The sequence below is a fragment of the Heterodontus francisci genome, chromosome 1 (genome assembly GCF_036365525.1).
Source record: "Heterodontus francisci isolate sHetFra1 chromosome 1, sHetFra1.hap1, whole genome shotgun sequence".
In the NCBI taxonomy this organism is placed as follows: domain Eukaryota; kingdom Metazoa; phylum Chordata; class Chondrichthyes; order Heterodontiformes; family Heterodontidae; genus Heterodontus; species Heterodontus francisci.
In genome coordinates this window covers 280,073,786-280,650,501 of record NC_090371.1, presented here as the reverse complement: position 1 = coordinate 280,650,501, position 576,716 = coordinate 280,073,786, and the positions used below count along the sequence as shown (strand labels likewise).

The window sequence follows — 576,716 nt, the reverse complement described above, 5'->3', positions numbered from 1 at the left end:
AGAAATGCAGCAAGACCTGGACAATATCCAGGCTTGGGCTGATAAGTGGCAAGTAACATTCGCGCCACACAAGTGCCAAGCAATGACCATCTCCAACAAGAGAGAATCTAACCATCTCCCCTTGACATTCAACGGCATTACCATCGCTGAATCCCCCACTATCAACATCCTAGGGGCTACCATTGACCAAAACTGAACTGGAGTAGCCATATAAATACCATGGCTACAAGAGCAGGGTCAGAGGCTAGGAATCCTGAGGCGAGTAACTCACCTCCTGAACCCCAAAGCCTGTCCACCATCTATAAGGTACAAGTCAGGAGTGTGATGGAATACTCTCCACTTGCCTGGATGAGTGAAGCTCCAACAACACTCAAGAAGCTCGACATGATCCAGGACAAAGCAGCCCACTTGATTGGCACCCCATCTACAAACATTCACTCCCTCCACCACCGACGCACAGTGGCAACAGTATGTACAATCTACAAGATGCACTGCACCAATGCACCAAGGCTCCTTAGACAGCACCTTCCAAACCCATGACCTCTACCAACAAGAAGGACAAGGGCAGCAAATGCATGGGAACACCACCACTTGCAAATTCCCCTCCAAGTCACACACCATCCTGATTTGGAACTATATCACTGTTCCTTCACTGTCGCTGGGTCAAAATCCTGGAACTCCCTTCCTAACAGCACTGTGGGTGTACCTACCCCAAATGGACTGTGGCCAGTGATGTCCACATCCCATGAATGAATTAAAAAAAAGGCAAACATAGCTAGGACCCATGTGGGTACCTATAGCAACACCATTTATTTCGAGGAAATGAGTGGAGTTGATGGAGAAGTTGTTCAATATGAGAACAAGTTCAGCCAGGCAGAGGAGGGTGGTGGTGGATGGGGACTGGTTGGGCCTCTGTTCAAGGAAGAAGCGGAGAGTCCTCAGACTGTCCTGGTTGGGGGTGTAGGTGTAGAGAGATTGGACATCCATAGTGAAGAGGAGGCGGTTAGGACCATGAAACTGGAAATTGTTGAAATGACGTAGGGCGTCAGAGGAGTCACAGATGTAGGTGGGAGGATACTGGACCAGGGGAGAAAAAAATAGAACAGCGATACGAAGAAATAGGTTCAGTGGGGCAGGAACAGGCTGAAACGATTGGTTCTATCAGGGCAATCCTGTTTGTGGATCTTGGGAAGGAGGTAGAAGTGGGTTATTCGAGGTTGAGGGAATATGTGGTTGGAGGCCGTGGAGAGAAGATCTCTGGAGGAGATGAGGTCAGTGACAGCCCTGGAGATGATGTCTTGATGTTGGGTGGTGGGCTTATGGCCCAGGAGGAGCTCAGAGGAAGTGTCAGAGAGTTGGCAGTCGGCCTTTGCAAGGTAGAGGTCAGTTCGCTAGACAACAACAGCTTGTCAGGTTAGATGACGATGTTAGGGTTAGACCTGAGAGGATGGAGTTCAGCAAGTTCAGAAGGAGACAGATTAGAGTGAATGAGGGGGGCAGAGAAATTGAGACTGCTGATGTCATGCTGGCAATTCTCAATGAAAAGACCGAGAGAAGGTAAAAGGCCAGAGGGAGGGATCCAGGTGGAGGGAGAATACTAGAGTCGAGTAATATGGAATAGTGTGCGTGGGGAGACCTCCTGGCATAAGAAATGGGTATGGAGGCAAAGGCATTGGTCGAAGAGCTCAGCGCTGTGCTGAGCTCAATATTCATTGAGGTGTGGATGTAAGGAGATGAAGCTCAGGCCTTTTCGAAGGACAGATCATTCAGGGTCAGAGAGGGAAAGGTCGGAGGGTATCATGAATACATGGTAAGGGGTAAGATTAGAAGAAGGGGTCAGAGAGAAGGAAAGGGGAAGAAGGGTCTAGAGGGGCATTGGGACCCATGACATTTTGAAGCTTACGATCCTTAACATCTGAAAGGAAGAAACAAAGTTTTTTGTTAATGTGTCGGATGAGATAAAGGATGAAATGAAACTGCAGACCAGGACAGCTTTGAGATAGTGAGTCCAAGTCCATTATTTTAATTTCTAAAGTGCAAAATTCTTTATAATCTGTTCTTAGTGATACTGGAATAAATATGGGCTGGCAGACTGGAGGAGAGCTCCGCTGCTCTTGTCAAAAGAGTGGCCACAGGTTCTTTTACATCCACTTGGAAGGGCCTCAGTCTCATCCGAAAGATAGCACAGTGCTCTCTTGCTACTGCACTAGAGTATCAAACTCGATGTTGCAATGAATCCTAAAACAGGGCTCAAACCCACAATCTTCTAACTCAGAAGCAAGATTGCTATCGATTGAATATACTCGCTCAATTGGGCATATAGGTGTTGGTTGTCCTCCAGTATCTTGTGCAGGCACCTATTGTTGAAAGCTGAGGTGCCTGAGACAGTATTCCTCTTTTTGTATCATATTGTTTGCATTATTTGAAAGCTGGGACCTGCTGCCTTCACTCTACACAAGTTTCAAAACATCCGACCTCAACCACATCAGAAATTCGTACATGATTCTCCAGTCATTAGTTTAAGTGGATGTGTTCATCTGGATAAATGCTCCTGCTGGATTAGGCTCCATGCTGGGAGCACAAAGTCAGGAAATCACCCTCTTCATAAATCAGCTCATTCTATTCTTTCACTTTGCTTTCGGAACTTATGCCTGTCATCTGGGGAGGATTTTAAGTTCTCATCCGTGTCATTTTAATAATGCTGCAATCGTGCCATTGAGACAGTGGATTGTTATATTTACAGAATTTATCACCATGTGTTCAATGAACGACAACTCTACCTTGAAGTTTGCATCCTAATCATTCACTGTCCCACGGGGCAAGTAGGATCCCTTAAATCTGAAGTCACACCGGTGCTGTTACAAAAGAGGTGGATGGATTGATAGCATATTTCCAGAGATCCCAAACATCTCACCATTCCCAGGATTATCCAGTCCATTTATGATACTTGTTCCTCTTTTTTAGTGGGCCATGAGGTGAAGCCTTAGTAGATTTTCTATCCATTAACCTTGACTGAGAATCATATTCCTGAAATTGAGGTTTGAAAGTTCTAAATGCTGTGTAAATATTAATGTAAATATGAAGAAGACAAAAAGAAAGAGTTTGCATCTATGTAGCGCCTTTCACCTCCTTGGGACATCCAAGAGCGCTTTACAGCCAATGAAGTACTTTTGAAGTGTTGACAGTGTTGAATGTAGGGAAATTCAGCAGCAAACTTGCATACAGCAAGATCCCACAGATGTTTAATACATTCATATGAAATTCATTTGCTATTTTCAAGGATCAAACCTTCTTTTAAGATGGGAGAAGAAGAAAGGGATTGTTCATGCTCGTATGTTAGTGTATGCACAGCGTAATTTCAAACCTCAATAGTTTTTGCCTTAAATTGAGGAGTGCTTTATTTTTGAGATAAAATATGAACTAAATACTTTGATGCATAATAATGACGTTGAACTTGCTGTGGCATGTAAATGTCATTCTTCAACATTCACAATCGAAACTTGCGCTTACCAATCCCTTCTTTGTGCCGTCACCACGGTTACATTACTTGAATCCACTATCACACATCTTCCATCTGTTGTTTTAAGTTCAGGCTCATCAATTTATATTGAAAATTTAATCCATCTTAAAACAACCTCCATATCATGAAACTTCTGTTTAAACAAATCTGAGAGACAGTTGACTCCAGTCTTTTTACCAAATCCTTCGCAAGTTAGTTGTCGAACGTCAGTTTGTAAATATTAATGGAATGAAATGATTGGTTTTTCAGCAATATTATGTCATGGATAAGACAGAGGTGAATACTTTGATAATCATTGAATCATACAGCACAGATTCGGCCTATTGTGCCTGTGTTAGCTCTCTGAACCAGCTATCCAATTAGTCCCACTCTCTTGCTCTTTCCCCAAATCCCTGCAAACCTTTCCTTTCTGAGTACATATCAAATCTCCCTTTGAAACTTACTACTGAATCTGCTTCTGCCACCCTATTTCAGTTCATAATATCTCACTGAGAAAAAAAAAATTCTCCTCATCCTGTCCCTGGTTCTTTTGTGAATTATCTTAAATCTGTGTCCTGTAATTACTGACCCTCCTGCCAGTGGAAACAGCTTCCCCTCGTTTACTCAATCAAACCTCCCTCATAATTTTGAACATCTCTATTAAATCTTCCTTTAATCCTCTCTGCTCTGAGGAAAACAGCCCTAATTTCTCCGGTCCCTCCACATGAAGTCCCTCATCCCTGGTCTCATTCCAATGTTTTTTTTCTTTAATGGGAGGTGATTTCACTGTGACACAGAGAGGCAAAGAAATCCAGCTTAATGCAACAAAACAAATCAGAGAAGGCTAGGGCCAGATTCCATCATTCTTTGATGTTGGCGCAGTTTAACCAAAATGCAAAAGGCATTTTTTTTGCAATGTTTTTGTTGAATGTTTAGTGTTGAATGTTGAATATGCAATTAGTGTGGAAAGGCTTTTGAATCTTGCCTCATTATTTGCAGGAGTTAAAATTTGGCTTTTCATACGCTGGCCGTTATAGAAACATAGAAAAATAGGAGCAGGAGTTGGCCATTCGGCCCTTCGAGCCTGCTCTGCCATTCAATACGATCATGGCTAATCATCCAAACTCAGTAACCTGCTCCCGCCTTCTCCCTGTATCCCTCGATCCCATTAGCCCTAAGAAATATTTCTAACTCTTTCTTGAATATATTTAATGATTTGGCCTCAACTGCTTTTCGTGGTAGAGAATTCCACAGGCTCACACTCTCCTCATCTCAGTCCGCAATGGCTTACCCCTTATCCTTAGACTGTGACCCCTGGTCCTGGACTCCCCCGCCATCGGGAACATCCTTCCTGCATCTGGTCTGTCAAGTCCTGTTAGAATTTTGTAGGTTTCTATGAGATCCCCTCTCATTCTTCTAAACGCTAGCGAATACGAGCCTAATCGACCCAATCTCTCTTCATACGTCAGTCCTGCCATCCCAGGAATCAGTCTGGTGAACCTTCGCTGCACTCCCTCCATAGCAAGAACATCCTTCCTCAGATAAGGAGACCAAAATTGCACAAATACTCCAGATGTGGTCTCACCAAGGTCTTGTATAATTGCAGCAAGACATCCCTGCTCCTGTACTCAAGTCCTCTCGTTATGAAGGCCAACATACCAATTGCCTTCTTAACTGCCTGCTGCACCTGCATGCTTACTTTCAGCGACTGTTGCACAAGGACACCCAGGTCTCGCTGCACCTCCCCCTTTCCCAATCTATCGCCATTCAGATAATAATCTGCCTTTCTGTTTTTGCCACCAAAGTGGATAACCTCACATTTATCCACATTATACTGCATCTGCCATGTATTTGCCCACTCACTCAACCTGTCCAAATCACACTGGAGCTTCTCTGCATCCTCCTCACAGCTCACACTCCCACCCAGCTTTGTATCATCATGGGCGGCACTGTGTCGCAGTGGTTAGCATCGCAGCCTCACAGCTCCAGCAACCCGGGTTCAGTTCTGGGTACTGCATGTGTGGAGTTTGCAAGTTCTCCCTGTGTCTGCGTGGGTTTCTGCCGGCTGCTCTGGTTTCCTCCCACAGCCAAAGACTTGCAGGTTGATAGGTAAATTTGCCATTGTAAATTGCCCCTAGTGTAGGTAGGTGGTAGGAGAATGGTGGGGATGTGGTAGAGAATATGGGGTTAATGTAGGATTAGTATAAATGGGTGGTTGTTGATCGGCACAGATTCGGTGGGCAGAAGGGCCTGTTTCAGTGCTGTATCTCTAAATAAATAAATTTGGATTCCCTCATCTATATCATTAATAGATATTGTGAATAGATGGGGTCCTAGCACTGATCCCTGCTGTATCCCACTAGTCACTGCCTGCCTCTTCATTCCTACTCTTTGTTTCCTGTCTGCCAACCAATTCTCTATCCATGTCAGTACCTTACCCCAATCCCATGTGCTTTAACTTTGCATGCTAATCTCTTATGTGGGACCTTATCGAAAGATGTGAGGGTAGTTGCTTCTCTTAGGTCAGATCAAATACTTCGATGAGCTCCTTTCTCTCTGAATGAATAATACGAATAAATAGCACACCCTCTCTGAACATTTGATATTTGCTCATTCGATAAATAACATAGTAACCCTGGCGTCACTTGGTTACTGTGACTTTTAACGAACAAGTTTCAGTTTTTAATATCGATGCTTCAAGCCCAGGATATCTTGAGGAAGTTTCACCCAAGTGAGATTTGACATCATTTTATTAGGTTGCAGGATTACACAGCCGTGGGAAGATACCGCTGATCTAATCTCCCAATATTAAAATGGCATCTGATAAAACCAAGAGATGTCAACTAGAGCTTCTATCTGTGTGTATTACATAGAATTTACAGCACAGAAACAGGCCATTCAGCCCAACAGATCTATGTCGATGTTTCTGCTCCACACCAACTTCCTCCTATTTATTTCACCTCACTCCATCAACATGTCCCTCTACTTCTTTTTCCCTCATGTACTTATTGAGCTTCCCCTTTAAGTACATCTGTGCTATTCACCTCAACCACTTTCACATTCTAACCACTCTCTGGGTAAAGACGTTTCTGCTGAATTCCTTATTGGACTTATTGATGACTATCTTCTATTTATGACCGCTTGCTTTTGTTTAACACCTTCATAATCATAGAGCCCTTTGTCAGGTCAGCCTTCTCTTTTCTACCTTATTGAACTAATAATCTAAAAAAAATTTTATCGCAAAATTGTGTAATCTAGAAAGCGTTGATTGAAACCTGTGCAGCATGGAAAGGCCTCACATGTGCAAGCATCATCAACATTTTCTAGATTTTCCACAGTATTAAAATTACATACGATGCCAATGAAGCTTCTATAAGCGGCAATCTTGAAAGATATTTGTAAGCTGTTGGATCTACAGAACAAAGTTATTGAAGCATCTTTTCTTGGCAACTGAAACCATTGACCAGTGACTGAGGAAACAACTATGAAGGAAAGTTAGTAGGCATTATCTACCATCCGTAAAACTTCTGTGCATGGAGGTCAATTGGACTCCATGAAACAGGAACCAGAATGGAATCCTGCAATTGTCTTTAGGGAGCCTTAATTGGGCAGATGTCCTTCTTCAAAGAAGTCATTAAAAGAAGACACTTTTATTTATGGACAGGAGTTGGTATTAATTTTGGGATAGTTACCACCTTTGGTTTAGCTAAAATATCATGATAAACACATCAAGCAGGACAGAAGCCATCAGGTTAGATTTTCAGCTTACCGTCTGAGTATAAAACTAGTGTCATGGATAAATGGGAATGAAACTCAAGCCATTTCTATAAGGCAGTTAATCTGCAACACCAGTTTTATGCCTGAGCAGCACGTTGAAAATCTACCCCATTCTTTCTCCAGCTTACTGTAACTTTAACTCCTTTGACCTCCTGGGGCTCCTTCGAGTAGGACCAGATTCTAGACCAAGACTTTGTGGTTATCCAGCACTCATCTTCCAAATTCAGGTGGAATTTTCCATGTATGTATGGGCTGAAGTATAGCTCAGATAGAGATTGCAAAGGCATCCTTCCTGTCCTCCCTTGAGAATTCTAGGCCTGGGTCCTATTTCCAGGAACTTGGTACTTCCTCATGCAGTCTGGCACACACAAGCAGGCAATTGTTAGTAGGGGACTGAGATGTTCCATTGGGCAGGCTCTGCATTGCAGCAAACCACTTCTCATGGGGATGCTTCACATTGGAATTTACAGAACACAGTGAAGTCCCGAGCGAGTCTAAAAAGTCGCATCTGCGGAACATGAAATTTGCCAACCCACTGCTGAAAGAGCATTATTTTTGATGCTACTGAAACAACTAGCTTAAATCAGCAAAGTCCTTCTCATACTATGACTCAAAGCCTCTTTGGGAGATCCTCTGGGAGAGCACTGTCCTTTCAAAGTCAGACTTCCAGGAGTCTCAGATCACATCTTGTTTTTCCTACCTGTTTTCGAAGAAAACAGCAAAAATACTCCACTCTTCCCAGTACCCAGGACTCCAAGACAGTCACCAGTGTTTCCTTGGCTGCTGCACCAACTAAACGTTTAATGTATTAAAAATACGGGACAGTAAGACAACTTCTACTCCAAGTAGCCAAGTATATCATGAGAACCAAGTTGAGCAAGCACTCTGCAATGAGAAGCCAAAGCACTCAATCATCCTTGTCGGAGAATTTTATGATCACCTATGAGTTTTAGCCTCATATTGGAGGTTAAATAAATTTGTCATCGACCTGAAATGTTAACTCTGTTTCTTTCTCTCCACAGATGCTGAGTGTTTCCAGCATTTTCTGTTGTAATAGTGAGTTGAGTGGCTGAATTAGGTAGATGAAGTAAAAAGGGGATAAAGGAATTTGGAAACAGTGAAGGGTAAATGTGATTAACACTATTTGCTCACATGGAGGATAAATATTGATTCAGATTGCTTGGGATCACAGAATCACAGAATTGTTACAGCGTAGAAGGTGACCATTTCGGCTCATTGTGTCTGCACCGGCTCTCTGGAATGCAATTCACCTAGTACCATTCTCCCTCCTCCTCCCCGTAACCCTGCACATTCTTCCTTTTCATATAACCGTCTAAATCCCTTTTGAATACTTCAATTGAACCTGCCTGCACCGCACTCTCAGGCAGTGCATTGCAGAACTTAACCACTCGCTGCGTGAAAAAATTTTTCCTCAGATCACTTTTACTTCTCTTACCAAAAACTTTAAATCTGTGCCCTCTCGTTCTCGATCCTTTCATGAGTGGGAACAGTTTCTCTCTATCTACTCTGTCCAGACCCCTTATGATTTTGAATACCTCTATCAAATCACCTCTCAGCCTTCTCTTCACCAAGGAAAACAGTCCTAACTTCTCCAAACTATCTTTGTAACTGAAGTTCCTCATCCTTGGAACCATTCTTGTGATCTTTTTTGTACTCTCTCCAATGCCCTCATGTTTAAATAAAAAAATGACCTGTTTCCATGGTGTATCATTTATCAATAGAAGAGACCACAGAAGTAGCAATTGGGAATTAGAATTGTTCAAGGATCAAGAAACATTTTCTCATTTCATGTTTTCTAATGTTCTTATGTGATATGATGTTATGAATCTGTGCAGACAGAGACAGATTGATCCCAGGGTGCCTCACAGCTAATGATGTACTTTTGAAGTGTAGTCAGTAAAGTAATTTCGTGAAATATAACAGTCAATTTACATACAGCAAGAATCCACAAACAACAATAAAGTAAATTACTTGATAATTTCTGTTAGTGATGTTGGTTGAGAGATCTCTAACATCTCAGAAAGGGCAGACTGTTGCCTCGATTTAATGTTTCATCCAGAATGTTTTTATTGCAGGCTATCTGTCAAACTTTGGTAAAAGTAGAAAAATTCCCAAGATATTCTATAAGTATATCAATGGGAAGCGGACAACCAGGGAAAGAGTAGGACCCAATAGGGACCAAGGGGGAAATTTGTGGGTGGAGCCAGAGGACATTGGTAGGGTGTTGAACGAATACTTCTGTCTTCACCCAAGAGAATGAGGATGTAGATATGGAACTTAGAGAGAGAGAGACTGTGAGGTTCTTGAGCAAATTGTCATAGGGAGTGACAAGGTATTGGAGGTTTTGGAAGGCTTAAAAGTGGACAAATCTCCAGATCCGGACGATTTGTGTCCCAGGATGCTGGTGGGAGGCGAGGGTGGAGATTGCAGGGGCTCTGATCCTAATTTTTAATACCTCTCTGGTCATGGGGGAGGTGCCAGAGGACCGGAGAACAGCTAATGTGGTCCCACTATTTAAGAAAGGTTGTAGAGTTTAGCCAGGGAACTACAGACCAGTGAGTCTCACATCAGTGGTAGGGAAACTATTGGAGAAAATTCTGAAGGAGAGAATCTATGTCCACTTGGAGAGGCAAAATTTGATTAGGAATAGTCAGCATGGCTTTGTCAGAGGGAGGTCATGACTAACAAATTTGATTGAATTTTTTGAGCATGTGACCAGGTGTGTAGATGAGGGTAGTGCAGTTGATGTAGTTTACATGGATTTCAGCAAAGCCTTTGACAAGGTCCCACATGGGAGACTTATCAAGAAAGCAAATGAACATGGGATACAAGGTAACAAGGATCTGTGCTGGGTCCCCTATAGTTTGTCATTTATATAAATGACATAGATGACTATGAGGGGGGTAGGATCAGTAAGTTCGCGGATGACACAAAGATTGGCCGAGTGGTTAACAGTGAGGTGGAGTGTCTTAGGTTACAGGAAGATATAGATGGGATGGTCAAATGGGCAGAAAAGTGGCAGATGGAATTTAACGCTGAAAAGTGTGAGGTGATACACTTTGGAAGGATTAATGTGACACGGAAGTATCCAATGAATGGCCTGACACTGGGAAGTTCTGAGGAACAAAGGAACCTTGGCGTGTTTGTCCATAGATCTCTGAAGGCAGAAGGGCAGGTTACTAGGGTGGTGAAAAAGGCATATGGGACACTTGCCTTTAACAATCGAGGCATAGATTACAAAAGCAGGGAGGTCATGTTGGAGTTGTACAGAACCTTGGTGAGGCCACAGCTGGAGTACTGTGTGCAATTCTGGTCGCCACATTATAGGAAGGATGTGATTGCACTGGAGGGGGTGCAGAGGCGATTCACGAGGATGTTCCTGGGATGGAACATTTAAGCTATGAAGAGAGGTTTGATAGGCTTGGGTTGTTTTCGCTGGAGCAGAGAAGACTGAGGGGTGACCTGATCGAGGTGTACAAGATTATGAGGGGCATGGACAGGGTGGATAGGGAGCAGCTGTTCCCCTTAGTTGAAGGGTCAGTTACGAGGGGTCACAAGTTTAAGGTGAGGGGCGGGAGGTTTAAGGGGGATTTGAGGAAGAACCTTTTTACCCAGAGGGTGGTGACGGTCTGGAATGCCCTGCCTGGGAGGGTGGTAGAGGTGGGTTGCCTCACATCATTTAAAAAGTACCTGGATGAGCACTTGGCACGTCATAACATTCAAGGCTATGGGCCAAGTGCTGGCAAATGGAATTAGGTGGACATGTCAGGTGTTTTAATGCATCGGTGCAGACTCGATGGGCCGAAGGGCCTCTTCTGCACTGTATTATTCTGTGATTCTGTGAAACCAAATCTTTCTATTGATAATGAAGACATAATGAGAGAATTAGTGGGAAAGCCTGATTAAGTTTACTGATGTACTAATTGTAACTATGTCCGGAATTTTACGGCCCCCCACCCCCCACCCCCCAATGAGCGGGCTGGTGACTGGGGTGGAAGGGTGTAAAACAGAGTGGGAGGCAGGAGAGGCCATTCCTGACCCCCTCCCACTCCCGCTGCAATTTTACGACGAGAAACGGCCTGCCTGCCCGCCCCAGGCCAATTAAGGCCCTTAAGTGACCAATTAACTGACACTTAAAGGCCTCCTCCCACCACCGCTAGTATTTTACCCTTGGCGGCCAGATGGCAAAGGCCCCAAGAACCCCGACTGTTAAAACCAGGCGGCCATCTTGTGGGCTGTTGGGGGGACCTTCCTGATCAGACACCCTGTGCCCCACTGAGGGCCGCCCCCGAAGTCCAAACCGCCCCAAAGCAAAACACTACCCTCCCCCCCCAACTAAACAGACACCCTCTTGCCTCGCCAGGGCCTGGCCAATTGTCTACGGCGAGGCCCTAAAAGATTACCTGAGTTCCGGGGCCGTCCTTCACCTTGCTTACAATGGCTGGGTGTTGTCCCAGCAGTGGCCACCGCTCCCAGTGGAGCTGCTGGGACTAAGAGCTGCCATCCCGCTGATTGGCCGGCAGCTCCATTAGGTGGGACCTCCTACCTCAAGGAGGTGGGAGTCCTGCTCAAGATCAATTAAGAGCCTGGGGTGCGAAAAATCCCTGCCTGGCTCCCCAGCCCCAGTAGAGGTGGGCTCGCCAGCAATGTTTTGGCTGGTGGGCGGAGTCTCCCACCCAATGTAAAATTCTGGCCGATATTGCGGGTTTGTATGTACAGGTAAAAGAGTCAGGCTATTGCATGCTGATCTCTCTTTTTATTCGTTCATGGAATGTGAGGGTCACTGGCTAGGCCAGCATTTATTGACCATCCATAATTGCTCTTGAGAAGGTAGTGGTGAGCTACCTTTTTGAACTGCTGCAGTCCTTGAGGTGTAGGGACACCCACAGTGCTGTTAGGAAGGGAGTTCTATGATTATTACCCAGCAACATTGAAGGAACGGTGATATAGTTCCAAGTCAGGATGGTGTGTGGATTGGAGGGGAACTTGCAGGTGGTGCTGTTCCCATTGCGCCTGCTACCCTTGTTCTTCTAGGTGGTCGAGGTCATGGGTTTGGAAGGTGCTGTCTAAGGAGCCTTGATGCGTTGCTGCAGTGCATTTTGTACATGGTACACACTGCTGCCACTTTGCGCCAGTAGTGGAGACAGTGAATGTTTAAGTCGGTGAATGGGGTCCTGATCAAATGGACTGCTTTGTACTGGATGGTGTCGAGCTTCTTGAGTGTTGTTGAAGCTGCACCCATTCAGGCAAGTGGAAAGATTCCATCACACTCCTGACTTGTGCCTTATAGACGGTGGACAGGCTTTGGGGAGTCAGGAGGTGAGTTACTCACCGCAGAATTCCCAACCTCTGACCTGCTCTTGTAACCACGGTATTTATACGGCTGGCATAATAGGTTGCTGCAGGTGTGGATTCATCCAGGATATTACCAGTGATCTCACTTGCATTAATGGAGTGTTTTTATTGAAAATTTGGCACACACTGGGAATATTGCATTAGAACTTTGATTTTATTATAAAACAATTTGAGTATGACATAATAAGTATTAAGCCTTGCCATACCTTATGGCTCAAGTATTGTTACAGTCTGAATTTTCTCTCTGGTGCCTTTACTTAGATGATACTTTGCAACAGCAAAATAAATACAGAGCATTTTCCTTGCTTGTACTTTAAAAAAAACATTTTTTTGCAGTTGATTTGATGTTTCACCATCAATGACACTCAAATAGATACCTACCACCAACTAGCAACGGACAAGATAGTAATTAACCTGTGTCAGTTTTCTGTGCTTTGGGCAGTGTAGTAGATAAAGGGGACAGGTGGATATTTCAAGCCCTGTTAACCACTGTAAATTTATAAACTATCAGGAAATGAATATAGACAGATGAGTATGCATGAAGATCTGGTGCCTGGAATGCTGCAACTTCCTAATGTGATCCCATCTAAGTGACTGGCCTAAACCTGCCATCTGGACTCACTTAATGCAGATTGTTGTTTTCAATTAACCTAGAACACACAACTTGGAACGTGGGACAAGTGTAAAATAGGACAGCACTGATCATCACCTTGATTTAGCAGCTGACATGCAATTGCTCATTGCAATCTGTTCAATACAATCGCAACTAATCCTAAAACGTACAGTACAATATAGGAAAAAGAAGCCACCATCTGGAATTGATTGATTGTTTTGTATATTGTGCTCTGAAGTGCAGGAGATCTGAAATTAAAGGCAGGAACATACTGGAGGACAAGCTGACAGGCCCTGGAAATGCTGAGGTAACGATTCAGCATCGGACAGGGAAAGAAGGTTTCCAGATTGGGACTGTATAAGATGGCTAATGTGGCTGCAATTTCTGTTTTTATTTCAAAAACTTCTGTTCAGCCCCTTAATGTGATTGATAAGAACTTAACAACATAAGAAATAGGGCCAGGAGTAGGCCAGTCAGCCCCTCGAGCTTGATCCTCCACTCAATAAGATCATTTTTGCCAAACATTAAGTCATGCTGGGTTTTTTATAGTCAACACTTAAGAAAGTATCCTATTTGAGTTGCTTTATGAATAAGCTTTTGATAATTTGTGTAATGTCTTTTTTTCTTGTGATGGCCTCTCTCTTTTTGGCTGTCCCTGCCTACGTTTTGTCTCTCGTTTGGAGTCGTTTGATCTGCATTTCAATTAAACTCTGTACAATAGAAATTCGTTGCTAAGCTGGTCGCTGAAATCTCTCAAAAATCTTTTGCTCATAGTTCCTATAGAAGCAGGTTTAAAGCAAACTTGAAGCTGTTCCCCAGATATGGGAATGGAAAAGAAAGAATGCCCGATTTGACAGTCTCATCTTTACTGCTTGGCTCAGTTGCTGCCACTCTCATCATTGAGTTAGAAAGTTGAGGGTTAAAACCTAACTCCAGCACATAACCTAGACTGGCACCTCAGTGCAGTACTTAGGGTTTACTTCTTTGTCAGAAGTGCCATCTCTCATAGGGGATAGTAAACCAAGGTCCCATCTACCTGTTCAGGTAGGTGTAAAAGAGCTCATGACAAATTATGGGCAGTACAGTGGTGCAGTGGTTAGCACCGCAGCCTCACAGCTCCAGTGACCCGGGTTCGGTTCTGGGTACTGCCTGTGCAGTGTTTGCAAGTTCTCCCTGTGACTGCGTTGATTTCCTCCCACATGCCAAAGACTTGTGGGTTGGTAAGTAAATTGGTCATTGTAAATTGCCCCTAGTGTAGGTAGGTGGTAGGAGAATGGTGGGAATGTGGTAGAAAATATGGGGTTAATTTAGGGTTAGTATAAATGGGTGGTTGATGGTCAGCACAGACTTGGTGGGCTGAAGGGCCTGTTTCAATGCAGTATGACTCTATGAATATTCAATAGAAGAGAAGGAAGTTCTCCCAGTGTCCTGAGCAACACTCATCCCTCAACAAACACCACCTAAAAAGGTTAATTGGTCAGTTATCACATGTTCTGTTTGTGGGGTCTTGCTGTGCACAAATTGGCTGCCTTGTTTGCCCTCCCCCAAAAATAATTGTCTGTGAAGTGCCTTAGGATGACATGAAAGGCTCTAAATAAATTCAAGCCCTTTCTTTCCATTTCACATGCAACAACTTGGATTTATATCGCGCCTTTACTTCATAGGAAATGTATCAGGCAAAAATTGACCCGAGGACAGGTGACCAAAAGCTTGGTCAAAGAGGTAGGTTTGAAGAGAGAGTGTGGAAAGCGTTATGGCTGGAATTACAGAGCTTAGGGCTTAGAGAGATGAAGACATGGCTACCAATGGTGGGACGAAGGTAGTTGGGGAAAGGTCACAGTTGGAGGAACGCAGAGTTCTCAGAAGGCTGTAGGAAGTAACAGAGACAGAGAGGAGTGAGGCAGTGGGAGGATTTGATCCAGAGGACGCACATTTTAAATTCAAGGTGCAGTTGGATTGACAACCAATGTAGGCCAGTGAGCAAAGGGTGTGAGTTAAGATATGAGCAGTGGAGTTTGGATGGCCTTACGTTTATGGAGGGTGAAAGAGGGGAGGACGACCAGGAGAGCCCTGGAACACCAGAAAACATTGTCCGTGGAACAGATTCTCCAAAATTGCCCCAAATTCTGAGGGAAGCACAAACTTGGAAAACTATTGAAAAACTAAATTTGCAGTAATGCTTGCAAATTGCCTAAACACACAAACGTTCATGATTGCTTATAAAAACACACGACGGTTATAATTCATACACCAGTCAGTTCTTAATTTGAAGCATGTACACTCTGGGAGATGTCAGCCACCAGGAAAGAGAAGTGGAAAATTTTCCTTTTTACCATCACATCTGTTTTTCCCACTTGGGCAATGGGAGCTGCTGTTAACTGATCTCCCCATCCACCCCACCCACTCCTCCTCCTTGGCTCTTTCGATATTAGTACAGGGAATCTGACTGAGAATCAACATCTACCAGCATGGGTCTGAAATCCCTCCCGTCAATACTTTTAGCAAAGAAAACTTCAGCAAAATCCTACAGTGCGCTCACTAAAATTATTGAAAGATTGTCACCCCTGCCAGTGCATATCATTACATGTTCACAATAACATTGAGGATAGACCTTTAGAAAAAGGTAAATTATAGCCAATTAATTACTTAACTATGGTTCATTGGTTGCTACTCCTGGTTTTACCACAGCCCTTATAACACAATCTTGCCGAAAGTCTGAAAAACTCATGAAATGGCACTTATCAGCTCACAAAAAAATATAACCGCTAACCTGAAAAAAGTTGTATTATACAAAACTGACCCTACAGAAGGAAAATCGACACTTAGGAGGGACTAAAAACATTGCGATCATACCTTGCCGTGCAAAAGACATCAAAAACAATAACAGCAGAGCTTAAGTGAGTTATAAACTGTCATGGGAACATGAGATGAATGTGTGTGTGTATAAATGTGTGTATCTGGGACTCTTTGTATTTGATCTGGGAAGTGAGTGCTGGCCGGCCATTCAACTACATGGGGCATCACATGTAAATAAAACCAATCCTGCCCTCATCTGATGCCCATGTGAGCACATTTCCAGCAGTGGTCACAAGAAAGCAACTATGGGAGGGACCCTTGGTGATATTTTTTTTTTTTGCTTTTTTCAGTACCAGCCTTGGGTTGATTGATAGCAGTCTGGCCTCTAAGTCAGATGGTCATAGGTTCAAGCACATGACCTTGGCAGATCCTTTAGTCCATGCAGAGGGAGATGGCTGTACTGTCGGAGGTGCTGTTTTTGAATCCGCTGTTAAGCTGAGGCCCAGTTTGCTTGTTTAGGAGAATGTTAAAGATACCATGATTCGATTCAAAGAGCATTGGAGAGGCTTACGGGTGTCTTAGTCAAAACTTATTGTCTAATTGATAGAGATAAAAAAGAAAGACTTGCATTTATATGGAAACTTTCACAATCTCAGGATGTCCCAAAGTGTTTTACAGCCAATAAAGAACTTTTGAAGTGTACCCATTGCTGTAATGTAAGAAACACAGCAGCCAATTTACACAGAGCAAGTTCCCACAAACAGCAATGTGATAATGACCAAATTTTTTTTATGTTGACTGAGGAATAAATATTGGCCAGTATGAACTACCCCATTCTTTCTCAAAATAGCACCATGGTATCTTTTACATCCACCTGACAGGGTCTCAGTTTAACATCTCATCCAAAGGGCAGCACCTCCTCAGTAATGAAACTGGAGTATCAGCCTAGATGTTTGCACTCATATCTCTGGAATGGGCTTTGAATCCACAACCTTCTAAACAAGAGGTTAGAATGCTACCCACTGAGCCACAACTAACACTACCAAAGCAGCTCATTTATCTCATTTGCTTTTCCTGGTATCTTGCTGTCCACAGATTGGCTGCCATTATTGCCTACACAACCACAAAATGTCAAATACTCTGCCAACAGTAGTGATGAAACACCACCCATAAATTAATTTAAAAAATGAATTTAATAGTTGCTTGGGTGGGTCAGAAGAAGAAGACAATGCCAGTACAGACTTGATGGGTTTGATAAAGTAGGGAAAAACTGTTTCCAAAGACGGTCAGCAATCAGAGGACACACATTTAAGGTAATTAGCAAAAGAAAGATAAGGAGATTTTTTTTCCTTATGCAATGAGTTGTTGTGATCTGCCTGAAAGGACAGTGGATGCAGATTTAATGGTAGCTTTCAAAAGGGAATTGACTAAATAATTGAAGGGGAAAAATTTGTAAGGCGATGGAGAAAGAGTGGGACTAACTGCATTGCTGTTTCAAAGAGCTGGCATAGACAGGATGGGCTGAATGGCCTCCTTCTGTGCTATAAGACTCTATTATTCTATGACTGAATGACCTGTTTCTGTAGTAATATTCCATGATTCTAAATACTGCTGAATCCTCACCCTCCAATTTAAAACAGGGCTCTGTTAACACCAAGACATCCACCTTCTCATTCTACATATCCTCTAAGCAGTGTCCGAACATTGGTGCATGTCCAACTTACAATGCATTGAAGGCAAGTAAGTTTGTTGTGATTCTGACTATTGCAAGGACTGGGTGACAAAGTGTATCAAGACATCACATAGAATTGCATAGAATTTACAGCACAGTAACAGGTCGTTGAATGTTTATGCTCCAAATGAGCCTTCACCCACATCTCACCCTATCAACATAAATTTTTATTCCTTTCTCCTTCCTTTACTCACCTGGCCTCCCCTTGAGGTTCCAAGTTGCTGTGAATTTGTTTAGACCTTTACAGAAGATATGTGTGTTTTGTATTTCAGTACAAGATCAAGAGGGACAGGACACTGGAGTAGTAGCTAGCAGTAGCAGTTCAATGAGTAGCTGATAAGGAAGTGTTGAAATAAATGTTTCATAATGAATAACAACGTCAAATAGCTGTAAATCCCATAGCTTTCCCTCGATGTTGGTGTCTCAGATGATTTGTAGTCTATTAGGTCATGCATTACTATCGCAATGTGTACTTTGCCTCTGCAGCCAGATGCGACTCTTCAAAAATATAGTGTTACATTGCAATTTAAAATACATCAGGTGTGTTGTGATAGATTAGATGTAATGATGTTTGAATGCAAATTTCTGGACTCTTGAGAAATTTTTCTGAATTCTGCTAGAAGCTAGTTATTTACTCAACCATCCCTCAGTCCAAGTCTACTGCTTGGCATTTGATAAACAGTTGATCAGATTATAGACATAATTATATTTCATGTGGTCAGACTTCACTGGTCAAATATGACTTTCAGTAACACGGTACAGATTTATCCATATCTCACCTCAGCTGTGAAGACATTTACTTGAATTCAACAGTGTGTTTGTAAAAAGACCCTTCATAAAAATGCATGAATTCAGCAGTCAGCCCCCTTCAGTGAAACCTGAAAGCAGGACATGGAAAGGGAAACCTTTAGCAATTGATTTTATGGGGGCATGGCTCATCTGTAGATAGTCCCACCGTGAGTCAAGAGCAGAATAGAATAATAGGTCCAAAACTGCTGCGATTGGGAAAAGTGAACTGGTCAATATTGACAGAGAAGATAGAATGTCATACGATATAGAAGACACAGTCATTGCCCTGGTACTGCAGTGACTGCATTAGATTACAGCAGAATTAAATATCGATAGAACTCCATCCAGGGATCACTGGGCTTTTTGAAAGATTGATAACTTGGCACTGTTTAGTAATATCCATTTATACAATTCAATAATACACTCGGTGTGGAAAAGTAATACAGCGGAAGGCTGTTAATAGGAATGACATTGCGGGAATGAAATCATCCTCATTTATTAAATTATTTCCCAGCGCACAAAATCCATCAGTGCTCATTTAAGTAAATTGGGAATCAATCATTGTGCCTAAGCAACACTCTCTACAATGGGTAAAACATAAGCATTAGTCACACCATTACAACCAGCCTCATGGAGACAAAATCACACCGCATTAAAAACAACACTGTGCAATTCTCCAATTGAAGCACCAACTTTTGCACTCTGCCCAGTTTGCAGTTTGAGCTGGCAACTCACAAGGGTCCTTGTTGACAAAACATGAGTCAAAGACTCCACTATCATTGTATCATGCACTATTGCATGGTAGAAGATGAACTAAATGGACCTTAGTAGTGCTTCTGATATCTGACTTCCACTGCTGTGTTGAATTTTTTAACTTAAAAGTAATTTATTTTATGCTGATGCCTATAAGAGAATAAATGTCAGTCTCAAAGAGTTTTAGTCAAACAAGGAGATGGTGAGATGAAAAAAGTTAAAAGTTTCGGGTCGATGACCCTCAAATCAGAAAATATGATGAGAAATTTATGATAGAGTTAATAAGGAGAAACTGTTTCCACTGGCAGGAGGGTCGGTGACCAGAGGACACAGATTTAAGGAGGTTGGCCAGAGGGGAGGTAAGGAGAATTTTTTTTCATACAGCGAGTTGTTATGATATGACATGAAAGGGTGGTGGAATGAAATTCAACGGTAACTGTCAAATGGGAATTGGATATATACTTGAAAAGGAAACATTTGCAGGGCTTTGAGGAAAGAGCAGAGGATTGGAACTAATTAGATTCCTCTTTCAAAGAGCTGCCACAGGCATGATGGGCTGAATGGCCTTCTTCTGTGATTATGAGATAACATGAGACCTTGAAGTCCTGGGGATGGAGCAAAGACTGATCCCTAGCCTAGCCAGAGAGGACTGAGTTAAGTGGAACGACTGTACCGCACAAATGTCCTCCCTAGTCTCTGTTAATAAACTGGGGGTAAATATTATTCATCCCTGGGATTTATTGGTTTTGAACTACTTTAGCTTGTCTACAATTTGGATCTCATTTATCTTTTAATTTTGCCTAGACTATCTCCATTTGGGGAATGGAATATTGGCCATGTCTTTGGTTGTGAATATTAAGAGATTCAAAATGTTGCCGATCTTGTGTTTAAACTCTGTTTCCAACCCGTTTACATCATTTGTACCATGCTCTGACTGCACCCTTACTGTTGTAGTACTTCTTATTTCTTACTATGATGATTTACATCAGCAGCTGTGCTATCTTTTTAACTAAGTCTCTCTTTGCTCCTCATCACCATTTTTGCAGTTCTCTGCATGTTCCAATACTAATCCCACTGAACCCATTCTCTTTTTGTTTCCTTGCAGGGTGTGTAGAATTATCTTTGGATGACGTGACTGGAATTCATCACCAATAAATCTCCAATGTCATAGAGTCACAGAGAGATACAGCACTGAAACAGGCCCTTTGGCCCATCGAGTCTGTGCCGACCATCAACCACCCATTTATACTAATCCTACATTAATCCCATATTCCCTGCCACATCCCCACCTTCCCTCAATTCTCCTACCATCTACCTACACTAGGGGCAATTTACAATGGTCAATTTACCTATCAACCTGCAAGTCTTTGGCTGTGGGAGGAAACCGGAGCACCCGGCAGAAACCCACGTAGTCACAGGGAGAACTTGCAAACTCCACACATGCAGTACCCAGAACTGAACCTGGGTCCCAGTGTTTTAATAAGACAGTCATATCTTCTGTTTTACTAACTTAATTGAGGAAGTAACATGAAGGATTGATGAGGGTAGTGCAGTAGATGTGGTCTACATGGACTTTAGTAAGGCATTTGACAAGGTCCCACATGACAGACTGGTCAGTAAAATGAAAGCCCATGGGATACGGGGGAATGTGGCAGGTTGGATCCAGAATTGGCTCAGGGACAGGAAACAAAGGGTAGTAGTTGACAGATGTTTTTGTGAATGGAAAGCTGTTTCCAATGGTGTTCCACAGGGCACAGTGTTGGGTCCTTTGCTACTTGTGGTATATATTAATGATTTGGACTTTAATGTGGGAGGCATGATTGGGAAATTTTCTGATGACCGAAAAATTGGCTGTGTAGTTAATAGTGAAGAGGATAGCTGTAGGACTCGAAAGTTGCAGCTATGAGGAAAGATTGGATAGGGTAGGGTTGATTTCCTTAGGAGGCTGAGGGCTGACTTAATAGAGGTATAAAATTATGAGAGGCCTAGATAGAGTAGACAGGAAGAACCTCTTTCCCCTGGTGGAGAGGTCAATTACCAGGGGGCACAGATTTACGGTGATTGGTAGAAGGGCTAGAGGGGACATGAGGAAAAACTTTTTCACCCAGAGGGTGGTGGGTGTCTGGAATTTACTGCCAGGATTGGTGGTGGAGGCAGAGACCCTCAATTCTTTGAAGAGATATCTGGACATGCACCTGAAGTGCTGTAATCGACAAGGCCAAGGACCAGGTGCTGGAAGGTGGGATTAGATTGGGCAGCTAGTTTTTTTTTTCAGCCAGCATGGACATGACAGGCTGAATGGCCTTCTTCAGTGCCATAATTTTTCTATGGTTCTATGGTCTCATGAAGTTGAAGTACTAATGGGGGTAATTTAAATGTTTGGATGAGGGTGTTGAATGGATGATTTGGCACTCCGTGTAAACCTTGCTCGGTTTGCCCTCCTATTGACTGCAATGGAAATGTAAAGCGGGAGTGGTGTATATGGTGAATGCGTAATTCGACATCGTCCAAAGAAGAGATTTAAGGAGGGGCATCCAGAGAGTAATCTTGAGGTGGCTTAGAGCTTCACCACCCATGATGAAGTGGAGGAGATCAGAATGCACAAAGGCCCAGAATGAGAAGACTAAAAGGATACAGAAGAGGCTATAAGGCTGAAGGAGGTTGTAGGGATAGTGCAGTGATAGGCCACAGAAGCACATGAAGATGAGAATGATGTTGAATGAGAATGAGGGGATGAAGGAATCACTTTAGATTGGCAAGAAGGGGTGTGATGGGAAACGGGACATAAATACTGGCACTGGAGCTTTGAACAAGACAGAGTTTATGAAGGGGCAAGGATGGGATGCTGGAACTGAATCCATGACAAGCTGCCAAGGGAAGATCTTTTTAACATCATTCGGCAAAACATTCTGATGGGGGGAAAAAGTAGCTCGCGACCAGCGTGAAAACAATTGATCATATTAATATCAGACACGGCACCACATGAGTTCCAAAGGAATCTCATGGCAGACCTCACTGAAGCATGCTCATTGCTTAATGTTTTTGAGAAAATGGAGTATTTATGGAAATGCAAGCAAGCAGTGATGTTCCTCATCAAATGTTCTTCAATCGATTTAATTCAGTGACATATGTTGGGTGTTTGTGTTGACACAGACGCTGGAATCAACAAGCTGGATTTTATTATCCCACCACCAAGAGCAGCAGCAGGTGCGCAAAACGGCGGCGGTCTTGCCTGTGATGTTTGCGGCCACGCCACCGCGTGTCATTTAGCATAATAACTGTGGCTGTCCCCACCAATCATATGACGTGGGCAGCATTGGTGACACCATTTATGGTGTCTCCCTGATGTTAGATTACAGAGTTCCCTCCTTTCCCCCCAGTAGTATCCACTCGCAGAGTTCCCTCCTCCCCTCACATCTGCAGATTGAGCTCAGCGGTAATGTCCGATGTGAAAAAAAATTCCACAAGATAACAATAGATAATTTACCTAACTTCGGCAGGCACTGATGTCTCTCACCTCAGTGGCGCCAGCTTTTCAAAGACGGGAAAGTGAAGGCACGTGAATGCCGCCCGTCTTGCAGAAGGTTGTGAACGCCTGGTAGGATTGCGGCGAATGGATACAAATTCACGCAAGACAGTATGTAACAGATTTAAATTATGATCCCGTCGTGTCATGGCAGAGGTGCCGTCATGGAACTTGGCCGCCTCCGAAAAAATTGGAAACCGGCGTCAGGTTCCGTGGTGAACGACTCTGCACCGATTCTCCAGCCCCTTACACCAAAAAACCCGCCTTCTCACGGAGCACATAATCCAGCCCATTGTGTGCCAGGATGTAGGTTAGCACTGTGGTAAAAAATATACCCAATCAGACCCAACAGGATGCTACAAGAAGGGGGAGGGATCAACATCCCATGCCACCCTTGGACAACTCCTAGACATTGCTCTGACAGAGGTCTGCAACACTTGTCCACCCAAACAGTTATATACGGCATGAGGAGATTCAACTGAGAAAAGGTGAAGCAATGACTTTAAGAAATTAGACAATGCATGTTAAAGTATTTAATGTATAATAAAAAGCGTCTATGAAGAATGACCATCTGATTGGTCCTTAATTATCATGATATTCAAAAATACAGATACATTAGCCAATGATTACCCTTTGAAAGTTTGATATTAGGATATCACGAGCTTTAGATATTGATTTTTACAACAGAGCTTTGTCAATTATCTAAGCCCGATTCAGTGAAGTGACTCTCAATAGGGTGCCCATTAGCTTAGTTTTTTAAGGAATTTGCATACATTAAAGCTCATCATGTTTAATTTTTAGCTGAGAATTAAATGTTGAAGTTGTAGATTCTGATGAAGGAATAAGCAGGAGAAAGATGAAAGAAAAAGATGAAAGAATTAATGAACACACAACTGAAAATTATTGAACTGTTAAATAAAGACAGGAAGTGTTGGAAATGCACAGCAGGATATTGCCAACTGAATGTTTCTAATTAAAGAAATAACTTTCATTTTCAAAGCACCTTTCATAACCCCAAGACACCACAGCTAACAAAGAACTGTACTCGCTATTGCAACAGAGGAAACTCATTTGCACACAGCAAGATCTCACAAACAGCAATGAGGTAATGACCTGATCCATCTGTTTTTGTGATGTCAGTTGGCCAGGACACCAGGGAGAACTCCCCTTGCTTTTCTTCGGAATAGTGCCCTGGATATTTTACACCCAGCCAAGAAAGCAGACAGGGCTTCAGTTTAACATCTCATCTGAAAGACGGCACCTCCGACAGTGCAGCACTCCCTCAATACTGCACTGGAATGTTAGCCTAGATTATCTGCCCAAGACGCTGGAGTAGATTGTGAACACACAACTTTCAGGACTGAGAGGCAAGCGCGCAACCCACTGAGCCACGGTTGATGCCAATTAATGATCGAGGATAACACTTCAACCTGTCCCTTGCTTTCTCTTGCTGGGAATTCCCTTACATTTATCCCCAATTGACCTTCATAATTTTAGTGGAAAATTATCAGCCAATTAGGAAATCCCTAAAGGAAATTCCAGCGTCTGCTCACTACTGCATTTTTGTTTCTCTTTCAGATTTCCAGTGTTCTCAGTTCATTCTTTAATCTCTACACTGTTAGGTTTTCATTCTCTCTTTCTAAGGATAAGTTGATACACACCTACAATGATCTTTTCGGTATGAGAAATTTGTTCCAAAGTACAAAACAAAGATTGTTCTGTATGACTTGGGTCCTGGGTTTTGAGAAAGTGAATGCAACTCCCGGGACTTATTATTTTTCAAATACCAGAGATTATGCTACTCCTGAGAGCGCCCAAGTTCATTTCAAAAATTGCTCAATAATAAATCAAATGACTTCTGAATCAAATTACTGGCTCTACAGAAGAAAGAGACATCCTGTTAAATGTATACATATGATAGGTGTACATGCAATCAACTCCAGATAACTGCATACCAGCCATAAACACACTACTGGTCAAAATGATCTGGAATGTGATACTGCTGTAAGAATACCTAAGAGTAGTACATAGCGCAGTGGGATATTGCCACGCTATCACTCAGTTCTATCCATTTTTGGGTTGCCAGCCCTCCAGGATTGCCCTGGAGTCTCCAGGAATTATAAATTAACCTCTAGAACACTGCTGCAAACAACCCAGGAGAAAAATCATAGGGGCAATAAAACCTTTTGTGTTTTTTAGAAATAAATTATTTGAACATTTATGCACTAGTTCTAAAAAATATTTGAGATGAGGGGAAAAAAATGATTGATAGTCAAAAATAATCCAATCGGGTAATGGAAAGTCTATTCATTTTCTAATTGGTGGAGGAAGGCGGGACACAGCAAGGATGGACAGGAAGGGCAGCCAATGGCAGAATTATGAGGGCGGGGAAGGTGGTGGGAGGAGGTCATGTGACCTCCAGGACTATGTCCAATCAGAGTTGGCAACCCTGATCCAGTTGCCTATATAACATACTTAATAAGGTATAAGGAAAGCAACCTGAAGCAAGAAGTGGAATGGAGCAAGAGACTGACTGAATAAAGAGCAGAGTGGAACTTTATTGCTGTAATCAGTTGTTAGTCAAAAGTCTCTCTGGAAATTTACTGTTTATCAAGGCTCTGAAAACCTGTGGGTTTATTCTTGGTTCAGGTGCCAAGGTGAACACAAGCCTGATATCCATCAGTAACCCCAGCAGAGTCAAAGGGAGAACCAATGATTTGAATGTCTTTGGAGGTTTGGGGATGCATCTGGGGCAACTCCTACCCAATCCCTACCAAGCCAAATAGACCAGAACACCTGAAATGCTACTTGAAAATAATTTTTCAATATTCTCTTGACCACATTCCAAAGGTTGCCAACTTAAAATCGTCTCTTATTTTAAATTTCTGAGTCCAGGGCGCAACCCTGGTCTGCAGCAAAGAAATGAGTTCTTCGCATGTTGGCTGGCTGCTCGCTACTTGCCCAGACATACCAGCACTGAGACTATGTCAGGTTACAAAGTAGTTCAATGTGCAGGCAATTCAACGTTTATAGACCCCACCCCCAAGCCTCACCAACATTCTTACATCAATGGCCTTCTTAGGGACGGGCTTTGGTTCTAATCTCATAAAGCCATCCTGGAAATCTTGGCATTAGGTGTATCAGGAAACCTGGCCTAATTTCCAATTGACTCCCGTTAAGTTACATACTACTATATTACATAGAATGTACAACACAGAAACAGACCGTTTAGCTCAACAAATCTATGCTGGTGTTTATGCTCCACACATACCTCCTCCCAGTCTACTTCATCTCACCCTATCAGCATAGCCTTCTATTCCTTTCTCCTGTGTGTTTATCTAGCTTCCCTTTAACTGCATCCATGGTATTCGCTTCAACCATTGCCTGTGTTACACATTCCATATTCTCACAACTCTGAGGAAAGATGTTTCTCCTGAATTTCTTAGGGATATAGGAAGAGGAGGAGGCCATTTAACCCTTCAAACCAGTTCCACCACTCAGTGAGATCAGCAACCTAACCCCATCTATCCACCTTTGCCCCATATCCCTTAATACTATTGGCTAACAAAAATCTATCAATCTCAGTTTTAAAATTAACAATTATTAATTGCCATATGGGGAAGAGATTCCAAACATATCCCACCCTTTGTGTGAAGAAATGTTTCCTAATTTCATTCCTGAAAGGTCTGGATCTAATTTTTTGACTATGCCCCCCAACCTAGACTCCCCAAACAGTGGAAACAATTTCTCTCTATCTATCCTATCTGTTCTCTATAATATCTTGAAATTTCCCTTAATTTCTTTAACTCTTATGGCATTTATTAGTGACTAGCTTATATTACGTTCCCTTGAATTGGCCTTTATAGCCACTCCAGGCGCTGCTTCACAATCCACTGACCACCTCCAGGCGCTTACCTATTGTCTCTGGAGACAAGGAGGCCGAAGAAGAACAAAGAAGAAGAAGAGTCTTGGTCTCCCCGACATGAAGAAACATCTTCTCTATGTCTACCCTATGAATCCCTTTCAGAATCTTAAACATCTCTATCACGTCACCCCTCAGCCTTTTGTCGCATCAGGAGGGGACTGGAATAAACTGCAGAAAGGTGTTATTAAACCACAGAAAGGTGTTATGGCCAAGGTCACACCAATTTATGGTTTTCATCAGAAAATTGGATAGAGTCATGCAACGCAAACCCTCAAAACACCAGTAAAAATCCGGTAACCCCATGTAACAAAAAGGGAATTTGTTTTGATCTTTGACTATAAACCAATGGGTCTGATTTATCAATGGGTAGGATTGTGGAGTACAGTTCCCAAAAGACTGATAACAATCCTAGAATCTCATGTAATGCAAAGGGAATTTGACTTAATCACTTAACGACTTGACCCTTTTTATAACTTGAAGTGAGAAACAGAGGAGTTTAACACTTTTCGCAGATTGTTAAACATGAATCTGAGACCAGACCGTCTGGTATTAGTTGAAATAAATGTTACTGTTGCAATTGCATTGCATTCAGCAGCCTTTCCTTGTAATCAGTGCAAGCTTGATGCCCAATGACCACTATTGATGGGAAAGAGAGCATTAATCTGAAGCAAGTGTGGAATGAACAAACGACTTCTGAAACACTCCAATCCAGGAGAATTTATGGTTCCAAAACTGAAATTCAAAATCACCACAAAGTGTAGATTTTTCCCTAGTTCACTGCTTTTTTATGTTTGAACCACTGTTGAATTTTGCTCAGGTAGCAACAGGCTATTCATGTAAAATTTATTTGTGATCTATTTTATCGTTGAGCTTGAATTACTCAATGATTCTGTCCTTGGGCCCCTTCCTCTTCCTCATTTACATGCTATCTGTATCCTACTCAGCAATGTATCCCACTCTGCCTTCACCCAGTTCCCCAATGCTTCAAATTTAAAATTCTGATCCTTGTGTTCAATCCTTCCAGCGTCTCACTTTTCCCTATCTTTCTATCTGTATCCATCCCTCCAACCCTTGGAGAACTCTGTGTTCCTCCAACTCTGGCCTCTCATGCAACCCCACTCTTTTTTGCCCCACCATTGGCAGCTGTGCATTCAACCATTTAGATTCTAAGATCTGGAATTTCCTCCCAAAATCTCTGCACCTCTCTTTCTTTAAAACTCACCTCCTTGACCAAGCTTTTAGTCACCGCCCCTGAAATGTCTTTCCTTGTCAAATTTATGTAACGACACTTCTGTGTAATGTGTCGGGTCGTTATTTCAATGCAACTTGTTGGATGATTAAGCAAATTGCGGTAAAATATTTGCAATTTATATATTTCAGGACCGGCTACTAGAAAGAAATAAACACGTATTTATACAGCACCTTACATGATCTCAGGATGTCCCAAAGTGCTTTACAGCCAACGAAGTACTTTTAAAGTGTAGTCACTGTTTTAATGTAGGGAATAGTCAATGCGATAATGACCATATCATCTGTTTTACTGATGTGGTTGAGCGATAAATATTGACCAGGGCACAAGGGAGACTGGGCCTTGGTTTAATGTCTCATCCAAATGAAGACACCTCCGACAGTGCAGCACTCCCTCAGTACTGACCCTCCGACAGTGCAGCACTTCCTCAGTACTGACCCTCCGACAGTGCAGCACTTCCTCAGTACTGAACCTCTGACAGTACAGCATTCCCTCATACTGACCCTCGACAGTGCACTGCTCCCTTAGTACTGACCCTTTGACAATGCAGCACTTCCTCAGTACTGACCCTCCGACAAAGCTTCCTCAGTATTGCCCCTCTAACAGTGCAGCACTCCCTTAGTACTGACCCTCCGACAGTGCAACACTCCCTCAGTACTGCCATTCTTCAGTACTGCACAGGAAGAGCCAGCCCAAAACTCTGGAGTGGGACTTGAGCCCAGAACTTTCAGACTCAGAGGTAAGAGTGATACCCACTGTGCTACAGTGAGGCATCCTAAACCAAGTATTGCTGCCGGTGAAACGAGTGTCCCAATATTCATTTTCTTAAAGCGAGCAAGCTGACAGTGGAGCCAGCAGCTCACTCAAATAACACTAATGAAGCCTGAGTTCCAGTCTCAGGCCAATCTTTGGGCCTTCCAGTTTGGACGAGTGCTTCTATACATGGCACCCATTTCACTGCTGAAAGTGAGCCTATTGGAGTTCCTACCCCATGATATCTAAAGCTCTTTGTTTCTCGTTTGAAGGTTTTCATGGTGAGAGTGGTAAAGTTTACGGTTTGCATCATGTGAATTGCTCTGAAAGAGCAGTTATTTTCTTGAAAGAAGAGTTCTTTGAAGAACTGTTAGGATTCAACGTTTCGGGCAACATGCTCTGCCCATTTCCAGAAAGACAGGTAGAGCATGTTGCCCAAAATGTCGAGTCCTAACATTTCTTCAAAGCACTCTTCTCTCAAGAAAACAGCTGCTCTTTCAGAGCAAATCACATGATGTAAACCATAAATCGTCTTACTCTTTGTTTCTGTTTAAATCAATGAACAGTGACATCCTGGACTAGCCACGACGACTGTTAAATAACCCCGTTAGTTAACAGCAGTATGGCGAGACATGTGGGACTTAGGAAATGGTGCTTTACAGAATATTTAAATCATTTGTGCATTTCAATTCGCAAGACTCCATGAACGGGATAATGCATGGCCTGTATTGAAGGAGAACGTGAATGAAACTACATCTGGATCAGAAGATTGCAGTCTTTAAATTTCAGCTACATTAATTTACAATTGCCTTTAAGCTACATTAAGAGCCTACTTTGTCAAGTCTGATTGAAGCATATGTCTAGACCTTTCTTTATTAGATATTATTACCAAAATGCCATGTTTTCATTGTGCAGTTTCCTGCAGAGCTTATAATAGTCCCAGTCATGACCAGGGACTGAGAACATTACCTCCGCTGCTGGAGACATCACAAAGGCAACATAATTAAATAAAATTATAAATTAAACAGCAATATAATTATACAAGGATTTTTTTGCATTTATGCTGGTCCATTTATTTCTAATGTTCGTCATAAGTCATGTTAACTCCTTACACGCCACGCCATATATCACTTAAAACTCATATTTAGTCATAAATCCAGTTATATGGGTATTTAGTGTAAAATGAGATCTTTAAAATGCCCACATGAAATATCAATCGGCTGTTAAATACTCTAGGTTTCTATTAGATGAGAACTTTACGACTCAGGAGAATAGTTTAAAGAATGGTTTTCATCCATTAACAGTGAAAAACACAGTCCATAAGCCAACTCTATAGTCTCACAGTACATTGCAAAATATTTCACAACAAGATAGTTTTATTTCTCTTCCTTTATTCCCCACTGCACTTTCATAACATTTGAATTTTGAAACTTCTCTCTCCACCTCTCTTGACGCTCTCAAACTGCTTGGCCGACACTGGCTTGGACCAGTTGGGCCGAACAGCCTGTTTCTGTGTTGTACATTCTATGTAACTTTCCTTTGGCTAAACATCTGAAGACCAAAACCATCAGCTGCAGCCTCCACTCCAAACTCCTTGGCCTCGCCATCAACTTCACCCCTCCCCCCAACCACTGTCTCAGACTGAACCAAACTCTTTGTAACATCGTCACCCTGTTCATCCCTGTCTTGAGCTGCTGTCTTCTCCATCATTAAGATCATTTACTTCCACCCCTGTAAGATTGCCCAGCCCCACCCCGCTTTAGCCCATCTGATGCTGAAACCTTAATTCAAATATCCAGAATGAAGCATACTCTTGGCTGGCCTTCCGTCCTCCATCCCCGACAAACTTCAACTCATAAAAAACTCCCATCACCTTCGCCCTAATGTTGACACCCCTGCCTTCAGCTGCCTGGATCCCAAGGTCTGGAATTGTCTCCCGAAACCCATTTGCTTCTCCACCGCACTATACACCTTGAAGAGTCTCCCTCAAACCCAGCTTTGTCCAAGCCTTTGGTCACCCCTCCTCATCCATCTTCCTATAGCTGTGCTCTATTTTCCTTTCTGTTTTGTGATGTGTCTTGGGATCTTTATCTACCTTATATACATGCAAATTCTCCATTTTGTGCCCATGGTTGCTCTTTAGCCATCAGGGGGTTTTTCTCAACTCATCTGTGTCAACAAGAGAGAGGCCAAGCACATGTGACATGGAACTATAGAATCAAAGACATCGATTTTAGTAGGGGGGAGATTGGGAATGGATGACAAAGCACAGTATTTCAATAAATGTCAGCGGACTGCCACCCAAACCCTGTCAGATCCGACACCAGTCTGGTGAACGAGAGTGAAAATTCAGGCTAAGGACGTCACAGCCAAGGACCCACAGTCACCAGTGGTCAGGGGGAGGAGAGGAAGAGGGAGGCAGAGGGGAGGGAGAGGAAAGAGCAAAGGCAAGCGCTATCAAAGGAGAGGAAGGGGAAGCTGGGAGCAATGGAAGCCAAATTTGTGATGACGTGTAAGATCATTAAACTTCTTCCTGCACTGCATTCATGTTCTTGCAACAATAGTAATGGCATCGACCTCCACTCCTACTTCCTTCCTGAGCTTCCTGTCCATATGCGTCAAGGAGGCTGAAGTTTTTCGTGTGGGGCCTGGAGAAGCACCCCCTCCCCCACCAACTCTACCCCCACCCCAGCAGGGTTGGTTTTGACAGGAAAGTCATGACTGCTCCCCATTCAGACCTCCAACTAGAATTTGCAATTGGCTACAACTGATGGCATTGAGACACGGTCTGTCTATTTAAAGGACTCCACCACTTTCCTATGGGTGGCCTGCTCGCCTGCTCAATAGACCAGGTTGATATCATTATAAATAGATTGGAGAGTTGGGCAGAGAAATGGCAGATGGAGTTCAATCCGGGCAAATGCGAGGTGATGCATTTTGGAAGATCCAATTCAGGAGTGAATTATACAGATTAGATTAGATTAGATTAGAGATACAGCACTGAAACAGGCCCTTCGGCCCACCGAGTCTGTGCCGAACATCAACCACCCATTTATACTAATCCGACACTAATCCCATATTCCTACCAAACATCCCCACCTGTCCCTATATTTCCCTACCACCTACCTATACTAGTGACAATTTATAACGGCCAATTTACCTATCAACCTGCAAGTCTTTTGGCTTGTGGGAGGAAACCGGAGCACCCGGAGAAAACCCACGCAGACACAGGGAGAACTTGCAAACTCCACACAGGCAGTACCCGGAATCGAACCCGGGTCCCTGGAGCTGTGAGGCTGCGGTGCTAACCACTGCGCCACTGTGCCGCCCTACAGTAAATGGAAAAGTCCTGGGGAAAATTGATGTACAGAGAGATTTGGGTGTTCAGGTCCATTGTTCCCTGAAGGTGGCAACGCAGGTCAATAGAGTGGTCAAGAAGGCATACGGCATGCTTTCCTTCATTGGACGGGGTATTGAGTTCAAGGGTTGGCAGGTCATGTTACAGTTGTATAAGACTTTGGTTCGGCCACATTTGGAATACTGCGTGCAGTTCTGGTCGCCACATTACCAAAAGGATGTAGATGCTTTGGAGAGGGTGCAGAGGAGGTTCACCAGGATGTTGCCTGGTATGGAGGGCGCTAGCTATGAAGAGAGGTTGAGCAGATTAGGATTATTTTCATTAGAAAGATGGAGGTTGAGGGGGGACCTGATTGAGGTGTACAAAATCATGAGAGGTATAGACAGGGTGGATAGCAAGAAGCTTTTTCCCAGAGTGGGGGATTCAATTACTAGGGGTCACGAGTTCAAAGTGAGAGGGGAAAAGTTTAGGGGGGATATGCGTGGAAGGTTCTTTACGCAGAGGGTGGTGGGTGCCTGGAACGCGTTGCCAGCAGAGGTGGTAGACGCGGGCACGATAGTGTCTTTTAAGATGTATCTAGACAGACACATGAATGGGCAGGAAGCAAAGAGATACAGACCCTTAGAAAATAGGCGACATGTTTAGATAGAGGATCTGGATCGGCGCAGGCTTGGAGGGCCGAAGGTCCTGTTCCTGTGCTGTAATTTTCTTTGTTCTTTGTTCATAGTCCATCAGGAAGTCGGCTGGATCATAGGGAGTGAGTAGCTGCCCTATAGGGGGAATTAAAATCGGGGTCATAGAATCATACAGCACATAATGAGGCCATTCACCCCATCGTGCCAGTGCGGGCTCCTTGAAAGAACTATCCAATTTGTCTCAATCACTTGGGGTAGAGTTTTATGCTGGTGGTGCCAGTGGGGGTCGTGACATCGGGGGGAAACTGACGCCGAGATCCCCACATCAGCCAGACGAATTTAGTGCCATTCAGGCACTTAACTGGACAGCAGCAGGCCATCCATGTGATTTAGGATGCCGTCATCGGACGTCCTGGCCTTGCAGAGCTGCCGGCCAATCAGAGGCCAGCAGCTGCAGTGTCACTGTGGAGGAGGTGGCTGTTGCTGCAGCTGCAGCGACCAGAGGAGCGGCACTGGAACCAGGCTCAACATAGGTCAGCGTGGGAGGGGTGTCGCAGGGTGGGGGTCACAGAGGAGGAGGGAAGGGGGGGTGGTAGAGGGGTCGGCAGCAAGGGCGGGGCGGTATCCCTCAGCAGGCCCCCCATTCCCGATGCCGGGTCCCTCGTTCAGGCACTTTGACTTTGAACGAGGGACACCACCCCCACCCCCGCTGCTGGCAAGCAGCCCACAAGGTTTTTCCTGCTGTGTTTCCCGTGTGGCAACAGGGCTTCCTATGGGTGGCTTGCTCACCTGCTCAATAGACCAAGTTAATGTCATGGTCCAACAGGAAGGCAGCTGAATCACAGGGAGTGAGTAGCTTCCCTTATTTTAACTGCTCCCCTATAGGAAGAGGCCCTTAATTAGGGGTTAATTATTCAGTTAAGGACCTCAACTGGCAGCGGGTCGGGAATGCCGTTCACAGGCTTTCCCGCCCTGGACTAAATTTCAGTGGAGGAGGGATGGTGGCGGGATCCTCCCCATCACCATCCCAGCCAACATTATGTTCTCCTCAACACCAAACCTGCCACGGAGGAGAGCATAAAATTCCACCCTTGGCCTTTTTCCACAGCCCTGTATTTTTTTCCTTTTCCACTATTTATCTAATTCCCTTTTGAAAGTTAATATTGAATCTGTTTCCACATCCCTTTCAGGCAGCACATTCCAGAGCTTAACTTACTGCATAAAACAATTCTCCTTGTCTCCCACTTACCTTAAATTTATGCCTTCTGGTCACCGAGCCGCCAGCCAGTTGAAAGTTTCTCCTCACTTAATCTATCAAAATCCCACATAATTTTGAACATAATTACTATTCCCCTTCACCTTCTGTGCTCTAAGGAGAACAATCCCAGCTTCTCTACGCCCTCCATGTAACTGAAGTCCCTCATCCTTGCAACCTCCCTCCTCTTCCCTCCAACCTAAATCAGAGAAATTCAGGAAATGAATTATTCTCACATACTTATAAGCAGCAAACCGATCTGAGATTGGACCACCTGACCATTCTTCTGCTGAGGGCAAGATACAAAAGGGCATACAAAAAAACATATGTATATATCGAATTACATAGAATATACAGCACAGAAACAGACCATTCAGTCCAACCAGTTCATACCAGCTTTTATGCTCCACTTGAGCCCACCCCTCCCAACCCCATCAACTTTAACCTCAATTCTCCTTTACAGGATTAAGATGGCAAACCCTGCATTTGAGAGGAGAGAGGAAGCAAATCAGTAAAAGAAATACAACAGATGAACTTACATTTGGAAGCCTAAATGATGGAATACTCTCCACTTGCCTGGATGGGTGCAGCTCCAGCAACACTCAAGAAGCACAACATCATCCACAGAGGGTGGGTCATCAGCAAGGTTGGGCTTTGAGGTCCATCAGCGACTCTGCCGAAAGGATTGTCAAAACCTAGGTTGCCAAGGCAGGGTTGTCTCTGTATTGACAGCATCCTCAAGCATTCTGAAGGCCCATAGATCACCTGCCATGGGTCTCATACACCCTGTATTTTTGGACCCCGGTGGCGTGATGCGGTGCCTCCAAAGGAGGGAGAGCCAAGAGGCTTCTGCGCCTGTCCGTGAAGCTCCACGATGAGAACAACAACAGCCGGCCTTTGCCAAGAAGGGCCCACTTGCGCCAGAGAGTGTACTGGATTCAACTCAGCTACTCCAAATGTCAGAGCGCCACTGTCAATGAAGACTACGGTTCTCCAGAGAGGCTGTCACCAAAGTATGCACCATGCTACAGGACAAGTTGTGATCTATGGGATTTGGTGGTCATTCTATGCCAGTGGTCCTGACGATCACAGTTCCACTAAACTTCTAGGCATCTGGATCTTTCAAGGGATCCACCGGGGACATTTTTGGGATCTCCCAGGCAGCTGTCCACTGCTGCATCAAGGAGATGACCAATGCCCTGTTCAAGAAGGTCAGCGGCTATTTTCGCCATGGGACCGACTCTAAAAGTCAGGCTGAGAGGGCCATCGGATTCGGGGCTATTGCTGAGTTTCCCCAGGTGCAAGATGGGGTGGCACAGTGGCGCAGTGGTTAACACTGCAGCCTCATAGCTCCAGTGACCCAGGTTTGGTTCTGGGTACTGCCTGTGTGGAGTTTGCAAGTTCTCCCTGTAACCACATTGGTTTCCGTCGGGTACTCTGGTTCCTCCCAAGCCAAAGTCTTGCAGGTTGATAGGTAAATTGGCCATTGTAAATTGCCCCTAGTATAGGTAGGTGGTCGGAGAATGGTGTGGATGTGATTGGGAGTATGGGATTAATGTAGGATTAGTATAAATGGGTGTTTGTTGGTCGGCACAGACCCGGTGGGCCGAAGAGCCTGTTTCAGTGCTGTATCTCTCTATGACTCTATGTGATAGACTGCACGCCTGTGGCCATCAAAGCTCCAACGGACCAGCCAGCCACCTTCATCAACAGGGAGGGTTCCCATTCAATCAACGTTCAACTGGTCTGCCACCACCGGAAGAATTTCCTACAGGTGTGTGGCACTTCCCGGGAAGCAGCCACGAAGCCTACAGATTTCGACAGTCCCAGATACTACAGTTTTTCCAGACCCTGCCCTGGGATGGATTCTCAGGGGCAAGGGCTACCCATTGAAGACATGGCAATGCAGCGAAGGAGAGGAACCACAATTGCCATGGCTCCACCCAAATGACCATCAAGCGGGCCAATGGGCTGCTGAAGATGAGATTCTGCTGCCTGGATCGATCTAGTGGAGCCCTGCAGTATGGGCCGGCGAGGGTTTCGCGTATAGTTGTGCTCTGCACTATCTATCGCTGCAGAGGGCGGAGGCCTTACATGACACGGTGATGCCTGAGCGACACTCATCCACCAACAAGGAGGACGCAAAGAAGGGAGAGGGGTAAGCAGCAATGGATGATGAAGACCCTGCGCAAGTGACCAGACGGGTTGAGCGATGCACAAAGGAGACAAGAGACAGCCTCATAATGACTTGGTCCCAGCCGCCCTGATATCCATTCACAGAGATTCAAACAAAGGCTCACCTTAACGTATGAACTCTGTCACCTCCTTTCCATTTGTTTTTCCCATCTTGCGAGTGGCTGCAATGTGCGCTAGTGCCCATGGGAGACTAAATGTTAATGAGGGCTCTTCTCACACTGGCATGTTAATGAGGGCTGTGATCACATTGGTATTGCTGTAAGGGGGAAGGGGAAAGTCAGCAGCTCACAATTAAGGCATAATGGAACATGGCATTCAGTCATTGATGGCTAATGATTTGGACAAAGGAACTTTTAATTAATAACTACAAAACATATTAGCTACACCCATGAGTCCCAAAGTGTGGCTAGGTGGTCTTCTTAATACATTTGTGAGTTCTCCTACGTGGTGTGATCCCCGAGACAGCAGCTGGGCTGGAGGCAGGCAGCTGATCAGGCTGCCCCTTGGCCTGTGATGACTTTGGCAGGCATCCTCTGGCTGCCTGGTGCATGCAAGGCCCCGGCTGCCTGAGGGTGTCCTGGACTGGTGCAAGACTGCCCTCAGGCATCACGGCTGCTGGAGCTGGGCTCACTGGCGGAAAGGCTGAGGAGCCGGTGGTCACACTCGGATTGTCCTGAGAGGAGCCCCAGATGTGGATGACAGCCTCTCCTCCTCCCTTTGAAGGCTCGCTTGAGCCTCCCTGCTCACCAGAAAAGGACCAGGAGCTGCAGAAGCATCTGGGCTCCTGTTCCTTCTCTCGCCTTGCCAATGCTGCATCAAGCTCACGGCCAAGGTGATGATGTGCAGGTCTACCCGCATCTGCGGGATCTGGCTCTTCATGAGGATCTGCAACTTCTCGATGGAGGAAGCCACATGCTCATAGGCCTGAGACATGGCAGCAATCATGGCATGGATAGACCATCCACTCATTGCTGCACATGGCCTCTGGCATCTCCCCCTTATGTTGCCTTACCCTTCTCTGCAACTCCAGCATGCCCTATGCTGTCGACAATAGAGGCTCGTCATCAGCATGGGGCTCAGCATGGGCCTAGCCACCCACAGTCCTCAGCCTCAGCCAGCTGTACAGGCATGTGTGCAGTGTTCGCACCAGCTTGTGACCCTGATTCTGAAGCCGAGCGGGTACCTACTGAGGTGAAAGTAACTACACTGGTGGGAGGTGCAGGAGAGTCATGGGATGGTGCATTCTCTGATTGGTCCTCCTCCTCAGAGGTGGGTGATAGTCCCCCTGTTGCTGCATGAGAGAACATGTGGGGGTTAGGCTGTGCAGATCACATGCCAACCATGCATGATGTGTGTCTCCAACATTCATAAGTATGCCAATGAGAGCCAATCCTCACTTTCTTGTGCAGGGACTCCTGTCTCCCCAACCGAAATAGTGTGTCTTCCCTGGGTGCCTACTCGTTCTAAGGTCTCTTTCTTGGCGGTGGTGAGAGGACGCAGATCCAGAACCCCTCTGTCAGTCTGGGCTATCTCCCTCCTGTTGTGGGCCCTCTTGTCCTGTATGAGGAAGGATGGAGATACTAGAGCATGGCAGAGAGATCAACATGACAGCCCTGCTAATGTCAGTTCTCATCCCCTATTGGGAGATCTGATGTATCTCATGTTGACACAGACAGTCAGAGGAATTAAGGTGGGGGGGTAAGCTATGAAGGAAGGTGGCCTGTGGTCGAGATGCATCTGTCAGGATGAGATGAAACCGTAGCCCCTCTGTCATTGCCATTGTAGTGTTACCCTCCCTGTATCGCGCACTCCTCCCGCATAGTCACCTGCACTCCCCAAAAAGGGGAGTTATGGAGCATTCACCTTGGCCGAACGCAGGAGGTTATTGATCCTCTTTCGACACTGGACCCAGTTCCGGTCGGTGACCCCACAGTTGCTGACCTCCTCTGTGATCTCCACCCAGGTTTGCTCGGTCAGATGGGAGGACCTCTTCTTGCCATCACTGAGGAAGAGAACCTCCTGCCTTTCCCTTGTAGCCTGCAGGGGAATCTGCAGGGAGGCATCACTGAACCATGGGGCCACACTGTGTCTTGCCTCGGGTGTCCTTTGCTGTCCTCCTGGGGAGGGGCTTGGGGGTTTCATTATTGAGGTCAGGTCCATTTTCAGCAGCACATTGAAAGCTGTCAGTGACTCTAAGGCAAGAGTGAATGCAGGGCTGGCAAGCCTTTAAATATGGTGCCAGCACCGGCTCCGGAGTCATCTGACTCTGTAATTACCGACTCACCTCCCACCCCCACCACATGATTGAGGGAGACCCATACCTCCACAAGGCAAAATGGCCACCTGCCATGTAATCGCAGTGGGTTGGCCACTCATAGGATGGACGGGATCGGCATCGGGCTCATTAAATTCAGTCCTGGGTGTGCCTACACCACGCAGACTGCAGCAGTTCAAGATGAAGGCTCACTACCACTTTCTCCAGGGGCAACTAGGGATGTCAATAAATACTGGCACTGCCAGTGACACCCACTGTCTGAGAATAATAATGATCAGAAATACTGTCCCTACTCATCCTGTCAGAAGCATGTCTATGAATTGAGAGAGGTAACTGCAGAGAGGTTTATAAAAGCTACTTGGAAAAGCTTCCGTCTGAAGCGAGGATGCAATGAAGTTTGATGCAGTTATTAAGCCTCTTTTAACTACCAGCACTTAGTCTAACGCATGGCTCATTACATTTTATATTCTTAAAGTTGATTTAGTATAATGGATCACCATCCTAGACAGATGATAATATTTAATATATAAAGCAAACAATTAGGCTGTATTCATTTGCATTTGTGTTTGCACAGATTCTATCTTTTCAATATTTATACCTGTGATTTTTTTTTGTCATCCTGTTCTTTGATGTGACAGATGCCAAAAACTTCTCAATATTGGCACCACTGCCTGCTCCAAACAATCCTAGGTCAAACACAGTAATCGAGTAAAACTGCCTCAACTCAGAATACCGCCAATAATTACATCTCTCATTCTCCCACCAATCATGGAATGAACTGAGCAATGTGGTGGCAATTTGTGGTCAGTTTTTTTTGTCCTGGTCCCCATCGGAAATGGGCTGGACTGACCAAACTCATTTCACATAGGATTCTTACAGTCAGCAGAGAAAGGCCTTTATCCCATTTGTCTCGGCTGCATTTGAATGCTTGTCCCAGTCTCTCAATTCAATTCACAGTTCTTTGGTTGTAAAGTTTTTCTATATACGTAAACAGGTTATTAGGAATGAAGTCAATGAAGAATATAAATGGGGAGAGATGTAAAAGCAGCTGTCAACACACCATCGCCCATTCAGTCAAAATTACCATCCTTGAGTTTGACTGGACTTTGGTTGATGTATCGCTGATAACAGGGCAGATATCAATGATGTGCCATGGGGGAAACAATGAGCTTTAACATGTGCCACAAGATACGAACAAACATACAAATTCAGAGCAGGAATAGGCCACTTGGCCCCTCGAGCCTGCTCCGCCATTCAACAAGATCATGGTTGATATGATTGTAAGTTCAACTCCACATTCCCCACCTACCCCCAATAACCTTTCACCCCCTTGCTTATCAAGAATCTATCTACCACTGCCTTAAAAATATTCAAAGACTCTGCTTCCACCGCCTTTTCAGGAAGAGAATTCCAAAGACTCACGACGCTTTGAGAGAAAACAATTCTCCTCATCTCTGTCTTAAATGGGCGACCCCTTATTTTTAAAGGGTGACCCCCCTAGTTCTAGATTCTCCCACAACAGGAAACATCCTTTCCACATCCACCCTGTCAAGACCCCTAAGAATCTTATATGTTTCAATCAACCTCTTACTCTTCTAAACTCCAGCAGATACAAGCCTAGACTGTCCAGCCTTTCCTCATCAGACAACCCGCCTATTGCAGGTATTAGTCTAGTAAATCTTCCCTGAACTGTTTCCAACGAATTTACATTCTCCCTTAAATAAGGAGACCAATACTGTCTTCTTTTCTTTTTATTTTGGGTCTCCTTATCTCGAGAGACAATGGATACGCGCCTGGAGGTGGTCAGTGGTTTGTGAAGCAGCGCCTAAGGAGACCAATACTGTACACAGATTGAAAGACAATAAACCCGATTTTAATAGGGTCAGTGGGGGGAATGGGGGGCAGTTTGCGGGAATGGTGGTCGTGAGCCTCAAAGAGTCCGGGAGGCCCTTCGGAAGGGGCTCATTAATATAAAAGTAGTTGCTGGGGTTCATGGGGAGGGTAGGGGGTGGTGCGGTGTGATGGTGTAGAAGCTGGAGGATTTCCCAGGTCAGGGGGCTGTGAGGGCAGGATGGTGCTTTCTGACTCAGAGAGTTGCTCTGATAGAACTAATTTTTTTTTACAATACAAAGGCAAAATACTGTGGATGCTGGAAACCTGAAATAAAAGCAGAAAATGCTGAAAACACCTTGTAGGTCAGGCAGCTGAGGAGAGGAACAGAGTTAATGTTGCAGGTCAATGACATTCTGTCACGATTCGTTTTACACCTTGGCCTCTATTGGCACGTTTCTGCTGTTGGGCTGCAGAAGTGCTGAACTCCCCTCCCACCACCCCAACTTTTAATTGAGATCATATTCCATCACTGATATGTCATTGGGCCATGACTTTCCGATCTAAAGGAGGCCTCTATCTGCCTGTAGCAGGAGCTTCAGCTGACTCAAAGGTTGGTGAAGATAAAATGGTGCCAGGTGGGATCAAAGAAGCCTCCGGTTGTTAAGTCAACTTGGCTTAATTTTAAACCCTCCCCATGTACCATTCCCACTAGGCACTTAAGCCCCTATCCCAAATCTAAGTGCATTGTTGAGCGTGCAGCCAGACAGCAGCTTGTTCCACCCTGGGCTGCACACTGAAAATATTTTTTTTTTTTTTTTTTTATTTCCAAAATATACTTTATTCATAAAAATCTGTAAAAATTACATTGCCAAACAGTTTCCAAACAGCACCAAAAAATACAAACATTGCAAGGGAGATCAGTTTCCTTCAATACTGTCATGAGTTTCTTCCCAACCCTTCCGTTTCTCAATTGTCATGTCAATTACAGTTTTACATTTACAGCAATTCAGAATATTAACGATACAGTTCGAGGGGTTTCCCATGGATCCAGCCCCTCAGTCTAGCTTGGTGGGGGAACCTTACACTGTGGTCTTTCCCCATTGAGCCTTTGCTGCGGCTGCCCCAAGCTTTAGTGCGTCCCTCAGCACGTAGTCCTGGACCTTGGAATGTGCCAGTCTGCAACATTCGGTGGTGGACAACTCTTTGCGCTGGAAGACCAGCAAGTTTCGGGCAGACCAAAGGGCGTCTTTCACCGAATTGATAGTCCTCCAGCAGCAGTTGATGTTTGTCTCGGTGTGCGTCCCTGGGAACAGCCCGTAGAGCACAGACTCCTGTGTTACAGAGCTGCTTGGGATGAACCTTGACAAAAACCACTGCATCTCTTTCCACACCTGCTTTGCAAAGGCACATTCCAGGAGGAGGTGGGCGACCGTCTCTTCCCCACCACAGCCAACGCGGGGGCACTGTGCGGAGGGGGCGAGACTTCGGGTGTGCATGAAGGATCTGACGGGGAGGGCCCTTCTCACCACCAGCCAAGCTACGTCTTGGTGCTTGTTTGAAAGTTCTGGTGATGAGGCATTCCGCCAAATGACTTTGACGGTCTGCTCGGGGAACCATCCGACAGGATCCACCGTTTCCTTTTCCCGTAGGGCCTTGAGGACATTCCGTGCAGACCACTGCCTGATGGACCGGTGGTCAAAGGTGTATTTCCGCAGAAACTGCTCCACGAAGGATAGGTGGTACGGCACGTCCCAACTGCACGGAGCGTTCCGCGGCAATGTGACCAGGCCCATCCTTCGCAACACCGGGGACAGATAGAACCTCAGCACGTAGTGACACTTGGAGTTTGCGTACTGGGGATCTACACATAGCTTGATGCAGCCGCACACGAAGGTGGTCATCAGGATGAGGGCCACGTTGGGTACATTTTTCCCGCCCATGTCCAGAGATTTGAACATCGTGTCCCTCCGGACCCGGTCCATTTTAGATCCCCAGACGAAGCGGAAAATGGCTCGGGTGACTGCCACGGCGCAGGAGTGGGGTATGGGCCAGACCTGCGCCACGTAGAGCAACAACGTGAGCGCCTCGCACCTGATGACCAGGTTCTTACCCACAATGGAGAGAGATCGCTGCCCCCACATGCCCAACTTTTGTCGTACCTTGGCTACTCGCTCCTCCCATGTTTTGGTGCACGCCCCGGCCCTTCCGAACCATATCCCCAGCACCTTCAGGTAATCTGACCTGACGGTGAAGGGGACAAAGGATCGGTCAGCCCAGTTCCCAAAGAACATGGCCTCGCTCTTGCCGTGGTTAACTTTGGCTCCCGAGGCCAGTTCGAACTGGTCGCAGATGCTCATCAGTCTGCGCACGGACAGCGGATCCGAGCAGAAGACGGCGACGTCATCCATGTACAGGGAGGTTTTGACCTGAGTGCCTCCGCTGCCTGGGATTGTCACCCCTCTTATGCTCGCATCCTTCCTAATAGACTCAGCAAAGGGTTCAATACAGCAAACAAACAAGACCGGGGACAGAGGACAGCCCTGTCTGACTCCAGATTTGATCGGGAAACTTTCAGATTCCCACCCGTTGATTGACACTGCGCTACTGATGTTTGTGTAGAGCAGTTGGATCCAATTGCAGATTCCCTCCCCAAACCCCATTTTGGAAAGCACGTCCATCATGTAGGTGTGCGATATCCTGTCAAAAGCCTTCTCCTGGTCCAGGCTGATGAGGCAGGTGTCCACCCTCCTGTCCCGTACGTAGGCGATCGTATCCCTGAGTAGCGCGAGGCTATCAGAGATCTTCCTGCCGGGTACAGTACAGGTCTGATCGGGGTGAATCACCAGCTCCAGAGCAGACTTGACTCGACTGGCTATGACTTTGGACAGAATCTTGTAATCAACATTAAGCAGTGAGATGGGCCGCCAATTTCTGATTTCTACCCTCTCCCCCTTCTGCTTGTAAATGAGGGTGATGATGCCTTTTCTCATGGATTCTGACATGCTACCGGCCAGGAGCATACTCTCGTATACTTCCAGCAGGTCCGGGCCGACCCAGTCCCACAGGGCCGAGTACAACTCGACCGGTAAGCCGTCGCTCCCGGGAGTTTTACTCGCCTCGAAAGACTCGACGGCCTTTGTCAGCTCGTCCAGAGTTAGCGGCTTGTCCAGTCCCTCCCTCCTGCTGTCATCTAAGACCTCTGTGATAGATGACAGGAAGGACTGGGAGGCTCTGCTGTCTGTGGGCTTCGCGTCATACAGCCCAGCATAAAAGGATTTGCTGATCCTTAGTATGTCGGACTGCGAAGACGTTACCGAGCCATCTTCTTCCTTCAGGCTGCTGATAACAGAGCTCTCTCTGTGTACCTTTTGGAAGAAGTAACGCGAGCACGTCTCATCCTGCTCGATGGAGCGGACTCTGGACCGGAAGATGATCTTGGAGGCCTCCTTGGCAAAGAGCGAGGCCTGCTGGCTCTTCACCTCTTGGAGGTCCTCCTTGACCTCGACCCCCATTGACTGCAACCGGAGTAGATTTTGCATAATTTTCTGGAGTCGGGACAGTTGCACACTGAAAATATGTAGTAATGAAATAATCATGAAAGCAATGTTTGTGTGCTGCCTGCCTCAACAAGAGTGGGTGTGGGTTAATCACGCATCGTGATCCCTATGCCCAAAACAGGCCTTATCCAGATTTAGCCCCCTTGATTTTCTCTACCTCTGATGGTTTGCTATTTTAGCTATTGCTAACTGACAATCTTTAATCATAGGTTTTTCACTGGAGGTTGCTATATGACGATCGCACATTCCATACCGATTCTGATACAAATTGTTGTTGATTTCTGAATACAGAATTTAAGCCAATCATGTGCGAGTGTGATGGCAAATTTTACACATAGTTAAGTGGGACACAGGAAATATGACAGACAGGCTGAAAATGCAGACTTGCTAACCCCTTTAGTTGCATTATTTTTAATAATTTTCTTATCCCCCTTAAGAATGAGTAAATCAGCCAGTAAATTCAGGGGCTTAAGAGACACGTCGTGAACTCCACCATTTGCTTTGCACAAACAACATCTCACTGTTAACCTCACTGCTATTGTTAAGAACTTGTTTGATTTGCATGTTAATTGCCCATTAAACCTGCTGTGAAAAGTTATGGCTGAAACCTAATAGCGCAAGTACACTTTTAGAAATGCAATAATTGTTAATGTAATGTCAATCAATCTCTCTGTCCCAGAAAGGGAACAATTTAAACTGTTCAATCTCATTCTTGCATGTTGCCAATTGTTCTTAGGGACTTGAAAAATCTCAATTTTAAAATGTTTTGAATTTTTTTCTTACTTTTCCTTTTTGTTTCATTTTCTCTCTCTCTCTCTTAATCCAATCTTTCTCTCCCTCTCTTTTTTCTTCGTTCCACACCTGATTTGACTCAATTGCACTCTTTTTCCTTCTCTGTTGTTCCTCTGTTTCTTTCTCAATGCTTAAATCTTATTGCTTGAGGAGAAAGACTGTTGGTCCTGTTGTTCACTGAGGTTCCAGATGCCCTTTTACCCTTACCGCGCGCGATATCAGCTCACACTTCCAGCAAGTTATTGGGTTTTTTTTAAAAAGAGCTGAAAGCTGCAGGAGAATGTCTAAATAATGGTGCAATCAGTGAGTTGCCTTGCTCCAACAAAATCTGGCCCATTAGTCCACAAGTTTTGCTAAGTGCCTAAAGAAGATAATGAAATTGGATATTTATTCACTGGGTAAATATCAGATCAATTTCATACTCTTAAATTAATCTACTCAATGATTTGCGTTTAGTTTCCACCCAAAGCTCTTGCTGGAAAGTCGCCAAAGAACTAAACTGATATTAAAGATGAATGTCAATTTGCAATTTAATATTGGTCAACATGGGCACAAGTCTAACTCATTTTGATAAAATATATGGAGAAGAATAATTGATTTGGAGTATACTGCAAGGTTGAAAAGCTATCAAGGGATTCAAATGATGTTACAAATCAGTTGCAAAGCTTGAGTGGTTTTATTAAGATATCTGAACCCTGAGTTGTGGTACATCTTGTAACGTATGAGGTAAGTGGGTTGCTACTTAAGTCATCTATCTATGGCAACCATGGCTCAACTGGTAGCACTCTTGCCTCTGAGTTGGAAGAGTATAGAATTGTTCCACTCAGAGTATTGAGCACAAGGTTAACACTCCAGTGCAGTACTGAGGGAGTGCTGCATTGTCAGAGATGCCGCCTTTTGAATGAGAAGTTAAAACTGAGGCTCTGTCTGCCCTCTCAGATGCATATAAAAAATCCTATGGCATTATTTCAAAGAGTAGGGAGTTCTCCCCAGTGTCCTGGCCAATACTTATTCCTCAATCAACATTACAAAAAAGGGTAATTTGGTCATTTATCTCATTTCTGTTTGTGGGAGCTTGCTGTGTAAACTGCTGTCTTTCCTGCATTACAATGCATTACAAAAGTACTTCATTGGCTGTAAGGTACTTTCTGGTGGCCTGAGATTGTGAAAGGCACTATGCAATTCCGAGTCTTTCTTTTTAAAGTTTTGTACCTCACAATGTGCATTTAGACATGGGAAAACATCTGTTGTATATGTAATCCTGATTGGTATGACTGTAGCCTCAATTAAAGAATATAGCAAATCATGATTTGTTAACTATCACCAAACTGGGAACGATTGGGATCTGAACCGGCTCTACACTATGTGGTAAGGAGGAATATTGACTGTATTCACAGGTGGAAAGGCCCCTCAACAGAGGCAATTGAGGGATGCTGAGCTCATACACTTGTGGAGTCCAGGAACGTCTACTTCCTTGGTGCCTGCTCAGCTCTGCGTTGCCCAGGTTACCAGAGGAGGTTCTTATAACAAGCTTCAGGCCCCTCATTTACACAAATCGGGGCCTAGTGCTTGTTTTTAAGTGGCTGTCGGGGTGCCTGGAAATTTGTCCAACCGTATCATGGGCTGCATGTCTTTCAAGCATTTCTTGGGGCACTTGTAAAATAGGCGCAATGAGCCGAATTTTACCCCTGCATGTACGACAGTATTCCGTATGCGTATGTGTGCATATTTTTATCCAAACAGGATCCCATCAACTTGGCACGAATATCCCGTGCGCCCGCTGGAAAGAGCAAGTTATATTTGGACTCTTTGGGTAGACAGGAGGATCAGAGTGGGTGAGTCGCTTCCCTCATTTTAGCAACTCCCCTTTCCAGCAGGCGGGAGAGGTGGAGTTAAAACTGAGGCCCGCAGGGATTCAAAACTGAGAATTTAAATTAGTACAAAAAGTGTTGCTGTATTTCATTGCCAGTTGCAGCAGAAACACTGCTAGAAACAAATGTAAATCATGACTCAAAGAGAATAGTACAAGGGGTATGCACAGTGTAGCACTGTCAATGAGGTATCAGCGGATTAATTTATAATTCTAAATAAATTAATGGAATAGCAGGCAGCTCGCAATCAATAAATTCATATGGTATCAATAATCTAAGGAAAAGTAGATAGAAATGAATTAATGAATTCATAGGCCAGAGGGCTCAGCAACAAACCAATCAATCAATCGAGTAGCGGGAACACCAATATCTCATTGAATTAAAGATGCTGTGGGTAACAGTGATTTAACAAATTCACACACCAGCAGGCTCACCAAAAAAATCAATGAATTAATGGAGCAGCGGGCACCAGCGAATTAATAAATTTAAAGACCTGAAGAAACGCTAACCAATCAATAAATTACTGGAGCATTGTTGAAAATAGGTGCTAAGTGGAGAGAAAGTATACAGTCCCAGGCAAGATTTTTATTAACTAGATGATAACATGATTAACTAGATTGCTAACCAGAGGGCACAGATTTAAGATGATTGGCAAAAGAATCAGAGGCATCAAGTGGGAAAGCTTTTTTATGCAACGAGTGGTTAGGATTTGGAATGCACTGCCTAACAGGGTGGTAAATACAGATTCAATACTAGCTTTCAAAGGGGAATTGGATGCATACCCGAAGGAGAAAAATTTGCAGGTATATGGGGACAGAGCAGGGGAATTTGACTTTTTTTTATTCATTCATGGGATATAAGCATCGCTGGCAAGGCCAGCATTTATTGCCTATCCCTAATTGCCTTTGAGAAAGTGGTGGTGAGCCGCCTCTTGAACTGCTGCAGTCCATGTGGTGTAGGTACACCTAAAGTGCCATTAGGGAGGGAGCTCCAGCATATTGACCCAGTGACAGTGAACAAATTTCCAAGTCAAGATGTGACTTGGAGGGGAACTTGCAGGTGGTGGTGTTCCATACATCTACTGCCCTTGTCCTTCTAGGTGGTAGAGGTCGCAGGTTTGGAAGGTGCTGTCGAAGGAGCCTTGGCGAGTTGCTTCAGTGCAACTTGTAGATGGCACACACTGCTGCCACTCTGCATCGGTGGTGGAGGGAGGGAATGTTGAAGGTGGTGGATGGGGCGCCAGTCAAGCATCTGCTTTGTCCTGGATGATGTCGCGCTTCTTGAGTGTTGTTGGAGCTGCACCCATCCAGGCAAGTGGAGAGTATTCCATCACACTCCTGACTTCTGTCTTGTTGAAGTTGGACTGGCTTTAGGGAGTCAGGAGCTAAGTTACTCACTGCAGAATTCCCAGTTTCTGACCTGCTTTTGTAACAACAGTATTTACATGCCTGGCCCAGTTAAGTTTCTGGTCAATTGTGACTCCCAGGATGTTGATAGTGGGGGATTCAGCGATGGTAATACTGCTGATGTCAAGGGATGATAGTTAGATTCTCTCGAAATGTTCATTGCCTGGCACTTGTGTGGCATGAATGTTACTTGTCACTTATTAGCCCAAGCCTGAATGTTGTCCAGGTCTTGCTGCATGTGGGCACAGACTGCTTCAGTATCTGAGGAGTTGCAAATGGAACTGAACACTGTGTAATCATCCCCACTGCTGACCTTATGTTGGAGAGAAGGTCACTGATGAAGCAGCTGAAGATGGTTGGTCCTAGAACACTACCCTGAAGAACTCCTGCAGCAATGTCCTGTAGTTGAGATAATTGGTCTCCAACAACCACAACTTGATTGCTCTTGCAAATGGCTGGTGCTGACTCGATGGGCCTCCATCTGTGCTGTACTATTCTATGATTCTATCTCTTTAAACAGTGCTGACTTGAGAGAGAGAGATTTAAAAAGAAAGGTGTACTAAACTGATCAGCATTACCAGAGGCCACTTAGTATGAGAAACAGGCTGAAGGGGCATGGAACAACTGGGATGGGATTTTTAGAAGGGAGTTCCAGGGTCTGGGAGCCCTAGAGGGAGGTCCAATGATTTGGAGAAAACTGTAAATGGGGGTTCTATGAACACTGAAAGGAAACACAGCATCTAATTTGCGAGCAGCGATGTTGCTGTTCCTACGGTACTGGATGGAGATTGCTCAAACAGGATCAATGTCCACGTCATGGAGGCTGTGTTAAATAAATCCAGAACAAAGGATGTGAAGCAGATAAAATGCTAAGGAAAGTCAAACAGAGAGGGAGGGGAAAGGGAAGAGAGGGACAACCCTGAAGATGGATAGATGAATGCAGAAGCAGTACAAGGCAGAGCAGACAATAATAAACTAGTAGGCATTGGAGCCACTGGAGTGAGGTTAGAGATGTGATATAGATTCAAATGTACTATCACAACAACAGGTTACATTTATATAGCACCTTTAAGGTAGTAAAACATCACAAGGTGCTTCACAGGAGCATTATCAACCAACCTTGACACTGAGCCACATCAGATGATAATCAGATAGAAGACTAAATGCTGGCTCAGAGAGGTGGGTTTTAAGGAGCATCTTAAAAGAGGAGAGGAAGGGAGAGAGGTGGAGAGATTTAGGGGGGGAATTCCAGAGCTTAGGGCCTAGGCAGTTGAAGGCACAGCACCAATGATAGGATGAAGGAAGTGAGGGAAGCAGGAAAGGCCAAAGGAATCACTTATTTTGCATTTATTGGGCTCACATTTCCATAATCTCTATTTCTCTATGACTGCTACTGGAATTCTTACCCACACTTTAGTCACTCCCAGACTCACTTGAACGGAATGGATTTCTTTTGCCTTAAAAAAAAGAGAACTGGGGCATCACCTGGATAGAGGTCTTTAAAATTATGAAAGGGGATGGATAGGAGTTGCATAGAGAAGATGTTTCACAGGCGGGCAAACTGGAGGCCATACATATAAAATAGTCACTAATAAATCCAAGAGGGAATTCAAGAGAAATACATTTAAGGGGAAGCTAGATAAACACACGAGGGAGAAAGGAATAGAAGGATATGCTGATTGAGTTAGATGAAGAGGGGTGGGAGGAGGCTCACATGGAGCATAAACACTGGCATGGACCAGTTGGACCGAATGGCCTGTTCCTGTGCTGTAAATATAATGTAATTCTGTGTACTCTAATACTCTGCTTCCCAGCATCCTGGGTTCCACTGTTCACAAATTGCAACTGTCTAAAAATTCTTACCCCTTCACCACCCCCCACCCAAGTATCCGATCCTGCACCACATCCCACACCCCATCCTTCAATATTTCAGTTCAAAAATCCTTGTTCTCGTCTTTGAGTCATTTACATGGCCACATTCCTCCCCATCTCTGCAACCTCTTTCACCCTATGTTTTAACACATGTCCTCATCTATTTGAAGTTTGGCCTTCCCTACAACCCTGCCTCTTGTCAGGAGAGCCTACAGCCAGCCCAGTCCCACACTCTAGAAAATTCCTCCTGATCCATTCTGTCTTGTTCCCTGTCTCTCCTCTTTTGAGAGCTTCCTTAAAAACCGTCACTTTGATTTAGCTTTGGGCTTTATCTCTCCCCTGCAGTGCTGTGAGCCAATTCTGTATTTTTTTTTCACCTCTGTGAATCACTCTGGGACATATTGTTGTATTAAAGATGCAATAAAAGTGGCCAGGTAATGGAGCTTTTCTCATTGAGATGCTTTCCTCCAAAACTGTGCACTTCACAGCTGGGTGAACAAAATTCTTGATATGCATAACTGTGCAAGAGATGTTGAAGGATTGTTATTACTGGTGTGTTGTGAATGGTTTGCGATTTTTTCTGAAATGCCAAAACAAAATTTTGAAGTGCGTTTTCCACGATTCTGTTAGCAAGTGGTAAACACCTAAGAAAAACAGACGTTTTCTCTTCTTCTTTGTTCAAGCAGAAGGAAAATCCAAGTCTCAATTGTGAGTGGGATCAGTGTTCCGCTCTAATCCTTCAGTCTTGAAAGAACAGACTCTAAATTCCTTTTTCGAATCCTAATATAAAACTAGATACTGACACCACAGCACCGGCTCCAGTGCCACTGACATAATAATTAATATGTTTTATGCATTCATTGAATGAACATGCCCATCTTTTGTGTTTTTGTTTGCTTAATATGCATAAAAGCATCCAGAAATTTAAATCTAATTGAAGCAAAAATATGAGTGCAGCAGAGATTACCACAATTAACTGGCACAGTTAGAAGGCATATCACCCACTAGTTCCTTGGCATCGATTCACTAATCTGCCACTGCAGTTAGCCAGCTTAGCTGTCACTTTCTGACCTTCTTGCACGATTAGTCTGCCTTAGATTGTCATCCCATTCACCGTCAGGAGAACTTACCTTGGAAATCCAGTTCATCCCTGTCTCTTCAAAATGGATAACAGGGATCATTTGTTAGGTTTCATAGCAGGAATCACAGAATTGTTACAGTATAGAAGGAGGTCATTCAGCCCATCATGTCTGTGCAGGCTCTCTGGCCTTCTCCCCATAACCCTACACATTCTTCCTTTTCAGATAACAATCCAATTCCCTCTTGAATGCCTTGATTGAATCTGCCTCCACCTCACTCTCAGGTAGTGCATTCCAGATTCTAACCACTCGCTGCGTAAAAAAAATTTTTCCTCAATGCTTCTCTTGCCAATTACCTTAAATCTGTGCCCTCTTGTTCTCATAGAGTCATACAGTACAGAAACAGGCCCTTTGGCCCATCGTGTCTGTGCCAGCCATCAAGCATCTACCTATTCCAATCCCATTTTCCAGCACTTGGCCTGTTGCCTTGTATGCTATGGTGTTTCAAGTGCTCATCTAAATACTTCTTAAATGTTGTGAGGGTTCCTGCCTCTACCACCCTTTCAGGCAGAGCGTTCCAGATTTCAACCACCCTCTGGGTAAAAATTTTTTTCCTCAAATCCCCTCTAAACCTCCTGCCCTTTACTTTAAATCTATGCCCTCTGGTTATTGACCCCTCTGCTAAGGGAAAAAGTTTCTTCCTATCTATCCTATCAATGCCCCTCATAATTTTGTATACCTCAATCATGTCCCCCCTCAGCCTTCTCTGCTCTAAGGAAAAGAACCCCAGCCTTTTCAGTCTCTCTTCATAGCTGAAATGCTCCAGCCCAGGCAACATCCTGGTGAATTTGCTCTGCACCCTCTCCAGTGCAAGCACATCCTTTCGAAAGTGTGGTGCCCAGAACTGTACACAGTACTCCAGCTGTGGCCTAACTAGCATTTTATACAGTTCTATCATAACCTCCCCGCTCTTATATTCTATGCCTCGACTAATAAAGGCAAGTATCCCATCTGCCTTCCTAACCACCTTATCTACCTGTGCTGCTGCCTTCAGTGATCTATGGACAAGTACACCAAGGTCCCTCTGACCTTCTGTACTTCCTAGGGTTCTACCATCCATTGTATATTCCCTTGCCTTGTTAGTCCTCCCAAAATGCATCACCTCACATTTCTCAGGATTAAATTCCATTTGCTACTGCTCCGCCCATTTTACCAGCCCATCTATATCATCCTGTAATCTAAGGCTTTCCTCCTCACTATTTACAACACCACAAATTTTCGTGTCATCTGCGAACTTACTGATCATACCTCCTATATTCAGGTCTAAATCATTAATGTACACTACAAACAGTCAGGGTCCCAGCACCGATTCCTGCGGTACACCACTGGTCACAGGCATCCAGTCACAGAAATAACCCTCGACCATTACCCTCTGTTTCCTGCCACTAAGCCAATTTTGGATCCAATGCCAAATTGCCCTGGATCCCATGGGCTCTTACCTTCTTAACCAATCTCCCATGCGGGGCCTTATCAAAAGCCTTACTGAAGTCCATGTAGACTACATCAACTACTTTACCCTCATCTACACATCTAGTCACCTCCTCGAAAAATTCAATCAAGTTTGTTAGACACGATCTCCCCCTGACAAAGCCATGCTGACTATCCCTGATTAATCCCTGCCTCGCCAAGTGGAGATTAATCCTGTCCCTCAGAATTTTTTCCAATAGTTTCCCAACCACTCTTCCATTCCTTTACCAATGGAAACATTTTTTCCCTATCTACCCTGTCCAGATCCCTCATGATTTTAAATACCTTTATCAAATCTCTTTAGCTGCCTTCTCCAAAGAGAACAGTTCCAACTTCTCCAATCTACTCACACAACTAAAGTCCCTTACCTCTGGATCAATTCTCGTGAACCTTTTTTGCACTTTCTCCAATGCCTTCACATCTTTCCTAAAGTGTGGCACCCTGAACTGGAAACAATACTCCAGTTGAGGCCGAACTAGTGTTCTATACAAGTTTAACATAACTTCCTTGTTTTTGTACTCTAGCCCTTATTAATGAAGCCCAGAATGCTGTATTCTCTATTAACCGCGCTCTCAACCTGCCCTGCCACCTTCAATTATTTATGCACATATAAACATTGGTCCCTCTGCTCCTGCACCCCCTTTAGAATTGTGTTCTTTATATTGTCTCCCTGCTTTCTTCCTACCAAAATGAATCACGTCACACTTCACTGCATTAAATTTCATCTGCCACTTGTCCACCCATTCCACCAACTTGTCTATGTCCTTTAGAAGTTCTACACTATCCTCCTCACAGTTCACAATGTTTCCAAGTTTTGTATCATCCGCAAATTTTGAAATAGTGCCCTGTACACCAAGGTCTAGGTCATTGATAAATATCAGGAGCAGCAAGGGTACTGCCTGTGTGGAGTTTGCAAGTTCTCCCTGTGTCTGCATGGGTTTTCTCCGGGTGCTCCGGTTTCCTCCCACAAGCCAAAAGACTTGCAGGTTGATAGGTAAATTGGCCATTATAAATTGTCACTAGTATAGGTAGGTGGTAGGGAAATATAGGGATAGGTGGGGATGTTTGTTGGGAATATGGGATTAGTGTAGGATTAGTATAAAATGGGTGGTTGATGTTCGGCACAGACTCGGTGGGCCGAAGGGCCTGTTTCAGTACTGTATCTCTAATCTAATCTAATCTAAAACCGACCCCTGGAGAACTCCACTACAAACCATCCTCCAGCCCAAAAAACATCCATTAATCACTACTTTTTATTTTCTGTCACTCAGCCAATTTCATATCCATTTTGTTCCAGTCCCTTTTATTCCATGAGCTATAACTTTGCTCACAGGCCTGTTGTGCGGCACTTTATCAAATGCTTTTGGAAGTCCATGTACACCACATCAACTGCATTGCCCTCATCAACCCTCTCTGTTACCTCATCAAAAAACTCCAGCAAGTTAGTTAAGTACGATTTTCCCTTCACAAATCTGTGCTGGCTACACCTAATTAACTTGCATTTGCCAATTAACTATTAATTTTGTCCCATATTACTGTTTCTAGACATTCCCCCACCACTGAGGTTAAACTGACTGGCCTGTAATTGCTGGGCTTATCTTTACACCCTTTTTTGAACTAAGGTGCAACATTTGCATTTCTCCAGTCCACTGGCACCAGTCAGCAGGTCCGACAGTTGGTGTGGAGAGAGAAATAGAATTACGATTTTGGATCAAAAGATTTTTCACCAGTTCTGACTCGTCATCGATCTGAAAGGTTGGGCTGAATTTTCCTAGATCCGCGGAGGAGGCTTTGGATACAGGGGTGCAAGGAAATTTGGAAAGATGAAGGTTGGGTCGGCTCCCCAACACATTCCCACCTCCAAGACCTTTTCCCGGAGGTGGACCAGCGGGCTCAACGGAAACCTGTCCGGCAGCGGTGGGAATCCAATTAAGGATGGTAATGAGCCATATATCGATGATTTTCCAGGCAGCAAGAGATTTTCCCGACTGCGTACAAGTCCTCTGCTGTGTCAGGAGCCTGAAAATTGATTAGAGGCAGTTTCACAGCGTGAGGTTCACACTGCAACTTATTTGAGGGTTTAAGTTTATTGGCGGGCAGTAATTCACGAAGGGGATCTATCCTCAGACAGCAGGAGCCCTTGCAGCCAATGCTTGGAGATTGATGTCTCCATTAATGCTTGCCCTGCTTCAATGACAGCCACTTCCCTCCCATTGAATGTGCCTCCATAGTGACACTGCCACTCCTGCTGATGGCCGGACATTGCTCAAAAACTGTGACGGTGGCATGGCTGCGGCCCGACCCATGGGCTGCACTGAATGGAGCACCCGACACTGGAAGCTGGCTTTTGTCCCGATTTTGACAGGGCTCCCAGAGAGAGTTTTTAAATTGGCCGCCTCCGGGCAGGTCATGTCCATCGTCCCGCCACAACCACTTCCAGGCTCTTGATCCATAATTCATCCTGACATCAGCATTCAGCCCATTAACTCTGTTTCTCTCTGCACAGCCCTGCTGAGGATTTCCAGCATTTTCTGTTTTTAATTCCATACTTTTGTATGTTATTTTGATTATGGGGAAGGTGGGTCTGGAGTGGGAAATTAGCCATTTTCCATAACGATCATCTTTGTTCAGTCCACATGGTCAGTCTATTCCTGTCGAAGCATTACTTTATTGATTTCTCATGACATAACATTAGAGACATAGACTGGCATGCTATGGAGCTTATTATTACAGCTAACCGGTCAAAGTATGGAGGTGGCTTAACACTTTACTCTGATAACAATCAGTTTGCACATTCTGCTTGGTGGGTCACTTGTAAAATTCATATCTCCAATGTATCCTAGACCCCCACATTTATCCATTTAAAAGCAACCCAAAACCTTGCAATATCCTTCAAATGCTCATATCAGATCGAGGAGCTTCTACCTGCTCAGAATCTGCCTTTCATTGACACCATCATTTGCAAATCACAAGAAGGTGAAAAACTCTGTTTAATGCTAATTCCCAAAATTGAGTGGAAATTGTACTGATTATTAAAAATAAATGGGTAAAAGGGTATTAAAAGCATCAGCACAATCACGGAGTGTGAAACACAAGAGCTTCTCTCTGACAGTGTATGGTATCACATGATGCACCACTTGATTGGATCACTGCTTTCCAATTTGCAGCTCCTGTCCATCACGCTACTCATATCGCCATGCTTGCTAGACTTCCATATATTTGCTACATTCCTCGGTGTACGAGTTTAAATCTCTGCATATCTGTACTCATTTTTCAAAGGGATGTGGACAGCAGCACAGATTTAATCCTCTATATGCAAGCCTCTGCTGTTAGTTTTGAAAGGAACGTGTCAATCGAAACCTGAAATGATCCAAATTTAGGAATTTAAGAATTAAACCAAAATGGCTTAGTTTAGATCACCTGGACTTCTGAACCTGGCTTGGCTGTTATCTTCCTGCAGTTTACAGTGCTACTTTCTCATTGTTAAATACAGAATACTGCAGACAATTCAATAACGCACAGCGCCCAATTTTACAGGGGAAAACAACATTTGCGATTTTCATTTGGATCCATTTCAGAAATTTATATATGGTGCTTTGTAATTCCATTTAAATTAATGCATAACAGTGAATTCCCAAAGCGAAGGCATCATTGCACCATAGATCTTCCCTCATGTGAAACAGATTTTATTCTGTTTCACTAAAATGTGCCTGGATACCAATTGACCAGGGAATCAGCCACTTCAAATTTCTGTATAATATACTCATTTTGTTTTGTAACATCATTGTAAATATTGACTTCAATCGTAACTCTTCAAAAGGGAGCTGGATATATATTTCAGTTAGACTGCTGTAGGCATGGCTGCCAGTATTGGGGTGAAGGAAGTGGGGGGATGGATAAGAGTTCAGGAGTTGAAGGAATACAGAGTTGTTAAAAGGTTGCAATGAAAGTTTGATGATTTTGAAAACATGATGGGGGGGTGGGGGGGGCGTGGTTGAAGAGGACATGGAGCAATTTAAACATAAGGATGAGAATTCTAAAATAGAGGAGTTGGCGGGTCAGAAGCCAATATAGGTTAGCGAGCACTGGGGTGATGGGTCAACGGGACTTAGTGTGAATCAGGGCATGAGCAGCAGAGTTTTGGATGGGTTCAAGTTTATGGAGGATGGAAGACTGGAGGGCAGCCAGGAGAGTGTTGGAGTAGTCATGTGTCGAGGTAATAAGTGTATATTAGAACAATGTACGACACATTAAACCAGAACCCTTCCGCCTATTCTTCTGGTTCAGATAGTACTTAAAGATCACGTGGCACTACTTGAACAAGGGCAGGGAGCTCTGCTTGTGTTCTTGTCAATACCTACCCCCCACCTCCCCCCAATCATCGGGACTACACCCAGCCAACGGAGGCAACAGGAAGGATGGCCCCGGAACTCAGGGACGTTTTTCGGGCCTCGTTGGGAACAATGGGCTGGGCCCTGGTGAGGCAAGGGGGTTGATTGGGGAGGGGGGGGGGGGGTGAGTGTTGAGTGTTGGGGCTTGGGGGGCAGCCCTCCGTGGGGCACAGGGTGCCCGATCAGGAGGGCCCCCACCTCGCAGTCCGCAAGGAGGCAACCAGGTTTTACTAGGCGATGTTCTTGGGGCCTTTGCCGTCCGACCGCCACAGGTAAAATACCCGCGATGCCGGGAGGAGATGCTTAAGTGGCAGTTAATTGGCCACTTAAGGGCCTTGTTTGGCCTGGGGGAGGCGGGCTGTTTCTCGCCGCTGCCACCCCACATAAAATTGCAGCAGGGGTGGGAGGGGGCCCTGCCTCCCACTCTACTTTACACCACCCTCCCCCACCCCACTCTCACCAGCCTGCTCTTTGGGAGGCCATAAAATTCCGGTCTTTCTTTCTAACTTAATCCAAGTTTCATTTTTAGGGCCTGTCAAAGCAATCTGTCACCTTCAGGAAGTCAAACCCTCAAAACCCTCATCCAACGTGCTTTCTGCTGCACCAGATTTTCCTTTGCTGTATCTTTTAATCTAAGGCTTGATACAGAAGCCCAGAATGTCATTTCAAATTTACATGGAACTTCAAACATTAAGGACAGAAAACAAACTGAAGATCTGGCCAGAATTCAGGAAACTGCACTCTCCCATCTTTAATGATCAGAGCTTGCTCCTTCATCACGTGTTCTCATTAGGCTGTGCTTCTCTCTCTAACTCATTACATAGCTCACACATGCCAAGATGTCACATCTCAACATCCAATTGAAGCAACTGGGATTTAGCCCCTTCACACTGCACGTGAATGACAAAGGTGCCTTGTTTGATATCCATGTAGCCTTGGATCTGAATGCCGATGCATTATTAAGGACCTGCGAGTGCCTCTGGTTACTCGGTATACGTTTGTCAATTCAAAAAAGGTCACCCTTAATATGTAGTTATTAACTGTGGAAAAATAGCATGCAGGCACAAAAATTAGTAGAAATGTAAACATTATAAACAGTACCAATAAGCACAGTAAATGAGTGAGTGATTCTCCTGTGTGTGTGATCTGTTTCTCTTTCATTTCAACTCACTGTCTGTGATTTCTTCTCAGTTTTGATCTTTCTTTCTCCTATATACATACACTGCGGGTATGTATATCTATCCTCATGTGGCCCTCTCAGTGAATATTGGTGACCAAAGGCAGTTTTACTGTTCAGATCAGTGAACAGTTTGCATCAAGTTTAATCTTACAGTATTAATTTAAATAAAGGCCTTTGGCCAGAGTCAATCTTACAACTCAAAAAAAAACCTCAGGTTTTGATTCAGTCGCTGGCCGTGCAGAAGCTCAAGATAAATAGTCAATATGTGGGTAAGCAGCAGTTAACAGATGGTGACAATTTGTGTACGACTCAACTTACCCCTGTCTGCTTGTTACTCAACGAGATGAAAACATTTCAGAAAACACCTATCTGAATTGGACCAAATTTGTGTCAGGTAGTCTGGACTGAGGTTTGCCAACTCTGATTGGATGAATTCCTGGAGTGTCAAGACATGACCGCCAGTCTCCAGCTGCCCCACCTCCACGCTCCCGCCATTGGACACTCAAAACGGCCATCATTATGGCGCCCCGCCTTCCCCTGCCAATCAGAAAGTGAATAGACTCTCCATTACCCAGTTGGATGATTCTTGACTGTTAGTCAAACAGCCCTTTTTCTGTATCCAATATTTTTATAGCCAGTAAAAAAAAGTGTTTAAAGAAAATAAATTAAAAAAACAGAATCTCTTATTTCACCTTTGATTTTTCTCCTGGATTTTGCTTTCAGCAGAATTCTGGAGATCAATCTCTAATTCCTGAATACTCAGGGCAATCTTGGCGGGTTGGCAACCATATTTGGGTCTCAACCTCCTTCCCCCAGCTCAATATGAAATAGCACATACTTCTGACTCTGTAAGAACCAAAGGTCACATGAGGAAAGGCTTTTTTAAGTAGTGAGTGCATATGATCAGGAATACACTGCCTGAAAGGTGGGGGCAGATTCAAGCAATAAGGAATTGGATAAGCACTTGAAGGGAAAAGCATCTGCAAGGCTATGGGAAAGGGTGGAGGGAGTGGGACTAACTAAATAGCTCTTACAGAGAGATTGCACAGACTCAATGGGCTGAATGGCCTCCTTCTGTGCAGTAACCGTTCTATAATTTCAGTTCTATCATCTTAAGAGAATCTAAACTGATCCACCCACACACATACCTGGATATGGTGGGGGGGGTGGGGGTGGGGGGGGGGGGGGGGTGGTGTGGTGGGTGGTGATGGTGAGGAGGTACTAACACTAAATGAAGGTGGGTATAGAACAAGCACTAGATTCAGTATTGCCTCTCACATCTCTGTAATACTTTGACCTCACATTAATACTGGCTTTTAGCTTCCAGTGCCATAGAAAACTCAGCCAGATCAGAAATATTAGTGACAGCTCTCCAAAGAAGGAAGTGGATATAGCCGTTTTATTACTTGTTGTAAATTTAGCCAATAGGAACATTTATGAACCATATTCAGAGTTAATCAATCACCCCATTAAATATAACAATGCAGAGACCTTGGCACCAGAATTTTCCATAGGAATATTAATTCAAGTACAAATATATTCCACTACATAACAGCAGTATTGATAATTGATTAATTGGATCTGGACTGATGATCAGAGAAATATCTGAATATGGGACTTTAAAAATTCAGTATGATCACATCATTTATATTAATGGATAATCTCTTACAAAATTCAATGCATCTCAATTTCTGTATTGATCCTGATACGACAGTGAAACAGAAATCTATGGAATTAGCGTCATAGTGGATTAACACACTTTGCATCCACCTCGGAATTCTGCGATTGAATCCACCCTGACTGTTACAATGGATATAATTTCTGTTGACCCGATGCATCCTCTGTGAACTGAACATGGCTGTTCAAATATCAACCCTTTCATAAAATTACATAAAAAGTACAGCACAGAAACAGGCCAAATGGTCCAATTGATCTGTGCCAGTGTTAATGCTCCATATGAGCCTCCTCCCGTCCTACTTCATAACCTCCTATTCCTTTCGCCCTCATGTACTTACCTAACCTCCCCCTAAATGCATCTATGCTATTTTTACCTCAACTGTTCTGTGGCAGCAAGTGGTATCAAGCTCTACATTCTAACCCTGGCATAAACCTAGAGGACTTGGTTGATGCTAAATTAGCATCATCAGTCAAAAAAGGCTAAGTAAGAGTAACTGAACTGTAGTGGTGGAACTTTAGAGGCTGCTCTTACATGTTGGGTGTTCGAGCATTTTGCTTGAGTGGAGCAGAGGGAGGTTTAGTTTAGAGATACAGTGCTGAAACAGGCCCTTCGGCCCACTGAGTCTGTGCTGACCATCAACCACCCATTTATACTAATCCTACACTAATTCCATATTCCTACCACATCCCCACCTGTCCCTATATTTCCCTACCACCTACCTGTACTAGGGGCAATTGCTAATGGCCAATTTACCTATCAACCAGCAAGTCTTTGGCATGTGGGAGGTGAACCAGAGCACCCGGACGAAACACACACAGACACAGGGAGAACTTGCAAACTCCACACAGGCAGTACCCAGAATTGAACCTGGGTTGCTAGAGCTGTGAGGCTGCGGTGCTAACCACTGCGCCACTGTGCCGCCCGTTTACTTTGTATTTGTCTGGACTATTACTGAGTGGTGAAAGGCAGAAGTGGAAATTGTGCCATTCTCAGCATGAAGGCAACTGACTGTCATGTTTCAGGATTATTGACTATTTCACTTCGAAGGACTTTTGGGTAAGTTATTTTATGGTATTGTTATTGGGTTAAATTCAGCTCACAAGGGATCAGATCTATATCTGGATATGTGAATTAGTTCCTGTAGAGGTGTCTGGCCAGGATGGTGATTCTTACATATCTTGCAATTTGAGATAATGGGGCTTACTTAAATATTAGAATAATCATTCAAAGACATTCTGTTGGTATGGTTTCATTCATGTCAGACCAGTAAGGGTAAGTCAGGAGCCCAGTCTTTGGCGGGCAGTAGCAGATTTAATTGGCAGCTTAACTGGCCAATCCTCAGCATGGAGAGCTGGAAGTGGGTCAGAAGTCATGTCTTTGACTTTCTTTTCGAGTTGGGATCATAAGATACTCATTATAAAAGACCCATCACAATCTTTCAGTCATTTCTCGTTGTCCGTACTTGAAATTGCCAGACGCTGATTCCAGAATGGAGTCTTACTCGATTGGAAAATTAGGATCAGAGGTCAGTGCGCGTAATTGCGACCATTGATTTTAGGACAGTTTGGAGCAGTGAGAATCGGACATTTTGATCTCTGGCCCACGTTCTTATTGAAGAACACTCTGTTTAGGAGCCTCGCCATGTTTGCTGCTGTTGCTATTCTTGTGCATACCTCACTTAGTCAACACCATTATGGTGGACCATTATTTATTCATACCAGTTTGAAGAGAAAATCTGTTTTAAACATCCCTAATAACGTGAAGAGCTTAAATACAAAAAGAAAATACTGCAGATGCTGGAATTCAGAATAGTATGTTATATTAGAAGAAATTTAATGATTGCGAGACCACATTAAACTGCATGTGAAGTAGGAACAATAACAGACAATATCTGCCAAACAAAGGGAGCTGTTAACCAAGGACAAATCTTGGGTTGCTATGGGATCAGCAGAACTGAGTGGAATAGTCCAAAGATAAGACACCATTAAACTGCAACAAGTGATACGTATGATGAATTAACCTTTTCACTAAACTTTGGACCAACATGAGCAACAAGAGATACAGGCATACCTGAAGGAACCAATCATTGAGATGTGCATGTGAGAATCACAAATGAAATAAGGGCCATAATTTTACATTGGGTGGGAGACCCTGTCCACCGGCCAAAAAGTCGGGGCGAGCTAGCCTCCACTGGGCCTGGGGAGCCACAGCAGGATTTTTCGCTCCCAAGCCCTTAATTGGTCTTGGGCAGGAACTCCACCTCCTTGAGGCAGGAAGTCCCACCTATGGAGCTGCCGGCCAATTGGCTGCTTGGAGTGTGCTTGCATAGCAAGAGATCCCAGAAGCTTTCAGAATTTAAGAACTTATCTGCAGATCTCAGCAGACATTAAGTGTCACAGCATGATGACGATCTGTACAAAATGTTGCCTGTCAAGAGCTAGGTCTTAACCCATTCAGGGTCATTTGTTATCTTCTAAGAGAGAGGGCAGCGATATGGAAATCAGCTCCAAAGTAATTCAAAATCTGTGACAGTGGTGTAGTGGTAATGTCACTGAACTAGTAATCCAAAGGCCCAGGCTAAAGCCCTGGGGACAAGGGTTCAAATACCACCACGGTAGCTGGTGGAATTTAAATTCAATCAATTAATAAATGAATTCGATTAATGAATAAAAATCTGGAATTGAAAGCTAGTCTCAGTAATGGTGCCATGAAGCTATTGTCGATTGTCGTAAAAACCCACCTGGCTCACTAACGTCCTTTAGGGAAGGAAATCTGCTGTCCTTACCTGGTCTGGCCTACATGTGACTCTGGACCCACAGCAATGTGGTTGACTCTTAACTGCCCTCTGAAATGGCCTAGCAAGCCACTCAGTTCTCAAGGGCAATTAGGGATGGGTAACAAATGCATGTTATGCCAGAGATGCCCATATCCCATGAAAGAATATTTTTTAAAAAGCGACCAAACCTGGGCATCATTTGTTTCTGAAATTACAATTGATAAGATTAGGTTGCTGTTATGATATGAGTTGATATAAGTTGCTGTTTAAAGGACTTGAGAATGGAAAATATATCTTAGCTTTAAGGGGACTGCAGTCTAAGTGGTTCCTGTGTATTAAGGAAGTAAAAGCAAAATTCTGCAGCTGCCGGAAATCTGAAATAAAAGCAGAAAGTTCTGGAAATACTCAGCAGGTCAGGCAGCATCTGTGGAAAGAAACAGAGTTAACATTTCAGGTCAATGACCTTTCATCAGAATATTGCATTGGACAGTAAAGTTCCACGAGGGTTCATGAATGAGATGAAATCCTAACCAGTGAGTAAAGTTGAATGAGTGGAAGTGTTACACAATAAAAGCAGGAAAATTACATCATCAAATGGGAATTTTTTAAAACTTTTTTTTTCTAAGGTGAATTGGATTTGATCACATTGGTGCAATTCACCAAAAGAGATCAACCTGGCACCCATATACATTCTAGTGACTGTCGAGAAAGTATAGTTGAGAATAGGTATTGATAGTTTCCTCTTGGAGCTGTTGCCTTTACCAAACAATAAGGAAACTGCATTTAACCACCTGGCCCACTACCTGAAACATTGGGAGCAATGGCAAAGGATGGGGGAGATAAGGAAAAACCTGACTACCCCTGATCTTTCGATAAGATCACCTGAAAGCCCAAGAATGGCTTGTATCAAATGTTACATGTGGCATGATATTGAGATACTAGTATGAGTGTGTAGGGTGTGTGTGTGTGTGCGCGCGTGTATGTGCAGACAGACAGACAGATTTTTGGTCTCTCAGGGAATCAAGGGATATGGGGAGTGAACGGGAAAGTGGAGTTGAGGGAGAAGATCAGCCATGATATTATCGAATGTTGGAACAGGTTCGAGGGGCGAATGGTCTACTCCTGTCCCTATTTCTTATGCTCTTATGTTCTTAAATGTGATTTGTCAATGTGAAGCAACTAGCTTGGTGAATTTGCACTGAACAATAGGTCTCAGGCATGCATAGTTACTTGACAACAGCTTTTCATGGAATGGTTAATGTGGCTCAGGAGAGTGAGGCAACTTTGAAATTGTCCTGGCAATGACCCATGGTCCATATCTTTCCATACAATGCAATATGATTTTCTCTGCTGAATGGTCACAGACCTGAAACATTAACTCTGTTTTACTCTTCACAGATGCTGCCTGACCTGCTGAGTATTTCCAGCATTTTCTGTCTTTGTTTCAGATTACCAGCATCTGCAGTATTTTGTTTCTATATGATTTTCTTTGTCTGTATCACGATGTGTTGCTTGAGATGTCGGCTTAGAAGAGTTGGTTGAGATGCTAATAATTTAGAATTGGTGGGTCTCCTGCACAAAGATAAGAAAGAAGTTTAAGTGAAGGGTTGGTGGTAGCTCCTCCCTCATGGCAGGGTCTGTAAGAATATGAGTTTAGGAGGCTATTTAAAGGGAGTGGACTTGAAAGGGTTAAATAACTGAGCTTTGATTGGGTTTACTGTTCTGCCAAAGTGAGCTGCTTTTAGGCCTTCAGGTCAAACAGTGGCATGAGGAGGATGTCCGATTTGTACAAGCATATTGTTATTGCAAACTCAGGAAAGGATAATGAGTTTGAGAGATGAAGCCAGCTGTACTATTATCTATCACCCCTAGATATAGTCATGTTTACTAACTATCAAATATAATTCCTGTTTAGTACTTCTCAGTATTAAAACTTTGCTAGATTGGACTTCAATATTAAGTTGCAAGAGTCCAGTTTCATTTTCTGTTTCATTATTAGTAAAGAGAATGCTGTTTAAGTTGGGATTTCCTTACAGCTAGAATGGTCATTCGTTTCAAGACCTCTATTAACTGCTGAACAAAGAAAGCTTGTGGGAAGGCTAAACACACAGATAAGGAAAGCCTAGGCCTCACCTCTGTCTGAACATATATACGGGCTGTCCCCATAGTGCTATAATGTTTTGAAATTGCAATTGCCTTGTGCATTATGTACTCTAGAGGCTGCTATAGAACACACATGCTAGCAAAGTGGAAGTGAAACTAAGACAGAAGAATAAAAGGAGAAGCCTTTATGTTCAGCTGCTGCAGTCTTTGTCTCTCTCTGTCTTTGCCTCATATCCTACATAAAACTCAGCTAAACCTCACTCAAGTCCCAAGGACATCACAGACCCTGTAATTGGTAAGAGTCAGGGGGCATGGCTGTGTACAAATGAACTGCAAGCTGAAGGCAGGAGACAAGAAGGCCATACCTTACAGGTTCCATAAAAAAGCATGGATCAAAAAGGTTAGGTTTGGACACGCAATCCTACCTCTATTATTTAACTTTGAATCAGAGGTAAACTGAGGAATAGCTTCTCAAAAACATCAGATATATATGGACCAGAACAATCAGGATATTGAGAGGAATATACAGGAATTGGGAAAACCCCAAGAGAAACCAACTGGGTGTTTCTATTGCCATATGCTTTCATTTGTGTCCAACATTTTTTTAACTATTGTTCTCATTATAACCAATATTGCCACTAAACTGTCCACATGTACGTCCACACATCACTCTGGAAGGTACCGCGCGGGCCGCTCGCAAGTTGCTCCCTCTAAAATATAACACATGCGCATCCATGCAACAAAAATTAAAGGCACCACACATTGAAATAACCAGATCATGCACAACACAGAAAACTTCGAAGGAACATTGATTATCACCCTACACTATTTACATTGATTCTTACAGAATGCAAAAATCCACATACATCAAATTGAAATGATCCAGTTGCTGAAAAATCATCAGTAAAGGAATCGGTTTTCCTGCCAACTGTTAGAACATTTATATAAGTAATGATGCCTTGAATATAAAGGAAATTGAATAATCTGTACACTCTGGATAATCTATTAATGAAGCTTGTAATGGTGCTGGTAAGTGTATAGAGTCATACAGATAATACGGCAAAGAAGCAGGCCATTTGGTCCATCGAGTCCATGCCAGCTCTCTGTAGAGCAATCCAATCAGTCCCATTCCCCTGTTCTATCCTTGTCACCCTACAAGTTTATTTTCCTCAAGTGCGCATCCAATTTCCTTTTGAAATCATTCATCGTTTCTGCTTCCACCACCCTTGTAGGCATGTGTTCCAGGTCATTAACCCTTGCTGCATAAAAATAGTTCCTCCTCACAACCCCTTGCATCTCTTACCCAAAACCTTAAATCTGTATCCGCTAGTCCTTGTACCATCAGCTAACGGGAACAGCTTTTCTTTGTCTACCTTATCTAAACCTTTCATAATATTGTACGCCCCTAATAAATCTCCCCTCAATCTCCTTTGCTCCAAGGAGAACAACCCCAGTTTCTCCAGTCTAATCTTGTAGCTAAAATCCCTCATCTATTTGTCATTTATCTAGGAGATGAGGTCTATCGATACACTCAAGGAGGGACTGAAGGGAAAGTCTGCTTTAAACATGCTTAACAACCAGAAGAACTTCAACACAAAAAATAAAATGCTGCAGATGCTGGAATTTGGTACAATATATTAAAAGAATTTTAATGATGGCGAAACCACATTAAACTGCAAGAGAAACAGGAACAATAGCAGACATTATCTCTCAGACATAGGCAGCTGGTAACCAAGGACAAATCTTGGGTTGCTATGGAATCAGCAGAACCGAGTGGGATAGTCTTAAGACACCATTAAACTGCAACAAGTGATACGTATAATGAAATAACCCTTTGAACTAAAGTTTGAACCAATCATGAACAACAAGAGATACAGGCATGCCTGAAGCAACCAACCTTTGAGATGTGCATGTGAGAATTACAAACAAAATGAGGATGCAAAGAATGTAAGAATTAATATATCTAGATTTCGCACTGCAATCGCCTTGGATAGATGGGTCTTGTCTAATAGAAAAAAGACGTCTAACAATTCAATAGACTTCATGTGATCATTGGTTTGACCAAGCGACACATGAAAAGTGCAGGACAGGTCTGGTTGCATTTCTTGTTTAATCTGTGTTAGCGATTAAATAAAGATAATCTCTATGAGACATAGGGCATCCATGCGTTTCTGTTAAGGCAGATACAAGTCCATGAACCCCAATCTAATATCCAATGTAAGAGGTGTGAAAGTCACAAATAATTCCTCTAGGTTGCAGGGTTTACATGCTGTTCTTTATTGGTTCTGAGTGACAGTGCTTTAACCACTTTGTAATTCCCAGTTTCTTTGACCTACATTGACTCCCAGTCCGGCAAAGCCTCAAGTTTAAAATTCTCATCCTTGTATTGAAATCCTTTCATGGTCTCTCTCCTCCTTATCTCTGTAAACGCCTCCAGTCCCACAATCGTCTGAGATCTCTGCACTCCTCTAATTCTGGCTTCCTGAGCATTCTCCATTTTAACAGCTCTACCATTTGGTGGTCGTGCCTTCAGCTGACTAAGCCCTAAGCTCTGGAATTTCCTCCCTAAACGTCTCCACCTCGCTATCCTCCTTTAAGACGCTCCTTAAAACATTGTCAGATGTTGTCTGATTATGCTCCTGTGAAAGGTCCTGGGATGATTTATTAAGTTAAAGGCGCTATATAAATACAAATTGTTGTTAATTATAAAGGATATTGCTGGATTCCTGTGCACCACTAGAAATGTGATGCAACAGGAATTGTGTCACTGACTATCCAGACCATTGATACCATCCTAAATCCTAGTAACCAGTGTCATTTTAACATTCGAGGTGGACTTCCCATGCCTGTAGAATCCCTCCCCACCCTCCATGCTCTCTCTCCTACCCCCTCCCTAGTTCTTAGTTAGCTGGTGGAATATTGAATTGACACCAAATTCCACCACAGCTTTCCCTCTCCCTACCTCTGAAATTTCCTCCAAGCCGACAACCCTCCAATTCTGGCCTCATGTGCATCCTGATAGTTTATCACTTCACCACTGATGACTGTTCCTTCAGCTGCTTGTGCCCTAAGCTCTGGAATTCCCTCTCTAAACTCCTCCTTTCTCCTTTAAGACCGTGCCTTAAAACCTACCTCTTTAACCAAGCTTTTGGCCATCTGTCCTAATATCGCTTTATGTGTCTCAGTGTCTAATTTTGATTGATAATGCTCTTGTGAAGTGTCTTGGGATGCTTTATTACATTAAAGATGCTATATAAATGCAAGCTGTTGTTATTGTGATGGCGGAGATTGAGAGGCCACATCTCAGTGGGAAGACTGTGGCTGTTCCAACTGGTTCAAAAAGAGGACACTCAACCATCCAAATGTCACTGCCAGTGGCTATAAGATCATCACTGCCCAAAGTCTTTATGCTCGGCACTCACAGAACAAATCAATGGGAGATATCGGACTGAAATGTGCTGAAAAAGTACCATTGTGTGAATGACACCTTCAGTTAGCCAGCAACTTGTGGCAAGGAAGAGATACCTCGTGAATTGTGAATCACCGCAAGACGCAGGACAACCTCCGCCGTTAGCTTCAGGAGAACAGCAGCTCACCCTTAACTTCCCCATGAATTTCATGAAGTTACTGCATTTGCACATTAATTGCCCATTCAACACACCACAGAAAGTTAAGCCTAGTAACTAAAAGCATAAGTATCCTATTAACAGCAAATTTGGGCCCATCTATCTGTCCATGAATGTACAAAAATACACAGTACATCTCAACAGTAGCAGCAGAGGCAGCAACACTTTTTCAGATTGCTACCTTTCACAGTGCATCAATAACTTTATGCATTTAGCCATGTATGGGTCCAACATCAACCTTACAGCATACGTGACTAGGAAGTCTATTACTAAGGTACAAATATGAGCGATCACTACTCAAGAGTTAATGTTCCTCAATGCAGGCTTCCTAATAGGTACTTTCATTCTGAATGATTGAAACATCAGTGCGGACTGTAGTGCATGGCCAACTTCCCACACTTAACACCCCACTCACCATACTGTGAGCTGAAAGGAGGCAGGAGACCTCTCAGTAGGGGTCTGATAATGTACCAGTGTCCATGTGAAAGAAGGCCCACTAAAGTCTGTACTCATGCAACTCATACTGTGACCCTTCCCTCATCACCCACCAACAGTGATGCCTGTTTGTTCTTGGTGCTCTGGTACACCTGAATTATCTCCTCCAAGACCAGTTCATGATCTCCCACAGTGTACCTATGTGTTGCTGTCAAGTTCAAGTGGCTGTAATGTTGCTGAATGATGTGCTGAGTGATGCCCTTGTTCTGGATTGGCCTAGCAAAGTGGCAGTACACGTACAATGGGCAGAATGGCCTCCCTTTGTGTTGTAAATATCCATGGCTTAACTCTGGCTCAAGGACAGTTGTGTTCTTGTTGCTCTGTAAAGCGAGCAGATGGAACATTATGAATAAATAAGCACACTTACTCAGTTAGATACTCATTGTCCACAAAGTGCAACCTCAATTCTTTACCACAATAAAGATAATTGGAATTGGCACAAAGAGTCTTGGCAACCTCAACTACAGCTAGTCAATGTAAATTGAAGACCTGCTCTGACCTGAATTCCCCTCCTTCCCAGCCTGACGTGAGACTGGAGCTCACCACCCATAGAATCACAAGGATCTATCCTTGGCACCTCCTATTTGTCATCTACATGCTGCCCCTCAGTGACATAGAATCACAAATCACAGAATAGGTACAGCACAGAAGGAGGCCATTTGGCCCATCGTGTCTGCACTGGCTCTCCGAAAGAGCAATTCCCTCAGTCCCATTTCCCCGCCTTCTCCCCATAACCCTGAACATTCTTCCTTTTCAGAAAACAGTCTAATTCCCTTTTGAATGCTTCAGTTGAACCTGCCTCCACCACACTCTCAGGCAGTGCATTCCAGACCTTAACCACACGCTGCGTGAAAAAGTTTTTCCTCAAGTCATTTTTGCTTCTCTTACACATTACTTTAAATCTGTGCCCTCTCGTTCTCAATCCTTTCATGAGTGGGAACAGTTTCTCCCTATCTACTCTGTCCAGACCCCTCATGATTTTGAATACCTCTGTCAAATCACCTCTCAGCCTTCTCTTCTCCAAGGAAAACAGTCCTAACTTCTCCAATCTATCTTCATAACTGACATAACATCACCTAAAAGCATGGCATTAGTTTTCACATGTATGCTGATGATATTCAGCTGTACCTCACCACCTCTCTTGACTCTTCCACTGTTGCTACACTATTTGACTGCTTATTTAACATCCATGTTAACTTCCATGCGGCCATGTGAGCCGCATGGAAGATGGCAGGATCCCCAAAGACACATTGTACAGCGAGCTCGCCACTGGTATCAGACCCACCGGCCGTCCATGTCTCCGTTATAAAGACGTCTGCAAACGCGACATGAAATCGTGTGACATTGATCACAAGTCGTGGGAGTCAGTTGCCAGCATTCGCCAGAGCTGGCGGGCAGCCATAAAGACAGGGCTAAATTGTGGCGAGTCGAAGAGACTTAGTAGTTGGCAGGAAAAAAGACAGAGGCGCAAGGGGAGAGCCAACTGTGCAACAGCCCCAACAAACAAATTTCTCTGCAGCACCTGTGGAAGAGCCTGTCACTCCAGAATTGGCCTTTATAGCCACTCCAGGCACTGCTTCACAAACCACTGACCACCTCCAGGCGCGTATCCATTGTCTCTCGAGATAAGGAGGCCCAAAAGAAAAGAAAGAAAGATTTAACATCCATGACTGGATGAGCAGAAATTTATTCTAATTGAATATTGGGAAGACCGAAGTCATTGTTTTCAGTCCCCACTTCCCACTTCTGTTCCCTGGCTACTGACTTCACTCCTCTCCCTGGCAATAGTGTGCGATTAAGCCAGTTTGGTCGCATCCATGGTGTCACATTTGACCCTGAGATGAGCTTCTGAACTCATATTCGTGCCATCACTAAGACCACCTATTTTCACCTCTGCAACATCACCCACCTTCATCTCTGTCTCAGTTCATCTGCTGCTGAAACCTTCATTCATGCCTTCGTGACCTCTAGACTTGATTATTCCAACGCTCTCCTGGCTGGTCTCCCACATTCTACCCTCTGTATACTTGAAGCTCTAAAAACCTCTGCTGCCTGGGTCTTAACTTGTACCAAGTCTCATTCCCCTATCACCCGTGTGCTCACTGATCTACATTGGCTCCCAGTCAAGCAACATCTTAATTTAAGACTCTCGTCCTTGTTTTCCATCTATGGCCTCACCCCTCCCCATCTCTGCAATCTCCTCCAGTCCCATAAACCTCCGAGATATCTGTGCTCCTCTAATTCTAGTGTCTTGTGCATCCCCGATTTTAATCACTCCACTATTGGTTGCAACGCCTTTAGTTGCCTAGGTCCAAGCTCTGGAATACCCTCCCTAAACCTCTCCGCTTCGCCACCTCACTTTCCTCCTTTAAGACACTTCTTAAAAGCCACCTCTATGATGAAACTTTTTGTCATCTGACCTAATATTTCCTTATGTGGCTTGATCTCATATTTTGTTCTATAATGCTCCTGTGAAATGCGTTGGGACATTTTATTACATTAAAGGTGCTATATAAATATAAGTTGGTGGTTGTTGTTGTTGTCTCTTTCTCTTTTGGGCCTCCTTATCTCGAGAGACAATGGATACGCGCCTGGAGGTGGTCAGTGGTTTGTGAAGCAGCGCCTGGAGTGGCTATAAAGGCCAATTCTGGAGTAACAGGCTCTTCCACAGGTGCTGCAGAGAAATTTGTTTGTTGGGGCTGTTGCACAGTTGGCTCTCCCCTTGCGCCTCTGTCTTTTTTCCTGCCAACTACTAAGTCTCTTCGACTCGCCACAATTGTTGTTGTACATCAGTTAAAACATGCAATCTTGCCTAACCCAAATCCCACTGATCCATTCACAGTTAATTGCACATGCAGATATAGGAATATGGGAACAGGAGGAGGCCCTTCGAGTCTGTTCTGCCATTCAATTAGATCCTGGCTGATCTGTTTCTTAATCTACCTGCCTTACTTCGTAACCCTAATACCCTTACTGAACAAAAATCAGTTTCTGAAATTTTTAATTGAACCCTAACCTTTTTGGGGGAGAGATTTCCAGATTTCCACTGCCCTTTGTGTGAAGAATTGCTTCCTGAACAGCCTAGCTCTAATTTTAAGGGTGTGCAATAACTGATTGTGCATGCTTACGGAAACCATCCCTTCCTCACTAACACAAGACAAGGAAGAAAAGACCCAAAAGATAATACTATCATGTGTTTGTTTAAATTCACCATTGATCAGGTTAATGCAAATTGGATCTGGACATTGCTAGCAAAGGCAGCTTTTATTGCCCAGCCCTAGATGCCCTTGCAAAGTTGGCAGTCAGTCTGCTCTGAGTAAGATAGCTTACCATAAGTTCTATGCTTCCCCTCTGTCTTTGCCTTTCACACTTACCCTTCCAAACAAGTTAACAGTTGTTTCTTCATGAGGAGGGAGCTGTTTCATGCTGGAGGTTCCATGACCTGTTGCATGCGCAGTTTAACCTTTAAACATGTCGGGTGTTTATTAAGACGAGATGATTTCTCCCATGGATATTCGATTGATCATCAAGACATTTACCAATGTAGTTTGCTCAGCCTTGTTCTTTTCACCATTCTTTTATGTGTCAGCTTGGCTCAAGTCAGTTGCACTCTCCCCTCTGAGTTTGCAGGTCACGGATTGAAACCTGACTGCAGGACTTGAGCACATAATCCAGGCTAACACTTCAGTGCACTCGTGAGAGAGATGACAATCACGTTATAGCAGTCACGACCCCTACTTTGTGCTCTTTTTCAGTTGTGTAATGACTTGCGGATCTAATGTCAGATCCCATGTGTCGCAGTGTTGACTCTGTTCCTCATTTTCCGGCGACGCTGGTTGTCTCCATTGTGGGTGTCCTTCCCCTGCAGAAATCACTTGGGCCACAAGGTTAAGTTGGAGAAGCAGGGGTTGTTTTCCTTGGAGAAAAGGAGATTGAGGGGAGATTTAATAGAGGTGTACAAGATTATGAAAGATTTAGATGAGGTAGACAAAGAAAAGCTGTTTCCATCACTGATCGTACAAGGACGAGGGACACAGACTGAAGGTTTTGGGCAAACGATGCGGTGGGGGGACGTGAGGAAAAACATTTTTACGCAGCTATTGGTAATGAATTGGAACTCACTGCCTACGAGGGTGGTGGAAGTGAAGACGATAAATGATTTCAAAAGGAAATTGGATGGGCACTTGAGGGTAATAAAACCTACAGGGCCACGGGGATCGAGCAGGGGAATGGGACGGACTGGATTGCTGCACAGAGAGCCGGCATAGACTCGGTGTGCCGAATGGCCTCCTTCTGTGCTGCAATGACTCCATGGGCCGGATTTTACCAGCCCTATGGAGACGGGCTGGGAGTTGGGAGACCTCATAAAATGGCAGTAGAAGGCATCAGGAGGGAAGCCTGATATCTCCCTGCTGCCATGGCATATTCCCAGCAGCTGAACCTCAGCAGCGCGGCAGCCCACCAGATGGCCAATTATACCAATTAAGTGCCCAATTAAGGACTACTTTTCACCCCGCCGGCATTTCACCACAATCCACTGAAGTACCAGCAACTCTGGATTGAGGGCTGCCATCCTCAAATTGGATAACAGTCCCCGTGGCAGCCTCCTAATTGGCTGCCGTCGGTAAAATGCCACCCAGGGTCCTGCTGCTGGCCCATGCGGGGTCGGATCCCGTTTTCGGAACTTCTTATCCCTTAAGAAATTCCAATGCTAGGGCTTGATGACTATGAACATCCAAAATTAACGGGCAGAGAAAGACTAGCTGGTTGATCAAGTCTGCCCTACACCACGTGTTGGCTGGAGCATCAGGACGGAATACTTCCTCTGTTACTCCAACCCCACCACCCCCCCCCCCCACCCCCACAGTGCCCAGACACCCTTCCCCCTGCTCCCCACCCCAGCAACCACGTATTCTTCTGGGAGAGGCAAAACAATGTGGAGAATAAACACAAGGTCAATAAGGAAAAAAATTACTCTGGAAAATTTCTCACTGACTCCCTCAGGTGATGAAAACAGTCCAGGAGTTCACATGGACCACTTGTTATCTGCAAAGACATTTACTTTCTATGTTAGTGTAGCCCATGTCCATTTGTTTAACTCCCTTTTGAAGCGATGCAGAGAGTCTGCACCAATCACACCAGCCAGCAATACTCAGAGGCTCACGACTCTCTGGGAAAAGAAGACCCGCCCAACAAGCCAATCAGTTCCTACTCTTACATAGTTTCAATTCATGTCCCCTGGACCTCCCAACTGTTAAACAGGAATGATCCCTCAGCACTCATTGTATCAAGCTTGTTAATTATTTCATAGACCTCTAGCAGGTCACCTCTAAGTCTACGTTGCTTTCAAATAAATAGACCAAAGTCCTGGGCATATCGGAATTGCTGTGCTGCTTGAAGCTTGGAATAATTCCTGTAGTTCTCCTCTGGACCTTCTTTAAGGCCACTGTATCACTTCATCCAGTGGTATCCAGTGCCTCCAAGGCTTGGTTTGCAATACATCAAATCATAGAAATATACAGCACAGAAGGAGGCCATTCGGCCCTTTGTGCTTGTCCCGGCTCCTTGATAGAGCTATCCAGTTGAGCCCCACTCCACCTGCATCTATTCATTCTTGCCCACTTTTGCACACCCACGATTGGACAAAGAATGTGTGCCATATTTCTGCCCATGCCACGGCTTAAGAGTTTTAGGGTCATTAATGTAGGCGCTTTGTGACTGGTTGTTTTATATAAATATTCATTTTGCATTCCTGCTAATGAAATGACATTCTGGGGAAGTATGTGTCACCAACCCAGGCATTCCTGCAATTTTGTTGGTGGGGGAGGGGGGGGGGGGACATCATAAATTTCAATCTAAATTGGGCACTTGTGCCATATTTCAGGAAATTGCAGATAACACAGGCCCCTGCATATCCCAGCATGGAATAGACAGGAGAACCTGGGGAGAATTCTTTTATTGTCCACAGTCGGAATAAAACAATTATTGATCTCTCCAAAACCATGCATTGAAGCAAATCCAGTCATGGCAGCTCGGAGACTGGCTAGATCATTGCTGGCACTTTTCCATCATGGCTTTTCATATGACTTTAAAATAAAAAGGACTCTATCCCCTTTTGGACCATTCAGTATTCTAATGCGTTCCATTTCAGATACACACTTAAAGCAATATCAAAGCAGGTACAATAACAAGTGACAGCTGAATCTGTTAAATTTAAACACACACACACATACACTTACTTTGGCTAACAAACAGCTGCCCATGAAAATGATGCAGAAACAATTTGATCTTGAAGGAGGAGCAGGGATGCTAATATGTAAAATGAATGCATTTGGTCTCAATGGGCCTCTTTGACCTTATTTACCAGCTCCTTAATGAGATTCCTGATAAACCTTTAGGCATGACCCTTTTAAGCCAAGGCATGACTGACTCACAGCAGCCATCTGAACTGCTGTAGTGAGCTAAATGTCTCAATTTGACAGGATTCTTTAAGGGGCACTTACTGCCAGTGGCTTGTTAAAATGGCTCCTGACAATCTCCACACATCTCGGAATGCAACCATTTTTGCCACTTATTTTTATTACTTTGATGTGCTGTCACAAGATTTGTGTTGTCAGTAACTTTTCTTTTTTGTTTCCATTATAATAATTTAGAGGATGAAAGTGCAGCAGTTAGGCAGCAACAACCCAGAGCGTGACACATGCTTGACACTAAGGTGAGTATTTTTGAGTGAGGGAGCCAGAATAAACTGATGGGAACTTTAGATTGCGAAGTCAAACTATCCGACTCCTAGTTTTCTTTTAGGCAAATGTGCTTAACTTAAAAAAAAATGAACACCATTTTAACCTAGGAAGGGGATCCAACACGAGTGCCGACAGAAAATTATGGAAATACTCAGTGGGTTCAACAGCATCTATGAAGAGAGAGAGTTAATGGGGGGAATTTCACCAAGCCCTTGGAGATAGGTTTGGTGGCGGTTGGGGGATGGGGGGGTGATGGAGGGGGGGTGGAGGGGGTGGTTGGTGATTGAAAAATGCCACGGGGCAGGAATGCTAACATATTCCTGCCTCCTCCCACTTTTTCCCGGAGCCAGTATATGTGCGCGGCCAGCAACCGGCCCAGAAGCGGCGGGAAAACAATTGAGGTTGTTATTGAATCAATTATCAGCCATTTTCGCAGGACAATGGTATCTTAGCAGCATCGCATGGGACCCCCACAGTGTCTGCAACTCGTCAGAGGAGGCGAGTGCACAGTGGGAAGTCGGTGTGGCGTGAAAATAACACGCAATCTGAATGTCAAATGGGGAAAACGTTAAAGCGGAGGTGATCTGCAGGCTGATGATCGCCGTTGCTAGCGTAGTTCCTGGAGACTGCTCTCACAGACAGTGCTCGGGCCGCAGAGAGGGCTGCCACTTCTCTTGCATCCATCTCGATCCAGCTTCTTTTGTGCCATTCACCCCAGCAACAGTGACACTGCAGCCACCAGCAGCACCATTACGTTCTGAAGGGCAACAAATGCTGGCCTGGCCAACGGTGCACACATCCTCCAAATGAGCAAAATAAGGGTAGGTGTTAAGAAGCTTCGCATAAGAGGATAGAGGTAGATGTATTGTCTCCTTTCCCAACTTTCCTGGAACTCCATGGGGGGAATTTTATGCTCACCCCCACAGTGGGTACGGAGGTGGGGAGAACATAATCGGGTGTGTGGGGTGGGGGGGAGCCCCGTCACCTTTCCGCCTCCGCCAAAATGTTCGGAGCAGGAAGGCCTGTGAATGGCCTTCCTGCCCTGTCGCCAATTGAGCGCCTTAAGTGGGCAATTAATGCCCAGTTTAGGGCCTCATTCTGTCGCCGTCACTAATAGCCCAGCGGCGGGCGGGCCTGTTGCCACATGGGAAGCACGGCACGACAAACTGTGCCGTCTGCTTTCCAGCTCCGGGGGTGGGGACCCTCATTAAAAGACCCTTAGTGCCTGAACGAGGGCCCCGGCATCGGGAAGTGGAGGCCCGCTGACAGCCACCCCGCCCACAGCCCTTGCTACCAACACCCTACACCCTCCCTCATGAACCCCAGTCCGCAAGACCCCTCCCGCCCTAACCTACCTGCAGCCTGGATCGAGCACTGTTCCTGGGCCTCAGGTAGGTGCTCCTCCAGCAGCAGCCACCACCTCCATGGTGACGCTGCTCATTGAAAGAGCTGCCGGTCTCTGATTGGCCAGCAATTCTCTGAGGATAGGCTTTCCATCGCGGAGTCCTTGATCGTGTGGAAGGCCCACCACTATCCACTTAAGTGCCTAATTAGCACTAGACTCGGCAGGCCTCCCACATAAGAGGCGATGCAGCGTTCCTGGCATCGCTTTTTCCAGACATAGAGACCCCTGTCGCCAGGACAAAATTCTGGCTAATGTTTATATCCCTCCAATCAGGTTTCTGCCCCTGCCACAGTACCAAAACAGTGCTTACCAAAATCACAAATGACATCCTATGTGACTGTGACAAAGGTAAACTTTCCCTCCTCATCCTTCTAGACCACTCTCCACCCTAGACTCAGTTGACCTCACCATCCTCCTCTAATGCCTCTCCACTGTCCTCCAGCTGGTCGGGATTGCTCTCACCTAGTTGCATTCTTATCTATCTAGCAGTAGCCAGAGAATCACTTACAATGGTTTCTCTTCCTGCTTCCGTACCGTACTTCTGGTGTCCCTCACGGATCTATCCTTGGCTGCCTCCTTTCTCATTTACGCTCTGCCCCTCAGAGTCATCATCCATAAGCATATTGATAGTTTTCACATATATGCTGACGGCACCCAGCTCTACCTCACCATCACTACTCTCAACTCCTCCACCATTGCTAAATTATCAGACTGCTTATCCAGTATCCAGTACTGATGAGCAGAAATTTCCTCCTATTAAATATTGAGAAGACTGAAGCCATCGTTTTCAGTTCCCGCTCCAAACTTCATTCCAGAGCCACTGACTCCATCCTTCGCCTTGGCTTATGAGAGAAGTGCAATGATGAAAAAATTCAGACTCAAACGGCAGAGTTATTAAAATTTACTTTACCTTTTTAAAAAATGGACAATTCTGCAAAAGATGGCCATATGTGTCTGTTTGGTACAAAGGATTCCTAACCAGGTTGAGTGGTGTCAATTACACCCATCCTGAAACATTCCTGAATTGAATGGGTTCTACTGAAACAAAGAAGGTATGAAGTGGAAACATCATAACTGGATTATTCTCATCCTGGGCCATTGTGTGACCACCAAGGGGGAGAAACCAAAGTGTCTCCTACCAGAATCTGATGTGACAAACATTTTACCTTTAAAGGGCAACCCTCAAGGCAGAGAGAGACAGACACCCAGGAAGAAGTATCACCAAAAGCTTGTCCAGCTAAGAGCTGGGAATAAACCCAACAAGCCACAAAGGAGGTTGCGCTGCTGTGAATTCTACATTTTCAACTTGTGCAGCAGTGACAGTTAATTGGCCACTTAAGGGCTCTGATTGGCCAGCGGTGGACGGGCTGTTTCTCGCTGCCGTCACCCCACGTAAAATTGCAACGGAGACGGGAAGATGTCGGGAATGGCACCCCCCAACTCCTACTCAATTTCTCCCCCCTGCCTCTGCCCCCTGCCACCAGCCTGCTCATTGTGGGGGCAGTACAATTCCGGCCAATATCTCTTTATGTGGCTCGGTGTCATGTTGATGGAACGATGAATGTTGGGGGTGTGAAAGAGGTCAGCAACAGATGAGTGGCATAAAATAGCACATTTATGGCTGTCACTCCAGAGGCAGATTTGTGTTTGAGGGGGTGTGAGTGTTTGTGAATCCTGATAAACACGCGCCCATTTCTCCAGCAACTCCTAAGCTCGAGTCTCGAATTCTACGAAAATAGGCGACCGGCATATCTTCATCCAGCACGCCATTTAATTATTTATTTTAAAATCCGTCCAGAGCAGCACATTTTATACAAAAGTGATTTGATCTTTACAGCTGTCGCCAATTCATTAATTACAAACGGTGCTCCGCAATGTCAGTTTTATCCTGAAAAATGACCTATTCCCGCAACCTCCCATTCAGCAGTTTTCATTTTCCCTTTTTATGGTGACAAGTAAACTCATGCAATATGAATGTAGAACATTTTGAACAGTTTAGCTCATCCAAGTTCACCAACTCCCATTCATAAATTACCACTGTGCTCATTGGCTCCCGATCCAGCAATGCCTCAAATATAAAATTCTCATCATTCTGTTTAAATCCCTTCACGGCCTTGCCACCCCCACCCCTCCCATCTCTGTAAGTTCCCCCAGCCCTATAACCCTCTGAAAATTAAGAATTCCTCCAATTCTGGCCTCTTGCACATCCCCATTTTCCTTTGCCCCTCCATTGGCAGCCGTATCTTCAGCTGCCTGGGTCTGAAGCTCTGGAATTCCCGCTCTAAACCTCACTGCCTCTCTCTCCGTTCTCCTTTAAGACACTCCTGAAGACCTGCCTCTTTGACCAAGCATTTGGTCACCTGGCCTAATATTTCATAGAATCATAGAATGATAGAAATTTTACAGCACAGAAAGAGGCCACTTGGCCCATCGTGTCTGTGCCAGTCGAAAAATGATCCACCCCTTCTGATCCCACCTTCCAGCATTTGGTCCATAGCCATTGCCCACGCTGCTGTGTAATTGGCCATCAAGGCATGCGTATAATCTTTCCCTGAGCTATAGTTCAGTGAGAAGCACTCCCACCTCTGAATCCAGTACTGCACTGGAGCATCCGTGTCGATTTGTGCTCATGTTGCCGGTGCGGGACATGAACATATAACATTCTGACTCTAACTGAACTATTGCTCAGGAAAAGATTATACATTTGCCTTGATGGCAAGTTACACAGCAGTGTGAGCATTAGCTAAACCCATTGCCCAAGTCTTTCCTTTTATCAGACCCATATAATTGTCTTGCATCAATGCAAAAACAGGCTGCAGATATTGGTAAAATATCTAGATTATTACACACATAAACATTTTTAGGTATGTCGTCAGCTGATTTAATGTGATCCACATAAAGCGAAGACAAAATTGAACAGAGTTAAGTAAACAACCCTGCTGTGATATAAAGAGACAGGCGTCCAAGATTTTCAATGAAACACATGTCAGAATAGGGCTCTTAGTACAGCTAAATGTTTCTATAACTCCGCAAGTTTACAAATGCAGCCATTTGCGAGCTGGTTAATATATTCACAAAGCTGAGTTATAGTTTTTATGCCTGGTATTTAGTATGTTTGTCAAGAGATTAGAATTACATTAAAACACCTGTAGCATGATTAATATTTATAAAACATTAAGGAGAGCAAAAAAGCATTTATGTCGTATGTGGGATGAGGGATATTGGGACAGAATTAGCAGATCACAAGGCACCCTGACTGAGATAATAGCAACACATGAATGGGTTTGCCAGAAGGAGAAAAAGCCTGTGTGACTGAGCTTTTACATTATGATTGCATTAGGCTCACGAGAGGCTATTATCCCTGACGAAGTTAGGAAGTTTGATACTAATGGTGAAGTTTATCATCCTATTTGTGTAGGTCTCATATTTACTATCAATTAAATAGCACAATGCAATACTCCCTCACTACTGCCCTTCCAATAGTGCAGCACTCCCTAATTACTACCTTCCAATAGTGCAGCACCCCCTCATTACTGCCTTCCAACAGTGCAGCAGCCCCTCATTACTGCCTTCCAACAGTGCAGCAGCCCCTCATTACTGCCTTCCAACAGTGCAGCACCCCCTCATTATTGCCTTCCAACAGTGCAGCACCCCCTCATTACTGCCTTCCAACAGTGCAGCGCTCCCTCATTACTGCCTTCCAACAGTGCAGCACCCCCTCATTACTGCCTTCCAACAGTGCAGCACCCCCTCATTACTGCCTTCCAACAGTGCAGCACCCCCTCATTACTGCCTTCCAACGGTCAGCGCTCCCTCATTACTGCCTTCCAACGGTCAGCGCTCCCTCATAACTGCCTTCCAACAGTGCAGCACTCCCTCATTACTGCCTTCCAACAGTGCAGCACTCCCTCATAACTGCCTTCAAACAGTGCAGCACCCCCTCATTACTGCCCTTCCAACAGTGCAGCACCCCCTCATTACTGCCTTCCAACAGTGCAGCACCCCCTCATTACTGCCTTCCAACGCTCAGCGCTCCCTCATTACTGCCTTCCAACGGTCAGCGCTCCCTCATAACTGCCTTCCAACAGTGCAGCACTCCCTCATTACTGCCTTCCAACGGTGCAGCGCTCCCTCATTACTGCCTTCCAACAGTGCAGCACTCCCTCATAACTGCCTTCAAACAGTGCAGCACCCCCTCATTACTGCCCTTCCAACAGTGCAGCACCCTCATTACTGTCCTTCCAACAGTGCAGCACTCCCTCATTACTGTCCTTCCAACAGTGCAGCACCCCCTCATTACTGCCTTCCAACAGTGCAGCACCCCCTCATTACTGCCTTCCAACAGTGCAGCACCCCCTCATTACTGCCCTTCCAACAGTGCAAGCACCCTCATTACTGTCCTTCCAACAGTGCAGCACTCCCTCATTACTGTCCTTCCAACAGTGCAGCACCCCCTCATTACTGCCCTTCCAACAGTGCAGCACTCCCTCATTACTGTCCTTCCAATAGTGCAGCACTCCCTCAGTACTGCCCTTCCAACAGTGCAACACTCCCTCATTACTGCCGTTCCAACAGTGCAGCACTCCCTCATTACTGCCTTCCAACAGTGCAGCACTCCCTCATTACTGCCCTTCCAATAGTGCAGCACTCCCTCATTACTGTCCTTCCAACAGTGCAGCACTCCCTCATTACTGCCTCAGTACTGCACTGGGAGGGTAAGCCTGGATTTTATGTATAACAGGCTGCCAAGTTGCTATGGCCCGTTTTGTGCTGCTGCCTAATACCAATTTCACCTGTTTTGTATCTGGGCCAAGATCGGGGGTGGGATGGGGGGGTGGGGGGGCGTCGGCGCGAGGGGGGAGATCATCTTTCAACAGAGTGGGAAGAAAATGGTTGGATATGGCTGAAATTAAATGAAGGGATGATGCACTGTGGTTCCATCCTGGATAGGTCATCACTGCAGGCCCAGCAGTATTTGTAAAGCAAAGAATAATCGAATGTTTCCAATAGCATTCCTTTGCCATAACTGTTATAACAAAAGAATTTCATTTCAGGCTGTGAGCAAGACTCAAGAGTGATATTGATAATAGGCAAAAAGTCTGTTTTCTGTTTTTTATTCTACTTTATCGTTCAAATTAACACCTAGAGGAACAGTATGCATCACCTCACAACCATCAAATAATTTCAATAACTTTCCTTGAGCTGTTTGAAAACCAACATCTAAAAACAAATGATGCAGTCATTTATGTAATGACTCTATTTTGGATCTTGCTGTATTCAAATCAGCTTCTGCATTTCCTACAACAGTTACAATACTTCCTACAGTAATTCATTGACTGTAAAAAAAAAATCATTCATGGGATGTGGGCGTCACTGGATAGGCCAGCATTTTTTGCCCATCCCTAATTGCCCTTGAACTGAGTGGCTTGCTAGACCATTTCAGAGGGCATTTAAGAGTCAACCACATTGCTGTGGGTCTGGAGTCACATGTAGGCCAGACCAGGTAAGGATGGCAGATTTCCTTCCCTAAAGAACGTTAGTGAACCAGATGGGTTTTTACAACAATTGACAATGGTTTCATGGTCACCATTAGACTAGCTTTTTAATTCCAGATTTTTACTAACTAAATTCAAATTTCACCATTTGCTGTGGTGGGACTCAAACCCAGGTCCCCAAGGCTTTAGCCTGGGCCTCTGGATTACTAGTCCAGTGACATTAACACTGCACCACCAGCTCCCATGCTCTGTGACATCCAGACATTTGAAAGGCGTTATATAAATGCAAGATTGCAAAGAAATGCAAAAGTAGGAAAGTTATGATGAATATTTATAAAGCTCTGGTTAGGCCCCAACTGGAGGATTGCATCCAGTTCTGGTCACCACATTTTAGGAAGGACGTGAGGGTCCTTGAGAGAATGCAGAGGAGATTCACCAGAATGGTTCCAGGCATGGGGGATTTCAGTTACAAGATTAGGTTGGAAAAGCTGGGTTTGTTCTCGCTGAAGCGAAGGAGATTGAGGGGAGACTTGATAGAGGTGTACAAGACTATGACAGACATAAGTTAGACAAGGAAAAACTGTTCTCATTAACTAGTGGCACAAGGACTAGGGGACACAGAGCGAAGGTTTTGGGCAAGTGATGCAGGGAATATGAGAAAGAACTTTTTTACGCAGCAGGTGGTAATGACCTGCAGCTTGCTGCCCACGAGGGTGGTGGAAGTGGAGACGATCAATGATTTCAAAAGGAAATTGAATGGGCACTTGAAGGAAAGAAACTTGCAAGGCTATGGGTATCAAGCGAGGGAGTGGGACTGTCTGGATTGCTCCGCGGAGGGCTGGCCTGGACTCATGGATCCAATGGCCTTCTTCTTTGCTGTAAATGGCACAATTACTCGATGACTCATTCTCTCTGTTATTTGAATTATTCTACTACATTTTTTTTACTCCACCACGTGCCTATTATTCTGCAGTAAAGAGGTCAGTAGATCAGCACAGCTCAATATGAACTGCAAAAGCTTGGAGACTTCATCAAGGAACAGCAGAATTCATTAACTGTCCTTCATGCAGACTGTTTACTGACAAGAAGGCTGACCTTTGGAAAAACATTTCTGACTGAGATTCTCGGAAGTAATAACCAGTTAAGAAAGCAGCAGTAAGAAGGAACTTTGTAAATTAAATGGCTGCGTTAGTTTTTCTCCTCAAATAGATAATTGAACAAGTAGCCAACTTATTATTGTTTCACATCAGGTCCTCTCCAGCCTGTAAGAAACTGAGCAAGATTAAATCTCTCAGTATCTATTTAATTAATCAACACTGGCCATCAGAGAAACTTGGAAAGTTCTCCTTAAAAATAGAAAAGGTTAAGGGGAGATTTAATAGAGGTGTTTAAAATCATGAAGCGTTTTTGGTAGAGTAAATAAAGAGAAACTGTTTGCAGTGACAGTAAGGTCAGTACGCAGAGGATACAGATTTAAGGTCATTGGCAAAAGAACCAGAGGTGTCATTAGGAGAACCTTTTTTATGCAGCGAGTTTTAATGATTAAGATTGCGCTGCCTGAAAGGGCAGTGGAAGGAGATGCAATAATAACTTTCAAAAGGGAATTGGGGAAAGAGCAGGGAAGTGGGACCGAATGGAAAGCTCTTTCAAAGAGCTGGCGTATGCATGATGGGCTGAATGGCCTCCTTCTGTGCTGTATCATTTTATGACTCCATGATCAGGGCTGCCAATCATTTCTTTCTGGGGCACAGCGAACAAAACAAACTTAATGAGTATGTCTTCTCAACAGAGCTACTCCTGTATTTGGAAAACTTAATATACTAAAATGAGATAAAGATCATAGGCAATGGATAATGCTCCTTCACAGTGCTCTTCATAGTTAAGGTGTTTGGACAAATGCAGATCCTTTCAACCGGCCTCAGGAATCTATATAAAGTATATGGATGTCAATTCTCACTAACAAACTCAAAGTGTTAAATAAGGGGCACCTGGAATTGATGGGATGTCCCCCAGAATTCTTCGTTCTGTGAGTGGGAGCACAGGTAAAACTCCGGATTACATTTTAGAGGGTGCTTCACATATACAAGGTTTGTACTCGAATTTTAATCTTTACGTTAAGGAAACGAGATGAGGCGTGGCTAGGTTAACAACACTCAGTCAAAAGAAGCTGCGACAGAAACCCCACATACCAAATGGAAATATTAATTTCATCGTACAGAATTTTTCCTGAGACTTTTACTGGACAGTGTTCCAAATAACTTTTAAAACAGAACAGCTAACAGCCAAGATGGCCACACACAATTTGCATATGAAAAAAACAAAGAATCAGGCTGGAGACAGATGTGATTAACTCATCCTAGCCAGAACAATGGGGTGCTCTCTGATTCACATATCTGGGATAACCCTATCAATGGGGGTCATCAAAAGCCATCGATGCCCATTGACTTTGAAAGAGCCAATCCCCCACCCCCCCCACCAAATATGTCTGAACAACCACGGGGAGAGCCTTGAATTTCAAAGATCATTCCGGAAGATACTGATTCAAACACAAAGAGGCGGTCACATCACATCACAGAGTTCCGAAGAAGGGTCACTGACCCGAAACGTTAACTCTGCTTCTCTTTCCACAGATGCTGCCAGACCTGCTGAGTGAATCCAGCATTTCTTGTTTTGGGTCACATCACATGACTGCTTGGGCTGTTCTGGAGATTTGTGAGTGGTGACTCAGAAGTCAGACAGTAAGTGAGATCCAGCAAGAGAACAGCACCTCTCTCTCCATCTCCAATAGAGATCTTGAGAAACCTCAAGTCGCAGCCGGTGGAAGACAAGTCTACAGATCCTTACAGTCAGCAACCAGGGGACAAGGATAAAGCTCCTTTTCTGCCTTCCGGAACCAGAGAAGCAAGCCTGAACTGTGTGTGTGGCCCAGAGAGGACTTCAGGACTACAACTTCAACTAAAGACTCTGGGACTGAGATTCAATATTTAAATTCCATTTATTAATGATTCTACTCCAACCTCCCAACTCGGTATTTCCCTCTGTAGTGTGTGTGTGTGTGTGTGTGTGTGTGTGTGTGTGTGTGTGTGTGTGTGTGTGTGTGTGTGTGTGTGTGTGTGTGTGTGTGTGTGTGTGTGTGTGTGTGTGTGTGTGTGTGTGTGTGTGTGTGTGCATAGCGTACTTTAGTAATTTTAACCGGTTTAGAGTGATAAGGTTAATAAACTTACATCTATCTTGTTTAACCTCAAGAAAACCTGTCTGATTGGATCATTTGCAGTTATATTAGAGGAATAGGAGGAAGTGCTAACTGAGGTGTTAAGCTAAATCACTGTGTTAATAAAAGATAAACCCTGTTGTGGTCAAACCGGAGAAGGGAAGAAAGAAGAGCCTGAGACCCCTTCCTCACCAGGTCATAACAAAACTATTGCTTCTCATTAATAGATCAAAGGAACCATAAGAGAAATGAGCTTACTTTTAAAACCAGTAAGTAGTACAAGAGTTGACAACCCTCCTGGATTCTCCTGGAGCTTCCAGGAATTAAAAATGAACCATTCAGACATTGCTGCAAGCAAAACGCAGGAGAAATATCAGAGGGGACATTCAAATACATTGGGCTGAAATTTATGGAGCCAGCATGGGTCCCGACACCGGGCTGAAAAGCCACGGAGAACTCCGCCTCAGCCCTTTGGTGTGTGCCCCCCCACCCCTTCCAGCTCTATTTAACGGTGCTTGGACAATTAACTGCCCGGCGCCAGGGTCCCCTTCCTTTTAAGGAGAGGGATGCAGCCTCCCAGAGCTGCCAGCCAATCAGAGGGCCAGCAGTCAGTAGTATTGGCTAAAGGCCTGCTCGGGTCTGCAAATGAGACCTGACCCGAGCCCAACCCGGCCTGAGTCCCTCCATTTTTTCCCGCGTCCGACCCAACCCGATCATCAGTTAACCTACCTTCCATTTTTCACTTTGTTCCTTACCTGCACAAGCTTAAAATAACTGTAGCAAGACCACCTTTAAAGTCCAAAAAGTAAATTAACATTAAAGTCACTGACCCGAGGTGGTGATTGAGTGTGTCCGATCCGGCCCGATCCGACCCGAGCCCGAATGCCAGACCCGGAAGTGCGTCCCCGACCCGACTGAACCTGACACATGTCGTCGGGTCCCGTTGGGTTCGGGTCGGGTAGCAGGTCTTTAGTATTGGCAGCACCATCAGAAGCAGTGGCCACTGACAGTACTAGAGAAAGCCCAGAACCAGGCTGGAGCTCTGAACCCCAGGTAAGTGTGGCGGGGTCACTAGGGCCAGTCCAGTAGGCCCTGGTGCGGTATTGGGGGAGGAGAGATTGGTCATCGTGGAGGGCCTTAATGGAGGGATGGCCTTTGTCGCCGGGGATCCTCTGTGGGCAACAGATTGCCCACAGAGGAGGTCCCTACACCCCAAAGCCACAGACAGGTTGACTTGTTTTACTGGGTGACCGCCCCAAGTTTTCCAGGCACCCTGCAACTTGTGTAATATCAGTGATGGTGAGATGAGGTCCTTAAGTGGCTAACAATTGGCCACTTAAGGGCCTTAATTGGCCTCTGGGCAGGAAGGGGAAGGCCATCTTCAGCCTTTCCTGCCCCTGCCTTAATTGCCTTCTGTCGCTATTTTATGGGTCCCCCTACCCATCCCATCTCCCGGGGGCCCATAAAATTTATCCCGTTTTGTGTTTTTTTCATTTTCTTTGAACAAATTTGTTTGTTAGTTCTGTAAGTATTGGAGATGGATAAAAGGCTGTTTGACTGGGTGAGGTGGTTGGAGGTTGGCGGTCATGTGACAAAGGCTGTGCAAATCCAGGAATAAGTCCAACCAGAGTTACCAACCCATGGGCACACTCACAAGACTTTCAATGTCGGATGGTTGTAAACAGTTCAGGACAAATGATGAGCTCAACTGAAGATTAACTCAGCAATGAAAAGTATAGACTAATCAGAAAAAACTAAAACTGACGTCAGCAATGCGTGCAGTTCTGCTGAGGCTTGTTTTGGGCTCCAGTTTTGTTTATACAATTCATAATTCGCATGGGAGAAGGGCCTTTTGGAAATATTAATATAAAATTTGCTGATAGTTCTGAATTATGAGGCCAAAATTTGCTGATAGAAAGCTTTGTAGCCAGATAGTCATAGAGTCATAGAGAGATACAGCACCAAAACAGGCCCTTCAGCCCATCGAGTCAGTGTCAACCAACAACCACCCATTTATACTAATCCTACAGTAACCCCATATTCCCTACCACATCCCCACCATTCTCATACCACCTACCTACACTAAGGGCAATTTACAATGGCCAATTTATCAATCAACCTGCAAGTCTTTGGCTGTGGGAGGAAACTGGAGCACCCAGTTTCAGTGAAATTGTTGCATTCAAAGGGACATGGAAATATTAAGCAGATGAGCTAACTTTGGCAAATAGAATTAAATTGGAAATGCACAGTAATTCCTATCTCTCTTTGGCCTCCTTATCTCGAGAGACAATGGGTAAGCGCCTGGAGGAGGTCAGTGGTGTGTGGAGCAGCGCCTGGAGTGGCTGGAAAGGCCAATTCTAGAGTGACAGGCTCTTCCGCAGGTGCTGCAGAAAAATTTGATTGTCGGGGCTTTTACACAGTTGGCTCTTCCCTTGTGCTTCTGTCTTTTTTCCTGCCAACTGCTAAGTCTCTTTGACTCGCCACACTTTAGCCCTGCCTTTATGGCTGTCCGCCAGCTCTGGCGATCGCTGGCAACTGACTCCCACGACTTGTGATCAATGTCACAGGACTTCATGTCGCGTTTGCAGGCGTCTTTAAAGCGGAGACATGGATGGCCGATGGGTCTGATACCAGTGACGAGCTCGCTGTACAATGTGTCTTTGGGGATCCTGCCATCTTCCATGCGGCTCACATGGCCAAGCCATCTCAAGCGCCGCTGACTCAGTAGTGTGTATAAGCTGGGGATGTTGGCCGCCTCTTACTTCTGTGTTGGAGATACGGTCCTGCCACCTGATGCCAAGTATTCTCCGGAGGCAGCGAAGATGGAATGAATTGAGACGTCGCTCTTGGCTGACATACGTTGTCCAGGCCTCGCTGCCATAGAGCAAGGTACTGAGGACACAGGCTTGAGACACTCGGACTTTTGTGTACCGTGTCAGTGCACCATTTTCCCACACTCTCTTGTCCAGTCTGGACATAGCAGTGGAAGCCTTTCCCATGCGCTTGTTAATTTCTGCATCTAGAGACAGGTTACTGGTGATAGTTGAGCCTAGGTAGGTAAACTCTTGAACCACTTCCAGAGCATGGTCGCCAATATTGATGGATGGAGTATTTCTGACGTCCTGCCCCATGATGTTTGTTTTCTTGAGGCTGATGGTTAGGCCAAATTTATTGCAGGCAGCCGCAAACCTGTCGATGAAACTCTGCAGGCACTCTTCAGTGTGAGATGTTAAAGCAGCATCGTCAGCAAAGAGGAGTTCCCTGATGAGGACTTTCCGTACTTTGGACTTTGCTCTTAGACGGGCAAGGTTGAACAACCTGCCCCCTGATCTTGTGTGGAGGAAAATTCCTTCTTCCGAGGACTTGAACACATGTGAAAGCAGCAGGGAGAAGAAAATCCCAAAAAGTGTGGGTGCGAGAACACAGCCCTGTTTCACGCCACTCAGGATAGGAAAGGGGTCTGATGAGGAGCCACCATGTTGAATTGTGCCTTTCATATTGTCATGGAATGAGGTGATGATACTTAGTAGCTTTGGTGGGCATCCAATCTTTTCTAGTAGTCTGAAGAGACCACGTCTGCTGACGAGATCAAAGGCTTTGGTGAGCTGAATGAAAGCAATGTAGAGGGGCATCTGTTGTTTGCGGCATTTCTGCTGTATCTGACGAAGGGAGAACAGCATGTCAACGGTCGATTTCTCTGCACGAAAGCCACAGTGTGCCTCAGGGTAGACAAATAGAATTAAATTGGAAATGCACAGTAATTCCTATCACTATGAGAAATATTAACATACATCTAGATAATGGATGGGTGTTCAATGGTAATGATTGAAAATCTAAATTCTACACGAGTGATAATCAGCCATTGATTGAGAGTATTCAATCTGAAATAAAGACAGAAAATATTGGAAACTTGATAGGTCAGATAGTGTTGGTGGGGGGAAAGGATCCTTCCTCAAAAATCAATCCGACACTGTTCTCAAGCTCAGTACTAGCAGGCTTCTCAAATACTAGTTTATAAGACAAAGCAAATTAGCTTAACTCCTTATAACTCACTGGGCAAGCCAAATATAGAATACTGCCTGCAAGTTTCAAAATATGAAGAGTTTTGGTAGAGTAGATAGGGAGAACCAGTTTCCACTGGCAGGAGAATGGGTAGCCAAAGGACTTAGATTTAAAATAATTAGCAAAAAAAGCCAGGCAGAGGATGAGATAAAATATTTTTACGCAGTGAGTTGTTGTGATCTGGAATGTGCTACCTGGAGTGATGGGAATGGATTCAATAGTAACTTTCAAAGGTGCATTGGTTAAATATTTGAAAAGGTAAAAGTTGGCAAAGTTATGGGAAAAGAGCAGAGGCTAATTGGATAACTCTTTCAAAGAGCCAGCACAGGCACAATGAAAAGAATGGCCTCCTTTTGTACTCTGATTGCATGACAAAACTGAATATATGACTAAAGATCATGAGTTGTGAGGACAGACATTGGTTTGCTCTTGTGGGAAAAAGATTGAAAGAATCCCTGATCCAGTTTTTTTTATAATATTGAAATCCATCAAAAGAACAGCTGCAAGCAGATTATTTAGTATCAAATGTCCTTACAGGTTCAGGCCACAAAATAAAATTAACAATCCTCAAAATGAGAGACTAGATTTTTTCACTCTGTAATCCAAAGATTGATTGAATATCTATTAAATAGTATTCCTTAAAATAGTGTAGCCTCTTTAAAAAGAATCTGTGCAGATAGCTGAATGTTTTCAAGGTCATAGCGACAAGTATAGATCAACTATTCTGCACAGTGCTATCATACCGATCATGCTAGGACCATGAACCCCATCAACAGAATCCAATTGGTCATCATTGAAAAATATAAATTGTAATATTTAATATCATGGAGGATTTCATTGATTGTCTTTGGAACCAGGGAGAGACATGTCAAGGGTTTCTCTACTTAGATGCTTTGCTGTAATTAATTGCCTATTTTAAGAGATGAATAGATACATTTTCTAAGCCTCTGCTATTTAAGTCTCGCTCAGTGAATTAGAACACGAATCAGAGAATCGAGTGTGGGAGAGATCGCAGTACCTAATCCACAGATCTCCTGCTTGCTGACTTGGAAATTGGGGTTACTGCAAATTGTGGGTGCAGACCTCAGTTTCCAATTTTCTAATCCCCAATCCTACCAAACGAGGCTAGATGCAGAGAGCAAGGTCTTGGAAATAGACTGCTAAATAAATTGGAAGAGCCCAGCGACTGATTCCCAGCTTTTTGACAATTACCACCATACAGAAACTGCCATTCTGGGTGTAAAGTTTAATTTGGCTGTTGTCATTTTTAGTTCACAATTTCTGACATAGGTTTGAAATAAAATTAAATGTTTCCGCTGGTGGATGAAAAAACAACAGAGAACACCATTAGTGAGGTTTGGTTAATCTGGGATACTCTGAGTTTTCTGAAAAGTTATGTGTTATAAGCATTTTGAAATTTAATTCACACTTGGAGCAGTGCTAAGTAGGTGACAAATCCAACAGGAGATAGCTACGTGACATTTGCTCCTATCTTCATGCTCATGTACTCTCAGATGAGGGGGTATGGATGGATTGATTGGCATCCAGTTCAATCAAGCAACACCTCACTGTCAAGATGATGCTTTGGTGCTAAGGCAAGTTCCCTGTGACAAGTGTTTGAAGGGACGTAATTGTAACATAGAGCAGGAGAAATATTTTTTGCACAGAGGATTATGAGACTGTGGAATGCATTAGCAAAATGAATAATTGAAGCAGATATCATATCAATATTTAGAATAGGTTAGTCTGCCGGTTTAAGGAAAGAGAATGTGAGAAAAGAGCGGGAACCTTGTGGTTGAACTCCTGTTCAAATGGAGGTAAAGAACCAACTGGACTGGTTGGGCTGAACAGCTTGTTTCCTCATTGTAATTTCTATGCAACTATATGTAACTCCTGTGCCAAGACAAGAAACTTTATTCATTTTGATTGATACTGGACCATGCGTTCTATTCCATCATACCAACTTTGGACTGATGAATACATTTCATATTGACATATAGACATGTTGATTGCAGAACAAGATAAATTATCTGCAACAGAACGAGTAGACTGCCACTTCTACGTTTTCCCCACCACTTATCAAAAACACATTTAACACAAAGGCAAGAAATGTGATTCAAATCAACTTTTATTGCAGAATCTGTACAAAGAATGAGTTGAAGAATGTTGACAAAGTCAAGGAAACACAGCCAGTTTTGCAACATAGTGCCACCAATGTGAGATACCATTTAGGAGATGGTGATTGGAGGAGAAAGGCACTATGTAGCACCATTAAGATGAGACAGGAACTTATGAGATATAATGGAAATTTCTACACTGACCTCTGATGGGAATTGGGATGAGAGGATTTTGTGATTCTCTCCAGGGCTAGTGTTGACCAGTGTCTAACTATTGCCTTCAGGCCAGTATTTAATTATTTATTTATGGATTACAATCATGTTTTCATTAATAACCAAGTTTTTGCAACTGTAACCATTGGCCTTTCACCCTCTGGGTTGCTGGGGTCAAATCTAGCCATAACGTAGGAACTGGGGGTCACAGTGTATGAAAGACGAGAGATCTGCGGATGCTTGTGCACAAATCTTTAAAGATGGTAAGACAGTTTAAAAAAGCATATGGGATGCTGGGCCTTGTAAATAGAGGCATAAAATACAAAAGCCAGGATGTTCATTCGAAACCTATATTAAACGCTAGCTGAGCCCCAGCTGGAGTGTTGTGCCCCCATTCTGGGCACCAGATGTTAGGAAGGATGTGAAGGCTTTGTAGAGGGTGTAGAAGAGATTTACTAGAATGGTTCCAGGGATGAGAGATTACAGTTAAGTGGATAGACTGGAGAAACAGGGATTGTTGGCCGTAGAGCAGAGAAGACTAAGAGGAGATTTGATAGAAGTGTTAAAAGGGCTTAAATAGAGTTTAAAAAAAGAAACTTTTTCCAATGGTTAAAAAGTTGATAACTAAGGGCCCAGATTTAAGGTAATCGGCAAAGGAACCATAGGTGGTAGGAAAAACTTTTTATGTCACAAGTGGTTAGAATTTGGAATGCACAGCCTGATAGGATGGTGGACACAGATTCAATATTGGCTTTCAAAAGGGAATTGGATAAATACATGAAGAAGTAAAAGATTTGCAGGGATATGGGGAAAGAGCGGTAAGTGGGACTTCCTGGGTTGCTCTTCAACGAGCTGGCACAGACTTGATGGGCTGAATGGCTTCCTTCAGGGCTGTACAATTTAATGATTTTATGCATGCGGTCCTGAATGGAATTGTAAGGGCACCATGCATGAGGTGAATGGAAATATTAGGCATTGTGTCTCAGGTGGTGATCCCAAAACACTTTTTCATGTTACAGAACAGCAGCCTTATCTATTACAGCAAGGTTTATCTGACAAATAAATAAAATAGATAATCTGTTTTCATGCTGTTAGTTGAGGGATAAATCTACTGCTCCTTTTCAAGAGAGTGCCATGGGATCCTTTACATCCATCTGAGAGAGCAATCAGGGCTTCAGTTTACTGTCTCATCTGAAAGGCAACACCTCTGACAGTGCAGCTCTCCCTCAGTACTGCACTGGGAGTATCAGCCTGGATTTTAAGCTTAAATCTCTGGAGTAGGGCTTGACCCCACAAGCTTTTGACTGAGAGGCAAGTGCACTACACGCTGAACCACAACTGACACTGACTTGCAGGGCATATATAAATCCAAGTGGGATATCCTGCATGTGCTTGATAATCTCATAATTTACAAAAGGCGTCAAGGATACACCAAACCTCACTGCTGGCTTTGTGCTTTATGGGTGAAAGATGTGAGAGTCATCATGAGTGTGTGTGTGTGTGTGTGTGTGTGTGTGCATGTGTTTGTAAGTATGACAGTGGTTGTAAGTATGTGTGGGTGAGATTGGGTACACATGTACATGTGCGTGAGAGAGTGGATGCTTGTGTGAGAGTCGGTTTGCGCGTGTGTGTGTGTTTGAGTGAGAGACCGAGCGTATGCATGTTGAGTGGTAGGGGTAGATGAGGACAAGCCTTCATTTAATGGTTCAGATTGTCATAGCACCATAGAACGGTTACAGCACAGAAGGAGGCCATTCAGCCCATCGTGTCTGTGCCAGCTCTCTGCAAGAGCAACTCACCTCATCACTGCACCTCCTGCCTTTTCCAGTAACTCAGCAATTTTTTCTCTTCAGGTGCTTATTCAATTCCCTTTTGAAAGCCACGATTGAATCCGCCTCCATCAAACTTTCAGTGCGTTCCACATCCTAACCACTCACTGAGAAGAAAACGTTTTTCCTCATGTCGCCGTTGGTTCTTTTGCCACTCACCTTCAATCAATGTGCTCTAGTTCTCAATTTTTCCTCCAATGAGAACAGTTTCTCTCTATCTACTTTGTCGAGACCCTTCATAATTATGAACACGTCTATCAAATCTGCCCGCAACCTTCACTTCCCCAAGTACAACAACCTCAACTTCTCCAATCTATCCATGTAACTGAAGTCCCTCATCCCTGCTTTGTTGGTATCCAGGGAGAGGAAAAGAAACTCAGTCCTCCAGAGGGTCATTGCCAGAGTTCAGATGCATCACAAGCAGTGCTCCATTGCTGAAATGTCTAATTGAAGTTCTAACAATGTATTGGTCTCAGTGGTTAAGGGCAAATGAGAATTTATTTGACAGATAAGCCTTGCTGTAACAGATTAGGCCCCAGTTTCAGAACATGCTACACATCACATATCAACAGGATGGAAATTTGGTGCTATTAGCAATATTCATGAGGCATGGGTCTACCTGATGCCCTCGATCCAGATGTATTAAAGGTTAAACATAACTTGGAATGAGTCTCAGTGGAATTTCTGTCCTTGTGAATATATGAGGCAAAGAAGTGCTGTTAAATGATTGCTTGCTGTGAACTGTACCTCACTGCACCTAATGTAACTGATAATCTCTGCATAATCATCAGTAAAACCTATTATCAAGAAACTAGTGAAGATTACTTGTTAGAAGATAAAATGCTTGCTCCTCTGTGCAATTTTCATCATTGAAATAAGTATTTTTTCTTTCAGTACTTGGCTTCCACCTGCACCCCTCCTATCATAATGTCTGAGGGTTCGTTGAAACACATGCAACTCAAACCCAATACTTAACTAAGCCCTGAGTCTTAATTGGTCTTCCTTTATTAATTTGTCATTTCCCCCTTTCTCTATGGCATCATTCTGCGCTAAAGATATCACTTTGAACTGGCATTGGGATCAGTCAATGGGGATTGTTATCATACACGATTCTCTATCTTTTCAATGGATGGGACCTAGGTATAAGCTGCCTTAAAATGTGTTTTGAGCAGAAACTTGCCTAAAAGTGGTCACCTGCTCTATACCGTCACATGCTAAGTTGTCAAGGCCCTCCAGAGTTCTGCCAAGTATGGCATTTTAGCAGGAGTCAAGTTGTGTCCATATTCTGCGGTGGCGAAATGTGACTTGGAAAGATATCGCCATTCTTTCATAATTGCTGGAGCAAAATCATCGTGACTGAGTGTTATGTGGACTTGCATATTAGATACAATACAGTACATGCTGCATGCGTTAGGAGGTCATCTGACCTGCGGTTAAAAGGTCAGATAGCACATGTTGAAGGATTGTATCTGTACAGTGAAGATGGCTGAAAAAAATCTGTGAAGCAAGTTAAATCTTAGTCTTGCTAAATGTCATTACTGGAGGATTCGACATTCCCTACCTAACCATGCATTTTCACCAGACAAAAACAGAAGATAGCTCACTACAACCTACCTGGGATGGGCAATATATGTTGGCCTTGCCAGTGAAGCCCACATCCCACCATTAAATAAAGAAAATGCATGAGAGATGCAACAGGAAACAGTGGAAGTCTGCAGGTAGCTGAAAGGGGAGACACAATCTGTTGTATCTGCAAAAGCACAATGGACTGGCTCTATTGAGAGGAATGACTGGAATTTTTTTATTTTATATCTTTCTGAAAGAATAATAACCCTGTCATTTCTAACAGCAGTTAGTGTTTTGTAGTTGAATTGCTACCAATGATAGAAACATAGAAAATAGGAGCAGGAGTAGGCCATTCGGCCCCTCGAGCCTGCTCCACCATTCATTATGATGATGGCCGATCATCCAACTCAGTAACCTGTTCCCGCTTTCTCCCCATACCCTTTGATCCCTTTAGATACAGGAGCTGTATCTAACTCCTTCTTGAAAACACAATGTTTTGGCCTCAACTGCTTTCTGTGGTAGCGAATTCCACAGGCTCACCACTCTCTGGGTGAAGAAATTTCTCCTCATCTCAGTCCTGAAATGTTAACCCTGTATCCTTAGACTATGACCTCTGGTTCTGGACTCCCCCACCATCGGGAACATCCTTCCTGCATCTACCCTGTCAAGTTCTGTTAAAATTTTACAGGTTTCTATGAGATCCCCCCTCACTCTTCTGAACTTCAGCGAATACAATCCTAACCAACTCAATCTCACCTCATACGTCAGTCCCATCATCCCAGGAATCAGTCTGGTAAACCTTCGCTGCACTCCCTCTATAGCAAGAACATCCTTCCTCAGCTAAGGAGACCAAAACTGCACACAATATTCCAGGTGCGGCTTCACCAAGGCCCTGTATAATTGCAGCAAGACATTCCTGCTCCTGTACTCGAATCCTCTCGCTATGAAGGTCAACATACCATTTGACTTTTTTACTGCCTGTTGCACCTGCATGCTTACCTTCAGCGACTGGTGTACGAGAACACCCAGGTCATGCTGCATATTCCCCTCTTTCAGTTTATAGTCATTCAGATAATAATCTGCCTTCCTGTTTTTGCTACCAAAGTGGATAACCTCACATTTATCCACATTATACTGCATCTGCCATGCATTAGCCCACTCACTCAACTTGTCCAAATCACCCTGAAGCCTCTCTGCCTCCTCCTCACAACTCACCCTCCCACCCAGTTTTGTGTCATCTGCAAATTTGGAGATATTACATTTAGTTCCCACATCTAAATCATTAATGTATATTGTGAATAGCTGGGGTCTTAGCACCGATCCCTGTGGTACCCCACTAGTCACTGCCTGCCATTCGGAAAAAGACCCATTTATCTCGACTCTTTGTTTCCTGTCCACCAACCAATTTTCTATCCATCGCAATACACTACCCCAAATCCCATACGCTTTAATTTTACATGTGGGACTTTGTCGAAAGCCTTCTGAAAGTCCAAATAAACCACAAACCCTCATCAACTCTACTAGTTCCATCCTCGAAGAATTCTAGTTATTTTTCAAGCATGATTTCCCTTTCCTAAATCCACGCTGACTCTGTCCGATTCTACCACTGTTCTCTAAGTGCTCTGCTATAAAATCTTTGATAATGGACTCTAGAATCTTCCCCACTACCGACGTCAGGCTGACTGGTCTATAATTCCCTGCTTTCTCTCTACCTCCCTTTTTAAATAGTGAGGTTACATCAGCTACCCTCCAATCTGTAGGAACTGTTCCAGAGTCTATAGAATCTTGGACGATGACCACCAATGCATCCACTATTTCTAGGGCCACTTCTTTAAGTACTCTGGGATGCAGACCATCAGGCCCTGGGGATTTATCGGCCTGCAATCCCATCAATTTCCCCAACACCATTTCTCTATTAATACTGATTTCCTTCAGTTCCTCTCTCTCACTAAGCCCTGTGTTCCCCAAAATTTCTGGTATGATATTTGTGTCCTCCTTTGTGAAGACAGAACCAAAGTATGCATTTAGCTGGTCAGCAATTTCTTTGCTCCCCATAATAAATTCCCCTGTTTCTGACTGTAAGGGACCTACATTTGTCTTCACCAATCTTTTTCTCTTCACATACCTATGGAAACTTTTGCAGTCAGTTTTTATGTTCCCCGCAAGCTTGCTCTCGTACTCTATTTTCCCCTTCTTAATCAATCCCTTCGTCCTCCTTTGCTGAATTCTAAACTGCTCCCAATCCTCAGATCTGTTGATTTTCCTGGCAAATTTATATGCCTTTTCCTTGGATCTAATGCTATCTCTAATTTCCCTTGTATGCCATGGTTTGGCTAATTTTCCCGTTTTACTTTTGCTTCAGACAGAGATAAACAATTGTTGCAGTTCATCCATGCGCTTTTTAAATGTTTGCCATTGCCTATCCACCATCATCCCTTTAAGTAATGTTTCCCCATCCATCGTGGCCAACCCGCGCCTCATACCTTTGTAGTTTCCTTTACTAAGATTCAGGACCCTTGTCTCAGAATCAACTACGTCACTCTCCACCTTGATGAAGAATTCTATCATATTATGGTCGCTCGTCTCCAAGGAGTCTCGCACCACTAGATTGTCAATTATTCCTCTCTCATTACACAATGCCCTGTCTAGGATGGCCTGTTCTTTAATTGGTTCCTCAACATATTGGTCCAGAAAACCATCCCATATACACTCCAAGAATTCCTCCTCTATGTTTTTGTGACTAATTTGATTTGCCCAATCTATATGCAGATTAACGTCACCCATAATTACAGATGTTCCTTTATCACATGCATCTCTAATGTCCTGTTTAATGCCATTCCCAACATTGCCACTACACTATATACAACCCCCAGTAACGCTTTTTTGCCCCTTAGTCATAGTTATGCATTGATGTTTTACATTGTCACTGTAGTGCATTGATGATTTACACTGTGTTACGACCAGGTGAGAAAGATGTCTATGGGTCCCTCTCAGCCTTAGAGTCATAGGGAGATACAACACTGAAACAGGCCCTTTGGCCCACCGAGTCTGTGCCGACCAACAACCACCCATTTATACTAATCCTACATTAATCCCATATTCCCTACCACATCCCCACCATTCTCCTACCACCTATCTACACTAGGGGCAATTTACAATGGCCAATTTACCTATCAACCTGCAGGTCTTTGGCTGTGGGAGGAAACCGGAGCACCCAGCAGAAACCCACGCGGTCACAGGGAGAACTTGCAAACTCTGCACAGGCAGTACCCAGACCCGCACCCAGGTCGCTGGAGCTGTGAGGCTATGGTGCTAACCATTGCACCACTGTGCCGCCCCTTAGTGTTTCTTAGCTCTACCCATACAGATTCCACATCGTCAGAGCTAATATCTTTCCTCACTATTGCATTAATTTCCTCTTTAACCAGCAATGCAACTCCACTGCCTTTTGCTTTTTGTCTGTCCTTCCTAAATACTGAATATCCCTGGATGTTCATTTCCCATCCCTGGTCACCTTGCAGCCATGTCTCTGTAATCCCGACTATATCATACCCGTTTACATCTATTTGCACGAATAATTCATCCACTTTATTGCGACTGCTCCGTGCGTTAAGGCACAAAGCCTTAAGGCTTGTCTTTTTAACATTACTTGTCCCCTTCCCACTATTTGTCATCGTGGTCCTGTTTGATTCTGACCCTTGATTTCTCTTCCTATCACTTTTCTTATTCCCCTTACTGTCTTTTGTTCTTGTCTTTGACCCGCCCTCCTCTGACTCCTTGCAAAAGTTCCCATCCCCCTGCCATTTTAGTTTAAACCCTCCCCACCCACTCTAGCAAATACTCCCCCTAGGACATCTGTCCCGGTCCTGCCCAGGTGTAACCCGTCCAGTTTGTACTGATCCCACCTCATCCAGAACCGGTCCCAATGTCCCAGGAATCTAAAACCCTCCCCCTCACACCATCTCTTCAGCCATGTATTCATCCGATATATCCTTCTATTTCTACTCTGACTAGCACAGGGCATCAGTAGTAATCCTGAGATCACTACCTTTGAGGTCCTACTTTTCAACTTACTTCCTAACTCCCTATATTCTGCTTATCGGACCTCATCCTTTTTTTTACCTATGTCGTTTGTACCAATGTATACCACGACCACTGGCTGTTCACCTTTCCCCTTCAGAATGTCCTGTAACCACTCTGAGACATCCTTGACCCTAGCACCAAAGAGGCAACATACCATCCTGGAGTCTCTTTTGTGGCCACAGAAATGCCTATCTATTCCCCTTACAATTGAATCCCCCATAACTATCGCATTTCCACACTTTTTACTCCTCCCCTGTGCAGCAGAGCCAACCGTGGTGCAACGAATTGGGCTGTTGCTGCTTTCTCCTGAGAGGCCATTCCCCACAACAGTATCCAAAGCAGTATATCTGTTTTGCAGGGGAATAGCCACAGGAGATTCCTGAACTGCCTGCCTAGTCCTCTTGCTCTGCCTGGTGATCAACAATTCCCCTCCTGCCTGTGGGGTCTGAGCCTGCGGTGTGACCACCTCTTTATACATGCTATCCATGATACTCTCCACCTCGTGGATGCTCCACAGTGTCCCCAGCTGCCACTCCAGCTCCGAAACCCAGGCTTCCAGGAGCTGCAGCTGGATACATTTCCTGCACACATGCTGGTCCTGGGCACTGGAATTGCTCCCAGCTTCCGACATGGAGCACGAGGAGCACACCATGGCTTTGAGCTCTCCTGCCATGACTTAACCCTTTAAATTAAATTAAACCTTCTGGAAGATCTTAATGTCCAATAATATCAGTTACTCTGGGGCCCTTCTTCCCTGGTCCTCGTTACTACAGAACTCCCTAACAAAAAACTACTTACTATATTTGAAATAAACTTTAAACTTTTCTTATCTGAGATACACACCCAGCTATTTAGAGCTATTCCCTAACAGCAGTGACTCACCAACCAATCACCTTGCAGCTCTCCTGTGACGTTACTGTTGGCTTTTTTTTTTCAAAACTCCTTCCTGCTGTCGCTGCACTTTTAAACTCTGCCGGTCTCACTCAGTCTTGGTCCTTCCCGCTGCAGCTGCACTTTTAAACTCTGCCGGTCTCACTCAGTCTTGGTCCTTCCCGCTGCAACTGCACTTTTAAACTCTGCCGGTCTCACTCAGTCTCGCTCCTTCCCGCTGCCGCCGCACTTTTAAATTCTGCCAATCTCACTCAGATAGGTATGTGCTGTGGGTCCACACTCACCAGAACATGGGTGGGGATTGCCCAAACATAATATTTGTAGGATCCTTACGAATTTAGATTTTTTTCATGTCATCGATTAGTTTTGGATTTGAATTCAGGTATTAGAGATGGAAGACAATTATTTAGCTCATTGCACCAAATCATTTTTTAAATCTCTAATTTACATTATTTTGTTAAATTATTCATTTGTTTTTACAACTACAAGACCTGCCATGCTGTAACCTTATCAAATGCCTTTTGAAAACAATAGGTATAACTTCTATTGATCCTCCTCAATCTAGCACTTCAGTGATTCTGTCAAAGAACTCTATTAGAGCTAGTTATGACCTGCCTTTCACAGAACCATGTTGACTCTCCCTAATTATCTGACTCTTTTCTAAGTTTTGTGTCTCTTGTGTCTGATAATGGATTCTATCAGCTTTCCCACCGCAGACACTACACTGGTTTGCCCTTTCATGGAATCATAGAAATTTAGAAAAATTTATGACACAGAGTGAGGCTATTCATCCCATTGTGTCTGTACCAACCGAAAAAGAGCTTTCCAGCTTAATCCCAGCTTCCAGCTCTTGGTCCATAGCCCTGTAAGTTCAAGTGCATATCCAAATACTTCTTAAATGTTATGAGGGTTTCTGCCTCTACCACCCTTTCAGGCGGTGAGTTCCAGATTCTCACCACCTTCTGGGTGAAAAGATTCCTTTCCAACTCCCCTCTAATCTTTCTATCAATTATTTTATATCCATGCTCCTTGGTTATTGACCACTCTGCTAAGGGGAATAGGTCCTTCCTATCCACTCTATCTAGATCCCTCACAATTTTATACACCTCAATTAAATCACCCCTCAGCCTCCTCTGTTCCAAAGAAAACAACCCCAGTGTAGTATAAGGATGTAAAGGGTTAACACCGAAATCAGTGAGAGAGACCCCCACCACTGTACAAGCGATGATGTAACAGTCACATGAGATAGGCTTGAGAAGATGAAGGTATAGCAGCACGAAGGATGCTAGCTTAGGTGGCTTGCGGAGAGTGTATATAGTAACTGTAAATAATAGAGTTGTTAGTTAACCTTTTACCAGAGTCTAAGACTTTCTCTAGAATGCCCTACAATGCTACGAATACAAATCCAACGATACAACACCCAGAATATCCAATCTTGCTTCGTAGCTAAAATTCTCCAGTCCTGGCAACCTCCTCTAAAATTTCCTCTGTACCCTCTCTAGTCACATCCTTCCTGTAATACAGTGACCAGAATTGTATGCAGTACTCTAGCTGTGGCCTAACAAGTGTTTTATACAGTTCGAGCATAACCTCCCTGTTGTTATATTCTATGCCTTGTCTTTCCTCTTTTTGGTATAATGGTATAACATTTGCTATCTTCCAATCATCTGATCTGACACATTCACAGAGGGAACAGTGATGAAATATGAAATGAACTGGTGTAATTATGAAATAAAAGTCAACTGTTGAGCTGAACTACAACAATTGGACTCTAGTTGCATGCTACCCTCTACACTCATCTTTTCTTGTGTTTGTGTGGGTGTGTGAATGCGTGAGTGGGTGAAGTCATGAACATTTTTCGATTGGTGTGTAAAAAATAAATGTTTTTGTTCTTTTTAACCAATGAGAAAACCTGTCATTTTGTGCTACAGGCAAGATGGTGTAGCGGTCAGATGACCTCTCCTGCATTGTCAATAAGCATGTTTGTCTGTTGAAGACAAAACCCATTATCCACATCTGAATTAGCTTTGGGGAAAACACATTGAAATGGAAAACAGCCCATTTCCTGCTAACAACTCCTATCTGCAGAAATAGAGTTAACAAAGTCTTTTACAGACAGACTGACTCCGCAGCCAAGACTAAAATAATAGGTGAAAATGAGCACCACTTTAGCAGAATGGACCACATTCATGTAATAATGGTTCCCATATTCTTGGAACTTTGTATGAATCACCGCAGGGTAGAGAGCCCTTAGTCACCTGACCAACACTCCAATCTGACAAGTTTCTACCTTAAAAGGTATCTCTCTGGAGAGAGAGAGGCAGAACAGCCAGAGAAGGTCTTTTCCAGCCAGAACAACTGTGAGACTGTTCCAGCTAAGCAGGGGCCCTGCTGATAACACCTTTTAACTACTGCAGCAAAGAAATTGCAAGGTGACTTTGGAACTCCCCCACCTGCGAAAGTGAACCAGGATTTCCAACATCAACTTTGGATTGAGGGTTAACCACAAGTAGCCTGTGACACTTCATCCTTTTCAAGACAACAGACACCGCTGAAAGTTTTCCTCCTGAAAAGCTTCTAAAGGTTTTGTTTTAAAAAAAACAATGAACTCTTTTACAACAATTGGACTCTAGTTGCATGCTACCTTCTACACTCTGTCTTTTCTTGTGTTTGTGTGGGTGTGTGAATGCGTGAGTGGGTGAAGTCATGAACATTTTTCGATTATTGTGTAAAAAATAAATATTTATCATTCTTTTTAACCTATGAGAAAGCCTGTTGTTTGTCTACTTATTTGACTCTTAAAACACTCAGGCACTTTCCAACCCTGTCCCAAACTGATACTGTCCAATTGTGCCTTCCTGGAGGTCATTATGCCTCATTTTGTGATGTACTGGCCTGAAGTTTACAGGAAAACAAAATCATTGACATAGGCAGTGTCTGGCCCCTTATTATCATTGAGCTTGTAAGGAACAGGCAGAGGTTCTGCACCTTGTATAGCTGACCTAAACTTCCAAGGTCCATGGGAGCTCCGGATAATCCAGCTCTTTTCCATTTTCTGATTTTGCGGTCAGAATCTAGGCTAATACTTCAGTGCAACACTGAGCGAGCGCTGCATTGTTGAAAGTGCTGTCTTTTGGATGAGATGTTAAACTGGAGCCTTGTTCTTGAGAGGAACTGGGGTGAGGGGGGAGGGGGTGCAGGGATAGGTGGGACAGGGTTTGTCGACCAATAGCACCAAAAAGAGATTAATTGCTCTCACCATTCCATTTCTGTTTGTGGGACCTTCCTGTGTGCAAATTGGCTACCATGATTGCGAACCATTCAGAAGTAATCCATTGGCTTTGAGACACATTGGGGCGCCCCAGAGGATGCAAATTCTATTGCTATAAAAACTTTGCTATGATCTCTATTTGTTTCTCATGTTTCCTCTTTATCTTCCTCATTTGTTTTCTTGGTCTTTTTTTTGCTACTTTTTTATAATCCTCCCTTTCCTGTTGTCACTATTGATCATCCTTGTTTCCACTTTTTCTTTTACTTAATACTGCACCTCGCCACACTTCCTTCTTCACCCTAGAAAAACTTTTTTTTATCTTTACAAGGTACACACATGGTTTGGAGTTCAGTCATTCACATATTAAATAGATTCTGCCATTGGTCTAATAGATTTGGTTGGGCACAAGCTGGAGTACTGTAGCCAATTCTGGGCACCACACTTTAGGAAGGATTCAAGGCCTGTATAGAAGATGCAGAGGACATTTACTAGAATGGTACCAAGGGTGAAAGACTTCAGTTACGTGAAAAGATTCGAGAAACGGGTTATTCTTGTTAGAGCAGGGATGGTTAAGGAGGGATTTGATTAAGGTGTTCAAAATCGTGAAATGTTTTGATAGAGTAAATAATCTGAAACTTGCTTGTGGCAGACAGGGTGGTAACCAAATGACACAGATTTAAAATAATTGGCAAAAGAACCAGAGGCAACATGTGGAACTTTTTATGCGATGATTATTATGATTATTATGGAATGTGCTGCCTGACAGGGTAGTGGAAGCAGATTCAGTAATAACTTTCAAAAAGGAACTAGAGTCATAGAGAGATACAGCACTGAAACAAGCCCTTCGGCCCACTGAGTCTGTGCTGACCATCAACCACCCATTTATACTAATCCTACATTAACCCCATATTCCCTACATTCCCTCAATTCTCCTACCACCTATCTACACTAGGGGCAATTTACAATGGCCAATTTACCTATCAACCTGCAAGTCTTTGGCTGTGGGAGGAAACCAGAGCACCTGGTGGAAACCCATGCAGTCACAGGGAGAACTTGCAAACTCTGCATAGGCGGTACCCAGAACTGAACCTGGGTCACTGGAGCTGTGGTGCTAACCACTGCGCCACTGTGCCACCCCAATTAGGTGGATACTTGAAAAGGAAAGATTTACAAGGTAATGGGGAAAGATCGGGGGAGTGGGTCTAATTGGATAGCTCTTTCAAAAAGCCAGCACAGATACAATGGGCCAAATGGACACTTACTGTGCTGTATTATGTTATGCTATGCTATGATTTGATTTACTAACCTAACAAATTCACAAACACAAGAGTAGTCATCATCTGTCAAAATTTAACCTTGTTTAAATCCAAAACTTTTTGTTGTGACCCTCATTTCTCCCCTTCAAGTCTGACTGTGAATTTATTCACACTATATACATGAAGTACTTTTACTACATACTTCTTTCATATGGTGGTAGCAAAAATTAAATTATATCTAAGTCAGATATTCATGCCTAAACTTCCAGTGTAACAGCATGGATATCATGTGGGCTGCCTGTGAGTTACCTCTGAGAGTAGTGTTTAATGATGTGCTCTAGCCTCTGATTACGACCGATCAGATTATAATTTCTAGCTTGTTTCTCATAACTAAACTGTGCTCCTCCAATTCTGGTCTCTTGCACATCCCTGATTTTAATCGTTGTACTATTGGCACTATGCATTCAGCTGCCTAGGCCCTAAACTCTGGAATTCCCTCCCTAAATCTCTCCACCTCTCTACCTCTCTTTTTCACCTCTCTTCCCTCCTTTAAGAGTCTCCTTAAGACCTACTTCTTTGCCAAGCTTTTGGTCATCTGGACTAATACCTCCTTATGTGGCTTGGTGTCAAATTTTGTTGGATAACACTTCTACAGTGCCTTGGGGTGCTTTATTATGTTGAAGGTGCTATATAAATGCAATTTATTGTTGTTATCACCTGTTTCCTTGTTGAACTGTCCCTTTAGGAAAACCTCTGGCAGGCAGTCAGCAGATCTATTCCCTTTCTTAGTTGAGCTGCTATTTCTCCCATAATCTACATCCAGGTCAAAATCAAAAAATCATGAGGGATCCAGACACAGTAGATAGAGAGAAACTGTTCCCACTCGTGAAAGGATCGAGAATGAGAGGGCACAGATTTAAAGTATTTGGTAAGAGAAGCAAAAGTGACATGAGGAAAAACTTTTTCAGGCAGCGAGTGGTTAAGGTCTGGAATGCGCTGCCTGAGAACGTGGTGGAGGCAAGTTCAATTGAAGCATTCAAAAGGGAATCAGACAGTTATATGAAAAGAAAGAATGGTCAGAGTTACGGGGAGAAGGTGGGGGAATGGAACTGAGGAAATTGCTCTTTCAGAGAGCCAGTGCAGACGCGATGGGCCGAATGGCCTCCTTCTGTACTGTAATGATTCTGTGAGATTAAAATCTTCTAGTATTGCCACATTATTTTCTTCTTGCCAATCACTCTAATATATATATAAACATACAGTCTTTTCTTAAAATCTTCACATTCCAAAGGTTTATAAGATTATCTCACAACAGGGATAATACTGTTCACGGGTAGCATTCTCACCTGAGTCAGAAGGTTCAAGTCCCACCTTTGGAGTTTTGAGTTTATTATCCAATGCAGTTTGACGTCAGTGGCAGGGAAAATGTTAGACTCTATTATAAAGGATGTGATAACTAGACAGTTAGAAAATAATGACATGATTGGCAGAGTCAACATGGATTTATGAAAGGAAAAGCATGTTTGACAAACCTGTCGGAGTGTTTTCAGGATGTTACTTGTAGTGTAGATAACGGAGAACCAGTGGATGTGGTGTATTTGGATTTTCAGAAGGCTTTTGATAAGGTTCCACACAGGTTAGTAAGCAAAATTACAGCACGTGGGATTGGGGGTAATATACAGCAATGGATTGAGAATTGGTTCACAGACAGAAAGCAGAGAGTAGGAATAAATGGGTCTTTCTCAGGATGGCAGGCTGTTACTAGTGGGGTACCGCAAAGATCAGTGCTGCAACACAGCTGTTCACAATCTATATAAATGATTTGGATGTGGGGACCGACAATAATATTTCCAAATTTGCTGATGACACAAAACTAGGTGGGACTGTAAGTTGTGAGGAGGATACAAGATGGCTTCCTGGGACCTGGATAGGCTAAGTGAATGGGCAATAACATAGCAGATACAATATAATGTGAATAAATGTGCAGTTATCCACTTTGCTAGAAAAAAACAGAAAGACAGAATATTTCTTACATGGTGAGAGTGTTTGGGAAATGTTGATGTCCAAAGGGACCTGGGTGTCCTTGTTCATGACTCACTAAAAGCTAGCATGCAGGTGCAGCAAGCAATTAGGAAGGAAAATGGTATGTTGGCCTTTATTGCAAGAGGATTTTACTACAGGAGTAAAAATGTCTTGTGCAATTGTATAGCGCCTTGGTGAGACTGCACCTGGAGTATTGTGTACAGTTTTGGTCTCCCTTTCTAAGAGAGGATATACTTGCCATAGAGGGAGTGCAACCGAGATTCACCAGACTAATCCCTGGGATGGCAGGATTGTCTTATAAGGAGAGGTTGAGGAAACTGGGCCTGTATTCTCTAGAGTTTAGAAGAATGAGAGGTGATCTCATTGAAACTTGCAAAATTCTTGCAGGGCGTGACAGGGTGGATGTAGATAGGATGTTTCCCCTGGTTGGTAAGTCTAGAACCAGAAGGTAGTGAATCTTTGGACTTCTCTACCCCAGAGGGCTGTGGAAGCTGAATCATTGAGCAGGTTCAAGACAGAAATTGATAGATATCTCGATACTAATGACATGAAGGGATATGGGGATAACATGGCATTGAGGCAGATGATCAGTCATGATCTAATTGAATGGCAGAGCAGGCTTGATGGGCTGAATGGCCTACTCCTGCTCCTATGTTCTTACGTTCCTATTTTCTAGTATTAAGGGAGTGCTACACTGTTGGAGGTGCCATCTTTTGAATGAGATGCTAAACCAAGGCCCTGTCTGCCCTCTCAGGTGGAAGTATAAGATCCCATGGCACCATTTTGAAGAAGAGCAGAGGAATTCTCCCCCCGTGTCCTGGCCAATATTGATCCCTCAACCAACATCATAAAAACAAATTATCCGGTCATTATCACATTGCTGTTAGTGGGAGCTTGCTATGTGCAAATTGGCTGCTGCGTTTCCTGCATTCCAACAGTGAGTGCACTTCAAAAGTTGTTAATTGGCTGTAAAGCATTTTGGGATGTCTGGAGGTTGTGAAAGATGCTTTATAAATGCAAGTTATTTTTTTTATTTCTTTCTAACATTTCTGTTCCTTGAGTCTACTAAATGTGATGCCACTCACTTGGATTCCTTCTTTCTATTGTGATGTTGGTGTCCTTTATTCAGCTTCCTACCTGCGCTTGCCAATCTTTTCTAAGATCCTATATCACAATTTGGCCAGGCTAGTTATGATATCCCCCTCTCAACCATCTGTTATCAAGACTGAAAAACCTAAGAATTCATGCTTGTTCCTCACAACTCAATTTCTCGACATAAAGGATCAGCTTTGTGGCTCTTCTCTGCATCAATATACCTTTCAATTATCTCCCAGATAGAGGTGGTGGACCTGCAATATCTTGCGGCAGGCAGAACAAAATCTTGGCAGGAAAGAAAACTTTTTATCCTTGTTCATTCACACAAGAGCACCTCACATCAACTGAGCATGTAGACATCGCCTGACTGCTCTCCTGACTTAAGAATGACATGCCCTGTGGGTTTAGAAAGGAAAAGCAAATTTACATTGTTCCCTCACTTGTGAATAACTGTCAGCTACAGAAACTGGTGTACATTATGTTTGTGCTTATTAATTATACATTTTTTTAAAATGCTTGTATTTATGTAGCATCTTTCACACTCTCAGGATGTCCTAAAGTGCTTTCCAGCCAATGAAGTACTTTTGAGATGTAGTCACTGTTGTAATGGAAATGCAGCAGCCAATTTGCACACAGCAAGCTTCCAAACAGCAATGTGGTAATGATCAGATAATCTGTTTTAGTGATGCGGATTGAGGAATAAATATTGGCCAGGACATTGGAGCAATCTCTTTTTCAAAAGAGTGCCATGCAATCTTTCATTTATGTCTTCTTCTTTGACAATTTGACCATATTTTTCTTTATTCTTATGAATTTAAGGTTTTGTGTTTGATGGCACAGTGTGCCTTATACTACCAGCCAAAGTCAAAATTGCTCAAATACTTTGCACCACCAATACTTTCTAAGGCTTCAGTTTTGACTCTTCTGTGTTCTCATCATGTCACTGATTTAGGAATTCATCCCAACTCTGGGAATCACTGCTGAAACAAGCTTAACTTGGGACAAGGCAGCTTGCTGCATTTAAGGGTTAATCTGTATTCAGGGATTTTCAAGATGAAATCCATTTCTCACTAGGTGGAAGCTAATCTAACTAAGAGCCTTAAGATTAGATTAGATTAGAGATACAGCACTGAAACAGGCCCTTCGGCCCACCGAGTCTGTGCCGAACATCAACCACCCATTTTTATACTACACTAATCCCATATTTCTACCACATCCCCACCTGTCCCTATATTTCCCTACCACCTACCTATACTAGTGACAATTTATAATGGCCAATTTACCTATCAACCTGCAAGTCTTTTGGCTTGTGGGAGGAAACCGGAGCACCCGGAGAAAACCCACGCAGACACAAGGAGAACTTGCAAACTCCACACAGGCAGTACCCGGAATCGAACCCGGGTTGCTGGAGCTGTGAGGCTGCGGTGCTAACCACTGCGCCACTGTGTCTCCACAGTAGTGCATGCATCTACTTTGTATTCTAGAGTTAGCGAGCAGAGGAAAATGTAGCTCTTGTGACCTAGCTAATGTTTGTTCTAGACAAAACAAGCAATGAGGGCCCATTAGATATTGATTATACCCAACTGAATGTGCTGATCATAACTCTCGTATGCCTTCATTGCCTGTGACTATCAGGAGATTTAAATTGCATCTCAGCGTTCCTGAGCCAGGCAAAACCTCACACATAGAAAGGAATATAATTATCATCTCCCTAAACATCATGCTTACAGATCATACTTGCAAAATCAATCACATATATATATAAAACTCTTTGAGTTCACAGTATTTACTCTTTTCCAATGCATTGTAACATTCAGATTCTAATCAGTGTATAATGATCTTTGTCTCTGTAACATGCCTTTTGTAGTCTCGGTGAGATATATCTTATCACAGAATGTTTCTGAAATCCTGATAAATTGTTCCATTCCTTTGTGACTCAGGTATTGTCAGTCCCTAATCCCACCTCATGTAAATGGGGATGAGTGGGTATGACCAAAGTTCCTGCGCCATTTCCCCAACTCCCACCAATTACTTAACTTCCCAGAGACGTGACACTTTTTCAGTGGTCTTATAAAGCAGGCAAGCAGCATCTTTGAGGTAGATACCACATGAAGGAAACCACTTCGGAGGCTTACAGAAACTTTGGGCAGGATTTTCCGCCCAACCTTCTGAACACTGCTGTCAAGCACAAAGAGGGCGGGGGGGTGGGGGGTGGGGGGAGGTGGGGGGAGGGTCAGAAGCTCGCACAGTGCGGGAAACAGTTACTCATTGTGATTTTCTCCGGAGCGGCTAATTAATGGCCAGAGGGTGGGCTCGCTGACCAATTAGTACAATGGGAAGGGTCTTGAAGATGGAGGGCCAATTAGAAGCCTTCCAGCTTGAAAGCAGGAAGAGACACTTCAAAATGGAGGCACCCTCTCTCCAACTTTTTAAAATTTAAACTAACGAATGGCTTTTGCAGCCAGGCCACCATTATGTGGGGACTCTCTACAGGGTGGCCTGCAGCTGCTACTACATCCAGGAAGCCAGGGAGGGCCTGTAGGCCGTCTAGAGTGCAGGTGCCCTGGTCTGCTGTCAGGAGGCCACTTCCAGGCAGTTAAATGGTCCCCCATTGCCTGCGGAGACCTGGAGGCTGACTGTACTCTATAGTTCTTGGGTTCAATTCTATAGCTCTTGGGTTTAAAGGGATCAAAGGATATGGGGTGAAAGATGGAACAGGTTGCTGAGTTGGATGATCAGCCATGATCATAATGAATGGCGGAGCAGGCTCGAAGGGCCGAATGGCCTACTCCCTCTCCTATTTTCTATGTTTCTATGGAAAACCCCAGTTGGCCTCCTTTTAGTAGCATGAAGCAGCCATTAACTGGCTGGATTGGCTACCCAATCAAGTCAAAAATCAAGCCCTTTGCCTCTGCAGCAATTTCTGGGTGGTCTCGCTCCAGAGCCTCTCCGAAGGCTACAATTGACAGATTTTTGTGAGTGCTTCAGAAAGTAAATTTCTGGAGTAGAAAAATGGGAATGTTTCTATTCCTGTGTTATAAAGTGGAGGAGGATAGGGACAAAGTTAGATTGAGGTACTTCAAGTGAAGCATCACAGAAGATGTCTTCTCATGTCTACCCATTCAACAGGGTTTACAGATCTAGTAGGTCTTATTTAGATTTCTTTGCTCATCAATGTTGACACATCCTACTGGAGGCTATTGGTGAGTGATGTCATTGTTCAATGAAGACCTGAAGCCCACTTCTACTTGGTAAATAGCGTTGGCAGCTACAAGAAGGAGATGAATAGTCCCGCTTTTGTGAACTGTGCATTGGGCAACCATCTGATACAATAGTGGACCTGAGACTATGAAATGTTGCAAAGATGCCTTCTGCTTAACTGGAAGGATCCTAATGTGTAAAATGGCAAGACCATTAGTATCTTCACTTCCACATACTGGATGGTTGCATTCAGGGATGATGGTTTAAGATCTATTTCCAGGATCTTGCATAACTCCTGGAGCACTTGCTTGGAACATGGGAACAGATGGAGGCCATTCAGCCCCTCGAGCATGCTCTGTTATTAAATAAGATCATGAATGATCTGTATCTTAGCTACATCTAACTGCCTTAGTTCCATAACCCTTGACACGCTTACTGTTGTGTGATTGCCTTAAGAGTGATGTCCCTTCAGGAAATTCTCTGTTATCTAGACTAGCTACTTGGATGGAGAGGAGCAGGTGTGTGACAATGTTCTGTGTTTATTTTGCTTTCGGTAGTTAAGCTGTCTGTTTACACAGCTGTTCAATAGTTCAATTGATTTTTTTTTGGTTAAAGTTTGTTTATGTTCTTCACACTCGAGTAGTTTGATGTTTTTATAGCTGTAGCTGCATGAATGGAAACTCTTCTTCAAACTCGAGTGGTTTAATGATTTTTTTAAAACTTTGGCTGCGTGAATGGAGATTATGCAGTGATCAGGGTTTTCCTATGCTTTTTGCTATCAGATGCCTCCTGTAATGGCGCTGACCTCGATCAGCCTGGGAGAGGAATCATGTCTTCCCCATTTTTGTTCAGAGCCTTTGATAAAAGTCAATCTTTTAAGCACTTCAAAGATTGTTTTTTTAAAAACGGAGATTCCTTGACTGTCAGCTCAATGACTCACCTGATCACAGGAGTTTACTTGCAGCCTGTTGTTCAGCACTCTGTCTTCTACAGCTGGAGGTATGTTCTTTTATCTTTCCATTGTTTGGGCCAGTATTTATGTTGTACTTTCTCTCCTTTGGCTGTCGGAAGGGTTGTTTTGCACAGCTGTTTTACCTGGTCTTCAACTTAGACTTTTCACCGCAGCTGCCACCATGTAATGAGTTCTTTATGTTGTCTGATGCAACATAAATCAGATGTGTGGAGTCCAGCTTGTTGAAGATCTCAAACAGGTTTATTAACAGGAAAACTAATGTGAACAGTACAGAGCAAACTATTTATAGAACCTTCATCTGAGTGTTACAGTTGCAAAGTGACTCTGGCTTGTAGTCACATAACATCCTGGTACTTAGCTCATTCACATACTGAGATCTTGAAGGGACATCACTCTTAAGGTGATCACACAACACTCGCCTATCAATATCAGTGTTGGAATATTCGATTGATCTAGCATCAACAACTTTGTGGGGGAGAAAGTTCCAGATTTCTGCAAACCTTTGTATGAAGAATTGCTTCCTGACATCACGCCTGAATGGCCTAGCTCCAATTTTAAGATTATGCCCCTAGTTCTGGACTCCACCACCAGATTAAATAGTTTCTCTCTAAATACTCTATTAAATCCTTTAATAATAGTTAGCACCTCAATTGGATCACCTCTTCATCTTCTATACTCAAGAGAATGCAAGCCTAATCTATGCAACCTCTCCTGATAATTTAATTCTTTTAGCTCCACTATAATTCTGGTGAATCTGCACTGCACCCCCTCCAAAATCAACATATCCTTCCTGAGATGCAGTGCCCAGAACTAAACGCAGTACTCTAAATGGGGATTGTTATACAACTGAAGCATAACATCCCACCCCTTTGTATTCCAGCCCACCTTGAGATAAAGGCCAACATACCAATTGAACTTTATTTATTTTTTTATCTGTCCAGTAGCTTTTAGTGATGGAAAATTGGAGTCTCCTTGAAAATTTCTCCTGAGAAGTGTTACGACTGGGTGAGGAAGGGGTCTCAGGCTCCCCTTTCCTTGTTTGGCCATAGCAGGGTTTAACTTTTTAAAACAGTGTCTTTAGATTCAGTTCAGTGAGTCCTTGCTCACTGCTTTCTAATTGTAATTGTAAATGAACCAATCGGACAGGCCTTCTTAGGTTTAAACAAGAAAGATGTAAGTTTATTAACCTTAACACTCAAACTCAGTTAAAATTATTAAAAATACACGACGCAACCATGCTAGCATACATACATGATAAAGACACACACAAATAGATACAGAGGGGGAGAAAGAATAAAGAGTGTTGGGGGAGTTGGAGTAGTAAACGGAAGTCAGTTACTGTCATAAAAGCAAAATACTGCGGATGCTGGAAATCTGAAACAAAAACAAGAACAAAAGAAACAAGTCAGTTACAGTCTTTGGTTTGGATGTAAAGATCTTGATTGGAGTTATGTCTTGCAGTTCTCACTGGGGCTCAGTGCACACTTTCAAACTTGTTTTGCTGCTATCAGAAGGCTGCAGGGGGTGTCCTCTGTCTTGAGGCTTACATTGCTTCCGTGGATCCCTGGGACGTTGCTTGAGAGAGAGAGAAGAGCTTTTTTCTTGAAGTTCAATTGCAGTCCACCCCAAACCTTTTTGTGAGGCACAATTCAATCAATTCCCAGGTTGGCCAGCAGCTTAGACATGTGACCAGTTCTTTGTTTGAAACAGCATCACCTGTGAGGGTTGTTGATTCGTCAAAGCTTACTAGACACACTCGGGTGGGGGTGGTGGGGGGGGGGGGGTGGTGGCAGTGGAATTCTGGCTCTTACACTGACAATGGCTCTCAATGTTTTTTGATCATCACTATTGACAAACCCATCTTTCTAACTGAATCAGTGAGCACTCCCATTGTCTCTCTATGGAACTGTTTCAGAATGCAAATGTGCAGCCATGTTTCAGCTGTTCAGCTCTGTGGTCTTTTTTAAGTTATGTTCAATGTCCAGTGAAAGTTCAAATAGTGTTCCATATATCAAAATTAATATGTTTCCATTTGGCAGGTGTGGTTTGTCACAGAAGGTTAGAGTTGGCTGGATAACACCTGATCCTTATTGTTCGCCTCCTGTGGAGATGAATTATTCTCTGGTTGCTTTGCTTTTCCTCCTGATTATCATCAAACAAGGCCAAGTTCAGGCACAATCTGAGAGGTAGAGTTATTCTCACAAGTACCACAGGGGAAATTCCCTTTCACAAGAATATAGGAACCTTCTTTGGACTCCTGCCATCTCAATAGACGGTTCCTGCCCAGAAAAATAGGCAGCCTGGGATCTTCCTCATTCTGCCTTTTTGCTTTTGCAGGCAGGCAGAAAATTCATCCAAACTCATCCCCTTTCAGAAAATGGTTGCCCCAAGAAAAATACAAGGTGAAATCCTGACCTCATCATCCTCATCTTGCAGCCCCCAATCCAGAGGTCTAAATGCATTCTATCTTGGAATTCCACTTGTTTGTTGGCCTGGTAATGCATTCTCATTTAGGAGTGACAGCTTTGGTGTCTGGTTTCATTGTTGCTGTGCTGTGGGTTTTGGTTCCTTCATGAAGTAATAACAGATCCTTTGCACAAGAAGTTATGGCACTAATAGCAATCTTTGTCACCTCATTAATCCTTGAGAGGCTCTGAGTTTTGGTCTGATTTCCCACATATAACTATCATTCATCATGAAGTATATATTCTCTCTTCCTTTGCCCATAGGCATGCAAATTATTTTCATTTTTCATCTATTTCTATTTTAATACATATAATCAAATTAAATTAACCATAGGCTCAGAATAGATTTGTATATTTTAATGTTTGTGTATGCATATAAGTAACATTTATGCCATACAAGTGCCAGGTAATGGTCATCTCCAACAAGAGAGAGTCTAACCATCTCCCCTTGACATTTAACAGCATCACCATCATTGAATCCCCAACCATCAACATCCTGCCATTGACCAGAAATGAACCACGCCAGCTACATAAATGCTGCAACTTCAAGGGCAGGTCAGAGGCTGGGAATTCTGTCATGAGTAACTCACCTCCTGATTCCCCAAAGCCTACAAGGCACAAGTCAGGAGTGTGATGGAACACTCTCCACTTGCCTGGATGGGTGCAGCTCCAACAACACTCAAGAAGCTCGACACCATCCAGGGCAAAGCAGCCCGCTTGATTGGCGATCATTTCACCACCTTAAAACTTCACTCCCTTCATTACCAGTGCACCGTGGTTGTTGTGTGTACCATCTGCAAGATGGATTATGCTGTGACTCCTGTCACATATTTCAGGTCGTTTGAGATGATTTTCAGTATCTCCATGCAAGTGTGATGCTCATCCAGCATCGTCCTTTTTTTAGAACAGGACCCTACAGATTCAGAAACCAGGGGCTGATGCCTGCAGAGCCTCCACTCCCAACTGTTAGTTTCTACTTTCACCACTGCCTCCTCTGTCATGGTGAAGGTAATGAAAGATAGTTGTGCCACACATGGACGAGATGGCTTACCTTGATTACTCTGGTGTGGTTTTTAAACTTCTTTCTGCACCGCAAAGAGATTCTGGGGTTCAAGGAGGTAGCACTCACTCTCACAGCCACCTTTCTTCACACTGTTGAGTCTCTTACCCCAAACCCCCGACCCATGATCTCGTCATCCTGCTCCATGTCACATTTGGAGCAGACATAGGTCTGACTTGTTTACTGTTTGTCCATTTTTTCTTCAAGCTAGCTGTCACCCTAATTTCATAGCTTACCTGCTTCCTACAGGTGCTGTGATTTCCCCTTTAAGCAATAGCAGGATCGATATCCTGGCAGCAGCAAGTGCCCTTTCAGGTATATTCCAATCCTATTGGTCCTCTGACAACCATTTGGAGCCTAGCTTCCTCGGCCTCCGCAGGACTTTTCTGGCATTCCCCACTTCCCAGTATACGTGAGGAGTTGTATGTTTTACTGAGACAGCCTGCATACCTCTGCCTGCTTAATCTAGCTGCAGCGCAATCAGTGCCACAGTCTCCTGATGGATCAAATTCCAGTTGTACCCTCCAGCAGCATGACAACATCACTGGAATCTAGGTCCCTCTTGATGTGCAGAAATCACTGAAATGGGTTAGATATCTTACGGAGCAAGTTCTATAAATTGATCAACCCGCATTTTCATCACTGCTCCATTGGCGGCTGTGCCTTCAGCTGCCTGGGCCCAAGCTCGGGAATTCTTTCTCTAAACATTGCCACCTCTCTCTCCTCCTTTAAGATGTTTCTTAAAAGCTATCACTTTGACCAAGCTTTTATCCACATGTCCTAATATCTCCTTATGTGGCTCGGTGTCAAATTTTGTTTGAAAGTAGATCCTATGAAGCGCCTTGGGACGTTTTACTATGTTAAAGGCGCTATATAAATGCAAGTCGCTGCTGTTGCTGACCCAGTATTGTTCTATCTCAGCAGAAGCTGCTAATCATTGTTTGATATTGCAGCTCATGGGTCATTTCAAATCACATCACTTATGCGAGCAATATCTGGAATCAATAACTATTGTTACATTTGATTAAAATCTATCTCCTATCAGCTTTGCTCTACTTCTACAACATTCCGTGTTGTGTCATGTCTAATTTACATTATGATAAAAATGCAAAATAATTGCTTTGTAAGGAGAAATCTTTATGCAGAGCCAGACTTGGATTATGATAGGTCTGTAACAAAATCTCCCATGCTCTATATAATGGGAAATGGAGCACACAAAAGGAAGGCCTAGAGTATAACTCAGGAGGGCTGTATTTTGGAAAATAACAGGTATGTTCCCAACAAATTCTCAATATGTGCTCCCGATGGGAAAACATTTGGAAAAGCAGCCATACAATTTTCATTGCTTTTACAAAAACCATGATGCAGGGGCTCAGCTTTTGCAGTTTTCCTTTTGCAGATTTGCTAAAATGATCTGCAAGGAGTAAAATGGTGATAAAACTAACCAGGGAAACTTGTAGGACATTGTACAGATTCGCAAAGGTCTTGGGATCTATCGTATTCGTAAATAGCACTGGGAGGAAAATTCAAGAGGCTTTTCTGAGCATACCACTGCTGCACGGGATGTCAAATCGGATAAGTTCCATCACAGGTGTCTGATCCTCCCTGCTCAATTTCCCTCTGTTCATTTCTTCCTGGCGTCTAACACCCAAGTACAATAGAGGAGAATCTGCTACATGTCACCATGTGCATAGAAGGCTTTTGTGTGTGTTTTTATCCCAACCCACCCGTTCATATCCTAGCCCTCCCTCCCACTCCCCCTTCCCTTCCTCCACCCTTAGATTTTTGCTCGGTAAGGATATTAATGGTTATGCAGCCAGGCGGGTAGATGAAGTTAAGATACTGATCAATCATGGCATTCTAACTGAATGGCAGAACAGGCCTGAGGGGCTGAATGGCCTCCTCCTGTTCCTATCTTCCCATTCCTGCCGAGACGTTAGGGTACAGTTCTGCAGGATGTGAGTTAAATCTCCACTCTTCAGATAAAAGTCAGGACTTGTGTATCAGCAGATGCATTAACATGAGGACAATTATTTCTGACCAAACCTCAATCTGTCATCACCAATAACCTCACCATGCTCATGTCTCACCAGACACTAGGAAACCAATTCGAGTTCCTTGCTGCCAAGTGAGGAGTATGAGATAACAACTCGCATTGACCGATTTGCAAGACTCGTATTTCAAAGGTCAAGCTGGAAATTTGAAAAATATTTACAGTACAGTCTTCATTAGTAATGATTGTAAGTTCAATGCTGCACTGCATGGAGTAAAATCTTTGCTTGCCTGCAAAGTGAATTCAGTGCCATGGAAACGGCTTAGGGCATTCTGTGCCATTGTCACGACCGTGGTGATTCCCCATCTTCATTGTGAGGTGGCATCCTCCATTTAAATAGGTCTCCACAGTAGTTTGTTCATCCCTGAAAGTGTATGATGTGTAAGGCGATGGATCCCAAACCTAAACGGTACCCCCATTTTAAATATTGCAATGTAAGTTCTTTTCATGGACTGTATATTCTACCTGTGCTCACTGACCTACACTGGTTCCAGGTCCAACGACGTCTTGATTTTAAAATTCTCATTCTTGTGCTCCAGAATAACAAAATAGACAAGTATGAGATCGACCATGATCATTATTTTTGGAGGCATGACTCACAATAACAACTTGCATTTATATAATGCCTTTAATGTCGTAAAACCTCCCAAGACACAATACAAGATCATTATCAAACAAAAGTTGACACCGAGACACATAAAGAGACAGTAGGACATGTGATGAAAATCTTGGTCAAAGAGCTAGTTTTTAATGAGGTTCTTAAGGTAGGAGAGAAAAGTGGAGAAATGGAGAGGTTTAGAGAGAGAGTGCCAGAGCTTAGGGCCTAAACCGCTGAAGGCATGGAAGCCAATGGAAATGAGGGAAATTAGCACTGGAGGCTAGGATTGGAAGAGCGCAGAGGGTTGTGAGCTGGAGGAGGTTAGAGAGATAGGGAAGGGCGAGGTCATAGAGGGATTGTAGCATGAGGATGAGAATTTTAAATCCAAGGCATTGCCAAACCATTAGCCATTGTAGGGCAGCGAGCACACGGGCGATGGGTGAATGGGACTTGGTGCGAGTTAGGCCACGGGCAGCAGAGTTTGGGATGAGCTGAAGTTTATGGAGGGCAGTAGTAAAAAGATTGCATGTTGCAAAAAATGCAAAGAGCATAGAAAGGCTTTTGGTAATTAACAGGATTTGTTACATGTACAACTTCCCTTATTCTCTTTCCAGATGAGCACAGGTGGATAATGAATGAACCCAGTATAAAATAGTGCCATGTATTTATTTTTGCAACAAAGCTGGGGCTATATTGCAGTTAATGCATGAGGTGGTGAAAGGACTCAAGCAATGAAAGCACACATATATATTTTAATATATATATTAAAATATATATTTTATATATATCAAAACCATGAAAGGGATTGATAGGGTGGATGCGAAGAAGATGTCTCCCCAGTGAGACCCTGTTGGTTGAATTTATATCCATATTGGCAGCACATATTGGCATGGGTAATAAATGTTGGCCTAGCCAGCGACGCCTGCATCCCAGGAATGAATAAAAAAAAATGCCAGGTGCTGAGAGCATTCAAGCCAAACTTTTCATCTCCTCCCTCCCAGTTTAGCTAATCATAAAATGCTCCTAGATTAACTTAACACCATAATGGTAATGGTATTGTGAGTTAAGCGATCCTTCAGTGGGACTAGTTCGGGATATGCTTCTTATTTAATGAGGGGAAGAAACATGAAAACAATTCAACGCTTAATCAATGCATCACATACAGTTCTCATCTGGGTCTACGCTCAGATACAAGGCATCATCTGAGACTGGAGGGACATTGGGTGGTTCCAAGCATGTCTATCACTAGATTAAATGAATGAAAAGCAAGTTTTTTTTTCAGCCTTGCACTCCTAGAAATAAAACCAGAACTGAGACCTTTCCCAGGAAAGATTGAACAGGCTGAGGTTCTTTTCCCTAAATAAGGCAAGGCTGAGGAGTGACCTAATAGAAGTCTTTAAAGTTTTGAAAGAGTTTGATAAGGGAGACAAGTACAAGGCACTTCATTTGTTGGGGAGTCCAAAACTAGGGACCTTAAATATGATAGTCACTAATAAATCCAATAGGGAATTCCGAAGAAACCTTTTTACTCAGAGAGTGGTGAGAATACGGAACTCACTGCCACATGGAGTGGTTCAGGCAAATAGCAGAGATACATTGAGGAAAAACTAGATAAGCACATGACGAAAAAAGGAATAGAAGGATATGCTGATAGATTGAGGTGTAAAGGGGCGGGGGGAGGTTAATTTGGAGCATAAATACCGGCACAGGCCCGTTCGGCCGAGTGCCCTGATTTTGTAAAACAAAATCTCAGGCTTAAATGATTTTCCATATTTAGGTTCTTCTCTATCAGCCTCTCGGAGCTTAGTTGAGTCTGTGAACCATCGAAAGTCTTCTTTAAAAGTCTAAAATCTGTTGCAAGTGTTTGCTAAGTCTAAACGCGAATACCAATGTGAGAATACTATATTCATAATTGGAGTGAATGAGGACATTTTATTCTGCACTGCAATTAAATCTCTGCCCCTATATACTTGACTGATCATTGCATATGAAGTAGCAGTTACAGTGGAAAGAGGGTGTGATGGAAATAGTCAATGTTCAGTCCATGACCCCAGCATTCGAAAGGGACAGGAGTGATTGATAGCACTAATTAGGAGCAATCGCTTGTTCTCAGCTATCAGCCGAGCCTTAATTAGTCACTTGTTGAGCAGTAAGGCAAACAGCAACTTTTGCCCTGGCATATAAAGGTTGCTGAAACAAGCTCATTATTGTCTCTCCTTCTCAGGGATGCAGCAGAAGTTGTATACTTGAGTGAGAAGCCTGAAAACACATGGGCAACATCAATGCAGACCACTACAGGTAACCAAGAAGATTATCCAGTCAAAGTTATTGAGTAAACTATCCTCCGCATAGAAAAACCATTAACCAGGCTATAAAATGGAAATATTTCCATTCCTGGGTTGTGAGCTTTGCTGGCAATGCTGGCATTTTATTACCCATCTCTAGTTGCCCTTCAGAAGGTGGTGGTGAGCCTTCTCCTTGAACTGCAAGCGGCTTGCTACAACTGAGTGGATTGCTAGGCCAATTCAGAGGGCCGTTAAGAATCAATCACATCGGATTGGGGCTGGAGTCACATAAAGGCCTGAGTCAGGGCAGCAAGGTTCCTTCCCTACAAGCTATTTAAAAGAAAGGAAAGACTTGCATTTATCTAGCACATTCCACAACCTCAGGAAATCCTAAAGCACCTTACAGCCGTGAATTGTAGTAATGTGGGAAACTAGTTTATTGGTGTTAGTGAAACAGTCGAGCTTTTAAATGATAATCAGGCAGCTTCATGGTCACTTTTACAGATGTCAGATCGTTATTTATAGTTTTTTTTTCAGACCTTCCTTGTGCTATGGTGGAATTTGAACTCATACTCAGAGCATTGGCCATCCAGTAAGACAGACCATTCAACTTACCCATACTGAAAATCACAGTGAGAATTAAAACAACAGAGGTTGGTAATATATTGAGTTAGCATGTACATTATGTTAGCATATTGACACATTTATTTCATCACACAACTCAACCCCATCTTGCTTTTTCTGTCTCCATAATAAATGTAAAACATGCTCAGACTTTTGTTAAAATGTTTAAGAGACTAGGAATGAAAAGCTCATGTTGCATTCAAGTGGCAATGTCACTCATTTTCCTCTCTAGGTACTTTTATTGGCAACAGAGACTACTAGACAACTCCTCAGCTTATCAAGCAAGGATTGTTTCTTTGATTATAATGATTCTACAGTTGATGGGAATTTGCATAATCACAGGGAAACAATTTTATTCCAGCCAGTGCTTAAATGTAAGATGGAAAAATGCAAGACTTTTTAAATAAGTCTTGCCGAGCAGTATTATTTTCTTCCAATTGGGTTTTCAGTTTGGGTGTCAGCTGTGGCTCTGTGGGCAGCATTCTTACTGCTCAGTTGGAAGGTCATGGGTTCAAGACCCGCTCCAGAGACTTGCGTGTAATCCAGGTTAACACTCCAGTGTAGTACTGAGTGAGTGCTGCACTGTTGGAGCCTGTTAAACCAAGGCCCTATCTGCCCTCTTAGGTGGACATACATGATCACATAGCATGATTGAAAGCAAGAAAAGGGAAATTCTCCCTGGTGTCCTGGTCAATATTTATCACCCAACCAGCATCATTAAAATAATTTCTCTGACCATTATCTCATTGCTGTTCATGGGTAGCCTGCTGCATGATAATTGGTGACTGTGTTTCCCACATTATAACTGTGACTACACTTTAAGATGTACTTATTCGCTGTAAAGCACTTTGGGACATCCTGATGTAGTGAAAGGTGCTATATAGATGCAAGTCCTTTCTTTGCTGTTCGTCATGTAATGAACCAGTTTCTAATCGTTGAATGGCCAGTTACATCACCCCATAATCCACAGTACTCACAGTCCAGAACTTCATTCAAATCTTAGGTCAAATCATATCAATGGAGTGCTCCATCTAGGGTCGGAAATAAATCAGTAGCCTTATTTCATCTCATTGAACAGGCCGACCTGACAGTGACAGTGGGCAGCTCTTGTGAGATTAATTGTCCAGACTGACTTTCCCCCCCTCCAGCGAAGTAAGGGTAGCCTGAAGACAGAAGGATGTTGCTAAATTACAACCTAACTAAATATCTCCGCACAAGAAGTCCAAACAAAACTGTCTAAAGTAAAACATTTTTATTGTGTTTCAATATTGTAGGGGGGAACCGAAATGATATTTTTAAAAAGAAATCATGCCTTTCAAGGTGCCATATCAGATCTGCTTATAATCACACTGGTTGGATAATGAGAGTCATTCACTCAAATTATACATTCTAAACTACAGTCCATATGATCTTTTCTGTATGGAGAAGCTGAAGAATCATTGTATTGTGGAGTGTACGTTACATGCAGCTGATTCTTTGCTCCGATTCTCACAGTGTTTTGACAAATGACATTGGACTGGATTGTAAGAGCTGGCGGTGAGCTCACGCCAAAGAGCCGCCTGGATCTTAAGCACGATGGCTTATTTAAATAGCCGGGGTGGCCCGCCTCCCCCTCCAATCACGCGGAAGCGGTGGGCTGTGCATTCCCGGCAATGGCGTCAGCCAGCCCTGCTGCCTAATTTAAATTTTTAAAGACAAACCCACAAAATTAAATAAATTTCTAACACCCCTTCCCCCTATAACAATTATATTAACTATTTGCCCTTTGCCCCTCAAAACATTTACCTTTAACAGCTGACCTTTACCACCCCAAACTGCACAAAGTTTACAGTTCAACCCTTCCCACCATCCCCTACACCCATTATGTTTATTTGACCCCGTTTTTCCTCCCCCCCCTCCCCAACAGTGTGACGCCACCTTTCTCCGGATGGGGATTTGAACGCGCGGGAGCACCGGCCGCCCTGCTCAATATCGCGGGGAGCCTTCAAGATCACAGGTAAGTGTACGTTAATTCATTCATTTTATTGATTTGAATATGTTAATTATGGTCCCGTCACTCAGCGGGAGGACCAGGCTGGGCCCCCACGATGTGAGGTCCATGGTGCGCCTCATCCGGAGCCACCTTCAGGGACCCCCACCCCACCCCGCTCCCCGCCACAGAACCCGATGCCTGGGGGAGAACAAGACCCAGCCCATTATTTTCGTAAGCTGGATAACTGATCCAGAGCAGGGATTGACAAACAAGCTTTTAAATCTCAAAAAACTAAGCAAGGTTAGAAATGTAAATGGCCTTGAGCAAGTGAAAGGGGGGGGGGAGGGAGGAAGAAGAATAAAAGGGAAGGTGTGTGATAGAGCGGAGGGCAGGAGAGATTAAATAACAAAAGTTTTCATGGGACAAAGCCAAGTAAAGAAACAAAAAGATGTGTCTGAATGAGGTGTAAATGACAGTATAGCAGCTGTCCGAATACAAATAAAAGGGACTAAGAAAGAAACAAGGTCCGGGGGTGGGGCAACAAACAAGCAAAAAAAACACAGGAAAAGGAAAAGAAAAATTGGTTAAGAGGTTATTATCTAAAATTATTGAACCCAATGTTGACTCCGAAAGACTGTAAAGTGCCCAGTCGAAAGATGAGGTGCTGTTCCTCGAGCTTGCAATGTGCACAACACTTTCTATAGAATCAGAATAGCCCTTGCAAGAGGGTTGAATGAAGCTTTGCAGTGGAGAAAAGTGTTCCCAATGAGTGCAAAACAATCATTTGTTCATCTTGTTTAATTCATACACATTCTTGATTAATTCATGCATATTGTTAATTAATCATATTTGCAAGCACAACCTTTCCTTTCTGACAGATATTTTGACCCACCTGCCAGTTACATCATTTGTCTTGGTTTCTGTTATTGGCTGGTCTGAAGTCTGCAGTTCCCAGATCCAATTAACCTTGTGCTTTTATGGTGAAAAAATGATCTTTTGTGTTGACAAGTTTACATATTTCTTTTTCTTTTGCTGTGGCGGTTAACCCAAGGGCATGCTGATTGCTGCAAAATATTGGTTACAGTATCTGGTTCTTGTTGCGTGTTGTAATGTTATTAGCAACATCTTCAGTAGTGTTTCAGGGATGATCTAAAGAAAATCTCAGGCTCAGGTAAAGGTTAACTCAGAATTGTTTATTATTTACATTATCTTACATACACATTCCTCAAGCCACCTAAGCCAGCATCCTCTGGGCTGCTCCTTCTTCTTCTCCATCCTATCTCATGTGACTGTCGCACCCTTATAGTGGGAGCGGTCTCTCTCATTGTCTTCTGTATTAACCCTTTACATCCTTATACTACAATTCATACAGAACCATCGCCTCAGTTGTCTGATCCGTATGATCTGAAGTTGTACCATTGCTCTACGCTGACCTTGCAAAAGTGAGTAGCTGGTGGAAAGTACTTCTCAGGATGTGGGCATTGCTGACGACGATAGCACTTACTGTCTTTCTCCAATTGCCATTGAAAATGTGGTGGCGATTTGTCTGGAACCACTGCAGTCAGATGATGGTGGTGGTATTCCCAAAGTAATAGCATGTCTTCAACACAAAAGCAAAATACTGCAGATGCTGCAAATCTGGAACAAAAACAGAAAATGCTAGAAACACTCAACAAGCCACGCAGCATCTGTGGAGAGAAAAACAGAGTTTACATTTCAGGTCTGTGACTTTATTAATAGGGGCATAGAGTGCAAAAGCATGGAAGTTATGTTAAACCTATACAGAACACTGATTCAGCCTCAACTGGAGTAGTCTGTCCAGTTCTGGGTGCCACACTTTAGGAAAGATGTGAAGGCATTAGAGAGAGTGCAGAAAAGATTCACGAGAATGGTTCCAGGAACTTCAGTTATGTGGATAGATTGGAGAAGCTGGAACTGTTTCCTTGGAGAAGAGAAGGTTGAGAGGAGATTTGATAGAGGTGTTCAAAATTATGCGGGGTCTGGACAGAATAGATTAGGAAAAACTGTTCCCATTGGTGGAACGATCAAGAACAAGAGAGCACAGATTTAAGGTCATTGGCAAAAGAAGCAATGGCGACATGAGGAAAAACTTTTTCACGCAGCGAGTGGTTAGGATCTGGAGTGCACTGCCAGAGAGTGTGGTGAAGGCAGATTCAATCAAGGCCTTCAAGAGGGAATTAGATTGTTATCTGAAAAGGAAGAACGTGCAGGGCTACGGGGAGAAGGTGAGGGAGCGGCACTAGGTAAATTGCTCTTTTGGAAAGCCGGTGCAAACATGACAGGCTGAATGGCCTCCTCCTGTGCGGTAACAATTCTCTGATTCTGTGGCTTTTCATCAGAACTGTCAAAAGGTAGAAATGTAATAGGTTTTAAGCAAGTGAAAGGGGGGGGGAGGGGGAAGAAAAACAAAAGGAAGGTCTGTGATAGGGTGGAGGGCAGGAGAGATTAAATGACAAAAGGTTTCATGGTACAAAGCCAAAGGAAGTGGTAATGGGACAAGGGTGCACATCGTGTTCACTTTGGAGGCCTGCAAGAGTTTTCAAGGAAGAGTATTGACCAGGATGTGAGCATCGCTGGCTATGCCAGCGTTTATTGCCCATCCCTAATTACCCCTGGGAAGGTGATGGTGAGCTGCCTTCTTGAACCGCTGCAGTCCTTGGGGTGTTGGTACACCAACAGTGCTGTTAGGAAGGGAGTTCCAGGATTCTGATCCAGTGATAGTGAAGGAACGGTGATATAGTTCCAAGTCAGGATGATGTGAGGCTTGGAGAGGAACTTGCAGGTGGTGGTATTCCCATGCATCTGCTGCCCTTGTCCTGCTAGGTGGTAGGAGTCGCGGGTTTGGAAGGTGGTGTCGAAGGAGCCTTGGTCAGTTGCTGCTGTGTATTTTGTATATGATACACATTGCTGCTACTATGCATCAGTGGTGGAGGGTGTGAATGTTGAAGGTGGTGGATGGGGTAATGATTCAGCGGGCTGCTTTGTCCTGGATGGTGTCGAGCTTCTTGAGTGTTGTTGGAGCTTCACCCACCCAGGCAAGTGGAGACTTTTCCATTACACTCCTGACTTGTGCCTTCTAGATGATGGACAGGCATTGGGGAGCCAGGAGGTGAGCTACTCACTGCAGAATTCCCAGCCTCTGACCTGCTTTTGTAGCCACAACATTAATGTGACTGGTCCAGTTCAGTTTCTGGTCAATGATAACCTCCAGGATGTTGATAGTGGGGGATTCAGCGATGGTAATGCCACTGAATGTCAAGGGGAGATGGTTAGATTCTCTCTTGTTGGTCATTGCCTGGCACTTGTGTGGCACGAATGCTACTTTCCACTTCTCAGCCCAAGTCTAGATGTTGTCCTGGAGTTCCTGCATATGGGCATGGGCTGCTTCAGTATCTGAGGAGTCGCAAATGGTACTGAACATCGTACAATCATCAGCAAAAATCCCCACTTCTGACCTTACGCTGGAGGGAAGGTCATTGATGAAGCAACTGAAGATGCTTGGGCTGAGGACACTACCCTGAGGAACTCCTGCAGTGATGTCCTGGGGCTGAAACATAGAAACATAGAAAACATAGAAAAAAGGAGCAGGAGTAGGCCATTCAGCCCTTCGGGCCTGCTCTGCCATTCAAAAACGATTATGGCTGATCATCTAATTCAGTACTCTGTTCCCGCTTTCTCCCCATATCCCTTGATCCCTTTGGCATTAAGAAATATATCTATCTCCTTCTCGAATATATTTAATGACTTGGCCTCCACTGCCTCCTGCGATAGAGAATTCCACAGGTTCACCACCCGCTGAGCGAAGGAATTTCTCCTCATCTCGGTTCTAAATGGCATACCCCGTATCCGGAGACTGTGACCCCTGATTCTGGACGCCCCGGCCATCGGGAACATCCTCCCTGATTCTAGCCTGTCTAGTCCTGTTAGGATTAAATAGGTTTCCATGAGATCCCCTCTCATTCTTCTAAACTCTAGTGAATATAGACCTAGTCAACCCAATCTCTCCTCATACGTCAATCCTGCCATCCCAGGAATCAGCCTAGTAAATCTTCTTTGCACTCCGTCCAAGGCATAAACATCCTTCCTCAGATAAGGAGACTAAAACTGCATGCACTCCAGATGTGATCTCACCAAGGCCCTGTATAACTGCAGTAAGACATCCTTGCTCCTGTACTTAAATCCTCTTGCAACTGAATGCTTGCTTTCAGCAATTGGTGTACAAAGACACCCAGGTCTCTTTGCACCTCCACTTTTCCCAATCTATCACTATTCAGATAATAATCTGCCTTTCTGTTTTTACAACCAAAGTGGATAACCTCACATTTATCCACATTTATCCACATTATACCACATCTGCCATGCATTTGCCCACTAACCCAACTTGTCCAAATCACAATGGAGCCTCTTTGCATCCTCCTCACAACTCACATTCCGCCCCAACTTTGTGTCATCGGCAAACTTGGAAATGTTACATCTAGCTCCCTCACCCAAGTCATTAATATATATTGTGAATAGGTGGGGCACTGATCCCTGTGGTACCCCACTAGTCACTGCCTGCCACCCGGAAAAAGACCCGTTTATTCCTACTCTCTGTTTCCTGTCTGTCAACCAATTCTCAATCCATGCCAGTATATTACCCCCAATCCCATGTGCTTTAATTTTGCACACTAATGTCTTATGTGGGACCTTATCAAAAGCCTTCTGAAAATTCAAATACACCACATCCACTGGTTCTCCCTTATCCATTCTACTAGTTACATCCTCAAAAAGCTCCAGTAGATTTGTTAAGCATGACTTCCCTTTCGTAAACTCATGCTGACTTTGCCCAATCCCGTTTATGTTTTCTAGGTGTTCTGCTATCACATCCTTTATAATAGACTCTAGCATTTTCCACAATACTGATGTAAGGCTAATTGGTCTGTAGTTCCCTGTTTTTTTTCTCCCTCCTTTTTTAAATAGTGGGGTTACATTTGCCACCCTCCAATCTGTAGGAACTGCTCCAGAGTCTATAGAGCTTTGGAAGATGACCACCAATGCATCCATTATTTCCGGGGCCACTTCCTTTAGTACTCTGGGATGTAGATTATCAGGCCCAGGGGATTTGCCAGCCTTTAACCCCATTAATTTCCCTAGCACTATTTTTTTACTAATACTGATTTCCTTCCGTTCCTCCCTCTCATTCGACCTTTGGTTCCTTAACATTTCTGGGAGGTTATTTGTGTCCTCCTTTGTGAAGACAGAACCAAAGTATGTGTTTAATTGTTCTGCTATTTCTTTGTTCCCCATTATAATTTCCCCCATTTCTGACTGTAAGGGACCTAAACTTGTCTTCACTAATCTTTTTCTCTTCACATATTTATAGAAGCTTTTACAGTCAGTTTTTATGTTTCCCACAAGTTTACTCTCATACTTTATTTTCCCCCACTTAATCAACCTCTTTGTCCTCCTTAGCTGAATTCCAAACTGCTCCCAATCCTCAGACTTGCTGCTTTTTCTGGCAATTTTATATGCCTCCTCTTTGGATCTAATACTATCCCTAATTTCTTTCATAAGCCACGGTTGAGCCACCTTTCTGGTTTTGTTTTTGTGCCAGACAGGAATGAATAATTGTTGTAATTCATGCACACGTTCTTTAAGTATCCATTGCCTATCCACCGTCAACCCTTTTAGTAAAGTTCCCCAGTCTACCATAGCCAACTCACGCCTCATACCTTCGTAGTTTCCTTTATTTAGATTCAGGACCCTACTTTCAGATTCAACTACTCCACTCTCCATTTTGATGAAGAATTCTATCATGTTATGGTTGCTCCTCCCAAGGGACCCGCACAACAAGATTGTTAATTAATCCTTTCTCATTGCACAATTCCCAGTCTAGGATAGCCTGTTCTCTAGTTGGTTCCTCAACGTATTGGTCTAAAAAACCGTCACGTACACACTCCAAGTACACCTCCTCCACAGTATTATTGCTAATTTGGTTTAAGATGATTGACCTCCAGCAACCACAACCATCTTCCTTTGTGCTAGGTATGGCTCCAACCAGCAGAGAGTTTTCCCCCTGATTCCCATTGACTCCAGTTTTGCCAGGGCTCCTTGATGCCATACTTGGTCAAATGCTGCCTTGATGTCAAGAGCAGTCACTCTCACCTCACCTCTTGAGTTCAGCTCTTTTGTCCACGTTTGCTCCAAGGCTGTAATGAGGTCAAGAGCTGAGTGCCACTGAGCAGGTTATTGCTGAGCAAGTGCCACTTGATAGCACTGTAAACGACCCCTTCCATCACTTTGCTGATGATCGGAAGTAGACTGATCAGGCTGATTTTGATGAATGCTGACTTGATTTGGCTTCCAAGTAGCAGATGAGACTCATTTTAATAACCCATATGAAGAATGGTTTCCTCCCCCAACTAGGGTGGAAGATGTGGGGGAAGGGGTGGGGGGTGCGGGTCTCAGTATCTCAGCATCAGATGTGAACTCAAAGTTGAAGCCTAAATCTAGCATTTCCCACTAAATCAATTAACAGCACATAAAATACATCAGCAATAGTTTTGAATTATTTAGTTATGCAAAGTTACAGTCTGTTCCTCCACACCTGATGCCCTGTAAGTGTTTGTGGAATAAGTACTGTTTTAAGCTTCCAGAGGTTGTATGAGTAAGAGATTGACTTTTAAAACTCTAGAGTTGAGAGAAATGTTGACTTCAGCCTGGAAGTTCCTCAGAGCTGTTCCATGCTCCTCTTGCATTACCCCTGGCAACAGGAACACCAACTGTGTGCATTAATGGGCTTTCGGTGTTTGCCATGGCTCAACAGGTGGCACTCATGCCTCTGAGTTAGGATGTTGTGGGTTTACAGTCCCACTCCAGGGATTTGTGCACAAAATCTGGGCCACCACTCCCAACACAATACTGAAGGAGTGCTGCACTATTGGAGGTGCTGCCTTTCAGATGAGCTAGTAAACTGAAGCCCCATCTGCCCTTTTGGGTATGTAAGAGATCCAAAAGCACTATTTTGAAGAACAGCAAGTGAGTTCGCCCTGGTGTCTTGGCAAACATGTATCCCTTAACCAACACCTGAAAAAGCAGATGTTCTGGTCATCTACCTCACTGCTGTTTGTGGGAGCTTGCTTTGCATAAAATGCTGCCACGTTTCCTACATTACAACAATGGTTATTCTTCAAAAGTAAATAATTGGCTATAAAGTGCTGTGGGAGTCCTGAAGTTGTTAACGGTGCTATATAAATGTAACTTTTTTTCTTTAATTCCTTATATTTCAGCATGCAATATTTTCCTCCCTCTATTTCAGGAACATTTATAGTCAATGCACTTTGATCAGTTATAACGGGATTAATTCTGTTCCCTCCATGCTACAGGTCTTTGTGTGAGATGCATTGCATTGGCAGAAATACATTGGACTGTACAATTGTGCATTTCTGTGACCATGGTTTTCACTGTCCACTGTGGCCACATGTAAATAAGCTACTTCGTTAGATGAGACAATAGCATTGTAGATGAAACAAAAAAGTGCTGTTTTCCACAAGGAATTGAGTTGCCAAGCTCTGTTTGTTTACAAGCGCACAGCATAATGATGCACATACGTTTAAAACATCGCTTTCCTGAGCAGAAACAGGATTGCCAAATGTTCTTATCATAGGAAAGCAAAATACCGCGGATGCTAGAAATCTGAAATAAAAACTGAAATGCTGCAAAGGGAAATGCATCCAATGACAGGTCAGCTGCCTGAAACGTTAACTCCTTTTCTCTTTCCATAGCTGTCGCTGGACCTGCTGATTTCCAGTATTTTCTATCCTTATTATGGAGGTGGTGTCCCTTTAAGAGCTTGAAATAATGTGACTATTATAGAACCAGCTCCTTTCATTATCTGACACTTACATAGATTTTTGTTGTTGCAGCTTTATCACTGAAACAGCATCATGAGGTAAAGATCTTGACTTATCAGCAGGGACGATGCACAACTGTATGTGGTGAAGAATGAGGAGATCATTAGGGCAGGTTGTACTTGACAAAACATACAGATGGAGGATTCCCAGGCTGAGGTGTTTGGGTCATATAAAATTTTCAATGTTGAGATAAAATAAAACAATGGGAATGTGAGTGAAGACGATGAAGATTGATGGTGAGACAAAATAAAAACAATTTACTGAGTTAGAAAAACCAGTGATACAATACTGCAGCATTCAGTGTATGTTTGACAGAATTGGCCACATTAAAATTGGCAGCGGGGAAAATTCCCATGGAGACTTGTGAGTTTAAAGCAAAATATAAACTTTCTGATCAGATATTGCCAGGCAGCGGTGAAATAATAGATATCTGACACGAGGTCAGTGAGGCAGAGATGTAGTGATAAATGTCATGATCTTGACAACACACCTTGGGAAATAGACTGATAGACCAGGAAGGCATTGAGTCTGGAGCCTTTTGGCTCAGGTACATTGCCAGATTCATAACATTTCTTATTAATTTTCTCCTTTGTTCCCTTCTTGTCAGTCCTGTTATTTCACCATGATCTGAGCTGAAAAGTTTATATCTTGCGTTAGATTCCCATGTCTCTCTGGAAATTCTGCGACTGCCACCAACTTAATGTGATTCTCTCTGTCAAATGTACGCCGAGTGCTGTAATATTGTATCAGTCTCACTGTTTTCCAGGGTAGTAATTATCCATACTCTTATTAAGTTTGCCCGGTGCTTTATTTTTAACTCTCTCCCACAACTGAATTTAGTCACCTATTCTGACCTCCATGCCGTTTTACTTTGTCTCTACATTTAAAGAGCATACAAAATTTGACTCATACAGTAGCTTACTAGTTATGTTACTGGACTAGCAATCCAGAGGCTTGGGCTAATGGCTAATAAGGGATCTGCATTCAAATCCCACCATGGCAGTTTAACAATTTGAATTGAAATCTAAAAGCTGGTCTCAATAAAAGTGACCATGAAGCTATTCCTTTATGAGACTTCAAGATTTACTCATAAAAGAACGACTTGTATTTATACATGCGTGGGCCCACATCATAGACGCCATCTATGACTCAGCAATGACCACCTATGGCAATCGTGTGAAGCAGAATGCAGACTGGTTTCAATCTCACATTGAAGAGCTGGAACCTGTCATAGCCGCTAAGCGCATTGCACTGCTGAACTACAAGAAAGCCCCCAGCGAGTTAACATCCGTAGCACTTAAAGCAGCCAGAAGCGCTGCACAAAGAACAGCCAAGCGCTGCGCAAATGACTACAGGCAACACCTATGCAGTCATATTCAGCTGGCCTCCGACACCGGAAACATCAGAGGAATGTATGATGGCATTAAGAGTGCTTTTGGGCCAACCATCAAGAAGATCGCCCCCCTCAAATCTAAATCAGGGGACACAATCACTGACCAACGCAAGTAAATGGACCGCTGGGTGGAACACTACCTAGAACTGTACTCCAGGGAAAATGTTGTCACTGAGACCGCCCTCAATGCAGCCCAGTCTCTGCCAGTCGTGGATGAGCTGGATGTACAGCCAACAAAATCGGAACTCAGTGATGCCATTGATTCTCTAGCCAGCGGAACAGCCCCTGGGAAGGACGGCATTACCCCTGAAATCATCAAGAGTGCCAAGCCTGCTATACTTTCAGCACTGTATGAACTGCTTTGCCTGTGCTGGGATGAGGGAGCAGTACCACAGGACATGCGCGATGCCAATATCATCACCCTCTTTCAGAACAAAGGTGACCGCGGTGACTGCAACAACTACCGTGGAATCTCCCTGCTCAGCACAGTGGGGAAAGTCTTCGCTTGAGTCGCTTTAAACAGGCTCCAGAGGCTGGCTGAGCGTGTCTACCCTGAGGCACAGTGTGGCTTTCGAGAAGAGAGATCCATCATTGACATGCTGTTCTCCCTTCGACAGCTACAGAAGAAATGCCGTGAAAAACAGATGCCCCTCTACGTTGCTTTCATAGATCTCACCAAAGCCTTTGACCTCGTCAGCAGACGTGGTCTCTTCAGACTACTAGAAAAGATCGGATGCCCACCAAAGCTACTAAGTATCATCACCTCATTCCATGACAATATGAAAGGTACAATTCAGCATAGCGGCACCTCATCAGACCCCTTTCCTATCCTGAGTGGCGTGAAACAGGGCTGTGTTCTCGCACCTACACTGTTTGGGATCTTCTTCTCCCTGCTGCTCTCACACGTGTTAAAGTCTTCAGAAGAAGGAATTTTTCTCCACACAAGATCAGGTGGCAGGTTGTTCAACCTTGCCCGTCTAAGAGTGAAGACCAAAGTACAGAAAGTCCTCATCAGGGAACTCCTCCTTGCTGACGATGCTGCATTAACATATCACACTGAAGAGTGTCTGCAGAGACTCATCGTCAGGTTTGCGGCTGCCTGCACCGAATTTGGCCTAACCATCAGCCTCAAGAAAATGAACATCATGGAACAGGACGTCAGAAATGCTCCATCCATAAATATCGGTGACCACACTCTGGAAGTGGTTCAAGAGTTCACCTACCTAGGCTCAACTATCACCAGTAACCTGTCTCTCGATGCAGAAATCAACAAGCGCATGGGAAAGGCTTCCTCTGCTATGTCCAGACTGGCCAAGAGAGTGTGGGAAAATGGCACACTGACACAGAACACAAAAGTCCGAGTGTATCAAGCCTGTGTCCTCAGTACCTTGCTCTACGGCAGCGAGGCCTGGACAACGTATGTCAGCCAAGAGTGATGTCTCAATTCATTCCATCTTTGCTGCCTCCGGATAATCCTTTGCATCAGGTGGCAGGACCGTATCTCCAACACTGAAGTCCTCGAAGCGGCCAACATCCCCAGCTTGTACACACTACTGAGTCAGCGGTGCCTGAGATGGCTTGGCCATGTGAGCTGCATGGAAGATGGCAGGATCCCCAAGGACACATTGTACAGCGAGCTCGTCACTGGTATCAGACCCACCGGCCGTCCATGTCTCCGCTTTAAAGCCGTCTGCAAACGCGACATGACGTCCTGTGACATTGATCACAAGTCGTGGGAGTCAGTTGCCAGCGATCGCCAGAGCTGGCGGGCAACCATAAAGGCGGGGCTAAAGTGTGGCGAGTCGAAGAGACTTATCAGTTGGCAGGAAAAAAGTCAGAAGCGCAAGGAGAGAGCCAACTGTGTAACAGCCCCGACAACCAATTTTATCTGCAGCACCTGTGGAAGAGTCTGCCACTCTAGAATTGGCCTTTATAGCCACTCCAGGCGCTGCTTCACAAACCACAGACCACCTCCAGGCGCTTACCCATTGTCTCTCAGGACAAGGAGGCCAAAGATGAGATGAAGATTTATACAGCACCTTTCACATCCTCAGGACATCTCAAAGTGCTTTGCAGCCAATGAAGTGCTTTTTAAATTGTAGCTTCTGTTGTAATGTAAGAAACCTAGAAGCCAATTTGCTCCCACAAACAGCAATGTGATAATGATAAGATCATTTGTGTTTTAATGTTGTTGGTTGAGGGCTAAATATTGACCAGGACACAAGGGAGAACGCCCCTAATCATCTTTGAAATAGTGTCATGGGATCTTTTACAACCATCCGTGAGTGCAGACAGGGCCCTCAGTTTAATGTCTCATCCGAAAAATAGATAGTTAACCAATTACTTACTGCATCGTAGAATATCCATTGGTCAGCTCACAGCTAAGAAAATAAAAGTATTTTGCAAATAATAATATTGTTATAATAAGTTAGCCTTGGTGCCTGTCTGGTAATCACACCATTGGCAACAACATCCTCGCAGCGTCACTTTAAGCAATTTGTTCTAGAAGTGACAGACTGACCACATTTGTAAGATTGGGAACTGTCGTGTTGTAGTGCTTTGAAATTGCAATCGCAATGTACATCCTGTACACTTGGGGCAGCTGTAAAACACACATGCTAGCAAAGGGAAAGTGAAAGTAAAAGAGAATAAAGAGGAAGCCTTTAAGTTCAACAGCCTGCTGCTGCTACCTCAGTCTCTGCCTCATATTCTATGATAAACTCGGCTAAACCTCACTCCAGTCCTGAGAGACATCACAATGGCGACAAGGTAAGCAGAAAAGGATGGTGAAAAACCATAAACATTGCTTTCAGGAATGAAAATTTTCAAGGGTTTTTGTCCACTTCTGCAGACAGTATTTTCAGTTGCAGGCTGTGTTTGAGTGATACACAGGAAAGCTTGTACAGTGTATATTTACATACTGATCTCTCCAAAATAACATCCAATCAAAAAAAAAGATATAGGACTGAATTTTATTCGGGCACCGTGCTCCACGGCGGTGCCCTTTGAACTCAGCATGGTGCCCGCATTCAGCGGCCGCTGAGGAGCCCCCGTGATATTTCGTATGGGGGCTAATTTAAACAGAGGGGCGGAGCGGCCGTCCCCGATGACATAAGGGGGCGGCTGCCGCGCCCCCAGCAACGGCGACTGGTGACACCACGCAGGCGCCAGCCCCATTTTCAAAGGTCTTCAAGCCCTTCAGTAACATTTTCAAATTTAAAGGTCCTGATCTCCGGGAAATGAAAATAAATTTAAATTTCAGCTCTAAATGCCCTCTCCCACTCCCCAATGGGTAATTTATATATTAATTGCCCTCTCCCCCTATAATAAACTTTTATTAGTATCCAGAACTTTCCCCCTTTGACCCTCAACCCCTTCCCACCATCCCCACATCCAATTAAAATTGATTTCCCTGCTCCTCCAACCCTGAAAATTCTATTGCTTCCCCCCTCCCCGCCAGGTTCTCGCCTGGAATTCCATGCTGAGTTCCAAAGGCACGCGGAGCACAAACGGCGGCTGTAATATTGGAGTGGGATGGCCGCCACCTGCAGGTAGGTTAATTTGAATTTCATTAGGCCTCATTTTAATATTGATTTGAAGGGCCAGCCGCCTGGTGATGGGAGGGGGCTGCATCGATGTCGCACCTCCGCCTGTAATATGCGGAGGGCCCTTCCCGATGTCACAGCATTTAAATTCAGCCCATAATCTTGGATCGTTGCAGAGCAGTTTCCTCTGAAAGGAACGCGATCTCGGATCCTTTATCACTGCCTTGCTGATCAATATGGTGTAGTCTATGCCCAACCTACCACCTTTTGATGTGCTTTCAAAGTCATCATCCGTATCCCCACATTGGCAAAAGTGGCTGCGACGTTTCGAAGGTGCGATTGTAGGTTTTGCAATCACAGACGGCACAAGGAAATAGGCTTTACTTCTGCACTATGGAGATGAAGAATTAGAAGATATCTTTGAGATATTTACGCCTGAGGAAAATGACTACAACACATCAAAAAATGCGCTGACAACCTACTCCACGCCCAGGAAGAACACCATATATGAAAACATTGTCTTCCGACGCACTAAGCAAGAAGCGAACGAGAGAATTGTCCAATATTACACATGATTAAGACAACTAACAACCAAAAGTGATTTTGGTGATGTTGAACATGTCGGATGGGAAATCAAAACACAACTAATCAAAGGCTGTCTGTCCAATCAACTGCACTGAAATGTGCTCAAGAAAGACAGAAAGCTGTCAGAGCTGCTAGAGTTAACAAGATCACTATTGCTCTCAGAGCACAGAGCTACTGACATTGAGGCTGCTAACAGTAACTACCACACTCCAAGTTCAACCTCTGTGCACATTCTTCATCGCTCAGGTGCCAGGAAACCACCTGCAAAGCAACAAAAACCATCTCACAAACAGAGTTATGACTTATCCAAAGAATGTTTCCACTGTGGTGGTCCTTTCCTACAATGGACAGAGTGTCCTGCTACTGGTAAACAGTATAAAGACTGTGGAAAACCCAACCAGCGCTTGTGTTTGTCACTCATAAGTAACCTAAACTAAAACCAAACAGAAGGGTGCGACGTTTGTGTGCCACAGCAAAAAGGCGAGAGAATGTAGCCAACGCAGAGGTGGATAACTCTGAACATACTTTTGTCCTCTCTCTCAGACACAGCAAACAGCCACGTGACAGTGACCATTGACTGCTGGGACGTAGATGTTCTCATAGACACAGGAGCACCTTTTTTTTATTCATTCATGGGATGTGGGCGTCGCTGGCTAGGCCAGCATTTTATTGCCCATCCTTAATTGCCCTTGAGAAGGTGGTAGTGAACTGCCTTCTTGAACCGCTGCAGTCCATGTGAGGTAGGTACACCCACAGTGTCAATGTCATCGGAGACAAAACATTCAACAAACTTCAGTTTGTCCCATTCTCTGCAAACCAGGCAATATGAAAATTTTCCCTTACAACAGTGGCAAAGCACTGAAAATTCTCGAACCTTTGAAATGCCAGTCTCATTCAAAGACACTAGAACAGAAGTTGTATTCTACGTCATATCTGGAGAATGTGAAACCGTTACTAGTTTCAACACGGCAATAGCTCTGCACGTGATTGCAGTCGCATACACGATTCCTTCGCATAATAAAAATAATATCGAACTGGATGCTGATCACTTCACTAGTCTCAGCAAACTGAAAGGTGTTACATGCAAGCTGCATGTAGACCTTAATGTGCCCCCAGTTGCGCATCAACAGTGACACATACCATTTCATGTCAGGGAACAGACAGAGAAGGAACTTCAATGCCTACTTGGCCTTGACATTATTGAGGAAGTTGGGGATGAGCCTACCCCTTGGGTCTCACCCATACAAGTCATCAAGAAACCCAAGAGTGAGAATCAGATTAGAATCTGCATTGATCTGCGATCACCAAACCAAACCATACAACAAGAAAGGCACTTGGCACTGACCAGCGATGATATCATAGAGAAAGTGAATGGTGCTAAGCACTTGGCTAAGCTTGACCTCAATGCAGGCTACCATCAAATCGAGCTTGCAGAAGAATAAAGATGTTTTACTGTACTTGCTACTCACATCGGTCTTCTCTGACACAAGAGGCTCAACTTTGAAGTCAATTTAGCAGCTGAGGTATTTCAACATTTGAATCAGTCTTCACTTCAAGGACTTGAAGGCACACTGAACATATGTGATGGCATTCTCATCTATGGCTGCATTGAAAGGGAATTCGAGACATGCCTACATGCATGCCTACAACATCTCAGAGAATGTAACCTCACCTTGAGCAAAGACAAGTGCTTGTTACATGAAAATAAAATTGAATTTTTCAGTCACGTGTTCAGTGGTGAAGGAGTATCACCAGATCCATGGAAAGTTAAAGCCATTACCAACACTCCAGATCCTATAAACGTGCAAGAAGTCTGGAGTCTGCTAGGACTCACCACGTACTGCAGTCGTTTCATTCCTGAGCTCGCTACACTATCTGCCCCCCTATGTGATCTAACAAAAGAGACCACCAATTGGGAATGGACCAAATCACACAAACAGGTGGTACACCAGATCAAACAATGTTTATCAGCAAGTTGAACAAATGCCTATTTTGACCCAGAGAAAACCACCCAGCTAGTTGTGAATGCAAGCCCAGTTGGATTAGGTGCAGTTCTCATTCAGAAAGACAAGACCGGTAACCAATCAATCATTGCGATGGCAAACAGATCATTAACACCTGTGGATGAATGTTAATTGCAAACAGAGAGAGAAGCACTCTCAATCACTTGGGGTGTCTTACACTGCCATCTCTACTTATATGGAAGCGAATTTAAAGTAATAACTGATCATAGACCAGTTGTGAGCTTGTTCGACAATCCACATAGCAAACCACCCACTCGAATAGAACATTGGATACTCAAAATACAATGAGTTCCAGGCAAGCTCAACCCGGCAGACTATCTTTCACGACATTCACTGCAGGCAGTTGGTCCTACTAGTCGTTAGGTAAAGGTTGCTGAACAACATCTTAACTACATAAACATAAATGCGGTGCCAAAGTCACTAAAACATCAAAGCAGCAACAAAACAGGATGAGTTTTTGCAATTACGTATGAAGGCGATGGAATCTCGAAACTGGAAAGAGGCGATTGAGAACGTGTCCTCAAACGAAATTGCTCTCACATTACAAGGTCTTCGCAATGTTTGAAATAAGCTCACCGTTACAATTACATCTGATCTTGTATTACGCAACAACTGTATTATCATTCCACACTCATTGAGGGAATGTGCTTTCGATATAGCACATGAAGGACACCAAGGAATTGTTAAAACCAAACAACCCCTTAGGGAAAAGTAAAAGCAAAATACTGCGGATGCTGGAAATCTGAAACAAAAACAAGAAATGCTGGAATCACTCAGCAGGAATCACTGCCAGACCTGCTGAGTGATTCCAGCATTTCTTGTTTTTGTGTCCCTTAGGGAAATTGACAGCATGCTAGAGCACAAAATCAATGTTTCCCCTGTCAAGCAACCATAATGTCAAATCTTCATGATCGTCTTAAGATAACCGAACGACCTCCAGGACCACGGATTGAATCCAGCGTTGTCTTCAAAGATTTGCCCACAGTGAACACCTGCTTGTTGTCACTGGTGACTGCAGCAGATTCTCTAACTGCAATGAAAGCGGTCATCCCAAAGCTTGACCAGATCTTTGCCTCGTTTGGAATCCCTCAAACAGTTAGAAGTGACAATGGACCCCCATTCAACAGCGATGGGTTCAGCAAATTCGTAAATTACTGAGGGCTTAGTCATTGGAAAATCACACCCCATTGGCCAAAAACTAATGGGGAAGTGGAGAGATTTATGCAAACCTTGAAAAAAGTGATATGTACAGCTACAGCTGAGAACCAGTCATAGAAGCAAGAGCTAGATCACTTTCTTCATAATTACAGAGCGACTCCTCACTCGACTACTTGAAAACCTCCAGCTACACTCATCTTTGCACATCCTATGCGCGCACATCTTCCTGAGCTACCCTGCAGAGCTAATGACTGATGCAATCGAGAACAGAAGGATTGAATGAAAGAAAATGTAGAGCAAAATATGAAATGTAGAGCTACGGCGCTGAAGCCAGGAGATAAAGGGCTGAAAGTTACGAGCCCTCCGACTTCGGGGGTCATGGCGAGGGGGCCCAGAAAATTCTTCCGTGAAAGGCCAGCCACGGGCCTCGACACCGGGAAGGCTCCGCCCCATTTTGCCAGCGCTGAGGCCTCAGGGCAGCGCCTCCGCAGCTTGGTGAAAAAACCTAATTAACATATTTAAATAAATGATAATTAAAGAATAATTACTTACTTCGTCATGACGGCCGTCCTGTGCCGATATTCCGGCCGGTTGCCAGAAGTCCCGCGCCTTTGGATCTCCATTTGGAGATCTGAGGCATGACACTGGTGGGGAGGGGAGGGAGTGAACAATTTCAGGTCTGGGGGGGAGCGGGGAAGACTCCTACTATTGGCTGAGGGGATGGGTGAAAGGGGATGAAGGGCAAAGGTAACAAAGTTTGGGGGAGAAAGTTCATGATGGGAAGAAAATTTTTTTGTGTGTGGAAAAGACAATAAATAAATGGGCAGCACAGTGGCGCAGTGGTTAGCACCGCAGCCTCACAGCTCCAGCAACCTGGGCTCGATTCTGGGTACTGCCTGTGCGGAGTTTGCAAGTTCTCCCTGTGACCATGTGGGTTTTCACCAGGTGCTCTGGTTTCCTCCCACAGCCAAAGACTTGCAGGTTGATAAGTAAATTGGCCATTGTAAATTGCCCCTAGTATAGGTAGGTGGTCGGAGAATTGAGGGAAAGTGGGGATGTGAGAGGGTAATGGGATTAATGTAGGATTAGTATAAATGGGTGGTTGATGGTCGGCACAGACTCAATGGGCCAAAGGGCTTGTTTCAGTGCTGTATCTCTAAATAAATACGTAAGTGTTTGGTCATTGGGAGAGGGGCTTTGCTCTTTTATTAAATTTATAAATGTAAATGTTCCCTCCATTTCACTTTTATTATTCAAATGACCTGTAAGGACTTGAAGCCCTTTAAAAATGGCGCCTGCGCAGTAGCACCAGACGCCGTTGCCAAGGACAGACTGCCCGCCCCCTCTTCTTCATGGGGGGGTGCTCCGCCCCCCCCCCCCATGTAAATGAGCCGCTGCGCAAAATATCGCGGCGACTCCATGGCACACATTTTGCGCGTGCGCCATGCACTTTTTGAAGCTCGCTGCCGTATAAAAATTCAGCTCAAAGTATTTGTGAAATGTGATGATCATGTTGAAAACAAACAACTCCTTATGACATCCAACCATTTGTTGTGACCAATACAAAAGATCAATGATCACTGCTAAGCACGGTTTACATATCATCATAAGAAACGCATCATTCTTCAAAGCACTGAAAACACCACTTGTAGGCATTGAATCCGATTCCGACATCGACACCTCATATGAAGAACATGAGTCAAATGAAATTACACCTGATGTCAGACAATATCCTACGCGTGAGAGAAAACCCCCATCATATTTAAGTGACTATGCTACAAAGTGAAGTATTTATGTTTAAGTTTATTGTTTACACTTTTTGGATAGAAACTATTGAAACATGCTGTATCTCTTTTTTACCAAGATGAGGAGGGATGTAGCATTTGTAGTGCTTTGAAATTGCAATTGCATTGTGTACACTTGGGGCAGCTGTAGAACGGACATGCTAGCAAAGGGAAAGTGAAAGTAAAAGAGAATTAAGTAGACGGCTTTATGTTCAACATTCTGCTGCTGCTGTCTCAGTGTCTGCCTCATATCCTATACTAAACTCGGCTAAATCTCACTCCAGTCCTGAGAGACATCACAGAAACCTCAAGCAAGGAGGACAGTGGGAGCCACACGACACTACCAGACACAGACCGATTTAAACCATCTTATGAAAAACCTGAAGTCCCACTGCAATTTTCTTTGAAGAAGTTATTAAATGATAGGATGAGAGTTATCCAGTGGATGTAATTTACTTTGCTTCTCCAAAGGCATTTTAAGTAATCTTCCACATCTGAGGTTTCTGAAAGAAGATCAAAGCATGCGCATTAGAGGTAAATTAGCCGGCTGTGTTGAAAACTGAATGGAATTAGAATGGCAATAGAAAGCCGAAGGTGATGATAAATGGAAAAGGATCTATGGAGAGAGGGGATGGGGAGTGACTGGTGGAGTTTGACAGGGGTCTGTTCTGCATCCTTTGTTGTTCATTCTTTTAAATTGGAGGATGAAACCCTGAAACCTTAGGATGTCTCTCAAAGGATATACAATATAAACATCTAATTTAATAAGATCAAATTTACTGATACCAATTATATAATGAAAATGGAAGAGAGGTAAGCATGTTCGTAAAGATCTAGACAAATTTAAATGGATAAATATGCATCATACCTGCAACCTCATGGGGAGTAAGACAGGTGATATCAGATCGACCACTTGTTATACATCCCATCTGGTTTTATTAAGGAATAGAAATTAATAGACACCCACCTCTTTGAGTCATTCCCTCCAAATATCTCCACCTTTGCCCCAGTTGTCCATTTTCCACCTGAGAGGGCAGATATTGGTTTAACATCTCATCTAAAAGAAAACACCTCCTTCACTATTCATAGTGTGGATCAGATGCTCAAGTCTCTGGAATGGGGATTAAATCCATTGGCCCCCGTTCAATTAATGTCTTGATTTTAAAATTCTCATCCTTGTTTTCAAATCCCAGGATTGCCGGGCCCGATCATCCCAGCGACGGGGAAGTTCCATGGCGGCCCCTCCGCCGCTCTGCGACGGGACCCTGCTTTCCATATGCTAATTAGATCTTTGCATTAATTTATATGTAACCCGCAGTGATCTTACATAGAAACATAGAAAAATAGGAACGGGAGTAGGCCATTCGGCCCTTCGCGCCTGCTCCGCCATTCATAATGATCATGGCTGATCATCCAAACTCAGTAACCTATAGAAACATAGAAACCATCAGTTCCCAATCCTCAGCGCAACGTGCAGCACTCACGCACCTTCACTTTCCCGTCCAGGGAAAGCTGGCACCTCCAACGTGGGTAAGGGGTCAACTCTGCACTATGTAGTTTATGGGGGGATGGTGTGGACTCTGCGTTATGTTGTGCTGTTTGCATGGCTGGCAGCCTTTTAAAAATGGCGCCAGCACCTGCTCCTTCATCAGGTGATGCCGTGAACGCTGTTGCCGAGACCATCCTCATCATGTGATTGGGAAGAGGGAGCTGCCGTCCATATGCTAAATTGCCGCCCTACACGAGATCGTGGCGGTGAGGCGGCGTGGGGCCTGTGCGTGACGGCCGCCATTTTCTTCACAAGATCCAGCCCATGTGTCTGCCCTATAAAGACCTTTTATAATTTTAAAGACCTCTGTTTAGTCACCCCTCAGCCTTCTCTTCGCAAGAGAAAGGAGACCCAGCCTGTTCATCCTCTCGTGATAGGTATACCCCTGCATTCCTTGTATCTTCCTTGTAAATCTTGGGCTGGATTTAGTTCTCAGCCCGACATTGGGTTTCGTGGTGAGCAGGGGGGTGGCGGCTACCACCACGGAACCTGCTGCCGGGATTGCCGGGCCTGAACCTCCCGGCGGTGGGGAAGCTCCATGGCGGCCCCTCCGCCGCTCTGTGACGGGACCCTGGCTTAAATATTTAAAATACCTATCTGCACACATTACCATGTCATCCGCCACAATCTCCTCATCTGTTCCCAATCTTCAGAGCAACGTGCGGCACTCATGCGTCTTCATTTTTCCATCCAGGTGAAGCTGGCACCACTGAGGAGGGGAATGGCTCTCCGCTGCATTCTGAGTATAAATGGGGCGGGGGAGGGGTCAACTCTGCATTGTGCGTAAGGATATGAGGGTGAAGGGTTAACTCTGCAATATTTTGTGGATATGGAGGGGAGATGGCGGTCAACTCTGCATTATTTTGGAATGTTTGCAAGACTAGCAGCTTTTTAAAAATGGCGCCAGCACCTGCACCGGCATCAGGTGCCGCGCCCCGCCGCGTGATTGGGGGGAGGGGAATGGCTGACGTCAATATGTAATGTGGCCGCCCGCAGCAAGGCGGCGGCATGGCTCCCGCCATTTTCTGCGCCTGCTGCCGCTCCCAGCGGTGGAACAACAAATTCCGGTCCCTTTTTTGCACCCTGTCCAGGGCCTGCATATGTTTTTTATAATATGATGACCAGAATCAGCCACTCCGTGTGGTAGCGAGTTCCACATTCGCATCACTCTCTGGGTAAAAATGCTTCTCCTGAATTCCCAATTGGATTTACTTGTCCTCTAGTTTTGGACTCTCCGCACAAGTGGAAGCATTTTCTCTTATTTTTTTTAGAAAAGGATGTTACTTTTGCCATAGCTTATATATTTGGAGATTTTAATGACCTGTAGAGTTTCTAATGGAGAGAACACAGAGAAAATGCATGGCTGGCACATTCCAAGGCCCCAATGTATTGTTTTAATTGTGCACTCTGCATGCCTTCAGCTTTTCGCTCGTACACTGTGGCTCCTTTGCAAGTCCTTTAAGTTTTCCTCAGCAATCGATAAAACGCTTTAGGTGAGAATAAAATTGACAGTGAGGTGCACATGTCTTTGAAGCATTTCTGTAGAGAGGACGTCACAACTGGCAGGAAATAACAAAGAAAATGGCAGTGAAAAGAAGGCAGGTTGTACAAGGAAAAAGCAAAATATGTGGTTCCAGTTCCCTATGATCAGAGCAGAATGCAGTTAAACATAGGCAGTTTGCAGCTTTGTCTGATACCTATTCTCCACAATGACCAACATTTTTGTCAGGTAGGGTTATCAAGGGAACATGGAGACCTAAGGCGAGTAATTACGAAGAAGAGCAGGGGAGTTCTCCCCAGTGTCTTGACCAATAGTTATCCCTCAATCAACATCATAAAAGCAGATTATCTGGCCATTACCTCATTGCTGTTTATAGGAGCTTACTGTGTGCAAATTGGCTACTCCATTTCCTACATTATTACAGTGACTACACTTCAAATGTACTGTATTGGCTGTAAAATGTTTTGGGGTATCCTGTGATCATGAAAGATGCTATATAAATGCAAATCTTTCTCTAAATTATGTTGAAGTATGGACCTGTCATGATTTAATTGATCGATGTAGGAGGCCCAGGAGGCTGAACGATTTGTTCCTGCTCCTATGTTGATGATCTAACACATCCAGTGACGCTCACAAGTGCTCTACCTTGGGAAACCCCAGGAGTGCATAAAAATGAATGATTGGCGAATTATGGCCCAACATTTTGTGAAACAGGCTTTGCACGTGTTCTGGGTTATGGAATTATTCCTTTCAGTGAGAAGCTGCAGGAAAGAATCTTCAAAATGCCAGATTAATCAGAATCAGCTGACTCTGTTTGATCATATGCATTTCTTTCAGAATACTCTGTTACACTGAAGTGGAGACACTAGACAAGGTCATTAATTTCCATTTGGACTCTGCACAGTTACACACAACTTGAAAGTCCTAGAAAATTAGATCAAAGGTCTTCTACATATTCAAGTTAAGAAAATGTTTTGGGAGGAGAATTGGCCATTTATTTTATGATTATTTTAAAATCATGTTGCAATCTGTAAACTGCTCGTGGCTAAGATTTTAGATTAAATATTAGCCTTTCCACGAATAATGATATTTCCATGTAACGTATACAATTCTGAGAGTGCTTGACAGGGTAGATGTAGAGAAACTGTTTCCCCTGGTTGGGGAATCTAGAACTACCGGACATAGTGTCAGGAGAAGGGGTCAGTCATTTAGGGCTGAGATGAGGAGAAATTTCTTCGCTCAGAGGGTTGTGAATCTTTGGGATTCTCTACCCCAGAGAGCTGTGGGTGCTCAGTCCTTGAGTATATTCAAGTTTTAGTTAGATAGATTGTTGGACTCTAAGGGATTCAAGTGATATAGGAATCAGACCAGAAAGTGGCTTTGAGGCAGTTCAGCCACGATCTTGCTGAATGACAGAGCAGGCTTGAGGGGCCAAATAACCTACTCCTGCTCCTATTTTTTATGTTCTTATGTGATATATTCCATTAAGAATGAATAACGCTTCCACATTGAATCTCCACTTGAGTTCCTTTCTACAATGCTGATCTAAAGAATTTTCAGCAAAGAAGGAGGACACTTGGCCATTTGCACTCGGCTATTCCCTTGGTTCCATTCCCTTGCTTTTTCCTCAATGCCCTATTAAATTCCTTTCTTCCAATATTATCCACTTTCCTATTAAAAACTATTCTAGGTTCTGCTGCCTCTGGTAAGTTTTCCCAATTTACTATTTCAATATGTCTACTAATTTTGAACACCTCTACTGGGTGTATTAGGTATTAATGTCTTTTGCCTTTTATTAATTTGTAGAACAATTTAAAATGGACAATGCACGAAATAATTTGATTTCATTGAAAAATTGTCTTCCTATTGTATTCTGTCTAAATATATCAATTTCTATGAAAAGGTAATTGCCGATTTCTAAATAGCTCATACACACACCTTATAAAGACGAATCAAAGCAAGCTGTCATGTTAGCATGTGGCCAGCTCTCTGGGTATTCATTGAATTTAAGCCCTTCTTTATTTTCTATGATAAATATTCTGTTCTATTTAAACTTGTTCAACTATTCTTCAAAAAACACATGCCAGAAACATAGGTTTCTGTTTAATGTGTATTCTCATTGACTAAGGGAAGAGTTGAATAGTGGAGAGGTGAGAAGAAATATTTAGGAGTTTTCTTTAATTACCTTTAGGGAATCAGGGAGCATTTTTACGGCGCTTTCTCTCAGGAGATTTAATATGTGATATTGTCAGTTAAACATTCACTCCCTCCACCAGCACAGTTGCAGCAGTGTATACCAACTATAGGATGCACTACAGCAACTTGCCAAGGTTTCTTCAACAGCACCTCCCAAACTCATGACCTCTACCACCTAGGACAAGGGTAGCAGGTGCATGGGAACATCACCACCTTCAGGTTCCTCTCCAAGTCACACACCACCCCGAATTAGACATATTGGCCATTCCTTCATGGTTGCTGGGTCAAAATCCTGGAACTCTTTACCTAACAGCATCATGGGGGTACCTTCACTGCATGGACTGTATTGGTTCAAGAATTCAGCCTACCACCAGTTTCTTAAGGATCGACAATAAATTCTAGCCTTGCTAGCAACACTCACATCCCAAGAATAAATAAGTGAATACATTTTGAAAATGCAAATCTTTTGGAGGGAGCAGACTCAATGAACTTTTCTTCTTCTCTGCTTTCTTGTGAAGCCTCCCATCTGATGGTTCACCCAGATTTTTACTGCAAGATGATATTATAATTTTAACCTAACTTGCCAGGAGAGAAGCCCTTGGGATTGGGTAGAACACGGTCTAACATGCCCGCCAATATTGCTCTCTGTTCAGTGGAAAGAGTCGGACGTGGTCTAAAACCAACATTATACCCGATCTTGTCGGTTTCGCCGATGGGTGAGTTATGTTAAAATTGTCCCCTAATTAAAGTTGGTAAAGGAGTCCAGTTGGTACAAAAAGAATTCATATAATTGAAATCTTGTAATTAAAATCTTATAATTAAAGGACTACAAAGCAATTTACATGAATATGTCTGTAGTACAAAGGCTAGTTAGCGTCATCCAAAGCCAGCTTGCAAAGGTTTACATCTAGATTCACTTCATCACTCAAGACTGGAGGCTCAGCTCACCGCTTATGTCTTGCTAACATGAAACACCAATATTTTCCATACAAGATCGAGACCATAAAATGTTGGAAAGGAAAACCTTGAAGGGTAGGGGTTGAGAGAATCCAGGAACTTCTATGATGAAGACTGATGAAAATGGTGCAAAGTGAATCCAAGACCACATGAAATCATGTATAAAAATGCAATGTTAGGCAGGAAGAGGGAAGAGAAGGAAGTACGAGAGAGAGAAAGAAAGGGAAGGTTGTCAGTTCATTTACTTGTTTATAATCTGCAAATGTTTGATTCCATTTCCACCCATTCATCCTTGGCACACAACTTTTTCAAGATTATTACAAAACATAGAAAACATAGAAACATAGAAAAAATAGGAGCAGGAGTAGGCCATTCGGCCCTTTGAGCCTGCACCGCCATTCAATACCATCATGGCTGCTCATCCAAACTCGGTTCCCTGTTCCCGCTTTCTCCCCATATCTCTTGATCCCTTGAGCCCTAAGAACTATATCTAACTCTTTCTTGAATATATTTAATGATCTGGCCTCAACTGCTTTCTGTGGTTGAGAATTCCACAGGTTCACCACTCTCTGGGCGAAGCAATCCCTCCTCATCTCAGTTCTATATGGCTTACCCCTTATCCTTAGACTGTGACCCCTGGTCCTGGACTCCCCCGCCATCGGGAACATCCTTCCTGCACCTGGTCTGTCCAGTCCTGTTAGAATTTTGTAGGTTTCTATGAGATCCCCTCTTATTCTTCTAAACTCTAGCGACTAAAAGCCTAATCGACCCACCCATCATACATCAGTCCTGCCATCCCGGGAATCAGTCTGGTGAACCTTCGCTGCACTCCCTCCATAGCAAGAACATCCTTCCTCAGATAAGGAGACCAAAACTGCACACAATACTCCAGATGTAGTCTCACCAAGGCCTTAATACACATCTGAACAACATGAACTGGTGTTTGCAAGTAATTCACAAAGCATTAAATGGAAAGGTAACTAAATAATGACATTACAGCCTGCATCATTTCTAGCAGAGCTTGTTTGGCTGGGTAATCAGAGAAGAACAGTTTTCCTAAACCACATGTTTGAAAAAGTAATGTTGCTCAGTCCACACATTTCTTTATCAGAGCTGAATGTAGGTGCAGAAATGTTGATACATCAGCCACAGTGTGACTGCATGGATCAGGATCATTTTCCTCTCTATGGTGGTAATAAAAGGGCAGCTGTTACTTATTTTGGAGTTTGAGGTTCTTAAACTGAGTCTGCAGTCTGTAATCTATCAATTCAGCTATGAGGATGAACTAACTGTAAGCAGCTAAAGGATGGCAGGAGACTATCACCGACACCAGAATTGAGAGAAGGTGCTGCCACTTGTAGTAAAGCAGCACGACAACTGCATGACCAAAATCTCATTTTTGCCACATTCTTGTAAATGAATAAGGTGTAGCATGTTGATCTGTAGGATTGGCTATAGAAGGGCATATTGCTTGAGCTGATAAATTTATATTACTCTGTTAGCTGGCCCTAAGCTAGTGCTGTGATAAGTGGCCATTTCAAATGATAAAAATCAGTTCTTTAAGCCGCATTCTAATTTTCAATAACTATCTCATGCTACATAATAAGAAAAACAGCAGGATAAAGTAAGTTCCCTCTATTATTGCAGCTTTACAAAACAGTAAGGCATTGATGCCCAGTGTATCAAAACCCTATCAATGAGAATTTAATGCCCCACGCACAGTGGCATTAAGCAAGTTGATGTTGGACAATCAGCATTCTCACGCACATCAAAGTGCTCCACGTCTATTTCAAAGTACACCACAGATTTTGGTTGAGGCATGATGGAATAAATGACAGAGGACTGAGGAGATTTAATATCTATTTTTGTGACTTTTCTGAGGGGAGTCTGTAACTTGGTGCAGGCCTCCTTGTGCCCTGTGGATTGAAACAAGGTCTTGCAGTAGATTACAACAACATCTTTCATCACAAAGAATTGGTTGTTTTAATTGGATATCTAAAGGTGGCTCTGGAAGAAGCTATGTCAGCTGGGGCTCAGTGGGTAGAAATATCACATTTGAGTAGGATTATCATGGGCTCAAGCCTCTCTTCAGAGACTGGATGTTGTAATTTAGGCTGACACCTCAATGCAGTACTGAGGGGAGTGCTGCAACATCATTCAAAGGAAACTAAGGCCCTGCCCGCTATCTTGGGTGGATGTAAAAAAAAACCCAAGGCATTATTTGGGGAAGAGCAGGGGAATTCTCCAAGTGACATGATAAGATTTGTCTCTTAACCTTTCTTTTGGGCCTCCTTATCTCGAGAGACAATAGATATGCGCCTGGAGGTGGTCAGAATTCTCCAAGTGACATGATCAAGATTTGTCTCTTAACCTACATCGCTAAAAACAGATTATCTGGCCTTTATTTCATTGCTGTTTTGTGAGATCTTGCTGTGCACAAATGAGCTGCTGGATTTCTTACATTTCAACAATGATTACACTACAAAAATATAATTCATTGGCTGTGAAGTGTTTTGAGATGTCCTGAGTTTGTGCAGTTGCTACCTAAACGTAAGTAATCCTGTTAGACTTGTGAGTACTGTTATTTGAGCTGCTTACATGAGTGTGCCAGCCATGGCTTAGGGAGAGGGACTCTTGCCTATGAGTCAGAAGTTGTGGGTTTAAGTCCCACTCCAGGACTTTACCACCACTATCCAGGCTGACACTCCAACGCGGTACTGAGGGAGTGCTGTATTGTCAGAGGTGCCCTCCTTTGGATGAGACGTGAAACTAAGGCCCAATCTGGCCTCTCAGGTGAATGCAAAAGATCGCATGGGACTATTTTGAAGAAGAGCAGGGGGTTTATCCCCGGTGTCCTGGACAATATTTATCCCTCAATCAACATCACTAAAACATATTATCTGGTCATTACCACATTGCTGTTTTTTGGGAGCTTGCTGAGCGTAAATTGGCTGCCATGTTTCCAACATTACAGCAGTGACTACACTTCAAATCCGATGATCGTGAAAATTGCTGTATAAATACAAGTCTTCCTTTCTTTATTGATAGAGTTCTTTCATAATGGGATAGCCTCATCTCCAGAAGAATTCATGCCCGTCCCTCATTGGAGAGAGAGAGAAATTTTAAAAGAAAAGTAAGTTGAATTGCAGAATCAGAAATCTTTCACACAGTCCAAGTACATTAAATGAGCACTTTATTTGCCACCCATGTCAGGTGTCCAGGAGATATGTCAACCAGTTGACAATAGATTTGATCCCAGAGGTTTTTTTTGTATTAATAACTCCATTAACTAGAAATTTAAACTAGCTCTTAATATACTACTGAAATAGCCTTTTTTAAAATTAGTTGCAGGGACTAAGGGAATTATGCATTTCTGCTCCCTATAGATGAATAAATTAGGCAAGTCAGACGTTAAATTAAATCTGTATTCATTCACATATGGCATTGAGAAAAAAAGGCTACACAGACATCTTTTAAAAAAGAAAAATATTAGAAATTATTTCATCAGTTTCAATTAATTTGAGATCACTGCATTCAAGTATTCCAGTGATGTTCTGACCATTTCCCAATATCACCTTCATCATAACAGCAAAATGGTGTGTTATCTCTTTAATGGTAGCTAACTGTTAAATCTTGAAGAGCCTTAATGAACATTGACTAGCTCTGTGTCCTCAGGCAATGAAAGTTCTTTAATTAAGTAATCAGAAAACCAATTTTGCCTGTATATCACTTTGTCATTGTTGTCAAGGCATTGAAGTGGATGATCAACCATGATCATATTGAATGGCGGAGCAGTCTTGATGGGCTGAATGGCCTACTCCTGCTCCTATGTTCCTATGTCACACTATTAAAAGAAAGATTTGCATTTATATAGAGCCTCTCACTACTTGAGGACCCCCCCCCCCACCCCCCAAAGCACTTTATAGCCAATGAAATACTTTTGAAGTGTGATCATTGTTGTAATGTAGGGAATTTGGCAGCCAATGCGTGCACAGCAAGCTCCCACAAACAGAGGTAATGACCAGATAAACTGCTTTTGTGATGTTGATTGAGGGATAAATATTGGACTGGACACTGGGGAGAACTCCCCTCTTCTTCTTTGCAACAGTGAAACAGGATCTTTTACATCCACCTGAGAAGCCAGACAGGGCCTCAGTTTAACATCTCAACGAAAGGATGGCACCTCCAACAGTGCTGCACTGAAGTGTCAGCCTAGATTACGTGCTCAAGTCTCTGGAGGGAAAAGAAAATTCACCCCTGTGTTTCCTAAATTACAACATTTCAAAAGTATTTCATTGGCTGTAATGTGTTTGAGACATCGTGAAAAGTGCTATATAAATGCAAGTTTTCCTTTCTATCAAAGCCCTACAGATTGGGTACTGAAATTGTGCAGGAACAAAATGATGGACACAAGTCCAATAATATGCTCTTCACATTTGTTAATGAATATGGAATAGAGCTAAGGCAGATAGAGAATGAAGATTTGGTGACAACTTGAACATGTGAACAATTTTCAACAATGATCTCATAGGGAGTGCTTTCCATGTCAATGTTTTTGCCTGATACACACAATATTCTACCCTGTACCTCAGGAGTCTCATTCTGAATCCATGGAAACCTGAACCTGCAAGTTTAAAAGTAATATTATGTTATATTTATTTTACCTTGGGATAGAGTTTCCACTTTGGCTGCAATCCCCCGATCCGAGTACAAATTAGGCTCATTTTGAAAAGTGTTTTTTTCTCGGGTTTCTGCTCAAACTCATTTTAATGTGAAAACTGACATGAACCAGCACAATGGCACAATATTTTAACAACATTTTAAAAAAAAATTCCACAGAAAATATTCCTTGATATATTTAAGACTGGTAAGTTAAGGACATAAGAAATAGAAGCAGGAATAGGCCATACGGCCCCTCAATCCTGCTCCATCATTCAATAAGATCTTCTACATCAACTCCATGTTACCACCCTACCCCATATCCCTCGATTTCCTTAGTGTCCAAAAATCTATCAATTTCGAACTTGAATATACTCAATGACTGAGATCCACAGCAGTCTGGGATAGAGAATTCCAAAAATTCCCAACGCTGTGAGTAAGGGTTCCCAACTCCTCATCTCAATCCTAAATGGCCCACCCCTTATCCTGAGATTATAACCTCGTACTAGACTCTCCAGGCAGCAGTAACAGTCTCTCAACATCTACCCTGTCAAGCCTTCTAATAATTTGATATGTTTCAATGAGATCAGCTCTCATTCTTCTAACAGGTCCATTCTATTCAATATCTCTTCATAGGACAACCCTCTCATTCTAGAATTAATCTACAATCCAAATGTGGCTCTGTTGGTAGCACTATCTCCTCTGAGTCAGAAGGTTATGAGTTCAGATCCCACTCAAGGACTTGAGCCCATAATCTAGGCTGACAGTACTGAGGGAGTGCTGCACTGTTGGAGGTGTTGTATTTGGGGGAGGGCAGTGGTTAGCACCGCAGCCTCACAGCTCCAGTGACCCGGGTTCAATTCTGGGTACTGCCTGTGCGGAGTTTGCAAGTTCTCCCTGTGACCGTGTGGGTTTCTGCCGGGTGCTCCGGTTTCCTCCCACAGCCAAAGACTTGCAGGTTGATAGGTAAATTGGCCATTGTAAATTGCCCCTAGTGTAGGTAGGGGAAGGTGGGGATGTGGTAGGAATATGGGATTAGTGTAGGATTAGTATAAATGGGTGGCTGATGGTCAGCACAGACTTGGTGGGCTGAAGGGCCTGTTTCAGTGCTGTATCTCTAAATAAATCTAGTGAGCCTTTGTTGCACCTTGTCTAAGTCAAGTATATGTTCCTTAGGTAAGGAGACTAAAACTGTGCACATTACTTCAGGTATGGTCTGACCAAAGCCCTACATAATTACAGCACAACTTCTTTACACTTACACCCTCGCAAAAAAAAAAAGTTAACATACCATTTGCCTTCCTAATTGCTTGCTGCACCTGTTATCTTTCTGTGATTTATTCACAAACACCCAATCCCTCTGAATCCCAAAATTTACTCGTCTCTCACCTTATAAAAAATATTCTACTTTTCCATTCTTCCTGCTAAAGTAGATAATTTAACATTTTCCCACATTAGACTCCATCTGCCATCTTCTTGTTGAATCACTAAACTGGTCTCTACCTCTTTGCAGCCTCTTTGCATCCTCCTTAAAGCTTACTTTTCCACCTAGCTTTTTATCATCAGCAAACTTGGATATATTACACTCGGTTCCTTATCTAAGTTATTGATACAAATTGTAAATGGCTGAGACTGAAACACTGATCCTTGCGGCACTTCACTAGTTAAACCCTGCCATCCTGAAATTTATCCATTATTTCTGCCCTCTGTTTTCTGTCAATCCATGCTAATTATATTCCCCTCAGTCCAATGAGTACCATTCTTGGGTAATGACCTATTGAATCTTCTGTGCCCGCCGACCCCGGCATTGGCGTCAACTACCTGTGCGCAGGTGCTGACAACATTTTAAAAAATTCTTTTCATGGGATGTGGGCGTCGCTGGCCCGGCCAGAATTTATTGCCCATCCCTAATTGCCCTTGAGAAGGTGGTGGTGAGCTGCCTTCTTGAACCGCTGCAGTCCATGTGGAGTAGGCGCACCCACAGTGCTGTTAGGAAGGGCTTTGGGCCCTACAGGCTAATTTAAATATTTATAGATAAAGTAAATCAAAATAAATAAAGATATTTCTTCTGCCCCTCTCCCATCCCCACAATGACAATTAAATTAATTATTTGTCCTCTCCCCCCACATAAATACTTATCTTGTCCGTCTGTCCTTCCGTCCCCCCCCCAAACTTTAACCTCAAACCCTTCCCACCATCCCCTACACCAATGATGTTACTTTGACCCCGTTCCCTTCCTCCAGCACTGAGAAACTTACTTCCTCCCCCCCCTCCCCGCCAGTGTGGTTCCTCGTTTACCTGGACAGGGATCTGAAGGCGCAGGAGTGCCGGCCACCGGGCTGAAGATCACAGCGGGATATCAGGCGACGGCGTAAATATCACTAATTCAGTCATTTTAATTTATTTAAATATTCAAATTGGGGTCATGTTGCTGAGCGGCAGGGGGGCCACCACGAGGCCTTGCTGCCGCCGATAATATCGGCTGGCCCCTCCCGGCGTCGGGGTGCGTGGCAGCCCTCTCCCGGAGGTATCTTCAAGCGTCACCCCCCCCCCCCACCCCCCACCACGGACCCCGATGACTGAGGGAGAACAAAATCCAGCCCATTGTATGGCACCTCATCAAATACATTCTGAAAATCCAAATATAATACCTCCACTGCTTCCCCCTTATCTATCTTGCTAGTTACACCCTCATAAAACTCTAATAGATTAGTCAAATATGATTTTTCCTTTTATAAAACCACCTTGACTCTGTCTAATTATAATTTGATTAATAAAGCTGAAAATGCATTTTAAATCACAGTGCCAACCCACCAACTGTGAGTAACCCAATGTTAAATTACTGAAGATGATTTTAAAAAAATATACAGAAGCATTTTCGAGCTATGCTGGGGTACAGTAGTTAGTTCGAAGCTAATTTAAAAAAACATCAAAGGCTTTTAAAATTATGCCTAAAAAGTGCCCTTGCACCCAAAAGAGCTAGCTTAATTTTAGGACCTTCCTCAAAAGTCCACAAATGAGCGTAATTAATGTAATGGTGATTAATTCACCCTTGGGGCATAGCCAACTTTCTGGGAAGAGCAGCCAGCACAATATTTTTAAAACTAGTATGAAAGATTGCAGTAACTCAAATTGCGCTGGATGTAATTTGCGCTAAAAATTCTGCGAACCTTTGTACCAGTTAAGCGGATTTGGGGCAAGTTGCACAAAAAAAGCCAGCGAAACCAAGGGGAAACTTGTGAAATTTGTCCCTTGTGTCTAGTGCTGGACATCAGGTGGGATTTATACAAAAGGGGATGTCATAAGTTGCTGTAGGTGGCGCAGGTCTGGCCCATACCCCATTCCTGCGCCGTGGTGGTCACCCAAGCCATTTTCCGCTTTATCTGGAGATCCAAAATGGACCGGGTCCAGAGGGACACGATGTTCAAACCTCTGGATAAGGGCGGGAAAAATGTACTCAACATCGCCCTCATCCTGATGACCACCTTCGTGTGCGGCTGCATCAAGCTGTGCGTAGACCCCCAGTACACAAACTCCAAGTGTCACTACGTGCTGAGGTTCTATCTGTCCCCGCTGTTGCAAAGGATGGGCCTGGTCACATTGCCGCGGAACGCTCCATCCAGTTGGACCGCGCCGTACCACCTGGCCTTCGTGGGAAAGTTTCTGCGGGAAAACACCTTTGACCACCAATCCATCAGGCAGTGGTCTGCACGGAATGTCCTCAAGGCCCTACGGGAAAAGTTGGTGGATCCTGTCAGATGGTTCCCCGAGCAGACTGCCAAATTCATTTGGCAAAATGCCTCATCACCAGAACTTTCAAACAAGCACCACGATGTAGCTTGGCTGGTGGTGAGAAGGACCCTCCTCGTAAGATCCTTCCTGCACGCCCGGAGTCTCTCCCCCTCCACACGTTGCCCTCGAGGTGGCTGTGGTGGGGAAGAGACAGTTGCCCATCTCCTTCTGGAATGTGTCTTTGCAAAGCAGGTGTGGAAAGAGATGCAGTGGTTTTTGTCGAGTTTCATCCCAAGCAGCTTTGTAACACAGGAGTCTGTGCTCTACGGGCTGTTCCCAGGGATGCACACCGAGACAAACATCAACTGCTGCTGGAGGACTATCAATTCGGTGAAAGACGCTCTTTGGTCTGCCCAAAACTTGCTGGTCTTCCAGCGCAAAGAGTTGTCCACGACCGAGTGTTGCAGACTGGCACATTCCAAGGTCCAGGACTACGTGCTGAGGGACGCACTAAAGCTTGGGGCAGATGCTGCAAAGGTTCAATGGGGAAAGACCACTGTGTAAGGTCCTCCCACCAAAGCAAACTGAGGGGCTGGACCCATGGGAAACACTTCGGGCTGTATGCACCAAATATGGTTTTGCTGTAAAATATACCTGGCAGGTAAAATGGTATGGAAGGGTTGTGAGGCAACTCATTCCTGTATTGAAGAAAACTGATTTCCTTTGCACTTTTTGGAATGTCAACTTGGTGCTGTTTTGAACTCTTTTGTAATGTATTTTTACAGATTTTTATGAATAAAGTATATTTTGGGGAAAAAATGTCATAAGTTGACGTCTGTGACGAATTGATCACTTTAGGTGAATTTCTGTAACTTGTGGCCTCCTATGATCTTTATTCGAAACCAAGCCCAGAATTTAATCTAACCTAGCCACGGGGATCACTTCAGATGCCTGCTTTACAGCCCATCCAATCTTACCCTCCGCTGAAGTCAACAGAGAGTACAATTGAGCAGGATGTAAAACAAGAATCTGAACTGAACCAAAACACAAAACACTGCGGCTACTGGGATTCTGAGCTCAAAGCAGAAAATGGGTGGGTTAGGTTAAAATCAGGTCTTTAATTTTCTGTGGAGGTGTTTACTGGTCTTTTCCCCTTTTATGTTACAACTGCTCAGTAGAAGCTGGGAGGGGAGCAAACCAGTCAGAAGACTCAAACTGTGTAGGGACAGTGTTCAATCTTTCAGCAGTCTGTTTTTTGCGTGAGGTGGAACCGTTTGCCTGACCCCTTCCCAGAGAGATGTTGCAGTCGGGGGAATTGTGCTTCTGTGTTCAATACATAAAAAGAAAACCAGAACTTCTTAAGGCCCTCAGAGGGTTAATTAAAATTTTGAGAAACTTGTTACGTGAACGTGCTGGTATGGATGTTTAATTAACCCTTTGGGTAATTAATATCTCTTGGACACACTTCAGATGTATGCAGTGAAGCCCTTATAGTCTGCTGAGTATCGACACAATCTCCCCAATCCGAGCCGTTTGAATCAAGGTGATGCTTTAGCCTGGAAGAGGGGCTGGCTCCAAATTAGGGGAGCCATTCTTATCCACTGGTCGGTACTTTCATTTTCCTTTAATCAGCAGACTTGGATAATGCTACAATCATTGGAATTACAGCAGAGACGAAGGCCATCAGCCCACCCTACCTGTGCTAGGTCTCCAACAACAACTAGCATTTATGTAGCACTCTTAATATGGTAAACCATCCGAAGGCACTTCACAGTAGCATTATCAAGCAAAATGTAACTCCCAGCCACACAAGGAGATATTAAGACAGGTGAACAAAAGCTTGTTCAAAGAGATAGATTTAAAGAAGCATCTTAAAGGAGCAATGATAATCTGTTTTTTGATGCTAGTTGAGGGATAAATATTGGCCAGGACACCGAGGATAACTCCTTTGCTCTCTTCGAAGTAGTGTCATCGGATTTATTCCATCCACCTGAGAGAACAGACGGGGCCTCAATCAAACATCTCATCCAAAAGGCGGAGAGAGAGGTATAGAGGTTTAGGAGGCAATATCAGAGCTTAGGGTCTAGGCAGCTGAAGGCACGGCCGCCAATGGTGGAGAGATTAAAATTGAGGATGTGCAAGAGGCTAGACTTGGAAGAGAGCAGAAATCTTGGAGAGCTGTAGGCAATGTTCCCTGTAAAATTTTGTTGCTGTGTAAGGCCAGTTTTTTTGATGCACTGCCTATAAATGGTTTTACACGGTCGCAAGTGCAGTATTTATCACGGAACAAGGACTGTGCGCTACCTACCAGCTTGTAGGGCTGGAGGAGATTATAGAGATAGAGAAGTGATGCAGCTGTGGAGGGATTTGAAAACAAGAATAGGAATTTAAAAATCTTCAACTGGAATTATCTACTGTAATACCAGTTCCAAGCTTTTCACCCTATCTTTTTTTACACTTTCTTTTCAAATACTTAGCTAACTTTTTTTAATGATGTTACAGTTTGCATCTTATTATCCCTTTGTGATGGCACATTTCATTGTCTAATAACCCTCTGAGGGTCATTTTGACTTAGTGCTATGCTGTAAAGTGACGATAGGGAATGCTCGGCCTCTATTACGTCTCTCCCAATTTTCAGCTCATGAAGCAACGCTTCAGATCCAATCCAAGGACAACTTGTAAGCAATTCCTTGGCAACAAAGCCTCTAGGACCAAGCACATTAATATAAAGTAACACTGATGAGTTACTTCCAGAAAACCAGTGTCCATCAGAACTCCTGAGAAGCATTTTCATAGCAGGTTTTATGTTGAAACAATTTTGAACATTTCTAAAATTTAATTACACTTGACCTTCATTGTAAAATGTACAACTTCTAACACTATCTCCACACTACAGTTTCTTGGCTCCTGCATTTACACCATGCTTGGGAAGATTAATAAATGGTTGAGCAAAATTGAACTTAACTGAACAGCAGCAATTAATTCCTGATCAAAGTAATTAAACTAAAGAACTTATTCTAAGCTTTTAAAGGGCTGTCATATGGATTGAGAACAAGAATAGTATTCTAAAACAAATGAAGCATTGACTGCGAAAAGAACAAAAAAAATCAAAACAGTCAAAAATATTTAACTAAAAATAATGTCAAACTGGTTCATTCTCCTGCAGATAAATTTTGCTGGAATAGGAAACCTTGTGATCAAAGAACTCATTCATTGCTCTCTTTCCTATTTCAGTACAAAACCTGCCAGATTTATTCACTGCAGACTTACTCACTTGAGCATACATCTCATTATAGCAGTACAACCTCCCTGGCTCAGTAGAAGCACTTTGAGATCAGCTTGGAGCATGAGAGGAGATCCTTAATTTTCAAGATTTTTACAAGGATACATAATCTATGCTTTGACTGTACCTGTGTAACACACACACACACGCACATCCTCTGCACTCCCTAAATAATTTTCCAGAATATACATATGCGCAAGTGAAAATGTCCCACACAAAAAGCAACTAAGCTGTTGAGATATTTTTGATCTAAGTTCGTGATATGACACTTGTAACAGCTTACGTTGCTTTTTTCTCTTTTCGACCTACTTTTCTCTCTTTTTCTTTTATGATTCTCAATCTGTTTTATTTGCAATGCTTCCTCCTCAAGTGCTCTTCTGAATATTTTCCACTGTGTCCTGTTAGTGGGGCTGACTGAGCATTCCTTCTTCAGCCAGCCTGGTTTTAAGGGTTATCTCTGGTTTAGATGATAGCTCTTTATCTCTCTCTGAGTTAGAAGGCTGTGGGTTCAAGTCCTAGTCCAGAGTCTGAACATCTACCCTGACCTCAGAGCAGAACTGAGGGAGTGCTGCACTGCCACTAGGTGCTGTTGATGAGGTGTTAAACTGAAGGCCTGTCTGTGCTCAAGGTGCTACTTTGAAGACGAGCATGGCTATTCTCCTCACTGTCCTGGCAAATATTTATCCTTTAAGCAACATCATCAGAAAACACAGATAATCTGGTCATTATCACATTGCTGTTTGTGGGGGCTTGCTGTGCATAAATTGGCTGTTGAGTTTCCTACATCGCAACAGTGATGTGACTACACTTTCAAAGTACTTCATTGGCTGTAAAGCACTTTGGAGCATCCTGAGGTTGTGGAAGGTGTTATATAAATGCAAGAATCTTTTAAATAATGGTGACAGTTTTAAGCACTGAAATAATGGTCAGGCAATCTATTTGTGTTTTGTGATGTTGGTTGAGGGATAAATGTCAGACAGGATACTGGAGAGAACTCTCCTACTCTTGTCAGAAAATGTACCACATGATCTTATATGTGCACCTGAGAGTTAAGACAGCACCTCTGGCAGTGCAGCACTCCCTCGCTACTACACCAGAGTGTCAGCCTGTATCTTGAGCTCAAGTCACTGGAAATTGAGAACATAAGAAATAGGAGCAAGAGCAGCCCATACAGCCTCTCATGCCTGCTTTGCCATTCAATAAGATCATTGCTGATCTACAACCTCACCTCCACTTTCTTGCCCAATCCCCCTAGCCCTGGGAGTCCAAAAATCAATCCGTTTCAGTCTTGACTATATTCAACAATTGAGCATCCACAGCCCAGTAAGGTAAGGAATTCCAAAGATTCACAACCCTCTGAGTGAAGACATTTCTCAGAGGATTTCTGCTGGTGGGACTGAATCCTGCAACTTCCCAATTCAGGCACAAGTGCGGTAACAATCGAGAAAACAGCTAGCAAAATGACACTGCTACCGACCAGGTGAGCAATGTGTCTAGCGGTCTCTTGCTGTCTTCACCTGGTCTCATTGATACAGGGGTTAATTTTAAACACACTGTGTTTTGAGATCCCCCTTTGTGAATCCTTGTTCACAACTTTCCAATTGTAAGGCAAAGAAATGAGCATAAACAGGCTTCCTTTAGTTTAAAGCAAAAAGATTAAATTTATTAAACCTTAAACTCAAACTTTAATACGGTGCATGCCTACGGATATACAACACACTCAGGCTAGCATGCACACACGATATAAACATGCAGATAAGAATAGACAAGAGCAGAAGAAAAGATAAGTAGAACAATTTGAGGCAATATATTGTTACTGATTCTGGAGCTCACTGTAGTCCTTGATTGAAAATATGGTCTTGCGAGTCGTTACTGTCCAGTAATCTTCTTAAAGCTTTGTTCACGTGGCAAACCCTTCTCTCTTTGAGTTTCATGTGTTTTCAATGGTTCCAGTTCCCTGAGAGATAGGCAGACAGGCAGGAGGTGTTCTTGCTTCAGTTCCAGGAGGACACGGTGTTCTGTCTCAAATCCCTTTGTTTCGGAGATCAGATTTTGAAAAAACTTCCAAGTTGCCCAGCAGGCTAGTCATGTGGCTAGCTCCTTATATGGAACAGTCTCTTCAAATATCCTTTGCGGGAAGTGCAAATTCTCTTCAACAGCCACAGTCATGTGGCTAAAACTGGTCTGACCACTTCTGTGTATTGGGAAGCAACTGCTGGGGCCCCCATTGTTTCAACATTGTCTGCTATTATGCAAATATCCTTCCACTCAGGGCTTGCAATTTTAAGTTTCTGTTTATGTGGCGAAATAATGTGTGCCTCAGTCTTGGCAGGTGGGGGTTTGCCTGACAACACTCAACAGTGTAAATGAACGTCTTTGCAACATGACTGGTAAATTGTACAGTATACAAGCAAAGATCGGATGCCCGCCAAAGCTACTAAGTATCATCACCTCATTCCATGACAATATGAAAGGCACAATTCAGCATAACGGTGCCTCATCAGAACTCTTTCCCATCCTGAGTGGTGTGAAACAGGGCTGTGTTCTCGCACCTACACTGTTTGGGATTTTCTTCTCACTGCTGCTCTCTCACACATTTAAGTCTTCAGAAGAAGGAATTTTCCTCCACACAAGATCAGATGGCAGATTGGTCAACCTTGCCCATCTTAGAGCGAAGACCAAAGTGCAGGAAGTCCTCATCAGATAACTCCTCTTTACTGACAATGCTGCATTAACATCCCACACAGAAGAGTGTCTGCAGAGTCATCAACAGGCTTGCGGCTGCCTGCAACGAATTTGGCCTAACCATCAGTTTCAAGAAAATGAATATCATGGGACAGGACGTCAGAAATGCTCGATCCATCAATATCGGCGACCACGCTCTGGAAGTGGTTCAAGAGTTCACCTACCTAGGCTCAACCATCACCAGTAACCTGTCTCTCGATGCAGAAATCAACAAGCACATGGGAAAGGCATCTGCTGCTATGTCCAGACTGGCCAAGAGGGTGTGGGAAAATGGCGCACTGACACGGAACACAAAAGTCCGAGTGTTTCAAGCCTGAGTCCTCAGTACCTTGCTCTATGGCAGCGAGGCCTGGACAACGTATGTCAACCGAGAGCAACGTCTCAACGCATTCCATCTTCGCTGCCTCCGGAGAATCCTTGGCATCAGGTGGCAGGACTGTATCTCCAACACAGAAGTCCTCGAGGCAGCCAACATCCTCAGCATGTATGCCCTACTGAGCCAGCGGCGCTTGAGATGGGTTGGCCATGCGAGCCGCATGGAAGATGGCAGGATCCCCAAGGACGTATTGTACAGCGAGCTCGTCACTGGTCTCAGACCCACCGGCCGTCCATGTCTCCGCTTTAAAGACATTTGCAAAAGCGACATGAAGTCCTGCGACATTGACCACAAATCGTGGGAGTCAGTTGCCAGCGATCGCCAGAGCTGGCGGGCAGCTATAATGGCGGGGCTAAAGACAGGCGAATCAAAGAGACTCAGCAGTTGGCAGGAAAAGAGACAGAAGTGTAAGGGGAGAGCCAACTGTGTAACAGTCCCAACAACCAACTTCACCTGCAGCACCTGTGGAAGAGTCTGTCACTCTAGAATTGGCCTTTATAGCCACTCCAGGCACTGCTCCACAAACCACTGACCACCTCTAGGCACTTACCCATTGTCTCTCGAGACAAGGAGGCCAAAAAGGAAAAAGGATATTGGCGAAGCAAATTGTCATTACTGTAGTGCCCATTAGGCGTGTTCCATAATGAGTGATGATCTACTCTGCCAGTTCATTGGCTATGTGGTTAAATTGGAAAACATACTACAATTTTTTTTAGCATTTTGTATATAACAAGACAATATACAGGACAGGAATGAAATGCCATAGATGCTATTTATTCATAAATCTCTATGGGGATCAGCTGCAAAATGCAAGTTAAGAAAATCAACATGGACAAAAATACATTTGCCATATAGACATTGGTGCTTAGAGAGATGGAACTAAAATACATATTTCAAAATATTTCACATACATAAGGATTGCAGAAGGAGGGAGGTACAAACTTATTCTAAATTCAAGGAGAAATGATTAAAAAGCTTAAGCTTTCCTACATTCAATCCAAACAAGGAGCTATTCAATAGGTTTCAGTTTGTTTAACTTACTTATCTATTGTTTGCTGCAGCTGTTGCAAAGGTGGAAGGGAGGGTGGTTAGGACCAGGGCTGGAGTTTCTTTTCCATTCGATTTCTGCAAAGATAGGTGAATATATATGGGGGCGTGTATGAGATCACAATGTTCAGTACACTTGATGAAAGGTCTTATTGTTATGCTTCCCTCAGTAACATGATCTTGTGTCAGCTGTAGTTTAGTTGGTAGCCCTCTTATCTCTGTGATAGTAGATTGTGGGTTCAAGTCCCACTCTAGGACTTAAGCACAAAAATCATACTTGCATCATGAAGTTAAGTATGCAAAGGGTTAGTTCGAAAAGGCACATAAACAGCTGTGGTAGGAGGGTCATTTGAGATGTCAGTGGGTGGATGTCCCAAGCTAAAGTCAGGGTCCAATGCTCAGGGTTATAAGCCATGGTTAAGAGTAGAACCAGTGAATTTTCAGTGATGGTGGAAGAGCCAGAACCTTCAGGAACAATGGCTACTTACAGGTGGAGGGTCCTTTAGGAAGAGGACTTATGGTAGCTTTAAAGCACACATGAGGAAGGCAATGGGAAACCACCTCTTGTACTTGTTCCCTAGTCATATTGCTCATTTTTCATGGCAGTTAAAAAATAGGAGACTCTTATGAGCAACTGAAGAGGACAGTGCAGGACTGCGTGGCATGGAGAAATGAGCAGAGGATCTGCCTTAGGGCAGATCACCACTACTAACCAGCAGCAAGTTGTCAAGTCAGAACAGTTTATTGAGAAAATAGCCCCTCAAAATGTAAGTTTGTTTTGTTCGGAATTCTTAATTGGCCATCAACTGCAATCCAATAATCTGACACTAACGGTGAATTTACAGCAAATGGAGTTTAATTTAAAGGTCCACATTTAGAGAAAAAGCGAGTTGCATACTTGTTGTTTAATATATCAAGTAGTGGATGGAAACATAGATTTCACTGTGTTAAACTGAGTACTGTTTCTTGAAACTTTTGAGCACAAAAGAATATTTTTCAGTTCCAAATATTTGCCTGCTTTTGGTGTATAAAGAGTCTTCAATTTGTTATTAATTTCGAGCATTATGCTCCACCTAATTTATGTTCAGCGAGGGAAGCTGCACTCATGGAGGAACACAAGGTGAGTCAGCGCCTGTTTGTGACAGTAAGCATCATTAATTATGTAAAATTTTTAGAGAAGTTCATAAATCAAGAGCAGCAATTGTGTTGTGCCCAATGCTTTAAATGTTACTATCAGACCCACAGTGGCACAAACACCCAGTCATCCTAAATTACTCGGCTGGTTTTGAACAAGCTCCTCAGCTTCTGGGAGGCTGAGTTGATGGATTGAGTGGGCTGGAAATCCATCGATGGCGGGCATGGCTACTTTTTACACACCAGCATAAAAATGCATTTGACTTAGTCTCAGCCCAGTTTTGGGTGGACTGATTGGGTGTGGAACTGAAGTTGCCAACTCTTCAGAATTGCCCTGGAGCCTCCAGAAATGAAAGGTGAAGCTCGAGGACACTGCTGTATGAACAGGACATAAAATGGCCTGTGTCTTCTGCCAATCAAATTGAGGAATCCTTAGTGAGACACGCAAAGCCTAAACAGGAATTTTTAACTCAATGTAAAATCATGTACAGAAAGCGAGAAAGGAAAAGAGAGATACAAGAGACAGGAAGAAAAAGTAAAAGAAAACTTTTTTTTTACATCTTCAGCAACAACAGCTTATATTTATGTAGCACCTTTAACATAAAAAAAATCCCAAGGCGCTTCACAGGAGCATTATCAAACAAAGTATTGCACCAAGCCACAAAAGGAGATATTAGGTTAGATGACCTAAAGCTTGGTCAATGAGGAAGGTCTTAAAGGAGGAAAGCGAGGTGGAGAGGCGGAGAGATTTAGGGATGGAATTCCAGAGCTTGGGGCCTAGGCAGCTGCAGACACAGTCACCAATGGTGGAACGATTAAAATCAGGGATGCACAAAAGGCCAGAATTAGAGGAGTGCAGATATCTTGGAGGGTTGCGGGGCTGGAGAATATTACAGGGATAAGGAGGGGCGAGGGCATGGAGGGATTTGAAAACAAGGATGAGAATTTTAAAATCAAGTCGTTGCTTGACCGGGAACCAATGTAGGTCAGTGAGCACAGGGGTGATAGGGGAACGGGTCTTGGTGCAAGTTAAGACAAGGGGCGCATTAACTTACAGGAAGCATCGAGGGCAGGATATAAACAAAAGGGGTTCCCAAAAAACAAATTTAAAAATCCTGATTTCACACTAATTTAACAATCAAATTCAATCAATGCTGACTTACTGCACACCCTTGGATATTTTAAATGCTCATTTATGTGGATTGTCCCATTGTTTTAAAGGCAAAGGGCCTTTGCCCAAAGGCTCCTCCCCCCGCCCCCCCCCCCCCCCACCCCACTGCTGACAGTGTCAGTGTACCATCTTTAGACTTAAACTTTATGTCATCTGGTTGGGCAGCAAATATTTTTAGTCCATTAGCAATTGCTGACACACAATTCAACAACCATGGCTCTGTTGGTAGCACTTTAGCCTCTAAATCAGTAGGTTGTGCATTCAAGTCCCACTCTAGGACTTAAGCATAAATATTAAAGCTGACACTCCAGTGCAGTACTGAGGGAGTGCTGCCATATTGGAGGTGCCATCTTTTGAATGAAATGTTAAACCAAGGCCTCGTCTGCCCTCTCAAGTGGATGTAAAATATCCCATTTCAACGAAGACCAGGGAAGTTATCTATCCCTGGTGTCCTGGCCGTGCTTATCCCTCAATCAACTTCACAAGAAACAGATTATATGGTCATTAGCACATTGCTGTTTGTGGGATCTTGCTGTGTCCAAATTGGCTGCCATGTTTCCAACTTTACAACAGTGACCACACTTCAAAAAGTACTTCATTGGGCTGGATTTTACACGTGCGGATGGGAGCTGGCCACCGACGTAAAAGTCAGTGGCGAATCCGATTCCACCTAGCCCGGGGATCCGTCCCACATTTTACGGATCCCTGGGTTTTAATTGTTCCGAGGCAGGACTTCCACCCTCTTAATCCCAGCAGCGTCACTGGGTGCAGTGGCCACTGCTTGGACTGCAGCCCAGCCGAGGACATGGAGCCAGGACTGCAGGTAAGTTTGGGTTGCCTCACTGGGGGAATCAGTCAAGTCTCGATGAGGCAAGGGTGGTCGTTTGGAGGGAAGGGGGGGGGTTTCTTGGGTCCTGGAGGTGGTTGGGGAAGCAGGGGTGGCCCTCAATCGGCCCTCAAGCGGTGGCCCTCTCCAGGACGCCCGCTTGCCATGGGTAGAATCCCCGTGGAGATGGGAGAAAGCCCTTAAGTGGCCACTTAAGAGTCTTAATTGGCCTGGGGCGGGTGGCTCATTCCCGACCCCCCTGACCCCCCCCCCCCCACCCTATGTAAAGTGGGCTAGAGGCAGGAGCGGGTCGGGATGGCCTCCCGGAGTCTCCCACTCAATCTTACGCCAGCCCCACACCACCATCCGGCTCACTGGGGTGGCGTAAAATTCCGGCCATTGGCTGTAAAGCACTTTGCAACATCCTGTGGTCATGAAAGGTGCTTTCTTTTCCTTTCAAACTTTGGTCAACCAACACAAATTGACTTTCCTCCTCTGTATTGAGTGTAATGAACACCATTTTATGGTGCGATTATATTGGCTATTTTGTATATATTACAGCATCCTTGTCCAGGCAATCAGTTGACCAAGCAGAAACTGTTTCCTCAGAGAAGATAAAAGCAATGAATATTATCAGTGATTGTAGTGAACAAGAATATTGGTCTGTCTGTACATTTCTTCACTTCAAATTGCAGTAAGTCAATCAGCTCTGATTTGATTGCTCCTGCAATCATTTGGCACTTTTACAGTGCTAATGAAATGGTGCATATTATTCATTCCAGAGCCTGAACTCTCAATTCCCAGTCTGTTGCCAGTACTCACTCCTCTGTTCACCGAGTCGCACCTCAAAAGTTGTTCAACTGACTGATCAAAAAAAAAGTGTAAGAAGCAAAACGACACATGTAAAGCCATTTCAAACACTGAAATCTATCGCTAGATGGTCACTGAACAGAGGGCCCATTAAACCAGACAACTCAGGTCAGCACGATTAGCTCATTATAAGATCTTACAGTTTTTGCATTAAACACCATTTATCATTTGTCTGGTCTGGTAGTAAACTGATCGTAGGTCTCTTTGAACATGACTTATCTATTCTGAATCTTATTTGTTCAAGGTCATTGGTAAATATTGGCCTGGATTTTGTGGTAACAGTAAACAGGCTGTCAGAGCTCAGCATTATTTTGGAATAAATCAGACAGCAACTTCTGCCATCTGCACTTGCACAGTTAAATGTCGAAATCAGGAAGTTGCTGTTCAATTTGTCCTGCTACTCCACAAGCTATGCCATACTGGTATCTTGCCGATAGTCTCGGCATTCAAACAAACACAACAGCATGAAGTTGCCGTTCAAATACCCAGTAGATGCCCAATAAATACACCTGGAAAAGTAGGGGCTTGTCCATTCATGTGTCAGTGAATTTTTAATAGTAAATCTTAATTTATGCCAAACACCATCTCTGGCACTGAAGATTAACTTTTACAGTTTTGCAGTCTTAGTCCTTCAGATTTTAATTATTAATTATTTAATTATTAATTGTTCATAAATATTTAATTATTGCACCAAGTCCCATTCCCCCATCACCCCTTTGCTCGCTGACCTACATTAGCTCCCGGTCAAGCAACGTCTTGATTTTAAAATTCTCATCCTTGTTTTCAAATCCCTCCATGGCCTCACCTCTCCCTATCTCTGTAATCTCCTCTAGCCCCACAACCCTCCAAGATATCTGTGCTCCTTTAATTATGGCCTCTTGAGCATCCCTGATTTTAATTGCTCCACCATTGTTGACCATGCCTTCAGCAGCCGAGGCCCTAAGCGCTGGAATACCCTCCGTACACGTCTCCACCTCGCTTTCCTCCTTTAAGATGTACCTTAAAACCGCCCTCTTTGACCACGCTATTGCTCACCTGACCTAATATCTCCTTTAGTGGCCTGGTGTCATACTTTGTTTTATATCGCTTCTGTGAAGTGTCTTGGGATGTTTTATTACATTAAAGGCTTATATAAATATAAGTCGTTGTTAGAGTCATACAGTCATAGAATTATACAGCACAGAAACAGGCTCTTCGGCCCATCGTATCCGTGCCAGCCATCAAGCACCTATCTATTCTAATCCCACTTTCCAGCACTTGGCCCATAGCCTTGTATGTTGTTGCTAAATGATCTTTGTACCAATATTCTGGGATATTGCATCGTTTGGAGTTTGAAAATAACAAATGCATTAATATCCATTTTTTTAGTAATGGACTTTACAATGTTTTGAACTCTTGAAGCTCTTACCATCACCTCCAAGTCACACACCATCTGCACTTTAATATATATCATCATTCCTTCAACATTGCTGGGTCAATCTCCTGGAATTCCTCAGCTAACTCCACTGCAGGAGCACCATCAGCCCAAGGACTGCAGGGGTTCAAGGAAAGGTTGGCCAACACCTTCTGAGGACAAAAAAAACCAGAAAGTGCTGGAAATACTCAGCAGGTCAGGCAGCACCTGTGGAGAGAGAAGTAGAGTTAACGTGTCAGGTCTGTGACCTTTCATCAGAACATCAACATCATCAGGACAACTAGGGATCGGCAATAAATGCAGCCTTGCCAACATTACCCAGATTCCCAAAAGCAAGTTTTTTTTTTTAAATTCTAATTTCGCAGTAATTAAAGTCTTTAAATTTTGATAGCATTGGTCAGGAATCAAGTTTTATCAGTGCTGAGCAGGTCAGGCAGCATCTGTGGAGAGAGAAAGAGGTAACATTTCAGGTCGATGATCTTCTATCAGAACACAATGTTATTGACCTGACACGTTAACTCAGTTTCTCTCTCCACAGACGCTGCCTGACCTGCTGAGTGTTTCCAGCATTTTCTGTTTTTATTTCAGATTTCCAGCATCTGCAGTGTTTTGCTTTTTGATCAAGGCTGACTTTCTGAGCGCCCTGGGATATTTTAAATGTTTGCCTAAGTGGATGATTGTTTTAATGGCAAAGAGCTACCCTCCCACTCAGAAGTTTCAACTTCAGGCTCACCTAACACTGGAACTCAGTCCCTTTGACTGGAACGCAATCAGGGAGGCAGATACCACACCAGCACCTTGTGGTATCACAACAATTCCCCAATGGGAAAGAAGTTGGGAGAAAGTCTGGTAGAAACAGCTTGTTCATAAGGTGATCAGAGAGAACCGTTGCCAAAAGGGTTGAAGAAAGTCACTTTCTAGATAAAAGGTGAACAACATGATAGGATGGGGTCTAAGCTTCTTATCTCTTTCTGGTCCAATCACCAAGAATGTCAATATTGTCACAAACCTCCACAAGATTTAATTTCTTCCTTTTAGTTTACTTTCCCATCATATTCGCTATCCATAGCCTCACATGCTGCGAAATCATTCTCTGAATTGGAACATGCATGGTGCTTAAGGAGCTTGCTACTGTGGTGTAGCCAGGTCACGGACCTCTGACAAACATGATACCATTCACTTAGCTCAACGAAACCCATCAAATTGTAGCTGTGTCGTTCTGACCCTTGCTGGCTGAACGAGCTCCTATGGAAGCACAAAGTAGCCTGGGAAATGTAATAGAGTGATAGGAGATAATAGAATGAACACAATAAATAAATAGCCAGCCATATGTGAAATTATAAACATAAGCACATCAGCACCAATTTAACAGGCGCATAAAGAGCTGTCGAATAAACATATTGTGAGGTGAAGGGGTTATAACAAGAGTCAGTGAAGCTCATGTAAAATTAGTAGTGCATGATAATACTGACTCCAACGAAGATTTATCACCTTCAACAAGAAGACTAATTGTTTGAGTCTCATTCTGTTTAAATTTCATCACATCGCTCCTGTAGATTATAGTACAAATTATTTGTAGACAATTACTTTTTAATTCAGTCCACGTGTAACTTAATTACTATCATTTACCAATGAAGACAATTCCAGGCTTGTCATATTTTCTAATGCAGTGCATGAATGGTGCCCTGCACATTACCCAGCTTAAATATGGTCAACGGAGCCATAATGACTAGGAGCCACTCAAATAGAGAATGAAAATAGAATGTACCAACACAGACCCGACTGAAAATTTAAATCTACTGCACCCTCATAAAATTTTCCTACATTACAACAGTGACAACACTTCAAATGTACTTCATTGGCCGTAAAACACTTCGGAACATCTTGAGGTAATGAAAGGTGCTTTTAAAAGGCAAGTTCTTTTTTCCAATACTAACAACAACAACTTGCATTTATATGGCAGCTTTAATGTAGCCAAAGCATCCCAAGGATTTTCACAGGAGCATTAACAAATAAAAATTAATGCTGAGACACAGAAGGAGATTTTCCGACAGGTGACCAAAAGCTTGGTCAGAGAGGTACGTTTTAAGGAGCATCTTAAAGGAAGAGAGAGAAGCGGAGAGGTTTAGGAAGGGAATTCCAGAGCTTAGGACCTAGACAGCAGAAGGCAGGGACGCCAAAGTTAGAGCGATGAAAATCAGGGATGCGCAAGAAGGCAGAATTAGAGGAGCATAGAGATCTCCTAGGTTTGTAGTGCTGGTTATAGGAACACAGGAACATAGGAAATAGGAGCAGCAACAGGCCATTCGGCCCCTTGAGCCTGCTCCTCTATTCAACTAGATCATGGTTGATCTTCTACCTCAATGCCATTTTCCAGTATTATTCCCATATCCCTTGATATATTCAATGACTGAGCCTCCTCAATCCTCTGGGGTAGAGAATTCCAAAGGTTCACCACCCTCTGAGTAAAGAAATTCCTCCTCATCTCAGTCCAAAGTGGCCTTCCTCTTATTCTGAGACTGTGTCCCCTGGTTCTAGACTCTCCAGCCAGGGAAAACATCCTTCCTCTGCATCTACCCTGTCGAGCCCTGTAAGAATTTTGTATATTTCAATGAGACCACCTCTCATTCTTCTAAACTCTACAGAATATAGGTCCCGTTTCACGGTCTGTTTTTATGTTTCTCACTAGTTTACTTTCATATTTTATTTTCTCTTTCTTTATGGGTTTTGTGCTGAATTCTAAATTGCTCCCGATTCTCAGGCTTACTACTTTTTACGGCAACTTTATAAGCCTCTTCCTTTGATCTACTACAAGACAAGAAGACAGGGATAAGAAGGGCGAGATCATGGAGGGATTCGAAAATAAGGATGAGAATTTTAAAAATTGAGGCATTACCAGATCAGAAGTCAATGTAGGTCAGCGAGCACAGGATTGATGGGTGAATGGGACTTGGTACGAGTTAGGAAACGGGCAGCAGAATTTTAAATGGGGCAGCTCCACTCACCCCAGCTCCTGCCTGCCCAAATGCCACTCTGTTAAACTCAGGGATAAATTAATGTACTATTTGCTGCTTTCTTGGTTTTTCTTTTTGCTGGATTTTTTTAACCCCTCTCATATTCAACATCCTCAACTGGTCAAAATCAGCCCATGTTTCAGCTATTAACAATTCTTTTCACGCCTAATTCAAGTGTGGCTTGCGTCCATTCAAGTTCAATGGCAGGTACATTCTCTTTCATCTTCCTGATAAGCCTCTTAAACTCTTTTCCATTTATTGGCTTTCCTTTTCATCTTCTGTGCTTTGAATCTGTGAATCTTAAGAGATCCCCCATGCTTTCCACTCCAGTAGCAGAATATTTAACAACTTGTTTCATGCATTTCAATTTGAATGTTATAATCTCCGCAATGCTACCTCATTAATTGTGACATTTTGTCACATTTCAGTGTATAGTTCACGAGCTGTCTCCACCTATATTTCTTCCACAATTTTTTGAACTTAATGGAGGAATTTTTTTCTCTGTTTTCTGTGAGTAACTGAACTGTAAACCTGTTCTATGTATAAGAGTTTACAATTACATTTTGGATGGTTCCCGCAAAGAATTTGCTTCCAACCTTTCCGTAACTTCATTAACGGGGCGTCTTTGGCAAGGGCGGAACTTTATTGTCAATCCCTATTTTCCCTTGAGGAGGTGATGGTGAGCTGCAGGCCCATGTGGTGAAGTTGCATCCACAGTGCTATCAGGTTGGGAGTGCCAGGATTTTAAACCAGCAATGATGAAGGAACTGTGATGTACTTCCAAGTCACAATGGTGTGTGACTTGGAAGGAAACTTAGAGGCGGTGGAGTTCCCATTCGCCTGCTGACCTTGTCCTTCTAGGCAGTGGAGGTCACAGGTTTGGGAGGTGCTGTCAAAGAGGCCTTGGTGAGTTATTGTCATGCATCCCCTGCAGATAGTACACACTGCAGCCACACGGTGCACCAGTACTGGAGGGAGCCAATGTTTAAGGTGGTGGATGGGTTGTCTGTCTATATGTAAAACTACATCATGTATTGGCCCATTTATATTGCTGAAGAATGCAGCATGCTGGTAATATGGATTCCTGGTTACAAGAAATTGAAGCCAAAGAGCATCATCAAAACGCAAGCTTTCTACCTATGCTTCTGAGGACTGCACTGCATTCATGAGAAGTTTAAATGCAAGTGGGACTAACAATTTAAGCTGCTGCCATTCAGCAAAGTCACAGTATAAGCTTTGCAGATGCAATCGACCACATGTTGTATTTTTATTAAGCACGGTTAAAAGACGCATTCAACACACCAAAAACACATGGCATAGGGAGTCTCCCAGCATGAATGATGGGCATTAGGTGTAACATAAAAGCAGCTTCGGCAAAGTTCCATTAAAAAAACCTAAGATTTAAATTTGAAAAGGAACTCTGATAGCCTGCTGTAGCAACATTTTTATTATTGAAAAGCTCTGACCAACTTTCCTCAGTCGTTAAAAACCGCACTGCTGCTGCTAACCATAGCAATTAACAGTTTCGGAGAAGGCCATTTGGCCCATTGTATCAAGGTTGGATCTTCACCAGAAAACAAATCCCACTGTTCCCATAGCCCTATATCTTCTTCTGTCATAGAGTCATTTTGGCACAGAAGGAGGCCATTTGGCCCAACGAGTCCATGCCAGCTCTCCATGGAGCTATGCAGTCAGTCCCACTCTCCAGCTCTATCACCAAACCTCTGCAAGTTTATTTCCTTCAAGTGGCCACCCAATTTCCTTTTGAAGTCATTGTTTGTCTTTGCTTCCACCACCCTCATAGGCAGCGAGTTCCAGCTCATTACCACTTGCTGCAAAAACAAAGGTTTTCCTCATATCCCCCCTGAATCTCTTGCCCAAAACCTTCAATCTGTGTCCCATAGTCCTTGTACCATTAGTTAATGGGAACAGTTTTTCCTGGTCTAACTTATCTAAGCCTGTCATAATCATGTACACCTCAATCAAATCTCCTCTCAATCTCCTTTGCTTCAAGGAGAACAACCACAACTTTTCCAACCTAACCTTGTAATTAAAATCCCCCATCCCTGGAACCATTCTGGTAAATCTCTTCTGCACCCTCTCAAGGACTCTCACACCCTTCCTAAAGTGTGATGACCAGAACTGGACGCAATACTTCAGTCGGGGCCTAACGAGAGTTTTATAAAGGTTCAGCATAACTTCTCTGCTTTTATATTCAATGCCTCTATTTATGAAGCCCTAGATTCCACATACTTTACCAACCACTCTCTCAATATCTCCTGCCACCTTCAAAGGTCAATGCACACCCCAGGTCCCTCTGTCCCTGCACACTCTTTAAAACTGTGCCATAGGCCGGAATTTTACCTTGGGTGGGAGGCCCCACCCACCAGCCAAAATGTTGGGGGTGAGCCCACTTCCACCAGGCCTGGGAGCCATGCCAGGTCTTTATGCGCCCCAAACCCTTAATTGGCCTTGGGCGGGACTTCCGCCCCTTTGAGGCAGGAAGTCCGCCTCCAAGAGCTGCCGGCCAATCACTCTCGGTCCCAGCAGCGCCACGCGGTGCGGTGGCCACTGCTGGGACTGCACCCAGCCACAGCAGCAAAAGAGACACCGGCCCGGAAACAAGGTAAATGTCTGGGGCCTCGTCGGGGATAATCAGCCGGGCCCCAGCGCAGCAAGGGGTTCGGTTGGGAGGTGGAGGGAGTAGTGTAGTGCAGTGGTGGTGGTTGGGCCATGGGGGGGGTGGGGGGCTCTCCATGGGGCACAGGCTGCCCAATCAGGAGGGCCTCACCAGCCCGCAAGGAGGCCGCCAGGTTTTACTCAGTAAAATACCAGCAGCGGTGGGAGGAGGCCCTTAAGTGCAAGTTAGTTGGCCACTTAAGGGCATTGATTGGCCTGGTGCGGGCACAGCGGGGGATGGGAATAGCACCCCCACCTCCCATTCAATTTTACAATCCCCCTGCCACCAGCGCACCCCACTGAGGTGCATAAAATTTCAGCCATTAAGTCTATATTGCTTCTCCATATTGCTTCGTTCAAAATACATCATCTAACGCTTGTCAGTATTAAATTCCATCTTCCACTTGTCTGCCCATTCTGCTAGCCTATCTATGTCCTGTTGCAGTTGATCCATTCTCACTGTTTGCCATTTCTCGAAGTTTGATATCATCAGCAAATTTTGAAATTTAACTCTCTATTCCAGTATCCAAGTCATTTATATATGGAAAAGAAATCCGTGGTCCCAGCACTGACCCTTGGGGAACAGCACTGTCTACCATCCTCCAATCTTAAAAACAGCCATTTACTACTATTCGCTGTTTTCTGTCCTTAAACCAATATTTTATCCAAGCTGACACTGACCCTCCTGTTCCATGAGCCTCAATTTTGTTAACCAGCCTTTTATATGGTACTTTGTCAAATGCTTTCTTAAAATCCATATTGACAACATCCGTCACTTTCCCTTCATCAACCTTCTCTGTTACTTCATCAAAAATTCAACTAGATTAGCCAAGCATGATCTGCCTTTTACAAATCTGTGCTGATTCTTCTTAATTAACTCAAACCTCTCCAAATGCCTGTTGATTTTTTTCCCCTGATTATTGTTTCTAAAACCTTACCCACCACTCATGTGGTGTAATTACTAGGAATGTCCCTACACCGTTCCTTAAATATGTGTGTCACATTTGCCCCTCTCCAATCCTCTGGCACCTCCGCCATATCCAGGGAAGATTGGAAGATCATGGCAAGCCCTTCTGCTATCTCCATCCCCACTTCCTTTAGCAACCTGGGATGCAAGCCATCTAGACCAGGCAAATTATCCACTCTAAGCATAGCCAGTCTTTTTAGTACATCTGTCTATCAATTTTCACCCCATCCATTATCTCTACATCTCCGCCACTTTCTTTTGGGACGCTGATATTTTATCAGCGTCCTTTTCCTTAGTAAACACTCATGCAAAGTACTCATTAAGTATTCTAGCCTTCCCTTGTGCCTCTAAGTATATATCACATTCTTTGTCCGTAATAGGCCTCACCCCACCTGCCTCTTACAACCTGCTTACTATTTACGTGCCGGTAGAAAATTCTTTAAATGGAACCAAAGACTGAGAGGAAAAACCATAACAGAACGATGGGTGATGTTTAAGGATGAGATGTGTCAGGTAAAGGCCAGGTAAATTCCAACAAGGGCGAAAGGTAGGGGAACCAAAGCCATGGCTCTGTGGATGACGGGGGAGCTAGAGAATATGATGAAATGACAAAAGAGAGTATATGATGCTTATCAGGTGCATTCTTCAAGAAAAACCAGGCCAAATACATTAAATTGAGAAGAGAAGTGAAGAGGAAAATAAGACTGGCAAAGAGGGAATATGAGAATAGAATGGCAGTTAACAGAAAAGGGAGCCCTCTTCCAATTTAGAAGTCCGACTTTCGATTGTTGCTTTCTCTTCTTCATTACTAATCTAAACCTTATGATATGATGAGCACTCTTTCCTAAATGTTCTCCCACAGATACTTGGTCCACCACGCCCACTTCACTTCCCAGCAATACCTCTTTCCTAGTTGGACCGAGAACATCCTGGTCAAGAAAGTTCACCTGAACACATTTCAGAAATTCCTCGTCTTCCTTACCCTTTACTCTCATTATCCCAATCGATATTTGGGTAACTAAAGTCCTCCTGTATCACCATTCTATAGATTTTTTAGATTTAGATTTTTTTTTTAGATTTAGAGATACAGCACTGAAACAGGCCCTTCAGCCCACCGAGTCTGTGCCGACCATTAACCACCCATTTATACTAATCCTACACTAATCCCATATTCCTACCACATCCTCACCTGTCCCTATATTCCCCTACCACCTACCTATACTAGGGGCAATTTATAATCGCCAATTTACCTATCAGCCTGCAAGTCTTTTGGCTGTGGGAGGAAACCGGAGCACCCGGAGGAAACCCACACAGACACAGGGAGAACTTGCAAACTCCACACAGGCAGTACCCAGAATTGAACCCGGGTCGCTGGAGCTGTGAGGCTGCGGTGCTAACCACTGCACCACTGTGCCGCCCATGTACAACTCTGTGATTTCACTTCAGATTTGTTCCTCTATCCCTCTCTCGCTATTTAGAGGCCTATAGAATACCTCTAGTAGCATGATCATACACTTTTTGTTTCTCAACTCTGATCAAATGCCCCTCAAGGACATCCTCTCTTTCCAACACTACAATGTCTTCCCTAATCAGTACTGTCACCCCACCTCCCTTTTCTTCTTCCCTATCTTTTCTGAACACTTTGTATTGCTGAATATTAAGCAGCCAGTCCTCACCATTTTTAAGCCACATTTTCATTATTGCCCCTACATCATATTCCCATATGACTGTTTGTGCTTGTAGCTCTCCAACCTTATTCACCACACTTTGTGCATTTACATACATGCATTGTGAAACTATCTTTGTATTCCTCGTAGTCCTTCTTAATCTTCTCCTATCTAATATGGTACTACTTCCTTCTCCAGTACTATCCAACACTCTCACTTTATGCACCTTATTCCTCTGTTCTACTTCTATATGCTGGTGCCCATCCCCCTGCTAATTTAGTTTAAACCCTTCCCAACCACATTAGTGAACCTCCCTGCAAGGACATTGGTCCAAGTCCTATTGAGGTGCAACCTATTTTGAAAAGGTGCCTCCTTCCCCAGAACACAGGGTGGCGCAGTAGTTAACACCGCAGCCTCACAACTCCAGCGACCCGGGTTCAGTTCTGGGTCCTGCCTGTGTGGAGTTTGCAAGTTCTCCCTGTGACTGTGTGGGTTTCCACCAGGTGCTCCAGTTTCCTGCCAAAGCCTTGTAGGTTGATAGGTAAATTGACCATTGTAAATTGCCCTTTATGTAGGTAGGTGGTAGGAGAATTGTGAGGAATATGGGATTAATGTAGGATTAGTATAAAATGGGTGGTTGTTGGTCAGCACATACTTGGTGAGCCAAAGGGCCTGTTTCAGTGCTGTATCTCTAAAATTAAAAAAACTGGTCCCAATGCCCCAAGAATCTGAAGCTCTCCCTGCTGCACCACGCTTCAAGCCACACATTGATCCTTCTGATGTTCTTATCTTTACTCTCGCTAGCACATGGCACTGGGAGTAATCCAGAGGTTATTACCTTCAAGGTTCTACTTTTTAACTTCCTCCAAGGCTCCTGAAAATCTGACCATTGGAACTCAATACCTGCCCTTGCTATGTTGTTGGTACAAACGTGTACCATAACTTATAGTTCACTCCCCCCTGCAGAATATTCTGCTCCCTCTCTGTGATGTCATTTACCGTGGCACCAGCGAGGCAACACACCACTCAGGACTCATGATGATGGTTACAGAAACATCTGTCTGTCCCCCTGACTATGGAATCTCCTGTAACAACTGCATTTCTACTCTTTGCTGTAACCTCCTGTGCAGTCCCTTGCCAATTAGTGCCATGGTCTGGATTGCATTCCTTCAGGGTATCGTCACTCCCAGCAGTCTCCAATGCTGAATACTGGCTTGACAGTGACATATACCCCAAAGACTCCTGAACTTCTTGCCTCTTCCTATTCTTCCGGATAGCCACCCATCTACTATCTTGAACTCTCGCCTTTCTAGGAGGTGACTACCTCCTAGAAAGTACGATCCAGGAACCTCTCCTGCTTCCTCATGCTCCACAGTGACTCCAGCTGCCCCTCCAGCTTGGAAATATCCTGAGCTCAAGCTCAAGCAGCTGGAGACAATTTCTATGTTCATGGTCCCCCAAGACACGTGAGGTGTGCTGAAGTTCCCGCATGGTGCAGGAATTGCAAGCAACAGGTCTCAGCTGCCCATCCATGTTCAAAAAAGATCTCTATTCACTCTTTTAGAATCTAGTTAGTACCTTGTTTAAACTGTTAATTTAAATTAATGCCTCTAGACCTGCTCTATGCTATTACTCTTATTAATTTGCCTACTGTTACATTTAGCCCAATTGAAGTTTTAAATTTCCTGGCTCCTAGTTGAAATGAATGCCCTGGTTTTGAGTGAGTAAAAGATAAATAATCACCAATCAATCACTTATCTGCTTTCCTGTGATGTCACACTTTGATCTTTGTTTTCTGTTTTATCAAATGCGCTCATTCTGTCTCCCACTGACTCCTGACTGCCATTTCTAACTGTGGGTTTCCAACACTGTTCTTTCTCAGGCTGTCACTCTCTCTGAGCCCCAGCCATTGCTTTTAACGTTTGGTCTCCGACACTGTTCTTTCTCAGGCTCTCTCTCGCTGCTTCAGATATTCATCCAATTTTCAATAAAGGGGAGGCATTTCTGCTTCAACCAGTTCCTGGAGGTGAAATTGATCTTCATCAACAGCTGACATCGGTGATAGCAAATTGGCAGCTCGATTTACACCATGTTCAATTCGCTTTCCAGCATCTGCCAAAATGTAATTTTAACTCTTCCCCTTCCCGTGTCAAACTGTTCCTTGCATCAACAACCCTCTGTGTGAAAAAAAACCTCCTAAACTCTTCATAAAAATGTTTTAATTGATCCAGGCTCTCCATTGACTCCCAGCCAGAGGAACTCTCCCAATTCATTACAACAACATTCTTTATAATTTTACAAAAAACCTCTATTAAACTGCTTCAGTGGAAATAGTTCATTATTTCTAGTCTCTCCTCAAAACCATAGTTTCCCATCCCAGGTATCAGCTGGTGAATCGACACTCTGTATGTCTCTAATGTCCTTCCGACAATGAGATGCTGAAACTGCACCCTGTACTCTAACTATGGTCTAACCAATATTTTATACAAATTTATCTTGACTTTTGTACTCCAAGCCCAAAATGGTTTTGGCCCATTTTTTTATGACTTTATGTGCCAGCACTGACATTTTTTGGGAATTATTGTGGTTATTTGTCAGGGGATTCTCCTAATTTTCCAGTCCTCACTGAATACAGGTGTGGTGCCGGAGGATTGGAGAACTGCTAACGTTGCACCTCTGTTTAAAAAGGGGCGAGGGATAGACTGAATAATTACAGGCCAGTCAGTCTAACCTCAGTAGTGGGAAAATTATTACAGGGTAAACTGTCACTTAGAAAGGCACAGGTTAATCAAGGATAGCCAGCATGGATTTGTTAAGGGAAGATCTTGTCTGACCAACTTGATCAAATTTTTTGAAGTAACAAGGAAGATAGATGAGGGTAGTGCAGTTTGATGTGGTCTACATGGATTTTAACAAGGCTTTTAACAAGGTCCCACATGGCAGACTGGTTAAAAAAATAAAATCCCATGGGATCCAATGAAATGCAGCAAGATGGATACAAAATTGGCTCAGTGGCAGGAAACAAAGGGTAATTGTTGACGGGTGTTTTAGCGACTGGAGGGCTGTTTTCAGTGGCATTCCGCAGGGCTCAGTGCTGGGTCCCCTGTTTTTTGTGGTATATATTAATGATTTGGACGTAAATGTAGGGGGCATGATCAAGAAGTTTGCAGACGACACAAAGATTGGCCGTGTAGTAGATAGCGAGGAGGATAGCTGTAGGCTGCAGGAAGATATTAATGGTCTGGTCAGATGGGCAGAAAAGTGGCAAATGGAATTCAACTCAGAGAGGTGTGAAGTGATACATTTGGGGAGGACAAACAAGGCAAAGGAATACATGATAAATGGGAGAATACCGAGAGGTGTCGAAGAAGTGAGGGACCTTGGAGTGAATGTCCACAGATCCCTGAAGGTAGCAGGACAGGTCAATAAGGTTGTTAAGAAGGCATATAGAATCCTTTCCTTTATTAGCCGAGGTATAGAATATAAGAGCAGGGTGGAACTGTATAAATCATTGGTTAGGCCACAACTTGAGTACTGTGTGCATTTCTGGTCACCTCATTACAGAAAGGATGTAATTGCACTAGAGAGGGTACAGAGGAGATTTACAAGGATGTTGCTGGGACTGGAAAAATGCAGCTATGAGGAAAGATTGGATAGGCTGGGGTTGTTCTCCTTGGAACAGAGAAGGTCAAGGGGGGATCTGATTGAAATGTACAATATTTTGAGGGGCCTGGATACAGTGGAGGTGAAGGGCCTATTTACCTTAGCAGAGAGTCAGTGACGAGGGGCATAGATTTAAAGTGATTGGTAGAAACTTTAGAGGGGAGATGAGGAAAAGGTTTTTCACCCAGAGGGTGGTGGGGGTCTGGAACTTACTGCCTGAAAGGGTAGTTGAGGCTCATTCAAAAGAAGTCTGGATATGCACCTCAAGTGCTGTAATCTGCAGGGCTACGGACCAAATGCTGGAAGGTGGGATTAGAATGTGTGGAACATTTTTCAGCCGGCACAGACACGATGGACCAAGTGGCCTCTTTCTGTGCCGTAAACCTACTATGATTCTATGAGTCTAATTGACCATCTTACCTTCGGCTGAAGATCTATGGAAAGCTCAGAGTAACTGTATAAACTTGAAAATCTATTCATCATATTTGAATCCCATTGTTACTTCGTTCATCCCAAACTCTTCAATGTCTTTCTATTAAGTTTTTACGTTTTTCTCCTAAAAGATATGACCCCACATAATGCCCATTTCACAACCTTGTATATGTCTTTCTGAAGTGTTTTACAGTCCTCACTGTTTGCCAAACAGTACACTTTTGTGTCATTGGTAAATTTCAAGATTATGCTCCATATAGAAAAGTCTAAATGGTCTGCATAGACTGAGAATAAAATGGGACCTTGCACTTATCCCCAGATCCCTGAATGCCATCTCTGAGCAACATCCATTGACTCTAACTCATTGTTTCCCGTCCATCAACCAACTTCCTGTCCATACTCTCCATTTCCTGCAATAGTATACATCAAACGTTTTCTAACAAGCTTCTTATGGAGCACCTTATCCAGCACCTTCTAAAATTCCATATGCACTACATCTAAAGGAAAGAACTTGCATTTATATAGCACCTTTCACAACCTCAGGATGCCCCAAAAGCACTTTACTGCCAATGAAATACTTTTGAAGTGTAGTTACTATTGTAATGAACTGCTTTCCTTTGATCTATTCAGTCATTTCAAAAACTCATTGAAGTCAAGCACAAGTTGTCTTTAATAAATCCAAGTTGGCATTTGATTAACAAAAGCAATTCGAAATGCTCCCGAATTTGATCTGAAATGATGGATTCTGATGTTAGGGTAACTGATCTATTGTTAGCTGGTTTAGTTCTCTTCCTCTTCTGGAACAAAGGTGTTACATTGGGTACTCGCCAACCACATGGCACAATTTGCATATTTAAGGAGGACTGAAAAATTGTACCAGACCTATCTCCTCTCTGATTTCTTTTACCAATCTAGGGCACATACCTACAGACTCCATTAGCTTATTCACTTTGAGTCCTGTCAATTTTTTTTAGAACCAATTCTTCTCTCACTTCATCAATTATTCCACTCCCTCCTCTAGTTACAACTATATTCATGCTTCCCCTATCATTTGTAAACCAAAACTGCAAATTATTTATTTAGTAGCTCTGCTCTTCCTTCATTCTCAACAATTAGACATTCCCCTTCATCCCAAGTCATCCTCCCCTCTCTTTCACTGTTTTATTTGATTGTAACCCCTTATTTCCTTTTCTTTTAGCTGCAAATTCTTAATCATATTTCCTTGAGCCCTTCTCAACTCCCTTTTCACCTCCCCACTACACTTTCTATATTCCTCCTTCTTACTTTAGTCTTGTTAAATAATTTTATTACATGCCTCCCTTTTAAGTTTCAATCCAGTTTTAATTTCTGTTTATCCATTGAACACCATTTTTGAAGCATTCCCTATTTGCCCAAAAGAATGTATGGTCTATCCATCTCAAATCAGTAGATTTTCCACTGATGTCTATTCCCTTGACTATAGAATCTCCCACTACTCCTACTCTCCTGCAAAATCCTTTGCTCCATAGTGCCATTATGTTGCTCAGGACTGCACTCCGCTAAGTCATGTTTGTCCTCATATTTTCCAGACAGATGATCCCAGTAACTCAAGTGTCATGAAGACCCCCACCTGTCAAAATGAGGCATATTAATTTCATCACATGAACATTAATTTTAAACTGTTGCTGGAGTGAAGAGATGACTTGTTTAAAGAGATCAGCCGTGGCTGAAAAAAATTGCATTCTAAGAGACAGTCACCTAGGAAAAGACAATGGGAACTGCTCACTGATTCAATTAGCAATGGTGATCTACATCTTGTCAGTGTAAGAGACAACACTACAAACCCTCCACCCTCCACCCTCCCCACCCCCCTAAAACTGAAAGCTTTGAAATCCAATCGCAAGAGTTTGTTTAAGGCTGCTTTTGCTGACAACGCAACCACTAGTTGGCACTGCAATGGCACGTGCGCAAATGCAGCCTGTGCCAGTAAAATGTCGTAGTCTGCGGCGTCAGGCAACTGCCAGGATTAAAGATGGTGCTGCTCAAATAATCACAAGATGGCAACCTAAACACATGGCAGCTCACAATGGCTGCAGAGAGGAGAGAGTGAGTGAGCCGGGGAGGGAGCGAGCAGGCCGGGAAGGGGAGGGGAGGGAGCGGTCGGTCCAGGGAGGGGAGGGAGCAAGCGGGCTGGGGAGGGGAGGGAGCAAGCGGGCAGGTGGGTGAGCCAGCGGTCGGGGGTATGACGAGCGGGCAGGGGGTGGTGAGCGAGCGAGCGGTCAGGGCTGTGAGTGAGCGGGCTGGTGGCAGGGGTCGGGAGCGGGCGGCGGGGGGAAGGAGGAGAGCGCACCCACCACCAGCAAGGTCTTCGGCAGCGCTCTCCCCGCTCCGCCCACCCCCATCCCCTGCTCTCTCCGGCCCGGATCCCCCACCATCTGCCCACGTTATGTGATGATATCTTCTGCACATGCACCAACCCCGTCTGCCCGCGTTACGCGATAATGTCATCTGCGCATGTACCAACTAGTCCTGGCACTGTGGAACGCAACGTATGCGCAGAGGGTCAGAACCAATTTGCGCAGTCGGATGACGTCAGCTGCCGGCTGTGTTGTCAATAATCACTGTGTTTGTTTAAACAGTGAGTCACATGACTAACCTGCCAGCCCAGGTCTGTTTTTGAATTGCTCACAGGACATCTTGGGTCAGACTGCAGATTGCAACTGAACTTGGAAGAAGAGAGCCTCCCTCTCTCTCTCGCTCTTTCTCTCACTAATCTCTGGACCCAATGAAGTCACTTAAAACTCAAGAGAGAAAAGACTCCTCCATCAAAACAGGTTTTAAAGCATGCACTGGACCCCAACGAAACGGCAAGACTTACTGGCAACCAAAGACGCTACATCGAACTCAAAGGACCGTAAATAAAACCCAGCTATTGCCTCAAACTTTTCCCCTTTATTCTTTCTACTTTTTCTGTCTCTATCTGCGTGTGTGTTTATCGCGTATGCATGCTAGTGTGGTCATGTCGCGTACTGGTATTGGTTAACCAAATTAGAGTTTTAAGTTTAATAAACTTGCACCTTTCTTGTTTAAATTTAAGAAAACCTGTCTGATTGATTTCTTTGCCTCACGATTGGAAAGCAGTGAACAAGGATTCACTGAGCAGCAGCTAAAAACACGATGTTTTCAAAATTAAACCCTGTTACAGTTAAACCAGGCAAAGGCTGAGAGGGAACCCCTAGACCCCTTTCTCACCTGGTCATAACACAAGGGTTTCCTGCACCTTTGAGTCCTGTCTCTCCCTGGTGCCCACCTACAGCAGGCACCTCAAAGCACTGGAGAAGTATCACCAGAGGTGCCTCCGCATGATGCTCCAAATCCAGTGGCAAGAAAGGCGGTCCAAAGGTAATGTCCTCTCCCAAGCCAACCTGCCCAGCGTTGGGGCGCTAATCACCCAAAACCAGCTCCGCTGGGTGCGACATATCGTTCACATGCCTGACACCAGCCTCCTGAAGCAGCTGTTCTACTCAGAATTTGGTCGCGGCAAGAGACTCCCAGGAGGACAGTGGAAACACTTTAGAGAGATGTCCCCAAAGCATCCCTGAAGAGATCAGACATCCCCATCGACTCGTGGGTGTCCCTGGCTTGTGACCGACCTATATGGAGAAAGTTCATGGGAATTTATGGAGGGACTTTGTTGGGAACATGTGGAGGCGAAGTCGAGGCGTCAGAGGGAACACACAAACCTCCAAACTACTCATCTACCTGACCCTTCAAACACCACCTGCCCCTCATGTGGCAGAGTCTGCAGATCACACATTGGACTTATCAGCCATCTCAGAACCCATCGTACCGGAGTGGAAGCAAGTCATCCTCGATCCCGAGGGACTGCCTGAGAGGAAGAGGTGCCCCTGCAGATAGCCACCCACTTCCTTCTTTCTACACTCTCCTTTTGTCCTGAACGGTCTAGAATTGTCTCCAGGATGACCATATTCTGAAGTATGCGGTCCATATTTCCTCATATAGTCTGATGCTGAAGAGGGTAGTCAGTTGCTCCTCGTACACAGAGACTCTCTATTCTAGATTCAATCATGGCTCAGTGGTAGTATCTGAATCAGAAGGTTGTGGGTTGAAATGCCACTCCAAGAGACTTGAATACAAAATCTAGGCTGACTCTCCAAGGCAGTACTGAGGGAGTGCTGCACTGTCGGAGGTTCAGTACTGAGGGAGAGCTGCACTGCCAGAGCACAAATCAGCTGCTGGATGTGCCTACCTAACAACAGGCTCCAAGGCATACAAATTGACCAGAAAAAACAACAGACCTGAGGATTGGGAGCAGTTTAGATTTCAGCAACGAAGGACCAAGGGATTGATTAAGAAGGGGAAAATAGAGTACGAGAATAAGCTTGTGGGGAACATAAAAACTGACTGTAAAAGTTTCTATAGGTATGTGAAGAGAAAAAGATTGGTGAAGGCAAGTATAGGTCCCTTACAGTCAGAAACAGGGGAATTTATTACGGGAATAAAGAAATGGCTGACCAACTAAATGCATACTTTGGTTCTGTCTTCACAAAGGAGGACACAAATATCAGACCAGAAATGTTGGGGAACACAGGGTTTAGTGAGAGGGAGGAACTGAAGGAAATCAGTATTAGTAGAGAAATGGTGTTGGGGAAATTGATGGGATTGAAGGCCGATAAATCCCCAGGACCTGATAATCTACATCCCAGAGTATTAAAGGAAGTGGCCCTAGTAATAGTGGATGCATTGGTGGTCATCTTTCAAGATTCTATAGACTTTGGAACAGTTCCTACAGAATCGAGGGAGGCTAATGTAACCCTACTATTTCTAAAGGGAGGTAGAGAGAAAACAGGGAATTATAGACCAGTCGGTCTGACATCAGTAGTGGGGAAAATTCTAGAGTCCATTATCAAAGATTTTATAGCAGAGCACTTGGAGAACAGTGATAGAATCGGACAGAGTCAGCATGAATTTACGAAAGGGAAATCATGCTTGACAAATCTACTAGAATTCTTCAAGGATGTAACGAGTAGATTTGATGAGGGGGAGCCAGTGGATATGGTTTATTTGGACTTTCAGAAGGCTTTTGACAAAGTTCCACATAAGAGGTTAGCGTGTAAAATTAAAGCGCATGGGATTGGGGGTAGTGTATTGCGATGGATAGAAAATTAGTTGGCAGACAGGGAACAAAGAGTAGGGATAAATGGGTCTTTTTGCGAATGGCAGGCAGTGAATAGTGGGGTACCACAGGTTTGGTGCTAGGACCCCAGCAATTCACAATATATATTAATGATTTAGATGAGGGAACTAAATGTAATATCTCCAAATTTGCAGATGACACAAAACTGGGTGGGAGGGTGAGTTGTGGGGAAGATGCAGAGAGGCTTCAGGGTGATTTGGACAAGTTGAGTGAGTGGGCAAATGCATGGCAGATGCAGTATAATGTGGATAAATGTGAGGTTATCCGCTTTGGTAGCAAAAACAGGAAGGCAGATTATTATCTGAATGGCTATAAACTGAGAGAGGGGAATATGCAGCGAGACCTAAGTGTTCTCGTACACCAGTCGCTGAAGGTAAGCGTGCAGGTGCAACAGGCGGTAAAAAGAGCAAATGGTATGTTGGCCTTCATAGCGAAAGGATTCGAGTACAGGGGCAGGGATGTCTTGCTGCAATTATACAGGGCCTTGGTGAGGCCACACCTGGAATATTGTGTGCAGTTTTGGTCTCCTTATCTGAGGAAGGATGTTCTTGCTATAGAGGGAGTACAGCGAAGATTTACCAGACTGATTCCTGGGATGGCGGGACTGATGTATGAGGAGAGATTGAGTTGGTTAGGATTATATTCGCTGGAGTTCAGAAGAGTGAAGGGGGATCTCATAGAATCCTATAAAATTCTAACAGGACTTGACAGGATAAATGCAGGAAGGATGTTCCCAATGGTGGGGGAGTCCAGAACCAGGGGTCATAGCCTAAGGATACGATGGTAAACCTTTCTGGACTGAGATGAGGAGAAATTTCTTCACCCAGAGAGTGGTGTCTGTGGAATTCACTACCACAGAAAGCAGTTGAGGCCAAAACATTGTATGTTTTCAAGAAGGAGTTAGATATAGCTCTTAGGGCGAAAGGGATCAAAGGGTATGGGGAGAAAGCGGGAACAGGTTACTGAGTTGGATGATCAACCATGATCATAATGAATAGCGGAGCTGGCTCGAAGGGCTGAATGGCCTACTCCTGCTCCTATTTTCTATGTTTCTAACAGGGACTGCACTTCAAAATGGAATCTGTGTCAAGTATTTCGAACTGGTTCTCAGAGGCTATGTAAATGGAAGATTTTCTTTCTCCAGTGTTTTCTTCCTTCTTTTTAAAAAAAAATGCTGTCTTCACAGTCACAGGTGTAAGTGATATTCTTTTGTTTCTTCTGCATTCTGTGGCTCAATGAGTCCCACTCTTGATCAGAGTCAGAAGGTTGTGTGTTCAAGACCCACTTCAGAAGCTTGAGCACATGATCGAGACTAGCACTCCCATTGCAGTGCTGAGGGAGTGCTGCACTGTTAGAAGTGCTGTCTCTTGGATAAGATTTTAAACCAAGGATCTGAGTGCCGTCTCAGGTGGATGTAAAAGACCCCAAGGCACTACTTCAAGGAAGAGCTGGGGTGGGGGGCGTTCGCAGTTCCCTGCTGTCCTGGCCCATATTTATCTCTCAAACGACCTCACGAAAAAAAAACAGATTATCTGGTCATTATCATGTTGCTGTTTGTGAGAGCTTGCTGTGCACAAATTGACTTTCTTTCTTTCCAAGCCAAGGATTGCTGAGCCTCGGAGGTATGCGATGGTAATATCTGATAGTAAGATACGGGAGGGCTGACTGCCCTGTGGCATTAAAATAGGTAATTGGCCAAGTGTGCTGAAGGCCTTCTCTGTAGGCAGGGAATGGGTTTCACTCAGCTTCGACAGCAAGAGATGGTCCGAGAGCCAAAGAAAACAGAGAAAGCCACCACTGTTCACACATCTCTGGTTATTCTAGTTTTTTTTTCCCTAAAAAGAATTCTCCATGTGTGTCGGTGGTAGCAAATCACTGTCACTAACTGTTGGGAGGGTGGTGGCACTGCTCCTTCTGCTCAGCCTGGTAGCATCTTTGTGGGGGTTTCTATTCTGGCTTACGGTGGTTTTATCAGCATCGTGACAGTTTGCCAAATCTGTAGAATTGCTTCCTGAGACAGCTCTCTGATACATAGATTTACATAGAATCTGCAGCACAGAAATAGGCCATTCGGCCCTACTGGTCGATGCTGGTGTTTATGCTCCACATGTGTCTCCTCCAATCCCTCTTCTTCTCAGTCTATCAGCATGCCCTTCTATTCCTTTCTCCCTCGTGTGCTTATCTAGCTTCCCCTTAAATTCATCTATACTATTTGCGTCAACCACTCCCTGTGGTAGTGAGTTCCACATTCTCACCACTCTCTGGGTAAAGAAGTTTCTCCTGAATTCCCTATTGGATTTATTAGTGATTATCCTATACTTATGGTCACTAGTCTTGGACTCCCCCACTAGTGGAAACATTTTCTCTATATCTCCACTATCACATTTGGTTATATGAGAATAAAATGACAATGTTCCTCTGATGTCTTAACGAATGTCGCTGAGTTACATGTGAGTCTTCGCTGCACCACATTTCACCACACCACTCCTCTCCTCATATTTGTATATTATCAACTATTACAACTCTCATTTACCCCCAACTCACAGCTCACACACAGACTATCAGCTTTTCCACCTTGCCAACCACAATCTTCAATCACCTCGCAAGACTCTCACTAACTCATTCCCTTCATTCTCAGCTGATGCAGCGTATACCAGGAAGGTTCCCACATTCAGACTCTGATCTGTGCTGAGTTAGAGCTGCACTATCTGTAGGGGCTCTACAATTAGCTCAGTACTCCAAGCTAGACAAGAGAAAATCTCACTCCACCCAGTGGTTATCGAAGTGTGTCTGTGTATGTGCATCAGCCGAGGAAAAGACTGACGCCAACTGCGATGCCCCGAATGGCTGAAAAGTTTACTGACACCCACTATCAAGGCCCATACATAAATCATACCCATTTCAGTGAGGTAGTGGAGAGTGACCTGTGTGAGTAAAAGAGTCCAAAGGGTCAACATCTGCAGCAAGGATGGGAGATGATCGATGAAAAGAATTGGCAAGAAAATACACAATCACAAAGATTGTGCAGCATGGTGCCATTCTGTGCCACACAGTGGCAGGACAAGGTATTGCACCATGATTCCCTGCATGGGGAAATTTCCAATCAGTTCTGCAGCTTCCAACGATTTGGTGCCTTGGTAACATCCTACGCACCCAGTAGGATTCAGCTAAAGAGTGCTGTTGCCACAAGTCTGGGAGGAGGTCAACAAAGCACCCTTCTAGTGGGAGACAAGTTGATCTAAATAAAGACTTGCATTTATATAGCACTTTTCACAAACACCAGACATCTCAAACAGTCAATGAAGTACTTTCTAAGTGTAGTCACTGTTGTAACGTAGGAAACGTGGCATCCAATTGGTACACAGAAAGATTCAACATTCAACAATGTGATAATGACCAGATAATCACTGATACCTTCCTTTATTAACAAAGCTACCCCACCTCCTTTTCCTTTTCGCCTATTATTCTGGAACGTCAAATACCCTCAAATATTGAGTTCCCAGTCTTGGTCACCCTGCAACCACGTCTCTGTAATAGCTATCAGGTCATATTCATTAATTTCTATTTGTGCCGTCAACTCATCTATCTTGCTACAAATGCTGCGTGCATTCAGATAAAAAGCCTTAAGCTTTGACTTTTTGCCATTATTACTCATTCTGGTTCTAATTTCTGCTGCACTCTTCTGCTAATATTTTCTTCCCCTTTCTATCATAACTTTGATTACCATTCGCCTCTTCACTACCCTGCACCTCTGCTCTCTCGTTTCTTTTTGATTTTTTAAACTTCCAATCTATGTCATCCTGCAGCCATGTCTCTGTAAAGGCTATCAGATTGTACTTATTTGTTTCTATTCTGTGCATTCAGATACAGAGCCTTCAGTTTTGTCCTTTTATTATTTTTGTAACCTCTAGCCTTGTCTGCTGATTTACTCTTAGATTGTACTCACTGTCCCTTCCTGTCACCGTCTGTTTATCTTTTCCCATATTAATATCTTTCTCTTTTGCCTTGTCCCTACTCTATGATTTACCACATCTTTCCAAATTTGATTCCTTGCCCCCAACTTCTCTACTTCTGTCTTTGTGATGTTGATTGAGGGATAAATATTGGGGATAACGCCCCTGCTTTTCTTCAGAATAGTGCCATGGGATCTTTTACACCTACCTGAGATGGGAGACAGGGCGTCGGTTCAACATCTAATTCAAAACACAGCACCTCTGACAGTGCTGCACTCCCTCAGCACTGCACTGGAATGTCAGCCTTGAATTTTGTGCTCAAGTCCTGGAGTGGAACTTGAACCCACAATATTCTGACTTAGAGGGGACAGTGCAACATAGCTAAGCTACCTGAGGAAAGAAAAAGTAAATTAAAAAAGAGGTTTCCTAAAATATTCAGCCCCACAAATGGTAAAGTTTTATGTCTTCCAGCTAATCAATTTTCGGCAGCATCTCCCAAACCCGCAACCTCTACCACCTAGAAGGACAAGGGCAGCCGATGCATGGGAATACCATCACCTGCAAGTTCCCCTCCAAGTCACACATCATCCTGACTTGGAACTATATTGCTGTTCCTTTACTGTTGCTGAGTCAAAATCCTGGAACTCCCTTCCTCACAGCACTGTGGGTGTACCCGCACCATATGGACTGCAGCGGTTTAAGAACACAGCTCACCACCACCTTCTCAAGGGCAACTAGGGATGGGTGAACACCCACATCCTGAGAATGAATTTGTTTTTTAAAGTCACATTTTCAAGTCTACTGGATTCCCCTCATTCAAAGCTGTCTGGTTTTTCTCTTGCTGTTTTACTGAGGCTGTTTTCCCTGGTTGGAGAATCTAGAACTAGGGGCCATAGAGAACTTTAGAGCTGAGATGAGGAGAAATATTTTCATTCTCTACCCCAGAGAGCAGTGGCTGCTCAGTCGTTGAGTATATTCAACACTGAGATTAGTAGATTTTGAGCCCTAAGGGAATCAAGGATATGGGGATCAGAGAGGAAAGTGGAGTGGAGGTAGAAGATCAGCCACGATATTACTGAATGGTGGAGCAGACCCGAGTAGCTGAATGATCTAATCCTACTCCAATTTTTTATGTTTACCAGGTCTTTGCCAGGTTATTAAGAAGAGCTCAGAACTGTGGTATAATAGAGCTTTTCAAGATACAAGAGAGTAGCAAAAGGTATTCACTTTAAACGAGGTACAGTCCTGGCTTCAGTGGACTGATTGCTTCCTGGTGGGGATTTAGGGAGGGGGTGTAAATAAAGGAAACATATCTTAGACTTAAAACCCAAATTTTTCATAAAAAGGAAACAAAAACATTAAATATTGTAGTCTCTTAAAGTATGGGTTGAGTACGTTAAAAGATGATTGTATGCATGAGTTTCAAATTAACTTATCCACTGTTTCACAACACAGTAATATTGATGTACTTTGTTACTTAGAAATTAGTGACAATAATTAATTGGAACTTTTTTGTAGCATAATACGAAACCATTGGCTTTATATATAAATGCATAGAGTACAGAAGCAAAACAGTTACGTTAAACCTTGATTGCACATTGGTTAGGCCTCAGCTGGAGTACTGTGGCGAATTCTGGATTTAACAAACAATGCCAAGGCCTTGGAGAGAGTACAGTGGAGATTTACTGGACTGGTACCAGGGATGAGGGACTTCAGTAATGTGGAGACACTAGAGAATCCGAGATCATTCTCCTTACAGCAGAAAAAGGTAAGGAAAGATTTAATAGAGCATTCAAAATTAGGAAGCGTTTTGATAGAGTAAATAAGGAGAAACTGCTTCTACTGGCAGAAGGGTCGGTAATGAGGGGACACAGATTTAAGATAATTGGCAAAAGAAACCAGAGGGAGATGAGGAGTTTTTTTCTTAACACAGTGAGTTGAGGTGTTCAAAATCATGAGGGGTCTGGACTGAGTAGATAGGGAGTAACTGTTCCCATTGGTGGAAGGATCAAGAACCAGAGGAAAAGCTTTTGTATGCAGCGAGTGGATAGTGTCTGCAATGCACTGCCTGAGAATGTAGTGGAGGCACTTTCAATCTTGACTTTCAAAAGGGAACTGGATAATAATCCGAAGAGAAAAAAATTGCAGGAAAAAGGCAGAGGAATGGGACGAGCTTGTTGCTCTTGGAGTGTCAGCCTGGACACGACAGGCCAGATGGACCCCTTCTGTGCTGTAACCATTTTATGATTCTCTGAGTTATTATGATCTGGAATGCACAGTGTTGAAAGGGTTGTGGAAGCAGATTCAATAGTAACTCTCAAAATGGAACTGGATAATTACTTGAAAAGGAGAAAATTGCAGCACTGGGGGGTGGGGGGGGGGGGAGGTGGGGAGAACAGAGGGAGTGGGACTAATTGGACAGCTCTTTCAAAGAGCTAGCAGAGGCTCAATGGGTGAATGGCCTCCATCTGTACTGCAAGATTCTACGATTCTATGAACAATCCAACTGACTGATGTCTCTTTTGGTTATTGTTGTTGCGCAGTATGTCAATGAATGAAATGCACAGAGGAAAAGGTTACTCAGGTATCTCTTAAATTATACAATCTGCCTATTTAAGGACTCTAGCCAATCAAGGGACCCAAAAAAGACAATTAGTAGGTATCATGAAAAAGTAGACCGCTGGTAACACACTTGGGCAGATGGCAGCACATGTTATTTGGACATAACTAAAACATGGGGCCTGGATTTTAAAATATCCTTTGAACCCACAGTGGCGCAGTGGTTAGCACCGCAGCCTCACAGCTCCAGCGACCCGGGTTCAATTCCAGGTACTGCCTGTGTGGAGTTTGCAAGTTCTCCCTGTGTCTGCGTGGGTTTCCTCCGGGTGCTCCGGTTTCCTCCCACATGCCAAAGACTTGCAGGTTGATAGGTAAATTGGCCATTAGAAATTGCCCCTAGTATAGGTAGGAGGTAGGGAAAATATAGGGACAGGTGGGGATGTGGCAGGAATATGGGATTAGTGTAGGATTAGTATAAATGGGTGGTTGATGGTCGGCACAGACTTGGTGGGCCGAAGGGCCTGTTTCAGTGCTGTATCTCTAAAAAAAAAAAAAAAACCCAAGGGCAGAGCTATTACTGACAAATCAGTGCTGCAGTTTTGCAATCATTAGCTCAAGGAACAAGTCGGGAATTGGCAAAGTAGCGTAATCAGCTGGCTTTAAACAAAGCAAGTCTGACAGACTCCACTGACAGGCCACTAAAAAACTGAATGCCGTTCTGCTATTTTGTTTTGTGAACTTTGCTGTGACATGACCCCGAGATTGCACTGTCATCCTCAAAGACTTCATTATGAGAGGAGGTTCCCTCCTGCGCAGTTTATTACTTTTTTTTAAATTAGCATTTCTCTCCCGCAAGTTATTTACTCTTTTTCCCCGACTGGTTGATAGATGATTCAATTATTGTCACAAATTCTGCCCACAAAGTCTCCTATCGTTGTTAATAAAAGCGATTTCAATCCTAATTCTGATTGTTGGTGAGTCAAAATCGACCACCACATACTGTCCTCATTGTGTCCAATTCAGCCCAGGAATCTGGTTAGAGAAACTCACTGCTACAGGCAATTACATAGAGAGCAATTGCTTTTTCTTTAAACAAAATGCCAAGTAACTATGTCAGCAAGTCATTTTCTTCTTTATTTTTCTAATGCTCCCAGCCTATTTTGCCCATATTGTGCAGTCTTACTGTTTTTGAAAATTACCTCTGAAATGTTTCACAAAGATCTGAAAGCATTTTACTCATGATGGAAAATCTATCAGTTGAATTGCATGACAGAGCAGAGTGTCGGACTCCAAGCTGACGGATCACAAGCAAGTTCTCTGCCCAGTGAGTTTGGGTTTAAATCGGAGTTGGGTGCATTTCTCCCAGAAGCTGGGTGTATCAAACACAATGACTAATTTCCTGCGAATCCAGTCTGCTACCTATCTTTCCACATTCTCACCTCTCCCCATTCTTTACCTCACCCCAACCCTCACGACAACAATCACAACTTACATTTATATAGCGCCTTTAACATAGTACTATGTTCCAAGGCACTTCGCAGGAGTGTTTTCAAACCGATATTTTTGACACCGAGCCACTTAGATATGAGGACAGGCGATCAAAAGCTTGTTCAAAGAGGTAAATTTTAACGAGCTTCTTAAAAAAGGAAAGAGAGGTAGAGAGGCAGAGAGGTTTAGGGAGGGAATTCCAGAGCTCAGGGTCTTAGCAGCTGAAGGCACGGCCGCTAATGATGGAGCAGTTAAAATCGGGGATGCTCAAGAGACCAGAGTTGAAGGAACTCAGATACCTCAAGGGGTTGTAGGGCTGGAGGAGATTATAGAGATAGGGAGGGACGAGGCCATGCAAGAATCAGAAAACAACCATGAGAAATTTGAAATCGAGACGTTAGTTAACTGGAAGCCAGAGGACCGGGTGACGGGTGAATGGGATGATGCAAGTTAGGACATGGGCAGGAGAACTTTAGATATATACGGAAGGTAGAACGTGGGAGGCTGGCAGGAGTGCATTAGAATAATCAAGTCTAGAGGTAACAAAGGCATGGATGAGGGTTTTAGCAGCGGATGAACTGAGACAGGGACAGTGTCAGGCGATGTTACAGTGGTGGAAATAGGTATTCTTAGTGATGGTGCGGATACCTCTCCACAGTCCTTACCTCCCCACAGCCCCTAACTCTTCCCAACACCTATCCCACCCAGCCATTGCCTATCTCTAACCTTGACCAGGTTTAACCCACCCAGGTTCCCCATTTTTTGTCCATTTTGAAATCCATTAAGTCCTTTTTTCCTCTCTGTGCAACTTAGATTGGGGACTTGACTCTAACCGGTTGTCGGTGATTGCCAGATTGTGATTAGTTTCCTTTTCATACAATAATCTACTGCTTCAATAATAGCATGGTCATTCTCTCAACCATCCATCCTTTCTCAGAATCATCACCCCTTTCATTGCATGCCCAGTATCTGCAATGTCTAAATCACCTGATGTAAAGAACTCACTGAAACCCTCTTCTACCCTGCTCAGGCTGTGACCCCCTGTTGGGGGGTCTTTGAACTGACTGAATCAGACCACTCTCACTGCCAACGCAGTTCATTAAAATACTTCTTGGGTCTGCGCCCCACTCCATTGAGAAGCACCCTCCAACAGAATGGACTTTGCAAAGAGATTCCTGCAACAATTTGGGCCCTTTGCCCCGACAATTTTGTCGTGTTGACCTTATATCTCAGATAAAAGGCATTTAAAAAGGAACAGAACAAAGGGAAGAGAATTCTTGTGTTTGTGGCTAAAAGGCAGCTCCATTGCCAGACCAAGCCTCTTAGAAATATGTGCTGCATCTTTCTACATGATGTCTATGGTATCTAGAAAAGTGACCATGAAGCTGTCGATTTGTTGTAAATACCCATCTCATTCTTTAATTTACTTTCGGTAAGGCACTTTTCCATTCTGACCTATATGTGACTCCAGCGCCTTCCCAAAGCATTTGACTCTTAACTGTCCTCTGAGGTGACCGAGCAAGCCACTGAAATGTACCAAACTGCTACCTACAGCGGATTAAGAAGAAGGCCCGCCCACCACCTTCTCAAGGTTATGGTCAGCAAATGCCAGTATTGTCCACATCCTGAAAATAAATTACAAAAAAGTTTATTTATTAAGGACTGATAATTTCATGCAATAATCCAAAGTGCAGCATTATCCCCAAACAGAGAACAGGTTCTTGCTGCATCTAAATTTATGGGAGGAGTAGTGAAGATATTCTTGTTTGTAACACAGTGGCAGCTCATTCCTTCTCTGAGTTGATCCAGAGAGCTTTAAGGTGATACAAGCCAAAGACTTAAAAACTCTCCAGAAATATGATTTATTTTCTTTGTACAACAGAAACTATGACAGGACCTATCTGTGCTCTTGGAAAATCAAATACTTGGGGAAGTTAAGTATTTTTGACCTAGACTTTGTTCAAGGCCCATTTTCTATCCAGATTCCATGCCCTACTTGTCAACAGCCTAATTAAAGTGCTTGCTATTGTTTTCAGAGATCCTATTTGTGATCCCTCCACCTTTTGCATTTAAGCAAGGGAGAATTTCAGAATTTCATTTGTTGCTCCTTTTAAGACTCACTTCTGTCCAAACTGATCAATGTGACAGTAAGCTTACAGATCCCAGATAACTTCATCACAGGAATTTGCAACTCTCACCATCTTGACATTCATTAAGAGCTGGATTTTTGTTACTTGTTCTGCAGAAAAGGTTTGGGAAGCGTCCACAGTCTCCTCAATCCGCAGCTTCTCAAAAAAAATATTGTTTCAAAAGTCACTCTTCATGATGGATTTCAATGAGACAGTTCTCATGAGGAAACAAACGACCCAGGTTAATCTACTACAACAACTATGAGAGCAAAACAACAACTTGCCTTTAATGAAGAGAAAACTGCCAACGTGCCATGTGTCAGTGATCTTTTATGCAGAGACTATAATAAATCCTTTGGGTTTCTTAGTGCTTATATTTTCCAACATTACAGCAGTGACTATACTTCAAAAGCACTCCATTGGCTGTAAAGTGCTTTGGGACATCCTGAATTTGTGAAAGGCGCTATATTAATGCAAGTCTTCCTTTTTTTTAACTTGTTGAAGAAGCCATTTTCTTGTACATTTTTTTGCTGAAGTAAATGAGGACGAGTAAGAAATGGTGGAATGTTGGTATGGGGAGGCAACCTCGTAGTGGTAATGTCACGAGGACTGGCAATCCAGAAGCCCAAGCTAATGCTCTGGGGATGTGGGTTGGAATCCCACCGTAGCAGATGGTGAAATTTGAATTTAATTAATAGAAAATTTGGAATTAAAACCATTGTCGATTATTGTAAAAACCCACCTGGTTTTCTAATGTTCTTTAAGGAAGGAAATCTGCTTGTCCTTACCTGGTCCAGACCCACAGCAATGTGGTTAACAACATTAAAATGCCCTCTGAAATGGCCTAGCAAGCCACTCAGTTTCAAGGGCAATTAGGGGTGGGCAATAAATGCTGACTTAGCCAGCACATCCAATTAATAAAAAAATTGAAGTGATCATGGACTATCAGTCCATGTTTAGTGCAGTCCTGAGAACTCCTATCACTTAAAATGTGATTTTACTTGTTAAGATCTTGTTACAGGAATACAATCATTAATGATTGAATTACACCGCATTCTAATGTGGACTAATCTAGATTAAGAGAATAGTAGGTCAATCCAGGACTGCTTTCATCTAACTTCATCGGTTAATGCAGACAAAAGCATGAGGCACTTTTTGAGCTGATAACATTCAAAACCAAAGGGAGATATGGGGATATTGCAGGAAAGTGGAGCTGAGGTAGCAGATCAGCCATAAACTTATTGAATGGTGCAGCAGGGCCGAATGGCCTACTCCAGCTCCTATTTCTTATGTTCATCAGCTTCACTAAAGTATCACTACATAGGTAGCAAAGGACCTCAAATTCAGACTTTAGACGTATGATTAAATCTATAATTAAAAGTGTGCATCAAATCAATATTAGGATGGGGTATTCCAAATTAATTTATATTTAAGGAGCCATTTACTGTTGTCCAGGAAGATAAATTAAATTTACCATGTATTGATGAATGATTAAGCACTTTTTGTATTAACTGTCATGTTTAATCATTAATTCTACTCTTTCTCTTCATGGTATTTTCTTTGTTTCCTCCTAGCATCTTTAACAAGCTGAATTCAGTCCTATAGATGTGTTAGATTGTAGCCACGTTTGCAGGATCTGGTGCTAGCAGCTCCAGAGTTCGCTGAAACTTATTAAGCAGTTAAATGGCCTTTTAGCTCAGACAGATAACTCGCTAGCATAAAACCATCCAGTTTAGTCTTTGCTTTAACAAACAGCCAGATAGCTAATTACATTCTATTGACCTGATTCAAATGTTTTGCCTTTAAATTCCTACATCTATCCTCTCGCTAGCAGTATTGCAACTCTTCCCATCTCACTCTCTATCTCATCATTGTGATAACATCGCAAGAAGCCAGAATGGCCAAATTATGCATTTAGATTCAGGATTGTGGGCAAGATCAAAACTAGGGTCTATTAATGTTAGATAGTCACTCATAAACCCAAAAAGGAATTCAGGACAGTCTTCTTTACCCAGAGAGTGGTGAGAATGTGTAATTCGTTCCCACGTAGAGTAGTTGAGGTGAATAGCCTGGATACATTTAAGGGGAAACTAGATAGGCAAATGAGGGCAAAAGGAGTAGAAGGGTGGGAGATGGCTTGGGTAGAGCATAAACACCAGCCTAGACCAGTTGGGCCAAATATCCTGTTTCCGTGCTGTAAAATAAAATATAAAGACACACCTTCATCCAATAAGAGCATCTATCTAGTCTATATTACTGCCCTTCCCCAGAAAGGTTGAAAAATAGGAGGCAAACTCAAGGCTGTTCCTCTGGCTTTCCTCTTAAGCGTTTGGGAATCAGACTAATGACCTGTTTGTGTAAAAATGTCTCTTGTTATGGAAGCAACACAGAGACAATACAAACCTGTTGTAGACTTACAAATGGAAACATCATCTGCGGAATGCCACAATCGTCACAATGTGAGGCAAGGTGATATTCCAATTGGAGTCAAGTATCTTGCTCTGCAGGCAAAGAGATAGGGAATTCCAGAGCTCTGGGCCCAAGCAGCTGAAGGCGAAGCCGCCAATAGTGGAGTAAGAAAATTGGGGTAGCGCAAGAGGCCAGAACTGGAGGAAGAGGGAGGGGGGGTGGGGGTGGTGAGGCCATGGAAGGATTTGAACACAAGGGGTGAGCATTTTAACATCAAGCCACTCCCAATGTAGGTTAGCAAGCATAGAGGTGATGGGTGAATGGGACAAGTCAAAGCAGTTTTCATCCTAACAAAGGTGGAGAACCCTACAGCTGTTTGTTATGTGTACCCGTGACACATTTTAAACAAACAATTTAACAGAAAATTATTGAAACTGCACACTCTTAATTCAACTGGACGCACTCATCTTCATGTTGTCTCTAGGTCAGGAATATAGGAACAGGAATAGGCCATTCAGCCCCTTGAGCCTGTTCCACCAATTAATTAGATCATGGCTGATCTGAATCTTAGCTCCATTTATCTGTCTTAGCTCTATAGCGATTAATACCTTTACCTAACAATGTCTAACAGCAAACTATTGTATGATCACCTTGAGAGTGATGTCCCTTTCAGAGCTCAGTGTGCTAATGCGATAAGTACCAGGATTCAGTCATGTGACTACAAGCCAGAATCTCTCTGCAACTGTAACACCCAGATGAAGGTTCTGTAAATAGTTTGCACTGTACTGTATAGAATAGTTTAGCAATTAATAAATCTGTTAGAGATCTTCAACGAATTGGACTCCACGCGTCTCATTTACATTGCACAAGACAACATAAAGGACTCATTACATGGTGGCAGCGGTGGTGAAACGACAAAATCTACATTTGAAGACTACGGAGAAAACAGCTGTGAAAATTACCCTTTCTACAGCCAAAAGAGAGCAAGTTCAACAGAAATACTGGCCCAAACAGTAGAAAGAAAAAAGAACTTACCTCCAGACAGAGGACAGAGCTCAGAACAACAGGCTGCAAGTAAATTCCTGCGATCAGGTGAGTCATTGTGCTGACGGTTGAGAAACCCCTGTTCAAAAAAAAAAGCTGTGAATTGCTGAAGAAGGTGATTTTTTTCAAAGGCTCCGTAAAAAGAAAACGGGAAGACTCGATTCCTCTCCCAGGCTAATCGAGGTCGGCACCATTACAGGAGCGAAAGTGGGAAAACCCTGAATACTGCAGGGTATCCATTTACACAGCCCCAGCTGTGTAAACAGACAAGCTTAAGTGCTGAAAGCAAGATAAACAGGGAACACTATCAAATACCTGTTATTCCCCATCCAAGCAGCTAGTCTAAATAACAGAGTTTCTTAAGGGGAGAACAGCGCAGTCATAGAATAAGTTTTAAAGCAAGTTTGAAGCTAAAGAACAGCAAAAAGATGAATACCAAATTTCCCAGCATGACTGGAAGACCATTGATATCCTATCTGAGTTCAAACTTTTTAAACAAAGAATACAGCTATGCTTCACAGACCAAGTGATTGTAGAACCAGAGAAGCAGGCTGTAAAAATACTGATAGCAGTTGGAAATGAGGGGTTACACAGAATCAACACCTCTCACTTATCTGAAGAGGACCAGAAAAATCCCACAAAGATATGGAAAGTGCTAGAAGATCAACTCCGATTAAAAGTGAATTTTAGAATTCACCGCTTGGAATTGATGTCCTACTGGCAACAGCCACAGGAATCAATAGACCAATTCATCAGAAGATGCTGTAGTAAGGGTAATGAATGTGATTTTTAAGAAACTGAGCTGTCAGTGTGCCCAATGGAACTGGTGATTGTCTCAACAGCCATTAAAACGTTACAGAAAGACATCTTGGGGAAAAAGAAAGGTCACAGCATTGATTCACTGCTAGAAGATGGCAGGAAATATGAAGCCATTGTAGCTGGACAACGGCATCTGCAAGCACTAGGAGTCGCCAACAGTATCGACACAATAACTGGGTCGAAAAGAGCAAGCAAGCTGTGTGGTAAGTGTGGTTTGTCCCACTCACCACAATGCTGTCCTGCATTTCAAGACCTGTGCAAGGCGTGCAGTGCAAAAGGGCACTGGGCCCACCTATGCAAGAAATCTGGCTCTAAAGATGCAGCCAGAGGTCACAGTAGGACACAAACAAACAGAAGACAGGCACAGCAACAGGACAAACAGCAGCAAGAAAAGTGCCAGAGACCTGCACAAACCTACCAATACGGAGACTGAACAAATTGGTTCCAGAACTTAAGTTTGACTTTAACTGTCCAGGCACATAGTATTCATACTATTTTTTAAAAAGTTGTCTAGACACCAACTCATACAAATTTAATTAAGGTATAACATTAAATGCAGCTGATTTGTTGGCATTGTGAGTGCCTGGAAGGGATGACACCACAACACATTCGTAGAGATGGCTGAGAGCATCAAGTGGACAGATAGCAGCCTGAAGACAAGGAAGCATAGGAATAAATGTCAACAGTACTTACATATTATACCTTTGGGCAAAGAGCAGCTTTCCACCTCCAGCGTCATTTGTTATTGTGATGTCAAAAACATTGGATTTATTCCTTCTGTTGATTTCAGACTGTGGATTTATGGATTCCCCCCACCTCTGGCTTCACATTTTCCCAGAATTTTATTGTCTTTTAAGGTTACTGGCCATGAAATAACTCCTGAGTGCCTGATTTTCTGGCACTCGAGTGCTGTTTTGCCTCCAAAATGGTAACCGTGGCCCACTCTTTGGGCTGGATTTTGTTGTCCCACCACCAGGAGCAGTGGTGGGTGCAGAAAACAGCAGCCGCCACGTAATCGCGGTGATGAGCACCTAACATATAGACAGCAGCTGCCCCCCACCACCGGCAACCCCCCCCCAATCACATGGCAGAGGCAGCATTGGCGACACCATTCATGGCATCACCTGATGCCGGAGCAGGCGCTGGTGCCATTTTTAAAAGGCTGCCAGCCCTGCACACAGTTCAACACAGAGTTGACCCCTTCCCCATACAAATCGTGCAGAGTTGGCTCCTTCCCCCTGCCACCAGCGCTATTTACAGAGATCGTCAACTACTTTCAGGTTAGTCACTTACTGATTTCTACTTGCTCTTGCTGTGTTTGGAGAGGTGTTCAGTGGTTTCCAGAGTTTCTTAAAGTTGTTGAAGTCTCCAGGGAGTGGCGTGACACGTGCTGAAGGATTTTTTCCTGATTTCAAGGATTCTGCACAAACCACTTGCTTCCAGTCCTGGTGTAATAATATGCATTGCCCTTGTTATGCAGCATGATAGAGAGAATAAGTAGAGCCCACACAGAGCAGGACAAGCTGATGGAAGAGAGAGGAGAAGGATGGGAGAAGGGCTTTCAGCAGGAGAACATATCTACTTAGGGTGGTCAGGGAGCCATTCTCTTACATGAACCTCAGTGAAGAACAGTGGGCAGAATCTTACTACCTTTAAAGAACTTCAGAGGTCTGGAGCAAAAGCACAGGACAGATTGCTGGACTGCTGCGACACCCTGCAAGCTCCTTTGCACACTGGTATCTGCAGCCATGTTGACAGCAGTCTGAGCTTCCACTACTGCACCCAGACATCACATGGCTTCTGCTTGTGCTGCACTGGAAGCTGCAACATCTGCCATCAGACACTGCATGTGGTTGGATTCACAAAAGTTGGCCATCATTTCCGCACTAGAAAGGATGGGCTCCAAGCTCTTCACAAAACCCTGTGCCAAATTGGTGCCAAACTCCTCCGTGCTCCTTCGTAGTGACAGCAGGTTTTCTGGCAGGTCTGCCAATGCGGCAAGCATTTATTTCATTGTGCATACCCATCAACCACCTTCTGTCGACTGATCCATCAAAGTGCTCATCTGTGTCCTCTGCAGCAGAACTCGAGTGCAATGTTGCCCTTCAGTGAGCTGGCACCTGCATCACCTTTTCCCTCTGCCCTAGCTGCAGGCCACTTGTGCCCGATGTCTCACCACGTGCAGATCCCGCCTCTAAGCTCTCCTCTAAAGTACACACAGTGCCAATAACTGAGCTGGTGATACAAGTGTGAGAGCGAGTGATGGTGCTCTTCCTTCAGCACTGTATTCCACCTCTTGCTGTCCTACCACAGCCTGGCCAGGTTGCAGTTCTTGTGTAGGGTTAGGGGGAGTGGAGGGGGCAAAGCAAGAGGGGAATGCTGATACTATCTGCAACTTGTAAATCACAAGAGATTGGGGGAGGAGGTGGAAGTGGGATGTGAGAAGGAGGATTAGGTATGATGACACCACCATATTCGATGGTTTCAGCAGCACTACAGACCACAGCCTCAGTCATGGCAGCTCCAATGATGGCGACCACCATCTCCACCATCAGGTGAGGACAAGCAGCCATGCCAGTCACCCACTGGTTAGGTGCTGCTGCCTCCGGTTATGAGCCACCTTGCCCTGCAAGAGAGCAGCAAGTGTGTCAGTGAGTATGATGTAGTGTGTTGGGTGCTGCATCTGTCACAGTCGAATAGCTGCCAGTGTATACAAGCTGTGAGATTGTTGGTGTGAGGCACACAGCAGTGCTAAGTACGTGAGAGGAGTGAGGAGAAGCTACAAATGTGAGGTGTGAGTCCTGATTGATCAAAATTGTTGGTAGGTGAGTGATGGGGGTGTGAGGCATTGAGTGGTGTATGAGGCTATAGGTGCAGTTGGTAGGATATGGCATTTGAAGATACATTTACTGACCTTGGTCGCTCATGGTAGGTCATTGAACTTTTTGCGACACTGCACCCAGGTCCTAGGGGCTAGACTCCTGACGTTGAGTGCCATGGCTACCTGGCCCCACTGCCTTCGCAAAGTTTGTCTGAGGGCCTCCTGGTGCCCAGTGATAGATCACATCTCTCCTCCTCTCCAGTTCCTACACCAAGGCCTCCAGCGCAGTCTCAGAGAATCTTGGACCCCACTCTCTGCCACGTTGCACCATTATTGTCATATTCATATTTAGAATGAATTCCAGGACCTGCTCTGGCCACCATGCACCTCTCCTTTAAGAGATGAAGGTTGGCTTTAAGTAGCATAAAACAAGCTTGAGTTTGTGCTAGCCTCTCGCAATCTTACATCTCCTGCACAGCAGTTCAGCCACTCAACAATACACTGAGCGCTGGCTCCAAGCAGCAATCATTTAAACTTGCATTAAAAACCACTCCTTTCATGACTCCAGGACATGCCAATGCACTTTACAGTCAATGAATTAGCTAGTTAGGGAAACATTTACTTTGTTTTTCTCTCTCCATAGATGCTGCCTGACCTACTGAGAACTTGCTGCATCTTTTGTTTTTATTCCAGATTTCCAGCAATCTGCAGTATTTTGGTTTTAAGTGAGTTAGCTCTTTGATTTTTATTCTGTTGCACTCTTAGTTTCAGACAAAACTGTAAGTAGATTATGGATCATTTTCACATCTTAATGCTAGTGATCTATCATTAATGGAAAGGTCCCACAATTTAGCTGATCAATCCCTTACATCAGGATTCACAAACAGAATCCACAGCTTATACAAACTCAAAGATTGTAAGCAAATGCAATTCATGGGAATATTTATTGCACACAAACAGTTGCTGAGTCAATTATACAACTAATGAAAGAACTGCATGAAGATTCCCTCCAATATCTCACTAAGCACTTTTGTAATTAAACTCATATGTACGGTGGAACAGACCATATTTGTCACACAGCCGATGCAGAGACATGCACATAGACAGAGGAAAGGATAACGAGGAGGAACATCACAGAATGGCACCGAAGGAAATGGAAAGAAGATTTAGAAAATTATTCACACTGATGGGAGGTAAATATCACATTCACCATCAGCTGGAAAATGGATGTGAGCAGATTAGCACTGCTTTATACCCCTTTACATCACCTGCTTTATACCCCCCCCCCCCCTGCTTTATACCCCTTTACACTGCCTGCTTTATACACCCCTGCTTTATACCCCTTTACACCACCTGCTTTATACCCACCTGCTTTATACCCCCTTGCTTTATACCCCTTTACACCACCTGCTTTATACCCACCTGCTTTATACCCCTTAACACCCCCTGCTTTATACCCCCCTGCTTTATACCCCTTTACATCACCTGCTTTATACCCCCCTGCTTTACACCCCTTTACACCACCTGCTTTATACCCCCCTGCTTTATACCCCTTTACATCACCTGCTTTATACCCCCCTGCTTTACACCCCTTTACACCACCTGCTTTATACCCACCTGCTTTATACCCCCCTACTTTATACCCCTTTACACCACCTGCTTTATACCCCCCTGCTTTATACCCCTTTACACTGCCTGCTTTATACCCCCCTGCTATATACCCCTTTACACTGCCTCCTTTATACCCCCCTGCTTTATACCCCTTAACACCCCCCTGCTTTATACCCCCCTGCTTTGTATCCCTTTACACCACCTGCTTTATACCCCCCTGCTTTATACCCCTTTACACCGCCTGCTTTATACCCCCTGCTTTCTAGCCCCTGCTTTATACACCCTGCTTTATACCCCCCTGCTTTACACCCCCTGCATTATACCCCCTGCTTTACACCCCTCTGCTTTATACCCCCTGCTTTATATCCCCCTGCTTTATACCCCCCTGCTTTATACTCCCCTGCTTTATACCCACCTGCTTTATACTCCCCTGCTTTATACCCACCTGCTTTATACTCCCCTGCTTTATACTCCCCTGCCTCCTTTACATCACCTGCTTTATACCCCCCTGCTTTATACCCCTTTACACCACCTGCTTTATCCCCGCCTGTTTTAAACCCCCTTGCTTTATACCCCTTTTCACCGCCTGCTTTATACCCCCCTGCTATATGCCCCCTTGCTTTATAACCCCTGCTTTATACCCACCTGTTTTATACCCCCTTTACACATAGAGTCATAGAGTTATACAGCACAGAAACAGGCCCTTCGGCCCATCAAGCACCTAACTATTCTAATCCCATTTTCTAGTACTTGGCCCGTAGCCTTGTATGCTATGGCATTTCAAGTGCTCATCTGAATACTTCTTAACTGTTGTGAGGGTTCCTGCCTCTACCACCCCTTCAGGTAGTGTGATCCACATTCCAACCACCCTCTGAGTGAAAATTTTTTCCCTCGAATCCCCTCTAAACCTCCTGCCTCTTACCATAAATCTATGCCCCCTGGTTATTGACCCCTGCACTAAGGGAAAAAGTTTCTTCATATCTAACCTATCAATGCCCCTCATAATTTTGTCTACCTCAAACAGGTCCCCCCTCAGCCTTCTCTGCTCTAAGGAAAACAACCTAGCCTATCCAGTCTCTCTTCATAGCTGAAATGCTCCAGCCCAGACAACATCCTGGTGAATCTCCTCTGCACCCTCTCCAGTACAATCACATCCTTTCTATAGTGTGGTGCCCAGAACTGTAAACAGTACTCCAGCTGTGGCCTAACTATCATTTTATACAGTTCTATCATAACCTCCCTACTCTTATATTCTATGCCTCGGCTAATAAAGGCAAATATCTCATATGCCTTCCTAACCACCTTATCTACCTGTGCTGCTGCCTTCAGTGATCTATGGACAAGTACACCAAGGTCCCTCTGACCCTCTGTATTTCCTAGGGTCCTACCATCCATTGTATATTCCCTTGCCTTGTTAGTCCTCCCAAAATGCATCACCTCACACACTTGTCAGGGTTAAATTCCATTTGCCACTGCTCCGCCCATCTTACCAGCCCATCTATATCATCCTGTAATCTAAGGCTTTTCTCCTCACTATTTATGATACCACCAATTTTTGTGTCATCTGCGAACTTACTGATCATACCTCCTATATTCACCTTCTAAATCATTAATGTACACTACAAACAGCAAGGGTCCCAGCACCGATCCCTTCAGAACACCACTGGTCACAGGCTTCCATTCACAAAAACAACCCTTGACCATCATCCTCTGCCTCCTGCCACTAAGCCAATTTTGGATCCAATTTGCCAAGTTGCCCTGGATCCCATGTGCTCTTACCTTCTTAACCAATCTCCCATGCGGGACCTTATCAAATCCCTTACTGAAGTCCATTTAGACTACATCAACTGCTTTACCCTCATCTACACATATAGTCACTGCCTCGAAAAATTCAATCAAGTTAGTTAGACACGATGTCCCCCTGACAAAGCCATGCTGACTATCCCTGATTAATCCCTGCCTCTCCAAGTGGAGATTATTTCTGACCCTCAGAATATTTTCCAATAGTTTCCCTACCACTGATGTTAGACTCACCGGTCTGTAATTACCTGGTTTATCCCTAATACCCTTCTTGAATAATGGTACCACATTCGTGTCCTCCAGTCCTCTGGTACCTCTCCTGTGGCCAGAGAGGATTTGAAAGTTTGTGTCAGAGCTCCTGCAATCTCCTCCCTTGCCTCACATAACAGCCTGGGATACATCTCATCTGGGCCTGGGGATTTATCCACTTTTAAGCCCGCTAAAACAGCTAATACTTCCTCCCTTTCAATGCTAATATGTTCAAGTATATCACGATCCCCCTCCCTGATCGTCCTTCTCCATAGTGAATACAGATGAAAAGTAATCATTTAAAACCTCACCTATGTCCTCCGGCTCCACACACAGATTGCCACTTTGGTCCCTAATGGGCCCTACTCTTTCCCTGGTTATCCTCTTGCCCTTAATATACTTATAAAATGCCTTGGGATTTTCCTTTATATTGCCCACCAGTGTTTTTTCATGTCCCCTCTTTGCTGTCCTAATTACTTTTTTAAGTACCCCCCCCCCCCCCCCCCCACACTTTCTATACTCCCCAAGTGCCTCCGCTGTTTTCAGCGCTCCAAATCTGCCATCAGCACCCTTTTTTTTCCCTTATCCAATCCTCTATATCCCTTGACATCCAGGGTTGCATGGACCTGTTGGTCCTACCCTTCACCTTAACGGGAACATGTTGGCCCTGAACTCTCACTATTTCCTCTTTGAATGACTCCCACTGGTCTGATGTAGACTTTCCTACAAATAGCTGCTCCCAGCCCACTTTGGCCAGATCCTGTTTTATCATATTGCCTGCTTTATACCCACCTACTTTATACTCCCATGCTTTATACCCCCTTTACATTGCCTGCTTTATACCGCCTGCTTTGTATCCCCTTTACACTGCCTGCTTTATACTCCTTTACATCCACCTGCTTTATACCCCTTTACACCCGCCTGCTTTATACCCCTTTGCACCCGCCTGCTTTATATCCACTTTACACCCGCCTGCTTTATACTCCTTTACACCCGCCTGCTTTATACCCCTTTACATCCACCTGCTTTATACCCCTTTACATCCACTTGCTTTATACCCCTTTACATCCACCTGCTTTATACCCCTTTACATCCACCTGCTTTATACTCCTTTACACCCGCCTGCTTTATACCCCTTTACATCCACCTGCTTTATACCCCTTTACATCCACCTGCTTTATACTCCTTTACACCCGCCTGCTTTATACCCCTTTACATCCACCTGCTTTATACCCCTTTACACCCACCCACTCTAAACCCGCCCACTCTACACCTGTCAGCTTTACACCCGCTTGCTTTACACCCTGCCTGCTTTAAACGTGCCCGCTTTACGCCTGCCCACTTTACACACAGTCTGTTTTATACCTGCCCGCTTCACACCCACTTTACACGTTGTCCATTTTATAACACCCCAGTAATATTCTGATATTTATCCCTTTATCAACATCACTAAAGCAGATTATCTGGCCATTATATCATTTGCTGTTTGTGGGATCTTGCTGTGTGCAAACTGACTGTTGCGTTTCCTAAATCACAGCAGTAACTACACTTTAAAAAGTATTTCATTGACTGTAAAGCTCTTTGGGATATCCTGTGGTCACAACTGACACTGTATGAATGCAAATCTGTCAGCCGCAGCACTGTCCCAATTAATATCCATACCATCGGCCCAATCTTTATCTTACTATCTGTCCTCGCCTCCCTAGCTCAGCTGCTCCAAAAGAGAATGGAAATACTTCCTACAGAGATAATGGCATGCTGCTATATCATATTCAGACACCAGTGCGCAGTCCCAGGGACTGACTGGAGGTGAGTGCACATGGTCTACCCCTCACAATCTCAGACCTGCCATCATCAAGAGGTATTCGGCAGAATCCAAGGCTATCAATGACCACAGGAACAGAGGGGAAATAGAAAAGCAAGCTATCTATGTACTGCTCTCATGCACCTCTCAGTGGCCAGTATCAGAACAGCACTGTGAAAGACGACCCTCCTCCTCTCTCGGGGTTTGACTGATCAGAGGGGAGTAAACTATTTAAAGAAAAGACAGATGATTAAACCCAAGCACTGTGTGCTCTCAAAGGTGGATGTAAAAGATCACATGGCACAGGGGTTCTCCCCAGTTTCCTGGCCAATATCCATACCTCAAGCAACATCACAAAAAACAGATTATCTGGTCATTATCTCATTGCTGTTTGTGGGAGCTTGCTGTGCGCAGATTGGCTGCAGCATTTTCTACATTACAACAGTGACTACAGTTCAAAAGTCCTTCATTGACTGTAAAGCGCTTTGGGATCTCCCGAGGTTGTGAAAGGTGCGATAGAAATTAAAATTCTTCCTTTTACAGGTTTTAATTACCCAAAGTGACATCAAGACAAATAACAAGTCTGTGAGAAGCGAGCCCTGGAGAAAATAGTGGGAGAGAATAACAGAAATTAAGAAACAATTGAGAACAAAATAATATAGATAAGAAAGATCAATGGAATACTGTACACTGTGTCATTTTTTGTGTGAATTATTTTACCTTCTCTGCCTTCATGTTATTTCCTCAGGCCACATACCGGCTCCATCTGAGAGACCCATCTGGTCACAGACCTTGACTGAGATCTCCCAAAATTTAGCAGCCTAGTAATGTCTCCCCCTTAAGGACGCACTTGCCATTTGCTCAGTGACTCGTCACAGCAACTTAACTTAAAATGGAATGGGAGCTGAAACCTGGATTCCCTCTCTCCCACCCTCCCATCACCACAGTGCCAATCACTAGTCCTACCCACTGTGCCAGAAAAGCACTGTGTGTATTCAATTTATCATCATAAATATAAGACACAAGCAGTAACCAACGTACCACTGGAAATCGGAAACATGTAGCATGCCACCTCCGCAATGTACAGCTAATGTACAGTATCAGATCACTTGCCCCTCTCTGTCTCTGTAACCTCCTCCAGCCCTACAACGCTCTAAGATCTCTGCACTCCTCCAGTTCTGGGATCCTTCACATCTCCGATTTTCATCGCTCCATCACTGGTGGCCGAGCCTTCAGCTGCCTGAGCCCTAAACTCTGGAATTCCCTCCCTAAACCTTTCCACCTCTCAACCTCTTTCCTCCTTTAAGACACTCCTTAAATCATGCCTCTTTGACCGAGCTTTTGGTCACCTGTCCTTGTGCAGCTCGGTGTCAGATTTTGTTTGATAACGCTCCTCCTGTGAAGCGACTTGGGAGTTTTTTTTTAACTACATTAAGGGCACGATATAAATCCAAATTGTTGTTGTAACAGGCAGCAGAGGTATGAGCAATTGTCGAGCGTGTTCACGTTGTGTGAAAGCAGCACAAACAAAGACACACGTCTTGATCAAAAAGGAGGCCAGTCATCTGCAGACGTATTCAAGGGAAACAAACTGGCAGTGGAAATCATGCTGATGGAAAGCTGTCGTGCGATTTTATTTTTCTCTTTGCATTTCTCCCACTCTCTCTAATGAACTGCTGGTGGCGGTTCTCCTTGCTTCTTGCTGGTACACCCACAAGGGATTATAAATAGCTGAAAGGCTTTCTTTCTTTTGCATCTGCGAGTTAAGTCACAAGGAAGTCAGGTCGGGATGAGTAATGTTAGTGCTGTGCCCTGACAGTATGTCAGCGATGGTAACAGGTGCTATCTGATGATTCCAAGCCTGTTGCCAATGTAACATGAGGGGACAAAGGAGACACTTACGTAATTCCACCTTTTAACGTTTAGCACTTCCACTACCTTTGATGTTGCCTTATGAATAAATACAAGGGCATACTGATAGCCAGGAAGCATACTGAGGACTTAAAAGGACGATACATGCTGGCGACAGAGGTGATGGTGGCGGGCACGGAAGCGGGGGTTGGATTTTAACTCTGCTTGCTAGGGTGCACCTATCCTCCCCCCTCTGCCCCTTCAGCCAGGATGACCCTCATCTCCCTCATTCTCTCCCACGTGACCCTCGCACAGCCCCACACTCCATACCTACCTGCCTGCCTGCCAGCCCGTATCCACCCATAGTGGAGAATGGATCATCAGCATCGTAATGAGGTCCTGGGCTCACCCTGCTGCATGGGGGCACGAAACTAACCAACTCCATTGGTATCCCTTTGGTGGTTAATATCAATCCCTAAACCTCTCTTCCTCTTGTTCTTCCTTTAAGGCTCTCCTTAAAACCTATCTCTTTAACCAAGCTTTTGACCACCTGCCCTAATATCTCCTTATGTGGATCGATGTCAAATTTTATTTGATATTCGCTCCTGTGAGACACCATGGGGCATTCTACTATGTTAAAGATGTTATATAAATGCTGTTATTGTTGGTCAGTTCTGAATGAGCTTATCTCCACTGAGGGAGTTTTGACATACTGAATTTGGGTTCAGGATAAGGGGGCCTGGTGCAAAATCAATAAGGGTTCTTCATTCTGATCACTAACCTCTAATGGAAAATGTCTGTCACTGGGAACAAGACTGGGCTGTTGCAATACACCTCCTTCTTCAGGAATGAATAGCCCCCTTGCTAACACTCTGGGTTTAAACTTGAAGGATGAGCACTCAGGTGAGGTACTGGAGTCTGCATCCAGTGGAGCTGTAACCCAGTCATAAATTCATACAGCACAGAATAAGCCATTCTGCATATTGTGCCTGTACAGGCTCTTTAAAAGAGTTATCCAATTGGTCCCACTTCCCAGCTCTTTCTCCATAGCCCTTCACCTTGTTTGCTTTTTAAGTATTTATCCAGTGAAAGTTACTATTGAATCTGCTTCCACCACCCTTTCAGGAAGCGTTTTTCAGAGCACAACGATTCGCTGCATAAAAAAAAATTTCCTCTTCCTCTGTCCATCCAGTTCTTCTGCCAATTCCCTCGTCAGCTCTCCCTGGTGGCCCTGTTATCGATTCACCACCCATTGTGGTACAGAGCCACATAGACCAGGAACGGTCCCAGGTTTAAGCACTGGCAGCCTACTTCCACCTCTGTAACATTACCCTACTCCACCCCTGTCTCAACTCATCTGCCGCTGAAAGTCTTATCTGTGTCTACACTACTTCTTCACTTGCCTATTCCAACGCTCTCTGGCCGTCGTCCCACTTTCATTCTGCTACCTATATCCTAACTCGCACCACGTCTCATTCACTCATCACCCTGCTGTGATCACTTACCTACATAGGCTCCCGGTCCAGCAACACCTCAATTTTAAAATTCTCATCCTTGTTTTCAAACTCCTCCATGGCCTCACCCCTCCCTATCTCTGTAACCTCCTCCAGCCCTACAACCCTCCAAGACTCCTGCATTTCTACAATTTTGGCTTCTTGCGCATCCCCGATTTCCATCACTCGACCAATGGCGGCTGTGCCTTCAGCTGCATAGGCCCTAAGCTCTGGAATTCCCTCCCTAAACCTCTTGGCCTCACTACCTCACTCTCTTCTCCTTTAAGATGCCGCTTAAAAACCTACCTCTTTGATCAAGCTTTTGATCATCTGTTCCAACATCACCTTGTATGGTTCAGTGTTAAATTTTGTTTGATAACTCTCCTGTGAAATACCTGGTGAGGTTTTACTAAGTTAAAGGCACAATATAAATGCAAGTTGTTGTTGGCAGCGAGTTAGCTAATCCCAACCCAAGGCAGTGATAGGAGTGCAAAGATCCATCGCAATGCACCTGGATCTGAAATGGAAAGCTGAGCCAGTGACTCCTGCTGAGAAGTCTGTGTGCGCGTAGGCGTTGGGTGAGAACAGTGTCAACTTTGACTGTGATGTTCCTTCACAGTCAAACAGCTTGCCAACACTCAAGTGCCTGGGTTCAGATGTGAAGAGCTGGTGCTTTTACAAAGTGTGGAGGGTTGCCTGTGGGAAAAGGACCCTGCTGAGATTCACTACCCTTGAGAAAGGTGAGAAGGGTCGATCAGAAATTAATCTGGGAAAAGGACAGAAATGTTAAAATTGGAGGGGCAGCTTCTGGAACCTTGCTTGGGATCCAGTTAGAAACTTGGCTCAGGTTTCCTTTTCTGCCCCAAGCTAGTTGAGATGAATCTTCATACCCCTCCCACTCCCTGGGCTGTGATTAGCTCACTTGACGCCAACAAGATATTAAGGGGAACTGATAGGGTAAATAGAGAGAAACTATTCCCACTGGTTGGGTAGTCTTGCCTAAAAATTAGAACCAGGCCTTTCAGGAGTAAAATTAGGAAACACTTCTGCACACAAAGGGTGGTAGAAGTTTGGAACTCTGTTCTGCAAATGACAACTGATGCTGGATCAATTGTTTAATTTTAAATCTGAGTTTGATAGATTTGTGCTAACCTAGGGTATGAAGGGATATGGAGCACGGGTGGGTATATGGAGTTGGATCACAGATCAGCCATGATCTCATTAAATGGTGGAACAGGCTCGAGGGGCTGAATGGCCTCCACCTATTCTATCCTGCACAGAATGAACCACAGAACCTCTTAAGAGTACAGTAAGAAGCAGGTCACTCAGTTTATTCATGTCTGTGTTAGCTTTTTGCTGGACCAATCTAAAACCAGATCCCTTTGCCTCTCCGTAGCCCTGTATCTTCCTCAGCTTTAGGTAGTGGAGCAATTGAATCAGATTTACAGCTTTGTATCAAATTCAATGAGTGTGATTTTAACTAAACTGTTAACCCACTGGCTTGATTAGGATTGCCACCTCTCCAGGATTGACTTGGAGGCTCTAGGAATAGAAAATTAATTGCCCGCACATTGCTGTGAGCAAAGCCCACAAGAAAATTCATAGGGGCAGAAAAAGATTACGTAATAAAGACAGAAGGTGCTGGAAATACTCAGCAGGTCTGGCAGTATCTGTGGAAAGAAAAACAGGATTAACGTTTCAGGTCAATGACCCTTCATCAAAACTGGGAAAAGTTCGAAATATAATAGGTTTTGAGCAAGGGTGTATGATTGCGTTTAAGAGTGATGCCCCTTTAAGATCTTCGTATGCTAATGAGCTAAGTAACAAGATGTAGTCATGTGTCTACAATCCTGAGTCTCTCTGCTACTGTAAGACCTAGAGGCAGGTCCTGTAAATAGTTAGCTCTGCACAGTATAATAGCTGTTGAGCTCTTCAACCAACTGGACTCCACACATCTCATTTTTGTTGCATCAGACAACATAAAAAGGCCCATTACATGGTGGCAACTCCTCATTACATGGTAGCAGCTGTGGTGAGAAGATAGAATCTAAGATTGAAGACCACAGGAAAAACAGCTTTAAAAATTACCTTCCTACAGCTAAAACAGAGAAGGTTAACATGAAATACTGGCCTAAACAGTTAAAAAAAGAGAACTTACCTCCAGCTGCAGAAGACAGAGCTCTGAACAACAGGCCACAAATAAATCACTATGATCGGGTGAGTCATTGTGCTGTCGGTAGAGGAATCCCAGTTTAAAAAAGAGAAGCCTTGAAGGGCTTAAAAATTGATTTTCTTTCTCTCAAAGGCTCCCTGGGAGAGCAAAAAATACGGGGAAGACCCAATCCCTTTCCTAGACTGATCGTGGTCGGCGCCATTACAGGATGAATCCAATCGTGAAAAGCGCAGGAATCCTCCATTCACACAGCCCGCAGCTAAAGATTAAAAACATTATCAAACCACTCGAGCTTGAAGAGCTTTCATTCACTCAGCCAAAGTCTAAAAACCCATAAAATCATTCAAGCGTGAAGAACTGCCTATTGACCAGATGAATAAACAGAAGCTTGCAAAAAAAAAGCACTTGAGCTGCCTATTGAACCGCAGTGTACACAGACAGACTACAGTTCGAGAAGCAAGATAAACAGACAAGTACTGTTAAACACCTACCCCTGTCAATCAAAGCAGCCAGTCTCGATAACAGAGAGGGTTTTTTTTAAAGGGAAAACAGTACAGAGTCATAGAACAAGTCTTAAAGCAAGTTTTAAGCAAAAGAACAGCAGAAAAATTATACCACATTTCCTGGCATGAACTGGAAGGCCATGGACATCCTATCTTAATTCCAACTTTTTAAACAAAGAATGCCATTATGCTTTACAGACCAAGCGACTCCTGAGCCAGAAAAACAAACTGTAAAAATACTAATAGCAGTTGGAAATGAGCGATTGCACAGAATCAATACCTCTGGCTTACCTGACGATGACCAGAAAGATTCCGCAAAGATATGGAAAATGCAAGAAGATCAGCTCCGATTATGAGTGAATTTTAGAATTTGCCGCCTGGAATTGATGTCCTACAGGCAACAGCCATAGGAATCAACAGACCAATTCATCGGTCGATGCCATTGTAAGAGCAATGAATGTGATTTTTCAGAAACTGAGCTATCGGACTGAATGGTGATTGTATCAACATCCTTTGAAGCAGTTCAGAAGACCTCTTTGGGGAAAAGAAAGGTCACAGCATTGATGCACTGCTGGAAGATGGCAGGAAACACAAAGCCATTGTAGCTGGACAACAGCACCTACAAGCACTAGGTGCAGCCAACAGTATCGACACCATGAAAAACAGAATTAATGTTTCAGGTCAATGACCCTTCATCACAACTGGGAAAAGTTCAAAATGTAACAGGTTTTGAGCAAGGGTACAGTGAGAAAAAGAACAAAAGGGAAGGTCTGTGATGGGTGGAAGACAGGAGAGATTATAAAGCTAATCTAATGGTGACCATGAAACCATTGTCGATTGTTGTAAAAACCTATCGAGTTCACTAGTGTCCTTTAGGGAAGGAAATCTGCCGTCCTTACCTGGTCTGACCTACATGTGACTCCAGACCCACAGCAATGTGGTTGACTCTTAAATGCCCTCTGAAATGGTCTAGCAAGCCACTCAGTTAAGGGGAATTCGGTGTGGGCAATAAATGCTGGTCTTGCCAGTGATGCCCACATCCCAAGAACGAATAAATAAAAAAAAAAATGACAGAAGAGTTAAACATGCCAAAGGGAGTGGTGATGGGGCAAAAAAATGAAACATAAGATGTGCCTAGCACAGGTGTGCTGCCATCTGAAAGCAAAAACAAGAGAAAAATTGAAACATGCAAAATAAAAGAAACAAAATTGGGACAGATAATTATGGTCTGAAATTGTTGAACTCAATGTTGAGTCCAGAAGGCTGTTAAGTGCCAATTGAAAGATGAGATCTGTTCTTCGAACTTTGATCTTCATTGGAACATTGCAGCAGGCCGAGGGCAGAGAAGTCAGTGTGAGAGCAAGGTGGAGTATTAAAATGACTGGCAATCGATAGCTCAGGATCATGCTTGCAGACTGAAAATTATTATATTTTTTTCAATTTTTTTTAACACTTTCATTTATTAAGTAAGAATATTAGAGATAGGGAAAAATGTTGTTTGATCACTCGAGGCAATAGGTGGTGGGAGGTCATGTGATGAAACCTTCAGGAATGCATCCAACCAGATTTGGCGAGCCATCTGTCTGACTCAGTTGTTAAAATGCTGCCTCTGAATCAGCAGGTAGTAGATTCAAGCATAATCTTGACCTACAGTCCAGAGGGGTGCTGGACAGAAGGAGGGTTTCCCCTTGTTACATGTGACGTCCTTTCTGCCTGTCTCAGTTGTTCAGGTGTGACATTAAAGATTCCGGGAGACTATACCACAGAAGGTGACAAGTGTCCTTGTCAACCTTCCTCCCACAGCCAACACTACCAAAAAGTAGGTGAAGTGGTTGTTCCTCTCATTGCTGTTTGGTGCGTTCACCTATGCAACAGTGACTACATTTCAAAATAATTCATGTAAGCGCTTTAGGACATAGATGCAAAGACTTCTTTATAGCTACACAGGTGTTTGATTCAATGATGTTGACGAGAGCACTATAAATAGTTCACATAGGAATATCATTTGGCCTAGACACCCTAGAGGTAGTGAGTGTGCAGAGTATAAAGCTTCACACTGGTAGCAGGGTTGTGCAACGCTATTGAGGCCAAGTAATCAGAGCATTGCACTGCATTTGACTAGCAGCATACCTGTCCTGACTTGATGTGTTTGGTACGCAATAGGGGAACATATTGCAATGCATAATATTGACATGCTTCACCCTGATAAGTGTGGAAATAAGTGCATAAACACAAACAGAATTGGAGTTACAGCACTATTGTAATTTTATTTGAAGCTTCTGTATTATTTAGGGGAGTATATATGTCATAAGTGAGCTCTTTCTACTTACAACTCTCTAGAACAATATTGGAAGTTATCAGTTTGGTTCCTACCGTTGTGTCTTCTCAATAGCTATCAGATTATATTCTGATGGATCTTGCAGGAAAATCTCTGACTTTGTGTGACTACTATATAAATTGATTACCACACAATGGGGGTAATTTGGACTTTGGATGATAGTGTATAACAGGCATTATCTCCATTTTAATTTCTATTGCCATTGGTGGCTGAATCAATATCAAGAGCAACAACTTGCACCTTTAAAATAATAACAATGTCCCAAGGTGCTTCACAGGAGAATTATCAAACTGAATTTGACACCTAACAACATTGTGGGAGCACCTTCAGCACACAGTCTGCAGTGGTTCAAAAAGAAGGTTCACCACCACCAATTTCTTAAGGGCAACAAGAGGTGGGCAATAACTGCCAGCCTTGTCAGTGACATTCACATCCCAATATTTTTTAAAGTGTGCATGATCCTGGTGAAACTGAATAAAGAGCTGTTTATGTCATTTATCAGGCGTTTCTGCTGGTTTGCCAAACCTAAGATGGGAAATCAGGAGAACTCCCCACATGCATTACATAGAATTACATGGCACAGGATTTACAGCACAAAAACAGGCCATTCGGCCCAACTGGTCTATGCCACAAGAGCCTCCACCCACCCAACTTCATCTCAATCTATCAACATATCCTTCTATTCCTTTCTCCTTCACGTCCTTACCTAACTTCCCCTTAAATGCATCTCTACTATTCCCCTTATCTAAGCCGTGTGGTAGCAAGTTCCACTCTCTGGATAAATATGCTTCTTATTGGATTTGTATTGAGTAATATGCTGCTTGGTCTTCCTCTCAATCACGAAAAAGTACAGGGCCAGCAAAACGCATAATTTTCGGTCATTGTACATTTTCTATCCTTATACGTTATCTGTATTTGTCCAGATCAAGGAAGATAATGATTTTGCCATTATGCCTTATAGTCTGATGCTGTGACAATATTGTGGAAGGATATGCCAAAATATTTTCTTTGTGTGTTAACTCACCAGCGTCTGGTATTGCGAAACAGAGCCATTAAAGATAATGCTGTGTTTGTGCCCATATGCACCAATTGATGTTTGAAGTAACACCTAATAGATACTAATAGCAATATTAACATTCTACACTAAGCCTCATGGCCATTGGTTCACAGTAGGGTCTAGGACAGGGGTCAGCAACCATATTTACCTATAATAGACTTGCAAGGCTATGGGGATTGAGCAGGGCAGTGGACTGACTGGATAGTACCGCGGAGAGCCAGAATGGACTCAATGGGCTGAATGGCCTCCTCCTGTTTAGTTTAGAGATACAGTACTGAAGCAGGCCCTTCGGCCCACCGAGTCTGTGCGGACCATCAACCACCCATTTATACTAATCCTACACTAATTCCATATTCCTACCACATCTCAACCTGTCCCTATATTTCCCTACCACCTACCTATACTAGGGGCAATTGATAATGGCCAATTTACCTATCAACCTGCAAGTCTTTGGCATGTGGGAGGAAACCGGAGCACCCGGAGAAAACCCACGCGGACACAGGGAGAAGTGCTACAAATAACTCTATGACCTGAAGAGCCTTTTTAAATTTTAAAAAAAATTGCCGAAAGTAAGAACTATTGGAAGCTGCAAGACAAATTTTCGGGATTTCGAAACTAAATCTGGTAGTCTGCGTATATAATAAATAAAATACATGTATTGAATTTACGTATCAATAGAAAAAAATCAAAATTAAACTCAACCTAACTCTGAATTATCATGTTTTTTGATTTTATAACTTTAATTTTGTCAGTATAGTCATCTTTAAAATAAACTAGCACTTAAGATGCATAGAATTAAGACAATTTTTGGCTATTGATTCTCGTGATAAAAATAGCTTCTGATTAAAATAATGTATCATCTCAGTTATATTAGAAACAATAATGGCTGCAACAATAAAACTAAAGGCATTATCTATAACCATGGTGTAGTATACAACTGGGTGGCTAGTTTTTTCAGCCAGCACAGACACGACGGGCTGAATGGCCTCCTTCTGTGCTGTAATTTTTCCATGGTTATATGGTTCTAACTCACACAGGTTTATTTCGAGCACCATGATGTTCTTCATTAAAATAATCATTTGAAACTGTAAAGTCCAGCATAATAATTAGCCTTTTATCCCCACAATAAAAACATGGCTCTTACTTTCCTTGACTGAATTTTTTTAGGCTTTTTTCACAATAATGCAATCCAACTGGAAAGGGTTGGGAGCCAAAATGAGACGTTAAAGAGCTGCATCAACTCTGGAACCAGAGGTTGCAGATCCCTGGTCTGGGACTATCTGGCAGCTGTTTGGACACAGTAAGTAGAGAAAAGCACCACAAACATATTAACATCAAATAGATGTCAAAATGGGTTCAGTTGAACCATCCAATAATGGGCACAGGCAAGGGCTGCCAATTTGCAATTTTCATGGAAAAATGAAAGGATTTGAGGAATGCAATCCACCCCCAAATGCTCAGAATCCCATGTAATGAGAAGGGAATTTGAAGTTTTTTAGTAACTGTAAAACACTGGCATTGTCTATCGCCTCTGCTCTGTAACTGGGAGCTGTAGGCTGATCAAAGCACTCGGGCTATAAGCTTCTGTTTTATGTCTTCTGCTATGCTGTAGACTGCTCAATTATACACAGTAGGCTGTAGGCTCATTAGTAACCTTCTCAAAATTATCAATATTATGAATAGCATCTTGAGAATGCATTGAATTATGTAGGGAACTTCTTTAAACAGGGCCACTTCCTCAGACCCTGTCTCCTGTAAGGACTCAATTCCATTCTCCGTCTCCGACACATCTGCTCTGATGATGCAACCTTCCACGACAGTGCTTCTGATATGTCTTCCTTTTTCCTCAACCGAGGATTCCCCCCCACTGTGGTTGACAGGGCCCTCAACTGTGTCTGGCCCATTTCCCGCACCTCTGCCATCACCCCTTCCCCTCCCTCCTAGAACTGCGACAGGGTTCCCCTTGTCCTTACTTTCCACCCACCACTCTCCACTTCCAAAGGACTGACCTCCGCCATTTCCGCCACGTCCAGCGTGATGCCACTACCAAACACATCTTCCCCTCCCCTCCCCTGTCAGCATTCTGAAGGGATCATTCCTTCTGCGACACCCTGGTCCACTCCTCCATTACCCCCGACACCTCGTCCCCTTCCCATGGCATCTTCCTATGCAATTGCAGGAGGTGTAATACCTGCACTTCTACCTCCTCTCTCCTCACTATCCAAGGCCCCAAACACTCCTTTCAGGTGAAACAGAGCTTTACTTGTACTTTTTTCAATTTACTATACTACTCACAATGCACTCTCCTCTACATTGGGGAGACCAAACGTAGATTAGGTGACCGCTTTGCGGAACACCTCTGCTCAGTCTGAAAACATGACCCCGAGCTTCCTATCGCTTGCCATTTCAACACCTCCCCCCCCGCCCCACCCCACCCCCTCCCCCCCATCCGCTCTCATGCCCATATATCTGTCCTGGGATTGCTGCAGTGTTCCAGTGAACATCAACACAAGCTCGAGGAACAGCACCTCATTTATTGATTAGGCACACTACAGCCTGCCGGACTGAACATTGAGTTCAATAATTTCAGAGCATGACTGCCCCCCTCCCCCTTTTTTATTTTTAGTTTTACTTTTTATTTTTATTTCATTTTATTTTAGTTTGTTTCATCATTCAATTTTTTTAACCACTGTTTTGTTTTCATGTTTGTGCTTTTGGCTAGGGCTTTCATTATTCTGTCATTTAACACCCTCTCTGCACTAACGCTTTGTCTTTCACCACACCATTAACACACTCTTTGCCTTTGCCCCATGACCTCCTTGTCAGTTATTCTCTGTGACCCTCTGTCCCATCAACACCTTCCCTTTTGTTCTCTTTTGCCCCACCCCCACTTAATTTGCTTAAAACCTATTACATTTCTAACCCTTGATGAAAGGTCACTGACCTGAAACGTTAACTTTGCTTCTCTCTCCACGGGATGCTGACAGACCTGCTGAGCATTTCCCAGCACTTTTTGTTTTTATTCCAGCATATTAAGTGCAGATCTTTTCCATTCCTTGTGTTTGAAGCAAAATATTTAACTTTGTTCTGTATACACAACGGATATTAGTCATGGAGGAATGAGCATGTTTAACTGTGATGTTATAGAAAGCCTTTACAGGATGTCTCTGTGTCATCTATTTTCATCAGTTCATTTTGCAAGTGCACGTACTGTAAAGGTCTGGACACAGTATCTTTTCAAAAAACATCTATTACCCTGTTTACATTGGTAAACTCATACCAGAGGGAATCTGGTATGGACTACACTCTAGAGCAAATGTCCCTTTAAATGTCGTCTCATTGTCGTCCATGGTTAGGTTTCTCACTGCGCGATCCCTTTAAATTATTTTGGGTGGCCGTGCACACTACAAGGAACACACACACAAGAAACAAAGCCTACATATTACATTCTGGGCTGCTGTGTGGCCGGGCATGTGCACAACTTAGCGGGAACATTGCTCTCGGGTAAACCTAGCCATTTAACAGCCTCCCCACCCCCGCCATCATACCCATAAAAGAAGCCTTGCATTTCTATAGCACCTTTCACAACCTCAGAACATCCCAAAGCGCTTTGCAACCAATTAAGTACTTCGGAAGATTAGTCACTGTTGTAACGCGGCATCCAACTTGCACACATCAAGGTCCCACAAACAGTCATGTGATAATAACCAGATAACCCTGTTTTTTTTTGGTAAGAGCAAACACTTCAGATACTGGAACACTGAAATGAGAACAGAAAGTGCCGGAAATACTCAGCAGGTCTGGCAGCATCTGTGTCGAGTGAAACAGAGTTAACGGGCTGGACTTTACGAGCCCACACGCCAAAGAGCAGCCGCGATCTCACGCGCGGCAGCGCTTTTAAATAGCCAGGGCGGCCCGCCGCTCCTCAATCTTGTGGATGGGGCGGGCTATCCATCCTCGGCTAATGGCGACAGCTGCCTGTGCACAGACGCTGGTGCCATTTTTAAAGGGCAGCCAGCCCTGCCGCCCAATTTAAATTTTTAAAGAAGTAGGCCCCCAATAAATACAATAACTTTCTAATGCCCCTTTCCCACCCCCCCAATAACATTTACATAAATGATTTGCCCTTTCCCCCAACAAAACACTTGCCTTTTAAATGTGCCCTAACCTCCCCCCCCCGCGCTGCCCCCAGACTGCACAAAGTTTAGAGTTCACCCCTTTCCCCCATCCCCTACACCCATTACATTTATTTGACCCCATTTCCCCCCACCACAGAAAATATTAACTGCTCTGCCCTCCCCCACCACGCTGCCTTTCCCCTTACGGGAAATTGAAGGCACGGGAGTGCCAGCCGCAATGCCAAAGATCACCGCGGGCCCAGAAGACTGAAGGTAAGTCCATTTAAAAGTATTCATTTTATTAATTTAAATATTTAAATTCAGGTCCCATTGCCCAGTGCAGGGGTGGGGTGGGGGGGGAGGACACCACGGAGCCTCACCGCCGCTGGGTGGATCGGTTGGGCCCTCCCGGTGTTGACGTCCGCAGCAGACCTTTTCCGGACCCATCTTCAGGCCCGTCCCCACCCGCTGCGGAGCCCGACGTTGGGACCTTGGTAAAATCCAGCCCAACGTTTCATGGTTTCTGACCCTTCATCAGGACTGGCAAAAGTTAGAAATGTAATGGTCTTTGAGCAAGTGAAAGGGGAGGGGGGGAAGAAGAACAAGAATGAAGGTCCGTGATAGGATGGCGGGGGGGGAGGGGGCGGAGATTAAATGACAGAGATGTCATGGAACAAAATGCAAATGGAGTGCCGAATGGTTACAGTGAAAAACAAAGCATGAGTCCAGAAAGAGTGCTAATGGAAGAATATGAACAGCTCTGTACAAAAGCAAAAACATGAAAAACAAGTTTAAGACTAGAACATGGTTAAAAAAAATTAAAAATTAAAATTATAAATAAATAAAACATAATGGAGGTCATGGTTGGGAATTTTTGAACTCAGTGTTGAGTCCAGAAGGCTGTAGAGTGCCTAATCGGAAGATGAGATGCTGTTCCTCGAGCTTACCTTCAGCTTCACTGGAACAGTGCAACAGGCTGAGGGCAGAAATATGGGAGTGAGAACGAAGTGGTGAATTAAAATAGCAAGAAACTGGAAGCTCAGGGTCATGCTTGCGGACCGAGTGGAGGTGTTCTGCAAAGTGGTCACTCAATCTGCATTTGGTCTCCCCAATGTAGAGGAGACCGCATTGTGAGCAGCGAATATAGTATACTACACTGAAAGAAGTACAAGTAAATCACTGCTTCGCCTGTTTTTCGTGGTCTTGGTTAAGGGCCAAGATACCAGGGAGAATTCCCCTGCCCTTCTTTGGAATTGTGCCACGGGATCTTTTACATCCCACTGAGAGGGCAGATGGGACCTCGATTAATGTTTCGTCTGAAAGACGGAACCTCTGACAGTGCAGCACTCCCTCAGTACTGGCACTGGGAGCATCAGCCTAGAATTTGTGCTCAAGTCCTTTAAGCCCACAACCTACCAACTTAGACTGCAATCTGCTGAACCACGGCTGACACTGTTTACAAAGCACTGTAAACGTTCACATGTCTTCCTACTGTACAGGTTGATGGTTCAGCTCGTTCTGATATTCTCCACATGACTTGAAGATTTGGGGAAATCAATGGAAAGGTCAAGTCACAACAGCATGACTGTACTTCCAAAGTAAAAGTTTGTTTTCTTCATGGAAATACCATCACCAGGAAAGTTCCCTGTTGGTGAATGATGGAGAGATTGGAGAAGCTGGGATTTTTCTCCTTAAAACAGAAAAGGATAAGGGGAGATTTAATAGAGGTGCTCAAAGTCATGAAAGTTTTTGATAGAGTAAGTAAGGAGAAACCAATTCCACGAGCGGGAGGGTCGGTAACCAAAGGATGCAAATTTAATTGGCACAGGGACCAGAGAGGAGATGAGGAGAATTTCTTTTATGCAGCAAGTTGTTGTGATCTGGAATGCGCTGCCTGAAAGGGCGGTGGAAGCTCATTCAATTGTAACTTTCAAAAGGGAATTGGATAAATACTTAGAAAGGAAACTTTTACAGGGCTGTGAGGAAAAAGCAGGAGAGAGGGACTAATTGGATAGCTCTTTCAAAGAGCCAGCACGCGCACGATGGGCTGAATGGTCTCCTGTCTGGTAAGATTCCATGATTATTTGAATATTCTGGGTTTACGAGCTCCTTCCACTTCAGAGCACACAAGGTTTGAAGTCCGCAAGAAAATAGAAATCGAGTAAGCATGAAGCTCCAAAGGCCATCAGAAAACAGGGAGGCGCCTGCTTTCTCCAATAAAGCACGCTAGACAACTGGAGGATCTAGATTCATTGCACCAAACTTTCTGCTGAGTTACCCTTCAACTGCAAGCAATTTAACTCAGTTGGTTAAAAAAATAAAAACTTCCATTTGTTCCCACACCATTGCAAATGTGTGAAGGTGGGACAATCCATATTTTCCAAAACCCAGAATGATTTAAATTGGACAATTGTTGCTTTTTTGGATAGATTCAAACTTGCTCCATTCTGTCGTTGGAGCTGGGATGCCCACAATGGACAGGAATTGTTACACTTAAAGATAATTATTTAATTGGCGAAGCTTTAAGTTGCATCTACTGGTCTTATTATTTCTGGTAAATACTTACCTTGTTCCACATTGTGACATAGTGTCCAGAATAATAGACAAGAAAGAAAAAATATATAGTTTCTTAGCAAAATATGTCAATGAATTAATTTATAGTGCAGTGATTCCAGTTATGTAGGCAACGGTGGCAGCCATCTTTACACACAGTAAGATCCCACCATCAACAATGAGCTGAATACTCAATTAATTTGTTTTTGCTTCAGAATTCCTGATCTTTGAATAATACTTTAATATCTACTTGAACTATCAGACCATTCATTATTAGCAGAATTATATTCCCAGCTGTATATTGAAAAGATAATTTGTTAATTTGGAAGTATGGTGAAAACTTAAAGCTAATTAAGTGCCAACATGAAACTTAACTTTCTTTCAAAACATAGATGGATTTTAAAATATGAAAAATCCCATTTTTACTATTTTTGAAACAAAAAAAATAATTATCCTGCATCACCAATATGCTCGCCTTTTGCTCCTTGATCCAACATCCCATCATCCCATCTCATGTTATCCATTATAGGTTACGGTAACATAGTGGTTACGTTACTGAGCTAGTAGCCCAGAGCCTTGGACTTATAATCCAAACACACAAGTTTAAATCTCACCATGGTAGTTGAGGAATTTTAATTTATTTAACTAAATAAATCCGGAATAAAAAGCTATGAGTAATGGAGACCATGAACCTACTGGATTGTTGTAAATCCTCATCTGGTTTAGGGAAGGAAATCTGCTGTCCTTACCTGGTCTGGCATGTATGTGACTCCAGACCCACAGCAATGCAGTTAACTCTTAACAACCCTCTGAAATGCCCTGGCAAGCCACTCAATTAGGACAATTAGGGATGGGCAATGAATACTGGCCTTGCCAGTGATGCCCACATCTCATGAATGAATTAAAAGAACTTAACTCTGCTCACGCACATCACCTCAACACAGACTCAATGCGTGAGCACCAACCTGCAGAACTGTGACCCATGGACTCAATTTACAACTACACAAACCCATACTCACCCAATTAATCCTTCCTCGTGGCCTCCTGTCATTATGTTCCCCAGCATGACCCACAAACATTTTAAAGAAATAAAAAAAAGAACTTGCACTTCTATAGCACCTTTCATGACCTGAGGACATCCCAACATGCTTTACAGCTTGTGAAACATCTTTGAGGTCATAGTCATAGAGATACAGCACTGAAACAGGCCCTTCAGCCCACCAACAACCACCCACTTATACTAATCCTACAGTAATCCCATATTCCCTATCACATCCCCACCATTCTCCTACCACCTACCTACACCAGGAGCAATTTACAATGGCCAATTTACCTAACAACCTGCAAGTCTTTGGCTGTGGGAGGAAGCCAGAGCACCCGGTGGAAACCCACACAGGGAAAACTTGCAAAGTCCACACAGGCAGTACCCGGAATCAAGCCCAGGTCTCTGGAGCTGCAAGGCTGGGGTACTAACCACTGCGCCACTGTGCCAGCTTAGTCACTGCTATAATGTGAGGCAATAATGTGATGCTCTTCTAGAAGTTCTCCCTCTCTATATTACCTGGTCTTATGCTCTAAACAAGTGCCTTGCTCAATAAAAAAAAATGTAAATTTCAAGAAATGCAGTTTTACAGAAAAGTGTTTGAATAAACTTTTTGGAAGGACATAAAGACGTGCATCAATTTTGTTACAATGTTATGTAAATGTGACGCTATCCTCTTCACTGACTGATCTAAGTCACTGTCTAAAGTTTAATTTGGATCCCTTGATAGCAACATCAGCTCTGATGTTAGGAAGGTCATGGGTTCAAATCCCACCCCAGAGACTTGAGCACATAATCCAGGCTGACACTCCCAGTGCAATACTGAGGGAGTGCTGCATTGGTGGAGGTGCTTTTGGATGGGACATTCAACTGAGGCCCAATGGCCCCCCTCAGGTGGACATCAAAATTTCATGGCGCTATTCAAATAAGAGCAGAAGAGTTCTCCCTGGTGCCATGGGCCAATAATTATCCCTCAACCATCATCACTAAAAACAGAGATCATTATCACATTGCTGTTTGTGGGAGCTTGCTGTGCTCAAATTAGCTGCTGTGTTTCCTACATTACAACACTGACTAAAAGTAATTAAATAAAAGCAGAAAATATTGGAAATACTCAGCAGGTCTGGCAGCATAGAGTCATACAGCACAGAAACAGGCCCTTCGGCCCACTGTGTCCTTGCCGGCCATCAAGCCTATCTATCCTAATCCAATTTTCCAGCACTTGGCCCATAGCCTTGTATGCTATGGGATCTGTGGAGAGAGAAACGGAGTTAATGTTTCAGGTCGATGATTTCTAGTTAAGGGTACTTGAAAAGTACTTAATTGGCTGTGAAGCCAATTCATGAAAGGCGTTATATAAATGCAGATGTGCCTGCAAACAATGCAAGTTATTTTGATGAAAACAGCAGGAAACTTTCAGGGTGACTCAGTGAGGCCTACTGAGGAACCTCCTTGATTTGCGTCATCAAATTTGAAAATAGAACTAAACAAATCCTATTCTGCTGGATAAATCCAGTTCCTGAAGAATCCAATCCAGGTTTTTAAAACTGCAGCAATAGAGCTAGGCAAAGGGAAATGCTGAGCACTATTGGACTATCTAAATCAGTGCTCTCTCACTCTCACACACTCTCTCCCCCTCCTAGTGTTTACAACTCCTTCTCGCACAGTCTCGAGTGCAGAGTCAGATAGTCACAGTGCTAAAGGATGCTGTGATCCCACAAGAAGACGGTCTTTAGCAGGAGAGTTCGGTCCCCATCAGATCAGAGACTTCTCCTCCAACCTGGATTTTCTCTTAAAACAAAAATCCCTTCACAGCACAACCTTCTGCTGCAGCAGAACATCTAATTAAAACACATCAGAAAACTTTTTTTTTTAATTCTCCTTAAATTATTGACTCGCAAAGGGAAAAGACACAGAAGAGGTTAAAGCGCGGTGGCATTCACCTTTCTGATTGTGTCTGGATCTGAATCTCCAGGCTCAACAGTGGCTTTTAGTTTTTTTTCTATTCTGTCACTCTCGATCTGAATCGGCGCTGGGTTACAGGAGAAGAAACCCTTTCAAGTTCAAAAGGATCTCGGCGACTGTTTGCTCTTTTTGGGTGAAAATCTCCCCAACTTCCCCACTTCCCCTTTCCCTAAATATCCCCGCTTTTTACTGCAAACCATGGGGGAGAGTCAGTGTGGAATAAGAGGACACAACTTGTTCCGTGTGTTGCTGCTACCTGCACTGGCGGCAATCGCGGAGATCCGCGCATCTCAAGGTAAGAAAACAGAGGGACAGGGATGGGGAGAGAGGGACAGGGAGAGAGAAGGAGAGAGAAGGAGAGAGGGACAGGGAGAGGAGAGATGGACAGGGAGAGGGAAGGAGAGATGGACAGGGAGAGAGGAGGAGAGGGGGACAGGGGGAGAAGGAGAGAGGGACAGGGGGAGAAGGAGAGGGAGAGATGGACAGGGAGAGAGAGGGAAGGGGAGAGGGAAAGAGAAGGAAAGAGGGACAGGGAGAGAGGAGCGAGGGAAGGAGAGAGGGAGAGAGAGGTGGTAGGAGGGAGAAGGGTGAAGAGAGGGACGGGGAAAGGGAAGAATGGGAGAGGGCGAAGGGTGGAGAAATGAGGGAAAGAGAAGGGGGAAAGGAGAGAGAGCGAGAGAGAAGGAAGAGAAGGCGAGAGAAAGGGAGAGAGGGATAAGGATAGGAACAGGAGAGAGGGGAGGAGAGAGTCAGGAAGAGATAGAGGGAGAGGGAAAGGGAGAGAAGGATATGGACAGGGAGAGAGGGAGAAGTTGGGTGTTAACCAAGGAGAGAGTTGGGGAGTTTGAGCCGAGGCCCCATCACTTAGTTCGATGTTGTAGTTACGGCTCGCGGCAGATTTGAGAAGCAGAGTTGCAAATAAATAGGAGGATTAACTTGGATGATCCACGATTCAGTGACATTACTATCCATTTATTTTAAAACTGTTTCATTGAAACATGTGTTATTCTGGATCCAGTAAGAGGGTGTGGATTGGTTTCGATCCGGGAGGAGAGTTAGGGGCGAAACGTTTGTGTACAGAAAATTTCATCTTGGTGCAATGCAATGCAACATTGTGCAATGTTTATGATTTTGTAGAAGGGTTGCTGAGTCTGTCTTGTGATAAACACTCAGTACAACTCCGTGTCCTTCACTGTGGAGAGGTATGTCGCGTCAGTTGTATCTGCTGCCTGAGAGTTGAGATATTGGGGAGGCTGCTCTTTGCTGGTTTACTGTGAGCCGGGTCCCTTAGAGAGGGGATTGGGGATGTTGGGAGAATTATATACTCCTCAAGTTTGTTTAAAATGCATATTTTATTATACTTTGTGGATACTAACTTCCCATCTGCAGCTTCTTAAAATATGTTCCTTCCCCAAAGGAGTTAATCTCTCCCTGTTCTCCACACACACACAGAGCAGCCTGTGCACAGGTTAGTTTAGAACAGCATCTCTATTGATTGGCGAGGCCGCCTGGATTGAAACAACAACAAAAAATCTTTTCCAGTTACTTCCTATCACAAATAAATCGATCACTAAAATTTACCCATTTGTTTTTTTTTGTTGCTTTAAATCTACAATCAACCTCACAACCATTCGTCTCTCTGCGGGATAGACCCAACAAACCGGACAAATTAGGAATGGTTTACCTGACTTGTGTGTGTGTGTGTGTATATATATATAGATAGATAGATAGATAGATAGATAGACTAAGCAAACATTCTGCAGACATTGTACATAATTTGATGGTCTATGTATTGGATACGTTGCTGCTAAATCTTTTGGTACAAGGTGTGTAGGCCATTTCCTAATTTTTTGTCGACAAAATTGAAGATGGGGCAAAGCAAAGGGAGATTATATTGCGGCAAACAAGTCGGGATGTGGCAGGGATAGAACTACAGTAAAATAGTATCGAGGGACAGGATTTGATTAGGAGTTTCCCTTGCGTCTGTAGAATCCAATTCCTGAAATAAAATTAAATACAGGTACAACGATGTGGGGTTGCATTCATATAAAGAGGCTTCATTCATAAATATAATGTGTATGCGTGGTACATTGTGGAGGGGAGGGGAGGTGATGTGAAATTCCTGGCTCGTCCGATCCAGCGAAGCAATTTTTTTCCAAGTCTGCTCTGCCTGCATTGTGGCGCCGGCACTGATAGTAATGATATTGGTTGTCAGTTATGTTAGCTGATCCTGGTTGTTGGGAGGAGGGGGTGGAGGGGGGGAGAAGGGGGGTTGTCTGTAGTAACCAGGGAATCTTAATCGTTTTTTTTAAAAAAAAGAGGCAGGGACCAGCTGGAGGGATTGGAGGGAGAGGGAGAGCCACTTAGCACATTCTGGAGTGCGTCTCAGAGAGACAGCCAGCCTGGCCTAGGGGATGTCACATTAAAGAGGAATACACAGAGCAGAAGCACAGGCACAGACAGCACGCCGTTTCTGCACAAGACATGTTTTAATTCCCCAAAACTCTCTCCATTGGATTAATTCAGCTTGTATTCACTGTATTGCCAAGAACCTTCTATTTTGAACCTGCGACCCAAGATTTTATAGTTAGCCCCCACCCGCCAACTTGTAAATCATTGAGAATATCTTTCTGCAGCCTCATTTTGAGTGTAATCCTGAAAGTAAACACTTTTATCTTTTCTCGCCCCCCCCCCCCCACCCCTCCCTGTGGCTATTTCATACAAGCTTGTTTTAAAAGTTTGAAACCTGTAAAATAACTACACAGGGAATCAATAAAGTTCATCCGAGAGATGCGAATGTTCAATTTTTCACCAGAAATTTGTGATGCATTCCCCTTTAAAACAAATACCCCAAATGTCTATAACCAGCAGTTTAACAAAATGTGACATCACCTCTATAAAAAGTACTAACATGATGACATTCTTTTTTCTGAATTATCTCAGTGTTTTATACTTGATGTTCTGCATATGTTAATTGTAAACTATTTGAAGTACACTATGATAATAGTGCTAGACTCTTAGTTTCAAGATTGAACAGGCTGGGGATCTTTTCTCTGGGAAAGAGAAGGCTGAGTGGGTGACCGAATAGAAATCTTTAAAACTATGGAAGGGTTCAACAGTGCAGATGTCGAGAAAATGTTTCCAGTTGTGGGGGAGACCAAAACTGCGTGGCAAAAATGTAAGATAGTCACTAATAAATTCAATATGGAATTCAGGAGAAACTTCTTTACCTAGAGAGTGGTGAGAATATGGAACTCACTACCACAGGGAGTAGTTGAGGTGAATAGTATCGATACATTTAAGGGGAAGCTGGATAAACACATGAGGGAGAAAGGAATCAAAAGTAATGTTGATAGGGTGAGATGAAGAGGAGTGGGAGGAGGCTCTTGTGGAGCATAAACACTGGCAGAGACCAGTTGGGCCGAATGGCCTGTTTCTGTGCTGAAAATTATATATAAGTAGGATGTGCAGTACTTTGCCAATAGACATATGTTCATTATTTTATGCAAGAGCTTTCAAATTCAAGGCAGGTTATTTGATAATAAGCAAGATCTTCACAAATACAAATCAACACAGAGTAAGGGAGAAGTTTGTGTGTGTGCACATTTGTGAGCGTGTTTGGTGTGTGTGGGTGTGTGTATATTTGATGTGTGTGTGGGTTTTTGGTGTGAGTATGAACGTATGTGGGTGTGGATGTGTGTGGGTGGATGTGTTTGGTGTGTATTTTGTGTGTGTGAGTGCATGTATGGTTGGGTGTTTACTGTGGGTATGTGTGCTCGTGTAGGTGTATGTTTTTATTCTGAAGTTGGGAAATAGAAGATGTTGCCCTGCCCTGTAGCTGCTGAAAAATAATGTCACTAAGGATGGTCACGTGGAAACTCTAGACAATGGAGGGACAATTCATTGGATTAAGTTTAAGGTTTCACAGCACATACTAGCATTTCAATTCCCCGAGCTCCTCCTAATGTAGTCAAGTGGTGATCCGATCATTTCACAAAAAATAACCTCATGGAGAAGGGTAAAATGATGTCATTTGATTGGGAATATGTAAAAATGTATTTACACATAACAGATATTTGAGCTGGAGGTGAAAAAACATTTGCCCTGTCCATCTCGTTCTCCCGCCATGTGTATCCAGTAGTTGTGTTACGACTGTTGATTCTTTTTGCCATTATTTTCACTGTATTTTCAGTAGATTAGCAGAGTATAATGTCAGCCTTTTTCTACAATTTTAGCCCCAGGGGCAGTAATGAACTCTCCATAGACTCATGCAGTGCAGAAGGTGGCTATTTGGCCCATCGCACCCGTACTGGCTCTTTGAAAGAACTATCCAATTTGTCCCATTCCCTTGCTTTTTCCCCATGGCCCTGCAAATTTCTCCTTTTCAAGTTGCACTCATTAACCAGGGTTATGTATGGCCACTCCAGTCATCGTGTTAGCACCTCAAACTCACTTTAAGCCTCAGAAATGCCTGGCAGGTATTTGTTTTAAAAAAAACATGCCCTTTGCCTCTTGAAGAAATTCCTGCACTCGTAAAACTGACATTAGTGTAGGGTCCTTCACTATTGCGTGATCTTTAACAGTCTGAGCATGATGAATCAAGAAGACTTGAGAGTTTTAATTCCAAGTTTTGCAGCTGTGTTATCCCTCTCTATATCTTTTTCTGATATAACAGCTTCTAAAGACCCTTCACATGCTGCTTAGTAATTGCTTATTAAATTGATTCAGTGAATTTTAAAATCACTTTTTCTTTTAGACAGTCAACATTGAGGATCACAAATTTCTAAAATTGATATAGCTGTGGAAAAGGACTCTGTCGCTTTAATTTTGACCACTGAAATTCTTAGGTCTCCAGTGATTTAATCAGGCTAATGATAGTGTCATGGACGACAAGGGTGGAATCATCTGTGATTGATGAATCAGAACCCTATTGATTATTAAACTCTTAATCAAATAATCATTGTCAGGATCCCGGTTTTACAGAAATGCTGCTAATCCAATCAAGCCACTGACAGTAAGTGCTGTGGTTAATGGCCTGTGATAATACAGATCCATTGGCTAGACCTGGGTGAGCAAGAAGCTAAATCATTTGTTTAAAACGCAGTATCCCCCCACCCTGACCTTTTCCTTTCAAGAGCAGGCCTGCCCATTGTTTCCCCACTGCACATCATTATTAAATATTCTGGAGCACATCTGAAAATCCAGATTTTCCAGCTCACAGATAAGTGATAGCAATCCTGCCCAAAAAAGAGTGTAAGTTAATTAAAACTAATTAAAAATCAAAATGCCTGCCCCTCAATGTCTCGCTCTGTTTTCATACCACTGCTTACTAACCATCAAGTGGACTGTATTATCTTGCTCATTGTTTGAAGTCCATTAGCTGAGACCTGTTTAGATAGCAAGTCATGATATTTCAGTTAAGTGCATTTAAAACAAACCTTTGGTGTATCTGGGATGACCAAGTGCTTAACTGATCTGTTTAAGATGACAGGAAGAGAGTAGGATTCACGACCCTTTTTACTCAGCTGAAGGTTAGGCAATTTTGAGCAAAAGTGCGAGGGAGGGAGATGGTGCCGGGGTAGACAAGGGAAGCAGGTGAATCTGACCATTTTCTGATGCCTGAAACTGGTGAGTGTATTACTGTAATATTCCGAGTATTATCACAGACACATCATGCAATACAACCCGGAGTAGAGGCTTTGGTGAACAGTCACTTACACATTATCTCTGAGTGTTGCACATCCAGAATTTTTCCTGTTCTTTCCCTTTAATACTGAGACTTTTTTTTTGTTGCTGTAGTTTTTTTCACCATCCTGGTTCTTCCTTGTCACCTTATGACGCTTCCAACAGAATGAAACAGAGTATGAGGGCAATTATAATCTAACTCGCCCATCAGGGGATTGAGTACAATGCAGGAGGTTCACCCCCACCTGAATTTCACATTCTATTGAGGTCACTGGCGAGTGATATTGAGCGGACAGTGTAAAACCAGCCTTCCACCTGATCCTACAGGTTTCCTACCCAGAGAGTTAGGTTAACATTTCCAACCCCTGAAACCAACCACTGGGAGGTGCACTGGAGGAGTCCAGGAATACCAGTCTCTAATCGCTGTGAGAAGGTGGCGGTGAATCCCTTTGACTGCTCCCCCCACCCCTCCCCCTACAGAGAATCCCAGCAATTCCTAGTAGTGTAATGGCTGAGATTGAAATCTCCCAACACTTAATCCCAGCTTCAGAAGAGCCAGCCTTCCAGAGGATGCTCTGTTTCTTAACCAGCTTCACAAAAGCTCACTTGAGAATAAGGTTGCCAACCCTCCAGGATTGTCCTAAAGTCCCTGGGTATCAAATATTAATCTCCTGGAATCTGCTGTGAGCAGGGAGAAAAATCACTGGGGCATTAAAAAAAATTGTGGGTTCTTAATTCACTGTAATCTACTAGCTCCAAAATTACTTGCGATGAAGAAGGAAGAAAGACTGTTTGATTGGACAGGGCAGTTGGTGGTAGGAAATTATGTGATAAAACCTCCAGGAATATGTCCAAACAGAGTTGAAACTCTACTTCCTTATGAATCTCCTTCTCTATCTCTATCTCAAATCGCAATGTCAATTGCTGTCTATGAATTCCTATCTATGATTTTCTATATCTATCTCTCCTCGTAGATTGATAGATAAAAATAGTGATCAGTTTTTAACAGTATGCATTTGGAAGGTTGTATGAGAAAGGAAAGTAATTTCCTTCATCTCCTTATGAAAAAGGTGAAAAACAATAGAAGGTATATTCCTCGTGAAAAAGAATCAGTTCAGTTTGACTCCCTGCCATCCATTATCAACCTAAGTTTGGCACTGAGCAATACAACATTCAAATCAAATGAATAGAAACAAAAGCAACATCTGCTATTATGCAAGCTGTCAGTCAAAATGAATTGAATGATATTGAAGATAAAAACAGTGGACAGGTATTTCATAAGAGATTTTTAAAAATGACTTGTGAAGTTTAAAAATGAATATATGAGTGTCAGATGGCTCCGTCAATTGAGCATCAGGTTTGCATCCATCAGAATGCACTCAGCTTTTTGTCTTTCTGAGGTGGATGCAATGAGTGTTATATCTTAGGATGTAGCGAGAAATCAGGAGACAGTGCTCAGTGCTTGCCATGTTGTCACAGATTTAGCTTCAGGCACTGCTAGTTGTTTAATGCTGACAACAAGGATCAGTATTATATCCTATGGAAATGTGTGCTGAATGGAGACCCCCATTGTGGAGAGACTGGACAAGTTCTAGGATTGTTCTCCTTACAGCAGAGAAGGTTAAGGGGAGATTTAACAGAGGCATTCGAAATTGCAAAGGAGCATTGATAGAGTAAATGAGGAGCAACTGTTTCCACTGGCAGAAGGGTTGGTTGCCAGAGGAAAAAGACTTCAGATAATTGGCAGAAGAAAAACAGGAGGAGATGAGCTTTTCATTTGCACAGCGTGTCATTGTGATCTGGAATGCGCTGCCTGAAAGGGCGGTGGAAGCAGATTCAATAGTAATTTTCAAAAGGGAATTAGATAAATACTTGAAAAGGAAAAGAAAAATGCAGGGCGATGGGGAAAAGAGCAGCGTGGAGTGGGTCTAATTAGATAGCCCTTTCAAAGAGCCAGCACAGGCACAATGGGCTGAATGGCCTCCTCTTCTGCTGTAAGATTCTACAAAGCTGTGATTTCCATGGGGCTCATACATTTAAGTAAAACCTGGTCTGCACCCTGCAGATTCAAACCGTAATTGTGTCGTCATCATGACTTCTAAATAATTTTAGGTTTCTGTTGTTTCTGCACTTTTTATCCCACCATTTAGAAGCAACGAGCAGTCTACTGCATTGGAACAAACTAGACTGAAACTGTCAGCACACCAGCTGATTAAAGCCTTACATTGACATTTCCCATTGCATATTCTTTAACCAAACTAGCACCTGCTGTGCTGCATTGCATCATTCTGTGCTGCTGTCACTTTAATGTAATAAGCATTTCAGATGTTAAGGCACTCTGACCCAAACTTGCTAAGGAATCTAAAGGAAGATCAGGTGTCCCTTTCTTACTACTGACTGATACAGTCATGATCTTGCAGGGTCACCGTGCTTGCAATCAAATGAGGAAATCTTTTCAAAAGGCATTTGCCTTAGAGGGGGTGCAACAAAGGTTCACCAATTTGGTTCATGGGATGAGAGGGTTGTCCTCTGAAGAGAGAGTGAGTAGAATGGACCGATACTCTTTGGAGTTTGGAAGAATGAGAGGTGATTGCATTGAAACGTATAAAATTCTTAAAGGGTTTGACAGGGAAGATGCTGACAGGTATTTCCCCTGGCTGGAGAATCTAGAACTAGGAGTCATAGTCTCAGGATAGGAGATTGGACATTTAGGACTGAGATGAGGAGAAATTTCTTAACTCAGAGGGTTGTGAACCTTTGGAATTCTCTACCTCAGAGAGCTGTGGATGCTCAGTCATTGAGGACATCCAAGACTGAGATCGATGGATTTTTGGGCACTAAGGGAATTAAGTGACGTGGGGATAGTGTGGGAAATTGCAGTTGATGTAAAAAATCAGCCATGAGCTTATTAAATTGCATGGAAGACTCAAGGGTCTGCTCCAGCTCCTACTACTTAATGTTCTTGTGTTTTTGAGAGAGGAAAATAGTAATTTAACTTCTGTGAGGGGTTTAAAACTTTAAACAAACAAATACGATAGACCTTAATGTTAGCTGACTTTTGCATTTTTTTATTAATCAAAGGATAAATCCTCGTACTGGACTAGAGAAGAACTCCTGCTTTTACAGGTTGGTTTACAGTCCTTTCACCTCCTGGGTCTGGATCCAGCCCATGGCCTCACCCTTCCCTATCTTTGTAACCTCCCCTAGGCCTACAATCCTCTGAAATCCCTGCGCTCCTCCAATTCTGCCCTCTTACGCAAAGTCTCTTTTCATCTCTCCACCATTGGCAGTCTCACCTTCAGCTATCTAGGTCCTAAACACTGGAATTTCCACCTCTCCACTTCTCTCTCTCCTCCTTTAGGGCTCTCCTTATAACCTACCTCATTGACCAAGATTTTGGTGTCGCATTTTGTTGATAATGCTTCTGTGAAGTGCCTTGGGATGCTTTACTACATTAAAGGCGACATGTAAATGCAATTTGTTTCTGACTGATGTGTCTGCCAATTGTAAGGGCTGTACGTGAAATGAGATTGGGCAGTTTCAATCAGCTCCTGGCGGGCATGGCCTTCTTATGGGCTAGTTCGTTGACCTTACCAAATCAGCAGTTTTTAGGTCCAGGATTCTGCCATCTCGTCCACAACAATGATGTGCTTTTGCGAGGGAGCACATGGTGCCCAGCAGTACGCTTGAGGCTTTCTGTGATCGGTGGGCACTTCAGGGTATGGAATGCATTTTCCTTTTGATGATCCTATGATTTCTTTCCCCCGAGTTATGCTCACAGCAATGCCCTGGAAAATAATCCTTAATTCCTGGGGTTGGCCGACCCACTTTCCAAATTTCTTGCTGTCATCAACCTTAATCAGGTCGATCTGAAAATCAACACAGTGCACCTCCACCAATTCTGCCAGGGAACACAAGTGCACCTCCAAGAGAAACAGTAGGCAAGCTGTTATGTCTGGTAGCATCTATGGAGAGAAAAACAGAGTTAACGTTTCAGGTCTGTAACTTTTCATCAGAGTTCTGACGAAAGGACATCAACCTGAATGTTAAACTCTGTTTTTCTCCCCACAGATGCTGCCAGACCTGAGTATTTCCAGCCCTTTCTGGTTTTATTTCAGATTTCCAGCATCCACAGTATTTTACTTTTATTTAAGCTGTTATGTCTGATTTTTCCAGGAAGATCAAATGATATAATTCATTCTCTGCACACTGTCATCTGGGAGGTTTCACAATATCAGTTTTTTGCTTAGGACGACAGATACTGAAGTACAGGACACCTGGTCCGATAAAAATCGGAGCCACGGGATAGTCATTTCATTTTAGACTTCAATTAAACCAGCCACACTCTTATGCTGATTGAACAAGATAACCCGAGAAGAAGAATATGTAGGCCAAACAATAGGTGTATTGAATTTAAATTTGTAATCAATCAACCATAGAATCGTAGAGAATCATAGAATCTTGCAGCACAAAAGGGGGCCATTCACTCCATCTTGTCCGTGCCCGTTCTTTGAAAGAACTGTCTAATTAGTCCCACTCCCCTGTTCTTCCCCAATAGCCCTGCAAAATGTTTTTCCCCTTCAAGTATTTATCAAATTCCCTTTTGGAAGATATTATTGAATCTGCTTCCACTGCTCTTTCAGTCAGCACATTGCAGATCACAACAACTTCCTGTGTTTAAAAGAAAATCTCCTCATCTCATCTCTGGTTCCTTTTCCAATTCAGTATTTTTTTTTAAAAGGTGCCCAAATTCCGTTTGCTCGTTGTCGAGATGTTAGGTAATTCCAGGGTTGGTAGAGAAAGAGACTAGGGGGCGACTGCCAAGCACTTTAAGCAAAGTGATTGCATTTCTGGCTGTTGAAAATTATGATATTAAACTGACTTCAACAGGTTCTCTTTCACCCCATCCGACAGTAGTGGGCTAGAGGGGGTGTTTTATCCTGCTGGCTCCTCAAACGATTGGGCAGCCTCTGGTTGTATTTCAACCAAATTTTTAGCCTTTCATATACCAATATACTCATTTAAGGGGAAACAACAATAGCAACAATTCTAAAGGGGGTGCAAGAGCAGAGGAATCTGGATGTATATGTGCATAAATCATTGAAAATGGCAGGGCAAGTTGCAAGCGCGGTTAGTCGAGAGTACAGCATCCTAGGCTTCATTAATAGGGGCATAGAGTAGAAAAGCGAGGAAGTTATGGTAAACTTGTATAGAACACTGCTTCAGCCTCAGCTGGAGTATTGTGTCCAGTTCTGGGTGCCACACTAATGGAATGATGTTGAAGACATTAGAGAGAGTGCAGAAAAGATTCACAAGAGTGGTTCCGGGGAGAAGGCTGGGGAGTGGCATTAGGTAAATTGCTCTTTCAGACAGCCAGTGTAGACATGATGGCCTCCTTCTCTGCTGGAACAATTCTGTGCCTCTGTGAACAACTTTCATTTATATAGCACCTTTAATCTGGCAAAATGTCCCAAGGGCTTTGCAGGAACTTCAACAAAACAAAGTTGGCATCAAGTCATATAAGGAGATATTAGGACAGATGACCAAAGACTTGGTCAAAGAGGTAGGTTTTAAGGAGTGTCATAAAGGAGGAAAGAGAGGTGAGGAGGCTTAGAGAGGGAATTCCAGAGCTTAGGACCCAGGTAGCTGAAGGAACGTCCACAAATGTTGCAGTGATTAGAATCAGAGATGAGCAAGAGGCCAGAATTGGAGGAGCGCAGAGATCTCGGAGGGTTATAGGGCCGGTGGAGGTCACAGAGAGAGGGAGGGGTGAGACCATTTGAAAATGATTGGATTTGATGAAGAGGGGGCACATGTGGATTATAAATGCTGCCATAGACCAGTGGGCCGAAAGGTGTGTTCCTATGCTGCGCATTCAGTGTAAATGCGGGCTCGCTCACTGGTTCTCAACCCCCATAGTGGCTGGTGATGTGTGTGCACATATAAGTCCTTAGTTTATGTTTTGCCTAGCCCTGCACCTACAGAGAAAGGTTGCCCTAGCTATTTCATTGTGACAACCTGTACTGTTAAAGTAACCTACACTGTGGATGTAGGTTTATCCAGTAAATCTCTAATAGATAGATTATATAGACATTTACAAATCCTGGACATGCTCTTTTCAGGCTCTTTTTCAAAAAAAAAATTACAAGTGGTTTTTAAAAGACAAATGATGGTTAGGAAAATAAAACTTCAGAGGGAAATTCTGGGATGGAGACAGGGTACTTTGCTCCCTCAGATAAGCACATGAGGGAGAAAGGAATAGAAGGAGATGTTGATAGGGTGAGATGAAGTAGGATGGGAGGAGACTCATGTGGAGCGTAAACACCAACTTGGATCAGTCAGCCGAATGGCCTGTTTCTGTGCAGTAGACTTGGCGTAATATTTAGTTTTTATTTATTAAGTATATTTCTGATCACTTGACATATTGGGAAGCAAGATGGATTGAGCTGATTTTTTTGAAAGCAGGTGCCCCACTAATAAAATCGAAGGAACAATCGCCTCTGGAATGTGTGACTGGTGTGATTTCATCAATGGCTTCATTAATTACTGGGGGGAAACTGGCATCCACTTGCTTTTCATTAAAAAGAGCAACTTGTGCCCTCTAGTGTTTAAGGTTATGTCACCATGGCAGAGTGACAAGGCACCAGAGCATGCAGTAATTTTCCCTTTACCCAGTACTGCCTTGTGCTGGAAATGTGCCGGCTAATTACTGTCATTTTTCCCTGTACTTCTTAAATGAATCGATCGCTATGAGTCAGAAGGTTGTAGCTATTTACTATCTCATGCATGTCTTGGGAATAGCATCCCTGAGTAATGTACTGTATAAGACATGTTAGTGCTAGTGTATAACTTTGTGGAAGCCCAGACTGCCTGGGGCTGTGATGAGATGCTTGATCACTGTGCCAAGAGGTGGCGGGAGCCCTCCCTAAGGGTAAATCTGAGCAGGTTGGCCGAATGTTAAATCTTAATGGAGGGCAGCAGAGAAGGCGAGTTCAGAACGTGGGTGAAAATCCATTTGAGAAAACCTTAAAGGATTCAACTCCCCACATCACCAGTGGCAGGTGATTGAGGGATTCCCCTTTAAAAGCAGATATTTGATCCCGGTTTGTGTTTTGGAAGTTTCTGGACCACCCACATAAATCGGAGAGTCTGAAAGAGGTCAGATGGCAAGTCAGGGAAATGGAGCAAAAATAGATTGGTGATTACTGGAGACCTGTAATGATGCTAGACACAGGTCCAGATTCATTTACTAGCCCATAGGAACATTGGCCTGCCAATTCCACTCAACCCCACTGTGACACAGGTACTTTTTTTTAAAACAAAGAGGTGTTGCATTTATTGGTGCGTGGGGAGGGGGCAGATTTGCTGTGTGCGATTGTGACTTGAAATAAGCAATTTGCACAGGAGTGCACAGTTCTGGTCTCCATATTTCCGGGAATAAAAAGGACATGGGGGTGCGGAAAATGGTGCAGAATAAGATTTACAGGAATGATACCAGAAAAGCGAGGCTGTAACTATCAGGAAAGGCCTGAACAGGCTGGGCCTCTACCCTCCAGAAAAGCGAAGGTTGAGGGTAACCTGATATAGGTTTTTTTTTAACTATGAAGAAGTTTGATAGGATAGATGTAGAGAAAATGTTTCCACTTGTGGGGGAGACCAGAACCTGGTTCACTAATAACCTCTGGGAAGCAAATCTGCCCTCCTTACCTAGTCTGGCTTATATGTGACTCCATACCCACAGCAATGTGGTTGACTCTTAACTGCCCCCTGGAATGACCTATCAAGCCATTAATTTGTTGAATGACCTATGAGGCTATTCATTTGTCAAGACCCACCACCTTCTCAAGGGCAATTAGGGATGAGCAATAAATGCTGGCCGGCAACACCCACATCCTGTGAATCAATTAAAAAAAAATCATCCTCATATATATAGTGGTTATCTTTGTATTCTGTATTGCAGCCACTCAACCCATCCGTTCTGCACATTTGCCTCTTTATTTCCACTTCTATCACTGAGTCGATGCACCTAATTTCATTCCTGAGTCCCAAACTGTTTTGATTCTCTAATCTTTCAAATCAGGGCAAGAATCAGAGACTGATGATCTGGATTGAGGATTAGTAGTTGTGATGGGGGCTGAGTTTGGTTGAGAGCGAGTGACTGTAGTGTCAGGGCTGAGTTGGGTTGAGGGTGAGTGACTGTAGTGTCAGGCCTGAGTTGGGTTGAGGGTGAGTGACTTTAGTGTCAGGGCTGAGCTGGGTCGAGGAGGAGTGACAGTAGTGTCAGAGGCTGAGTTGGGTTGAGGAGGAGTGACTGTAGTGTCAGGGGCTGCGTTGGATCAAGGAGGAATGACTGTAGTGTCAGGGGCTGAGTTGGGTCGAGGAGGAGTGACAATAGTGTCAGGGGCTGAGTTGGGTTGATCAGGAGTGACTGTAGTGTCAGGGGCTGAGTTGGTTCAAGGAGGAGGGATTGTAGTGTCAGGGGCTGAGTTGGGTCGAGGAGGAATGACAATAGTGTCAGAGGCTGAGTTGGGTCGAGGAGGAATGACTGTAGTGTCAGGGCCCTTACTGCACTCCCGTAATGCCTTCATTACCATAGTAATAACATGGGAAGGATGAATGGGATTGTAACTAGGAGAGTTTGTCAGTTGCAAGTGGCACCCTTTTGTTTTGCTAGATATAAAATGTTGGAGTTTGGAAGAAAGGCTGTTTGACCAGTGGGATGGATGGATGTAGGGCCAGGTATTGTGATGAAAACTCAAGGAATATATTCAGCTAGAACTGAGGACACTAACTGAACACTCTGCTCAGTCGACAGGCAGTGCTGGTTGTACCAGGAACCATCAAGCTGAAGCAGCAATTGTCAATGGTTAAATCTGTGTTGCTGCAAGTTTGCTGTTAAACAATTCTTTTTTATATTCAATCTGGATAGATGATCTCAGTTCCTAAAACAGCAGAGGGTGTAGTCAAATGACCACCGTATAAATCTTTGCCACATTTCTGAACACTCACACTTGTTTGAACTGTACCCGCTTTGAATAAACGCTCTACTATATTGGCCCTGATTTTAACTTAACCCACCCAGTGAGAAACGGGGCAATTTGGGTCAGATGCCCCCATCTCACACTTCGTTGAGGTGTAGGCTAGGTTAAAATTGGGACTTATAGATTTAAAGGCTCTGAATTACCTACCATGGGCTAAGAATTTGTTCAGTTGCTCTATGTAGGAATGTTTGTGTGAAGCTGTAACCAAATTGTAAAAAAGAATGTTAGTTACTTCATTAGAAATATTGAATAGACAACCACCTTTAGATAGCATCATTAACACATTAAAATGTCCCAAGGTATTTCAAAGGAGTAATTTTTACACAAAATTTGATACTAAGCCACACAAGGAGTTATTAGGGCAGGATGCAAAAGCTTAGTCAAAATGAGAGGTTTTAAGGAGAATCTTAAAGGAGATGCAAGGAGGTTTATGGAGGGAATTTGAGAGCTTAGGACCTAGGCAGTTGAAGCCATGGCTATCAATCGTGGCGCAATTAAAACTGGGGATGTGAAAGAGACTAGAATTGGAGGAGCACAGAGATCTCGGAGGGTTGGGGGGTTGGAGGAGGTTACAGAGAGAGGGAGGAGCGAGGCCATGGAGGGATTTGAAAACAAGGTGGGAATTTTAAAATGGAGACGTTGCCAAACTGGGAACCAATGCAAAAGGGTAATTACATGCAATGCAGTGAGACAGTAAAAAAACTATCAGGGCAACTTGGGGTTTGCAGAACACCAAACAACAATTAGCCTTTTCCATTCCTCAAAATATCATTTCTTCTGCGTATTTGAGATGACAGAATGGACAATGTTCGAATTTTGTGGGTTTTTAAAAACAACAACATTTGTAAACAGGAATTTTTAAAAAATTGGAATAGATGCAAGGAACTGACATTGCATAAGGTTCGTGTATCTGCATTCATACAATTTACTGCACAGAAACAGGCCATTCGGCCCAACCGCTCCATGCTGGTGTTTGTGCACCACACAAGCCTCCTCCCACCCTACTTCATCTAACCCTATCAGCATATCCTTCTGTTCCTTTCTCCCTCATGTGTTTATCTAGTTTCCCCTTAAATGCATCTATGCTATTTGCCTCATCTACTCCATGTGGTACCGAGTTCCACATTCTCACCGTTCTCTGGGTAAAGAAATTTTTCCTGAATTCTTTATTGGATTTATTAGGGGCTATCTTATATTAGTTTTGAATTCTCCCGTAAGTGGGAACATTTTCTCTACGTCTACCCTATCGAACCCCTTCATAATTTTAAAGATCTCTATCAGGTCACCCCTCAGCCTTCTCTTTTCTAGAGAAAAGAGCCCCAGACTGATCAGTCTTTCCTGAGAGTTAAGACCTTCAAGCACATATTTTCATGCACAAAGTTCTGGCTTGGCTCTGCTCAATTGTTGTCAATCTGTAGCACTTATACACACATATATATATTTATGTATATACACATATACACATACTCAGTTTCTAGCATTGCAAATCGCGACTGATTCCTGGCAGTGTGTGTAAGAGGAACATTCCTTAGTGGTTTTAGTTAAGCATGAAATAGTCTGATGATGGGTGACCATTACTCTTTCTGTGCTGTGGGGAAGCTGAGAAAAATGACTAGCTCTCGTGTCCTGCAGATGGGACATCATAACTAAAGCACATAGATTCCCAGAGAGGCAGATAAATGCTGCTGAGCACAAAATGCAACTCACAGTTTACATCAGGAACAGTGTCCGGCAGCAGTGAGGGGACATTGTACTTTATCAAGATCTTGGTGATTGACTTGGTGCAGAAACAGACGTCTCAGAGTGTTTTGAAGTTGTTTGGATTTGATGTAACAGGAGCTTTTGGACTTCTGGTGTTTATAACATTTTGAAAGCACAGAGCCATGTGTGCATTGAGGGCAGAGCGGGGGCAGGGGGGGATGGGGTGATGCTGCAGGGCTATTTAGTGAAAGGGAACTGGACAAAATCCAGACCATGTTGGCAAGGGGACTGGAAAGCAATGACCCCTTGTGTTTTCAGCAGTCAACGTCTGGCTCACTGCTTGCGTTCTTCCATGATAAGTCTTTACTGGGGTACTTTGAAGCTGTTGTCTCTCTTTCTGCAGCAAAGCCCTTGTCAGTTTCATTAAAACAGTGATGGCAGAGGACTCCTTCCTCCTCATGAGCTAGTTATAAGCAAGTAATTAAGGGGTAATTGAGGACAAGGTGTTAAGTTACAGGGTGGGCCTTCTCAGTTTGTTCCATAATACCATTTGCAGAAAAGCACCTTGTCCACCAATATTGACGTGTTCTCTATTGTTGCTTTTTTTGTATTCACCCTTGGAGTGTAGTGTGAAGTAAAGGGAGGATTTGTAGACCGACTAACACTCCCCTCATGGCTTTGATCATTTTTATATCAGCCCTATGGTGGGTTGTCCTATAAACTGGGAGTTTATAATCTCCCACACTCCAAATAATGAGGGGGGTGGGGGCACCCATCAAGCATGAATATCAACCCAGTATTCTGAGCCAGGGCTGTGGTCTCTCCTCACTGGGACTGTCTGAAGCAGGGACTTGAACCATGCACCTCTTAACTCCCAAATGTTACCACTAAGCCAAAGGCTGTACACTCCTTGTGTTTCAATCGTTTTGTAACTGAGGATTGATATTAATGTGGGTTGGCATTTAACTGAAAATGAATGCTATCCATTTGTTAAGTACTCAAGATCAAAAAGGAGCAGCAGTAAAACTTTGAATAGGAGTGTCGCTGATAGTAATTACGGTAGGCTTGTTCCACTGTAACCTGCCACAACTATTGGCAAATTCAGCCTTAACTCATGAAGTAAAGTGTTCTTGCACAGACTGAGCAGAGGGCACTGTAGAGACTAGGGTTGTCAACTCTGGCTGAGCATATTCCTGAAGGTGACACGCTGCCTCCAACTGCCCCGTCCCCACGCCCCAGCCATTGGTTGCCAGACACGTCAAATCCGCATGGTGCGACACCTTTCCACAGCCCATTGGAAAGCGAATAAGAATCTGCATCCAATTGGATGATACTTGACTGTCAGTTAAAACAGCCTTTTTCCAACTCCAATAACTAATAAACAGAGGCAGTCAAGGAAAATGTAAAAAAAAAACACGTATTTTTAATGCCACAGTGTTTTTTTTTTCTCCTGGGTTTTGCTCGCAACTGCATCCTGGAGATTAATTTTCAATTCCTGGAGATTCCAGGGCAAATCTAGAAAGTTAGCAACCGAAATTGAGACAGGGAACGGACAGTATTCTCTTGAAATTATACCGTTAAGATGATGAAGTATTGGTAATGTGAAGGACAATGTCGCATCTGAACCTGACAAACATACGAGCTTTTCAAACCAGTCTTGTTGTTCTGGGCCACATTTCAAACTCTTAAATTCCAAGTTTAATTGGGCTTTTAGCCTCCACTCCCAAGTTCATTTTTACAGTAAAAGTATTTTTCATGTTTCCCCAGAGTAACTATGGCAGCCAATGTTTAGATATTCATTGTAGATAAGGGGCAGGGAGAGGCAGAATAGACAGGGCAAGCAATATTTTCAAATCTTAAATGTTTAAGCTGTTATGTGCCAGCTTGCAATGGAGTTTTGAAACTTGTTTTGTAATTTTTAACTGAAATAATGTTACTTTTATGGAAACCTTCTGTTGGTTTTGGACATTTTAAGTGCTTTTGCTTAAAAATAAAAGCACAGAACACATTTTGTTTGAAAAGATTTTTTATTCGTTCATGAGATGTGGGTGTTGCTGGCTAGGCCAGCATTTATTGCCCATCCCTAGTTGCCCTTGAGAAGGTGGTGGTGAGCCACCTTCTTGAACCTTTGCCATCCATGTGGGCGAGGTATACCCACAGTGCTGTCAAGGAGGGAGTTTCAGGATTTTAACCCAGCGGCAATGATGGAATGATGATATATATACAGGTCAGAATGGTATGTGACTTGAGAGAGGAACTTGCAGTTGGTGGTGTTCCCATGCACCCACTGCCCTTGTTTTTCTAGGCGGTAGAGGTTGCAGATTTGGAAGGAGCCTTGATGAGATACTGCAGTACATCTTGTAGACAATACACACTATTGCCACTGTGCGCTGGTGGTGGAGGAAGGGAATGTTTAAGGTGGTAGATGGAGTGCCAATCAGGTGGGCTGCTTGCACTGGATGGTGTCAAGCTTCTTGAGTGTTGTTGGAGCTGCACCCATCCAGGCTCATTTTCCTGTCTGATGGCACCTTTGGTGCATGATCTGCCTGGTATAGAACAGGGCCGGACAGACCAGAAAGGTTTCTAGCTTTGAACCCTCTTTCCCCCCCCCCCCCCCCACACCCCCTTAGTCTATGTTGAGTTTACTGGGTTGCGGATAAGGTTGAGGGGAATGATGATAAGTGTGCTACAATTGGCTTCATTGCCCTGGGAATAACTTGGAATGGGGAAATAATCGGTCAGGGTTTTCACTCCTGATCAAATCAAATTGGAAGGTGCATGAATGTGAACGCTGGATGAAAACACAATTGGCCTCCGCTATGAATCCTCAATTCCCACTCTCATCTGTCCCACCAGCCCTATTCATTAAATAGCCTATCAAATAATTTATTGGTTAATATCACGTGAGGAGCAGCTGTTTAAACAAGGAAGCTCGAAGAAAGACTTGCTTTTTAGCCAATGATGTACTTTTGAAGTGTAGTCACTGTCGTGATGTAGAACACACAGAAACCAATTTGTGCACAGCAAGCTCCCACAAATAGCAATGTGATAATAACCAGATCTTTTTTTAGTGTTGTTATTTGAGAGATAAATATTGGCCAGGCATTGCGGAAAACCTTCCCACTCTTATTCAAAATAATGCTGTTAGTTCTCTTACGTCCACCTGAGAGGGCAAACGAAGGAGTTAGAGGGAAAGGCCAAACTTCCTGTATGTGACTGTCAATCCCATTTTAATTCTGATGTTTTTTGTTCTTTTATCACTTTGTCAGCAACTTTGCAAAGTTTGCTGCATGGTAATTAAAGTTGAGAACTCTCTCTTCAGTTTGTCAGCCTCCTCAAGTAGAATTCCTGCAGATACTTCCAACCCTTGCAACAACAACAATATCTTGCATTTATATAGCACCTTTAACGTAGTAAAACATCGCAAGGCACTTCACAGGAACGTTATCAAACAAAATTTTGTTCGATGCCACATAGGGTGATATTAGGTCAGGTGACCAAAAGCTTGGTCAAGGAGGTAGGTTTGAAGGAGCATCTTAAAGGAGGAGAGAGTGGGTAGAGAGGCGACAAGATATTGGGTGGGAATTCCAGAGCTTCTGGACTGCTTGCTTTGACTGTTGCTGCTGTTTATTCTCCAGACAGAATTTTTGAGTATTTATTTAAATAAGGGGTTTTCTGTGATTATATGAGGACAGCAGTATACATTGGCCAGGTGCCCCTGCTGATCAGTTCTGTTCCAACAGATTTGTTTTCCGTCCTGATTATTTTTCAGGGCTGGTTAGTCTCCTGGTTTTGTTTGTTCCATTTTTTTTCCCGAAAAAATGAAATCCGATTACCAGGTCTGGTTCATTTTGTTCTTTGGAAACCTGTCTTTCTTCTGTCAGGTCCAAAAAGTTTCACTGACAGACACACTTTTTGCTTTGTTTCAAGGGGGTAGGGGTTTCACTGGAGGTTGGGAGGAAACTTCTTGGTAACCAGTAACTAGAATAGTAGCAATGTTGACTTGTCACTATCAGATGAGACATTAAACCAAGGCCCTGTCCATCCTTTCAGGTGGACACTAAAGATCCCATGGCACTATTTCAAACAAGAGCAAGGAAGTTTTCATTGGTGTTCTGGAGCCAATACTTATCCCTCAATCAAAATCACTAAAACTAGTGGTCATTATCACATTGCTGTTTGTGGGAGCTTGCTGTGCACAAATTGGCTGCCGTGTTTCCTACCTTACACCAGTGAAGTGGATACACTTCAAAAGTATCACTATGAAGAATTTTGGGATGTTCTTAGGTTGTGAAAGACTATATATAACTCTCCGAGAATTCTGCACTCCTCCAATCCCGGCCTTTTGTGCATCCTCAATTTCCTTCCCACCTTTGTCAGCTGTGCCTTCAGCTGCCTAGGCCCTAAGCTCTGGGATTCTCACCCTGAACATTTCTACCCACTTCTCTCTCCTCCTTTAAGATGCTTGTTAAAACCTACATCTCCTAATATCTCTGTATGTGGCTCAGTGTCAAATATTATTTATTAATGCTCCTCTGGAGGGCCTTGGAAACTTTTTACTACATTAAAGGCGCTATATAAATGCAAATTGCTTTTGCTTTTTTCATGTACATTGTGGGTCCTGTTGCTCTGTTTTGGTGCAGTTGCTGGTATATTTTAGTGGCTCCTTCATTGTGTTTTGATGAGTCCTTTGTCATATCTTGGTTGGTTTTCCTGTGTATTTAATGAATCTGTTGCTAGGTTCTGTTCCTATGTTTTAGTGGGTGCTGCTCTATTTGGATGGGGGTATTTTGGTAAATTTCTCCACTGTACCTTTCTGGTTTGCAGGTCTGTTTTTGAGTTCTCACTCTGTGTGTGGAGTGAGACACTCGGCTCTTGCAAAATGTTCTTTCTTTCTCCAATCAGCAATCCAGTTTTGTTGTTGAGTTCAACCCAAATTTCGGTTCCAATCGCATGGCTTGTTATGGATTCAGTGGTGCATGAATGCAATGAAAAGGAAAAAATATGGATCAAGAGTCACAAGTGTGCAAAAAATGGTTGTATCCCTTTAAGGAATCCTAAACATGGCTTGTAATATGCCAGCAATTCAAAGGGAAATCATGTAATGCAGCGAGTGCCTTTTTGAAAGCAAAGTCTATGATAAGGAACTATTTAGTGTTTTAAGATAGCATCTTTCATAAGCCTGCAATAAGCTGGTAAACTGCAGGTCACAGCATCCCAGATTGATATAAACCAGACCTCTTGCTGAAGGGGAGAGGGAAGTGGCTGTGGAGTCCTCTCACATGCCATGCTCTTACCCGCTTTAAGAGGTAAAGCAACTATTGTGAATTATTCTGAAAGTAGCGTTACGACCGAGCCCTCAAGTCAAAGCCCCCAATCAAAATATACAATTCTGATTGTGGTGAGAGAAACGCACTGTTAATTCAGTCTCGCCCCTCCACAGATCGCCTAACATATCATTTTAAACTTTCCAAGTTAAAGAAAGACCCAGCCAAATTGTACCATCTATTAACCCCTGAATAAGGCGAACCAAACCAGGTGTCTTTAGATCAACAAATTAACTGTTTAACTAGAAATACTAAATAGGGTTTAAATAAACTGAGCGAGCTCTCTTTCCCTTCACTATATGCTGGTTGACAGTCTGTCTGTATCTGTTAACTGTATCTCAAAAGCCAGTTTTTCAGCTAGTTTCAAATGTCAATTGGCAACACTGTATCTCTCGATCCTCGGTCTCTAGGTGCCTGTATCCCGGGGCAACCAGAATGCACTCTTTGAATCACAGTCCCTGGAGCTTGCTGCTTTAAAGCAGTACTGCTCCTTTTCCAGCCTTAAAGGCACACCACATTCTTCCCGGAAAAAAAAACTACAGGATCATAACAGTAGTCATCTTGAAACTGAAACATTGGATCTCAAGAGGGGTCTTGGCGTGAAAGGGTGGGAGGACGGGGAGCAGGGGCAGGAATGTTGAGAGCAGTCAGTAGTTGTGAAGGTATCTTGACTACAAAAAAAATGGTCTTCCGATTTTCTTGCTGCTCAACCTGTATCCATGAGGCCTCTCTTCTGCATAATATCATAGGCTGGTCAACAGCTGACCTATCAAAGCAAGAAAGAAATAGTGCCTTTCATGACCACAGGATATCCCAAAGTACTTTACAGCCAGTTAAGTACTTTTGTTGATGTGTAGTCGCTGTTGTAAATGCAGCAGGATGGGGAGGCGGTGGCATAGTGATAATATCACTGGACTAGTAATCCAGATGCCCAGGCTAAAACCCTGGGGGACATTGGTTTGAATCCCACCAGATAGTGAAATTTGAATTCAATTAATAAATCTGGAATTAAAAAGCTAGTCTAATTGTGCCCATAAAACCATTGTCGATTATAGTAAAAACCCATCTGGTTACTAATGTCCTTTAGGGAAGGAAATCTGCTGTCCTTACTTGGTCTGGCCTACGTGTGACTCCAGACCCACAGCAATGTGGTTGACTAGCAAGCCACTCCGTTTCTCAAGGGAAAATGGGGATGGGCAATAAATGCTGGCCCAGCGACGCCCACATCCCATGAACGAATAAAAAAAGTCAATTTGCGCACAGCAAGCTCCCACAAACAGCAATGTGATAATGACAAGTTAAACCTGTTGATTGAGGGATGACTATTGTCCATGACACTGGGATGAACTCCCTTGCTCTTCTTCATGGGGTCGCTTCCGTCCAATTGAGAGGGCAGACAGGGCCTCGGTTCAATGTCTCATCTGAAAAACAGCACCCCTGACAGTGCTGCACCGGGTGTGTCAGCCGAGACTTTTGTGCTCATATCCTTCAGTGGGCCTTAAACCCATAACCTTTGGACTCTGAAGTGACAGTGCTACCAACTAAGCTAGGCCAGCATTTATTGCCCCTTCCCATTTGCCAGCTGATAACACAAGATTGCCCCACATATTTGGGGCAGGATTTTGTGGAGGAGGTGGGGCTCCCAGTGCCGGGTCAAAATGGCAGGGGGAGCCCCACCTTGTCCTTTTCGGCCCCCGGCACAATTGTTCTGGAGGCGAAGTTCCAGCGCCGGGATGTCCATCCCTTTAACGACGGGAATCCTGCCTCCAAGAGCTGCCAGCCAATCACAGGGCCGGAGGTTCAATAGTATCAGCAACGCCACTGGTACTGGTGCCCACTGAGTTACTGCAGAGACCTCGGACCCAAGCCCAGCGCTGGAACCCCTGACCTCAACTAAGTGAGGCAGGGTTGCATGGGCCAGTCTAGAAGGCCCCAGCGAGGTGGTCGTAAAGTCCAGGGGGAGGTGAGTCCTATGATGTGCATTGTTTCCTGGCCAGGGCCCTCCATGGGCCACAGATTGGCCACAAAGGAAGGGTCCCCATGTCCCTCAAGCCTACAGGGAGGGAGCCTCATTTTACAAGACATCCTACCCACATGGCGGAGGCAGCACCCGCCTCCCCCACCCCCCCCCCCCTGCCTGCACCACTCCCCTCCCCCTCGCCGCTGGTTAAATCCCAGTGGCGGGTGGAAGAGGCCATTGAGTGGCCGTTAATGGGCCATTTACAGGCCTCAATTGCCTTCTCAGGGGGAAAGATCATCGTCAGCCTATCCTGGGAAATTCACTTGATGACGGGCCCTCCGCACCCCCTACCTCCTGCATTCACCACCACCCGTCGCAATTCTATGGGTCCCCTGCCTCCAACCCTGCCTCAGGGGCTCCATAAAATCCAGCCCATGATGTCCAGAGAAACATAACGAAACACTAATACGAAAGCAAAATACTGCAGATGCTGGAAATCTGAAATAAAAACAGAAAATGCTGGAAATACTCAGCAGGTCTGGCAGCATCTGTGGACAGAAAAACAGTTAACGTTTCAGGTCGATGACCTTTGATCAGAACTGGGAAAAGTTAGAAATGTAACAGGTTTTAAGCAGGTGAAATGGGGAAGAGTGGAAAAAGAACAAAGGGGAAGGTCTGCGATAGGGCGGAAGACAGGAGACATTAAATAACAAAAGCGTTGGTGATGCAGAGCCAAAGGCAGTGGAAAGAAACAAAAGATGTGTCCAGAGGAGGTGTGAATGAGGAGGAGGAATAATGAGGAGCTGCCATCCAAAAGCGAAAACACGAGAAAACAAAGGGAAGACTGAAATGTGCAAAGCAAAGGAAACAAAATAGGGGCAGAGATTACGGTCTGTAATTGTTGAATCAATGTTGAGCCTGGAAGGCTGTAAAGTGCCTAATCAAAAGATGAGGTGCTGTCCCTCAAGCTTGTGTGAGCTTCATTGGAACACTGCGGTAGGACAGGGATGTCAGTGTGAGAGCAAGGTGGAGAATTAAAATGACAGGCGATCGGAAGCTCGGGGTTGTGCTTGTGGACTGAATGGAGGTGTTCAGCAAAGCGGTCTCCCAATGTGTGTTTGGTCTTCCCGACTGCTCTACAGTTGCTGCAATAGTGGCCTTTGCCACCGTTGGAGGGGGGGAGGGGGAGGATGGGTTGGGTGGCTCCCCTATGGGCCACGAGTGCCCATAAAGGACGGCCGCCACCAGCCCCCCCCCCCCCCCCCCACCCCTCGCCCCCCAACTCGGAACCCATTGGGAGGCCACCGGGTTTCTCTGGGCAACCCCCCTACACGGCAATGGGCCCCCCCTCCCCGAGGTGGGATAAATACCCGCGGAGGTGGGAAGTGGCCCTTCGTTGGCCACATGTGGCTGGATTGGCCTCTCAGTGGGTCGGCTGTCTGCCAGCATTCTCGTCGCTGGCAAAATGGCATGGCAGCAGGAAAAACATCAGGCACCGCCCCGACGCCATCTCACACCATTTCACCAGCCTTCCCACCTCCCAGCCCGTCACCAAAGGGCCCCAGAAAATTCCGGCCGTTAACTCGGTTTCTCCTTCCACAGATGCTGCCAGGTCTGCTGAGTATTTCCAACATTTTCTGTTTCGATTTATGACGAGACGCTCCCTGCCCCGTTGCCTTGTAATCTTCCGGAAGAAGCAGAAAAAAATCCAGCAAGGGATGCGTGAGGCTTGGATGGTGGTTGGCAGCAAGATTGTGCGAGCACACGAGCACAGCAGCTGAGCCCAAGCTCTCATTGCCTGGTGTGGACACATTTTACACATTCCGAGGGCTCAGTGGAAAGTAACAGAAGGCGGGAGCTTGGCTGTTTATTCCTCTTTGTCCACCTGGGTCCCTAGCCTAGGAACACTGAGTCCAGTTCCAGTGCCTCATCACTGCCGGCATTAAATCTGGTTCCGTAGTGGCATTCACCTTTCTGGGCAACAGAAATAGAAACTGAATAGTGCAACATTTTAGTACAGCAGTGACCATTTCCACTCTGCTTTATTCACGAGTGTCACGGTTGTAATGAAAATTAAATCTGAACATGCAGCTTACTTAAATTCAACAAGCCTTAGCGTCTCAAAATGTTTTGAGAAACACCTGTTTGCAATTCTGAATGTGAATAACATACTAGCTTCACTCCTGGATCTTAGTCATCAATGTTTAAATCAGTATAGTTCTTTCAAACAGTCAACACAGACATGATGGGCTAAATGGCCTACATCAGTGTAAGATACTATACTATGATTTCCAGATTATTATAAAGGTATTATTATTGTGTTGTCTGTTTGTTCTTATTTCCAACTAATATGCTCATATTAGTGGGAAATCTTGTTTCTAAATTGTTGGTTACCAGGTTAATTTAGTAATTACTGGGTCAATTCATAGAGAGATACAGCACTGAAACAGGCCCTTCGGCCCACTGAGTCTGTGCTGACCAACCAACACCCATTTATACTAATCCTACATTAATCCCATATTCCCTACCACATTCCCACCATTCTCCTACCACCTACCAACACTAGGGGCAATTTATAATGGCCAATTTACCTATCAACCTGCAAGTCTTTGGCTGTTCATGTTTATAACTGTGACTGTGGTTCAGTCTTGGGCTGTCAAGATTATAAATTCTTTCAAATATTTGGTACATGTGACTGCTGTCCTCTCCCCCCCCCCCACGTTATAGCCCTGGAAGTGCAGTTGTTTGAGTCTAAGCATAGGGACTGAGGAAGTCTAATCACATTGAAAAGATTGTAGCCTCTGCAGTGTATGTTGCTATGGCTGCAGACTTTACTGCTCAAAAACAGTTCTTACCACTGAGATAGTAGCAGCTATATAAATAAATAAGGTCAAATAAACCCCTTGACAGAGATCCCAGTGATCATAACAGTCAACTAGAATAATCCATCTATGTGCAGAAACTCACAAGGGTACAAACACGAGTGTCATAGTACCAAGGAATCTGTGACATCTATATTGACACCTGGCAGACGGAGCCTCAGCTTAATGTCCCATCTGAAAGCTGCCACCTCTGACAATGTAGCACTCCTATTTCCTCTAGACTGGGGGGAGTTAGAATTTTTCCAGAGTATTAATTCCACATATCGGCTCTGGGTTTGTTTTTGTGCTGGTTGTTTTGCCTCCCAGGAGATTCCATGGCTTCTGGGAGCCAGAAGTGTCTAGCCGTGATGCTTCAGGGAAGTGACTAGACGTAACGTTTCAGGGAAGTGTCTAGGCGTGATGCTCTGACCATCGTGAAAGTGGGACCGGCTGGTCTTTTCCCGCCTGTCGTTTTTGTACGATAAAATATCATACCAGGACATTTAACACCCAGCCTGTGATTTTTTTTTTTCTCCCTAATCCTCTCTCCTCATTCTCTGAGCGACAGTTTTAAGTTGATGATCCCTTGTGACAAATTCCCTAAGCGGAGGAAATATCTCCTTCACCCTATCAAAACTCTTCTTAATTAAAAAGAACCCTCTATTAATTGCCTCTGCTGATCAGGTGGAAATAGTCCTAGTATCTCAAGTTGCTCCTCTTAACTATAGTTTCACATCTCTGATATCATCCTGGTAAATCTAAATTGTACACCCTCTATGCCTTTAGGGCAGTCAAGCTGCACACAATGCTGTAACTGAGGCCTTGTACTAATTTGTTATTACCTCTTTACCTTATACTTGATATCAATATTTTTAAAATCCAAAATGCTAATGGCTAAATCCTTTCTTCACTCCACGGTGCATGTTTGCAGCAATGTCTCACTTTTACTAATATTTCAATGGTAAATCAGTGGTGATATTTTCATTCTGTGCTCAGGCTATTATAGGGATTTAATACAGAAGGGATTCAGATTTAAGGTAATTGGCAAAGTGCGGATGAGAAGAATTATCTTTACACAGCGAGTTGTTGTGATCTGGAACGCGCTGCCTGAAAGGGCGGTGGAAGCAGATTCAATAGTAACTTTCAAAAGAGAATTGGATAAATACTTGAAGGGGAAAGCAATTGCAGGGCTGTGGAGGATGGCCAGGCAGTGGAACTAATTGGATAACTCTTTTCAAAGAGCCAGCACAGGCACAATGGTCCGAATGGTCTCCTTCTGTACTGCATCATTCTATGATCCTATACTGCTCCCTGCGGGAAGCTTCTGCTATTGATTGGGGTTGATTAATTTCTGTGTTAGGTATTCCTGCTCTGGAAATTGTCGCAACCTTGCACTGCTGCAAAAAAGTACCCACCACCCCACCCCCACCAGCCCTCCCACCCCAAGGGGGGAGCCTTTGCAATGTTATTTCTGCATAATTACCTTCGGATGTCGTTAAAAATTGACTTTTAACAAACAGTTGTATTGGGCAATGCAATAACACCATCACAACTGCATCAATTCTGAGTGCAAACTCAAGTGCAAGAAGCTTTTCTGTGGTCAGCCTATCCCTTTTAATATAGACATCTTGTGCTATTTTGATTTACATGCAACAACAACTTTCTATTATATAGCATCTTTAACATAGTAGAACGTACCAGGGTGCTTGACGGGGCATCATCAAACAAAATTTGATACTAAGTCACAGAAGATGATGTTAGGAATAGTAGTCAAAAGCTTGGTCAAAGAGCTATGTTTTAAGGACTGGCTTAAAGGATGAAAGAGAGGTTTAGGGAGGGAATTCCAGAGCTTAGTGGCTGGGCAGCTGAAGGCCCGTCTGCCCATGGTGGAGTGAAGGAAATCAGGCATGTACAAGAGACCAGAATTGGAAGAACACAGAAATTTTGTAGGGCTGGAGGAGGTTACAGAGATAGGATGGAGCATAGAGTCACATAGCATCTACAGCACAGAAACTGGACTGTACCAGCGTTTAATAGTCTTGAGATTCCTCCCGCAGGCTGGAGCAGACTTTTGTCTTAAATTGAAAGATTTGATCTTGACTTGCAGTTTTCTATATGGGATGTGAGGTACTGGAAGAATTACTATTCAGCATCGTGCAGACAGAAATGACAGGTCCTGCCAGTCTTTGGGCTCCAGAGTGTGACTATCTCTGTCACTCAAGTGGATTTGCAAGACCCAGGTTGTGAGATGACAAAACCCAGAGCAGGAACACAACAGCATTGTGTTTCTTAAACCATTTCCACACCCTCTGCCCACGATATATAAAAATCAGACTGAGTGCAGGTCATCATTGCAAAGTGTTCGTATTTCTACTATGCTCCCAGGTATACTGCTGCTAATAATTTGATCTTGGGAGGATGAGCTGCGTTAATATTAGTCCTGTGGTCTGCAGTGTATCAGCATAAATGTAGGAAGGAGATTAGGCTGTAATGGAGAGACAAGACTTAACATTTTACTGTAGAAACCGCAAAAATAGGGAAGGACGGGTCCCCAGTATGTGATACTCTCTCCAGTTTTGAACTCGCACAGTACAAAGAAAGCCACAGACCTGTATTTGGTGCGTTGATGGTTCCAGGTTTCACACCATCAATTTTGTGTGATACTGGCTTTCACTCCAGTTTGTTGACATATAAAGATTTTAATGTAGAACTGTCGGAAAAGTCTGAACACAGGATACAGTGTCTCTCTTCCCAGACCAGACTGTTTTATAAGGGTGGGGAAAACTGCCTTAGTGATTTATGTTAGATAAACAATAACACAAAAGTCAAAATGCATGAAACAGTCCAGTTTTGCCAATTTTCCTTCTAGATGTGATACAAAAATGTCATCGTAATTTTTTTCAAGCTGTGCAAGCGAGCGTGCAACATTAAAAGACTTGAGGCCTTTGATTTATTCCTGATGATAAGCCTAAGTGTGAGCCATTCCTTCACAGGTCCATCATTGAAGCTTCTCCCCCACCCCACCACTGACAGGATGCAAAGAGATTAGGTGCCTCTCGCCTATCAGTCCTAGCAGACCAAGTGCCTCTTTCATCTTGTTATTTTATCAGCGCTCCAGCAGGGAATGGCTGCTTCACAAGTGTCCCCCACTTTAAGTGTTAAGTTACCTGATTCATTGGGAGATGAGAACATTAATTTCTCATTTTAAAAACGAAAATGGAAAGAGCAGCGTTGTTATCTACTGAGTGAACTTTCTTCTTGGACGTGAAGGACTTGGGAGCTTTGCATTTATTGCCAATTCCTGGTTCCCTTAAGGTGGACTGTCTTTGTAGTGCTTCTTTGAGGCAAAAGTGAAACATCCTTTGACTTTCTCATCCAAATCCATCAGCTGTTGTTCTCCAGTACATGTTTTATTGAATACTCTGTTCTGATACTGTTGGAGTTATAGTTTCAGATCAGTGTTATATGGAGTGAAATGTGAAGTTTTTTCTCTCTCATGGGATGTGGGTGTCGCTGGCAAGGCTGGCATTTGTTGCCCATCCCTAATTGCCCTTAAAATGAGTATCTTGCTTGGCCATTTCAGAGGGCAGTAAAGAGTCGATCACATTACTGTGGGTCTGGAGTCACATGTAGGCCAGACCAGGTAAGGACAGCAGATTTCCTTCCCTAAAGGACATTAGTGAACTCGATGGGTTTTTTACAACAATCGATGATAGTTTTCAATTCCAGATTTTTTAATTAATTAATTTAACTTAAATTCCACCAGCTGCCATGGTGGGATTTGAACCCCTGTCCCCAGGAAGCCCTGGGCCTTTAGATTACATTATCACACACCACCGTCTCCCTCCATAAATAAGCAACCGAGCCTGTACTCCAGATATTTCGGTGCGTCTTTTGGTTACTATTAGGTGTTGGCTGTAGCCTCCAAATCATAACATCAGAAAAGGAGGACATCAGAACAGGCCCCTTGAGCCATTAAGTCATTCAATATGATCATAACTGATCTGTATCTTAACTCCACCCACCCACTGTAGCTCCATATCCTTTTATATCTTTGTCTAACAAAAATGTATTGATCTCAGTTTTAAAATTATTAGTCGAGCCCCAGCATTTATGCTTTTTATGGGGAAAGTTCCACACGTGACTACTGTTTGCATGAAGAAGTGCCTCTAACTTCTCCCCTGAATGGCCTGGTTCTGATTTTAAGATTATGTATCCTCAATCTAGACTTCTTCACCAGCAGAAAAAGTTTCTGTTTGTCTACCCTAATTTCTTTCAACACCGCAAAACCCTCAGTCCCAAATCACCTCTTAGTTTTCTATAGTTTAGGGAAATACAAGCCGAGTTTATGTAATCTCTGCTCATAACCTAAGCCTTATTATCGAGACTTGAGCACAAAACCCAGGCTGACAAACCCAGTGCAGCACTGAAGGAGTGCTGAGGGAGTGCTGCACTACTGGAGGTGCCATCTTTTGGATGAGATGCTAAACGATGGTTTCCGTTTGCCCCCATCATGTGGACGAAAAAAATCCCATGGGGTAATTTTGAAGGAGAGCAAGGGAGATCCTGCCAGTGTACTGGGCAATATTTATCCTTCAACCAACATCCCTAAAACAGATTATCTGGTCATTTATTGCATTTGTGGGACCTTCCTGTATGGAAATTAGCTATCACATTTCCCATGCAATAATGACTACACTTCAAAAGTATTTCATTGGTTATAAAGCAATTTGGAATGTCCTGAGGTCATGAATGGTGTTATGTAACAAAGTTTTCTTTTTCTCTGTCTATCTCTCTTTCTCCCACTCTCTCTCTCTCTCTCTCTCATACACATTCACATTATTCTGCTTTAATATTTAGTCTTACGAAGAAGTCCTAGAAAATAATTTTGCTACATTCAAAGTTAAAAGATGAAAAATGTTCAAAGTGATCTCTGTCCCAGCCTTTCCAGGTATGCAGCCAATGTGCAGGGACTGTTGTTACATTGGCAAAATGAGCAGCTAGTTGGTGCACAGCAAGATCCCGCAAACTGCAATGGGGCAAGTCTCTCTTTGGTGGTGTCACTTGAGGGAGGGGCATGATGCCCTATCCCTGAAAAATGTCATCACATTGTACTTTTACTGCACCCTGCTACCCTGTGTGCACTGGAGCAGGCAGGAAAGCACAAATTTCTCATCGGAAGGATTTATTTGGTCTGTTACAGTGCACACCTGGCACCATCACCTGCTGCTCAGGACCTACCCAGCAGTTTAACTCATCTTCATAATTTATCAAGTAAACATGCAAGAACACAGCTTGCACAGGTTGACTCTCTTTGTGAGTTCTCCTCACTGCATTACGTATTCCATTTTGTTTCAATTGTTATCTCCATTTCAATGGTAAAATAGAAATCATTGCATTGAGATGAGCTTTTCCACTCCTTTTGAAATCATGCTTTTTTTTCTTTAAAGATATACCATTTCCACCAATCTGCATAAAAATGAACTAACATCTCTGGCTGCCACATTCTGATTACTGCTCACTGAAACTAGACTGACTTCAGAGCTTGATATCACATGGGCAAAAATTCAAGCTCAGGCTAATCTAACCTCATGGTAGTGTTGATAGCCGAGTTCCCTCGTCACTGAATGTTCAAGCTTAACTGCACAAAGAATCTCCAGTGCTACGAGACACAACTCTTCCCCATTTTAAATACACCAGTGGGTAATGTTGTGTTGCCTCAGTGTCACTGGCGGAAAGGTAACTGCCCAATTGACCCCTCAAACTGAGGAGGCACCACTAATCAAATTAACAGAAAATCTAATGCAACTAAAATAAACTCACAATTGAGGTCACAATATTATTATCAGTGTTGACAAAAACAACAGTTAATGCTGAGAAAGCACTTTTAACATAAAAACATCCCAAGGCACTTCACAGGAACGTTATAAGCAAAATTAGACAGCGAGCCACATAAGGAGATATTAGGGCTGATGGTCAAAAGCTTGGTCAAGGAGGTAGGTTTTGAGGAGCATCTTAAAGAAAGTGAGGTAGAGAGGTGGAGGAGTTTAGGGAGGGAATTCCAGAGTTTAGGGCCTAGGCAGCTGAAGGAAGAGCAATTAAAATTGGGGATGCTCATGGGGCTAGAATTAAATAGGCACAGATAGCAGAGTTTTGGATGACCTCGAGTTGACAGAGGGTCAAATGTGGGAAGTCAGCCAAGAGAGCATTGGAATAATCAAGTCTAGATGTAACAAAGGCATGGATGAAAGTTTCAGCAGTAGATGAACTGAGGCAGGGGTGGAGACGGGTGATGTTATGAGATGGAAATATGCAGTCTTAGCGATAACATGGATATATGGTTGGAAGCTCATCTTGGGATTAATATGACACCAAGGTTTCGAACGGTCTGGTTCAGACTCAGACAGTTGCCATGGAGAGGGATGGAGTCATAACAGCATAAGAAATAGGAGCAGGAGTAGACCATTTGGTCCCTCAAGCCTGCTCCACCATTCAATACCATCGTGACTGATCTTCTGACTCAACTCCACTTGCCCGCCTGCTCCCCATATCCATTGATTCCCTGAGAGACTAAAAATCTGTTTCTCTCAGCCTTAAATATATCAAGCCATAGAGTCATTTACAGCATAGGAGGAGTCTATTTGGCCCATTGAGTCCATGCTGGCTCTCCACAGAGCCATCCAGTCAGTCCCACCCCCCCCGCTATATCCCCGTAGTCCTGCAAGTTTATGTCCTTCTCCGTTGTTCCTCTGTTTCTTTTCTCAATGGAGCATTCACTACCCTCTATGGTAGAGAATTCCAAAGATTTACAAACCTATGAGTGAAGAAGTTTCTCCTCATCTCAGTGCTAAATGATTGACTCCTTATCCTGAGACTGTTCCCCTGTGTTCTAGATTCCCCAGCCAGGAGAAACAACCTTTCAGTGTCTACCCTATCAAGCCCCTTCAGAATCTTGATTGTTTCAATGAGATCATCTCTCATTTTTTCTAAACTCCAGAGAACATAGATCCAATGTATTCAGTGTCTCATCATAGGACAACCCTCTCATCCCAGGAACCAATCTAGTGAACCTTCACTGTACTGCCTCCAATGAGAGTATATCCTTCCTTAAATATGGAAACCAAAACGGCACACAGTATTCCAGGTGTGGTGACAACAAAGCCTTGTACAATTGTAGCAAGACTTCTTTATTCTTACACTCCAATCCCCCTGCATAAAAGGCCAACATGCCACTTGTCTTCCCAATTGCTTGCTGTACCCGCATGCTAACTTTCTGTGTTCCTTGTACAAGTACATCCAAGTCTCTGAATATCAGCATTTAGAAGTTTCATGCCTTTTAAAAAATATTCTGCTTTTCTGTTCTTACTACCAAAGTGAATAACTTCACACTTCCCCACATGATACACCATATGCCCCACCTTGTTGCCCATTCACTTAACTTGTCTCTTTATCTCTTTGCAGCTTCTTTGTGACCTCCTCACAGCTTACATTCCCACCGAGCTTTGTACCATCAGAAAGCTTAGATCTATAACTCTTGGTCTCTTCATCTAAGTCATTAATATAGATTGTAAAAAGCTGAAGCCCCAGCATTGATCCTTGCAGCACTCCACTACTTACAGCCTGCCAACTTGTCCAAACTTGCCCCATTTATCCCATCTCTGCTTCCTGACTGTTAACCAATCCTCTATCCATGCTAATATATTAGCCCCAACTCCATGAGTCCTTAACTTACATATTAATCTTTTGTGTGGCATCTTATCAAATGCCTTTTGGAAATCCAAGTATACTGCATCTACTGGTTCTCCTTTATCTACCCTACTAGTTACATCCTCAAAAGACTTATACATTTGTCAAACATGGTTTCCCTTTTGTAAAACTATGTTAATTTTTTCTGATCATGCAATGATTTTCTGTGCATTGTTAAGGCTTCCTTAATAATAGATTCTAGCAATTTCCCAATGACTGATGTCAGGCTAACTGGCCTGTGGTTCCCTGTTTTCTCGCTCCCTCCTTTCTAGAATAGCAATGTTACATTTGCTAACATACAATCTGGTGAGACTGTTCTAGAATCTAGGGAATTTTGGAAAATCATAACCCGTGCATCCACTATCTCTGCAGCTATCACTTTTAGAACCTTGGAATGTAGGTCATCAGGTCCTAGGGATTTGTCGATTTTTAGTCCCTTATGTTTCTTCAATACCTTTTCTCTGCTGATATTAATTACCTGATTAGCCCCTTATTTCCCCCCTATTTCTGGGTTATAATTTGTGAATCTGCACCCAATCCTCAGGCTTGCTACTATTCTTTGCAACATTGTAAGCTTCTTCTAATCTAAGACTATCCTGAAAACTTCCCCAGTGGATAGATCAATGGAGTCAGTAGCTGGAGAACAGAGTTTGGAGCAGGGACAAAAGACAATGGCTTTGGTCTTCCCAACATTTAATTGGAGGAAATTTCTGCTCGTCCAGTACTGGATAACACAATCCAGACTTTATCTCACGGAATGCCCTTAGCCTACTGGTAGACACTGCATGCTCCCTTCACAATGTTGAGTTACTAACCCTCCAGGATTACCCAAATTTTGTGGCACTTGCAGGGCCCCTGGCACCAGGCTGAAAAGGTGGGGGGAGCACCCCCTCGGCCTTTCCTGCCAAGATCTTGTGTTGTTCCGGCATTTAAATGGCTGGTGCCAGGATCGTCTCTTTAAAGACAGGGATCTCGCCTCAGCTGCTGGCTAATCACAGGGCCAGCAGCTCAGCAGTATCGACAGCGCTACCGGGAGTGGTGTCCACTGCCGGTATTGCCGAGGCCTTAGACCCAGGCCCAGAGCTGGAACCCTGGACCTTGGGTAAGTGAGGCAGGGTCGCCGGGGCCAGACGGGAAGGCCCTGGCGAGGGGCATGTAATGCAGGGGGAGGGGGGTTCAGGGAGGTGGAGTTTTTCCCAGCATGGGTCCTCCATGGGCCACAGATTGCCCATGGAGGAGGGGCCCCTTCCAAGCCCACAGGGAGGGTGCCTCATAATACTGGGCAACCTCCCATATGGCGGAGGAAGAGGCCCTTAATTGCCCTCTGGGTGGGAAGGCCGTTGTCGGCCTATCCTGACCCCTATAAAACTGTTTGGCGATGGGGAGGTGACAGGCCCGCCATCTTCCGCCTCCTGTCACTATTCTATGGGCACCCCTGCCTCTGACCCCACCTCAGGGGGGCCCATATAATCCAGCCCAAGGAGATGTTAGAACAAATAGTCAAAAGCTTGGCTAAGAGGTATGTTTTCGGTATTGCTGAAAATAGAGACATTATGTTGAAGCTTTTTGTCTTGGACTCATCAGGACAACCCGCAAGAACACCAATGTAAGGGAAAACAATAACTTCATACTTCATGAGAAGAGAGTGTTGATTGGTTGGCAATTGAACTCTGATTGGTAGAGGTATTGCCATGGAGAATACACCAGTTTATGGTGACTGACAGTTAACTGCCAAACTTTGTTTGAAATTTAAACCAGGCAGCATGACTCTGATTGGTCAAGACATTGCCCTGAGGAATGAACCAGCGAATGGCTGTCACTTATTTTGTTTAGCTGAAAGAGGCGCAATGTTTGTATATGTTCTTTCTGTCTGCAAAGAACAGGGCCCTGTGTATTAATATATGTAGCTTCCAGTACGTGCAAATGCGCCACACTGCGAGCCCTACTGACAATCTTAAATTGGTTGTCAGCCTAATTCTTCGCACACTAAGGATTATTTAGCAAATGTTGTCCAATCATGGAATCACATCTCATGTTGAACACTGTGTTTTGATTTTTGCAAGCACGGGCTGGTTGGGTACAGCCTGTACCTTTCCCACTGCGGATAGTGGAAGGGACATGTTGTTTGATACAATCTGCCAGTCTTTTGGACATACGGCCTATATACCGAGCATCACAATGGCACTGAAATTCATATATCACATTACTCATTTGTGTGATAGGCAGGATGTCTTTTTGGCTTGATGGCAGCATCCTGTTAGTGGCGAACACCACATGTATTGCTACTGCATAGTAGCAGCGTAGGTTTTCCGGAGAGAATTAAAGGAGGGTAGAGAGGCTTGGGGAGGGAATTCTGAGCTTAGGGCCTGGGCAACTGAAGGCAATGACCACCAATGGTGGAGTGATGGAAATGGGGATGCTTATTCTACAGAGGATCACTGTCCTTCAACATTTGGAGGTGCGATTGAACTGTAATGAGGTAAAGCTGTGGCCTCCACCATGCATTAAGTGATTGGGAAGCCAGACCCACATCACAGAATATTAGTGCAAACATTTACATTGCTACATTCCGATGGGTATTCATAAGGAACGACAGCCAAAGCAGCAAACAGTCCTAAAACAATGAAAGCCTTCAGTTAGGAATTGATTTAAACTCTGGGCCCTGGTATTTTCACTTCACAGAATGGTTCATTCTGCCTGACTGTCAGATCAATGGGGAGTTTGCTATTTAGATTAGATGTCGAGATCTAATGAGACAGCGAAGGGAATGTGAGGGAAAAAACTGATGGAAATCAATGCTTGATGTGTAAATGCCTTCTATTAAATGGGATATTTTTATGAAATCAAAGGGTAACTTTTACCTTTCATCAGATGGATTGGAATCAGCCAGAGTGTCGGCCCATTCTCGAACTCCCACAGTTTGTAAAGCGAGCTCGTTCTATAACAGGCAGATAAATCGTTCCACTAGATTGCCATCCATCTGCTGAAGGCAGAAATTTACCCCAAATGGTTTGATAATTGCTCCTGTGAAGTGCCTTGGAATATTTTACTACATTCTTCTTTGGCCTCCTTGTCTCAAGAGACAATGGGTAAGCGCCTGGAGGTGGTCAGTGGTGTGTGGAGCAGCACCTGGAGTGGCTGTAAAGGCCAATTCTAGATGACAGGCTCTTTCACAGGTGCTGCAGAAAAATTTGTTTGTCGGGGCTGTTACACAGTTGGCTCTCCCCTTGCTCCTCTGTCTTTTTTCCTGCCAACTGCTAAGGCTCTTCGACTCGCCACACTTTAGCCCTGTCTTTATGGCCGTCTGCCAGCTCTGGCGAACGCTGGCAACTGACTCCCACGACTTGTGATCAATGTCACAGGACTTCATGTCGGGTTTGCAGATGTCTTTAAAGCAGAGACATGGACGGCCGGTGGGTCTGATACCAGTGGCGAGCTCGCTGTACAATGTGTCTTTGGGGATCCTGCCATCTTCAATGCGGCTCACATGGCCAAGCCATCTCAAGTGCCGCTGACTCAGTAGTGTGTATAAGCTGGGGATGTTGGCCGCCTCGAGGACTTCTGTGTTGGAGATACGGTCCTGCCACCTGATGCCAAGTATTCTCCGGAGGCAGCGAATATGGAATGAATTGAGACGTTTCTCTTGGCTGACATACGTTAAAGGTGCTAAATAAGCGCAAATTATTGTTGCTGTTGAGTTGGCAACACTATGATATTGCTCATCTACAAAGAATCCATACATTTTCAGGGGAACCGGGGGTGGGAACCCAACATTGAAAACCTTGAGAGCCAGTCACCTACCTGCTCTCTCACCTAGGGCACAGGGATGGAACATATGAACAATGACGGACAAGGAAAAACCTACTGGACAACATAAGATAATTATTCAAAAACTTAAGGGAGGAATCAGTTGTAATAACAGCAGAAAAATATTGATAAGTAGATGTTTTTGGATTGTTAACGGAAAGTCAAATGCTTGCGTGCTGGTGGGGGAGGGGAGATTTGGGCTTACAGTAATCATGCTTTATCTTTCTATCCCTTGTGATCAGGCAGCAGGGGGCACCATTCTTTGTTTTAGTCTCTTGTGCAAGCCAGCTGGATTAGGACTGGTGCTGTTAATTTAGCTGAATCATTAAGTTGATCTGTTATTCACTGTTGGCACACTAATCTGAACCCATCACTTCTATTTTCCCCTTATTTCCGTCTTTTCTCCTTCTGCCTCTTAGGCCCCTTCTCTGCAGTGTTCATGTGTCCTAACATTTCTCCAATCAGGTATGCTCCCCTGCCTAAATCCCTACCCTAACCCTTCACCACTCCCCCTCTAAACCTCTCCGCCTCTCTACCTCTCACTCCTTTTAAGACGCTTCTTAAAGCCTACCTCTTTGACCAAGCTTTCGGTCACCTGTCCTGATATCTTCTTATGAGGCTTGCTGCCAACTTTTGTATGGCGATGAGAGATCAGCACTTCGCAGCATAGCACCTTTGTGAATTTGGCAAACTTTCTTGAAGAGATTTGCATTGCTCCAAAGTCCATTTTGTCCACATGCCATTGTAGAGAATTATTTTTCTGCTGACTAATTGGCTGGAACTTTACTCCCCCAAAAAGAGCGGGCTGGTGGTGGGGGTGGGGGGGACATAAAATGGAGTGGGAGGCTGGGGGGGGGGGGCCTTCCCGACTGGCTCCCACCTCCGCTGCCCATTTATGCGTGGTGGCGGCAGCAAGAAACAGCCTGCCCACCCCAGGCCAATCAAGGCCCTTAAGTGGCCGATTAACGGTCACTTAAGGGCCTTCGCCCATGGCCACAGAGATTTTACGATTGGCTGGCGGGCGGCTGAGGCCTCAGAAAAGCCGCCTGATAAAACTAGCTGGCCTTTTGGCGGCGTGGGGGGGCCCTCCTGATCGGGCACCCTGTTCCCCACAGTGGGCTGCCCCCGAAGCTTTAACCGCCCCCAACGCCCAACACACCCACCATCCCCCCTAACCATCTCCCCTTGCCTTACCAGGGCCCAACTGATTTCCCCCAGCGAGGCCCCAAAACCTACCTGCTCTCCGCTGCTATCCGTCATCTTCATCCTGAATCTGGGTTGCAGTCCCAGCAGTGGCCACCACTCCTGGTGGCGCTAATGGGACTAAGAGCTGCTGGCCCGCTGATTGGCCGGCAGCTCCATTAGGCGGGACTTCTTGCCTCAATGAGGTGGAAGTCCTGCCCAAGACCACTTAAGGGACTGGGGACCATAAAATCTGGTCTGGATCCCCAGGCGCAGCCGAGGCGAAATCACCACCGACTTATCAGCCAGTGGATGGCTCCTCTCCACATACCGTAAAATCCAGCCGCTGTTAAAGTTTGATCATTTTCTCCCAAGGAAGAACATCATGCCAGTTTCCTACATTCAGACAGAAAGACTTGCATTTATATAGTGCCTTTCATGAGTTCAGGAAGATTCTTAAAGCCTTCTCCCAAACCATCATTGGAGTTGCAACACCATTACAGAAATATACAACTTAATATCAAAGCTTTTGGCTTCACATAGCTAACTAGAATTAATTGTAACAAAGATTGGAAATTTTCTTTCAAACTTAAACCTTTCGTCTTGGTTGAATTGTGGCCTCATAAATCTGAATGCATGATCCGGGAAACTGAACAAACTGAATGCAGATATATCTGAATCCATTGCATTTCTATAATGCCTTTCACAACCTCAGATCCCAAAGCATTTTCAGCCAATGGAGTACCATTGAAGTGTAGCCATTGTTGTACTGTCGGAAACACAACCGTTGATTTGTGCACAGCAAGCTCCCACAAACAGCAGTGGAATCATTTTTTATTGGTGATGTTAGTTGAGGGATAAATACTGGCCCAAAACACTGGGGAGAACTCCCATGCTCTTTTTCAAAATTGTACCATGGGTTCTTTTGTATCCAACTGAGAGGGGAGACAGAACCTTGGTTTAATATCTCACGGTGGTAGGACAGCACTCCGTCAGTGCTGCACTCGAGTGTCAGCCTTGGTTTAGTGCTTAACTTTCTGGAGTGAAATTTGAATGCATAACTGTCTCCCACAGAGATGAGCATGCTACCACTGAATCACAACTGACACATGTACTTAGTCTCAAGACTGCCACTTTTAAGCAAATGGATATTATTTATCTTTCTATCCAAGCTGAGTATGTTGTACAAATTATATTGTACTTTATCATTTAATTAAAGTGTTAAATAATTAGAAAATTTATTGTGGCCACAAATCCTGCACTCCTAATATTTCTCCTCTCCTCCCCCCTTCCAACCCTCCCAATAAAACAGGATTCCTCAGTTTCATATAGCTTGCTATTGATTGGAAAGTAGGTAACAGGAGAAGAGAAAATAGAGGTGGGGTGGGGGGACGCGAGCGAGAGAAAACCATTAACAAAAGCTGAAAAGGAAGCAGAATAAATAATTGAGCATACTGCGCTCATGTTCTGCTGACAACTACTTTGAATTAATATCCATCCGAGATGCCTGCTGAAATGAAATCCCAGTCACCATTAATAAAGTGATCTGTAAATGACTTTCAGTGTTTTGTAGAAGAATCTGCTGCCCTCGCTGCTACTGGGAAACAACGGGAGTGGCAAAGATGAGGAAAAAGCATCTTGGCCTGCTCAAAGTGTCTGCGGCCTACGTGAAATGGCTTCACTCACGTTCAATGGAACTAAAAGCCACCAACACATAAGCACTCACTGCTCCCAGACACCTCAAACAGAGGAGTTACCAGCCAAGTTAACAAGAAAGTCCTATATTTATGTCGCGCTGCTTATGTCCTCAGAATGCCCCAAAGTGCTTTACAACCAATTTATTACTTTTGAAGTGTGAAGAACTATAGAAAACAACAGATGCTATGTGACAAAGAAGCAGAGTCAGTAACTGGGCAGTAGGAAATGTGAACACTCCCTCCATTGTTCTGTCCCTTTCTGGGATTAGACTGACCTCACCTTGATGTGTTATTACAGTACAGCATGGCTGAGATTGGGAGTGCACTAGGTGGGAAAGCACAAATGGGAAATAATGGGAGGGCGGCACAGTGGCGCAGTGGTTAGCACCGCAGCCTCACAGCTCCAGGGACCCGGGTTCGATTCTGGGTACTGCCTGTGTGGAGTTTGCAAGTTCTCCCTATGTCTGCGTGGGTTTTCTCCGGGTGCTCCGGTTTCCTCCCACAAGCCAAAAGACTTGCAGGTTGATAGGTAAATTGGCCATTATAAATTGTCACTAGTATAGGTAGGTGGTAGGGAAATATAGGGACAGGTGGGGATGTTTGGTAGGAATATGGGATTAGTGTAGGATTAGTATAAATGGGTGGTTGATGTTCGGCACAGACTCGGTGGGCCGAAGGGCCTGTTTCAGTGCTGTATCTCTAATCTAAAAAAAAAATCTAAGTTATTATCTGGAATGCATGCGGGAAAGGGCAGTGGCAGCACATTCAACGGTAACTTTCAAAAGGTAATCGGGTAAATACTAGAAAAGGAAAAAATTTGCAGCACAATGGGGAAAGAACAGGGGAGTGGGACGAATTGGATATCTCAAAGAGCCAGCACAGGCACAATGGGCCGAATGGCTTTCCTCTGTGCTGTATGACCACATTGATGACACTTTGTTGACTCAGTGTACCACCCTAAAATGCTGCTCCCTAAAATCTATAAGATACAAGGAATGGAATTCAAATTCTCCTTGTGTTTGATAAACCACCCTGATACACACATACATCTGTCAGTACATAGACAAAATCTCGGAATGGCATGGACGTCTGCGGGTATTGTAACATCAGCCGCTGCCTTCCACTGCCGCTCAAGGTCATGTGTGTCAGTTGTGTCTCAGTGATAGCACTCTTGCATTTGAGTCTGAAGGTTGTGACTTCAAGTCCCACTTCAGAAGTGTGAGCACAAAGATTCAGGCTGACACTCCTAGTGCATACTGAGGGAATGCTGCACTGTCAGAGGTGCTGTGTTTTGGATGGGATGTTAAAATGCAGCCCTGCCCGCCCTGTCGGATGGATGTAACATATCAGGTGGCACCATTTCAAGGAAGAGCAAAGGAATTATCCCTGGTGTCCTGAGCAATGTTTACCCTTCAACCACAATCATTAAAACAGATTATCTGGTCATTATCATATTGCTGTCTGTGGGATCTTGCTGTGTGCAAATTGGCTGCTGTGTTTCCTACATTGCAACAGGGACTGCACTTCAAAAGGTTGTAACGTGCTTTGGCCCATTGTGTGGCTGCACTAAGAGTGGTAGCCTGGATTTTGTGCTCAATCTCTGGAGGAAGAAACACTTGACACACATAATCCATGGGCCATGCATAAATTAACACCAAAACGTGCGTTCAGAGAGCAAGCAGTGAAACAGGTCAGTGACCACTGGCACTAGAAAACCAGCTGGACTGAAATCAGGCACCAAGTGTGAGCACCGAGCCCTCCCTCCACGAGGTATTGACAAGAGTTCTTTTGAGAACTGGGCTGAGAATGCTCAACTCACTTCACGTAAGAGCTTCTTAGCAGCCTTAGGGGGAAGACATCAGGTGCTGTACTTATCTCCCAGTAGTGAAAATTCAGTGTCTAACATACTGCATGCTCTGCGCCCCCAGCCCTCCTCCCCTCCTTCAATCCCTGAGCATTCCTCATGTTGGATAAATCTAAAGACAGAGTAATGAAGCTGGAAAAAGGTCTCGATCGATATTTCAGTGCAAACTCTTTGTCATGGAGATTTGAGTTCCCATGCAGCAGAACTTCAATCTTCTTTGCCATGTCAGGCCCGGTATACACTGTAAATAATCCAACAGGAGTGTGTCAGAAAAGTAGTAAGTCTGTTGAAGAGGAATTGAATCGCTGCCTTAATTCTTTGAATGTCCCATTTAGTTTGCAAGGAAAGTTAATCTAATTGTTGTGCTCTGTCTGATCATGGCATATTAATTGTGCGAGGACTGTTTTAGCAAAATTTAACTAATAATTTCTCACCCTTTTATTGGTTATATTTTAAGACTATTTAATGACATTAAGAATACAGGAAGAAGAGGAATCCATTCAGCCCTCAAAACTGTTCTGCCATTCCTTTAGATCATGGCTGATCTGTACCTCAACTGTCTTGCCCCACATTCATGATACCTTTACCTCACAAAACTCTATCGATCTCAGCCTTGATAATTTCAATCAACATCTTTTGGATGAGATGTTAAACCGAGGGCCTGTCTGCCCTCTCAGATGGATGTAAAAGATCCCATGGCACTACTTCAAAAGGAGATCAAGGGGAGTTCTCCCTTGGCCAATGTTTCTCCCTCAATCAACATCACAAAAACGGATTATTTGCTCATTAACGCATTGCTGTTTGTGGGAGCTTGCTGGGCGCAAATTGGCTGCTGTGTTTCCTACATTACAATGGTGACTACACTTCAGAAGGTACTTCACTGACTGTAAAGCAATTCAGGACATCCTGAATTGGTGAAAGATGCTATATAAATAACTGACCCAGGATCCACTGACTTTTGGGGGTGAGAATTCCAGATTTCACTATCCTTTCACTACTAAATGGCCTGGCTCTAATTTTAAGACTGTGAACCCTTAGTTCTGTTTCCCCTGGCAGAGGAAATAGAGTAAACATAGAGAAACTATCAAATCCCTTTATCATTTTAGAATACCTTGATTAGATCAGCCTCAACCTACCAAACTCAAAGGAATACTAATCAGGTTTATACATTGTATTAGCATCTCTAATAATATAGCAAATATTATTATGTGACAAATAAATTGATCTGATTGCAATAGTAAGTAATTCAACTGTTCAATGAATGCCTGGAGTGAGGTATTTGAAAGAAGCTCTTATGTGTTCACTGCAAGTTGAATGCAGACGCATTTACGAACTCCTTTTCAAATTAGATCAAATCTGAAGACAGCTCAAGGAATATATCCAGCCAGAATTGGCAACACTACCTGTAGTCTATATCATAAAATTGCCTGTGATTTTCCAATACGTATTGGTGGTGGACAAGATATCTAATTAATACCTGAGAAACCTGAATGAGAATGCGAGGACACCTTTTTTTTTCCCGTCACGAACCTTTCACTAATTTGGACAAAGGAAAATGTGAAGGCGTGCAGCTTTACAATGCAGCTTGTAGAGGGATTTGAGTTCCCCTTGTGGTTAAATCCAGCATGGAAAATGTCAATCCAACCGGCCCATCATTAAAGTTTAGTTTTGAAAGTTGGAAAGGTGAAGGGCATTGAAACTGCCACTCATTTTGTGTCATTCCCTGCCTCTTTCTGTCGTCTTCAGCCATTATTACTACAGTACAGTTGCTTCAGTGATGGTTCGAAGGCTCCTGAGAATAGTCGACTCAAGGTCTAAACTGTGAGAGATGACAGAATGAGAATGCAGTAAAATATGAGGGCATTTAGAAGCCAGATTCTCTTAAAGCTGCAGTATCCCATAATTAAACAGCGAGGTTCCTTTCTTATGAATTAATTCTTCTCAAATGGATTCAATTTAAGAGGCATTATCATGAAATATTGCATGAGCAGAGATTTATGATTTGGAGACATCCAATTTGTACACTTCTGCCTGGTCTCCATTTCCTACAAGCTGGAACCCAATGAGTGAGAGGTTAACAGCATCTGCAAAACTGTATTTGCTGCTGTTAAAAGTTGCAAAAGTAATGTAAAATGTTTTAAGACCGAGTGAGTTAGCAAGGACTTTTTTCTTATTCCATGGACGACCTTCCCTTAATTTGTAAAAATGGAAAGAGGGGACAGTGCTTTTTTAAACACAGTTGAAAGACTTGCATTTCTAAAGCGCCTTTCACAAACTCCGGGCATCCCAAAGCACTTTACAGCCAATGATGTACTTTTGAATTGCAATCACGATTGTAATGTAGAACATGCATATAAGCCGATTTGTGCACAGCAAGCTCCCACAAAGAAGCAACATAATATTGATCAGATCAAATGTTTTTTGGGTGTCGGTTAAGGGATAAACATTGGCCAAGTAATAGAAACATAGAAAATAGGAGCAGGAGTAGGCCATTCGGCCCTTCGAGCCTGCTCCGCCATTTATTATAATCATGGCTGATCATCCAACTCAGTAACCTTTTCCCCCTTCCCCCCCCATATCTTTTGATCCCTTTCACCCCAAGAGCTATATCTAACTCCTTCTTGAAAACATACAATGTTTTGGCCTCAACTGCTTTCTGTGGTAGCGAATTCCACAGGCTCACCACTCTCTGGGTGAAGAAATTTCTCCTCATCTCAGTTCTGAAAGGTTTACCCCATATCCTTAGACTATGACCCCTGGTTCTGGACTCCACCCACCATTGGGAACATCCTTCCTGCATCTACCCTGTCAAGTCCTGTTAGAATTTTATACGTTTCTATGAGATCCCCCCTCACTCTTCTGAACTCCAGCGAATGTAATCCTAACCGACTCAATCTCTCCTCATATGTCAGTCCGGCCATCCCAGGAATGAGTCTGGTAAACCTTCGCTGCACTCCCCCTATAGCAAGAACATCCTTCATCAGATAAGGAGACCAAAACGGCGCACAATATTCCAGGTGTGGCCTCACCAAGGCCCTGTATAATTGCAGCAAGACATCCCTGCTCCTGTACTCGAATCCTCTCGCTATGAAGGCCAACATACCATTTTCCTTTTTTACCGCCTGTTGCACCTGCATGCTTACCTTCAGTGACTGGTGTATGAGAACACCCCGGTCTCGTTGCATATTCCCCTCTCTCAGTTTATAGCCATTCAGATAATAACATGCCTTCCTGTTTTTGCTACCAAAGTGGATAACCTCACATTTATCCACATTATACTGCATCTGCCAGGCATTTGCCCACCCACTCATGGGGTTGCTGTTCTTTGATTGGTGCCCTGGGATCTTTTACCTCACCTGAGTTGGCAGATAAGACCTAGGTTTTAACATCTAATCCAAAAGAAAGCACATCTGACAGTGCAGCGCTCCCTCAGTACTGCACAAGAGTATCAACCTGAATTTTGTGCTCAGGCATCTGGAGCGGGACGTGCTGCCCACTGAGCCATTTCTCAGTTACTTGCTTTCTTTTTCTCCTGCCCTCTATTGAAGGTTCTGATTGCCGGGGTGTTGTGGTCTCACCAATACCAATAGCTCGCTGGCACTGCGATCAAATAGCCATTCCTAAAGTTGAATGTGGACAGGCTCTGCAAATGTAGGAAGGCCTCATGACAATTGTGATCCTGTTCTCAAGTGAAATCAAGGCCAGTATTTTATTCTGGTGGTAGGGGTCTAGACGTCTGGAAAAAGCGACGTCATGATCCCCACATTGCCTCTTTTCCAGAAGGCCCCCAGATTTAGTGCCAATCAGGCACTTAAATGGACAGTGGCAGGCCTTCCACAGGATCAAGGACCCCCATTGCCAGAAGTCCCGCCATTGGAGAGCTGCTGGCCAATCAGAGGCCAGCAGCAGCAGCGCCACCGCGAAGGCAGTGGCTGCTGTTGGAGGAGCACCTACTGAATACTGAGGGACGTTGCTGGACCCAGGCCACAGGTAGTTCAGGTGGGAGGGGTCTTGTGGGTGGAGGTTGCAGGGGTGCGGTGGGGTGGGGGGAATCAGTCGCAAAGGCAGTGGGGTGGCTCTCAGCAGGCGCCACCCCCCTTCCGGATGCCAGCTCCCTCATTCAGGCACTAAGTGCCTTTTAACGAAGGACCCTCACCCCACATCCCCTCCCCGCAGCTGGGAAGCAGGTCTCATGGTTTTTCGTACGGTGCTTCCTGTGTGGCGACAGGGCCGCCCGCTGCTCGGCTAATTGTGGCTGTGGCGGAAGAGGCCCTTAATTGAGGGTTAAATACCCAGTTAAGGGCCTCAATGGGCAGTGGGGCGGGAAGGCCATTCACAGGCCTTCCTGCCCCGGATTAAATTTTGGCGGAAGTGGGATGGTGGCAGGAACCCCCTCTGCCATTCTCAGTCAAAATCACTAAAAAACAAGATAATCTGGCCATTATCACATTGCTGTATGTGAGAGTCTTGCTGCATTTAAGGAAGGAGGGGCTCTGTTATTTCTGTACTGTGATTATTTAGGGAGGAGCTCTGTTAATTCTGTGCTGATTATTTAGAGAGGGGCTCCTGTTAATTCTGTAGTGACCATTTAGGGAGGGGCTCTTAATTCTGTAATGTGATCATTTAGGGAGGGGCTGTTAATTCTATACAGTGGTTATTTATTGAGGGGCTCTGTTACTTCTGTATTGTCTGGATGAGCCCAGGACTTGAGTCCCTTCTCCTCCTCGAGGCCTCCTACCTGCTCCGTGTGCTGGTACTGCACCCACCAGAGGCCCAGGATGTCAGGGGACCCAGGACACAGGTGAGTCATGGTGGGAGGGGTTTCGCGGGGTGGGTGTTGTGGGGGTGGGTGTTGGGGTTCAGCAGCAAAGGCAGCGAGGTGCCCCTCTGCGGGCACCCCATCCCCTCCCCGATGCTGGGGCCCTCGATCAGGCACTGACTGCCTTTGAAACAGGGACCCCTCCCCACCTCCTCCACCCAGCCCCCAGAGCCAGCAAGCAACCCGCACGGGTTTGCTTGGCGTGTTCCCCACATGGAGACAGGCCTGCCCGCCGCTGGGCTAAAACTGAGCGTCGGGATGCCATCCTTAATTGGACATTAATTTCCTCTTAAGGTCCTCAGTTGTTGGCGGGGTGGGAAGATGATCCATGGGCCTTCCTACCACAGACTTAATTGGGAAGGAGGCGGGATGGTGTTGGGGTCCCCCGACCTGCCACATTCCGCCCTATTAATTGCTCCTCTCAGCTCCAAACACGTTGCGGGAGAGAACATAAAGTCCTCCCCATAGATTCTCACCAGCACTTTCCAAAGACAACAGTCCCCTCAGCACCACTGGAGCTACAGGAAGCCATCTCCTGTGTCAATACGTTGGCATCCCATCCATACTGATTACTAATGTGTACTATTCAAAAGAAAAAAAGAACTTGCATTTCCGTAGCGCCTTTCACAACCACAGGATAGCCCAAGCACTTGACAGCCACTGAAGTACTTTTTGACGTGTAGTCACTATTGTGATGTAGGAAACGCAGCAGTCAATTTGTGCACAGCAAGCTCCCACGAACAACACTGAGATGATGACTACGTCATCTGGTTTTGTTTTGGTGATGTTGGTTGAGGATTAAATATTAGCTAGGACACCAGGGAGTACAGTTTAACCAGATGTCGGTTCATCCCCTCCAATATTCTCCACTTGTTCCCTAAAGGAATGGGGTGTGCAGGGGAATATGTCCATGTATACTGGTTGCTAAACAATCACTGTGTCCAAGTATCTATTCTTCATGTGTCAGTTTTTTGCTTAATTGGCGTTTTGCACTTGAAAATGTAGATACCTTATTACTTTGTTAAAATGGCAGAGGAGGAAGGGAATTTAAGTCGATGGTTGGTTCTACAGGCCAAGTGATTCATTTGAAAAATGCTACAACAGATATAAAGATATCATAATAGATAATTGTTCTACACATTATTACAAGATGCACTGAACATAGACAATCCTATTCTGAACGCCTGCACCTAGTTAACCTGCTTCAGCAGTGGGCCACTTGTCTAATGTATGTAATTGTTCTTTCTCTGAAAGATCAGACCATGGGTCAGGATGCATAATACTTACTCAAATATATAACATTGAATTTCCAGCACAGAAAAAGGCCATTCGGCCCAACTGGTCGATGCTGGCGTTTATGCTTCACACAAGCCTTCTCTCACCTTATTTCATCTCACTCTATCAGCACATCCTTCTATTCCTTTCTCCCTCATGTGTTTATCTAGCTTCCTTTTAAATGCATATATACTATCATGCTGGGCAATATTTATCCCTCAATTAACATCACAAAAACAGATTATCTGTTCATTATCACATTGCTGATTGTGGGAGCTTGCTGTGCACAAATTGGCTGCTGCATTTCCTACATTATAACAGTTATTGCACTCAAAAAGTACTTCATTAGCTGTAAGTTACTTTGGGGCGTCTGAGATTGTGAAAGGCGCTATATAAATGCAAGTCTGTGCGTCTTTTTCTTTCCATTTTCCTCAACCACTCGCTGTGGTAACAAGTTCCACATTCTCACCAATCTCTGGGTAAAGAAGTTTCTCCTGAATTACCTATTGGAATTACTGGTGACTTCAGTATTTTATGGTCCCCGGTTTCGCACTTTTTCAGAAAAGGGAGTCATATGTAACTTCATACATCTATAAGTGTCAGCCGCGGCTTAGCGGGTAGCATTCTCACCTCTAGGTCAGCAGATCGAAGGGTTAAGTCCCACTCCAGAGACTTGAGCGCATAATCCTAAATGATAGCTTAGTGCAGTGCTGAGGGAGTGCTATGCCGTCTGTGTGATGGGATGTTAAACTGAGGCCTTTTGGCCCCTTTGGATGGATGTAGAAGACCCCAAGGCACAATTGAAGAAGAGCAGGGAAGTTCTCCGGGATGTCCAGGAAAATTAGATTAGATTAGAGATACAGCACTGAAACAGGCCCTTCGGCCCACCAAGTCTGTGCCGACCATCAACCACCCATTTATACTAATCCTACACTAATCCCATATTCCTACCAAACATCCCCACCTGTCCCTATATTTCCCTACCACCTACCTATACTAGGGCCAATTTATAATGGCCAATTTACCGGAGCACCCGGAGAAAACCCACACAGACACAGGGAGAACTTGCAAACTCCACACAGGTAGTACCCAGAATCGAACCCGGGTCCCTGGAGCTGTGAGGCTGCAGTGCTAACCACTGCGCCACTGTGCCGCCCCTAGTGTAGCTATCCCTCACTCAAAAGCAGATGATCTGGCCATTATCACATTGCTTGTTTGTGGGGCCTTAATGTGTACAAATCGACTGCTATTATACAACAGTGATTACACCTCAACCAGTATATCCTCCACCTAAGATTGTCATTCACTGAACCATGGCTTACATTCAAAACAGATTTAAACCCTGCTTTCTACAGTGCGATGGAAGGGATTTTTTTGCATCATTATGTTTGGTGTTAGTGCCTCATTTTAATTAAACTATCCTCCTGACACTGGATGCTACAGAGTTCGATTGTGTTCAGTCTATTTCAGGCCAAATCAATTCCTACATCCAAAATATATAATGGTTCGGAAGAATAATGAATATTCCTGCAGAAGCAGTTCAAGTTGTCCGATATTATTGTAGTTTTAGGGTGCTATTGTGATGCACGGATGTCCATAGCATTATAAACCAGCATGGATTGAGCATTGCATTATGTATAGTGGTTTGACCAATCTCAATGAAAATGTATGCTGAGGAATTAGCTCCTGAAAATATGAAGAATTACTAGACAAATATTACTTGTATGCAGGTTTATGATTTTTTTAAAAACTTCCCCAACCCCTCTCCATGCAGACAAACTCAAGGCTATGGAGGTGTAATATGGGTTGGAATGTATTACACCCTTTGAAGAAGGGAGTTGGCCAAACAACGTGCTCGTTGAAAATTTCAGGGAATCTCAATTAAGTCTGAAGCCATTTCATGATTTATTTTTCTAGGCTGAATTCCCAGCAGCTGGTGCTCATAAAAAGCAGCTTTACGCGCAAGTGGAGAGCGGGGCTTTGAATGGGCCTCTGTTCTTGCCAAAGTGACATGTCCTGCACGATCCTTATCACACATCTGGCTCTCAAACTGGTCGTCTCAAACACCCGATCAATAAGTAGGGGCTTAAGTGAATAATAGAAATTCCGATGCCAGTGATGAACGTGGGTGGCAGGTACGTGACACCATTACAGGCCCCGAGCATGTAGATGGCTGCCTCTGCTAACTCAGGGACAGGAGTAGGCCATTCAGTTAGGCTTGCCAGCCCTCCAAGATTGGCCTGGAGCCTTCAGGAATTGAAGATTAATCTCCAGTACGTTGCTGCAAGCAAAACCCGGGAGAAAAATCATAGGGGCACTTAAAAAAAAATTATACTTTTTCATTTTGTTTGAATACTTAGTTTATTAGTTGTAAAATTATTGGAAATGGGGGGGAGAGAAACCCCACGCCCTGGGCTCATTAAGTTCTGCCTCTCTGCTAAATGATGCGCTGAAAACACGTGTGCAAGGACCATTGTAGCGTCAAATACAAAAGGGGGCGAATCTCGTTTTCACTGCTTTGGCTGCATAGCAGTGGAGCAATGTCGAAACTGAAATTGGGTGAGTTTGTTAATTGAGGGAGGGGATTTGCTCCATCCTTTTGTTACTCCAAGCAATGATGAAAATGACCCCCTCCACAAAGCCCTTTTCCTTCTCCCCCTCACCCCACCCCCACCACCCTATGAGGACTGGCTGTTACCACTCTCCCGCTACAGCCTCGGGTTCAAATTGAAGCTCAGGTCTTATTTTTTATTTATTTTTTACTTAGAGATACAGCACTGAAACAGGACCTTCGGCCCACCGAGTCTGTGCCGACCAACAACCACCCATTTATACTAACCCTACAGTAATCCCATAATCCCTATCACCTACCTACACTAGGGGCAATTTATAACAGCCAATTTACCTATCACCTGCAAGTCTTTGGATGTGGGAGGAAACCGGAGCACCTGGAGAAAACCCAGGCAGACACAGGGAGAACTTGCAAACTCCGCACAGACAGTACCCTGAATCGAACCCGGGTCCTTGGAGCTGTGAGGCTGCGGTGCTAACCACTGCGCCACTGTGCCGCCCCGATGATGTCATTGGAGCCTGACCCACTTGAGGTGAGTGTCCCACCTGCAATTTAAAATTGCCATCGGTCAGATCAGAACGGGAAAGGAGTGGGTAATCCACTTCATTTTAACGTGCCCTCCCACCACCCCGTACCCTGCCCCCACTCCCTCAACTTCCTCTCCTCCAACCTGGTTTCCACCAGATGAAAATTGCGGCCTAAAAAACACCAAATTCAGATTTACAGGAAGAGTCTGGTTTTATTTCATTCTGTGAATGCATGAGCCCCTGTCCCTCAGGTGTAAATAGGAACATAAGAACATAGGCGCAGGTGTAGGCCATTCAGCCCATTGAGCCTGCCCTGCCATTCAATATAATCATGGCTGATCATCCACTTCAATGCCTTTTTCCCACACTATCCTCATATCCACTTTCAGCAATCCCAGTGACCACAAATGCACAATGATAAAGATCTCCAACCCATTGAATGGGGTACAGTAGCATCGTGTTCATGTTACTAAACTAGTAATCCAGAGGCCTGGACTAATGATCCAGAGGCTATGAGTGAGATTTTAACTCATTTAAAACCCACCCACTTGCAGAGTTAAAATTGCTTAAGATTGAGTTCAAATCCCACCACGGCAGCTGTAGAATTTAAATTCAGTCAATTAAATAAAATTGGAAATGTAAAGTAAAATAAAAAGCAATAATGGTGACCATGAAACTACTGGATCGTCATTAAAATCCATCTGATTCACTAATGTGCTTTATGGAGGGAAATCTGCCCCCTTACCTGGTCTAGCCTTTTTGTGACTCCAGACCCACAACCATGTGTTGGCCTTTTAACTGTCCGCTGAAATGGCCCAGTAAGCCACTCAGCTGTATTCAAGAAAATCTAGTCCGACACACCCAGTGCCGTATTGAGGGAGTGCTGCACTGTCACGGCCAGGTGAGGTAGGGGGGAGGGGGGGGGGGTGCAGTCTCAGGCTCTCCTCTTGCCCTTCCTCTTATTTGAGCGTAATTAGGTTTATTCCTTTTAAACTGTGATTGTGCTTACCATCTCTGTGAGTGTTTTACCTTTTCCCTTTACTGTGATCATGAAAGAACCAATCAGACAGGTTTTCTTGAGTTTAAACCAGAAATAGGTAAGTTTATTATACAAAATAAAGATACGCTACACATTCACGCACACATTCATATGAGAATCACACACACACAAATAGATTACAGAGGGAAAAATAGATTTTTGGTGTTTGGATTACTTCTTTGGGCCTCCTTATCTCGAGAGACAATGGATACGCGCCTGGAGGTGGTCAGTGGTTTGTGAAGCAGCGCCTGGAGTGGCTATAAAGGCCAATTCTGGAGTAACAGGCTCTTCCACAGGTGCTGCAGAGAAATTTGTTTGTTGGGGCTGTTGCACAGTTGGCTCTCCCCTTGCGCCTCTGTCTTTTTTCCTGCCAACTACTAAGTCTCTTCGACTCGCCACAATTTAGCCCTGTCTTTATGGCTGCCCGCCAGCTCTGGCGAATGCTGGCAACTGACTCCCACGACTTGTGATCAATGTCACACGATTTCATGTCGCGTTTGCAGACGTCTTTATAACGGAGACATGGACGGCCGGTGGGTCTGATACCAGTGGCGAGCTCGCTGTACAATGTGTCTTTGGGGATCCTGCCATCTTCCATGCGGCTCACATGGCCAAGCCATCTCAAGCGCCGCTGACTCAGTAGGGTGTATAAGCTGGGGATGTTGGCCGCTTCAAGGACTTCTGTGTTGGAGATATAGTCCTGCCACCTGATGCCAAGTATTCTCCGAAGGCAGCGAAGATGGAATGAATTGAGACGTCGCTCTTGGCTGGCATACGTTGTCCAGGCCTCGCTGCCGTAGAGCAAGGTACTGAGGACACAGGCCTGATACACTCGGACTTTTGTGTTCCGTGTCAGTGCGCCATTTTCCCACACTCTCTTGGCCAGTCTGAACATAGCAGTGGAAGCCTTACCCATGCGCTTGTTGATTTCTGCATCTAGAGACAGGTTACTGGTGATAGTTGAGCCTAGGTAGGTGAACTCTTGAACCACTTCCAGAGCGTGGTCGCCAATATTGATGGATGGAGCATTTCTGACATCCTGCCCCATGATGTTCGTTTTCTTGAGGCTGATGGTTAGGCCAAATTCATTGCAGGCAGACGCAAACCTGTCGATGAGACTCTGCAGGCACTCTTCAGTGTGAGATGTTAAAGCAGCATCGTCAGCAAAGAGGAGTTCTCTGATGAGGACTTTCCGTACTTTGGACTTCGCTCTTAGACGGATTAAAGACCAGAATAAATGGAACTTAAATACACAGTCTGTAAAGTGGATGATCCAGAAGCCCTCTGGCTGAATCTGTATTCTTGAAGTCCTCAGCAGGTCAAAGTGCACTTTGTGGTTGACCTGCTTTGCTCAGGGTTTTCTTGAAGGTAGACTGGTAGGTGGCTCTCTTCCCCTGGTCTCTGGCTGTAGTAGTCTGTAGGCTTGGAGTGTCCACAGTTGCAAACGGTTTTCAAACTTGATGTTTTCTGGAGAGAGGGGGAGAAAGAAAGGGAGGTCACAGCTTTTTCTGCTGCTGCACTCTCAGTTACTGCTTGACTTCTGTCAGTGTAACAAAACTCCCAGTTTTTTCTGAGATGGACAGTCACATGGTTCTCTTAATCCCCTTTGTTTTTAATGAGGTACAAAGTCCAAAACCCAGAACCTCTCTTCAGTGGAGTTGTCAGTGTTTACGCCCTGGAGGGACGTCTCCACTTATGAATGCCTCAAGATAGCTTTGGCTGCCCCGCTAACGAGGATGATCTGCATGATCTACTCAAGTTAGTCAAAGCATTGTTCTGACTGGGCTTCTTGTTAGACTTTTGCCTCCAGTTCAGTCTCTTGGTATTTCAGATGCAAATTGCAGTGGCCATCTTGGCTGCTAGTTTTTTAAAAGTTAACTGTAGGATTTTTTCAATTAAAAGTCGAATGTAAGTTTCCAACTGATCAAACTAATATTTCTCATTTGGTATATGGGGTTTCCTTGACAAGCACTGTCAGCAGTGCCATCTTTCAGATGAGACATTAAACTGATGCCCCGCCTACTCTCTTAGGTGGATATAAAGAATTATATGACACTAATTTGAAGGAGAGCAGGGGAGTTATCCACACCAACTGCAACAGTTCAAGAAGTCAGCTCACCACCACCTTCTCAAGGGCGATTAGGGTTTAACAATAAATCCTGGCCTTTTCAGCGATGTCCACATCCTACGATTGAAGTTTTAAAAATCTCCGTGTCCTGGCCAATACTTATCACTCAATCAGCATGACTAAAACAGAATTAGCTGGCATTTATCGTGTTACTGTTTTCTGCGGCCAATTTGGCTGCCACATTTCCTACATCATAACAGTTACTTCGTTGGCGGTAAAGCACTTTGGAACATCCTGAGGTCATGTAAGGCGCTAGAGAAATTCAAGGCTTTTGTTTGTTGGTAAACGTCTTCAAAAATCGACTGGATTAATATCCACACGGAATTGAAGGTTAATGAGGCTGAAATGATCAAACACTGCACGAGACTTTTTGAGATGCGTTGTGGAGAGAAGCATGCTGTGGCCGATGGATTAATTCTCTCTGGTCAACCTTCCTTGCAACTCCACATTAATTTGTGAATTTCTTTGTGAAAATATGCAGATAAAATCAGAGAATCTTACAAGACAGAAAGAGACCATTCAGCCCATCATGACTGTGCTGCCTCTTTCAAGGGGCTATCCAATTAGACCCACTTCCCCTGCTCTTTCCCAAAACCCTGCACATTTTTCTTCTTAAAATGAAGTACAAATTATTGATATTCCCAACACCCTCACAAAGAAAAGAGTGCAAAGCTCCTAGGTAGAATTTATCACTGAAAAGGATTTGCATCATTGTAATCCTAATAGATTTACAGTGCTGTGTTTAGTGAGCAGATGGTAGTATTAACAGTGGCACATGATGTGTTTGTGTTCAAATCTCCAGTTTTGAGTGTAAGTCAAAGTAGGAACATTAAAATAAAAATACAAATGTTAACAAACTCTAGCTTCAACACTGCCATCTGCAAGTTAAAAATAGCCCAACTGTGGCAAACAGACAAACACAATTACTGAAGCACTGCATACAGTAACCTCTTCCAGATATCTCAATGATTTCTGTCTCAAGGTACTTTCTGCGCCCTTTTGCTTATTTAGTTCAGCTTCAGGAAACCTAAGGGCATTAGACTGAACCTTTGTAAAACACTGGTTCAGCCTCAACTGGAGTATTATGTCTAATTCTGGGCACCGCACTTTAGGAAGGATGTGGAGGCTTTACAGAGGGTGTGGAAAAGATTGATGAGAATGGTTCCGGAGGTGAGAAACTTCAGTTACTTGGATAGATTGGAGATGCTGGCATTATTCTCCTTATAGCAGAGAAGTTGAGAGGAGATTTGATAGAGCTGTTTTAAAATCATGAAAAACCGGACAGATTAAATAAAGCGAAACTGTTCCCATTGGTAAAAGGGTCAAACTAGTTAGAGGGCACAGATTGAAAGTGATTGGCAAAAGAATCAAAGGTGACATTAGAAAGACCTGTTTACACACTGAGTGGTTAGGATCTGGAAGGCACTGCCTGAAAGGCTGGTGGAGGCAAATTTAATCGAGGCTTTCAAAAGGGAATTGAATAATCATCTGAAGGGAAAACAATCGCAGGAATACAGGGAAAGGGCAGGGGATTGGGACGAGCTAAATTGCTCTTGCAGAGAGTCAGCATAGATTTGGTGAGCCAAATGGCCACATTCTATGTTGTAACTATTCTATCATTCAGGTAATACTCAGAAAACTAAGGGATAATGATTTGGCTATAAGCCAATGAGAATGTCTGATCCAGCTTCCTCAGGATACGTTTGAGGAAGGTTAAAATAACTAGGGCCTCAAGATTCTTCCAGGGTAGCAGTTACCAATTCCCCAGGATTGTCCAGGAGTCTCCAGGAATTGAAGGTTAATTTCCTGGACACAGCTGTACACAACTCAGGGAGAAACATTCGAGAGGTATTTTTAAAAAAAGTGATCTTTCGAATTCATTTTCCTTGAACACTTTTGTTTATTAGTTATAAAGATATTGGAGATTGTGGAAAAGGGTGGTTTGACTGTGCAGTTTAGTCAGAGGTGGGAGGTCAGGCAATGAAAGCTCCTGGAATGCTTCCAACCAGAGTTGGTGATCCTATTCCAGGGGTCTTTGCCATAGTGTTACTGTAACTCCGGTGTGAGTTTGCCTGCCCAGAGCATTAAGGGACAGGGCCGGCTTCCTGACCCCTGGTTGGGAATTTCTGGTTGGCCTTGGAAAGAGCAGAGATCTATTGACTGATCCTTGTCTGCCCACCATTCACAAGGGGGAAGGAACTCCCAAGGCTGGATGTGCCCACTTCATAGCTAACACCACAAGTTGAGAATACAGTATTTTTTTTTTAAATGAATGAGGAAATAAGCAATTTTGATTTCAGGAGCAGGCATAATTTAGCTTCGATTTTAAAATTCTCATCCTTGTTTTCAAATTCCTCCCTGGCCTCACCCCTCCCTATCTCTGCAATCTCCTCCATCCCCACAACCCTCTGAGATCTCTGCACTCCCAGTTCTGGTCTTTTAATTGCTGCCAAGGCCTAAACTCTGGAATTCCCTCCTTAGACATCTCCATCTCTCGACCTTGCTGTTCTCCTTTAAGGCACTCCTTAAAACCTACCTCTTTGACCAAGCTTTTGGGCACCTGTTCTAATATTTGCTTAGGCAGCCCAGTGTCAGATTTTGTTTGATAATACTCTTGTGAAGTACCTTGGGACATTTTACTACATTAAAGGTGCTATACAAATGCAATTTGCTGTTGTCTCTTACTCACTATGATTCTCCAGCTAATACCAAAGACAGAAAAAATGTGAGAAAGACATCTGCAACCTTAGTATGGCTCACTGTGAGGGCAGGAAGAGGAACTAAAAACAGCTACAGAAGCATCCTGACTCACAAGAACAGAATTAATTGTGTGCAATTCCGTTACACATTTTAGCACAGGTAAAGTTTGTTTTCTTGCTAACAGTTTTGTCAGCAGAACTGAGAGGTTATAATGATCAGGAAAGATTGAACAGGCTGGGACTCTTTTCTCTAGAAAAGAGAAGGACAAGAGATTATCTAATAGAGGTCTTTAAAATTATGAAGGGGTTTGACAGATTAGACATCGAGAACATGTTTCCATTTGTGGGGGAGTCCAAAACTATGGGCCATAAATATAAGATAGTCACTAATAAATTCAATTGGGAATTCAGGACAAACTTCTTTACCCAGAGAGTGGTGACAATGTGGAACTCGCTACCAAGGGGAGTGGTTGAGGCGAATAGTTAAGAGAGAAGATAGATAAACACATGAGGGAGAAAGGAAAAAGGATATGCAGGTCTGGTAGGAAGAGGCTTGTGTGGAGCATTAACACTGGTATAGACCAGTTAGGCTGAATGGTTGCTGTAAATTCGGAGTAGTTCTATGTAATATATTTCCACAGGCACATCAGCAGCAAGCTTGCAAATCACACTCAACAGATTTTACTGAGCTGCAAATATTGCAAAAACACTCATTAAAATTCACATTGCGTGCTAATGACAGAAAGTAGCTTTGTGTGATATCACACGTGAGCTATCTGCTTTGAGCGTATCCTCAATCAGACTGCTCACTGTAACAATATCCCACCAGCATCCTCCCCACCCTGCCTCACCACACCTCCAATTCCGACTCCAGAGACCTGAGCACAAAAATCCAGATTGACGATCCCAGTGCAGTCCTGAGGGAGTAGGGAGGGGGTAGTGAGGGCATGCTGCATTGTGTTTAGACTGAAGCCCACCTGACTTGAACCAGTTCAGACTTGGGAGTGTTCACCACCCGCAAAAAGGCGTGCGTGGACTTCATCCTGGACCTCATGTGGACACGTTCTCCAGCTCCTGTGCTGTCAAAGCTGGGCCCACAGCTGGTTACGTTGTACTTTACTGCCGCATGGAGGCTAGAGGATGAAAAATGACCTTCGGAAAATTGCTCTGCATGCATGTAAATACACTTCCAGCTATGTGCACGTGTTCAGTGATTTCACGCAAACAGTGATTTTTTTTTTAAAGAGAGAAGACTGACATTTGTTTTTCAGACTCACCTTGCTTTGGCTGGCCCACATGCATCAAGCTGAGGTAAGAGGAAAGCAAACTTGCACTGTAAGTGTTCCAGCTGGCTGCAATTGAGCAAGAACAGATGGTCGAGGCATCAACTGTGTTTGCCCTTGTCTGTTACTTCCAAAGAGCATCCACAAACTGGGCAGACTTCAAAGCTGGCAGGAGAGAGTGACAGTTCATTTCAAGCAAATTCCAATCAGATCCATTGTTATTTACAAATTATTGCAAAGTAATTACTGCACAAGTAACTAAAGGCCATTCAGCCCAACAGGTCCATGTTTTTGTTTATGCCCCACACGAGCCTCATCCCACCCCTCTTCATCTCACCCCATCAACATATCCTTCTATTTCTTTCTCCCTCATGTGTTTATCCAGCTTCCCCTTAAATGCATCTATGCTATTCATGTCAACTGCACCATGTGGTAGGGAGTACCACATTCTCACCACTCTCTGGTTAAAGAATTTTCTCCTGAATTTCCTGTTGGATTTATTAGGACTTTCTTATATTTATGGCTCCTAGTTCTGTTCCCCTGTCTGCACAAGTGGTAACATCTTCTCTACATCTACCCTATCAAACCCTTAATTTTAAAACCTCATATTAGGTCATCCTTCAGTCTTCTCTTTTCCAGGAAAAAAAGCCCCAGCCTGCTCAATCTTTCTTGACAGGTTTAACCTCTCAGTTCTGGTATCATTCCAGTGAATCATTTTTCCACCTCCTCCAGTGACTCTATATCCCTTTTTTTAATGGCAACCAGAACTGTTGATAATACTCCAAGTGCAGTCTAACCAAGGTTCTGTACAACATATGTTACGACCAAGGCAGCAGGAGGAGTGCCTTGTCTTTCTCTAGTTCCACTTCTCCATAGGTCACAACATATATTTGAATGTGTACCCGGTTACCGATGCAGCCAATTATATTCTATTTTACTTTCAGAATAAAATCCACCAACTAGGTTTCTTTAATAAACAACTATCTGCCTTGGTTCCATCTCCCTTAATACACATAAACGAACAAAAGTCATCTCAGTTTTGAAATTTACAACTGACCCCCAGCTTGAACAGGTTTTTTGGGGGGGAGAGAGTTCCAGATTTTCACTCCCCTTTGTGTGAAGAAATACTTTCTGACATCACCCCTGAACAGCCGAGCTCTAATTTTAAGGTTATGCCCCTTGTTCTGGACTCCCCACCACCCCCCCCCCCCCCCCCCCCCCCACCACAGGTAATAGTTTCTCTCTATCGACTTCATCAAATCATTTAATCACCTCAATTAGTTTACCCCTTACTCAAAACTTCACTCGCTGCTTAAATGGGTCAGTTATTTGAAAGTTGTCTGTTTGCCTTTGGTGATTGATTGCATAAGGAGTGTGAGGTTTCCAGTTTAGAGAGCAGTTGGTTTTGTCTCCTGGCTTCTGCCCTTCTAAAGGGCAGCCTGTCTGCAGCAGCCTCTCTAAACCATCCTGAGTGCCTGCAATGAAGCTGAGAGTCTTTTGCTCTCCTGGTCTCCTCAAGGAATTAGTGATGATGCCGAGACACGGATTAGATCTTTTAGTTGGTACTGATCACATTGCAACCTGTTGTGAGATCTGAAATTGGAAAGATGGAGTTGAATGGAAGTCCCCCAAGGCTGTTGGCTTGGTCTGGAGTGCGCAGTGAAGCGGCAGGGAGACTTTAGAAGTGAGAAGCAAAAATAATAATTTGGTGACAATGGTTGCGTGTTTAATTTTAAATTCACCTCAAGTTCCACAAGCCTACTTTCACGCAATTAGCAGCTAGTGAACGGTTTTAGTGTTGAGAACCTAACCCTGGGATCAAGGGAAATTTATTGCAAGGTGGCTGATTTTATTAAGTTGTGAATTAGCTTCTGCAGATTGTATTGGCAATATCTATCTTTATATTTTTACACACTTTTCTGCCTTCATAGCGTTGGCCGAAAACAACAACTTGTATTTATATAGCACCTTTCACATAGTAAGACTCCCAAGGTGCTTCAAAGAAACATTATCAAACAAAATTTGTCACCGAGCTACATAAGGAGATATTAGGAGAGGTGATCAAAAGCTTGGACAAAGAGGTAGGTTTTAAGGAGTGTCTTAAAGGAGGAAAGTGAAGTAGCGAGGCAGAGAGGTTTAGGGAGGGAATTCCAGAGCTTAGGGCCAAAGCAGCTGAAGGCACGGCCGCCCATGTTGGAGCAATGAGACTTGGGGATGCGCAAGAGGCCAGAATTGGAGGAGAACAGAGATCTTGGGAGGTTGTAGTGCTGGAAAAGGTTACATTGACAAATGTGTCTTCAGCTTACAGGGTTAAAATATGAGGGCAGGTCGCAAGAATGTCGTTCCTTGAGTTTAAAAGATTTAGAGATGATCTGATTGAGGTGTTTAACATGATAAAGGACTTGATGGAGTAGCTACAGAGAAAATATTACCTGTGATGAACAAAGGAGCACAATATTAAAATTAGAACTATGCCATTTAGGAGTGAAATCAGAAAGCACTTTTTCATGGAAAAGTTATTGGAAATCTGGAACTCTTTTCCCCCAAAAGGTTGTGGATGCTGGGTTAATTGAAATTTCAAGACTGAGATTGATAGATTCTGGTTAAATAAGGGTATCAAGTGATAGGAATCAAAGATTGGTAAAATTGAGCTACAGATCAGCTATGATCTGATTAAATGATGGAACAGGCTCAAGGGGCTAAATGGGTCCCTCTCCTCTTCCTATGCATTGAGTTCATGGGAATATCCTTACATATATAAAATGGTCATGTCATTCAGTCTGCTGTATCATTGTACTATAACTAACTCATTTGTAAGTGTGCTTAAAAACAGCAGTAATCCAGGTCTGATGAATTCCATTTGCTTTGTTAAAATCTATAGTGGCTGCTCAGGGAAACCCTATCTAATTTCCAGTCACATAATCTCTTAAACCTTTCTGTCCACATGTGAATCAGATCCGAGCATTAAGTTATTGTGAGTGTCTGTTTAAAGCCTACTATTAACTTGGCTCAGCCTGAGTCAGAAGGTTGTAGCAACTACCAGCCACCCCTCCAGAACCTGAGCAGATTGTCCAGCTTAACACTTTAGAGCAGCACTGAGGCAGTACCTCATTGTGGGAGCTGCTATCTTTCAGGTGAGACGTTAAACTGAGACCACAGCTACTTCCTAAGGTAAATGTAAACTGTGACTCTGTTTGAAGAAGAGCAGGGGAGTTCTCTCAGTATCCGGCCAACATTCAGCCCTCAACCAACACCTCCAAAAGAACACAGTGGCACAGTGGTTAGCACCGCAGCCTCACAGCTCTAGGGACCTGGGTACTGCCTGTGCGGAGTTTGCAAGTTCTCCCTGTGACCGTGTGGGTTTTCGCCGGGTGCTCCGGTTTCCTCCCACTGCCAAAGACTTGCAGGTTGATAGGTAAATTGGCCATTGTAAATTGCCCCTAGTGTAGGTAGGTGGTAGGGAATATGGGATTACTGTAGGGTTAGTATAAATGGGTGGTTGTTGGTCGGCACAGATTCAGTGGGCTGAAGGGCCTGTTTCAGTGCTGTATCTCTAAATAATAAAAATAAATAAACAGATTCACCAGTCATTTATTTAGTTTGTTCTTTGTGGGACCTTGCTAGGTGAAGTTGGCTGATGTGTTACCCTATATAACAATAGCAACTGCATGCCAAAGTAATTCATTGACCACCTGTGGCATTGCCCATGATGATTTGGTGGATCGAGTCTGTCACTCAAGTGTGAAAAAAAGAAAGACTTGATTTATGTAGCGCCTCTCATGACCACTGGAAGTCTCAAAGTGCTTTACAGTCAATGAAGTACTTTATTTTTTAAAGTGGAGGAAATGCAGCAGCCAATTTGTGCACAGCAAGCTTCCACAAACAGCAATGTGATCATGACCAGATAATCTGTTTTGTGATGCTGATTGAGAGATAAATATTGGCCAGGACACCAGGGGTAACTCCCCTGCTCTTCTTTGAAATAGCACCATGGAATCTTTTAAATCCATCGGAGAGGGCAGTCAGGGCCTCAATTTAACATCTCAGCCAAAAGACAGCACTTCCAACATTCCCTCACTATGGCACTGGGGTGATTGCCTTGATTTTTGTGCTTTAAATCCTGGAGTGGGACTTGAAATCACAACCTCTGACTCAGAGAGCAACCCCACTGAGCCACGGCTGACACACTGGCCTCCTATTGGATCTGTTGATAATGACTAAAGCTTTCCCCATCCAGTAATAGCATGGTGCTGCTTGTGAGTGACACTCGCATGTTGCCTTGCAGTACCCATAACAGTCTAGAAATAAGGAAAGATGACACCTAGAACCAAGCATAAATGACAAAATTGAAATGATGGTTTACAGAATCAGCCTTAGTAAAATATTAAAATAACTTACTGGGTAAAGTATGATATTAGAAGTTAATTAAATCTTGCCCAGCAAAATGTAGCACGAGTCAGAGATCTAATGTTACTAAGGTGCTAAAATTAGTTTTTTAAAAAATGAATTGCAAGTGAGTAAGGTTTAATATTAATGCAGATTAAAATGAATATATATTCATGGAGTGAATATAAAAGATATTTAAATGTAAGAAATTAATAAATATTTTAAAATTGAAAAATTGTATATTAAAGGTGATGAAATAACAAAAGAACGAGCTTGAATTTATATAGAGCCTTTCACATCCTCAGGACACCCCAAGGTGCTTCACAACCAATGGATTTCTTTTGAAGTGTAGTCACTGTTGTTAGGTGTAAAGTCACAACAAGGATTGTTAGGAGTGCTAACTGGTGATATTTATCCCGTCGTTCCCTTACTATAAGAGCAGACAGACAGCCTGTTACCCAACTAGTGCCAGTACCACTGTTGTACTGGCTGTTATCTGAGCGAGAACAGCCGAGGGTTGTCTTCCTTTCTTATTCAGAGAAAGTACTTGCATGCGTGCTTGTTTAAATTATGTACTGGTGCAGATAGAGGCTGTCCTGATGATCCAGCTATGAATTACACTGCTTACTGTGTGGAATTGAGTGGTACTGCCTAGCAGGGTCACGGGCTTGGTGCTTATTCTATGCCAAGTTAGCAAGGATAGTAATGGCAGTCATTGGGTTGAGAAAGGAATAAATTAGTCAAACACTTCTGCTCCTGTTGTCAATGCCTTCTACAAAGTGTGCATTGATAGGACTAGGCTGTGCTGCACTGTCCGCCTACTATCCAGTAGCCTTGCAGATGCTCATTGTGTGGGTTACACAAGATGAATGGCCAGTTGTGCAAGATCCAGAAGGCAACCAAAACCTGTGGAGCAGTATGTAAGTCTGATCCAAGTGCGACCAATCAGGAGCTGCACAAATCGGGGGTGGGGAGAAATTTACCAATTCCAAAGTATTGATATGAGTCAAAAATGGAAGGCTCAAATAGCCTTTGATTTTTTTTGTAAAAAGAAAGTTGCCTTTATCTAACACCTCTCATATCCTCAGGACACCCCAAAGTGATTTATAGTTAATGATTTACTTTTGAATTGTAGTCACTGTTGCTTTATAAGCAAATGCAGCAGTCAATTTGTACACAGCAAGATCCACAAACAGCAATGAGATAAATGACCTGATAATCTGTATTGGTGTTGACATTAGGAAAACTCCCTGTGTCTCTTTGGATCTCTATATCCATACAGCCTCCATTTAACATTTAATCTAAAATGTAATACAGCACAGAAACAGGCCCTTCGGCCCATCGTGTCCATGCCGGCCATCAAGCACCTTGGCACTCCCTCAGTGCTGTACTGGAACATCAGCCAAGATTTCGCACATCCATTCCAGGAATGGGGCTTGAACCCCACAATCTGATGACTCAGAGCCAAGAGTCCTGACAATGGAGCCAAACTGACCAGCAATACTCTCTGAGATAAAAACAAGGAATGCTGGAAATACTCAGCAGGTCTGGCAGCATCTGCAGTATTTTGCTTTTATTAATACTCTCTGAGATCTCTGCTGTAGTGTGAGCAACTCCAGAGAAGCATCTGGTGACAGTGAATTGGGACTATTATTCCCCGGTGTGAAAGTTTTGGAACAATGAGTTGAACAATGATGCACCCAGCAGACAGTTCACTTACACCAGCATCCCAGTCTCTTGTTAATTAGATAGATCCATTGATAGTGCATGAAGTGCTTGTTTTCCTAATTCATTCCGGCATACCAGAGAACTTACCTATCAGGGTGAGACCTATTATTAAAAAAAAATCAGTTTAACCAGCAAAATGCAAAAGATAATCCATCAGCACTTGCAGCTGGTGAGAATTGAATGCCTCCATTATCTTACACAGGCAACAAGCGTGTTGTTGGACTAAGTGCAGTGAGAGGCAATAATGAGTTTTATAGGTGCAAAAGAAGCGAAATTGTTCAAACTCTATGTTCTTATAAACATCAAGACAACTACTTATTTCAGCTTGATATACATTTATAGATTTAATAGGAAGTGCTGGAAAACCTGAGAAGGGGTAATTACCTAAATGGGTAGCTGTAGTGACACAATACTGGTTTAACAGCTGCACTTACCGGGACCTTTATTTAATCTGGGCAAAGATATGGGGGGAGAGAATGTCCATTTATTCCAATCAATTGGTGCCTGCAAGGTTAGAGTAAATAAGTTATGAGTCTGAAGTTTTGTCTGACCTCCCAGGGCAAGTGGACGTTTGCTTTCTGCCGTGAATTATAAAGTGCAGACTACTGTTTTGTGATGTGCATCTAAGAGAATTGAAAGATGCACACCCCTTTACAAGACCACAGGGCAGCAAATTGGGATCACAATAAGTTTTTTTTTAAGTTCCTGAGGCTTTTAGGAAATCCATAAGATGCCTTGAAGTAGTCATGACGTTAAGGTTAATATTATTTGCTAATATCTTTGGCCTCCTTATCTCGAGAGACAATGGGTAAGCGCCTGGAGGTGGTCAGTGGTGTGTGAAGCAGCGCCTGGAGTGGCTATAAAGGCCAATTCTAGAGTGACAGGCTCTTCCACAGGTGCTGCAGAGAAATTTGATTGTCGGGGCTGTTACACAGTTGGCTCCTCCCTTGCGCCTCTGTCTTTTTTCCTGCCAACTGCTAAGTCTCTTCGACTGCTAAAGGCGTTAGATAAATGCAAGTTGTTGAGAAAGTGGGACATTTGCTGACTTTCAGCAAAGGGAGTTAATTCTGAGCAGATTCTGAGGGCTAGTCTCAAGAATGCTCAAAAATATACAGTACAGAACAACAAGGCATGTGTCTGCTTGTTTTTTTCCACATTGTCATCTTATAGCACCAGCTTCTATACTATGCAAGGCTCTTTGCTAGCACTGCCAACTCCTGATGTGTGAGTCTTGTATCAGCTGCAACCCATAGGAAAGTCTTTTTTTTATCTGTTTGGCATGGCCAATATTTATTGCCCACCCCTAATTGCCCTTGATCCGCCTTATTGAACTGCTACAGTTCGTGCAGTGAAGTTGATCCCACAGTGCTCTTAGGGAGGATGCTCCAGGATTTTGACCCAGCGACGATGAAGGAATAACTGATGGATTTCCAAGTCAGGATGGTATGTGACTTGGAGGGGAACTTGCAGGTGTTGCTGTTCCCAAACACCTGGTGCTCTTGTCCTTCTACGTGGTAGAGGTGGTAGAGCACTCTGAGGGGGGAGGATGAACAGCCAGCAGTCGTGGTCCATATTGGTACCAATGACATAGGTGAACAAAGGGATGAGATCCTGCAGGCAGATTTTAGGGAGCTAGGAAAGAAACTAGCAAGCAGGAACTCAAAGGTTGTGATTTCTTGATGACTCCCTATGCACTATGTGCCACACACTAGTGAGTATAGAGGATAGAGAAGGTGGCTGGAGAGATGGTGCAGGAGGAAGGACTTTACATTGCTGGGACATTGGGGATGAGTTCTGGGGGAGATGGTACCTGAACAGAGCCAGGGCTAATGTCCTTGCAGTTTGTTAGTACTGTTAGGGAGGGTTTAAGTTAACGTGACAGGGGATGAGAACCAGGAGGTACATTGAAGAGGAAAAACAAGGTGAACAAAGAATTGGGAGAGACAGATAACACTAGAGTAAGAAATAGCAAGGTATTGGGGTGGGGTGGGTAGGGGCTGGTCAGAGTGAGCGGGAAAACAATAAGGTCCAAATTGGGTTGACTGTGCATGTATATGAATGCATGGAGTGTGGTGAATAAGGTTGATGAGCTGCATGTGCAGATAGTCACGTGGGAAAATGATGTCATAGGGAAAATGGAGACCTGACTCAAAAAGGGCAGGACTGGGTATTAAATATTCTTGGATACAAGGTGTTCAGGAAAGATAGGGAAGGAAAGAAAGGAGGAGGGATGACCATATTGATTAAGGATAATATTACAGTGCTGGAGAGAGAGGATGTCCCAGAGGTGTCAAGAACAGAATCCTATTTTGTTAGAGCTAAGAAACAATAGACATACCATTACATTGCTGGGTGTATTCTATAGGCCACCAACTAATGGGAAAGATATAGAACAAATTTTCAAGGAAATTACACAGCGTTGCATAAACTATAGAGTAGTTATTATGGGGGACTTTAATTATCCTAATATCGACTGCGATAGTAATGCTGCAAAGGGCAGAGAGAGGCAAGAGTTTCTAGAGGGTGTGCAGGAGAATTTTCTACATCAGTGTGTTTCCAGTCAACAAGGAAGGAGGCAGTGCTGAATGTGGTTCTGGGGAATGAGATGGGACAAGTGGATCAAGTGTTAGTCGGGGAATATTTAGGGGACAATGATCATAGTATCATAAGGGTTAGGTTAGCTATGGAAAGGACAAGGAGCAATCCAGAATATATTAACTGGGGGAGGGCCAATTTCAATGGGGTGAGAAGAAATCTGGCCCAATGTAAATTGGAATCAAAGATTGGCAGGTGAAACTGTAACTGAGCAATGCGCGCCTTTAAAGAGGAATTATTTCGGGTACAGTCGAGGTACATTCCCACGAGTAGGAAAAGGAGGACAAGCAAAGCCAGAGCTCCCTGGATAACGGAGGAGATAGAAAGTAAGATGAAGCAGAAAAAGGGTGTGTATGACAGATGTCAGGTTGATTATATAATTGGGAACCAGGCTAAATATGGAAAGTTCAGAGGAGAAGTGAAAAATGAAATGAGGTGCAAAGAGAGAGTTTGAGAAGAGATTCACAGTTAACATAAAAGGGAATCTAAGTCTTCTATAGGCATATAAATAGTGAAAGGGTGGTAAAAGGAGGAGTAGGGCAATTTAGGGACCAAAAATGCATGGGGGCAGAGGGCATTGTTGAGGTACTAAATGAGTACTTCGCATCTCTCTTTACCAAGGGAAAAGATGCTGCCAAGGTCATAGTGTAAGAGGAGGTACTTGAGATACTGGATGGGCTAATAATTGATAAAGAGTAGGTACCAGAAAGGCTGGCTGTACTTAAAGTTGATAAGTGACCAAGACCAAATCAGATGCATCCGAGGATAGTGAGGGAAGTAAGGGTGGAAATTCGGAGGCACTGGCCATAGTCTTCCAATCTTCCTTAGATAGAGGGGTGGTGCCAGCGGACTGGAGAATTGCAAATGTTACAAACTTGTTCAAAAAGGGTGTAAGGATAAACCCAGCAACTACAGGCCAGTCAGTTTAACATCGGTGGTGGGAAAGCTTTGAGAAAGGATAATCTGGGACAAATTTAACAGTCACTTGGACAAATGTAGATTAATTAAGGAAAGCCATTACCGATTTCTTAAGGGAAAATAGTGTTTAACTAATTTGTTTGAGTTTTTTGATGAAGGAACAGAGAGGGTTGATGAGGGTAATGCAGTTCATGGACTTCCAAAAGGCAGTTGATAAAGTGCCACATAACAGGCTTGTCAGCAAAGTCGAAGCCCATGGAATAAAAGGAATAGTAGCAGCATGGAGATGAAGTTGAATGAGTGACAGGAAACAGAGAGTAGTGGTGAATGGTTATTTTTCAGACTGGAGGACAGTACATTGTGGGGTCCTCAGGGGATGGCATTAGGACCCCTGCTTTTCTTGATATATATTAGTGACCTAGATTTGGATGTACAGGGCACAATTTCAACGTTTGCAGATGACAGAAAACTTGGAAGTATTGTGAACTGTGCAGAGGATCGCAATGAACTTCAAGAGGACATAGACAGGTGGGTGGAATGGGCGGACAGTGGTAGATGAAACATAATGCAGAGAAGTGTGAAGTGATTCATTTTGGTAGGAAGAATGAAGAGTGGCAAATTAAATTAAAGGGTACAATTCTAAAGGGGGTGCAGAAGCAGAGGGAGCTGGGAATATATGTGCACAAATCACTGACGGTGGCAGGGCAGGTTGAGAAGGCAGTTAATAGGGCATACAGGTTCCTGGGCTTTATAAATAGAGGCATGAAGTACAAAAGCAAGGAAGTTGTGGTGAACCTTCAGCCTCAACTGGAGTACTGCATCCAATTATGGGCACCACACTTGAGGAAGGATGTGAAGATATTGATGTTGGTGCAGAAAAGATTTATGAGAATGGTTCCGGGGATAAGAGTTAAGTGGATTCACTGGAGAAGCTGTGTCTGTCGTTCTTAGAGGTGAAGGTTGAGAGGAGATTTGATAGAGATGTACAAAATCATGAGGAGTCTGGACAGAGTTGATAGGGAGAGACTGTTCCCATTGGCAGGTGGGTCGAAAACCAGAGGACACCGATTTAAAGTGATTGGCAAAAGAACCAAAGGCGACATGAGGGAATACCTTTTTATGCAGCGAATGGTTAGGATCCGGAATGCACTGCCTGAGAGTGTGGTGGAGGCAGATTCAATCGAAGCCTTCAAAAGGGATTTGAATAATTATCTGAAGAGAAAGGATTTACAGGGGTATGGGGAAAAGGCGAGGAGTGGGACTAGCTGAGGTGCTCTTACAGAGACATGACAGGCTGACTAGCCTCCTTCTGTGCTGGACCCATTCAGTGGTTCTATGATCTATTAGGTCATGGGTTTGGAAAGTGCTGTCGAAGGATGAATGCCACCAGAAATTCCTCAGGCTCAGTTTCAAGGAGAGAGCCATGAATTTCCTTTAGTCTTTCCTTTACTCCCAGGGTTTTTACAAAGTGCCAATCCATAGTCAGAACTAGAAGATTTTGTTTCCACGATGAGGATGCTGACAGAACTCCAAGTTATGGTATCAGTCATGACTCAGTGATAGTACTCTCACTCCAGAGACTTGAGCACAAAATCTAGACCGCTGACACTCCAAATGTAGTACTGAGGGAGTGCTGCACTCCCAGAGGTGCCATCTTTCAGACGAGATGTTAAACCGAGGGCCCATGTGCCCTCTCAGGTGGCTATATTTTGAAGAAGAGCAGAGGAGCTCTCCCTAAAGCACTGGGCCAATATCTATCTTTCAATTAACATCACTGAAACAGATTATTATCACCTTGCTGCTTATGGGAGCTTGCTGTGCGCTAGTTGGATTCCACATTTCCCACACTTCAAAAGTACTTCATTAGCTGTAATGTGTGTTGGGATGCCCTAAGTTTTCCAGAGGCACTATTGAAATTCAAGTCTTTATTTCCTCTTTTTTAATTTAAGATGTCCCCACAGCTTACTTCCAAAGATGCAAAGGTCATGATACATGCTAGTTATTAATGAGTGAATGTATGAGTGAATGTATTGAGTATCCTACTCAATTGCAGTTTTACAGTGAAGGGATCCAAGCCACATTGGTTTTATATAATGGATGCTTTTTGGGCATTCCTCAATCATGTCCCAATTGGTAACACATACAAAACTCCCATATGGATATATCCTCACACAATGCTGTCTAGATTTAACTGTAACACACAAAGTGCCTTTGGCAGAATAATGTTAACAGCTGGTGTTATAACTCCTACAAGCCCTATCCCTCCCCTAATTATGGTATCCTCCTCCAACATTTGGAGGATACAAATTGCATTTATATGACTCCTTTAATGTAGTAAAATGTTCTAAAATGCTTCACAGGAGTGATTATCAGACAAAGATTGAAACCAAAGCAACGTGAGGAGATAATAGGACAGGTCATCAAAAGCTTGGCTGACGAGGTAGGTTTTAAGGAGCATCTTAAGGCAGGAAAGAAAGGCGGCAAGATTTAGAGAGAGAATTCTAGAGCTTGGGCCCAGGCAGCCGAAGGCACAGTCACTAATGGTGGATGCAGGATGAAGCAGAAAAATAGATTGCGTACTCAGTTGAGTCTTCATTCTTTGAATGGTTTGCATCTTTATGCACCAATATCCCATCCACCCAAGCCTGCATGGCAATGTTTCCAGGGGTTAAGAACAGAGGAACTGCTGCACAAAAATAATAACTCTATCTAGTTCACCTTCTACCATCCTGATAGTTGCAAGGCACAACAATGATGGAGTCATTGACTAATCGTAGAAATCTATCTCTTGTCTATTAGTGTGCAATAGATGAAGGGTTAAAGGCAGTTAGTTTAGTTACAGGCAAGTATGACCTGGTATAATGGTGCCACCTTTATTGGGTAAGTTTAACACTACTAAGCATGTAATATAGCTTTTGCAAAATGAAAAATGACATTATTATAGCATATTGAATAAATATTAATCGAAAACAGTAGAGACTCTTAACTTAATCGACACATGAATTGGCCCAGTTAGCAATAGCAGGCAACAGATAGCAAACCTTAAATTTTGCCTATAAGGATTTTGACCTTTGGTCTGATCAGAATAAATGTTTTTTTGCGTGCAGCAGAAAGGTTTAATTGTACTGTGAGCCATTTAATAGAGTGCTGCAGGGAATAACCAAACTCGGAATCATGAAACGCTGTTACAACTGAGGGAAATGTCTAAATGCTTGCCAGTGGAGAAGCTGTTAATATCTATCACAACTCGGTCAGCAAGACTACAGATGGTCAGAGCTGCCTCAGTTTGAGGAAGTCAGAAATTCTAATTTGAATTGAGGATCCAGTTACTGGAATTTGAGTTACATGGGGGTTCAGATTTTACTTACATTCAATCGATTCACCAGGGTGTGACCCGGAATGGAGGACTATAGTTAAGAAGTGATATTTAAGAGGTATGGGGCCTTTTTCACGAGGGCAGAGAAGGTTTAAAGCGGTGGCCTACAACAACAACTTATATTTATTTAGCACCTTTAACATAATACAATGTCCCAACATGCTTCACAGGAGCATTATAAAGCAAAATTAAACACCAAGCAAACCACAGAGGGCGATGGCCAAAAACCTTGATCCAAGAGGTAGATTTTAAGGAGCATCTCAAAGGAAGGAGAGAGAGGTAAAGAGCCTCCAAGGTTTAGTGTGGGAATTCTGGAGCTTAGGGTCCAGGCAGCTGAGGATATGGCCACCCAATGGTGGAGCAATTAAAATCGAGAATGCTAAGGATGACAGAATTGGAGGAGCACAGATATCTCAGAGGGTTGTGGGGCTGGAGGAGGTTACAGAGATAAAGAGGGGCGAGGCCCTGGACGGATTTGAAAACAAGGATGAGAATTTTTAAATCGGGAGATTACTTAACAATGTCGGTCAGCAAGCATAGGGGTGATGGGTGAAAGGGACTTGGTGAGAGTAGGGATACAGGCAGCAGAGTTTTGGATGACCTCAAGTATACGAAAGGTAAAATGTGGGAGGCCAGCATGGAGTGCTTTGGAATAGTCAAGTCTAGAGGTATCAAAGGCAAGAATGAGGGTTTCAGCAGCAGATGAACTGATATGATCCAATATGAGCCTTCAAGATATTGAAGGATGTCAAAGGGGTGGGTAGAAATTGTTTCAACTGGTTGATGTAGGTGATAGCGAGAAGGCAGACATTTAAGACAGCCATGAAAAGAATTCAAGGGAAGAGTAGAAAAAAATAATCTTTATGCAGAGGGTGGTGGAAATATGGATTACTCAAGCACAAACCATTGTCCAAGCTGTGAAACCATAAATTCTTTCAAAAGGGAGTAAATAATTGCTTGAAAAAGAGAATATTAGAGGGAGACTGAACAAGAGGGTTGGATTTTAAGGCTCAAAAAAATGCAGGCCACACACCAAAGAGCTGCCGCAATCTCCCACATGGCGGCTCATATAAATGAGCGGGTGGCCCACCTTCCCCCCTCCCCCAATCACATGGAGGGGGCGGGTTGTCTGTTACTGGCAATGGCGTCAGTTGCCTGCGCACAGGTGCTGGCATCCAGCCCTACCGGCACATTTAAATTTTTGAAGAAGTAACCTCCGAAAATTAAATAAATAAATTTATAACGCCCCTTTCCCACCTCCCGATAGCAATTACAGTAACTATTTGCCCTCTCCCCCCAAAAAACACTTACATTTTACATCTGACCTTCCCCCATCCCCTACACCCGTTACATTTATTTGACCCTGTCCACCTACCCCTGCACTGAAAATCCTACCTCCTCGCCGATCCCCACCAGTGTGGCACCCCGTTTCCCCAAGACGGGGATTTAAAGGCGGGGGAGTGTCGGCCCTCAAGATCAAAGGTAAGTGTATGTTAATTCATTTCGATTGATCTGAATATTTTAATTGAGGTCCTGTCGCTCAGCAGCGGGGGTGGGGGGAGGGGGGATGCCGCCACGGAGTCTCGCTGCCGGCGGGAGGATCGGGCCGGGCCCTCATGACATCGAGGTCCGTGGTGGGCCTCATCCAGAGTCATCTTCAGGCAGCACTCCCACCCCCCGCCATGGAACCCGACGCCTGGGGGAGAACAAAATCCAGCGCAGAGAGTGGGATTAGAATAGGTGGCTCATGTGAATAAAAACATTAGTGCAGGCCTGATGGTCTGAATACCCAGTTTCTGTGCTTTAAACATCGTGGTGTTATCTTTGGCTATACTTATGTTGGATGGGCAGATGTGACAGATAACATTGTCCAAATGTGGAAAAGTCCAATTGCATTTGAAGTGTTCAATTCTACATTCGCATAGCACCTCCCTTCACATTGGAGAAAGCAGGCAGGTATCTGCTGCAGTAGACATCGCTACAATGCAATGGTGGTCAGCTTTGGCTCAGTTGGGAGCACTCTCACTTCTTGAGTAAGACGGTTGTAGGCTTGAGCCCCACTCCAGAGACTCGAGTGCATAATCGTGGTTGAAACTCAGCACTGAGTGAGTGCTGCACTGGCGGAGATGCTGTCTTTTGGATGAGACCTTAAACGGAGGCCCCAACAGCCCTCTCAGGTGATCATAAAAGATCCCAAGCCTTATTCCAAGATGAGCAGGGAAGTTATAAATGGTGTCCTGGTGAATATTTACCCCTCAAGCAATGTCACCAAAGCAGATTATCTGGTCACTATCACATTGCTGTCTGTGGGAGCTTGCTGTGTGCAAATTGACTGCTGCATTTCTTACATTACAACAGTGACGACATTTCAAAAGTACTTCACTGGCTGTGAAGAGGTTTGGGACAGGCTGAGGTCATGAAAGGCACTAAAGAAATGCAAGCTCTTTTTCTTTATACTGGTTAAAAGAAGTCAGCATGAGCAGCCTATAGTCATCAGTGATTTATAAGTCAGCTTTTATGGGGAAATCAAATTACTTGTTCAATTCCTACTCACAATCAAAAATGGCGATTCACCAAACAAGCTTACTGAATGAGCATCACTTATGCTTGTTTCAAATCTAGAACAGTTGCTGACATGCATTGTGAGTGATCGCCTGATGCTGAATCTACATTTATGTCAATAACAAATGATGTAGATAATGTATTTGGTGCATTTCATGTGAACAAGGAGTCAGATCAAGTGTTTGCAGGGACTTGACCAGATTCACCATGGGTTCATTTTGTAATGAATTGAGCACGACACATAGTCTATTATGAAACCAATTTGGCCTCAGTTAGCAGACCTAAGCCTAATGCTTCTTTTGTGGATTGTTAATTAGTTAGCATTGCCATGCAATAAGTGTCATTGTGCTGGCAAACCCAGAAAGCCCTGAATTACCAGCATTTCAACCCATCTAAAGGTCCTCCAGCATCACACTCCTATTTCTGTAAATTGGAGAGGTGACCTGGTAGAGGTCTTTATAATCATGAAAGGGTTTGTGTTATGATCAGGTGAGAAAGAGGTCTAGGGTTCCCTCTCAGCTTTCACCTGGTCTTACTGTAACAGGGTATAACTTTAAACACACCATTTTTACCTCCCCCTTGGTGAATCCTCGTTCACTGCTTTCCAATTATAAGGCAAAGAAACCAGCACAAACAGGTTTTCTTAGGTTTAAAGAAGAAAGGTTGAAATTTATTAAACTTAAAATTATACTCTATTTCGGTTAATGCCTACGGATACACGACACTCCCATGCTAGCATGTATATGCGATACATGTAAATAGAGACAAAGAGCAGAAGAAAAATAAAGTGGAAAAGATTGAGGCAATCTCTGAAGAGGGTTTTTGTTATGGTTCTTCAAGCTCACTGTAGAGTCCTTGATTGTAGGTGGATCTTGCTTTTCGTTGGGGCCCAGTATTCTTCTTAAACTTTGTTCGCTGTAGGAGACTTTTCTCTCTCGGGGTTCATATGTCTTCAGTGGATTTGGAGTTCCATGAGAAAGAGATGAGAGCAGAAAGGAGATGTCATTTCACTCCAGGAGCAAACAGACACTCGGTGTTCAAACTGTTTGTACAATTCAGGAAAACCCAGGTTGCCAAGCAGGTTAGTCGTGTGACTAACTGGTCTGACCACATCTGTTTGTGGATTCTCTGGTCTTAGCCGACCCTGGAATGTCTCTTCTTACACATAATAACTGGTGCTCAAAGTCCATTGTGGGTTAAATTGGAGCAGGGAATATCCCCTTTGTCCTTCCAAGCACTGGCTGTTGGTATGCAAAAATGTTTTTGCCAAGGGTCTGGTGATTTTTTAACAAGTCCTTTCTTCACTTCAGCAACAGTTTGAAATTTAATGTCCATCTGGTGAAATTAATATGCCTCATTCTTATTTATTTAATTTAATTTATTTATTTAGAGATACAGCACTGAAACAGGGCCTTCAGCCCACCGAGTCTGTGCCGACCAACAACCACCCATTTATACTAACCCTACAGTAATCCCATATTCCCTACCACCTACCTACAATTTACAATGGCAAGTCTTTGGCTGTGGGAGGAAACCGGAGAACCCGGCAAAAACCCACGCAGTCACAGGGAGAACTTGCAAACTCCGCACAGGCAGTACCCAGAATTGAACCCGGGTCCCTGGAGCTGTGAGGCTGCGGTGCTAACCACTACGCCACTGTGCCGCCCCTAAATTCTTGGCAGGTGGGGGTCGAGCATGGCAGTTTCATAGGATAGATGCAGAGAAGATGTATCCACTTGTAAAGGAATCCAAAACCAGGTGCCATAAATAACAGATAATCACCAATAAATCCATGAGGAAATTCAGGAGAAGGTTCTTTACCCAAAGAGGAGTGAGAATGTGGAACCCACTACCACAGGGGGTGGTTGAGGTAAATAGCATAGATGCATTTAAGGGGAAGCTGGGTAAATGCATGATGGAGAAAAGATTCATTAATAGGGTGAGGTGAAGCAAATAGAGTGAGAAGAGGTTCATGTGGAGCATAAACCCCAACATTGACCAAATGGCCTGTTCCTGTGCTGGAAACTTTGCATAGATCTGTGTAAAATTATTAAATGGTTAACAAAGGCTGACTGACCCAAACCTTTTGCTCCATTAAGCAAGCATGGCTACATCTTCTTCCGACTCGATTAGGAATTATAGCTTGGATATCGCTGTTGGTGATATTAACGGCCAAAGTCTTAATGGTTCGATGGTGTCTAATGCATGGTGTTCCTCATTCTATTGTCTCAGAGCAGGTCATTTAGTTCATGGCAACTGAATGTTTACCAGACTTCCAGGTCAGGTTTACCTCAGTCGGACTCTGTAATTGTCATAAAAAATGTAGACAGGAGGCACCTTTTGAACTGACCAGTTAGCCTGAATATTTGGATCAGGATGCACAATGGCTGAGGATCGCAGCATACCTGCTTCACGGAAAACCCCCAACCGGGAGAATCTCGCACTCCATCATACGCATAAGCAGCATCTCACAGATCACGTTTCTCTGTACCCTATAGATGAACCAGTAATGCTACCTCTTCCAGCCTACCCACCTGCTTGAGCCCCAATCTTGCAGCTCTCCACCTGCTGCCAGACTCCCCCTGACTCGAGACCTGAGTTTCCTGCCCCTCCCTACCCACGTTTGCAAAGAGGAACAAGGGAGAGGGAAGTGTAATCAGTGGAGTAAGACCAACAATTTGTGCTTAAATAGTGTCTTTAAAAGCATCCCAAGGTGCTTCACAGGAGCATTATCAAATTAAATTTGGCCCCGAGCCACATAAGGAGATATTAGGTCACATGATCAAAAGCTCAGTCAAAGAGGTAGGTTTTAAGAGTGTCTTAAAGGAGGACAGAGAGAGTTAGAGAGGTGAAGAGATTTAGGGAGGGAATTCCAGAGCTTAGGGCCTCAGTAGCTGAAGGCACGGCCGCCAATGGTGGAGTGATGAAAGTTGAGGTTGCTCAAGAGGCCAAATTTGGAGAAGTGCAGTTATCTCAGATAGTGTAGGGCTGGAGGAGGTTACAGAGGTAGTGAGGAAAGAGAAAACAATAGTGCAGGGAGAAAAGTGGTGAGACAAGAGTAAAAGAAGGGAAAAAAACTGAAATGAAGGAGGAGATAGACTGAAGTAAATGAGAAAAGAGAGAAAGATTAAAGTGAAGGAGGAGAGAAGTGATGTACAGTGTTGAAGAAGTTATTAATGACATGGTTCAATAATTCCATGAATCAAACATAGCACTTAATTGTGATTTTGTCTGACTCAAAAGTTATTTAATCAAATGTATCACAAGAACTTGGTCTGAATGTTTGGACATATGTCTCTCACTGTTTAATGGGACTGTTTATTGGTTTTGCACTGAATTAATATAACTTAATGCAGTACAAAACTAGAATTAAATAAACTATCCATTTATCACTGGGGTGTTTCCAAAAGTGGCAGGCAAAATGAAATTCAATATCTGTATGAAAAAAGTTACATTTTGGGTGATTGTATACCAATAAATTCTTGCTAATATTTCACTGTGAATTTCCAGTGAGTGGGAAGTTGGTGGGTGGTAACTCATCGGAACTGTTAGCAGGGAAAGGATCATCAGCACTAATTCAAAAGATGCAAAGGAGCACTGTCAGAATCACTGTGGATGGTCTACCCTTCCTTTCACCATAATTTTTTACTTTTTACAATATTGAGAGATATTTTGACATCAATTACGCCAATCTATTGAGTGTGTGGCAAAGAAATGAAAAAGCAAAGGTTGGCCAAACATTTTTTTGCAAGAACAATGACCCTTTAATACTCACACACTGAAGATGATCCATTCAGAATTTCTTAATGTAAATCTGACAGCTGTTATATAGAATGACAAAGCGTTTACAGCACAGAAAGAGGCCATTCAGTCCAGCTGGTGTTTATGCTCCACTTGAGCCTTCTCCCATCCCTATTTCATCTCACCCCACCAACGTAACATTCTATTCCTTTCACCCCCATGCACGTAGCTAGCTTCCCCTTAAATGCTTCTATGTTATTTGCTTCAACCAGTCCTTGTGGTAGCAAAGTCCACATTCGAAGGTCTCTCAATAAGTAAACATAGAAATTGTCATCAGCATCGCATTGCAACTTTACTAGAGATATTGTATTCCAGTTGCAATAGCTGTAACACTGCTCTAAAATCCTTGTCATTGAAAGCACAGTGCATGCCTAGCCAGTACTGTTGGCAATTGGAATTGCACACTCCATAGATCCTACACTAATATTGCTTGACGGCATTGAGCAACAGAATGAAGTGAGCGTTTTGACCTTTGTCCAGCTTGGCCACCTATTTAGCCCAGCCTCCCCTTTCATAAAACAGCATCTGCGTTGTTGGCCTACAAAGGGCCCATTGTGTAGCCCAGAACGCAATTGATACAACATCCCCTTTAACACTGCTCAGTCTCCTCACAAGCATTCTTGTAGTCTTTCATGATGGGATGTCTATAAAAGTGTTCTGGCTTGTGTGCTCGAAAGCCTTATTAATTCCACTAGATTGCTCTTGTAGATAAACTCTTGACTCTAAATGGCTGTGGGTTGAAGGGGGACTAAAAGAGGGCAAGTGTCAGCCAACAAAGACCTCCGTACCTAGCAACACTCAATTTTCAGATTAGCTGTTTTGTGGAAGGGAAGGCTGAGTGGAAGGTAAGGGTGGGATCTCGAAAGAATCTATTGATAATTTGCTCAACCATATTATAAGACACTGATTCAGTAGCTACCAGCCACAGCTTTATATCGCATTAATGTTGCATTATATACTTGTATAAGCAGTTCTGTTAGAAGCTCAAGCACTTTTACTGAATTGAAAAACACAGCCTGCATTATGTTTTCATGTAACTTCATACATTAAGATCTGTTCAGCTTCCTGAAAAAGCTTTGCGCTTTAAGTAAATGTTGTAGATTTTATTTTTAACACATGCCTTTTTAGAGCTAACCAAGAATTTTAATTACTTTTTTAAAAAAAAATGTCTGTAATATCATGCCCTGAGAGTCTATATTTACCTTTCAGTTGCACAGAGCAAGAGAATGTTGCTGGAATCAGGGTTTTTTTAAATCAGTGTTGCAGTCTATTCATTTACTCATTTAATACCCACATCCCAATAAAAGATCCCACGGTATATTTTGAAGAAGAGCAGGGGAGTTCCCTCAATGTCCTTAACCAAGCGCCACTAAACACTTGAAGCCCTGTCAATTCTCCAAAGGACAAAAGCAATAATTGTAGGGAGTCACATCCAGGCCACTCTTGCACATCTAACTACCAGTTTCAGAATCTGGGAGCAAGTTGTCAGCATGTACTTGCTAGATGATGATGCCAAGCATTTGGAAACCAAAGTAACAAGGAGAAGCAATCACATTTAATGAATAGAATGAATTTTTCTTTTGGTTCCGTATGTTCTATCAAGAGAACATGGAACTTGAAAAATAAGAGCATCTTCTGACTACTTTCACAGTGAGATTGCACAATATTGATCAGATTGCCAAATAATTATTAGGAGTCAAAATGTTGTCATTTTTTTTAACTGATTAATGCAGAATTTTGGGGAATTTAACTGAGCGTGATACACTAGTCCAAGACCAGCACTTAGCAGAACTGAAAAATGAAATAATAGGGGGCAGTGAGAACAGAAAGAACATATCATTTTATAGTTGAAATTAGCAGTGATTTAAGTGGTTGAATAAAATCGCAGTGTCTGGTGTTTATGACACTTCTGTCACATTACACTTGTGAACTATTTTGGCAAAGTTATGAGGGCATCGTTTTAAAAAAAAAACGGAGCTAGAGAAACATAAAGAACATTTGTTACCTAGATTTGAATTTGATGCTTAATGAATATAGTCTAAGTTGGCCAACAAAAGAGATATTGTCTCTTTCAGCATGCCCAATGGGTGGTTGACGGTGATTCAAGGAGAAAGAGCACTCCAGAGCATTTCTTGTCCGCAAGATGGATGACTTTTCTTCAATAGACTGTGTTGTCAGCTGGTAAAAGGGGCCAGTGATCTGTGGCACAGGCCTGAATTCTCATGTCTCCCCAGGAGGGACCAATCTGGCCATGCTGCATTAGCAGGCTGCCCAGAGTGGGCAGGTGGTGAATGGCTGAGGTTTCCTTGTGGCATTCAAATCCGTGTCATTGTTTAAGGGGGCATTATCCGCCATTCGCTTTCGAAGGGACGTGCCTGATCCCAGCCATTCTCCCATCTGCTGCACAGTGCAGCAGTTGGCGTGTGGCTGCGATGGAACTCAAGAGAGTGTGAACCGTGGGCATTTGCGACACGCTGCCTTTCTGCGATTCTGCCAGCAGTCTCGTAGGTCGTAGACAGAGAATATTCTACACAAAATACAATCTCTCCATTTATCATTTCACAATATTTCCCTTTAAAGTAACAGATGGTTCCTTTCTTGATGTTACATTTTTCCTGAGAAAGGCACAAGGTGCCAGAAAAGTGCTTGTGTTCTGACCCGAACATAAAACAAGCTCATTTTTAAAAATACTTCTTTCTTTCCTGAGGAGATGGACCACAAGCAGAGCTTTGCTGTCAGGATTATAGTCCTTAATTTTGCAGTTCAAAATAGTTTTCAAAGGAATCGCCTCCTGTCCTCAAATTAAGAAATTCTAATAAAGAGAATATTACAACGTGAGCTCTGAGCAGTTGAAGTCACAAATAGAAAACGACACTTTTGGCTTTTGGTTTAGCATATAATGACATGCAGTGGCTCACTGTATGGTCCTCTTGCCTCTGCAGTAGAAGGTTGTGGGTTCAAGGCGTACTCCAGAGACTTCAGCACAAAATCCAAACTGATACTCCAGTGCAGTAGTGAGGGAGTGCTGCATTGTCAATGGTGCTATCTTTTGGATCAGAATTAAACTAAGGCATATGAAAGATCTCATGGCACTATTTAAAGAAAAGCAGGGGAGTTCTACCCAGCATCCAGGCTGATATTTATCCCTCAATCAACAACCTAAAAACAGATTAATTGGTCACTTTTTTCATTGCTGTTTGTGGGAGCTTGCTGTACAGAAATAGGGTGCCGTGTTTCCTACATTACAACAGTGACTAGGCTTCAAAAGGACTACATTGGCTGTAAAGCACTTTGGGGATGCCCTGAGGTTTTGAAAGGTGTTATAAAAATGCGAGTCTTCCTTTCCTAATGATAGGGATAAAGCCAAGGCCTTACACAGCACTGATGATGAAACTGAAAGGGTAATTATTATTTGTAACATGGTACACTATTGGGGACAATACTGTCCTTTTGCTAGTGTCTGTTCATGATCAGACAATGCATGGATTTTGGCAAACCCAATAGGAACACTTTGGATTTATTATCTGTATTCCTTATCCCCAGCAAGGAACCTCAGTTGACACAGCTGAATTTTGGTTTTGAATAGCTATCCAATTGGTTGATCATATTTTCATCCAGGCACTGCTGTGGTAAGTTGCTTTAACATAATCAAATAAACTGTTTAAAGCCAATAAAATGATGCCGAAGAAACATTGGTGGGAAAATGGACAGAATAGTCTGGAGGTTGATAATAACAGAAAGGGAGCATAATGGCGCAGACTTGTCAACTAAGTTTACTAAAGGCCGTGAGGCGGGGAGTTGGCCTAATTTTCCACAACTTAGGCCAAGGTGCTGACGGCAAACCAGCAGCCTAGCTGAGATTAACTAACTTATCATTTTAAGGTTCCATCAATGATCACTGAAAACTGAACTTCTATTCTCGAGCCACAGCAATAAAAAAGATTAAACCATTCGAGCGTGAAGAACATAAACAAACTCCAGAAAAAACTCAAAGAAAAGCAATTGAGCTGCCTATTAACAGTTGTGTAAATAGACAAGCTTAAGTGCTGCAAGCAAGACAAACACAGACACTGTCAAACACCTGCTCCTCTCAATCCTAGCAGCTGGTCTAAATAACAAAGTTTCTTACAGGGGAAACAGTGCAGAATCTTAAAACAAGTCTTAAAGCAAGCTTTAAAGTAAAAGGACAGCAGGAAGATAGATACCAAATTTCCCAGCATGAACTGGACGGCCATGGATATCCTGTCTGAATTCAAACTTTTTAAACAAAGAATGCAGTTATTCTTCACAGACCAAGTGATTGCAGAACCAGAAAAACAGGCTGTAAAAATAATAATAGCAGTTGAAAATGACAGGTTACCCAGAATCAATAAATATGGCGTATCTGGCAAGGACCAGAAAGATCCTGCAAAGATAGGGGACGTGCTAGAAGATCAACTCCAGCTACAAGTGAATTTTAGAATTCACCGCCTGGAGGTGGTGTCCTACAGGCAACGGCCATAGGAATCGATAAACAAATTCATCAGTAGATGCTGTATTAAGGGCAATGAATGGAATTTTTCAGAAACTGAACTGTCAGAGCAATCAATGGAGCTGGTAATCGTCTCAATGCCTGGGGAAAAAGAAAGGTCACAGCATTGATGCACTGCTGGAAGATGGCAGGAAATACAAAGCCATTGTAGCTGGACAACAGCATCTGCAAGCACTAGGTGCAGCCAACAGTATCAGCACGATAACCAGGTTGAAAAGAGCAAGCAAGCTGTGTGGTAAGTGTGGTTGGTCCCACTCATGGTGAAGTTGTCCCACATCTCAAGATCTGTGCAAGGTATGCGGTGCAAAAGTACACTGGGCCCGCCTATGCAAGACATCTGGCTCCAAAGACACAACCAGAAGTCACAGTAGGGTGTAAACAAACAGATGGCAGGCACAGAAACAGGACAACAGCACCAAGGAGTGCTCCAGAGACCTGTGTTAACACAAACTGATACACGAAGTCCATAGCGAAACAAACCTGGGACAAAACTCAGAGCGAAGCAATTCTCAGCCAGACGATGAACAGGCGTTTCACCTTGTGAACCTGACACATCATCTTGATGAAGTCAAACAGCTGGAAGCTTTCACTACTATTAACATCACATGCCTAAAGAAATCTGGCAAACATACACTCAGGGTTAAGATTGACACCAGAGCTAGTGCAAATATCCTACCAGTCCGAATCCTGAAGGATATGTACCGGAGTCATTGGAAATCAATGATACAACTGACAACTGCAAAATTATTTGCATACAATGGGTCACCCATGCCTTGCAGTGGCACACTAACAATGCAACACAGCTATGGCAAGTTGGCATGGAAATCGCAAATATTCTACCTGATAGACACAAGCAGACCAGCAGTGGCAGGATTACCAGCGTGTAAGGACCTCAACATCGTGACTATCCATGAAGTCAAAAAGGTACCCATTACAGCAGAAGAGACCAATGGTATCCACATTGAGTCACAGTTCCTCCAGAATCTCAGTAGTTCTGGTTTGGAGAGTATCAGCCCATTCTCAGAGACGCCACGCCAAGAGAATGAAAATCCAAATTCAGATGGTGAAAGTTCTCTGTCAACAGGCAGTGCCGCTTCATATTCCAGCAACTCAGAAGAAGAGATTGATGCTGTAATTACTGAGAAGCAAAGGCTAGCAGTGGGGAGCATTCCCAAGAGGAAATCTCCAAGGACCAGAACCCGCTCGCAGACTCTGACCAGCATCAAACGGTGTAGTTTGGAAATCTAGCAACAGCACAGCTATGCCGTGCTTTCACTTCTGCTCGCTAGAGAACCGCCAGCACCACAATGAGCCAGAATGGACAGGTTCCTCCATGAGGCCAAGTACTCCTCTGCAACAAGTGCTCGATCTTGGGTCCCAGGACTTCAAACTCGGAGGATGAGGAGAAGCGAAGGCCAAGCAATGTTCTGAGGAGGTAGAGAAGGAATGAGTTGAAGCATTTTCTGTTGGTTCTTTGAGATGAGCTGCCGGAACTTTCCAAGAATGACAAGGCTTCAAAAGTGGTCATCTTGTGAAAAGCAACAGAGTATATTAGCAGGCTGAAGGCACAGCAACAGAAACTGAGTGCAGAGAGGGAGAAACTTCAGAAAGAACAGCAACAGCTGAGATGCAAATTCTCTTAGCAAGAGTTGCCAAACCACCGAAACAATATAGAACTTTTAAGCATTTGTACTTGTAAATCTCACAATCCCTATCCTTATACCTGTAAATTCTATAGTCTCTTTAACTGTATGACTAATTTTGATGATATCTATTTTGTGTTTTTTCCTTGTAGCATATGAGACTTATCTTTGGAAAGAAAGGGGATGTTATACGATTGCCTTTAAGCGTGGTGTCCCTTTAAGATCCTCGTATGCCAATGAGCTAAGTACCAGGACGCAGTCATGTGACTACAAGCCAGCGTCACTTTGCAACTGTAATACCTAGAGTAAGGTTCTGTAAATAGTTTGCTCTGTACTGTATATAATAGTTTAACTGTAATAAACCTGTTTGAGATCTTCAGCATAACTGAACTCCACACCTTTCATTTATGTTGCATCAGACAACATAAAGGACACATTACACTTACAACAAAGACCAGACTCAACAATATTACAATACTGGGGTATCAAGACTCAATTTTTAATATATAGTTGTCAGAGTCAGAAGTGAAAAGTAGCACTTACGATACTTTCAGGCTAAGTCCCCCGACTTTTAATGACAAAATAATAGGATAGCTTTGATGCTGTAGCTGGCGTGTTGAACTATTTGTTGGGTTCGATGATAGTGTTTCAGATTCTGACGAGTTGTCCTTCATCATTCTCCTGCTTGGTAATTTTATCAACTTCTCAAAATCTCCTTCGCCTCTGAGAATTTTTGATAAAAATTTTTAATTGAGACGAGAAGGTTGAAGTACCTTAAACCACAGTGATTGAACATCACTCCAGGCAAATGGACTAATCATAGCAATGAATCCATGCTTGTCATTTATTTTCAGAGATGAGTCAGTCTCTTATGGAGTTGCACACAGGGGAGTCAAGATCAAATGAAGGCTTCTGGTGAAGTGGGGTTGGAGGTCAAAGGATAATTGGAGCAGGGAGCACTTGACATAATTCAGCCCCTAATTTAAAGGTACACATTCTGTCCTTATTTATCCATTTCCATTACAAATGCCTAAGTATGAATTTAGAATGGAAACTGCCTCTTTAAACTCGGCATGCTGTACTTGTACCCTCTGGCCTGCAGTGCCTCCACAGGTGGGAGAGTGCAGCTGCAGTATTGCATGTTTACAAAGGCAGATTCTGTTCTATATGTAGACAAAAAAGTTAATAATGGGAGGGGGGGAAGAAAGTTGATAGACAATGTGCACAGCTGTAAGATTTTTAATATACAGATGTCAGCTAGGAAAAACAGGTCCATGAAATTATAGATGCTAAATTAATTAAATGGCATAACTTTACTGATGGATTTGTTTCATTTCAAGGATTTTACTACATCATCTTGCTGATTACAAGAGCAGAGAAATTAAACCCCTTTGTTGCTGGACAAATGCACCAGAAATTATATCAATCGCATTAATTTCTATCCATTTAAATTTACTGTTGAAGCTGAGAAAGAACAAATTGTCTTTCGCTGATTTCTTTTTTGCTTATTCATCATTTTCAGTAATAGCTGCCCTGTGGTACCAATTATCAGTTGAATTAATTTGAAATTATTAACTTTCTTGATTCTCTTGGAGGATGGCTCTTTTCATGTATCACCAAGTATATTTATCAATGGAGCCATTTGGGGAATGTTAGGTTTACAATTTTAACAGTTTTTTAAAACGATAGAGAAATAAAGTCAAAGAGTTGTTGGAGTGAGCTCTTTCTAGTGGCTTGATTTTTACTAAGGTTAGTCCCTTTTTAAGTCTGTGACGCACTTAGAAATAGTTGGCTCCGATTTGCTAAGAATCAGAATGTTTAGGCATGGTATTAAAGTACCAGACACGCTTAGGAAAACCAGCCCTATATGCAGCCTAAAGGGATCACTGCAGGCTGCAAGCAACAAGATTTGATTTCAAGATATGCTTACCTGAATGTAAGTTCAGCATTTGAAGAAGGCAGGCCTTTGCCGCCCCACTCCTATCTCTGCCACTCTCCTTCTCAATTGCCCCTACCAATGTCAGGTGCACCTCAGGACTTGCTAATCAGGGGCAGGGAACAGTCCCTTCAGCACCATCTCCCTGTAAGCTCAATCGAATTTCGAGGCCAGTGACTTCAGAGGATCGGTGAAGGTATCGGTCATAGAAAAACGGCGACAAAATAATTGAAATACATTGTCTGAATTTCCTCATACCGCATGCATCTTACTGAAACTAGACTGCAACTTCAGATGTATATTACTTAAAAACAGTGCTACCTCATCATTCCCTAATGTGGGTGCAGGTTCCTTTTATAACATTTAAGAATTATAAGGCAGCTCACTGAAGTACACTTCCTTTTTCAATAAAGTGTGATAGCAATCACCGCCTTTTGTAGTCAGCGGTGCTGCCAGTAACAAACTGCTCCTGAGCTTTACTGAACAGTTTAGTATTCGTGCAGCTGCTTTTGAGCCACCAAAAGCAAATGGATGAATATCTTTTCTGCTTAGCGCTTTAGAGTGTTGAATATTGTTGTTAGCGTAATTTGAGTGCTGTTTACAGATGTCTCGGAGTCTTTGTATGGCTAAATAGTAACTTGATTATTTTATTTATATAACTATTTACACTCTCACTAAGCATGTCCTGCTATCACCTCTCATGATGCTTCTTGCTTCTTCCAAGCCTAATACCCATGTGACTATTACATCATCACTATAGTGGGCAGGGTTACTCACACTGTCTCAAACATTAACCCTTTCAGACCATTGTACTACATTGCCCTCCCCAAGTTTTTGTCCAAATATATATTTGATATATTCGTTTTGACTTTACGTACTACCCCATCTCCCCCCCAAGTCTCTGAGATCACAGATTCAATCTGTCAGGAGGCTTCATGACTCACCCTGATTGTGTTCTTGTCAGACTCGTAAGATCAGTAGTCTTTCTTGAAAGTCTTGTTCGACACCTTGGATGGCCTTGACCAATGTTTGTACTATCCTGTTGTCTCTGGGTTTCTTGATCATCATCTGGTTCCTCCAGATATATGATTGGTTGTTGTGTTTGAGGTATAGGGATAAGGTTTCTCCTATTTCGTGTATAGCGCCCTCAGGAGTGTGCACTACATAAGATCTCAGACAAAATTCATCTCTCAGGATGACTCTATCTTCATGTTCAAGATCTTGTATCCATACCTTCTCTCCATCCTTTAACATTGGTAGGTTTCTGGTGCAAAATCTCTTATTGTAATTGCGAGCTTGTTGGTTCCTGAAAGACTTTTCTCTGTCTTGAACTTTTTTGTAGTCTTGTCTGTCTAGCCCCAGAAGTAGTTTTGGAAACCCTGCTTGAAAGTGACTGCTGGACTCTGATTTCATCCACGTTTTTAATTAGATGTAGGTCTAAGCACGCTTTTCTGCTTAACAAAGAAAATTCTTGTTTTTGCAGAACATACAGGGTTTCCATTACCTGCCTTCCCCTGTATTGGAGTGTTGCTTGGAGCTTTCCCTTGACCTTCAGTTCAATCCCTCCTGGACCATGTAACTGAGTGTTTGCTGGTTGCAAGCAATGCGTCGACAACCATGGCTCTTGGTCTGACAACACTGTGACACTTGCACGTGTGCCCAACTTGAAGTTAGTAATATGTCCATTGATGTAAATGTCTGCCATGTAGAATGCCTGATTGGGGTAATTAATTTCCCCTAGGAAGTCTCCTGGTTTGTCTTCCAATGGAAGTTCTTCCACTTCATTCACAGTTATATGTATGAAGACTTTTTGTTTGGCATTTTTGTGAGAAGAGGACTTGCCCTGGCACTTCTTTCTGAAATGGCCTGTTTTATTGCAATTAAAGCATTCAACTTGATGAGCAGGACACTGTTCGCATCTGTAGGTCTTTCTGGCTCTGCAGTGCTGGCAGGGTTTCACAGCGTCTTGCACCTTCCCCCAAGTATACCTTGTTATCTGGAGAGTGCGTTTCTGTCCTGGGCTTCAGGAACTGTACCATCATCAGATTCTTTCTGATCCAAGGCTCCTCTTCAGGCCACATGATGTCTCTATTTTGTCTTCTGACCTCTGCCTGTCGCACCATCTGAATCATTTTCTCAAGAGTGAGGTCATCTTTTGACTGTGAGAGATCTGATAAAGACTTGTCAGCTATTCCCACGACTATTCTGTCTCTGATCAACTCAGAATTCAGTTCTCCATACTCACATCCCTCAGCCAGTCTGTACAAATCATTAATGAAAGGGTCCACTGATTTGTCCAGCTTCTGATTCTTTTATTAAACTTTGCTCTTTCCAGGATCTTATTGCTTCTTAAATTAAAGTATTTACTGAAGGCTTATAAAACATCATCAAACTTGCCTGAAGCCGCATTGATGCCTTGTCTTACAATCATATCATTAGCAATTGCACCCATGGAGTATAGTAGAATATTGCTCCATTTCAGATTAGGTGCATAGCTGAGAAGCTATTCTAAATCTTGGAAATCTTTTTATCCACATCGGCCAATTCTGTATCTAATTGGGTCCTTCTGAATTCTGGAAGCTTTCAGACATTGTGTATTTCGAGTCCATTTTTTCCTATCTCTTTAGGATTTCTCTTTCTTTTAAGAAATTTTTCTTTACTTGAATGGAGGTGTTCCTGCTCTTTATGGAGGTTTCCTGCTCTTTTTGTGAGTTCCTGTATTTTTCCTCCATGGTCTGCTTGAGTAATGGCCGCTGACTCTGGACTCACTCTCGCAAGGGATTGACTTTTTTTTATCTCACCTGCCCAGTGAGCCATTAAACAATAAATGCACACTTTCCAAAAGGGTTTCTCACCCGATCTCTGACCGTCGCTCAGCACTGTGACTTGCAACCCGATCACTGGACCTGGTTTCTGCTCGTAGACCGCCATGCTTCTGTGGTGCAGCCTGACTGCCTGCACAGCTGACTCACCGACTGTTCGTGTCTTCCTTCGGTTATGGAGCAGCCCTGGAGCTCCTTGCAGTCTCCCTTTGAGATCTGCTGTCTTCTTGGCGCTACTGTACGAGGTGAGGTCTTTCAATAATTTCTGGGTGTGTTCACCATTGCCACCATGTTGTATATTGTTGTGAGCATAATTCAAGCATTGTTTATAAATGTCTCAGAGTCTTTGTATGGCTATATAGTAACTCATTTATTTTATATACGTAACTATTTGCACTCTCATTCAGCATGTCCTGCTAGCACCTCTCATGATGCTTCTAACTTCTTCCAAGCCTAATACCCATGTGACGATTACATCATCACTACAGTGGACAGGGTTACTTTCACTGTCTCAAACATTAACCTTTTCAGACCCTTATACTACATAGAGTATATTCAATGAGCCTGCAATCATAACGGAGCCTCATGGGAAACAAATGCGGATTGAAGAATTGGGCGGTAGGATTACAGCCTTATATCCCCTATGGTCCTTCTGTGCTGTGTCGATGGTAGCCAATTTGTATTCAGTAAGCTTTCACAAACAGCAATTAAATAAATGACCCAATCATCTGGTTTTTGATGGTGTTTGGTGAGGGATCAAACATTATTCAGGAGACTGGGCAAACTCACCCGCTATTTGAACAGTGCATCCACCTAAGGAGACAGATAGTGCTGCACTAAAGTGCCAGCCTAGGTTAAATTTCTGAAATAGAGTTTGAGCCCACGACTCTCTGAGGGTCATAGTGGTTGCCCATTATAGATATCCTAATGCATACCTGGAGATGTCAGCCATGACTCAGTTGGTAGAACTCTCGCCTCTGAATCAGAAGGGTACAAGTTCCACTCCAGAGACTTGAGCACAAAATCCAGGCTGATACTCCCAGTGCAGTACTGAGGAAGTGCTACACTATCAGAGATGCTGTCTTTCCAAAGAGACATTAAACTGAGGGCTGCTCTACCCTCTCAGGTAGACAAAAATGATCCTCCAGCGCAATTTCGAAGAAGAGCAAGGGAGTTCTGCCCAATGTCCTGACCAATATTTTCCAACATTACAACAATGTCTACACTTCAAAAAGTATTTAATTGGCTGCAAGGCGCTTTTGGGATATCCTGTAGTTGTGAAAGCCACTACCTTTCTTTCTTTAAAACAAACTCTTCAGTGCGGATTGTATGAACCGCCATGGACTTCACAGTGGGGTGAATGTGCTAAAATAATGTCCACCTTCCTTTAAGGAACGCTGAGTAAAGAGCTAATTTCAACCACATTACAGAGAGGGGTTAGCATGCATTGGAAATGGTTCTGAGTGAAGTGTCTGATTTCATGGTGCTACAGAAGCGCTAAGACATTAACGAGTTTTGAAGTGGCGATTCCCCAGAGCGCCTTTTTAACAGCTCTGCCTCTGGGTGTGTGTGGCGTTCCTTACTGGTGAGTGCTTTTAAGGTTTCGTGCTCCCTTGCATTTTAATTTTTTATGGTTGTGTTCTGTTAGCGTAACCTACAGTTGACCCATACCAATGTAATTTGCAGTGCTGCCACACTTGAGCTGTACCCTTTTACACCTTACTGAAATTAGACCACAAATTCACCAGTGTATCCAGAGAGCTCTTTGGGAATTGAGTTGTCAAGCTGATTCAAATCAAGTCAAGTGGACTGATATTATACCCGAACTCCAACAGTTTGCTTCTCTTTTTTTCCAAGTTTGATCTCGAAAATGTTTTTTTTAATCGCTCTATATGCCAGCGGACATCCAGTGACTTTGTTGAGAGTGAGTCTCACGGCTGAAGTAGGGTTGTCAACTCTTGCTGGGCATATTCCTAGAGGTTTCATTATGTGACTCCCTGCTCCCACACTCCCTCCATTGCTTGCCCAACATGTCCATACTCACAGTGCACCACCTCCCCATGCCCATCAAAAAGCGAAGTAGTTCTCTGGATTAACCATTTCACATCTTGTAATAAAAACAGAAAGTGCTGGAAATACTCAGCAGGCCTGGCAGCATCTGTGGAGAGAGAAACAGAGTTAACGTTTCAGGTCGATGACCTTTCATCAGAATTGGAAGAAGTTGGAGATGTAAAAGTTTTAAGCAAGTACAGAGGCAAAGAAAGAGGGTGGAGGAGAGAACAAAAGGGAATATCTGTGATAGGATGGAAGGCAGGAGAGATTAAATGATAAAGGAGATGATGGTGCAAGGCAAAAGGGGATGGTAATGGGACAAGAAACAAAAGATGGGTCTAGAGGAGGGGTAAATGGCAACAGCAGATTCATTACCAACAGCTGCTGTCTGAAAAAATGGGGAAATAGATATGATCTGAAATTGTTGAACTCAATATTGAGTCCGGAAGGCAGTAAAGTGCCAAATCAAAAAATGAGCTGCTGTTCCTTGAGCTTCTATTGAGCTTCATTAGAACAGGGTAGGAGGTCAAGGACAGAGAGGTCAGAGTGGAAGTGAGGCAGAGAATTAATATCATGTATATTCCCAAGAAGTTCCCTATTAGTCATTTTCTTTCAAGGCTAAAGACCCTAAATTTCTTCAGTCTCTCCTCGTAACTGAGTACTCCAATGGTGGGGATAAATCTTGTGACTTGCCCCTGAGCCATTATGTCCTGATGACCAAAATGAACATCATACTGAAGATGCATTCGCACCAGAGCTCTGTACAGTTTCATCATGGCCTCTTACTAGCAATCTAGAACTCATCGTGATACACATTGGAATTGGCCATTTTGATTGGTATTTGTCATGTGTCTGATGGCCTAGCATTGAGACCAAAGAGAGAAGATACCAAGTAAGGCCATGACTAGGAGAGAAGACAGGAAAGGTTCAAGATGATGGTTGTAGGGTCAGATAGAAAAGATGATGTGTGCGGTTAAAAATGATACTGATAGGGAGAGGAGACTGGGCAGAGTTTGTATTGTGATAGGTGCAGGGAGGGTGAGACATGGCAGGTAGGGTGATATCCTGTTATTTTTTCAATTCATTTAATATCTGTAGACTTCTAAATGGCGCACCTTGCACTTTGACCTGCATTAAGTCATTGTGGAAAAGCACTGAGGGGTGAAATCCGTCCAGGGCAATTACTTAACTTTGGAGAGCCGCTGATGCCTTTTCCCTTCTGTGCCATCCAGTTCCTCCCTCGTGTGACATAAATCTGCTCTGAGGCAATATTTCTGAGTGACAGGCCTGTGCTTTAAGGAGGCTGGGGTCCAATTAGTAACGAGCCAGACATTTTTTCAGTATTTGACACCACCAGAAGCAAAATGCTGTGAGGACTTAACAGCTCAAGAAATGATGGATCCCCATCAGAAATGCTGAGTTTGTAGTCGTATAGAGTACAAGCCAATTTAAATTGATTGTTTACGATGGTCAAATTGTTGCAGTGCAGCTTGTAAATGGTACACACTGCTGCCACTGTGCGCTGGTGGTGGAGGGAGTGAATGTTTAAGGTGGTGGATGGGCTGGCAATTAGGTGGCTGCTTTGGCCCTCTACCCAAACCCACCCAGAGGCTGATTGGAGAGATACTTTTGGTTCGGGGATAAGTCACAGAATCATTAGAATAAAACACAAAAACTTTGGGGCAGAAAGAACAGTACCTTGTGAAGGAATAAAGCAACACCAACTTCACTTTAAAAAAAAAACTATTTTGAAACAGAAGACATAGGTAAGGCTAACAGTCACTGGCCTGAATTTTTGTTGGGCGGGAGACCCTGCCCGCCTGCTGAAAAGTCGGTGGTGCACCTGCCTCCACCAGGCCTGGGTTTTCCGCTCCCCAGGTCCTTTATTGGTCTTGGGCAGGACCTCCACCTCCTTGAGGCAGGAAGTCCCGCCTAATGGAGCTGCCGGCCAATCAGCTATCGCAAGCAAGGTGAAGGATGGTCCCGGAAGACAGGTAAGTTCTTAGGGCCTCGCCGGAGACAATCGGCTGGTCCCCAGCAAGGCAAGGCAAAGGTGGTCAGTTAGGGGGGGTGGGGGGCGTGTTATGCGTTGGGGGTGTTTGGGGCTTTGGGAGCAGCCCTCCATGGGGCACAGGGTGCCCAATCAGGAGGGCTGCCCCCCCCCCACCCCCCAGCCCGCAAGAAGGCAACCAGGTTTTACCTGGCGGAGTTCTTGAGCTTTTGTCATCTGGCCGCTGAGAGTAAAATACCTGGGGTGGCAGGAGGTGGTCCTTAAGTGCCAGTTAATTGGCCACTTAAGGGCCTTGATTGGCCTGGGGTGGGTGGGCCGTTCCTCGCGTAAAATTGCAGCGGGGGCGGGAGGGGTCAGGAACGATGCCCCCCACACCCCCCCCACCACCCACCTCCGACTAAATTTTACGCCCCTCCTCCCACCACCAGCCCGCTCATTTGGGGGCCGTAAAATTCCAAGCACTGAGTTTTAGAGTAATATGCTCTCGATACCAGTAAGATTGTAAAATTAAATTCTATCCGAGCGTAAGCTTTCAGGGCACTCATTGATTATTTATCAATTAATGATAATACTGCTTGCATACCTTAGGGGTGTGATACTGCCAGTTGAGAGAGTCAGAAGTACAACAGCTAGAAACTGACCTTGCGCTGACCCCAGATTTTTTCATCCATGTGAAAGATTGGAACATTTGAGTGCAAGACATTCTCAAAGTGTCGGATGCAAATTTGTTCCTAACCTTGATACTACGGCTACAGAAATATTGAAGAGATTAAATGCAGGTGAAGTTGAGGGCTAAATATACTGCAAGAGATCCATCAAGGCACTTTCTTGCTCGAGTCATGGACAACAGTGTGGAATCTTTTCTGTTTCTTGCACCTCAGATACAGCAGCAACAGCAAGGAAGGGGAATTACAGCAATTGAGATAGCCTTTCTTTGATAACGATGGCTTGCCTGTCTTTGAAGATTTACTGTTCAATATAGCTTCTACTAGGGAATACAGAGCCAGCTCAAAAAATGCAGTAAACCCCAGGGATGTTCCCTTCTGTTCCAATCTATCATTCCACTTGTTTTTTGCTTCTGGGGTCCTTGTGCCCACTGTACAACATCCAGTTCATCTGCGTTGTTTGAAAGATTTCCTCAAATCTCTTTTGACCCTGATTCATGTCAGAATTGATACTTTTGGATTTATGGTTCAGAAGTTTTGAATGTTTCTTATCTATGCAAACTAGTCCTTGTTACATCACAACAGCTTACATATATATAGCACCTTTAACATAGCAAAACATCCCAAGACTCTTCATAGGAGTGTTACAAAACAGAATTCGACACTGAGGCACATTAAGTAATATTAGGACAGGTGAACAAAAGCTTGGTCAAAGAGCTAGATTTTAAGGAGCATCCAAGAAAGGGAGAGTGGTACGGAGACAGAGATGTTAATAAAGGGAATTCCAGTGCTTAGGGCCTGGACAGCTGAAGACACGGCTGCCAGTGGTGGAGCAATAGAAATTAGAAATGCACAAGAGATCTCAGAGGGCTGTAGGGCTGGAGGGGGTTACAGAGATAAGGAGGTGCAAGGGCATTTGATTACCACAATAACATAGGTGGCTATAGCAACAATGATTATCTGACTGTTGAATGATTGAAAGTCTGTTCTGTGGCGTTACATGGAAACATAGAAAGTAGGAGCAGGAGTAGGCCATTCAGCCCTTTGAGCCTGCTCCGCCATTCATTACGATCATGGCTGATCATTCAACTCAGTAACTTGTTCCCGTTTTCACCCCATTCTCTTTGATCCCTTTAGACCCAAGAGCTATATCTAACTCCTTCTTGAAAACATACAATGTTTTGGCCTCAACTGCTTTCTGTGGTACTGAATTCCACAGGCTCACCACTCTCTGGGTGAAGAAATTTCTCCTCATCTCAGTCCTGAAATGTTTACCTCGTATCCTTAGACCATGAACCCTGGTTCTGGACTCCCCCACCATCGGGAACATCCTTTCTGCATCGGGAACATCCTTTCTGCAGGGGGATGGGAACCGGAGTCACGGATCAGTGGATGGGGTAGCTGTTGAACAGGCAGATACAGAGTGCAGGGAGTCTGTGAGGAAGGTTAGACAATTGACAGGGCAAAGTTGCAGCCAGTATGATGGGTTGAAGTGTGTCTATTTTAACGCAAGAAGTGTCAAGAATAAGGGTGATGAACTTAGAGCATGGATCAGTACTTGGAGCTACGATGTTGTGGCCATTACGGAGACGTGGATATCACAGGGGCAGGAATGGATGTTGGATGTTCCGGGGTTTAGATGTTTCAAAAGGAATAGGGAGGGAGGTAAAAGAGGTGGGGGAGTGGCATTGCTAATCAGGGATAGCATCACAGCTGCAGAAAGGGAGGTCGTCGAGGAGGGTTTGTCTACTGAGTCATTATGGGTGGAAGTCAGAAACAGTAAAGGAGCAGTCACTTTGTTGGGAGTTTTCTATAGACCCCCCAATAGCAACAGAGACACGGAGGAACAGATTGGAGGCAGATTTTGGAAAGGTGCAGAAGTAACAGGGTTGTTGTCATGGGTGACTTCAACTTCCCTAATATTGATTGGAACCTCCTTAGTGCAAATAGTTTGGATGGAGCAGTTTTTGTCAGGTGTGTCCAGGAAGGTTTCCTGACTCAGTATGTAGATAGGCCGACTAGAGGTGAGACTATGTTGGACTTGGTGCTTGGCAATGAACCAGGCCAGGTGGCAGATCTCTCGGTGGGAGAGCATTTTGGTGATAGTGATCACAACTCCCTGACCTTTACTATAGTCATGGAGAGGGACAGGAGCAGACGGGATGGGAAAATATTTAATTGGGGGAGGGGGAATTACAATGCTATTAGGCAGGAACTGGGGAGCATAAATTGGGAACAGATGTTCTCAGGGAAATGCACAACAGAAATGTGGAGGTTGTTTAGGGAGCACTTGCTGCGACTGCTGGATAGGTTTGACCCGATGAGGCAAGGAAGGGATGGTAGGGTGAAGGAACCTTGGATGACAAGAGATGTGGAACAGCCAGTCAAGAGGAAGAAGGAAGCTTACTTAAGGTTGAGGAAGCAAGGATCAGACAAGGCTCTAGAGGGTTACAAAGTAGCCAGGAAGGAACTGAAGAATGGACTTAGGAGAGCTAGAAGGGGACATGAAAAATTCTTGGCGGGTAGGATTAAGGAAAATCCCAAGGCGTTCTACACTGATGTGAGGAACAAGAGGATAGCCAGAGTGAGGGTAGGGCCGATCAGGGAGAGTGGAGGGAACTTGTGCCTGGAGTCGGAGGAGGTAGGGGAGGTCCTAAATGAATACTTTGCTTCAGTATTCACTAGTGAGAGGGACCTGGTCGTTTGTGAGGACAGCGTGGAACAGGCTGATATGCTCGAACAGGTTGAGGTTAAGAGGGAGGATGTGCTGGAAATTTTGAATGATATGAGGACAGATAAGTCCCCGGGGCCAGATGGGATATACCCAAGGATATTACGGGAAGCGAGGGAAGAGATTGCTGCGCCTTTGACGATGATCTTTGCGTCTTCACTGTCCACTGGAGTAGTACCGGATGATTGGAGGGTGGCAAATGTTGTTCCCTTGTTCAAGAAAGGATATAGGGATAACCCTGGGAATTATAGAATAGTCAGTCTTACGTCGGTAGTGGGCAAATTATTGGAGAGGATTCTGAGAGACAGGATTTATGATTATTTGGAAAAGCATGGTTTGATTAGAGACAGTCAGCATGGTGTTGTGAGGGGCAGGTCATGCCTCACAAGCCTTACTGAATTCTTTGAAGATGTGACAAAACACATTGATGAAGGAAGAGCAGTGGATGTGGTGTATATGGATTTTAGCAAGGCGTTTGATAAGGTTCCCCATGGTAGGCTCATTCAGAAAGTAAGGAGCCATGGGATTCAGGGAAAGTTGGCTATCTGGATACAAAAATTGGCTGGCCCACAGAAGTCAGAGGGTGGTAGTAGATGGAAAGTATTCAGCATGGAGCTCGGTGACCAGTAGTGTTCCACAAGGATCTGTTCTGGGACCTCTGCTTTTTGTGATTTTTATAAATGACTTGGATGAGGAAGTGGAAGGCTGGGTTAGCAAGTTTGCCGATGACACGAAGGTTGCTAGAGTTGTGGATAGTGTGGAAGGCTGTTGTAGGTTGCAACGGGACACTGACAGGATGCAGAGCTGGGCTGAGAAGTGGCAGATGGAGTTCAACCTGGAAAAGTGTGAAGTGATTCATTTTGGAAGGTCGAATTTGAATGTGGAATACAGGCTTAAAGACATGATTCTTGGTAGTGTGGAGGAACAGAGGGATCTTGGGGTCCATGTCCATAGATCGCTCAAAGTTGCCACCCAAGTTGATAGGGTTGTTAAGAAGGCGTATGGTGTGTTGGCTTTCATTAACAGGGGGATTGAGTTTAAGAGCCGTGAGGTTATGCTGCAGCTCTATAAAGCCCTGGTTCGACCACACTTGGAATATTGTGTTCAGTTCTGGTCACCTCATTATAGGAAGGATGTGGAAGCTTTAGAGAGGGTGCAGAGGAGATTTACCAGGATGCTGCCTGGACTGGAGGGCATGTCCTATGAAGAAAGATTGAGGGAGCTAGGGCTTTTCTCATTGGAGCGAAGAAGGATGAGAGGTGACTTGATAGAGGGGTACAAGATGATGAGAGGCATAGATAGAGTGGATAGTCAGAGACTTTTTCCCAGGGTGGAAAGGGCTATCACCAGGGGGCATAATTTTAAGGTGATTGGAGGAAGGTTTTGGGAAGATGTCAGAGGTAGGTTCTTTACACAGAGAGTGGTGGGTGCGTGGAATGCGCTGCCAGCGGTGGTAGTAGAAGCAGATACATTAGGGGCATTTAAGCGACTCTTGGATAGGTACATGGATGATAGTAGAATGAAGGGTAGGTAGTTAGTTTGATCTTAGAGTAGGTTAAAGGTTCGGCACAACATCGTGGGCCGAAGGGCCTGTACTGTGCTGTACTGTTCTATGTTCTATGTTCTACCCTGTTAAGTTCTGTTAGAATTTTATAGGTTTCTGTGAGATCCCCTCTCACTCTTCTGAACCCCAGCAAATATAATCCTAACCGACTCAATCTCTCCTCATACTTCAGTCCCGCCATCCCAGGAATCAGTCTGGTAAACCTTCACTGCACTCCCTCTATAGCAAGAACATCCTTCCTCAGATAAGGAGACCAAAACTGCACACAATATTCCAGGTGTGGCCTCACCAAGGCCCTGTATAATTGCAGCAAGACATCCCTGTTCCTGTACTCGAATCCTCTCGCTATGAAGGCCAACATACCATTTGCCTTTTTTACCGCCTGTTGTACCTGCATGCTTACCTTCAGTGACTGGTGTACGAGAACACTCAGGTCTCGCTGCATATTCCCCTCTCTCAGTTTATAGCCGTTCAGATAATAATCTGCCTTCCCGTTTTTGCTACCAAAGTGGATAACCTCACATTTATCCACATTATACTGCATCTGCCATGCATTAGCCCACTCACTCAACTTGTCCAAATCACCCTGAAGCCTCTCTGCATCCCCCTCCTACCCGGTTTTGTGTCATCTGTAAATTTGGAGATATTACATTTAGTTCCTTCATCTAAATCATTAATATATATTGTGAATAGCTGGGGTCCTAGCACCGATCCTTACGGTACCCCACTAGTCACTGCCTGCCATTCGAAAAAAGACCCATTTATCCCTACTCTTTTTTTCCTGGCTGCCAACCAATTTTCTATCCATTGCAATACACTACCCCCAATCCCATGCGCTTTAATTTTACATGCTAATCTCTTTTGTGGGACTTTGTCGAAAGCCTTCTGAAAGTCGAAATAAACCACATCCACTAGCTCCCCCTCAAAAACTCTACTAGTTACATCCTTGAAGAATTCTAGTAGATTTGTCAAGCATGATTTCCCTTTCGTAAATCCATGCCAACCCTGCTCGATTCTACCACTGTTCTCTAAGTGCTCTGTTATAAAATCTTTGATAATGGACTCTAGAATTTTCCCCACTGCCGATGTCAGGCTGACTGGCCTATAATTCCCAGCTTTCTCTCTACCTCCCTTTTTAAATAGTGTTGAGTGTTTGGAACCCAGATCTGAACTGAGCTAGCAATACAACAAAGATTATGAATTGCGTGATACAGTCATAAACAGATACAACAAAAAAACCTCAAGCATTGAAGTAACAGATAGCTTAACCTCATTTCTTCGTCAGTACTCTGTTTCAAAACCCTGTCTAATTTATGTTGCCTGGCTCCACCTCCCACCTTTCCCTCTGTTTCACTTTTCCAGTTCTGTTCCAATATGTCCATGCCACACCCATTAGTTCGAGTGAGAGATGTGTTCCATGTGAATAGTATTCCGAATATTTTTGCCATGTTCCTGGTAGACAGTAGCTTGCAGCCAAAAGGACTGCCTCTGAGTTGTAAATTTAAGTCTGAGGCTTTCCTCACCCACAGTGATGCAAAATGCTTGGTTTAGTTTCACTTTCCATTTTAACTCTTGGAAGGAAGAGCCTAATTAATTTTAAAGTGAGCTGGCACAAGTTTTAACAAGCCAACAAATCTATTGGTTTGATGCTATATCTCACCGCAGCGAAGTTTTGTCCAGCCAGTGATTTAAATTTTCCACTTACGAGGCTAATGAGGGCACTCACAAGTGAAGAACTGATGAGCGGGTTACAGTCAGTCTCACAAGTGGACATACTAAATCATGCTGCATGATTGGTCATGACATGCTGCTCATAAAACCTGTCATAGACTTTCAATCACAAACAAAAGTGAGTTTTAACAAGTATTTGTCTTGTTTTTGTAGTCGTCCAAAAAAAATCAGTTCAAAATGATTTTTGATGTCTCCTATATGTTATACCTATGGGAATCTGATTTTCATTTCCTTGGTATTCTGTGCAATTTATACAGCAAATTGTCAGTTTCTCTTACTGAAGATTTGCAAGTGGAGATGGGATTACATTATTGACTGCCGTCTTAGTTCGACTGAAATCTTCCACCTATGGCCAGCAGATTTGTAGCTTGCTGTTAGGCCTCAGGCTGAATAACTAATATTATATAGAAGTACATAGAAGTTACATCACAGAAATGGGCCATTTGGCTCAACTGGTCTATGTTGATGTTTATGCACTTCCACCCTATTTCACCTCACCCTATCTACCTATTCTTTATTCCTTTCTCCATCGTGTGCTTATCTAGCTTATACCAGGTGTAAAATTCTTAGTGGGCATGAAAGGATAGATGCTGAAAAGCTGTTTCCCCTGGGTGGAGAGTCTAGAACAAGGGGTGATAGTCTCAGGATAAGGGATTGGCCATTTAAGACTGAGATGAGAAGTTTCGTCACTAAGAGGGTTTGGCATTCTCTACCCAGAAGGGTGTGGATGCTCAGTCATTGAGTACGTTCAATGCAGAGATTGGTAGATTTTTAGACAGATCAGCCTCCATATCCAAAGGATCATCCTCCACCATTTCCGCCACCTCCAGCATGATGCCACTACCAAACGCATCGTCCCCTCCCTTCCCCTGTCAGCATTCCGAAGGGATTGTTCCCTCAGCGACACCCTGGTCCACTCCTCCATTACCCCCACCACCTCATCCCCGTCCCATGGCACCTTCCCCTGCAATCGTAGGAGGTGTAATACCTGCCCATTTACCTCCTCTCTCCTCACTATCCCAGGCCCCAAACACTCCTTTCAGGTGAAGCAGCGATTTACTTGTACTTCTTTCAATGTAGTATACTGTATTTGCTGCTCACAATGTGGTCTCCTCTATATTGGGGAGACCAAACGCTGACTGGGTGACCGCTTTGCAGAACACCTCCGCTCAGTCCGCAAGCAGGACCCTGAGCTTCCGGTTGCTTGCCATTTCAACACTCCCCCCTTCTCTCATGCTCACATCTCTATCCTGGGCTTGCTGCAGTGTTCCAGTGAGCATCAACGCAAGCTCGAGGAACAGCATCTCATTTTCCGATTAGGCACACTACAGCCTGCCGGACTGAACATTGAGTTCAATAATTTCAGAGCATGATGGGCCCCCCATTTTACTTTTATTTTTAGTTCTTTTTTCTTTTTTCGTTTTTACATTTTTAACAATTTTTTTCTTTTGTTTATTTCATTTCATTGTAGTTTGTTCAGTTTGCTTACCCACTGTTTTTTTTCATGTTTGTACTTGCTGCTGCTCAATCTTCAGTTCGTTAACACCCTATCTGTACTAATGCTTTGTCTTTCAACACACCATTAACATATTGTTTGCCTTTGCTCCATGACCTCTTGGTCAGCTATGTGGCCTTGTCCAATCTACACCTTCTTCTTTGTTATCTCTTGCCCCACCCCCGGCTCACTTGCTTATAACCTTTGACATTTCTAATATTTGCTAGTTCCGAAGAAGGGTCACTGACCCGAAACGTTAACTCTGCTTCTCTTTCCACAGATGCTGCCCGACCTGCTGAGTGGTCCCAGCATTTCTTGTTTTTATCTCAAGGGATATGGGGATAGGGTGAAAAAGTGCAGTTGAGGTTGAAGGTCAACCATGATCTTATTGAATGGCAGAGCAGGTTCAATGGGCCAAATGACCATCTCCAGCTCCTATTTCATATGTGATTGTTATGTTCCTATGCTTCCATTAAAGGTATCTATGCCATTTGCTTCAACTACTCCATGTGGTGGCAAGTTCCAAATTCTAACCACTTTCCTGAATTCCTTTTTTAAACTTACTGATGACTATTTTATATATATGACCCCTAGTTTGGATTCTCGCACAAGCAGAAATGTCTTCTCTACATCTACCTTATCAAACCCATTTGTTATTTTAATCTCATAAGTCACCCCTCAGCCTTCTCTTTTCTGGAGAAAGGAGACCCAGCCTGTTCAATCTTTCCTGATAGTTATAACCTCTCAATTCTGGTATCATCCATATAAATGTTTTTTTGAACCTTCTCCAATATCCCTATATCATTTTTTATAATATGAAGACCAGAACTGTACACTCTATTCCAAATATGGTCAAACTAAGATTCTATACAAGTTTCACATAACTTCTTTGCTTTTTCATTTTATTCCTCTGGAAATGACACAAGTGCTTTGTTTGCATTTTTAATGTTAAATACCTGGCCCTTCTTGTTTTGGTCTTCAAGAGTGTAGAGACCACCCCAAAAGTTCAATCCTGCCCATTACCACCTCAACTAACTCAAAGCAGTGGGACATATAAACATCAAGAGGTTGAATTCCACTCCAATCAGCCTGAATATGATCTTGTAGTCTCGGGAGATGGTCAAGCAAAAAAGCTTTTCCAGACACTTGTGTTGGGTCTATTATTCAGGTCCTTTTTTAACGCTATCTTCAATATTTGTGCAGCTATTTAAGGTGGCTGAGCTTTTTGTCAAAACTTTGGAGGAATTGTTAATAAATTTCATGTCTGAATGCAAAAAGCCATTTTAACTCCCAGCGACCTTGAAAGAAAACAGCTTGTGGCATAAAATATTTATTAAACTTGTAAGAGTTTGCAGGAAGGTTGAAAGTTCATTGGAAGGGTGGTTACATATAGGATCTTCAGTTCAAGGAGACGTACTGCTGTCACCAGAAGTGATTTTGATTGATGTTTGACGCACTGCGGATATCTCCTGCCCAGTTACTATATATATGATAAATATATCTCCATGACTGAGGCTGAGGAGATAGCTCACAAGGGACAAAAGCTGCAAATAGGTTACTGTGACACAGTATCATAGAAAGTTACTACATCGAAACAGGCCATTTGCTTTCAGTAAGTCTGTTTAGCTCCACACATGTCACCGAGTCCAATTTCACTCTCCTGCCCCCTCCTGATACCTTTCAACATTCCTCCTTTATCTGATTCTCTTTTAGAAGTAGTTGCAAGTTGAAGTATTTATCGTATGTCATCATCCATTTCTAACACTTGTAAGGTTCTAACTGTAGGAGACATTATTTACATAAGGATTTCTGTTGTTGTTATAATTGAAGATGATGCCATTGTGATATCAATGTTTTCTGGGGGGGTGGTGATGTAGTTCTCCCAGCACAGGCACAATGGGCCAAATGACCTCCTTCTGTGCTGTATGATTCTATGATTCCTGATTGATCACTGTACCCTCGACAGGAGGTTGGAGGAATATCTGTTTACTGCCATATCTGGGATCCCCCTAATCCGACAAAGTTAAGCCGATTGATTGTGAGAACGCCCCTGAAGGAAATTCTTGCTGTGTGACTTCAATCTCCTAGCACATTAGTGAACTGATACTGTACGGACCTCGACAGGCACATTCTGACCCCTACCCCCAAGTTCCCGAAATGCCTTTTGGCTGCACAAGGCTATGCACTGGGATGGGGAGCTCTTAAAGTTTACCCCACAATTTTCTTTTTTCGTGATATGTCACAACATTAGCTTCATTGACTGTAAAGCACTTTGGGACATCTTGAGGTTGTGAAAGGTGCTATATAAATGCAAATCTGTCTTTCTTTCCATCAGTGTGTTGCCACTGTGTGACTGAATGACATTTGCTCAATTATCACAGTTTATAAATCAGGACCAACAGTTGCCAAGCACAGGAAGGGGTTTTGATAGAGTAAATAAGGGGAAACTATTCCCACTGGTAGGATGGTTGGTAACAGAGGAGACAGATTTAAGATAATTGGCAAAAGAACCAGAAGGAGAGATGAGAATTTTTTTTACGCAGCGAGTTGTTGTGATCTGGACTGAACTGCCTGAAAGGGCGATGGAAGCAGATCTGTAGTAATTTTTAAAAGGGAATTAAGTACATACTCGAACAGGAGAAATTTGCAGAGCTACAGGAAAAGTGCAGTGGAATGGGACTAATTGGACAGCTCTTTCAAAGAGTTGTTACAGACATGATGGGCTGAATGGCCTCCTTCTGTGCTGTATGATCCTGCGATACCACAAAACCTTAATCAGAACTGGCTGCGTGCTCTGTTGCTTCTGTAGCTTTGTGCGTCTGTCTCAGAACTGGAACTTACGTAGCATCTGAGGCTGTCACCAGCCTACACTCCAATTGGAGTGTGATCAGACAGAATGCTTAGCTGAAAAATCATGCTTAACCCTGTAAGTAGGAGTGCAACCTTTCCCTCGAGATGGACTAATGGATTTAAATCACCGAGGGATGGAAGACTTCGCTACATGTCAGTGATAGTTTATAATATTTTTGAGAGATTCCTTGTCGTACTCTAATCCCTTTTTTACTTGGGTTGTTTGGAAAAATGTACAGTGCTAATTTCAAAAGTAAATTTGAGGTGAATTTAAAACCAAGGCTAGTTTTTCTGTTCTGTGCCTGCATCTCCATGACGGTGGTGAACATTGATGGTTTGATAGTTTCTAATAGTTCTTCTGGGAAACCAGTCGTAACAAGGCCCCTGGCAGTTCCGTTGGGGGAGGCAGTGGCGTAGTGGTAATGTCACTGGGCTAGTAATCTGGAGGACCAGGCTAATGCTCTGGAGACATGGGTTCAAATCCCACCTTCTCAGATAATGAAATTTGAATTCAATTAATAAAAATCTGGAATTTTTTTTTTAAAAGTTAGTCTAATGGTGACTATGAAACTATTGTCAATTGTTGTAAAAACCCATCTGGTTCACTAATATCCTTTAGGGGTGGAAATCTGCCATCCTTACCCGGTCAGGCCTACATGTGACTCTTAAATGCCCTCTGCAATGGCCTATCGGAAGTGCCATCATTTACATGAGATGTAAACCAAGGTCTGCATTCTCAGGTGGACACAAAAGATCCTGTGGCACTATTAAAACAGATTATATGGTCATTATCTCACTGCTGTTTATGGGAGCTTGCTGTGCGCATTACAACTGTGACTACATTTCAAAAACTACTTCTTTGGCTGTGAAGCACTTTGGAATGGCCTGAGGTCATGAAAGGTAATACATAAAGCAATTTTTTTCCTTCATTCTTTTCTTCTGGCCTTCCTTTCTTCTTCCTTTCTGGTTGGAACCAGTCTGCATGGAAACCATTTCTCACAATCTCAACCTATTGAGAATTGCACACCAGTGGCATTCTTATTTGTCCTATATAGAATCCACACACTGAGGTCGCTCTTGATGGTGTGATAGTGTAAAACAAGTGATAACGAGCTGACAGCCTATTTTGCACTGCTCTCCACCGGAATTCCCACATCCGCTCGCGCTAGCCAGCTAATGGATCCAGCTAGGTCTGGACGGGAATCTGATTACATTTACAGGAATAAACCCCATGAGCTGTGTCCTTTCATAGCTTTCAGCATCTTTGTGGCAGCTGCATGAGGCAGCAGTAACACAAATGAAGGCCTTATGGAAATCGGTGCAAGTGGGTCTCCATCCAGAGCCTGATAATGCCCTACATCCTTGCAGAATCCTCACAGGGAGCAGAATCCAGCCTCCCGACTTAGTGAGTCTCCTGAACATCCAGTATCTGCACCATGCCAACCCAAAGAACCACCAATGGTTCCATGGTAGCCAACTGAAATTTGGCAAGTCCCTCGAACTCAATCAGGTGCTGTAAACAAAGGTGTTTTTACTAACAGTTGGAAGTGAGGTAGAACAAAAGACAGGAGAAAATCTGAGATCAAAAACTAGAACATTTCAGAAACGAGCAGATTTTTTTTGTAGGTGCCGACTGACAGGCTACATGTTTCTGGCATTTTTGCTCTTTGTTACGGTGAGGTTTCACTGCATGTGAACAGCATACATTGCACACCCATGTTTTGGCTATGTGCACGTGTGACTGTGTTTACACGTGTACACCTGCGGCCAGGATTTTATCGACCACCAGCTAAGGCGCCGGTGAGAACCCCGCATTGCTTTCTCTGGGGAAGGCCGTGCGGACTATATGCCAATTAGGCAGTTAAACGGACAGCAGCAGCCGTTCCCCGGGATCAAAGACCCTGGCAACAGACCCACCTGCTGAGAGCTGCTGGCCATTCAGAGGCTGGCAGCTCTTTAACTGAGCAGCGCCACTGCAGAGGCGGTGGCTGCTGCCGGTACTGGTCTCACCGGAGGTGAGGGACGCAGGCCACTTGTAAGTCAGGAAAGTGAGGCAGGAAAATGGCGGGATTCCCCAGCCCCACCACTATCTCACCTGATTATATGCTCTCCCCTCCTCCAAACCCACCGGTGAGGGGTGGGGGAAAAGCATAAAATTCCCCCCCCCCCCCCCCCCCCGTGGATATGTGTTCACGCGCATATGTGTGTGTGACAGACATATAATAAAGTAGAATGTCTTTGAAAGATTGCGGATGCTGTCACTCATTGAAAGTGAAAAATTCAATAAATCTTTACTCTTTTAATAGTTGTCGGGCAATCTGAGAGGTCACAAAGGAAAAAGGATCCAACATTCTTCAATCACCTTGGAGATGAAAATTCTATTTTCTGTCGATCATGTGCAGGGTGGTGTTTCATTGTTGTCTTTACATGGACAGTGCCTCACAGTTCTAACAGAACACTCGGAAGTGCATTTAATTTAGGTGTTGGATTTAAGGCCTGTTTCTCTCCCCCTCCTTCCAGTGAATTAACCGTTGCTGCCGGCAAAACAACAGAAGTGTCCATCTGGAGCCACCCTTGCACATCAAGGTCCCTGATGTGAAGAAGCCTCCAGTGTGCAGTCACTGAGTGGGCCTGCGATATGCTGAGTCCATTATCACCTCCGGACGTGTGGGATGATAATGGCAGTGATGGAGGTGCAGCTGAAAATTGGCTCTTAATATTTTATGTGCTACAGTGGGGAGAGAGAGAAAGCTGGAGATTGCTCTGTACTCTCTTCAGGGAGATTTTTTTTCATGTTAACGCTTTCTCTGGGATGAGCATTGACTGATCCATTTGACCTCATTTATTTACATTAAGTGAAACATTTTTTTAATTTTGATTGCAGTTTTCAAATTAACCTTGCAAAGGAGACTTTCTTTTGAGATAAGGAATTCTGTCATGGGTTTAGAAGAACAAAGATACAGAGGAAACACATTGACATGCAACACTATACTGATACTGATTGACAGCCCCATTGAAATGTTCTGAGACACTTTAGGATGTACAGTTTTCTGCAATTCATCAGCAGCCTTAGTGTCGACCCTGCTTCATAGAATCATGGAATGATGCAGCACAGAAGGAGGCCATTCAGCCCACTGTGCCTGTGCCAGCTCTTTGAAAGAGCTATCCAGTTAGTCCCACACCCCTTGCTCTTTCCCCACAACCCTGCAATCTTTTCCTTTTCAAGTATTTATCCTTTTCTGCTGTTTGCACGACTTTGGAGAGTGGCCACTAGTTCACCATGCAGGCAATTGCAGAAACAATAGCTGGTGAAGGGCTTTTATCAAATGCAAGTATTAAAGGTAGATATTCCCACCACTGCCCTCTCCCCCACAACCCCCACCCCACTCCGCTCAACCTCAAATCCACCACTTGCGTTCCTGTTCTGTTTAGTATGCTGTTATACTGTTATATTAGGAATTCATGTCCTGCTCTGCAGGGTAGGTAGGGTACAACAGACCTACTTGGCTCAATGGGTAGCACTCATAACTTTGAATCAGACGGTTGTGGGTTCAAGTCCCACTCCAGAGACCTGAGTATAAAATCTCAGCTGGTTTGCCAATGCAGTATTGAGGGACTGTGGCAGTGCTGCTTGTGCCACTCAACTGAAGCTCTGCCTTCCCTCGCGGGTATATGTAAAAGATCCCATGGGGCTATCCTGATCAGGTGTCTTATGATATTACTAGCAATTATTACTTTAAAAGAGGGTGGAGAGACTTGGGAAGGAGATTCCAGAGCTTGGGACTGAGATGGCTAAAGGATGTCAGAAGGCAGTAGGGCTGGAGGAGGTTACAGGGAGGGTGAGGCCATGGAGAGATTTGAACACATGGCGGAAGATGACAAGCTACAACATAAGCATTTATGTCGTGCCTTTAATGTAGAAAAAACCCAAAGGGATTCGCAAAAATTTGATGAGGCAAAGATGGAAATATTATGAGTGATTTGGTCAGAGTGTTATACTGCAGTCATTCCAATGTGGGTGGCATGATTGAATTGGATTTATTTAATGTGCTAGTCTGTAAGTGTAACAAGAGCTTTAATTGGCAGTTTGTAAATAAACTAGTTACAGTGTACATAACATGTGGGGTTTTCCAATTTTAATAATTTTCTTTACCACCATGGCAAAAGAAGTGCACAGTAGGATAAATTGTAAATGGCTTGTGGAAGAATCCAGTATAAATGCTTACTTATGGCAAAGCTTAGGGAAGCAAGATTGAGTTCTACATGTATAGAAATATTCCATTTCCTAATATGCATCAATTGCCTTCATAAATTTCAAGTTACACTTGTTTCCTGAAAGATTGCTGTAGCAGGGTGATAAAGTCCACTTGAGAAACTGGCAATGTTCAGCAGCCTGACAGCCATCAAACTAAAGTACAGAGTTAGAAGATGACTTTGGTATTAGGTGAAGGTGCCAGGGCATTCTATAGGATGGTTGCTGAAAGCTAGATGCAATCTACCCATAGGCACATCTCACACTGCCTCCAGTGACTGTCGGATGAGGTTGGTAGAGGCTTGGTAAGCAGACTGGTCACCTCTCACCTCTGCCTGGAGAACTGAAGTTGGGAAAAGCTACAGGGAGTCACAACAACAGTAAGAATAAATGAGTGTCAGAATGCACAAAGTTTTCAATCCAAAACTGTTCACGGGACTTCATATAAAACTATCTGTGTGATTCAGAGAAATGGGAGATTTGATTTTGATATAAAAACAGAGAATGGTGGAAATACGCAGCAGGTCTGGCAGCATCTGTGGAAACAGAAACAGAGTTAACATTTCAGGTCGATGACCTTTTGTCAAAACTCGAAGACGTTAGAAACATAACATTTTAATCAAATGCAGAGGCAGGGAAAAGGGGGAGGGGAGAAAAGAACAGAAGAAGAGTTCTGTGATAGGGGAGAAGGCAGGAGAGATTAAATGACAAAAGGGATGACGGTGAAAGGCAAAAGGGGGTGGTAGTGGAAAAATTACAGAAAAAAAGATGTGTTTAGAGAAGGTGGGAAGATATTTTCTGATTGACAACCAGACTAGGTTTTCACAGAGCGTGTCATTTTCTGCTGCTGGTAAACTCTGCCCCACCCTCAGCTGTCCAGTTATGGAGAAGCCTGTGAGTTTATTATTTCTTTTTATAAACATTTAAACAACTTAAATCTCCAAACTTCTTCCATTTTATCTGGGGCAAAAATATATACATGGGCAATATATATAAAATATATACATTTCTACCTTTTTCCAGTTCCGAGAAAAGGCCACAGATTTGAAACTCTGTTTCTCTCTCCACAGATGCTGCCAGACCTGCTGAGTATTTCCTGCACTTTCAGTGTTTATTTCAGATTTCCAGCATCTGCAGTATTTTGATTTTACTTTAGGATTTGATTTTGATTCGTTTGGCGGTTGGTTTGGTAATGCCAAGCAAAGACAATAGCTTTCGTTTCAGATTATCAGTCATTCAGTTCAATGTGAAGCAAAATGTTGCATTCTTAAAAGTGATATGGCTGCTGATTTATATTAACTTTGGTGCACATGATTGCTCTTTTAAGGCTTGATGAGATCGCATGAGCATTTGACATTATCTCTTGCCTTTTATCCAATCCCGTGTGTATGTATGTGTGTGTGTCTCTCTCTCTCTAAGATATGTTGCTTCCCAACAGCTTGTCTCAATGCAGCAACGAGAAGCAACAATGGGACACAAATGGAATGACCCACTGTATGCATTTCCAATTGTCTTGCAGACAGTTCAGCACTCTGTTAGTAATGCCTTGGATTATCTGAGGTATAAAAAAACGTAGTGATATTTCTTATAATGCTTGAACTGGATAATAGTCATTTACAGTCTGGAAATTAAAAGGGAAATGTGCCTCATAATCAAAGCAATCTCTGTAAATTAGAATAACACTTTAATATGCATTGTGCCTAAAAGCACTATAATTATCGTCTCTAACCTTTGTAAAGGTAGATGTTGCATTTCCCACATTTCCATTATTGACCTAATTAGTGTCTTTGATGAATAAGTCTGTTATAAGTCCTACAAATTATGTAAAGCGAGGGGCTGTAAAATGCTTAAAGTTTGATTAAACATACAGGCAATATGCCCCCTTGTCCCTTCTTAAATCATGTTAGGATATAATACTTAGGAATAGGAAGAGACCATGGGGTAAATTTTCATCTTGATTGGGTGGGTGCTAATCTAGTGGAGCTGGTCACCCACCTGTTTTAAAGCCCACTTCATTTTCAGATCATTGAAGTCGATGGACTGAAACTTGGGCAGATTCTACAACAGTTGGACAATCCATTCTGCCAGATTGTAGCCCGCTGCACTGAATACTCCCCTTTCCATAGATCATATCCCACATACCCACCTTTGTACCACATCCCAGTATCCAATTTTCTGCAGAAACATGTTCATTTACCTCTTGAACATATCTGTACTGACTCCTTATGTAGAATCATGCAGAATTTGCAACACTCAAACAGGCCATTCAGTTTATGCTCCTGTTACGACCAGGTGAGAAAGGTGTTTAGGGGTCCCTCTGAGACTTCACCTATTATTACCGTAAAAGGGTTTAATTTTAAACACACTGTTTTTAGCACCCCCTTGGTGAATCGTTGTTCACCGCTTTCCAATTATAAGGCAAAGAAAACAACACACGGAGGTTTTCTTAGGTTTGAAGAAGAAAAGTTGAAATTTATTTAACGTAAACTTAAACTTTAATTCGGTTGACGCCTACAGATTCACGATGCGCCCACGCTAGCATGCATACGCAATACACACATGCAAATAGAGACAGAAAAGAGCAGAAGAAAAATAAAGTGGAAAGGTTTGAGGCAATATCTGAAGATTGTTGTTACAGGTCTTCAAGCTCACTGTAGAGTCTTTGATTGTAGGTAGATCTTGCTTTTCGTTGGGGCCCAGTATTCTTCTTAAACCTTGTTCGCTGTAGGAGACTTTTCTGTCTTGGGGTTCATGTGTCTTCAGTGGATTCAAAGGCTTGTGAGAAAGAGATGGGAGCAGACAGACAGGAGAGGCTGTGGCGAGCCAGCCAGGAGAGATCTTCTCAGTCCAGGGGCATTCTGCTTGCTGTCCAAACTGTTTGTACAAATTCAAAAAACTCAGGTTGCCCAGCAGGCTGGCCATGTGAATAACTGTTTTGACTATGTCCGTTTGTGTGTTCGGCCATTGTAGCAGTCAAGCTGGAATGCAAGCACCTCCACCTTCAACATCTAGTGATCAAAAGTCCATTGTGCGTTGAATGTGTCAGGGAATGGCTGCTTTGTCCTTCGAAACACTGTCTGTTAATATGCAATGTCTTTTCCAGCCATGGCTGATCTATTTAACAAGTCCTTTCTTCACTCCAGTAACAGTTTAAGATCAATGTTCATGTCAAAATGAATGTGCCTCATTCTTGGTAGGTGGGGGCCTAGCATGACAGCTCCACACGAGCATCCTCTTCCACTGCTTTATCTCACCCTACCAGCATGCCCTTCCAGTCCATTTTTCCTCCTATACTAATCTAAATTCCCCTTAAGTGTGTCTATACCACCTCAGTTACTCCACGTGTTTGCAAGTTCCACATTCTCATCTCTCCAATGGCTTTCCCTGGTAACGTAGTTCACCAGGGTGGAGTGAGGCACTGGAGACTATAGTGTTAAATTTGGTCTGTCACCACTTGGGTGAAAAGGTTCTGTCTGGCTCTACTTGTGACAATTAATAACTGGTCTCCCTTGTAAATGAATCCTTCAATACAGTCATCAATTTGCTTGGAGTGAATTTTATTAATTTCTTTTGTAATCTTGTTAAATTCAATTAGGTCACCTTGAACCCATCTGTCATCGAATTGAAACAAGTCCAACTTCTTTAACATTTCCTCACTATTTAAATTTATAGGCCAGACTGATACACTTGTTTAGGATGAGAGATTTTATACTGGAGAGGGTCAAACAATGAAAAGCTTAAAATAGATTAAACTAATTTGAGTGTCTACTGTATTTCTCTGTAACATCAGTTATTATTACTGCAAGGTTCACTGCAAGTGATGCTTGGATGGGAAACATAGCTACTTTAATAAACATAACTGCATAATTCACAAGCCTTTGTAATAAAAACAGAAAATGCTGGAAATACTCAGCAGGTCTGGCAGCATCTGTGGAGAGAGAAGCAGAGTTAACGTTTCAGGTCAATGACCTTTCATCAGAACTGCAAACAGGTAGAAATGTATATATTTTACATATGTTGCCCTTGTATATATTTTGCTTCAGATAAAATTGAAGAAGTTTGGTGATTTTTAATGTTTATAAAAAAAAACATACTTACCTCACAAGCTTCTCCATAACCGGACAGCTGAGGGTGGGACGGAGTTTACGAGCAGCAAATCGTGACATGCTCTGTAAAAACCTAGTCTGGCTGTCAATCATAAAATGCCTTCTTCTAACCTTCTCTAAACTCATCTTTTTTTTTTAAATTGTCCCATTACCATCTCATTTTGCCTTTCACCATCAGCTCTTTAGTCATTTAATCTCTCTTGCCTTCTACGCTATCACAGACCTTCTCTTTTGTTCTTTCCCTGCCCTCCCCCGCACCCCCCCCCCCCCCCAACCATTTCCCTGCCTCTGTACTTGATTAAAACCTGTTATGTCTCTTTCTTCTTCGAGTTTTGACAAAAGCTCATCGACCTGAAATGTTAACTCTGTTTCTGTCTTCACAGATGCTGCCAGACCTGCTGAGTATTCCAAGCATTCTGTTTTTATTTCAGATTTCCAACATCTGCAGTATTTTGCCTTTGTGTAAATTTGACCTGTTGTTTTATCTGTGGAGCAGACTTCCAATTGAAAATAAATTACAGTTTTTGGGAGTGCTACTTTATAGGCATTGCAGTAAAGTACTGATATGAGGAAAGCATACTTTCCATATCAACGTATTTAACACCTATATTGTCATTCACTTGTTCTTTTTAGATTTTAAAATGATATCTAATGGTTTTAATATGTGGTTCTCAGGTTTCATTAATATTGTAAGTTTAGTGTTGGTCCAAAGCAATTTCCACTTCATGGGAGCACGAAACTTGCATTGTAAATCCAGATCGAGATTCAAAATAACATTGGAGCAATCTGGAGTGAGGATGTCCCCACCCAGAAGGCTGTAGTCTCAGTTTGCTTCAGTTTAACACTATGTGCGGTACAAATCCACTGCAGTGCCAAACCTGGTTTACAAATGGCACAGGTTCTGGTGGACCCCACGGGGCTCTCTTTAAACTCACCTTGCCTCAATTTAAATATTTAGTGAATCGAAATTTTCTCTTCCCTGTTCACTATTCATTTACATTTCTAACTCTGGACAGAAGACTCTTTTCATGTATGTATCCAAAAAGGAAAAGGGAAACACCTGCATTCGTATGGCAGCTTGCAAGACTTCAGAATGTCCCAAAGGACTTTACAGTCCATGAAGTACTTTTGAAGTGTATAGTCACTGTTGTAGGAAACCCAGCAGCCAATTTGCACTAATTCTTACTACTTCAAGGTTCTCTTTAAATAAACATGTTTAAATTTAAGATTTTTAATCAGAGTCTCCCTCCCTAAATGACGCGATTAATGGGAAAATACTGAGGTGTAGATGAAGTGAGAGACCTTAGCGTGCGTGTCCACAGATCCCTGAAGGTAGCAGGGCAGGTTGTTGATAAGGTGGTTAAGAAGGCATATGGAATCCTTTCCTTTATTAGCTGAGGTATAGCTACAAGAGCAGGGAGGTTATGCTGGAACTGTATAACTCATTGGTTAGGCCACAACTTGAGTACTGTGTGCAGTTCTGGTCACCTCATTACAGAAAGGATGTAATTGCACTAGAGAGGGTACAGAGGAGATTTACGAGGATGTTGCCAGGACTGGAAAGATGCAGCTATGAGGAAAGATTGGATAGGCTGGGGTTGTTCTCCTTGGAACAGGGAAGGCTGAGGGGAGATCTGATTGAAATGTACAAAATTTTGAGGGGCCTGGATAGAGTGGAGGTGAAGAGTCTATTCACCTTAGCAGAGAAGTCAGTGACTAGGGGGCATAGATTTAAAGTGATTGGTAGAAAAATTAGAGGGGAGATGAGGAAAAGCTTTTTCACCCAGAGGGTGGTGGGGGTCTGGAACCCACTGCCTGAAAGGGTAGTTGAGGCAGAAACCCTCAACTCATTCAAAAGAAGTCTGGATATGCACCGTAAGTGCCGTAATCTGCAGGGCTGTGGACCAAATGCTGGAAGGTGGGATTAGAATAGGTGGATCGTTTTAGACCGGCAGAGACACGATGGGCCATGTGTCCTCTTTCTGTGCCTTAAACTTTCTATAATTCTATCCAATGACCCATAAGTAGCAATTAGCTAATGTTTTTGTGTCTACCTGTGAAGGCAGACAAGACCTTGGTTTAACGTCTCACCTGAAAGATGGCACCTCTGACAGTGCAGCACTTCCTCAGTACTACACTGGCATGTCAGTCTCTGGTGGGGGGGCTTGAACATACAACCCTGTAACTCAGAGGCCAGAGTTGTGCTACTGAACCCCAACTGGGGCCAAACAATGTAAATGTTGTTACGACCAGGTGAGAAAGAGGTCTAGGGTTCCCCTTCAGCCTTCACCTGGTCTTACCATAACAGGGTTTATTTTTAAACACTGTGTTTTAAGCTCCCCATTGGTGAATCCTTGTTCACTGCTTTCCAATTGTAAGGCAAAGAAACCAGCACAAACTGGCTTTCTTAGGTTTAAAGAGGAAAAGTTGAAATTTATTAAACGTAAACTCTAATTCAGTTGATGCCTACGGATACACAACACGTCCATGCTAGCACGCATATGCAATACACACATGCCAGTAGAGACAGAAAACAACGGAAGAAAAAGTAAAGTGGAAAAGTTTGAGGCAATATCTGAAGAGTTTTTGTTATGGTTCTTTGAGCTCACTGTAGAGTCCTTGATTGTAGGTAGATCTTGCTTTTTGTTGGGGCCCAGTATTCTTCTTAAACCTTGTTCGCTGTAGGAGACTTTTCTGTCTTGGGGTTCATGTGTCTTCAGTGGATTCAAAGGCATGTGAGAAAGAGATGGGAGCAGACGGGAGAGATCTTCTCAGTCCAGGAACAAAAAGTCGTTCTTTTTTCAAACTGCAATTCAGAAAAAACCCAGGTTGCCGAGCAGGTTAGTCATGTGACAAACTGGTCTGAACACGTCTTGGATTGTATCATCTTAACAGTCTCTGGAATGCTCCTCTTACACACAATACCTGGTGATCAAGGTCCATTGTGGGTTGAATGTGTTAGGGAATGGTCCTTTGTCCTTCCAAGCACTATCTGTTAATATGCAAATATCTTTTCCAGCCACGGCTGATCTGTTTAACAAGTCATTTCTTCATTCCAGTAACAGTTTAAAATCAATGATCATGACAAGATTAATGTGCCTTATTCTTGGCAGGTGGGGGCCGAGCATGACAATGTGTTTCTGCCTGACTGAAACCTGAACTGCAATTACCATCTCAGTCCAATAGTTACAGTATAAACGCATCTTGAAACTTGTACAATGTGAGAGTAGGTAAACCACCCTTGTATTCCCTGCTTTATATTCTCTGCACTCATGGTTAACAGGTGACCTAAGTGAGTTGTTTCACAAGGTGAAGGGAATTTGCAGAGTCCATGAAAAAGATCTCTTCCATCTCGCCAGGGAATCCAGAACAAGAGGTCGTAAACTTAGAATTTGAGCAAAGTCAAATGAAAGTAAATGTAACAAAAAATATCTTTACACAAAGCAGTGATGGAATGTGAATAATGCACTTCGTTTGGAGCCCTTACTGCAGAATCAACGGAGGTGTTTGATAGATCAGAATGATACCAGCACCTAAATGATGATGATGGTTGCATAGCCAAGGCTTGTATTCTCTTGAGTACACAAGATCACCAAATCAAACATCACTTAAAATAAAAGCAAAATACTGCGGATGCTGGAAATCTGAAAGAAGGGTCACTGACCCGAAACGTTAACTCTGCTTCTCTTTTCACAGATGCTGCCAGACCTGCAGAGTGGTTCCAGCATTTCTTGTTTTTATATCACTCAAAATAACCTCACCATTGTATAAAACAGCAGCAAAGTCCTGCAAACATCAACATGATAATGAACAGATGATTTGCTTTTAGGATGAGAGATAAACATTGGTCAGGGCACCGGGTATAACTCTGCTGGTCTTCTTCGAAATATTAGCCATGGGATCTTTTACATCCATGTTAGAGGGCAGACAGGGCCTCGGTTTTAACATCTGATCCAAAAGGCAGCACCTCCGACAGTACAGCACTCCCTCAGTACTGCACTAGGAGCTTCAGCTTGGATTATGTGCTCAAGTCTCTGGAGTGGAGCTTGAACCTATGACCTTCTGACTGCAGCTGAAGGAACTAAGCTGGAAATGTTGCGGAGGTGTAATACCAAGCTAGCACACAAGACCTAACAGACTTGTTGTTAGCTTCCATTATTCAATTTAGCTGGAGGACATTTTCCGATGTGGCAACACTTCTTCCAGAAGCAGACAGCAGTATCTAAACTTCGTGTAATGATGCAGAGCATCAAATTTATGGATTGAAATCTGGCTGTGCGATATTAGTTTACAACAAATTTCACGGTCTACTATTTACGCAAAGGCATGAACCAATTTATTTTAAATGGATAGAGGACAAAGAGCCGTAAGAATTTCAGACTGATATATTAACACATTCATTACCAATGTTGCACAGTGATTTTACTTCACTGATCAAGTGCCCTGGTTCGCTGGGCTGAATTTTTTTCACCATGGCAGAAGTCTCTGCCGCTGGGACCTAATGCAGGAGCCGACCCTGCGATGGTGGGTGGTGGGATTTTGAGGCAGCATTTTGCCAGAGGCAGCCAATTAATAGGCCAACGCTGGGGCCAGTGACCAATTGAGGATGGGGGCCTGCATCCCACAGCTGGTAGTGGCCACTGCAGAGGCTGCAGGACGAGGATGAGGGCACCTCCATGCTGAGGCTCCCTTAAATACAGACAAGCGTCGGCAATCAGCACAGAGAAAATTCCAGTGGTGGCAGCTTAGCCGCGAGAGTGGCCATTGCTGCTGGGGACTCCTCATTGGGTCATGGAGTAGCCATTAAGGAGGGCCCCCTGCGCTCCCCCACCCCACCCCACTGCGGAAAGGCCATCAGGGTTTACCTGGTAGTCTGCCCACGCCATGGCAGCTCCTCCCGATGCTGGTAAAATGCTGGTGGAGGTGGGAGATAGCCCTTAATAGGGCAATTAATAGCCACAATTTGTTGCTGAGTCTCCCGCCACTGGTAAATCATTTGGTGGCGAGAAGATATCGGGCTCCCCTCCTGACACCTTCCCCCACACATTGCCAGCCCTCCCACCTCCCAGCCAGTCTCAAAAGGGCTGGTAAAAGGGCTGGGGCAGCACAGTGGCGCGGTGGTTAGCATCGCAGCCCCACAGCTCCAGGGACCCGGGTTCAGTTCTGGGTACTGCCTGTGCGGAGTTTGCAAGTTCTCCCTGTGACCGCGTGGGTTTGCGCCAGGTGCTCCGGTTTCCTCCCACAGCCAAAGACTTGCAGGTGGTAGGTAAATTGGCCATTGTTAATTGCCTGTAGTGTAGGGAGGTGATAGGGAATATGGGATTACTGTAGGGTTAGTATAAATGGGTGGTTGTTGGTCAGCACAGACTCGGTGGGCCGAAGGGCCTGTTTCAGTGCTGTTTCTCTAAATAAATAAATAAAATCCAGCACATTGTTTTAAAGGCAGCAGTTTTGCTTTTGTTAATACAGTGTATCCATTCCTGCAGCCAAGTCAATAATGACTTTCTGGCTCAAAACAATATGGAGCACTTATTAATAAAATACTTCTGTGTATTTTATTTGTGCTATTTAATCATCCTCATTCAATGATATTGAATTGAGACTTTTAGGACACTGCTCATGTTGGCTTGTTGTAACAATACCCTAAAATATAACTTCACTATAACCATTATGGTTAGTTACTGCATTTAAAAATGGGGGAGGAACTAAATCTTGAATGCGAAAAGTAATGATCTGAAAGCACTCAAATTAAAACTAATTTCTCATTGACACAATCATTGAGAAATTGAATTTTCCCTTGTTTTGTGACCTTTCCCCTTGCCGTCTTTACACAATGAAGCATGGTGATGGTACACTGCAGCTTTTAGTTCAACCAGCGCTAATGAAAAACACTCTTTACTTGCAATTTGTTGTCAACTTTTCAGATTCCGTCTTTCCCAGCATTCATCAACTCTGTGTTAGAGCTGATTTCAGCCAATCAGTAGTAATTGAGATACTGGGTGTTGTGATTCATGGAGCCATTAGAAATCATCACTTCTCATTTAAGATTAAGCAAAGCAACACTCTGCCCAAGGCTGACTAGGAGATGGAAGGAAAACGCAGCTTTGGTAGAGAAATGTAGTAAATGGTGGACATTACAGGCTAAGCCTTTTTGTCTGTCCTCCAACCCCAAACCATCCTCACCCGACATTTTGGCAGAGCTGGGGCAAGTGGAGACAGGAAACAACTCCATCCCACTTTGTTACTGTCCACAGCTCACTGGCCGATAGTGATGAGGCGCGAGGCCCAATATTGGGTGCCCCTCAGGCCTCATCATTCAGGCACGGGGATTGTACACTGCACCCCACCCCACATAGCCAGAAATGCAATTCTCAGCCAATGATTCAACCTCCTATCTATGATAGTGGGCGGCACAGTGGCGCAGTGGTTAGCACCGCAGCCTCACAGCTCCAGGGACCCGGGTTCGATTCCGGGCACTGCCTGTGTGGAGTTTGCAAGTTCTCCCTGTGTCTGCGTGGGTTTTCTCCGGGTGCTCCGGTTTCCTCCCACAAGCCAAAAGACTTGCAGGTTGATAGGTAAATTGGCCTTTATAAATTGTCACTAGTATAGGTAGGTGGTAGGGAAATATAGGGACAGGTGGGGATGTTTGACAGGTGGGGATGTTTGGTAGGAATATGGGATTAGTATAAATGGGTGGTTGATGTTCGGCACAGACTCGGTGGGCCAAAGGGCCTGTTTCAGTGCTGTATCTCTAATCTAATCTAATCATAACCACCATAGTGCTGAAAATATGGTCAGAGTCAGCAGAAGTCGCATTCTGATGGACTTGCACCCCAAGAAAGCTTTTCAGTTGAAGAATGATCACCTCGATGAGGGACCCATTGTACCCTATCCCAGCTCATGAATCTGTTGCAATTACAGCGATTTACTCATCTTTGACTAGAACTGAGGCTGCACCTAAAAGCCAGCCTCTGCAAGAATCATGATGCAGGCACATTGCAAAGGGAAGCAGAGCGGAGGAAAGGGGAAGAGAGGCTAGACAAGAGGATAAATGGGCTGGTTCTCTTTTCTCTTCAAAAGAGGAGGCTGAGGGGTGACGTAATAGAGGCCTTTAAAATTATGAAAGGTTTTGATAGAGTGGATCCAGAGAGAATGTTTCCACCTGTGGGAAGAGCAAAACTAGAGGCCATCAATATAAGATAGTCACCAAGAAATCAAGGGAATTCAGAAGAAACTTCTTTACCCAGAGAGTGCTGAGATTGTGGAACTCGCTAGGGAGTGGTTGAGATGAATAACATAGATACATTTAGTGGAAGCTGAATAAGCACATGAGGGAGAAAGAAATAGAAAGTGATGCTGATAAGAGGTAGATGAGGAAGGATGGGAGGAGGCTCGAGTGGAGCATAAACACCAACATGGATGGATTGGGCCGAATGGCCTGCTTTTGTGCTGTACATTCTGTGTCCTTCAATTGTCCAAGCAGCTGGCAGCACAGTTTTGTATTCGAGGTGGGCGAATCAGCTACTGTATCGTCAGTAGTTGTAAGGTCTATTTAACCGCTTTGGCTCTTGAATGTATTACTTCAACGGTTGGAAAGTGCTTAGGGGCACCCGAGTTCATGAAAGACCCTCTGGATAGATTCTTTCTTTCCTCTGGAAAGATTAAAGGATTCACTTGGCAGGGATTTGACTGGGTGCAGAAATGTTCCCTTCCCTGGCAATGTAACTTGTCATTGTTCTACTGAGCCGGATAATGGAGGTAGAACATCGTGATGCTGTTGCTTTACCCACCCCTTCACCCACCTCCCCATGCCACCAGTGCTTTAGTGGCACAGGGCTTTCAAGTTGTTAATCATCTATATCAAATATATTACTAAATGGAAGAGACTTTGAAGCTAAAGTTTAGCTTATGTTATGCCCCTGTGTATTGCGAGGAACTCTTGTTCACCAGGCTCATAGACTCAGACTTCTTTTGATGAAATACTGCTAACGTAGGCATTCAGTGCTTCAGGTATCCATGGTGATTTGGTTTTCTTTTAATAAGGAAAATGTATTCCACAGAAAGGCAAGAATGCAATACAAGATCGGGTTTTGCAGATGGCATTTAATTCAGGTAGTTTATCAAGTGTGGTTTCTTTTCTCTGAAGATAAGGTTTTCATGTGCAGTATAACCTCAGTGTAAGAATAGGAAAGGGATCTCACTAGTTGGAGTGTGGAGGAAATTGAAACCGATTGAGGTATGATTCTCACGACAGAACTCCACTGGTCCAAGTTGTAATATTGCACATGAAAATATAATTGCTTTCACTAGGTTTTCCTAATGCTTCAGTGAGATTGTTCATTCAGTAGCCAAGCCATTTCCGTCAGGAAGATCCCAGATTTGATGCCTGGCCTATGTCTCATTGGCTGATCCAAGACAAGGTGGCAATGTCAATCATAGGGAGGGGAAAGTTATGCAACAATGCAGAAATGTGCCAGAGGAATATGGAACAGTTACTGAGCTAACTGTAGATTAGGAATTGGTTTGGAAAGAATTGGCAGAAGTCAAGATAGATTTATTCCTGGACCTTGATGGCATGAACCTAGGCTTTTGAAAGAGGTCAGAGAGGAACAAAATTGAGGCTCTGACCCAGTTTTTCATTCTTAGGGGTGAATTTTATTGCGGCGGGTGTGCAAAATGGCAGTGGTTCCACCTATGACATCATTAGTCACGCCACTGCAATTATGCTGTGAGTAGCCATTTAGCATAATGTACCTACACCATGTGGACCGCAGTGATTCAAAAAGACGGCTCACCACTACTACCTGATCAAGGGCAATCAGGGATGGGCAATAAATGCTGGTCAGTGATATCCACATCCCATGAACAAACAAAAAAACATTAGCAGTCAAAGTTAAATTAGTGAGCATTTAGAAATGCATGGATAAACCAAAGACAGTCAACACAGGTTTATTAAAAGAAAATCCTGTTTGACACGCACAAATGTTTTGGAAAAGTCACCGATTGGATAGCTAAAGTCGAATGCAGTGGATGTAATGTATAAAAGTCTTTGTAAGGCGTTCAGTAAGGTCTTTCAGCAGGGTTATTACAAAAATGTATCCTTATGTGGAAATGTAGCAGCATGGGTAAAAAAATTGGTTGGTTGTTGGCGAAAAGGTGAAAAGTTAGGGTCATGAACTTTCCTTAGATTGGAGAAGGGTTGGAATTGGTGCACCCAACAGATCAGTCCTGATGTATGTGAATTCTGCACATCAAATGCAAAATTGAGAATGTCTCATTGAATCGCAGTTCTGGGTTCTGATGAAAGGTCACTGACCTAAAACGTGCACTTTGCTTCTCTCTCCACAGATGTTGCCAGACCTGCTGAGTATTTCCAGCATTTCTTGTTTTATTTTAGGTCAGTGCTGGGTCTACTTTCATTCTTGATTGATGCAGTTGATTTGGACTAGGGTATGACTCTGAAATTTGCTGACGACTTATAAGGAATTTGGCAACGAGTGAGGCAGAGTATAAGAGAATATAAAGAGGATGCTGAAAGGGTGCAGAAGCAACTTAATATGGTGAAGCATGAGGTTAATGTATGTTAGGAGGAAAAACAAGAACTGGGAGTCTACGCTCAATGGAAAGATGCTGAAGGATGAAGGGATGAGCAAAGAGACCTATTGACAAGTGCAAGATTATTCCTTGAAAATACAAGTGCAGGTAGTTTAAAAAAGGACAATAATACTTTGGTCTTATTAATAAGGGCATTGAGCAAACCAGTAAGGATAATTTTGTATAAGGTAATGGATAGACCAAAGTCAGATTAACGTCTGCAGTTATGCTGCATGATGACAGAAAGGACATTAAAGCTGTGGAGGACATACAGTATCAGTTGAAGAGTAAGATAGCAGGAATTATACACTAATGTTCTGAAGAGAGACTTAACATTCTGGGACAATTTCCACAGTAACACATGTGATCTTGCCCCTCCCTATCTCTGTAATCTCCTCCAGCCCCACAGCCCTCTATGACATCTTCACTCCTCTAATTCAGACCTCTCTGATTTTAATCGCTCCACTTTTGGTGGCCCTGCCTTCAGCTGCCAAGGACATAAGCTCTGGAATTCAGGCCTTTCGAAACCTCTCCACCTTTCTCTCTGCCTCTCTTTGATTCTTTAAGATGCTCCTTAAAACCTACCTCTTTGACCAAGCTTTTGGTCACCTGATTTAATATCTCCTCATGTGGCTAGGTGTCAAATTTTGCTTTATAACTCTGCTGTGAAGTGCCCTGGGACGTTTTATAGCTTAAAGGTGAATAAATACAAGTTGTTGTTCTTAACAGAGAAGGTTAAGAAACTATTTAATAGAAATGTTTTGAATCAGTTGGAATTTTGATGTAGTGTTCAGAAAAAGTCTACTTCCTCTGCTTGGGGACCGAATGATGAAAAACTCAACAATTTAAATTATGGGTATGAAAGGGTGACTGGAGCCTCTGGAATGTACCCTCGGGAGGGAAAACTGCCAGAAGAATAAATAATTTTAATTGTTGTTACATTGCACTGGGCAAGTAGCAAATTCAGATTCAGAGCAGGTTACCTGCGAGCGAATATCCTGAACAGATCGAATATTGCCATCCAAACTCATCAGTCTGCAATTTTGCTCAGAAGCTAGCTGAGCTTCTTCAAAGAAATACAAGTATATTTTGCAGTCTAGGAGCATATGAACGGGGGCAGACCAGACTGTTCTGCCACTCAATTAGATCATGGTTGATCTTATCCTTTCTCCATCTACCAACTTTAGTACCATAATTCTTAATACCCTTGCCCAACAAAAGTCTGTCAATCTCAGATTTGAAGGCCAGAATTTCACAGGCCCTCCAACGAGCAGGCTGGTGGCGCTGGGGGGGGGGGGGGGGGGGGTGGGGGCGCGGGGGCTGTAAAATTGAGTGGGAGGCAGAGGGGGCCATTCCTGACGCCTTCCAGCCCCCGCTGCAATTTTATGCGGGGCGGCAAGAAACCTCCCGTCCGCCCAGGTTAATCAAGGCCTTTAAGTGGCCAATTAACTGACACTTAAGGCCCTTCTCCTGCCGCCGCGGGTATTTTAAAATACCCACAGCAGCCAGATGGCAAAGGCACCAAGAACACTGTCAGGTAAAAACTGGCAACCTTTTTACGGACTGAGGTTGCAGAGCCCTCCTGATCGAGCACCCTGTGCCCCATGGAGGGCCACCCCCCCCTGAAGCCCCAAGCGTCCCCAACGCACAACCACCCCCACCCCCACCACTGGCACCCCGCCCTTGCCTCACCGGGGCCCAGCTGATTATCCCCGGCGAGGCCCCAAAAACTTACCTTTGTTCCAGGGCTGTCCTTCCTCTTTATTTGGAGATACAGCACTGAAACAGGCCCTTCGGCCCACCAAGTCTGTGCCGACCAACAACCACCCATTTATACTAACCCTACAGTAATCCCATATTCCCTACCACCTACCTACACTAGGGGAAATTTACAACAGCCAATCTACCTATCACCTGCAAGTCTTTGGCTGTAGGAGGAAACCGGGGCACCCGACGGAAACCCACGCGGTCACAGGGAGAACTTGCAAACTCCGCACAGGCAGTACCCAGAATCAAACCCGGGTCCCTAGAGCTGTGCAGCTGCGGTGCTAACCACTGTGCCACTGGCCTCCAGCCCAATGTTAAATTCCAGCCAAAATTTTCACTTGATCCCACTACCAGCCTCAGCAGCTTTTTGGGATACAGAGTTCCAGATTTCCACGACCCTTTCCTGGCATCACACCTGAAAGGCCTAGCTCTAATTTTAAGGTTGTGCCCCCTTGTTCTGGATTCACCCACCAGAGGAAGTAGTTTCTTCCTATATAGCCCATCTTGAACACTCATTTAGATCACCCCTTAATCTTCTATACTCAAGGGAATACAAACAACCTGTCCTCACAATTCAACTCCTCAAGTCCCGGAATCTGTCTCTCATGTATTTGGATAGATAGGCCTGAGTGGATTGTGACTTTTGTACATCAGTGGATCAGGCCCTTGGCAAAAGATTAGTTATTCGCATTTGTTATGGATCTCCAGGTAAATTAACTCAGTGCGATGAAGCACTCAAGAAACAAATCACCAAAGCCTCTGATACAGGTCTATTTTCAATAACCAATGGATTGGCACAAGGCTTTGTACCCAATGCCACCTGAACAAAGGCAAAACAAATCACGACAATTGCCCCAATCAGGGGAACATAAAACCATCACAAGCAAGATTTGAATGCAGGAAAATCCTGTAGGATTTTCAAAGCCAGTGCCTTAGCCTCTTGGTTGATGCAGCACATGTGTGCATTGTAGCAGAGTTGTCTGAGTTAGTGAAACTCTCAGTCTTTAAGGTGATTCTGTACACTGTTAACATGTGCTCATGTTAAATTCCTAATGTGTTAAATTAACAAAGTCGCTACCTCCTCCTTATTTTTTTTATTCATTCATGGGATGTGGGTGTCACTTGCAAGACCAGTACTTATCGCCCATCCCTAATTGCCCTTGAGAAAATAGTGGTAAGCCACCTTCTTGAATACAATTGAGTGGCTTGTTGGGACATTTCAGAGGGCAGTTAAGAGTCAAACATATTGCTATGAGTCACAAAAAGCCCAGACCAGGTAAGGGCAGCAGATTTCCTTCCCTAAAGAACATTAGTGAAGCAGATGGGTTTTTATGACAATTCGATAATTTCATGGTCATCATTATTGATACTAGCTTTTTATTCTAGATTTATTTAATTAACTGAATTTAAATTCCCCAGCTACTGTGGGATTTGAACTCACGTCTCTGAATTCCCATTAATTTGAATGTAACTCCTGTTGCTGCTACTACTAGGCGTTGGTGTTTCCTCTGTTCTAACCAGCTATCAGCAGTAATAACGTCAGCCTCTACATGGACATATTAACATGAGGAGTCTTGCACCATTACTTTAACCTTGGTATTTTGATTGAGGACTAATGCTCTGGGGACATGAGTTCAAATCCCACCACAGCAGTTGGGGAAATTTAAATTCAATTAATAAATGTGGAATAAAATGCTAGTCTCATTAATAATGAGCAGGAACATATTGAATTGTCCTAAAACCCCATCTGGTTCACTAATGTCCTTCAGGGGAGGAAATCTGCCATCCTTACCTGGTCTGGCCTACATGCGATTCCAAACTCACAGCTATGTGATTGACCAGTCACAGCCCTCTGAAATGGCCTAGCAAGCCATTCAGTTCCAGGTGGCTCACCTCCAACTGCTCAAGGGCAAATAAGTACAGCTAATAAATGCCTGGCCTGACCAGTGACACTCACATCCCAAGAATGAATTAAAAAAATTGGGGATTTATCCACCAATGAGGCAATAATGTTAATGACGACCCTTTCCAAAGCACCAAACCCACAGAATTCAAACAGTGTACATCAGAGAAATAAGAGACATGACCACAAATAGGACTGTGCTGAGCTCATGAGCTGGGTTTCCAGGGCTGGAGTAATGTACATTCCAGAGGTCATAGCTGAAAATTATGCATAAATGTGTAATTTACTGCACTAAAAAGTGTAAAAGGATTTTGCACAAGTATATTAATTAGCGTACCAAAAAGAGCAAAGAGATTTTATATTTAGCAGTTCGAATCGTGCACTAATATAGGAATGGGAGGAGGCCATTCAGCCCCTTGAGCCTATTCTGCCATTCAATGAGATCATGGCTGATCTGCGACCTAATTCCATATACCCACAATCTTTGCCCCATATCGCTTAATACCTTTGGCTAACAAAAATCTATCAATCTCAATTTTAAAATTAACAATTGATCTAGCATTAATTGCTATTTGCAGAAGAGAGTTCCAAACCTCTACCACTTTTTCCTGATGTCACTCCTGAAAGGTCTGGCTCTAATGTTTTTGCTAAGCTCCCTAGTCCTAGTCCAGCCAGTGGAAACAGTTTCTCCCTATCTATCCTATCTTTCCCCTTAGGAACGGGAGAAAACAAAGAATTTTGCACGAGTGTGTTGATTAGTTCAGTGAGTAGAGGAGTCTTTCAATCACTTCCTTGACCCTCCAATAAGTGAAGCTACGGCACAGAAGTCCGAAGCTGTAAAAATTACCCCTTTTTACACAGGCCTGTATCACCCTGTCTGAAATGGTCTTCACATGCTCTCTAGGGTTCTGCTGTGCTGTAATATTTCTTAGTTAGCAGCTACTAGATATTTTTCCATAAACCTAAAATAGTGATGCATAACACTTCACAGTGTTATTGCTGACAGCTGGTTAGAACAGAGCAAAACCATCCCATAAAGTTTACAGAATATATTAAAAAAACATAGACTGGAGTCGTTTGAAAGCTGTAATCTAATCTTCAGCTTCAAATGACAGTTATAAACCACTCAAGCTTCACTTTCATGGTTTATGATATCATCTGAAGACTCTGATTAGATTTCTGTCTTGTGATCACTCCCAGTTATCCATTATTCTCCAATCAATAACCCATATTGTAGCATATTAATCAAGTGAGTCCATTGAGCCCAGTGCAGTGGAAAGAGTCAGGTGCTGTGGTGTGCAGGATTTATACTGATATCCGTGATACATCTGAATGGACCAGAATTTCAGCCCTTTGCAGCACAAAAGATATTGCAAAAGCAAAGTGCCGCAGATGTTGGAAATCCAAAATAAAAACAGAAATGCTGGAAACAAGGCGGCGAGCAACTGTGGAGAGAGAAGCAAAGCGTCAGGTCAATGACCTTTCATCAGAACTGAAAAAGTTGTTGATGTAGCAGGTGTTAAGCAAGTTCAAAGACAGGGACGGGAGAGAGAGGGGAAAAGGGAAAATTGGAAGTTCTGTGATGAGGGCCTTTGAGCATAAGAGCCCGAGGTTAGAAAGGTCAGAGGTCCCATTCCCACTGTTGGTAATGATTTCTCCTGTAACCTCCAGAGCCACCTTTTGTATCTTTACATGTCCCACTACCATCCCCTTTTGCCTTGCACCATCATACCTTCTGTCATTTAATCTCTCCTGTTTTCCACCCACTCTCCTCCCCCATTTCCCTGCTTCTGTACTTGCTTAAAACATGTTACATCTCTACCTTTTTCCAGTTCATCAGCCTAAGACATTGGGCCCGATTTTCGAATTCCGGTGGGGTCGGGCCCCGCTGCAGACTCAATTAAAAAATTGCGGTCCCGGGGGTCATTTCCAGAACCTGATACCTCTGGGACAGTCCACAATATTCAACGTGAGGGTCGGGGGGAAGGGACTGGGTAACCTGCTCACCTCCGATCAAGGGCCCATTAAGATGGAGGAGCTCATTAAGGGGCTGGAGTGTTCGCACTGTATTTTCCGTGGTGATTCTAGTGAGCTTGGCCCATCTGCTACACGATAGTGCACAGTGGGAAGAGGGCGGACTTTATTGATGGAAGATGAAATGCTTTGGGCCCTTTGGGATCTTGCGCCAGGTCAAGTGCAGAGCTTTTTTGAACTTCTGGAAGAGTTTCCTCACGTGTTTATTCCGGTGGCCCCCATCATGGCTGCCGCCTGCATTAGCCATTCACGCTCTGCAGGCATTTCCCGCCTCCTGCAGCCATTCGGTGCCACTAATTGGGCACTGAGCTTGCCTCCTGCCCAATTAGCACATTAACGCTTAAGGATCGTGTCACGTTAGCGATGCAGCTGAGGCGCGGAGGCGGGACCCGGAAATCATCCGGGCATCAGATACCTCACCCCATTTTGAAAATTCAGCATGTTAACTCAGTTTCAGATGCTGCCTGCCCTGCTGAGGACTTCCAGCATTTTCAGTTTTTATATTGCAAACGTCTAATTCGTATAAGGGAGATTGACTGTGCTACCACTCCCAGTGCAAATCAAACAATCTGGCCTCTAATCCATGACTATCCATTTGTTAAAATGAATCAACAGAACATCACAAACCATGGGTACAGAATTTCCTGAATTGGAAAAATCTCCTCTTACATTTTTTTCCCTCAGGAATTGAGTTTTTTTTTATTCATTCCGGGATGTGGGCATCGCTGGCTAGGCCAGCATTTATTGCCCATCCCTAATTGCCCTTGAGAAGGTGATGTCGAGCTGCCTTCTTGAACCGCTGCAGTCCAATTGGGGTAGGTACACCCACAGTGCTGTGAGGAAGGGAGTTCCAGGATTTTGACCCAGCGACAGTGAAGGAACGGCGATATAGTTCCAAGTCAGGATGGTGTGTGACTTGAAGGGGAATTTGCAGGTGGTGGTGTTCCCATGCATTTGCTGCCCTTGTCCTTCCAGTTGGTAGAGGTCGCGGGTTTGGAAGGTGCTGTCTAAGTAGCCTTGGTGCATTGCTGCAGTGCATCTTGTAAATGGTACACACTGCTGCCACTGTGCGTCGGTGGTGGAGGGAGTGAATGTTTGTAGATGGGGTGCCAATCACATGTTTGTAGCGGGCTGCTTTGTCCTGGATGGTGTTGAGCTTCTTGAGTGTTGTTGGAGCTGCACCCATCCAGGCAAGTGGAGAGTATTCCATCACACTCCTGACTTGTGCCTTGTAGATGGCGGACAGACTTTGGGGAGTCAGGAGGTGAGTTACTCGCCTCAGGATTCCTAGCCTCTGACCTGCTCTTGCAGCCACGGTATTTATATGGCTACTCCAGTTCAGTTTCTGGTTAATGGTAGCCCCTAGAATGTTGATAGTGGGGGATTCAGCGATGGTAATGCCGTTGAATGTCAAAGGGAGATGGTTAGATTCTCTCTTGTTGGAGATGGTCATTGCCTGGCACTTGCGTGGCTTGAATGTTACTTGCCACTTATCAGCCCAAGCCTGGATATTGTCCAGGTCTTGCTGCATTTCTACACAGTCTGCTTCAGTATCTGAGGAGTCACGAATGGTGCTGAACATTGTGCAATCATCAGCGAACATCCCCCCTTCTGACCTTATGATTGAAGGTAGGTCATTGATGAAGCAGCTGAAGATGGTTGGGCCTAGGACACTACCCTGAAGAACTCCTGCAGTGATGTCCTGGAGCTCAGATGATTGACCTCCAACAACCACAACTATCTTCCTTTGCGCTAGGTATGACTCCAGCCAGCGGAGGATTTTCCCCCTGATTCCCATTGACCTCAGTTTTGCCAGGGCTCCTTGATGCCATACTCGGTCAAATGCTGCCTTGATGTCACCTCACCTCTTGAGTTCAGCTCTTTTGTTCATGTTTGAACCAAGGCTGTAATGAGGTCAGGAGCTGAGTGGCCCTGGCGGAACCCAAACTGAGCATCACTGAGCAGGTTATTGCTAAGCAGGTGTTGCTTGATGGCACTGTTCATGACACCTTCCATCACTTTACTGATGATTGAGAGTAGACTGATGGGGTGGTAATTGGCCAGTTGGACTTGTCCTGCTTTTTGTGTACAGGACATACCTTGGCAATTTACCCCATTGCAGGGTAGATGCCAGTGTTGTAGATCTACTAGAACAGCTTAGCTAGGGGCACGGCATGTTCTGGAGCACAGGTCTTCAGTACTATTGCCGAAATATTGTCAGGGCCCGTAGCTTTTGCAGTATCCAGTGCCTTCAGTCGTTTCTTGATATCACGCGTAGTGAATCGAATTGGCTGAAGTCTGGCATCTGTGATGCTGGGGTCTTCAGGAGGAGGCCGAGATGGATCATCAACTCGGCACTTCTGTCTGAAGATTGTTGCAAATGCTTCAGCCTTATCTTTTGCACTGATGTGCTGGGCTCCCCCATCATTGAGGATGGGGATATTTGTGGAGCCACCTCCTCCAGTTAGTTGTTTAATTGTCCACCACCATTCACGGCTGGATGTGGTAGGACTGCAGAGCTTAGATCTGATCCGTTGGTTATGGGATCACTTAGCTCTGTCTATCGCATGCTGCTTACGCAGTTTGGCATGCAGATAGTCCTGTGTTGTAGCTTCACCAGGTTGACACCTCATTTTGAAGCATGCCTGGTGCTGCTCCTGGCATGCCCTCCTGCACTCTTCATTGAACCAGGGTTGGTCTCCTGGCTTGATGGTAATGGTAAAGTGGGGGATATGCCAGGCCATGAGGTTACAGATTGTGGTTGAGTACAATTCTGCTGCTGCTGATGGCCCACAGTGCCTCATGGATGCCCAGTTTTGCATTGCTAGATCTGTTCGAAATCTATCCCATTTAGCACGGTGATAGTGCCACACAACACGAAGGACGGTATCCTCAATGTGAAGGTGGGACTTCGTCTCCACAAGGACTGTGCGGTGGTCACTCCTACCAATACAGTCATGGACAGAAGCATCTGCAGCAGGCAGATTGGTGAGGACGAGGTGAAGTATGTTTTTCCCTCGTGTTGGTTCCCTCACCAATAGCCGCAGACCCAGTCTAGCAGTTATGTCCTTTAGGACTCGGCCAACTCGGTCAGTAGTGGTGCTACCGAGCCACTCTTGGTGATGGACATTGAAGTCCCCCACCCAGAGTACATTTTGTGCCCTTGCCACCCTCAGTGCTTCCTCCAAGTGGTGTTCAACATGGAGGAGTACTGAGTCATCAGCTGAGGGAGGGCGGTAGGTAGTAATCAGTAGGAGGTTACCTTGCCCATGTTTGACCTGATGCCATGAGACTTCATGGGGTCCGGAGTCAATGTCGAGGACTCCCAGGGCAACTCCCTCGCTACTGTATACCACTGTGCCACCACCTCTGGTGGGTCTGTCCTGCCGGTGGGACAGGATATACCCGGGGATGGTGATGGCAGTGTCTGGGACATTGTCTGTAAGGTATGATTCCGTGAGTATGACTATGTCAGGCTGTTGCTTGACTAGTCTGTGGGACAGCTCTCCCAACTTTGTCACAAGCCCCCAGATGTTAGTAAGGAGGACTTTGCAGGGTCGTCAGGGCTGGGTTTGCCGTTGTCGTTTCCGGTGCCTCGGTCGATGTTGGGTGGTCCGTCTGGTTTCATTCCTTTTTATTGACTTTGTAGCGGTTAGATACAAATGAGTGGCTTGCTAGGCCATTTCAGAGGGCATCTAAGAGTTAACCACATTGCTGTGGGTCTGGAGTCACATGTAGGCCAGACCAGGTAAGGACAGCAGATTTCTTTCCCTAAAGGACATTAATGAACCAGATGGGTTTTTACAACAATCGACAATGGTTTCATGTCCATCATTAGACTAGCTTTTAATTCCAGATTTATTAATTAAATTCAAATTCCACCTTCTGCTGTGGTGGGATTTGAACCCATGTCTCCAGAGAAATACCCTGGGTCTCTGGGTTACTAGTCCAGTGATAATACCACTACGCCACTGCCTTACATGTGTTGCTAAGTCATAGTCATATTATACTTAAGAAAACAAAAATTGGGTCATAAGAGGATTGTAATCCAGCAGTGATTATAATTTTTTTTATTAAAAAGTTCAATTTTTCCCTCATAATTTTATTTTTCGCTCCTCGATCCCTTCAACTCCTCACTCCACCCTGGTGTCAGGACATATCGTAGACCTGCTCATGGTTCATCCTTGAACTGTCTGTGGGCAGGCGCGTTACCTTTCAGTATTCTTTGCCTCAGCACCTCCTGCTGACAATGGCATTCAACAAGATTGTTACCTCATTGTGAAAGAAAGCTTGAACTCACAGACCATGCATCCTCGCACACTGTCCAGATACCTAGGGGGCATTTGGACTTTGGCTGATAGAGTAAAATGGACAATATTGTATCAGCTATCCATTATACATCTCTCTCTATTGGTCGGCAGAAATTAAAATTTGATCTGATATCGCCTGGTTTTGCTATCACGGAAGTCAAAATGACTCTCTTTGTGTTGCAGCAATAATGATGGTGATCCTGTTATAGACTGAAAAATTCCACACGCATGTGTGTGATAACATTATTTTGAACGTGCAGTGAAAATGTGATGGCAAATCTGCTGTAAGATGTAATATCTTCTGATGGAAGGGTTGTCTCCAAAGCAGTAAAATGTTGCCCCTGCACAGAGGACTAGTTAAGTGTTCGCAGGTAAAACTTGGCCTTGGAGCAGAGGTCTTGATAAATACACAACGCAATGAAATAAATTGTGATGGAACATATCACTGTGTCACTCAGAGGTAATGCAATGCCCAAGATGATTTAGAGTTCTCCTAGTCGTCCTGCCCAGACCAAAAAAAAGATTTACATTTTTCCAGGAACAAGGGTAAAATGGGAATCATTTCTGTAGCTTTATCAGACTTTGGAGCTTCAAAGAAGTTGGGGCAGAAAAATCCACAGGCCATGCATTTTGATGTGTGTGATACAAACCTCTGTGCTGACCACACCCCCATCAAAGTTCATGGGGTCAAGGGAAGAGCCATTAAGTATATGCCATTGGCAGGCACCCCTTCCACCAGAGGCTTATCTAGGGTAGCTGTTTTGACCTAGAAGCTACTGCAGCACTCTAAGAGGATACCAGGGCCCCTGCTGGAAAGGGGCCAAAATTTATTGACCAAAAAATTGCCTTCTCTCCTAGTGTTCCCAAGGCTACGATCCAGGCCAGGACACTTTGATTGGTTTTACAGTCACCTGTCCCACCAGGCATTGCCACTGCTGATGACTGACTGGTGTTGGAGAGTCCCTGCCCTTTCCTGTCCCTCTGACCTAGTAAGCCAGCATATCATGGCAGATCCCAGTGTAATGTCCAACCCCTCCGGCACGTTCCCACAAGACTGTTTGGGAAGGGTCGAGGACTTTGAAACCCTACCCCCACCCCATGCAGCTATCAATTAATAAACGTCTCGGTAGAGGGGAGGCGTACCAATATTGGTGTAACGTTGTATGCGGTAATAAGCACAGGAAGTTCCCTAACTGTTTCCCTTTGGCTTGGAAATGTTTGCATGATTGACAGAGTACCAACATGGCTGATGAATGCACATTGTGCAGTCTTTTCTGGTTTGTTAGTAATTGAACTAAATGACATATACCTCACCACAGAAACAGTCAGAGAACTTCCTCAGGGAAATTCCAGCAATATTAATACAAGGTGGAGATATAGGTAAATGGACAGATAGACAGATAGAGAGAGATTTTATTTTGCATAGAATTTACAGCACAGAAACAGGCCATTGGCCCCAACTGATCTAGGCTGGTGTTTATGCCCCACACAAGCCTCCTCACATCTTACCTTATCTCACCCTGTCAACATATTTCACAGGGCATTTTTCAAAGATAAATATTACACATTCCGGCAAAATGGAGGAATGAAAGCACAGCTGCCATAATTGAGCACTCTCATTATTTCTGATAACTAAAAAATAACTCATAAATTGTATTGTTTATTTTTATTACACATTGAACTTACTGTTTTATTGTTAATGACAATTTGTTACAGCAAAGACTGTTAATTCTAATTGACTCACTTAAATAAACAGCACTAGCAAAAAGCCATTCAGGCACCTTCTCAGAAGTCATCACGAGGAGCTGAAAGTCCAGTTCTCAAAGAGGGGATTGTACTGTTGTTGAAGATCTGGTTGGTATTGGACCAGCAGGCAGGAGAAGCTGTTGTGAAAGTCGCTGGTTTGAACTGCTTGACATATTAACCAATACAAAGGGCACATGGACAACCTCAGTGAGCTTTCCTTGAGTCTTCTGCATAGGCTGTTGGAGAATTTAGTCATGTCTATATGGTACAACATTGTTTCCTACAATACAACAGTAACTACACTTCAAACAAATACTCAATGGCTGGAAAGTGCTTTGGCACATCCTGAAGTTATGAAAGGTGCTAGATAAATGCAAGTCCTTACTCTACTTACACGTTTTAGATCCAGGCTTCACAAATTAAACATGGATATATGCATATGTGTGTAAACTAGTATATAAAGTTCCAAATCCAGCAATATAACATCGCTGATGTTAACAGAATGAGAGAGCGCGAAACTAAGGCATCCTTATTTCCAGGATACAGTAGCTAAACCTATCCTGGGTGCACAACATCTGGAGGTTCACCACAATTCTCCACCATGGTGCAGACACTCTCTTTATAGACCCTCTCTTAACACTGCCAGGCCAGCAAATGTCTCCGGTCACAACTTCTCTATGTTCCCAAATTATACATTAATGTTATTACATGTCTGACTGAGAAAGACTTGCATATAAACACATTTCACACTTCAGGACATTGCAATGAAGCCCTTTTTGAATTGTAGTCACTGTTATAATGTAGGAAAAGTGGCAGCCAATTTGCACACAGCAAGGTCCTACAGATAGCAATGAGAAATGACAAGATAACTTTTTTAAAAATTATGTCAGGTGAGGGATAAATATTGCCAGGACGCTGGGGAGAACTCCCCTTCTCATTGTAGAAATAATGCCATGGGATCCACATAAGAGGGAAGGCTAGGCACTCAGTTTAACATCTCATCTGATAAGTGGCACCTCTTAAATACAAGACTGCTTTAGTTCTGCACAGGGAGTGTTAGCCTAGATTTCACACTGTAGTCTCCGGTGTGGCTCTCGAACCCAGAGGCTAGATTGCTTCCCACTGAACCACGACTGACTGGAGGATTCCTTTATCCTAAGTCATTACTCTTTTGCCCTTGCAAGCAAAGACAGACCTGACTTGTTTTTTCAACCTTGGTGCGCTTATCAATCCCTAACCACAAGGCATTCTTCTGTCTGTTCCCTTATCGCACACAAATTCCATTTCCCCATTCAAATACCATCTGCTCAAACATCCCAACTTGCACACAGCTACACAGCAGCAAATAGACACTGCTTGAGTTATTTTAAGACATTGTAGCTTAAAGACCATATCATCCTGCTTAAACATCCTGCTACAATATACTCCATAACCTTATATAAAAATAAGCCATTGCGACACTACTCTAGCAAATTCCGTCAAGTATCTGCAGGATCCTACCCTCCCTAATTAATCCTTTCCGTCTGATCTTTTACATTTTAAACTGTCATTCTACTTTAGGGACAATTGTTTTAGATTGTAATAACATATATCAACATTGTCAAAAGGAACCGTTCCACTTTTTGTACCATCCAGGAGTGTGATGGAATACTCTCCACTTGCCTGGATGGGTGCAGCTGCAACAACACTTAGGAAGTTCAACAACATCCAGGACAAAGCAGTCTGCTTGATCAGTACCCCTTCCATCACCTTAAACATTCACTCTCTCCACCACTGGCACCCCTTGGTTGCAAGGTGGACCATCTGCAGGATGCATTGCAACAGCTGTCAAATCACACATGACCTACATTCTGAAGCCTTACATGATTGCAGAAGGAGCGATTCTAACAATATGAAAAATATAAAGGATTTTGTCAAGCAAATCAAAACGAAGCTAATGTTTTTGACCTTCTCTTGAAATTCATTACAGCTAACAAAGAAGGCCTAAATTGATTGTGGCACTCTGGCTATAGCTCCCCATATGAAAGCATTCCTTCTAAGTCCCTTTCGCAACATGACATGTTAAAAATTGTGACAGAACCTCTAGCTGTTACCAGGCTAAATCCATTTAGGGCAGAGCCTGTTCTGAAAACAAAGTTCCAATATCAGACGTTGGATGCCACCACACTTTCGGAAGGATGTCAAGGCCTTGGAGAAGGAACAAAGGAGGTTTACCAGGATGATGCCAGGGACAAGGGACTTCAGTTCTATAGAGAGATTGGAGAGCTGGGATTGTTCTCCTTTGAGCAGAGAAGGTGTAAGGGGAGACTTAAGAGACGTATTCAAAAATTATGAGGGGTTTCGATTGAGCAAGTAGGGTGAAACTGTTTCCTCTGGCCAATGGGTTGGTAACAAGAGGTCATAGATTTTAAATAATTGGCAGAGGCGAGATGAAGAAGCTTTCAAAAGAGTTAAGTTCTGGAACAAGCTAACTGGAAGGCTGGTGGATTCATATTCCATAGGAACTTTCAAAAGACAATTGGGCGTGTGCTTGAAGAGAATTAATTTGCAGGGTTATAGGGAAAAAGCTGGGGTGTGGGAATAAATTGAATAGCTCTGTCAAAGAGGCAGCACAGGCATGAAAGGCTGAATGGCCTCCTTCTGTGTTGTAAGATTCTATTCTAAGTTAGTTTTTTATGGAAAAGACCAACTTACTGCAGTGGACTATTTACAAAATGAGTTTTAATCTCATTGTATTACTAAAATGAAAAAATTGTAACGCTTGACGTGTTTTATATCATCACATCACCAATCGTATCATTACATCCTCCTCTGTTACAAATGTCTTGTAAATGAATTTGCCATGGCAACACTGCCCCTTTAACCATTCACAATGAAGTTGTTACAGAAGCTTTCCTCCTTTGCTCAGCCCACCTTTCTTTTTTCTTTTGGGCCTCCTTATCTCGAGAGACAATGGATACGCGCCTGGAGGTGGTCAGTGGTTTGTGAAGCAGCGCCTGGAGTGGCTATAAAGGCCAATTCTGGAGTGACAGGCTCTTCCACAGGTGCTGCAGAGAAATTTGTTTGTTGGGGCTGTTGCACAGTTGGCTCTCCTCAGCCCACCACTGCATGGCATTCAGAAGAATTTTTACCTTGTACAATTTATGACTTTTACTTAGTTTAAAAAAGCACAAATGCTGTGAAAAGTCAAGGATAATTTCACATTGATTGCACACTGAATGGAAACATAGTGTATTCGTCAAGCCATTGTGCTGTGCGAAAAGAATGAGGAGAGCAGAAAGCCACACAGTGAGTGAACTAATAATGGTCAGGTATTTTCACAGTCAATATTAGCCATTGGCAGTTAGCAGTAATGCTGAATTTGATGTTGAGGAGGTCACAGCTGGGTTATAAGTATGTTGCCCATTGACGTTACTGGACTGAAGACTGACTTCAGATGTTATTGATTGAGCCAGTGGGCAGACCTATAAAACACAATCTCCAATCTCTACACTACATTATGCTGTAACATGAAAGAGGAGAATTCTCCTCAGTCTGTAACACTGAGCGGAATCTATTATCTTGCTGCATTCTAAGAGAGCGTTTAGACTTTGCAGTATTCATCATGTAAAACTTTACATATAATTGGTTAATAAAGTTTGGATTTCGCAATTTCTTTCTGTTGAAGCCACGCATTTTTTAGTTGAAATTTTGGCATTTTTACCGAGGAGTCTTTCTATCTATAAATATTACCAGACTTTTAAAGTTAAAAGTAAAATGCTTAGCTCCTTCAGAGGTCGGTCCTCCTCTGCTGAAAATCTGAAGGTGTTAATTTATACTAGGGTGCAGTTCCAGAGGTGCTGCCTTGTCCAAACAATCACTTCATTCTTTGTATCAATCCTAGGCCTGGTTGTGGGGTGTGGGGAGAGGGGGTGCGGGGTAGTTGGGAAGCACAGGACAGGGACGGAGAGTAGTGACCCTCTGTCTTGTTCCCAGCTGCAAGGGGTTGGCATTCTTCCATCTCTGAAAAATGATGGATATGCAGCAAACAATCCATTTAGGTGGGGTGTCTTCTCTTGGTGCACCTTTGCTGATGGCTGTGAAGGGCAATCCTTGAGAGGCAGGTTCTGCCACAAGTGCTGCACCTGAAGCTGCCAAGTGACGCTGTGAGTTGTTGTTTTTGACGTTGGCGCCTGTTGCCAAGCTGCTGTAGAAACTGGTCATCGTGGTAGTGCACACCAGTCCACAGGATGTGGCACCATTTCCCTCTTTTGCCAGCAAGTGACTCCCAAGTGCAATAGTTGACATTTAGGGCCTTCATGTCACGCTTGCAAGCATCACTGAAGCAGAGCTTTGAGCACCCCGGCTACCTCACCACACAGAAAATCCTTGGGCATGCGACCATCTTCCATCCTGCAGACGTGTCCAATCCACTGAAGCTGCCTCTGTTTGATTAGTGCTAACATACTTAGGAGCTCTGCCTTTGAGAGGACTGCCACATTTGTGATTTTGTCCGGCCAGCATATACCCATAATGTGCCGCAGACAGAGAAGATGGAAATTATTGAGCTTCTTTTCCTGGTAGCTGTAAGTCACCCATGTTGCACAGCCATACAGCAAGGTGTGAAAACACAGGCCTTATAAACCATCAGCCTGGTCCTAAGGGTCAGCTTGGTGTTATCCCATGTGTGTTTCGCAAGTCAGCCAAAGGTGGTAGCTGCTTTCCCTGTGCTAGGGGCCATAAATATAAGATTGTCAGCAATAAATCCAATAGGGAGATCTGGAGAAACTTTTTCACAGAGTGGAGTTAGAATGTGCAACTCACTACCAGATGGAGTGATAGAGGAAAATAAGGTAGATATATTTAAAGGGAAACTAGTTAAACACATGAGGGAGAAAGGAATAGAAGGATAAATGGCAGATGGAGTTTAATTCGGACAAATGTGAGGTAATGCATTTTGGAAGGTCTAATGCAGGTGGGAAGTATACAGTAAATGGCAGAGTATTGGGACTATTGACAAGCAGAGAGATCTGGGCGTACAGGTCCACAGGTCACTGAAAGTGGCAACGCAGGTGGATAAGGTAGTCAAGAAGGCATACGGCATGCTTGCCTTCATCGGTCGGGGCATAGAGTATAAAAATAGGCAAGTTATGCTGCAGCTGCACAGAACTTTAGTTAAGCCACACTTAGAATATTGCGTGCAATTCTGGTCGCCACACTACCAGAAGGACGTGGAGGCTTTGGAGAGGGTACAGAGGAGGTTTACCAGGATGTTGCCTGATCTGGAGGGTATTAACTATGAGGAGAGGTTGGATAAACTCGGATTGTTTTCATTGGAATGACGGAGATGGAGGGGCGACATGATGGAGGTTTACAAAGTTATAAGCGGCATGGACAGAGTGGATAGTCAGAAGCTTTTTCTCAGGGTGGAAGAGTCAGTTACTAGGGGACATAGGTTTAAGGTGAGAGGGGCAAAGTTTAGAGGGGATGTGCGAGGCAAGTTCTTTACACAGAGGGTGGAGAGTGCCTGGAACTTGTTGCCGGGGAAGGTGGTGGAAGTAGGTTCCATAGAGACGTTTAAGAGGCATCTTGACAAATACATGAATAGGATGGGAATAGAGGGATACGGACCCCAGAAGTGCAGAAGGTTTTAGTTTAGGCAGGCATCAAGATCGGCGCAGGCTTGGAGGGCCGAATGGCCTGTTCCTGTGCTGTACTGTTCTTTGTTCTTTGATATGTTGAGGAGGTGAGATGAAGAGGTGTGGGCGGAGGCTCAAGTGAAGCATAAACACCAGCACAGACATGTTGAGCTGAATGGCCTGTTTCTGTGCTGTATACATGAAATCGTGTGACATTGATCACAAGTCGTGGGAGTCAGTTGCCAGCATTCGCCAGAGCTGGCGGGCAGCCATAAAGACAGGGCTAAATTGTGGCGAGTCGAAGAGACTTAGTAGTTGGCAGGAAAAAAGACAGAGGCGCAAGGGGAGAGCCAACTGTGCAACAGCCCCAACAAACAAATTTCTCTGCAGCACCTGTGGAAGAGCCTGTCACTCCAGAATTGGCCTTTATAGCCACTCCAGGCGCTGCTTCACAAACCACTGACCACCTCCAGGCGCGTATCCATTGTCTCTCGAGATAAGGAGGCCCAAAAGAAAGAAGAAAGAAGAAAGAATATATTTTATAATACTTTGATGCTCACCTTTCAATGGGACCTCCTGGTAGCAATACAGACCAGAATCTGCCTGTATCGATTCTTCTCTTCCCTAAGCCAGAAACATGAAGGTACAATTTTAATCCCACTGCCATTACCCTGGACAAAATCAGTCAACATTGTACATCCTGTGGATCATACCTGGGATCAGAAACCTTCATTTCTACCCAGGTAATGCATTTTGCAACTAAGCCCTGGAGAAGCCACTTTCATTCTTTTCGTTTAATTTTTTCTTCCGCGATGGATGGATGTTTCAAACTATCCACTTGATGATTACCCGTCAATTAAAAAATCAGATTTTTGTTAGGTAAGGGTGTTAAGGGTTGCAGAACCAAGGCAGGTAGATGGAGTGAAGGTGCAGATCAACCATGATCTAATCGAATGGTGGAACAGACTCGAGGGGCTGAATGGCCTCCTCCTGTTCCTATGCTTCTTGGTGATCAATACAAAGTTCTAATTTTTTAAATTAAAATTATTATCTATAATGAGTGCATTCTACTTGTTTTTCGGCCCTTAACCTACTAAAAATATAAGTAGGCTGACCTTTCCATGTGACCTCTGGGAGCCATTGCAGCTCTTAGATAGAGCTTTAGTACTCACTTGGTTGAGAAGAGCTGGGAGTTTGTTTCTCCTTATGGACTAGTTAACTGTTCACAATATGGAATATTCACCAGACTACAGTTGAGCCTCTCAGCTTCGTTCTTTAACTGTGAATCATGAACTAGATTCATCTAAGTGACTCCCGTGAGAACCGACTTGTAGCATTTTGCTCTACATTTCAAGATGTGTACGTCTATGAAAAGCCCAAATAGCAGGAGAGAAACATGGCAGTTAAGATCGAAGTGCAAAGATACAGTGACCTCCAATAGAAAGATATGAGAGAGCGAATAAGAATCATAGCTTCAGTATGAGAGCTTTATTTAACAGCAAAGATTCACCCAGTAGTGTATGTTCTCAGCGCTGGCTGAATTGGCTAGGATTAACCCTGGAGTTTAAAGAAAGACTTGCATTTGATACAGCACCTTTCGCAGTCTCAGGACATCTCAAAGCACTTTACAACCAATGAAGTACTTTTGAAGTGCTGTCACTGCTGTAATGTAAAGCAAGAGGAGTTCCTTACATACTGCTTCAATTCTTTCACTGGATGGATTTTTTAGTTTATGTATATTGGGAGGGGGAAGACTTTTAAAGAGAGAGGTACATTGTCATTCTGGAGCAACATCTCAATATAAGACATGAATTTGGGCTGAAGTCACCGAATCACATTACGTGGCCGCACTCTGAAAATAAATTCCTTCCTGTGCCAAACAGAGGGAGTGAATGTGCTGCCATGACAATGAGGCAGCAGAGGCGAAATCTGACATCAATATCTTTATTTATTGCGAGCAATGTGACACGACATTTGAAGACACATGCACATTCTGAGATGTAGATATGGTCCCCAAGTTCTTGGGCATTTGATTGATGGAAAAGTGTGGTGCTAATTGATATTATTAGCGTTTCATCTAGGAAAATATTTTTTTAACAGATTGCCATAGATCTGCACTAAGAGATTTTTTTTTTGGGTTGAATTAATGGGGTAGAGATAAGATTCATTAGTGCTGCTGCTTCCAGAGGGGAATTTGTTGGACTCTTGATCCCAGCCATGACTGAAGGATAGCTCATTAGTCGGGAATAGGCAGAACGACGGCACCTTCATTACTATGCAAATTCACAGGATCCGAACATTGATTAATATTTCATGCCTGGCCATCTTAACAAGGAGTTTTCAGATCAGAGCTTACTTGTAACAAGCCCAAATGACTTATATAAACTAGGTCTTGAACTGATATATTTCCTCAGTCATTAACTTTTATGTGGGAAACATGCATCGATTTAGGAACTTAACCTGGATTAAAGACATTATGTAATGTTTTCAATCTTCCTAATTGTAATCTCATCACATCAATGTGGTGAAATGGGTCAAATTCACCAATGCATTGTCCCTTAATCAGTGATCTACTTCCCATTTATATCGTGTTTACTGTAATTGAAATAAAAGTTCTTCTCAAGTCATTAAAATTAAATAATGTTCAGCTACTGTGGGTCAGGTGAGATGGTCATTGGTACCAAAAGACAAACTCTATATACCAAGAACTGACATTGATAGTCTAATGTAGTGGATTAGTAGTTAGACTGTTGCGTGATGTTAATGTCACTGAACTAGTAATCTAGAGGCCCAGGCTAATACCATGGGGACATGGGTTCAAATCCCACCATGGCAGCTGGTAGAATTTAAATTCAATTAAGTAATAAATTTAATTTATAAAATCTGAAAGCAAATCTCAGTAATGTGTCATCGATTGTCATAAAAACCTATCTGGTTCACTAATGTCCTTCAGGGAAGGAAATCTGCCGTCCTTACCTGGACTGGCCAACACGTGACTCCTGATGCACAGCAATGTGTTTGAATCTTAACTGCCCTCTGATTTGGCCCAGCGAGCCACTCAGTTGTCAAGGGCATTTAGAGATCAGCAACAAATGCTGGCCTTGCCAGTGATGCCCACGTTCCAAGAAAGAATTTTTAAAAAGCAGAGGTTGGCATGACAGCTTTATCCATTGAGTGACTAAACTATCTTCAGTGGATCTTCCTTGGCAGTCACGTATGATCTTGTGAACCTTTGACTGTACAGCACAGATAGCTGGGAAATGAGACGATGGCCAAGATATTTGTAAAAGTAACACAGGACACTTGACTGCATGTTTGTGGGACACATGTAGATTAACTATGAGAATTAAAAAGCTTTGAAGTGCATATTTTACCATATCATGGAAATCTCCTTTCAAAAAAAACATTCACAATATGCAAAATTACAAGTGTTGTGAGGTGAAATTCAAAGCAAGGCGAATGTGTAATCCTAATAACTATTGAAATTATTTCAGTCCTTCATTTTGTGAAGATAATTTCTTTGACAATGACTGTCTACATAACAGCACGTTACTTAAACTAAAGGAAAGACTTGTATTGATATAACTGTCATCACACCTCTCTAGAACATTCCCAAGGACTTCAAGCGCAATGAATCACTTTGAAATGCATTGAAGGTTACATAGGAAAATGAAGATAGCTCATTTGCGCAAAGTAAGATCCCACTAAAACAGCAACCGGATGAATGAGCAGTTAATGGATGAATCTCAAGGCAGGAAAGGAAGGAAACTGTATTGAGATTTTCTTTGGACAGAAGATTTCTATAATGCCATTGCAATGACATTCTTTTAAATAAAATGTGTTTTTAGAAGAAGCTCAGCTGAAGCAAGTTGGAAATGGGGCTATAAACCTCAGCCTTGTGCTTGCCGTTAGCGAGGATTCGCCACAACGGTGGAGACTGCTGGTCGACTGCATTTGTATTAGTCAGCCTCAAAGTGCTTACAAAGAGGTGCCACTCCATCTGTGACAGTTGAGAAATTAGAGCAGAAATCTGATGTAGGGTTGGAAGCATTTACAATACCACAAGGTCACGAGGACAGCATAGGATCTTCCATCAAAATGGACAGTAGATCCCAATAGACCTGCTGGCCTCTGCCCACACCCCTCCATCCCCCGACCCCGTGTGCCTGTCACCAGGCGAAAGTGGTGCCAGGAGCATGAATTTGTAAACTTGCCTCTTACACACTGGCCACGGTTTTATATATAATATATGGCGAACCAAATTAGGCTGCCAATATTAGTTGGATGCACTCCTGGAGGTTTCATCGCATGACCTCCTGCCTCAAAAACCGCTCCACCCCCCCATGCCTGCCATTGGTTGCCCAACATTGGTCCCCCATCCTCACGGCACCCTGCCTTCCCATGGCCAATAAGAAAGCAAACAGACTCTTCATTAACCGAGTGGATGATTCCTCACTGCCAGTCAAACTGTCGTTGTCCACTGTTTGATAGTTTCCTAACAAATAAACAAGTGTTCAAAGAAATTTTTTTTTAAAACAACATTTTTTTAATGATTTTTCTCTCGGGTTTTTGCTCAATGCAGTGACTCCAGGGCAATCCTGAAGATGTGGCAAACCGAAGCGGAACAACCAGAAATGGACTATAGGAAGGGCTAAAACACCTCAATGTAACCCTATAAGATGATGAAGAGTTTCAATATAATGCTGAAACTTCATGGACTTGTTTGCTAATGAATTACACACTGATTCTAGTTCAATTATTGTAATGAACAAAGGTTTCACATCAATGCAATTATTAAACGCAGTCACACTTGTGAAATATTGATTTTTGCATAAAAGTAGAACTAAGTAAGAGTATGAGTAACAGCCACAATTTTTTTGTAAGTGAGTTAAATTGATAATTGCTTTCTTTTTCATTTGCATTTTTAATATATTTTAATGTTTTTCCTCTCCCTTGGTGTCCCGGGGCAAGGTATTATTTTATCCCTGGCAGGGCAGGCAGCAATCTTTGAACACACCTTCACCAAGTTTATTGTAACTCGCATCGAGTCCCATTCACCCATCATCCCTGTGCTCATTGACCTACAGTGGCTCCTGGTCTGGCCATGCCTTAATTTAAAAACTCTCATCCTTGTTTTCAAATCCCTCCATGACATTGCCCGTCTCTATCTCTGTAACCTCCTCCAGCCCTACAACCCACCGAGATCTCTGTGCTCCTTAAATTCTGGCCTCTTGCACATTCCGAATTTCAATCACTCCACCATTGGCGGCTGTGCCTTCAGCTGCCTGGGCCCTAAGCTCTGGAATTCCCTCCCTAAACCTCTTCACCTATCTTTCTTCCTTTAAGACACTGCTTAAAACTTGCCTCATTGACCAAGCTTTTGGTCATCTGCCCAAATATCTCCTTTGTGACTGCAGCCATAAAGACGGGGCTAAAGTGTGGCGAGTCGAAGAGACTTAGCAGTTGGCAGGAAAAAAGACAGAGGCGCAAGGGGAGAGCCAACTGTGTAACAGCCCCGACAAACCAATTTTTCTGCAGCACCTGTGGAAGAGCCTGTCACTCTAGAATTGGCCTTTATAGCCACTCCAGGCGCTGCTCCACACACCACTGACCACCTCCAGGCGCTTGTCTCTCGAGATAAGGAGGCCAAAGAAGACGGTTATAACACTCCTGTGAAGTGCCTTGGGACATTTTAATACATTAAAGGTGCTATATAAATGCAAGTTGTTGTTGTTAAATTTTCTTTTAAATAATGCTTCAAAGCTAAATATCCTGAGACTCATCATGCAGCAGTGGGTGAGGTATCAAGTGTAAGATTTAGAACCTTACTTATTATTTGTTCCTGGACCAGACAATAAGAATTCAAGCAAGGAGACACCTAATGTAGTAATATCAGGATGATTTATGAAGGTTAAAAGCAATACTTAACAAATCCACGGCAGTCAATACCCCAGTCCAAATGGCCTTTACTGCCCACCGGCTGTAGTGGCACAGATGGCTCGTGACTTCTCTTGTCTCTCCCTTTGTCATCTTCAAATTTGTGCACCACACCTCTCCAGGTCTGTTGCTTTATTCTTCGTAGCCAGAACCGTCTGTGCACTAATTGCTTAGTTCATACATATTACTATTTCAATTGGTACTGCCATAACGTATTTCAGTACTTTCATTTGTACATTAGTCATGATCACATGTGCAAAACAATGTATGCAAACAGTCCATTATAACCTTGAGGTCCATTGGATCATACACTTCTGGCAAGACTCATCCTGCTTTTCTGTTACGTTTTGATCACAACTTGTTACATAGTTTTCGATATCTGTTCTTTTCTTTCCCTTTATCTGTTTGTTATTAGTCCGTATCACAAAGTAATTCTGGTTGACTCATACTGTACAAGCAGCATTTATTTCAGTAAGATACACCACTAAAATTAAGTCTTCATTCACCAAAAACTTATACAAAAAATATATATATGAAAGTATATAAAATATAAAAGGGCCAATAAAAATGAGAGAATCCACATTTCTTACACAACTCACCATCGGTCTCTGTTCACTTGACATGCAACACCCTCTCAGGATGTGCAAGAAGCGGCAGAGTAGATTTTGGAATGAGTTCCGTCTCAGAGCCAAAGCTGAGACCTCAGAACCAGTGACATTGTTCAAAGGCGAATAGGTGATTCTCATGGCCAGCATTCCACTCTCAGCCATCACCAAGCAACAAAAAACATATTAAGGTGATGATTGTGCAGAGAACAACTGCTGCGTTTTCCAATTGTCACTGCACGTTAAACTAATTAATTGTACCTGGAGCACTTTGGAACATTGTAAGAGATGCAATAAGGTGTTATACTTATTCAAATGCTTTCTTTTCTATTGATGCACGGTCCCTACAGGTGTGTTCCATGAGGTGACATAGGATATGGTCCATTTAACCTTTGCAGAAACCTCGTCCAGTCCAATGAAAGTTATTATTGCATCGAGTTGCTGTAATTGTCATCGCAAAGCCAATCGATTTTATTATGTTTCTGAGTTTCATAGGGAAGTTATTTGATATTTCCTTGCAAATCCTGCATCTAATTCAACCCCAGTGCACAGAGATCATTGCAAGGTTGATTAAGATTTATGAAACTGACAAATTATTCAGTTGCAAACCAGAACACTGTAATTTGAACCATCCAGGAGACATGGTGGAAGGTCTAAGGATAAATTCAGCCATTGCAATACAACTATATTCTTCACATTGTTTTCCAGTTTCTGTTTAACTTGCATATTTGAAAAACAAATATACTGTTGGACTACAGCTAGAGAAAAACACTGGTGAAAGGCCACAGACCTGAAACGATAACTCTGTTTCTCTCTCCACAGATGCTGCCTGACCTGCTGAGTATTTCCAGCACTTTCTGTTTTTATTTCCTATTTCCTGCATCTGCAGTATTTTGCTTTTTTATAGAGAAAAACAAGTGTAATCTTGAAGGTGTTGTCCCCTCCCAGATTTGTGCCAACTTTCCTACAACTCCACGTTTGAACCTCCCCAATCAGGTTTCCATCCCTGTTACAGTACTGAAACAGCCCTAAACAAAATCACAAATGGCATTCTCTGTAACTGTGGTGTAGCAGTCCACCTCATACACCCCACCATCTTACAGCCTTTGACATGTTTGACCATCCTCCTCCACAGCGTTCCCTCCTTTTTCCAGCTTAGTATGTTTGTCCCTCATTTAGTTCTTTTCTTGTCCATCCATCTATTGGATGAGACACTAACACCCAATAACAATTACATTAACGATTTGCCCTTCCCACCCAAAACACTAATCTTTTACATTTGACCTTCCCCTCAAACTGCACAAAGTTTGAAGTTCAACCCTTCCCGCCATTCCCAACACCATTATGTGCATTTGACCCCATTCCCCCCTCACAACCCCCCTCCCCACCAGTGTCATGCCGCCTTTATCTGGACGGGGAATTGAAGGTGCAGGAGTGCCGGCCGCTGTGCCGAAGATCGCGGCGCACCCTCAAGGTAATCTATGTAAATTTATTCATTTTATTCATTTGAATATTTTACTTGAGGTCCCATTGCCCAACGGTGGGGGGAGCCGCCATAGTGCCTCCCCACTACTGGGAGGATTGGGCCAGGCCCTTCCGGCGACGAGATCCGTGGTGGGCCTCATCCAGACCCATCTTCAGGCCTCCCCCACCGCCCCCTCCAACCACGGAGCCCAACATTAAGGGCTTGGTAAAATACAGCCCATCATTACCTCTGAAGACCCCTAGGGATCTAATCTTGATTTCCTCCCTCCCCACCCCCCCATCTTTGCGTCCTCATCTACATTCTACCCATTTGGTGATATCTTCTGCAGACGTGGGCTCAAATTCCTCAAGTTTCCTGGCGACTCTCAGTTCTATCTCTCCACCACCCCTTTCAATCCCTTCATTGGCTCTGTGTTATCTGACATTCAGTCTGCGATGAGCCACAATTTCTTTCAGTTAACCATTGGGAAGAGTGAAGCCATGATCATCAGCTTCTTCCACAAACTCTGCAGCCATGCAACAGATTTCATCACCCCAGCCAGCCATTGCTTCAAGCCGAAGCAGTCAATGGGGGGGGTGGTCACCATTGACCAAAAACTGAACTGAAGTAGCCACATAAATACTGTGGCTACAAGAGCAGGTCAGAGGCTAGGAATCCTACAGCGAGTAACTCACCTCTTGACTCCCCAAAGCCTGTCCACCATCTACAAGGCACAAGTCACGAGTGTGATGGAATACTCTCCACTGCCTGGATGGGTGCAGCTCTAACAACACTCAAGAAGCTCAACACCATCCAGGATAAAGCAGCACACTTGATTGGCATCCCATCCACAAACATTTGCTCCCTCCACCACTGACGCACAGTGGCAGCAGTGTATACCATCTACAAGATGCACTGCAGCAAATCACCAAGGCTCCTTCGACAGCACCTGCCAAACCCGCAACCTCTACCACCTAGAAGGACAAGGGCAGCAGATGCATGGGAACACCACCACCTGCAAGTTCCCCTCCAAGCCACACACCATCCTGACTTGGAACTAGATCCTGGAACTCCCTTCCTAACAGCACTGTGGGTGTACCTACATCCCAAGGACTGCAGCAGTTCAAGAAGGCAGCTCACCACCACCTTCTCAAGGGCAATAAATGCTGGCCTAACCAGTGACTTGACTTCCACATCCCGTAAACAAATTTTTAAAAATCTCAGCACTCAAATAAAACCCTGAGCTGAGCTCCTGACTCAATAGCCTCTCCCTCACTCTTCCACCCCCATAACATTGCCCTTCTCCCCCACCCCACCTCAACCCATCAACTGCTGAAGTTTTCCTCCATGCCTTTGTCACCTCCAGTGTTGACATTTCCAATGCTGTTCTAGCGAGCCTACATCCTTCAACCCCCACGCCTCCCCCATAATCCAAAACTCTGCTGTCCGCATCCTATCCTGCACCCAGTCCTGCCCACCCATCATTGCTGTCTTTGCTAACTTAACATTGACTCTTGGTTCCTCCAGTGCCTTCAATTTAAAATTCTTAAATCCTCCTGGTTTTACCCCTTCCTATCTCTGAAACATCTGCAAACCCGACACCCCCAACCCCTGGACTGTGTTCCTCTAACTCTGACTTTTTGCAGATCATTTCTTCACTTCGTCTTTCCCTTGATGGCTGTGCCTTCAGCCATCTAGGCCCAATACTCTGGAATTCATTCCATAACCCCCTTCTGTGTCTCCATCTTTCTCACCTCCTTTTTGACCATCCTTAAAACCCACTATTTGACCTTTCTAATGTTTCCTAGCCTAGCTCTGCTTCTGATCACATCCCTATGAAGCATCTTGGGACATTTTTGTACATTAAAGGTGCTATATAAATGCACATTACTATTGCTGTAGTGTAGGGATACCTATGGACAAAGTGTAATAAATGCAAAATATTATTATTCAAAACATTATCATTATTCTTCTATTAACTCTCTCTCTGGACTAATGCTTTGTCTTTCACCACAAGCATCAACACTCTTTGTCTTTGTCCCAGGATAGCTTTGTTATTTAATCTCTCCTGCCCTCTGCGCAATCAAACACCATCCCCCTTGTTCTCTTCCCCCACTCCCTCTCCTTCACTTGCTTAAAACCTAATTCTTTTCTAACCTTTGCCAGTTCTGATGAAAGGTCACAGACCTGAAATGATAACTCTGCTTCTCTCTGCACAGATGCTGCCTGTGCTGCTGAGTATTTCCAGCACTTTTTGTTTATATCATGGACAAAAGTGGACTTGTTGGAGAAAACTTCTTTACAAACTAAGCTTAGTCACTGTATTTTTAATAGACGGAATTTTGAATGGTCACATGTACAATCCTGCCTTGGTTTGAAGGTGTCATTCTCTCCCAAGTAAACCCTAAACCAACGAGGTAGATTAGTCACCTCTTTAATATGCACGGACTCTTTAATTGTACCTCCATCCATTCCAAATGCTTAGCATTGAGCTCATGTAAGTCAATGCCATGGGTTGGCAAGCAATTGGTAATAAAAAGAATTGGAGGGGTGAAATAGGAGGAACAGATTGTCAGGTAGTAAATCTGCATGACTGGTGTCAGAAGACATAGTTATATTAACACTCCAGAATATACAGGGAGCTATTGTTCCTTTTTGATATTATAGAGCTTGTTAATATAATCTAGCAAGGTGCCAGTGGCATTACTACTTCATCTGATATATGTTTCACCACCTTTATTTACTAGAAGGGATTATGAAAAATTACTTCATAGTAATAAAATTAAGGCAGCATAACTCTGGATTGCAATTTATTAAACGAGGCATTGGAAAGAATAGATCTGGCATGAATTTTTAAAAAAATACACAGCCTGACAGTACATCAGTGAAAGCAATAGCACACAGATTATAGCGTAAAGTTTTATGGTAATAGTTTGAACAATTCCTGTAAGAGTCAACCAAGAACATCCATCATCTCTGAGCATAACCCTTTGCAACCCCTCCGAGAGGGGACAAACCTTACATTCTGTGAACTATTTCCAGTGACAACGTCCTAATAATTTCTTGTTTGGACCAGCCCGTTGACTTGCAGGGAGAATTAAATCTGGCCGCCTTGGCTTCAGCTCGTGTGAGCATCATTATTGAGGCATTTGTCCCTATCCTGACAAATCACATTATGTTGCTGCCCTCAAACTATTAGCAAGTCCTTGGGGAGACAGGTAGCGTACAGGAGCAATGGAAGTTACAGTTCTATGGCCTGAGGTATGGAGGGTTTTGTCTGTTTGTGAGCTGTTTTTGAGGCTTCTCCAAGGGGTTTTGAGGGTTGGGGTGGGGGGGGGAAATTGAAATAAGGAAAAGCTCATTTTGCAACCTTCCCTCTGCTCCGAAGGAACAGCTATCACTGGCTTGATGCTCGCACATAGCTGATTCCCTTTGACACTCCAGTAACTGTCCTTTCACTCCCTCCCTCGGGTGTGACTATTCCTTCTTGATATCTGGGACGTGCTTTGATTTTTAAAAATAAACTGAAAAAGCAGCTCTAACCAAGAGACAGGAAGGACATTCTTTCCATCGCTGTCTGAATTCACAGCCAATCAAAGAGAACCTATTTTTCTGCTCCAAGGAATTCACTGACAGACAGTGTCACAGAGAGCTGATGTCACCCTATTGAGTGCTCCTTGCCACCAAATTTAATAATTGCCATTTTGAAATAAAATTACACGGTTGGTGAATGCTAAAACCTGTCTAATCAACCGTGAGCATTCAAACAGGGCCCTTTCACCCCACCACCCCATCCCATCCAGCAGAACTTGCTGCTCTTTTCTTTTAAATGAAACAGGTGACTAAAGATCTCAACATGAATTCCTCATCCCTACTCATTACCCTTGTGTACTGAATGCCAATCTCTGAATTTAAATCACAATTTTTAACAGTTTGATATTAAATGAGAGGTTTGTAAAGAGGAGACTAAGGCCTAGAAATTGGGCCTAATCGCGTTTGTTTCTCAACGTGGCCTCCTAGTCCCCCAAATGGTGGGCAGAAAGCTCGTGCACACTTCTGACCCCATAGATGTCATCCGTTATATTGGGTGAGGATAAAGAAGTGGTGTCCTTTACCCACGCCTGCAGCAGGCATTAGGCCCTTTATATGTGCAAGTAAGAGGCCCAGCCTTGCTTCTGGACTACAGCCCCACCACCCTCAGTCCTGATCCCTTGACTCCAGGCTTCCTGGCCCTCACCCCAACCTCCCTCCACCACCCTTCCCCCACAGCCCGAAATCCCGACCTCCAGGGCCCTTGGCCCCAACCCCCCTCGATCTTCCTACCCCAACCTGTCTCCAGTCCCAAGATGCCTGCCCCATGCCCTGATCCCACTCATCTTCTTGGGGTCCTCCTGCAGTACTAATCCTTTGTCACTAAGATGTGAGCCCCAATATCCAGAGTTCCTCCAATCCTACCATTTGTGCTGGATGGTGGCGGGGAGGGGGTGCCAAAAAATGTAGTGCTCACAAATTTCACAACCTTTCGAACCTAAGGAGCAAAAACAGATTTGAAAACTGAATTGAATTTTGTCTTGAACTTAGATGGGACTCAGATCGTGTTTGGTTATTCCTTTGTCATTTGGTTTGGACAAAAATATATTTAAAAATAAAGAAAAAGAGACCCAGGGCAGGATTTTCCTGCAGGTTTCAGGACCACGCTATCAGGGTCAAATGGGGGTCAGAAGCCCACACTGTGCGGGGAACAGTCACTCATCTAAGACTTTTCCCTGATTGGGCAGTTAGTAGCCAGAGGGTCAGCTCGCCGTCCAATCAAGGACGTTGGGCAGGCTCTTGAAGCTGAAGGGCCAATAGGAGGCTTGCCAGCTTGAAAGCTGCATTGTGCCCTCACAGGTAAGTGGGAAAGAAGGTGACCCAAAATGGAGGTGCTCTCTCTACAACTTTTTCAAACCTAAAATAAAAAAAGGTCTTTGCAGCGGGGCCGCCATTGTGGGGAAGGGGTGGGTGGATCTCCTCTACAGGCCGGTGTGTAGCTGCGGCTGAACCCAGGCAGGCAGGCAGGACCTCTAAGCCTGCTTGTATCGCTGGCCCCCCTGTCTGTCGCTGAGCAGCCACCTCCAGGCAGCTGCACTGACCCCACTGCCAGCGGGGAACTGGAGGCCGACTGGAAAATACCCGTTGCTATCCGACAACAGGCCGTAGGCTCTTAAGCAGTTTGATTGTCTCCCCACCACTTGTGAGCAGGTGGCCCTGTTGCTGGTCCCACCTGCCTCCGAGAAAATGATTCCGGGGCGGGATGGAACATAACTTCAGTTCAATTAATCTCCTTCTTCGCCCCTGCACTCCCCCCCTCCCCCCACCCCACCCCCAAGCACTCCCCCCTCCCCCCACCCCACCCCCAAGCACAGGGCTGGCATCATTGGTTTCTGTGCCACAAGGGATAAGGTACGAGAAGGGTGAGTTTGCAGCAGGAAGGTTTTAAAGAGTGACGTCAAGAAGGAGAGCAAGAGGTAGCGAAGCGAAGGGGTTTAGGGCATGTTGCTCCATTCCTGCTGGGAGGAGGAACTCACAATATCCTGCACACCCACCCCCACTCCCCCATGACGTTCCCTCATGCCTGGTATACTGTCAAGCCAGAGGAGGTTAGGCATTCATTCCAGGCAAGGAGATAGGAGTGGAAGTTGGTTTGGATACTAGAACAAAAACAACTTGTACTTATATAGTGCCTTTAACATAATGCCAAGGTGCTTCACAGGAGTGATTATCGAACAAAATTTGACACTGAGCCACATAAGGAGATATTAGGACATGTGATCAAAAGCTAGGTCAAAGATGTTGGTTTTAATGGAGGGTCTTAAAGGAAGAGAGAGATGTAGAAAGATAAAGAGGTTTAGGGAGGGAATTCCACAGCTTAGGGCTGAGTTAGCTGAAGGCACAGCCACCAATGGTGGAACAATTAAAATCAAGTAGCTGCTTCTCGTCCTTGGTACTTTCTTCTGTTGTAATATTCATTGATTTCTCATAATCTGCTGGTTTAATGCAGCCAATTTTATGGGATGGACGTTTCTTCCACCTGACAACTGTCAGGATCTTATGCTAAAATAGGGTTGCCAACTCTCCAGGATTTCCCTGTACAGCTAACAAGCGAAACCCAAGGGAATAATCATAGAGAAGTTAATAAAATTGTGTTTTTTCCCATTTCTTTCAACACCTTCACTTATTCATTTAAAAAATATTGGAGATGGGGTGGAGGATGGTAAAGGCTGTTTGACTTTGGGGTGGGGAGGTGGTGGGAGGTGAAACCTCCAGGAATACTTCCAACTAGAGTTGACAACCCTATGTGGAAGGAGTTTCTGCAGTTTCATTCCAACTCTTAATGGAAGTGAATCCATTGCATGAAAATGCCCCCAATTCAACACACGTAGGCCGAGGAAAATGCTTCACTTAAACACATCAGAAGTGTAGATAACAGATGTGACATGCCAGTGGAACAAGTTATTGAGTTTGTGGTTGAGGCACATATTTGGCTGGAGCAGTGGGAACTTTGGCCCTGACCTAACCCGGGTTATATCTGACCAGAGGATGCTTGTGGTTATGGTTGGCATCCTTCCATCTAGGAAAGATGATGAACACACACCAAACAATCCTTTTAGGTGAGGTGTCTTCTCTTGGTGCACCTTTGCTGATGGCTGTGAAGGGCAATCCTTGAGAGGCAGCTTCTGCCACAAGTGCTGTACCTGAAGCTGCCAAGTGACGCTGTGAGTTGTTGTTTCTGACGTTGGCGCCTGTTGCCAAGCTGCTGTAGCAACTGGTCATCGTGGTAGTGCACACCAGTCTACAGGATGTGTCACCATTTCCCTCTTTCGCCAGCTAGTGACTCCCAGGTGCAATAGTTGACATTTAGGGCCTTCATGTCACGCTTGCAAGCATCCATGAAGCGAAGCTTTGGGAACCCCACTGGTCATCTGCCCCCGGCTACCTCACCATACAGAAGGTCCTTGGGCATGCAACCGTCTTTCATCCTGCGAACGAGTCTGATCCACTGAAGCAGCCTCTGTTTGATTAGTGCCATCTCACCTCAGAGCTCTGCCTTTGAGAGGACTGCCTCATTAGTGATTTTGTCCTGCCAGGATATACCCATAATGTGCCACAGACAGCACGGAAGGATTCTTTTTTTAGTTTTGGGGGATGTGAGTGTCGCTGGCTAGACCACCATTTATTGCCCATCCCTAATTGCCGTTGAGAAGGTGGTGGTGAGCTGCCTTCTTGAACCGCTGCAGTCCTTTGGGGTGTAGGTACACCAACAGTGCTATTAAGAAGGAAGTTCCAGGATCTTGACCCAGCGACAGTGAGGGAACGGCAATATAGTTCCAAGTCAGGATGGTGTGTGGCTTGGAGGGGAACTTGTAGGTGGTGGTGTTCCCATGCATCTGCTGCCCTTGTCCTTCTAGGTGGTAGAGGTATTTAGGTTTGGAAGGTACTGTCAAAGGAAACTTGGTAAGTTACTGCAGTGCATCTTGTAGATGGTACACACTGCTGCCACTGTCTGTCAGTGGTGGAGGGAGTGAATGTTTGTCAATCGGATGCCAATCAAGTGGGCTGCTTTGTCCTGGATGGTGTCGAGCTTCTTGAGTTTTGTTGGAGTTGCACCCATCCAGGCAAGTGGAAAGTATTCCATCACACGCCTGACTTGTGCCTTGTAGATGGTGGACAAGCATTGGGGAGTCAGGAGGTGAGTTACTCGCCTCAAAATGCCCAGACTCTAACCTTCTCTTGTAGCCACAGTATTTAGGTGGCTAGTCCTGTTCAGTTTCTGGTCAATGGTGATGCCCAGGATGTTGGCAGTGGGTGATTCAGTGATGGTAATGCCATTGAACGTCAAGGAGAGTTGGTTAGATTCTTTGTTAGAAACCATAGAAACCATGAGGCCAGAAGGCACAGAAGGAGGCCATTCAGTCCATCGTGTCTGCGCCAGCTGAAAAAACTAGCAGCCCAATCTAATCCCACCTTCAAGAACCTGGTCCGTAGCCTTGCAGGTTACAGCACTTCAGGTGTATGTCCAGGTACTTTTTTGTTTGAGATGTGGTCATTTCCTGGCACTTGTGTGGCACGAATGTTACTTTCTACTTATCAACCCAAGCCTGGATGTTGTCCAGGTCTTGCTGCATATGGACACGGGCTGCTTCAGTATCTGAGGAGTCGTGAATGGTGCTGGACATTGTGCAATCATCAGCAAACATGCCCACTTCTGACCTTATGATGGAGGGAAGGTCATTGATGAAGCAGCTGAAGATGGTTGGGCCTAGGACACTACCCTCAGGAACTCCTGCAGTGATGTCCTGGGACTGAGATGATTGACCTCCAGCATTCACAACCATCTTCTTCTATGCTAGATAAGACTCAAACCAGCAGAGAGTTATCCCCCTGATTCCAATTGACTCTTGTTTTGCTCGGGCTCCTTGATGCCATACTCGGTTAAATGCTGTCTTGATGTCAAGGGTAGTCACTCTCCCCTCACCTCTGGAGTTCAGCTCTTTTGTCCATATTTGGACCAAGGCTGTATTAAGGTCAGGAGCTGAGTGGCCTCGGGGGAACCCAAACTGAGTGCCAGTCAGCAGGTTATTGCTGAGCAAGTGCAGCTTGATAGCACTGTTAACAACCCCTCCCTAATTGCCCTTGAACAAATTCCGAAGAAGGGTCACTGACCCGAAACGTTAACTCTGCTTCTCTTTCCACAGATGCTGCCAGACCTGCTGAGTGAATCCAGCATTTCTTGTTTTTGTTTCTGGCTTTGCCAATGCTGCTTACATCCCATGAAAGAATATTAAAAAACTAGGAAATTCAGGAGAAAAGTCTTTACCCAGAGGTGGTGAGAATGTGGAACTCACTACCACATGGAGTGGTTGAGGTTAATAATAAAGATACATTAAAGGGGCAGCTAGATAAACACATGAGAATGAAAGGAGTAATTCTGATAGGGTGAGATGAAGTAATGTGGAAGGAGGTTCCTGTGGAGCATAAACATCAGCACAAACCAGTTGAGCCGAATGGCCTGTAAATACTATGCAATGTCATAATGTTCTAACACACTAGAGTATTGCAATGTGTGCAGTCTATTGCTGATAAACCTGACTGGGCTACTTTCTGGGTATGAAACCTTATCTATAAAATACAAATGGTTATCAGCATTGTCAAAAGGCACCAAACATGTGATGTGTTCCCAAGTTGCAAATGGAAAAAGAAGCTAATCTTTAAGTTCGATGATCTTTCGTCAGAACTACTTTATGTTGGTGAAAGGTCATCGACCTGAAATGTTAACTCTTTTTCTCTTTCCACAGATGCTGCCTGGCCTGTTGAGCATTTCCAGCATAGTATTTTGCTTTTGCTTTTTAAAGAACAAAACTTGTGGTTTTGTCTTGTGTTTGAAATTGTCACTGATACTGGTTGCACCATTAATTTTCATTGTTTTCTGTTATGTCCTGACCCTGAGCTAGTGAGGAATAACTGGAACCCAAAATCCACTTTATTGATGGTTTGGGAAGAGTTGGGGCTACGATTGGAGTTGAGCGTGCTGTAGCATGAACTTTTCCAAAGGAATTTCATTCATTGTTTTATATATATATTTAATAGATTTCAGACATAAATATAGATTTAATAGATAACTTCTGGCACATATGCAGGGCTATTGGAAAAGAGCAGGAGAGTGGGACGAATCGGATAGCTCTTTCAAAGAGCCAGCACATGCACGATGGGCCGAATGGCCTCCTTCTGTGCTGTAAGACTCTTAAGGAAATATGCAGTGATAAGATAAGTCACTGAACACATGGTCATGTCAAACTTTTCTGAAAGATGACATGGCACCTTGAAAGCTCTTTGATGTTTACTGCAGTGTGCCAGTTTTAATTTTGTTCTGCCAGCCACAAAGCTAGAATTATTTTTGCCGCTTACAGAAAGTGCAGGAGCAGAGCCAGACTGAGATTGGTAAAATGTAAGAAGGCTGTGAGAAAGCAAATGCACTTTGAAAGGGCCTCAAGAATTAAAAATATCACCAGTGGCGTAATAAGGTTTCACTTGGAGAACTATTTTCAATCATGCTGATGGAGTTATAGCACCAGGTTAAAATCTGAAGAAATACCTCTGGCAACTGATCTGCTTTTTCATGAGAATATGGCATAAATCACTGCAAAATGGCAGACAAATTGGCTCATGCCCTAAATAGTAAAAACCAAGTTCACAAAAGCAATGAACTATCTACAAGTTTACTTTGACAGCAACTCCCAGTCGTGTGGCCTCCAATACCTAGAAGGACAATGGCAGCAAGATCATAAAGAAAGAAGGACTTAAAAAGAGACTCCAACAGTGCTGCACTTAAGTGTCAATGGAGTGTTCTGGTCCTTGGAGAGGAACTTGATGGGTGGTAGGGAGGGAGCAGTGTTTGATGGTGTTGGGGACGGGGGGTGGGGGGTGGGAATGATGCTGGGAGCAGTGATTCGTCAGGGAGTAGGGTGTATGGAAGCAGTGATTGGTGAGGTGTACGGAGGCTAGGGGCTGTGATTGGTTAGTAAAGGAACTCAGTGGCCAAATTCCTGAACGTGTACATGCAGATAAAGCGTCTGATGCTAATCGAAACTCCCAATTATCCTCATTGCTGGTAAAATTTGCTGAGTGTATTATGTGTGAATGAAGCACAATTCACCATTACATGTCTATCAATAAATACAGTGAATATTATAGTATGTTATTCCTGTAACCGAATGCTCCCAGTTGCTGCAGTCAGTGGAGGCTAAACAGTTTGTGTGTTTGTAATTAAATCTTATAAATAATGATAGGAGTAATGAGCTGTGAAAGAGACCTCTTACAACAACAGTTAATGCTGTGTTGATTAATTCCTTTGAAAAATATACCTGAATCAATACCTGTTTCAGAGCAGGATTGAAGGTTATAAGAATAACTACAGACATGGATGATCAAATCCTCTACAGAATACAAAGAATTTCTGGGTTTCTCAGAACAAGGGAATGTGTAATGCAGCTGGCCAACTTGTAATGTTAGATTCATTCCATGCAGTTCAGCACAATTAACTTAGGATTCCTGGCCATTTTGCTTATGTCTTTCCCCATTCAAGTCTCTGTACCATTCCCCAATTTCTATCAATCAAACTTTGGCCTAATGAAGGTGTTTAAGATGATTGTTGGGTGGATAGAGAGAAAACATTCGCACTGGTGAGGGAAGTCCAGAACAAGGGGGAAGACGCTTAAAAATGGAGCTAGGCAATTCAGGAAGGAGTCAGGAAACACTTCTTCACACAAAGGGTAGTGGAAATGTGGAACTCTCTCCCCCAAAAGCTTTGAGGTTCCAGGTCAATTGAAAATGTCAAAACTGATATTGATAGGTTTTTGTTAGGCAAGGCTATTAAGGATTACAGAACCAAGATCGGTAAATAGAGTTAAGATGCAGGTTCGCCCTGATCTAACTGAGTACCAGAATAGGCTCAAGGGGTTGAATGGCCTCCTTCTATTCCTATAGCCTCCTTACTATTCCAACGGAGTTTACTGCAGGCTCCAGTAGGGTTTATTCCATGACTTCCCCTGCTTCCAGCAAAAAAGCTGTGCTCAAAGGGAGCATGGGTCATTGATAATGCACCTCAAGTCTGGATTGGTTTTGAGTGGGAAGTGGGGGGCGGAGAGCAGGGTGCAGAGAAAGCTGTAACTGAGGAGACCACCTGAATAGTCTGACTCTTAGGTTGAGCTATCGAAAAAAACTTTCAAACTGAAAACAAACAGTAAGAAGCAGCATGGCCAGTGTTTTGACTTGTCATGTCCTGAGCCCTCTCCCGACGGACCTCACTGGCAAGGCTGGCACTTATTGCCCATCCCTAGTTGCCCTTGAAAAGGTAATGATGGACTTTCCTCTTGAAAAACTAGAGGGGATAAATAAAAGATGGTCACCGATAAATTCAATAAATAATTCAGGAGAAATTTCTTTACCAAGAGAGTGGTGAGAATGTGGAACTCGCTTGCACAGTGAGTAGTTGAAGTGAATAGCATAGATATATTTAAGAGGAAGCTAGATAAAGATATCAGGGAGAAAGGTACAGAAGGTTTTGATAAGATTGGATGAGGAGGGTTGGGAGGAGGCTCATGTGGAGCCTATACTTTGGCACAGACCCGTTGGGCCGAATGTCCTGTTTCTGTGCTGTAAATACTATGTCAGTCTATGTAACCGCAATGGGTCATTGAATATTTTTAAGGTGAAGGTAAATAGATTCTTGTTAGGCAAGGGAATCAAGGGTTATCTATTGGGAGTAGATGGGAGTGTCAAATTCGAAACACAAACAAATCAGCCATGATCTTATTGAATGGCAGAGCAGGCTTGAGGGGCCAAATGGCCTACTCCTGCTCCTAATTTGTATGTTCGTATGTAGGGCTATTAGGTAGGGGGTTCCAGGATTTGGACACAGCGACAACGAAGGATCAGCCGATAGATGTCCAAGTTAGGTTAATCTAGTTGTAACTGAGACACGAGAACCTTCTAAGCACTCTCAATCCCAACGATTAGACTGGAGAGTTTTGCAGCAATAGTCTTTATGAGATAAGTTTGTGGCCATTTCTACAAATAAAGGCCAGGCAGCTGCATTTTCAAAGAGCTCACTCAAAATTGCACCCTGGGGCTTCATGAAAATGCTGATTTTATGAAATTAAGAAAGAAAAATAAAATAACACAGCTCAGAGAAAACAGTAAATTGAAAAGAAATAAAGAAGCAAAATGAGAAAAAAAGATCAGTGCTTATTTTATTGACGCTGGGGAGACTGTAACAGTAGAAACAGCACATTCTTCTCTCATTATTTGAAATAGCAATAGCCCGGCTTTTAGGAGATTATTATTCAAATGGATTTTGCTTGCCTTTTGCAGTTTCCCCTGACGATTTGATTTTGATATGTGCAGTAAGATAATGACGGGCATTATTTCCTCGCCACTATTCCAAACAAGTTGTGGTCCAGTTGTCTCAAATGGTGCTTTCTTTTTTTGCCTCAGGCTGCTCAAGCACCATATTGCATCGACACACTCACAGATTTAATAGGACAGATCAAAGTCATTTGCATGCCGCTGATAATTATTGTATTGTTTAAATCACCTAACTCCGCTCTTCAGCGTGAAGCCAATCTGGATGGGCAATTGAATATTGTCTATTAAATGGAAAACTATAATCTGGGAATACTGCCATGCTGCAGGAAGCCTGGATGATGGGCTATATCTGTCATTAACTGCCTTCAGTATACCTGCTGTGCAAGGCTTAACTGGTGCCGCACTTACGACAATTCTTTAGTATGCTGGTTGATTCCGCCACAATACAGCTGACAGTGTAATGAGCGTCATTCGTCACTTGCCTATATTACCTTATCAGACTCACTCTGGAACCTGTTAGCCCCCATCATCACCCTTTACTGGTGGCGAGGCAGACTTCCAGATAGATGTAACATTGCTCAGTTGTATGGAGTGCCATTCTAAGGAGGACTGGAACATAAGAACAGGACAAGGCCACTCAGCCCCTCGAGCCTGTTCTGACACCCAATTAGATCATGACCGGTCGGTATCCTAACTGAATCTACCTGCCTTGGTTCCATAACCCAGAATACTCTTGCTGAACAAAAATCTATCAATCTCCGTTTTGAAATTTTCAAATGACCCCCAGTCTCAACAATTTTCCGGGGAGAGAATTCTACATTTCCACTACCCTTTGTGTGAAGAAGTGCTTCCTAATGTCACCCCTGAATGGCCTGGCTCTAATCTTAAGGGTTATGTCCTCCTTGTTCTGGACTCCCCCCCCACCACCCCCCCCCCAACCAGAGGAAATCGTTTATCTCTGTCTACCCTGTCAACTCCTGAAGTCATCTTAAACATTTCAATTAGATCACCCCTTAATCTTCTATACACAAGGGAATAAAAGCCTGCTCTATGCCACCTGTCTTTGTAAATTAACCCTTTTAGCCCAGGTATCATTCTGGTAAATCTACGCTCCAAGGCCAATACATCCTTCCTGAGGTGTGGTGCTCAGACTGTAGTGCTCTAAATATAAAAGGAGCTATGACCCCTGTATTTCCAATTTGTTGGGAGATGTTCAACAACAACAATAATTTGCATTTATATAGTGCCTTCAATGTAGAAAAACATTCCAAGGTGTTTAAACAACATAGGAGCTGCCGGCATTTGGAAAATGGTCGAGAGAGACAAGAGGCACAGATTGTAAATCCATAATTTAAGCATACGAATCTTTATTTATTTATAGGAAAGATTTACATGGTTAGGGTGTCAGCTGTCCCTCATGGGGAGCACTCTTGCCTCTGAGTCAGAAGGTCATGGGTTCAAGCCCCACTCCAGCGACTTTGACATAATCTAAGCTGACACTTGTGTGATGCACTCTCTGAGTTTCTCCCTTTTGGATGGTAGGCATTATTTCATGAAGAGTATAGGTGTTCTCCTAGTGTCCTTGCCAAAATTCATTCCTCATCCAACGCAACCAAAAACCGATGATCCGGTCATTTATCTCACTGCTGTTTGCGGGATCTTGCTGTGTGCAAGTTGGCTATCCTGCGTTTCCTGTGTCACTACGCTGCCTACACTGCAAAAATAGTTCACTGGTTGTAAAGCACTTTGGGAAGTCCAGTGATCATGAAAGGCGTTATATAAATGCAAGTTTATTTTAATCAGAATTGATGTCAAACCTCTGGGTCACCTTGGGTGTTTGTGGATTGATTTGATTTTACTCAGAGTGTATGCAAAGAGGTGGAGGAGAAAACATTGTATAACTTATTCTTCCAGCTTCTGTTGAGATAGAATTGTAACTGGATAAACAAAGGCCAATAATATTTTCGGCAAAATGATCTGGATAAGCAGCTAAAAAGGTCACCGCTCCGTAAATAGAGTGTTGGCCATTAAAGATTTAAAAACAAACCATGTCTATCAGGAGAAAAGTCAAGGGAAACAACAGCAAAACAACTCTTGAGTTTGAAAGCTTTGGGGCTGCTTAGCCTAACACAGCTCTTAAAGCATGGCCATTATATTCATTTGGATTGATTTAGTTGACAGGGATTGAAGGAATTTTGTTTCTTCCCCTCAGCACCCAAAGACACTTTTTATTTGTCATGATAGAATTTATTTCGGAATAGTGCAAACAATGGGAAGGTTTTACTGCCCCACCCCTTCCTCTGCTGCCCTCACTGCACATTCCCCTCCCCTTTTTTTGCACCAGGGCAAAGAGGCACGGTAGTGCCAGAAGTGTGGTTAAGGTGATGGTTTAGAAATGCTTTGGAGTTTCCCTCCCCACAGATCAAATTCCACTAACTGGGAGTGTGCTTGCGTGGCCCTAAGTAGGCAATTTTTCCATCATCTGAGTAAATAAGGAGAAACTGTTGCCATTGGCAGGAGGCCTCGTAACCAGAGGACTCAGATTTACAATAATTGACAAAAGAACCAGGGGAGACTTTTTTTATGCAGTGAGTTGTTATGATTTGGAATGCACTGCCTGGAGGGGCAGTGGAAGCAGAATCAATGTTATAGGAAATTGGATAAATATTTGAAAAGCAAAAGGAATTGCTGGGCTGTTGTGGAAGAGTGGATAGCTATTTCACACACTACCAGTCCAGCGACGCCTGAGTTTTAAAATTCTTATCCTTGTTTTCAAGTCTCTCCGTGGCCTCGCCTCTCCAGATCTCTCTGACCGCCTCCAGCCCTGCAACCCTCCAAGATCTCTGCGCTCCTCCAGTTCTAGCCTCTTGCAGATCTCTGATTTTAATTGCTCCATCATTGGCGGCCACGCCTTCAGCTGCATTGGTCCTAAGCTCTGGAATTCCCTCCCTACCTCACTGCTTCTTAAATCTTCCCACTTTGACCACCTGTCCTAACATCTCATTATGTGGCTCGGTCTCAAATTTTGTTTGATAACTCTCCTGTGAAGTGCCTTGGGACATTTTGTAGCATTAAAGGTGTTACGTAAATGCAAGTTGTTGTTTAAGTGAAACTATAGCAAAAAGGATCCCACAACATGAGCTTTGCACAAAGTAGTTTCAGAATGACTTGAGGCGAATTGTGTAGATGCATTTCAGGGGGGACTAGATAAACACATTAGGGAGAAAGGAATAGAAGGAAATGTTGATAGGCTGAAATGAAGCAGGGTGGTAGGAAGCGCAAGTTGGGCAGAAACCAGGGCCAAGTGGCCTGTTCCTCTGCTATAGATTCTATGTAATTGAAATCTTCATATGTTAGGTTGGTTAGGAAATATTATTTTGATGGGTGGGGAGCGTGCGTGGATGCAGAGGAACAGACCTTAAAGATCCAAAGGCTAATTTCCTAGTCTTGCATTGTTGGCAGAAAGTTTGATCTATCTTCAGCATTGTCAGAAGTTCAGAGCACATTGCCCATGATTTTCTAACCATTTTGTTCAGAAAATCATGTGCCCCACACACCTAATTTTCCAATGATCCCCCAGTGCTGTACAAAGAGGGGAGTTCTCCCCAGGGTCTTGGCCATTATTTATCCCTCAACCAACATCACTAAAAGTAATCTGGTCATTACCACATTGCTGTTCGTGGGAGCTTGCTGTGTGCAAACTGGCTGTTGCGTTTCCCACAGTACAACAAGGACTGCACTTTCAAAGTACATCATTGGCTGTAAAGCACTGAGGTCCTGAAAGGCGTTAGATAAATGCAAGTTCTTTTGTTTATATGCACTACCCTGTACCCAGGGCTGAGCTGGAGATGGTAAGCTAGAACAGGAACAAGGCTGGGGCTTTAAGAAGAGCTGACTGAACCAAATGATGGTACAGTTGCTTGTTTTGTACTTTTGAAACATCCTGTCAGTTTTCTTCCATCTTGAACTAGAGATCTAAGTTTATATCACCAGCAGTAAACAGTGTGACACAGAGATATTTGTTTTGTAATACATTAGGATGCCTTTCCTTCATAAATTAGCTGCCGTTGGACTGTCAAGGAAATGGAAGGGACATGTCAAACTTGAGGGATAAACCTGTCTCAGGTGCTGATGTATGACAGTATAAAACCACCCTCAGAATAAGGAGCATTGCAGGCCCTAGGCTCTGCTTCACTACAGAGATCACTAGCAGAGATTCCCTTCCATCCTTAACTGGTTCAGGCTGCAGACTCAGCCATGCATTGTGGACATCTTCATCTTAAATACCCGCACTTTTTGATTTATTGGCATGAGTGTGGAGCAGGGAAGCATTCTGTTGTAATAGCATTCTGCGGATGGATAGTTTAAGGGATAGAGGAAGAGAGAAACCAAGGCTCTCGTATTAGCACAAGGATCTTAATTTGTAAAGCTCAGAATGAAGAGTTGACGACTCTTAAGTGAGGATTATACCACAGGAAAGCAGTCCACTCTCTCAATATGTAGCTAGTTTTGTAACTAGCTGTGGCTCAGTTGATAGTAGTCTGGTCTCTGAATCACAAGGCTCTAGGTTCAAGTCATTTTCCAGCTTTAAAGCATAAAAGTCAAGGCTAATATTCCTGGGCAGCCTTTCGGGTGAGATGTTAAAACCAAGACCCTCATCTGCCTGCTCGGGTGGATGTAAAAGATCCCATGGTGCTATTTGGAAGAAGAGCAGGCGAGTTCTCCCTGGTGTCCTGGTCAATATTTATCCCTCAATCAACATCACAAAAGCAGAGTAGGTTGCCATCTCACTGCTGTTTGTGGGAGCTTGCTGTGTGCAAATTGGCTGTCGTGTTTCCTATATTACAACAGTGACTACACTTCAAAAATTATTTAATTGGTTAGTTACAAAGAGCTTTGAGACATCTGGTGGTTGTGAAAAGTGCTATAGAAATGCAAGTCTTCCTTTCTTTACTAGCAGCACTGTTTCACACAAATGAATTGTCCCGTCCTGGCTAACTGCCACTATGTTAATGCAGTCCAGTGTGCCTCTACTCCTCAGTCCCAAAATGAATGGCTCAAGGGTGGTTGATGGTCGGCACAGACTCGGTGGGCCTAAGGGCCTGTTTCAGTGCTGTATCTCTCTATGACTCTAGGACTCTATGACTCTAAGTTGCACCCTGGGGTATCAGTTCTGGTGTCTGATGACACTTCTTTGGATCTTGAGAGATACGCTGGACACCCAGTATAATCAGGGACAAGTGGCCTTCAGAATCAATGAGGTCACAGTTGCACTTGTTGAACATGCCCTTCCAGTGCCTGAGGTGGCAATCCTTCAGTATAGTCTGGCAAGGTTTTCAAGGATCATAGGTGTGTGCTGTCTGTTGCATACTCCTGTTTTACAGAGAAGCCTCATGATAGAGGCCCTGTTTTAGGAGGCATGTGCGCATCACGCTGTCAAATGAAAATGTGCAATATTTCGTTAAGAATCAGTTGAGATCACGTGCTCATGAAAGAACCGGTTACCATTGACAGGGAATCAAGGGATATGGGGATAGAGTAGGAAAGAGGAGTTGAGGTAGAAGATCAGCCATGATCTTATTGAATAGCAGAGCAGGCTCAAGGGGTCGACTTCTGCTCCTAATTCTTATGTCCTTATGAAAGTGCTCAAAATTGGATAATTTTTCATTGAGTTTTCTACCTGATGGTCATCTCTCTCAGGAGACTAATTAAACTGGGGGGGGTGGGGGGGGGGGGGTGCGGGGAGAGTCCATCACTATTTATATCTGCTGGAAGAAGTATCCTGCGTAAGTACTGGTTAGGTGGCACTGAATTAAAAAGCTTGTTGGGTGTAGAAGGAAGACAAACTGAGGGAGCTAAAGAGTTTCACACTTAGGAATTCCTGGAAAAGAATGTGTTATACAGTAGGAGCCAGGGCAATGATGGTTAACTTTATTCAACACAGTAGCACTTCTGGGGAAGGAAGACTGTGCAAAAATCCCGTAATTGGACTTTAGAAAGAGTGAGGGGAATGAGACACCAAAGAAATACCAAATATTCTGATATTTACTAAAAAGTCATTGAGCAGAGGCAAATAGAGGGAGACAATGTCAAGGTGTTCCAATGTTGCCCTATTACATTTTACAATGAGTGCAACCAGATGTTATAGTAATTTTTATGTTAAATTCTGTGTTACAGAAAGTGCTGACAGACAGTTGTTAGTGAAGTGTGCTCAAAGCAAGGCCTGAAGGCACTAAGATTTAAATGCTGATGCAAATGTTTAAAAATCCCAGGTTCCTGGACGTTTTAGGTGTGAAAGCAGATAAATTAGGAAGCAGATACCAGGTCCCTGAAGTGTGCCTTATACTACCCTGCAGCAGTCTGAACCAGGGTTTTTCTGGCATTCTGCTTGGGTTCAAGGCCAGGTTGTGAGAAGAAATATTAAATATTTAAAGAGAGCTACAAAAGTTGTGGCTAATTTTTAGCCATTAAGTGGAGGCTTTTAACACGCTAGCTCAACAAGGTCAAAAGTTTACCAGGTTTCTGTCAGACGCCTCTTTAAAAAATGTAGGCGCTTGTTTAAAAGGATTTGACAGCCTCAGGGAAGGCGGTGGGCTTAGGTTTGCCAATTCTGGTTGGACGTAATCCTGGAGGTTTCATCACATGAACGTTTGCCTCCATTGGCCCCACCCCCACTCCCCACACTCTCACCAGTGGTCGCCCCTCACAGCCATCCTCGTGGTGCACCGGCTTCCCACACCCAATCAGGAAGTGAATAGACTATTCATGACCTAATTGGATGATTCTTGACCCTCAGTCAAATGGCCTTTTTCTCTCAGGTCCACTCTTTTTATAACTAATGTTTAAAGAAAATATTTTTCAAATTTTTTTTATTGCCCCGTGACTTTTCTCCTGGAAATTGGTCTTTAATTCCTGGACAGTCCAGTCTAATCCTGGAGAGTTGGCAACCCTAGGTGGCCTAAGGAGTCTGTTACTTTCCTAACTTCTTATAGCCTTTGTTACAGCCACATGAGGAGGGGCTCTCAGGCTCCCCTTTCACCCTTCCTCTTTTGACTGCAACAGGTCTTATTCATTTTTAAAAACACTGGTTGTGCTTACCACCTCAGTGAGTGTGTTACCCTTTTCCCTCCAATGTGATTGCAAAAGAACCAATCAGACAGGTTTTCTTGAGCTTAAACAAGAAAGAGTTAAGTTTATTATACTTAATACTCAAACCTGATTTGAAAATACTAAAAATACTCTACACATTCACACACACATTCACACGAGAATCACACACACACAAATAGATTACAGAGGGAAACAGATTTGATGGTTGGATTAAAGTCTAGAATAAATGGAACTTAAATACAGTCTGTAAATCCAGTAATCCTCAGTTACAGCTGTAGACTTGAAGTCTTCACTGATCCAAGTGCACTGGTTGGCTTGCTCTGTTCAGGACTCCTGAAAGGAGAGTTGGTTGTTGATTCTCTTCTACTGGTTGCTGGCTGTAGTGGTCTGTAGGCTTGGAGGGGGTCCCCCAGTTGCAGCTGGTTCTTTTCTTGATATTTTCTGAGGAGAGAGAAAGAGAGAGACACAGGGAAGCAGCTGCTGTCTTTGTTGCTATACCCTCAGTTACTACCTGTCTGCTGTCTGTGTCATAAAGCTTTAGTTTCTTCAGAGATGCTCAGGCAGTCACATGATTCTATCAATCCCCTTTGTTTCTAATGAGGTTTTTTTTCTGGAATCTTCTAATGAAACTCAAGGTGCTATATGCCCCAGGATGTCCATCCAAACTTGGAGGGGGTTGGCTCTTTCAAAGTCAATGGGTGGGAATGGGCTTGATGGCCATGCTGATAAAGCCATTCTAGGTAATTCAATCACTTAGAGCAAACCATTGTCCTGGCTGAGCTTCTGTTGGACTTTTTGTCTCCAGTCCAATCTCCTGGTATTTCAAATATAAATTGCAGTGGTCATCTTGGCTGCTTGTTTTTTTTTAAAGTTAACTTGTAGGATTTTTTCCATTAGAAGTGTAATGTAAGTTTCCAACCAATGAAATTCTTATGTCCCATTTGGCATTAGGATTTTCCTGACACCTTGCAGTTTCCATCAGGATTGTAGATAAATGAATGTTGTTGACAGGCACAAGAGAAAATGGGGGAATCGAAAAGATATCTTTGTCACATTAATCAACCACGCTATAATAACACACATATCTTTTATATATGAATGCTCAAAAGTTCAAATTATTCCACCCACTTCCTTAGCAATAGTGTAGAATGAATTGAGCCACATCAAATGCTGTGCTTCTTTTTTGGGTAGCGTTAATATAGATTTCCTTCCCAACTGAAATGAGACGGAACCATAATTAGCTGCATTTGGCATCTCAAACTCTGTACGGGGGGAGGAAATTGGGCAGTAGTGATTTCCTGCTTTGCATCGATTGGCCCAGATTTTCCTGTGGACTTCCACCATTATAATGATTTGGGTTACCAACTCTGGTTGGGCACATTCCTGGAGGTTCAGCACATAACCTCCCACTTCTAACAGCCCTGTGTGATCAAACAGCCTCCCCCGCCCAACGATTTCCAATATTTTCATAACTAATAAACAACAATGTTCAAAGAATTTGGAGGAAAAGTAACATTTTTAAACCCCCCAATGATTTTTCTCCCGGGTTTTGCTTGCAGCAGTGTACAAGTGATTAACCTTCAAATCCTGGAGACTCCAGGGCAATGCTGGAGGGTTGGCATCCCTAATAATGATACATCGACATCCTCAAAGTTCTTGAATGAAATTTATAAGGTAGGGTCTCAGCTCAGATTCAGGAAACGGTCAGTGTAAGACAGCGCCTATTTATCTTGAATATATTCTCAGTGTCAGGGAGATCTCTGACTTGCTGCAACCCTTTGAGGCCACAAGGTATAATTATTTCAAAATTGAGACATGGGGATGTTAGCACTCAATTCAAAGGAATTAACTTCCACAGAATTGCAGCAATTAGCAAGAATGGAGAAGAATGTGGTTTTTGATGATTGCTAAACATGAACAACATCCACCTACCCGTCTATTATAAAGTTCTTGCCTTTTGATGAAGTGGCTCAGTAATAATAAGGAAGAAAACTGTCTGTTAGAAATAGACTCACCCGAGAGGCCTGGCTCGACCAGCATTGGCACTGTCTGGAATGGATTTAGTTTACAACCGCTAAATGTTTACACTGAGTCACATAATAACTACACTTTGAAACAACAATGCAGCATTGTTACCGTCTGATACAGTAATGCAGCATTGTTACAATCTGATGCAGTAATATGGCATTGTTAGAATCTGATGATACAGAAATGCAGCATCGTTACAATCTGATATAGTAATGCAGCATCATTACAATCTGATACAGTAATGCAGCATTGTTGCAATATGATATAATAATGCAGCACCATTACAATCTTATAGAGTAATGCAGCACCATTACAATCTGATACAGTAATGCAGCATCGTTACAATCCGATACAATAATGCAGCATCATTACAATCTGATACAGTAATACAGCATTGCTACAATGTGATACAGTAATATGGCATTGTTAGAATCTGATACAGTAATGCAGCATCATTACAATCTGATGCAATAATGCAGCATAAAAAAGTGTGTACTTCCACAAGTTTTCATACAAACAGTCAGAAGTTAAGAATATTTAAGAACAGAATCATGCCACTATGTCCAACAGGCCTGTTCCTTTCTCCAGAAGATGAACCCACTCTCTCACCATATCCCTCAATCTCTCCTGTCTCCAGATACATATCGAATTGTTTCTTGACCTTGTTAACTTTCCACTTGAATGTCCCCTCCTGATAATTTATCCCAGAACTCTATTACCTTCTAGTTGAAACAGTGCCAACCTGAATACCCTCTATTATTCACAACTTATCCATTTTTTCATTTGTGGTCCCTGGTATTTGAACTCTTCACCACAGTAAGCAATTTACCCAGATCAGTTTTCTCAACCGCAGTTATAATCTTGAAAACTTCAATTAACTCCCATCAAAAGATAACTGGCCCAATTTCTTTACCGCTCCCACATAATTTAAATTGGCGACCCTTGGGCTTGCCTTTATTGCCCTCTCTGTATTCTCTCAGGAACATTAATGTTCTTCCTATAATTAGATGGCCAGCACTGCATACAGTACTCCGGATGGGATATGATCAAGGACTTCTTCAGTGACAAGGACACCTTGCACTAATAATGTATTCAATATAAATAGAGACGCTCCCTTACACTAATGATGCACTTATTATAAATAGAGACGCTCCCTTACACTAATGATGCACTTATTATAAATAGAGGTGCATCCTTACACTAATAATGTCCCAATTGTAAGCAAAACCCACCCCTACACCAAGCACCAACTCAATATAAGCAGAGGTTCCCTCATACTGACTGTATCCGCAGTGTGAGCAGACCCTCCTTCACATTGAGAATGCATTCAATATAAACAGACATACAACCTAACACAGAGATCAGAGATGCTACTCAGTGTAAACAGATAGCCCCTTACACTGACTTTGTTTTAAAAGGTTATTGCCTCATTAGAGAGGTTACTGGAGCAATCTACTCCAAGATCTCCGGCATTGTGGGATATTCATGCAATGTTGGATGGTACTGTTGCTACCACACGTTTTACAAAGTGAAAAATAAAGTACCAGCTGTAAATATCCCTTTAAATATGGAAATCTTACAGCAGCACATTCATTTTCAGAAGCAAAAATATGACATATTGCTCTGGGGACAGACCTACAGCTAACATATGAGCTTTAGGCAGATCCTGGTGAAATGGAAGTTCCCTTGCACAGGTCCTTGCAACTTCCTTGTAATTAATAGTTAAGAGGGGAATGCTACTCTGAGTACCTTCTGTATTTTCTGCATTTGTTGTCAGTAGGGCGGCACAGTGGCGCAGTGGTTAGCACCGCAGCCTCATAGCTCCAGGTACCCGGGTTCGATTCCGGGTACTGCCTGTGTGGAGTTTGCAAGTTCTCCCTGTGTCTGCGTGGGTTTCCTCCGGGTGCTCCGGTTTCCTCCCACAAGCCAAAAGACTTGCAGGTTGATAGATAAATTGGCCATTATAAATTGTTACTAGTATAGGTAGGTGGTAGGGAAATATAGGGACAGGTGGGGATGTTTGGTAGGAATGTGGGATTAGTGTAGGATTAGTATAAATGGGTGGTTGATGTTCGGCACAGACTCGGTGGGCCGAAGGGCCTGTTTCAGTGCTGTATCTCTAATCTAATCTAGTTTTGAGGATGTTTTCGCTGAGGAGATTCTCTGCCACAATCTAGGTTCTCTGACAATGTTGTAGAACTGCGCGGCCCATATCCTTACTTGCACCGTCCCTTTCACCCATCACTCTAGTGCTCGCTTGGCTCCTGGACTGGCAATGCCTTCATTTTTAAATTTTCATCCTTATTTTCAGATCCCTCTGTGGCCTCACCCCTCACTATTTCTGTAATCTCCTGCAGCCCAACAACCCAGGGTTGCTTCGGCCTGGATGGGTGCAGCTCCAACAACACTCAGAAAAGTCCACACCATCCAGGACAAAGCAGCCCACTCGATCGGCACCCCGTCCACCACCTTAAACATTCACTCAGTCCGCCACCAGTGCACAGTAGCTGCAATGTGCACCATATACAAGGTGCACTGCAGCAACTTGCCACACCTCCTTCGACAGCACCATCCAGCACGCAACCTCTATCTAGAAGGACAAGGGCAGCAGATGCGTGGGAAAACCACCACCTGCAAGTTCCCCTCCAAGTCACACACCATCCTGACTTGGAACTATATCGCCGTTCCTTCACTGTTGCTGGGTCAAAACCTGGAACTCCCTCCCTAACAGCACTGTGGATGTACCCACACCAGGTGAACCACTCATCACCACCTTCTCAAGGGCAATTAGGGATGCTGACCTAGCTAGCGATGCTCACATCCCACAAATGAATAAAAAAAAGACTCCCAGATCTCGTGCTCCTCCATTTCTGGCTTCTTGACAATCCCCAATTTTAGTCACTCCACCATTGGTGCTTATGTCTTCTGCTGCCTAGGTTTTAAGCACTGGAGGTCCCTCCCTAAACCTCTGTATCTCTCTACCACTTTCAACTCCTTTAAGACGCACCTTGAAACCTATCTCTTTGACCAAGCTTTTGGTCACCTGTCCTAATATCTTTTTATGGGGCTCAGAGTCAAAATTTGTTTGATAATTCTGCTGTGAAGTGCCTTAGGATACTTTACTACATTAAAGGTTCTATAGAAATGCAAGTTGTTGTTGCAAGATACCAGCTGAAAGTGCTGAAACAAGTTGCAGGATGAACTCTTGACCAGCACACAGCTCACTGGCAAGTGTTATCACATTCAATAAGTTGTATTGTCTTTAATGTCACTGTTTGTAAAGCCACATACAGGGCTGGATTTTAGCGGCCCCTCAACGCCACGGGAACTGGTAAAATTCTACGGGGAGAGGCCCGCCTCAACCCGCGACGTCGAAAAGGGCCGGCTGCATATTTCCGTCAGCGAGGCGACCTGGGTGAGGCCCCCCCTGCCACATGCCGGCGGGCCCTTCATCGAAATATGTAAATGAAGAATAAATATATGCAAATATACTTACCTGCAGGTGGTGGTCATCCCATGCCGATTTTACACCTGCCATTCGTACTCCGCATGCCTTTAGAACTCCACATGGAGTTCCGAGGCGAGAACCTGGTGAGGAGGGGGGGAGGAATAAAATTTTCAGCGTGGGAGGGGTGGAGGAGTGGGGATATCAATTTTTATTGGATGTGGGGATGGTGGGAAGGGGTTATAGGCCAAACGTTAGAAGTTTGGGGGATAAAGAGCGGGAAGGGAATAACGTTTTTTCTGACATTATATCCCACTTAAATGACCGTTGGGGGGATTGAGGAAGGGCCATCCATATCTGCATTATTTTTTAATAAAAATTTAACAATGCTGCACCTTCAAAAATTAAAAGTAATTGTCAGAGCTTAAAGCCCTTTAAAAATGGCACCAGCGCCTGTGTGGTGGCGTCGGACACCTTTGCCGGGGACACGGCAGGCGTCCCCTACACGTCATCGGGGGCAGCCACTCCATCCCCTCTATTTAAATGAGCCCCCGCGCGTAATATCACGGGGACTCCTCGGCTGCACTTCTGTGTCGGAAGGCCGCAGAATTGAAAGCATGCCGCCGAGGAGCTCGGTGCGCGATTAAAATTCAGCCCACAATTTTCAAGCATTCAAGCATATAATGTACAGCGAACAAACAAGCCATTCAGTCCAACTGGTCCATGGTGGTGTTTATGCTCCACAAGAGCCTCCCGCCAACATTCTTCATCAAATCAATCAGCAAATCCTTCTATTCCTTTCTCCCGCATGTGATTATCAAGCTTTCCCTTAAATGTATCGATGCTATTCACCTCAACTACTAGCGAGTTTCACATTCATAACACACCAGTGTTTTGAGCTTTTGGATCTGTCTCAAGATCATTCTTTATCATTTAGTTATACTTAGCATTTTGGATTCTTTCAAAGTCACTGCGCTGTCTAACTGAAGTTAAATTGACATCCACTTGAGTTTGGATGGTTGTTGTGTTAACAGACTGCTGTCACTTCACAGGTTGATGCAGAGTGTCACTCAGTGGAAGATGTGCTCATTGTAAGTTGATTTCCTCAGACCTTCTCCCACTCCTTCCTTCCCTGTTAACAGCATTCCTGCCAAAGTTATGGTGGCGGAATGGAAGAATCATAGAATCATACAGCACAGAAAGAGGACACTTGACCCTGTGCCCTTGTGCTGGCTCTTTGAAAGAACTATCCAATTAATCCCACTCCCCCCTGCTGTTTCCCCATACCCCAGTAAGTATTTTCCCCCTGGAGAAGATGCATTGAGTTCACCTGATTGCGTTCTGAGGAAAACTATGAAGTTTCCCAATTGCGACGAGGACAAAAGTTATCTTGGTCTTTCCTCATGTTGCCAACCCTCCAGGATTATCCTGTAGTCTCCAGGAGTTAAGGATTAATCTCTTTCCTGGGCATTGCTGCAAGCAAACCTGGGAGAGAAATTATAGCGGCGTTAGAAAAATTATTACAAGGGTGTTTTGCTCATTTTCCCTTGAACACTTTATTAGTTCTCAAAGTATTGGAGATGGGAGCAAAATAAAAAGAGTGATTGACCAGCTGGAGGCATGAGGTCATGTGTTGAAACCTCCAGGAATTTATCCAACCAGTGTTGGCAACTCGACTGGGACTGGAAAGTATCAGCAGTAGTTTATTCAAACCTCCTGTGGAACTCAACTGTTGACTTGGCAAGTGGAGCTGGCCTCATTAGAAACTGTGAGAAGAATGACATCATATTCAGTTTGTGTTCTCCTGACCATGATGTTGTGAGGGGTATAAAAATATAACCTGGGCTTTAAAATCATACTCCACTGGGTTAAAAGCCATTGGGTAAAAGGAGGTGAGGAAAGGCACACCACACTGAGGACTGTAACAGGCCATGGATATAAGATATCCAATAAGAAATTTAAGAGGAACTCCTTTACCCAGAGAGTGGTGAGAATGTGGAACTCACTACCACAGGGAGTAGTTGAGGCGAAGAGCGTAGATGCATTTAAGGGGAAGCTAGTTAGCACGAGGGAGAAAGGAATAGAAGGATATGCTTTTATTATGAAGTTGCTAAGTATTTACAGCAGAAGTAGGCCCAGAATTGTCTTTATATTCTACAGGAACCCCCTTTCATTCTTCTTCATCAAACCCCATCAATATCTGCTTTTGTACCCTTCTCCTTCATCTGCTATTTGTGAAATACATCTATGCTATTCACCTCAACTCTCTATGTGATAACGGGTTCCACATTCTGATCTACATTGATAGGATTAGATGATATGGGGTGGGAGGAGGCACATCTGGAGTGTAAACACCAGATATCTGCGGCAGGTGGTGAGGGAACCAGAAGAGGGAAAAACCCACTTGACCTCATCCTCACCAATCTGCCTGGCGTAGATACATCTGTCCACGACAGTATTGGTAGGAGTGACCACCACATAGTCCTTGTGGAGACAAAGTCCCATCTTCACACTGAGGGTGTCCATCATCGTGTTGTGTGGCACTACCACCGTGCTAAATGGGATAGATTTCGAACAGATCCAGCAACTCAAAACTGGGCATCCATGAGGCGCTCTGGGCCATCAGCAACAGCAGAATTGTACTCAACCACAATCTGTGACCTCATGGCTCAGCATCTCCCCCACTCTATATTACCATCAAGCCAGGGGACCAATCCTGGTTCAATGAAGAGTGCAGGAAGGCATGCCAGGAGCAGCACCAGGCACACCTAAAAATGAGGTGTCAACCTGGTGAAGCTACAAGCCAGGACTATTTGCATGCCAAACAGCGGAAGCAGAATGCGATAGACAAGGCTAAGTGATCCCACCAGCAACGGATCAGATCTAAGCTCTGCAGTCCTGCCACATCCAGCCATGAATTGTGGTGGATAATTAAACAACTGACAGGAGGAGGATGCTCCACAAATATCCCCATCCTCAACAATTGGGGAGTCCAGCACATCAATGTAAAAGACAAGGCTGAAGCATTTGCATCCATCTTCAGCCAGAAATGCCGAATGGATGATCCATCTCGGCCTCCTCCTGAGGTCCCCAGCATCACAGATGCCTGTCTTCAGCCAATTCAATTCACTCCACATGATATCAAGAAATGGCTGAAGGCACTGGATACTATAAGGCGATAGGCCCTGACAATATTCCGGCAATAGTACTGAAGGCTTGTGCTCCAGAACTTGCTGCGCCCCTAGTCAAGCTGTTCCAGTAAAGCCACATCACTGGCATCTACCCGGCAATGTGGAAAATTGCCTAGCTACGTGCTGTGCACAAAAAGCAGGACAAATGAAACCAGAAAAGTTACCGCCCTATCAATCTACTACTGATCATGAGAAATGTGATGGAAGGTGTCGCTGACAATGCTATCAAGCATCACTTGCTCAGCAATACCCTGCTCACTAGCACTCAGTTTGGGTTCCTCCAGGGCCACTCAGCTCCTGACCTCATTACAACCTTGGTCCAAACATGGACAAAAGTGCTGAACTCCAGAGGTGAGGTGAGAGTGATTGCCTTTGACATCAAGGCAGCATTTGGCTGAGTATGGCATCAAGGAGCCCTAGCAAAACTGGATTCAATGAGAATCAGGGGAAAACTCTCCACTGGTTGGAGTCGTACCTAGCGCAGAGGAAGATGGTTGTGGTTGGTGGAGGTCAATCATCTCAGCTCCAGGACATCACTGCAGGAGTTCCTCAGTGTAGTGTCCTAGGCCCAACCATTTTTAGCTGCTTCATCAATGACCTTCCCTCCATCATAAGGTCAGAAGTGGGGATATTCGCAAATGATTGCACAATGTTCAGCACCATTCGTGACTCCTCAGATACTGAAGCAGCCCGTGTCCATATGCAGCAAAACCTGGACAACATCCAGGCTTGGGCTAATAAGTGGCAAGTAACATTCGCACCACACGAGTGCCAGGCAATGACCATCTCAAACAGAAGAGTATATAACCATGTCCCCTTGACATTCAATGGCATTACCATCGCTGAATCCCCCACTATCAACATCCTGGGGGTCACCAGTGACTAGAAACTGAACTGGACCAGTCACATAAATGCTGTATCTACAAGAGCAGGTCAGAGACTGGGAATTCTGCGATGAGTAACTCACCACCTGACTCCCCAAAGCCTGTCCACCATCTACAAGGCACAAGCCAGGAGTATGATGGAATATTCTCAAATTGCCTGGATGGGTGCAGCTCCAACAACACTCAAGAAGCTCAACACCATCCAGGACAAAGCAGCCCGCTTGATTGGCACCCCATCCAACACCTTCAACATTCAGTCCCTCCACCACTGATGCACAGTGGCAGCAGTGTGCACCATCTGCAAGATGCACTGTAGCAACTCACAAAGGCTCCTTCGACAGCACCTTCCAAACCCTGACCTCTATCAATGAGAAGGACAAGGGCAGCAGATGCATGGGAACACCACCACCTGTAAGTTCCCTTGCAAGCCATACATCATCCTGATTTGGAACTATATCGCCGTTCCTTCACTGTCACTGGGTCAAAATCCTGGAACTCCCTTCCTAACAGCACTGTTGGTGTACCTACAGCACAAGGACTGCAGCGGTTCAAGAAGACAGCTCACTACCACCTTCTCAAGGGAAATTAGGGATGGGCAATAAATGCTGGCCTAACCAGCGATGCCCACATCCCCCAAACAAATAAAGAAAAAAAAAGCATGGGCCAGATGGGCTGAATGGCCTGTTTCTGTGCTGCACGTTCTATGTAACTTGACTGAATATTCAGGGGTTAAGATGAAACCAGGTAGTCAAATTATTGGCCATGATTCAGACAGTCCAGTTTCATGTGTAACAATAAAACAATATATGATTTGCAGGTATGGATAACAGTTCTGTTTTTGCTGGAGTGGGGTAGAGGAATTGAAATAGGAAACAAAATGGCCTTCCTTCAAAGAAATGACACATAAGATAAAGGCTTTAAGTACTGCTATCTTTCGGAAATCAGGCTGTCGGCTAACAAAACAATTGCTATCCCAGTCTTAAACGCTGCTTGATGCATCACAGGGCACTCCACCTGAAAACAGAATTTTGTGGCTTAGAAGACGGATGGGTAAGTAAACTAGTAAATTGTTTCTTGGCAAGAGATCTACAGTCGCTGTGTAATTTGGACAGTGGAGCGTTTGACAGCTAACTCATCAGCAGCAATGCACCCTGGGGAGGCAACTGAGTCATGGTGCTATAATCAGCCAACCATTGATGAAGCAGTGGCTAAATAGGTGCATCATTTTCCAATCAAATACCTGAGCAGCTATTTATCCGACCAACAAGGAATACTGTCAGAAGGCTGCACATCCCAACACATGCATTTTGCCTTAATTGTTATTGCTGCTTTCTGAAGAGGGTTTCAGTTTTAAAAAGGCAAACCTTCTTCCCTTGGTCCTTTGCTGTTGGGAGCACTGGGGAGCGGGTCGGTGGCGTGGGGTTTTACAGTTACCAATGTCAAGTGTCCAACCATCATGCGTGAATCTAGACTGTAAGCGGCAGTCGTCTGTTGGCTTGGCAATGCAACATTATAGTTGAATTGTGTTTCATTTGACATCAACCATCCTGCGTTTCTTAGCGGAGTCACGGGCTGCCAGTCAGGAGCAGAAACCGTGGCAGATTTTTCTTTTGCACCCATACCCAGCCCAGGGTGTGCCGAAGATTAATTTTCCTGAAGCATCTCCCACTGCTGCACCCTCTAAGATGATCAAACTGTCATCTGTGAGTCTCACCTGTAGCTTGTCGTTTAAAGTCCGACTCCAGAGTAAGAACAACCTGCACAACTTCAGGACATCCCAAAGCACTTTACAACTGATGTAATAGTTTTTTTGAAGTTTAGACAATGTTGTAATGTAGGAAACACAGCAGCCAAGTTATAGAATCATAGAATCATTTATGGCACAGAAGGAGGCCATTTGGCCCATTGAGTCCCTGCTGGCTCTCCACAGAGCCATGCAGTCAGTCCCACTCCCCGGCTCGATCCCCGTAGCCCTGTAAGTCTATTTCTCTCAGGTGGTCATCCAATTTCCTCTTGAAGACATTGATCATCTCCGCTTCCGCCACCCTTGTGGGCAGCGAGTTCCAGGTCATTACCACTCGCTGCGTAAAAAAAGTGCTTCCTCATATTTCCCCTGCATCTTTTGCCCAAAACTTTCAACCTGTGTCCCTAATCCTTGTACCATTTGTTAGTGGGAACAGTTTTTCCTTGTCTATCTTATCTAAGCCTGTCATAATCTTGTACACTTATATTAAATCTCCCCTCAATCTGCTTTGTTCTAAAGAGAACAAGCACAGCTTTTCCAACCTAACCTTGTAACTAAAATTCCCCATCCCTGGATCCATTCTGATAAATCTCCTCTGCACCCTCTCAAGGCCCCTCACATCCTTCCTAAAGTGTGGCGACCAGAACTGGACACAATACTCCAGTTGGGGCCGAACCATATCTGTATTTGAGCACAGATACAGAAAGCTCCCACAATCAGCAAGGCGATAATGACTAGATAATTTTTTTTAGTCATGTTCATTAAGAGATAAATGTTGGCCAGGATACAGAGGACACCTGCTGGTCTATGAAATAGTGTCATGGGATCTTTTATGTGCACCGGAGAGGGAAGATGGGGCCTTGGTCTAATGTCTCTTCCAAAAGATGGCACCTCCAACAGTGCAGCACAACCTCAGTACTACACTGGAGGTAGACTCGATTTTTTATATTCAAGTCTCTTGAGACTTGAGCATAAAGTCTAGGCTGACCATCCAATGCAGTACTGAGGGAGTGCTGGGCTGTCAGAGATGCCACCTTTCAGCTGTGCCATGGGATTGTTTACACCCTCATTGCATTAGTGATAAAGCAAATCATATTACAACACACTACCCCTAATGAAACTGATCCAGCGGTTGAATGCAGTTTGTTAGCATGATGGTGAGATTTACCATAAGCCCCACATTTGTATCCCACAGAATGTTGGCTGTCGGCCTGCTCCTACTGGCCCATGCCAAATCATCGCACAGCCCTTCCATCACTCAACATTTCCCCCGCAGAAACTAGCAGAGCGTACATTCATGCTCCAACTTGTGTCATGCTCACGTAAGCAGAATTCATGAACTATACAACAAACTGGAACAAACAATAAAACTGGACACTTTTCATCCAAAACAAAATGGAGTCAAGAGGTCAGGTGACCTTATCCTGCACAGCTAATGCACATGTAAACTACAAGAACCCCGAGTTAATCTTCATGTCTGGGCAAGCCTTGGGGAAATCATTAAAATGTAAATGACCCATTGTATGTTAATGGCTACTTCTCTCCACTGAATTGGGTTAACAATGGCATTGCAGACTTGGTGACTCCAAATTCAAAATCAAGAGAATAGTTGTGAAAAAACTCCACATTATCAAGATAGGTGAGTGACACCCTGACCCCATTATTTAACAATAGCCTCACCAACAGACACCATTGATGAGAACATTGAGAGAGAAACTCTGGTCGCATGACAGAAACCACAGTGGGGAATTTTATGGGGCCTGCAAGAGCTGCATTTGTGGCGGGCAGGGTAATTTAATTCGGCGTAAGCTGATATTTCGATTTTCTGACAGCTGTTTTTTTTGTGGGATTAAGTCAGCGACGGGTTAGTGACGTGTCGGGGTTCATCCTGTCCTGTTACGGATTGCAGCTTTCCATACATTTGCATAGCATGAATACTCGTTACCTTAAAGTTATTTCAAATTAAGTCATACCTGACACGTTAAGTCAGCGGCGCACGGGAATCTCACGGCACATGGTTCATTTTCGTTTAAAGGTGGCATGCTCCAGTCGGCTTTGTGCAGTTGTGTCGGAGGTCAGTGGTTTTTATTTCTTGAATTCTATTGCACAGGAAGGCCAACATTGGAGTAGATGTTTAGCTCCAGGCTCAGGACCAATGGGCGATTCTTTTGCAGTGATGGCAGGGGAGGCATGGGGTGGTGTGCAGGGTGGGGTATTGGGTGGGTGGAGGGGTGGGAGAGAGTATGGTAAACTATAGTATTCAGGGCGTGTACGAGGTGTTTTCCTTGCTGCTGTTGGGTGATGGAGCGATGAGTAAAGGAAAGCTGGAATTTGGTGCTGGGTTGGCGGAGAAAAATAAAGGATGAGGTAGGGTGATAAATAAAAATGTTTCAAGCTATATTAATCTTAAATATGTGCAAAGTAAAAAGCAGCATGCAGGCTGGTCAGCATCCATGCTTGCAATGCGGAATGCTTTGTAGCCCTGCTGCTAATGGCTAAAAATGATGGTGGCATCCACCAATGGAAAGCCATTCCCACTGTGTAATTTCACCTGTCTCCTGTGCCTGCCGCAGGAAAATAAATTTAAATATATGATTGCTTGGGAATTGGCATAACAGCAGAAGCGGAAGCACTGCCAACTTCCAGTTCCGCCGTCGGAAATGCTGCGAGATACTTAAATTATCTCCCCAGGTTTCTGATAAGCAGCTTAATAATGGTATATGCTGAGCAAATAAAGCAAGAGAAAGAAGAGAGAGAGATCTATGCCATCAAAGAGACAGGTCCCTGCCTAACCTTACCAGCTTTGAACTACGTGTAGGCAGTGACTAGAGTTTGGCCTTGAACTCCCTACCTGAGAAATCGAACCAGGACTTCACCAATGACCTTTGGCTGGAATACTACAAAAGCAGTCTGCAGCAGGGCATCTGTATTCCTAAACCTCCCAAGTCTTTCTTCAGTGAACAAGGGAAAAGAAATCAGGCTGCACCATTACAAGTCTTCACTCTAGGGAAATGCAAGTTAAACAAAGGGCACTTCTAACACCATCAGACCTAAATACATGTTATCTTTTAATCTCTATCTTGTGTGTGTGTGTGTCTGTGTGCGTGTGCGTGTGTGTGTGAGAGAGGGTGAAGTTGTGTACATTTTCGGATGTTGTATAATGAACATTTATCTTTCTTTTAAACTTACGCGAAAGCCTGTCATTTGTCTGTTTGTTGATCATTAAAATGCTCAGGTGATAAAACATTTTTTTTTAACAAAAACACTGTCTTCAGTCAGTTGAGAGGGGAAAAAGGGGCAACCATCCCTCCCATCTCTCACCTATCTGTAGCACTTGCAACAGATACACCTGGCACATTCACAACTTCAGTGGGCTTCAAACATAAAATCATTATATTACATTGAATTGTATAAACGGTACAGCACAGAAACAGGCCATTCAGCTCAACAGGTCTATGCAAGTGCTTATGTTCCACACGAGCCTCCTCTCACCCCTCTTCATCTCACCCTGTCAGCATAACTCTCTATTCCTTTCTCTCTCACGTGTTTATCTAGCTTGCCCTTCAATGCATCTATGCTATTTGCCTCAACTATTCCTTGTGGTAGCGAGTTCCACATTCTCACCACTCTCTGGATAAAGAAGTTTCTCCTGAATTCCCTAATGGATTTATGACCTCTAGCTTTGGGACTCCTCACAAGTGGAAGCATTTCTCTATATCTACCCGCTCAAACCTTTTCATAATCTTAAAGACCTCGATCAGGTTATCCCCACCCCCACCATCATTATAACACAAGCTCACCTACTGACACACACAGGATGACTTCTATATTTGTCTGCAATTTTTCTATTCAGCTCATGCATCCTATTTGTTCTTAAATTTCTAATTCCCTGGCTTGTTCTGTTTACAAATCTCCAGGCTCACTATATCCAAAGGATTGCTTTTCACACTGTTCCCTCATTGTTGAGTAAATACCAAACCAAAACGCAAAGATCTGTGAAGGAGTTGAGACACATACAGATTAACCCGAGCATGGAATTAAACTTTATATGTGGCTTCATGGGATGTGCCGAGATTCTCCCATGAAGATTAAAAGCTCGGATATCTATCGATTTAAAGTTAACATAACCTACTACATTGAGACTGCTGAGACTGCTGAGCCCGGCACAGATTTTCTTTTTTTTAAATTAGCTATGTTGTTTGATGCCAACTTTTCCTAATTAAGTACAATCTTAGACCAACTGACTCCTGGGGTATGATGTAAATTTCTGAGGGTTGGCAAAACCCTTTTGATGACATTTATGAAATGCCAGGACATTTAAAAAATGCCAGGATGCTGCAGATTGTGCCGTCAAATGCTGAGGCCTCACCAGCGGAGAACATTTCACACTGTAAATATCATCACCAAGCAAGCTCTCTCTAATCAGTTCATTCACTTTTACGAAGCTATTAATTATTTCTCTTTTGCAATCCACTTTTTAAAATCTCCATGCTTTCAGGGTTCTGCCAAAACTGTTTAATATTCAGCACTGAAAACGAACACACTACAAGGACCAGTTACATTACATATAATTTACAGCACAGAAACAGGCCATTCGGCCCAACTGGTCCATGCCAGAGTTTCTGCTCCAAGTGAGCCTCCTTCCATCCCTCTTCATGTCACCCTGTTAACATAGCCTTCTATTCCTTTCTCCCTCATGTGAGTATCCAGCTTTCCCTTAAATGCATTTATACTATTCACCTCAACTACTCCCCGTGGTAGTGAGTTTCCACAGTCTCACCACTCTCTGGGTATAGAAGTTTCTCCTGAAATAAAAACAAGAAGTGCTAGAAATACTCAGCAGGTCAGGCAGCATCTATGGCGAGAAACAGAGTTAACTTTTAAGTTTGTGACAACGCAGTCTCTCCTATATTGAGGAGACCAGACCTCATTACAGCCATGGTTCAAACATGGACAAAAGAGCTGAATTCCAAAGGTGAGGTCATCAAGGCAGTATTTGACCGAGTATAGCATCAAAGAGCCCCTAACAAAATTGAAGTCAATGGGAATCAGGGGGAAAACTCTCCACTGGTTGGAGTAATACCTAGCAGGAAGTTGGTTGTGGTTGTTGGAGGTCAATCATCTCAGCCTCAGACATCACTGCAGGAGCTCCTCAGGGTAGTGTGCTAGGCCCAACCATCTTCAGCTGCTTCATCAATGACCTTCCCTCCATCATAAGGTCAGAGGTGGGGATGTTTGCTGATCGTTGCACAATGTTCAGCACCATTCGTGACTCCTCAGATACTGAAGCAGTCCATGCCCATATGCAGCAATACCTGGACAATATCCAGGCTTGGACTGATAAGTTGTAAGTAACATTGGCACCATAAAATCACCAGGCAATGACCATCTCCAACAAGACAGAATCTAACCATCTCTCTTTGATGTTCAACAGCATTACCATTGTTGAATCCCCCATCATCAACATCCTAGGTTTCAGAAATTTAACTGGACCAGCCATATAAATACAGTGGCTACAAGAGCAGGTCAGAGGCTAGGAATTCTGCAGTGAGTAACTCACATCCTGACTCCCCAAAGCCTATCCACCATCTACAAGGCACAAGTCATAAGTGTGATAGAATACTCTCCACTTGCATGGATGAGTACAGCTCCAACAACATTCAAGAAGCTCAACACCAAGCAAGAAAAAGCATTCCTCTTCATTAGCACTCCATCCATCACCTGAAACATTCACTCCCTCCACCACCGATGCACAGTGGCAGCAGTGTGTACCATCTACAAGATGCAAGAAGCCTCCTTCGATAGCACCTTCCAAACCCACGATCTCTACCACTTAGAAGGACTAGGGCAGCAAATGCAAGGGAACACCACCACCTGCAAGTTCCCCTCCAAGTCACACTCCATCCTGATTGGAACTTTATTGCAGTTCCTTCACTATCGCTGGGTCAAAATCCTGGAACTCCCTTCCTTACAGCACTGTGGGTGTACCTACACCACATGGATTGCAGTGGTTCAAGAAGGCAGTTCACCACCATCTTCTCAAGGGAAATTAGGAATGGGCAATAAATGCTGGCCTTGCCAGCGATGCTCACACCCCATGAATGAACTTAAAAAAATAGTTTGGGTGACCGCTTTGTTGAACACATCCATTAAGGCCTCCAGCATGACATTCAGCTTCAGTTCATTTGCCATTTTAATTCTCCGCCCCACTCCTTCTCTGACCTCTCTGGCCTTTGCCTTCCACACTGTTCTAATGAAACTCAACAGACTCGAGGAACAGGACCTCATCTTTCAAGTAGGCATTTTACAGTCTCCCAGATTCAGTCGTGAGTTCAACAATTTCCGACATTACCAACTGTTCCCATTTGTTTGGACAGCAGGTGCTAGTAACAATTCTGCTGTTGTCATTTGCACCACCTCTAGACCCATGTTTTGTTTCTTTACTTAACCTATCATCACCCACTTTTGTGTGCACCATCACCCCTTTTGTCATTTAATCACTCCTAACTTTCACCTTAGCATACATTTTGTTCTTTCCTCCTCTCCTCTTGGCTTTTCCCTTCCTCATTACTTGACCAAAACCTGTTACATCTCTGACCTTTCTTCAGAACTGGAAGTTAATGACCTGAAATACTTCCCTCTCCACAGATGCTGCTTGACCTGCTGAGTATTTCTGGCTTTCTCAGGTTTAATCACTGTCCCATTGCCAGTTGGCCATACTGCGCCTCCAACCACATATATATATATATATATATATATATATATATATCAGAGCAGGTATTGGCAATTGCTCTTGATTGTCCAATGTGGAAAGAGAAGCAGTATTTATCTACATCTGCACTTTAGAAGGCATCAATTGGTTATATAGTGCTTATGTGAGAAGTTCCAGAGGATGTGACACTATCTAATTCTGAATCTTATATAATTTTCAAGATATTTAAGAGGAACAGATAGGGTAAATTGGGAGGAAATACTTCCACTGGTTTGGGAGTCTAGGACTAGGGGACATAGTCTAAATATTTGAGCCAGATCTTCCAGGAGTGAAGTTAGGAAACACTTCTACACATAAAGTGGGGTAGATGTTTGGAATAAAAGCAAAGTACTGCAGATGCTGGAAATCTGAAATAAAAACAAAAAGTGCTGGAAATACTCAGCAGGCCTTGCAGCATCTGTGGCGAGAGAAGCAGAGTTAACATTTCAGGCCTGTGACCTTTTATCATGTTTGGAATCTCTTCCGTAGCTGACAGTTGATGCTAGATCAATTGATTATTTGACATCTGAGATTGATAGATTTTTGTTAACCGAAAGTATTAAGCGACATGGGACAAAGGCGGGTATATGGAGTTAGGTCACAGATCTCACCGAATGGTGGAACAAGCTCAAAGAGCTATTCCTGTGTCCCTATACAACTGTTTTTTTGATTTAAACCTGTGCCGCAGAGTGCAGTAGCAGTTTTTTAATGTTTTGAAGTGAATGATTGAAGTGTTGTTCTCAGTGGGGGGAGGACATTTGACATGGACAGTTAAAAAATGGCTTCTGGCCTATATTTTATACCATTAAAGATGGATATCCTAACATGGATTTTTGACAAAGAGTACTCCTTCCTTCAGGCATTAAATATGTCAGTATTGCCAAGTGATGTATTAAGATACTTAAACAAAGAGCATATCTCTGTGAGATGCGCAACAAATCATCCAAAAATAGACCCTTTAGAGATTTTGCATGGCCTCATTTTAGAGGTCTGGACATTTAGCAGCAGTTTCTTTTTCACGTGAATTGTGTGTTGGGTTCCGGGAGCTAGTTCTGAATATAGAGCTGGCGTTTTCACTCAGAGAAACCAAAGGGATGGTTGTTGTGGGATGTGGAAGAAAATCGTACTGGTACAGTAAGGGGACACCTTCTGAAGCTGTTGTTAAGGCAAACTGTTGGGTAGACTGGAACTTAGGATGTAAAATAACCCTACAGAGTCAGACAGGGTAGGCAACCTTGTATTTTACAGCTCAGAATTTTACTCAGTTTTCCTCACTCAGGCAACCAGGAGATGATTCCCTTTTTTAATTGATAACTTTAGGTGCGTTTTAGCATTTCCTCCAAGATGATTAATCTAAGCATTGGATAATGGAACACTTCCCTAGCAGCATCAGATTAATCAGTGGATAAGTTTATGCCTTTCAAACTGAGGTAAGCTGTAAATACAGGGAAGACTGAAGATTACATTAGAGGATTATTGCTTGTAGTGCCACACTGAATAAATCAGCTGCTCTCTGCCAGTGTGAAGGGATCAGTACCAGGTTTCATTGAATTTGCTTGTAGTGAAGAAATCACTAATCTCTACAAAGGGTGCAGATGTTAATATTGAGTGTGACCAGCAGATATGTAGGAGTAGATTTTGAACTCGATGCCCTGGTGTAAAATTGACATTTTGAATTGGATTCTAACCTTCCTTGTGTTAGGGTGGGACATCTGTGTGTGCAGTAGATTCCCAGGAAAGGACTACAGACTGCTTTGTCCTTCCAAAATTCCAGGTGGAATTCATCCACGACCTGCTCCGACTGGCATGTCTCTCATGAGTGTTCTGGACCTTGGTACACTGCGAGCGACGATTCACACATGGGAGGGGCAAATAGTACGGTCAGGAAGTGATACATAAGTGGAACCTGAACACTGGACTCACTTAAGACATAGCGAGATGTCCAAAAAGACCTCCCCATTTCATAGAATTCCCTCCTATACCCTTCTGCCTCTCCACCTCCTCCTTTAAGAACATCCTTAGATCCCTCCTCTTTGGCCAAGCTTTCAGTCATCTCCTTACTAATGTATCTTGTTGGTTTTGTGTCCATTTTTAGTTAAGTGGTTTGGGACATTTTCTATGCTTAAAGCCATAATATAAATATGTAATTTCTTGTTTTTGAAGGGCAGACTGGTGCCTTCGATGGATGAGACCAAATGTGCTAAAGAGCTTTTTTCATCTAAACCTACCTTGTGATGTTAGAGAATGTTTTCAATGTGCTGATGGGTTGCTATATGGGATTTGTGAGCGAACACTGGGTTGCATACTCAGTCCTGCAAATTCAGAACAGACTGAGATCACGACAGTAATAATTGCGTGCGGTTCAATTTTGGGACTGAGGCCATTTTAATGAAAATTTGTAACGGGAATGATCACTGGCAAATATGCTGTGCTCAATTCCACAAAATGTTGACGTGCTGTCTCAGTGGATATCCCAATCCGCTTGCAGATGAGTGAGAAATTTCTCCAGTTTAAATACTGGCAAGACCAAAGTCTTCACGTTCAGTTCTTGCTGGAGTAGGGGCCACAGTCTAAAAACTGGAACCAGACCATTCAGGGGTGAAGTTAGGAAACACTAATTCATGCAAAGGGTGGTAGAAGTTTGGAACTCCACAAACCGCAGTTGATGCTAGTTGCTAATTTCGGGCAGGATTTTCCCTGTGGGCTTCTGAACCTCACTGACAGCCTCAAATGTGGGTCAAAAACCCGCACAGTGTGGGAAACAGTCACTCATTGTAATTTTCCCTGGAGCAGCCAATTAACGGCTAGAGGGTGGGCCCACCGTCCAATCAAGTGAGGGCGGGCTCTCATAGCTGGAGGGCCAATTAGAGGCTTTGCAGCTTGAATGATAAGTGATGGAAGCACCCTCGCTCCAACTTTTTAAAATTTAAATTTTAAAATGCCTCTTTCAGCTAGGCTACCATAGTGTGAGGTGGAGGGGGGGATGGGGGGGGTTTGGGGGGAGGGGGCCCCCTCTACAGGATGGGCTGTGGCTGCTGCAGCACCCACCCAATCTAGCTGAAATTGGCATGGAATAAACCTGTTCCTTCTAGCGCAATTTCACACTGACTAAAGCATGAGGGGAGCTGTACAATCAGATGGTCAAACATTGAGTATATTTTTTCACTTCTTTTTCCAGCAAGTGTTTGCTGCTCAATTTTTGTCTTCAAACCTGTTCTTCCTGTTCTGCCTCACAAACACCAACATCTCGATTATTTATCACCTTTTCTCCTTGCCAGCCTCCACTAGCCCCTCAACTCCCAGCACATTATTAAAAAAAACAGACATGGTCCGGATTTCTTCTCAGTCAGCAAGTACAATGGTGTGGTGGCCATAGTAATGGTCTCACAATCCAGTAGTTGAGAGCTCACCTGCCATCTTGGCAAGTTGCGAACTAGAATTCAACATATCAGGTTGTTTGAGTGCTAGAAGGGAGAAAAATGACATTGAAAGGCTGCTGGATTGTCATTAACAACGCTGTCAGCCTTCATGAAAAGAGGACCTTTCACCCTTATCTGGTCTGACCATGGCATTTAGGAAGGACAGGAAGCTCAGAAAAAATGGAGGGGTGGCTTTGTTAATTAATTATGGTATTAGCGCAATAGAGAGGGATAACCTGAGTTCAGGAAAACAGGATGGAGAAGCAGTTTGGGTAGAGATGAGAAATCATAAAGGCAAGAAGTCACTTGTGGGAGTGGTGTACAAGCCACCTAACATTAACAGCACTGTAGGACAGGGTATAAAGAAATAATGGCAGCTTTTCAGAAAGGTACGGCGATAATCATGGGGGATTTTAGCTTACATATGGACTGGAAAAATCAGAAGGGCAGAGGTAGCCTAGATGAGGAGCACACAAAGTGTTTTCAGAATCATTTCTTGGAATAGTACATTCTGGAGCAGGCTATACTAAACCTGGTATTGTGCAACGAGATAGGATTAATTAATGACCTCATAGTTAAGGCGCCCCTAGGTAGCAGTGATCATAATATGTTTGAATTTTACACAGTTTGAGGGAGAGAAGAGTGGGTCCAAGTCTAGTATTTTAAACTTATATAAAAGCAATTATAAGGGCATGAAAGCAGAGTTAGCTAAAGTGAACTGGCAAATCAGGTTAAGGGATAGGTCAATAGATATGCAGTGGTAGACATTTAAGGGGCTATTTCAGAATACACAGAATAGATACATTTCAACGAGAAAGAAAAATTCCAAGGCAGGCACCCGCCATCTGTGGTTAACTAAAACAGTTAAAGGTAGTATCAAACTTAAAGAAAAATCCTATGATTGAGCAAAGATGGGAGGCAGGTCAGGAGATTGGACAGAATATAAAAAACATCAAAGAATGACTAAAAGATTGATAAGGAAGGTAAAATTAGAGTACGAGAGAAAGCTAGCTAGAAATATAAAGACAGATAGTAAGAGTTTCTATAGATATTTAAAAACGAAAAGAGTTAACAAAGTGAGCGTTGGTCCTATAGAAAGTGAGTCTGGGGAATTAATAATGGATAATAAGGAGATGGCAGATGAGTTGAACAGGTGTTTTGCATCGGTCTTCACTATTGAGGATAAAAGTAACATCCCAGTATTAGCTGTAAGTCAGGAAATGGAAGGTAGGGAGGAACTCAATAAAATTACAATCACCAGGGAAGTGGTACTGAACAAATTGTTGGAGCTGCAGGCTGACAAGTCCCCGGGTCCTGATGGACTTCATCCTAGGCTCTTAAAAGAAGTGGCTAGTGAGATAGTTGATGCATTAGTTTTAATTTTCCAAAATTCCCCAGATTCAGGGAAGGTTCCGTTAGATTGGAAAATAGCCAATGTAACTCCTTTCAGTTGTTTTTGTGAATGGAACGATGCTACCAGTGGCGTTCCGCACAGCTCAGTGTTGGGTCCCTTGCTGTTTGTGGTATATATTAATGATTTGGGCTGAAATGTGGGAGGCATGATTGGGAAATTTGCTGATGACGCAAAAATTTGACAATGACACAAAAATTTGGCCGTGTAGTTGATAGTGAAGAGGATCGCTGTAGACTCCAGAATGATATCAATGGTTTGGTTGAGTGGGCGGAAGAGTGGCAAATGGAATTCAATCCGGAGAAGTGTGAGGTAATGCACTTGGGGAGGGCAAACAAAGCGAGGGAATATACAATAAATGGGAAGATATTGAGAGGGGTAGAAGAAGTGAGAGACCTTGGAGTGCATGTCCACAGGTCCCTAAAGGTGGCAGGACAGGTAGATAGAGTGGTGAAGAAGGCAAATGGAATGCTTTCCTTTATTGGCCGAGGTATGGAATACAAAAGCAGGGATGTAATGCTGGAACTGTATAAAATGCTGCTTTGGCCACAGTTGGAGTATTGCGTACAGTTCTGGTCGTCACATTACAGGAAGGACATAATTGCTCTGGAGAGAGTACAGAGGAGATTTACAAGAATGTGGCCAGGGCTTGAAAGTTGCAGCTATGATGAAAGATTGGATCGGCTAAGGTTGTTTTCCTTAATAGAGAGGAGGCTGAGGGGTGCCTTAATTGAGGTGTAAAAAATTATGAGGGCCAAGATAGAGTAGACAGGAAGGACCTATTTCCCCTAGTGGAGAGGTCAATTACCAGGGGGCACAAATTTAAGGTGTTTTATAGAAGGATTAGAGGGGCATTTAGAAAAATTCAAGGTAATCAGGCAGAGTCAAAATTGCTTTTGTGAAAGGGAAATCATGTTTAACCAATTCATTGGAGTTCTTCGAGGGAGTTACATGTGCTGTGGATGAAGGGGAACTGGTGGATGCATTGTACTTAGATTTCCAAAAGAAAGGCTATCGCAAAAAATAAAAGCTCATGGTGTGGGGGCAACATATTGGCATGGATAGAAGATTGGCTAGGTAACAGGAAACAGAGAGTAGGCATAAATGGATCATTTTCTGGTTGGCAAGAAGTAACAAGTGGTGCGCCACAGGAATCTGTGCTGGGCCCTCAACTTGTCACAATTTATATAAATGACTTAGATGAAGGGACCAAAGGTATGGTTGCTAAATTTGCTGATGACACAAAAAATTAGGTACGAAAGTAATTTGTGAAGAGGTCATAAGGAGGCTACAAAGGGATATAGATAGGTTAAGTGAGTGGGCAAAGATCTGGCAAATGGAGTATAATGTGGAAAAATGTGAAATTGTCCATTTTGGCAAGAAGAATAAAAAAGAAGCATATTGTCTAAATGGTGAGAGTTTGCAGAGCTCTGTGATGCAAAGGGATCTGGGTGTCCTAGTGCATAAATCGCAAAAGGTTAGTATGCAGGTACAGCACATAATTAGGAAAGCTAATAGAATGTTACCGTTTATTGCGAGGGGAATTGAATACAAAAGTAAGGAGGTTATGCTTCAGCTATACAAGGCATTGGCGAGACCACATCTGGAGTATTGTGTACAGTACTGGTCTCCTTATCTAAAGAAGGATGTAAATGCGTCGGGAGCAGTTCAGAGAAGGTTTACTCGACTAATACCTGGAATGGGTGGGCTGTCTTATGAGGAAAGATTGGACAGGTTAGGCTTGTAGCTGCTGGAATTTGGAAGAGTAAGAGGTGACTTGATTGAAACATACAAGATCCTGTGGGGTCTTGACAGGGTGGAAGTTGTCAGGCAAATCCCCCACCTACCAAGACTGAGGCACACATTATTTCAGTACATGAACATTAAAACTTATAATTGCAAGCCCTGACTGGAAGGACATTTGCATAGTACTATGGGTGTTGGAACAATGGGGACCCAGTTGTTGCTTCCCCAAACACAGAAGAAGTGGGCAGACCAGTTTTAGTCACATGACTAACTGGCTGTTGCAGGAAGTCTGAACGTCCAACAAAGGATTTTGAACTCAGACAAAGCTGTGTGTTCGTGGAGTAAAGATCCCTCCTGGAACTGAAGCAGGAATTACCTCCTCTCGTGTCTGCCTGCTCCATCTCCTTCCCACAGAACTGAATCTTGTAAAAACACGTGAAACTCAAAGAGAGAAAAGTTTCCTACGTGAACAAGGTTTTAAGAAGACTACTGGGTCCCAACGAAAAGCAAAATTACTTACAAAAGACTACAGTGAGCTCGAACCACCGTAACAAAATATTGCTCTCAAACCCCTCTTTACTATATTTTCCTCTTCTCTTTTCTGTTCCTATCTGCATGTGTATATCTCATGTGCATACTAGCGTGGGTGCATCATATATCTGTAGGCATGAACCCTATTAGAATTTAAGTTTTAAGTTTGAATAAATGTCATCTTCTTTAAAACTGAGAAAGCCTGTGTGAATTGGTTTCTTTGTCTTCTAATTGGAAAGCTGTGAACAAGGATTCACAAAAAGGGAGTTCAAAACACAGAGTGTTTAAAATTAAACTCTGTTACACTAAGACCAGGTAAAGACAGCAAAAGACCCCTACACACATTTCTCACCTGGTCGTAACAAAGTGGAAAGGATGTTTCCCATTGTGGGAGAATTTAGAACTGGGGGTCACTGTTTAAAAATAAGGGGTCGCCCATTTAAGACAGAGGTGAGGAGAAATTTTTTCTCTCAGAGGGTCATGAGTCTTTGGAATCCGTTTCCTCAAAAGGTGGTGGAAGCAGAATCTTTGAATATTTTTAAGGCAGAGGTAGATAGATGCTTGACGAGCAAGGTGGGGGTGGGGGGGATGGTGAATGGTTATCGGGGGTAGGTCGGAATGTGGAGTAATCAGTTCAGCCATGAACTTATTGAATGGCAGAGCAGGCTTGAATGGCCAAGTGGCCTACTCCTGCTCCTAGTTCATATGTTCGTATAACCTCTGCATGACTCCGTAATTAACTCTTAATATGCTGACAGCAACTGTGAACAGGCAATTAATTCTACTTTGCTCGAATCTCTTACCTCTTCAGCACAAATTAAAAGGAGAAATTGAATAGAAAATGTATAATTGCCCTCCTTCCTCTGCTGCTTCCTCCAACCTTGAATCCTCCATCTTCTGAATTTTGCATACTTGTACATCCTTCTCTCCTCTGTCCGCAGTGGCACAGGTTTTGGCCAACTTGCACCCTGGAATTAGTTTCTAGGAAACTTTTGCCTTGCTAGATCGCTGCCAGTCCTTCAATAACTGCTGCTATTTTAGTCGTGGCTCAGTTGATAGCACCTTCACTTCTTGAGTCAGAAGATCATGGGTTCAAGGCCTATTCCAGAGACTTGAGCACATAAACCACTCTAGTGCGATACTGAGGGAGTGCCGCACTGTTAAAGGCACTGTCTTTCAGATAAGATGTTAAACCAAGGCCTAGTCTGCCCCCTAAGACCCTGTGGCACTGTTTCAAAGATGAGCGGGTGAGTTATTCCTGGAGTCCTGAGGCCAATATTTATTCCAGAACCAACATCACAAAAGCTGGCCATTATCCCATTGCTGTCTGTGGGATCTAGCTTCCACATTTCCTCCATTACAACAATGAACACGCTTCTAAAGTACTTCATTGGCTGTAAAGCACTCTGGGATGTCCTGAGGTTGTGAAATGTGATAGAGAAATGCAAGTCCTTTCTTCTCAATAACATCCTCAACACTCATCCCTTTGGTCACATCTGTGATCACAAAAAAACATAGGAACAGAGAAGGTTTATGGCACAGAAAGAGGCCACTTGGCCCATCATGGCTGTGCCAGTCAAAAAACGAGCCACTCAGCCCCACTTCCCAGCATTTGGTCTGTAGCTCTGCAGCTTACAGCACTTCAGGTGCACATCCAAGCACATTGTTACGATTAGGTGAGATAGGGGTCTAGGGGTTCCTCTCAGCCTTTGCCTGGTTTAACCGTAACAAGGTTTAATTTTAAAACACCATGTTTTTAGCTCCCCCTCAGTGAATCCTTGTTCACCGCTTTCTAATTGTATGGCAAAGAAATCAATTAGACAGGTTTTCATAGATTTAAACAAGAAAGGTGGAAGTTTATTAATCTTAAGTCATTCATTTCGGTAGGAGTAACAGGAAAAAGGATTATTACTTGAATGGTAAAAAGTTGCAGCATGCTGCTACGCAGAGGGACCTAGGTGTCCTTGTGCATGAATCGCAGAAGGTTGGTCTGCAGGTACAGCAAGTAATTAGGAAGGCAAATGGAATTTTGTCCTTCATTGCTAAAGGGATTGAGTTTAAAAGAAGAGAGGTTATGTTGCAGCTGTATAAGGTACTGGTGAGGCCGCACCTGGAGTACTGTGTGCAGTTTTGGTCTCCTTACTTGAGAAAGGATATACTGGCACTGGAGAGGGTGCAGAGGAGGTTCACTAGGTTGATTCCGGAGTTGAGGGGGTTGGCTTATGAGGAGAGACTGAGTAGATTGGGATTATATTCATTGGAATTCAGAAGAATGAGGGGGGATCTTATAGAAAGATATAAAATCGTGAAGGGAATAGATAAGATACAAGTAGAGAGGATGTTTCCACTGGCAGGTGAAGCTAGGACAAGAGGGCATAGCCTCAAGATTAGAGGGAGCAGATTTAGGACTGGATTAAGAAGGAACTTCTTCACCCAGAGGGTTGTTAATCTATGGAATTCCTTGCCCGGTGAAGTAGTTGACGCTTCTTCAGTAAACGTCTTTAAAGCTAAGGTAGATATCTTTTTGAACAATAAAGGAATTAAGGGATATGGTGGGAGCGCAGGTAAGTGGATCTGAGTCCACGAGAAGATCAGCCATGATCTTATTGAACGGCGGAGCAGGCTCGAGGGGCTGGACGGCCTACTCCTGCTCCTAGTTCTTATGATCTTATGATCTTATGATCTTAAACTTGTATTCGGTTAATGACTACGATTGCGCGACGCAACCACGCTAGCATGCATACACAATAAACAGATATGCAGATAGAGACAGAAAAAGTAGAAAGAATAAAGGGGAAAAGTTTGAGGCAATATCTGGATTATAGTTACAGTCCTTTGAGTTTGATGTTGAGACTTTGGTTGCCAGTAAGTCATGCAGTGCACATATAACTTGTTTCGATAGAGAGATACAGCACTGAAACAGGCCCTTCGGCCCACTGAGTCTGTGCTGACCATCAACCACCCATTTATACTAATCCTACATTAATCCCATATTCCCGACCATATCCCCACCTTCCCTCAATTTTCCTACCACCTACCTACACTAGGGGCAATTTGCAATGGTCAATTTACCTATCAACCTGCAAGTCTTTGGCTGTGGGAGGAAACCGGAGCACCCGGCGGAAACCCACGCGGTCACAGGGAGAACTTGCAAACTCCGCACAGGCAGTATCCTGCGATGTAGGAGTCTTTTCTCTCTTGAGGTTTAAACAACTTCAGTGGGTCCAGAGGCTTGTGAGCAAGCTAGAGAGAGCCAGCCAGAAGGGAGGCTGTCTTGTTCCAGGTTCAGTTGCAAACTGCAGTCAGACGAAACTGTCCTGTGAGCACAATTCAAAACTCCAAGTTGGCCAGCAGGTTAGTCATGTGACTACGTTTTTTTCAACAAACTTTCCTGTGTCTTTTGTGGATTCCAAAGCTCTCGGTGGGGGGTAGTGTAGTGCTGTCTCCCACCACAACAAGGTGTGGATCACCATTGCCCAGCCCAATCTCTGTTAATTGAATCAGTGAGCAATTCTTTTGTCTCTCCGAGCACTGCCTCTTAGTATGCAAATGTTCTTCCAGCCACCGCTAGTCTCCTCAAACAAGTCATCTCTTCACCCCAGCAACAGTTTAAAATTGATGTTCATATGACGAAATTAATATGCCATTTTTGGCAGATGGGGTCTTCATGACAACATTATTAATTTGAGGGTTTCTGCCTCTACCACCCTTTCAGGCAGTGAGTTCCAGATCCTCACCACTCTCTGGGTGAAAAAAAAAATCCTTATCTCCCGTCTAATCCTTCTACCAATCACCTTAAATCACCTTGCCATATCTAATCTTTCTCCCAATTTCTGCTCAGTGTCTACACACTATCCCACCTTGGGATACTATGTAAAATGCACGGTGTTATTTTTACTTGCTTCATTGAATTCTGCTTTCAGAATTGCTGCGGCAATAGGGGAAAATGGAAAAAAATAGAGGATGTGACTTTTACCTGACTCAAATTTAAATAAATAGCAAACATCCAGTGAGTGCCTGACATGTTTACTGTCCTTATGTGCAGCATTTTAAGCAGAGAACTGGATTGGAAGTGCAGATCACCTCAGACTACAGTATCGCACTTGGATAATTGGCAGCCAGCTCCACACAAGGATGTAGTTCAACTCCATGATCTCTGACCTGGGGGCAGCACAAAATGACACACTGAGGCTAAGTGTTATTTGCAATGTTTATCTTATGTGGCATCAGAGTAATGAGTCTTTAGTAATTCAAATTAACAACACAAATCATGTAGATTGTTTTGAAGAGATTGGAGTTCAATTAGTTGCCACACAAATATTTTTCCAGTAGTTTGTGCAGTGATGCAGGAGATTATGTGACGATTATGAAGCCGGAGAGAAAATCATCAGGTTTAATCAGAAATATTAGATCCATTCATTGAACAAAATGGGGATCAGTGGCAGTTGTCTTATGACCTTGCCGTAACTTAGTCATTTTAATTTGTCTCCTTTTTATTTCCTGTGGGTATAAAATATACGGAAACATCAAGGTGCCATTCAGATCAGAAATGTGATAACATTACAATAGAGGTGATGGCTTAGAAATTGGTTGTGACTTATTTTCAGGCACTTACAGATGCAGCGCAGATAAGGTTACCAACTCTGGTTGGATGTATTCCTGGAGGTTTCATCACATGACCTCCACTGGCTGTTTCCAATATTTCTATAATTAATAAGTGAAAGTGTTCAAAGAAATGAAAAAACACGCTTTTCTCGATGCTCTTACTATTTTTCTCCAGAATGGCTCGGCGTAATGTCCAGGAATTAATATTCAATTCCTGCAAACTCCAGGGCAATCCTGGAGGGTTGGCAACCCTGCGTGCAGACAGTGCATGACTCCAAACCAGGAGGCCCAAGGCTGACCTGAAATGGGGCTGTGGGCTTCATTTACATAAGTTGGGGGAGCTTGCCTGACTTGCACGGTTGAATTTCAAGCCGCTTGCCCCACTAGCTCCAATGGAAGTTGTGGGATGGGGAGAAAAGCCAGAGTTTGCTGACCATGAGTACTGTGGAGCCTGTGTGTGTGTGGGGGGGTGGGTGGGGGGGCGGAGTGGAAACACTCCTGCCGTTTCTGGCTCCACAGCAAACATTTTAAAACTTTTTGTGTGGTAGTGACTGCTTAGACACAGCGAGCGCTTAAGAATCCCGCCTTCTGCAATTTCCAATTTAGCAAGGAAAGCCCAAAACAAGGGTTAGTCCCATCACTTACATATGTAAGAGATATAATGTCTGTTTTGGGTGGCTGCCAGTGACACCTGTAAATTAGCCCCTGACGCGATACAAAGTCGTATGTATTTTAGGCACCCTTGAATGTTGCTCCTCAAAACTGGCCCTCGTTGCTCTCGTTTTAATACCCATAAAAACAGGTGGTGCAAAGTCCAATTTCTACCATTTAGAACTTAAACCAGTATTGGTCTGATATGCATCAGATATTGAAAATCTACTTGATGTACGAGAGTGACAGTGTTTAAATGTCTGGTTCATATAAATAAGGCAGTGAATGTACAATCGTTGTGTAATTTGGGCAGTGGAGCATTTGACAGCCAACCCGTCAACAGCAATGCACCCTAGGGAGGAGACTGACTCATGGTGTCATAGTCAGCCAACCATTAATGAAGCATTGGATAAATAGCCACATCATTTTCCAATGATAGATCTGATCAGCTACTTATCCAATCAAGAAGAAGGGGCATTGCCCGACCTGACCTGACATTTTCATTGCCACATGAGTTTTGTTGTGCATACTCAACCAAATGGAGGGGTTTATCAGGCACTGTTCAGAAGGAAGGGCTGTAGAACTGCCTGGAAGAAAACACATCATGCACTTCTGCTATTTGAAAGAAGAAAATAAGATTTTCTAAGGCGGAGCTTCTCAATGGGGATGGGGATGGGGGTGGGTGTGGGCTCCGTGCCCGCCATAATTCCACGAGAAGTCATCAAGAGCCGGCCAAAAATAACCAGAGGATGGGGGTCTTGTGCAATCTGCCTACACTTCGCACTCTAGATGCTTGAACACCATGATTGTTCAATTCAGCCAAAGGTTAGTAACTGAGGTTCCCCACTCATGCGGGCTCAAAAAAGCTCACTTCTGCAACACGTCATTACGCTCTGCACTCGCGCCTCGATGTAGGACCCGTTCCCCTTGCTGGAGGTACAGCCTGGTTACCCAGAATCAGATAATTCTCACATTAATTTAAGTAAAACAAAAATAAGAATAAAAGGACATATTTAATTGTATAGCTGATTTTCACAGAGAAAAAATACTTGTGTTATGGGTTTGGGGGGTGCTCAGTGGAATTTTTACCAAATGGGAGAGGACCTCAGAAGCAAAAAGGGTTGAGAGCCCCTGCTCTAAGGGATGTACACGTATCAAATTTCTTTTGCTACTTTAATTATTTTGCATGTTTGGCAAAAGAATTACTGGCCATGAAATGAGATGGTGCAAAGATTGGCATGTGTAATATCTAGTACGTTTGGATTAAGCTCATAAAGCCACTTTAACAGAGGTGTTAACATGTTTAAAATTAATGATTTTATGTCTGTGAAAATAGCAGACATTAGAATTAGAATTAGAATTAGAACATTACAGCGCAGTAGAGGCCCTTCGGCCCTCGATGTTGCGCCGACCTGTGAAACCATCTGACCTACACTATTCCATTTTCATCCATATGTCTATCCAATGACCACTTAAATGCCCTTAAAGTTGGCGAGTCTACTACTGTTGCAGGCAGGGCGTTCCACGCCCCTACTACTCTCTGAGTAAAGAAACTACCTCTGACATCTGTCCTATATCTATCACCCCTCAACTTAAAGCTATGTCCCCTCGTGTTTGCCATCACCATCCGAGGAAAAAGACTCTCACTATCCACCCTATCCCACCCTCTGATTATCTTATATGTCTCTATTAAGTCACCTCTCCTCCTCCTTCTCTCCAATGAAAACAACCTCAAGTCCCTCTGCCTTTCCTCGTAAGACCTTCCCTCCATACCAGGCAACATCCTAGTAAATCTCCTCTGCACCCTTTCCATAGCTTCCACATCCTTCCTATAATGCGGTGACCAGAACTGCACGCAATACTCCAGGTGCGGTCTCACCAGAGTTTTGTACAGCTGCAGCATGACATCGTGGCTCCGAAACTCGATCCCCCTACTAATAAAAGCTAACACACCATATGCCTTCTTAACAGCCCTATTAACCTGGGTAGCAACCTTCAGGGATTTATGCACCTGGACACCAAGATCTCTCTGTTCATCTACACTACCAAGAATCTTCCCATTAGCCCAGTACTCTGCATTCCTGTTACTCCTTCCAAAGTGAATCACCTCGCACTTTTCCGCATTAAACTCCATTTGCCATCTCTCAGCCCAGCTCTGCAGCCTATCTATGTCCCTCTGTACCCTACAACATCCTTCGGCACTATCCACAACTCCACCGACCTTAGTGTCATCTGCAAATTTACTAACCCACCCTTCTACACCCTCTTCCAGGTCATTTATAAAAATGACAAACAGCAGTGGCCCCAAAACAGATCCTTGCGGTACACCACTAGTAACTAAACTCCAGGATGAACATTTGCCATCAACCACCACCCTCTGTCTTCTTTCAGCTAGCCAATTTCTGATCCAAAGCTCTAAATCACCTTCAACCCCATACTTTCGTATTTTCTGCAATAGCCTACCATGGGGAACCTTATCAAACGCCTTACTGAAATCCATATACACCACATCCACTGCTTTACCCTTATCCACCTGTTTGGTCACCTTCTCGAAAAACTCAATAAGGTTTGTGAGGCACGACCTACCCTTCACAAAACCGTGCTGACTATCTCTAATGAATTTGCAAACAAATGTGCTCATATAGGCTGACTCCACCGATCGGAGTTTCAAGGTTTTAATCATGTAGTTATGACATTATTATAAAGCTCAGTTACATAAGATGGTAACGCTGCTGAAAGGTCCGAGAAATACTCTGTAATAAAATTTCAACACTCGGAGTCCAGTTGCAATAATCAAGTGGTGTCTTTATTACGCATGCGGGAAGCCAACGCTGGGCAGACCAGGCGCTTCTCCACCGAGGTCCAAATGAGCACAGTTTATATACGTTTTCATTATCAGTTACAACTTAATGGTATTAAGTAGGCAGAGGCCACAGCACAATGGCCTCTGGTGGGCTTTGGTGTTCCTGTACAGTAAGAGACTTGGTATTGTCCCTCCGGAGACAGTAAAGAATGTGTGTGTATTCTGTATAACAGGTTTACGGGGGTGAATTGATGTTGTCTGGGACCATCAGACGATATGACAATGGCCTTCCCCATTTCTTAATGAGATTATCCTGTGCTTTGTTCGTGTGTCGCCCATTTCCTAATAGCAACTCTTTGCTGAGCCCTTTGTACAATTTCTTAGCCCTCATGTAAGGCTGTGATTGTGTATGCTTTGGCACCCTAGCTGCTGGTCCTAACTGGCACTCCAAAATAAATCTAAATTTTGCACCTTCACTGCCCAGTTATCAGTATAGGTGATGTAGGGGTAGAGGCTGGGCTGCATTGAGGGCAGTCTCAGTGACAACATTCTCCCTGGAGTACAGTTCTAGGTAGTGCTCAACCCAGCGGTCCATTTGTTTGTGTTGGTCAGTGATTATGTCCCCTGATTTAGATTTGAGGGGGGCGATCTTCTTGATGGTTGGCCCAAGAGCTCTCTTCATGCCATCATACATTCCTCTGATGTTTCCGGTGTCTGAGGCCAGCTGAATATGACTGCATAGGTGTTGCCAGTAGTCGTTTGCGCAGCGCCTGGCTGTTCTTTGTGCAGTGCTTCTGGCTGCTTTAAGTGCTGCGGATATTAAATCGCTGGGGGCTTTCTTGTAGTTCAACAGTGCAATGCGCTTAGCGGCTATGACAGGTTCCAGCTCTTCATTATGAGATTGAAACCAGTCTGCATTTCTCTTCGCACTTTTGCCGTAGGTGGTCAAAGTTGACTCATAGATGGCGTCTCTGATGTGGGCCCACTTGGTCTCAGCATCCCCTGTGGGAGTGTTTTGAAGGGATGTTACAAGTGAATTTAGAAATTTTTGTAACAACTGTGGATAAGAAATTCTGCTCGTGTTGATGCGCGGGTGGCCCTTCTGCTTGGAGTGATGCAACTTCTTTGGTCTGAGTCTAACCTTGCTGCACACCAGGGAGTGGTCGGTGTCGCAGTCTGCACTGTGGAAGCTGCGTGTGATTTGAACACTGTTTAAGGTGGCTCGCCTTGTGACAATGAGGTCTAGCTGGTGCCAACGACGCGATCTTGGGTGCCTCCATGAAACCTGGTGACAGGGTTTAGTGTGAAAGAACGAGTTGGTGATGCAGAGGTTATGATAGGTACACAACTCAAGCAGTCTCTGCCCGTTCTCATTCATCCTTCCAACGCCATAGCGCCCAAGGCAGGAGGGCCATGAGTCATGGTCGGCTCCAACCCTGGCGAAGTCCAAAGTACGGAAAGTCCTCATCAGGGAACTCCTCTTTGCTGACGATGCTGCTTTAACATCTCACACTGAAAAGTGCCTGCAGAGTCTCATCGACAGGTTTGCGGCCGCCTGCAATGAATTTGGCCTAACCATCAGCCTCAAGAAAACGAACATCATGGGGCAGGACGTCAGAAATGCTCCATCCATCAATATTGGCGACCACGCTCTGGAAGTGGTTCAAGAGTTCACCTACCTAGGCTCAACTATCACCAGTAACCTGTCTCTAGATGCAGAAATCAACAAGCGCATGGGTAAGGCTTCCACTGCTATGTCCAGACTGGCCAAGAGAGTGTGGGAAAATGGCGCACTGACACGGAACACAAAAGTCCAAGTGTATCAAGCCTGTGTCCTCAGTACCTTGCTCTATGGCAGCGAGGCCTGGACAACATATGTCAGCCAAGAGCGACGTCTCAATTCATTCCATCTTCGCTGCCTCCGGAGAATACTTGGCATCAGGTGGCAGGACCGTATCTCCAACACAGAAGTCCTCGAGGCGGCCAACATCCCCAGCTTGTACACACTACTGAGTCAGCGGCGCTTGAGATGGCTTGGCCATGTGAGCCGCATGGAAGATGGCAGGATCCCCAAAGACACATTGTACAGCGAGCTCGCCACTGGTATCAGACCCACCGGCCGTCCATGTCTCCGCTTTAAAGACGTCTGCAAACGCGACATGAAATCCTGTGACATTGATCACAAGTCGTGGGAGTCAGTTGCCAGCGTTCGCCAGAGCTGGCGGGCAGCCATAAAGACAGGGCTAAAATGTGGCGAGTCGAAGAGCCTTAGTAGTTGGCAGGAAAAAAGACAGAGGTGCAAGGGGAGAGCCAACTGTGCAACAGCCCCGACAAACAAATTTCTCTGCAGCACCTGTGGAAGAGCCTGTCACTCCAGAATTGGCCTTTATAGCCACTCCAGGCGCTGCTTCACAAACCACTGACCACCTCCAGGCACGTATCCATTGTCTCTCGAGATAAGGAGGCCCAAAAGAAAAGATGTAGGGGCTAATTCCCCAATCTGCACTTACAGCGATTGCGACTTCGGAAATCATATACATGCTGATTTGTGTCACAAGGCAGAACCAGCCCTATAACTTATGCCTAAATAATTAACTCGTTGGCCTCCTTTGGCATTTGGTGCAGCAACACTTCGATTGTAAAATTCTCATTCTTGTTTGTAATGTAAGGTAATGGTGACTTCACCTTTAGGAAACTGTACCTTTAACAGACCAGGCCACTGATGCAACACACACACACACACACTTGCGAGGAAAAGACCTGAGACCTGGTCCTGAGATCATGCAATGTAAATAAGTAAGACAGTAAATAGTGTTTGTGTTGAATCTGAAAATAAAGTCTGCGGTTATCATTTAAGAGAACTTAAGAACACAGCACAACATTTCATTGTCTTCTGTCCCCTCCATGGCCTCGCCCTCTTTTTATCTCTGTAATCTCCTCCAACCTTACAACCCTAAATAGACCTCTGCGCTTCTTCAGTTCCAGCGTCTTGCACATCCCCGATATCCTTCACTGCACTATTGACAGCTGAGCCTTCAGCTGTTTAGGCCCTAAGCTCTGGAATTCCCTCCCCAAACCTTTCCACCTTCTTAGCTCCCTCACCTGCTTTAAGATGCTCCTTTAATACCTACCTCTTTGACTATGTTTTAGGTTACCTCTCTTTATGTGGTTTGGTGTCAAATTTTGCTTGATAGTGCTCCTGTGAAGTGCCTTGGGACGTTTTACAACATTAAGGGTGCTATGTAAGTTATTTTTGTAACACCAGATGTGCATAGCTTTATTGTGATCACTGTGCAGGGTTGATGTTAAAATACTTAGCTTAAAAACCCTAGCCCTGAACTTTTATTGAACATCCCACCAAAATCCAATCATAGCCTCTGGCAACAGTCCAGTTTAAATATTTGATTCAGCCCACTTGCTGTTAAAGAGTGTGGACCATTTGTTGTGTTAGAAGTATGGACAACATGTAAAGAATGTTGGTCATTTTGAACCACCCCTCTCTTCTTGGCCACTGCTAGAGTCTGAATGGGGTAGTGCAAAACTAGCATGAGTGAATCAGCAGCCCATCGTGCACATCACCTGATCTTTGTCAAATGGGGCTGGCGATTTGTTATTTCCCGCTTTGCCAGTTAGACTTCATCTTCCCGTTCCCTTACATTTGAATCTTGCCTGGACTATCACCTTAAAGAATTGTTATAGTCACTGCATAATATAAGAAATGTGGCAGCCAATTCATACACAGCAAGCTCACACAAATAGTAACATGATAATGAGAAGTTAATAAGGGGAATTTTATGCTCTCCCCCATAGCAGGGTTGGAGGTGGAGCGAGCATAAAATCTGGAGGGATGGTGGGTGTGGGGGGGAAGGGGCTCCCGCAAAAATTTAGCCCGGGGCGGCAAGGCCTGTGAACAGCCTTCCCACCCCGCCACCAACTGAGGCCCTTAACTGAGCAATTAACCACAATTAAGGGCCTCTTCTTGCTGCAGCCGCAATTAGCCTTGTTGCCACATGGGAAGCACACCACGGAAACCATGCAGGCTGCTTCCCAGCTCCGGGGACGGGGTCCCATTAAAAGGCACTTAGGGTCTGCCGAGGGCCACCCACCTGCCCTTGCTGCTGAACCCCCCCTCCCTGGCGACCCCCACACCACGACCTCTCCCACCCTACCTGAGGTCTGGTTCCAGCGACGCTCCTTGCACTTGCAGCAGCAGGCACTAACTGGCCGGCAGCTCTGCAAGGGCGGTACTTCCAGCGCCGGGGTCCTCAATCCCATGGAAGGCCTGCCGCTGTCCAATTAAGTGCCTGATTGACACTAAATTCAACGAGCCTTCCATAGAAGAGGTGCCGTGGGGATCTCAGCCTCGGTTTCTCCAGATGCCGAGATTCCTGCCGCCAGGATAAAATTCCCCCTAATGTGCTTCAGTGATGTTGGCAGACTGACAAATGTTGACCAGGGGCACTCCACTACTCTTCTTTGAGATAGTACCATGGGAATCTTTATATCCACCTTAGAGGACAGACAAGGCCTCAGTTTAATGTCACATCTGAAAGACATCACCTCTAACAACACTCCCTCATTACTGCACTGGAGTGTCAGCATAGATTTTTGCGCTCAAGTCCCTAAAGTGGGACTTAAAGCTACAAGCTTCTGACTGAGAGGTAAGAGAGCTACCCACTGAACCTAAGCTGACACACTGCTGACAAATTGTCTTCTCTCGAAAATTGATATTGATCCTCAGCTATCTAAAACTGAGACAGAATACTCTACCATTGCAAAGTACTTTACAGTCAGCCCAGAGTGGGTGAAATTCACCCCATTGCACAGTTGGCATTGCCATCACGTCACAGATTTGGACTCTTGATGGAAATTCGAGCCCTCCTGCTGACACAAGAGCAGACCAGCCATTGTATCAGACTCTAAAAGTTTTAATAAAGAGACAAATGAATCTTTGCATGGGTGACCCGTTAACTAATGCAATAAGTGGGATATGAGATCGCTAGAAGTACTTATCAATATCTACTGCTGGGAACGCATGGTGCAATCTGTCTGCTGCTTAGTGAATAAGTCTAAATTACATGAACTGATCCAGAAGCATGCATTCCACAGTCCATTGATCAGGTTACTGATTTTCAGGTTGTCAGCTATGTGTGTTAATTTCTGGTTCAGTGCATTGAAGAGCATCTGATTTTCCTGTGTCACCTCAGTTCACACAGCACTCAGCAATGACTAATCTCATCGGTAACAGACTGAAGCTGGTAACTTAAAGAATTTGGAGGGGTAAACTAGTCTACACAAGCAGCTCGTAGCGAATCGACAGTTGATTTTTCACCCCGCCAGCTTTTATTTTCTATTGTACTGGAAAATATTTCCAAGATTTGCAATCTCAAACCAAGTAAAAGTGGCAATGAATAAGTAACCGAGTCTCCAAAAAGATTTTGAACCATCGTTGTGTGACCTTCAGTTGAAAGATGATCGGGCACGATGAAACATCAGCTGCCAATTCACTATGAGCCCGTTTTGCACTGGGGGCATAATCCAATTTCACTCTTTTTGACTGCCTTTTACATCAAGTCAAAAGGCTTTGGAAAGTCAGCAAGTGGAAAATTACATCAGAAAGAAAATTCTAGCCCCTTCCACGCCCTCAGCGCCCACCCAATCGTGTGAAATTCGCCGTAATCAATTTCATTCATTTCAAGAGAGTTGCCGACCCTGGTTGGACATATTCCTGGAGCTGTCATCATATGACCTCCTATCTCCAATCGCCCCATCACTCCCCACCGCCCCCAGCCCCCATATATCCACCGTTGGTCGCACACCACTCTTACCCTCACAGTGTACCGCATTCTCACGGCCAATCAGAAAATGATTAGGCTCTTCATCACCTGATTGGATGATTCTTGACTGTCAATCATGCAGCCCCTTTTCCCCTATGTCTGATAGTTTAATAACTCGTAAACAATTGTTCCAAGAATTATTTGTTTTTAATGTCTCAATGATTTTTCTCCCAAGTGTTGCTTGTAGCAGTGCCCTGGAAATTAATCTTCATTTCCTGGAGATTCCAGGCCAATCCTGGAGAGTTGGCAACTCTACATTCTGGGCTTGTCTCTGCTCCTATAAAAGGACTGGAGTGACAAACTGGTTCTTTGTTCATTCATGATTGTAATATTCTTTGTCCTAACATGGCAGTTGCTCAAAACATGGCAAGTGGTTATCTGGGATCACGGTAACAATGGCAGGGGAGAGGAGATGTCATGAAAAGAATCTTGATCAAATATGTCTTAGCTATGTGACAATATACCTGGCGGGACTAGGCATATTGACCCACCAAATAACAGTTACACTGTAAACCTGGAAGATCAGGCTGTGATTGTGGCCTAGACCCATGAAGTGAAAGTAAGAGCATTAAAATCATTCAAATGCAGGTTATCCTTTACAAAGTGGGGTGGAGGAAGCGGGGGGGGGGGGGGGGTAGGGGGGGGGGGTTGCTGCGGTGGGGGAATGGGAGGGTGGGCAGATGCATTGGGAATGGTTCTTACCACTGTTCTGCTACAGCTTGCATCCTCTAATTGGCTAATGCCCAAAATGTGCTCTTCGTGGTGGGGTTGCCAACCATTGCCAATCAAATTAAGGGACCTCCCTCAGATTCTGCCAGTTTTGGCAGGGTCAGTTGTGATGGTAGACAGATTTTACCCCATACACTGGGATGTACCCTCTGCCTTGTTAATTTTCAGGCTCAAAGTTTGCTCTGTCTCCAGTCCATGTCCCCTTACCCTATCCTAGACTTCCTTCCCATTCTTCCTTTTGATGTCCTACTTTTTAAATGTTCTCATCATTCAAGCCACATTTAACATCTGGCCATTCATCATTTTGTGATACTGTTCTCCTGTTGCTTATTGGAGTCCACTGATTTCGTTTTTGAAATCCTCTGGAATACCTGTCCACAGGTAGTGGTTTGAGGGAGCACCTCATTCTCCAAGGCTGAGATGTTAAACCAAGGTGCCGTCTGCCCTCTCAGGTGGGCATAAAAGATCCCACAGCACTATCTCAAAGATAGCAAGGGAGTTCTCTCCCAGTGTCCTCACCAATATTTATCCCTCACCCAACACTTAAAAACAGATGATCTGTTCATCATCACCTTGCTGTTTGTGGGTGCTTGCTGTGCACAAATTGACTGCTGCATTTCCTATTACAAAAGTGATTACACTTCAAAATTATTGAGTTGGCTGTAAAATTCTTTGGGAGGTCCTGAAGTGGTAAACGGCATTGTAAAATGTAAATCCTTCTTTCTTTCTCAAACAAACTCGAATTAATAACCCGCCTATTTCAGGCCAATGGTTAGTGACATTCGATTGATAAAGGCTGATGCCCGGGTTAAGTGCAGATGGTGTAAGTGGTGGAGATGCACTTCTTTCTTTTGTATTCCGTATGGCTGACACTTCCATTGCAAAAGAATAATTGTCCCCCTTTCCCAAATTAGGCATTGACGGCTTAGAACTTGCCATCTAGTGGTGGCAGGATAAGTAGCTCAATAATGAGCTTGTCATAATTTTTTACAATGCTTTTTGGCTTGCCTGGCAGGAGTCATTTTTCTCTGAACCAGCTAATGGATTTCTAATGTGAATTAAAGTTCTATAGAGATAAATCTCTTGCTACTTAGATATTTATGATTTCTTATAAAAAAAAATGTCTTGGGCAGTCATCACTTATTCTCCCTTTAGTACATCTTCCATTTTCTGAGAACTTCATTGATTATCGGTGAAAAATTGGGTTAATTATCTATTAAAGGGAAAAGCTTTGAGCTTGCTTTCTCGTCCTTTCTGCAAAGACACGTTAGTGCAAAAACTATTTAATTACCCAAAGTATAATTTCTAAACTGGTTTAGATAAAAGGCTATTTGTTTAGACATGGCTTGTAGCTTAGTTGTTACCACATTAAACAAATGTTTTTTTTTCAGCACAGAATAACTAGCTTCACAAGTCATGACAGTATCAGGAGTCTATTTTCATAGACTGGACACAAATGTGGCAACCCCCACCACCACCAACTTCACCAGCCACCACCCGCCCCCCCCCCCCCCCCCCCCACCCTTTGCCTGTGTATTATAGCTCAGTGGGTAGCTCTTTTACCTCTGAATCAGAAGATTGTGGGTACAAGTCCCACTCCAGAAACTTGTGCACAAAGTCTAGGCTGATGCTCCCAGTGCCAGTCCTGAGGGAGAGCTGCCACCTCTCAGATGTTTTCCTTCTCATGTGTGCAAAAGATCCCACGACACTATTTGAAGATAAACAGGGGAGCTCTTCAAGGTCAATATTTACTCCTCAACCATCATCACCAAAATATTTACTTAATCGCAGAACTGTTACAGTACAGAAGGAGGCCAACCGGCCCGTCGTGTCTGTACTGGCTCTCCAAAAGAGCAATTCACCTAGTGCCACTGTCCCGCTTTCTCCCCATAACCCTGCACTTTCTTCCTTTTCAGATAATAATTCCATCTTGAAGCCTCGATTGAACCTGTCTCCACCACACTCTCGGGTGGTACATTCCAGATCCTAACCACTTGCTGCATGAAAAGGATTTTCATGTTGCTATTACTTCCTTTGCCAATTACTTTAAATCTGTGCCCCCTTGTTCTCGATCCTTCCACCAATGGGAACAGTTTCTCCCTGTCTACTCTGTTCAGACCCCCTATAATTTTGAACACCTCTATCAAATCTCCTCTCAACCTACTCCAAGGAAGACAGTCCCAAATTCTCCATGCTATCCATGTAACTGAAGTTCCTCATCCCTGGAACCATTCTCATGAATCTTTTCTGCACTCTTTCTAATGCCGTCACATCTTTCCTAAAGTGTGGCAGCCAGACCCGGACACAATACTCTAGTTGAGGCTGAACCAGTGTTCTACTCAAGTTCAACATAATTTCATTGCTTCTGTACTCTATTCCCCTATTAATGAAGCCTAGGATGCTTTATTAACCACTCTCTCAACCTGTCCTGCCACCTTCAATGATTTATATACGTATGGGCGGCACAGTGGCGCAGTGGTTAGCACCGCAGCCTCACAGCTCCAGTGACCCGGGTTCAATTCTGGGTACTGCCTGTGTGGAGTTTGCAAGTTCTCCCTGTGTTTGCGTGGGTTTCTTCCGGGTGCTCCGGTTTCCCCCCACATGCCAAAGACTTGCAGGTTGATAGGTAAATTGGCCATTAGCAATTGCCCCCAGTGTAGGTAGGTGATAGGGAAAAATAGGGACAGGTGGGGAAGTGGTAGGAATATGGGATTAGTGTAGCATTAGTATAAATGGGTGGTTGATGGTCGGCACAGACTCGGTGGGCCGAAGGGCCTGTTTCAGTGCTGTATCTCTAAACTAAACTAAACACCCAAGTACCTCTGCTCCTGCAACCCCTTTAGAATTGTACCCTTTATTTTCTATTGTCTCGCCATGTTCTTCCTACTAAAAATGAATCACTTCACACTTCTCTGCATTAAATTTCATCTGCCACTTGTCCGCCCATTCCACCAACCTTTCAAAACTTCCTTTTGAAGTTCTACACTATCCTCCTCACAGTTTACAATCTTTCCAAGTTTCATATCATCTGCACATTTTGAAATTGTGTCCTGTACACCAAGGTCTAGGTCATTGATAAATATCAGGAATAGCAAGAGTCCTATTACATTGCTGTTTGTGGGAGCTTGCTACATGCAAATTGATTGCTGTGTATCCTACATTACAACAGTGAATAAACTTCAAAAATACTTCATTGGTTGTAATGTATTTCGGGAATGTCCTGAAGTTGCTATAGAAATGCAAGTTCTTTCTTTCCATCAGCCTTGTGAGGACTTTGGCAGATAAACATCGAGCCTCTCTTGAGCTGAATGAAAACTATACTTGGCATCAGTGGCTTGCTAATAATATCTTTCCCTTGAAACAAGCAGACTTAAATGTCTGACACATTTATAATTTTTCTTCAGAACTGGAAACAATTTATACCACTTGTGATTGTTTGTCTTGCCCCAACAGTGTTTTCTTGGCAAGACAACTCTTTTTAGCCAACTTGGAACATTTATCTAAAAAATGAGATGGGTTAGTCACCTTCACAGGCTGTGTTTATTGTGTCAGTAATATTTGGGCAGGAATAAATTTTCAGTGAACCCTAGACCATAATTAGAATGATTCATCAGCACTCACAAAACCAGACATCTGAACTTTCCAAATCCTCGTAGTACAGAAACACACTGCTGCGTTCACTGGCCTTTCTGCTGGTACTGTCTGTTCAAGTGCATAGTGCATGCTTTGCCCACACATGCAGACCATTTTACAAAGTTGTTGAGCCGAATCAAGGACACGACTGGAGCTTTTCCCTTTCCGGCATATGTTAGACAATCAATGGGACAAAACTGGAGTTTCAGATGTGGCAGCAATGAGGGAAAATTAAAGAGAGTCCTCAATATTCAGAACTCCGCTCAACACCGGACAAATTTGCAGTGGGGGGGATAGAGCTGGATTTAACCCATGGAGAATTAGGTATGAAGAACTCTCTCTAAACTCTCAATTGTTTAGACTGAGTGATCAATGCGGGTCTCTGTGAATGCTTTATCCTTACTGCATGTGGTAGCAGGCTTGGATGGGGCTTTCTTCACATTGTCAGGAATAAGATATGGGCGCTCCTCAAAAGCCTCGGGCCACTCGTATGAATAGACCTCACAAAAGATTTATGAATCTAAGCTTTGTCCACCTTAATTAGTAATCCAGGTTAAAGGCTAGGTCAGAGGCCCCTGGCTATCTATGACTGATGTGTCAAAGGAATGCTAGGCTTCTGAAAAGGGTACTGGACTCTTTTAAGATTTAATAATTTTTTGACCCTGGGTCAACCATTAAACCAACTAATGGGTTGTTCATCAGGAATAACAAACAGAATAGAAACACATGTTTGTATTTTGTTGTCGAATGAACTTAAAAATGCTTTGCTTCTCATGAAGTGAAGTCCATAGCAGCCAATTCGAAACGGATTCAAGGTCTTCTCTCCTCCCCATGTCTGTAACCTCCCACAACCCTACAACCCTCCGAGATCTCTAAACTCCTCCAATTCTGGCCTCTTGCACATCTCCAGATTTTAATCACTTCAGCATTGGTGGCCATGCCTTCAACTGTCTGGGCCCTAAGCTCTGGAATTCCCTCCCTAAACCATTCCCCTTCTCTACCTCTTACAGCTCCTTGAAGATGCTCCTTAAAATTTACCTCTTTAACCAAGCTTTTGGTCATCTGTCCTAATATCTCATTTTGGGGCTTGGTGTCAAGCTCCTTTGAAGCATGTTGGAACATTTTACTATGTTAAAGGCACTATATAAAGGCAAATTGTTGTTGCTATAACTGCTTTTTTCGGGTATCGGTCTCCTCGGCCTAATGATCTGAGCCCCAGTCCCCAGCCTTTGCTTTCTGGGCTTGACTGCCACTATTGGGTGAGTATAGTCAGTTTTTGTTGGGCATGTAGAACAAAGCAGGGAATGTTGATGGGGTGCAGTGGAAGGGTGGAGGTGGTGCAGAGTGGAAGAACAGTCTGGACAAGGCCTGATGCACGGAGATGAGCCTTCTGTTGACCATGAGATAGTGATGAACGCGGTTCTGAAGGAGTCGATTGCCCAACCCATATTCTCTTTCCAGCTGAAGAATAATATACAGCTGGGAAGGAGGGCCAGTCATTAACATCTAAAAGTAAAACTGTTTTGTAATAATCTACCAAGCATTTTGCCTCTATGTCTGCAGAGTGCATACCCTAGAACCTTGGGGGCTATGTGCAAAAAGAAGGCTTGCATTTCTGTAGCGCCTTTCAAGATTTCAGGACACCCAAAGCACTTTACAGCCAAAAAGGTAATTTTGAAGTGTAGTCACTGGTGTAATGTAGGAAATGTGGCAGCCAATTTGTGCACAGCAAGCTCCCACAAACAGCAATGTGATAATGACCAGATTTTGAGATGTTGATTGAAATATCAATATTAACCAGGACACCAGGGATAACGCTAAAATAAAAACAAAATACTGTTGATGCCGGAAATCTGAAATAAAAACAGAAAGTGCTGGAAATACTCAACAGGTCAGGCAGCATCTGTGCAGAGAGAAGCAGAGTTAACCTTTCAGGTCTGTGATCTTTTATCAGAACTGGGGATAACTCACCTGCTCCTTTCAAAATAGTGCCGTGGGATCTTTAATGGCTACCTAAAAGAGCATATGGGGACATTAGTTTAACACCTCATCTGAAAGAGAGCAGCTTTGACAGTGTAGTACTCCCTCAATACCGCATTGGAGATACCAGCCTAAATTTCTGTGCTCAAACTTCTAGAGTGAGACTTGAACCTCCAAGCTACTGACCGAGCGATGAGACCACCACCGGCACAGTGAGCCACAACTGACACCTGAAGCCAAGATGAACTCCAGGTTCCCTGTAATTTGCTGTTGCTGATACAAAATGTATTCATCCACCAATGAAATAGCAGTACTAAAATTTAAAAAACCTGACTTCCAGGCTCATGAATTTAAACCAGGACAAGCCATCAAATAAGAAATGGAAGTAGAAAGAAGCTTGAGCTTCGAGGGCCGGATTGCCAGGGTTCAAGGGTCACATGCCACCCATGAGCTGTGCTTGGACACTCCTGATCGACTGAGTGAAACACACATATGGGGTCAATTTTAATCTCATCCACCCGTCGGGAAAATGATGAGATTAGGTGCAATGTGGGTTTTACGCCCTGCTTGACATAACTTTCCAACAGAGGGTAATATTGGGCTGAATGTAAAACCAGCATTCCACCCAATCCCATGGGATTCAATCCCGGAAAATTAGGTTAAAATTGTTCCCACAATATCCAGTGATAAGACATTCCTATCCTGCACTGCAGTAAGGCTAACTATCAGCATCGCACAACACTCTCAGATTTGTGTCCTGCCTCCCCCTCATCTGGGTGACTGTCCATTCATTACCTCACTCCTCATGATCCTGGATTGACACCTTGCAGTGACAAATATCATTCTGCAAATGCAGAGAGATCTCTGAGAATTGTAATCGCGTCTCAGCCAGAGTATCAACCAGACAACAATCTGCATTTATATAGTGCCTTTAAAGTAGTAAAACGTCCCAAGGTGCTTCACAGGAGTATTTTCAAACAAATTTTGACACCGAGCCACAGAAGGAGACAGTTGGACAGATGACCAAGGGCTGAGGAAAGAGGTAAAGGAGCGTCTTAAGAGAGGAGAGAGAGGTGGCGAGGTTTAGGGAGGGAATTCCAGACCTGGGGGCCCAGGCGGCTGAAGACCCAGCCACCAATGGTGGAGCAATGGAGATCGAGAATGTGCAAGAGGAATTGGAGGAGTGCAGAGGTTTTGGAGGGTTGTAGGGCAGGAGGAGGTTCTAGAGATAGTGAGGGGATGAGGTCACAGAGGGATTTGAAAATGAGCATGAGAATTTTTACATTGAAGTATTGCCAAACCAGGAGCCAATGTAGGCCAGCGAGCACAAGGGTGTTGGGTGAACAGGGCTTGGTGCGAGTTAGGGTATGGGCAGCCTGGATGCTACCGAAATCCAGCAGTATCCAGACTCCTAATTTAATTCCTCTGAAGACAGGAAACTTTTTCAATGTGTAAGCATGCAGTTCAGAATATCTGTGAAATTCATATTGAAGCACTCAAGTGGTTCTCTTCCTTCACTGTGCACCCACATTTTGCAGTGCAATCTGACTTGTGCCTACAGTTATACTGTGGGTGAGTCCCCAGACTGTGTTCTCAGAATGGTAGTAACTATGAGCACGCATCACTACAAAAAGGAATGTCCCCTCTATGGAAGGCACTGCCAGAAGGGCTGGTGAAGCCGATTCAATAGTGGCTATCAAAAGCGAAAGGATATATACTGGAAAAGGCAAAAAAATAATTACAGGGCTATGGGAAATGTGCAGGGAGGGCGGGTAGGACTAAGTGAATAGCTGTTTCAAAGAGCTGGCACAGGGACAATGGGCCAAATGGCTTCGTTCTTTGCTACATGATTCTATTACAGGTGGGATGTTTACCTGTTGTAATGGGCAAGGTTGCCATTTCAGGAAGTTTAAGATTAGATTAGATTAGAGATACAGCACTGAAACAGGCCCTTCGGCCCACCGAGTCTGTGCCGACCATCAACCACCCATTTATACTAATCCTACACTAATCCCATATTCCTACCAAACATCCCCACCTGTCCCTATATTTCCCTACCACCTACCTATACTAGTGACAATTTATAATGGCCAATTTACCTATCAACCTGCAAGTCTTTTGGCTTGTGGGAGGAAACCGGAGCACCCGGAGAAAACCCACGCAGACACAGGGAGAACTTGCAAACTCCACACAGGCAGTACCCAGAATCGAACCCAGGTCCCTGGAGCTGTGAGGCTGCAGTGCTAACCACTGCGCCACTGGGAAAGCTTAAGTTGCTGGTGCAGCCAGGAATTGGTCTGAGTCGACGAAATGCCTGCCTTGGCAACGACGCCCACATCCCATGAAACGAATAAAAAAAAAAATCATGTCACCCACTTATTACTAGCTTGGAGCTCCCCAATGGCTCATTGGCGCTGTCATGGTGTGGGTGCTGTGCCATTCAACCCAGAAAGATCATGGGTTTGTTTGGTGATCTTATCTGGAGCAGCAGCCAGGGCACTATGATTGGAGTCAGTGTCCCTGAACTAGGGAAAAGGAAAATCAGCCAGGGTTCCCACTTCTATAGACCTTTACTGGAGAGCGTGTTGTGTGGACACAAGTAAGAACCAGGTTGACTTGATTATGATACTCTTTATGGTGAAGTAGATTGCTGACTAATCCATCTCATGTTGTAAGCTGCATGGTAGCATGGCTGAGCATCCAGAGAGAAGGGGGAGATAAAGTGCAGATCATAAAGTTGTTTTATCAATCATAGAAGCATGAAATAGTACAGTACAGAAGAAGCCCATTCAGCCCTTTGAGTCTGTGTGCTGGCTCTTTCGAAGTGCAGCTCAGTTAGTCCAACTCTCTCGCTCTTTCCCCGTGTGCCTGCAATTTTTTCTCCTTCAAGTTTTTATCCAATTCCCTTTTAAAGGCTGCTATTGAATCTGTATCCACCACCCTATCAGGCAGTACACTCCAAATCCTAACCACTCGTTGTGTATAAAAGCTTTTCCTTATGTCGATATTGTCTCTTTAAGGAACAGAGGTGACGAGACACTGCTGTATAATGACAACCTCACATCAGGACTTTGATCTGCGTTAGACAACAGTCCCAAAGATGACAAATCATAAGCTAACTTCCTCAATTGGATGAGTGCAAACTGATGTCCATTTTTAGCAGGGCGTTGGGTCTGCTCTCTGGGCATGAATCACAAGAGGAGGAGGATGTGTGAAAGTGGCGCGGCATGTGCTAAAGAGCAGACTCGATGTTATCTTACAGATTTAGAACTGAAACAACAGCCAAAACTGCAACTAAAGCACCACTTAGGCAGAAACGTAGGAGTCAATCCTTATTGATTTACTCCGGATTAACCCATTATCGATCCCATCAATTTGCTTATTTACACAAACCTAGCTTGAGGCCAATCGCTGACTCTGAATGATCACTCTGTTTCTCTCTAAAATGCTGCTAATACTTTGTGATATTTGTGTCACACTGCATAGGTCAATGGGTAATTCATGCATGGTACTGAGCAATCTAGGGGCCACAGTCCAGACTCACACCAAGTGACCCACCCTGACGATAAAGTGAAACTAGCCATGGAATCAAGTCCCCTCACAGTAAACCTGCCTTCAATTCCCTAATCTATCTATTATTCTATGATTTTAACATTTTGGGTCATCAACACATATCATTCTCATTGATTTCAATAAGAGGCAAAGGAGGCATCCAGATATTTAAACTGATGATTATTTTGTTTAAGTTAAAGATCAGTCTTTAACATCTCCATGGCCTTTCTCCATCGCAGCCCTGCTTTTGCAGTCTTCCACACCCACATGCCTCGGTCCATGTTCTCCAATCTTCAAACACGTTCTCCAACATTCAGCTATCTCAGCTCTGCTCTCTGAAACCACCGCATCCCTGCAAACCCCCAACCCCACCCTGTCTCTCCCATCTTTAAAATCCTCCTAAAAGCCGTTCTCTCTTTGCCTGTGACTTTGGCTATTTTGCTGCCCGTTCTGTCACTCATAGAATGATAAAGAAAAGGAGACCATTTGGCCCATCGTACCTGTACCTCTTTGTAAAAGCTATTCAATTAAAATGGCCACCAGAGATGCTGTACTAGCACACACTAAGGTTAAGCAGCTTCACGAAGTCACAAGAAAGCTACCATTACATCACATTAGTTAGTTGTGAAGTCATCAAGTGCGACACATAATCATCTCCTTCTAACTCATTGATAGAGCATCCAGTTTCATATGTAAAGGGTAATACAATGGCTGCAATGTGCTGTAAGTGGGATTACAAGGCTGGAATTTAATGAGGAGGCGGTGGCCCCGCCCAATGGCTGGAACTTCAGGGGCGAGCCCCCCTTCGCCGGCCCTGGAAGCCACGACCTTGGCTCAGGCAAGATGTCCCAACTCCAAGAGCTGCCAGCCAATCAGAGGGCCAGCAGCTCTTTAGTCCCAGCAACTGCACCAGGAGCGGAGGCCACAGCTGGGACTGCAGCAGTCCCTGGAGCAGCAGCCATTAAGGAGGCCTGAGAGTGCAGGTAAGTGGGGTCAGGGCTCATCAGAGCCTATCAGCCAGGCCCTGTTGAGGGGGAGGGGAGAGAAGATTACGAGGGCGGCTCGCGGTTTCTTCCAGTGGGGTGGCCCAAGCCGCTGGGGAGGGCCATCCTTGGGGCGCAGGGTGCCCGATCATGAGGGACCCCCTCCCCTGAGGCCACAGGAAAGCTATCCAGTTCTACTGGCCAGCCTCCCTAGGTGGTGAACTGCCCATCCACTGCTGCTAAAATACCAGCAGAGGTGGATAGGAGGCAGTAGCAGCACCCAGCTGCTGCCCATCTGATTTTACCGCCCCAGCCCCTGGCCTCCTACCCCTCCTGAAGTTCGAGGGGGGGAGGGGGTTAGGGCAAAATTCCACCCCTAGTTTCTTATTCCAACTGCTTAAACTGCACCAAATGCAAAAGTTGGAAGCTGTAATTTATATAACTGTATAGCAGGGATTTCAGGACAGCCAAATGGGTTGTTCTCATCAGGGGCTCTTCATAATTCCACCAGTATGATTTAAATTTTTTGAAATTAATTCCTATCTGTATAATCGTACCAGGAAAGGCAATACCAAAAGTTTCAAAAATCGGTCTCATCTTTTGGGATCGAGGTGATTCCAGGATGACATGCTTGGAGCAAAGTCAGTCCTCTTATCCACATGTCAGGTGTGTGCTCCACACCTGAATTATAGAGGTCCATACTGCTCCAGGGCACGGCCGATTGACCAGCCAATGGGATTTGGAGAGTAAAGCTGTCCCTGAAGCTTGAGATTCTTCCAACATGGTTGGCATCCTTCCAACTACAAAAGATGATGGACACACAGCAAACAATCCATTTAGGTTGGGTGTCTTCTCTTCGTGCACCTTTGCTGATAGCTGTGAAGGCTAATCCTTGACAGGCAGGTTCTGCCACAAGTGCTGCACCTGAAGCTGCCAAGTGACGCTGTGAGTTGTTGTTTTTGACATTGGCGCCTGTTGCCAAGCTGCTGTAATAACTGGTCATCGTGGTAGTGCACACCAGTCCACAGGATGTGTCACCATTTCCCTCTTTCGCCAGCTAGTGACTCCCAGGTATGATAGTCAATATTTAGGGCCTTCATGTCACGCTTGCAAGCATCCTTGAAGCGGAGCTTTGGGCGCGCCACTGGTTGTTGTTGTTGGAGAGGTTAACCTTAACTCAACCCCCAACAGCCCAACGCGCCAAAGCCCCAGTGGGTGGAATGACTCTAAGCTGGGTAAGCGAGAGGAAGCACTCTGGTGGGTTACAAAGTTTTAGGGTCAGGAGGCAGGTGTCATTCTCTTTTGTTTTAACCGGCCGGTGGATATCAGGTTGACTAGTGGATAGACAGCTGGTTGTCCTGAATCAATTACCTTGATTTGATCCCCAGTGTTATTTCGCTGCATGTTACAAGCCTGCGAAACATCTAGTTTAATTCAGTATCACTGCTCGGGATTTATAGTAAAATAGTTTTTACTGGCATTTGTTGAATCATAACAGTCAATGAAATCAAAGGTTATCAATGCCCCAAAGCTACAGCTGAGCTTTGAGCAAACAGTTCAACCTCACTAGACTCTGTTTCACTATGGGAGCACACACCCACACCCACACCCACACAAAAAAAAATTAAGATTATTTTTTAAATGTATGTGAGCTGTTTTTTATGCCATCAGTAATATGATTAAATTGCAAGCTGTAAAATACCAGAATCGTTCAACCATATATGATAGTGTTAACAGCACAGGAGGAGGCCATTCAGCCCATTGTGCCTATGCCAGCTTTTTGAAAGAACTATCCAATTCGTCATAATCCCCTGCTCTTTCCACATAGACCTGCAAATTGTTCCTTTTCAAGTATATGTACTTTGAAAGTTATGATGGAATCTGCTTCCACCACCCTTCCAGGCAGGGCACTCCAGATCACAACTTGCTGCATCAAAAAATTCTTTTTATCTCCCTCCTTCCTATTTCTTTTGCCAATTATTTGAAAATAAGCTATTAAAGTAGCTGACTGAATATGTGGGGGTATTAGGCGGCCAAACTAGTATTGTATGTCGCACCGTGTGCAAATTGAAAGGGCATACTGAATATTGGAAAGTAGAATGGCTATGCAGTTACTATTTCTGTTCAGAGTCTTTTTTCTTTTGCTGATGTAAGTAATTCTGGCATTTGGGGATTAAAATTTGCATTCAGACATACGCCAGCACGAGAGAGCTAAAATTGTTAACTCTGTATATTTGTATTGTCAATGGCATTCTGAATGATTTATGAACTATCAGAATTTAATTTGACTGTTGCTCACTGGTGATTGCAAACAAGCCCAGTCCCCACCCATATAGGTAAGTCTCAAGATGAAACCCATCTCAACAGATTAAGGTTTTCTATTTATGCCGCTGTGATTGATTGACATTCTTAAATGTAGTGAGGAAATATTGTTTGCAAATGAGTCCTCTGTAGAATACATAATTCAATTGGTGAATGAACTGTCAGCTTACTAGGTATTAAACGTGGAAGTATTTATTCACACTCTAATATTTGGATGAAAACAATGAATTTCAGACTTTAGTTTGGAACCATTAAGACAGTTGTCATTCCCCCATTTTTCTTCAAGACCAAATTGTTGGCAGACTGTTTTCCCAGTGGGATTAGGTTTACCTGATCCCATGCCAACGCAGAGCTTTGGTCAGACCTCAGCAGAACACTGCGTTCAGCTTTACGCACTGCACCTCAGGAAGGGTATGCTGGCTTTGAAGGGGGTGCAGCACAGATTCACCAGAATAACACCAGGAGTTAAATCATGAGGACAGGTTGCATAAACCTGGCACCTTTCCCTTCAGTTCAGAAGATTTAGGGATGATCTAATTGAGGTGTTTAAAATGACAATGGGATTGGATAGGGTAGATGCAGAAAAGCTATTTCCTCTGGTAGAGGAATTCATAGCACAGTCTTAACATTGGAGCTGAGCTGTTCATGAGTAAAGACGGGAAATGTTTTTTCAACCAAAGGATAGTAGAAAGCTGGGACGCTGTCCCTCAAAAGGTGCTGATGCTGGAGCGATTGAAATTTATAAGACTGAGATTGATAGACTTTTGTTAGGCAACTGTAAAAAGTGATAGAGGGCAAAAGTGGGTCAATGGAGTTAAGATACAGATTAGCCATGATCGAAATGAATGACAGAACAGGCTGGAGGGGCTGAATGCCTTCCTCCTGGCCACAAGTCCCCGATACATCTTCAAAATAAAACCAAAATTCTGGGGTATTCAGTAACTTTATGTCCTAATCAAATAGTTACAATGCCAAGTGAGCAGCCAGATAATATAAATAAAACTGTTTAAAATAAAATTGCCATAGCACGACGTCTTTGGCATCTAACTTCACGGACAATTGCTGAATTAAAACTCTTGTTCATAGCAACAAAAAACTTTCCAGAGGGTCAATTTCACAGAACCACCATAAAGCAATTCTATGGGATTATTTTTCGAAAGAATTTTTTCTTTACCTCCCGCACTTCCGTTCTTCCCTGCAGAGTCCAACTTATGTTGAAGTATAGTTTCAGGGCTGGTGGCCACCCTTGCGTTACTTCCCTGAAGCACATGGGCTGAGAAAGTGCAGAGGGCTATTCGACCATGGAGGCATCATCACCCAGCCCCAGCCTGTCCTCAGCCATCATCCATGTTTCCACACTGTCCAGCAGGGATTGCAGGATAGCAAACAGTTGTTGGGACCTGGCCTGATCTATTGTTTCTTATAACCCAGAACACAAAAGCTATTTATAGAACCATACTCCACTCAATTCCTTCAAGTAAAAGGTGTTGCTATGGGTACCTGCATGGGTCCTAGTCTTTTTGTGGGATATGTCGAACATTCCTTGTTCCAATCCTACTCAGGCCCCCTCCCCCAACTCTTTTTCTGGTACATTGATGACTGTATCGGTGCTGTTTCTTGCTCCCGCCCCGAACTGGAAAACGTTATCAACTTTACTTCTAATTTCCATCCTTCTCTCACCTTTACATGGTCCATCTCCGACACTTCCCTTCCCTTCCTCGACTTCTCTGTCTCCATCTCTGGGGATAGGCTGTCTACTAATATCCATTATAAGTCCACCGACTCCCACAGCTATCTCGACTACACTTCATCACACCCTGCCTCCTGTAAGGACTCCATTCCATTCTCCCAGTTTCTCTATCTCCACCATTTTCGTCACCTCCAGCATGATGCCACTACCAAACGCATCTTCCCCTCCCTTCCGCTGTCAGCATTCCGAAGGGATCGTTCCCTCCGTGACACCCTGGTCCACTCCTCCATTACTCCCACCACCTCATCCCCTTCCCATGGCACCTTCCCCTGCAATCGCAGGAGGTGTAATACCTGCCCATTTACCTCCTCTCTCCTCACTATCCCAGGTCCCAAACACTCCTTTCAGGTGAAGCAGGGATTTATTTGTACTTCTTTCAATGTAGTATACTATATTCACTGCTCACAATGTGGTCTCCTCTACATTGGGGAGACCAAACGCAGACTGGGTGACCGCTTTGCGGAACACCTCCGCTCAGTCCGCAAGCAGGACCCCGAGCTTCCAGTTGCTGGCCATTTCAACACTTCCCCCTGCTCTCATGCTCACATCTCTTTCCTGGGATTGCTGCAGTGTTCCAGTGAACATCAACGCAAGCTCGAGGAACAGCATCTCATCTACCGATTAGGCACACTACAGCCTGCCGGACTGAACATTGAGTTCAATGATTTCAGAGCATGACAGCCCCCCATTTTACTTTTATTTTTAGTTATTTTTTTCTTTTTCCTATTTTTAAATTTTTTTTGCGTTTATTTTATTTTATTTCATTTTAGTTTGTTCAGTTTGCTTACCCACTGTTTTTTTTCATGTTTGTACTTGCGGCTGTTCAATTTTCAGTCCGTTAACACCCTATCTGTACGAATGCTTTGTCTTTCAACACACCATTAAAATATTGTTTGCCTTTGCTCCATGACCTTCTGGTCAGCTATTCTGTGACCTTGTCCTATTTACACCTTCTTTGTTATCTCTTGCCCTACCCCCGCTTTACTTGCTTAGAACCTTTTACATTTCTAATATTTGCCAGTTCTGAAGAAGGGTCACAGACCTGAAACGTTAACTCTGCTTCTCTCTCCATAGATGCTGCCAGACCTGCTGAGTATTTCCAGCATTTCTTGTTTTTATTTCAGACTCCCACAGCTATCTCGACTATACTTCTTCACACCCTGTCTCCTAAGGACTCCATTCTCCCAGTTTCTCCGTCTCCGACGCATCTGCTCTGATGATGCTACCTTCCACGACAGCTCTTCTGATATGTCTTCCTTTTCCCTCAACCGAGGATTCCCCCCAACTGTGGTTGACAGGGCCCTCAACTGTGTCCGGCCCATTTCCTGCACCTCTACCCTCACCTCTTCCCCTCCCTCCCAGAACTGCGACAGGGTTCCCCTTGTCCTCACTTTTCACCCCACCAGCCTCCACATCCAAAGGATCATCCTCTGCCATTTCCACCACGTCCAGCGTGATGCCACTACCAAGCGCATTTTCCCCTCCCCTCCCGTCAGCATTCTGAAGGGATCGTTCCCTCCACGACACCCTGGACCGCTCCTCCATTACCCCTAACACATCGTCCCCTTCCCATGGCACCTTCCCATGCTTTCACAGGAGGTGTAATACCTGCCCATTTACCTCCTCTCTCCTCACTATCCAAGACCCCAAACACTCCTTTCAGGTGAAGCAGCGATTTTCTTGTACTTCTTTCAATGTAGTATACTGTATTCGCTGCTCACAATGTGGTCACCTCTACATTGGGGTTACCAAACGTAGATAGAGTGACCACTTTGCGCAATACCTCCGCTCAGTTCGAAAGCATAACCCTAAGCTTCCAGTTGCTGGCCATTTCAACAACTCCCCCCGCCCCCCCGCTTTCATCCCCATATATCTGTCCTGGGATTGCTGTAGTGTTCCAGTGAACATCAACACAAGCTCAAGGAACAGCATCTCATTTACCGATTAGGAACACTACAGCCTCCCAGACTGAACATTGAGTTCAATAATTTCAGAGCATGACGGGCCCCCATTTTTATTTTTAGTTATTTTTTATTTTTTATTTGTTTATTTGATTTAATTTTGTTTCATCTCTTATTTTTTTACTATGTGCCTACCCACTGCTTTTTTTTCATGTTTGTGCTTTGGGCCAGGCTGTTCTATTTTTCTGTCAATTAATACCCTCTCTGCACGAACGCTTTGTTTTTCAGCACGCCATTAACATACCGTTTGCCTTTGCTCCAGGACCTTCTTGTCAGTTATTCACTGTGACCGTGTCCTATCAACACCTCTTTTGCTATCTCTTGCCCCACCCCCAGCCTTTCTAGCCTTTGCCAGTTCTGATGAAAGGTCACAGACCTAAAACGTTAACTCTGTATTTCCAGTATTTCTTGTTTTTATTTCAGATTTCCAGCATCTTCAGTATTTTGATTTTATATTATTTATAATTATAGAACCATAATTGGCCTGGTCAAGACCGGTTAGCACCTGGAACATTTTTGATCTGTATTTCTAAGCATCACTCTACACAATGCATTTTCCCACAATCTTTTTTTCTTCTGATAAGTACCTTTTCTCTTCATCGCAAGCTGTCTTTACATTGTCTCTCTTCTCTCTCTGTCACTGTCTGTCTCTGTTTATCTCTCTGTCTGACTCTCTCTGACTCTGTCTGTATATTGCTGCTTTTTTCTGTCTGTCTCTATGTGTCATTCTCACTCTCTATCTGTGTGACTCTCTCTGTTTCTTTCTCTTTCTGTCTGTTCATCTTTCTGTCACTCTCCCTGTCGCTCCCTCTTTCTCTTTCCCTCTCTATTTGTCTCTCTTTTTCTTTATTATTTATCTAGAGTAGGTTTTCCCAGCTCACTGAGCTTTGGCACATGGTAAGATCGAGGGTCTGGGAGTGCAGTTGAGGATAAACAGAATTCACATCCTCATGTTTATAGGTCCAAGGCATTTTTCTCTATTGGTTTAATGAACTAAGTTAATTAATTTTTACGGCACAACTGACAGTGCATCAGAATGTGTCTTCGCTGTTAAACATGCAGGATCTAATTGCATAAAGTGTACATTTATATTCATTATTCCAGTACTGTAGAAATGGCAGATTATTACATGCATTCTCGGCTTCATTCATTAGTCGTTTGTGAATTGTTGTGAAATCTGTCCCAAGGTGCTAGTCACTGGGTCGTAGAAACAGAAATTAATGCTTCAGCCTGGCAGTTAAAAATTAAATACTAACTGATTGTTACATCTCCGAGAGAACTTCACAAGTTACCTGGACAAAACAGAAGAGATTCGCAAAGATAGATTTTGGCTGTTCTGGACTTGGTCCCTAGGGAGTGAGGGATTCATAGAGTGAAATTTTCTTGGGATGAAATTACAAGGGTGAATGAGACTATCACAGCAAGCAAAGCAATCTCAAGGAAAGACTTCAACACTCACATTGCACATCACAACTTCATGGGCACAGATTCGTTCAGGAAGGCTATAAGGACATCTGTGACAAGCAGGGTTGCTAACCCTCCAGGATTGTCCCAGACTGTCCAGGAATTCATGTAAATCTCCTGGACTCTGCTGCAAGCAACTCAGGAGAAAAGTCACAGGCACATGTATAAAAAAAAAAGGTGCGTTTTTTTCCCTAGTTTTTTTTTGTTTATTAGTTTGGAAATGGGGACATAAAGGCTGTTTGACAGGGTGGAGCAGTTGGAGGCTGGTGGTCATATGATGAAACCTCCAGGAATATGTCCAACAGGAGTTGGGAACCCTAAATTGCATGAAATGGGAATGCCGCACAGCTACAGTAGGAACTGGGGTTAAGACATATCATTGGGTCAAAGCAATGAGAGCTTCATCTTGCAGTGACCTGAGAGTGCTCAGTGATAGCTCCATTGACTAAGAAGCATCCGACAACAGCTGACATCCCACTAGAGAGGGGCTTTTTGGGGGGCTGGTGTTGTTGGAGAGATGGGCTTTGATATGCCCCATTTCCTATCAGGGCCTGGTTCACCTTCCTACATGTGATCTCTCCAGGAACGTCGTATTGATGCCATCTTAGCAAAGGGACACCTGATTGACGTAAGAGCCTCAAGATCCTGGTTTGAAGCAATCCGATGGCCCTCAGTGCGCCTGTAAATCGGGCAATTCAGAGGTCGGGGTTATCGGATTGCTCAGTGCATGACACTGACTGCCCAAGTGATGGAGTGTTCTGTTAACTAGCAAATATATCACTTTGGCAATGGCTGAAATTATCCCGTTTCCTGCTTTTTATTTCTCCGCCCTTGTTTTTTAATTTAATTTAATTGACAAGTTAGCTATAATTTTTTTTTAAAAAAGCAGACCAATTCAAACCATTCCAGCAAAACAAAGCCTCCAAATGAACTTCAAGCCAACAGAAAGGAGAAGGCAGCTAGTGCTAATGGTGTAAGTACAAAATATGCAAGCAGAGAGAGAAAAGAAAAGTCTGAATAAATAACCCACTTAGTAGTTGGGAGACACCCACCCTCCAAAAAAAAATAGATATAGAAACGAATACCAAAAACCGGGAACCAAAAATAAATGCAACTCAAGTGCTCAACAATAAGGAGGCAGAGGCACTTTGCTAAATTAGCAGCATCTGAACAAAGAGAAGGCAAAGAGACAGAAGTCAGGAAGTCTTAAAACAGAGAGTAAGACAGAGAGCGACTGCTTCAAAATAAATATACCCTCTCTAACTGTTTCAATGTTTAGATCACTTATAATACTTGGAATTGATAGTGTTACGACCAGGTGATAAAGGTGTCTAAGGTTCCCTCTCAGCCTTCACCTGGTCTTACCATAACAGGGTTTTATTTTTAAACACACCGTGTTTTTAGCTCCCCCTTGGTGAATCCTTGTTCACCGCTTTCTAATTGTAAGGCAAAGAAACCAACATAAACAGGCTTTCTTAGGTTTAAAGAAGATAAAGTTGAAATTCATTAAACTTAAACTCTAATTCGGTTGACGCCTACGGATACATGACGCGCCAACGCTAGCTTACATATGCAATTCTTTCTTTTTTTTTTTTCTTTCTTTTGGGCCTCCTTATCTCGAGAGACAATGGATACGCGCCTGGAGGTGGTCAGTGGTTTGTGAAGCAGCGCCTGGAGTGGCTATAAAGGCCAATTCTGGAGTGACAGGCTCTTCCACAGGTGCTGCAGAGAAATTTGTTTGTTGGGGCTGTTGCACAGTTGGCTCTCCCCTTGCGCCTCTGTCTTTTTTCCTGCCAACTACTAAGTCTCTTCGACTCGCCACAATTTAGCCCTGTCTTTATGGCTGCCCGCCAGCTCTGGCGAATGCTGGCAACTGACTCCCACGACTTGTGATCAATGTCACACGATTTCATGTCGCGTTTGCAGACGTCTTTATAACGGAGACATGGACGGCCGGTGGGTCTGATACCAGTGGCGAGCTCGCTGTACAATGTGTCTTTGGGGATCCTGCCATCTTCCATGCGGCTCACATGGCCAAGCCATCTCAAGCGCCGCTGACTCAGTAGTGTGTATAAGCTGGGGATGTTGGCCGCTTCAAGGACTTCTGTGTTGGAGATATAGTCCTGCCACCTGATGCCAAGTATTCTCCGAAGGCAGCGAAGATGGAATGAATTGAGACGTCGCTCTTGGCTGGCATACGTTGTCCAGGCCTCGCTGCCGTAGAGCAAGGTACTGAGGACACAGGCCTGATACACTCGGACTTTTGTGTTCCGTGTCAGTGCGCCATTTTCCCACACTCTCTTGGCCAGTCTGAACATAGCAGTGGAAGCCTTACCCATGCGCTTGTTGATTTCTGCATCTAGAGACAGGTTACTGGTGATAGTTGAGCCTAGGTAGGTGAACTCTTGAACCACTTCCAGAGCGTGGTCGCCAATATTGATGGATGGAGCATTTCTGACATCCTGCCCCATGATGTTCGTTTTCTTGAGGCTGATGGTTAGGCCAAATTCATTGCAGGCAGACGCAAACCTGTCGATGAGACTCTGCGGGCATTCTTCAGTGTGAGATGTTAAAGCAGCATCGTCAGCAAAGAGGAGTTCTCTGATGAGGACTTTCCGTACTTTGGACTTCGCTCTTAGACGGGCAAGGTTGAACAACCTGCCCCCTGATCTTGTGTGGAGGAAAATTCCTTCTTCAGAGGATTTGAACGCATGTGAAAGCAGCAGGGAGAAGAACTGTACTCCAGGGAGAATGCTGTCACTGAGACTGCCCTCAATGCAGCCCAGCCTCTACCAGTCATGGATGAGCTGGACATACAGCCAACCAAATCGGAACTCAGTGATGCCATTGATTCCCTAGCCAGCGGAAAAGCCCCTGGGAAGGACAGCATTACCCCTGAAATAATCAAGAGTGCCAAGCCTGCTATACTCTCAGCACTACATGAACTGCTATGCCTGTGCTGGGACGAGGGAGCAGTACCCCAGGACATGCGCGATGCCAACATCATCACCCTCTATAAAAACAAAGGTGACCGCGGTGACTGCAACAACTACCGTGGAATCTCCCTGCTCAGCATAGTGGGGAAAGTCTTTGCTCGAGTCGCTCTGAACAGGCTCCAGAAGCTGGCCGAGCGCGTCTACCCTGAGGCACAGTGTGGCTTTCGTGCAGAGAGATCGACTATTGACATGCTGTTCTCCCTTCGTCAGATACAGGAGAAATGCCGTGAACAACAGATGCCCCTCTACATTGCTTTCATTGATCTCACCAAAGCCTTTGACCTCGTCAGCAGACGTGGTCTCTTCAGACTACTAGAAAAGATCGGATGTCCACCAAAGCTACTAAGTATCATCACCTCATTCCATGACAATATGAAAGGCACAATTCAACATGGTGGCTCCTCATCAGAGCCCTTTCCTATCCTGAGTGGTGTGAAACAGGGCTGTGTTCTCGCACCCACACTTTTTGGGATTTTCTTCTCCCTGCTGCTTTCACATGTGTTCAAATCCTCTGAAGAAGGAATTTTCCTCCACACAAGATCAGGGGGCAGGTTGTTCAACCTTGCCCGTCTAAGAGCGAAGTCCAAAGTACGGAAAGTCCTCATCAGAGAACTCCTCTTTGCTGACGATGCTGCTTTAACATCTCACACTGAAGAATGCCTGCAGAGTCTCATCGACAGGTTTGCGTCTGCCTGCAATGAATTACATATGCAATACACATGAAAATAGAGACAGAAAAGAGCAGAAGAAATAAAGTGGAAAAGTTTGAGGCAATATGGGCGGCACAGTGGCGCAGTGGTTAGCACCACAGCCTCACAGCTCCAGCGACTCGGGTTCAATTCTGGGTACTGCCTGTGCGGAGTTTGCAAGTTCTCCCTGTGACCGCGTGGGTTTTCACCGGGTGTTCCGGTTTCCTCCCACAGCCAAAGACTTACAGGTTGGTAGGTAAATTGGCCATTATAAATTGCCCCTAGTAAAGGTAGGGGATGTGGTAGAAATAGAGGATTAGTATAAATGGGTGGTTGATGGTTGGCACAGACTCAGTGGGCCAAAGGGTCTGTTTCAGTGCTGTATCTCTAAATAAATAAGAAAAAAAAAATCTGAAGAGTTTTTGGTACGGATGTTCGAGCTCACTGTAGAGTCATTGATTGTAGGTAGATCTTTCTTTTCGCTGGGGCCCAGTATTCTTCTTAAACCTTGTTCGCTGTAGGAGACTTTTCTCTCTTGGGGTTCATGTGTCTTCAGTGGATTCAGAGGCTTGTGAGAAAGAGATGGGAGCAGGCAGTCAGGAGCAGCTGTGGTGAGCCAGCCAGGAGCGATCTTCTCAGTCCAGGGGCATTCTGCTTTATGCTCAAACTGTTTGTACAAATTCAAAAAACTCAGGTTGCCCAGCAGGTTAGTCATGTGACTAGCTGGTTTGACCATGTCCGTTTGTGTATTCGACCATCTTAGCAGTCAACCTGGAATGCGAGCTCCCCCACCTTTGACATCCGGTGATCAAAAGTCCATTGTGGGTTGAATGTGTCAGGGAATGGTCCTTTGTCCTTTGCAAACACTGTCTGTTCACATACAAATGTCTTTCCAGCCAAGGGTCCATTGCGGGTTGACTGTGTCAGGGAATGGCTGCTTTGTCCTTCCAAACACTATCTATTAATATGCAAATATATTTCCAGCCAAGATCTGGCAATTTTTTTAAAGCAAGTCCTTCACTTCAGCAACAGTTTGAAATTTAATGTCCATGTGGCGAAATTAATATGCCTCATGCTTGGCAGGTGGGGGTCTGCATGACAATAGGGTAGATACTGAGAAACCATTCCTCTGCTGCAGAAGTCCGGAACAGGGGGGCGCATACCCTCAAAGTTAGAGCCAGGCCCTTCAGGGATGATGTCATGAAGCACTTCTTCACACAAAGGAACTGAAAATCTGGAACAGATACGTCTTGTCCTTTGATCCTTCAAAACAATAAATCTTGCAGCAACGGCCAAAGCCTACTTCCACACTGAGTGTGCTGGAGCAGGCAGGTGTCACTGGACAGATAAAATGGACTCTGCACCAGTCAAATAAAACCGAGAAGCCCAGAATATTTCAACGGGATTTCACTGACTGCTTTAAGAAAGAGTCAGTGTGGACACTTGAGTGCCCCTGACTCTTTCCCACCTCTCTGGATTCATATTGGACTGTCTGTCAAGTGTTAGTACTTTACAAGTGTCTTTTGACAAGCTGCGGGAGGGTCTTTCATTCATTGAACTCAATAGGCAGAAAATCCTGTGGATCCCACTAACCTCCGCAACTCAGTGACGGAACAGCCAGGAGGTGCAGGAGTGCTTTTCCTGGCTTCACATTAATGCAAGTCCCCACTCCCGCCCCTTCTCCCGATCACCCTCAAATGCTCTGGGATTTACTTCTTCTTGCAAAAAAGACACTATCCATATGTAGTGGTGGCAGTTGAATATGCTTGGGTGCCTCTTGACAGCAAAGCATGTTTTAAGAAGCTGTATTCTTTTAGGTAGGATGCGTTTGAAAACCATTGCACTATCTGCATGTTTGGCCTAAAGCCGGATTTGCAGTAAGTGAACAGAAGGAGGATAATTTAAACATGCTGGGATAAAGAAACATCTGACTCCTGCCTGGGGCTCCTAATTTACTTACCACTTGTTGGTTGTAGTAGTTGAATTTACACTCAACGTAAATATTGTAAACTAGTAGCAAGCAGTGTTTCATGAGCTTCTGCCGAGTCTGATCTTTTTCTTCCACGAGCATTTTGATCAGAGGCAGTAAATGGAATAGTTCCTCCCAAATTGTATGTTTACAGCCATCCGAGCAGAGAAGCTTAAGGAGAGATTTAATGGAGGTGTTGAAAGTCATGAGGAGTCTTGATAGAGTAGATAGGGAGGAACTGTTTCCACAGGCAAGCGAGTCGGTAACTAGAGTACACAGCTTTAAGGTAACTGGCAAAAGAACCAGAGACAAGTTGAGGAGAATCTTTTGTTACGCATGAGGTTGTTATGATCTGGAATGCACTGCCTGAAAGGGTGGTTGCATCAGGGAGTTTGATGGGGAAACATGAAGGGTAACAATTTGCAGGTCTGTGGGGACAGGACAGGGTAATGGAACTAATTGGATTGCCTGTCAAAGAGTCGGTACAGACAGAATGGGCTGAATGGCCTCCTTCTGTGCTGTATTAGCATATGATTCCATGCATTATAATTATTCTATTCGAATAAAATAATTGCTGCTCCCACTTTTTATGAGATTCACCCCATTGTGCAATGCCAGGTAAAATGTGCCACAAAATATACTGGGTTGTGAGTGTATTTCTGACCCTTTGCCTCTTTCTTTGCTCCCTGCAGAAGATGACATCTTTGGGGAACTTCCCGAATTCTTCCCGTCTGACCCTCCGGAGCCCCTGCCCCATTTCCTGATTGAGCCCAGAGATGCATATATTGTGAAGAATAAGCCAGTGAACCTGTACTGCAAGGCTACCCCAGCCACTCAGATCTACTTCAAGTGCAACAGTGAGTGGGTTCATCAGAAGGAACACACGACCGGAGAGCATGTGGATGACACCTCTGGTGGGTTCTTGATTAAAGCATCATCGTGGGCCATTGTCTCACAATTTGCTGTTTCTACTCTTTAAAAAGAAAGAACTTGCATTTATATAGCACCTTTCACAACCTCAGAACCTCCCACAGTGCTTTACAGCCAATGAAGTACTTTTGAAGTGTTGTAATATCAGAAACACAGCAGTCAATTTGTGCAGCAAGCATGCAATGTGATAACGACCAGATTATCTGTTTTTGTGATGTTGATTGAGGGACAAATATTGGCCACAACACCGGGAGGAACTCCCTGCTCTTCTTTGAAATAATGAAATAATCAACCTGAGAAAGCAGACAGGCCTTCAGTTTAATGTCTCACCTGCAAAAATACAGCATTTTCTCAGTACTGCACTGGGAGTGTCAGCCTAGATTTTGTGCTCAAGTGGGACTTGAACCTAGGACTTGAACTAAGTCCTAAACTAAGCCAAGCATGCTGCTAAACAAGCCACAGATTTGTTTGCATTAGTGTCCCCGATTCAACTCTCGGGGCTGGGTTTAATGGAGCCCCCCCCACCCCAGAGATGGGCTAGGAGACTGGGGGGCCCATAGAATTGCAATGGAAGGCAGCATACCTTCGCCTTCCTGTAGCATCGTAATTTAGTTAGGGGCGGATTAGGCCAAAGACGGCCTTCCCACCCAGAGGCCAATTGAGGCCCTTAAGAGGCCTATTATCAGCCACTTAAGGGCCTCTCCTGGATCCACAGGCATTAAGCCAACGGGAGAGGTGGGAGGGGGGCCTCCTCTGTGGGTAATCTGTGGCCCAAAGAAGGCCCACGCCAGCAAACAATGCATCTCCCTGAACCTCCCCACCCCCCTCACCCTGCACTCAATGCCCACCCTCGCTCCCCTCATCGCCGGGGCCTGCCGGACTGGCCACATCAACCCTGCCTCACTTACCTCAGGTCTGGGTCACCAGCGCTGAGGCTTGGTCCAAGGCCTGCTGCAGTACCAGCAGTGGGAACTGCTCCCGGTGGCACTGCTAATACTACTGAGCTGCTGGGCCTCTGATTGGCTCTTGGACTCGGGATCGCTGTCCTTAAAGGGATAAGGGCCACAATGCCAGGCTGTTAATTTCCCAGACACCATTAAAAAGAATTGGGGTGGGGGGGCTCCGAACAACTGAGGCGGAGTTCCCATTGCCTTTTTGGTCTGGCGCGAGGTGCTCTGCCAGCTCCATTAAATTCAACCCTAGGGTGACGTTTCCCACCTGGGTCATTCCATGTATAGAAACATAGGGCCGGATCTCGTTCTCATCCCGATGGCGCGTTTCATGGCGGGGGGAGCAGGCAGAGAATTGAGGCAGAACCGCCCGCCACAGAACCCAGTGCCAGGGTTCCCGGTTCCGATTCTCTCGGGGGTGGGATTGGTCGACAGCGACCTTCCCGCCCAGAGGCCAAATAAGGGCCTCTTCCCGCCATCGGTGGGATCTTACCAGTGGGGGGCAGTGGGGGGTGAGGGCCTCAGCCCTTATGGGGAAGATGCCTTGGAGATCGGGGCACCTTCTCTGCAGGCTTGGGGGAGGGGGGTCTCTCTTTTGTGGGCAATTTGTGGCCCAAGGAGGACCCCCAGCAGGAACAGCCCCCAGGAGTCACCCCCTCCTAACATTACCCCCCCCCCCCCACCTCCTCGCCAGGGCCTTCCGGACTGGCCCTGGCAACCCCGCCTCTTTTCCGGGGAACCAGTAGCAGCTTTTTAGCTCCCACGTAACTCTGTTTCGCTGTGATTCCTTCAGGTCCCCATTTCACCCTCCCCTCCTGCTGGGCCTGGGTCTGAGGCCTCTGCAGTACCGGCTGTGGCCCCCGCTCCCAGGCTGGCAACTCTTTGAGGCAGGATCCCTGTCCCGATACAGTCTTTAGAGGGACGGGGTTCACACCTCCATAAACTTTGACCCCAAAAGACCGGAGGTTCACTCTGGGCGTCTGAAAAAATGCAGAGGCGGGGTTCCTCTCCGTGTTTTCAGCCTGGCGCCAGGAGCCCCCGCGTCCTGCACAAAAACCAGCCCATAGAAACATTTTCTACTTCGACCCAATCAAACCCTTTCATAATCAAACCCAACTGCCTTTCACCGCCCATAAATAGCTTAATCGAGTAAATAAACTGAGAACCAGTAGCAGTTTTTATGCTCCCACTGATGTTACTCTGTTTCATGGTGATTCCTTCAGGTCCCCATTTCACCCTCCCCTCCTGTTGCCGCCAACCCCCGCCATCCAATTTCTCTCTGGTAAAATATTACAGCTTGGCAACTAATTGCTATAATATTTCAAGAAAGGGTAGATATATTCTGATGAAGATGTGTGAAAATAAAATAGTTCAACTATCATAGTTAATCTGTTTCTCTTTTTAAAAAAAATGAACAATCTGTTTGGATCAGGCACTTCCACATCTGATATGAGATCACATCTGCTGTTTCCAAGTTGTTTGATTGCACTACTTTTAACCTATTTGTTAAAAGATTTATTTTTGTATTCTGTAAGAACTTGAAAGCATGTAAATCCGATCCTATCCATTATAAAAATGTGCTCACTTTCCACCCCACCAGCCTCCATATCCAGAGGATCATCCTCCGCCATTTCCGCCACCTCCAGCGTGATGCCATCACCAAGCGCATCTTCCCCTCTCTTCCCCTGTCAGCATTCCGAAGGGATTGTTCCCTCTGCGACACTCTGGTCCACTCCACCATTACCCCTGACACCTCGTCCCCTTCGCACGGCACCTTCCCATGCAATTGCAGGAAGTGTAATACCTGCCCTTTTACCTTCTCTCTCCTCACTATCCAAGGCCCCGAACACCCCTTTCAGGTGAAGCAGCGATTTACTTGTACTTTTTTCAATTTGGTATACTGTATTCGCTGCTCACAATGTGGTCTCCTCTACATTAGAGAGACCCAATGCAGACTGGGTGACCGCTTTGCTGAACACCTCCGCTCAGTCCGAAAGCATAACCCTGAGCTTCTGGTTGCTGGCTATTTCAACACACCCCCTTGCTCTCATGCCCACATTTCTGTCTTTGGCCTGTTGCAGTGTTCCAGTGAACCTCAACGCAAGCTCGAGGAGCAGCACCTGATCTTTCGATTAGGCACTCTACAGCCTTGTGGACTGAACATTGAGTTCAATAACTTCAGAGCATGACTGGCCTTTTTTTAATATTTTATTTTTTAACCATGTGCCTGCTTTTCATGTAGTCAGAGCTGCTCATTATTCCGCTATTAACACTGTCTCTGGACTAATACTTTGTCTTTCACCACAAGCATTAACACATGCTTTGCCTTTGTCCCAGGACAGCTTTGTTATTTAATGTCTCCTGCTCTCTGCCCTATCAAACACCTTCCGCCTTGTTCTCTCCCCCACTCCATCCCCTTCACTTGTTTAAAACCTAATTATTTTCTAACAGTTGCCAGTTCTGATGAAAGGTCACAAACCTGAAACGTTAACTCTGCTTCTCTCTCCACAGATGCTGCCAGACCTGCTGAGTATTTCCAGCACTTTTTGTTTTTGTTTCAGATTTCCAGCATCTGCAGTATTTTGCTTTTATAAAAATGGCATTTCAGTTTTTGAAAGGTGTTAGGAACCTAGGGGCAGGAGTAGGCCATTCAGCCCTTCGAGCCTGCTCCACTATTCAATTAGATAATGTCTGATCATCTACCCCAAGGCCTCTTCGCTGCACAATCCCAATATCTCTTGATGTCATTAGCATCTAGATATCTATCCATTTCTGTCTTGAACATGTTTAAGCCCTCTGGTGTAGAGAATTCCAAAGATTCACCACCCTCTGACTGAAGAAATTCCTCATCTTCTCAGTCATAAATGGCCAACCCCTTATTCTGAGAATATATCCCCAGGTCCTAGATTCACCAGCCGGGGAGACCTCCTATCTACATCTACCTTGTCATGCCTTGTAAGAATTTTGTAAGTTTCAATGAGATCACCTCTCATTCTTCGAAACTCTTGAGAATACAGGCCCAGTTTCCTCAATCTTTCCTCATAAAACAATCCCGCCATCCCAGGGATTAGTCTGGCGAACCTCCATTGCACTCCCTCTATGGCAAGTATATCCTTCCTTAGATGAGGAGACCAAAACTTCTTAAAACAGTCATTGAACTCCCGTTGAAATATTATGGGCTTCACTATTTTATTTGATTGGTACAGACTCCATTTTATTTGCCGTGCCTCTCCTGTGACACCAGCCTGCTCCAGCACACTCGGTGTTGAAGTAGGCTTTGGCTGTTGTTGCAATATTTATTGTTTTGACAGATCAAAGGACAAGACGTGTCCGTTTCTTTTTTTTAACTTTCTGGTTCCCTTGTCCATTCTGGTTGACATTTCAAACTAACACACGGTAAGCCTATGCTTTGCCCTCAGTCAAAGTGTGATAGGTCTTGTCAACTGAAATGGGATTGGTAGCTGGGCTGAAGGTCAAAGTGCATGCCAAGATGGCACACCATCAGGCTGAACCAAGAGGGGCAGCCAGAGAGGTTGATGAGCTGGAGACAGTGCCAGAGGCACGTCGGTGCCAGAAAAATGATCAACAAGATGGTTCCAGGTTTTCCAACATTGAGCCATAGAAGGTCTGGCCTCATCCAGGACTTGGGGATTCCTCAACCAACATCACTAAAACAGACTACCTAGTCATAATCACTTTGCTGTTTTCGAGAGCTTTCTATACGCAAATAGGCTGCCATGTTTCCCATATTAGAACGAGTGGCAACATTTCAAAAGTATTTCATTGGTTGGACAGCACTTTGAGATGAACTGAGGTCGTGATAGGTGCTATATAATTGCAAGACTTTGCAGTAGCTATCTCGGAATTAATTGGTGATGCAAGAGCAGAGGCAGAGCTAGGTATCATTGGCAGTATGTGTGGAAGCTGAACACATGCCTATAAATAAATGTTGTCATGGAATTGATGACTTTCTGTGTTACATTAACTGTTTGAGCACAAACGACACCTTGGCATAAAAATTCTGGGAAGCCCATATTTGGGAGGGTTGCCAACTTTTGTTGGCCATATTCCTGGAGGTTTCATCACATGACCTGTTGCCTCTGACTGCCCTGCCCCCACACTCCTGCCATTGGTCATCTGACATGCCCATCCTTCCCACAGCCAATCAAAAAGCAAATACTCTTCATTATTTGACCGGATAATTCAGTTGAAGACCTATTTTTATTCCCCTCTATATCTGATATTTTTATAACTTTTAAACAAAAGTGTTCACTGAAAATATTTTTTAAAGCACCATCTTTTTAATAGCCCTATGCTTTTTCACCTCACTGCAGTGTCCAGGAGATCAGTTCCTTAATTCCTGGAGACTCCAGGATTATCCTGGAGGGTTGGCAACCCTATGTTTGCAGCACTGCAGGATGAAAAAAGTACAGCAGAATCTCCATTGTTTTGGTCACTCGGGGTACCGCTTGTTCTTTTTTTTAAAAGAAGGTTCTAGCATCCACGTCTGCAGGCTGCTAGTGCACTAACAATACTCAGAGAGCCTTGCAATTCATAAGTGACCTTCAAATCCCATCAAAGCAGCTGAACTTTGCCTAAGTGCTAAGCTGGAGAGACTGGGCCACATTAGCAACTGCCAGACGCGCAGGTCATTAAGGCACCCACATTAATTTTCTGAGCCTTAAATAAACAGCTCGGGATTTTCCTTCTCTTTAAGTGACTTAGGAGATGACTGCTTACCTTTATCTTGTAGCAAGAGCATAAACTTAACTCAAGAAACATGTTTCGTTCGGGTGTTTTAAAGAAAGGGGATGTTAATTAAAATGAAAAGCACCAAGGTTTCTTTTATCTTGACCCCTAATATGGGTAGATTTTGGAAGGCTCTGCTACTGTTGTGGAGCCTCAATTAATGAGACCATGGGTCGGAAATGGGGCAATAAAGCTGTAGGCCCAATTCTGGGCCCAGGCTCCCTTAGAGCAAGACTGTTAGCCTCACCTCACATTCTCTCTGGTAGTCAAGTCGCTCATCCTGTATGTCCTTCACAAGCAACCCCAAAATGGCTCCAGTTCAGTTGATAGCTGTCGATGATCTTGATGCCATTCTTTTTAGGATTTATGTGACCTTTTCTCCTTTTGTGTATGTTGTTTCCAGCCTTAAAACTTCAGTCATGTTACTAGCAAGGAGCTCCCATGCTTCTTCCATAAGAGGCACTAGATATATTGGCATGAATAGCTTCACCACAGTATTAACTGAGGTACCAGAAGAATGTAGGATGCGCATCGATAAACTGAAACAATGATCCCTTTAGGACATTGCATCTGCCAGGGATAACATGGAATCCCACCTGACCATTTCCTTCAAAATAAATATCGAGGCAGTAATTGACCAGGTAGAAATATTAGTAGATTGTTATCCAGTTCCGGCCTCCCATTATTGGCCATTGATTTTTCCCTTCCACATTTTCATATAAATATTGATTTTTGTTGCATAACTTCTCATCATATGCATTGATCTTCAGTTTGATTTTATTACTGTTCCAAATCCCAAGATGATGGAAAGTAGCAAAACAAGGGGGCATAACCTACTCCATTACAACTCTCCCTGGGCTTCCGCCTTGAATTACCAACTCTAAGTTGGACATGTATCTGGAGGCTTCACACATGACCTCAAGCCTCCAACTGTTCTGCCCACCACTGATTGCCCAACATGCTCATCCTTGTGGTGCCCTACCTTCCTACAGCTAATCAGACAGTGAACATTCTTCATTTCCCAATTGGATGATTCTTGACTGCCAGTCAAACAGCCTCTTTCCCCTCTGTCCAATATTTTTATAACTCAGACGCAAAGAAAATAAAACACAAAATTGCAACTTTTTTAATGCCCCTATGATTTTTCTCTTGCGTTGTGCTTGCAGCAGTGTCCTGGAGATAAGTCTTTAAATCCTGGAGACTCCAGGGCAATCCTGGAGTGTTGGCAACACTACTTCTGCCTAAATATGAACATGCCCAAATTCTTAACCATTAAGTCATGGTTGGCACTCTTTGCAATGCTGTGGAGGATCCTGTCATAGAACTAGTGCAATGTGCACTACCCGTTAAGGCCGTGCTTTACTCTTCATGATTCCTTTGGGCACAGGCTATAATCACCCGAGCAGTGTGACCACTGCACAGTGTACACACAGATTTAAATGAAGTATGACAAATAGCTTGCAGCAATTACAAGCTTGCAATCTAATTGAAGGGGTTCAGATAACATCCCAAACCACCAGAGCTAAGCCTCAGCAGTTTACAGCTGGCATTTGAAGCCCAAGGTTAGATTGCCAACTCGAGATTACTCCTTGGTGGATGCTCATCTCAAGATATATTCTGTAAACCTCATTGGGTGGTTTATTGCAGTTCTTAGGTTCATATTCTCATGCCAAAAGTTTCCATTGGGACAGGGTGCTGTCTGCCCACTCGTACTGAGGTGGCAACGATTACAGTGTCATTGCTACAATCTCACTCAGAAATAATGGTCCAGTTCTTGCTGGAGTGGGACATCTTACAGACTACCTCGTATCTTAGACACTTTCCCTCACCACTAAGCTCGAAATGTTTTTGTTGCCTCAAATTGCTGGGAGTTCAAGCTGATAACAGTGTGGTCAGGGCAATGGGACATCTGGGACCTTATTGAACAGTGGGACCAACAGTCTGTCTCCTTAACTAATAAGATTTAAGGATTGGGAAAGAAACAGAGGAATGACGGAGAAGGAAGGTAGGTTAATTAGAGTTAAACTAGGTAAAGAAAGGAAAATAAAGAGGGAAAGAAAGATTGGGTTAAGAGAGAGAAAGAAGAGACAGAAAGAAAAAGTAAGATTACTTTTAAATTTAATTAAAAATTTCAAAAACCCTCTCGGAACAAGTTGCTACCTGCAGAAATGAGATGCCACAGTTTCAATTGTTCCTTTTCTGGGCCAGAGAGATTGTGTGGCATTGCAGAAACATAAAACTCAGCATTAAAAGTGTACTTATGCTGCTAAGTTCCAGCCCTAACTTTCTGTGGCAAGTTTCGTCAACAATTAATGCAAAATTCAGCAACCTCTTGAAACTCGCAGTTTGGGGATGGGCTGCCATTTTCTCGAGACTTAGAGCAGAGCAGCACAAATCATCCAGCAACTTGTGGCCATTCACAGCTCATGGGGAACCTTTTACTCACCACAGGTTGTTGGGTTATTTGCTCATATCGGCAAGCACCATTTAAACTCACCATTATCTTCCAAACAAACTCTGCACCAATATTGCAGTCAATTATGCAACTTGTATGCCTATTGCGCTTGTGTATACTATATCACAAATAATGCAAGGCAACTAAGAGCGAGCTAAAGACGACTGTACCGTAACCTCGAGTCTCAGTTATTTTGTATGAACCAATCGAGGCTTTGTGACGTCAGATGAACACATCAATTGCACTGTTGTCTTAAAGAATTGTGGCAACAAGCAATCCATTATTCTACATATCTCAACGCCAGTAATCTGGAATTCTTTTGATTATATGCTTCTGTTGCATGAGTCTGAATTTTTCAAATCAAAAAATGAGTTGCTCGAGCCGTTGTCTTTCTTCCTATCTTTGCTAAGGATTGAGTCAGTATTTTCTCACGGCCCTAACAGCTGCTCAAGAGGAATTCTTGGTGGTTCACTGGTGTGCCTGTGAGGGAATGATGCATGGGTGGAATACCAGAGGGGTTTTCACAAACCAGAAGTTCTCAGAGCTGGGCACACCTCACCTCCACTCCTCGTTCCTGTATCTCAGCTCCTCTGTGTCTGTTGGATTTGATGCGCAAAGTAATTACTTAAGGAGATGGAATTTTTTTTTTTTAGTACCACCAACTGAGGTGAAGTAAGGTCCATTGGTGGAGACACAAAAACAACAATTTATATTTATATAGCATCTTTGACATAATAAAGGTGCTTCACAGGAGAATTACAAAGCAAAATTCGACCCTAAACTACATAAGGAAATATTAGGTCAGATGGCCAAAAACTTCATCAAAGAGGGAGGCTCTAAGGAGGGAAGGAAGGAAGGAAGAGCGCTAGAGAGGCGGAGAGGTGTAGGGAGGGAATTCCAGAGCTTAAGGCCTCAGCAACTGAAGACACGGCTGCCAATGATGGAGCAATTAAAATTGGGGGAGAGGATGGGTTTTTTTTTAGAGATACAGCACTGAAACAGGCCCTTCGGCACAGACTCGGTGCGCCGAAGGGCCTGTTTCAGTGCTGTATCTCTAATCTAATCTAATCCAGAGGCCTAGACTAAAACCCTGCGGACACAGGTTTAAATAAAACTATGGCAGCTGGTGGAATTTAAATTCAATGATTTAATTTGGTCGGCGCAACATCGAGGGCCGAAGGGCCTGTACTGCGCTGTAATGTTCTAATTCTAATTTAAAAATCTGGATTTGAAAGCTAGTCTCAGTAATGGTGCCATGAAACTATCATTGGTTGTCATAAAAGCCCATCTGGTTCACTAATACCCTTTAGGGAAGGAAATTTTCTGTCCTTACCTGGTCTGGCTACATGTGACTCCAGACCCACAGCAATGTTGTTGATTCTGAACTACCCTCTGAAACCATCCAGCAAGCCACTCAGTTGTCAAGGGCAATTAGGATTGGGCAACAAATGCTGGCCTTGCCAATGATGCCCACATCCCATGAAAGGATTAAAAGAAACAGAGTTTGATGTCCCTCAAGTGAAGTCCAATTAAATTGCCAATATGGGAGCTTCTTTTCCATAGTGGTATATCTTAGAGAGTGACTGCTTATCCACCCATTTAAGTAACTTATGTAAGCATGGGAACGCCACAATCTGCAAGTTCCCTCCAAGTCACACACCATCCTCACTTGGAACTAAATTGGCGCAGTGGTTAGCACTGCAGCCTCACAGCTCCAGGGACCCGGGTTCGAATCTGGGTACTGCCTGTGTGGAGTTTGCAAGTTCTCCTTGTGTCTGCGTGGGTTTTCTCCGGGTGCTCCGGTTTCCTCCCACAAGCCAAAAGACTTGCAGGTTGATAGGTAAATTGGCCATTATAAATTGTCACTAGTATAGGTAGGTGGTAGGGAAATATAGGAACAGGTGGGGATGTTTGGTAGGAATATGGGATTAGTGTAGGATTAGTATAAATGGGTGGTTGATGGTCGGCACAGACTCGGTGGGCCGAAGGGCCTGTTTCAGTGCTGTATCTCTAATCTAATCTAATCTACTTCACTGTCACTGAGTCAAAATCCTGGAACTCCTTCCCTAACAGCACTGTAGGTGTACCTACATCACATGGACTGCAGCGGTTCAAGAAGGTGGCTCACCACCACCTTCTCAAGGGCAATAAATGCTGGTCTTGCCAGCAACGCTCACATCCCAAGAAAAAATTAAAAGAAGACTGAACACTTGTGACTGAACCATCTTAATGCCATCCTTGCTGTGCAGAAATTTATCATACTCTTTTGAAGACAAAAAGAGTAGGTATAAAAGTCATATTTTCACATGTGAGACATTTGGGCTAAGCTCAACTGAAAGGGTTAAATTATGGACAGGTTGCAGAGACCAGGCTTGTATTCCCCTGAGTACGGAAGATTAAGGGGTGATCTAATTGAGGTGCTCAAGATGATCAAAGAATTTGTTAGGGTTGGGAGAATTTATTTTCCCTGATGGGGAAATCTAGAACAAGGCATAACCTTAAAATTAGAGCTAGACCATTCAAGGGTGATGTCAGGAAGCACTTCATCACACAAGTGGAGTGGAAATTTGGAACTTTCTCCCTCAAAAAGCTGTTGAGGTTGGAATCCAATTGAAATTTTCAAAACTGAGAATGGTAGATTTCTGTTAGGCAAGAGTATTAAGGGTTACAGAACTAAGGTGCATAGACGTACTTAAGATAAAGATCTGAATCGCCTCCTCCTATTCTTATGTTCCTAACTCAAATCCTAGAGATGAAAGCAACCCATAGTCCTCTCTTTGAAAATTGTGATTAAAAAGCATGAGTTTTTCTTCCAGAAAAGACATATTTTGCGTATCCATCACACCGCAGGGTGAATTTTGCAATTGTTCCACCTTGAGATCAACACTAACCTTTAACAACCTATATTTATATACAGCCTTGAACATAATAAAACATTCCAAGATGCTTCACAAAAGTAAAGTTAGGCATTGAGACACATAAGGCAATATTAAGGTACATGGCCAAAGGTTTGGTCAAAAAGGTAGGTTTTAATGAGAGCCTTAAAGGAGGATAGTGAGGTAGAGAGGCAGAGCAGTGTAGAGAGGGTATCCAGAGCTTGGGGTCCTAGGCAGCAGGAGGCGTAGCCACCGATGGTGGAGTGATTTAAATTTGGGAATGATCAAGAGGCCAGAATTAGGTAAGCGCATATTTCCAGAGGGTTGTGCAGCTGCAGGAGATTACAGAGATAGGGAGGGATCAGACCATGAAGGGATTTGAAAATAAGGATGAGAATTTTAAAATCAAGACTTTGCTTGACCGGGAGCCAATGTAGGTCAGCGAGCACAGGGGTGATAGGGGAACAGGACTTGGTTCGTGTAAGGAGATGGATGACCTCAAGTTTATGGAGGATAGAATGTGAGAGACCAGCCAGGAGTGTGTTGGAATAGTCAAGTCTAGAGATAACAAAGGCACGGATGAGGGTTTCAGCAGCAGATGAGCTGACGCAGAAGTGGAGTTGGGCGATGTCACGGAGGTGGAAATAGACAGTCCTTGTGATGGCATCAATATGTGGTTGAAAGCTCATCTCAGGGTCAAATATGACACCAAGGTTGCGAAGTCTGGTTTAGTCTCAGACAGTTGCCAGGGAGAGAGACAGTGTTAGTATCTAAAGAACAGAGTTTGAAGCGGGGACTGAAGACAATGGCTTCAGTCTTCCCAGTGTTTAATTGGAAGAATTTTCTGTTCATCCGGTACTGGATGTCAGATTAGCAGTCTGTTAATCTAGCAACAATGGAGGAGTCGAGAGAGGTGGTGGTGAGGTAGAGCTGGGTGCCGTCAGTGTACATGTGAAATTTAATGCTGTGCATTCGTGTGCTCCCAGCCAGTTATTGTACATCAATCCAGCCCAGAATGATAGCATGAAAGTCTTCTCTGTTTTGTTGGCTGGAAGGATTGTATGTGAAATTAGTTTGAATGTTCATTCTATTTTCTGGTGAGCACACAACTGATGTTAAATTAGCAATTTCACTTTGGAGATGTTCCTAAGTATGTTAAGTGATAAAACATCACATTGGTATAGTAATAGACGAGGGGACCAAATCTTTTGGAGTTCAGGTTGGTGCACATTACGAGCCAAAAGAATTTCTAATGTGTATCCAACAATGCCATACTGGGACCTGAGAACACTCAACACTGGACTGGAAAATGATCTGTTTTCCAGTACTAACTACCCTCATCTTGAAGTGCATAAAAAACATTTTTTTTTTATTCTTTGGGTGAGACTGATATGGCTACAGTTAAGGCGAACTTGGTGTTGTATTTGAGCCTTAAATGAGCATCCGACCACATTTGAGATGCGTTTCCGACCACAGGAGGATGTGGCTCCACAAATATCCCCATCCTCAATAATTGGGAAGCCCAGCACATCTGAGTGAAAGATAAGGCTGAAGCATTTGCAACAATCTTCAGCCAAAAGTGCCGAGTGAATGATCCACCTTGGCCTCCTCCTGAAGTCGCCAGCATCACAGATGCCAGTCTTCAGCCAATTTGATTAATTCAGTGGTGCAGTGGTTAGTACCGCAGCCTCAAAGCTCCAGTGACCCGGGTTTGGTTCTGGGTAGTGCCTGTGTGGAGTTTGCAAGTTCTCCCTGTGACCGTGTGGGTTTCCGTTGGGTGCTCCAGTTTCCTCCCACAGCCAAAGACTTGCAGGCTGATAGGTAAATTGGCCATTGTAAATGGCCCCTAGTGTAGGTAGGTGGTGGGAAAGTGGGGATGTGGTAGGGAATATGGGATTAATGTAGGGTTAGTATAAATGGATGGTTGATGGTCAGCACAGACTCAGTGGGCTGAAGGGCCTGTTTCAGTGCTATATCTCTCTATGACTCTATATCAAGAAATGACTGAAGGCACTGGATACTGCAAAGGCTATTGGCCCTGACAACATTCTGGCAATAGTACTGATGACCTATGCTCCAGAACTAGATGCGCCCCCTAGCAGAGCTGTTCTAGTACAGCTACAACACTGGCATCTCCCCAGCAATGTGGAAAATTACCCAGGTATGGCCTGTACACAAAAAGCAAGACAAATCCAACTTGGCCAATTACCGCCCCATCAGTCTACTCTCAATCATCAGTAAAGTGATGGAAGGTGTCATCGACAGTGCTATCAAGTGGCACTTGTTTAGCAATAACCTGCTCAGTGACACACAGTTTGTATTCTGCCAGGGCAACTCAGTTGCTGACCTCATTATAGTGTGATGAAGACCCCCACCTGCCAAGAATGAGGCATATTAATTTTGTCATATGAACATTAATTTTAAACTGTTGCTGGAGAGAAGAAATGACTTGTTTAAAGAGATCACCAGACACTTGGCTGGAAGACATTTGCATGCTAAGAGACAATGCTTGGAGAGACAAAAGAATTGCTCACTGATTCAATGAACAGATATTGGGCTGGGCAATGGTGATCCACATCTTGGGGTAAGAGACAGCAGTACACCCCCTCCCCCCACCGAGAGCTTTGGAATCTACGAATCCAAGAGTGGTTAAACCAGCTGGTCACATGACTAACCAGCTGGTTCAGGCTTCATGAACTAGACACAGGACTGTTTGAAGTCAGACTGCAGATTGCAACTGAACCTGGAACAGGAGAACCTCTCTCCTGGCTGGCTCTCTCTCGCTTTCTCACAAACTTCCGAACCCATTGAAGTTGCTTAAACCTCAAGAGAGAGAAGGCTCCTACTTCGAAACAAGTTAAAGCATGCACTGGGCCCCAACAAACAGCAAGATTTGCCAGCAACCAAAGACTCCACATTGAGGAAAATGTAGCTGGACTGATTAGTAAGTTTGCGGACGACACAAAGGTTGGTGGAGTTGCGGATATTGATGTGGATTGTCAGAGGATACAGCAGGATATAGATTGGTTGGAGACGTGGGCGGAGAAATGGCAGATGGAGTTTAATCCGGACAAATGTGATGTAATGCATTTTGGAAGGTCTAATACAGGTGGGAAGTATACAGTAAATGGCAGAACCCTTAGGAGTATTGACAGGCAGAGAGATCTGGGCGTACAGGTCCACAGGTCACTGAAAGTGGCAACGCAGGTGGATAAGGTAGTCAAGAAGGCATACGGCATGCTTGCCTTCATCGGTCGGGGCATAGAGTATAAAAATTGGCAAGTCATGCTGCAGCTGTATAGAACTTTAGTTAGGCCACATTTAGAATATTGCGTGCAATTCTGGTCGCCACACTACCAGAAGGACGTGGAGGCTTTGGAGAGGGTACAGAAGAGGTTTACCAGGATGTTGCCTGGTCTGGAGGGCATTAGCTATGAGGAGAGGTTGGATAAACTCGGATTGTTTTCACTGGAACGACGGAGGTGGAGGGGCGACATGATAGAGGTTTACAAAGTTATGAGCGGCATGGACAGAGTGGATAGTCAGAGGTTTTTTCCCAGGGTGGAAGAGTCAGTTACTAGGGGACATAGGTTTAAGGTGAGAGGAGCAAAGTTTAGAGGGGATGTGCGAGGCAAATTCTTTACACAGAGGGTGGTGAGTGTCTGGAACTTGCTGCCGGGGGAGGTGGTGGAAGCAGGTACGATAGCGACGTTTAAGAGGCATCTTGACAAATACATGAATAGGATGGGAATAGAGGGATACGGTCCCCGGAAGTGCAGAAGGTTTTAGTTCAGGCAGGCATCAAGATTGGCGCAGGCTTGGACGGCCGAATGGCCTGTTCCTGTGCTGTACTGTTCTTTGTTCTTTGTTCTTTGAATTCATAGGACCATAAATAACTACCAGATATTGCCTCAAATGTTTCCCCTTTATTCTTTCTACATTTTCTGTCTCCGTCTATGTGTGTGTTTATCACGTATGCATGCTAGTGTGGTCGCGTTGCATATTTGTAGTCGTTAACCAAATTAGAGTTTAAGATGAGTAAACTGCCACCTTTCTTGTTTAGATCTAAGATGTCTGATTTCTTTGCCTACAGTTGGAAAGCAGTGAACAAGGATTCACTGAGGGGGGAGCTATAAAACATGGTGTTTCTAATATTAAACCCTGTTACGGTTAAACCAGGCAAAGGCTGAGAGGGAATCCCTAGTCCCCTGTCTCAGCTGGTCGTAACAACAGCCTTGGTTCAAACATGGACAAAAGAGCTGAACTCTAATGGTGAGGTGAGAGTGACTGCCCTTGACATCAAGGCAGCATTTGACCAAGTATGGCAACAAGGAGCCCTAGCAAAACTTGAGTCAGTGGGAATCAGGGAGAAACTCTCCACTGGTTGGAGTCGTGCCGAACGCAAAGGGAGATGGTTGTGGTTGCTGGAGCTCAATCATCTCAGCTCCAGGACATCACTGCAGGAGTTCCTCATGGTAGTGTCCTAGGCCTAACCTCATCAGCTGCTTCATCAAAGACCTTCATTCAATCATAAGGTCAGAAGTGAGGATGTTCGTTCATGATTGCACAATGTTCAGCACCATTCGTGACTCCTCAGATACTGAAGCAGTCCGTGTAGAAATGCAGCAAGACCTGGACAATATCCAGGCTTGGGCTGATAAGTGGCAAGTAACATTCACGCCACACAAGTGCCAGGCAACAACCGTCTCTAACAAGAGAGAATCTAACCATCTCCCCTTGACATTCAACGGCATTACCATCGCTGAATCCCCCACTATCAACATCCTGGGGGTTACCATTGACCAGAAACTGAACTGGAGTAGTCATATAAATACTGTGGCTACAAGAGCAGGTCAGAGGCTAGGAATCCTGTGGCAAGTCACTCACCTCCTGACTCCCCAAAGCCTGTCCACCATCTATAAGGCACAAGTCAGGAGTGTGATGGAATACTCTCCACTTGCCTGGATGAGTGAAGCTCCACCAACACTCAAGAAGCTCAACACCATCCAGACAAAGCAGCCCGCGTGTTTGGCACCCCATCCACAAACATTCACTCCCTCAACCACCGACGCACAGTGGCAGCAGTGTGTATCATCTACAAGATGCAATGGAGCAATGCACCAAGACTCCTTCGACAGCACCTTCCAAACCCACAACCTCTACCAACTAGAAGGACAAGGACAAGGGCATGAGAACACCGTCACCTGCAAGTTCCCCTCCAAGTCACACACCACCCTGACTTGGAACTATATCGCTGTTCCTTCACCATCACTGGGTCAAATTCCTGGAACTCCCTTCCTAACAGCACTGTGGGTGAACCTACCCCACATGGACTGCATTGGTTCAAGAAGGCAGCTCACCACCACCTTCTCAAGGGCAATTAAGGATGGACAATAAATGCTGTCCTAGCCAGTGATGCCCATATCCCACGAACTAATAAAAAAAAATCTGTGCTATCACTGAGACCACCAATTTCCACCTCTGCAATATCACCAGACTCCACCCCTGCCTCAGCTCATCTGTGCTTTTGTTAACTCTGGACTTGACTATTGTAAAGCACTCCTGGCCAATTGATCACCTTCCATAAACTTAAGATCATTAAAAACTCAGCTGCCCATGGCTTAATTGTCACCAAGCCCCATTCATCCATTGCTGACCTACATTGATTCGGGTTAAACAACACCTCGCCATTCAAGTTCTCATCCTTGTTTTCAAATCTCTCCATGACCTCGTCCCCTCCCTTTCTCTATAACCTCATCCAGCCCTACGAACCTCCGAGATCTTTGCGCTCCTCCAATTTTGGGCATTCCTGATTTTAATCGCTCCACCATTGGCAGCCGTGCCAAGGATCTAAGCTCTAGAATTCACTCCTTAAATCTCTCCACCTTACTATCTCTCTTTCCTCCTTTAAAACGCTCTTTAAAACATGGTCCTTTGGCCAAGATTTTCGTCATCTGCCCTAATATCTCCTCACGTAACTTGCAGTCAAATTTTGTTTAGTATCGCTCCTGTGAAGCACATTGGGATGTTTTATTACATTAAAAACGCTATATAAATACAAGTTGTTAATCATCCTGAGTTGCCCTGAGAATGTCTCCTTGAACCCCTAAAGTCCTTGTGGTGACGGTGTTCTTACAAAGCTGAGTGGTTTGCAAGGCCACTTCACAGGTTACTATGTCCACAAGTAGTATGGGACGGGAGACACAGGAAGGCCAGACCAGGGTAGTGGTTGAAGGTTCTCTTCTCAAGAGGACACTAGTGAACCAGTTGGATTTTTACAACAACTTGCAGCTTCGTTGTCCTTTTTTCTGGTGCTCGATCACCGTTCACTGGATTTATTGAATCCAATTTCGCAACTTACCTCTCTGTTAAAAGTGAACACAAATCTCATTCACATATCAAGTAGACCTAGAGGATTTTCTTTCATTTTCCAATGGTAGGATAGTTCATGTTTCCATATCGTGCAAACTTAGGCACAAGAGCAGACTCACTTGCAGTGAGAATGGGGTAGAAAATCTGGGTTATTATATCAAATTCTATCGCATTTACAGTACAAAAACAGATCATTCTGAGTTTATGCTCCTCCCACCTTACTTCATTTCACTCATCAACAGATTGTTATATGCCTTTCTCCCTCATGTGTTTTTCTAGCTTCCCCTTAAATGCAGCGTTGTTATTTGCCTCAATTGCTCCTTGTGATAACAAGTTGCACATTCTCACCACTCTCTGAGTAAAGAGCTTTCTCCTGAATTCCCTATTGGATTTATTAGTGACTATCTTTTTTTATGTTTCCTCGCTGTGGTCTTCTCTACGTCTGCCCAATAGAACCCCTTCATAATTTTAATGACCACTATCAGGTCTACTCCCAGTTTAATTTTTTCTAGAAGAAAAAGCCCTGGCCTGTTTAATCTTTCCTGATAGTTGTAATGCCGTAGCCCTATCTCTGCTGCAGCTGCTAGTCACCAGAACTCTGCAGTATAGAACAAGGGGATTCACAGAAAGACCATTAACACATATCAGGATCTTGGGATAATTTGTTACAAAGCAACAGGGTGTGTGTCTTAAACCCAGATTACAACAATTCCTGGCAGCATTTGGTGGGGGTAGGGGAGATGTGGGGGAAAGGTAAGGAGTGAGTGCTGTCACATTCCGAAACATCATTCCTGAGGAACTGCCGGATCTTGTTCAATAAATCCTGCTCTGCAAGGAATTACATAGAGCACAGAAACAGGCCGTTCGGCCCAACTGATCCATACTGACATTTATCCTCCACACGAGCCTCCTCCCACCCCTCTTCATCTAACCCTATCAGCATATGCTTCTATTTCTTTCTCCCTCTATCCAGTTTCCCCTTAAATATATCTATACTATTTGCCTCAACTACTCCATGCAATTGTGAGTTCAACATTCTAATCATCCTCTGAGCAAGGAAGTTTCTTCTGCATTCCCGATTGGATTTATTAGTGAAAATCTTATGCTTATGGTCCCATGGCCCCTCATCTTCAACGTGCCAGCGGAATTCTGCAAGCTGAAGAGAAAATAAAAAGCAACCACTGTGATCCGGGGACAGATATTTTATTGGTCACTTTAACCGGCTGCTGTGTTTGTGATACCCTAGGGCATCTGTGGGAGTGACAGTTTACTTTCAATACATGGTGCAGAAACAGGGCAATCTAACCACAGGAGCCAGCAGTGACAGAGGCCAAACTGACAGGACTGTCTGAATGGAGCCAGTGTTGGTGATTAAAATGGATGAAAATTTAAAAAGGGGAGACTGACTTGATTTTCAAAGGCTGGCAGAGAAAGCTCTGAAATACAATTGGAAACATTCATATAACAAGCATCGCTCTGTAATCCCATTCCAGTCGCCTGAATTTTAAATTTCCTGACATCACCCCGAGAGTGGTGCCTGTCCTCACTTGTAACTGAGTTGATAAAAGTCACATTAGCTGCTAGATGCTAGTCTAATCCCATAATCCCCTGCTAATCCTCGTCTCAGCACCATCAAACACAAAATGCTCTTTACTGTGAAAAGTTGGTCTGTAATCTGGCAGGTTCTGTACAATCTTCTTGCTTCTACATGTCCAATCTGTTCTTGAGGCGAAATGTTATGCTTGTGGGATTTTTTTCTGAGCATAAGCGGACACCTGGGCCTCAGCACCATCACTGGACAGGCTAAACGTCTGAGGACCCAAGAATTTTCCGTTCAAGAAAAATAAGGTTTAGATCAGGTCTTATTTGATAGAATTGTATTCATGTTTTAAAAACAGGATCCATAGCATTGACCTATTTCCAAATGGTAAGGCCTATATTTTGTGGCTGCATTTCTTATAAATAATGGCACCTGATTTGCAGTTGTAGGGTATCTAACACCATCTCCCCATTGTTAGACTTGCACATTTTTATTTTTTAATTTCTTGTGTGGCAATTTTATTTAATTTTTATTTAGAGATAAAGCACTGAAACAGGCCCTTTGGCCCACTGAGTCTGTGCTGACCATCAACCACCCATTTATACTAATCCTACATTATCCCCTCCCTATACTAGGGGCAATTTATAATGGCCAATTTACCTATCAACCTGCAAGTCTTTGGCTGTGGGAGGAAACCAGAGCACCCAGTGAAAACCCACACAGTCACAGAGAGAACTTGCAAACTCCACACAGGCAGTATCCAAAATTGAACCTGTATCACTGGAGCTGTGAGGCTGCAGTGCTAACCACTGCGCCACTCTGCTGCCCTGAGTTGCTGAGACTGTGAGCTGCTGAGACTGTGAGCTGATAACGTTGCAGTGAAGGAAACTGGGCATAGATTCATAGAAAGTTTACGGCACAGAAAGAGGCCATTTGGCCCATCACATCTGTGCAGGCCGAAAAATGAACCACCCTGACTAAACCCATTTTCCAGTATTTGGTCCGTAGCCCTGCAGATATGCACTTGAGGTGCATATCTGGGAGCTTAGTGAACAGGATAAGCAACTATATCTCCATAGCCAATTAGGCATGAGAAAAAAACAGTCTGAGAAGGAAGGGTAAACTACAGTGGGTGAATTCAATGTCAAGTCAGGTACAGAAAGAGAAATAAAGAGGGGGGGAAGAAAGATTGGATTAACAGAGAGAGAGAGAGAGAGAGAAAGAAAGAAAAAGAGCCAGAAAATAAAAATAAAAAGTTTTAAAATTTTAAAAATGACATTTTTAAATGCTCCAACAGTTAAAACTTGAAGGAATGAGGCTCCACACTTGGAATAGTTAATTTTCAGCACCAAAGTGATTGATTGGCAGTAACTAACACTTATCACATTGTTAAAAGTGTACTTAGACTGGAATCATCTGACTTAACTTTCTGTAGTGAGTTTAGTTTGTATCTACTGCGCAGATACAGCAGCTATAGGCCATTCAATGCATTTCAAAAGTGTGAACCCCTTAATAAAGGTAATAGACTGTGCCTAACTCATTATCCTGTGTGTAACACACTCCAGCCTAAGTTATTTCAAAAATTGTCATGTTAACTGAATAGAAAGAAAGGACCAGGGATAGGCCATTCAGCCCCTTCAGCCTGCTTCACAGCTAATCTGCATCTTAACTCTATCCACTTGCCTGGGCTCCATATCCTTGTCTAGCAAAATCTATCAGTCTCAGATCTAAAATTATTATTTGAGTTAACATCTGCTGTTTTTTGTGGAAGAGAGTTCCACACCTTTACCACCATTTGCATGAAGAAGTGTTTCCTAACTTCTCTCCTGAATGGCCTGGCTCTGATTTTAAGGTTCTGTCCCCTTGTCCGAGCTTCGTCCACCAGCAGAAGAAAAGTTTCTTTCTATCTACCCTACCAATTCCATTCAAAATCCTAAAAAGCTCAATCAAATCACTCCTCAACGTTCCATAAAAGAGGGGGGTTACCAGGACATTACCAGGGATGAGGGACTTCAGTTATGAGGAGAGGTTGGAAAAGTTAGGACTGTTCTCCATGGAACAGAAAAGTTTGAGTTTAAGACAGTCAGAGGTTTTCAAGATGAAATGGGATTGTGAAAGAGTAGATAGAGAAAGGCTGTCCCCTCTGGTGAGTGGGTCAATAATTAGAGGCCATAGATTTAACAACAGTGGCAAAAGACCTAGAGGGGAGATGAGGAGAATTTTTTTCACTCAGAGAGTTGTCGGGATTTGGAACATTTTACCTGAAAAGGAAGTGGAAGCTGATTCCATAAATAATTTTAAGAGAGTTGGCAGGTACTTGAGAATGACGAACTTATAGGGTTCTGGATAAAAAGAGAATGTGGGGGGGACTAAGCTTGACTGTTCTTTCAAAGAGTTAGCATGGGTACAATGGGCTAAATGACCTCTTCCTGTCCTGTAAGTTTCTATAATTCAATATTCCAGGGAATACTAGCCTGATTTATGTGATCTCCCCTCACAATGATAGATTTTGGATACTATGGGAATCGAGGGAACTGGAGATAGTGTGGGATGATGAAGTTGATGTAGCTATGATCTAATTGAATGGTGGAGCAGGCTCAAAGGGCCGAATGGCCAACTCCAGCTCCTATTTCTTATCTTCTTATCATGACTCCGGTAATGTGATCTCAGGTTTGGTATTGTGCCCAGTTTCTTATCGAGGAAACTTCTCAGGCTATCTCTGAAAAATCGTTGCATGGTTATTGAATTGCCGTCAGTTTCCGTTTGCGTAACTAAGGATGGTGTCGTTTGTGCTGTGATACCACTCAAGGCATGAATTTAAACTCTACGGTAATGCTATAAAGGGTAATAATCACTTGAATCAATTCTTGTGACCGACAGGTCTCATTGTCAGGGAGGTGAGCATCGAAATTTCCCGTCAACAAGTGGAGGAGCTTTTTGGGCCGGAGGACTACTGGTGCCAGTGTGTCGCGTGGAGCTCTGCCGGGACCACCAAGAGCCACAAATCCTATGTCCGGATTGCATGTGAGTGTTGGAAGGAGCTCAGGAGGAAAAATGGCGACATTTTACTTTGTAACATTGTGTTTGCAAGTGGGTTAGCAACCGATAATCAGGTTTCCAACTCTGGTCGGACATATTCCTGGAGATCTCATCACATGACTTCCCACCTGCAACCATCCTTCCCAATTAAGCAGCCTTCCCCCACCCACCACCCCCCCTCAACATCTCCAATGTTTTTAAGATCCAATAAGCAAAGACATTCAAAGAAATTGAAAAATAAACACTCAATATTTTTTAACGCTCCCGTGATTTTTCTCCTGGGTTTTGCTCGCACGTGTCCAGGAGGTTAATTTTTAATTCCTAGAGATTCCAGCACAATCCTGGAGGGCTGGGAACCCCTAGAAGTAAATGAGAAAGTGCAACTGAGCTGCTCCATCTTAGTAAGCACTGCACAAAAGAAGCCGTCTCAAAAGTGATTTTGTTTTTATGTAATTATGCTGTCAGCGCAGGACTTTATCCATCAGAATTCAGTCATGTGCTGCTCACCATTTTCCATCCTTTAACTTTAATTAACAACAATTTGTATTCATATAGCACTTTTAATGATGTAAAACATCCCAAGGTGCTTCACAGGAGCATTATAGGATAAATTTTGACTAGGAGCCACATTAGGAATTATTAGGACAGCTGACTAAAATCTTGGCCAAAGAGGTAGGTTTTGAGGAGAAGAGGTAAGAGACTCAGAGAGGTTTAGGAAGAGAATTGCAGAGCTTAGGGCCTAGTCAGCTGTAGGCACGGCAACCAATGGTGGAGAAATTAAAGTCGGGGATGCTCAAGAGACCAGAATTGGAGGAGCGCAGAGACCTCGGAGGGTTGTAGGGCTGGAGGAGGTTACAGAGAAAAGGAGGGGTGAGACCATGGAGGGATTTGAAAATAAGGCTGAGAATTTTAAAATCGAGGTGTTGCCAGACTGGAATCCAATGTAGGTCAGCGAGCACAGGAAGTGTTGGGTGAAGGTGACTTGGTACGAGTTAGGATACAGGCAGCAGAGTTTTAGATGAGCTGAAGGTGTAAGATTGGAGAGTATCATACCTGATCTGGGATCCAAGGGTAGGAGTCCCTGCATATTAGCCCTTAAAACTCATGCTTTAGAGCTACTTTTCAGAACAAGGAAATGTGTGTAGAGTTCCTACTTGTGTGGCATGGCCAAGTATCCTCATTGGTGAACTGCGGGAAGCATGATGTCCCTCACAGCCGTGACTCTTAAAGTTCTCTTAATTGGCTTGTTAAGATTTCCTGTTGGTTGGGAGCACTGTGGTTGCTAGGCAGAGACAATCAGCACTTCTTGTTCTGACAGGATGAAAGTAATGCTGTGAAAATCATATCCCACGCGCATTATCGTACACTCAACAATGCTGCCTAAAGCATCAAGATATTTCTCCTCAGTTGGATCCAGCTTTGACAGACAGGCCTTGGAGATCTCCCACAGTAAAGTAGGCATGCCCATTCTCTCTCATTTCTCCATAAAAGAACAGTCATTTGTGGATGGCTGCACCCCTGATTTCTGATGTTACCACGCTCCCTGGGAGGGCTGCTGTGTGCACAGTGATTAGGACTGGTTGTCAGTTGAGCTGAGTTCAAGGTCTGTCACCAGTTGGAATGTGTGCAAACGGAAGGCACATCTAAGAGAGTGTCAGAATTTATTAACTGGTAGCACTCTTTGTCTTGGAGTCAGAAAGCCTCGGTTTAACACGCCATCAGAAAGAACGGAACCTCCGACAATGCAGCACTCCCTTAGTACTCCATTGGGAGTGGCTGCCTAGATATTATGATCAAGTCTCTGGAGTAGGGCTTGAACCCATAATTATCTGAATCAGAGGTGCTAACCACTGAGCCCCGGTTGTCATCAAGCAAACCTACACATGAGACTTAAAAAAGAATTCGTCTTCATTCTAATACCGCTTTCTATTGTGGCTCTGGTTTGCATCCAGTTTTACTCTGACGAGTGTCTTTCTCCCAGTTTGTTTGTGGCATCTTAGTTCTACCTTCAAGGCATCTCTCAACATGTCATTCAGATATTGTACAGTGTATCCCAGAACTATCTAAAAGCCCCAATTGTATCATGTCAATGAAAGGCCATCACCCACTCCTTTACCAGTTTAAAGCCAGCAGCCTGTGAGGGGTGTTAGGATGTTTCATTACAGGTTCCAGTTAGACTTGAAGAAAAAGATTTGATAGTGCTCAGCTAATGAACAAGGCTGTCATCATATTAAAGAATCCATATGCCATAAATGCAATCAGTTAATGTACAAATCCTGCATGAATGACCTGCATGATTAGAACACTTCAGTTATCACAATGCAGTGAGGTTTCTGTTAAAACCAGGAGCTACCCCACTCTGCCTGTGCTTTAAGAATCCAATTTGTTAAATTAAATTTATAAAGCTGCTTGAAATCCATCCTGTGGCTATGAAATGTTTAACTTTATTTGGGATGGAAAGTGAGAAGATCCATTTTCATCACTGTGATGTTTTATGGTGTAATATAGATCTTGGTGTTGCTTATTTCAAAACAAATGAAGAACAGGGTTGGGGTTCTTTTCTCTAGAAGAGGACTGAGTGGTAATCTAACAGAGGTGTTTATAATTACGAAAGTGTTTTGATAGGGTAGTCGTAAAGAAGATATTTCCACTTGTGAGGGAGATGAAAACTAGGAGCTATAAATATAAGATAGTCATTAATGAATCCAATAGAGAATTCAGGAAAAATATCACGACCCAGAGAATGGTGAGAATGTAGAACTCGCTACCACAAGGAGCAATTGAGGCGAAGAGCGTAAATGCATTTAAGGGGAAGCTCGATAAACACATGAGGGAGAAAGAAGTACAAGTTATGCTGATAGGGTGAGATGAAAGAAAGGGTGGGAGGAGGCTTCTATGGAGCATGTACCAGTTAGGCCGAATGGCCTGTTTCGGTGCTCTACATTCTATGTAATTTTATGCAATTGGGTCATGAGGAATATTTCCCTTTCAAGGATGAGCCTGTAGTTAAAAAGGCATTAGGCTTCCTTCATGGCTCATAGCTGTTGGTAGCATGGCCACAACCACTCACAATGTCAGCTGTAGCTCGGTTGGTCGTGTTCCCATTTCTCAGGTAGGAGGTTATGAGTTCAAGTCTCAGTCCAGTGATTTAAGCACAACAATCTAGGCTGATACTCCTGTGTAGTACTGATGAGTGAGCAGTTAAACTGAGGCCCAGTCTACTCTCTCAGGTACATGTAAAAGATTACATGGCACTATGTTGAAGTGCAGGGGAGATTTCTTGGTCAATCTTTGTTCCTCAACCAACATTACTTAAGGAAACAGATTATCTGATCTTTATCATATTGCAGTTTGTGGGAGCTTGCTATATGGAAATTGGCTGCTGTGTTTCCTGCAGTACAATAGCAACTACACTTCAAAAGTACTTAATTGGCAGCAAAGTGCCAATCTTGAGGTCATGGAAGATGCTCTAGTATTTGAGGACTTACTTTCTTATAACCTTTATATACCCTTTTCCCCTTCTTTGAGAGTTTAAAAGGACACAAACTTGCATTCTCCTAGGCCTTTTGCAAGGTATGCATGTATCATCTCAGAGGTAAAAAAGCAAGGCCCAGAAGAGGCCTAACTCCCAATTTGCATCTGCCCCAGAAACCTAACCGAGATCAGGAACTTACTGCATGGAGTCTCACAGGTTTAACCCCACATCCTGCACCCTGCACCAAAACACAAAATGATAGGAACATCCCACCTGTCAAACCAAGATATTCAATTGTCCTTTTAGCTAAGGTTTCCAATCCTACAGGATTGTCCTGGATTCTTCCGGAATTAAAGGTTAATCTCCTGCAAGCAACACGTGAGAAAAATCATGTTGTACATTTTTCTCATTTTATTTAAGACTTTTACTAGTTACAAAACTATTGGAGATGGGTAGGAAAAGAGGCTACTTGACTAGGCGGGGCGGTTGGCAGAAGAAAGTCATGTGATGAAACCTCCAGGAATATGTCCGATCAGAGTTCGCAACCATATTCTTGTGAGAATTTCTTTTGGAAGGTAAGGGGTGCTTTTAAAATGATTACACAGTATCTCCTTTGTCCATGTCTGCATTTCCACAATAACATATCAGCCACCATTGATTGAAGCCATTGCAGTTGTCAAATGTTGGTAATGGGACTACAGTGAAAAAAACATCTCTGCGTCTTTTCCAATTGGAAGTGACAAATAATCACAACATCTACGATCCAACAAATAGTACTTTGCTCCGTTTTGAAGCTGCAATGAATCAAAGCACATCATGTTCTTCCAAATATTGCAAGAAAAACTCTCTGTAGCTTCCCAAGAATCATTACAAAGTCTGAACCAATTTAATGCCAACACTGTACAGCCATAAACCACAGAGGCCTGTGAATAGGCTCGCACTAGCCGGCCAGCACTAGCCGGCCAGCACTAGCCGGGCACTGGGAATGGGTAGGCCCACCGCACACCCGATATTGGGCATGAAGCTCATTCAGAGCTGGCCCCAGAAATAACAATAACAGCTTGTATTTATATTGCTCCTTTTGCATTATAAAATGGCCCAAGGTGCTTCACAGGAGTGTTATAAAGCAAAATTTCATGCCGAGTCACATAAGGCAGATGGCCAAAGGTTTGGTCAAAGAGGTAGATTTTAAGGAGCATCTTAAAGGAGGAGAGAGAGGGCAAGAGACTGGAAAGGTTGATGGAGGGAATTTAAGGGAGCAGTAAATTGCATGATAACCTACCAAAAGAGTGAATTTTCCCTTTTTTTACATAGCACACTGCGATTGAACTAGAGTGATTCTGGGTGAAGGAGATGAGTTAATTTTACCACAATGTTGATTAATGGGCAACAGGTTTTGAATCCCAGTTGCAAAATGATCTGGGTTTCAAGATGGTGGCAGGTTCTACAGGTCCAGTTGGGAACCACATACTCACTTAAAAATCATTCTCACTTACCAACTGTGTCAAGGAGAAAATAGCAACTTTATGCACACATTTGGCACAATTCAAGGTTGCACTGGTATGGAAAGAGTGGACCAGTTATTGTAGTAAAGCTTTCATGACCCATGTTCAAACAATGGCTTGACTTTTGTTGCCAAGAGATCTCTTGTTTTCACGCTAGATGTCTTTAGATTGTCTTACTGCCCCTAGCTCATACCTAGTCATCTATAGTTATATTGCAAGATTCCAACATGTTTTATATATCACAATGAAATGATGCAATAGGCTTTACCTTGGTCATTCCTCATGTTCAATTCAACTCCCTCTGTCCCATCTCCAGCATTAACCACAGGGATATTATTTCAATGAATAGACAAAACTCATGGTCATTTTAGGAATGTGAGCTTTGATCACTTCTACACACCCACTGTCTCATTATTAAAAAAGGAAGAAAGAAGGACTTGCATTTATATAGCGACTTTCACGGCCTAAAGTATTTCCAGCCAATGAAGTACTTTTTGAAGTGTAGTTACAGTTGTAATCTCGGAAACACGCCATTAATGTGATAATGACCAGATAATCTTTTTTGTGGTGTTGGCCAAGGGAGAGATATTCGCCAGGACACCGGGGGAGAACTCGCCTGAACTTCTTCAAAGAAGTGTGCTGGGAACTTTTATATGATGAGTGCAATGCTGTGCTGTACATGGACTTTCAAAAGGCATTTGACACAGTGCCACACAACAGACTTGTGAACAAAGTTATAGCTCATGGAATAAAAGGGACAGTAGCAACATGGATATGGAATTGGCTGAGTGACAGGAAACAAACAGTAGTGGTTAATGGATGTTTTTCAGGCTGGAGGAAGGTTTGTAGTGGAGTTCCACAGGGCCAGTGTTGGGACCCTTGCTTTTCCTGATATATATTAATGACCTAGAACTTGGTGTACAGGGCACAATTTCAAAGTTTTTGTGGATGATACGAAACTTGGAAGCATTGTGACCGTGAGAAGGATAGAGTAGAACTACAAAAGAATATAGACAATTTGGTGGAATGGGCAGACAGATGGCAGATGAAGTTCAATGCAGGGAAATGTGAAGTGAATCATTTTGGTAGGAGGAACATTGAGAGACAATATAGAATAAAGGGTACAATTCTAAAGGGGGTGCAGGAGCAGAGGGACCTGGGTGTATATGTGGTAAGTCATTGAAGGTGTCAGGGCATGTTGAGAGAGCAATTAATAAAGCATACAGTATCCTGGCCTTTATTAATACAAAGTGATTCCTGACAACACAGCCGGCCACTGATGTCATCAGGCTGTGCCAAGGTGCGCACATGCGCAGACGGTCACCTGCTCTCTGCGCATGCGCTGCGTTCCAACTTGCCAGGACTGGTTAGCGCATGCGCCAATGATGTCATCACGTGACGTGTGCATCTACGGGCAATGCGCCTGGTCGGCCTCTTACAGCAATGCAACGCTAAGCCATGTGTCAAGCTCCGCTCCCCCCCCCCGCCCCCACCACTGCTCTCTCCAGCCGCTCCACTCCTCCCCCCCCCCACTCGCTGCTGTCTCCGGCCGCTCCTCCCCCCCCTCGCTGCTCTCTCCGGCCGCTCCGTTCCCCCACTCGCTGTTCTCTCCGGCCGCTCCACTCCCCCCCCTCGCTGTTCTCTCCGGCCGCTCTTTCCCCCCTCTCGCTGCTCTCTCCGGCCGCTCCACTCCCCCCCTCGCTGCTCTCTCCAGCTGCTCCGCTCTTTCTGGCCCGCTCCGCTCCCCAACCCCTCCCTCCCAGCCCGCTCCACATCCCTCCCCCTCCGTCCCCGGCCCGCTTGCTCGCTCCCTCCCTCCCACCATTGTGTGCTGCCATGTGTTTAGGTTAGGTTGCCTTCGTGTGATTATTTGAGCAGCGCCATCTTTAGTTCTGGCAGCTGCCTAAAGTCGCAGACTGTGATGCTATAGTGCAACAGGCTGCATTTGCGCATGTGCCACTGCAGCGCCACCTGGTGGTAGCATTGTCAGCAAACGCAGCCATATTAATATGGGCATAAAGAGCAAGAGCAAGGAAGTTATGTTGAACTTACATAAGACACAATTTCGGCCTCAGCTGGAGTATTGCATCCAGTTCTGGGCACCGCACTTTAGGAAAGACTTGAGGGCATTGGAGAAAGTGCAGAAAAGGTTCACAAGAATGGTTCCAGGGATGAGGAATTTCAGTTTTGAAGATAGATTGGAGAGGTTAGGGCTGTTTTCCTTGGAGAAGAGAAGGCTGAGAGGTGATTTGATAGAGTTATTCAAAATCATGAGGGGTCTGGACAGAGTAGATACAGAGAAACTGTTCCCACTCGTGAAAGGATCGAGAACAAGAGGGCACAGATTTAAAGTAATGGGCCAAAGAAGCAAAAGTGACGTGAGGAAAAACTTTTTCACACAGAGAGTGGTTAAGGTCTGCCTGAGTGTGTGGTGGAGGCAGGTTCAATTGAAGCATTCAAAAGGGGATTAGACTGTTATATGAAAAGGAAGAATGTGCAGGGTTATGGGGAGAGAAGGCAGAGGAATGGCACTAGATGATTTGCCTTTTGGAGAATTGGTGCAGATACGATGGGCCGAATGGCCTCCTTCTACGCTGTAACAATTCTGTGATTCTCTGTGATTTTGTGATCCACCTGAGAGGGCAGACAGAGTCTTGTTTTAACAGCTCGTCTGAAAGATGGCACCTTCAACAGCGCAGTATCCCCTCAGTAATGCATTGAAGTGTCAGCCTAGACTATGTGCTCAGATCTCAGCTTGAGCCCACATCCTTCTGACTCAGAGAGTGCTACCAACTGGGCTAAACTGGCCCATTGTGTAATGGAAGACAATTGATGATGTTGGCCCAGTGACCAGTAGATGGTAATTGATTATTTTTATTTGTAACAAGCTACATACTTCCTTGTGCTGTCTCTTTTTTTATTCATTCACGGGATCTGGGTCCCGCTGGTAAGGCTCGTCCACCCTAACTGCCTTTGAGAAGGTGGTGACGTTCCGCCTTCTGGAAGCGCTGCAGTCCATGTGGTGACATTTTTTGTAGCAATTTGATACCACTGAGTGGTTTGCTAAACTATTTCAGAGGGCAGTTAAGGTCAGGTAAAGGTAGAAGTTTTCCTCTCCTACAGTGAATCAGTTGAGTTTTTACAACAATCCAATCGCTTCAGTTACGTGGATAGATTGGAGAAGCTGGGGTTGTTCTCCTCAGAGCAGAGAAGGTGGAGAGCAGATTTGATAGAGGTATTCAAAATCTTGTGGGGTCTAGACAGCGTAGGTGGGGAGAAACTGTTCCCATTGGTGGAAGGGTCGGGAACCAGAGGACACCAATTTAAAGTGATCGGCAAAAGAACTAACGGCAAAAAATATTTTAAAATAGCAAGTGGTTGCAATCTGGAATGCACTCACTGAGAGGGTGGTGGAGGCAGATTCAAATGTGGCTTTTACAGTCAAGAGTCATTTATGACACAGAAGGAGGCCTTTTGGCCCATCGAGTCCATGCCGGCTCTCCCAGAAGCAATCCAATTAGTCCCACTCGCCTGCTTGATCACCATAGCCCTGCAGGTTTATTGCCTTCAAGTGCCCATCCAATTTCCTTTTGAAGTCATTGATTGTCTGCACTTCCATCACGCTAGGGGGTAGCAAGTTCCAGGTCATTGCTGTGTAAAAAGTTCATCCTCATATTCCTCCTGCATCTCTTGCCCGAAACCTTCAATCTGTGTCCCCTTAGTCCTTGTACTATTAGTTAATGGGAACAGTTTTTCTTGTCTAACTTATCTAAGCCTGTCATAATCTTGTACATCTCTGTCAAGTCTTTACTCAATCTCCTTTGCTCCAAGGAGAACAATCCCAGTTTTCCCAACCTAATGTTGTAATTAAGATTCTCCCATCCCTGGAACCATTCTGGTAAATCTCCTCTGCACCCTCTCAAGAACCCTCACATCCTTCCTAAAGTGTGGTGACCAGAACTGGATGCAATACTCCAGTTGGGGCAGAACCAGAGCTTTGTAAAAGGGATTTGGATAAGCACCCAAAAGGGAAACAAATTGCAGGGCTACAGGGAATATGTAAGGGCACGGAACTAGCTAAATTGCTCTTGCAGAGAGCCAACATTGGCTCAATTTGTACTGTAGCTATTGTCACCATTACTGACACTAGCTTTTTAATTCCAAATTTGTTTTAATTAAATGAACTGAAGTTTACAAACTGCTATGATGGGACTTGAACTTACATCACCTGGAGGAGTAGTCACAGCTTCTAGATTACTAATCTAGTAACATAATCACTGTGTTACTATTCTAGCAGTTTGCAAAGGACAGCAGTCAATACAAGACACTTTAGCTGCTGCCGATTATGTCTCCAAGCGACAAGACTGCACCTTCTTGCACCTGTATGCAATTACTACTTCAAGTCACAGGTTAATGATATGTCTCATCTGTTGTCCAGATCTGCGGAAGACCTTTGAACAGGAGCCGTTAGGGAAAGAGGTATCAATGGAGCAGGAGGTCCTACTTCAATGTCGCCCCCCAGAAGGTATCCCATTGGCTGAGGTGAGTGTCTGTAAGATGTGCCTCCAACTACAATTGGTTCACTTAGCCATCCTGGCAGTATTTGCTCTGAGGTTAATGTGAAGCCATAATTTTAAATAAATAGAACATAATATGATTAATGAGTTGTAATAAAGTAGTTACTATGTGCTTCTGGCTGAAGAGGTTGATTGGGAAAGATAAATGGATTTGAATTTAGTTAAAACATGCTACTTGGCTGCACTGAAGCCAAATTTTCTTTATTTAACAAACCCGAGTGGAAAGATTTGCTGTGTGTTCCCTTTTGTGCTTTGATACACAGCTAATTACTTATAAAACCTTGACACCACCGTTTCTGAACAGTGTTCCTCACCCTTCCATCGCTGGGATCTCACCAACACTGTGCGTAATGCGGAGTTGCCAACTCTGCTTGGATGTATTCTTGGAGGTTTCATCACATGACTTCCTGCCACCAACTACCCTGCCCCTTCACTCCCACCATTAGTTGCCCGACACGTCCATACGTGCGGTGTCAATTGAAAAGCCAATGAACTTCCCAAAAAAAACCAATTGGATGGTTCTTGGCCCTCAAACAACCTTTTATTTTGCATCTCCAATGTTTCTTTAAGCCAAACAACAACATTTATTTGTAACACCCTATGTAATTTCTCCTGGTTTGTCCTGGAGGTTAAGCTTTAGTTCCTGGAGACTCCAGTACAGTCCTGAAGGGTTGGCAATCCTAATGGAATGCAGGCTAATTTTGGTTCTGCCTTGGAGATTATAACATTCAGATTCCACTGAATTTAACCAGATTAGTACACAAGATGGGGAATCACCACCAACCTTCTTTGGATTCGGGAGATGCACTCAGTACCTTGAAGGATTCAGCACTGACCCCCACACGTTCCTTCAACATTCAGACACACGTCCATCACCAGACCATGGAGAGTCAGACCCAATCACAAACCTTTTAGGCATTTAGGTGCAATGCCATCGTAACTCCTCCCCGCCCCCCACCTGTTATTTGAGATGTTTTTTTATTCAATTTTGTGATGTGGGCGTCGCTGGCAAGGCCAGCATTTATTGACCATCCATAATTCCCATTGCGAAGATGGTGGTGAGCTGCCTTCTTGAACCACCGCAATTCGTGTGGTGTAGCTGCACCCACAGTGCCATTAGGGAGGGAGTTTCGGGATTTTGACCCAGCGACAGTGAAGGAACGGCGATATAATCAGGATGGTGTGTGGCCTGGTGGGGAACTTGCAGGTGGTGGTGTTCCCATACATCTGCTGCCCTTGTCCTTCCAGTTGGTAGAGGTTGCGGGTTTGGAAGGTGCTGTCGAAGGAGGCTTGGTGAGTTGCTGCAGTGCATCTTGTAGATGGTACACACTGCTGCCAATGTGTGTCGGTGATGGAGGGTGTGAATGTTTGTGGATAGGATGCCAATCAAGCGGGCTGCTTTGTCCTGGATGGTGTCGAGCTTCTTGAATATTGCTGGATCCGCACCCATCCAGGCAAGTGGAGAGTATTCCATCACACTCCTGACTTGTGCCTTGTGGGTGGAGGACAGGCATTGGGGAGTCAGGAGGTGAGTTACTCGCCACAGAATTCCCAGGCTGAACAGGTACGAGATTTTAATTAGCACTTGGCACTTCCTCCTACCTGTTAATTACTTTTATATATTATTTTATGACTACACAATACTTATTACAATCTGTTATTTTTAATGCCTTAGTATATCCTTGTGCCTTTGTTACCTTCAGATTTGACTATTCCAATGCACTCTAAGCTGACCTCCCACATTCTACCCTCCGTAAACTTGAGGTTACCGAAAACTCTGCTGCCTGTGTCCTTACTTGCAGCAGGTCCCGTTCATCCATTACCCCTGTGCTCACTGACCGACGTTGACTCCTGTCAAGCAATGTCTTGACTTTAAAATTCTCATCCTTGTTTTGAAGTTCTCCGTGGCCACATCCCTCCCTATCTCTGTAATCTCCTCCAGCCCCACAACCCTCCGAGATATCTACACTCTAATTCTGGCTGCTTGAGCATTCCTGATTTTATTTGCTTCACCATTCTGGGCCGCAGCTTCAGCTGCCTGGGCCCTAAGCTCTGGAATTCCCTCCCTGAACCTCTCCACCTCTCTACCTCGCTTTCCTCCTTTAAGATACTCCTTAAAGCCTACCTCTTTGACCAAGCCTTTGGCCATCTGCCCGAATATTGTCTTTTGTGGCTCTGTGTCTAATTTTGTTTTATAATAATCCTGTGAAGTGCCTTGGGACATTCTATTACATGAAAGGCACCATAGAAAAATAAGTTGTTGTTGTTGGAGTGATGACCATGAGAAGATATTACAAGCCGTTGTGATATAAGCAAGCATGTGATACAGACACTCATCTGAGATAAATGTTACAAGAAAGAGTTTATAGCATTGAGATGCGAGACTGGTTGTTAGCTGTGTTCTCTCAGTAAAGGCATGGATTTCCTTTTAAACTTCTGTGAAGGCTCAGACCTTTTTAATTATTAAACGTTATCTGTGCCTTAACCTCAGACATGTTTTCCCTTTTCCGACGCAGATCTGCATATTGCTAAAATATTGAAGGCCATTATCTTTTCTTCATTGAATAAACAAACGATGTTTGTTCATCACCCAGGTGTTCCCAATTTTAGAGGCGCTGAGCAATGCGAAGGTTGAATTATTAATCACTTCTAATGTCACTTTTCCTTCATATTCAAATTGGAAACACTCATGTACAGCGATTTTCCAGTGACTCCGAGTGGGAGTGCATCTGGGAATGTTTACATTTAACCTTTGAAGATAATCAGGGGATTTACTATGCAGTGCTGGCTGTCACTGTCTTACACAATACATCAGTTCAATGCACTTGAAAAAGTGAGGAGGCAGATTCCTCTACCGGAGCAGTTTTATTAGGCGCAGTCCGCCACATTCTGTCACAGAGGCAGCCAACCAAGTTTGCAAGGGGTAGAAGGAGGCCATTCAGCCTGCGGCGTCTGCGTTGGTTCTTTGCGAGGACACTCCTAAGCGAATGCCGCTGCCACATTAGGGCATGGGCCATGTCCCGTAAATGGTGAATTGCCACAGGCGGGCACCACACACAAGTCTGGCACTCAACATACGTCCAAAGAAGGGACACCATCCATCAGCTTGCAGCACACCACTTTGTGCAAGCAGTTCCGAAGCTGCATCTGGGAATGGATCACCTGCCTGCATCTTCCTCTGCTTCGGATATTTAATCCCTATAATGATGCTATAGTCAGTTGTCTCCACCACTTAATTTTAACCTTGTGCGATAGTTTAAAACGATATTGGATCCTCCGCCTGGGGTTATCCATTCCTCCCCACATTCATTCCTGTTGAGGGGAAAGGGGACACATGTAGAGATGTCGGTGGGGTGGTGGGGTGGGGTTTGCCAGGGAGGGGAGGGCTAGGGACTCCTAATACCGGGAGTTCCCACATTCTTGGCTCTCGGTGGGGCCCACTGAATCTTTGCTGGAATATATTTGAGCTGAATAGCTGTCATGGACTCCACCTAGTGGTCAGGGTTTAGATTGCGATTAGTCAAGCCAAAGAAAAACTTTTAAATGTTGCTTCATTACAAATGGGGCCACTGGATATACCTGAGTTCTTTCTGATAGGGGATCTGAAACCTCACCTCACCCCAGAACTGGCAAGGAGCTCCAGCCTCCCCCCTGTCTGGCAGGTGCCCATCCTTCACTTATGCCGAAAAGCACCTGATACCCCGCTGCCTCGCTTTCCCCGCCACTGCCACCACTCCCCAACTCCCCAGCTTGTGGATTTTGAAAGCCAAACCATATTTATTGCGGAAAGTCTCTTGACAATGCAAAGCATGTGCAGGGTGATCACCGACATCCTCAGTGCGCCTGAACATTTGCCAGCTTGCCAGAATGAATCCGTGCATGCGTGGCGATGTCAACACATAATGACATCCGAGTGTTGCCTCACCCTTCAATGTCCTCAATCGCCACCTCCATTCCCCCCCAAAATACCCTGCTCCCTCCCACAAGCACCACTTTCTTGTCCCCACTCCCTCCCATGCCCGCTCCCAACTGCTCGCCGCTCGCTTCCCGAGTCGCCACTTCCCCCCCTCTCCACTCACACCCTGCACGCACCCCTCCCTTCCCCAGCCGCTTCTCTGGGTGGCGAAACGGTGAGCGAGCAGCCGGAGGGAATGGCGAGAAGATGAGCACGGGAGAGAACGGCAGGATGGTGAGGCGAGCAGTCCGGAGCAGCAGGATGGAGCAGCGAGAAGGCGAGAGGGAGCAGTGACCACAGGGGTGGGCGGAAAACTGAAGGCGGCAATGGAAGCAGTGATCATGGGAGGGAGCACAGTACTGCTGGGGGTTGGTGAAGGCGGCGATTGTGGCCATTGAGGGGGTTTGGGTTCAATTCGCGTTTTTTGTGGTCAAATTGAGCAGTGCCATCTTTATTACTGGCAGCTGCCTGTGGTGTCGCAGACAGTGACGTTTCAGTCAATGAGGCTGCATTTGTGCATATGTCAGTACTGTGCCACCTAGTGGTTGAGTTGTCAGCCCTTGTGACTACCCTTGACAGCAAGGCAGCATTTGACCGAGTATGGCATCAAGGAGCCCTAGCAAAACTGGAGTCAATGGGAATCGGGGAAAACGCTCTGCTGGCTGGAGTCATACCTAACGCAAAGGAAGATGGCTGTGGTTGTTGGAGGTCAACCATCTGAGCCACAGGACATCACTGCAGGAGTTCCTCAGGGTAGTGTCCTGTGCCCAACCATCTTCAGCTGCTTCATCAATGACCTTCCTTCAATCATAAGGTCAGAAGTGGAGATGTTCACTGATGATTGCACAATGTTCAGCACCATTCGTGACTCCTCAGATACTGAAGCAGTTCGTGTAGAAATGCAGCAAGACCTGGTCAATATCCAGGCTCGGGCTGATAAGTGGCAAGTAACATTCGCGCCACACAAGTGTCAGGCAAAAACCATCTCTAACAAGAGAGAATCTAACCATCGCCCCTTGACAGTCAATGGCATTACCATCGCTGAATCCCCCACTATCAACATCCTAGGGGCTACCATTGACCAGAAACTGAACTGGAGTAGTCATATAAATACCGTGGCTACAAGAGCAGATCAGAGGCTAGGAATCCTGAGGCGAGTAACTCACCTCCTGACTTCCCAAAGCCTGTCCACCATCTACAAGGCACAAGTCAGGAGTGTGATGGAATACTCTCCACTTGCCTGGATGGGTGCAGCTCCACCAACACTCGAGAAGCTCAACACCATCCGGACAAAGCAGCCCGCATGTTTGGCACCCCATCCACAAACATTCACTCCCTCCACCACCAACGCACAGTGGCAACAGTGTGTACCATCTACGCAGCAACGCACCAAGACTCCTTAGACAGCACCTTCCAAACCCACGACCTCTACCAACTAGTAGGGCAAGGGCAGCAAATGCATGGGAACACCACCACCCGCAAGTTCCCCTCCAAGCCACACACCATCCTAACTTGGAACTATATCGCCGTTCCTTCACTGTCACTAGGTCAAAATACTGGAACTCCCTTCCTAACAGCACTGCGGGTGTACCTACCCCACATGGACTGCAGCGGTTCAAGAAGGCAGCTCACCACCACCTTGTCAAGGGCAATTAGGGATGGGCAATAAATGCTGGCCTGGCCAGCGATGCCCACATCCCATGAATGAATAAAAAAAATGCAGCCTATTCATTTACAAATTTCAACAGAGAAAAAGGCATCAAGCATTTTGCAGGTGCTTGCCAGAAAACCAATACTGAGCCCAAGAAGGAGAGATGTCAAAGACTTGGTGAAGGAAATGGGCCTTAAGGAGGGGAATGAAGTTTAGAGATGAAGGTTTTTTATAGAGGCAGTTCCAGAAGTGGATTGCACAAGAGAATACACACAGATGAGCAGAGAGTCTGGGGGTATTTTCAAGCCTAGAGGAGGCTGCAGAGATAAGGAGGGGTAAGACCATGGAGGGACTTTAACACGAGGCTGAAAATTTTATGTTTGAAGCATAACTAGACTGAGAGTCAGTGGTAGTCAGCACTGGCAGAGGCTGATGGGTGAGTGGGTCATGGTGTCAAATTAGATACAGCCAATAGAATTCCAGTTGAGCTGGGGTTTATGGATGGAGGAAGGGCAGCATTGGATTAGTGTCTAGAGGTGATGAGAGGTGTGAATCAAGGCCCAGCTAGGGGCAGAGGGAAGACAATGTTGCAGAGGGGCAGCAATGGGCTGTCTTTGCAACAGAGAGGAGATGGGAATGGAATCTAAGGTGGAGATTAAGCAGGACACCAAGATTGTGAACAGTCTTTGGGTAAGCTTGGGACACTGAATGGGCAGGTGGAGGAATCTGTGACAGAGTGGACTCTGTGACAAGGGGATGGACTCTGTGACGGTGCGGGGAGTCTGTGACGGGGGTTGGAGTCTGTGACAGCAGGGGAGTCTGTGATGGGGTGAAGTCTGTCGCAGGGGAATGGACTCTGTGATGGGGGTGGAGTATGTGATGGGGTTGGAGTCTGTGACGGGGGAATGGACTCTGTGACGGAAGTGGAGTATGTGAGATGCGTCGAAGGCAAACACAAAAACAACAAGGTGTCATGCCCAGTAAAGACATATCATATTCCTACTTTTAAGATACAAACTTTATTCAAGGTGGACTCTTTAAAATTGACTTTATCTTTTTTTAAAAAGGTGGGCAATGCTGCAAGATGGCAGCTGAAGGTCAGCTGACTTGGCTTGTATCTTCAAACTTTCTCACTTCCTCAAAAGGACAAAAGAATATATTCCAGACTAAAAGGTATCAATTACACCCATCCTGAAACCATCAAAAGATATTCCTACATTGAATGGGTTATTCTGAAACAAAGAAGGTGTGAAGTAGCCACATCATAAAAGGATGGCCATGGATTCCACATCCTTGTCTATTGTGTGGTCACACCAGGGTAGCGAGCCACATGTCAGCTAACAAAGATGCTAATATGATGAATTGTGACCTTAAAAGGTAACCCTCTGGGGAGATAGATAGTGAAAGAGAGAGAGAGGGAGAGAGAGAGAGAGGAAGATCACAACAATCTCACAGAAGGAGTCCAGCGAAGGGCTGCAGAAAGACCCAGCCTAAACAAGAAGAAGAAGCCCACTGCTAATTCTACACTTCAACCTGGTGCAGCAAAGGACTGAAAGTGATCACCACCTCCAGTCTGAAATCTTAACCACCAGAAATCTACAACACCTCAACAAATTCAGGACTACAAACAACCCAGGCTTGCACCTTTAAAAGAGATTGTTCTACGTAGAAGATTCAATAGGTTTACCCTAAACCATGAACACCTACCACACCTTGAACTCTTACCTTTTGCTCTCTATCTGTCTTCTCTTGAGAGTGAATGTGTGCATGAGTGGTGTTGCAAACATTTTGGGGAATGATTATTGTTCAATAAATAGTTAATCTTCTGTTTTAAACCTACAAGAAAACCTGTCACTGTCTGTATATTTGGCAAGTAAAACATTCAGGGGTTAACTCATCATTTTCAACGAAACACGATTATGGTCAGTTGGGAGGTGAACAGTGGAAACCACCCACACCCCTTACTACTTGTCTGTAAAAAAGGAGAAAAAATATCTTAAAGCTTGTGTGATTTCAATAGGTTTGTATCTATATTTACCAGTTTTCTATATAAATCTGACAAGACTGAAATTATTTCCATTTTTGGGGAAATTCAGAATAATATCAGTAAAAAGCCGTTTAAATTTCCATCTTTTTTAAAGCGTGAAGCACAAATTCAGGCATGTATTCTGTAGAGCTTTGAGTAGGATTTGGCGCAGATTAGCTTGGGAGGAGAGATGGACAGGCAAATAACTTCTCTTTAATAACAAGGAACAGTAGGGTTAGTGTTTGGAGACTCCAGGCCCGGCACAGAGTCTCACTTGGTAGGAGTGTGAATGGAAAATGGGCTTGGAGATCAGTGCACCTCATCTATTGTTCCCCTCAACCCCCACCATTTCCACTCCGTATAGTCATTAACCAGCAAACGTCAAACAATGCCAATCAAATGCTCTGATTTCCCATTCTATGCTCCATTTGGGGGCGGGGAGGGGGGTGTGCGGCAGAGAGATCTGCACTGGGAGTGACACTTCGCAAAAACTTAACAGAATGTTTTCTCCAAGGTAATGGTTTCTAATGTGCTTCCATCTGAGTAATGTCACCAAGCACTCGTCTTCTGCAACTCAGCCATGCTTATAACATCTGTTTCGCAATTTTGGTGTAATGGAGGAGATCAAAGACCTGAGCCAAGCAATAAGCCACAATAGATCTCCATTATGGACTATAATCATTAGAAGTGATAGCTTGGAATCCGCATCTTAATCAACATAACCACCTTTATGTGACATTTTTATCGGCTGGATTTCCGCCAAACTCCAAATCGAAGGCCAGAATGCACAGGAGAAATACAGACTTAAAATAACTAGCCTCTGCTTATAAATTCACAAGATTTGATAGCTGGCGTAAGTTATATACTGTCTAACAGAGAGACACCCAATCCCACAGAACAAGGGGCATAACCTTAAACTTAGAGCCAGTCCATTCAGGGGTGATGTCAGGAAGCAGTTCACACAAAAGGGGTGTGGAAAGCTGGAACTGTGTCCCCCCCAAAAAAATCTGTTGAGGCTGGAGGGTTGGAGGGAGGGAAGGGGTGAGGGGAAGGGTCCGGGGGGGAGGGATGAGCCTGGTGGGTGTCAAGTGAAAATGTCAAAGTACTGAGTGAGTGCTGCACTGTCAGAGTTTAGATTAGAGATACAGCACTGAAACAGGCCCTTCGGCCCACCGAGTCTGTGCCGAACATCAACCACCCATTTATACTAATCCTACACTAATCCCATATTCCTACCAAACATCCCCACCTGTCCCTATATTTCCCTACCACCTACCTATACTAGTGACAATTTATAATGGCCAATTTACCTATCAACCTGCAAGTCTTTTGGCTTGTGGGAGGAAACCGGAGCACCCGGAGAAAACCCACGCAGACACAGGGAGAACTTGCAAACTCCACACAGGCAGTACCCGGAATCGAACCCGCGTCCCTGGAGCTGTGAGGCTGCGGTGCTAACCACTGCGCCACTGTGCCGTCTTTCAGATGAGACATTAAACCGAGTCCCTGTCCGCCCTCCCAGGTGGATGTAAAAGATCCCACGGCACTATTACGAAGATGAGCAGGGGAGTTATCCCCCAGTGTCATGGCCAATATTTATCCCTCAACCAACATCACAAAAACAGATTCTCTGGTTGTTTTCACATTTTGTGAAAGCTTACCTACATTACAACAATGACTACACTTCAAAAAAAAAGCGTTTCTTTGGCTGTAACGGGCCTTCAGGATGCCCTGAAATCATAAAAGGTGCTATATAAATGAACATCTCTCTTAAACCATTTAAGTGCTTCTGAATGGGGTTGGCTCACTGAAGCCCTCTACTGGATTCTATCAACAAGTGCAGGCATAGTACATTATAATTAATGACAAATTACTCACAGGCTTGACAAATACACAGTTTAAAATGGTAGTGTCCCAGGATACTGAGCCTAAACAACAGCACATTTTCCCTTCATTTCCTCCCAGTGAGGGGACAGATGTGTTTTGTCTAATTATCTGCTGATCGGCACCATGAGATGTATTAACATAATTGGTGCATTTGTTCTAATTAACTGAAGGAAATTGCTGCACGCCTTACCAACTTTAAGGGTGAAATGCAACTGTCAGCAAGAAGAGAGAAATAGAAGTGAGAATCAACAAACGAACAGCAAAAATATGTGTGTATTAATTTTTAATAGGGCCCGTGCAGCCACAACTTTGATGAGGGCCTTGGAAAAAAATTGGTAGGGACTGAAAAATAAGGAAAGTAATGACATTTTGAAGTGTTTGATCAAACTGGTAATTATTTTAATAGGCAAAGTTATTGCAAGCCAATTATTGAGAGCTTTTCACCCTTAGAGAACAGAAAGAGATGATTCTAGAGGGATAAAAAGGAGTTTTTTTTATTCGTTCATGAGATGTGAGTGTCACTGGCTAGGCCAGCATTTATTGCCCATCCCTAATTGCCCTTGGGAAACTGGTGGTGAGCTGCCTTCTTGAACTGCTGCAGTCCATGTGGGGTAGGTACACCCACAGTGCTGTTAGGAAGGGAGTTCCAGGAATTTGATCCAGTGACAGTGAAGGAGCAACGATATAGTTCCAAGTCAGGATAGTGTGTGACTTGGAGGGGAACTTGCAGGTGGCGGTGTTCCCATGCATCTGCTGCCCTTGTCCTTCTAGGTGGTAGAGGTCATGGGTTTGGCAGGTGCTGTCGAAGGAGCCTTGACAAGTTGCTGCAGTGCATCTTGTAAATGAAACACACTGCTGACACCAAATGCCAATGGTGGAGGGAGTGAATGTTTAAGGTAGTGGATGGGATGCCGATCAAGTGGGTTGCTTTGTCCTGGATGGTGTCGAGCTTCTTGAGTATTGTTGGAGCTGCACCCATTCAGGAAAGTGGAGAGTATTCCATCATACTCCAGACTAGTGCCTTGTAGATGGTGGACAGGCAATGGAGGTGAGTTACTCACTGCAGAATTCCCAGCCTTTGACCTGCTTTTGTAGCCACGATATTTATATGGCTGGTCCAGTTAATTTTCTGGTCAGTGGTAACTCCCAAGATGTTGATGATGCAAGAGGGGGACATAAAGTGTGAGTATCATGCAGCACACAATTTTTTTGTGAGGCTTACTGTTAATAGTTTCAAAGCCCATCAAGGGTAAATAACTCAAGTTGAATTGTTTTTGTTCAGGGAATGGTGGCAGTTTACAGCATTCTAGATATCAACTGTGAAAAAAGCAACAATGCAATTTGACTAAAACCAACAAAAACAGTAGCCAACCCCACTCAGGCCTGAAGTAATTATCTCATCGTTCTTCAAAAGCATTCAATAGGCTCCTTAACACCAACCCCACCACCCGCCCCCTCCCCCCCCACTTTACCCCAAATCCCCTATAAATCACAGAATGACCAACAGCCCAGCTGCAGCATGTGTAAGCACGGTTAAAAAAATGACTCCTGACTGAAGCCAGTCTCAGCAAGGGTGCTATGTATGGAAGTGGTCGTAAACGCGCCAACATGGGTGCCTGGCCGGTGAGAGAGGATAGCTGCCCATCCTTAAAAATACAACAGACACAAAATGTGGCACCTCTACAAGGGGCAGTGTTGCTGCTGACACTGTGACTGTAGCAGAAGATCCTGGTGAAAGGGCATGACTTAGAGGTTCGGAGGTAAACGCATGAACGTAAATGTAAATTATGGTCGTTTGCAAAAGATATATCCAAAATTATTGTACTCATGGCAAAAATTCAGCTAATAAGGAGGAAATAAATTGCATTTATATAGCACTTTTCACCACCTCAGGATGTCCTTTTCAGCCAACGAATCACATTCACTGTTGTAATGGAAGTGAAATTGTGCAAAGCAAGCTCCCACAACAGCAGTGAAATAAATGGCCAAATCTTCTGCTTTAGGTGTTGGTTGCGGGATAAATATTGGGCCAGGATACTGGGAAGATCCCATCCCCCCTGGCCTCCCCCATCACCACCGCCCCCATTCTTCCTTGAATAGTGGCTGTGAAATAGTTTATATCCACCTGAGAGGGCAGACAGGGTTTTGGTTTAATGTCTCATCTGAAAGACAGCACCACCCCTTGGAGGGAAGGCCCCGAATGCCTTATTGGAGGGAGAGGGCTTTGTAGTGGCCAACTCCCCCAATTTTGCCCCCAACGCTTACCTGCTCAAGGTCTCAGTTTTGAGCAAGGTCTTGGGTGGGAGAATTTTTGTGTTTGTCTTCGGTGACCTTCAGCACCTGAAATGTGGCCCCCACCTCTTTTGATGTTGCAACGATGGTCCTGCAAGAGAATCTGCTGGGTGTAGCTGGGGTCCAGTGGGAGCCTGTCATGAATGGTTAACGACCATGCTAAGCCAGGAAACCGGGCAGGGGTCATGGCGAGATTGGGTGATAGGCAAAAGTCCTGAATTGACCCTGTACAGTCAGGCAAATGGAAATCCAGTCCTGACTCTTCAAAAACATTATTGTAAACATATTGGAAGTCATTAATTTAAAATAATTTGCACTGGAGGGGAAATCGGGAGACACACCAAGTGTTGTTAAGATCTAAAATGAAAGCAAAATACTGCGGATGCTGGAAATCTGAAATAAAAACAGAAGGTGCTGGAAATACTCAGCAGGTCAGGCAGCATCTCAGAAGAGAGAAGCAGAGTTAACGTTTCAGGTCTGTTGTAATTGAAATTCTGGAAGGTCAATTCTGATGAAAGGTCACAGACCTGAAACATTAACTCCGCTTCTCTCTCCACAGATGCTGTCAGACCTGCTGAGTATTTCCAGCACTTTCTGTTTTTATTATTGTTAAGATCTAAATGCACAACTTGAAAGGCCAGTGGAAGCAGATTCTATAGGATGACAGAAACCAATTGGACATGCACTTGAAGAGAGAAATTGGAAGATTCTGGGGAATAAGCTGGGATGGGAGGTCCAATTGCATAGCTCTTTCAAAGAGCCGGCACAGGGCATGATGGGCTGAATGGCCTCCTCCTGTGCTGTGCAATTCTATGGTTCTAAAAGTTGTTTGTAATGCAAATACAATACCCAGATGGATAAGTCTACTTTAACCTCACAATGTACAATCTGTTGGCTCCACCGAGCAAAAAGAAATCAATGGACCCAGCACTCAAACAGCATGACACCGCTAAATACCTACCACTTGGTAGAGTGAACACCAGCACAGTTACTCAGCCTCTAGCTGCAGACATTAATGAGAAAATACAGGGTGAAGAAGTGGTGATGATTAATTAGGGACCAGTTGGCATAAGATAGAATTATATCATGTTGCTTTCCCTTGCTGTAGTACGCGAACAGATTTAACCAGCTTGTTCTCAAATGCAGTGCATTAACGCATACTGATAGCCAATGAAGTGCTTTTTTCACTGTGGGGAAATGCAATACCAATTTGCGCACAGCAAGCTCCCCACAAGCAGCAATGAAATCAATGACCAAATCACCTGTTGTTCATCATAGCCACCACTCCCATTTATTCAGACAGCAGCTGTTGGTAATGTATTCTGCTGTTGCCATTTACACCTCCTCTAGACCCGTCTTTTGCTTTTTCACTTGTCCCATTGCCATCCACTTTTACCCTACGCCATCATCGTTTTTGTCATTTACTCTCTCCTGCTTTCCATCCTATCAGAGACCTTCCCTTTTGTTCTTTCCTCCCCATCCCCTTTCCCTGCCTCTGCTTAAAAACTGTTGCATCTCTAACATTTCCAGTTCTGATGAAAGGTCATCAAACTGTGTTTCCCTCTCCACAGCTGCTGCCAGAGTATTTCCAGCATTTTCTGTTTTCACATCTGTTTTAGATGTTGATTGAGTGAGAAACACTGGTCAGGGGCACCAGGGAGAATGGGGACCTCTATTGTCTCTTTGAGTACACATGAGAAGTGTTCTGACTGGCCTGGAGATGTTCAGCATGCTGATATCTCCTGTTGCAGCAATGTACTGAGCACTAGTTGTCACAACACTGGGATTTGCAATGGAGGGTTTAATTATTCAGGCAATAGGCACTAGTATCTCTTCAGGGTGTTGCTATTTTGGAGGCATTGTGGTCATGTTGCAGTAACAACCAGCTTCAACTAACTTGGAGAATTGGCCCACGGCAGAGGAATTGTGAAACCTCTCTGGTGCCTACTGTTCTGTGCTCGTATGGGCCGCAGAGTCCCATGAGAGGTTAACTTTGCTAGTAGCGTGAATGGAGCACTGGCACGACCGTTTGGCACACGTTAGCAGCAGTTCTGTGCTCTTTTATAGCCCTAAACTAGTGATGGTAGCCACTGAGCCCATAGCGACTCTTAATATCTGAAGCACCTGGCACTAGTGGAAATCCTTGGACATCAAAGCCTTGGAGAGGGTACAGAGGAGATTTACTAGAATGGTATCTGTGATGAGGGACTTCTGTTATATGGAGAGACTGGAGTAGGTAGGTTTGTTCTACTTATACCAGAGAAGGCTAAGGGGAGATTTAATAGAGGTTTTTAAAATTATGAGGAGTTTTGGTTGAGTAAATAAAGAGAAATTGTTTCACTGGCAGGAGGGTCTTGTAGTCAGATTTAAGGTAGTCATCAAAAGAACCAAAAGGAGAATTATTTTTACGCAGTGAGTTGTGATGATCTGGAACGCGCTGCCTGAAAGGGCAGTGGAAGCAGATTCAATAGTAACTTTCGAAAGGGAATTGGATAAGTACTGGAAGGAGAAATATTTGCAGGACTATGGGGAAAGAATGGGAGAGTGAGACTAATTGGATAACTCAAAAAACTGGCGCAGGCACAATGGGCTGAATGGCCTTCGTCTGTGTTGTGTGATTCTGATGCTGTGTGGCTGGTTTTTAACGAGGAGGTGGTGGCTCTATTCACTGGCTGGAAAGTATTTTATGGTCTTCAGGCAGTTAATTGCCTGAGGTTGTGGATTCTGCCACTTTAAGGCATGATGTCCCACCTCCAAGAGCTGCCAGTCAATCAGAGAGCCAGCAGCTCCTCAGTCCCAGCAGCACCACTGGGAGCAATGGCCACTGCCGGGAGTGCAGCAATCCCCGGAGCAGCGGCCATCAAGGAGTGCAGGTAAGTGGGGTCGGGGATCGCCGGGGCCAATTAGGCTGGCTCCAGCAAGGGATTAGGAAATTGATCAGGAAGGTAGGTGGGGTCTTCCAGCAGGGGTGGCAGTTGCCGATCAGCAGGGACCCCCCCCCCCGCTCCCGACCATGGCCACAGGGAGGCTGCCAGGTTTCACTGGGCAGCTTCCCCAGGTGGCGAAGTACCCATCCGCCGCTGGTGGGAAGAGGCCCTTAAGTGGCCTTTGAATAGCCACTTAAGGGCCACAATTGACCCAAGGGTGGGCAGGTTGCCCGCCCCTTCCCCCGCCGCTGGTAAAATATTGGCGATGGGTAGGCAACAGGCACAGCGACCCTGCCATCCCACCCGATTTTATGCCCCGCGCCCCCGCTTCCCAGTCCACTCCCAGCAGGCATAAAATTCCAGCCTATGATTCTCTTGAAGTCCATCAGGATAAGATGTTGATACAGCTAATGGGCCTTGTATAACTCCTGCAGCTTCACAAGCACCAGCTACTCCTTCAAGTGGAGGAGCGTGCAGTAAGAAAGAAATAATTTGCAGATATACAGCATGTCCTCAGGGTGCTTCACTGGTGATGAATTACTTTCAAAATGTGGTTGCTGCTGTGTTGCAATAAACACGGCAACCAACTTGAGCACAGCAAGCTCCCACAAGCAGTTAATGAGATAAGCGAGCAGACAGATAATTGGGTATTTTCTCAACTTCACTGCTTGGTGGAGCAGGTTGTCCATTTGTTGTAGAACTCACTCGATTTTTATCACACTGAATAACAATATGAGATTTGGGTGGGTTTTACCATGGGTGGGAGAGCTGTTACACCAAATTACTGGGCAACAGGTGATGTCGAAAGGTGGCCCGAGTTTTTAGTGATGTTGCTTGAGGGATGAATGTTGACCAAGAACACCAGTGGAACTTCTTTGAAATAATGCAATGGAATCTTTTGCCAACAATAGTATCTTGCATTTAAATAGTGCCTTTAACATCGTAAAATGTCCCAACGTGCTTCACAAGAGGATTATCAAACAAAATTGACACGAACTACATAGAGAGGAATTAGGACAAGTGACTGCAGGCTTTAAGGTGCATCTTAAAGGGGAAAGGGTGAAGTAGAAAGGTGGGGAGGTTTAGGGAGGGAATTCCAGAGCTTAAGGCCCACGCAGCTGAAGGCATGGACACCAATGGAGGAGCGAAGTAAATCAGGGATGCACAAAAGGCCAGAACTGAAGAAGTGCAGAGATCTTGGAGGGTTATGGGGTTGGACAAGGTTACAAAGAGAGGGGCGAAACCATGGAGGGATTTGAAAACAAGCCTGAGAACTTTAAAACTAAAATGTTGCCTCACTGGGACCTAATGTGGGTCAACAAGCACAAGGGTGATGAATACATCCAACTTTACAGGTTGACAGGGCAGCACTCCCTCAGTGCTGCACTGAAGTGTTAGCCTACAAGATGTGCTAAGGCCTGCAGTAAAACTCAAACCCAGGAACCTCTGCCTGAAAGATAAGAATGTTCCCAGAGAACCAAGCTGACACAAAGTGATGTAGTTTTTAGTTTTAGTTATACAGCACGGAAACAGGCACTTCAGCCCACCGAGTCTGTGCCGACCATCAACCACCCATTTATACTAATCCTACACTAATCCCATATTCCTACCACATCCCCACCTGTCCCTATATTTCCCTACCACCTACCTATACTAGGGACAATTTATAATGGCCAATTTACCTACCAACCTGCAAATCTTTTGGCTTGTGGGAGGAAACCGGAGCACCCGGAGAAAACCCACACAGACACAGGGAGAACTTGCAAACTCCACACAGGCAGTGCCCAGAATTGAACCCAGGTCGCTGGAGCTGTGAGGCTGCGGTGCTAACCACTGCACCACTGTGTAGCACGATAACAATCAGCGTGGTGAAGAATACAATAGACAAAGGGCAAATATGGCAGTGAAATGCATTAACACAAACACAACAAACACTTAATACAAAAAATTTATTTCTGATATATATTAGAGTCAGTCATTCTTTCATTGCACAGAAAAATAACATAATCTAAAGGTCGAAACACACACAACAAAGCAAGAATGGCTAAAAGCAGTCTGCTGATTGCAGATATGTCTAAAAATAAATAACAGTGCCCACTTTCACTGCTTGTTGGAATAGCTAGTTATTGACGCCGGAGTGGGGGAAGATTTCACCCGATCGATCGCTGTAACTTCGGCAAAGGATTGGCGGAAAGGTAACCGCCAAAGTCATGTCAGCCAATCAGGGGAAACAGCCGCAAGAAAAAGTTAAAGAAAGAACATTTATTTATACAGTGCTTTTCTCAACCTCAGGATGTCCCAAAACACTTTACAGCCAATGAAATACTTTTGTGTAGTCACTGTTATAACGTAGGAAACATGACAGGTAATTAGCAATGTGACAATGTTCAGATAATCTGTTTTTTGAGGATGTTGATGTTGGAAATCTTGCTGTAAGACCCTCAGACGTCCGTCTCCCCTGCCAATTGTTCTCCAAGTTCCTGCTGAGGTGCACATGGTGAGATGTATGATATGACACGGATCTCACTAACAGCCCTCAATATAAGTGACAAAAGTGCTGATTCTCTATGGTGTCTCCAGTGGTTATGCCCTCCCCCCCCACTCCACCCTGCTCACCATCCCAAACATATCTGAACACATTTATGACAGATAATCAGTATACAAATATATTATAACATAGGCTGCTATTGAACAGTGAACAATCAGAGAGCAAACTGATAATTAGCTAAGTGGGGGGGGGGGGGGGGGGGGTCAGCTTCTTGGCACTGCTCAACAGAAACATCCCAGAACATAGCCATGAACCAAATGGGTTTTGCTAGCTCATCTCAATGATTACATGGTTTGGAATAGACAATATAACGGCCAGATGCAGTAGCAATACTGTCATCACTGGTGATTCCTCCTCACTTTTCATGCAATGTGAGGAATACATTTATTTTTTGTATTTATTCGCTCTTGGATTCAGATGTCACTGGCCAGGCCAACATTTATTGCCCATCCCTAATTGCCCTTGAGAACCGCTGCAGTCCATGTGGTGAAGGTGCTCCCTCAGTGCTCTTAAGGAGGGAGATTCAAGTTTTTGATCCAGCAACAGTGAAAGAGCAGCAATATATTTCCAAGTCAGGATGGTGTGTGGCTTGGAGGGGAACTTGCAGGTATTGGTGTTCCCATGTGTCTACTGCCCTTATGCTTCTAGGTGGTAGAGGTCGTGGGTTTGGAAGGTGCTGTCGAAGGAGCTCCGGTGAGTTGTTGCAGTGCATCTTGTAGATGCAACACACTGGCTGATTTGCCACGTTGACGCTCGCTGGTGCTCCTTCACCACATGTGGTAGCTGCATGTTTTTTTTTAAAGGTGATCAACCACAGTCTGCAGACGGCCGGCCTTGTTTCAGTGTCAAGGCTGTGTAACCAATGTGTTCCCATGATCCAGTAGACTGCGGCACATGCCCAGTGAAAGGAAAGCCTGGGGAACACCTGTCTGATCTGCACAAAGGTGACTATTTAAGAGGATCATTAATAAAAGTAACAAACCATTAGCATGACATCTTCCATCGATGGTTATTATTGCGTTGGGCTTTGAGTTCTGTTTTTTATCCCCATAATCTAAGGGAGCATTGAAAATGTTCCTTACTTCTCTTAACCATGTAAGGAATATAACTTTATCATAAAACTATTGGTCCCTTTAGAACCAGATACTTTTGTATTTTTACCCCAGTTTTCACCTGCCTTCCCCCAAGGGTGTTAACAGTTTAGTTCCAGGAGTACTGGCAACCCTCCTGTGCACAACCCAAGTAGCTAGTTCTTACATTTAAGCAATGTGAGCTTTTAGTAAGCTATCTGACTGTGGCAGGCCTGTGTCCAAATCCAACGCTCGCTAAGTTTTCACACACATACGAACACATAAATTAGGAGCAGAAGTGGGGCACTCGGCCCCTCTAACCTGCTCCACCATTCAATAAGATCATGGCTGATCTGTTTGTGTCTCGAATTCCACACCCCCATCTACCCCCGATAACCTTTGATTCCCTTGCCTAACAAGATTCTATCTACCTCTGCCTTAAAAATAGTCAATGATTCCGCCTCTATCACCTTCTGAGGCAGAGAGTTCCAAAGTTGCACAACCCTCTGAGAGAAAAAATTTCTCCTCACCTCTGTCTTAAAAGGGCGATCTCTAATTTTAAAACTGTACCCCCTAGTTCTGGACGCACCCAAAAGAGGAAACATCCTTTCCACATCCACATCCAGCACACCTCCCTGGATACATTTGCCCCAGCCCTTCCTTCTTACCCTGGAAATACTAAGGTTAATTGTAGCAGCTTTACTGCCAATTGAGCTGAGATTAGCTAACTCAGGACTAATTAGGATTCAGTCTTGGGAATCTCTTAGTTTGAATGTGCATCTAAATACTGACAGGAGCTACAATACTTCAATTAAAACGCCAATTGTTGATGAAACTGTGAATATATTTGGATTAATACAGTCGTGTTGTGCCTAATAATATTTATTCTTGAAGATATGAGTGATTCAGAGTTTACAAATTGTCACAATGCAGCGTGATCTCTTGAATTCAAGGTTGAATGGCTGAGGAACGATGAAGTCATTGACCCAGTCCAGGATCGAAACTTTTACCTGACCATCGATCACAATCTGATCATCAAACAGGCCCGACTGTCTGACACCGCGAATTATACATGTGTTGCCAAAAACATAGTGGCCAGACGGAGCAGCACCACAGCTACCGTCATTGTCTATGGTAAGTTAATACACTATACCCATACAGAGGATATCATAGCCATTGACAGATACATGATCAGGGCAGATTGTATATAGTGTTTTATCATTACAATGCCGCAGCACATTGAGTACTGAAAACATGGGAGTGAGACACAGAGTAATAAAGATGTGTGGAATTATCCCTTGTATCGGAAGACTTTAATGGGGAAATAGTTACGGGAAATATTACAGGAAGTACGCACTATACAAGACATTTACAATATTATAAAGACATATATACTTTAGAATCTGTGTGATTAAATGTCAGTTAATTATACCATCTTAAATCCCTCAATTAAATGATTGTCGAGATTTCATTGAAGTGTTATTCCCAGGTAATCAGCTGCAAATTAACTTGTAGTAATCCTGTCAGATCATGTCACAAATCTAATCCTTCAATGAGGATATATTTGTTAGAGTTCCCTGAATTTTTACATCCACAATGTCACCGATTGACAGCTTTGTCTGGAGATAATATAGCATCTTAATCCAAAAGTTGGGCATAATATTAGTGACATCTGATTGCCTTAAATGGGAGTTAGTTAGAAAATGGATTAAGGGCTTTGCTTAACGTAGTCTATTACACGGTTCCTGTTTTGGAAGGGCTGCTTTTGCTGACTTCAGTAGTTTCTTCACTTTTGAAGAGCCAGTTTCTGAAAGTAATAAAATGTTACATGTTGCCTTATTAAAATAATCAAGTAACTGACGGTGTATAATCCAAGTCTGATCTCTCTCTGGAGCAATAATTGCTCCAAGAAAACTTTATATATTATGACACCCCTAGCTGAGAAATGAAAAAAAAATTGTAAATAACAGTGACACGCAGATTCCACTTTTCCCTTCACTTTACTGATACAATGGATTATTTCCCACGCCTTCCTAATTCTGTGTATAATCATTCCTGTGTCTTATTTACTTTGTGTGATCACTCCTACATCTGCATTACTCGGCGTATGAACACTCCCATGTGTGTGATCATTCGCACTCTCCTTCAATGGGGGAAGTAGTCTTGTTAACCCTGATGTAATAATTTATCTGTGACTGATCCATTCTCCTCCTTGCTGCATCTATGGGCAGCAAATTGGCTGTCACTGCAGATGTTCCCTACAATGACCTGGAAAGAAGGAAAGGCCTAAAAACTGAAATGTTGGTCATTTCTGTGGCCACAGACAGTGTTCCAGAATCATAGAACTAGCAGCACAGGAGAGCATTCAGCCCGTTGTCCCCATGCTGGCTCTTTGAAAGAGTTGTCGTACTTAGTCCCACACCCCACCCGTCACCCTTCCCCACACGCCCTGCACCTCACTTCATAACTGAAGTCCCTCATCCCTGGTCACATCCTGGTAAACCTCCTCTGTACACTTTACGTCTTTCCTGAAGTCTGGTCCCCAGAATTGTCCACAATACTCCAACTGAGGCCTAACCATTGATTTATAAATTAATTTATAGATAAGTGTTGTCCCCTACTTTTGAGGTGGTCTGAAAATCTTGGGAGGCAGAGGGCACAAAGCGTTAATTGGCTTCTGTTTGCCTCAGCCTCTGGAGACAAGACTCGAGAAGCTGCGATTGTTCTTTTTACAGCAGAGAAGGTTAAGGAGAGATTTAACAGAAGTGTTCAAAATTATGGAGGGTTTTGATAAAGTAGATAAGGAGAAACCGTTTCCACTGGTAGGAGGGTTAGTAAAAAGAGGACACTGATTTAAGAATCAGGTAAAGAACCAGAGGGGAGATGAGCAGAAATTACTCTGTGAGTTGTTGTGATCTGGCATGCGCTGCCTAAAAGGATAATGGAAGCAGATTCAATAGTAACTTTCATAAGGGAATTGTGTATTAAAAGGAAAAATGTGCAGGGTTATTGGGAAAGAGCAGGTGAGTTTGATCAATTGGACAGTTCTTTCGAGAAACCAGCATGAGCTCAATAGGCTGAGTGGCCTCCGTCTCATAGTCATCGAGTCATAGAATTATACAGCACAGAAACAGGCCATTTGGCCCATCATGTCCGCTCCGACCATCAAGCACCTAACTATTCTAATCCCATTTTCCAGCACTTGGCCCATTGCCCTGTATGCTATGGCAGCTGTGCTATAAGACTCTATATTTATCCATTGCCAAATATTTGTGCTTGGCCTGTTAATACAATGAAAACATGACAGCAGGCAGGAGCCAAAACACCTCTAACACAATCTAATATCTCTGGCAGCACTTCTACTTTCAAATGATGAGAAACTAGGAGCTGCAGTGGAGCAAAGAGCTTTGGGAGTCCAAATACACAAATCATTAAAAGCCAGTAGACAGGTAAAAAATGCAATTAAAAAGGTTAATGGAATATTGGCCTTTATCTCAAGGGGGCTGGAATACAAAGTTGTATTAGAGCCTTGGTCAGACCCCATCTGGAGCATCGAGTTCAGTTCTCATCTCAGAAAGGGTATATTGGCCTTGGAGGGGGCACAGCACAGATTCACCAGAAAGATACTAGGGCTTAAAGTGAGGACAGTTTACATAAATGTGGATTGTATTCCCTTGAGTATCGAAGATTGAGGGGTAATCTGATCGAGGCATTTAAAATGTTAAAAGGATTCGACAGGGCATACAGAGAAACTTATTTCCTCAGGGGATCAGTCAAGAACAAGGGGACAAAACCTGAAAATTAGAACGAGGGTGTTCAGGAGCTAAATCAGGAAGCACTCCACCACACAAAGGCAGTAGGAATCTGGAATTCTCTACTCCGAAAGACTAGATGCTGGGGGTTAATTATTCCTGACTGAGATGAGTAGGCGTTTGCTGGGTAGGTGCATCAAAGGATATGGACCAAAGGTGGGTAAAAGGAGTTGAAGCACTGATCAGCCATGATCTGACTGAATGGTGGAACAGGCCTTAAGGGGCTGAATGGTCTCCTCCTGGTCCTGAAGCTCCGATGTTCTCGATCTTCTTTATACTCTTTCACTAGATCATGTGGCAGGGGAGCACTGAAAGTTATGCTCACTGCGATGAACATTCACAGCACACAAAGTGGTGGAAGCTGCTACCATTGCCTTCACATTGTGGCCACAGAGAAGTGAGCATGAACCTGCTTCACAGGGCTGAGATCAGCAGAACGCAAGCTCAAGAGCCCTACAACAACAACGAGCTGTATTTATATAGCACCTTTAACATAGTAAAACATCCCAATGCGCTTCACAGGAGCATTAACAAACAAAGTTTGGCACTGATCCACATAAGGAGACATCAGGACAGTTGACCAAAAGCTTGGACAAAGAGATAAGTTTGAAGGAGAGTCTTAAAGGAGGAGAGAGAGGTAGAGAGGTGAAGAGGTTTATGGAGGGAATTCTAGAGCTTAGGGTCCAGACAGCTGAAGACATGGCCACCAACAATCGCACGATTAAGATTAGTGATGCTCAAGAGGCCAGTATTGGAGAAACTCAGAGATCTTGGAGGAAGGGACAGAGAGTAGTGTATCCAGATTTGCTGACGATACAAAAATAGTTGGGAAAGCATGTTGTGATGAGGACACAAAGAATCTGCAAAGGGATACAGATAGGTTAAGTGAGTGGGCAAAAACTTGGCAGATGGAGTTCAATGTGGGAAAGTGTGAGGTAATCCACTTTGGTAAGAAGAATAAAAAGATAGATTATTATTTAGATGGAGAAAGACTACAAAATACTGCAGTACAGAGGGATCTGGGTGTTCTTGAATATGAAACACAAAAGGTTAACATGCAGGTGCAGCAAGTAATTAGGAAGGCAAATGGAATTTTAGCCTTTATTGCTAGGGGGTTAGAGTTTAAAAATAGGGAAGTCTTGATACAACTGTACAGGGTGTTGGTGAGGCCACACCTGGAGTACTGTGTACAGTTTTGGTCCCCATATTTAAGGAAGGATATATGAGCACTGGAGGCAGTTCAGAAAAGGTTCACTAGGCTGGTTCCTGGGATGAAGGGGTTGTCTTATCAAGAACGGCTAAACAGGTTAGGCCTTTATTCATTGGAGTTTAGAAGAATGAGAGGTGTCTTACTAAAACATATAAGATTCTAAGGGGGCTTGACAGGGTAGATGTTGAGAATATGTTTCCACTGGTGGGGGAATCTCATACACTCATTATTCATTACAGAATAAGGGGGCACACATTTAAAACTGAGATGCGAAAGAATTTCTTCTCTCAGAGGGTGGTGAATCTCTGGAATTCTCTACCTCAGAGAGTTGTAGAGGCTAGATCACTAAATGTATTTAAGGAGGAGGTATATAGATTTTTGAAATCTCGGCGAGTCGAGGGTTATGCAGAGCAGGCCCGAAAGAGGAGTTGAGGCCTGGGACAGATCAGCCCTGATCTTATTGAATGGCGGGGCAGGCTTGAGGGGCTGAATGGCCTACTCCTGCTCCTACCTCTTATGTTCTTATGTTCTTATCTCAAAGTGTTTTAGGGCTGGAGGAGATTACAGAGTTAGGGAGGGGCGAGGCCATGGAGGGATTTGAAAAATAGGATGAGAATTTTAAAATTGAGGCGTTGCTTGACGAGGAACCAATGTAGGTCAGTGAACATGGAGCTAGTGAAGTTGGTGCTCAGTATTGCACAGTCTCCATGCCCCCACCCGACACAAACAACATTTTCTCGGCTATAATCACTGGAGAAGTCCATCACAATAGCTACAGGACTTTATTGTTGCAGGTAACAAGGTAATTGATTTTAAGCGATGCCATGGTATTATTTTGAAGGAGAGCAGGGGCGTTCTCGCTGGTGTCCTGGTCCAATAGTTATCCCTCAATAAACATCACTAATAACACAGAGTATCTGGTCATTTATCCCATATGTGGGTGCTTGCTGTCTGCAAAATGGCTACCACATCTCTTACATTCCAACAGTGACTACACTTCAAACAAAATAACTTCATTGGCTGTGTAATTCTATGAGACTTCCTGAGGTCGTGAAAGGCACTATCGCCTTTCTTTTCTTTTAATGTATTTATCCCCCCCCCCACAAAACAATCTTCCAAATGGTTATTGCCACAGAATGTGCAGTGCTTGAAAATGTGATTTATTAACAACATTTTATAGTACTTCATGTCAAAGATAATTTAGTGTGAAAGTTCTGGTGCAAGTTCAAACTGGATCAGCATGTACTGAATTGGAGTTTTGTGTTTTGGTTCTCAATCCGTGCAGACACTGCCTTAATTACATCTCGACTTCCTCTCTTCTCCCCTCCCCTAGTTAATGGTGGCTGGTCGACATGGACGGAGTGGTCTATCTGCAACAGTCGATGTGGACGCGGCTATCAGAAACGCACACGCACCTGCACCAATCCCGCGCCGCTCAACGGAGGGGCCTTCTGCGAGGGACAGAGCGTGCAGAAAATTGCCTGCACCACCATGTGCCCTGGTAAATGTGAACCTTGCCAGACTCACAACGCCCATTGCATCTCACCGCTCCGTGAAATATTCGCTTCTTGTACTCACTATTTGGCAGTTTCTAATATTAGTTTGCAGAACAGAGTAATACATTCGTACAGAATTCCATTGTTTCCTATTTCAACACAGACATTGTCCCATTTAAATTAAACTGGGGAACCCATCCATTGAAATACCGAACAAATTTCGTATCAATTATCATTTAGGTGCGAAAGTATTCTATCTGCCTTGCAGTACCTGACAAAGGTTCTTCTCTCGTGGTGTCTACACTGGACTATTGATTAGTGCTTAGACTAGATTGTTGTCTTGTAATACTATATGAGGCAATTGACTTGCAGTGCTTATATGAGATATTGACTTGTAATTCCGTACTAGCTCATTGATTTTTGCACTTATTGTCTTGTAATGCTAAGCAATTCACCTGCAATGACCATACGAGGTAAGGGGGGAAATTTTTATTCTCAGTGACTAGGTGGTAATCTGATGAATCACCCGGCCTTTACAATCCCCCCCCCCCCCCCCCCGCCCCCCACCCCATTTTCATTGCATTTTAATAAATAGAATGAAGGTCAGGAAGGTTGTACAAAGGACTGGAGATTTAGGAAAATAAGAATGGGAGGAGGCCCTTCAACCCTTTGACCCCATTCCACCATTCAGTTAGATCATGGCTGGTCTGTATCTTAACACTGTTTACTCACCTTGGTTCCATATCCATTACTACCCTTACTACCCTTGCCTAACAAAAATCTATCAAGCTCAGTTTTGATTTTTTTTTCAATTGACCCCCCAGCCTTTTGGGGGAGAGAGTTCCAGATTCCCACTCCCCTTTGTGTGAAGAGGTGCTTCTTGACATCACCCCTGAATGACCTGGCTCTAATTTTAAGATTCTGCCCCCTTGTTCTGGATACTCCACCAGAGGAAATAGTTCCTCTTTATCTACCTGATCCTTTAATCATCTTAAATAATTCAGTTGGATGACCACTGAATCTGCCATATCTGCTCCACCAGATAACCACCCAGTCGGTGAAAATGAAAATCTACCCTATTGATCTTTAATGCTATAGTGGATCATCGACTTGTTACACAAGACTTAACGGGGCTGATTTTAGGATCCTCCAGATGAAAAATAATGATCGATTTAAGAATGGACTGAGATATATCCCGATGGATTTCCAACCATTGAGTGCCACATGTGAGACTCCAGTGAGACTTGAGCAAATGGCAACAGGCTCCTGCACTAAATTGGCAGAAACATCATAATATTAAAATTAAGGGGAATTGATATCATTTGATGCCAACAGCTTTTGGCATAACTCAAAGCCCTTGTTCATCATGACTGCATTTCTTGGATGTCTACAGATCCAAGGCTTAATATTTGAATGCCATAACACCGCTTGTTGTACAGGCCACCACAGTCTGAGTCTTCACACCTTGGGATCCTGCCAGGCTGCCTCAGGGAACATTAGCAACATCATTAGTTAATCTGCACTCCACAAAGGTATAAAGCAGCGACTGATGTGTTGTATCCCAGTGACAGCATAGAGGTATGGTAGCATAGTGGTTATGTTACTGGGCTAGTAATCCAGAGGTCTAAATGAATGGACTGGCGAAATGATTTTAAATCCAACTATGGCTGCTGAGAATTTAAATTTAATTAAACAAATTTGGAATAAAAAGCTGATATCAGCAATGGTGACTCTGCAACTACCAGATTGTTCCAAAAACCCATCTGGTTCACTAATATAAAGGAAATTTGCTGTCTTTACCTAGTCTGGCCTATATGTGACTCCAGACCCACAGCAATGTGACTGACTCTTAAATGCCCTCTGAGGGCAGCACAGTGGCGCAGTGGTTAGCACTGCAGCCTCACAGCTCCAGCGACCTAGGTTCAGTTCTGGGTACTGCCTGTGTGGAGTTTGTAAGTTCTCCCTGTGACCATGTGGGTTTCCACCAGGTGCTCTGGTTTCCTCCCACAGCTAAAGACTTGCAGGTTGATAGGTAAATTGGCCATTGTAAATTTCCCCTAGTGTAGGTAGGTGGTAGGAGAATAGTGGGGATGTGGTAGGAAATATGGGATTAATGTAGGATTAGTATAAATGGGTGGTTGTTGGTTGGCACAGATTCAGTGGGCTGAAGGGTCTGTTTCAGTGCTGTATCTCTAAATAAATAAAAATGGCCACTCAAGATGTTGGCTCACCACCACCTTCTCAAGGGAAATTAGGGCTGGGTGATAAAGGTTGACCTTGCCAGAAATGCCCACATCCCATGAATGAAGAAAGGGAAAAAAACAAGAAGCTGCAGGTGAGGGCTTTGCTCTCGTTGCAGGGCATCGTAAATTGCACCCATGCAGTCCTGCACGTTCCACACAACAAGAGTAAGTCTCATGAAGAGCAAGGGATGTTCCAGTCCCAACAATGTGCAACTAGTCAATGCCAATCTGCACAGGATCTTGCAATTCAATGCCTACTTTCCCAGCAATAGGCATGAGCTCTTTAACTTTTGATAATTCACCGTTACTGCACCCCCATCCCCTCTCATTTCTTGACCCTGGCAAGAAATGCAACTGTAGCTGCTTGGAGACTAAGCCATTCACTGTAGCCCTGCTTTTTGATATCTAGGCAGAATCTACATACTCCTGTCGAACACTGATATAATGAGGTCCATGCATCAGTGAGAACTAGCATTGAATGCATGATAGGAATGGTGAAGGAGAGACTCAAGATATATTAATATATCTGGGAGCGTCCATCTGTGAAGGTCAGCCCATGTGTCATTGTGGTATGTTGTACGCTGCACAACTTTTCTGTGAGGTGCAGATTAACCATTAGATGCCAGAGTAGAAGAGCCTGGTGAAGCCCTCCCCCAGAGGGAAGAGGACCTTTGTTCTCTGCTGCACTTGTTCCGATACAATCTCCACTGTTTCATGTGAAAAACAAGGCACTTGCTTGCATAGCAACTCAATCATAATCCTGCCACTGCACTTTGCACACTTAGGACTGAATTTTGTGCCCACGGCGGGGTTCCCAGCACCGGGTTGAAAAGGCAGGGGGAATCCCACCTCAGCCAGCTGGAACTCCCCAGCACGATGCTAGAGCACCGGCCCAATTAACAGCCCAGTGCCGGGATCCCACCTCCAAGAGCAGCTGGCCAATCACAGGACTGGCAGCTCAGCAATATCAGCAATGCCTCCAGGAGCAGTGGCCACTTCCAGTGCAAGAGGCCTTGGACCCAGGCCCACCATTGGATCCCGGATACAAGGTCAGTGAGGCAGAGTCGCCGGGGCCAAACTGAGGCCCTGGTGATGTGGAGGGGAGGGTGTGCGTTTAGTGCAGGAGGAGGGTGGTTCAGGGTTTCATGGTGGGGGCCCTCTGTGGGTAAAAGATTGCCCATGGAGGAGGCCCCTCCACTCCCCAAGCCTACAGGGAGGTCGGCTCAGTTTATAAGGTGTCCTCCCTGTGTGGCGGAGGCCCCTTTGCACCACTGGTTAAATCTCAGTGGCGGCAGGAAGAGACCCTTAAGTGGCTGTTAATAGGGCACTCAAAGGCCTCAATTGGCCTCTGGGCAGGAAGGCTGTCTTTGGCCTATCCCGCCCCCAACAAAATTGCAGTGCACGGGGAGGTGACAGGCCACCTGCCCCCTACCTCCCGTCACAATTCTATGGGCCCGCGCCACCGCACGCACCCCCGCCCCGCCTCCAAACCGGTCTCAGGTGGGCCCACAAAATTCAGCCCTTGAAGTGTCTCTTTAAGCTGGGTGTGGGCATTTCAGACCTGAATAGCTTACAGTTCCCACCAGCCACCCCAAACACTCCCCACCCAAGTGGGCAGACAGCCAATCACACGTTTGTCTCACTCTTGCAGCTCACCCACTTTATGTGATTCAGGATGAATCTGAAAACTCCACAGGAGGGGAGATGGTTCACTCAGGCAGCTGTTTCCCCTGCTGCACTCACCTCCCAACATCTTATAATGCTACTCAGCAATCTTGTCCTGTTACCCTATGCTATTAGGTTGTTCTCCGAGATGATTGAGTTGCACCACTTGTACTGCACTATTGGCTTGTAACTACTTACTGACTGGTTATACTAAACTTCTCGTTCCTGTCCTAATCACTACACCCACCACTGTCGCCTTGGATTTTGGCAGAGGATAAACAATCACTGTCCCTCTCGGCTTTCCATCCAGAATTACCAACCACTCAGAAACAAGGCCCTTGCCATTCATTGCCTTGTGATAGACAATTGCACTGATATCCTGACATGGACTCGCTGCTTGGTTGCACTGGTTGTTCTGGAGCGATGGTGGTAAAGTGGTAATGTTACTGGACTAGTAATCCAGCTAATGCCTTGGGGACATCGGTTTAAATCCAGCTGGTGGAATTTTAATTCAATTAATTAATAAAATAACAATCTGGAATTGAAAGCTGGTCTCAGTAATGGTGCCATGAAACTATCATCAATTATTGTAAAAACCCTCTGGATCACTAATGTCTGTTAGGGAAGGATATTTATTTATTTAGAGATACAGCGCTGAAACAGGCCCTTCGGCCCACCGAGTCTGTGCTGACCAAGAACCACCCATTTATACTAACCCTACAGTAATCCCATATTCCCTACCACCTACCTATACTAGGGGCAATTTACAATGGCCAATTTACCTATCAACCTGCAAGTCTTTGGCGGTGGGAGGAAACTGGAGCACCCGGTGAAAACCCACGCAGTCACAGGGAGAACTTGCAAACTCGGCACAGGCAGTACCCAGAATTGAACCCGGGTCCCTGGAGCTGTGAGGCTGTGGTGCTAACCATTGCGCCACTGTGCCGTCCTTACCTTGTCTGGCCTGCATGTGACTCCAGACTCACAGCAATGTGGTTGACTCTGAAATGGCCTAGCAAGCCACCCTGTTCAAGGGCACTTAGGGATGGGCAATAAGTGCTGGCCTTGCCAGTGATGCTTACATCCCATGAAAGCAGACTTTCTCCCATTTCCTCTGCCCTAAGCCACCTTAGTGGCAGTGCCGCACACTTTAATCACTCCTCTGGTACCTTCTTCTCCTTCGAGTACCTCACCTTGTTCCATCCCTTTCATCTATTCTTTGAAATCATTGCTGTCTCCTTCCCCCCACCTGCACCACCCTCCCCCCCAAGCCCCATCCCAGATTTCTTCCTGATACTCCCACCTTTCCTCCCTCAGCCTCTGCCCTCAGCATCTTCCTCATTCTCTGAGATTTTAATCTCTATCTCCACTCTCCTCTGAATTCATTACCCTCCTGTCCTCATTGAAACCTTCCACTTCATATAAACTCTTCTTCATGGCTACCGCTTCGATTTTAACTTCTCCCATAGTCTCACTCACTGAGGATCTGGTACAATATATAATTCAAAATTGACTTAAACCCTTATTTTGAACATCTAATTTTCAGTTACTTAGAAAGAAATGGTATTAAAAATGTTTTCACAACGAATTTTGAGCAATTTATATGGAATCACTACCAAATGGGCAAATTATAGGGTAACAATTTTACCTAGGTGATTTTCATTATAAATAAAGGGCAGATAGATAGAATTGGCCTTTATAGCCACTCCAGGCACTGCTTCACAAACCACTGACCACCTCCAGGCGCTTACCCATTGTCTCTCGAGACAAGGAGGACAAAGAAGAAGAAGAAGAAGATAGAAAGGGAGGGAGGGACATTCCCAAAGACTACGCTTGGTCCCAACACCCTGTGTACATCGTGGGAGAAGAATTTTTGACACCATTCTTATTCATCATCTTCACTCTTGCTCTGGAGGTTCATTAAAAACACTTATATTGTGCACTAAATGAGCATTTGCAATTTTATTTATTTAATGAGTCCCTTTGGAATTGATGTGGGCAATTTAGTCACCATTGAGCCTAAAGTTTTTTTAAAATCTCTTCAAGTGCCTGGGGAACAAAGCTGACCTCAAACTTGACAAGTGCATTCTTTCTGCAAGTCTGTGACACTGGGGCTGTGTCGATTTCATTGCCTCTAACTTGTGTTAGATTCCAACTCTTCATCCTACTTAAACGTGAGGCTAGAACTTCTGATTAGTGGAAGTCCATGTACAAATGTTTGATGCCTTTACATTCCAGTGTGCACATTGTTTTTGCCAAGACATCAACCTGTGTAAATTAAACATGTAGATATCTCCCACCAGAGGTTGCATCTGGAGATGTAAGGGATGATTCCAGGTTCCCGTGGGGACTGACGTTCCTGGGAAGCTTGCCAGGGAAAATCCTGGGCGGTGGGCTCACAGTTTCCCAACCTGCAACCCATGCAACTGCCAATCCCTGCTGGGTGCATCATGGAATCACTCCTATGTTAAGAGCAAGGAGCCTGCTTGTGCTGATTTCTTTGCCTTATAATTGGAAAGCGGTGAACAAGGATTCACCAAGGGGGAGCTTAAAACACGGTGTGTTTAAAAATAAAACCCTGTTACAGTAAGACCAGGTGAAGGCCAAAAGGGAACCCCTAGACCTCTTTCTCGCCTGATCATAACAGAGGTATTTAAAATTATGAAGGACTTTATAGAGTAGATGGGAGAAACTAGTCCACGAGTAGAAGGGTCATTAAGCAGACAATGCATTTAAAATAATTGCCAAAAAAGTCAGAGGGGAGATGAAGAGAGTTTATTTTAGTCAGAAATGCACTGTCTGAAAAGGCGGTGGAAGCAGATTCAATAATAACTTCCAAAAGGAAATTGGATAAATACTTGAAAAGGAAAAGAAAATTGCATGGGGAAAGAACATGGGGGAATGAGATTAATTGGACAGTTCTTTCTGAGAGGTAGCACAGATACCATGGGTCAAATGGACTCTGTATGTGCTGTAAGATTCTAAGATTCTACAGGGTGTAGATGGTGCAATGTGGAATGAATTCTGACCATTGTGACTGGGTATGTTTTAAATTAATATTGACTGACCCTGACAGGTGTCACAATGGGAAAGCGGCATTTAAACAGCTCATATCAGCTGCCTCTTGTTTCTTTTCAGAAATGAGTGCCCTCCATTTTTGAAATCTCAGTTTAAGCCAAAGAAGCAAATTCACGTGACCTAACTTGACCCATGATGATTCTTCATTCCATTTCTGTATCTGAGGAACTGAATCTCCTAATTTCCATTTAAAGGATTTTCAAGATGGCCTCCAAATATCTGGAGTCTCCAGGAATTAAAGACGGGTTTCCAGGACACTGCTGCGAGCAATCCAAGAGAAAAACCATGGGGGCATTAAAAAGCAGTGGAATTTTCTTTGAACACTTTTGTTTGCTAGTTATAAAAAAACATCGGAGATGGGGAACAGAGGCTGTTTCACTGAGAGTCAAGTATCATCCAGTCGGGTAATAAATTGGGAATAATTGCCTTTCCGATTGTCTGCGGGAAGGTGGGGCACCACGAGGATGGACATGTTGCGTGACCACAAGCAAGAGTTTGGGGGTGGGTCAGTTGGAGGTCATGTGATGGCACCTCCAGGAATATGTCTAACCAGAGTTGGTAAGCCCAAGGGAGATGAGAGGATAGATAATATACACTTGTATCAATTGGTTCAAGTAGTTATATTAAGAATTCTTCCATATCAGTGCAAGAAAGTGACTCCACGCTAATCTCTATGTCTTTGATGCAATGTAGTAGGCACTGGTATCTGGAATTCATCTTCCTGTCCCTTAGCAGCCTGAAGCCAACAACGAACCTCCCCCTTCAGCGCCTGCTGAATACCCAAGCCACATCCTTGGGAGTCAGTAGGGAGTGGAACCCACCCCACTTCCCAGCCCCGGACAATTCCCTCACACAGGAACTATGGAAAAGCTGCTGGGAGAATTGTTGGCAAGTTGCCTTTGTGCTCACCACCATGGCTTTATGATGGTGCTGGTGCCAGGGTGGGAAGATGATGGGCAGCCTCTACTATCTGCCTGTGATTTAGGAGGGACAGTAGCACACAAGAGTAGTCCTTTCATGTATTGGCATTAGTGTAAAACGAATGATATCGGATCTGATTTGAAAGAAAACTCGGGAGAATGAGCTGCCAATCTGATATTGTCCATTTCTGCACCATTAGCAAATGTCATCAATTACCCCCAGTGAGCCTGTCCTCAAACTTGCAGCATTTCCACCCAACGATCTCCACTGTCACAGTGGATGATCATTAATCCTTCTGTATTAAACACTAGGTTCTAACACTATGTCAACACAACACTTCCAAATATATTCATTCACTTAGCCCATTTATCCACACAATTTAGGTATCGTTAGCACTTTAATCCACCTCTGCAAACACCTGAAGAATATAACCTCGCAAGTGACTGGTTCCTGCAGATCTGAAGCCCCGCCAGAATTAGGCAGAACAGTCGGGGAGGTGGTGGTGTTGTGGTAATATCACTAGGCTAGTAACCGTCAGGCGTCATGGTCTGGAGACATGGGTAAGAATCCTGCCATGGCCAATGGTGGAATTTGAATTCATTTAATAAAAAATGTGGAATTAAAAAGCTAGTCTAGTGGTGATCATGAAACCATTGCCGATTGTTGTAAAAACCCGTCTGGTTCACTAATGGCCTTTAGGGAAGGAAATCTGCCATCCTTACCTGGTCTGGCCTACACGTGACTTCAAACCCACAGCAAAGGGGGTTGACTCTTAAATGCCCTCTGAAATGGCCTAGCAAGTCCCTCAGTTGTAAACCCCAGCAGTAAGGATGCAGCTGACAGTTTGTTGATGTGGACAACCCATCCCCCACCTCCTTCCTTTTCATACTTGTGTACTGATGTTTTTCTCTTGTCGAACTGTAGTTGATGGTGGGTGGACGGAGTGGAGCAAGTGGTCAACGTGTGGGACGGAATGCATGCACTGGCGGAGAAGGGACTGCAAGGCCCCTGCCCCTAAAACCGGCGGGAAGGACTGTCAAGGACCGGTGTTAGACTCCAAAAACTGCACTGATGGCCTATGCATGCAAAGTAAGTGAGGTGCCCGGGAGATCCTACCTTGACTGCAACAACTGAAATGCTCACGCGTTTAACCCTTTCCTCACTGACTTCCTGCCCTCCACTTCTCTCACGCCAATCTTTATTCTAATACTGTTAGCTCTTTGCACATTCCTATCCTCTCCTCTGTGCTTTTGCTACCTGTCAACACTTTTTTAAAAAAAGACTAGCATTTATATAGTGCCTTTTGCAACTTCAAGACATTTCAAAGTACTTTACAGCCAATGAAGTACTTTTTGAAGTGTAGTCGCTATTGCAATGTAGGGAAATGTGGCAGCCAATTTACACACAGCAAGGCAATTTGGTGTGTGTGAGTTGGAATCCAGAGAAAAATTCAGGAGACTGGCTACCGCCCCAACTCTGTACAACACCCACAATGTATTCAGCACCCTTACAGAGCGGCATCCCTGGGCTTAAAGGATTTAACCTGGTGAAGAGCCAGGCCTTTAAGGTTGATTCAAAACTCGATGACCTTTCATGGTTCTGATGAAAGCTCACAGACATGAAATGTTAACTCGGTTTCTCTCTCCACAGATGCTGCCAGACCTGATGAGTTTTTCCAGCATTTTCTGTTTTTATCTCAATGGGTATCACTCTGCCTCAGAAGATTTTGGGGTCAAGCCCCACTCCAGCAACTTGAGCACATAATCTGGGCTGATACTCCCAGCACTGCACTGTCAGAAGTGCTGCTGTTTGGATGAGACATTAAACTGAGATCCAGTCTGCCCTCTCAGGTGGATAGAAATGATCCCTATCACTATTTCAAAGAAGAGCAGGGGAGTTGGTCCCCGAGTCCTGGCCAATACTTATCTCTCAACCAGTAGCACCAAAAACTGATAATTGATCATTTATCCCATTGTTTTTTATGGGATTGGTGTTGTGCACAAATTGGGTGGTATGTTGACTGCTCTTCAAGAGTATTTCATTGGCTGTAAAGCACTTTGGGATGTTGTGAAAGGTGTTCCGGAAATGCAAGTCTCTTTTACCTCATCCATTTATCGAATTGTAAATGTTGATGGATTGTAAAACTCTGCACAGTGCAAGCAGGAAAATAAACAGTAAAGGATATTTTTTGATTTTTAAGCAAGATACAATATATTTTCATCAAGTTGCGATTGATTAATAAGCTTGACAGCACTGAGCATCGGGAACCAGCGAAAATCGGCAAAGTACAAATCACTTCTCTTATTCGTAAAACCCTGTGACATGACTGTAAAAGAGAAAGCATTTAGAATGTGATATCGTCAGTCAAAACCTTCCTTCCCAGCAATTAAAAATCTGACAGCTTTAACTGTTGTAAACATACATTTACAAACAGCCGCAATACTCATGTCTCTGGGTGGTGCTGCTTGAGTGTGTGTAAGCTACCCCGGGTATCTTCAGGGCCATCTCCAGGTGCATTTTGGGACTGATGACCTGAGACAAGTGCTGTGATTCAAAATTGTTCTCGTCTTCTGTATTCAGCCTTCCTGCACTTGTCACAATAACTGTGGATATCACGGGGCAGGGAAATGTGGGGAGGGATGGGAAACATGGCTCAATCGGTAATGCTTTCACTTCTAAGTCAGAAACTTGTGGGTTTGAGTCCCACTCCAGAGAGCTGAGCAACAACAATCTAGGCTGAGAATCCAGAGCCACACTGAGGGAGTGCTGCACTGTTGGAGGTGTCCTCTTCCAGGTGAAATGTTAAACTGAGGCCTTGCCTTTGCTTTCAGGTGGACATAAAATATCCCATGACACTATTTCAAAGAAGAGCAGGGGAGTTCTCCCGGGTGTCCTGCGCAAAATTTATCCCTCAACCAACATCACAAAAACAGATTATCTCGGCATTATCACATTGCTGTTTGTAGGATCTTGCTGTGCACAAAATAGCTGCCACGTTTCCTACATTATAACAGTGACTATAATTCAAAAGTACTTCATCGGCTTTAAAGTGCTTTGGGACAACAGGTGGTTGTGAACGGCGCTATATAAATGCAAGACTTTCTTTTTATAAAAATTCTATGGCACCAATTTGTCATTCTTGAGGGGAAAAACTTCCTGAAGGGCTACAATTTGTTTTTTACATTGATGCAGCCCGGTTTCTGGATTTGATTGAACCGTTGAAACATGTACTTGAGCAGAGAGGAGAATCGAGGGGCTTATAGGGAAGGGGATGTTTTAGACATAAATGCATCATTATAGGGTAGGAGCTTTAAACAATGAGAACTGCCTGTCTCCCAGGTTTGGAGACTGTCCTGGAAACTATTCGTGCCATCCCTCACTGTATAATGAAGCTGTGACAACTAAATCACTGAAATTATGCTTTCATTGTGTTTAGTGGTGTGAAGGCCACATTGAAGCATTTGGTCCCAACACCATTAACAGCTACATTTCTAAAGTACCTCATTGGCTATAAAGCCCTTTGGGATGTCCTGAGGTTGTGAAAGTTGCTATATAAATGGAAGCTCTTCATGGCTTATAAGCATGGAAACTTCCGTTGCAAGGTTACATCATCCTGGCTGAGCAAGCTGCGGCTGAGATCATAGGTAGAGATGCTGGACGACAGACTAAAATCCCTTTAAAACGAAATGCACTGTGCAGATGCATAACGTAGAGAAAATAAATGTCATAATAAAAACTGAAAGTGCGAGAAATACTCAGCAGGTCTGGCAGCATCCGTGGAGAGAGAAACAAATTTAACATTTCAGGTCGTGACATTTCATCAGAACATCGAGACTGAATGTCTTGTAAGCAAGTACAGAGGCAGGGAAAAGCAGGGGAGGGGAAGGAAGAAAGAGCAAAAGGGAAGGTCTGTGACAGGGTGGAAGGCAGGAGAGATTAAATAACACAAGGGATGATGCCACAAGCTAAAAAGGAGTGGTAATGGAACAACTAAAGAAACTAAGGATGGATCCAGGGGGTATAAAAGTAATTGTGTACTTCACTTAACCCTATTTGAGGAATCACTCAATTTGCGACCCTGATTGTTATTCTGCTGGCAGTGAAGGGTTAAATATAGAATCACAGTGAGCTCATGTCCAATTGCCACTTAAAACTCCTTCAAACATTTATGAGCTGCAGTTTTCTGCAAAAACATTTTTTAATTTTACATTTCCTAATTTATTTATTAAATTTAGAGATACAGCACTGAAACAGGCCCTTTGGCCCACTAAGTCTGTGCTGACCATCAACCACCCATTTTATACTAATCCTACATTAATCCCATATTCCCTACCACATCCCCACAATTCTCTTACCACCTACCTACACTAGGGACAATTTACAATGGCCAATTTACCTATCAACTTGCAAGTCTTTGGCTGTGGGAGGAAACCGGAGCAACCAGCAGAAACCCACATGGTCACAGGGAGAACTTGCAAACTCCACACAGGCAGCATCCAGGATCGAACCTGGGTCGCTGGAGCTGCAAGGCTGCAGTGCTAGCCACTGTGCCACTACTGTGTTTATAATGGAAGTTTTTTTTGATTCAGAATGTGAAATTGTGTTTAAAGGAAGTTCAGATTTTTTGCTTCAATAATTGAGCTGTTTAAGTCAGCTCTTTGTGTATTTAATCAGTATAATCTAATCTGAATTTCATAGAAATACATAGTATTTTACAGCACAGAAAAGGACCATTCAAACCAATTGGTCTGTGCCAGTGATGATGCTTCACACAAGCCTCCTCCTTACCTTACTTCATCTATTTCACCCTAACAGCATATCCTTCTATTCCTTTCTCCCTCTTGTACTTATCGCGATTCCCCTTGAAGGCATCTATGCTATGTACCTCAACCACTCCATATTATAGTAGATGTATGTTATATATATATATATGTTACAGTGAAGTAGAAATGCAGAGGAGTTGTGCTAGGTGTTGTGGTTTTATCTCTTAGAGTGAGTTTGCAATCAGTCACAGCACTCAGGAGAATGGACAGTGTATGAGTCTAAACCTTGGTGTTTCCCAGCCTTTTAAATATTGAAAACGAACCTGATTTTCACTCTCCATGATGGCACTCACCTGCTCCCAGTCTGCCTCATAAAGCCCAACTATGTTAAGTTACAGACCTCACTGAAGCATTTTAAAGGATATTTTCCCCCACCTCATGGCTGGGTGTTGTGATCTGAAGTGCACTGCCTGGAAGCAGCAGTGGAAGCAGAGTCTATAGTGACTCTCAAATAGGGAATTGGATAAATAATTGAAAAGGGGAAATTTTCAGGGCTAAGGGGAAAGGGCAGTGGGGGAGTGGGATTAATTGGATAGCTCTTTCAAAGAGCCAGCACAGGCACGATGGGTCCAATAGCCTCCTTCTGTGCTGCAAACATTTAAGATTCTATGTTAATGAATTGACCCAGATTGATACTGAACCATGTGGACTGGGAAGGTTGCTGTTTTCCAGGCCTCAGGCTGTGCTGATCTGGCCCCAAGGCAACAGTAGGAGTGTTACAATTAGCCTCTGGGTCATTGGGATAGAGAGGGGTAAATCGGCCAGGATTTCCGCTCCTAATTAAAGATGTAAGTCTGATAGATGGAGTTGAGGAAAAACTGAAATCTTCCATTTGTGTAGCACCTTTTACAAACCCAGCATGTGCCAAAGCATTTTACAACTCATGAAAAACTCTTGAAGAACAGTCACAGCTAATGTAGGAAGCTCGGCAGTTTGTTTGTCATTTGATAATCTCTTTTAAATGCAGGTTGAGGGATAAATATTGACCAGGATACTAGGGAGAACTCCCCTGCTCTTCTTCATAATAGTGCCTGAGAGGGCAGATGGACACTCAGTTTAATGTCTCATCTGAAAAGCAGCACCTTAGACTGTGCAGCACTCCCTCGGTACTTCACTGGGAGGGTCAGCCTAGATTATGGTGTTCAGATCACCACAATGGGGCTTGAATCCGGGTCCTTCTGCCTTAGAGGTGCAAGGACCACATACTGAGCCACAGCTGATACAGAAACAGATGAGCTGCAACATAATTGAATGGGCGGAACATGCTTGAGGGGCTGAATGGCCTCCTCCTGCTCCTATGTACCTCTGAACAGTTAGCCAGTGACCTGTAGTGGAAATTGTGCATGTGTAGATGTCAGGTGATGGCCAGAATCATTGCAATGCCCTGCCATGGTAGAGCAGCACACCAAGAGCCCTCTTTCCCAGAAGGGAAAAAAAATCAGGGGAAAGAAACTAAGACAGTGCTTAACAGTTCTCCTCTGTAATTGCTCCTAGCCTGCCTTCTGAAGCCAACTTTGTTAAGTTACGGAATTCATAGCAACGTTTTAAACTTACATTGTAAAATCTCTATAAATACAGGTGAAATGTTGCTGGGCAAGGAAGCATTGGTAATCACGAGGTGCCCCGCTAATTAGTACAACCCAAGCTGCACTCTCTAACTTTACCATCCTGGGGAGTTGTCAGGCAGAGAGAAAATGGGGAGGAGTGAAAATTGAGGCAGGAGCGAGCTTGGGTTGCCAACCCTTCAAGATTGCCCTAGAGTTTCCCGATTGGAAGACTAATCTCCTAGACGTGGCTGCACTGAACAACATCCAGGAGGAAAATCATGGAGGGAGCATTAAAAATATTTTTTCATATTCTTTGAATGCTTTTGTTTTATTAATTGTAGAAATATTGGAAATAGACAGGAAGAAAGGGCTGTTCGACTGGACTTGGCAGTTGGAGGTGGGAGGTCCCTTGATGAAACCTCCAGGAATATGTCCAACCAGAGTTGGCAACTATAGAGCCAGCAGAGGTCTCGGATTGGGTTGTCTCATCAGCTTAACGGTTGATTGTATAGTGCTGAGAGGCTCTTAACCATAAAATACAAAGAGGCCAATTTTTATAATAGATCGAGAGAAGTCTGAGTTGGAAGAACGGAATTGGAGGAACCAAAAATTCTCCAGGATTTTCAAGTCATCATGACAAGTCATCCTAAGTGTATAAAAGCAATGTGGTTGTCTTATGTTTTAAGTAATGGTGATAGTAACAGAAGTAAGTCAATCAAAGCATCGCTCGCAAAATGGCTGTAGAATACGTCTGCCAACTCTGGTTGGATGTATTGCCGAATATAGTGTCACATGACCTTCCACTTCCAACCCCCAACATTCCCGCCATTGATCATCCAAAATGTCAATCTGTGCCTCGCCTACCCACGGCCAATAGGAAAGCGAACAGACTTTTGTCACCAATGGGATGATTCTGGACTGTCAGTCAGCCAATCCTTTTCCTCACCTCCAATATTTTAAAAAGTAATAAATGAAAGCATTCAAAGAAAATGAAAAATAAAATATTTTTCATGTACCCCCACCGCCCCGCTCCAATCATTTTATTCTCCACCTTTGCTGGAAGCAGTTTCCAGGGAAATTAATCTTTTAATTCCCGAAGGCTCCAAGGGCAATCCTGGAGGATTGACACCAAATGGCCAATCAGCAACCCATGGTTGAGAGAGTAACCACAAGCCTAGCAACCAGTTCACGTGCAGTAATTCAGAAGGTGGCCTGACAGGCAATGCCCACTGTAGACAGGAAATGTATGCAGGAAAGTCAGACTTGCTGTCACCATCTACTATTGCGCGTCTGTCCAATTGTGTTCAATTCTGGGCACAACATTTTAGGAAGGATCTGAAGGCATTGCAGATGGTGCAGAAAGATCTACGAGAACGGTTGCAGGAATGAAGGACTTCGGTTACATGGATAAATTGGAGAAGCTGGGGCTGTTCTCCTTAGAGAAGAGAAGGTTAGGAGGGGATTCAATAGAGGTGTTCAAAATTATGAGGGGTCTGGACAGAGTAGATAGGGAGAAACTGTTCCCATTGGCAAAAGGGTCAAGAACCAGGGGACCCCAGTTTAAGGTGATTGGCAAAAGAACCAACAGCAACATGAGGAAAACTTTTTAATGCAACAACTGGTTAGGATCTGGAATGCACTGCCTGAGGTAGTGGTGGAGGCAGATTCAAACATGGCTTTTAAAAGGGAGTCGGGTAAGCACCTGAAGGGAAAAAATTTGTAGGTAGGCAATGAGAGGACTGGGGAATGGAACTAGTTAAATTGCTCTTGCAGATATCCGGGACAGACTCGAAGGGCCGAATAGCCTCCTTCTGTGCTGCAACTATTCTATGATTCTATCCATGGACTAGAACAATCACCTAATAGTGTGTTAGGTGGCTAGATCCAAAGTCGGACTCCCACCAATGTTCCTAGCTTCTTAACAACCTATAGAATTCAGCAGTGCGATAATTGGAACCAAGTTCTGAAGCATGTTGGTGTACTCGTTAACGTAGCTTAGGGAGGCTTCCTGGCAATGTATAGGCTCCCTAGCAATACCGCTTGAATATCATGAAGACCTTGTCACTGTCTCCCAGGTTGTTATGAAGCTCATGCGAGTATTTTCATTCTACTTCCTTCAAAAGAGACAACCAACCTAAAAGATGGCCATTTCCTCATGTATATTTTTGTGAATAAATGAAGTCTTTTACCTGTTATTTCCACATCCTCTTGAAGGAATTAAGAAAGGTTTTCCCCAGTCCTCCTCCCTGCACCACAAATTGCAGTCGCTGTCATAATGGATTCAGTCCTATTAGGAGGACATTAAATTTAACGGGGAGGAGTCCCACAGGAGCTCGCTAAATGAGACCCGTTTATGGTGGGTCTTTAACCTGTGGCCCTAGGGCACCAGTCGCCCACACAAACTCAACCAGTGTGATTATATAGAATCAGGCTGGATTATCTCACTATGTGTGCTCAGGGACCGGGCGCATATGGCAGCATCAGGAGCCAAAAGAGCTTATACATATGCTAATGCACATCAGCATTGAAAACACTTCACTCCATTAGATTCCCCAGAGAAGGGTCTGAACACTCTTAGTCGCCTGCATGACACCTGTTTCAACACTATAATATGATCAGCCTGGTCGTTACACCTTAATGGATCACACAAAATCCAATCAACAGCACTTAGAGTGCCACTGATTAAGAGATTTAGAAACAAATGGATCGGGAGGTTAGCCTGTTGTCATTTTGTGCTTCATATGTTTACGAAACTTTAATTTTTTTCATCCATTTTTGTTTTCCTGTTTTGCTTACTTTCTTAAGGTTTATTTTATCAAATTTCCACAGAACAGAAAGGTCGCACAGACTTTGGATATTCCTGTAAGTTTTTTTTTTCCTTTGTGTTATTTGTTTTTTAATTTGTGTTATCTTTTGAGTTTATGGGCTGGAGATCTTTTGAGTTTGTCTTGTTTGTGGGAGGTGGGTGTGTGGGAGTGGGGAGAGTATGTGGTCCCTTTGGTAGTTGCCAAGAAGCAGGCAGGCCTTTCAAACACCAAAAGGCCTGAGGCCTACCAGTACCAAAGCCGAGGAGAATGAGTTGTCGCAACATTGTGCTGTAGGAGGCAAAGAACTCTCAGAGTTCACAGCAGCTTGCAATATCTTCCAGGTTATTATACAGCTGTGAGACTGGGAGCAAAATCTCACAGGTATGCTTTAAAGTTGAATTGTTGGCCCTATGAAGTCATCAGAAAGTCTTTTCTTCTTTTGTTGTCAATAAACATGCAACATCTTTTTTTTATTCTTGGGATCTGGGTGTCGCTGGCAATTGTTATCCATCCCTTGTTACCCCGAATGCGTAAAGTGGAAGGTTAGGGTCACTGCAGAGTCAACCCCATTGGTGTGGGTCTGGAGTCACATATAGGCCCAGACCGGGAAAGGGCGGCATGTTTCCTTCCCCAAAGGAGTATTAATGAACCAGTTGGGGTTTCTGCGACTATCTGACAATCTTATGGTCACATTTACTGTGTCGTTCACATATCAGTGCCATTGTTGGGGTGCTTGGTTGTGGCCTGGCTTTCTATTCTCAAAGTAGCTACTGTTGCTAAAGAGTACTCCAAAACCTCTTATGTGACCTGACCAGTCACAATAGAAATACAAATGCTCAGTTCCAATTTGTTGTCTTTCACTTTCCTCCCTTTCTCTCCTGAAGGGCCTGACTCTTGTTGGGTTTAATCAGCATCAGTAAATCTCTCCCCAAGTATCAGTCCTCTTGCCTGTAAGTCATAAACGTTCAAGCCCCGCTACGGGACTTACGTACATGATCCAGATTTGCATTCCAGTGCTGGTGCTGAGGGAGTGCTGCATTGCCAGAGGTGCCATCCTTTGGATGAGATGTTAAACCGAAGCCCCATCTGCCAGTTCAGGCAAAGGTAAATGATCCCACTGTTCAATTCAAAAAAGAACAGGGGTTTTCACCAGGGTCCTGCCCAACATTTATCCCTCAATCAAGACCAATAAAATAGATAAACGGGTCATTACATTATTGCAACTTGTGGGATCTTGTTCTGTGCAAGTAGACTGCCATGTTTGCCTACAAAACAACCAAGAGACTTTACTTCAAAAGTAATTAATTGGATGTAAAACTCTTTGGGGCGTCCTGAAACTGTGAAAGCTACTCCATCGATGGAAGGTCTACCACCCTATCCATGTGCATGATCCGAGGCAAGCTATTCACTCATGAGGCATTACAGCAAACCCAGTCCTCTCCTTTCCTCATCATCCACACACACTCAATGCTTCCCAACACAGGCTACGGGATGGATATCAGGTGAAGGAACTACGGCTCCTTCTCCATCGTAGCCCAGTGATACTGAGGCAAACTGTATCTCCCTGACTGTTGCTGTGCTTGAGATGAGCCCATTCAGCACAGATCGGAACTTAAAGTGGGGCCTCTTGTTCTGTAGCTGGCTCAGCACTGCACCTAGAAGCATAGACTCTCACAGCACTGGAGGCCATTCAGCCCACTATGCCTGTGCTGAGTCTTTGAAGCAGCTATCCCATTGGTCTCACTCCCCACCAACCCCATTCTGCCCCCCCCACTCTTTCCATAACCCTAAAAATGTTTTCCTTTTCAAATATTTATCCAATTCCCTTTTGAAAGTTACTATTGAATCTGCTTCCACCGCCCTTTCAGGCAGCACGTTCCAGATCACAACAACGTGTATAAAAAAATCTCATCTCGCCTCTGGGTTCTTTTGCCAATTTACCTTAAATGTTGGTGTCCTCTGGTTACTGGTTACAGTGGAAACAGTTTCTCCTTATTTACTCTCATCTAAGCCCTTCATGATTTTAACACCTCTATTAAAACTCCCCTTAACCTTCTCTACTCTATGGAGAACAATCCCAGCATCTCCAGTCCCTCCACATAATGGAAGTCCCTCATCCCTGGTACCATTCTAGTAAATGCACCTGCACCAAGGCCTTAACATCCTTACCTCTTTGACCAGGAGCAGAGCAAAAATAATTAGAACTAGAACGAGTGTTACAAACCCCAGGGAGAGCCAATTTTATCAACGTATTGTGATGGTATGTAAATTATTGTGTCTGTTTTGACCTTTGGATGATCAACCAGGGGCAGAGCGCACTGCTTGGAAACCCCATTTCAGCAGCATTGTTGGTGGGTGGTTGGCAGGGGCAGGGGGTGGGGGTTAGTTGGCAGGGGCAGGGTGTCAGGGGATGCCACATTCACAAGAGAGACCTGCGAAGAGAATTTCGACTCCAATCTGGCCCACAAAAATAATTCCACATCTTCCTTTTGCCTGGGGCCTCTTCAGTTCCATCGCCCAAAGGAACTGATCGGAGCCTAAAATGGCAATCAGGGCGTTATATACATCAAAGAATCCCAATTTCCAAATTAAAACAGAGGCGTAGCACCTGCAACAAATGGTAGGGCCCCTTTCAAAAATGATGGCTGGATCGCAACTGCTAAGGAGGAGGTGAGGCCTCTGACCCCATTTTCAGCTCATTGCTGTCCTGTTTAACACCAAGCGAGGACAATCGAAATCGAGCCCATGTTTATTATTTTAAGGATGCAAGTAGAAGATCCAAACTCCAAGATATTGGAAACACCGTCTTGTGTAAAAATGTCAGCAGGGCCCTGATGAGAAATGTTAAAACCCAATTGTTCTTGATGTGATTGTTCCAAATTCCACACTGGGCCACATCGATGAAGGTAAGTCATCACAAAAGAATACCTATTCTAGCCTTTTTCTACATTCAAACTGTACCTGTGGTGGCATCTTTTGGGCCTCAATTTTCTATATGTTTATTCAGATATACCTGCAGCATTTGACTTCAGAATAGCCTACTGACCATTGCAAAGTATCTTGTGCGGGGAACTTCCCACTGAACCATTGTTTCAACCATTCTGTAGATACCTCAGTTTAAAACATGCTTCAGCAGTCAGGTTTGCAAGCTTGGAGACAAAGGAGGATATTATTGATTTGCTGTTATGAGACAAGGGTCTGCCGCCATTATAGAAACTTGTGTGAGTCTGTATGTGTGTCTGTGAGTAAGCACGAGAGCATATGCATGTGTGTTTGAATGTGTGCATGGGCTATCTGTACATGTGTACATGAATATGAATCTGATTATATGTGTGTGTATGGGAGAGTATGAGTTACAGAGTGTGAGTGGGCATAGAGTCATAGAGCTTTACAGCACAGAGGTAGGCCCTTCGGCCCATCGTGTCTGTGCCAGCCATCAAGCACCTATCTTCTAATCCCATTTTCCAGCAATTGGCCTGTAGCCTTTTATGCTATGGCGTTTCAAGTGCTCATCTAAATACTTCTTAAATGTTGTGCGCGTTCCTGCCTCTACCACTCCTTCAGGCAGTGTGCTCCAGATTCCAACCACCCTCTGGGTGAAAAAATATTTCCTCAAATCCCCTCTAAATCTCCTGCTCCTTACCTTAAATCTATACCCCCTGGTTATTGACATCTCCGCTCAAGGAAAAAGTTTCTTCCTATCTATCCTATCAATGCCCCCCATAATTTTGTATACCTCAATCAGGTCCCCCCTCAGCCTTAGCATTTGTTTATGTGTCTTTATAACTGCATTTGTGTGCATATGTATGTGTGAATGTGTTGTGTGTATGTGAATGAGTGTAAATAACTCTGTGTGTGTGTGTGTGTGTGTGTGTGTGTGTGTGTGTGTGAATAGCTCTGTGTGTGGTGGGTATGAATGTATGTGGGTTTGTGTGAGTGTGTGTGGTATGTGTTGGCTATGTGTGAGTGAATGTGTGTGTGTGGTGGATATGTGTGTGCTTGTGAGTGTGTGTATGTGTGAGTATGTCTGTGTGTGGTGGGTATATATGTGTGTGTGAATGTACGTGGGTTTGTGTGAGTGTGTGTGTATGTGCTGGGTGTGTGTATGTAATTAAATCATTGCTGAAATGATTTGGCATTAGGATGAGGAGGCAAAATGTATTTGTCACGTGAGCATCATGTTCCTCACATATTATGGATTTCACTTTTAGGTCAAGTTTTCTTTTTAATAAAAAACAAACGTTCCCAAAACTCATTCTTGTCACTTGACCCTGTTGTCTGCAGCTCCTCATATTAGTGTTTGCTAGTGTTAGATATTTTACTTTTCAATCTGTCCTTCACATCAAGACCATCGCTGCCTTTTCCCACATTAGCTTTCAATGCACAGTGCAGCATTTGAAACTGAAATGTGATTCTGGGGATGTTGGATCATCAAGTCCAGCCCAGGGATCGAGCAATGAAATCACATGTTATGCCAGCAAAACAGCTCTCCAATTAATTACCATGAAAGAATCTGCAGAACATCACACACTGAGGTGTTAAAATGTTTGTAAGCATTTCTTGGAGAATTCCTGTCAGCATAAGGAAAACAATTTGTCTCACTTCCCAGTTTTCCATCTTCCTTTCCTATTTTTCCTTTCCCAAAGGCATTGACTCGTGCTGGAATACGGGTTCATGGGCTTTGAGGGCCATTTTTCCCTAGTCTAACCCCGGATCGTAAGTGTCGGCAGACTGTTCAATCTTGTTTGGGGGGCATTGCAGTTTTCAAACCACATCCACACAGACAGGGCTGGATTTTATGCACCCCCCACTGAGGTGAGATCGGAGACGGTGGAGGGTGGGGGCACGGAGTATCGCGACAGGTGGCGGAGGGATTTAGGAGCAAAATCAGGAAAAACTTCTTTGCACAAAAGGTGGTAGAAATTTGGAACTCTGTCCTCCAAAAGACTGCGGATGCTGGGAACAATTAAAGCTTTCAAGACTGAGTTCAGTGGATCTTTGTTCAGTTAGGGTATCATAGTGGACAAATGGAGTTGAGGTAGAGACTTAATGGAATGGCAGAGCAGGCTCGAAGGGTTGAATGGTTCACTCTGGTTCCTAATGTTTCCATGGCCCTAATTCTCATTGCTAAGGTCCATATTGCAGAAGTACCTTTTCTGAGTTGACATTTCTCCTGTGGAATGTCCCCAATGGAGGTTCATCTCTTCAGTATTTTAAAATGAATTGCTTAACGCTTGCAGACAAAGGAGTTTCATGCAGAAGTAATAACATTTTGTTAGCAATGTCAGGCAGCGAAAATTCAGTTTGTTTGTGCAGAGGGAGGGAGAAATTTAACCTGAAAGGTTTTTTTTGATTGGAATAGTGCTAAAGGGTTATGTTGTTATTTGGTAAAACTGTGGGGTAAGCTTTATGTAATTGGAATGTATATCAGGGATTGAGGTGCAGAGGCCAATGAGTCCAACTAGTCAATGCAAGGAAATCACCTAGGCCTGAATCAACTGCTCTGACTTAATCGCCTGAACTTGCTGTAGGTGCTGGTACCGCACAAATGAATAGAACGCACCTTGTGTGATATTGGTAACAAAATGTATCACAACTGTATCCTCTGTAACCTCTTCCAGCCCTCGACCCTACTTAGAGATCTCTGCGCTCCTCTAATTCTGGCCTCTTGCACATTCCTGATTTTAATTGATTCTCCATTGGAGGCCATTCCTTCAGTTGCCTAGGCCCCAGGCTCTGGAATTCCTTCCCTAAACCTCCCTGCCTCCCCCTCCTTTTAGATGCTCCTTAAAACCTACCTCTTTGACCAAGTCTTTTGGTCACTTGTCTTAATATCTCCTTATGAGGGTCAGTGTCAAAGTTTTTCTGATTACGCTCTTGTGAAGCACCTTGGGACACTTTACTACATTAAAGGCGCCATAGAAATGCAAGTTGTTGCAGTGTGACAATTCTTTGTCCGTGAGCATTAACCGATTTATTTTCAAATGGTGAAGGAGCTTTTTCCAATGGGGATATTCCACGTGAAATCTCAACCCAAATAAAGGTACATTTCTTTCATGGACAAAGCGCTGAATCACAGACATTGTTTTGAACTTTGCTCTGGGTCAATATGAGTTTTTAGTTCATTTCTCAACACACAGTGCTGACACCCAGAGTTCCTTTGTGAACAAAAAGTGACAGAGAGATCGCTTTTCTCTATGATTAATGACCATCATCAAAACGCACGGCATTAATTGAAAGTTTATGACAGTGAAAACCCTGTAGTTCTCCCATACTTTTTTTAATTCATTGAAGAGGGATTTCCATTACCACTTAAGGTAGTGGGAAAGGACAGGTTGTGTGTCAATCCTCTTGGGCATGTCTCACATGAGCTCAGTGTTACCTCGGGTTTAGATGTCCTACTGGGTTTCAACTTCCTCCATTCTCCTTCCTCTGTAGCCGCACCAGGATCGGACGACGTCACCCTCTATGTCGCCGTGGTGGTGGCTGTGATCGTGTGCCTCGCCATTTTGTTGGTCGTGGTGATGTTCGTCTATCGCAAGAACCACCGTGACTTCAGCTCCGATGTCAGAGACTCTGCAGCCCTGAATGGTGGGTTTCAGCCAGTGAGCATCAAGACATCCAGGCAAGGTTGGTGTGTTTGAGGCCTCTCTTTTTTTGGACCTAAAATGGTGCTGTGAGCTTTCCTTTTGTGATCCAATTTGAACGACTCAAGGCAAAGGATATGTTTTGGGGAACTGTAACATTTTCTATCTGTGAAGCTCATGCCACCATTACATACTATCAAGCACTGATAACAGTTTCTACAATGGTCAAAATCCAAGATTGAAAGAATGTCCACTACTACATCAAAGTGACATTTCCTCTCTCTTCCTCTCTCCCTCTCTCTTTCTCTCTCTTGACATTCTTAGCCAGTTCTGTGCTGAGCATTTACATTCATTTGTTGTCAGGCAAAACAGGTCCTTGAACCTCATAACCTCCCTCATAACCAAGAGGGAAATTTAGGAAAGCTCCTCCTTGCATCTTTAGCAATAATTGGGAGTAGGGGAGAGCTTTAGAGAGATGCTTTCTTTCACTCTGACAACCATGGGTTGGAGGGAAGGAGTGAGGAAAGTGAAGAGAGGACCTGATAGGTGTAGTGTTACGGGCTTGTAAATGCAATGACATGGACTGATACTGCAGTGATGGTAGACTGGTTTATACCTATAAGTCAGTGAGACACATGGAAGGGTATCATGATGGACAAATTGTGAGCTAAACCTGTCTTTATTCAAGATAAATGGATGGATATAACTTGGCTTTTAGTGTTGACGGTTGATGATACCTCATCACGCAATTACCCTCTGCCTTTCTTTCGTGCAGATAACTCCCATCTCCTCGCAGTTCAACCAGATCTCACAGCTGCTGCCGCTATGTACAGAGGCCCTATGTATGCCTTGCATGATATCTCAGACAAGATCCCAATGACTAACTCACCACTACTCGATCCCCTGCCCAACCTTAAAATTAAGGTGTACAACTCCTCCTGTGGCGTCACACCCCAGGCTGAGGCGGGGGACCTGGCATCAAAGCTCTCCCCACAGCTCACGGAGTCACTGCTTGACAACGAGGCCCAGAACGTCAAGAATCAAAGCCCTACCCAGCAGAAAGATCCATCATGCAGCGCTTTTGGGAGTTTCAACATCCTGGGAGGTCATCTCATTGTACCCAACTCAGGTAAGACTCTGCTGTACCTTTTATTATTAGTTCAACACTTATTTTAATTTTTATTATTGACAGAGGGGAAGGGATGTTGAAGTTGAAGCATGTTCTTAATTTGTTAAAGAAACTTGAATTTTTGGCAACATTTTCCAGGAAACAAACTGAAGTTTCATCCTGAATGCTCAAATTTCATTCACTTGGCAGCAGGTATCATATCACAGGGCAGTCTGTTTAACACTTGACCACACGTCCACCAATCAATTTAAGAATAGAAGACCGTCCAAAGGGGGGATACAAAGTCCATCAAGCCTGATCCATCCAGAGCCTGTTTATCTTTATTCCACTCTGAGAATTTCCTCAGTCACGGCCTCTCAACCATTCTGTGCCAAATTCAACCTCGTGGAGGAAGTAGATAGCTCAAGGATCTCCAGGCTAGGGCCTCATTGGCTGTAAAGCATTTAGGAGCATCCTGAGGATGTGAAAGGTGCTATGTAAATGTAGGGTCTTTCTCCTTTCTACATCTCCAAATTTGTAAATGCTCTTTGGAGTGGGGAGGAGGGGTTGCGGGATTTTTGTGGCCTTGAGGTGTCAATGTTGATGAAATCAAATACTTCTTCACTTCTGTGTACCCGTGATCACTATCTAACACAAATCAGTTGGGGCGAATGTCCTGTTTCTGTGCAAAATATTCTGTGTCATATTGAGCATTTCTGAGGCACTTGTAGCTCAACCAGGTGCAGGTTCCAGCTTTAGCTTTTTAACCCCAATTTCAGAAGCTTTGCCATGACAGAAGTACAGATCAATGCTTAAGAAGCCTGTGTTTATCTGATTATTATGGGCTGCCTGAGTCGTGGTGGGTGGCAGTGGAACAGGTCAATGATAGAATAAAAGATCGATGTCCTCAATGGATCAGCCTTTGAGAGGTAGAAGACTTTTCTCTGGAGTTCATTCACCAGGTAAATATTTCCACTTTCACACAATCCATCCCTCCTTGTCTTGCTTTCTGAGATTGCTAACTTAACCCCCATTTATTAGCAGTTTTATTTCATACGTTCCTAACTCACATGGAACTGGGTTGAGAATCATGGAGGATGTTTACAGTTTGAAGGCCCTTTCATCTCTGAGTCCCTGAGGCGAGAGGATGGTGCACTGACCCAAGGGACAGCTCAGTCCCTTGTACATTCGGGCCTGTGTGTCCAATCGCAAACTGGACTCACTGACACACTTGACAATTCAAGGCAAGTCCTTGGAAGATGCTATTCTATGGAGTTTGAACCTGTCAAGTTGACAAGGGCATTAGTTGGTTAAAAGAAATGTTAGCCACTTTGAACTGGTCAGGCAGCACCACTGTGTTTGCTTTTTTATTAATCTGTAATGCTAATCTTTTAAGTCTGCGGCCTGCTGTTCTTACGATTTGCAACCATGGTGTGCTTGCAAAGGTTTAAACTGTGTTTCTGTTGCTTGTCTTGAAACTGAACAGCTCCTTTCCTGTGACAGCTGTCTCCATCTCACACCTTCCATCCCTGACAGAATCTGAGGCAACAGCAGGTTGGAAATGAGTGATAAGGAAATTCAGAGGGGAAAACAAGGGAGGATGTGTGGAAAGCAGTAAAGCTCATATTCCAAAGTAGTATGGTAGATTAGTAAAAGAAAGAATTTGCATTTATATGGTGCCTCTCACAACCTCAAGGTGTCCCAAAGTGTTTTACAGCCAATGAAGTACTTTTGAAGTGTAGTCACTGTTGTAATGTAGCAATCACAGCAGCCAATTTGCACAGAGCAAGATCCCACAAACAACAATGTGATAATGACCAGATAAGCTGTTTTTCAGTGGTGTTAGTTGAGGGATAAATATTGGCCAGGACACTGGTGAGAACTCCTCTGCTCGTCTTCAAAATAGTGCCGGGGATCCTTCACTTCCACTTGAGAGGGCAGACAGGGCCTCGGTTTAAGGTCTTATCCAGAAGATTGCCTCCGACGTGCATACTTCCTCAATGCCTCCCTACTCATTGCCAGCTCTTTGTTCTTGTCTTTCAGTTTGTGCTCTACATGATCTAGATTTCCACAGTAAAGGTCCCTCCCAAAAAAACCAGGATAACTTTCAGCAGGACCTCCAAAACTATCGATCAAAATAAAACGTAGTGACATTCCGTTCTGCTCAGAATAAAAGTTTACTGTCTGGCAATTGCGATAATTCTCTGTTTAACCAGCTTTATTAAGTATGAAAAAGGCAGTGGGTTTTATGTGTCTTTTCTCTTTGCGAGATAAAGCTGCCAACTGTCAACTGTAGCTTGCCCTCCTTCTCACAACCCAGTGTTTAGATTGTATGTTCTGTCAATTCTAGGAGTAAGCTTATTGGTGCCAGCGGGAGCCATTCCCCCAGGAAGAGCTTATGAAATGTATGTAACAGTCCATCGGAAAGACAACATGAGGTAATGACATCTATTTTACTGAACAGCATTCTTTTAGAAAATACTCATGCATGTGCACGCCTGTGTATTCATGCCACATACCCAGTAAGAATTCTCTGTAAGAATACACATCTCTGCTGTATATAACTATCATTTACAATCATAGTTCCCCGTGCTGCTTGCATCAGATCATACAGGTTTATGGGATAACATTTGAAGACTCATATCCTTGACCCTCTGTATATATTCATGTATATATGGGTAGGGTAGAGTCCGGGAAGAGGCAGCGTTCACACACTGATTCAGAGAGGGATGGGACAGGCAGAGATCGGGCCAAGTGAGGGGAAACTCTGCTGCCTCATCTTCATCAGGGACTGAGAAACTCTTCAAAAAAACTTCCCGATTTTTTCTCACTTTCCTGATCCCTCTTCCCTCTCCTCCAATTTCCTTTCCTCTCCTCCCAGGTGAGGTTTTGTGTTTATCTTCTCTTTTCTGCTTCAATCTTTACTCTCCATGTTCGTCACTTTCCTTCTCACCTTCTGTCCATCTTCATGTTGCCTTCCCCTCCCCCTTCACCCCTCTTTTCCTTCCCTGACGCGGTTTGTGTGCTGTGTGGTGATGGAGCCTGGCATCCGAAGAGCCTGAGGGGAGTAGGCCCAAAGATATGTGGGGGATCAAGGGGCTTCATTTTAGAGCCTATAGTCTTCACCTCGGGCCTCTTTTCTCTAGAAGAGATAAGATTGCGAGGTAACCTTATGAGGTCTTTAAAATTTTGAAGTGTTTTGATAGGGTAGACGTAGAGATAATGTTTCCACTTTTGGGGAGACCAAAACCAAGAGCCATAAATATCAGATAGTCACTAATAAATCCAATGAAAAATTCAGAAGAAGCTTCTTTACCCAGAGAGTGGTGAGAATGTGGAACTCGTTACCACAGGGAGTGGTTGAAGCAAATAGTGTAGATGTATTTAAGGGGAAGCTGGATAGACAAATGAGGGAGAAAGGAATAGAAGGATATGCTGATAGGGTGAGATGAAGTGGGTGGGAGGAGGCCTGTGCGGAGCATAAACACCGGCATAGACCAGTTGGGCCGAAAGGCCTGTTTCTGTACTGTAAATTCTATGTAAAGTATCTGAGCTGTTGGAAGGATGAGAGAACAAAGGTCCCAAAAGACCAGTTTTGGAGCATTTATACATATACCCTCGGAATTTCCTCCCGATCTGATCACTGTAACTTTGTCAGATACACGTGAGGGTTTCCGTCGATCTTACACCAATGTTACTCGGGCCATTCGGGCAAACTCCCTGAAGACATTCCCGCTGATGACTTAAAACAATTGATGCTAAGTTTTACACTGTCATGTCATAGGATGTGGTACACAACAGGTAGCCCGCTTGATTGGCACTCCCTCCACCACCAGCGCACAGGGGCAGCAGTGTGTACCATCTACAAGATGCACTGCAGTGACTCGCTGAGGCTTTTTTGGCAGCACCTTCCAAACCCACGAGCTCCACGGGCAGCAGGAGCATGGAAACACCACGATATTCCCGTCCCTCTCCAAGTCATGTATCATCCCCATTTAGACATATAGCAGCCGTTTCTTCATCATTGCTGGATCAAAATCCTGGAATTGCAGCACAGTGGGAGCATCTTCAACACAGCAGTTCAAGAAGAAGACCTACCACCACCTCCTCAAGGAGCAACTAGGGATGGGCAATAAATTCTGGCATTGCCAGCGATGCCCACATCCCATGAATAATTTTTTTTAAAACTGAAGTCGACCTTCTTGTTCTGAGCCTTGTTGAAGAAAAATGATGGGAATTGTGCCCCAATTTCCTGATACACATTCCTAATATGAACTAGAAGAATCCATTCCGAAACATTGACCCGAATGTCTGCTTGTAGATGGCAAGAGAGTCATTTTAAAAGAGAAAACACAATAAACTGGGACTGTGAGAAACACCGGTTAATATCCACAATTTCCCTTTATAGTACTGAGACAGCCGTAGATCTTTCCCTTTAAGCTCACTCTGAGCACCTTCTCTTTCACACTGCACGTTGCTTGGCTGGCGTTTGTCATTAGGCTGAAACTATTTAGTTTAATGAGCGCAGGAGCAGCTGCAATTGAGATGTTGCAGATACACAGCTTCCCGCCTCACTGTAATGACAAGCTTAGGTTTGTAAGCAACACAACTGACACTTCCAACGCTGTTTTAAGAAACAACCTTTCGATTTTCTTATTTCGCATTCTCCCCACTGCTGCACACCCCCAACCACTACACTCATACGGGTGACTGTTACAAAGTGCTTTGACATTTACTCCTGTCTGTCTGCTGAGGCTAGATACTTGGTGCACCACTAATTGGCCACTGGTGGAACATTTTCTGCTCAGTAAATATGTGAAGTGATTTTTATTTATTTATTCTTTTATAATGAAGCCTCGAGTCTTTGCTGTAACAATGCACCTGCCTGTGACTGTAATTGAGATGGATAACATCAGAGATCTCTTGTTGGAGTAACTTGGAATGTCAGGAAAATGCCGCTCCTTGTTTATGAAGGACAGCTGTGATGTTTGGGAACTCGAGCTGCTTCTCTAAAAACAACTTACATTTATAGATAGTCTTTACATTGTAAAAATGTCCCAACATACATCACAGGAGCATTGTCAAAGAGAATTTGGCACCGAGCCACCTAAGGAGATATTAGGATAAATGACCAAAAGCCTGGTCAAAGAGGTAGGTTTTAAGGTGTGTCTTAAAATAGGAGAGAGACGGAAAGGTTTAGGGAGGGAATTCCAGAGTTTAGGTCCCAGGCAGCTGAAGGCATGGCCGCCAATGATGGAGTGATGAAAATCAGGATGCTCAAGAGACCAGAATTGGAGGAGAGCCGAGATCTTGGAGAGTCTAGGGCTTAAAGAGGTTGCAGAGAATGGGAAGGGGTGAGGCCAGGGAGGAAATTGAACAATAGGATAAGAATTTTGAATTCGAGAATTTTAAATTAAAGGTGATACTTTAAGCAAGTGTTACTTCTGTCGACAATAGATTTACAGTGAAAGTCGGAAGAGGTAGTAGCACTTCCGGTGTTGTTTCTGATCTGACAACACACAATATCATTGTTTTGAACCCTAATTTGCTCAATGGCAGTGTAAGTTGCCAGCCAGGACTCGAAGCAGGCTTGAAACTCATTTGACAGACAGAAATACCCCTTTCAAGTCTGCATTGCACAATACGAGGTCACACCGAGTCATGCATTCCTCACTTTGGCCTATTGTTAGCTTCGGTTGTGCCTCTGTGTTTGTGCTCACTTCTTTCTTTTGGCAGAGGTCATTTTATTTCCAATTTGCCACCTTGGTTATCTCTCTTGCTTTAATTCCATGCCAGTCGTGAACTTGTGGTGAGCGGTTTTTGAGCCTCTTCGCTACTTTCATAAATGGGATGGTAGCGACAAAACTAAAATGGTCGCCTGCTTCATTGTTTTGGCAAACACTTCCCTCCTGTCAAAGCTGCCCTCTGACGCAGGCGGGAGCATCATGAGCACGTGGAAATAGAGAGCAAGTGACCTCATTCAAACTCTCAGTGCCATGTTCCACTCGTAATATCTGACCATTGCCACTTCCTGTTCCTGCCCAATACATACATGTACAAGTCCTGCAGTATCCATTTCAAGCGTTATTTAAAGGGACCCTCAGCACCTCTTAGGTAAATCCTTTGGAGGCAGTAGCTTGTGGGCTTTCATGATCTTAAAGATTTGTTAACTTGTTCTGCCAGCATCAGCACCGCTGCATTGAATGAACTCCAGGTTCTGAATTGGAATTCACATTGCTCACTATTCCTCTGTGTTCTCTCTGTTCCCCACAAAAAAAACACTGCCAATTTCCTGCTGCAGCCCTTTAAGAACCTGCTGCAGTGCCTACAAGCTGCCGACAGGGAGTGAATTTTTTTCTGGCATTTTACCTCATGCAGACTGAAGAATCTCTCGACCACTCCTCCACGTAACCACCCTCCCTCCCGTTTACTGCTCAGAGACCAAAGATTGCCGCCGCAGTGTTGCGCAGATTTGCCAGAAAACACTTGGGTCATCGGCAATGTTCCCTCCAAACTACACAGGCCATGCTGTCGTGCAGCTACCCGAAAGCTCCCGTGCAGGATGCACACAAGTCAGCCCCTTTAATTTATCTCACGTGCATGGCTGGTAAAAGGAATTTAAAGGGGCTGCACCTTTAAATCGTCTGTGCACGCCAAAAGAATTAGAGGGCACGTTGGTCACTGATCAAATCTTGGAATCATGGGAACATAGAATGTCTACAGCACAGAAGGGGGTCCATTTGGCGCATCGAGTCTTTGCTGGCTCTCTGCAACAGCAATTCAGCTAGTCCCACAGCCTCACTTTTTCCTGTTGCCCTGCAAATTTTTTCCCTTCAGACGATTATTCAATTCTCTTTTAAAAGCCACGATTTAATCTGCCTCAACCTCACTCTCAGGCAGTGCATTCCAGATCCTAACCACTCGCTGTGGAAAAAACATTTTTCCTCATGTTGTCTTTGGTTCTTTTGCCGATCACTTTAATTCGGTGTCCTCTGGTTCCTGAGCCTTCTGCCAATGGGAACAGTTTCTCCCTATCTACTGTGTCCAGACCTCTCATGATTTTGAAATTCCAGTGTTGAGGTCCTGAACCCAGTGACTCAGCAGCACAGGTTTTCCAGTTAGGCATACGTTGTCAGCATCTTTTAAATTTGTAGTTTGCAGACCCCACCTGATTCATGTGCTCAGCTTCATTTACACAGTGTGGACAAATTTCCAGTCTATATTGGACTTGGCACCAAGTGTTACAGTGAGGGGGAACCACATAGAAGTAGTCTTTAAGGGCTACTTACAAAGAAAAACTCATATTTATACACCACTTGTCACAACCTAAGCAGATTTCAGAGCAGCTTACAGCCAATGAAGTATTTTTTAAAGAGTGGTTGCTGTTGTGATGTAGGAAACCCAGCAGCCAATTTGCACACAGCAAGCTCCCACAAACTTTAATGACTAGATAGTCCATTTTTAGTGAGGTTGTTTAAAGGATAAATTTTTGCCAGGATACCTCCCCTGCTCTTCAAATCATGCTGAGGCATCCTTTTATATCCAACCGAGAGGAGAGCCACAGCTTAATGTCCCATCCGAAAGATGGCACCTCTGACAGTGCAGCACTCCCTCAGTTCTGCACTGGAGTATCAGCCTAGATTTTTGTGCTTGAGTCTCTGAGGTGGGACTTGAACCCACAACCTTCTGACTCTGAGGTGACAATGCTACCCACTGAGCTATGGCTAACACATTCTTTTTCTCAGACCCTCTAAATAAAAAATTGAAAAAATATTTATTCACCTTCCTTTTAAAAGCTGTTGAGGGCTCTGTATTTCTGTACTGCCTCGGTAAATTTGCCCGGAAGTGTGATGACAAATCCCATTTGCACATATAAATGGGGGCTTCCACCAGACTCACAGTTTAGTTTTGGACAGAGTAGAGGGTAGAAAGCTGAAGGGCCGTGGAATTCTGCTTCCTGGCAGAGAATTCCATTGGGAAAGCTCCCTACCAGTGCAGAGCTGCCAATTCACCCCGGGTTCAATATCCCTTACTCAGTCATGTCTCAGCGTGTGTAGTCGAAAGTGGTTGGAACAGAGGCTTCATTTAATCATGCAAGAAAAAGCACGGTGGGGGGGGGGTACGAGGCATGAGGAACAAGAGGAGTTTCGATCTAGATAACCAAATACTCAGTGTTATATTATAAAACCCTGTGCGATTGTGTTTCTCAAAATACTATTTGTGGAACAAAAAGGGAGATTCACCTTATTTGGATGTGACTCAAAGAACCTAGGCATTACAGTACAGAAAACTACTCCAGAGATTAGCAGGGTTATAAAGCTGTATGTCTGACATTCATGTACTATAAAAATAAACTTGTACTGCATAAAAACATACATTCCACTGGCTCGACATAAATCCACTTGGCCTAATAAGCTATGGGAAGCTCAGTTGTGAGGATTCTTTTGTTGCCTTTTGAGAAAAGCACTATTACATTTGCCTGATCATATTAATTTATGAATGAAATAACATTAATTGCCAACAACAGTGTACAATAGGCTGGGGTTGGAGTCTCTATAATGCTCAGTATAGGGAGAGTCACTGCGGCCACAGTTTGGGGTGGATTTCAGTCTGAGTTGTTACGACCAGGTGAGAAAGAGGATTAGGGTTCCCTCTCAGCCTTCACCTTGTCTTACTGTAACAGGGTTTTTTTAAAAACACGCTGTTTTTAGTTCCCCCTTGATGAATCCTTGTTCACCGCTTTCCAATTATAAGGCAAAGAAATGAGCACAAACAGGCTTTCTTAGGTTTAAAGAAGAAAGATGAAGTTTTATTAAACTTAAACTTTAATTTGGTTGACGCCTACGGATACATGACCCGCCAACGCTAGTATGCATACGCGATACACACAAGCAAATAGAGACAGAAAAGAGCAGAAGAAATAAAATGGAAAAGTTTGAGGCAATATCTGAAGAGTTTTTGTTACGGGTCTACGAGCTCACTGTATAGTTCTTGATTGTAGGTAGGTCTTGCTTTTCGTTGGGGCCCAGTATTCTTCTTAAACCTTGTTCACTGGAGGAGACCTTTCTCTCTTGGGGTTCATGTATCTTCAGTCGGTTTCAGTTCTGTGAGAAAGAGATGGGAGCACGCAGGAGGTCTTCTTCAGTCCAGGAGCATTCTGCTTTCTGCCAGTTCAAACACTGTCTCTACAATTTAAAACTCCCCAAATTGGCCAGCAGGGTGGTCACGTGACTGACTGGTTTGACCAGCCCTGTTTTGTGTATTGTGTTGGAGCAGGGGATAGCTTCTTTGTTCCAAGCAGTGTATGTTAATATGTAAAGATGTCTTTCCAGCCAGGGGGCCTGGCATTTCCTTGTAACAGGCCTTCGCTTCTTCCCAGCAACAATTTGAAATTTAATGTCCATGTGACAAAATTACTATGCCTCATTCTTGGCAGGTGGGGGCCTGCAGGACTGAGTCCATTATTTGCCTGATTATGTCTATATGATACTGATATGAAACCATTTTCTGGTGCCCATTAAAATAGCACCGGTATCACACATTTGCATGGCAGCATTATTTTTTAATTGGGCGTTCTCCAGAATGACTCATGCTGACTGCTTGATTGTCATTCATGAGTGTAAAGACAAACGTGGCCCGATTTCTGTTCCATTGCACGAGAAACAGCTTAAAAAAAACTTTAAAATATTGCAAAAGCGAATGGAAATTGAGCTGATGCTTTGCTGTTACATAGTTCGTTCTGATTGTGAGGTTAAGCAACGCCTCAATTTTAAAAGTCTCATCCTTGCTTTCAAATCCTTCCATGGCCTTGTCCCTCCCTATCGGTGTGATCTCCTCCAGCCCTATAACATTCCGAGATCTCTACGCTCCTCTAATTCTGGCCTCTTGTGCATCCCCAATTTTACTTGCTTCACCATTGGTGGCCGTGCCTGGACACTAAGCCCTGGAATTCCCTCTCTAAGCCTCTCCATCTCTCCACTTTTCTCTCCTCCTTTAAGACACTCCTTAAAAGCTACCTCTTTAACCAAGCTTTTGGTCACCAGTCCTAATATCCCCTTATGTGGCACAGGTGTCAAATTTTGTCTTATGACGCTTCTCTGAAGCACCATTTGACGTTTTACTGTTTTAAGGGTGCAGTATAAAATACAAGTGGTTGTTATTGTTATTAACCTGTCTATTTCTTACCCCTAGGCCATCACTAGAAGGCAGTCAGACATTGTTGAGCCCAGTGGTGAGCTGTGGTCCTCCAGGTGCCTTGCTGACCAGGCCCGTGGTCCTTTCCATGCATCACTGCGCGGAACCCAATATGGAGAACTGGCTTATCCAGCTCAAGAGTCTGTCAGCGCAAGGAAACTGGGAGGTGAGAGAGATTATCAACATGGACATAACTAAATAAACTCTTTATTGGAGTGTTGGAAAATCCAGGTCAGAGAGATGCTGTTCAACACTCAGGGATTGAGTTTCTGCTCATTTCTGTTAGTTACACCAGCAGCTTCCAGGCAGAATCAAACAAACCAGTGCAAAAAGGAATTGGGGGATTTTTAAATGAAAATGAGGTGATTCCAAAAGCACTTAGGTTCAGGATTTGCATGAATTTTTTCTGCTGGTTCACGATTCGATTCGCCCAAATCAGGTTCCACGGACATGTTTGGAATTGCGAGACTCTTCCGATTGTACTCATTTCCTGAGGTGCACTGGCAGGCACATTTTAAAAGGTTTTTCATATTCATATTCGTTGTTAGAATCGAGAATGCGCTGCTTGATAGGGCAGTGGAAGCAGATTCAATAATAACTTTCAAAAGGGAATTGGAAAAATACTTGAAAGGAAAAATTTGCTTGGTGATGAGAAAAGATCAGGAAGAGTGATTAATTGGATAGCTCTTTCAAAGACCCAGTACAAGCATGATGGGGTGAATGGGCTCCTTCTGTGCCATATGATTCCAAAGGGAGATTAACATTATTGGTATGTGCTTCAACGCTTAAGAGACATTACAGTGCAGAAGGAGGCCATTCTGCCCATTGTGCCTGTGCTGGGTCTCTGAAAGAACTATCCAATTAGTCCCATTCCCATGTCCTTTTCCTGCACACTTACAATGTTGTTTCTCGTTAATATGTTTATTAACTTTTTATAAGTCATTCTGGTTCCACTTCTGTTCCTGCTGGAGCCACTCTGTCCTAACAACTCTAAATGTAAAAAGAAAACAATGTTTGTCCCTCTGTTTTGGTGGTAATATTAAATTGATGCCCTCTAGTTTCCAACTCACTAATGAGACTTTTCTTCTTTGCCTTATCGAACCCCTGTGCTATATCATTCCATGATTCTCTGAAAGTACTTCACATCCAATGAAGTACTTTTATTTTGAAGTGTAGCCATTGTTGTAATGCACATCTCCATGGTGTTGACATCCTTTCTAAAGCAAGGTAAAAATTGAGAAGGGGGATGTACTAAAAAAAAGGCTGGATATGCATAGGGTAGATAAGTCACCTGGTCCAAACAACTTGCAACCCAGGTTGCAAAAAGAAGTGGGGATGGAGATAATGGAAGGACTTGCCATAATTTTCCAATCTTCCCTGGATATGGGGGATGTGGCAGAGGACTGGAGAGTGGCCAATGTGACACCCTTATTCAATAATAAGTGTAAGGACAGTTCTAACAACTACAGACCAGTTAGTTTAACATCAGTGGTGGGTAAGGTTTTAGAAAAATAATTAAGGAAAAAATCAACAGACGCTTGGAGAGGCTGAAGTTAATTAAAGAGAGCTCACATGGATTTGTAAATGGCTTGACTAATCTAATAGAATTTTTTGATGAAGTAGCAGAGAAGGTTAGGGGAGAGAATGCATTAGATGTTGTTTATATGGACTTATAGAAAGCATTTGATAAGGTACCACACAAAAGACTGGTTAACAACATTGAGGCTCATGGAATAGGAGGGTCAGTGACCAGTTGGATAAAAAATTGGCTTAAGGACAGAAAACAGCAAGTTGTGATAAATGGTTGTTTTTCGGACTGGAAGATGGTAGACAGTGTTGTTCCCCAAGGATCAGTGCTAGGACCACTGCTTTTGTTGCTATATATAAATGACTCGGATGTTGGACTACAGAATAGAATCTCAAAATTTGCTGATTGCACCAAACTTGCCGGTATGGCAAACAGTGAGGATGATATGAATCATCTGCAACAGGACACAGATAGGCTAGCAGAATGGGCAGACAGGCGGCAGATGGAATTTAATACTGACAAGTGTGAGGTGATGCATTTTGGCATAAGGAATATGGAGAGCCAATATATACTTAATAGCACAATACTAATGAGTGTACAGGAACAGAGGATTGTGGGGGGCATGGGGTGCATGTGCATTGATCTTTGAAGGTGGCAAGACATATTGAGAAGTGATTAGCAAAGCATATGGGATCTTGGGCTTCATAAATAGAGGTTTTGAGTACAAAAAGCAGGGAAGTTATGCTGACCCTTTATAAAGCTGTGGTTAGGGCCCAACTGGAGTATTGTATCCAGTTCTGGTCACCACACATGAGGAAGGGTGTGAGGGTCATTGAGATGGTACAGAGGAGATTTACCAGAATAGTTATAAGGTTAGTTGTAAAAGTTGGGTTGTTTTCCTTAGAACAGAAGAGATTGAGGGAAGATTTAATAGCAGTGTACAAGATTATAACACGTTTAGATAAGTTAGACAAGGAAAAACTGTTCTCATTAACAAATGGTACAAGGTCTAGGGGACACAGATTGAAGGTTTTGGCAAGAGATGCAGGGGGAATATGAGGACGAACTTTTTTACGCAGCGAGTGGTAATGACCTGGAACTCGCTTCCCACAAGGATGGTATAAGCGGAGACAATCAATGACTTCAAAAGGAAATTGAATAGCCACTTGAAGGAAATGAACTTGCAGAACTGTGGGGATCAAGCAGGGGTGTGGGACTGACTGGATAGCTCTGTGGAGAGCTGGTATGGACTTGATGGGCCAAATGGCTTCCTTCTGTGCAATAAATTACTCTATGACTCTAAAGTGGCCAGAACGCTATGTGTACACAACCAGAGAGGCTCCATGCCTGGTGAGCTGTCAAACCCGTCCTGATAGTATGGGGACAAGTAGAAGGGATGTGGGGAGGATGGCGGGGAGGGGGGTTGGAGAAGTGGGGGTGGGCAATGGGGTTTGAACAGTCAAGAGAGATTGGGAAGAAAGCAGGGAGTGCCCTCCCATTGGGGGTGAGGTGGGGGGAGGGGAAATCAAAGCAAGTTGACTTTCAGCTGGGGAGTGGTGTTTGCCGCATGAGAAATCTAAAAAGGGGGAGAGGAAATCATTTGAAAACAAAAGTGGGAGGGATATGACACGCACACTGCCAAAAATAACAGTGACGTTAAAAATAAACTTTGTAAAGAAAGAAAAATATTCACAAAACAATTAAAAATGATGAGTGTGGTTGCAAGAGACATTGGAGTGGGAATTATTCATTAGCAGTTTTAAGAGTGTTATTCTTGGATTTTGCTAACTTTTGAAGTAAAATTTGCTTAAGCATGGTTAGTTTTGGCAGTCTCCTGCTTTTATATTATTTTGGTTATATTTCTCACAGTTGTTCTGATTTAGTTAGGATACATGCAGTCAGCCCAGTGCTGCATTTAAATCTCCTGACGTCTCAAATTGAGATGATTGAAGATATATTGGAGCTGATTTCTCCAATGACGCTCCTGATGCCAAAGTAGGCCCAAATCCAGGGACAGCGAGCCCAGTTTGAAGGCCGAGACCCAACTTAAATCTTCCCTTACTATGCCACAGTGATTGTTTTAAAGGGATACAACAGATTAATATCCTTCAAGAGTTTGTCTTCATGGATTCACACGAATTCTGCGCTCCTCCATTCTGGCCTCTTGCACATTCCCCATTTTAATCGCGGCCATGCCTTCAGCTGCCTGGACCCCAAGCTCTGGATTTCCCTCCCTCAACATTTTCACCTCTTTCTCTCTCCTCCTTTAAGACGCTCCTTAAAACCGACCTCTTTGACCCAGCTTTCGACTATCTGTCCTAATATCTCCTTACATGGCTCGGTTTCAAATTTTGTTTGCTCACATTCTGATGAAGCAACTTGGGATGTTTTACTACATTAAAGATGCTTTATAAATGCAAGTTGTTATTGACTGTTCAACATAAATAATATTTAAATCACCATGGCAAATATGGCAGATAATTTATGAATGAATGCATAAATTATTATTTGAAAGAAAAATAAGCACACCATCTTTTGGGCAAACAATTAAGAATAATGCTACGATTGAGTTAATTGACTGCAAAGCAATTTTGAGGTCTCTAGGGACACCAAAGTCACTATATAAATGCAATTATTTCTGTTTCTTTCTTTCCATCTCTATGACATGTATAAACTGACATCTGCATGGTCTTCCTGTCTTCAAGATCTTACTGCATGTTGTCACGTTTTTGTCCCATTTATCAGGTGGAATTTAATGGGCCCCGGGAGATGGTCAAGAGATAGGAGGGCCCATAGAATTGTGATGGAAGGCAGGGGGTGGAGAGCCCGTCACCTTCCTGTTACACTGCAATAAAGCCAGGGGCAAGAAAGGCCAAAGACAGCCTTCTCACCCACAGGCCAATTGAGGCCCTTAAGTGGCCAATCACTAGCCACTTAAGAGCCCGTTCCCAACGCCGCTGAAATTCAACCAGCAGCAGAGTGCGGGGTGGTCTCCACCACGTGGGGAGGTCACCCAGTAAAACAAGGCAGCCTTCCGATTGGCTGGGAAAGGGGTCCTCCTCCATGGGCAATCTGTGACACACGGAGGGTCCCCGGCAGCAAAGTCTGCCCCCTCTGTTAACACACACCCTCAATGCCCACCCTCCACCACCACCCCCCCCCCCCGTCCCCTCTCATGGGAGCCTGTCGGACTGGTGTAATACTGGCAGTGGCCACTGCTCCCGGTGCATTGCTGATACTACTGAGCTGCCAGCCCTCTGATTGCCTGGCTGGTCTGAGAGGCAGGAACCTGTCTTTAAAGGGACGGAGGACCCCAATGCCCGGCAGTTAATTGACTGAGCACCACTGAATTGCGCCCAGTGGGGGAGGGGAGGGGGCTCCAAATGCCAAGGTGGGGTTGCCCTCGCCTTTTCAGCCTGGCACCGGGATCCCCATCGGCTTGACTAAATTCAGCCCATAGTGTCACTTTTTTCAATCATAAATATCTACACTGGCATTTGTAGCGGGGACTGTACATTTAAACATTTACATTCTTTAGATTGGATTTGTTTAAACCTAAAGGGAGGTTCATGCGCTGAAGGAAGGTTAAAGGGCACGCTTACGAGGGCAGACCACGAGAAAGAATCTGTGTTGTTAAATTCTGTGTGTATTTTTTATTCTCTTCCTCCATAGGATGTGGTGGTTCTTGGGTCAGAAACACTCACCACCCCCTGTTACATGCAGCTAGACTCCCAAGCTTGCCACATGGTGACCGAGCATCTCGGCACCTACTGCTTAGTGGGACAATCCATCAACAAGTCGGCCACCAGGCGACTGAAGCTAGCCATATTTGCACCGGCAGTCTGCACTTCACTCGAATATAGCATCCGCGTCTACTGCTTGGATGATACGCAGGACACTCTAAAGGTACAGAGTAGTCTGACATGGGGAAGAAAAGAAAGATCTTACATTTATATAGCACCCTTCACAACCACAGGGCACTCAAAGTGCTTAACAGCCGATAAAATACTTTTTGAAATGCAGTCACTGTTGTAATATAGAAAACACGGAAGCTGATTTGCGCACAGCAAGCTCCCACAAGCAGCAATGTGATAATGACCAGATAATCTGCTTTTGCATATTGGATGAGCGATAAATGTTAGCCGGGACACTGGGGATAACGCCCTTGCTCTTCTTCAAAATAGTGCCATGGGATCTCAAACCGAGGCCCTCTCAGGTGTATCTAATGTCTCATTCGCAAGAAGGCATCTCTGACAGTGCAGTACTCCCTCAGTGCTGCAGTGGGAGTATCAGCCTGGATCTTGCACTCAAGTTTTGGACGGGGATCTTGAAGACTTTCGGGAAGGATTGGGGTTGGGACTCTGTTCCTTCAGAAATTTCTTGATTTTTGGCAAAATTATTGCATTTCCCATCATTTCAGACAGGGCACTGCATTTCCTTTTTAAACAAAGGACCATTTGCTTCATTTAATTGAAAACTCCTCCCCTTCCCTTCTTGAGGTTAGGAAAATCTGGGCCATTGTGCTAAGTAGCATTCGCGCCACACAAGTGCCAGGCAATGCCTAACTCAAACAAGAGAGAATTTAACCATTTCCCCTTGACATTCAGTGGCATTACAATCACTGAAACCCCCATTATAAACATCCTGGGGGTTACCATTGACCAGAAACTGAACTGGAGTAGCCATATAAATACCATGGCTACAACAGCAGGTCAGAGTCTAGGAATCCTACAGCAAGTAACTCACCTCCTGACTTCCCAAAGCCTGTCCACCATCTACAAGGCACAAGTCAGGAGTGTGATGGAATACTCTCCACTTGCCTGGATGGGTGCAGCTCCAACAACACTCAAGAAGCTCGACACCATCCAGGACAAAGCAGCCCGCTTGATTGGCACACCATCCACAAACATTCACTCCCTCCACCACTGACGCACAGTAGCAGTAGTGTCTACCAGCTACAAGATGCACTGCAGCAACGAACCAAGACTCCTTAGACAGCGCCTTCCAAACCCGCAACCTCTGCCACCTAGAAGGACAAGGGCAGCAGTCGCACGGGAATACCACCACCTGGAAGTTCCCCTCCAAGCCACACACCATCCTGTCTTGGAACTATATCTCCATTCCTTCACTGTCACTGGGTCAAACTCCCTTCCTAACAGCACTGTGGATGTACCTACCCCCCATGGACTGCAACGGTTCAAGAAGGCGGTGCACCACCACCTGCTCAAGGGCAATTCGGAATGGACAATAAATGCTGTCCTAGTCAGCGATGCTCACATCCCATGAATGAATTTTTTAAAAATGCTTGCTTAATTATGGTGAAATGTAGGCATGTATCTCTATTCTTGATTCTAATTAGACCAGCATTGCTGTTCACTATGAAGCAAGCCATTGTTTGTATGCCTTGTGTTCAGTCAATCCTGACCTATGTTCACAGGAAGTAATTCAGCTGGAGAGGCAGCTCGGAGGACAGCTAGTGGAAGAACCAAAGACCCTTCTATTCAAGGACAGTACTCATAACCTGCGTTTGTCTGTCCATGATATCCCCCACTCTCTCTGGAGAAGCAAGCTGCTCACGAAGTACCAGGTAGGAATTTCACTGAGCTTAGTGGATTGCTTTCTGCAGTGACCATTGCTCACTAATGATGGCGGAGGAGGGGAGACTGGAGTTAATTGCAGTCAAGAAGTCATGTTTTTCTGCCAGTTTAATCCAATTGTTGAACCCAATTTTCGCAAAATAATGGGGCATCATTCAGTTCATGCAATCCCACTTTGGAGACTTAATTGGATGGCTTCATTAGGATTATATACTTTTATTCCTATGGTTCTTAGAATTAACCCTTCACTGTATATCAGCTATAACTATCATCCTGTGGCCCCTATGTTTAAACCTTAGAATCTTGTCCCTCATTGTTAATAATATATTAATTGAATGTTTAATTGGATTCAGGTGGCGGGGATTAACTGGGGATTCACTTGTACTCCTATCTATAGGAGCAGACTGAAACCATAGAACCATAGAAAAATTACAGCACAGAAGGAGTCCAGTCAGCCCATCATGGCTGTGCTGGCCGAAAAAAATCTAGCCACCCAGTTATTAGGTTAGGAGGTACACGTTTGTAATGTGTGTCCATGTAAATAAAAGAATATAAGGGCTAAATTTTTCGGAGGACCTTGAAATCCCACCACTGGGTCCAAACATTGGGAGGCAACCCCACTCCGGTGGGTAACAGGATACTGGGGCGATATTTTGCTGGTCGCAGCCAATTGAAGTTGAAGATTGTGGCCCGCCCTCGAGAGATGCTGGCCCAATCTGAAGGCCACCATCTGAGTAGCTGAGACAGTGCCACCGCTAGTGGTGGCCATTGCTGAGGCTGCATCACCAGGGAGGGGGTGTCTCAATGGTGAAGTGCCCTCAAAGAGGGAGAAGCCAGGACTAGGCAGGCAGAGCCCGGTGATCGGGGGCAGGGATTGGAGGTGTTCTGGTAGCGCCTCCTTGGGCGTGGGGCAGCCATTGCTGCCCGGGATCCCCTCCATGGGCCAGGGAGAGCTTATTAAGGAGGGGCCTCCTTGGGATCCTGCTGAGAGGCCTCCAGGGTTTACTTGGTGGTCTCCCCATGCGGAGACGGGCAAAATGCCAGTGGGTGTAGGAGGTGGCTCTTAGTTGATTAATTAATTGCTTCACTTCTGGGAAGCCACGCCACTAAGGTTCCTGCTGGCAGTGTGCCATGGTGGCAGAAATATGTCCAGATCCTCTCCCGCAACCTTCCCCCCACCACATTGCCAGCCGTCCCACCTCCCTGTGATCTCCAAAGGGCTGAGCAAACTCAGCCCTGTGTGTAACGTTTAGGCTTCAGTTCTACCCTTCCCCACCTGGCTATCTGATTTTTTAAAAATGGTTTTAGAGATACAGCACTGAAACAGGCCCTTCAGCCCACCGAGTCTGTGCCGACCATCAACCACCCATTTATACTAATCCTACACTAATCCCATATTCCTACCACATCCCCACCTATCCCTATACTTCCCGACCACCTACCTATACTAGGGACAACTTATAATGGCCAATTTACCTATCAACCAGCAAGTCTTTGGCTGTGGGCGGAAACCGGAGCAACCGGAGGAAACCCACGCAGACACAGGGAGAACTTGCAAACTCCACACAGGCAGTACCCAGGATTGAACCCGGGTCGCTGGAGCTGTGAGGCTGCGGTGCTAACCACTGCGCCACTGTGCCGCCCCTGGAACACTTATTCTTCTGAACCCACTCTCCTTCATGCCCCGGGATCTGGTCACTAACATTATGCAAAACTTCCTGCCTCTTTGGCCTCCTGCTTTGCACAGCAAAATTTTTGCTATATTGTAATGCATGTAAATGCTATGAGTGATGGTAATGTCATTTGATTGTCAAAGTATTAAACATTCCTGTGGTAGAGAATGTTGAATAATCCTCTCCCATTGGGGATGAGCCTTTACCTGCTGTGCAATGTGTTTACTCAATGACTTAGTGTGCTCTGGAGAATCTGGTCAGTTAATAGTCATCAGATTGAGACAGTCAGTCAATGCTGCAGGTACAGTGCTGGTGGATGTCTGCTGTTTGATTGTACTTGTTTGAAAATGTGCACTGTTATGACCGAGGTGGCAGGAGTGCACTGTCTTTTCTAGTTCCACTTCTCCACAGGTCACAACATATATTTAAATGTTTACCCAGTTACTGTTGTGGTCAATCATAAACTCTACTCTTCATCCCAGAATAAAATACACCAACCAGGTGTCTTTAATAAACAACAAAATTATCAGTTTGTTATAAAACAAGACTTATTCAGTAATGAAGCAAAGCATTAACGCAGATTGAAATATGAACGTTCCCTTTTAAAATGCTCCACACACAAGCTCACAAACACACTCAAGAAAAATACAGAAATTCTCTCTGCAGAGGTCCATTACAAGAAAAAGAATACTTTCTCCAAATTCTTGCTAATTCTTGAAGAAAAAAGAGAAGATATGGAAGGATGTCAGCTGTCCCTTTTGGCCTGGCATCTCAGTATATGGTGATGGGTCACTGGGATCTTTTCAGAAGCAGTGTGTTTCAGGCGGCATTGAGAATTAATCTGGTAGGCTTTCCAGGAGAAATGTGGCACCAGGGGTTTCCGCAATCACACTCTGGTTTCACAGGGTTTTTTCAAAGACAAGGGGAAAGAGGAGCTGACACACTGAACGGTCTCTTAGAGAGGTGCAGGAAAGATGAACTGGGGTTTCTTTCTTAGCGGGCTGATCTTCAACTGCTTTTCAAACACTGTCCACACCCAATGGAACCAAAACAACATCTCAGAAGCAAAACCAAACAGCAAGTCAGAACCTCCTAACCCTCATAAATCTTGACATGTCACTTCTCTGTAAACATCTTCCCCAAGTCACCAAGGTTTCTGTTGTTTATTGAGCTTAAAGCACATTATTTCCAGCATAGGTTGTTTTTAAACAACATCTCATGTGTCCTTTTAGTGAACTTTGTAAAAAAAAAGCACATCCAAGGAATCTTTTCAGTATTAAAACACAAGTCCTCAAAACAATTTTAAAAATTGGGCACTTTCGTAACAGTAGAAATTGTGCTTCTGTATATAAGGCTGAAATTATAGCCGCCCCCCCCAACCCCACAACAGCGGGCTCGAGATGTTGGGTGGAGGGAGTCGTAAAATGGTGTGGGAGGTGGGGGTTGCTGTCCCCACTGCAAATTTATGAGGTACAGCGGCGACGAGAAACGGCCCACCCACCCCAGGCTAATCAAAGTTCTTAAGTGGCCAATTAACTGCCACTTAAGGGCCTCCTCCCACTGCCGCTGGTATTATACCAGCAGAGGGTGACCGGCTGAGGTGCCCCAGGAGGCCGCACAGTAAAACCTGGTGGCCTCCTTGTGGGCTGGGGGGCCCTCCTGATCAGGCACCCTGTGCCCCATGGAGGGACCCCCCCGCGGCCCAACCGCCCCCCCAAAACTCCCCCACAAGCACCCCCGCCCCGAACCAACCCCCCCCTGTCTCGCCATGGCCTGGCTGATTGTCCCCTGCGAGGCCCCACAAACATACCCTCATCTGAGGGCTGGTGTCCCTCCTGCTGCTGTGGCTGGGTGCAGTCCCAGCAGTGGCCACTGCTCCAAGTAGCGTTGCTGGGACTGAGAGCTGCCAGTCTGCTGATTGACCAGCAGCTCTTGGAGGTGGGATTTCCTGCCGCAGAGGTGTGGAAGCCCTGCCCAAGGCCAATTAAGGGCCTGTGAGGCATAAAATCCTGGCGTGGCGGAGGCGGGCTCACCCCCGACTTTTTTGGATCCTCCCACCAACATAAAATTCCGGCCAAAGTCTCTGTTTTGTCCTACAGTGGTCACTGTCCTTGCTTAGTGTGCAGTATGATCCCAGTTTGCTCAGAGGGTTAGGTCAGACATTGTGTCCAGATGCCATTGATTAGATTTGAACATCCTGCACTCACACACGTAGTGAGCCATAGGTGACTGAAATGGGATGGGAAACAGTATTCAAAAGGGTTCTTTACTGTCTGCCTTTTGTTTTCCTGACATCACCATTATCCACTTTAAATGAAACATTTATCAAAAATCAAAAAATAGCAAGCACTCTTTGCAAATTTTCCAACAACAATTTCTGTCCTTTTCCAACTAACAGGAAATTCCTTTCTACCACATATGGAGTGGCTGTCAAAGGAACCTTCACTGCACCTTCACACTGGAGCGTTTCAGTCGAGTCACCACCGAGCTGGTTTGTAAACTGTGTGTGCGGCAGGTGGAAGGCGAGGGACAAATCTTCCAGATCCAGAGCACTTTGTCTGAGGTATGTCACCCAGTCTGTACACATTGACGACTGAAGCTGGACTGGTGTAGACTGAGAACTATTGCCTTGTGTTCTAAAGTGTCCTTGTGTATACTGACCCTGACCAGTTATCCAGTGTTATAAGACACACATTCTGCAGGTTAATGAATGGTATCATTATCTCTTGCCATGACACTGGCTGGCGTGCTGTGTTACCGTGCTGTCCTTTCAATTCTGGGACCTCCAATTAAATATGGCCCAGACTGAGGGGTTGGCATTTCCCTGTCTATGTAAAACACATTTTGGATGCATCAACCAATTCATGACTCCCAGCTGTTGCCTGCCAATGCGAACCAATAGCGTATTTTCACTAATTGGCAGTTCACTGCAGAGGCCATCAGATAATTGGTGTAGGAATGAATTAAGAAAGGAAAAAGGCAGGTAGATAGATAGATAAACTGATGCAGTTATATACTGCCTTTCACAACCTTACAATGTCCCAAAGCATTTTACATTCAATTAAGTAATTTTGAAGTGTAGTCACTGCTGTAATGTTGGAAATGGAAGAATATCACACTGATTTTCATTGGGTGGAAAAGTTGCAAATGGAATTCAATCCGGAGAAGTGTGAAATAATGCATTTGGGGAGGGCAAACAAAGCGAGGGAATACACAATAAACAGGAGGATATTGAGAGGGGCAGAAGAAGACAGAGACCTTGGAGTGCATGTCCACAGGTCCTTGAAGGTGACAGGACAGGTAGATAAAGTGGTGAAGAAGGCATTTGGAATGCTTTCCTTTATTGGCCAAGGTATAGAATACAAAAGCAGGGATGTAATGCTGGAACTGTATAGAACACTGGTTAGATCACAGATGGAGTATTGCTCACAGTTCTGGTCACCACATTACAGAAAGGACATAATTGCTCTGGAGAGAGTACAGAGGAAATTTACAAGACTGTTGCCAGGGCTTGAAAGTTGCAACTTTGAGGAAAGATTGGATCGGCTAGGGTTGTTTTCCTTAGAACAGAGGAGGCTGAGGGGTGACTTAATTGAGGTGTACAAAATTATGAGGGGCCTAGATAGAGTAGACATGAAGGACCTGTTTCCCCTAGTGGAGAGGTCAATTACCAGGGGACACAGATTTAAGGTGATTGGTAAAAGGATTAGAGGGGACATGAGGAAAAACATTTTCACCCAGAGGGTGGTGGGTGTCTGGAATTCACTGCCAGGAATGGTGGTGGAGGCAGAAACCCTCAATTCTTTTAAAAGGCACCTGGACTTGCACCTGAAGTGTTGTATGGCTATGGACCAGGGACTGGAAGGTGGGGTTAGATTGGCGGCTAGTTTTTTTTAATTTTGTTTTTTAGCCGATGCAGACATGATGGACTGAATAACCTCCTTCTGTGCTGTAACTTTTCTATGGTTCTATGGCTGCTGAGATAGTAGATGCATTGGTTGTAATTTTCCAAAATTCCCTAGATTCTGGAAAGGTCCCATCAGATTGGAAAATAGTGAATGTAATTCCTGTATTCAAAAAAGGAGGGAGACAGAAAGCAGGAAACTACAGGTCACTTAGCCTCACATCTGTCATAGGGAAAATGCTAGAATCTATTATTAAGGAGGTTATATCAGGGCACTTAGAAAATCTTAATGCAATCAGGCAGAGTCAACATGATTTTGTGAAGGGGAAATCATGTTTGACTAATTTATTGGAGTTCTTTGAGGAAGTAACAAGCAACATGAATAAAGGAGAACCTGTCGATGTGGTGTACTTGGATTTCCAAAAGGCATTTTAAGGCAGAGGTAGATAGATTCTTGGTAAGCAAGGGGTTGGAAGATTATCGGGGGTTGGTGGAAATGTGGAGTAATCAGTTCAACCATGAACTTATTTATTTATTTATTTTATTTAGAGATACAGCACTGAAACAGGCCCTTCGGCCCACCGAGTCTGTGCTGACCATCAACCACCCATTTCTACTAATCCTACACTAATCCCATATTCCTACCACATCCCCACCTGTCCCTATATTTCCCTACCACCTACCTATACCAGGGGCAATTTATAATGGCCAATTTACCTACCAACCTGCAAGTCTTTTTTGGCTGCGGGAGGAAACCGGAGCATCCGGAGAAAACCCACGCAGACACAGGGAGAACTTGCAAACTCCACACAGGCAGTACCCAGAATTGAACCCGGGTCACTGGAGCTGTGAGGCTGCGGTGCTAACCACTGCACCACTGTTATTGAATGGCAGAGCAGGCTCAAGGGGTCGAGTAGCCTACTCCTGCTCCTAATTCATTTGTTCGTATGTATGTTCGTATTTGATAAGGTGCCACATCGAAGGTTACTCCACAAATTAAGAGCTCATGGTGTGGGGAGTAACATATTAGTATGGATAGAGGATTGGTTAGCTAACAGGAAGCAAAGTTGGGATAAATGGGTCATTTTCAGGTTGGCAAGCTGTAACTAGTGGAGTGCCACAGGGATCAGCGCTGGAGCCTCAACTATTTACAATCTATATCAATGACTGGATGAAGGGACAGAATGTATGGTTGGTAAATTTGCTGATGACACAAAGATAGGTAGGAGAGTAAATTGTGACGAGGACATAAGGAGTCTGAAAAGGGATGTAGATAGGTTCAGTGAGCGGGCAAAGATTTGGTATAATGTGGGAAAGAATAGAAATACAGTATATTCTTTAAATGGAGAGAGATTGCAGAACTCAGTGGTGCAGAGGGACCTTGATGTCCTGGTACATGAAACACAAAAGGTTGGTATGCAGGTACAGCAAGTGAGTAGGAAGGCAAATGGAATGTGTTGTTTATTGCAAGGGGAATCGAGTATAAAAGTAGGTAGGTTTTGCTACTGTTATACAGGGCATTGGTGAGACCACATCTGGAGTTTCGCAGACAGTTTTGGTCTCCTGACTTTAAGAAACGATATAATTGCATTTGAAGCAATTCAGAGGAGGTTCACTCGACTGATCCCTAGGTTGAAAGGGTTATTATATGAGGAAAGGTTGGACAGGTTGAGACTGTATCCATTGGAGTTTAGAAAAATGAGAGGTGATCTTATATAAACATATAAGATCCTGAGGGGACTTGGCAGGGTGGATGCTGAGAGGATGTTTCCCCTTGTGGGAGAGACTAGAACCAGGGGACACAGTTTAAAAATAAGGAGTCTCTCATTTAAGCCATAGATGTGGAGAAATTATTTCTCTCAGAGGGTCATTAGTCTGTGGAATTCTCTTGCCCAGAGAGCAGTAGAGGCAGGGTCATTGAATATTTTTGAGGCTGATTTCGATAGATTCTTGATTGATAAGGAAGTCAAATGTTATAGAAGGTTGACAGGAAAGAAGAGTTGAGGCCATAATCAGATCAGCCATGATCTTATCAAATGGCAGAACAGGCTTGAGGGGCTGAATGGCCTATTCCTGCTCCTAATTCAATTGTTCGTATGCCTTGTCAGATGTTTGAGGGAGGTCACAAATGCAGCGTGTTAAAAAGAAAGAACAAATTTGTCTTTATAAAGCACCTTTCACATCTTCAGAAAATCCAAAAGTGAATTATTTATCATTGGTTTCTAGACAGATACGGCAGTCAGTCTGTACAAGGTCATGTCAACAGCAAATTAGAGTAATGTCCGGCCATTCTGTTTTGGTGTTAGTTGTGGCTCAGTGGCAGCACTCTTGCCTTTCTAAGTCAGGAACTTGAGCACAAAATTTAGGCTGATGCTTCCCAGTGCAGTACAGAGGGAGTGCTGCATTGTTCTAGATACAGTCTTTCAGATGAGATGTTAAACTGATGTCCTGTCTGCCCTCTTGGGTGGATGTCAAAGATCTCACGGCTTCTATTTTGCAGAAGAGCAGGGGAGTTCTCCCTGGTGTCCTGGCCAATATTTATCCCTCAACCAGCATCACCTTAAGCAGATTATCTGGTCATTATCACATTGTAGGAGCTTGCTGTGTGCAAATTGGTTGCCATGTTTCCTACATTGCAACAGCGATTACAGTTCTAAAGTACTTCATTGACTGTGAAGTGCTTTGGGATGTCCTGAGGTGGTGAACGGTGCTATAGAAGTGCAATTTTCTTCTTTTTTTTCTGGGCTCATGAGCAGGAAGGACAGAGCCGATGAAGAGAGTCGGTAAGTGTCTTGATCTGAATTGGTCAGTAACAGGAGGTCAGCTGCCTGGCACTGCACCAAACAAGGATTCAGAGAATCTCCGAAAGGGGCTGTTTAGTACCTAACTGAAATCAGCAAATCTGTCACATTGCAGATTTTTCTTCTGAATTGGTATTATTTACGCAACCTCCAGCCTTTTATGTCGTGAAGACGCCTTTGATAGGTTGCTTCATCTGCAGGATTCCAGTCCCAAATTTTAGCTTAACAAAAGATGAATAGGACATCATTAAACTGTGATCAAAGACAAAGGAAATTATATTTTTATTTGAACTCGTAAGTCATATGAACAGTTTGTATATGTTTATCTGATGTAACTCCCCCACTCCCAAAACACACTCTTTCTAGAAACCCGCATTGAAGTTGTCTCCGACCTCTGCACAACCCTGGCTGCTAGTTTGTTTTGCAGATGGTTATAAAGACCTGCCAAGTTCTGTACCGCTAACCACCTCCAGCACTTTCCCGGACCTTTGTCGCAAGACAATAAGACTTGTGGTGAAAACTAAAGGGGCCACTGTCTCTCCCAAGGCAGGGTGATGTCGGAGCAATGCTAATTTTATCAGCTGCTACGTTAGCTTAAATTAATAAAAATTAACTGTGAATCCGTTGAAGCAGGGCATCCTGCCTCAATGTCAATCCCATCCATCCTCTTCCCCTCCGCTCTACCCTATTATGGTGATGGCATCTCTTCACTTGCACCTACTCTAATGTTCCGTTTCCTTTACTTATCCTTAACTTCTCAGGTACTATTTGCAAGATTTCCGTCCAGGAGGTTCAAAAACAGCACGTTGCATTTATATAGCACCTTTGACATAGTAAAAACCTCCCAAGTGCTTCTCAGTCATCACATAACATGAAGAACTATTAGGACAGGTGATGAAAAGCTTGGTCAAAGTGATTGTTGCTTTTAAGCAGCAACTTAAAGGAGAGAGTGAGACACACACACAGACAGAGAGATTTACAGAGGAAATTCCAGAGCTTAGGGCCAAGGTAGCTGAAGGCACGGCTGCCAATGGTGGGAGATGGAAATTGGAGATGTGTGGCTAGAATTGGAGGAATACTTGATGGGCTGTAGGATTGGAGGAGGTTACACAGATAAGGAATTGTTGTTTTGTAGACCAGTCATTTAAAAAGGATCTGTAAATTACCTGTCGCGATGTCCACAGCCAGTTAATGTGTCAGAAACTGGATCCACAGAGTCGCCTATTGGTCAGAACCTGCAGCTACATCCTGGATGTTGACATAGCAATTCACAATGGTGCATTTCGACTGAACAATGTGAGCAAAAATGGTGACGACCGGAAATAAGATTTGTGCATCACAACCAAGGTTTTAATATATAAATTTGAGATTCTAGCAACCTAATGGAATTTACTCCAATTTAGTATTTAATGTAAGTTCTGAAGGCAATGATGTGATGAAGATGTCTGTATTTGAGCTATTTTACAGGTTATGTTTTACACAGCTTTTTTTATTCTTTCATGGCAAGTGGGTGTCACTGTCAAGGGCAGCATTTGTTGCCTATCCCTAATTTCCCTCGACAACGGAGTGGCTTGCTGGGCCATTTCCGAGGGCAGTTAAGAGTCACCCACATTGCTGTGGGTCTGGAGTCACATGTGGGCCAGACCAGGTAAGGACAGCAGATTTCCCTCCCTAAAGGACATTAGTGAACCAGATGACAATCAGTGATAGTTTCATGGCATCATAACTGAGACTACCTTTCAATACCAGATTTTTTTATTAATTAAATTTATTGGTTTTACTAAACTATATCACAACAGGCATATCTTTCTGTGCAAGGTTTTAGTGAGAGATCATTTATATAATGCCTTGTCACGTCCTCAAGATATTCCATAGCATTTCAGAGCACAATTTGTTACATTTCAAGTGTAGTTACTGTTGTTATATCGGCAGATTTTAATTAAATAAAATAGTCGCAGGGTATGTTGAAAGTGTTGAAGTCTAGTTGCTGGGAGTGCCCTCTAGATAAGAGTCACAATTTGTGCTTAGAGCAATTAAAAAATCAGAACTCTTTCAGGAACCATATCGTATTCCAGAAATGAAAATGTGACTGTGCAGAGAGCTGATCGCAGATAAGGAGCAACTCTGCTCCAGGCCAGTCATCTCCCCATGTTTCACTTGGAGACTCCTGGAGCTCCACATCTTAGCTTGCACCAGGCCCTGTTCACCTATCATCCCCCTGTGTCATGACCTACACTGGCTCACGATCTAGTAACACTTCAGTTTTAAAATTCTCATCCCTCCATGGCCTCATCCTTCCTTATCTCTGAAACCTCCTCCAGCCCCTCCAAGATATCTGCACTCCTCCAATTCTGTTCTCTTGTGCATCCCCAATTTTAATCGCTCCACCTTTGGTGGCCGTGCCTTCAGCTGCCTGGACCCTAAGCTCCGGAATACCCTCTCTAAACCTATCCGCCTCTCTCTCCTCCTTTAAGACGCTCCTTAAAAGCTACCTCTTTGACTGAGCTTTTGGTCACCTGTCCTACTACCTCCTTATGTGGCTTGGTGTCAAATTTTGTTTGATAATCATTCTTGTGAAGCACCATAGGACGTTTTATTATGTAAAAGGCGCTATGTAAGTGCAACTTGTTCTTACATTCAATTAATTATTTTGAAAGTGCTTTCACTGCTGTTATGTCAACATTAGGTACCCATTATGCAAAAGCACTATAAGCTGGTTCCCTGTATGTTGAACTCAGCTCGAGCTGCTTGTGAAATGATGCTGTACATGGGATTTTACAGCGGTGTAGGTTCCAGCTGAGATTGTGAACCAATTTGAACCAATAGTAAACTAAGCAGTAGTGAATGCTGACGGATTCTCATTTGTGCTTCAGGACATCCGGCCGATGGAAGTTTTGCTCGTCGAGCCAGACAGCAGTGTCACAACCTTGATGGGCCCCAATGCTTTCAGAATCCCCTTCTCGATCAGGCAGAAGATCTGCACAAGCCTGGATGCTCCGAACAACAGGGGCAACGACTGGAGACTGTTGGCACATAAACTGAACTTGGACAGGTAAGGGAATTTGATGTAAATGTGTTCATGGTGACAGTTTTACTTATAGAAGTAGCTTTGAAAAAGGATGGTAGTTCAATAAAGGTGATGAATAAGAAAGATTCAACACCTTCCAAGATTACAGAACACCCCAAACTACTTTGCAGCCAATTAAATATTTCCTCGAGTGCAATCACTGTTGTAATGTAAGAAAAAGAACAGTCAATTTGTGCACAGCAAGCTTCCACAAACAATAATGGAATCAATGTTAGGCAAGAAACCAAGAAAAACTCCGCTGCTCTTCTTCAAAATAGTCTCACAGGATCTTTTACATCCACTCAAGGGGGCAGATAGGGCTTGGTTTAATATCTCATCCAAGTGATAGAACCTCTGATAGTGCAGCACTCCCTCAGTATTGTACTGGAGTATCAGCCCAGCTTTTTGCTGGGAACCCACAACTTTCTGACTTTGAATTCAGACAAGAGAGTTTTCCACTGAGCTACAGCTGAAACTCACTAAGGGCTGCCATTAAGTGTTTACAAACTCCTGTCTAATTTCATCAGTTGCCAGTACACCAGGCTGTGTTGGTATAGCTGAGTATTCTGACTCGGGGGAAGGCTCCAAGCTCTGAATGGTGGATTGTGTAATAAATGGTCTATAGCACTAAGCTGTCTTTGAGTTTTGTCAGAAGGAGGTCAAATGGCTCTTGAGATATGGCGATCGGGAGCCAAGTCCCTTTTGGCTGTGGGGGCGCCAACAAAACTTAGGGATATGGGGATTGGGGAAGATTTCAAGGCCTTGGAGAAGATGCAGAAGCGATACCAGGGATGTGGGACTTCAGTTATGTAGAGAGACTGGAGAAGCTAGGGTTATTTTTCATAGAGCAGAGAAGGTTAAAGGGAGACTTAATAGATCAAGATTCTGAAGGATTTGATAGAGTAAGTAAGGAGATACTGTTTCCACTGGCAGGAAGGTCGGTAACCAGAGCGACACAGATTTAAGGTAATTGACAAACGACCCAGAGAGGAGATGAGAATTTATTTGTGCAGTGAGTTATGACCTGGAATGCACTGCCTGAAAAGGTGATGGAAGCAGATTCAATCGTAACTTTCCAAAGGGATGAATACTCAAAAGGGAAATATTTTCAGGGCTATGGGGAAAGAGCGGTGGTTGTGGCGCTAATTGGATAGCTCTACCAAAGGGCCAGCACAGACACAATGGGCCGAATGACCTCCTTCTGTGCTGTTCTCTGCTTCTCTGATTTTCAACTTGCTGCCCAGGTATAAAACTTAGTGCTGTGATTTTAATTGGGCGGTTTCTACAAAGCCAGCCCCACACCTTACACCTGGCTGGAAAGTTGTGAACCTAACCTGGGGAGTTCTGTAACTACGAGGAGTACAAGGATCTTGCGGTTTAGTGGCTTTTAGGACATGAGGATAGCATAAAAAATCTGCAGGATTCTGGATTAAAAATAAATTTCCAAATTCACAACTTTGGAATCACCTGATCGTTACATGAAGAAGTGACCAATGAGGTTTCAAACATTTTTAAATTCAAGTAAACCTGATCAGACATCACAGAAGAAGGATATATATATAATATTATATTTTATATAGAGAGAGAGAGCCAGTGTGTCACTGTAAGAGAGAGAGATTGGCAAATGCCATAAACAAATACTAAAGCAGCTACTTAAGCTTGATCAAAAAGGCAGGTTTTAAGAAGACTCTTGGGGTGGGTGGGGAGAGGTGGAGAGGTTTAGGGAGGGAATTCCAGAGCTTAGGCCCGAGGCAGCAGAAGGTACGGCCGACAATGGTGAAAATCAAATCAGGGGCCCAAATTGGAGGAGTGCCGAGATTTCAGAAAGCTGGAGGAGAGATAGGGAGTGTGTCAGTCCAGGGAGGGATTTGAACACGAGGATGAGAATGTTAAATAAACTGAGCTACTGGGTGACCCAGCTCATTGTTCCACCATCATCAAAACAGTGCGAGCCCTTTCAAATATTGTGTTGCGGAAGGAGACCAAGTCTTTGGCTCTGCCCTGCCTTTCAGTTCATTAAATCAGGCAGTTACTCCAAATAGCAGCAACATGTAGCCTGTTCACCAAACTCCTCTGAGCTTTAATTGTCCAGAACTAACAAAGCGTAATCTTCACAAAAGGAGAAGCTGCTAAACCGTGTCTCTTCAGCCCCTCCATCACACACAAACTGGGTATAGAGCTGTCAGCAGCGACAGCAATGCGGGATTTATCATGTAGGAGCTGGGTAGGCCGGGGGAATTCAAGAGTAGTTTAAGGCCAAATCTCCACAGATTAAATGGAGGTTCCAACGGAGGTGCAGCTAACAGGACCATATTCCCACAGAAGCACAAAGAATCAGTAACGGGGCAAATCGAGAATAATTTAATCGCGAAATGGTTTATAAACCCCTCGGTGTGTTTATGGCTTTCCAGTCACCATTCCCCCACCCAATGTTATTTTCTCCGTGAACAATCTGAATCTTTCAATGAGTGGCAACCACGCTTGGGTTGCCAACCCTCCAGAATTGCCCTGGAATCTCCAGGAATTAATGCTTAACCTCCCAAGGTACCTCTGTGAGCAAAACCAGGAGGAAAATCATCAGGGCGTAAAAAAAAAATTGTTTGTTTCTTCTCATTTTCCTTGGCCAGTTTTGTTTATTAGTAAAAAAAAATATTGGGAGCTGTTTGACCAAACAGAGTGGTTGGAGGCTGGAGATCCTGAGATGAAATCTCCAGGAATACATCTACCCAGAGTTGGCAACCGTAAATCACTCCCAGGAACGCAATATTCTCATCCACCAGACTGAAAAGGAGGGCTAGAAGAGACCAGCAATTTCACCAAATAGTGGTGGATGCTAACAGATAGTCAAGTCACATGTGTGTCAGGGATTTAATTTCCTCTTTGAAATGAACGGTTTGTCTGTTTATTCATGTCGTTGGCATGCTGACATTGTTGGTTTGGCAAATGTGTAGGCCCCTGCTTGTACTCTGCATTCTTAACAACCAATGAGGTGAAATTGCAATCTCTTAAATGCCACCAAAATTAATTGAACAATGGCACACACACGGAGCAAATTAAGTTCTTCTCACTCGAAACCTCTTGGGGATCTTAATGTGACAAAAGTTGTCAAATGTACTGGAGCAATCAGGATTTTTCTGCTGTAATAACAAGATGCTACCACAAGATGGCAGAATTGTACCATCTGATGGGAGGGGACTGTGTTGTCACGTGTCTTCAAGTGACACTAAAAGTCAGAACAAATTTGCCTGATTTAACCTATCCTTTTGAAAAGGTTTTTCCCTGCAAAAATCTCTTTGCCCCAAGACCTCCCTGTTAATGTTTTCGTTTTTGGTTTGTTATGCTCGTCTGGCATCCAGTGTTTGCTCAGTCACGATTTCCAGCTTAAACAACAAGTTGCATTTATATTTAATGTAGAAAACTTCCCAAAACACTTCACAGGAGCATAATCAGACAAAGTTTGACACTGAACAACATGTTAGGACAGATGACCAAAATCTTGGTTAAAGAGGTAGTCTTTATGGAGTGTCTTTAAGGAGATGAGGTTTGAGGAGGGAATTCCAGAGCTTAGGGCCTAGGCAGCTGAAGGTACAGCCGCCAATGGTAGAGTGATTAAAATCAAGGATGCTTAAGAGGTCAGAATTGAAAGAGTGCAGAGACCTCAGAGGCTGCAGGAGATTACAGAGAGACATAGAGAGGGGCACGGCCATGGTGGGATTTGAAAACTGGCAGCCAGTGTAGGTCAGTGAGCTCAGGGTGATGGGTGAACGGGACTTGATATATGTTAGGGCACAGCCCGCGTAGTTTTGGATGAGCTCGTTTTTAGAGGGGGGGCGGGGGTGGGGAGGGGTAAAAGGTGGGAGGCTAGCCAGGAACGCATAGCCAGCTGTAAATTAATTGATTTGCTGTTTGTGAAAACTTCCTATGTGCTGATCGATTGGTATGTTCTGCGTAACACTACATAATTCATTAGTTGTACTTTGCTTTCGAATGGGAGCTGGATTTCCTTATTTTCTGTAAGTCACTAAAGCTACAACAGTTGATATTACCTGATTGCATTTTTCATTCAGCAGCAGGCAGTTCCACTTCTTAGGAAATCTTACAGCACAAAAGGAGAACATTTGGTCCATCGTATCTGTGTCGTTTCTTGGAGTTATCCAATTAATCCCACTCTCCCTGCTCTTACCCCATTAGCCCTGGAATTTTTTCGTTTTCAAGTATTTATCCAATTCCCTTTTGAAAGTTACTATTGAATCTGCTTCCACCGCCCTTTCAGGCAGCGCGTTCCAGATCACAACAACTCCCTGCGTAAATAAAGCCTATCCTTATCTCCCCCTCTGGTTCTTATGCAAATTGCCTTAAATCTATGTCCTCTGGTTACTGACCCTCCTGCCAGTGGAGACAGTTTCTCCTTATTTACTCTCAACAAAATCTTTCATTGTTTTGAACACTTCTATTAAATTCCCACTTTAAGCTTTCTGCTTTGCAGAGAAGGACCCCATCTTCTCTAGTCTCTCAGTTAAATAATCCCTAATCATGTGCCTTTTTTTTTGTTTCCTTTTTCTACTCAGTTATCTGAATTACTTTGCAACTAAATCCAGCCCGACTGGTGTCATCCTGGACCTGTGGGAAGCCCAGAACTTTCCGGATGGCAACCTGAGCTCTCTCGCAGCAGCACTGGAAGAAATGGGAAGACATGAGACAGTCGTCTCCCTAGCGACGGAGATAAAATGCTGACTCTCAGACGCGCGTGTGTTCGGTAAAGTAGGAGCAGAAACCAACAAACCGCGGGTGGCTTGTGCCAGCCAATCGGGTCAGTCCCGCTCTTTTTGAAAATGCCCTTCCAATATTGTGTACGTTATCGCAAGGTTTAAGCATTGTGCTGCAGTCCAACTAAACCTGCCCACCTATCCTACTGCTGTTCCTTCTCAGCTTGGCTGTACGCGGCTTGGTACAGGTTTTTTAATGGTTTCCTAGGAAACGGAATTATGTATCCAAATGTGTGGATAAACTTTCTTTACGATCCTGGTTTCTGCGATTACGCCATTCTATGAGAGCTGGATTTGCTTGTCGTGTGTCTACAGTGCAAAGCTCAAGGCCAACGTCAAGAGTGCATCTACGCTTCCTTCTCTTTTGTAGCAGCACTGAGGGAGAGAGCTGAAATTGTTAAGGAAACGTTTTTTGTATACAGGCTCGCAATTGAGAATTGTTTTTTTCCCTGAAGGACATAAAACTGTTTGTGACATCTCCTTCCACCTCCATCTCCTCAGTCGCACTTCCACCATTTTTATGTCAAGTTTATTGGTATTGGGAGTTAATGATATGAAGACTACATTCACACAAATTCCCCGGGTGCATCTTCCTCAACAGCACTTTCAAAGAGACCTTTTTTTTTCCTTTTCTATTCCCACCAGAGGTCTATCCCCTCAAGCCGCCCAGAGGCAAATCTTTTCAGGCAAATCTCTGGACACCTGGGCAGCCGGATTGAGGTGTGTCGGTGTATTTTTAATCAATGCATTATGTATAAAAGTTTTATTGTAAATCATACATTTGTATCAAACACCTCAATGCTTATGTGAATTCAGATTATTTTTGAATAAATTCCGCTTTTTTGAGATCGTAATTCAGGTTGCATCTCAGAGCTTTCATTGGAGCACATTCCAATATCAAGGGACATTAGGAGCCTTCAGTACAGCAGTCTGAAAGTGGACTGGTTCATAAAGTTTAGTATTTCATGCAGTTTTGATACTTATATTTATGCCAGAATTGAATTTTCAAATCATTCTAGGTTTGTTATTCAACAATGTTATGGAAGTATTTTTATTGGTACAGATTTTGTTTAAAAAAAAATGACTTTGTTTTAACAGTGGTATTTACTCAGAATTGATTTGCAGCCCAGATAAAATTCCCAATGCTGTTATCACTGTCGTTACATATAACAATGTCACAATGTTAGGCTGCTTGCAGCTATTGTGACTTTCCAAATGAATGATTTATTGGTCATTATTCCATTACATCCAAGGCATCTTCTGTGATCCAGGAAAGATCATTTAAGCCCACACAAAACAAATGCGTTTTATCAAGCATAAATATTTGCTGGGAGTGAGCCACAGGGGTTACCATAAGAACACAAGAAATAGGAGCAGCAGTAGGCCATTCGGCTCCTCGAGCCTGCTCCACCATTCATTAAGATCATGGCTGATCTGCTACCTCAACTAGTAATCCAGAGGCCCAGGCTAAAGCCTTGGGGACATGGGTTCGAATCCCACCACAGCAAATGGTGAAATTTGAATTCAATTAATTAAAAAAAAATCTGGAATTAAAAAGCTAGTCTAA

At 43.9% G+C, this 576,716-nt stretch overlaps 1 protein-coding gene across 3 annotated transcripts; it reads left to right on the top strand.

The window, feature by feature from the left end:
• Nucleotides 1-228,171: 228,171 nt before the first annotated feature.
• On the top strand, nucleotides 228,172-575,978 carry LOC137360996 (netrin receptor UNC5C-like). 3 transcript variants are annotated; one of them, XM_068026050.1, is made up of 17 exons: nucleotides 228,172-228,759; nucleotides 460,191-460,412; nucleotides 482,251-482,394; nucleotides 491,828-491,931; nucleotides 511,276-511,456; nucleotides 516,678-516,845; nucleotides 525,672-525,836; nucleotides 533,923-533,979; nucleotides 540,363-540,554; nucleotides 541,287-541,640; nucleotides 543,970-544,057; nucleotides 551,811-551,979; nucleotides 557,014-557,247; nucleotides 558,779-558,928; nucleotides 563,010-563,174; nucleotides 570,190-570,368; nucleotides 574,952-575,978. In XM_068026050.1, exons 1-17 carry the CDS (start codon nucleotides 228,663-228,665, stop codon nucleotides 575,115-575,117), a joined length of 2,835 nt encoding a protein of 944 aa, XP_067882151.1. In that variant the 5' UTR covers nucleotides 228,172-228,662; the 3' UTR covers nucleotides 575,118-575,978. The 3 variants fall into 3 exon arrangements, with proteins under 3 accessions (XP_067882151.1, XP_067882224.1, XP_067882178.1); XM_068026123.1 differs by lacking the exon at nucleotides 516,678-516,845; XM_068026077.1 differs by lacking the exon at nucleotides 525,672-525,836 and having other exon boundaries at nucleotides 574,952-575,977.
• The last annotated feature ends 738 nt before the right edge of the window (nucleotides 575,979-576,716 follow it).

What these genes read in the sequence shown, in the direction of transcription:
- LOC137360996 (XM_068026050.1), top strand. Translation starts at nt 228,663, where the DNA reads ATGGGGGAGAGTCAGTGTGGAATAAGAGGACACAACTTGTTCCGTGTG. An exon ending in AAGGTATCCCATTGGCTGAG is followed by an intron (nt 491,932 to 511,275) that starts GTGAGTGTCTGT and finishes CTTGAATTCAAG; the next exon opens with GTTGAATGGCTGAGGAACGA. An exon ending in AGCTGCTCACGAAGTACCAG is followed by an intron (nt 558,929 to 563,009) that starts GTAGGAATTTCA and finishes TCCAACTAACAG; the next exon opens with GAAATTCCTTTCTACCACAT.